At 43.8% G+C, this 575958-nt stretch overlaps 1 protein-coding gene across 2 annotated transcripts; it reads right to left on the bottom strand.

Annotated features, from left to right (window-relative positions):
• Positions 1-43185: 43185 nt before the first annotated feature.
• LOC147722552 (serpin B6-like) lies at positions 43186-319893 on the bottom strand. 2 transcript variants are annotated; one of them, XM_086965073.1, is made up of 7 exons: positions 319805-319893; positions 311126-311303; positions 306340-306477; positions 233823-233940; positions 174093-174235; positions 136004-136171; positions 43186-43922 (listed from the first exon to the last, which is right to left on the bottom strand). In XM_086965073.1, the coding sequence occupies exons 2-7, from the start codon at positions 311291-311293 to the stop codon at positions 43515-43517; spliced, it is 1143 nt and encodes a 380-aa protein (XP_086821199.1). In that variant the 5' UTR covers positions 311294-311303; positions 319805-319893; the 3' UTR covers positions 43186-43514. The 2 variants fall into 2 exon arrangements, with proteins under 2 accessions (XP_086821199.1, XP_086821200.1); XM_086965074.1 differs by lacking the exon at positions 319805-319893 and adding an exon at positions 319742-319800.
• Positions 319894-575958: the final 256065 nt, after the last annotated feature.

A 575958-nucleotide genomic window follows, 5' to 3' on the forward strand; every position in this document is an offset into this window, starting at 1 on the left:
GCAACCTCTGGTTGCTTTGCCATCTGCGATTCCTCCACAGCCAGCTCCTCTTCCGTTGGCTGCTATTCCTTTGGCGCAGCCTCCTCAGGGTCCTCCAACTTTGCCTCCCCCTTCGTCTACAACTCCTACGCCCGTCTATAATACTCCTTCTGTTCCGCCTTTGGATTCTTCTACCATTGTTCCATCTTCTCTTATTCTGACACCTTCTCCTTCTACTAGACAGAGAATGACTGCTGCAGTTTCTAGTTTCTTTTCTCCTTTGCTAGGATCATTGGGTGTGTCTCCTGTTGTCGAGCGTAGAAAACCACGTAGTCAGTTGCCTGATGTTAATGAGCATACAGTTTTGGATCACATGGCGCATAAATGGGTTACGTACGCTACACAGTATGATCTTGAGGGTATTATGGATGTTTTCCTTCAATGGGAAGCACCAAAAGCAACGTGTGTGTGTTCCTTCATGAACAATGGATTGACGAAGTAGGTCAAGCTCCTTCTGAGTTGTACCGAATACGTTCCGAATTTGCGAAAGGGACCGTTGTGGGTCCTCATGATGTTCAGAAAGCAGTTGCGACTTTATTGTCATTTCGTAGTGACACTCCTTCTGAGCGACTGTTTGAGCCTGATTCGTCAGTTAGGAGAGCAGCGCGTCAATATCCGATGCGTGAGGTTCCTCCAGTTTGGAGACCTGGTGATGCAGCTGCTAATCCAGCCTTTCCACCATACTCTCAGCGTGTTTGGGTACATGTTCCTTGGAAGCGTGTTGAAGTTTTAGCTATTAAGAAGTCTTTGCCTGATCCGCGCAAAAATCCAGCGGGACACTATAAAGAGCTCACTCAGACTGGGGGTTCGTGTATCATGAATTTGGCAGACAGACATGTTGTTTGTGAATGTTGTTCCACAGCCTATTTGGAGTAAGATTCGTCATATGGATCACGCGGAAGAATTAGGTGACACTTGGGTTAATCTCAGAGATGCCGATAATAGACAAGTAGGTGGCGCTAAGCCTGAGGATTTGATTACTGAACTCCCTGGTAAGATTATTACCTATATGAAGACTTTGATGCCTGAAGTGCGTGTCAATTGGGACAAGTTGTCTGCGTGCAAGCAGAAGAAAGATGAAACAGTGTCTGACTTTTTCACACGGTTTGAAGAGACGTTTGTAGACCATAGTGGTCAGGATATGGCTACTGAGGGTGGCCAGAGATTGTTCATCGACAAATTCGTACATAATTTGCTTCTTGAATTGTGCAATAAGTTGAAAGATTCTGAAGGTGCTTGGGCTGTTTCCACGTCAGCGCAGATTCTAGCTACAGCCCAGTACTATGAAAATAGGCACAAAGATGAGGTAGAGAAAGCAGATAAGAAGACTAAGGAATTGAAGACTAAAGTTCTTCTACAACAAGCTTATCCACCCCGTACTAATAATCAACGCGATTATCAGCAGAATCAGCAATATTCGAGAAACTCTCAAAGGAACGAGTCTTCTCAACAACGTTTTCCGTATGGGCCTAATCAGTGTGCGTATTGCAAAGAAGAGGGCCATTTTAAGAATAGTTGTCCGTTTTTGTTACAGCGCACGAATGGTGCTTCTGGTATGAGAGGTCGAGGTGCTCAACAAGCGCCTAGAGGTAGAGGTCGTGGACAGAATGGTTGTTCTTTGCCTCCACAGAATTAAATGAATAGTTTTGATCAGCAGAATGGTTCATCTGGTAGGACAGCTCAGTACTATACGGACAAATATTACGTCAAAGGTGAGGAAGTGGATGGTAATGATTGCTAGGACAGCCATAGACAAAGAGAGGGAGATGTTTCAGTTCCAGTAGATCAGAGTGGGCCCTATGTTGAAGTGATTGCATCAGGTGTGTCAGAGCCTTTTCTGTTGGATACTGGTGCTGCGAAGAGTTCTATCATGCACTCTAAACTCCCTGGCGCACCTTTGTCTGGCTTTCAGAATGTTTCTGTAGGTTTTTCTGGTGCCAGGTTACGAATCCGATTTCTACTCCGTTGCCTCTTTCTGTTGGACCTCGTAGATTTGAAGCACCCCTCATTTTGACTACAGGTTGTGGTGAGAACTTGTTGGGACTGGATTTGTTGAAGAGATTGTATGCGACGTATTGTTCTCAGTCAGGAGTACATCTTATGTTGGGTGAGAGAGTGATCTCTCCGATGTATATATCTAAAGATGGACTTCCACCTGAATTATCTTCTTTACCCGATTCATTGTGGGCTACTGGTCCGAATGATGTAGGCCTCTTGGAGATTCCACTACATGTTGTGACACTGAAGGCGAATGCTAAGTTACCGGGTATTCCACAGTACTGTATCTCGAGTGATGGTGAGCGAGCACTTTTGGCGATCATTTACGATCTGATCAAGAAGGGTGTGATTGAGGAAACGAGAGGTAATGTGTGCAATAGTCCTGTTTTGCCTGTTCTGAAGAGAAATGATTCTTCACAGCCTCCTGTATATAGGTTTGTGATCGATTTTCGCGAGGTGAACAAGATCGTTGTTCCGCAATTTCCTGTTGTACCTGATATCACCGCTTTGTTGACTCTGATCCCGGCTACAGCCACATGGTTTTCGGTGATTGACTTGAAGAATGCTATCTTCAGCATCCCGATTGCCGTGGAGAGTAGAGATATTTTTGGATTCTCTTTAGGAGGACGAAGTTTCTGCTTTAAGCGCACTCCTCAAGGCTATTGCGAGAGTCCATCGATATATAGCCAAGCTTTGAAAACGCAACTTGATCTGTTGGTTTTACCAGATGGTGCTGCCCTTATTCAATATGTTGATGACTTGCTAGTCGCTGCTGACAATGAAGAGATTTGTAGAGAAGCTACTTGGTCGTTGTTATGCCACTTGTCTGATTTTCATCACAAAGTTTCTCTCTCCAAATTGCAATATTGTCGACAAGAAGTAACCTACTTTGGTCACCTCTTATCGAAGGAGGGAAGGAAACTGACCCCAGAAAGAATTCAAGCTATTGCGAAAATGAGTGTGCCTACGACACAGAGAGAAGTACGTGCGTTCTTGGGTATTACGTCGTTCTGTAGACAGTGGATCCCTAATTTTTCTTTGTTAGCAAAACCTTTGATAGCTCTTACTGTTAAGGATACTCCAAATCCTTTTCCTTGGACTGACGAATGTCAGAAGACCTTTGCAAAATTACGCAATGCGTTGTGTTCGGCTCCTGTGTTGGGTACCCCCGATTACAGTAAGCCTTTCACATTGTATGTCCATGAGAGAGCGGGATGTGCATTGTCCGTGTTGGCTCAACAGTTCGGCGATAAGCAACGTCCATGTGCGTATTTTTCGTCTACTTTAGATCCGGTAGCTAGAGCGTTGCTGAGTTGCTTGAGAGCTACAGCGGCAGCGGCTGTATCGATTCGACAGTCTGCTGGTGTGGTTATGGACAATACATTGATTGTGATGGTTCCACATGCAGTGGATACCTTGTTGAATCGTACCAAGACACAGCATTTAAGTAGTGCTTGGTTGTCAGGTTACGAGTTGACTTTGTTAGCGAGTCACGTGCACATTTAAAAGATGCAACATGCTGAATCCAGCTACGTTGTTGCCGATTTCAGCTGAGACAGATAATGTTGAAGAACAGCATGATTGTTTCCTTAGAACGGAGGAAGAAACGAAAGGGAGGATAGACCTTAGGGATACTCCTCTTCCAGAGTGTGATGGTACTTTGTGGGTTGATGGTTTGTGCTTTATGCTGCCGAATGGTGATACGACTGCGGCATATGCTGTTACGACTTTGCATACGATTGTTGAAGCTGCATGTATCCCACACAATTCAGCGCAAGCAGCAGTGTTGATTGCATTAACGAGAGCATGTGTGTTGGCGAAAGTGAGTGAATGTGTACACCGACAGTCAGTATGCGTTCTGTGTGGCTCATAGTTTTGGACTTTTGTGGCGTGAACGTGGGTTCTTGACTTCGCATGGGGCGAAGATCCAGCATGGGCAGTTGGTGAATGAACTTCTTGAATCACTTACTTTGCCGTTACAAGTAGCGATTGTGAAATGCAGTGCCCATAAGAAAGTCACGGATGATGTTGGTCGCGGAAATGCGTTTGAAGTTGCGAAAGAAACTGCGAGAAATGTGATGAGCCGAATGTATGTTGCAGGTCCGGCGAGATGGGTTCCAGAGAAAAGTATGTGTGAAGATACGATTGAGAGTGTGAAATCCATCCAAGCTGAAGCTACAGAGAAAGAGTTGAATGAATGGAGAGAAAGTAAGGGTAGATTGGATTCGAATGGTTGTTGGACTGATTTGTCTGAGCATAAAAGATGGTTGTTGCCCAACGCGTATGTGCTTCCAATTGTTACGATGGCTCATGGGATGGCACATATTAGCGTGAAAGGGATTTGTAAGTTGTTGGCTCCGGTTTGGCAGAATGTTGGAATTCCCAAAAGTGCAGAGAATCTGGTTAAGAACTGTATGGTGTGTTTGATGTACAATCCTGGTAAGGGAACTCCAACACCAGCTGGTCATTTTGCTCCTCCTACGTATCGGTTCGAGGCTTTGCAGCTAGATTTCATCCACATGGAGAGGTGCAACAACCTGAAATATGTTTTGGTGGTTGTTTGCTCCTTTTCAAGATGGGTGGAAGCTTACCCTTTGAAGGACAATACTGCCTTGTCCACAGCGAAAGCCCTTATCAAAAGAGTTTTTCCCGAGATTTGGATTGCCGAGAATTATCTGGAGTGACAATGGGAGTAAATTTGTGGGCCAAGTGATGAAGAGAGTATGTGAGGGATTAGGAATTAGGCAGAAGTTCCACGCTGCAAATCACTCCCAATCAGCTGGTTTAGTCGAGTGCTATAATGGCACTTTGAAATTAAAATTAGCCAAGATTCAAGCGAGCTCTGGTTTGCAATGGCCAGATGCTTTGCCTTTAGCACTCTTGTCCACAAGAATGACTGTGCATTCACGAATGGGTTTGAGTCCATTTGCGGTCGTGTTTGGTCGCCCGGCGAATATTTGGGGCGTGCCAAGACCGACGAAGTTCAGTGATCTTGAATACCCTGTGCTAATTGATTACTTCTACGAACTGACGGCTAAACTGCGTGTCTTACACCAACAGGTTCACGATAGTCTACCACAGGCTTCTGAAGATCCAGGCCATGCCATTGAACCCGGCGCTTGGGTGTTCGTGAAGAATTTTCAGCGGAGCAAGAACGAGCAGCCCCGCTGGACAGGACCGTACCTGGTCCTCCTGTCTACACGTTCTGCAGTTCGAGTACAAGGCAAGAAAAACTGGATCCACGGCGTACATTGCAAACGGGCTCCGTTGCCCTTACCGTACGACCGGTGGGTCCAGAAAGGACTTCCAGACTCTGAAACTGAAACTGAGCCACGAATTTTGCCATTCAGCGATGCCCGTTTGATTGGAACGAACACTGAGAAAGAAAGTGACGATCTTCTGCAAGAAGCTGTGCCTCCTTTGAATCGATTGAACACTACCGAGCCTGAACTTTTGTTTAGAGAACAGACATTGCCTGGGCAAGATCGTTATAATTTGCGACCAAGAGTCGTGGGACTAATAAAATAAATGAAGTTTATGATTTTTCTGTTTACAGGTTAACTATTTATTTTTGTTTTTCGAACCGCCATCCGGGTTCAGCTGTAGGGTCGCGGTTGACAAGTCTTTGGAGTGCAAGCCCGAGACACTAGGTCGACTTTTCTGGTTGGCCTAAGGGAGTTGCCCTGGGTTGACACAGGCATTCCTTAGCATAGAACACCCTACCACCGCGAGCAGCATATTTAGTGAGGATGGATTTCTTCGAGTTGGAGAGACCTGTAGAGACAATGAGTTTTAAGAATAAGATACACAAACTGATAACACGAAAAAGATTTTTAATATTGTGCTTATTTATGCTATTGAGTTTAATGATATTTTTAATTAGTTATGTGACATTCTCTTTTAAAGTGACGTTTATTCCCAATGTGCAACCTACACCTACTATTTCTTCACATTCTTTTCACCCTCTGCCTGAACATGAAGTAGTTAGAAGACTGGAATTTGCCAATAATTCCTTTATTCAACTTTTGCACCAACACCAGTTAGTTATGAACACAACTAATTGTTGGATTTGTGGTTTAATGCCTCATACAACCGGTAAAGGCATTCCGTACTTGGTTTTGCCTTTCAGCCTTAATGGTTCTATTTGGGCATATAGAACGATGTTCATCTATGCCCACAGTGTCTATCCCCTATGTTCACCGAAAGACAATCCGAAGAATAGTGCTTTAGCTAGAGGCATAGTCGATATGGTTAAAGGGACTAATGCCGTTGAGACTATTCCGAAGGATGAGAAACAACCATATAGTGGTTGGGACGTTACTGGATATGGAGTTAGTCAGTGTTAACCAGCGAGCGAAAAGTTGTCCACCGATTTGGAAAGTGCCCCATCAGGGTCGCTATTGTCTGCAGGGTAATGGCAAGACTCCGAGAGCTCAGCTAGGGAAGAGTGTCTGCACTGACACCTATGTCTTCATGTCTCAAACTTCCCCAGCATTTCTAGCCGCTAAGGGTACTTATTTAGTTTGTTATGACAAAGCGTATACATGGTTGCCCCCTGACTTTTTGGGCATGTGTTTTTTTTCTTTCCTGTTGCCCCCCACTTTTACAGCTGCTGCAGATTACCATAAGACGAGAGTTGCTAGAGGTGTCTTCAGTCAGGAAGATACCGCAGGGCAAGAGTTGGGAGATTTCTTTAAGGGTTTTCTGCCGCTCTGGGGACCGATGGCTAACAGCAGGAACATTCGCCAGTTGATGAGTGGTTGAGTCCACCATAGTCGAAACTGCCGGTGCCCTTAGTAACTTGACTGCTGAGCTCCAGTCGGATAGACTTATGACACTTCAGAATAGAGTTGCTCTTGACGTCATACTTGCAGACCGAGGTGGAGTATGTAAACTGATTCAATCGAGCTGCTGCATTTTCATTCCAGACAACGCCCTGTCAGTCTTCCAGGCCATTTCCAAGTTACATAAGATCTCCGATTCTGTCCATATAGACAAAGGAGATTGGTCGTTGATGGGATGGTTTTGGGGATTGATATCCACGTGGGGATGGAAAATTCTGATGGTCATTGGGATGGTCTTAGCTATCCTTTTCCTGTTCTGTCTCTGTGTACGGTGTGCTCCTGCTATTTGTGGCCTTTGTGCTACTTCTTGTGCAAGGAGACCTGTCCAGAGGGAGGTACTAAGTACTAGGATGAAGCTACAGCAACATATCGATGATCTGATGAAGATAGACCTAGATTCAGATTGACATGGGTTTGGGTTTGTTGCCTATGTAAGGGCAAAAGGAGGGTCTGTAGTTCCGAAGTTTGAGGGTCTGAGGTTCGGTGGTTCCGAACCCGTTCAATAAAGGTCGTCGGAAATAGACGATTTTGGTGTCAGCAGACCGCAAATCATGAGTGCGGTGTGTACGAGTGTTTTCACAGTAATCGATCAATGAGAACACTACGTATTCAGGGATTTCGTTTTGAACCCTCGGGTTCCATTTTATGGACGGCAGCCATTTTGTGTGATTGCCCTCACATAGGCCGATGACTGCGGCCGAGCAAGTCCTTGGGACACGTACACCTTAGCTGACTTCTGAGTGACCTGGCCGAACTGACTCCCTTGCCAGAGGCTAACCTCGCTGAGCCAGTTCCTTGTTAGGCAGCTGGTCAGATAAAGATCAAAGAGCAGGACATTGCCGAATTTACAGTACACTGCACCCACCCTTCTATCTTGCTTCCAATCTGTTTCTGCTCCTTCCTTTACGACATAATCACTGATTTAGGTTAAGGTTTTATGATGGGTTTGTCCGGCCTGATTGAACAGGAGAGTTGGAATTTGCTTGGTCATTTCTGGTGGGCTGGACAACGGAAAATTGGATTGTCGTCATGCGCTGCTTTTGAAATGTCACATTGTCATTGGTCAGTTTTTGTGTAACCGATAAGTATGGGCGAATTTTGCGAATCTAGCGTTCGCGAATTTTGCGGATTTGCGAACTGGCAATCCGCGAATTCTTGCGAATTTGCGGATTTTTTTTTGTGTTCGCAAGGATTTCTGCCAGTTTGCGAGGGTTTCGTACCAGTTCGCAATTGCGAACTTACATTTCGGCGCGCAACGGTCGCGAATTATGTTGTTTCTACGTCTGGTTCATCATCACAGGTTCCCAGCACCCTCTGTTTCACCACTGCAACCCTCTGTTACATCAATGCCACCCTCTGGTTCATCATTACTGTAGATTATGGGGGGGGAAAGCAAGCACACCAGCCCTGCTTCAACTGAGATGAATTAATTTGGGGTTAGTTTATTAATGTGTCACTGTTTTAAAATTCCAGTCTGGCACCTGCTTCCTTATCTGTAATTTTGCTTTCTGTTGCAGTGCATTTTTTTCCCCAGGACCTTTGTGGCCTACTTGTAGCTATTCTATGAGCCTGCTGTGAGGGTCAGAGCAGGGTCATACAATTGTTGCAACTAGCAACTGAATTCTGGAGGGGCCCCAGTCAGGAAGCACTACCGGGAATTGTTACTAATGATGAGTTTGAACTCTTGCCCCTGCCGAGTGCTTTCAGTTTTGAAAAACTTGTTTTTCTGCAATTTCGCGGGGTTCGCGGGGCGCGAACACGCGAGAGATCGGATTCGGAAGCCGCAAATTCGTGCGAATATGCAATTTGGTTTTTTTGCGGCGTGTTAGTTGGCAAGGTTTTGTGCGTTTTTGCGAGCCGCTCGTAGCGCAAGGCGCGAAGTTACCCTCGCGGTCGTTCAAGGGCGCAGCCATCTTGTTTGCCTGACGTATTTCCGTTTCCGGGCGCGAAGTGTAAGTCCGCGGCTTGCCAGTACAGTTTTGCGCGTGTTCGCAAGGAAAATCTCGCGCAAACTTACCCGCGCGGTCGTGAACGGGCGCGGCCATCTTGTTTCTCATTCATTGCTATGGTTCTGGGCATGGTCTTTGTATCCTCTGTCAATCTCTGCCATCCTTTGCTTGTTTTAAGTTTTTTTTTATCTATTTTACTTATTATCTATCCCTCTATTTTTCTAGCCCTATATTTTTGTGTTTACTGCTACTTTTGGTTAATTTTAAACTACTTTTGTAAACTCTTTTCTTTTCTTCTCTTCCCTATTCTATTTTCTTTATTCCTTTCCGCCTAGACCATGGTGAAGGGAGCCGGGAAGCATCCCGAGAAGGGGAAGGGTCCCGCACCCCGTGTCTGGCTCCCGTGCGGGCGTTTGAGGGGGGAACTAGTGATGCCACGGGAGATCTTTACCCCGGAGGAGGAGGCCCAACTCGTTTTTTATGTTCAGCGCCGCCTCCCCAGGACCATCATGGGAGGCGGCAAGATCAGTGCCGGGTACGGGGCCCGGGAGCGCCGGAAGCGGTGGGAGAAGGTGTGCCAGGCCATTTACCACCACTCTCGGGTCTGGCGCACCTACAACCAGGCCACCCACCGCTGGACGGATGTCCTGACCCGTGAGCGAGATCTGCTCGACCTCCTTGGCCTTGAGATCCCCGGGCTTGGTGAGTAGTAGTAGCTATGTCTTTACTACTATGTTTTCTCCTGCTGTGTTATTATATTGCAAATTTTTGTTTTTTACCAAGAGCAATAATGCTGCTCATTACATTGTAGGTAAATTTTATTTCAAAATCTTCTGTGCATTTCAGGTACACTGCTCTCCTTCTTCTCAGTAGTGTTGCTACTATGCTTATTTGTTTTAGATTTTGTGTTCATTTCATTGGCCTGTGAAATTATGTATGAGTGTAGTTGAAAGAACTGCGTAATGCTACACACTAAGGTTCAGATTTTTAATTACCGGCGCATCCCTGCAAAGTTGCAGGGATGCGCCAGTAATTGTGCGTCACGCCACCATCACCCATGGTGCGCCGTATTTACAATGCGGCGCGCCATGGGCCCAAAACGTCACCAAAGCGTTACGCAACTGTGCCGTAAAGGCGGCGCATTGCTGGAGTTGCGTCGCAACGATGGTGCAGCTCCATCAATGCTCTGGGGGGCCCTATCTCCCCAATGCTGCGTCAAGCCGTACTTCTGCTTCAAGCAGGCGCAGGGTTTGAGTCACGCATCATTGTCCTCAAAGTGACTGATTGAAATCTTGTAGATTTACCTCAGCCACTTTTAGGATGCGTTCCTGCGCAGGAACACCCTCCCCTGCGCAGGAACGCCCTCCCTTGCGCCGGAACGCCCCCTATTGGCGCAGGGCTTTACAACGTGATGCATCTCCCATATGCGTCACGTTGTTAATATACGCCGCACCATTGCGCCTCTTTTGTGCTGTTGCTGCGTCACAAAAGTCACGCAACAATGGAGCAAAAGAGCCGCAAGGGCCTTCTAAATCAGCCCCTACAGACTCAAGTCCAGTCCTTCCTTTGTACACATGGCGATAAGAAGAAATAGTGGTGGTGGATTAATAGTTTGAGTATTTTAATGACTGGTTAATGTAGTAGGAAACTTTAGTGTTGTCGCTGATCTTCAATCACGATGGACTTTGGCTGTCACTTTGCGTGCTGCGGACTGCTGCCTGCCAATCCTAGGCAAACCTTTTTAGTACTTTGTTTAGTGAGTTACATAGGGTAGTTTCCAATTTGACGGTCCGCAAATCAAGCAATACTAAAGTAATGACGTAGTCGACCACATGAGATTGGTCAATAATATATCCCGTGGAGTCGTTCCCTATTTGCTATTTCGCAAAAATATTTTGTTACTTTGTTAGTTCTTTTGAAATGTTTGATTTGGTTGAGAAATATCATCCATGTTTTCTGTTTTTCTTTCTTTCATGTTGTACATCAGCTTCCCCCAGGGGCAAGAGGAGGACACAGGAGGAGGAGGAGGAGGGTGCTGTTGACGATGCAGGCCAGGACCGGGCAGTCGAGGGCTCCTTTGCTGGCCCCAGTAAGTTTTAATTTTAATATAGAGTACTTATTTTTTCCTAGCGATCCTCATTCGATTTTTTCTAAATCGTCTTTCATCTTCTTGTAGACAGGATCTAAATTCTTATCCTGCCTCGACTATGACTCCGTGTGGTATTACTAGATTATTCTTATTAGTCTGTCTGTGTAGCTAACTAAGATTGCACATTTGGCATTTCCATTGGACTCCCATTCTAGTCAGCAATAGCACTGAGTGCAGTCCTCTGGGATTGTCCATAATGTCTTTTCAAGTATTCTAAATGTTTATGCTTTGACCATTGCCAACAATAAAAAGGTGAATGACCACCACCAAGAAAGAATAAGATACTACTTTACTTTTGGTTTGGATAGGAGGACAATCCATTCTACTACTGTTGCAGGGACAAATCTGCACAAACAGAACTATGGACACTAAATAATGCATCGCTTAGCTTATCAATTATAATAGGTGCTGTAACTGTTAGACTTTCCACATACCTCAGTGATAACAGACTTTGTAGTTGAACCCCCAATCTCCTTACTGACTAGATAGTGTGGCAGAGTCATTTAGCTCCCAAAGTCACCGATGGCAGAGGCACGGACTCATGCTTGCAAAAATTCGAAAACCTTTAGCTCATCCACTCTAGTCTGGAGGACCAAAAACCACAGAGTCTATTTAAGTTTAAAAGCTTTATTAAAAGTAAACACATTTATTAAATTCAAGTTTGTCATAAAAGTGAACGTGTAACTGAAAATGGAAAAGTGCTTAGTGCTGACGATTAATTGGACACATTTCTTGTGGTCGAGCCGAGCTCTCACCTGGTTTGAACTTGATCCTGCTCGTGTTCTTAGAAGTCAAGGTTCTGTCTGTTAGGAGAAAAAGTGGTGCGTGTTAAAAAGTAAAAAGCAAACATTCATCAGTTGTGCCAAAAAGTGCAGCAAGACAACAGCCTTCCCTGGAAAAAGGGACATTTTTACTCTAGAGTACACAGTCATAAATTATTAAATTGTACACTCTTTTTCACATTTCTTTCTTCCTCCTAGACCAAATATTATATAGTAGTGAGTGGTGTATTCTAACATTATTAAATGTACTTTGTAGGTGGAACATCTGGAGACGGGGCCAGCGCGGAGGTGGTGGTGGCATTGGACGAGGAGGACAACTCTGGGGAGGAGGCGGTGCAAGTGCCAGACAAGGACATGCCTGTGAGGGTTCACACGGTGGTGGCAGGCAGAGATAAGCTATACATTCCTTAGTCATTGAGATTGAAGACTGCAGAGTGTGCTTTCTGCACGGGTGTATTATAAAAAAAGCAGGTAGTAGCCTCCTCTAAATGTACTTCGACTTAGCTGTGAAGTTTTTGGCAAGAAGAATCCCAATCAGATCTGAGGTGAACTTGATGGATGGGATGAACGAAAAGCGAAAGAAGGGTGTAAGTAAGTGTGGAAGCACGAGAAATGTAATGATGACTGGCAAAGAAGAATGATATGTGTTTGCTTGGTCCCCGAGGTGGCTGGGAAGGTAAGAAAATGGTATGGTGCATGGCTGGGTGAATGATGAAGCAAGGATGGGTGGAAGGAGAACAGCCTGGGTGGGTGAGACAGAAACTGTATGTGTGCAATATACTTTGAATGGATGGATGCCTGGATCATTCATGGTACTATCTGACTCTTAGATAGCATATGTGTATCTAGAGAGAGTAGACGGTCAATGGATGAACTAAGTGTTACTTTGAAGAGCATGTAACACTGCACCCGCACGTCCGTTCCAGTGTAGGAAAGGCAAGGAAAAGAAGTTGTAACGTTGTCCAAATACTACCATGAATAGTAGCAGTAGTTTGTATTGCAACTGCAAGCACAGCATATATCCGGTTATTACGGTGGACACTCCCTACCTCCCTTAATAACTTTAGTTTAGTAGTAGTACGTCATTCATGTGTGGGGGTATCACTGTTCACTCAATAATAAGCAAAGCACCTAAAGTCATCCCATATGTCATCAAATACATCCCATGTGAAGTGATAGATAATCAGATAATTTAGCTTCTTCATTTTCCTTTTCTAATACTCATTTGCACTGTAGGGTGAAAGCTAAATTAATTAAGCAGTAGCCCTTTTAACAGAGTATTCTCAGTGCCACCCGTAATAGAAAAGTAAGAGCTTCACCACCTGCATGTACTGGACCGGTACAGTAACGCAAGTCTGTCTCACTCACCATGGTGTGCGTCTGTTTTTCTCGGGTGCAAGTTCACTACGCTGGCATTATGCCGGCTTGCATAAGATAACGTACCAATTTTCCTAAACAAGAGAGAAGAATAAGAGTGGTGTACTGTCATAGTCGACTGTAATGGAAGTCCATAGTGCTTGTAGAATTTGTTCCTGAAACTCCCACTAATGTTAGAGCAAGGATGAAGAAGTCGGAGGTTACATAGATACTGTCCTCAATAGTTATGTACTGTGCTTTCAATTTGCTACTTGTACTGTGACAACTTTCTGCTCAATCATTTTGTGTTAATCTTAAGGAGCATTGGTTACAGACTAGGTCTTTCTTTTTTCATGTAGTTGCTCCTTCCAAATCCAAGACACCATCAAGGAGGAAGGAGCTGGCTCGAATGGCCCGGCAACGGAGGCTGGATGCCACTGTCGCTGAATATCGGCGGCTGGTGGCCCTGGAGGAGGAGACGCAGTCTGGTACAACAACAACGTCCACTGGGACAGCTGCATCCTCCTCCGTGCGGGCTGCCAGCCAGCGCAGTGCTCCAGCGGTACGGAGCCGGGCTACCAAAGCCAAACGCCACCGCCCAGCAGCAAAGAAAGCAGCTGCCCCTCACAGGATTTGCAAGGCACACCGGCGCCACTTATCCCTCAGACTGTCCTACCTGGAGCAGGAGGTCCATAACTATAAGAACGTGGTGGAGGGCCTCCGCTTCGAACTTGCCACCCTCCGCAAGGAGCATGATGCCCTGGCTGCTAATTCCAACAGCACCCTGCCATAGTGTCCCTTGCCCCTTTTTTAGAGACTTTTGGGGGGTGGGAATTGGGAGTTGGGATTTTTGGGGACTTTTGAAGGACAATCGTTGGGGTTAGGGAGGGTCTTGCGGGAGATTCTTTTGTTAGGGCTATAAAAATATACTTTTTGAAACTTTATCTGACCATACCTGTTTTTTACTGCTTTTGAGTCTGGTGGGTGGGGGTTTAACATAACAGTAAGTTTGTTTTCCTGAATAGTCCTAGGACTTTAGTAGTACTACCGTCAATCAAATCTCTCGTCTCTCCTAATACTCCATTATACTACCTCCAACCAAACGCCTATCTTACCTGTAATTTCTGTTTGCAAGTAGGGCTAGGCCCAGGGCTGGCTCCACGGGAAACAGCAAATAAGGTTGGCAATCCTGGGCGGATAAAATTTCCTCATAGCGGTGGTACTAGTGGTGTGACACAGTTGCAGTTGCATCCCTATGAAAAAAAAGAAAATTAAATCTGGTTTGTCCTCCTGAGCAATACAACGGTACAATAGAGAATATAGCAGGTGACAGAAGTACACTAGAACAGTGCCACATTGTAGCCTAACAAATGTTAAAGTATAACTAATTCGGTTGAAGTTCTTTGACATTAGCCATGGGTCTTTGTCAAGCAGAGTAAGAATATATCATCGGATTTCTTCACCAGCCTGTTGCTATCACCTTATCCTCCCCAGCAAGTGTGTGGATTTATTGCTGTAATTTAGTCACACATCAATCAAAACCACACAGCCCAGGGGAAGAGGGTTAGGGTTTGAAAAATGGATGGGTACGGGGGGTTTTGGGAAAGGTTTTGGGAGACAAGAAAAAATAGCACAGCATGGACAAACAATTGTGAACATAAACAAATCTTTGGGTACAAACCTATCCATCAATCTTTGAAAGTGCATGCACTACTGCATGCATGTCAGTGAAAAGTAAGTAGTACTTTCGACAACTGTGGAAGAAAGAATGCGACAGTACAGGGTGTGGGTGCAAATATTGATAACTATATTCAACATAAGGTCTCTGTAGCCAGATACATGAGAGCCTTGCTGGTCACTCTAAATCCATTCACAACACTCAATGGGGTTGGTCTGGAAGGTATAGTAGATAGAAATGGAGTAATTGCTTTTTTTCTAGGTGTCCCCTCACTCACCAGGGTTGCCCCTTGGTGACATGCTTCATCATTGGGGCCATCCCAGTCCTCTACGGGCTGGGGCATGCTGCGACTTGCGAATTACGTAGGAGCACTTACAAATGACTATGTGTGGTGCAGATGTGATAGTGGAGTGGACTAAGTGATGTGTTAAGGGATCAATTTAGAAGCAGAGAGAGATCCAAGAAAATGCAGTCACAGTCGGAGAAAAAGGCAAGGGATACTGTATCTATGTTGTTGTAGTTGTCCTGTTGGAAGTGGTAAGTAAGTTGCCTGCAGAAAAAAAATCCTCTTATTAGCGGCACTCCTCCATTGCAGCCGACGCTTCGTCCATCGATGTTGGTCACCAGAAGACACCCTGTAAAAAAAGCACAGCATAGACAAACAATTGAACATAAACAATTCTTTGGGTACAAACCTATCCATCAATCTTTGAAAGTGCATGCACTACTGCATGCATGTCAGTGAAAAGTAAGTAGTACTTTCGACAACTGTGGAAGAAAGAATGCGACAGTACAGGGCGTGTGTGGAATTATTGATAACTATATTCAACATAAGGTCTCTGTAGCCAGATACCCGAGAGCCTTGCTGGTCACTATAAATCCATTCACAACAACACTCAATGGGGTTGGTCTGGAAGGTATAGTAGATAGAAAAGGAGAAATTGCTTTTTTTCTAGGTGTCCCCTCACTCACCAGGGTTGCCCCTTGGTGACATGCTTCATCATTGGGGCCATCCCAGTCCTCTACGGGCTGGGGCGTGCTGCGACTTGCGAATTACGTAGGAGCACTTACAAATGACTATGTGTGGTGCAGATGTGATAGTGGAGTGGACTAAGTGATGTGTTAAGGGATCAATTTAGAAGCAGAGAGAGATCCAAGAAATGCAGTCACAGTCAGAGAAAAAGGCAAGGGATACTGTATCTATGTTGTTGTAGTTGTCCTGTTGGAAGTGGTAAGTAAGTTGCCTGCAGAAAAAAATCCTCTTATTAGCGGCACTCCTCCATTGCAGCCGACGCTTCGTCCATCGATGTTGGTCACCAGAAGACACCCTGTCCACTGCCTGCCTGATGCTGAATTGTGGCTCGCTAATGTGAAGCCTGACTCCATCCTTTTTTCCCCATTGCAGAGACTGAAACCCGGCCTGTAATTATTCAACGAAAAACAGGAAGTGATATAATATTACAACACCACTGATAAATAAATATAAGGTATGTAGGCTGTGGAGTGCAAAAAGTCACAATTTGATTTTCCTAGTAGACAGTACAATATTTTTGAAAGTGCGTACTCTGTCTGAGTCACCTTTTGAAGGATAAATAAGTAGGGGCAAATAAATGTAGCGGATCTTTCCCCTCAAGCTAGGTGTACTGTAAACTGTGTTTTAGAACAAAATTAGATCTTCCTAGCAGTGCTCCCACCCAGACCCTTACTAAAGCCAGTCGCAAAAATGTAGAAGACCCCCAATCAAATCTCAAAAAACGAGGCCTAGCAGAAAACTGGTGACAAAACTTACTTTGAAAGTAAAAGTAGGCCGAAGTACCCCCTTACTAATTACCCCTTACCCACCGTGGATTGCATTCAAACCACTTGCAAACAACCAAGCAAAAGTATCCATAGCCAGCATCGCTCCAAGACTCGAAATCCCCCCACTCAAACACATGCAATAGAAATACTGCTAACCCTAACGAACCCTAAGTTAAGAATAGTGGCAAAGGCTTTCTTTAACTATGCCAAATCCCCCCTTTCCCAACATGGATTTTCTTCAAATGACTTGCAACCAAAATTACACATTCTCACGAGTGCTCTAAGACCCCAGAACTCAGTTGCAAAAATCTAGAACACCCCGAAACACATGCAATCCTGCTGCTAGGGCTAACCCTAACGAACCCTAAGTTACAAAAAGTGCCAAAAGGCTTTTCGGCGAGGATTTTGTCCCAACCACTTCTACCCGGTATTAGACCTTCCCAGGAATGCCCCAAGACCCGCCAACCCACCCGCCAAAAAGCATAACACCCCCAAACAGGCCAAAAGCAAAATCTCATACTTGCAATATTTCTCGGCCTTCGGTCCAAACGCGCTGCGTAGCTAGGCCATAAGTCGGGGTTGCCACCACGGATTTCCTGAAAAGCAAATTCAATCAAGATTAGAGTGTCCCAGCAGTGCTCCCAGACCACGAAACTCACCCACAAACAGACGGAACCCCCCCTAAAAGCACCTCAAAGGCAAGCAAGTCATCAAAAACACAAAAAAAATTCCGCCTGGGAATTGGTCCAAACCACTTTTATCCGGTATTAGAGCTTCCCAGCAATGGCCCCAGAGCAGTCAACCCAGGAGAAAACGAGTAGAAGACCCCCAAACAGCCAAAGAGCAAAAGTACAAAAATGGGGACTTTGTCAGTTTTTCCCAAATTTCCCAAATCACTCCGCACGCGCTCTGCAACTAGGCCCTAACTCCCCTCTGCCACCATGGATTTGCTTCAAACCTCTTGCAAAGTAAAATATATATAGCCAGCAGTGCGCCCAGACCCCGAAACCCACCCACAAACACCAGGAAGCCCCCCAAACAGGCCCCCGAAAACGCCACATTGAGCAAAATGTCAGAAATAGCCAAAAAAAAAAAATCGGCCTGGATTTTGTCCCAACCACTTCTACCCGGTATTAGACCTTCCCAGGAATGCCACAAGACCCGCCAACCCACCCGCCAAGAAGCATAACACCCCCAAACAGGCCAAAAGCAAAATCTCATACTTGCAATATTTCTCGGCCTTCGGTCCAAACGCGCTGCGTAGCTAGGCCATAAGTCAGGGTTGCCACCACGGATTTCCTGAAAAGCAAATGCAATCAAGATTAGGGTGTCCCAGCAGTGCTCCCAGATCCCGAAACTCACCCACAAACAGACGGAACACCCCCTAAGAGCACCTCAAAGGCAAGCAAGTCAGCAAAAACACTAAAAAATTTGCGCCTGGGATTTGGTCCAAACCACTTTTATCCGGTATTAGAGCTTCCCAACAATGGCCTAATAGCCGTCAACTCACCTGCAAAGAGGTAGAACAACACCCCCACAAGTGCTGAGTCTTTCTTCATTGGGCGTAAACCAGCCCTCTGGTTTGATGGAAATAGGAGTCTGGAGGAGGAGGATAGAGGAGCATGTTCTTCTGAACTTGTGAACCTGAGGAATGCAGACTGCGGCAACTTCAAATCAATTAGCAAACCAGTAAAGACAGTTCTGCTGATGGGCTTTTTTTTGTGATTATCTGATTAAAGTTTGAAATATATTAACTGTGCACAACAAAGAAAGACAGACACACAGGAATAAAAGTGAATAAGGACGAAAAAGAAAGTTATTGATTCGTTGGCTCATTTTCAGGGCTCGGTATCACGGTCCAGGAATGAGAATAAGGCTTCGTCATCATACTCTGCGAATTCAGGCAGGGTGAGCTCAGTGTCACCTGACAGAGTAGAAATTCCCTCATCTATGTTGCTGGCCACCTCGTCTTCATCCAGCGCGCTTTCTCGTACTCTGAAATCTGGTGGTATGAGGTGCTGATTCATCTTGATCATTGTTAACCTCTCCACATTTTTGGGCGAGAGGCGGCTCCGTTTGGGAGTTACAATGCCACCAGCAGCACTGAAAACCCGTTCAGAAGACACGCTTGCGAGTGGGCAAGACAAGTAGTTTAAAGCCAGGTTGGTTATCTGTGGCCACAATTCTTTTTTCCCATGCCAATACGCCAATGGGTCAGAATTAACATAGACCTCTGTTGAGTCATTCAGATAGTCCTTCACCATCGACTCAAGGTCCTCATCCAAGGTTCCTCCACTTTGCTTAGCTCTTGCTGTGCCTCTGACCTTTTGAGAACCAAACCCACGCAGAGCTAGCCAATCCTCTTCAGCCTCCAATGTTTGTTGTGTCTGGTGCAGATGATCCAGTTGCCGGTGTCTTTAACGGCTGAGAGGTCACTTGTGCCACAGCCACAGGTGCAGAAGTGGATTGTTTTGACTGGGGATGGCTTGCTGATGTACTGCCATTTCCTTCAATTTCCAGCCGTTCTCTTTCAAACCTCTTGGCTGACAAGGCTAGCCAATGTTTGTACTTTGGAACATGTTCATCATCAAAAGGAAAGAATGCTTGGCCTGCCAGCGCCTTTTTGTAGCGTGGATCCAGAATAGTAGCACAAATGTAATGCTCTTCTGAGTGGATCTTTTTAAGACGTTCATCACCTTGTAGGAGCTCTAATAATTTCTCAGCCAGAAGAAAAGAGTCTTGGTTTTTTACATCTTTTTCAAACACAGAACACACCTCCTTCAGTTGGTCCTCCAGCATGTACAACAATGGGATAGCTTTTCCCAAATTACAGTCCTCCTTGCTGACTGCACGCGTGAAGAACTCAAAAGGACGAAGCATGCGTGTCAGGCTTTGAACTATGTTCCATTGCGCCGCACCCATCCTCAGCTCCTCTGTACCCTCTGTAAGGAAATATTGATCGAGTTCCGTATACTGCTCATACAGACGCTCAAGCATGTGGAAGGTTGAGTTCCAACGTGTTACCACCTCCTGGATGAGTGCTTTCACTGGCATTTTACGTTGATATAGCAGGCTCCTCAGCTGCTTCCGGGCCTTAAAAGAATGGCTGAAATGCTTGCACATTTTTCGGCAGGTGCCCAATATGCTGTACGCTGCACTGCCTTTATTACCCAAGAATTTTTGGACAACCAGGTTTATACAGTGCGCCAAACACGGCACTCTGAAATAGTTACCGTCCCTCATGGCCTTAACTATATTGGCGCCATTGTCCGTGGAAACATAACCAACCTGGCCTTTTAGTGGGGACAGCCAGTTAAGGACCTTTGTGTTAAAGACATCCAAAATGTTTTCTGCTGTGTGACGTTTCTCCAAACCAAACATGGCTAGTGTTGCATGTTTCCGAGCAGCTTTAAAAACAATGTCCGTGTCAACACCTGTGTTTAGCTTTGCTTTAGCCCCTGAAAAAGAGACCCAGTGTGCAGTGATGCGCATGTAATCAGCGCCTGCACCACTGGTCCACATGTCTTTTGTCATATGTATAGTGTGAACAGCACTCTTCTGCAAAGCTGCCCCAATCACCTTCAGAACATCTTCATGTAGTGCTGGAACCGCAACTCGGGCAAAATAGAACCGGCTAGGAACTTTCCATTTAGGGCAGAGCGCTGCCACTAATTCTAGAAAACCAACCCCTTCTACAAAAGAAAAAGGGAGAAGGTCCAGAGCTAGCATTTTAGCCAGCTTAGTGTTATACAGACGCGTCAGTGGGTGGTTGCGTTCATATTGCGCTTCTGTAAACAACATCTTTTTAATGTTGCCCTGGACCAAGGATTTACGGGATGATGATATCTTCGACCCAGTTACGCTCGCTGATGAACTTTTCCACATTGATGTCTCACTCTCTCCCACACTCTTAGTGTGCCTCACATGGGGTGTGCTGCTGACAGGGGTACTGGGTGTAAGTGAAGTGTTTGAATCGTCTTCTTCCTCCTCGTCATCAGATGAAAAATCTACGTTTTCATTACGTGCAATTCCGGCTTCCTTGACCGCCTCTAGGTGCGGAAACCATTGGACAGGGTGCGCTCTCCTAAGATGACCTCTCTGGCCTCCGGTACCATAGTTAGAACCAAGCTTACCACGACTAACTCGAAGCTTACAAATGCTACAAATGGCTACGTTTTCCATTTTTGGGCAAACACTAAAGAAGTCCCAAACTGGAGACTTGAAATGTCTTTGGGGGCCGGAGGAGGCGGCGATACTGGTGGTGGTGGTCCTGCTGCTAATGCCAGATGAAGTGGAGGATGTGGATTGCCGAACTTCAGTACGTTTTGCACTTTCACCACCACGAATTGAGGTGGAGGTGGGTACCTTCTTGCGAGGAAGAAATATGGAAGCGGTAGGTGTTGGTGTACTAGTTAACTCCAAATCTAATGATTGTTGTGTTTCCATTTCCATTGCCTCCTCGTCGACTAAACCATCACGCTCAGCAGCTTCTCGGGATAGGGTCAAAATGTCTCTTTGCTGCATGCCTGCTGGGGCTGCAGTGACCTTTGTGATGACTGGCTCGTCGTCATCGTGAGAGGCTTCATCACCAGCAGTATCTGTCACTACTTGTTGAGCCTCATCACACTCCATAGCTATGAGTTTTTCAACGACCTTCCTTTTACGCTTAGGTACCTTTGTCAGATCATGGTGTGCCTCACTCTTAGACCGCAGTGGTGGTTCCCAAGCTTGATCCGTATCATCAGAAGGAGGTGGGCTTGAAGAAGATGTAGACACCCCCCTTGATCTTTTCCTTGCTAGGGATGTGGAAGACAATGAATGATCATCAGGAGGAGTGGCTTTCAATGATACCTCGGCTTCATTGTCGATTTCCTGATGTGCCCCTACTTCGGGAGGAACAACTATTGTGGGCACTTGTGACCCTCCATGCACCTCTGCTTGCGCATCTCCTTTTGCTGCCTCTCCTTCCACATGTACTTGGGCGTGTACTTGCACAAGGTGTTGTTGTTGCGGCTGTGGTTGTTCAACACTTGTCAGATGAGTTACAACAACCTGTGTTGATTCAGGGACATTGCTGCTACTTTCTTGCGATGAGCCAACATCACTGGTCGATGGTGATTGGAGCAGTACACTGACTGCCTCTGAAGCACTCAAGGGCTTTGACTTAAGTTGGCGTGGTGGTGGAGGCACTGAACCCAATGGAGCAGGGGTGCTGCTCCCAGCTTGGTCCCCAGCAGATCCTGCTGCTGCTGCAGGCGTACTTTTTTTTTGCTCCCAAAAAACGTGGCGGTTGGCACACCAGCCTCCTTGGTAACTTGCTTCTTCTGCTCCTTACTAGCAACTTTCTTGCTAGAGGAGCTACGGAGAACTTTTTTTGGGGCCATCTTCTTCAGAGCAGGTCAGACAGCAGGCCGCAGTTGCACGAATTGTAGAGTTGTCTGAGGCCAGACGTGACGTCGCGTGACGTTATGCTGCACACACACACACCGCTGCAGGACTTCTTCCTGGCACTGGTGGTTCTCTTGAGTCTTGTGCACCTAAAAACAATGGAAGACAGAGGAACATCAGTTCAGTTATACACCACAAAAAAATCGAAAAAAAAACAAAAATCAGCACAATCCCAATCCATCCATGCCCTCCATGATGTTTAAATTCAAGACAACCCACAGAAAGACTAGGCCCATGCAAGACTCACTACCCCTGGGCATAAAGGTTGAAAAGTAGGCAAAATGGTTGCACGCCTAACAACAAAGCCTGCATTCAAAATGGCCACTTGCCTCCCAGCACATGGCCAGTGCCTGTAGCAGCACTCAAAATGGCCACCAGCCACATGGCCTGTCCCTCCCCATGAACACCCCCAAAAATCGAAAAACACTGCAAAATCAGCACAATCCCATTCCATCCATGCCCTCCATGATGTTTAAGTTCAAGACAGCTCACAGAAAGACTAGGCCCATGCTAGACTCAAATACCCCTGGTGAAAAGGCCACAAGTACAGCCCCAAAAAACGAAAATCACTGAAAAATCAGCACAATCCCATTCCATCCATGCCCTCCATGATGTTTAAGTTCAAGACAGCCCACAGAAAGACTAGGCCCATGCTAGACTCAAATACCCCTGGTGAAAAGGCCACAAGTACAGCCCCAAAAAACGAAAATCACTGAAAAATCAGCACAATCCCATTCCATCCATGCCCTCCATGATGTTTAAGTTCAAGACAACCCACAGAAAGACTCAGTCCCCCCACCACTGAGTACCCCTGGGCAAAAGGCCCCAAAACAGCCCAAACATCGAAAATTCCAAAATTTTAGTTGCAGCAACTGTAATGCCCCAAACAAACTTACTTGTAAAATTTCTAATCCAACAGTGATCCAAGGAAAGTCAAAAAGGCCTCAAATCCAAATATCCAGCAGCATCCACAAAAAGTAATCCTTCCAGCTCCAGATCCAAATGAAAAGTGACCAGGAGATGGACAAAGCACTGGGAGGAGCCTGCTGGACAGGAACAGGAAGTTGAAGACTGTGGGGCACTTCCTTCCTCCCACCCCCCTCCCCCCCTCCCCAAAATGGACTCCTCGCTAAAAAAGTGCAGGCAAATGTCAACCTAAGGAGTTATTCAGATAAAAATCATCATTTCAAGAAGGTTTATGCTGCTTGCTGGTGGATTTCTTGTGCACATTTTATATTTTCGCTTGTGCGAGATTGTTGCTGCTCGCCGCATCTCAAATCTCGCAATTCCGAAGTACCGCGAGACGTGATCTCGCCGTACTCGCGTTGACAAACTCTCGCTGTGCAAGTTGGCAAGCCGCGATGACGTAATCGCGCTCGCCAAATTCCCGCGGGATCACACAGCAAGATCCAAAATGGCGCAGCACTCGCAAAATATCGAGAAAAACAACTCGGCAAACGATGATAAACGCCGCGCGCCGCAAAAATTGTATCACCAACGACGCGAGCCGCAAAAAAAATCCGCTGCGTGCGAATTTTGCGGGAAATTCGCAAATCTCGCGGATTGCGAATTTCCCAAAAATCCGCAAAATCCGCGAGCGTAACGGATTTTCCGCCCATGCTTAGTAACCGATTCTACTTTGGAATGTGATTTTTGGCATAAAAGACCATGCTCCGCTCATTGAAATTGTGCAGTCTCTAGCGAACCACCCGTATTGTGCTTCGTAGATCTCTGTTCCTGGTTGCAGCCAATAAACTTTGGTCTTTGACGTCATCGAGAAGTGTCCCGTTTCTCTGTTTGCCGAGGCAGGGGAATCCGAAGACTTCGAGCATTTTCCATAGGGGCTGCTGGGTTCTAAAACCCGGTTCTTCAGTAGCATCAAACTAGATTAGTTGATTTATATGTAAAAAGCAAAAAGATAAATAATAATGAGTTGAAGGATTTTGCAACTTATTTGTTGGTAGAAAAAATTGTTTTGATTTGGGTTCTGATCAACGTATTTGTAAATATTGTTATAATAAATTAAATGCCTGCTAGAGCTGTTCATAATAATCTGGAGTTGGTAGACATTCCTTCTGAATTGATGGATTTAAATACGTATGAGTCTATTCTAATTCAATGTGTGCATCCTTTTCAGGCTATTGTTCGCATGGAGCCTAAGACAGGGAAATTGCCTCCTTCAGATTTTCAGAGAGGATTAAAGGGAAGAGTTGTTTATTTGCCTCTAGATTTTAGGAAAAATATTAATACTATTGATGTCGAAAAAGTAGAAGAGGAACCTTTGGTTATTCTAGTTAATGGTGTTCCGACAAAGAGTAAGAAAATCTGGCAAGAATTAGTGGATGTTAGGAAAGTCAAGAAGGCAACGTTGTATCTGGTAAAAAATAATCAGTACTATAAAAATGTGTATGTGGAAGAAGAGTAAACAACTGTAGAAGACAACACTGATTTCTCAGCTGGGCAAATTGAAAAAGTTGATGTCTCTAGAAGTGAAGAAATTTATGAACATTGTAGTGTTCATCCATTGCATTCCAAAGAAGTAATGGGGAATGCTATGGAATTGTTACAAATGAAAGCAGCCAAAGGAAGTCCCATTAGTGTATGGGAAGAAAGTTTGGAAGCTCGTTGTTTTCCACAGTTATTCCCAACAGGTGAAGGTGGACGATATGACGACGACGTGTTCAAATTCCTGCATCTGAATACCGGACTTCAAGATTATATGCAGAAGATCCAAGGTTTTGTCAATGTATTCCATATTTGTTCCATCTACTGTTTGAGAGTGACTTGTCTGGACTTTCTTATGCAGTAAACCATATACTGAAAAATGGAGCACATCTACAAAATGTTGTTTCGGCAATGGACTTTATGGATAAAGTGAAACTGCAAGACAGTGTTTTGGAATCTCAGCTAGTTAATCTCATGGCATGTCAGCGTGGTACTAACGAGTATTGGTACCGTCATCATGGGGAATTGAAATGTATGCTAAGTAACTTAGAAACTCCTACATGGTCCCTCACTCTTAGCTGTGCTGAGTCGGCTTGGGAAGACTTACTTGAATTTCTACGAGAGGCAAATATAAACATTGAAAATATTGAATACAAGACACCTGGAGAACTGTGCTCTTTGGATCCAGTTAATGTATGCAGGTATTTCAATCATAGGTTTGAAGCTATGATGTCTTATTACAAACAAAAAAATCCTCCGCTTGGAGAGGTGTTGGATTTCTTTTGGAGAAAGGAGTATCAAGCAAGAGGTGCTCCTCACATACATATGCTGCTATGGATTAAAGATGCACCAAAATTTGGAACAGATTAAGATGAGAAAGTGATGAGTTTCATTGAGTAGTATTCTACATGTGCTGGTCTGAAAAGTGCAGAAGAAAACAATTTAAGACATCAATTTTTACACTTTCAAACCATCGTTGTGGGAAATACTGTTGTCTAAAATACAAATCCAAGGACAAGTTCTACACAAAATGTCGTTTTGCATTTCCACGTCCAGTAACATCGAAAGGAAGAGTGAATAATTTTATGTCTTCTCCACGACATACTGTGACAAGAAAATCACCCAAAAATACATACAACCTAAGAAGAAATGAGGAGTCCAAATACATAAATGACTACAATCCAGTCATTTTGTCCATGTGGAATGCTAACATGGATATTCAACATGTTGCTGATAACTCTATTGCTATGGCTCGATATGTGACGTCTTACATCACAAAATCAGAAAAGACGGAACTGAAGGAAATGTGGGAGGAAATTTCACATGAAAAGAGTCTAAGCATGAAATTATACAGTTACAGTCTGAAGATGTTGTCGCTTCGAGAAATTGGAGCATATGAATGTTCGGATCGGTTATCATCAGCAAGTATATGCCAAATCTAGAACCATCATTTGGGTGAGTCTAGGTCTTGCTGCAACACGAAACCAAGTTTTGAAATCTGTACAAGAAATTGATTATTTGGCGGAGAAAGAACCAGACAGTACAGATATTTTGAAGACAAACATGTTGGATAAATACTATCCAAATAGAAGTAGTCATCTTGAGAACGTTTGTCTCTATGAAGTTCTGCAAACCTATACTTTTAAGAGGAACGTCACAGAAGACATCAATAAAGGTGTATATGCTGTAATTGGATGTGAAGGCTGTCTAGTGAAACAAAGAAAAGGCCATTTGATTAATCATCGAAAATTGAGTTGTGAATCTCCAGAAAAAAGAGAATTTTATTACTTCGGTCTTTTGCAACTCTTTAAGCCTTGGCGTAGAGAAGAGGAACTACTTGGAGATTTTCTTATGAAGATTGGTTCAATGCAACCAAGGATACCATAGAATGTCATGTTTTTTCAAATTATCTGCAAATGTTGAACGAGGAAATACAGCAGGAAGCTACAATTGCAGCAGAGATTGCTAGAGACAGTTCTCAAGACAGTCAGAGTTCTGCTTCATTGAGTCAGGATCCACTAGGAGGACCAATTATACAAAATGAAGCTGCCACTGCTATGGATGAGGTGGAAAGTGCCATGGAACTAGTTCAGGAGGATGTAGTTAACTTAGAAGATTTGGAAAAAGAACTAAATGTTGAGCAAAGGCAAATATATGACCAAGGTACAGAACACATTGAGCATGGTTTATCTCATGAAAAAAAAAAAAAAGAGTGCTCATGTACATCATTTATACCTGTTCGACTGTACGTGAGTGGAGAAGCAGGAACTGGAAAAAGTTTTCCGATTAAAACAATTGCAACATATCTGCAGAAAAGAACGGAGCCATCGCTGTCTTGTGTTGTTACCGCTCCAACTGGGTTGGCAGCACACAACATTATAGGGATTACTTTACATCGCTTATTGATGCTGCCAGTAGAGCATGATAATAAATTACAATACCACAAGCTATCTGGAGAAGCTTGTTGGGAAGTTTCAAGAGTCCTAAAGAAAATTAAACTTCTTATCATTGATGAAGTAAGCATGGAATCAAATGTAATGCTTGCTTTTGTGCATTTAAGAATGCAAGAAATTCTTAAAATAGAGTATGATGTGTTATTTGGAGGCAAACACATCATCGTTTTTGGAGATCTACTGCAACTAACTCCAGTGAAAGGACAGCCAGTGTTTAAAATGCTTACACATGAAGATACCAGGAAGTGCCTAGGAAGCATTATGGTTAAATTTCAAATATGCAGAACTGCTTCAAAATATGCGACAGGCAAAGGATGAAGATAACAATTTTCTACAAGATGTTAGAATTGGAAAACTAACTGAGCATGGCAAAGAAGCGTTACATGGACGATTAATTTCAAATTTGTTTCCAAAAGAAAACATTCTCCCAGAGAATATTTTTATGAAAATTCCTGAAAACAAATCTGTTATATACTTGATGCCAACTCTAAAAGAATGTTCAATCTTCAACAACAAAATGTTAAAGTTGGAAAATCAAGAGATTGTGAAACTGGAAGCTATTGATAAAATAGAACATGAAGGAGCAACTATTGTTTTGTCTGAAAAGTTGAAATCAAAATTGGATTCTTTAGAGAAGACAATATCTATAACTGCTGGAAAAGACTCTGTATGCATGTTTAAATTGTCGTATAATTTTACGACGGACTTTACATGTGGAAAGAGGTTTAGTAAATGGAGCAATGGGTCATGTTGTTGATTTTGTGAATTACCGAAATAGAGATATAATTGAATTTATAAATATTAAATTTGATAGTACTGAAGAAGTACAACAAATCAGTCGTTCTGCACGATTTTTGCTTGTGAAAGATTTATATATCCGCCGAAAACAGTTTCCTGTTTCTTTGGCATATGCAGTGACTATTCATAAATCTCAAGGTTTAAGTGTGGATACTGCTTTGGTGAATATTGGAAGTTCTGTGTTCAAGGAGGGTATGGCATATGTTGCTTTATCTCGAGTCAGAACTTTATCTGGATTGTACTTCATTGATTTTGATGAGACAAAGATAAATGCAGATCTAAATTGTGTAAAAGAATATAATAGGTTAAGAAGAGAGTATGCTCCAAATTTACCTCAATATCCTTTATTTGAAAAGCGTGTGGTAGTCCGAAAAAGAAGAAATTAGAAAAATTGTAGTGAAGTTGTAGCAAAAAGAAAAGAAGTAGATGAATCAGTAATTGTAAGCAGAAAGGAAAAGGATTCAGGTAAAGAGGTTGTTGGATTTCAGTTTGAAAACAGTTCTGGTGCCAACTGCTATGCTAATGTAGTTGTTAACGTTGTTTTTTTTCTCCAAACTGTAAAAGAACAGATTGCTGAAAATCGTGATCAAACATTTTGTTTATTAAATTGTGTTTGACAAATGTAGCAGTGATAGAACAAAAATGCAAAGTGTTTCTGAAATTCGAAATGTTTTAGACATATGTTCTGGTCAAAAACAATTTTCACAGAATATTCAGCAAGATTGTCAGGAATTTCTAATGTATATGCTTGTTGTTTTACAAGATGAAGGTGTAGATGTAGAAAATCTTCTTGGCCTTTCTTATGAATGGCAGCATGACTGCGACAATTGCTCCTTTTCAAGTAGTACTACAATAGACACTGATAGATTTATATATTTGACTTTACCAGACTGCAAATCAGTGTCATTTAATAATCTAGTTAGACAAGCAAATCAAAGCATGGTCTGTACTCAATGTAAATCTGCAATTCTATCTACATTATTTATACAAAGATATGGACAGTATGTAATTTTAATGTTCCAACGATGTAGACCTGATAAAACTAAATTGACAACTTTAATACAAATTTCTGTGGCTTCTCAATTATCAATTTCAGGAAGAACCTTTACAACTGCAGCAATTATTGACCATGATGGTCCTTCAACAACATCAGGACATTACACAGCTTATTTAAAGTGTCATAAAGGATGGAATCACTGTACTGATACTCAATTGACTTTCAAACAACGTTTGCCTTCTGACTTACAAAATTCTTACTAGTGTTCTTACAACCGAAATTTTAGGGACGGTAATTGGCCTATGAAGATTGCAGCAGTTATTAAAATGTAGTTTGCTGTTCAAAATTACTTTCCAAGTGACAGTGATTAAGATAATCAAAAACATGTAGTTCTGATAGAGGTAGTATATGTATTTCACATAGTGTGTGCTGTGAGTATTCTAGAAAATATTAGTAAAAAGTAAGCTAGAGGGGGAAATAAAACTATTCTTTCATAATGTAAAAGATGTTGGAGCTTTTCTTTCAGAAACTCAGGTAAATGAGAAATTAAGAATACTCTTGACTAATTTCCAAAGAAAAGGACTTTCCATATACTATTTGGCCTCGTGGAAAAGTACATGGATCAGAAGTGAGTTAAGATATGTTTTTTCAAAATTTTATATTATTTATTCAAAGGTACTATTTTTTTTTTAAACGCAATCATTTTGATTGTGTTTTTTTTTGCCCGTTGTTATATGATGAGTAGTATTGAAGTCACTGTTTAAAGTGAAATTCAATATATTCTGAGAACAGCAAAAATAAACCATATAATATGTTGTACAAATTATTTTGTATTATCTAATATATATTATTTTCCCCTTGTCTTATGCTCACTCGCCTATTTTCAACCTCTATCACTCCTTTTAACTCACCCTCACTGGCCTTTTCTCACTCTCCTTCACCTCCCTTCTCTTATTCCACTTTACTCACTTATCCTCATTTTCCACTCCTTTGGGGGGACCAACCAAACAGCGTGATAACTCACCAGGAGCAGAGTCGCTATTCTTGCCAGCAGAGCCGTTCAGGAGCACCACCACTGCCGCCGACCTTGCCGCAGCTCCATAGTCGAGTACCTCCCCCCCCGCCGCAGCCTTGCAACAACTGTGCTGCCGCCGAGTGGGGGTGAGGGAAAGACTACATTTGCCAGCAGCCTCCGCGACCGGAAGTCGCGTCGAGGCGGAGCGCGCCAGGAGGCGCTTAAAAGCAGCCCTTAACCTCCAAAGCACTGGGGACCAACCAAACAGCGTGATAACTCACCAGGAGCAGAGTCGCTATTCTTGCCAGCAGAGCCGTTCAGGAGCACCACCACTGCCGCCGACCTTGCCGCAGCTCCATAGTCGAGTACCTCCCCCCCCGCCGCAGCCTCGCAACAACTGTGCTGCCGCCGAGTGGGGGTGAGGGAAAGACTACATTTGCCAGCAGCCTCCGCGACCGGAAGTCGCGTCGAGGCGGAGCGCGCCAGGAGGCGCTTAAAAGCAGCCCTTAACCTCCAAAGCACTGGGGACCAACCAAACAGCGTGATAACTCACCAGGAGCAGAGTCGCTATTCTTGCCAGCAGAGCCGTTCAGGAGCACCACCACTGCCGCCGACCTTGCCGCAGCTCCATAGTCTAGTACCTCCCCCCCCGCCGCAGCCTCGCAACAACTGTGCTGCCGCCGAGTGGGGGTGAGGGAAAGACTACATTTGCCAGCAGCCTCCGCGACCGGAAGTCGCGTCGAGGCGGAGCGCGCCAGGAGGCGCTTAAAAACAGCCCTTAACACCCGCGTCGCGGGAGCGCGCGGGGCAGCGCCGGGCTAAGCCCGGGCAAAGGGCGGGCCCTCTGAGGCCCTCCGAGGCGCTACTAGGCCAGGCTAGGCCACCCCCCTGAAGACGACCACGTGGGCTTGAGGTACGGCTGTTTGGTTCCTTATTGTGGGAGTAAAACTTCGGCCAATAACATAGGTTTTAGTCAATTTCTTCGAGTCGGCCACCTTATATAGCATTACCCGTCAAGACCAGCAAGTTATTCGGCCAAAGTCTAGCCGACAGCGCGAGTTTATGACTCTACAAACATTAATTTAAAATATGGGCAAAAAATTGGTTCCTCAACCTTCCGAGGCTGTGAATACCCTTGATTCATACCTAGTTCAAGTGGTAACCAGCATCAACAGCAAGAGAAGGCAATCTCTGGGCCTAAGCCAATCACCAGTGCTGCTTGCAGATAGCCCGTCCACAAGCACAGCTATGTCCGACTCCCTGATAGGAAATGCACAGTCTATTGCTGTAGATTCTGGCCCTAACTCTCCGATCAATCACATTGAAGCCACGGAAAACTCGACTTCTGCCAAGGAAGGAGCTGATCTTATAGATTTAGCTGACGACGCCTCCCCCGAGACAAGCATCCAGACAGACGTCATAGACGAGGTCCCTCAGCTCCAGTCTCCCCCTAATCGTGCTGTTAGAGCATGTAGGAAAATAGCAGCCAAGAGAGGGGGGAAACAACAGGGGAGGAAGAAGCCAGCCACCCCACCCTCCAGAAGGATGGGTAACTTCACAGACCATGAGTTAGATCTCGAGTCTAAGCGCATATCTGATGATGATCTCTTCAACAGGATCCAAGAAATGATGGATATCAAGATCAAAACTATCATAAAGCCCCTGATCGGGAAAGTGGACAAACTGACCGCCGAAGTTAAGAAATTGGGAGGGGTTTATGGTAACTTGGCTAAGGAACTAGAGAACCTTTCAACCCTCGTTGCAGATCTAATATCTACGGATGAGGATGTTCCCTCTACTGACAGTAGTGTGCAGCCCATTCAATCAGACTTGCCACACCCACCCCCATCCTTAACATCAATAGCCCCGAATCAGAGTGCGGCTACTGGGGGCCCTCACGTCACCACCACTGACGCAACAGTGGCACGTAACCAAGAGGCCAGCCCGGTTCAGTTCATAGCGGAAGCTTTACCGCTAGTCTTGGTATTGGCCAACGTTCCTGTCTTGTCACAAGATAAAACAGAGTCCAACCAGGATCTCAAGGACAAAGCCCTACATTCACTTTCTAACAACATTTACATGGCGCAAGAAGGGTTTGATAAATTGGCAGGTGATATAGTTTCGACCAGGAGGGTACCCTGGATTGGCAATAAGCCGAAAAAGTTTCAGGGAGACTGCGTCATCATAAACTTCACTAACGCAGAAGTTCTCCCCGAAATCCTGATCAATCTCTTTCCGCCTCAACGGCGTAATGGATCCATAGTCCCGTTAACACTCAGATTTTTCAATAACGAGACCCAATCTGCTACCTTAGCCAATACTAACAGGCCAGCCAAGTACAGGAACAATAGCAGCTGGGGAGGGGCAATGGGCTCCCGATTCACTAGTGATCGGTTTCTGCCTGCATCGCAGCAAATGCCAGGAAGAACCAATTACCCATATGAGCGGATCATCCCCCCGGTTCACCCGCAAGTGCTGGGACTTAACGGGTGGGTGAACGGCGAACCCGGTTATGAATACAGTGCACGGGGCATCAGGCCAACACGGTGGCAGAGAATGGACCCGGCTATGGGCCACCCAATCACTCCACATCACCAGTGGAATCTAGTTCATGCTGGTCAGATCCACCCAGCCACCCCTTCTGCTTGGGGCTTCACCACAGGCAATAGGTTTGGCCCCTTATCGGACCTCAACACCTGTGATTGACTTGCATTAAGATCTAACCCAAACAATTCTGGACTAATTAATTCGAACCCATGCAAAGAGGGCCATAACATCGACGATCTCCAAAGTTCTTACAAATCTAATGCAGTCATAGAGTCAGATATCCCCATCACCCGTGGCCAGCAAATACTTTCATTTGGGTCAGACGCTGGTCCTGATACGGGCACTATCAGAGGGATGACACAGCATCGCTGTCATGTGAATTCTACTAGGGCCACATTAGCGCAAGTTTCAGAGGAAGGCGACTCTGAGAGTGGCAGTGAACCTACGACCATTAGGGAGTCATGCAGGATCTTAAGCTGGAACGTGGCAGGCCTAAGCACCAAACGCCAGGACCCAGTATGGTGCAGCTTTATTTCAAAGTACCACATCATCGCGCTGCAAGAAACATGGGACACTTCCAGCAATATCTGGTGGGATGGGTACACCAGTTTTGCAAGTTCTGCTGTCCCTAGTAGAATGGGCAGAGCCAAAGGTGGCCTGGTGCTCTTATTCTCCGTGGATTTAAAAGGAAGTTACAGACAGATCAGGTCTGAATCTGATAACATATTGATCGTTGAAAGGACTATCAATAAAACTAGCAGGACCTTATATGTCAACTTCTATAATTCAGGTAACTGTGCTTATAATGGCCGAAATATCGCTAATTTAGATAGCATTTTAAATTCAGTCCTACAGAATATCTCTTTTGTATTTGAGTTAGTTTTACTAGGTGATTTTAATATTCATTTATGTAACTTAGCCTGTAAGGGAAGAGTAGCATGTGATGATGAGGACGCTGCCTTGGTTGTGCCCCACTTTGAACATTCTATTTCTATTTCTATTTAGGGAGTTTTGTAAAGCGCTTGATGACGCACAACGGCGTGTCCCCGCGCTAAGGAGCAACTCTTACTGGAACCTATAGAAGCGGCATACCTTACTGGGCAAATAGTGCAGTTTTAAGTTTGGCTCTGAAAATTGATTCAGATGGCTCTAATCTCAGTGCCAAGGGAAGTTTGTTCCATTTTGAGGCTGCGAGGTACCTAAAAGATCTTCCGCCCATTCGAGCTCTAGACACCTTGGGAACGACCAGGAGTCCAGAGCCAGAGGATCTCAACGAGCGGGACGGCTCATAAGTAGTCAGAAGTCCCTGCAGTGGAAGAGGGGATCTCCCATTGATGATCCGATGGCACGTACATAGAGCTTTAAATTCTACCCTGCTTCTGACCGGAAGCCAATGCAGAGATCGGAGGGCCGCGGCCGATGCAGCTCTCCTGGGTAGTTTAAGCACTAAGCGGGCAGCGGCATTCTGTAGGACCTGTAGGCGGTTGAAGTTCTTCTCCAAAGTCCCTAAATAGAGAAGATTGCCATAGTCCATCTTTGATGTGACTAGTGCATGCACCAGGGTTTGACGGGCTTTCACGGGTAAAAACTTCAAGGTCTTCCTGAGGCTTTTAAGGGTCCCAAGACATGATCCAACCACCTGATTGATCTGGGGGCCAAAGGTGAGATCAGTGTCAAACCAGATGCCCAGATTCTTTGCTTTCTGGCACGGAGAGGGTGTTGGACCTAGGCAGGATGGCCACCATGCCGACGTCCACGCTGATTGGCAGCCCCCCACGACCAGCACCTCAGTCTTGCCTCCGTTGAGCTTGAGGCAGTTGGCGGACATCCAGGCAGCTAGATCTTGCATGCAAGCTCTGAAGATGTCCGCCGAGAGACTGGGTGCACGCGACAGGGAGATCACCAACTGCGTGTCGTCGGCGTAAGACACCAAGCGGAGGCCGTGACTCTCTACTAAGGTGGCGATAGGAGCGACATAAAGATTGAAAAGTGTTGGACTCAGGGACGAGCCCTGCGGCACCCCCTGGTCCAAAGAAATTCGCTCAGAGTAGTGGTCGCCCTGCCTCACTTGGAAGCCTCGGCCAGTGAGAAATGAATAAATCCATTTCAACGCTGTTCCTCTCACCCCTCCTTTGTTCAGACACTGTAGCAAGATGGAATGTGCTACAGTGTCGAATGCAGCGCTGAGATCTAATAGGATTAAAGCCATGGTTTGTCCCTCGTCTGCACCCTGTCTGAGGGATTCGGTGGCCCTAAGAAGGGCAGATTCCGTAGAATGACGGGGCCGAAACCCGAATTGGGTAGGGTGAAGAATGTTGCCTTCCTCCACATACTTCATAAGCTGTTTGTTTACCACCTTCTCCGCTACCTTAGAAAAATAAGGCAGCAGAGAGATGGGGCGTAGGTTGTCTAGCTTCTCGAAGCTAATGTTGGGCTTCTTGCGGAGGGGGAGCACCACAGCCTGTTTCCAGTCCTCAGGTATAGAGCCCGATCGGAAAGAGACATCCAGCACGTACCTGATATAGGGTTCGAGGGTCTCCAGACTGTCACTCAACCTTTTTGGGGATGCAGGGTCCCGGGGGGAACCGGATTTAACAGATCTGCAGATTTTAACCAACTCTGCCTGTGGGGGGATGGTGAAGTTGAGAAGCAGATTTGGATCGTCTTCCATCTCTGCTAGGTCTGCAGGCTCTTCCGCTGCAGGAGGGATTTCGGGAAAAGCAGAATAAATTTTGGACACTTTGTCTCCAAAGTAGCTAGCAATGCGGTTGCAAGCTGCTACTGAGTAGTCATCCTCTTGAGTAGAGGTTTTAGGAGTGGCCAAAGATTTATATATACTGAACAGTTCCCTGGCAGAGTTCTCTGCCCCCTGAATTCTGTCTGCATAATATGTGGCTTTCTCTATCCGGATTTTATTATGATACACAGAGGGACAGGAGCTTGAAGACCTACTGGCTAATTATAATCTTTATGAACCCAATTTCGGTGCTAGAGCGCCAACTTTCAATGGCAGACAGAATGGTTCTGTGATAGACTATATTTTCGTTTCTCTTGGTATTCTATCTCTTATCACGGCATACAGGACGGTGGCAACCCACTTCAGTGACCACAACCCAGTGCTACTTGAAGTGGCGTGGGGCAGCCAGATGGGTACAGCACCATCAATCGTAAATTCAGCCTCCTCTCTGAGGACTACAGATCAAGATAGAAGAATAAAATGGGCAAAGGTGATCCCGGAAAACTTTTACAAAAAATGCTTCCCTAAGATTAAAACGCAGACTGAGTTGTGTCAGAATCCTGATACTCAAGGGAGCCTATTGGTTTCAGCCTACGAGGAAATATGTGCACAGGTCTCGAAAGATCTTATAGCTAAACCTTTTTCGGGAACTCAAGTTCACAAGCGTTGGTTCGACTCTGCATGTTCGAAGGCCCACAGAGATCTGTTGGCGGCTCTTAAAATCGTTCCAAGACCAAAAGAGGAAATTGTGAGGCTAAGGAAAATCTATAAGTCAGCAGTAAAGAGCCGCAAAGACTCCATTAAGCGCGAAACATGGGAGGAACTCCTTTCAGCGGCGGTGCTTAAGGACAGCAGAAGATTCTGGGAAATCATCAAGCATCCTCTTTTTTCGGAAGACGATAATCTACCAATGGACTGTGTGATCACTGAGGAAAAATGGCTATCCTTTTTTAAAAATGTGTATGGGGGCAATGCAGCCGTAGAGGACACTAATAGCCGATTACCTTCTAACGGGAATGTTAACCCTATTGTTTTCAATCCCCAAGAAGTAGAAAAGGCGCTTATGGAAACCACCAAACATAAGGCTCCGGGCCCGGACGGAGTCCCGGCCGACTTTATGTTCTCTCCTAAAATGTGGTCGAGAGTGTTGTCTAACGTGTTTAATGCAGTAAACCTCAACGCAGCACCCGCCTCATGGGCTAATTCTATTATCGTTCCCATTTATAAAAACAAAGGCCAGAGGGACGACCCAGCATTCTATAGGCCCATATCTCTGTTGGACTCCACTGTAAAAATTTTAGGGAAAGTTCTTTTAGTAAGATTGAGGGAGAACGTTGAGGGATGTGGCGGGCTGTGCGATCTACAATATGGCTTTAGAGAGAGTAAAGGTACGATCGAGCAATGCATTAATTTGTATCTACTCATCTCTAAGTATACAATGGCTAAGGAGGGCTCAGTTTTTCTGGCCTTTATGGACCTGTCGTCGGCCTTCGACCTCGTTAATAGGTCCAAATTATGGTCGCTTTTGTTAGATATGGGAATTGAAGAAGCCCTGGTCATGTATATGGCCTCGTTACATCAGGAGCTTTTCGCAGCTGTCCGAGTGTCCAACAATGGTAGGTGTACCTCCTCATTTAAATCCCTCAAAGGAGTACGCCAAGGCTGCATCCTGGCCCCTACGCTTTTTACCATTTACATTAACGGCTTGGGGGCACACCTGAGGGGCAGGGGCACGGACGTCCCGCGCGCAGGAGACACCCACATCCCGGCACTCCTGTACGCGGATGATGCCGTGTTGATAGCCCGCACGGGTGTTGGCCTGCAGATTCTTCTTGATGCCTTTGGTTCCTTTATGGAAAATCTGGACCTAAAGGTTAACGCATCTAAATCCCATACTATGGTTATGGGTATAGAGGGCGTAAAGAGAAGACACAAATCATTCTTCTGCAGTGGGACTCCTGTGTCCGAGGTAACCACATTTCCCTATCTGGGAGTGCTGTTCGATCAAAAATGTACCTGGGGCCCACAGATAAATGCAAAGAGGTTGGCAGTAACTAGATCTTCCTCCGCTCTCCTGGGCTTTGCCAGCAAATTGGGTGCCAGGCCCATGGAAACGATGTTGAAGATATACAAAAGTAAGCCTGTTGCCATCGCATCTTATGGATCTTCTCTGTGGGGTTATGTAAACCTCGACCCCATTCAGAGAGCAGAAAATAGATTCATAAGATCCCTTCTCTCTGTCCCCCAATCAACCCCCACCTATTCCATCCACAAGGAGGTTGGGTTGCCATATCTGTCGGACCTATTAAGTGTTGCACCCCTGACCTTGTGGCTGAAAATGTGGTTAAATGCTGATTTACCTCTGAACCATAAAATCCTGAGGGACGTCCTATCACTGGACAATCAGAGCAAAATTCCTTGGCTGGCCTATCTAAGTAAATCATTCTCAGACCTGGGTCGCCCAGAACTTTTTCGCTCCCCAGAGAAAATCACGACCCGTGATATAGCCCAAACAAAAAAAGCCTTTATAGAAAGGAAGGAAGCAAGCCGTGAGGCAGTCGAGCTTCAGAAGCCGGCAGTAAGGGCTCACTTTTTATTGATGAGCGATTCCCAACTGGCCCCTTACCTCCGCTTCGTAACTATCCCTTACCATAGGTTTTTATTAACTAAACTAAGGTTCAACCTTATTCATTTTCACCTAGGCTCTTTCAAGGGTTGGCAGAAGCCAGAACTAGCCGCCCCTTGCAGCTGCGACCAATTTTCTGTGCAGGACACTATGCACTTCGTCATGTTTTGTAGCTTATTCCATGAGCAGAGGAAAAAACACTTGCTCCCCTTACTCAAAAATGCTGGGTTCACACAGGTGAGAGCCGCACTGCTCTACCTACAGCTTATGACCAATCCATGCACAGCATTTGGTCTTGCAAATTTTTTAGTCGCGGCAGCTAGGGCGAAAGTTGCTGGCCAATCTCCGCCCTAAAAGTTTACTAAATGTATGAAATTATATTATAGGCACTGTTTTTATACATACCTTTTAATCATGTGTAAATAGTATTTAAAATGCGTATTGAGTTAGATGTTTTTTAAATGTCATGACCGTAATGTATACTTTTTAACGTGCTGTTTTAATGTTTTCTTTCTTTGTATGACTTTAATTAAGTCGAATAAAGATATTCTGACTGACTGACACTCCTTCACAACCCTTTCCCTCTCTCCCATCCACCACTTTCCAGCTGTCAGTCACTCTAATTCACTTACCTTACCCTTCTTTCTTTTCTTTGTTCCCTTAATAATTCCCCTTCTCACACACCCTACTCCACTTCACTCACTCCTTTTCTCACTTCCTCTGTTTTCTCACATCCTCTCTCCTTTCCTCACTTCGTCTCTTAGCCTCACTCCGTCGATCCTCTCACTCTCTCACTGATCTTCCATTATGCTTACTCCCTAAAACTCATCCACTCTCCCTTACTTATCTTTCTTTGCTCTCTCACTCAGGTCCTTTCTGCCACTCTTTCCTTTACTACCTCTATGTTCTCACTCCTTCACTTCCTTTGTCTCATGCTCACTTGCTTTTATCCTGTCTATCTTTCCTTTTTCCTCAATCTCACTGCCCTTCACTCACCCTTGTTCCCTTACTCCAGTTATTCGGATTCATCTTCCTTAACTCCCCTTCCTCTTTCTCTCAACACACACTCACTTTTTCCCAGTCCCTTTGCTTCACTTTTCTTCCCTTCCTTTGCTGTCTGTCATTATCCTTCCCTTAATCACCTTACTGCCCTTTACTCACTCTCTCTTACGCCCTCTGTTCTCTCATATTCTCACGTGTCTTCCCTCACTCCCTCTCTGTTACCTTCACTCCCTTTGTCTCCTCACTGTCTTACGACCCTACATTCACCCTCACTCACCTTCCATGCCTCATTGTCATTAATCCACCGTTATTCACTCCTGCTTCTCTGTAACTCACTCCCCTTTCTTTACTCCCCTTTCTTTCTTTAGTTTTTCTAATGCACATTCCTTTACTATCTTACTCACTTTCACTTCATTTCTCTCTCCTGGTCGTCTTCTCTGTCACTGAATGTATCCATGTCATTATCCTTTTAGTAATTTGCTCGGCCTCTATTTCTTTTTCACTCTCTGGCCTTCACCATTCCTTTGATTTCCTTTCTGAGTCCTTCACTCCTACTTTATCTTTTACTACCCTTTTATGACTTTTAATCTCCTACTTGGTCTCTTGTATTGTAAAATATATATCATAAATATTCTAACTTTTTTTCTCTTTCACAGATATTAAATTTACTGAAAATATGTAATTAAGCTTACATTACTTATAAGGTAATTCTGATGTACAAAATTAACTTTCTCTATACTCTTTTCTTTAACCTCTCTACTATTCTCTCATGCTGCCACACCCCTGTTCCCTTATTGCACTTGCCTCACATATTCTGAATCCCCATGTTTACTCCCCTTTTCTTCACTCTTCTCTTACACTCCCCTTCTTTCAGACATTCTCCTTTACTTTCCTTTCTCTCTTCCCTTCTATCACTCCTTCACTCTTTTCCCTTCTCTTACTGTCCTCACTCCACTATACTCTTTCTCTTACTCACTCTGTCCTCTTAGTTCTACACTCCCTTTACCTCATTCTCTCTGTTAGTCTCATTTTCTCCATCCCCTTAGTCTCTCACTCCTCTTCTGTTACGCTCACATCCTGTAATTCAGCCATACTCCCACACTCCCCTTCTTTCAGAACTCCTTTACTTTCCTTCCTCTCTTCCTTTCCTTCGCTCCTTCACTCTATTCCCTTCCCTTACTCTCCTTACTCCACTTCACTAAATCCTTCTCATAGTCCCTGTGTCCTCTTAGTTCTACACTCCCCTTCCCTCATTCTGTTAGCCTCATTCTCTCCATCCCCTTAGTTTCTCACTCCTCTTCTGTCACACTCACTCTCTATAACTCAGCCATACTCCCACTCCCCTTCTTTCAGACCTTCTCCTTTACTTTCCTTCCTCTCTTCCCTTCTTTTGCTCCTTCACTCTTTTCCCTTCCTTTATTCTCTTCACTCCACTTTACTAACTCCTTCTCTTACTCCCTGTGTCCTCTTAGTTCTACACTCCCCTTTCCTCATTCTCTCTCTGTTAGCCATATTCTCTCCGTCCCCTTAGTCTCTCACTCCTCTTCTGTTCCGTTCACTCCCTGTAACTCAGCCACACTCCCACACTCATCTTCTTTCAGACTTTCTTTACTTTTCTTTCTCTCTCCCCTGGTTTTGCTCTTTCACTCTTTTTCCTTCCCTTACTCTCCTTACTCCACTTCACTAACTCCTTCTCTTACTCCCTCTGTCCTCTTAGTTCTACACTCCCCTTCCCTCATTCTCTGTTAGTCTCATTCTCTTTATCCCCTTAGTCTCTCACTCCTCTTCTGTCACGCTCACTCCCTATAACTCAGCCATACTCCCACACTCACCTTCTTTCAAACCCCCTACTTCACTTCCCTTCCCCTCTCGTCCCTTTTTTTGCTCCCTCACTCATTTTCCTTTCCTCTCTCACTGCACTCCACTTCACTCACTCCTTTTGTATTTGTTAAGAATACAGCTCTTTTTGGAGAATTGGAGGTAGTTCTAAAAAGAACAGTTTTTTCCTCTTCTTTTTTGGTTTTCTTTGTAAACAAAAACAAAAACAGGGAATGTCAAACTGCTCAACAGGAGCAAAAAAAAGTAAAAATTAGGGCTGGGGACGGCAGCGGTGGTTTTCCCTTGTACGTGCAATGTTCATGATACTTTGTTCTCCGTAACAAAGCATTTCATCACAGTCCTTTTTTTCACCTAGTGGTATGGTGAAAATCCTCCAAATAAAGTGCTCCTTCACCTTGGGCTCAGGAGGCACCTCCTCAATGAAGTCATCCGAGTCCTCACTGCTGCTGGGTGGACTAGCAGCCATTCTTTTCACAAAAAGGAAGAACAGAAAAAAACAGGTCTTGCTGTCTCCAAAGTGAAAGAAGAAGTGAAGGAAATGGGTGGGGTTTTCATTAGTTGTAAAAAAAACTGTTAACAACCAATGAAAAGAGTTATTTTAAGGTCACATGACTTGACGCGCTTACGCTGAGCGCACCGAAGCGCTTCCGGGGGCGCTTACGCGGCACGAACTTAGGCGCTTCCGGGGGCGTTTCAGGGGGTGCTTACGCGGCGCGTCTAAATGACGTTTTGCTAGCATTACGGAAATACGTTTAAAGTTATAATACGGGTATTTACAATCAAAAATACTACTTTTATAAGTGTGCTACTGAATGTCTTGCATAGCGCTCTCGCTGCGCTCTCGGTTGAGCTTACCGGTGAGCGTACCCTGAGCGCCCCAAGACAATATGATAAAAAAAACTACATGAAAAATACATTGAAAAAAATATTTTTGTGGAAAAAAAATTATAATAGTTATAAAAAAACAGGTAACAAAAAAAATTCTGTTTAAAAATCATAGGTTACAATCTCAATATACAAAGGAATTCGCTTTTAAAAAACCTTTGAAATTCACTGAAAAAACCATAGGTTTCAGAATTGTTATAGTTAGGAATTAGCATTTAAAAAACCTTTGAAATTCACTAAAAAAAAACATAGGTTTCACACCAGTTAGTTAGCTAAAAATTTTACTCATACAAAACCATTCAAATTCCCACGTTATAGTTAGTTGGACTCACTATAACACGTGCGCCTGCAATCAACTGCTGATGATGTCACATATTACATCATTCATGACATGGTCAGTGACATCACTGATGACATCTCAAATGACATCACTGATCTTATCACTGATGACATCATTCAGTGACTGTGTTTCTGTAAAGTTTAAATTTGTTTTACATATTGAAGAATGAGTGGATGTATAAGTATCTGGATGAAGGATTAATTAGGTACGTGACTGATTGTATGAGTGAGTGATTAAATGTGTCTTACTGAAGGCATGGGTTAGTGACTAAATTGTCTGAATGTGTGCATAAGTATGTCAGTTATTGTCTAAGCTGCTGCATGTGTTGATCAGTAGCTATATAAGTGGCAATATAGGTTATTTATTGGTTGACCAAGTATTTGTATGGGAGACTGAGTGTATGTGTGGGTGGTTGGGAGGTGTGTGACTCTGTGCATAGATGTGTGAGCAGTTGATTCACTAGGTGTATGGGTTTAAGAGTGCATGTGGAAACAGCTGTATGGGCAGTTGACTGTGTGCATGGGTGTGTTGGTGAGTGAATGGATATCTCAGTGCTACATGTCTAAGTAAGTACATATGTAAAATACAGTGCATGTGAGAGTTGGCATATATAAATGACTATACATAAGAGCCAGTGATTGTGCGAGTGGCTGTATGGATCAATGTGTACTTGTATCAGTGATTGTATAAGAGAGTATGTGTTAGTATATGTTTGAATAAGTAAGATGTTGTTTGTATAACTGTATAGATGAGGACATGGGAGTGTGATTGATTGTTTGCATGACTGACTAGGTGTGTGAGTAACTCCATGGATGAGTGGCAGTGTGTGAGTCTCAGTATAGGTGTATGAGTGCATATGATAGTGTTGTATTGATGAGTGACTGCATGTATGAGTGATTCTATGGGTGAATGAGTGGATGTGCGTGTAGACCTAGGAACCAGTGAGTGCATATGTAGTAACTGGTATTGGTGTGTCAATGGTTTCAAGAATGGTAGTCTGTATTTAACACTGGGTGTATCAAACGTTATATTAGAGTGTGAGGAGGTGCATCGTATTATCACATGAATGATGTCATCGGTGATGTCAATTGACATGTATATATATGTATTGAAATTAAAGGTGTTAATTGAGAAGCCATCAGTGATGTCATTTGAGATGTCATCAGTGATGTCATCACTGATGTCACTGACCATGTCATGAATGATGTTATATGTGACATCAGCAGTGGATTGCGGGCAAGCGAGTTATAGTGAGTCCAACTAACTATAACGTGGGAATTTCAATGGTTTTGTATGAGTAAAATTTTTAGCTAACTATAACTGGTGTGAAACCTATGTTTTTTTTGTGAATTTCAAAGGTTTTTTAAATGCTAATTCCTAACTATAACAATTGTGAAACCTCTGGTTTTTTTCAGTGAATATATATTAGTTTATATTCTGTAGCAGTTCCTCCAGAAAGGCCAACCATACAACACTAAATAGCATGGAAATGCATCAACACAATAGAACCCATGCTTGCTCCAACAAAAGCCCTGGCATGACAGCATTTAACAATGAACAACAAGATAGTGTGTCCCAAAATATCATCTTAACAGTCAAATGTTGAATTGCAAAAGGTTCCTCAATATCTTTGTTAAAGATTTACTTGATGCCAATGACTATATTACAAATTTCTTTCAGACTAGGAGGTATGCCTTAGCAGTCAAAGACAAAACACACCTATCAGTTAGCAGTGAAAGGTAATATTTATTGGAATCGAAATAGGCATGTTTATGGCATTGTTCCTTTCACGGAGAGCAGAATCGGCCACAGAACAGGAAGTTGCGTGTCTTATTGTGTCTGATAAAAAACAGGAAAGGATGGTCTACCATGAAACGTAGCTCAAATAATACACAAGACTCCAGCTTCATGACAGCTGCAGTTGCCGCAGCAGCTTCTGTGCCTTCCTCGTTCACATCCACAAATGCCTTGTGAACCACCTCGGACAGGAAAAGGTCCTTGTTATCTGACATTCCAGAGAAATCAGAATTGACCACATCAAATGCATTCTTCATTCCCAAACTTTTGAGGGATGATTTCAGATCATAATTCTCCTCCAGCTTAAACCGGGGTAAATATAGCTCCACCTCATCAGCGGTCATTGTTTCTGGGTTTGTCCAATATGCAAATTTCTCATAGGTAAGTTGCTGTTCAAGCTGAAAAAAACACAAGAATGGATTTCAAAAGAGAGCATAAATTGCTTAGTCAAACCATTCTACTGATTTAACAACTTTATATTTTTTCTACATACCAACGTTTTCAATAATATGTAGACGCAGAAATGCAAAAGCTCTTACTTTGTAATACAGCTGGATTAGCCACAAAATCCCATAAAATGACAAAAAGAAGTATGACATAGGATGAGAATATTTAAAATCAGAAGTACCAACATTAACAAAAGCAGATTAAAAGCCAGATTTATTTAAATCTCACATAGGTAGCAGCCTGTATTTACTAGAAACAAATACTCTAATATGTCTTGTTCATCCTCATAAAACACAACATACACTGATTGAATTTGAATTTAAAAACATTTGTACAGCGCTCGCATACCCAGCGGTTTCATGGCGCTAGTGGTGATCAGTGGATGGCAACAACAGGGAGATTAAGGGTAGGCTTGTGTAAACAGAAAGGTTTTGAGATTTTTCCGGAACAAGAGATAGGAAGGTGAGGTGCGCAGAGTAACCGGGAGGGAATTCCAAAATGTTGGAGCGAGGACAGCGAATCTCGCTCCGCCTGCCCTCTGCTTTTTAAAGCGGGGGATGGTGAGGAGGGCCAAATGGGCCGAGCGAAGTTCTCTGCCTGGACAGTATGGCTTGATGAGAGAGCAGATGAACTCGGGAGCAGTGCCCGATCTGGCCTGATACGTGAGGCAGCCGAGTTTAAACAGGGCACGCTCTCTCACAGGGAGCCAGTGCAGTGTTTTGAGTAATGGAGTGACCCGATGATATCTGGGTAGGCCATGGATCAGGCGGGCCGCCTGGTTCTGCACCAGTTGTAGTCGGTGGATCATGTATGCAGGGGCTCCATTATAGACTATGTTTCCATAGTCTATACGGGACAGCACCATGGCCAACATAATAATTTTTAAAGCTGAGGGGGAAAAGAAACGAGAAACTTTCCTAATTACTCTAAGGGAAAAGAAACATGAAGAAACCACGGAACTGACTTGCGGGTGAACAGTGAGCTGGGGATTAAGAAGGATTCCCAAAGTTTTCACTTTGGACACAGGAAGTGGAGGGGCACCAAGGGAGGGGGGCCAGAAGGAAGGGGACCAAGGACTGCAGCCACCTCCGGTCAGGACCAGCTCGGTCTTGTCCGGATTAAGTTTGAGGTGGCTGCAGTTCATCCAATCTTGAATGAGAGTCATGGTTGTTTGGACGTTCAGGGCAGATGAAGGTGAATGGGACAGATTGAAGATTAACTGGAGGTCATCCGCGTAATTGAACACGGTGACCTCCAGTTGCTGTAACATAAAAATGAGGGGAAAAATATAAAGGTTGAACAAAAGAGGGGAAAGTGATGAACCCTGAGGGACCCCGCATTCTACCTTGCGAGAGGCCGCCGCAAAGCCAGCCAAACGGACTCCCTGTGTTCTCCCAGCAAGAAAGGACTCCAGCCAAGAAAAGGCTAAGCCTTCTATGCCCGCCGCCCTGACACGGTTAAGGAGGATGGTATGGTCCACCGTGTCAAAAGCGGCGGATAGATCTAGGAGAATCAAGGCTTGCGGAAGGTTGATGTCGATGCCTTCACGCAGCTTGTCCATGACTGAGATGACCACTTTTTCTGTAGAATGCAGGGGACGGAAACCAGCTTGGCAAGGGGAGAGGCAATGATTTGCCTCAATGTGAGTGCTCAGAGTAGAAGTGATGTGAGTTTCAAGAACTTTTGCAAGGTAAGGGAGGAGTGAAATGGGGCGGTAATTGGAGGGGGAGGAAGGATCGGCGTCCAATTTTTTTAAGATTGGGATGACAACCGCCGATTTGTGTGAACTAGGAACATGACCATGAATGAGTGAGTCGTTAAGGAGGGTCAAAGGGGGAGTAGGGCAGGCTGAGTAAGCTTCCCTGAGGGTACAAGCAGGAGCAAAATCTAGGGGAGAGCCTGATTTGACCCGTTGGAGCAGAGGGAGGAGGGTGTCAGTGGTTAGAAGTGGAAAGTTAGTCAGTTTAACGGTAGTGGGGGGAGGGGAAGGGTCAACAAAAGTGGAGGAGGGCGGAGGGATGTTGTGTTTAATTTTAACAACTTTGTCTATGAAAAACTCGTTGAGCGAGTCACAGAGGGATTGGGACGGGGGGATGGTTGCCGTGGCTCTGGTGGATGAGGCAAGTTCATGGACAGTGGAGAAGATTTCCTTCGATTGTGACTCAGCGACCATTATCCTGTTGGTGTAATATTCGGCTTTAGCTTCCAGGATGCTCTTTTTATAGGTTTGCAGAACGGCCAAGTAGATTGTTTTTTGGGCAGGGTCGTAAGTTCTTCTCCAGACTCGTTCGGCCCTTCTTGCAGCTAGTTTTTTTTCTTTAAGGTCGGAAGTAAACCAACGATTGGCAGCGTGGGCCCGTTTAACTGAGAGCCGCTTGAGGGGGGCGAATTCATCACCTGCCACCGTGAGCCAATTGTTAATTGCGGCCAGCTGTGGGGCGGCTGTCAGGCCGGTTAGATCAGGACAGGTCTTGGCCAGGGCTGAGCAGAAGGAGGGCATGTCTACATTACCCCATTTCCGAACCCAGGTGTTTTTGGGAAGGGGGGGTTTGACCAGGGGTGCTAGGGCAAGGGAGAGCGTGATGGTGGAGTGATCTGACCATGGGCAAGGGGATATAATAGGAGGTGTGGATGGAACATTCAGTGTCCAAATTTGATCTAGCATGTGGCCATGTAGGTGGGTGGGACTGTGGATGAGCGGTACAAAATTCAAACTTTTCATAAGGCAGGTGAATTCCTTAGATTGGGAGCTTTCGACAGGGTCATTGGGCCAGTAATTGAGGTCCCCTAAGACTAATACAGAAGAATTGTTAACTACCAGAGTGGCTAAGAGGGTCTGGATATCGGGGAGAAACGAAGGGGTGGACTGGGGAGGACGATAGATAAGAACAAAAGTGAGGGGGGCTTGGTGGGAAGTAGAGCGAGCTACAAGAAGATCGACATTGGTGATAAGAGGGGAGGGAAGGACTTGAAAGTTGAAATCAGTACGAGCTATTAAAGCCACTCCACCACCCTGCTTGCCTTCGGGACGATCCGCACGAATGGCGGAATATGTCGATGGTAAGGTGGCAAGCACATTGGGCAGGGAGTCGGTCTTGAACCAGGTCTCAGTTAAGAAAAGGAGATCTGGTTCATTAGAGTCGATATAATCAAATAGCTCGTATTGATGGTTTACAGCAGACCTAGGGTTTAGGAGGGTAGCCGAGGTAGTAAACAACTGAGCAGGGGGGGCTGGGAGTGAAGGGAGAACAGGGGGGAGTGAAGGGAGAACAGGGGGGAGTGTGGGGGCTGGTGAGGCTAGATGTAATACTAACCCGGGGGGGGGGGGAGTGCGGAGGGGAGCTGTATAGGCCAAGGTGTTGTAGATAGGTAGTAGTAGAGGGGTTAATACTGCTGGGGGCACAATAGAGGCATAACTGAGACGGAGAATAGGAGATAAAACCAGCAGCGTCTCGTGCCCCTAGCCCCGGCCGGCCGCGGACGGGCGCAGACGGGCTTAACTCAGGCGCAACTCCGGCGTGCCTCCGTCGCCCCCGCTGAGCTCGTCCGCTGCGCTGCCTCATGGTGCCTGTTTAAATAGGGGCGGAGCGGCGGGGGAGTGGCAGGGCTGTGGTGGAAAGCTAAGCCCAAGCCAAGATGGCGCCCGCTGCCGCTGGGAGCCCGCGAAAGACACGATCAGCCCCAGCCGGCAGCATTGCCTTGAGAAAACATGAAGCGTCCAAGATTTGATCAAACCAGTGCAAACAGTATTGCAAGACAACACATTTATATCAAAATGTGTATTATCTTCTAAGCCCTTGAGGCCTAAGCTTCTACTTCCATCATACGCTGTGTGAGAAGTTACCATCTTTGTCATTTTCTTCGTTCATCCACAGCTAACCCCAAGAGCTATGAAAATTCATCAGAAACAGAATTAGTGGCCACAGCTTCGCAGCATACTCGGCCAGGCTATGGCAGTCTCTTTCAGCAGCATTCCAACATGAATCTACCATCCTTTAATTTAAATGTTATGCAAAAACCTGGCTGTTTTTTTTTGTTGCAATCTTGTCTATCATCTCCGATTCTGCTTGCACTGCCTGCTCTTACATGCCCAGCACCAAGAAACCAGGAGTAAACATATACTTTAAGAATATAAAAATATGCCCTTAACAAGGACTAGTTAATCAAGGTAGCTAGTTTAAGGCTTTCTTTATGAATGGTGTGGGATGGTTTCCACACAACTAGGATCTACAGGTCCGGCTTTAGCGATGGTGGCGTGCGGTGCACCAATCTTTGGTGAATCCTCCCAATGACCTCCTTCTCCACTGATCCCCTCGCTAGCGCCCTCCAGCAGTGCCCGTCATCTCTCCATAACCCCTCTCCTAAATGTATATAATTTGTTTCTATAGCACTACTCACACCAGTGTATGGTGTGAGAGCACTTTACATCACACACACACCTATTATACAGAGACAATGAATCATATGTGTGTTAATCAGTGTATAGGAAATGTTACTTAGGACAATGGGGAAAAGAAGGTGTCGGCATCACACATCATTCATACTAGAAGGCAGTATATTTTAAGAGAGCTTGGTCTGGAGAAGCACAAATCCAGGATTTAAAACTTAGCACAGGTTGGCTTTAATATTAAGAGTTTATTTCTACCCAAAGAAAAAACAATGTTTAACCTATACTTTGCCGTTTGCATGCAGCTGTTGAAGATAGTTCATAGCTCACTGTGCTATATTAGGATTATAATTTATGAACTACTAGTAACAAAAGGGTCCTTGTGACAAAGGCAGTAAACAACTGAGCTAACCACATAAGATACACTTCTGTGATGTGCATAGTACACGTTATTTGTAGCAGGCATACTAACCTCCTGTGCAGCTTTGTTTATAAATCAAAACTCCCACTAGAAAAAATACGGATATATCCCCAGCAGTTATCTTGACACTTATTGTTGCCTGAAAATTGCTGGACACACAACAAAGCTGCAGCAGGTACCTCTAAACCCATAAAAGATATCAAAACACGGCGCTCTTCAAGCTCAGCGCACTGTGCGATGGCATTGGTTGCACGGCCTGGAGTATCTACTAGACTATGGCAGAGAAAAATGTCAAAAATAAATATCTTTCTGCAAATTGCAAGAAAAATACTTTTGTTGTAAAACCGTATGCATGGGTCTCATAAAATGAAGGGTCTGGGAACAGCGCAGTGCACATACAAGGTAAATGAGTGGGGTTGGTACATAAAAGATTTGACGATTCAGAGCCTGCCAGGAACTCTAGGTTGAAGAAGGTATTATGTTTTATTGAGCAGTATCCTGTCCTAATCCTGCAATAAATTAAACAATAGACAACAGGGGATTGGGCAGTAAACTATTTCAGATGACCAGGTTCTGGGCTTCGTGATTTGCCATGGAGAGGTTTGCTGGAAGTCCCTACTCTTTAAGACTCTCTTGCAGGACAGATGAGAAATAAATTAGAATTTTCCTTGAAGAGATGGAAGCGTCCTATTATGTCAGTAAATCAAAAAGAGACTAGCTAGAGATGGGGTTAGTATGACATTAATATTGTTATTGTCATAGCGACTCAGTATTGTTTTGCCAACTAGGTTGGTGGGTGAGGGCTTTCTAAAGACACCCAACAGGTGCCACCACTAATTGGCAAAACAATACTGAGTCGCTATGACAATAACAATATTAATGTCATACTAACCCCATCTCTAGCTAGTCTCTTTTTGATTTACTGATATAAAAAAAACGGGGATCTGGACTAGCTTTCTGGTCCTCTCTCTCCCTCTTGATTCTCGCACAGCGTCCTATTATGAACATGTTAATTGGGGGTTTAACTAAGAAATGACAGTGGCAAAAACCATCCTTTTTTTTGGGACCGTTATTTTCTGAAGATGGTTCTGGGCTAAGAGGTGGATGAAATGAGCCACATTTTATTGGGGGTAGTCAAGCCAAGAAAAACACAGGAAGTTTTCAGTGCAGATAGGGCACATATTCATTTGCTCTATCTGCAATCCCTGGTTCTCCAAGGTATGCTGCATCAGAATGTACTATGAACATTTTGAATTTTATTTAAAGATGTGAAAGTTGTATGTCAGAAGGTGCTTGCATGCTAAAACTCCTTTGTGCTTCCAACTAGTCCTTATCGCAGTTCCAGTTTGGTACTTTTAACTAAAAAGAACATCTACAAGAACATTGCATCAGATCTGGATTGATGTATGTTAGCATTTCCCTAAATTTTTTTTTAAATGTTTTCATAAGAACACAAATACAAAATTCCTACATTGCCTGGAATGACCAAAGGGTGTTCTTTCCAAGAGCATACCTTGTATGTATTATACTATGTGCTTTATAATCTATACTACTATTATAAAGGAAGAACTTTGAACCTTTGAGGCGGGTAAACTCGGGAACCACAGCGCCAATCCACACACCTGATACATCGTTGTAATCGTGAGGGTGTGCAGATGGACATAGGCTATATAAACATAATAAATATACGTTATTTAAAAAATTTACCGAAAAAAAAGTAGTCCCTTGGAAGAAGCGCCGTCCGCGACGTGCGTGCGGACGCGAGGAGCGTGGGGAGGAACGGCGTCCAGGTGCGCAAAGAGGACCGGCGGACATGGCGCAGGGAGGAGCGGTGAGGAGCGGCGGACAGGCGGTGAGGAGCGGCGGACAGGCGGGGAGGAGTGCGGACAGGAGCGGTGAGCGGCGGATGAGGTAGGTTATTTATTTATTTATTTAGGCGCGTGAGCAGCGGAAAAATGAAGCAAAAATGACAATCGTGAGCAAGAGGAAGCAAACGGAGCATTACAAAAGTGAGCAAAACCGTGCATTACAGGAGGAAAAAGTACGTGTGCAGGTCACAAAAGCGTACATCGTGAGCAAGAGGAAGCAAACGGAGCATTACAAAAGTGAGCCAAACGGTGCATTACAGGAGGAAAAAGTTACGTGTGCATGTTACAAAAGCGTACAAAGTAAACAGAGGTATGGGGAGGAGCGGTGAGCGGCGGATGAGGTAGGATATTTATTTATTTATTTAGGAACGGTGAGCGGCGGAAAAATGCAGCAAAAATGACAATCGTGAGCAAGAGGAAGCAAACGGAGCATTACAAAAGTAAGCCAAACGGTGCATTACAGGAGGAAAAAGTTACGAGTGCAGGTTACAAAAGCATACATTGTGAGCAAGAGGAAGCAAACGGAGCATTACAAAAGTGAGCCAAACGGTGCATTACGGGAGGAAAAAGTTACGTGTGCATGTTACAAAAGCGTACAAAGTAAACATAGAGGTATGATACTGCATTACAGGAGGAAAAAGTGACGTGTGCAGGTTACAAAACCGTACAAAGTAAACAGAGGTATAATACTGCAATATATGGAGGAAGGCTCCGGGGGACCCACGGACAACGTCGGGGCGGGCTGCTAGTTCTATTATAATACTATTAAATGTGGAATGTTCCTGTAAAGGAGATGAGATTGTGAGTGTGTTTACACCTGTTCCAGACTTTGTTGTAGAAGAGGCCTTGCGAGGACACAAAAATGAGCATGTGCTGCTTGTGGGGAAAGGACTGGAAAATGTAACACCCTGATCAATTTGCTATGATAAATTCTTTGTTAAAAAACTGGGAACCCGTTGATATGATATGCATTAAATTGCGTTTTTAGACTTAAAAACACGAGTAGGTGCAAGTCTTCCTACCATTTTAAGAACTTCGACAACAAAGTAGGTTTTAGTAGTAGGATGAAGATTTGTAGATTACAGACATGATTTGGGTAGGCCATGCATATATTAACTTATTGCAACTTTATGGAATAAGGAATGTTATAATTAGTGCATTATGATTTAAAAAGTTGTGAATTTTTTTTAAATACATTTTTCTGAGATTATTTTAAAACCATGTCAATAGAATAAATATAAGATACCTCCAACAGTAACAATTGAGAAACAAGTATATACCCACATTAAATTAAGAGGCAGGAAACCTAGGCTCGTACTCATTAAAGAAAGTAAAATATATGTTATTTGGAGGGCATGGGAAAAGAGCTTATTGCAAAAAAAAAAAAAAAAAAAGAAATTAAACCCAGTATGCGATTCCTAGCCCTGGACCTCAATGAAAAAGTGTGGGATGTATTAGTCACACGGCTTGGAAGGAAATCTAACAAGTATTGGTAAATGCATTAGGTTTCGCCCATGTGATTAATAAGCTGATTTTTGTTGTAAGTTGTAGCTTGCTGATTAGTTTTACAATATAAGTTACAGAAAGTCTGTTAAAGTGTTATGACTTAATTAGCTACAAAAAGACAACATATTGTGCTGTTACTAGTGGTACTAGTGGTATAGTGCGAATAAGTAATAGTAACATTTTGAAAAATGAAATGAAAAAGTGATAGAATGGAATTAATTGCTATAATAGAAATATTATGTGTTTAGAGTAGTTCTGACAAATGTTGGGCCTAGTGCTACTGTACCGGCTGCACCATTCAAATTATGCTCCTATTACATGCAACTGCCTGTTTACTAGTAAAATATTGAAATATTTGGTGTTTGGAGGGGTTCTTAGAGCTTAAGGTCCCGGAGTCCCTGCACCTACAGCACCATTGAAATCATGATCCTAGTGCCTGCAAGGTAACTACACTTGTGACTGATTATTTAGCAGTTGAATATAGCAATATTTGGTGCTTAGAGGAGTTCTGACAACTTTTGGGCCCCATGCTACTGCACCTACAGCACCATTGAATTCATGGCCCTAGTGCCTGCTAGATGCTGCAGTTTTGACTGCCTGTTTACTAGTAATAGTTAGCAATATTCTGTGTTTAGTGGGGTCCCTATCGATTTTGGCCCAGGTGCCACTGCACCTGCTGTACCATTCAAATCAAACCTCAACTGCAAGATAACTGCAACTGTATCTGCCTGTATAGTAGTAAATTATAGCAATATTGGGTGTTTCGAGGCGGTCATGACAAATTCTGGGCCCAGTGCCACTGCACCATTCAAATCATAACCCTGTTATCAGCATGGTAACTGCACTTGTGACTACCTGTTTAGTAGTAAAATATAGCAATATTAGGTGTTTAGTGGGGTGTCTAGAGCTTTTGGTCCTGGTTTTACTCCACCTGCAACACCATTCAAATCATGACCCTATTGGTTGCTAGATAAATGCACTTGTGACTGTCTTGTTTAATACTAAACTTTGCAATAATATGGGTTTAATGGGGTCCCTAGAGTTTTCCGCTCACGTGCCCCTGCACCTGCTGCACCAGTCCCCTTTAACTGCAAAATAACTGCAATTGGGACTGCCTGTTTAGTAGTCAAATATAGAAATATTTGGCGTTTAGTGGAGTAATGACAATTTTTGGTCCCAGTGCCACTGCACCTGCTGCACCATTCAAATGACCCTGTTGTCTACAAGGTAGCTGCGCTTGTGTCTGCCTGTTTAGTAGTAAAACATAGCATAGCTCTTGTATATTAACTTTATTTTTAACATGCAATGTTTATTACAACATTTAGAATTTGATCATAATGGCCAAATGGATAAAGTTGAAAAAAACATTTGGATAATGCATAGAAAGTGCAAAGAAAAGTACTGAGGCATGATCAGGAAATGCCACAAATGTTCTAAGGCTAAACCCTCTGCTTTACAGAACTAGGGGCCTGATTAAGATTTCGTTTAGAAGGACTCCTAATCAGATTTTGCTTTCCTGGATCCGATTCGTAGCCCTTGTTTCTGACCGAATTGTACACAGGTCCGAACAACCAAGTACGATGCGAAGTTGCGTCCGCGTCGACCAAATAGTTTTGGAACCCGAACCGGTCCATATGACTTATTTGTAGCTGGAGCCGAATTCGAACCTAGCGAGTACGATGCATGATTTGGAAAACCGCTTTGCCTCGGTCTCAGCGAGATGAAACAGCTGTTGGAATCGTACTTTGGGGTGGGGGCCATAGCAAGCCCCCTGACCCAGGGCCCTCTGAATCTGTCACGAGGGTGTGCCCATGGGTCCCCCCCGATCTAGGCATGCACAGTGTGGCGGGCAGCAAGGGTCCCCGCCATAGGATATACGCTTTTCCCCACCCACCCCTTTACTGCTATGGGAGCCTGTGTACGCATCTGTACACAGGTTCCGAGCGAACAGAGTACGTATGCATATGGCTGCATCGTACTCGCTCGGACTCCCGGAGCACGTTTCGCTCGGAAAGCCCTCCGGTTCCGAGTCGTACGGAGGGCTTTCCTCGCGAGATCGTAATCGGGCCTTAAGTGATAAAAAGCAAGTGGGAAAAGATCTTAACTTGAAAGTGAATGAGACTTAAGTAAAAGCATTGTAAATGCACGCATCCAGGGGAAGTTAATGAAAAAAAACCAAAAGTTTCACACAAAAGCGAACAAACACAGAAATTCGGCAATGGGAACTGATAAGAGGCACCTTTTAAGATATATTAAATACAAGAGATTTCACAAGCACAGTGCAAACTAAACCTAAATAAAAATGTGTATGATTGTGATTTAATTGTGATGTAGTACTGTATACAATTATCAAAAATGTTACCACATCAGCAATTAGCATGCCATCTTCACCTTTAAACATAGCCTGAATGGTACTGGAAATGCATGGCAGTTCACCCTGCTATGGATGGAGCTAAGTATGGTGGCCTGGCTGACAACAATTCTGAGTAGCACAATGAGAAATTGATACTCTCAAACAATTACAAAAGAGGCGTTAATCAACCAAAGTCATAGCTGCATAAATAGCACTCTTACCCACCTCCAAGTTGCGTTTACTGAATATGGCTGGCAAGCTATTGGCATTACTCGGCCATGAGTTGTTCCAGTAACCAGTACCAATAAATGAATGTCAGCTATCGACCTTTTGATGTTGTATTTGCCCAGATAGATGCCATATTGCAGATGGACAGGAGATCGTACTGTATATATTTTAAGACAGCATGCACTAGTAGTGGGTGTGCAAATATGTATCATTTAATTCCCTCACTGTCATAACTCACACCGTTTAAAAATGTAATAATCGTTCTGCATGGTACAGAAGCAGAATAACTTATACACTGTCCAATTAATGTCAACTATCATTGCAGACAGCAGGTACTGGCAAATTGAGTGCACAGCTTTGTAGTGCCTGGGATCTCTATATTTGGTATGTTATTATAATCCCCAGAGCTGCTATAAAATTACTTGCTATGTAATGCTAATTTGAATTGTTGCGCCAATGATTGTCAACAATCTGTTCTGCATACAGTGGCTACATTTTCAGGGGAAAAGAACGGGATAGCCATTGACATAGAAATAGGACTTAATGATACTGGTCAGTGCAGTGTCAACATTTATTCCTATTTCTATGTAAGTGGATATGCCGATCGATATATTGCCAAGGAAGTATTTAATTTTCATGCTGCAGAAACACACATCTCTGTAGCATGAAAATTAAAGCCTTCCTCCGCTAAACTGGGGTGTGTTGCAAGGGGTGCTTCGTAATTCTGGCCTGAGGTGATGGGCTCGATTCACCCCTCATTAAATCATACTGTGCTGCCTGAATTAAGTCAGGAAGCACAGTAGGAGACACTTTTAAACAAAAACTATGGGGCATATATCTCAAGGGGGTTTATCTCCGCTTTTTTGGCTTTTAAAGCCAAGAAAGCGGAGATAAAATTATCTCCCTATTACCTAGCTGTCGCTAACACCCGTTAGCGACAGCTAGTAGGAGATAGCGACCATCTTGGGCCCCGCTTTGCATGGTAGTGATATTTATCACTAATGACATGCAAAGTGGGCGTGCCAAGATGTTAGCGACTGGAAACAGTCGCTAACATCGCTGTCTCCTATTACCAAATTTTGGAGATATTCGCGCTAAGCGCGAATATCTCCAAAAGCTAACACCTGCCCCAGAGCAGTTCTTAGCCATGTTATCCAATGGTAGGTGGATAACATGGCTAAGAGCATTAGCTCGGTAATGCATGAATATCGCTGACTTTTCAGCGATATTCATGCATTTCGGCCGATTTTTATCGCTTAGGAGATATACCTTGATAATAGCAAGGCTCTTAAGCGATAAAAATCGCCGCAGCTCGGCAATAAGAATATCGCCGCTAAACCAACATAGCGATAATTATCGCTAGTTGTTGGTAATATGCCACTCTGTTCACTGGTGTTATGAGAGGGCTGGTGTGAACATGAGCCTCCAGAGCACAGTGACAAATGTGCGTGCTCACCCGATCAACTCTCAAACTGGGACATTTATCTATTTTGTAATAAGTGTAGGAACGCAAGGACAATCATTAAAAAAACGGGAATATCCAGGCAAATCTGAGACATCTTCTGGAACAGAGGGAAGAAGGGTTACATGTGTCATCATATAGAATGATGGATATTTTAGTACGAAACTCTGTATGTAAAGTAAAAAAGATCAGAGATGACAAAATTATTGACACTAATCTGTCGGATGCTATACAAAAAAAAGATGTCATTCTTAAGAAAGAGCAAGCCGATCATCAAGTCTATTTTAAAGGCAAGAAACAGCAAAAGATACAAAGAGATCAGAATGATTATGAAAGGGGACGCATCTTTACTATCGCAAGGAAGTATGCTGATATCATTGGGAAATCTACATCTGTTGCCTCAAGTGAGATGAGGGCCCCCAAGCATATCTACTAGCAGTACCTCCATTTCTTCTATCGAAAGTGACCCAGGTGAAGGCCCTAGTACAGACATGACAAATCCCTACCCACCTTCAGTTTTTTTATGGGAGGTACAACGGTACCGTTTGGGAAACAAAAAGAAAACCTTTGGCGAAGAACAAGGAGGGGTGGCAAAAAACACGCGGGCAGGCACAAAAGCAAGAATGGATAACAAGCAGGATATGAAGTAGATGAGGTTATGCACCACCATTTGGACAGCATACGTGATGAGTCTATGTCTAACACAGTGAATGTTGTGAATTTGTCCTCTAGAACTTTGAGCAAACAAGATACAATGGTCCTTTGTAAAGGACTACATTTTTGTCTAACAGAATAACCAGATTTTGAAAATGTACATCTGGACTTATTTAAGTTTGTAGGGAAACTCAAATTAATAAACAATTTTTCTGAACCTCCATCTGTCATCCAACTATTACTGTACCACATGACTCTGAATTTACATACATGTGATGCACTTGATTGCTACCTTCCATGATGAAGAGTCTTTGGCAGATTTAGTTGAATATGTACGTAATCTAAAGGTAGCACAGGATGTGAGGTTTGATAGTGGGTTGCGGAGCACCTCCAAATTCATTCCCCCAAGTGACACTAATTCTGTGATTGATGAGTTTGCATCCAGGGTTACTCAGGATTTGTACCGTCTGAAAGACAGTCATGTCAACAATAAGAAATGTTTACACCATCCAAACATTAGCAGAGAAGAGAGAAATGTTCTCCAATCTATATGAGATGATTCTAGTTTGGTAATCTGCAAAGCGGATAAAGGCGACAATATTGTGTTGTTGAATAACTGATTATGCAGCAGAAATTGACCGCCAATTAGCCCAGACCGACTTATGCCAAATTGAACTCCAACCCTACTATGACAATTGAGAATAACAAATGCTAGACTAATGAAATGGAATGGGTCTTGCCGTATCACCAAACTTGAATATAAATATCTGTATGCACAAAATTCAAGACATCCCTGTATCTACGTACTAGCCCTGAAGAAGACCGCATGAGGATGAAACGAATGGCGATCTTGAATTTTAAGAATTTGAATAAAGAATTTACTCACCTACAATCAAAATCTATCAGTGTTTTTGGGAAGATCTTGACATATTGTTTATTTGTTTTATTGTAATTGGCGATAAGTAAGCTCCATCCATACATAATTTACATACTTGAGTGCTGGGCCACCCTTTGCTAAATCGGAGACATCTGGCCACCCTAGTGCATCAGAGTCACATACACGTCTTTACTAATGTCTGGATCTGCTCGTAGGCATACAATTGCTATGCCCAGCACCGCTGATGTAATATTCTTGTTTGTTTTCCGCTTTTGTCGCTGTTTATAAGCACTGTTGATGGGGTCTCACATATACACGAGACTTCGTATCAGTATACCATTGTGATAACAGCACTCCAATGAAGGTATTGGATAATTCAGTACCATTCAATATTAATCTCTGCTTATGAATACTGAATAATCAATGTAGAAAATCTTCCAGAAAATGCAAAAAACAGAACCATTGGATATGCAGAGCTACATGGTTTCTATGTTAGTAGTTCCCACTTTTGATCTTGTATTCACCCCAATGAGTGTTCACAGTTAAAGGTTTGTGCTAAAATTAAAATGTCTTTGTGTGGTTTACTTATGGCTGAGCACTGGACAGTGTTCCTGAGAAGTAGCCAGTACCAGTTATTAGTGCTGGCTTAAGATTAATTGAAAAGCATTGCAATTATGTTGCTAATTATTGTGATATGCCACAACATTTTCTGAAAAAGTTGCTCTTCAAATGACATCATTCAGCAATACGACAGTTTTGCTAGTATGTCTTTGCTGTTCATGAACCATGATGAGAATATCAATGGGAAATAGAGCACTTTTCAATTACTTTGAGGAAAGATTCTGTGAAGCTGAACATGTTCTCTTGAGCACAAACAAATCTATGAAACTGAATTGGTGTGCCGCTCTTTGCCTTGCGGCTCTGTTCATGAGGCAGCAGGAACTGTGATTTTTGTTGGACAGAGGCCATGGACTATCACAGTCACCGGCAACGCCAGGCCATACAACAGCGCAACCTTGGTTACTAAATTGGAAGATGCACAGTGATCTTTGTTGCCATCATCCCGATATCTGAGCTTTCGCAACACAAAGCTCCACCCCACTTTCAATGAAGGAGGACGTTATGGTGCCGCTGCTGCTTACCCAGATGAGACACAAAAGTAGTCCATGAATACTTTGGTCATTTGGTAGCATAAGTCATCTATTTGGTGGGAGTTTTAACATCTACAAGATCAAGTTCACATTTTAAAAACAAGTACTGTCCTTTTATGTTGTATTTTAATTTGTAAAGTGTCTAGGCAGCTCTAACACAGCGTCCAAATGCAGCTGCTCAGGAGAATTGAAAAAAGTCAGGAAAAAAGTGTCTATAACAATGATGTATAGTCACACCTGTATTTTAATATGCTGACACAATAAAAGAGCGATTAGCTTGTAAATGCTTGTGTTACAAGATATGGCTTGACTGCCTTCCTAACATTTCCCGGTTAGATATTTCAGCTAGGTATGGTTCCTGTGCATTCCAATGGAGAAAGGCATATGGGGAAATAGATAAATCACAAAATATTGCTAGATATTTGGAAACTAGTTTGTTAACAGTTGTCTTGTAAGACTTATTGGTAACACACAATCGGATACACAGTAGTCATTAATTCTAAGAGACTCATTTATTCCAGGATTTCCTGTAGAAGGTTATTGTGTTTCCCTTCTCTAAATCTCAGGAAGGAGATAATGTGCTTGCTTCTGGAAGTACTGACATTTATATTATGTTGATATCAGAATTATGCCTCACTCGAAAACAAGGATTCCTTATTTCATAAAGTTTATCACCAAACATGTTTTTCTATGGGTTTATAAAAACAGGTGTTGGTATCAAAAAGGTTTGTGTGTATACTGGGTAACACACTACTTAAATAGAAATATTGTCAACAACAACTATACAATGTCACAAAAAAGACAAACAGTAATCATGTTTATATTGAATCTTTAACATTAATGTTTTTGAATACACAGTAAGTGCTAACTATTTACAAAGAAGCAAATAAGAAAAAAATACTTTAGTTCTAAACTCAAATTATGGTTTAACATAAAAAAATGTGTAAACCAACAATTAATGCAGTAGAATCATAAGGCAAAAGCATATGAAATAAAGACTAAACACCAATTTTCCATTGACTCCGTTAAACTCCATTGAGCACATGCTAATGATACTGCTTCTTTGCAAGTAGACCAGGTGCCGTATTACAGACAGTGCCCACACGCTGTGTGGTATTACAGAAGGGGCCGCCGACGCTTGTGCGCACCCTTCAGTAACATAATGGCACTACTATTGCCAGTACTATCTAGCGCTATCTTAAGAGAGTTTTTCCTCGTTTGCACAAGTGTGTCGCAAACAGGATCTCAGGAGGTACACTGAGTGACCACAAAAAGTGGTGAACTATCAGTGCACCCCCTTGAAGGCATCCCTCTGGAGGGGGAGAAGAGTTATGTTATATATATACGAATGTCAAGGACCAGCAAATCAGGCAGGCAAAAAGCTCAGTGGACTGGCATGAGAAACAAGACTGCTGTTGACTGCTGCGAGATTTAGACAAGCTCCTGCTATGCCGAACAAGAATACCATCTTAAATTTATCAATAAGTGTTTACCCATGTATGTGCAGAAGCTTTTCCTGGTTTTGGTATTGAAAATGAATGGGCACACAGCGTAACATAGTGAGTCAAGCAAAAGAAGGGCAGACGCTAGGTGCTGTCGACGCTGGACTGGTTGGAAGATCCATGCAGGGTGCCTGCACATAGTTAATATTTGCTTTGAGTGAGAGTTTAGCAATTCGCAGAAGTACTAAAATAAATGCCATATATTTCATGTTGAAGAAGAATGGTCATTGGACTATTCTGTTCAAGCAGCTCATTTCTGGAATGCTTGGAGCGCACCCCTTCTGCTCTAACCCTAGACATGCTTTTAAAAAGACTAATTGTCCTGGACATATAAAAGGTGATGGATTGGACAAATACCAATGTCCTCACGAGCCACTATACTGAATTCCGACAGGAGTCTGATGGAAGACTATCCATTCCTTTTTAAGGGCTTTCAAGTACTTTAGTAGTTTGGGACAACTCAGGAGGCTTGGTTCATTGCTTTGCCAGCCCCTCTACCACAAAGGTTCTGTAGGTTCCATTTTGCCTTCTGCTCACTTCCTAATCTTCTATGTAGAGGCTTTTTTCCAAATGTGTGCTTGTGGGTGTTACCTAAACCTGCAGTGGAGTATTTTTGCTTTTGTTCATATAAAGGAGCAACGTTTAGATGAACCAGACCTCAAAACTCTAGATCAGTAAACCTCCAGCACGCCCGTGTCTGGGTGGACTACAGTAATCTGTCTAGTGTTTTCCCACCAACTTTTTTCCTCTTATTAAGATAAATCAATTTGTGACTAATGAAAAGGTAACAGTTAATTGGATTTTTAATGAACATAATTTAATAGTTAACTGGATCAGCAAATGTAAAATGTTCAGAGCATTATAATGTTTTGCTAAATAAAAAACAACACTAGTATAAGAAACATATTACCATAACGCAAATATTAATTTTGCATAAGATCTTTATTTAGATTGTATGGAGAAAGAGGACAAGCAAGGCAGCCATTTGTTATATAAGGACACTTTATATTGAAACTATACTCCGCTCTGTAAAATTCAAATATGGTTATTGCTTTGGAGACTTACTGAGTGCAGTTCAAATGCGATCACTAAATCAACTTAAAGTTACTTCTTGGAACATTGTTTTTTCAATTCACAAGTCTAGCAGTCTACAATATATTGGGTTTTCTCCAGAAAGGCATACTACTTAACATTCCCCTGCATGAAAATGCTGAATTTATACAACTCCGGCATTGCTTTTATAAGAACGCTTACATGTCATCATGATCATGTTTTTGTGTAACATACCTAAACAAGCATTCACAATGCAACGGTCTCGTCTTTGCAAAAGTTAGAGCTATTGGCATTGTAAATGACAAAATCTTTATGTGTTGGGTTTGAAAACAGAAATAAATAGCATTGTCATTTACAATGCCAATAGCTTAATCTCTTGCAAATGCCACACACACACAGAGCCCCACACATACACATAGAGCCCCCACACACACAGCCCCCCACACACACACATCCACCCACACACACACACATCCACCCCCACACACACACAGCCCCCCCACGCACAAAGAGCCCCACCCACCCACACACAGAGCCCTGCCCACAAAGCCCTACCCACACAGAGCCCTACCCACACACACAGAGCCCTACCCACACACAGAGCCCTACCCACACACACACAGAGCCCTACCCACACACACACAGAGCCCTACCCACACACACACACAGAGCCCCACCCACACACACAGAGCCCCACCCACACACACAGAGCCACAACAATGCGCCCACTGATTTCTTCAGGGGCAGAACGCTAAAAGTTTCAAACCAAATCCTTTTCATCCCTGCCCACCCTCGAGAGTCATCTCCCTGTGAGTAACAAGCACCAGTGTATTAAATAATTGCAATCACATGTGAAAATGTAACAGTCCGCGTGAAAGGCAAAAGAAAAAAAAAGCATTTGCAATGCAATAGGTCTCGCATTAGAAAGTGGGAGCTATTAGTATTGTAAATTACCATCTTTTGAAATATGTGTTGGCATTGAAAATATTTAAATTAATAGCATTGTTATTCACAAAGCCAATAGCTTACACTTTCCTAATGCGAGTCCTATTGGCTATGACAATGCTTGTGGTAGCAAGCAAGGACAGTGCTGTCGTGGTGCTGAGTGATGATGTGGTTGGGCTGCTTGATGTGGTGGTGTCCCAGACTGATGTTACACCCAGCTTGTCTCCAAACAATGGGATGGGCATGTGTTGCTTCGGGCAAATGTGCAGCACAATAGTTGCATAAGAAAAACACGTACACAGATTTGAACAATTAGAGTGCAAGGGAAAAAGACACGGATGTGCAAATCTACAGCTGTAAGCAGGCAAGCAAACCCAATTCAAACATGTATGCATTTTCCCAGTGTGCCTTCACTGAAAACTAAATCCAGTTGTGTTCCAGTTTGACTTCCAGTACAACAGATCTATTGACGACCACAAAGACATTTCACAAGTATCAAGTGACGGGATTCACAAATGTGGGTGTAGCTTTACAATGGAGACCCACAGATGACAGATCCAGACACCACTTGTACAGTTAAAGCTCAACTTACCACATATCCAACCAAGACAGTTTCACATGCAATTACAGATCTACTGCATTCTGAAGAGCCACTCCACTACCCGTAAATGGCTTTTGCTTTCCACTACGGTGTCCCTTTTCCTACCCAGCACTTCAATGCTTTATAGAGAGATGCACTATTCATAATAACCATTATACGGATGAGACTTTCTAGTGTATGTTTCTGCATGCAACAGAGCCACAGATGTGTAGAAAGTGTGTATCACAAATTCCTCATATAACAGATACACACGTGTACACCTTTATGCCAGGCACGCATGTAACAAACAGATCTGAGGATAAGGGTACAACCTAATATTTCCCAAGCAACATCCAAAAACAAGTTCACAACTCTATAACAGAAGTGACACAGGTGACACACACAAACAATAATACACCTTTATAATGCGAGCTACATACGTGACAGGTCCACAATCAAGTATATAACTTTTATATTATAATTTACAAAAGAATACATCCAGTTGCACACTTCATAATTCCAGCTGCACATACAGATCTGAGGAAGTACCTTATGCTCATTCTAGAAGCACGAACAACAGGAACGTGTGCAATTTTACAATTGAGGCTACTATTTTTCCTTTTTTACAGATTTTTTAAATACTTGCTGAAAACTGTTTTATGCAAGTTCTTATGTTTTTAAATATGGCTAAAAAGGTACATTTTTTTTATATATAACCAATTCCAAATACTGTCAGACATGACTGCGAGGCCAATGCTGAAAGGTAACAAAGTTAAAAAAAACAAGAAGCAAGATGAAAGGAAGATCTTGGGCACGTAAACACATCTTTCCATTGTGGCAAATTATTTCTGAGCAAATGAGGAATACACTTTTTCAGAAATCACCACCACCTATCTTTCTACATAGGATAGGTAGTTTGTTTTATTTAGAAGTGCGCCACAAACTGAGCTGGTAAGCAATACTTACATGAAACAGGGCATTATTACCCCAGCAACACAGTAATCCTTTTACCAACCTGAAACATATCACCTGCTGCATCAAGGGCTCTATGCGCACATGACATAACTAACAACCTTTCTTATCCAGCGGTGGCGCACATTGTCAAATCACCACTGAGCTTCGCTTAAAGCTCATAACGCTTGTAGACACATTTTCCATCCAGTGAGCATTTGGGATGGCATCGCGCTCCAGACAATTCCGAAGTCATTCTATCAAATGCGTCCATAACTCACTAAGGCCTGCGCTGGGTACTGGGCATGGGTCCCCTCATACACATGATTAGAAACTGGTGTCCTCAAAGTAAAAGCTGCCCCAATGCCCACCACATTCAGGATGGCACCTGACAAATAGCATGACCCTTCACCTGACTGTCATCCTTGGAGCAGAAAGAAGACCGAGTAATAAAAAAACAAGGACTACACTTCCGAAAGAAAAAAAACTTACCATTTGTATTAAAAATACATAAAAAAGTACAAGCTCATGCCTGTGACTTAACAAATGTTACTTATTTATGTATTTACAGAACAGCTCATGTTTCAGTTTGTGAAGCGCTTAGGAATGTGCAAGCAAAACAGAAAGCAGCTTGACATCCGGCCCGGGGACGAGACCTGGGACGGCGAGGGCTGCCCGCACAACTTTTGCGTGCCCTGCGGCTCTCGCAGGCAGCGGCTGGCCCCTTCCAGGGCTCCCGTGCTAAAAGAGAGCCCCATCGCCAGAGAGGAAGTGCGGGGGCTGAAGTTCCATGTCCCAGAAGAGGACCCGGGTGAAGAGCAGGATATAGCAGTGCGGCGGGTGAAGAGCAGGATATAGCAGTGCCCCGCGTTGTGCAGCAAGAACGGTAGAAGAACTCATTAAGGAGCAAGACCGGGTGAGTCGATGGCCCGAAAGTTACACTGTTTGGGAAGCCGGACAGGAAATGTGCGCTTCCACAGACCACAATCTGCGCGTGCCCCGGTCTGTCTCCCTTGGGAGGCATCACGCTGACAATAAGTCTCGCTGGCGACAGCGCTTTTGCGCTGCAACGCCAAGCGAGACCTAAAAACTATGAAACAAACCATCCAGCAATCAAAGACAAATCTGGTAACACACACAGATGCAAAAACATCCCAAAAACATTTCAAACTTTCTATTCTAAACTCTATAATCCCAATAGAGAACACAGAAGACTCAGGAATACCCCAACAAATTAAAACTCCCATCTCTGATTGATGAAGAACATACAATATCAAAGAAAGTAAAAACAAATCTGAACCTTACTATCCCTTTATAAAATACAAATTTGTGATCTGCATGGTACACCTTGAAGTAAACACGGAAATCCTCTATGGTACTTTAGAAGTCAAAAACTGTGTGGGGACAAAATACAGAACTCTCCCAGAGTTAATTTACTGCTATTATACCCCCTCAAAATTGCTGGGCATCCAGGTATCTCTGCTGCAGATGTCTTAACCCTGTACGAAATTTTAAAACGAAGCCTCTTTGCTGCCACTTAAGTAGCTGGAACAGATTTACTATCTCATGTGTCAATATGGCAAATGTATTTGCAGCAGTTTTATTTTTTAAATACATGTATAAGTCTGCAAGCTCCACCACTTGTGTCTCCATCCCTTTCCTCTGCCACACCTTGACCCAATATATGGATTCCAGAAGTGTTTTTCCAATTCCAGCACTGACTAAAATCCATAAAGTGTTATGAAATTTAAAAACAAGAAAATCTGAATGTATTAAACCAATCTCGCCTTATTTCGGATTTCTCCCCCTTTGAAAATTAAACACTTCATTACAGGTCAATTAGGATATTAATACATTTCCCTGATTCACTTGCCTAAACCTGGGGCATTGGCGTGTATACTCAAGGCGTCACATACAATATGCAGCAACTTACATCCTTCAAGACATATTTGAAAAGTGTACTGCAAACAGAACTAATTTGCAGCAATTTTTTTCTAGAAATAAGAAACCGCTGCCAACGAACACCTGGTGTTAAAAATTAGAACAAAAATAAACAATACTACAGTTCCCCGATATTGATAAGGAGATACTAGCGCTAGACCAGCTCTGTACACATCCTTATGCTTTCAACAGAAAAGCTAGTAGTCGTCAACTTTGTTGCCATCCCTTTGCGGTTCTTTAAAGGCTCTGCCGCGAGCGGGCGCTAACTAGCAATGTTAGCCCCGAGAAGCCTTCTTCCAAGCTCAAAGTCCCACGACAACCTCCAGTCCAGCTCGGCTCCGTACACCTGCCACTACCAGTCCCTCGCACAACCTCACCTCCAATCACGTAGTGTCCCACACACGCTGCAATGACAGAGCGTCGTAGCTCCTATTTCGATTGGTTAACGTTGTTTGCCAGTTATGAAATGCTGCGCCTGTGAATGGCCAGTGTGACTGCCCATCAAAGGTTCAATGAGAGGGCGGGCCAATGTCACAAATAATACTACCCCTGTGTCTAACGACGTACGTCACGCTTTTGTTTTGTAACGTGACTGTGCTGGTGGCTGGGCTGTTACGATGTCGATAAGTCTCACTGGTGACAGCCCTTTCGCGCTGCAACACCAGGCGAGACCTAAAAAGACTTGTGTCAATTTGTGGTCTGTTACTCTGAAATTAAAAGTTTGTTCACCATTTTAACAGCTTTGAAGGGATGAAAAGGAAAAAGGGTTGACTCAGCATTGTGCATTATAGTTCTGTATATTTATCAAAGTCCATTATGGATTTTAATGCTATGCGCTAGCACCATTGGGGTTCTGGGTTGATTCAACAAGAAATTACGTAACTTGCTGGGAGGTGTTATGGTATGATTATTAATGGTCTTGGGGTAATGAGAGCGCAGTATGTGATTGTATGCTGAGGAATAAAGAAGTACAATTCAGTGCTCCGTGTGTGGTGTATTCCGTTGTGCTCCCGGGGCTGGGGAGGACGTTACAACTGTTACATCAAACCTACTTTCTTTGAAGGTGTGCGACTTCTGAAATCAAATCTTGACGATAAGAAACCGATTTCTTTCCTGCTGACTGATCAATAAAGAAGTGAAAATGGAACAGGGTGACTTTCATAATTTCTTGTGAAATGTAGTAGTTGAATATTGTTGCGCTTAGTGCATTTCTCTTAAGTAACCGTGGCCATACCCTGATAGAAATGGCTGTTTGAGACCATTTTGCTTCAGTAACGCACGAGCACCTCAAACGTTAATCTAGAAAGTAAATCTTTGTTCTAACGACGTCCGTTAAACCGCTTTATGACTTAAGTGCATGTTCTTCCAATATTCCAATAACGGAAAAATCTAATCGATTTCTGTGATCCAGATTATTGTTTAGGTTTCATGTGGTTTTGTGGGGGTGGTCTTATTTGTTATATTTTTTTACGAACTTGATGTGCTCTTTGACATGTGTTGGAGCTTCGTTTCGTAGCAAATTATGGCAACAGTAAATCGTGCGTATTCAAGCCAATCAAGAGCCCCGTGTCGATATATATCCTGTGTAGACCGGAAACGGACAAAACTGTCGCGATTGCGCTATATTGTATACTCTGAACTCCACAGCTGTCGGGGTACAGTCACTGACCGTCTGTTGAACAGGGATCATGGCGGAGGGAGACAACCGTAGCAGCAACTTGCTGGTAAGCAACGAATGGGAGGGCGTTAGTTCACTGATCCTGTACGTAGATTGCCTTAAGAGCTCAGTAACTGTAAGGGTGAGTAAGCAGTTTTGTGGGCTAGTTCAGAAGGAAAGGAGAATCGAGTGCTATGGACTGAGGCTGTTAATTTATAAGAGCGGCATACGTGGCTCTGTATGAGGAGATGGGCACAGTGTAGTCTCTGAGCTGAAGTCCGTGAAGGGATCTGGACTTTTGTGGCCCTATTGGAATATTTAAAGCGAACGCCATAAGGGGACTGACTGTGGTTGTAATAGAAGGATTACAGCGCTACAAAGGGAACCTACTCAACGGGGCATTGGGTTAAGGAGAAGTGGACTGTTCTATGAAGAAAGCGGGTTTGGGGAGTAGGTGCGATGAGGCTTTCAGGCTCTGGGCTGCCGGGGCAAATGTTCGACATTATCGGAAGTTTTACAGATTGGGGGCGGCGTGGCGTAAAGGACAGAGCTGCCTACTTTGGAAATGGGGGGGGGGGGCGAAAGTAACACTGTTTGGGAAGCCGGACATGAAATGTGCGTGTGGCTGTACACGCGAAAGTGAAACTGTATGCTGGCTTGCCAGCTGGACAGGCGATGTGCCCGTGGCTGGACGTGCACGTCCACAGACCACAATCTGCGCGTCACCCGGTCTGTCTCCCTTGGGAGGCATCACGCTGACCATAAGTCTCGCTGGCGACAGCGCTTTCGCGCTGCAAAGCCAGGCGAGGCCTAAAAATGACAAGTGTCATACAGGAAATATTTTTCTACATTTAACAATGAAGAACAAAATGAAGTGTGTTCTGCATTCTGAACATAGCGGTCAAAAGGTGCACCGTAAAGGCAATGGAAATAGTTAGATTTATAAACTTTTGCAACATTTTCAATTTTCTTTGTAAAATGTATGTGAAACCAATCACATTATTACAAACTACTGTGAAGTTAAGGTTTACTTCTTGGAGTCCAAGACAACATCTACATATCAGTTAGGAACGAAACATTTTTAGGAGGTGCAGAGGGTCATTTTATGGTATTTTTCCATTTATGGAGAGCAAAATCCCCACAGAAAAGGATGTTGCCTGTCTTGTTGCGCCTGATAAAGAACAGGAAAGGATGGTCTGCCATGAACCTTGGAACTCTGATCCTTGCACAGCGCAACATCATGACTGATGGGGTGGCAGCAGTCGCTTCTGTGCATTCCTCATTGACATCAACGAATGCCTTGTGAACCACCTTTGACAGAACCAGATCATTGCTATCTGACATTCTAGCGAAGTCAGATTTCACTACATCAAATGCATCCAGCATTCCCAGGCTGGTGAGGAATGGTTTCAAATCATAATTCTCTTCCAGTTTAAACAGGGGTAAAAATAGCTCAACCTCATTTGTGTCCATCATTTCTGGGTTTGTCCAGTCTGCAAATTTCTCATAGGTAAGTTCTCTTTCAAGCTGAAAAGGGAGACAAGAATGTTTTTTCCAATACAAAAAAAATATATTAATTAGTTTGTCAAAGGCAGTTTAAAGGCCATTAATACGTCATAACTTTTCTAAATATACAGGCACCAAAGTTTTCAATAATTTTAGGACCAGACCCAATGCCATTGCTCTCATTGTGCAACCTAGTTGTGCTTCACAGTCACAAAATTCCCTCTGTTACAGTTGAATCAAAAAGAATAATACGGGATAAACATGTTTACATCAGTAAAACTAGCCTAAAGCTCCTTCATTGATTTAGTACTAGATTAAAATAAAAGGGATTCCATAAAGGTAATCAGAAGAAATATAAATTTCCAAGGACAAAATTAAACACAGGATATGGATTACAACCTGAACATGCCATAAAGACATGTGGTTATGTGTTCTTCACCCTAGAAAAACGCAAGGACCTTGTCTGCCTTAAGGAAATATAAGTATTCCAAAACTAGGTCAGCATTTTATTTCCTTTTACCTCTTGTTGGTAACAAAGTTTTGGTTTAGGCCATAAAAATTCATCTGATTCAAATAAAAAGTACGAGACAAAGGATTCCACATTTTTAGGATAAAATGTGTGTGTACGTGTATATTTGGTACATAGAGCAAATCTAACCACGTAGTAACAAAGCACTGTATATGATCGGGTTGACAAAATAATGTTCTAGAAGTGTGTAGTGAAAAATCAAACAGAGTAGGTTAGGAAAGTAGTAAATGACATATGTTAATTAAAACAAAGGGATTCCAAAGAGCAAATCATTTCAGCAACTGGGTACAGATTTTCAGTAATCCTATTGGACTTTTATGGTTTTCCTTATATATTATGCTTGGTGCCATTCCAACAACTAGTATGCACGTGGTTATAACAAAGTCAAACAGCAAAGCAAATGTCATTCAGCAATTTGTATATAAATATATTTTTCAACAACATACTATGATTAAGTAGAATGTGAAATAAGGGGGTTGTGAATAGCACAGTGCAAATACATGGTAAATGAGTGAGGGTGGTACATAAAAATTGTAAACAACTTTGACAAGTAAGTGACAGTCAGAAACAGACAATTCAAAGCAAGATATAGGAATATGTTGCCTCAGTCTAAAGAAATGCATCAACTAACAACACTGTATCGGTGGCAAACTATTTCAGAGGACCTTGCTAAGGACTTGATGATTTTCTACTAAAGGTGATTTCAGTAACTATATGGTTGTAGACTTTCATTGCTAGGGAGGGTTCTGGTATAACAAGTGGATCAAATAAATAAGATTTTAATGTGGATAGTAAACTGGAATAACATTTCTGTTTCTGCTCCATTTAGCCACAGTAATAGTTCTGAGGTTCCAGCATTCTTTGATCTATATTTGATCCAGGTAATGCATAGATCAGTTCATAATTTTAAGTTGAATCAGGATGTACTTTGAGATATTTTTAAAATGTAAAAGATGTACACATATGCTCAGACTCATTTGTGGATTTACCGACTACATGAGTGAAACTCCTTTTTGTCATCACCTACCAAGAACTACACCAGAGACAATTTTGTATCGGATCTGGATTGAACTGATACCATGAACACAATACGTTTACTGGTATTTTCGGATTTAAAAAATGCATTCAAATGAAAGCTTAAATACTGAGGGGCTTACTGACAAAAGCAAATAGGAGTATGGGAGGTAGAACTACAGGAGTTCTCCTTTAGATATTTCCTTCTGCCTTCAGGGCCAAACCTGCTGTAGAGGGCACCGGGCGCTTCCCCGGTGGGATGCCAGGTTGGGTCCAATTTTGGATCCAAGCAGGGCTACTTTTGTTACCACGGGCGGTTTGCAGGATAGCTGCAATACCTCCCCCTGTAACAAAAGCAATGCAGTGTTTTTCACATTGATGCCCCCCACCTCCGACGGCCAGTTTGACTAAAATTGCCAGGGCCAGTTTACGATCCCAGTCTCTGTCTGGCTTGGTCACTCGCCACTAAAATGGTAAATATGTAACAAAGGGGACACCTTCCTTTTTATTTGTACGAATTGTATATCAATATTCGGATTTAATTCCAGTGTTAGATGTTTTTAGGGCCAATTCATAAAGACATATAAGAAGAGTAAGTAAAAGAAAACTACTGGCGTACTTTTGCGCACTCCAAAATGTCTTTGTAACATGTCCACAGAATTCGTATATTCTCTACATGGCTAACCAGTATTCCTTGCAGGGAAAAGACTTGGTAAAGAAGTATGGATTTACTATGTGTTTTATCATTCCAATACAAAACGATCAAAACTACTCAGGTAATGGTGAGGAGAGTATTTAAGCGCCTGCAGTGCAGATCTGTTCTGGTCTTAGCTGCAAAGGAAGCTAGGAGAGGTCAAACAAATGGCTTATTTATTGGTTGAGGGAAGATGACTAGAACATCGAACATTTATACCACTTGAAGTGATTAACATGGGGATCTAACAGCCAAAAATGTGTCCCCTTTTTCTACATAGCAGGGAACCTGTTGATATAATGGATGTAATAACTATTTAGCCCAGAAACTCCCAGTAGGTGCAATCCCCTCCTAAAATGGTCAGGACGTCATACTAAACTAGGATAATGTAGAAGGGTTAGGTAGTGTAGAGCGTGGTTATTATTTCATGAATGACAAACATTTGTTATAGTATTATGCAGTTTACACTCCAATATATTATGACTGTTTATGTGATTGAAACGGATAAATTAAAATTTAACAATTGGTATTATTAAACTAGTTATGTATAGAGGATAATTTATTTCTTTTATGCTTTAATTGTTACCGTTTGAATATGAATCAACAGATTTATTTCTGTGGCCTCATTGACTATTTGTCAAGGTTTTTATAAACCAAGGATAAATGAGTTTAAATCATATATGCCTTCAAAAGGACAGCAATGACTATTTGAAAAGTCTACAAGGTATGGAGATATCTTATAATGTAAACTCGCCAAGTTTAAGGACAGTACGACTCTACCCAGTAGTCATGGTGCCATACCACACCAGGACCATCTTATGGAGACACTTGACATGTTGCAACCGGACAGTGGGGACAATAGGATGTAGACGGACGTCGCTCTATGGTAGGACTGAACTCACCCCCTCCTCGTCTGTCTCTTCACAGTGTCCCCCGCCCATTCATGCTCCGTGCACTGTACCGATGCCTGAACCCGAGCCCTGTTACTTTAATTGGGCGGAGCTTGCGGGTGTTCCCGCCCCCTTCACCAGCGTCATCGGGGAAGACAGCTTGAAAGGCAGGACACCCATTGGTGGAGTGTGCAAGACACCGGAAAGGAGCGAAGCAGAATCCGGAGAGGAGACTGAGTACGCGGAGGAAAGAGTGAAAGAGCAAGCAACCCTGCGAAGCCCAACCGAGGCGATCCTGAGCGGGAGATGAGGAGCCAGGAGGCCAACGTCCCTATGCGCCACCCAGCCGCTCTTCAGGAGAAGAGTGGCTCCACCAGGTACGAGCGCGAATTGCGGGCTGGGCAGGGAGGAGAGTGTAAAATCGATCACCTCACAAGACCCCTACCTCCAAACACCCACTTCCCCTCCTGTGCACTGCCTTCACCGTGTGCCTCTGTGTAAAACGCACCATGTGCCTCCCTCACTCCCTTACCTATACACAGTAGTAAAGAGAACATTTCCTGACTGCATCTTTCGTTCTTTTTTTCTTTGGGGACATGTCCGCATGAGGAGTCACCCTGGAGAGGAGACGTCGGACGCCAAAGAGCTGCCCATTGCCGGAAGACGAAGCGGAGTACTCACTTCCATATTATCGCCCCAGTCCTAGAAGGAGAAAACTTTTGTTGAATCTCAATAAATCCCCTGAACCTAAAGATACTGTGTCCTTGCATCCTTCGAGCCCGCTCACACATGTGAAAGGTGCATTGTCTCTCTGTAGGAAGGTCCCAGGTAGGAGGATAATCCCACAAGGCAAAAAATCTGTGGCAATCTAGTAGCTCTTGTTTAAAGAGGACTATTAATTCAGAAGTAGATGAACAAGGCACCCATATATCTCACTGACATCAGGCAGACTGATGATCTAAGCCTGAAAATCCAGTAAAAGATGCATAGGGGCAGAAAACAATGGAAAACGTGTTGTGGTGCATATTGTACTTGTCAATACCTTATTTATATATGAATCAAACAGAACTGACATCACAAGAAAAAACACAATTTCCTCTCGATTGGGATGCTCACTCAGGAATCCTGAGTAGACAGCGTCTTGGAAATGGCATTCTAAGACCTTGTATGCACCTTTCTTCCATACATGTCCTTACAAGATTCACAGCACCCCTCAGTGACTACCTGCAGAAACAATGGTCTGGTCTAAACTCAGAGGACACCCAGCCACATGCTCAACATGGAGTCCTACAATCTGTTTCTTGGTTGTGCTATAAGTGGACTGTCTTCCACTGCACTCTCGTCACTCAAGGCAAGTTCCTAGCACATGGTAACTTCAAGCAAAATGTCATAGGATTAATCTGATGGTGAATGACAAATGGACACAAATGTGACCAGTGAAGGAAGAAAAAAGACGATAGTTAAACTTTAATTCCAGGAACAAAAGAACAGTTTGTTCGAAACCAATTGTCAATGTTTCAGTAGCTCATTCAAATGATCTGTAGTCACAGGAACTTAAGGGTCTATGCAAAGAGAAGGAAAAACTCTTGGCTGAAAACCTTACATACAGGAAAAAAAGGTAAACTTTTGCTAGCCCTGTGAGTCCCATTGTTGCAAATAAATCCGGTAACTGGTAATAAAAAAAAGCCCGAATATCCTGAGTTGCATTAAAATACCATTGCAGAAACTGTCCAACCTTTAATTGGTTTGCCCTGGTTGCCTGTTAGATTGGCAATGATAACCAGAGAAAATCGTTTGTTTAATTTGTTAACACTTTACACAGAGCCTTCCAAAAATGTGAAAGATCTGGAGTTTGACAAAAATAATTATATGATGCAATCCATGATGATGAAATAGGTCAATTCAAAAACATTGAGCCATTTCATTTGCTGTATGTAACACAGGTACAAAGAAAAAACTGGCCTTCTTGAAAAGGTGTCTATTGTAGCCATTATTATCTGAAATCCTCCTGAAGGAAAAAGATCCATTGTAGAAATCAATCCAATGTTCACAGGCCATTGGTAAAGACAGTAAACATCTTGGAATGTGAGGATGTATGATGGGCAGACATTGGGCAGGTAAGAACGTATTATTGAACACCAGAAGGAACAGCTCACCACCAGAAAGGTAGTAAAATCCAAAGTAGTCGAAGGCACTTCTAAATGTGAGAAATAGCAGAATGACAAAACATTTTCATCACATCTTCCTGAATTTCTTTTGTTGGATAAATGCCTAGTTGATTGAAATACAACTCATTTCAACAAACTAAAAGATTCCTACCATGAAGGTCTTTTAATTATTTTGCCTCAATTTGTTCTTGAGCCATCTCATTTTGTTTAAGAAAGAATGGACACATTTAGCTGTTTGATGAGAAAATCATAAGCACTGATCATAGCCGAGTTCTGACTCTGGATAGCCACACAATAGTGCATCAGCGAAAAGATTCTTAGCATCAGAAATATATGCGATAGAAATGTCGCACTCTGCAAAAAAATATCCACCTACCATGAAGACTATTTCAGCACTGAAGATTTCATTTTACTTCTAATGATTGATTTTAATTAAAAACAGTTCTAAAGTGCCCATTCATTATAAGCCATCTTCATATCCAAAAACGCTCTTACAAGCACCAAGTAATTCCAGTCCTCTCTGGCAAAACATGAGACAAAGAACACAGGATGTTCTTGGCCATTATCTTTGTAACAATACTGTCCCTTTGGCTCTTTCAGAGATGTCCGTTAGAATTATCAGGATGACATTGTAGTGATTTCCTTTTTGGGTCCACTCTGGGTCTTCCTTAGTCTTGGATTTTAGCTGTTTTAGCTACCCAGTGCTTTGCCCAACCACATATAAAAACATGTGTTATTAGGACACAATGTTATTTTAGAAATAAAGTATACATAATACTTGTTATTCAGTGGATCTTCTTTGGATTCAGTCTGAACATTTCGTTTAAGGTCGAACAACACGGTGTACTGTTTTCTTGGGTCCGGTAAGCAACATCTTACATTTTTAGGCATGAGATGGGATCACAGCTGCATTTTTCCAACACAGTAGTTTGTCTCATATAAACAGGGTCTTGCCCCCCTTGGAGGCAGAGAGGAGAATTCCAGCAGAGAGACAGGTCCTGGAACGAAAGCAGCAGCCTTTCGTAAACAGAGTTTACACCTATGATACGGACCACCTCACTACACACATCAGGTATGGGGTCTGTTGCTAATCACGGAGATCACTAATATATCCTTGTTATCCCATAGGGAAGGTAGGCCTAGATAGATATACAAGTTGCCATAGTAGGGTTGTTTGCTGTAAACAGCCTGCTAGCAATGCTGGTTATGTTGCTTAGTTGGATTTGTTTACTTATCGCAACTCATCTGCCTCAAAATAGACTACAATAGTTTTAATAATTATTTTGCAAGCTTCCTTGGTGCCTTCCGTTTGTTTACTATGGACATGCATGAGTGAGAAACCGGAAGGTGATCTATTTCCATAGTTCCCTTGGGGACTAGAGGTTCATGTTCTAGGTTTGCCAAAATCAGCTGGTACTCAGAAGGTTAGGAGTTCAGATGTGAGCTAGTCAAATGTATCCCTACATTCTGACCTCCTGTTATACCAAAGCATTGTTCTGCTTTCCCAGCAGAATCCCTGCTTTCTTTTAATTACTGTGCATCCATTTGTTCTTGCGCCATCTCACAAGATAGAGCATCAGCCAAAAGATTCTTACCATGAAAAATGTGTGTGATAGTCATAGTAATATCGCACTGTGAAAGGCTCTTCGCAAATTTTTCCTCTTCTTCCCAAAACAGCGAGAGAAACGGTGGCTAGATCACTTATTCTCTCGCGTTTTGATTATGCTAATGCTCTGGTGAGCGGCTCTCCGGCCTATCTGATCAATCGTCTCCAGATAATTCAAAATGAGACTGCCAGGCTCCTGCTTAACATCTCCAGGCGAAGTAGCGTCCAGCAACATTTGTGCAGCCTGCACTGGCTTCCAGTTGCGCAACGAACTATCTTTAAGATACTTACTTTTGCCCACAAAGCCATCTATGATCAGGGCCCTCTATATCTGACGAAAGGTTTCTCCTTCTATCGTCCCAATCGGCCCTTGCGCTCCGCCACCCACCATCGGCTGGCGGTTCCATGCTTTCATCGCTCCCGTTTAGGAGGCCAGTCCATTGCTGTCAAAGCTGCCACTGCCTGGAACTCGCTTCCTTTGGCCCTCAGTTCCAACCCGAATTAAGTACTTGTCAAGAAAGCACTTAAGACCCATCTGTTCAAACGAGCGTTTTAAGCTCTGCTCTTCTTCTCTAAATTCTGGCCTCTAGTATCTTACTCCGCGCCAGGATACTCCAGTAGTAATTGAGCGCACTATAAAACTCCATATAACATAACATAAAAGAAAAATGTCATTTACCTTGAAGACTACTCCAGCATTGAAGATCTCATATATACTGTGAGCTCAAATGATCATTTTAATTATAAGCAGTTCGTAGTATCCATTCATTAGAAGCCATCTTCGTATCTAAAAGCTCTCTCACAAGTACTAAATAATTCCAGGAACTCTCTGGCAAAACATTAGACAAAGAAAACAGGATGATCTTGGCCATCCTCTTTGTAACAACACTGTCCCTTTGGCTCTTTCAGAGATGTCTATTAGAATTATCAGGATGACAATAAACTTGTTTCTACAGTGAACATACTTTTGGGTATATTTAAATGCCCGTTCAGCTTGATTATTCCAGCAAAAAACTATTTTCGTATTTTCCTCTGTAGAACTTAACTTACATCACTGGTTATTTCTCAACGTTCTTAAAAATTGGCAATAAAAATTTGCAAATCTAAGAAAGGCTTGAAGCTATATTTACATTAGGAGGAGAAGAAGCCCATTCCAAATTAACGATTAACGAATGTTGGCTGTAAATCCACTGAAATGCCAGAAGTATTTAATGCAAATCCAAGACCCTTAATTTCCTCCTTCTCAAACTCACTTCTCAGATTTACAAGACAAGTGATGCAGCTAGAGTCCTGATCACAATGGGTTCAGGTATAGCAATACAAATGGGTTCAAAACATAAGAAATACTGAATGAATAATATGTTGAAAAAAGGCAGGAACATTGCAGAACCAAAATGGCATTACATAATATTAAAAATGCCCAAATCATGTGAAGAAAGTCTATTCCCCTCTCCACCCTCCTTTATTTACAGAAACGATAAGCAGCTTGCAATTCAAGTCTAGTGAATATTCATGCCCCTCGTCTTTACTTTAAAATGCTCTTTATGAGAGGATATTTATCCTTGATTGTAATAATCAATACCAGGTCAGACAGTGGGATCTATCTGATACAAAATATGAATGTGCTGCAGGGGCTGAATAATATAGGCTTGGCAACAACTTAGGAAAAAGCATGCGTACTACTGACTTGGCCCACCACAAAGATAAGTCACAATTAAATATGAAGAGGAAACCTTTATTTCATGGCTAATGAAAGACTAAGTTCCTAACGCACCACTCCTTTCTTTTCATCTTACCTGTAATTGATGTTCAATTTACAGAAATACACCATTGAATTAAAAAAATTAAGTAGGGTGCTGCGTACAAATCAGCTCATCTTCCTTTTCTTATTTGCAACTTGTAGTATAGAAGTTAACCAAGTTCATTCTACCCAAGTAGTTTGAGCTGCGAATTGACTGAATTGAGTCACATGAGTCAATCCATTACCCCTTGCTGAATATTACACGATGCTTCCTCGGCAGAATGCTCCAAATCATAATATCCCCCTACATGCAAGTAAGAAGTTATAAAAAAAAAAGTCTCCAAACAGACATATGAAATAGTGTGTAGACAAGTTGCTCAGGCCAAGGCAGGATTGACTAGGCAGTCCAACATCTTAGCTCGGTCTTGATTAAACTCTGCAGGGTTGAAAGCAAAATGCACCGTAACAAACTCGAATCCTTCCACTATCACAGGAACTGCAGAAAAACATGCAGCTCTTGAAGGAATTAATGGGAAACCTATAGACCTTAATACCACAAGAAATATATGTTAGGTAAAAAATTACCTACCACCACATATTTGCTTCCAATAAAAATGGTCAGCTTTTCAGAAGTCTATATCTTGGTTGTCTTGGCAGGTGGTATCTGGTGACGCAGAATATGATACACAATAGTAGTGCAATCCAGGAGGCATCGTCTACAAGCATAGACTCTGGAATTAGATTTAGTGAAGGAGGTTTTGTGCAGATTTCTCCTTTTTGCAGCTAAAGGAGGTAGGCTGCTAGACCTGAAAATACTGAAGATTAGAGATTGGTTAGAAGAGACAACATCATATATAGCATTTCCATAGCGGTTTCTGTCTTGGCTTTACTACAGCTCCATTCAATGTTTTTTCATACATGATGGAGAGAAAAGGTGTGAATGTCTATTTGAATGTAGCCTTTAACCAACTGGTTTATTTGAGGGGAACACGGCAGTGGTTTTATGATGAAAATAACTCAGTGATAGTAATGTCCAATAACTGTACCTGAACCTTTGCAGATCTCAGCGGGCTATTTATCCAATATGATACATGTGGTGCTTGGATTGGCTCTGCCATGGTACACGTCAAGCTAAAACTTTTTTTTCCAGGATCATTTCATGGGATCGCTAAATACCCAGAATTAGATCGGGCCGCAGATCATTGGTAATCATAGATATTAGATGTGGATAATTTTGTAATCCTAACGGGGAAGACCTGCTTTGGTTGTTTTCTGCATATCTAACTAACTATGTTTGGGACTGGGCTTGTGCCAAGGTCTTAAAAAGCCTTCATGGTTAAGTGATTTGTTCATTGTAGCACCCTGGTTTCCTCTTTGACGCCGATTTAGTTTTTTCTTTCTGGCCTATTTGGTTAGATATCACTTTCCCTTTAGATTAACCACTCCACATTATTCCACACCATGCTTTCCCTGGTACCAAATGTCCTCGCCCTTCCTTGTAACAATTCAGTTGGGCAGCTCAGAAGTGACCTGCCACCACCCCTCTGCCCCCATCTTCATAGGATGTCACCCTTCTTTGTGTCCAATAGAATTATCATGGAGGCCGAGGCTGATCTCTCCTGGGCTCTCCTCTTCTGCTCCTCTTTCATCTTCTTTACTTGCCACTTCCTCACAAAGTCTTTCCCTCTTCTGTCAGAATCTAGCTTCCATGCTGAGTGCCCCTGAGTCAATGAAGTAGGCTTTAGGGGCTCGCAGTGTGGCTACACGTCACTGCAGAGAACCCTCCTCCACACTTACACTTCACTGCAGAATTATGTACATGGCTGGTGTCAAACTTTCATTCAGGCCCAGATCTTTGCACTGGGGTTAATGTAAGACATTGTTCTGCATTCGGTCCATCAACTGTGTTTTTTGCAATTTTCACCCCGAGTGGGCTGAGTATGCTCAGACGAGAGTCCCAGGCTCTCCACATCACTGGAGTCAAGCTATCCAGGCTGAAGAAGACGGATAGGCAGAAACTGGTCCTTGAATGCTTGATTCAGGTCTAGGAAAGACATGGCTTGGTAGTTCGGGCAGGACTGTTCTCATGAGGCACAGGGTCAAGGCCGATTTGCATATAGCCAGTGTCTGACTTACGGTGGTGTGAAGTGCAAAGAAAACGATGGATTTAGGCCCAGATCTTTGTACTGGGGTGAATGTAAGACATTGTTCTGCATTCTGTCCATCAACTGTGTTTATTGTCAAACTCTCATAACACATTTTATTACCAAAACATGCTTTTCCTGTGGGTTTATAAACAGAGATGTTGATTGTAGAGAGTTGTTTGTAGTGTGGAAATAATTTGACAAAAGAAATATCGTTAAGGCCTATATCATTTCTAGGAAAAATAGCATTTTCAAAACCAAGAGAATAGTAAATTTGTATGTTGATATAATTGATTGTTGACTGCACAATACATTTAAATTAAGTTAATCTGCAAATGCAACAAAATATAAAGAAATATGGTAATTGTGGTCTAAACATATGGTTCAACCAAAACAATGTATAGACAAGCAAATAATAAAACTGAAATACAAGATAAATTCATGCAGGTTAAGCTTGAAAACTTAAATCTTTAGTTTTCCAATTATTTTATAGTTGACTCCATTTGACCAATGGTATATCTCTTTAATTAGACAAGGGGTGAACAAAGTAAAAACAGGAGTGCAGAAACCACACCAAGGTGTCAGGATATCCATATGTTTAAATATAAATTATATTAATTTACTTCGTGGTTATCATAAAAGTTCAGGTATGGTTCTGGCACTCCTAGACCTGATTTGGCACCTTAAAATAACTAGTTTACTGCTAATTGATTAATTTCAACATTTGGAAATTGAAATTTTATTAACAATTTTATTCAAATAGGACAGTCTTTTCCCAGTTGATATTGAATGTAACTGTAGTGATTAATAGTTACAAGGAATTATGTTTTATGTTACATATACCAATGGCATATTAACAAACTGTAGGGGGCTGACAAATCACTTGACAGAAGAACTTAGCAGCTCTCGCTTCTACAAGACCAGCCAGAGAAACCAGAGATGTAGCTTATTGCTGGGTGATTAATACATGCACTTGTGTTTTGCCAGTACTCACGAGCGGGTGACTTGCACTTAATTGACAGTACACCAGCTCCACAAACCCATGTTTATCCCACTCCTTATAAAGATGGGGAAACTGCTAAATAGAGCCAAAACAACATGCACTTTCTCCAAATTTCACCCTGCCAACAGTGGAACTCCTGGTGCAGCTGCTGCATTCTAGGAACAGAGCTCCCTCCAAGCGGAAGAGCGGGATCTATAAATAGGATGAGCAATCCTCAGCCACGAGAGAGAGGTCGTGGTCTCCCCTGATCTGGTGGGCTAGCCTCCAACTGCTTCATGAAGCTTTGAGCAGTTCAAAGACTTACACAAATGGATGACATTTGTTTTCACCGGTAAAGGTGTTCAGTAACCAGGGGCTTTGTTCAAGTGAAGCATTATCAGGACAGTTTGGAATAGACTACTCACACTCTCAGCCCTTTGGAAGACGGGCCCAGACACTATAAAAGATGAATGCCTGAACGTCTACTTGCTTTGCAATATAGATCCATTGCATCAGGAGAGGGAAAACCTTTTGATGAATGGCAGACTCTTGAAGGATTTGACCATAAAATATTACAACTAAGGATGTAAAGGTCCCCTGGCACTTCTACCACACAAGGCTGTGAGAAAACATCTTTTCAGTTGTGTGTTATGGTCTCTCTCTGGTACTCAGTCCACCAAGTGACTTGGTAGAATGCCCCTTAGATAGTCACACAGACAGAAACACCATGAGCCCTCTACAGCTGTTGGAGAAGGCAGGCAATGTTACAGGTGGATTCATTGATGTGAGAGTGATGAGGAGACTGCATGTTCCTACTATTAGACAGATTCTCCCATTTGTTAAAGATAGACTTGTTGGATTGGGAAACAAACTTTAGTTTGTTATGTGGACTGTTTTTGTGGCGGTGGTGCTGTTTGGTGACATTTCCCTCACTCCCTCCCATATGCACCCGATTCCCTATTATCTTTCCCTCCCTAATGTTTGAAATTGGGTTGTTGGTTGAATTTGATGTAGCTTTTTAGAGGGAACCAGTGAAAGATCTTTACTGCAAGTTGTGTGTGTTCTCTTTTTTGTACCTGAAGGACGAGGTAAGCTGCTTTGTTCTGGATGAATTGAGGTTTAGGAGTATATTTTGCCAAGATACCAGTCCAAGCAGCATTCTATCGGTTATTCTATTATGGAGTCATCACATGGTGTGATATTTCAAGCAATTTTAGTTGGATGTTACCTTGTTTTGGCACCTCGATTTTGTGTGGAGAACAGATGATTTTGCATTTGGAAAGTATCTTAATTGCACCAATAAATTCGCCTTTCCAGATCACAGTGGGCAATTACCTCAGAGCATTCTTAAAAAGTAGTGCTTGGGTAACTGTCCAAAGATTTCATGGAAGTCTTTTGGGATGTATGCAGGAATCTCCAGCAATTTAAGATTGTATGGGTCTGCAGACAGGTGAGTGTCAGAGATTCAAGTTAAATGATTGTTACATTTTAAGCCTCACCACTACCTTCCATTCCCCGCCCCATTACTTTCCACTTTCCTTCCCTTGCGAAGTCTGGATTTAGGCGACAGTATTGGAAATTCTTTGGCTGTTAACTAATTGCTCCTAAGTAGCTCGTGCCAGACATTTATTTCTTCTTCATGTTCTTCTTTTATTTTTTCATTTCCCAGCTAGGTTAGGTAGTAGATTTCTTTTCCTTGATTCATCCACCCCTGTTTATTTCACTCTGTCTTTCCCCTACGACAAGATCTCCTACTCTTTTTACTTCATTTTATTGTATAGATTTTGAACTTGGGAGCCTGAACACTTTTTTTTCCCCTAGTTTTCCTTTTCCAGTAGTACTCCTCTTTCTCAAGGTCCTCATTTTAAAGTCTGTAACTCAACTTTATTATCTTTTGGCTTTTTTTTCTATTGAGCTTCTTTAAGTTATGTGTTGTCTCCATAACCTTTGGTTTATCTATTTTATAGCTGCTTTTGGCTTTCATTGGATCGTTACCCAATTCAGAAGGGCATACAGTTGGGGGGGTACTATTCCGCTAAAGGCGTTTCCTTTGTTTTTGAGGTCCACCACAATGAACCTAATTTTCACATGTCACACCCTGCTGTTTCGTTGCAAGTTATTACCCTCTTATGTCCATTTGTCAGAACCTAGCTGCCTTGCTTAGGCACTCCTGCAGGCTGGAGGGGCTCTCAGCATGGCATGGTTTTGTTACTGAAGCATCTTTGGTCTAGGAGAATATGAAAGGAGGTTTTGTTTAACCGCTATGTGAAAAAAAAGGGTTATGAATAAGAACTACATAATTTCAAAGACATTTGGTATTAGTGTTTTCAAGGCAGACAGAATTAAAAATGGTTACATTAGATAAGATGATTTTATGAATGTGTGCTGAATGTGAAAGTGTTAAAATATGGTAGATCTGACCAAAGACTTTTGTTCAACAAGAAAAGAATCTTGCGATGAAACCTTAAAGGAAATGCACTAAAGATAGAGGGTCTCCTCAGGCCCTGGTGCTCTTGGATCTGTCGGCCGCGTTCGACACGGTCGACCATAACATCCTGGTCGACCGTGTCGGACAGACAGGCATTCAGGGCGTGGCGGCCTGCTGGCTGAGGTCCTTCCTGGAGGAACGATCCCAAGCGGTGCGTCTGGGGGATTTGACTGGTGTTAAACAGTCCATCCCATGTGGAGTGCCACAGGGCTCCTCCCTGTCACCCCATCTTTTTAATATATATATCCTCCCCCTTATTCAAACCTTGAGGGACAAACAGGTGAGAGTTTTTAATTATGCAGATGATCTGCAGTTACTCTTCACCATTGATAATTCTGAAGAATCTATAAGTCATTTCCAGTCAACCATGAGGTTTATTAAATCCTGGATGGATCAAAATCAGTTAAAACTAAATCCAGGTAAAACCGAACTGGTATTGACTGGGGACAGTGCTAAGTATTGGGGTCCCCACTACTGGCCTTCAGATCTAGGTCAAGTACCGCAACCATCGCCTTCGGCTAAAACGCTCGGAGTCATCGTGGATAGTGATCTTTCACTAAAAGCACAAGTGGGACAAGTGGTCTCCAAATGCTTTTACCAGCTGAAAAAAATAAGGAAGGTCAGGCGACTATTAACACCAGAAGCTATTACTCAGGTTGTGATCGCCACTGTTCTGTCTCATCTGGATTACGCAAACGCCATCTATCTGGGTCTCCCAAACTATTTACTTAAGCGCCTCCAGATGGTTCAGAACTATGCTGCTAGGTTGATCCTGAAGCAACCAAGATGGCAGGCGGCAACTCCTCTTCTTATTAAGCTTCATTGGCTTCCGGTCATGCAACGCTGTTCCTTCAAAGCAGGTTGTATGATCTTTAAGTCACTACACTGCAAAAGCCCTAAATTCATTAATCAACTGATCACCAGATACGTTCCCTCTCGTAACCTTCGGTCACTCCATCTGGGCCTTCTCCAGACCCCTTTTTTCAAACTCAAACGTTCTGGTGGACGAAGATTTGCTACATTAGCCCCCTGCTTATGGAACACCTTTCCCCTGGAAATTCGGTCCTGCCAAGACCTTTTATCTTTCCGGAAAGCATTGAAGACCTGGCTCTTTAGACAAGCTTTTTAATCTACCTTTTCTACCTCTGATTGTGTTACTGTCAATTTAGCGCCAAGAAACTAATCAGTGTTAGTGCGCTCAATAAATGATTTCATAACATAACATAACAAAGGTAAACACTATAGAGACAGGTTTTACAGTGGTGTCCATTGATTGCATTTGGATCGCTTTAGCAGTGCATCTCAGCAATAAAGAGAATTATCTGCTGCAAATTCTAATGGCTACAAACTATATGTGCATCCTCAGGAACTGGATGATAGCTGAACGCCCCTCAGCAGACAATGGCAGAAACAAGTGTCCAGAATAAGGGAATAGAGAGAATTATTTTGGTTCAGCCACTTAATATTTGCTTATAGTTCAAATGTGCATATTCAAACACTTGTTCCCCAAGAACACAGGGAAAGTACCTAACCGTTCAAATGAATATTTCCCAGTAGATTCATTCATAAATCTTTATTTAGTTTTAGTAAGCAAAACCATATAAAATACAATTCATAACAGCTTAAAATACCCAAGGATTAAACATGCATATAAGCATACTAGCACCTTGCTATCAATCATCCCACCAACAAGGTCATTGTTAGCATCCTACTGTTAGTTGATTAATGCTTACAGGACATTAAACATTACATGATAGCTTATAAAGGAAAACAATTGCATAAACATTTAAAATCAATAAAATAACTACACACTGACGCAATCTCATAAAATCAATTATCAAGCGATGTTTTAATAGCTTTTGCAGAGGATAAAGGGCAACCAAACCCTACTTGGGCAGAAAATGAAAAAGTGTACCAGGTCTTGTGGGGACACAGGCCTATGATTGACAAAGACAGTTGTATGAAATTCAACCTAAAACGTGTTAATAAAAAACGATGTCTGGAGGTGGTGACCCGGAATAAATAGGGCTCGGAATGGGGAAACAGTCTTGAGAAACACATTCTCGAACCAAAGGCTTAGAGAGTTCTAGGTCTTACCCATCGGCCTAGCACCTTAACATACAAGTTACCCTAATCAAAACCAGGTCAGATTTACTGATTTTCTCTTGATAAATAAATCACGACGGCCCAGCTGGGAAAACATTTTGTCTAAATATTTTAACCAAGGAACATGCTCTGCTTTGTCCAATGAAAGACAATCCTTCAGCTTAGCTTGATTCAATAATGTCTCTTTGTTAAACCAAATTGTAAGCTATCCCAGAAAATGACACATGGCCAAAATATCAGAAAGTTAGCACAGACTCAGCTTTTAATGAGCAGTAGCGGCAGGGTGGATACGGCACATTCAATAATCAACTACCATTTATTTTCTGCAACCGGCAATGAAAAGGAGTCAGAATAGCTCATTATGTCGCTACCACATGTCACGGCGGACACACTTTTCACCCGATTAATTGCCAATGAAGCCACTGATTTTATTCCCAAAATCTAGATTCAAAATCAAAGACAGAACCATAAAAATACATCTTCTTGGCTTTTAAAAGAGAGGATCAAGTTCCATCCAAGTCAAACATGAATCCAAGGTATGTGAAATAATTTAGTATAGTTAATTCCTGGTCACATGCATGAAAGGTCCTTCACCTGGTAGACTTCATGGCCAACTACCATTAAATAAGACTTTCTTTAGTTGGTTGTCAGGTCAAGGCTGTCCATAAACGCCAATTAAGAATTGAAAATGTTTGGAAGCCTCGGTCTGGTTCTTGTAGGGAGGACTCAGTCGCATTGCCCAATACATTTCTAGTGACATACACTTCTTCAGGGGCTTTGGATTTCAATTTTCATGGATAAAGCAATAAAACAGACATAATTAAGGCTAGGACAAGATTTAAAGATGAGCTTCGAAAAGGCCCATCTTAATGTAAGGACTTCAGCAGGTCATTCTTTCATAATAGGCCTGAGAATGGTTTCCAGGTAGTATAACACACAAGGAATTTAGGCCTTGTGTGTGGTAGTGGGGGCTGAATGACTGATCAATAGGGGTATGTTGGACTTGCTAGTCATGTCCACTTGTATGGTGGAAAACACGAGTTCTTTTTAGTTACCCTCACACACCCTAGTGGTGTCATACTTCATCATTGGGTCACCCCGACTCCTAAAAGTCGAGGTGGGCTCAACCCCAGTGTTGGATAGCTCTTTGAGAGATGAAGGATGGGGGGTTATAAGATAAAATACCTCAATCAGACCCCTGGTTTCCCTTTATTCCTGGGTCTGGTTGGGTCGTTAAAAAATATATTTAAAAGTGTATCTTATTTGGATTTTAATGGTCCTATGACCCTAGTGCCGACATGTTTTAGTCCATACAGATGGCCATAAAGTCCAGGACTTTCCTTCAGGGCTGGGAACAAAACCCCCTCTATGTGTGGGGAGTATAAAGGAAGGGGAGTCCCTATCCTACCAATGTAGCGAGGGAAGAGTAGCTTCTCCTCGTGTATGTTTAAGGGTATCTCTGTGATGCTAGACTCCATCTGTGGAAAAACATTATCAAATGCTATCATACACTTGATCCTATATCCTATAAGTGCTCAATCTATAAAGCTGCATGCTTGACGTCCTATGTGCATGCTGTGATAGAGAATAAATGGTGTCCCCACTCAGTGTCATTCATTTGAATTTGAATTTGGATTTACAGGAATTTGTATAGCACTCGTATACCAAGCGGTTTCATGGCGCTGAAGGATGCTTAACCCAGGACTAGGGCGACGGAGTTACTGAGGTGGGAAGGCGTGAGAAAATAAAAAGGTCTCTAGGGCCCTGCGAAATTCAAGATAAGAGGGAATGGATCTAATGTGAAGTGGGAGGGAATTCCAAAAAGTGGGGGCAAGGACAGTGAATTTCAAACCCCCAGATTTCCTTTTTTTGAACCGGGGGACAGAGAAAAATTTTAGTGGAAGAGCGAAGTTCTCTGTTGGGGCAGTAAGCACTGATGGCAGAAGAAATGAAATCTAGGGCAGTCCCCGCCAAGGCCTGAAAGGTGGTACAGCCCAATTTAAAGAGAGCCCGTTCTTTAATGGGCAGCCAATGTAGGGATTTGAGTAAGGGAGTGATGTGATGGAATCTGGGCAGGCCATAAATCAGGCGGAGGGCCTGATTTTGGACTAACTGAAGACGGCAAAAGGCATATGCTGGTGCGCCATTATACACAATATTCCTGTAGTCCAAGCGGGACAAGTCAAAATCCACTTTATTTGATTATTTTAAAATCATAAAAGTATACTATTCAATCACAGAATAAGAGCAAAAATACAAAATTACATTAAAATTATTTTACAAAAATGTACAAGGGACAAGACCATTGCTATCAGAATCAGTTTGAGGGCGGGAAAGGAGAAAAACCGGGAAATTTTCCATACAGTACGGAGGGCAAAGAAACAGGAAGAAACAACAGAACTGATCTGGGAGTGAGGAGTGAGGTGTTTGTTGAGTGAGATCCCTAGAGTTTTTACTGAGGAAGAGGGTGTGGGGGAAATGCCCAAGGAGGGAGGCCAGAAGTTGGGGGACCAGGGGCTGGGAGTGATACCAGTGACGACAAGTTCAGTCTTGTCAGGATTTAATTTCAAGTGGTTGCAGTTCATCCAATCGCTGATAAACAGCATGACAGACTGGATGGGTTGGGGAGTGTGACAGATGGAAAATGAGTTGGAGGTCATCGGCATAGTTATACACGGCGACCTCCATTTGCTGAAGTGCAAAAATAAGTGGAAAGATATACAGAATAAATAATAAAGGATAGAGAGAGAGAAACCCTGGGGGATACCACACTGAACCGAGTGAGGGGGTGCAGTGAATTCAGCAAGATGAACAACCTGGGAGCGATCTCTTAGAAAGGAGCTAATCCAAGCCAGGGCTGGGCCCTCGATGCCCGCCGCCTTGACACGGGTGAGAAGGATGGAATGGTCAACCGTGTCAAAGGCGGCGGAGAGATCTAAGAGAACGAGGGCCTGGGGAGTGTTGGTATCTAGCCCCTTTCTAAGCTCGTCCATCACAGAGATGACCACCTTCTCAGTGGAGTGCCGGGGTAGAAAACGGCCTGACGGGAAGCAAATCCCCCACTCTCCTCCCCAAAGGCGCCTAGGGCCTGAGTGACATGAGCCTCCAGGGCCTTGGCCAGAAAGGGGAGGAGGGAGATGGGAAGATAGTTGGGGGGAGAGGCGGGGTCAGCCCCAGGTTTTTTTTAGAATGGGGATAACAATAGCGGCTTTGTGAAGGGTCGGTACAATCCCCTGTTAAAGAGAATCATTGAGGAAAGTGAGGGGAGGAAGATAGCGGTAGTAAAAATTTTGGGGAGGATATGTGCCGGGGTAGTATCCACAGGGGATCCTGATTTAACACGGGTCACTAGGGTGAGGAAGGTTTCTCTGGTCAGGAGGGGTAGATGAGTCAAACTGGAAGAAGGGGGAGGAGGCTGGGGGTCACAAAAGGTAGGGGAAGGAAGCGGGATCTTAGCCTTCATGAGTGCAATATTCTCAACGAAAAAATCGTTGAGGGAGTTGCACAACAGCTGGGATGGGGGAATTTTGGACGAGGCTCTATCAGAAGAAGCCAGTTCACGGATGGTGGCAAATATTTCTTTGGACTGGTTCTCTGCAGCAAGAATCCTCCCTGAGAAATAGGCTGTCTTAGCGAGAAGGATATCCTTTTTGTATTCCTTGAGGGTGGAGGTGTAGCGGAGTTTCGAAAGAGGGCAGTAGGCACGCCTCCAAGCTCTCTCTGCTTGACGCACTGCCAGTTTTTTTGCCTTAAGGGCGGGAGAGAACCATTTGTTAGCGTCATGAGCGTGTTTGACCGTGACACACTTCAGGGGGGCAGCTGGATCACAGGCCCTCTGGAGCCAGCTGTTCAAGGCATCCAGTTGCCTAGATGGTGCAAGGCCAGACAGGTCTGGATTGGAGGCTGATAGAGTAGAGCAGAAGGCAGGGATGTCCGCTTTGCTCCAATTTCTCGCCCAGGTGTTTGGAAAATGGAAAATTGGTGGTGACGCTAAGATCCAGAGAAAAAGAAATCAAGAAGAGATCAAGAAGTGATCCGACCAAGAACAAGGCTGGACGGAGGGAGCTGAAACAAAGGTGTTAAGGGTCCAGATTTTGTCTAAAATGTGGCCGTGGATGTGGGTGGGGGAAAGGACACAGGAGACAAAGTTCAGGCTAAGGAGGAGTTCAGTAAAATTGCGGGATACAGTATCCTCCGCTGGGTCATTGGGCCAGAAGTTAAAAACCCCGAGAAGCAGGACCGAAGAATTATTAATTGCCAGGGTTCCCAGGTGGTCAGAAATAGCAGGGAGGAAGCAAGGATAGGGCTGGGGAGGGCGATAAACAAGGACACACGTTAGGGAGACCTGGGAAAAGGAGGAGCGAATGACCAAGCAATCCGCCATAGGTAAGGAGGGGAAGGGGAGCATTTGAAAGTGAAGGCCCGCCCGGGCAATCAGAGCGACTCCACCTCCCTTTCGGCCTTCAGGCCGATCGGCTCTGAGGATAACATGGGGGGGGGGGGCTGATAGCATGCTGGGGGGGGAGAGTCAGTGCGGAACCAGGTCTCGGTCAAGAAAAGTAGGTCCGGCTTAACGGAGTCCAAGAAGTCAAACAGTTCTAACTGGTGTTTGACGGCCGATCTCGTATTAAGTAAGAAGGCTAAGAGATGGGATGACATGGGTGACAAAGGGGGAGTAGGGGGGGCTTGGGAGGGACCGGGGAAAGGGAGGGAGGGGAAGGTTCAGCGATAGGGAAAGTGAAGAGGTAGGGGGGACGGGCTAGGCCAAGTTCAGTAATCCGTGCGCAGATGGCTGTCTGGGGGAGCCACTGTACCTGTAGCGCAAGTAGTTGTGCAGTGGAGTATGAATAAAAACGGGCAGGGTGGAGGGCCCCTAGCCCCGGTCGGCCGTTGATGGGCTTGCCTTTGGCGTGCCCTCGGCACGGCCCCTGCGCGCTCGCATGGGGCGTTGTTTTTGAAGGGCTGAAGGCGCGATGACTGGTGCGCTGCCCTGAGAATACCGCTGCCTCTCCCAAAATGGTGCCCGCTACCCCGTCAGCCCTCCGGAGCAATCGGCACATAGCTGTGCCGGACCGGGGCTAGGGGAGCGGGAAAGAGCGAGGGAGGCAGTCAGAGATCGAATGAAATAAAGTGCAGTTTGTTTTTTTAAAACTAGTAATTAAAAGCACAATCTTTAAAAACTAGTAATTCATTCTCATATGTGGTAACACTCGTTTTTAAAAAAAAGCTGACACCCGATGTCAGTGCCAAGTTCTACCCTCTAAACTTAGTTAAGTAGACGAGGTAGCCAGAGGTATTAAGTAAAACCAAAGATAACGGTCTCTATTGCAGGTATAAAACAACATATTGATATGTATTCAAAAACAGTGCAACTCACTCATACATGCATTTATTCCAACGTGCCATATATGCATTCCATATTCGCACTTACCCAATTAGGAGGGCTTATGGCTTCTCGACAGACCGAGAGATGCTGGTGAGAGGTCCTAATATAATCATAAGTAAAAAAGGGGGACCAGAGTTATTGCACTATGGGGAAGTTTTCATATGTAGTAACGAGCCCAAAATATAAAGAAGGTGGCGAGGGCGCTCGCGTCACCATACGGATGGGGTTGCATGTCGATGGCTATTTTTACTTACTCAGATTATGAGTTCTCCCTTCCTTTCATTATATGGCGGTCTCGGTCCCCACTTGTTCTGAATCGACAGCCGAAGGGGATGCGTGAATGCGCATGTGTATAAAAGAAAACGGAACGCCTCGTCTGAATGGCTCGTTGGCCGGAAATACCACCCATCCAGATCGCGAGGATCATGGGACTTGTAGTTTATTGGCGGAATCAATGACGAGAATACTCGGGTAACGAGGAGCTTTAAGACAAGTCTATAGTGTGGACACCAGTTATGAACACAGGATGCATTAAAGTACACTCCAATTTATCCTGCCAAAGTCAGCGCTTTTATAAATCTATTCTGACAGAGTATTTTTAAGAGACTTGCAGACGATTACAAGACACAGCTGGGACATTCAGTGTCTATATGTATCCATCTAGAGTTAGTACACACTCTCGATATGGTTTTTTAAGGCATGGGTTTGTAGATACATCTGTTTTTATTTATATATATATTATATATATATATATATATATATATATATATATATATATATATATATATGGGGAGGTGATTAGCATCATATTTAGAGTGGTTCTTATATGGTATTTTTGGCCAGAAGTAGTAAATTTTTATGCATACCAACTTATATTTATGAGGTCAGCTAGTTCTACTTCTTCAGTTGTCCCCAGGGTATGGAGTCATTCAGTCCAATCTGATGAGTTTTTAGACGGTAGACCCATTGTTCTTTTTCCAATAGTACTTTCTGTAAATTGTTCTCAGCTTTGACCTTTTCAATGATAGTCCATCTGATATCCGTGTCTTTATGTTTCATTTCCACATAATGGGCTGTCAATTTGGTAGCTGTTATTGCTCTCCTGATGGTGCTTCTGTGTTCACTTATGCGGGTTTTAATCTTTCGTGACGTCATACCTACATATGACAGTTGGCATGGGCATTTTATGAGTTATATGACCACCTCCGTGTTACAATTCGTGTGGGACCTTTGTTCCCACGAAGTAGTTAGACCCAGATCTAGGTGTGTTGTATGTTCAGTGAACTCGCATGCTATGCACAAGATAAGTGTCCCATCACTGGTTGTGTATTCCAGAGGGTGGTTTGGGTGTTAGTTTTTGGTTGAAAGCTGTTTGTGTGTACCAATGAATCTTTTAGACTTTCGTTCTTTTTAGAAGGAAAACATAGGTTTTTTAAAATTGAGTTGGTTCGAGGTCAATATATTCCATTTTTTGTTTATAATTTTCTTGATTTGATTGGAAGCTGAATTGAATGTGGTCACGCAAATCAGTTGTTGGGGTTCTGGTCTTTCATGCGTTTCAAGGAGAGATTCCCTTGGTGTATTGCGTGCTCTCTTTTTGGCATTTTCAATTTTTTTCGATGGAATTTTTTCTCCTTAAGTTTATTTGACAGTATTTTGGCTTCCTTTGTGAAATCTTGAACATCCGAGCAGTTCCTACGAATACGTAGGAACTGTCCCACCGGTAGATTTGCGCGCAATGTGCGGGGATGAGCACTGTCAAACCGCAACAGGCTGTTTTTGTCTGTGGGTTTTTGTATATAAGGAGCTGTATAAGGTTCCATTGTCAGCATTGATATTAATGTTCAAAAATGGGACTGTCTTCTTGTCTTTGTTCATTGAGAAGCGTAGGTGGGGATTCAACTGGTTGATCCATCTTCCAAATTCTAGTAGGCTTGATTCATCACCTCTCCATATCATTAGGATGTCGTCTATATACCTGTACCATCTGCAGATATTTAGAGTGTACTGATTGGGGGCCCATATGTATTGGTCCTCAAATTGGCTCATGTATAGGCACGATATGCTGGGAGCAAACGTGCTGCCCATAGATGTACCATGGGGGTCTGTAGATACATCTGGTTTTCAAATTTGCAAAAATTCTCAGTGGGTGCCAAGAGAATAATGGACACTATACATTCAATTGATGCTGACCATTCCCATATTTCTTTTTGAAGTAGGTTCTCTATGACATCGATACTTTCTGCTTGTGGTATGCTGGTATAAAGTGCCTCTACATCGAGGCACACCAGCATATGTAAGTTAGGGCCATATTCGATGTCAAGTAGAAGATTGAGAAGATGTTTCGTATCCTGTATGAAAGATCTGATGCGGTTGACCAGTGGTCGTAAGAACCAATCTGTACAGATGTATCTACAAACCCATGCCTTAAAAAACCATATCGAGAGTGTGTGTACTAACACTAGAAGGATACATATAGACACTGAATGTCCCAGCTGTGTCTTGTAATTGTCTGCAAGTCTCTTAAAAATACTCTGTCAGAATAGATTTATAAAAGCGCTGACTTTGGCAGGATAAATTGGAGTGTACTTTAATGTATCCTGTGCTCATAACTGGTGTCCACACTATAGACTTGTCTTAAAGCTCCTCGTTACCCGAGTATTCTCGTCATGGATTCCGCCAATAAACAACAAGTCCCATGATCCTCGCGATCTGGATGGGCGGTATTTCCGGCCAAAGAGCCATTCAGACGAGGCTTTCCATTTTCTTCTATACACATGCGCATTCACGCATCCCCTTCGGCTGTCGATTCAGAACAAGCTGGGGACCAAGACCGCCATATAATGAAAGGAAGGGAGAACTCGTAGTCTGAGTAAGTAAAAATAGCCATCAGGATGCAACCCGGATCATCCGTATGGTGACGCGCGCGCCCTCGCCACCTTCTTCATATTTTGGGCTTGTTAGTACATATGAAAACGTCCCCATAGTGCAATAACTCTGGTCCCCCATTTTTACTTAGGATTTATTAGGACCTCTCACCAGCATCTCTCGGTCCGTCGAGAAGCCATAAGCCCTCCTAATTGGGCAAGTGCGAATATGGAACGTATGTATGGCACGTTGGAATAAATGCATGTATGAGTGAGTTGCACTGTTTTTGAATACATATCAATATGTTGTTTTATACCTGCAATAGAGACCGTTATCTTTGGTTTTATTTAATACCTCTGGCTACCTCGTCTACTTAAGTTTAGAGGGTAGAACTTGGCACTGACATCGGGTGTCACCTTTTTTTAAAAAACGAGTGTTACCACATATGAGAATGAAGGACACTGAGTGGGGACACCATTTCTTCTCTATCGCAGCATGCACACAGGACGTCAAGCATGCAGCTTTATAGATAGAGCACTTATAGGATATAGGATCAAGTGTATAATAGCATTTGATATGTTTTTCCACAGATGGAGCCTGGCATCACAGAGATACCTTGAAACATACAGGAGTAGAAGCTACTCTTCCCTCGCTACATTGGTAGGATAGGGACTCCCCTTCCTTTATACTCCCCACACATAGAGGGGGTTTTGTTCCCAGCCCTGAAGAAAGTCCTGGACCTTTATGGCCATCTGTATGGACTGAAATATGTCGGTACTAGGGTCTTAGGACCATTAAAATCCAAATAAGACCCACTTTTAAATATATTTAACGACCCAACCAGACCCACGAATAAAGGGAAACCTGGGGTCTGATTGAGGTATTTTATCTTATAACCCCCCATTCTTCATCTCTCAAAGAGCTACCCAACACTGTGGTTGAGCCCACCTCGACTTTTAGGAGTCGGGGTGACCCAATGATGAAGCATGACACCACTAGGGTGTGTGAGGGTAACTAAAAAGAACTTGTGTTTTCCCTCCATACAAGTGGACATGACTAGCAAGTCCAACATACCCCTAGTGATCAGTCAGTCAGCCCCCACTACCACAAGGCCTAAATTCCTCGTGTGTTATACTACCTAGAAACCATTCTCAGGCCTAGTAATTTTTGGAGTATTTTGTTGTGATAAAATAATTGTAAGGAGGATATACTCCATTATTTCCTCTTAAAACCCCCCGGTTCTCTGGATATTTTACCAGAGACCCTTTGTGTTATAACATTCTTTCATAATGCCATCAGTTCAAATCACCACTGTCAGGTCAGATCCACAAAAAGGTTTCCAGAGGAAATGTATGGTTGGACATTCTTTGCTTTTTCAGTGAGTCTTTCCTCTATGACCCTTGTACTTTTCAGACACGAAATGCATAATATTGCTTCTCATTTAGGTTTCTTGGTCAAATTGTATCCAGTTTATCGATCCAATGTGTTTCTCATTTTAATGTTTTCAAAGATGTATTTCTTGCACATATATAGTAAGGAATCCGATCTAAAAAGTGATATTTCATTGGCTGCCCTTTTTCAATAAACGGTCTCATAAGTGGGGAATTCATATTCCCAGTCCTAAGTTTATTCTTGTGCTAGATTTATTGAGTTTTCACTTTCTTTTCCATCTTTCCAATGTAAAAAAGTCTTTAAAGACCATTTATTGTGTAAACTGCCTATCTTCATCATTATAAACATCTGGAGGATGAATTCAGAACACACCCTTGCTTCAATGCAGTCGTTCTTGGGGGCAACCCCCATCTCTTTGGAATGCCCTACATAAAGATCTCCTTCAACATATGAAGTTGTTTTCTAAATGCTTTCCTATTTCTTCTGTGCCTTCCATCTTCATGTACCTCATCATATCTTTTACGGTTACCTATTGCTACCTAGCTCCACCGTCTCTTTTCTTTATTCTTATCGTCCTTGATTCCCAAGTGTTCAATTATTGCCTTATCTTTTCCTCACCTTTGACTTAAGTCTTACCCTCTGTTTGTTCCCATTTTGTTCTCTTGCCTCAACTTTTTCACTCTTGAAAAGCCTCTTCCGCTATCTTGTGCTCTAACATCTTTATCCTCCTCTAGACCAAACTACCTCCCACCCCTAAATCATCCCTCTTACCCATATCTGCTTCACTTGGCATATCTACCTCTCTCTCATCTTGCTGTTAGTATATGATCTTTCATATAGGCCCCCTCTAGGCAACTGATTTACGATAACATTTAATGTTCATTCTTTTTTGCTACTTTTATTGTAAGCAGGTTTCAATTCCCCAATGTTGTTTTACTTGTAAAGCACATCAAAGCTCCGCTTGCTTTGAGTTGTGCCACATAAAAATTGGAAATAAAGTTAAATAAAAATCTAATGCAGTCATGTAGGATTTCACTTTATTGCTTTGCCCTATGTGGGTGCTAGACTATATCGGATTTCTCTACATGTTTGTAATAATTAAGAAGGGAAGATTGCATTTGTATTGTGTATTATGATTCTGAGGATTAAACCAAACCTTTTAAGTTCCTAATTCTTTTGTAAGCAATTACATATTAACTACGAAAGAAGTGTTCAGTTTCTTAATCATATTGTTAGATAGACAATGTTTATAAATTAAACACTTAGTTTTATCTGATTCAAGCAAATATGAAAGAAGTCATTTGGGAGCTGGCAGTGAGTGGAAATTTCCAAGATGTAATAAATGATTTTTGTCTGTATCTTTCACACAATTTTTTCAATAACACCTATGTAGACCAAGACATTCAAAAAAGTTAAGACTATGCTTACTCATTTTAATTTGATCATAACTGGATTTAAATTCCACATTACCGGTCCAGAGCTCTCCCAAATGTCTGCTCAGCAAATCGATTGGTCATTCATTTTTCAAAGATGGATTTTCATGGTTTTTTTCACCAAATGTATTTACAATTGAAACCTCACCAAGTTAAATTGCGTGTAGGATGGGGCCCTGTTGGACTTCAGCAATGCGTTAGCTATTTGGAAGAAGAATTGTGTTTGACGAAAATAGCTGCATTGCCGAATTATATGGCCATAACTCATATTATATTAGCCCCCTTTTAGAACGTTAATCTTTAGAGGTTCTATCCCATAGGAATGTGAAATAGTGTGTAAGGGCATCCTATCCATGGTGCAGAATATCATATTTTTAGAGGACAAATTATCTTTGCAATATTTCCCCAAAACTGCTTTTGCAACACTTAAATAGGTCTTTATCATGTATTTATTTTACATATAAAAATTACACCAGAGATTCTGGAATGTTGCAGAATAAAAGTCATACGTAACACTAGAAGACAGTGGTGGCGCTTTTAAAGGCTTGTGAAGTTTTCAAGCTTGTGTCTGATGGATATTTAGGGATTCTGTAGCATCAAAAGATTGAGTTTTCTGTGACATGTTCCAAATCAAATGTATTTCTCAAAGGTATATAAGCAGAGGTGCCAATGTAATTATTCAATTATTACATGATTAAGAATAAGGAAAGACCCTGAACACAGGCAGATCACATGACTAGACAATATTCATTTGACAGTTTAGTGACCTATGTTCATGGAACATTGTTTTAATGTACACTTATGAACAAAAGTAGGCAGATAAATGTGACTATCTCCTAGTTTTGAAGAATTGCTTGATGCTACAGAGTACAACTTATGTGGCGAAAACCAATGTTACAACAAAGTTGATCTTTAGATATCAAATTTACTAACTACATAGGCACGGATACAAATTCCCAAAAAACATGAATTTAGCTTATCAAAACCAGGACAACAGTCTTTAAAATAAAGTTGCAAAGAATTACTCATGCAATATTTTATAAATATTTATAAAGCGCACTATCGCCTGTGAGAGTATCCTGGGGCTGGGCAGGTGTTTATGCTTATAGTAGGTTAATTGAAAAGTCATGTCTTTAGCTTCTTGCGGAATTCAAGAAGAGAGGAGATGGCTGTGATGTGAAATGGGGCGCCATTCCACGCTTTAGGAGTAAAAATGATGAAGTGTTAGCGGACAGCTGGCTCGGAAACGAGAGTCAGACATCCCAGGCTGGTGTGGTGCGGTGATCGGGAGCGGTTGGAAGGAGACTCCACTACTTGCGGTGCAACGGTGAGTCACTGAGGAGCAGGCATTGCGCTCCCACCTTAGCCCAATAGGCTCCTAACTACAACACTATTTTGGCCCCACTATCCTTGATCCCCCTGACCTGCTTGATCCGTTTGGGGAGACCTGAGCCGCGTTGTGCCCACCCTATTGTGCTTTGAGGTCTGTTCCAATAATTGAAGCACGTAGAGAGCTCCCCAAGCACACGGACTTCACACTTTTGTGGGTACTACGCAGCATCCATTAATTCATTACTGGTGACCGCTTGGAGTCACTGCGACTGGCTCCCCCTTCTCATCTCTCCAATCCCTTGGTAAAGGGCTCTGATAACTGGATCTAACCAGCGCTATTGTCTGCAGAACTCTGATGATGCCCCATGGGTAGAAACCAAAACTGTTTGTACATCCCTCGGAGACCAATTACCCTTGGCTGCTGCCCGGTGGAGCGGTCCTAAACAGCTACAGAGGAGTCTAGACCCCTTGGCCGTCACCTACCCAGCCGAACTTTGGACATTGTTATTCATGGTTCTTCTTGGCTTATCGGTGTCTCACACTTACTGCTTAGTTCCCCCTGATGGACTTTCCCCCTCCTACCTACCTTGACTATATCCACATTCCTCTCCAATGTTTTCCTTTCCCTCTCTCTGTTCCGTTACACACTAGCAATACATACTACTGTGCTATTGTGGTTTCATCAGGTGTCCTTATATGCTATTCGCTAATAACTCTTGTCGTTCATATGTAATCATTGTGTAACGTATGTAAAATGTGTAACTTGCAACTCGCTGTTTCTTATGTAAAGCGCTCTGATACCTCCGGGTCTAGCCAGTGCTATATAAAACTCAAGATAAATAAATAAAATAAATGTAAGAGAATGCCCGTTCTCCAGATCTGGTACTGTGTATGCAGTGGATGTGTGTATAAGAAGCAACTGCTTAGGTAGGCTGAGCCTACGTTATGTAGTGTCTTTTATGTCTGCGAAAGGAGTTTGAAATGAGCACCTTTGTATATCGGGAGCCAGTAGAGCTCCATGAGGTCTGGTGTGATGAGAGTTCTGTGTGGGAGGTTGTGATTGAGTCTGGCTGTTGAGTTCTGGATGGTTTGTAGTCTTTCTAGTTATTTACTTGGTGTGCCCAGGATGGAGGGTGTTCTCTTAGCCAACCTTCCTAGTGATTAGGATATAATAGATAGTTTTTCAAGTGTTACTTGGGAGCCACTTGAAAATCATTTTCAGGTTGTGGAAGCAGTGACAGTGTTAACTTGTGCGGTCATGTCCAGTTTGCAGTTAATGATTCTTCCCAGGTTCCTGGTGTGGGTGTGGCTCGAGTTCAGCTGGCCACCAGCTGGAGTGCCATGGTGAGGTGTTCTTGCTGAAGATCACTACTTTTGTCTTGTCTGTGCGGAGCTCAAGACAGTTGGCTTTCATCCATTTAGTCTACTTGGTCATGCAGGCAGTGAACTGTTTCTCATATTGGTGATCTTGTCTGAGAGGGAAAGTATGAGTTGTGTTTCTGTGACATAGGAGAGGGTGTGGATGTTGTTTGCGCGGATGACGTTGGACAGAGGGATAATTTATGAGTAGAGAAGAGTGGGGCTGGGCGATAGACCTTGAGGCACTTCGCATAGGAGTTTGCGGGCTTCCGAGAAGTAAGGTGCGAGTCTGACAGCATGTGTTCTATCCATTCAGAAGGAGCAGATCCAACAGAAAGTAGGTGCTTGGATGCCAATCTTTTACAGGCGTCTGAAAAGGATGGAGTGTCAGACACTATCAAATGCTTCAGAGCTGTCCAGGAGAATGAGGGCTGCCATCGCTCATCTGTCAAAGATCATGCTGGTGGTGAGTGAGGTTTCTGTCCTGTGGTTAGGCCTGAATCCAGACTGCTTGGCGTCGAGGAGCTGATGATTGCAGAGGTTGTTGATGAGGTGTTTATTGATTAACTTCATTGCTCCATGATAACTACTGTTCAATGACCGTTATCCCCCAATGACTCAAGTAATGATCAAATGAGTATGAACAGGGCCACTGACATTTTTTGACAGGGAAGGACCAAATTATGCGGCATGGTTGGCTAAATTATGTGGCAAGAAAAAGCAAATTATGCAGCACAATGAACCACATTTTGTGAATTGCTATATTATTTTGTCATATTTATACCGGTTAACACTGTCTGGGCAAGGTTGTACTTGATTAGTACTAGCTTAACACCAAAATGCTGCAATAAGCAACAGAAATGTGAGCAGTACAACCTGGCAAAGGGTCTTCCACTGGGGTTCAAACATGTCACTGAGCTTTTGTAGCTCCGCTAAGAGAAGCTGAGAAGACGAGGTTTGTTGAAAGCTGGAGCCTGAAGACATGGTGTGCTAAAGGCTAACTGTTGGTGACTGTGGGGTTTAAAGTCCCAGGTATCCCAGGGAGAAATGATCGGTGCCAATATGTTGTTGTGGTGGATCGGAAAGCAAGTAGCTGGTATTAAAAAAAATACTAGTGTGGAATGCATCGGTCCAAGAGCTGTGTTTTCGAACGTCCAAGCCTAGGGCACAAGTGAAAAAAATCAGAGCTGGAGAGGGTGTCCTTGTGCATTGTGGACAAACGTCTTCAAAGAAAAACAAGTTGAAAACATTTGGACCCAACACCAGATGGCAGGAGTATGCAGAGCATGAGTATCTACAGCAATACATACTATGAACACTGTGTTCTAGATCAGAATTATCAGAACCGTTGAGACAAGACTGGTCATGCTGACAGCTCAGACTTGATTTCAGAAGGACTTTTTGCCAAGGCCCAACTACCTGGGCAGATTTTGCCTTGCACATGTCTATATCACTATTTCAAGCTGTTCTGTGTCTCCTGCTGGATTACCTCACTGCCTGCTGTCCTGTTAGAGTTCTGATAGGAGTCTAATGAAAGACAACCTGCTACAATGTAAAAAACACTGATGACCTTAAAAGTTAGGGTCAGTTCAGGAGGCTTAGCTGAAGTGGTGTCTTGCATTCTTTTCAGGTCCCTAACTACAAAGGAAATGTTGTTTCCCCGTTTACTTGCTAATCTCCGACAGGCACTTTGCACAAGTGTGTGTTTGTTAGCATGTAGTTAGCACCGTGAATTTAGAAGGGTCATTTTGGGGGTTTTATTGTGGTTCATTTGCATTTAGATGGTTGTGGGGAATCTGAGCTCAAAAGCGCAGATACGTGAACTACCACTGATTCCACATACTGGACACAGTAATCATTGGTCCATGGTGATCGTTAAAGTCTCCTGAATTTCTGAAACTGTATCAAACCCAATTTTGGCCTCAAATGGGAGCAGTAAATTTGACTATTAACAAAAACAATGTTATAGTTCATTACACAATGCATTGGAAGGTGCACAGATGTTCACAGTATCCCAATGCCTTACAGAAAGTAAATATATACCCATACCACAACATGTACATGACCCCAACTCCAATATTCACTTGACATTAGATAATCTTTATTTGGATGAATACATGAATACGGAGAAGCAAAGAATCCACATGTTTTAAGAAAGCATGTTTTACTGACACTATTGTCTTCTTTGCAGAACACTAAGGAGGGTAATTGCCATGTTGATATAATTGCAGTATACAGAGCAAGTTCGAACACTTAAAATATTAGAAAGTTAAGTTTTTCGGTGTGAGTTTTTCCACTTGCATTGCTAGCAGTTTTTCTTTTACTGAGAGGCCAAGTGAAAGACCTGACATCAAAGAATAACAGGCACGTGTAAAATCAAAATCTGGTTTTTACAAAAAAAAGTTACCTTGACCATAATTTTTCTATAATATGATACTAAAAATTGTGCCCATAATGTTCAAATGCTGCGTTTGATGGCATTGGAAAATGGTACGCTAATAATTAAGTTCTTATTAATGTTTGGGACTGCATGCTAATGTGAAGCCATTCACATCAATGCAAATCTGTTTAAAATAAGGAACTATATCTTTGTAATCAAGGACAAATTCTGCATATCGGTCATCAGGGGGAGCAGAACCGGCCACAGAATAGGATGTTGCGTGTTTCATTGTGCCGGATAAAGAACAGGAAAGGATGGTCTGCCACGAACCTAGGCACCCTTAGTGCATATCGCCTCATCATGATTGCTGGAGGTGCAGCAGCTGCTTCTGTGCCTTCCTCGTTTACATCCAAAAATGCCTTGTGAACCACCTTGGACAGTACCAGGTCATTGCTATCTGACATTCCAGAGAAATCAGATTTGACCACATCAAATGCATGGACCAGTCCCAGGGTTATCAGAAATGATTTCAGATCATAATCCTCCTCTAGCTTATATCGGGGTAAAAAAAGCTCAACTTCAGTTGTGTCCATCATTTCTGATTTGTCCAATCTGCAAATTTCTCAAAATGAATTTCCCTTTCAAGCTGAACAAGCATTTGCAATGCAATAGGTCTCGCATTTATGAGAGTTGGAGCTATTGACATTCCAAATAAAAATGCCTTTTATTTTTGTTTTAGTTTTAAAAACATAAATAAAAGACATTGTCATTTACAATGCCAATTGCTTAAACTCGAGTAACTGCGAGACCTATTGTACTACAAATGCTTGTTTGAGGGTTCTCTCTAGAGCCCAGTCAGCTGTAGCAGGGTTTCTTAATGAGAGCCTGAATGATATCTCCACTCTAAGGCCATCCTGCATATCCTTGAGGGCAGGCCCCGACTTTTGCAAAATGAATAAATATTCGCTGAGAATAGTAAGTTTCTCTCACATAGTCATGTTACATTGACTTGTATTGAGAGAAATTGAGTAAATATATTAGGTGTATTTTACATGTTTTTCTGCTGTCAGCTGCAAGTGACAGAAGTAACTTTTTATTGCTGCAGTGCAAAGTTTATGCAATATGGCACCAGGGCCTTTTTGGGGGCATTTCAATGGAAGTTCAGTACCCCAGTACTGCACTAAGGCCAGCATTACGAGATCTGCTGTAATACTGAAACAATAAAAAACTGCACCCAGAATTACCATTACAGATGATTTGACCATGAGGAACTTGTTCAGAAACTGCATCGCTTACTGGATGTTCGACCATATTCTGAACACTTTTGAGCGGACATATTCCACTGGGTTTTGATTGGCCAATATATGTCTGTGAGGGTACAGTCTTGCGACATTTCTCATAAAACAGATTGGGTGGAAATTCGCATTTCTTCTCACATCGGGATCACAGACAATCAGTTAACAACAGCCCTAGGCTTAAGAGTACATTTTTTTTTATTTTTTACTTTCATTAATTCAGTAATCTCACAGTGTAAAATACCACAGAATGGAACATACAGTAAGCAGTAGCACAACAGGCAGTACATTATAACCTGATACAGCCAGCATTATACAAGAAGCATACATTCTGGTGATCCAATGTTGTAGACCATGGCTCTCTTCATCAGGCAGTCTTGGGAAACCCCAACCATATGCAATAAAATCACAACTGGCGCACGTTCATAGTAGTGCGAGAATATCATGCCGTAGCGGGATAGGAAGCAAACAATGCATGACTTTAAAGAATAAACCCCTCCAAACAATAATGCAATAACTAACAGTAGTGGCAGTAGCACACCAACTAGTGTTTGTCCTCCCAGGGCAGTCGTACATAAGGGGGGAGGGCAGAATCAGGGACCCAGGGGTCTCGGTGAGGGATAAGTCATACTCCACTAAGAGGGGGGGTCTACGGGAGGCAGGAGCCACATGGCCAAGGAGATTCAGAGCCCACCCACCAAAAACTACTATACTCCCACTGACACACAGCCCCTGCAGCAACTACAGAGATAGACCTATACCCAATCAGACTCTGCCTATGGATATACAATTATAGACACTCACACACTCCCCCTCATCTGTCCAGAGGGTGCAGCTTGCTGCGTCTCCTCGGCTTCCAGTGCTTCCAGCATATCACCCATATCTCCAGCTCCTTCTACGCGCTTTCATCAGTGTGGACACATTTTAGCTGTCGCTCCTCCGCCATACTCCACTCACGCAAGTCTGCTCTTAATCTGACCAACTGTGAGGGGGGGGGGGGGGGGGGGCAGGGATGCGTCCAACGTATTGCAATGTGATGCATGGTCAGCACCAGTCCCAGCAAGATTAATTTACGTTGCACTTGTGTCACCGTTGTTGGGGTCTGTAGTATGCCTAGCAGGCAGTACTTGACTGAGGACTCTATCTGGACTCACAGGACCTTCCACTGCTCGCGCTACACCTCATGCCTATAAACTTGCAGCCTCACACTGTCCCAAGTCACAACAAGTCGGCCTGGAGCACGCCTTGGAAGAGACGCGGGAGGGCAGGAGCGTGACGCCGTGAGCGTGCACGTTGGCGTTCCCTGCGGCTCGCGCGTTCACAGACCGGTGTCTGCTCGTGCTCCGGTTTGCACCACTTGGGGAGACAAGACAATGACAATAAGGCTCGCTAGCGGCAGCGCTTCGCGCTGCAACGCCAGGCGAGCCCTAAAAAGGAGACAAAAATGATTTTTCAATGCAAAACAGTCAAAATCAGCCAGAAAATATGAATGACTTAATATTAATTTATTAAATACATGAAACCCATCATTTCATGAATTTTTAGAATGCAGAAACAGGATCCAACGGTTTCAACCATACCACCCTTCTATTACATACAAATCAAAAAGGATGTCATAGAAAAGAAATCTTTCACACAACAGAGCAACGTAGCCTAGCAAAACCTTGTCCACTTTCTAAAACTAGGTAAAAAGAAAAATACTCTTAATGCAAGTGCAAGAAAAAAAAACTATGTGACAATGTTAAGCACTCAAAATACACAGGTCACCTGTATTTTTTAACAGAATAATATTTCTGATGTCCTTTTTTCAATCAAAACCTCTCACAAAGTGGCATGCTAACAACTTTTCCAAGTGGTGGCATAACACAAACCCCCTTTTACATTTATTCTGTTCATCCTCTAAATGATACACAATATTGAAATTGCACATTGAGATTGTACATTATTCATACTTTCAGTACTACCTTTTCTGTAACTTCATTTCACATTTTTGTGATTTTGTAAAATGGGCCATATTTTTATTCCTTCCTCTTCTGCAGCCAGAATTTTTTTTTTCCCCATCAAATGGAAATTAACATTGCTGGAATTTTTATGTCCACCACGTTAATGTTTTTAATAAAGAATATTTAAGTTATATAATTCTAATTTTACAATCATAATCAAGCAACAGTTTCTTTTTCTGGCCCTTCCTGTAGAATTATGATTTTTCCAATTTGTAAGCAGTTCAATTTGTGACTTTTTTCGGCTATGGAGACACACCACATACAGATAGACAATATTAATTCTCAAAAGGCATTTGGTATATAAATTACGGTTTCAGGAAGTTTAATATATTAAATTACATATATTATTCATTATTTCAAAAGGTAACAGGCTGATCACCCTATATAGGGCAACCATGCACTTGGCAATGTCAGTGTCTTTTTTCATTTCTTTTAGCATGGTTTCATCCTGGGGGCCAAACAGATGCTCACTATCAAAAGGGACATGCACAAGGTGCTATTGCACCTGGGTCAGATATTTCTGAGTCAGGCAGGTCTGGTGATAAACCCTTAAGCAGCAGTGATGCATAGAATATATCAAAGTTAAAACACATCAATGTTAATATGTATTACATTTGGTGTGCACCTGTTACAATGCATTTTTTACAACGCACTACCGTTACAACGCATCTATTACAACGCAGGTACTGTTACAACTCATGTTTTTACAACGCATTTTTTTACAACGCAGGTACCTTTACAACGCATACCATTACAACGTAAGTATTGGTAAGTATATAATTATTTTTTAAATGTTATATGTTTGGGGTAAAGGGGTATTTTTAGGGGTTAGGGTCAGTTTTGGGTTTTAGGGTAAAGGGGTATTTTTAGGGTTCAGGGTCAGTTTTGGGTTTTTGGGTAAAGGGGTATTTTTAGGGGTTAGGGTCAGTTTTGGGTTTTAGGGTAAAGGGGTATTTTTAGGGTTCAGGGTCACTTTTCAGTTTTTGGGTAAAGGGGTATTTTTAGGGTTCAGGGTCAGTTTTCAGTTTTTGGGTAAAGGGGTATTTTTAGGGTTCAGGGTCAGTTTTTGGGTAAAGGGGTATTTTTAGGGTTCAGGGTCAGTTTTCAGTTTTTGGGTAAAGGGGTATTTTTAGGGTTCAGGGTCAGTTTTCAGTTTTTGGGTAAAGGGGTATTTTTAGGGTTCAGGGTCAGTTTTTAGTTTTTGGGTAAAGGGGTATTTTTAGGGTTCAGGGTCAGTTTTTAGTTTTTGGGTAAAGGGGTATTTTTAGGGTCAGTTTTCAGTTTTTGGGGTACAGGGGTAAAGGGTAAAAATAAATTAAAATTAAGTTTAAATTGCATTAATTTTTTGAAAATAAATTAAATTAAATTACATTAAATTATTTTTGGGGTTAAGGGTCAGTTTTGAGTTTTTGGGGTACAGGGGTACAGGGTAAAAATAAAGTAAAATTTATTTTACATTAAATTTATTTTTTTAAATTAAATTAAATTACATTGCATTAAATTATATGTTTTAAAATTAATTTACTATTATAATATTAATATTAATATATACTAACCAATACTTACGTTGTAATGGTATGCGTTGTAAAGGTACCTGCGTTGTAAAAAAATGCGTTGTAAAAACATGAGTTGTAACAGTACCTGCGTTGTAAAAGATGCGTTGTAACGGTATGCGGAGTAAAAGTCCGCGTTGTAACATCATATATCCATTACATTTCCATAATGAAATGTCACAAAAAACATTACATCTTCAAATTTCTTCAAATCTTGTGGTGATAGTGTATCTAAATTATTTAGCCAACATTTTCTGTGATTGTAGTTTATATATGTTTTTCTATGTGGTATGCTGTAATTTAAGTATAGAGATGTGAGATTTCTTGTCCGAAAACTTGTTGAAAAATGTTTTAGTAACTTTAAATAGAGGTATTTATATTCAGTAATCCAGTAATTATCTTTAGCTCAGTTGACCACTGAAGCATTCAAAGAGTCAATAGGTTCTGAAGTAAGTAATTGATACTCCCAAATTTAATTGTAAATGGGAGCCCATTCAAAGGAAGGGGAGCACTTTTACAGGCATAATACTAATTGTAAGGTGCACCAAGCAGGGATATGTTTCTAGCAATTCAGGCAAAATATTGACAAGCAGTCAATATGGATTATACTCTGTAGCCAAATGCAATTCATGTTAATATAATAAAACATAGGGAGTGGTTATAGGATTTCTTAAATTCTCATAGAATTCCACTGTGCAAACTATTTCCTCTAGAAAATTACCAATTTAACTTTATTTTTACATTGGTAACATAATATGGGAGGGTGAATATAGTAATGGGTTATAACCTTGAAACAAAGATAATAATTAATAACAAAATATCTACATTTTACGGTTAAAGCTTGGACCTATCTAAAATAATTGCAATTCTGCCCATAAAAGCAGGGTTTACACAAATACTTTACACATTTATGGCACAGTAGGCTTGTGATGAATCGGATAGGAAATGGAAGAGCACATTCGTAGCAAAGAACAAACAAGAGATAAAAGAAAAAAACAATTCAAATCAGGGTTTAATTAAATCGGATGACAGTGGGATTTTGGAAGGCAATTTAGTTTGGCAACAGGTATGTGGCCCAACTACACCGAAGGGACTAATCTAATAGTAGCTTTTGGTATAGTGTTGATAATAGTTGCCAGATTTATGCCTTTCTTATGAAGCATAGCATGGGGGATTCACACCAACATTCACCTAACTATGACAGAGAAATATAGCAAAGAAAATGTTACCCAGCAATTTGAATATAAATGCAATTCTTTTAACAATGCAATATGTTTACAATTAATATAAAATATTAAATATGTGGAGTGAGAACAGTGTAACACACAAGGTTAAACATGTATTGGCAATGCCGGTAGGTCTGGCTTTAGAGAAATGCTGCATCGTAATATGAAGCATTATTAGTAAACAGCATGAGAATAGAGATGTATTTCTGTAGATTAACACTGGTGTAGGTTAAAAGATCAGGTGACACCTGCACAGTCAAGTCATACCTAAAAATCCATGTAAGTTAACGACTGCCCTCCTTCCATCTGAGAAAAGCAACAAAACTGATCTAGTTATCTAAGAAGCTTTAATGGTATCCCAATTGTATGTGTGTGACCCTGTAAGTTCAAGCACAAGCAGAGGGATAAATAAACAAAATGATCACCACAGCTGCCTCGAGAGCAATCACTTTTTTGTCGAAAGCACACAACTTCTGCACAATCAAAAAGTTACTTGTGACCCTCAACTTTGAGGTGGAGCAAAAGCCCTTCTCTAGTGATGATCACATAACTGTCTGCCAATAGCTGCACTTTCGAGTCAGACCAAGAAATAGTGTTTGGTAGGTATAGGATATTGACAACTTTGGCAGTTGACGGATCTTGAGAAACTGATAATTCAAATGGCTCGCACCATACAGAGTAGCATACTATCCTGAGCCCTAAAGATTTTCTTTTATTGCAGTTAGCCTTCCTCAAAGGATGATGGGTTTCGTTTTTTTAAAAGACAATGCCAAACAAATATTGCTAGTTGTTCTTTGTTTCCTAGGTTTTTGTGCTGAATTAAAAGCAACATACATTCCATTTTCCTTGAAGGGAGTTTCATTAAAGAACTGGGTAGTCAGAGATGTAAAAGTTAAGGCAGGGTCAAAGATTACCCACAGATCGTACATATAAAAAGAGAAAGGATTTTGACCTAGAGAAGTGGACCAAATGAAGAAAATGGCACTGTTGGGTAGCCCACTAGAGAAAGCCTTTTTAATTTCTACTCTATTTCAGCATAGCAAGAGTGTATTAAAGAGGCATTCTGTGATCTATTATCGATAAGAGATAAGCCCAGACTTATTCTCACTCAGAGTTGGATGTACTCTGGGAACATTTGGGATTTCAGGTTGTAGATGCTAATTTTGTATGTTAAAAGATATATACATGCTTATTGTTATTTGCGACTATTACCTTCCTAATTGCACTACAATATATTATTTTCGAGAGCTAAATCAGCCTCACTGTCCAACCTGATGTGTTGAAATCACTATATAATAGATAAGTTGTCTGACATTATAGAATTCCTAAAGGAAAAAAAAATGAATGAGTTTAAAAGAATGCCTAACTACACAAAGGGGACAGACATCGCAAGTTCATTATGTTGAAAACCTAATCTGCACTAACATACAGAAAATATAAATCATTTTAGTTAAAATTTTCCACACATTCACTACAGAAAAAATTAAAATAGAGAAACATGCCTGACAAAACAGATTATGGGTTTCTGACCATGCACTATCACTAAAGTACCCACGAAATTGAAAAAACTATAAAACCTTCACACTAAAAGATGGAAAAGAGAAACACATAAATATGCTAAACTGTAACTGTGCACCTGTGTGGCGGATTCACCATTTGTACCTTAAAAATAAAAAAGAATTCTGGAACATCAAGAGAAATTATTACGTATTCACAATAGTTAAATACTATGACATGGTAACAACATCTTCAATATCATGTACTGTATTAAGTCAGAAATCAAGAAAGAGTTGAACAAAATAAAACAAAAACACAAAAGACAATTGGAATCAAACTAGATAATAAAAACAAAAAAATCAAACCATTTTGGTTGAGTAATGATGATAAACTACACGTCTTTCTAGGAGAATAAAGCATAATAGGGGATTAGTCAGTACCAAAGCAATCATAGGACAATCTTGTTAAATCGAAATCAAAAAGAAGACTATTTGAAAATCAAAATAGGATTAACACAATCCAGTGAGAATCATTTCAAAACAGCAAACTGAAATCAGCCACTCCATTTGAGGAAAATATACCCATAGCTGCGACTTAAGGCTTAAAGAAATGTCCATGCGAATCCAAAAATAATCATCTTGCAAAAAAGCAGCCAAAAAGAAAAAAACTATTAAAAATAATACAAATTAAAACTATCCACCTGATAAATTTTAGAGTAGCAAATATCACCAGAGGACTCAATTAAATGAAAGATGAATGATCTAATTTTCTATGAAAGAAGCCTATTGTGAAATCATGATAAATTCCACATTTTTACAACATCTACCACAGTGCACTTAGGTGAGATAATTACAAATACAGCCTATTGGATAAAAAAGGACACTATTTAAGTTATAATTGAAACGATATTGTGAGAAAGACTTTGTGGTATACACGTGTGAGAGTAGATCTTTGCAGTTATGAAATAAAGGGACCAACATTTCCTGAGTTCGGTCTTCTTTATAAAAAGGTGGTTTTGAAAGATATTTGGTATGGTTGATCCATTCAACAGCACTAACTGAAAGCCGTGATGAAATAGCTTCTCTGCATTAAATATTAAATACAAAATTACTATTGGCTGTAGAATGGCAGACTATTGTATGGATTGTGCTATATATTTTTTAAATCTAATGCAACACCATATTATTTGGAATGCTCAAGTGATGGTTAGTATATGTGAGTATGTATGTATGCATATACATTTGGGACACATTCAAGTTTTGTTGTAATCCAGGGAGACATCCCCCAAAAAATGTGTTGTATAAATAGGAATTGGATGATGTATTCCACTGTAATCAATTTAGTGATCTAAAGGCAAACAACACTCAATTGTTCTGGGTCTTCTTTGGAATGGAGTACAGAACCTTATATACAGGCTTTAAGAAAAAAGAAGTACCACTTTAGGATTAGGTACTATACACCAATGGTGGCTGATAATACTGAAAAAAAAATGTGTGGTGTACTTTGCGGAAGCAACCAAGCCTGACTTCCGAGAATTTTTTTTTTTTAAAACATAAGGGCACATTGTGCGCTAACACATGTATTTTCTAAGAAGTCATAACACCTGAAAGGGCACTCTAGTAGTTTGTACACTACTTTAATGGTGTTCAAGCAAGCCTAGGATTCCGTAGGAGTGTTGCAGGTTTGCCCATCCCAAATACATTTAAGAAAATGAAAGCAAAATGGTGAATCCTGCACCTATCCGACAATTGTTAGGACCAGAATTATACCAAAAATTGTTTACATCTTGCAACAGAAATGCATGTTTCATTATCTGGGAATCACCAATCACTTCCTCAAGAATAGAAAATTATATAATCCATAAATCCAAATGGTTTTATCCTGTGGTACATACCTTCACAATAGAAATGTATATTCATGCTGTAATGTACATCAGCAGTGATATCAATTAGCTATTTGGGACTTACTATTTACATCACCAACAAACCACTTCCCAAGAACATGATCAAAAAGGCCTCAATAAGAAGCTCCAGTTGATCACAGAGTGCTATTCTTGACCTCTGTGTACTGATTCCTATATTGTATTGTTGAATTATATTTTTTGCAAAAGGAACAAATGATGTACGGAATCTGAACAATGGAAACATTCACCCCTAGTTGCAAAGATCTGGGGTTTAATCCATTGTTCTTTTACTCACCCTGCCACCCCAGTTTAGACCTAGCTATATGCAAATCAGTCTTGAACCTGTGCCTCATGGGAACAGTCCAGCCCGAAGTACCAAGCCAGGTCCTCCCTGGACCAGAACCAAGCAACCTGGGACCGGTTTCTGGGCATCACCCTTCATCTGTGGGAAGACATGAGGTTAGAGGTGCCCACACCAAGGAGGAGTTCATATGTGCTGTGATAAATGCACTATCCATGGTCAAACATTGTACGGAAATATGTGAATTGATCGAAACCAAAGACAGATTGATTGTAACTGAAACCTGGGCTAAGGAAGACTCTGGGCCCGATTTATTGGCAGCTACCCCTCTGGAGTACACTATTGCCAGACTTGATCAATCGTTTCACAGAGGAGGGGGATTTGCTATCATTTAGAAAAACGTGTTCAACTGCACTTTGCACCTATTAGCTCAGACCCACAAGACACATGCGAGGTAGTGCAGTATAGACAAATAATACGCTCTTGAACTCAGTTTATCGAAGCCTGGGATTAAGTCCTGAAATCCTTTATTAGAAACTCTTTTCACTATATTGGGGGATTTTATCTACTATTTGGAAGATACGGAATGCATGGACGTTGCTTTTTTTTTGTTGTTTTTAGAACTTATGAATAACTTTGTTTTTTCCCAAATCCAACTCGCCCACCCACACTGACAGCTGAATGCTGGATGAAATCTTTGCCAATCACTCTGTCTTACAGGTAGGCAACATTCTCCTGCTAACCTGGTCAGGCAACCTAGTGGTAACTTTTAGAATCATACTGCAGAAGGGAATAGAACAGACACTGCGTAAGCCCGCATCTTATAGAAGTTGGAGTAAAAGTTACCCCATAGATTTGGAATTAGCCCTCTGTGAAATACTAGTGAAAAAGAATAGGTTACAGGACCCTACGACAGATGATTTCAATGTTTGGGTGACTGCCACAACTAAACAAGTTTCTCCACTTAAATACAAGACTGGCACTAGAACTAAAGCACTCGCACTGTTACTAGATGAGCTTAAAGACTGCAATGTCGGAAGCAAGAACGGAGGTGGAGGGCCACTCTCACTGCAGAGGAGAAATTAAAACAAAGAGCGGATTGCTACATACAAACACACCATTCTGGCTGCAAAAGCATCTTACTATGCCAACAAAATAAGACCTGCAAGCAACACTCCCAATGAACCCTTCAAAGTGGTGAAAGAGCTCTCTACTCTCTCGGTCCAGCACTGGTTAAACTCGCAAAGCTTCTGCAATAACGTCACAGTTTATTTCAGAGATAAGATACTGAAGATCTTCTGGGATTTTAAGATTAATGAGGATAGTCCTCCACTCACTAAGGGTGCAGTTGATCGGGATTCCATCACAACAATTTCCACTTTTCCCCCCATAACCTGCATGAAAGTAAAAAAAAAAATCTTATGCACCTAACTTCAGGCTCACCTGGGGAAGCCTGCGCTCCCCAGCCCCCACACTCGCCCCTGGGATTTACAACTTGCACCAGATCGAATGCAACTTTTCTGGAAAGGGTCTACAACCAGATAATTACTATGGAAACAGGCAGAAGTTCTTCACCTATAAAAAGCCTGACTGGGTCCAGATGACCATAAAAACTTGTGCCTAATCTTGCTCTTGCCTGCACTGGCCAAAATCTTTGATTAATATATTAACCAGCTATTGGGCAAGTTTATCACCACCAAGACTTTCTGGATCTCTCACAGATTAGCTTCCAGAGTAGTAACAGGACTGAATGGTCACTGGTTCCGGCGGCAGATTCCATCAGTTGCCAGGTGGCTTAACGTGGCACGGCCATCTTGGTAATGCTGGATCTGTTAGCTGAATTTGATGCGATATCCCCATCCCACTTGGTGCAAAAATTGCACAAGGCAGGGTTGAAGGATAGCGCTCGGGACCTACTGGGTTCCTTTCTGACCAATAGAACGCAGACTGTCAGCTGCAAGGACTTCAAGGAAGAACAGTTTCAGCTCCTTAGTGGGGTTCCGCATTTGTCTTCTCTCAGCCCCACCCTGTTTAAGCTTAGTGGACCACTGGCAAAATTAGTGTGATTATTCAGCTTCTAGGTTCTATCCTATGTGAAGGAGACCCATACCATTGCCTTGATCTCTGATATGTTATCAGTTGCAGATAAAGTCAAACTCTGTAGGATGGATATCAGCATCTGGACAAAGGAGAACTGTCAGAAATGAAATGCTAAAGAGACGGATATCCTGGTCTTTGGGGCACAACATTTGGTACGATCAGAGCGGTGGTGGCAAAAGATGTGTGGTCCCTTACCTACACCAGTTGGCTTCGCAAAAAACGTAGGAGTCATCTTTAACAATACCCTTACCTTTGATACCCAGGTCAATAGGATGCTTCTTCATCAAAATCCTTAAAAAGATTTTTCCTCCTATACCAGTTGAGTTCTGAATAGCAGTGGTTTTTGCGCTAAATAAATCTCACCTTGAACATCGCAATGCATTACATTTAAACATTTATAAGTCCTCGATCAACAAACTACAGGTATTTAAAATGTGGCAGCCCATCTGGAATTCAATGTTCCTAAATGCCTTTCAGTCAGGGAAGGTGTGCGCTCCCTGCACTGGCTGCTTGTTAGAAAGTGGGTGACTTAAGAGCTTGTGTGGTCCATTAGGCGCAGGGGGTAGTTACCCTCGAGGAAAGTATTTCACTGTTCCTCACATAAGAGATAGCTGAGATCTTACTATCTGACGAAGGTGCACATTCCTAGTTTTCAGAAGGCCAAAAGGGGTTATCACTCCTTTTCTGTAGTAGCGGCTGCAATTTGGAACCCGCTGCTGATTCACATTGCTAAATTAAACTCTCTAATGGCCTTCAAGGAATTGAAAACTAGGCTATTCTGTGACTGTAGTGCTGAGGCCTCCCTTGGCAGCTTTTCTCCAATGGTAGCACTTTGACGCTTACATGCATAATGCGCTTTATGAATTTAAATGCAAAAACAAGTGGATGGCTGTCCTCGAACAATACTTAAGTAGTGGAAGCTTGTTACACATTTCGATAAAAACGTGAGAAAAGGCCTATTAGCTTTGTATACTCACACTAAATGCACCAAATGGTTCACTGGCACTTCTCAGGTTGTGCACCTCCATTTTGCACCATATTTAACAATAAGTTTGGTAAGAAAGCAGGAAACGTGTTGTGTCACATGAGGTGCAAATATATTTACAGCAAATACTAGGATTAAACAGGATTGTTCACCTCAACATGTTCCCTTTCCTGCCACTTCATGCACCCTCCTATGTCTCGGTGTTCAGCTCCTGAAGTCTTCCCCAGTCTGCTTACTCAACCAGATGCAGATAATACTTTTTTTGTATTATACTATTTCAGATTACCTTCAACTGTGCTGGCTACTAGAGCATATACTGCAAGCCCAGATCTCTTAACTTCTTCCTTAACCCAAAGGATCTTTCTTGTTTCTGCACCAATAGTTTAAATCTGGGAAAAGAAAGATCCTCACATAATTTTAAGGTAATTTACTTGACCTTAGACCCCACAGCTATATCTCTGTATTTCACGAAGCACAAGTTACTTACCTTCGGTAATGATATATCTGTAAGAAACAGTAGTTAGTGTTAGATTCCTTACCTTAGAATATCCCCAGGCGTCAGACTGGATCCGGAATGTTTGTCAGCAGTACCCCTGCGCGTCGGTAGGTGTCGTCTGCGGCTCCTCGTCAGTCGTCGGCGTGATCGCCAGATTGCGCGCCGACGTCAGTTCTGTACATAGCTTTCCGCGCCAGGAACGCAGAGCCATGATAGAACCAGACACTGGTGCCATGAAACTAGGGCCCTGAAAGGGATGTCCTTAACCCTAGATATCGGTTCGCAGAACGGGGAGGATGGGTGGGGCAGTAAGGAATCTAACACTAATTACGGTTTCTTACAGATGTATCGTTACCGTAGGTAAGTAACTTTCGCATCTGAAAGAAACAGATTAGTGTTAGATTCCTTAACTTAGAATAGATACCCCAGCAATACCAACCCCGGTGGTGGGTCTGCGAACCAAGATCACACCAGAAAGTCCTGGAGAACGGAACGGCAGAAAAAGCCATCTCTCCGTACTTGGCTGTCCAGGCAGTAATGTCTAGCAAACATGTGTAGCAAGGCCCACGTAGCTGCCTGACAGATGTCCTGCAAGGGGACTCCCTGACCCAGGGCAGCAGTAGCTGCCGTGGCCTGAGTGGAATGGGCACGCAGCCCAGCAGGAGGCTCCTTTTTTGCCAAAGAGTAGCAAACCTTGATGCACAAGATGAGCCACCGAGAGATGGTCTGCTTGTGCACCGCACGTCCCTTCTTTGCGCCCACGTAACCAACGAAGAGCTGGTCATCCACCCGGAGCTGGCGTGTGTGATCTAGATAGAAGGAGAGCGCACGTTTTGGGTCCAGGCGGTGAAGCCTCTCTTCCTCCTTTGAGGGATGCGGATAGAAGGTGGGCAAGGTGATGGACTGCCCGATATGAAAGGCTGTGACCACCTTGGGCAGGAAAGAAAGACGAGTCCTTAGAACAACCTTGTCCGGATGGACAGAGAGGAAAGGAGGTTTAGAAGATAGAGCTTGGAGCAGAGGTGATGGCAACCAGGAATGCAGCCTTAAGAGTCAGAAGACGAAGAGGACAGTTATGAAGTGGCTCAAAAGGAGCTCACATCAGATACGTTAGAACAGGATTCAAATCCCACTGAGGCATCACAAAGGGAACAGGAGGAAACGTGCGTGTGTGATGCCTTTCAAGAATCTATTTACAACAGGGGACTTGAAAACAGAAGGCTGATCACGAAGCCTTAAGAAGGCTGAAATGGCAGAGAGATAGCTCTTGATAGTGCCCAGAGCAGAGCCCTGCTGGGCAAGAGAAAGAGGAAAACCTCTGAAAGGGGGGCAGAGAGTGGATCCACAGCCTTTGCTGTGCACCATGCCACAAATGTGTTCCACCTGCAGCCGTATACTGTGTTTGTGGAGGGACGTCTGGCTGCCAGAATGACATCACTAACTTCTGCTCAATCTCCACGCAAGAAGGTGGAGACTGGACAGGTTCGGGTGGAGGACCGTCCCCTGCTGCTGCGACAGAAGGTTCTCCTGAAGAGGCAGACAAAACGGGGGATCGACTGACATGCTGAGTAGCTCGGGATACCAGTATCTTCGTGCCCAATCTGGAGCCACAAGATTGGCTTGGGCCCGGTCTCACCTGATCTTCAGCACTCTGGGCAGAAGTGGTATAGGCGGAAAGGTGTACAACAGACCGCACCTCAACTCACGATGAAAAGCATCGCCGAGCGAGTGCCACCTTGGAAATTCCAACGTGCAGAACTGCTGAAATTGCGCATTCTCTTCAGTGGTGAATAGATCTAACCAAGGCTCTCCAAACTGCTGATAAAGACCTTGCACCACGTCCGAGTTCAGATACCATTCGTGATCCATCATGCACCGGAGGCTGAGTTCGTCCGCCCTGGCGTTCAGAGAACCTGCCAGGTGTTGAACCACCAGGGTGACGCCCTGGTGTTCCAGCAATTGCTAGAGGTGCAGAGCCTTCTGACAAAGGGTCCACGACCCCACCTCACCCTGTTTGTTGCAGTACCACATGGCAGTGGTGTTGTCCGTTAACACCTGCACTACACTTCCTCGACCAGAAGGAAGGAATGCCTTCAGTGCAAGACGGATCGCCCGCAGCTCCAGAAGGTTGATATGGAGTTGTGACTCCGCCGTAAACCAGAGGCCTCTGATCTCCCTTTCTCCCATGTGGCCCCCCCATTCCAGGAGGGACGCATCCATCACCACTACGTGCTTCGGTTGGGGTAGGGAGAGAAATCTGCCGCTGACCCAATAGCGGTTCGTGAGCCACCATTGCAACTGACTACTCGCAGTGCTCTCTGAGATCAGGACGTGGTCGGACAGGTTGCCCTGATGCTGTGCCCACTGAAACTTCAGGTCCCACTGCAGAGCCCGCATCCGCCACCTGGAGTGATGCACCAGAAGTATGCAGGAGGCCATCAGCTGCAGGAGCCGCAGCCTCAACTTGACTGAGACTTGGGATAAAGGCTGAAAGATCGCAATCAGAGCCTGAATATCCCGAACCCACTGTTCATGGGTGAACCCGAAACTGTGAAGAGTCCAGAACCGCTCCGATGAAAAGGAGCTTCTCAGAGGGGCACAGGTGTGACTTCTGCACTCGTTGGGGTTTCTCCATCAACGTGCCGGAGGTCGGCCGTAGTCTGGAGGTGGGAGACTATTGTTTGGGGCGAGCCCGCATTCAACAACCAATCGTCGAGATAGAGGAAGACTGAAACCCCTGATCTGCGCAGATGAGCTGCGACCACCGCCATCACTTTCGTGAACACCCGAGGGGCGCTGGTAAGGCCGAAGGGGAGCACGGTAAACTGAAAGTGCTCGTGGCCTACCGTGAGCTGCAGGTAACGCTGGTGGGCTGGCAGGATGGGGATGTGGAAATAAGAGTCCTGCAAGTCCAATGCTACCATCCAGTCTCCAGGGTCCAGGGCAGCTAGGACCTGAGCCAAAGTCCATCTTGAACTTCTCCTTCCGGAGGAAGCAGTTGACGCTCCGTAGGTCCAAGATAGGGCGTAGGCCTCCTTTGCCCTTCATGGGTACCAGAAAGTAGTGGGAATAGCAACCACGTCCTACTTCTGGCCCAGGAGCGTGCTCGATGGCCCCCTTGGGCAAGAGGGCTGAAACTTCCTCCTGCAGAAGCTGCAAGTGATACCCCAACACGCAGTGGTACTGCAGTGGCATGGCAGTGGCATGGCTGGAGGGTTGCCTCGAAGGGGAGGGAGTAGCCCCTTTGGACGATTTGCAGCACCCACCTGTCCGACATGATGCTACGCCAGTGGAGGAGGTGATGACGGACCCTGCTCCCCACTTGCGTCAAATGAACCTGAAATGCCGGATTAGGAAGGCTTAGAGGCAGATGCTGCAGGGGCGGGTGTGGACTGACCCCAGAACCATTATGGCGGTAACCACGTCCGCGCTGAGACTAGTTCTGCGGCCTGTGGCTTGCTGGACGTGTGGGGGCGCCCCTTCCTTGGCCACAAAAGGGGCGAAAAGTGGACGTTTACTGGCCCAAGGCACTATCCGCTTTCACTGCCATCGAACGGCATTTCCATGAGCGTGGCTTGGACATCCCCCGAAAAGTTGGCGGACCTCAGCCAGCCGTGGCGGCGAACAACCACTGTTGTTGCAATCGCTCTACCCAGCGAGTCCATGGTGTCAAGTCCACACATCTCGCCCTTTACTCAGGGCTTGGGAGAGCCGTGTCCGGGCCCCCCCCGGGCTCCGTGTCAGCACCTCCACAACCGTATCCCACAGAGAGTGGGTGTAACGGCCCAAAAGGCAGGCGGTATTGACAGACCTCAGCCCCAAGCTCAGGGAGAACAGTTTCTTCCCAAACTGATCATACCTTTTGGATTCCCGATCCGCAGGAGCGGTCAGGAATGCGGTCTGGGACATAGAGGCCTGGATCACCAGGCTCTCAGGGTGGGGTGAACGTACAGAAAGCAGGGGTCGCCCGTAGCCGGGCGGTGGGCCATGTTCCAATCCACAGTTAGGCCTGTGGAGAGCTTGGACCAGGTGCCCATCAGAACATCAGTGAGGGCTTTGTTAAACAGCAGTAGAGGCTCCGAGGAGCTTGCCTGCAGTCTGAGCACCTCCGTGAGGTGGTTAGTCCTCACAGCCGCGACAGGGAGCTTAGGGCCAAGGCCTTGGCCGCCCTGTTCAACACCACACTGTAAGCAGCCCTCTCCTCCGAAGCCAAGGAGGGAGGAGAGACTAATCCAGAGTTGGGTGAAGTGTCCAGACCACTGGCCTCCCCCAGCTCTTCTGCCCAGTCCTCAGATCTCTCCCAGTCCTCCTTGTCATCCATCTCCTGATAAACAGGCACAAATGATGGAGCCAGGTCATAGGCCTCATCCATTGACGTCTGAGACGACGCCGGTCCGATGCCGGACCCGGACTGAAACTGGGGTCGACCGAAGGCGGCACCGGGAGCGACACCCTTGGGGTCGGTGCCAGCGGAGGAGTCGCGAGGTCGACTGGCGATGACCCTGATCCAGGCCTGGATCCTGCGGGGCCCTGTGGCATCGTGATCGCAGTCGATGACCGCGCCGGGCCGAAGCACCAGACAGCGCCGGGGCCGGAGCCGCTGGCCCACTAGGGCTCCCAGTTGGACCCGCAGTGCCCGAAGGGGCCTTGGCAGGTTCCGACAGAGGGAAGTGCGACCTCATGGACGCGAGGAAAGCACTGATCTCCGGCGTTGCGTGCACCCAAGGGACCAGAAGGTATGGTGCTGGATGCGGCGCCTGCTGCTCCGATGGAGCGGCGCGGGCGGTGTCACCAGAACCCCCGGCCGAGTCAAGCGAGCGTCAGGGGGAGTCAAAAGAGTGATGACACCTCTTCGACTTCTTTTTTGAATGCCTAGACTTTTCTGAGGACTTGGAGCCCGAGGAGTGGTGGTGACTCGTCGAGCGCGATGACTCCGCGACCAGCCCCTCGACTTCCTCCTCGAGCGGCGCGGAACCGACTGCCGGAGCTCGAGCAGCTTACGGGACCACTCCAGTCTAGCCTTCGAGGTCAAGGTCCGGCAGTCGGGGCATGACTTATCATGGTCGGCATCGAGGCAATAAAGGCACCAACGGTGGGGGTCGGTCACCGACATCAGGCGGTGACAGGCCTCGCAAGGTATAAAACCAGGCATCCCTACCGGCACCACGAGTCGAAGGTCAACTCGAAAAGGGATCTAAAAAAGTTTAGTCAAAAAGTGACTAGAGTACTGCTCTTCCTGGATCTGTGCTTGCTGGCACGGAAAAAAGAAGAACAGACATCAGCGCGCAAGGGCGGCATCCAAGTACTGTGACGATGTCATTCCGACATTCACAACGCTGACGACTGACGCGGAGCTGCAGACGACACCTACCAACGCTTCAGGGGTACTGCTGATGAAAACTTTCTGGATCCAGTCAGATTCCTTACCTTAGAATATCCCCAGGCGTCAAACACTAACCTGTTTCTTTCAGATCCTTGCAATAAGTTACATGGGGTAAAGCAGGCAGTATAAAGGTGACATTCTAAACATAAGGCATTTTGACCACACCTTCAAGCAGATATTGCTATATTAGGGACACATTCACTTTCTCTCCACCAATAGGGTTCCTGAGGAATCTCTGGACTCATTAATGACTTTCAACATAATGCCTACGAAGTAGCAAAAGGTGGTGACTAGGCCAGTAGGTCCACTGTAATCAATTACCATATTATACTTTCTCCATGTAATATCAGTAGATTTTGTGTAATTGTATGCAGCAGTTACTGGTGTTTCTAGACTTCCACTCACGGTTCCTATGCCTTACATTATATTTCCAACTGCATACAGTCAACCACATTGGCCCCACACTTTCTTCATTTTGAGCAGTGGTTGGGAAAATAGTGTTCACTGGAGGCCTGCAAAAGCATGGTTGTTCACCAAACACCTTTCAGTGATGACTGATGATGCATTTGATAACGCTCATTTTGGTGCAATTTTTATAATTAACAGCAATATTTCCAATGATTAATGTGCAATTTAAAAGAGAAAATGACATGCAGTTTCAATGTGCAAGTTGCAATTGGCAGCCACAGCTATTGGGATAGGCCACAGAAATGCTAAAATATAAGTTTTTATTTAACTAGAAGTGTACTCAATATTGCACCATATAATTTAGGAACTTGACCTAAATGTGACATGCTTAGAAATGTTCGTCATAACCGCAGAAAGTTTGTCATACCAGCAGAATGTTCAGGTTTTGATAAATTTATCATTTTACTAAGCAACACTTTTTGCAAAGATGGAGTAGTTTCCTACCTGTAACTCCAGTTCTGTAGTAGGGGTATCTCTGTTATAATCATAATTTAGTGAATAGTCCCGCCCATGTGCATGGACCCCGGAGCAATCAAAAATAATCTCTTAAGCTGTCTTCATTGCAGTCCTGCATAGACACTTAAGAGAAAATTAAAGACAATAATGCAGCCTGTACCTACAAGGCTACACAGTCCAGAACTTCAAGTAGAAATGCCAAGGATATTACCAACACATTTAACACAATCTGTCAAGTTTCCCCCCTGGAGAAACTCTCCTCCCCTCACCAAGTCCTTGAAATGATAGAGAGGAAGGGATGGACAGACAAGCCTTCATAGGCTGCCATTATGTGTCTGGAAAAGGGATACCGTGCCTTTAAGGAACTCTATAGAGACCCTCAGTATCCCAGCATGCACAGCCCACTCCTTTTACTTTCAGTTCTTTTTGAAGGTGCATAAAGCAAGGCCTGTAGCATACATCACAGTACCATTTTCTCCAGCGGGGAGGAGGGCGGGCGCTTTTGACTATAACAGATACCCCTACTACAGAACTGGAGTTACAGGTAAGAAACTACTCCTTCTGTAGTAGGGTATCTCTGTGTATAGTCATAATCTAGTGAGTAGAATGGCAAGCCCATCCAAAAAACAACCCGGTGGTGGAGAAACAGACAACACCACAATTGTGCAAACAGATTCCGCAGCAAAGCCTGCCCAACCTGAGCATCTGCTCTGGCATCAGAATCCAGACAATAATGCTTAGCAAAGGTGTGGACGGACTTCCAAGTGGCCGCCTTGCAGATCTCTGCAATGGGAACATTTCGAAGCACCTTGTTGTAGCTGCTTTGCCCCTGGTAGAATGAGCCTTAGGCTTACCCCCTAAGGTCTTGTTCGCTTTCTGATAACAGAGCTGGATACATGACATAATCCACCTAGAGATGGACTGTTTCGAAGTAGCCAGATCAGTCCTAAACGACCCATAGTTGACAAACAATTGGTCGGATCTACGAATACCCTTGGTCTTATCCAGATAGACTTTCAACACCCTTCTGACATCCAGGGAATGAAGACACCGTTCCGTTGGAGTGGAAGGATTCTGGAAAAATGTTGGTAAAGTTATAGTCTGATTAACATGAAAATCAGAAATCACCTTGGGAAGGAACTTAGGGTGAGTATGCATAACCTTAGAAGCATGAAATATAGTATAAGGTTCCTGGCAACACAATGCCTGAATTTCACTCACCCTGCAGCCCGATGTAATGGCCACGAGGAACGCTGCCTTCCAAGACAGGTGCTGCAGTGAAGCCTTATGAATAGGCTTGAAAGGTTCCTTTATCAGCCTGGACAGCACCACATTCAGTTACCACGAAGGCGAAGGAAGCAGAACAGGAGGGAACACCTTCAACCCTTCCAAAAAATCCTTAATCACAGGAATCTGGAAGAACGATGTCTGCGAAGTCATTTTCTGTAAGCAATCAATGCAGCCAGGGGAACCTTAGTGGAATGGAAATTAAGGCCAGACTGTGCTAGATCCAGAAGGTATGGAAGTAGAACATCCTCCTTGCAGGTCGTCGGATCATAGTTCTTCGGCATGCACCAGATGCAGAATCTCTTCCACTTGTAAGCATAAGAGGTCCTAGAAGACAGCCTCTTAGCCTCCTTCTATATGTCCATGCAATCCTCAGGAAGATTTAAGTGGCCATATTGCACTATCTCAGGAGCCATGCCGTCAAACTCAACGATGAGAGGTTGGGGTGCACCATCTGCCTTCCGAACTTCGTGAGAAGGTCCGGCCGACACGGCAGCCGCCGAGGAGGTAGGATCGACCGGTGAAGCAAGTCCCTGTACCACCGCTGCCTGGGCCATTCCAGGGCAATGAAGATCATCCGCGCCCGGGACCGGGCCAGCTTGATGAGCACCGCCGGAATCAGGGGAATGGGTGAAAAAGCGTACAAAAAGCTGTTCGAACAGCTGATCCATAACACGTTCCCCAGAGTCCCCGGCTGGTAAAACCTCGAGGCGAAGTTGTGGCATCTGCTGTTTTCGGCGGTGGCAAACAGATCCACTTCTGGAGTGCCCCACATGGCGAAGATGTCGAGCACCTCGTCGTTTATGACCCACTCGTCGTTTTCGTGAAGCAACCTGCTGAGGGCGTCCGCCTGAACATTCTGCACACCTGGCAGATGAGTTGCCGTTATCGTCAGTCCTCTGGCTAACAGCCAGATCGCCTGCGCTTCCTGTGAGTGTGCGCGTTCAAGCCCCCCTGCTTGTTGAGGTAATACATCGTGGTCGTATTGTCCGTCTGCACAAGCAAGAAGTTGTTCTGGAAGGATGGATGAAAGGCCTTCAGTGCCAAGTGAACAGCTCTGAGTTCCAGGAAATTTATGTGATACGTGGAATCTGCCGGAGACCACATTCCCTGGATCTGTAGATGGTCTGAATGCGCTCCCCAGCCCAGGAGAGACACATCCATAACGATAGTCTGAGTCGGGATGTCCTTGTGGAAAGGAACCCCTCTGAGGAGATTCTCTGCCGAGCACCACCATCTCAGGGACTGTTGGGCGCGAAGAGACAACTGGATCCGGTCGTCCCAACACCCTTTCCTCTGGTCCCACTGGTCCTTCAAACATTCCTGTATGGGCCTCATGTGTAGGCACGCATGCGGAGTGAGGAAGATACAAGAGGCCATCGATCCCAGTAGAGAAGACATCGTCCTCACTCTTGTAGATGGAGCAGCTATCAGAGCCTGAGCCTTCCGAAGGATGGATAAGCGTCTCTCCTCCGAAGGAGACACGCTTGCCGACAGCGTATTGATGGAGGCTCCAAAGTACTGCAGGCACTGTACAGGAATCGGGACAGACTTGGACGTATTTATGTGCAACCCCAGTCAGTTCAGCAGGACGGCCGTCCCGTTGAAGTGCAATTGCGCTTCCTGGAAGGTGGAGGCTTTGATCAACCAATCGTCCAGGTACAGGTAGACGAACACCTTGTTCTTTCTCAGATGCGCTGCCACCACAGCCATGCATTTCGAAAAAGTCCTGGGTGCAGACTTCAGTCCAAGCGGTAGTATGGTGTACTGGTAGCGATTGGTGCCGCCGAGAAAGCGCAGGAACTTCCGATGTTTCCACGCAATGGGCACATGGAAGTACGCATCTTGCAGATCTATTGCTCACAGCCAGTCTCCTCTCTGCAGCGAAGGATAAATCTGGTGCAAAGACAGCATGCAAAACCTTTCCCTGCGAATCCACTTGTTTGCTTGTCGCAAATCCAGAATGGGTCCAAACTCGTTCTTCTCCTTCTTCTGTACTAGGAATAAGCGTGACTAAAGACCCTTTCCCCTTTGAGACAGAGGGACGTCGTCTATCACCCTTTTTTTTAACAGGGTATCGGCCTCTGCCTGGAGCTCGCGCAGTTGGAACTGCAAGCCAACCAGTGGAATTGCTGGAGGCGGGCTGGTGAACCGAAGACTGTATCTATTGCAAACTATATTCAGCACCCACTTGTCCTGAGTAATGTTTCTCCACTCTGCCAGGTAATGTTGGATGCTTCCCCCCACAGGAGCGGGTAACGGATGAAGGGGAAGTAACACCTCAGGGCCTAGACCCAGCCGGACCTTTGGTCGCGGAGGAAGACTGCTGACCACCGCGGCCCCTCTGGTGCTTTTGGAATGGTCTCAGCTGGAACTGCTGCTGCTGTCCAGCCTGTCGACCTTGCCCTCTGCCTTGTGCCCCGTACCGCCTCTGGAATGGGCGGAAAGTCTTTTTCTGTTCCTTAGGCTTTTCCAACCAAACAGCCGTCAGGGTTTCTGCCTCCGCCTTCATGCGGGCCATCTCGTCGTCCGCATGTTTCCGGAAGAGGGTCTTGCCCAAAAAGGGTAGGTTGGCAACTCTCTGCTGCGCCTCGGGCTTCAAGGATGTAAGACGTTACCAGGAGTGGCATCTCAGGTTGACCCCATGGCAGTACCTGTGGTCTGCCAAAAGGGAGGAATCCACAGCCGAGCTAATCACCTGGTTGGAGACCAGCAGTCCTTCAGCAAGGATCTCTTGGAAATCTTCCCTTTTCTCCCGGGGAAGGTGTCCCGCGAACTGTTGGAGGGACTACCACAGAGCCCGATCGTAATGTTCCAACAGTGCTGAGGCACTCGCGGCCTTCATAGAAGTGGAGGCCGTCCCAAAAACCTTCCTGCCAGCCGAATCCATCAAGCGGCTCTCCTTGTCAGGAGGCACTGTCGATGACTGGGTGGTGGCGTGCTGTTATCTTGCCGCCGTCACAATTACCGAGTCCGGCGCGGGATCCAAACGAAGAAATGCTGGGTCCGAGTCAGGAGCCCTATATTTCTTCTGCAGCCTGGAAGGTGACGATCTCGTAGCCGCAGGAGTGAGGAATAGCTCCATGGCAGGTTCCATCAGCCCTGACACCAAGGGCAGCAAAGGGCGAGATAACTGCTTCTTGTGCAGAGTTTCGAAAATGACGGAAGTCGATGGCGCAGGCACAGTGAGCATGATGCCCAGCTTAGTCGCTCCTCGCAGCAACATGTCCTGGAAGGAGACTGTCGTCTACTGGGGACCCCCTCGTCCGAGGGGAGTCCGACAGTCGGTGAATAGTCTCTGGCACTGGATGAATCCGTGTGGCGGGACCTTGGCCGGTCCTTCCTGTGGCGCCGTCTGGATCTCGTAGAAGAGCGACAGCGACTCCTGGATCTAACCCTCTGTCTGGAATGAGATCTCGACCTCCGCGGCCTTTGACGTTCCACGGGCCGTAGAGGGAGCTATAGAGGCCGAACGGTAGCCTAGGTTGTGGTGGCGTCGGGAGATGTGGCAAAGAGACAGACCTCGGCGGAGGTGGTGGTGGAGGAGGCGGCGGATGAGGCGTCCGTTTCAGCAGAGGAGGGTCCTTGGGTTGGAGGGCGAATAGACTTGCGAGTGCTCTGAGCCCGGAGACTCTTCCACTCTCCTTTTCTTCGCCTGACCTGAAGGGGGAGACCTCGCGGCCGTACCCCTGGTAGCCGAGCGACGGCGCCGCGACTGTGGACTCGTGGAAAGCGAGGACTCAGTCCAGGCTTTGGAACGCCTCCTGGACGACGATGCTTTCCTCCTCGACGCTGAGCGCCTTTTTGATGTCAATGATAGTCATCAATGATCGTCTGACGTCGATGAACGTCGAGTCGACGGCGAAGTTGCCTCGACGGCTAGCGCCGGCACCTTCTAGAACCCTCAAGACATTGATGGCTCGAAGAAGAAGCAGTCCTAGACGTCGACCTAGACGTCAATCCCCTCGACATTGAAGTCGCTTCGACCCAGAGCCTTGGGGAGACGGGGAGACGGGGAGCAGACCGTGGTCATTCCTCTCGACGCCGACGTCGAGGCTATCGACGCCGACGGAGACCGGAGGCGTTTTCTGGCCTTCTCCTTACTGGGGAGCCCCCCCCAGGGGCCGATGCACGGGCAGAGGAAGAGGTCGGGTCATGCCCAGACCCACCTGGACCTTGCTGCTTTCTATGCTCCAGTCCTTGGAGCCTGATCTTCTGTCTGTCCTTCAGGGTCCTGTTGGAAAACTGCTGGCAGATCTCACAAGCCTCAGGGATGTGAGAAGAATGGAGACACAGGATATACACCCTGTGTGGATCCGATTTTGCCTTCTTCCTGGCACACTCAGGACATTTATCAAATAAGGCAGGTATATTTGACATAAGAGCGGCCAAAAACACCAGAAAACTCCAGCAAAGTGAAGAAGCAAAAATACGTTGAGTGAACACACTTTAAAAGTGTCAAAAATTACACAAAACACCCAAAAAGGGAGAGCTCAATGCTCCAGGGTCCTGCTAGCAGGAGCCGGAAAAAAGAACTGAAAGTAAAAGGAGTGGGCTGTGCATGCTGGGATACCAAGGGCCTCTAGAGAGTTCCTTAAAGAGCACGGTATCCCTTTCCTAGACACATAATGGCCGCCTATGGAGGCTCCTCTGTCCATCCCTTCCTCTCTATCATTTCAAGGACTTTTTGAGGGGAGGAGAGTTTCTTCAGGGGGGGAAACTTGACAGATTGTGTTAAATGTGTTGGTAATATCCTTGGCATTTCTAGTACTGGACAGTGTAGCCTTGTAGGTACAGGCTGCATTATTGTCTTTAATTTTCTCTTAAGTGTCTATGCAGGACTGCAATGAAGACAGCTTAAGATATTATTTTTGATTGCTCCGGGGTCCACGTACATGGGCGGGACTATTCACTAGATTAGGACTAGACACAGATCCCCTACTACAGAATTAAGGTTATTTTCCAACCAGGTTTCACATAATGCCTGAATAGTACAGTTGTATATTTTAAAACAGTACTACTGCTTTATATAAATGAAATGCATTACTATACAGTATTTTGCATTAAGAGGTTTCTCCTTTTTTTAAGCATAGATCATGGTTTACGCAGTGAAACATTTAATAGTAGAAGGTTAAACTGTACTCGATGGGAATGGAGGTTCATGAATATGGAGCCACATACGGATGATGTCTGCAACAAACTTTGTGATGAAACTTTGCAAGTTGCATGTTATTTTGTGGGAAAGGAAGGGCTGGACTAGTTCTCAGACGAACGCTTGTGTTTGATTGGATCCGAGGAGGAGAGACACGCTACACACTTTCCAACAATATTTTATATTAGTGAGTGTTTCCAATTAGTTTCTCTGCTTTTTGGCAAAATGCTTCTCTGCACACTTTTTCCCATAACCTTAGCAACTGTGGGTACCTCCGCTGTTAATCCTTTGCCTTACTATTTGATGCTCTATTTGACTGATTACTATTGCAAATGTGTGCTGATTTACTCGAAATACAGACTAGGCTTTCTGGGGAGTTCAGCTGCCTTGATCTGACTCTTGGGCTTTATGTTCTCATATCTCACTCTTTTGCTTCTGAATACAAACTCTTCGTGTGTTCTACTGACCTAAAATTCTGATGTTAATCTTTGTAATTTGATTTGATTTTGATATTTATATAGCGCAACAATCACCCAAGGGCATTAAGGCGCAAGAGAAAGACCACAGATAACACATCGACCAGAAAAGGCATGAAGGAGGTTCAGCTCACTGTATGCCTGAGAACAGCCAAGTCTTAAGGACTTTTCTAAACAGAAGCAGAAGAGGAATAGGGAACATTTCATTTATGGAACACGCTTCATGCATTATTTGATGATTTGTTCTAACCATTCTTTGTGATGAGATTTTTGTAAAAAGAGTTGATTTTATTGACTAATCTGAATAAAAAGAATAAAAAGATACTTGCTAATCTCTTTATGAGAAACAAAGGTTTTAAAACTATTTCAAACTCATCATTGACTGAACTTAAACGGTTAATGCGATTTGACTTGCGATGATGAAATGGATCCGGCTTCAAAATACGGCGGCAAAGGTCAGTCTCCCGAGGCGATTGAGAAGAAGCGGTAATAGGAGAAAGGCTGAATCCTATTTATTTTAATTTTCCCCTGATCCACACTCACTTTCAATGCTGCCGCACTTCTACCCTGCTTGCAGAATACAGCTAGATGGCTACTAGTGCCTACTTGACTTCAATTTTATCTCACCACAAAGTCTATAGACTATTAGAAAACCTGGGAATATATTCAGCCACCCCAAGCATAAAGCAAACAGCAAGTCAAATATTTTAAATAATGAGGCAGATATTCAGACAGTATTCCTCTTACAGATCCTTACATTCCAGGGTCCATCATCCAGTCATGGAATCCTAAGCAGGAGTCATTTATGCTGCTCTCCTTGCACAAGATGTGCTACATCTAGTTGTTTCACCATAGTGAAACAGCAGCATCAGGCCTACCAACACTCCTGGATGTTCATCTTCTCTTAGCATGCGCTGTAGCATCACTGCATACCAATGTTGGAGGGCTGATTGCTGGTGCAGCACACAGGACAATGCTATTTATCTCCTCAAGCCCAGCACCACTCTGGTTGTTGGGTGCCTCTTCTCTCCTGTGGTCCTGAAAGCGTATGAAGTTTTTTTTCTTTTTTGTTTTTCTTTTTTACTTTTGAAGTTTAGTTTATTTGCATAAGTTAATTAAAACCATTGCATACCAATAAAATGACCATGACTTAAATCTACAATTGCATTTAAAAGCCAAGTACTCAGGGATCCATTTAAAGATTTAGTTTGAAACAATACATTTGATTCTAGCCTTAAAATTGCTTGTAGGTGGTATTGCACCGTCACATCACCCGTGAACACATCCCCCGTTGGAGACCCGTTGACAATCTGTTACTCGTCTCTGCCCCTTTACCCGCAAGCACTTGGATATAAGTCCCTTTAACTGTTAAAGTGTGTGTGCTTTGTGCAGTTTGTGATTTGTACAGTAGAAATGTCTGTAGCTAGCGTGTATAGATGATTAAAGGAGCAGCACATTGTAATGCATAGGAATAGGGAAATGTACTAGTGCCATTTAAAGTCTTTAAGGGTGTACGTAAATGAAATGCAATTGAGGGGTCCCCTTGCTGATATTCTTAGCTCTGGAATGGGTACCGATCTTGTGAAGTTGCTCTAGGCTCCTGCCGCGAGCTCGCTTTTATAATACTGAATGACCTAAGATGGTCAATGCTGTGGAGAGGTTGGTTTATCTCCCTGTATCTTTATAGTAAAGTCCGATATCAGTTTCTGGGTTTTGTAGGGGCATTGAGAGGATCCAGGATCAGGATGAGGATGTAGAGCATCGCTACGTCTTTGTACAAATCTTCCAGAACGGGCCAAGGTGGAGGCATGTGTGTGTGAAAAGCCTTTAGCCAAAGCCTTTAAGCAAGTGTGTGCTCCATTTCTCAGTAATAGTTCCCTGAGTAAAGTTCTCTTTTCACGGGCTATGGTGGGGCAGCAGCACAGAAGGTGCAACCATGATTCCCATTTGTAGTTGTATGATCTACAGCTCCTCCGTTTTTCTGGTTAGCCCAGGCTCGGTTGAAGTCCGGTATTTGTAATATAAGGCTGGGGTTTGGTTACCAGATACGAAGAGTTTAACGAGGCCAAGATGGAGGTTGATTTTAATGAAGCCTGATCTTGTTGAAATGAAGCCAGCTGCACTAGTCTGTTTATAGTCTTTTTCTAAGTTGTGTAGGAAATGGAGGTTAGTGCTAGTGTTGATGGATTTATCTCTGTGGTTGCTGGCGCTCACTTAAGCTGCTTGTTCCATGGGGAGCCAGTTGTGTTAAAAAATATATCCAAGACAGGCCTTTAGGAAATTTTCCAGAGCCTTTCAGATACAGGTGTAATATTTAAGAAAATCAGCCTGGGTGTTAAGAGCTTGCTTTACCAGCCCAAATTCCAGTCTGAGTAGGTATTTCGGTAATTTGAAGTCTTTTTTGTAGCCCACACACTGAGCCTGCTCCAGAATTTCAGAGAAGGCTCCGGGAAAAGCTTGGTGTCCATATTTGTGCATTGGGAGGAGGGATGCTTGAATGACTTTCTTTATTCCTTCTGCAGATGGGCGGTTTAGGTTGTTATTAAGCCTAATTAAGCCATAAGTGATTGCAATTGATTTCTTTTTCAGAGCATTTTTAAGAGCGGATGGTTGAGTGCAATACATGAACCACACCCCCAGATATTTATATCGTCTCTAGGACCCTAATTAAATAATCCCAATTTATGTCCTTATAACAAATAATACCCTATAAAGGCATAAGAATCAAATCCATATTTAGTAATAGCCAATGCAAACCGAATACGGCAAGGCTACTTCCTTAGACTCCTAGAAAGCACAACGAGTTCTTTCAACAAACCAAACCTCCAGCAACCTGGGAATTCCCCATGCTTTTGTTTTGATTTGTCCTAGAACTCCTGCGAGCACTGAAATAACGGCTAGTTCTTAGTGACATCTTTTATTGACGTCTTATGTCCAACCTTACGTCAAACATGGCACCTTCCAGGTATAAATATACCAGCGTTTGCCTTAAGCAACACACGGTGGTGTGGAGCAGAGTGGCTATCTACCTATCCGAAGCAAAGCTGATGTGAGTGCCGAAGGAAGCCGTCTCTCCCATTTTGACGCACTGAGAAAGACGCTGTCTTTTTCTCCTGCCGAGAAAATCCAGCTCCAGTGTTTCCAGTCACCCTTGCGGGTTACTGGGAAATCGAGCCCTGAGGGCGAGATACAAGACCTCCTTCATTCTAAAACCAAGGTACGGAGCGGATTAGATCCTTAGAGAATTCTTGAGTCAGATTCTTGGCAAAAACTAACTTAACTTAAACTGCAGCTCATTTACTCCTTCCCACGTACTAGGCTTAGGTTAGGTACATCGGGGTAGGCGTATTTAGAAGCACCAGTTGAGCACATTTAGTCAAGCTTTTACCATTATATGTAACTGTATATATTTTATACCTTTTAAGTATCATATGGCTCAGAAACCATATCAATGCTTTTACAGTATTATTTCATAATACTCCTTTTACTGTACGCACTTTACTTTATAACAAGTATTGCAATTGTGGCAATTCATTTCTCTTGCATGAGAAAGAAGACTGCTCAATAAATAACACCTTTTATTGAAAATGCCCTTCTCACTATTTCTCTGCACTCTGGTGAAACTAAGTATGCACGATTGATGAGTGAAATAGCTATCTATTGTTTTCACACGACTCTGGAGATATACTCCTTATTCTGGGGAGCAAAGTGGTCCTGTTTATGCGGTTGTCAGAAGCTGAATCCCTTCTTGTCTAATTAGGGAAGTTCACTCCTCCATGTTCATTCGAGAAAGTTTCTAGTGACCTCTGAGCTAGCTGGCATACCCAAGTTAAGTCTAACATATTCAATAGAGACCTAGTCGACCTCAGTCCTACGTCTAAACTATTGTTTATGTTATTCCAATACGCAGAGCCTATTGGGAAAATCGGAGCTACACTACATGGCGCCCAATGTTTGGTAAGGCGATAATCTAACGCAAGATACTAGAGTAACTGAGTCGTGCTTTTTCACATAGACCCCTTTTTCCTGTAAAAACTCCAATAGACGTCTGGAGTGGGTGAAAGGTTAATATCCGCCGGAACTTAGTAGGATGAGAATCCTATGTATTAGTTTACGGTATAGTCAACGTTGAAGGATACAGTGTTCCTAAATATTGTGCACCTAATCTTTGTTTCCTCAAAAATTGCTCTGCAAAACTTTCAGTGTGAGGGCGAAAGGGAGAGAGCTGCTTTGGTAGTTCAACTCGCAGAGGACGACACACTTGTCCGAGATAACGACCATGATGCAATAATCATCCTGGTCAATATAAGAAAAACCATAACTATAAAACTTATAGAAAATGGAGTATCATCAAGAGGCGGTACAGTCATATTTGTGGTAGAGGCACATGAATTTCGGCAGACAGATGTATTCGATTCCTGGATAAATTTTCCAGCAGCACATGCTGTAACACATGAGTTCCACTATTACGAAATAGCGGAATCTCCAGCGGAATACTCTGCTTTCGAGGAAGTTGAAATTCCACTAACATACCAAGAGCACCTGCTCTTGTTTAATGGCGCCCTAAAATATCAAAATCACATTACCAGGCTCGGTCCACTAGGTAGACCAGGAGCCACATGGCCGGTTCTAGCCAGCTACGCACCACATCCGGACATTGAAGAAATGTCAGGCGGAGAACTTTTAGTTCAGCTAAAACAACTAATTAAAATTCATAGACAATTGGTTCAATATGTCATGCGGACTTCAACAGTCCAACCTACAATTAACATTCCCCAAAGACCCCTCAACAGGGAAACACAAACAAGATTACACCACAGAATATACAATCATGTCTTGGTAAAACACCCGCAAAACGGGAACAAATTCCATTCTGGTTAGCTCAAAAAATCACTCAGATAGAGGCAGTATTTCCTGATACTACCCCTCACGGAAAACACAGAATTCTGACTGTCTCCCTATGGGGATCGCACCACATGTGGAGGACTGTGACACTTGGGGCACAGTCTTTGCTTCTATCTACACAAAAACACATGGTGTTCTGTCCATGGCGTTTACACCAGATGTACTAAGACAGATTCAAAATGAATACGGTCCCGAACCTGCTTTAACTCTGGGTATGAAATTACTGAAAGACTTTAAGCAGGTCTCGGCTATATTGTTAGCCAACATAAAAGGAGAAGCAGCATGTGTGGCAATCCGCCAAAAATTGAAGGAGACAGATAACAGATCAACCTTTTGAGCTTGCTAAAATAATTGAAAAATCCTATGAAGAATTAGGCAGAGATAGTTTGAGTGGTAAACCAGTAAAACCCCAACTAATTGAAAATCCTGAAAAAACTTATTAAAAATAATCTCAATTCTCAAAAAAAGAAGTGGGAGGGTAACAAACAAACCACTCCCAGAGAAAAACAATTTAAGTCCAGAAGAAGGTCTCCCCAACGAAGAAATAGATCTCCAGAAGAGGGTGACAAGTCTCCTCAAAGGGAGCCCTCTGAAAAAAGATACAACCTTAGAAATAGGGACAATTTGAGGAAACCCGACAGATAAAGATATTGATACACATTCCTCTCGATCTTTTCAGACTTCATCAAAGAAATCGGAAAGAAGAGGACGGTCAGAACATAAAGAAGAGCATGTCAAGTCCAAAGACAAAGAACCTGCTCATCAAAGTAAAAAATTACAATCTCCCACAAAGAAGGTAGCCATTATTAAAATAAAACATGCAGAGAATCCTGAGGACACAACTGAAAAATGGAGAGTGGGCCCAAACAATGCTAGACAGCACAGCAGAAGTGAGCATAGCTCACAAGATCCTGAAGAATCTTCTGGACACAGTGGACACGAATGAATACATTCAAGTGGAAACTGCAGACACCCGAGTGAGCGTCCCCCATAAACTATATGAAATAACATTACGTATAGAGGGAAATAAAACTAGGAAAATAAAAGGTCTCTTTGGGGAGAATCTATCTAAAGGCTATGATATTTTTCTAGCAGAGAAAGGCTGGCCACCAGAGTTTGTCAGGGAGTGCCCACATGGCGAAGAAATGATTATACCTGCCTTCGCAAATCACATTCCAATTCATAAAAAATAGACAAAATAGAAAATGGGCAGTGGCCCAAGCCTCTGCATTATATAAAAATCATGTAGGATGGGATGAGGATTCTCCTCACCATAAAATCCAGTTAAAAAAAATCAACCTACTGCACAGAGGCAGTATCCTGTTAAGCAAGAAGCTAAAAAACAAGTAAAAGAAATTTTAGACCAACTTGAATGTCAGGGGGTGATTGAAACATGCACTTCCCAAATGAACAATCCTTTGTTTCCCGTCTCCAAACCAGACGATTCATATCGTCTAGTTTTGGACTACAGACATCTAAACTCCTGCTGTAAAACTTTTGCAGTACAAAACTCACACAGTGCAGCACTAATGAATAACATTGTGCACAAAAAATATAAAACATTAGATATTTCAAATGGCTTCTTCTGTCAAAACATAGCACCTGAAAGCAGATATTTCACCCCTTTCTCCAGCATGGGGACCCAAAAACAATTTTGTCGTCTCCCACAGGGATTCAAGAACAGCCCAGGATTATTTTCAGCCAGGGTAACAGAGTTACTACAAATGTATGATGATGAGGCATTATCCTATGTCGTTGACATCTATCCTGCAGACGATGACCTGGAGACTCACTTGAAAAGAGTGATCACCATAATAGAAAAGTCCACCCTCATGCACATTGGTGGGTGATACTGAAAGGATCCACTACAGTCGAAAGAAAGCTGGCAGTTGTTTCACAGATCTTTAATATAAGATCTATAGAGTTCATTAAGATAGAAAACTGTGAGCCATGACAGGCAGCAGCCTGGGGTATTAGCAATATAGGATAACATTTGTTCTCAGGAATTAATTTCACTAAATAGATGGCACAGAACAAAATCATCCTCCATATACAACATCTCTGGAGATGGGAGTGTGTTGCCTTCATGCACTGCTTCTCCAGAGTGAGAAATATAGGAGGCAAGTGGAAGTACATTAGGCCTAGACTACAGAACACTAAGAGGTCTGCAGAAGGCAGAGGGAGCACGTACACACACAGGATTGCCTGCTTTCTATAACAAAGGCTGAATATCCCCTTATACTCCAGAAACCTTATACTGTCTCCTGATTTCAGTTTTAGATGGCTGACCACCCTACTAAGCTCAGGCAGGTAAGTAGGGTGAAGTTTGGCACCCTTTCTGCCTAGCTTGTTTTCTTGTAAGGTTGACTTAAACTGTTAGATTGACTGTTCCAGGGCTGGTATACAGAGGTTGTTTTGGACAAGTGGGATAAACTAAACCCTGAAGAGCCAACTTCCTTGAACCATAGAGTTAATGTGCCAACAAGAGGACTGCCCCACCTGCAGTAAAATGCTAATACAGTAACACTGTGTAACTGATGCAGTTTATGGTTTTACACGTTTCCATCTGGTGTTAACCGCATCGCTATGGCGGCTTTTCCCGCTGTGTGCAGCAAATTTGAAAAAGCCGCGTTACATGACGAGCTCAGCTCGTGATCCGCACACGACCACCGTGGCTGATGACGAGCTGAGCTCGTCATCAGCAGCGAAGAGGTTAACAAGGCATCTGAGTGCAGTAATTTCATGGTCTGATCCTGCTTGAAATGGTGCATCCAAAAACACTCAGTCACTGGTCCAATTTCTTCTTAATAAATCGAGAAACACTTGTTGTGAGGAAGAGCACCATTTTGAAAAGTGCCATTTTAGCATATTAACATGAAGGTAATGAGGTTTAACTAAGAATTAAGCCTTGAAAGAAAAGTTGTTAATTAGCCACGTCAGATCCATGTTGCTAGTCCAGCCTATTCAATTTGGCACTACTAGAATTTCTTACCTTTTCCAAGCCAGTGGAATCGTCATTGATGTCATCGGGAAGCATTACAATCATGCTCAGCTCTTTATCTTCATAAGGCAGCTCGATGATCCTCGTCTGTTGTTCTCCGATATAACTCATAGGATATTTTCCCTTTCTAAACATCATTTGGACTGGCTTTGTTTCATTCTGGAGATTAAAAAAAAAAAAAAAAAAAAAAGACATGTTTAGTTCCATTTCTTTACCAGACAATATGTCCATACTCTTTACCTCAGAGGTGGGTGCATGCTGTCTCTCTACATGTATTAGGAAACTCTTGGGGCCTTGCGGTCATAGGCAAGCGACATATACGCGCACAGTGGGGGTGATGGCTGCGCGTGGATTACTGGTTTCCAGATACGGCCTAAGTTTTAGCTGTGGCATCAGCACTAAACAACCTATTTCATCCGGTTCACATCGCAGCTCTTCAATTTCTTTATCTCTAAAAACTGTAATCGCATTTGTAAAGAGTTCTACAGAAATGTGATGAAATATAAACAGACATTTACATAGAGGACTTCTCAGCAATGCCAGAGGTGACGTCTTCTAAACCGAGACAAGTAATGAAACTACTACAAAATGATAATCTTTTGGACCCACACAGACAGGATTTGCTGACAGAAAACAATATAGCACCACCAAATAGTACAGGTTCATGTCTAAGACTGCTTAATTCCCAGTCTTGCAGCATGAGCACACCTAGATTGTGAGCCAGTGAAAGCACTTGGTAGCAAAGGGGCTAGGCGCTGTAAGAGCATCAGTGGAGTGCGGTTTGTTGAGGAGCCGCACAATACACCCATACCTGCCTCCTCACATGGTGCCACTGTGTGACACAATCAGCTCCTATCACACAGTCTCTCTCGGTGAGGAGCCGATATAACACGGTGGCAGGGAAAACGAGCTGAAAACCACCATAAACAGTGCATTTCCAGCTTGTTTTCTGAGGGTTTGAACTGCAGACGTCCATTTAGCGGTGTGAAAACACCCCAGGACATCAGCACAAGTCTCAGCAAGCTTTTGTTTTTTTAGGGCTCGGCCTACGTCACCACTGTCAGAAGTGGGGCGGAGCTCCGAGCCGTCTTGTTACGGGGCTCAGAATAGTGAAGTAAAAATTCCTCACTGCGTGAGATTTTTCCATATTTTATTTTGGCATCTGCATGGTAATTGGTCCTCGCAGTGCTGTGTTTCTAGTAGCCTTCACGCAATAGGCCATATGGATTTCAGTTTGTGCACTTCCTGCATATTCTGTGCGGTTACGCGCAGGGGAGTGCAATAAATTGTCACTTACGAGCTGTCAGGGTGCTGCGGTCATTGAACCCTGATGTTCAGGGCGCGTTCACCAGTCTGCAGTTAGTTTGGTGGGTGCGCGTTTGACTGCATCCTTTCATGTGCAAGTGTTGGCCTTTGAAGAGCTGGCTTGGTCGTGCGCCGACAAGGAGACACACAGTCTTCCTTATCCCACAATGTATATAAGTGCGTTTGTATTGGAGACCGTAACGTCCAGGTACGAAACTGAATTCTTTTCACTGGCTTACAAACAGTCCCACATTTTGCCGCATTCTCCTCATCTCATCAAAGGGGCTCATATCTTGTTCAGCAACAAAACAAAACCTCCCAGAGCAGGAATGTGTTTCTGCATGGAGGGTCAGAGCAGCCGGGTGGCAACAGTTGTGCTTGTGTGTCTAACCTTGGGCCTCATGACAAGTAGGTTGATTTTAGGTGCAGGGATACACAGGCACTGCTCACACACACAGGCACTTCTCGCACACACACACAGGGGCACTGTCCGCACACACACACAGGGGCACTGTCCGCACACACACACAGGGGCACTGTCCGCACACAGGGGCCTTGTCCGCACACAGGGCCACTGTCCGCACACAGGGCCACTGTCCGCACACAGGGCCACTGTCCGCACAGCCACTTCTCGCACACACAGGCACTTCTCGCACATACAGGCACTGTTCACACACACACACACACACAGGCACTGTTCACACACACACACACACACAGGCACTGTTCACACACACACACACACACACACACACAGGCACTGTTCACACACACACACAGGCACTGTTCACACACACACACACACAGGCACTGTTCACACACACACACACACAGGCACTGTACACACACACACACACAGGCACTGTTCACACACACACACACACAGGCACTGTTCACACACACACACACACAGGCACTGTTCACACACACACACACACACAGGCACTGTTCACACACACACAGGCACTGTTCACACACACACACACACACACGCACTGTTCACACACACACACACACAGGCACTGTTCACACACACACACAGGCACTACACACACACACACACACACACACACACACAGGCACTGTTCACACACACACACAGGCACTGTTCACACACACACACAGGCACTGTTCACACACACACACACACAGGCACTGTTCACGTTCACACACACACACACAGGCACTGTTCACGTTCACACACACACAGGCACTGTTCACACACACACACACACACACACACACACACACAGGCACTGTTCACACACACACACACAGGCACTGTTCACACACACACACAGGCACTGTTCACACACACACACACAGGCACTGTTCACACACACACACAGGCACTGTTCACACACACACACACAGGCACTGTTCACACACACACACAGGCACTGTTCACACACACACACAGGCACTGTTCACACACACACAGGCACTGTTCACACACACACACAGGCACTGTTCACACACACACAGAGGCACTGTTCATGTACACACACACACAGGCACTGTTCATGTACACACACACACAGGCACTGTTCATGTACACACACACAGGCACTGTTCACACACACACACACACAGGCACTGTTCACACACACAGGCACTGTTCACACACACACACAGGCACTGTTCACACACAGGCACTGTTCACACACACACACACACACACACACAGGCACTGTTCATGTTCACACACACCAGGCACTGTTCACACACACCAGGCACTGTTCACACACACACACAGGCACTGTTCACACACACACACACACACAGGCACTGTTCACACACACACACACACACAGGCACTGTTCACACACACAGGCACTGTTCACACACAGGCACTGTTCACACACACAGGCACTGTTCACACACAGGCACTGTTCACACACACACACACACACAGGCACTGTTCATGTACACACACACACACAGGCACTGTTCATGTTCACACACACCAGGCACTGTTCACACACACCAGGCACTGTTCACACACACACACACACACACAGGCACTGTTCACACACACACACAGGCACGGTTCACACACACACACAGGCACTGTTCACACACACACACACAGGCACTGTTCACACACACACACACACTGTTCACACACACACACACACACACACTGTTCACACACACACACACACTGTTCACACACACACACACACACACTGTTCACACACACACACACACACACACAGGCACTGTTCACACACACACACACACAGGCACTGTTCACACACACACACACACACACAGGCACTGTTCACACACACACAGGCACTGTTCACACACACACACACACACAGGCACTGTGCACACACACACAGGCACTGTTCACACACACACACACACACACACACAGGCACTGGTCACACACACACACACTCACAGGCACTGTTCAGACACTCACAGGCACTGTTCACACACTCACAGGCACTGTTCACACACTCACAGGCACTGTTCACACACTCACAGGCACTGTTCACACACTCACAGGCACTGTTCACACACACAGGCACTGTTCACACACAAAGGCACTACATACACACACAGGCTGCTCACCCACACCGGCACTGCGCGCACACATAGGCACTGGTCACTGTGACTGCAGTGTGTGAGTGTGCAGGGTAAACAGTGTGAGTGTGCAGGGTGAACAGTGTGTAGTGAGTGCGAGAGTGACAGTGAGTGCAGAGTGAGTGCGAGAGTGACAGTGAGTGCAGAGTGACAGTGAGTGCAGAGGGACAGTGAGTGCAGAGGGACAGTGAGTGCAGAGGGACAGTGAGTGCAGAGGGACAGTGAGTGCAGAGGGACAGTGAGTGCAGAGGGACAGTGAGTGCAGAGGGACAGTGAGTGCAGAGTGAGTGCAGAGACAGTGTGTAAGGGTGCAGGGTGCACATTGTGTGAGTGTGCAGAATGAGTGTGCAGGATAAACAGTGTGTGACTATGCAGGGTGACATTGGGAGTGTGCGTGTGAGCAGTGTGTGAATGTGTAGGGGCAGTGTGTGAGTGTGCAGAAAACACCACACACACATACACCACACACACACACAACACACACCATACACACACACAAACCACACACACCTCACTCTCTCAACACCACACACTCGTCACCACTCACCACAACACACTCACCACCACACACTCACCCCCACAGACTCACCACCACACACAAAACAACACACACAACAACACACACCCCCAGCCGTCAATGAATGCTTTCACCAGGCACAAACACCAACAACCATCAATGTACGCTTTCACCAAAAACAAACACGACCATGCATCAGTGCCGCTAAACACCCACAACAAACAAGGTCAGTGCAACTTTCACCAAACACACACACACACCAACAGCTGACAGTGCACCAGCCACTCTTTCAATTGGCACAATCATCAACAGCTGTCAGTGCACCCTTTCACCAACCACACGCATTTCCATCCAGCTCTGTACGCTTGACAGCCACACTCAATAACAGCTCTTACTGCACACTACCACCAGTCATACACACCTCAAGCCACCACTACACGCTTCCACCAAACACACACAACAGCCATCACTGCACAATTCCTAAAGGCACACACATCCACCACCCATCAATGCACACACCAATTGATAACGCATCCACCAATTAATATTGTACCTATCGCACTATGCTGCACTTTACCTTTTAAAGATAATGCGTTAAAGTGCAGCATGCCACCATTGATACCATTCCAATCCAACACACATATCTCCAACACACACCACATGCTTCCACTCCAAAACACATGCCTAAAACACATTGCCATTTACAATGCCATTATTTCTAATTCAAACAAACCCGAGCCCCAATGCATTCCTACTGCTTGTTTTGTAAGGAGGAGGCGTGGGGGCGGGGTTCAAAGTGCCTCATAGGTACCGCTCAACACGAGGCCCCACCCCTTTTAGGCCCCACCCTCCTCCTCACACCAGTGCTCGTCACTGGTGACCTACGGAGGACTTATCGCACAACAGTGAAAATGTCTGCCCCGCTGAAGAAAAACGTGAAATTGAGGATGAAAACCATAGGGGAAGATGAATATCTCAGTCTTAGTTTCGTGGACTTTTTGGACCACTGCCATACCTGCCAACTTAAAGAACAATCTCACAGTCTTGGGAAGGGGATGGGGTCTCGTGCTAAGTACCATCTACGAGGCACCTTCAAACCCCACCCTGCCGCGAAGATCAACCTTCCAAAATAAAACCTTGCTGAGGCTGATGTTGATGTTGATGTCCTAGGCCTAGGGTGTTTTCTCACCCCCAATAGACATCACAGTTCGAAGGCTAAGAAAATGAGCTGGAAATCCACTATGTACAGTGGTTTCCAGCTGTTTTCCCTACCACTTGTGATATCAGCTCCTCACCGGGAGACCATGTGAAGGGAGTCGCTATAGTGTGCAAAGAAATGGCACAATTGACTTGGATTTACTGTAACCTGAAGACATAGTTTAAACAAAGACAAAAAAAATACCAAATAATGCAAATAAAGAAAACATTTGTACTGGACTGTGTGTGCAGGAGGCAAAGCCCTTTGAAATATAAGTGAGGCTGGGTACAGCTCCTCCCATTCATCTTGCCAGAAAGGCCATCCTGTCATTAAGGTTACTGTCTGGAAGCAACACACAAAACCCCAACAGCGGAGCCATTTTACCGTCTCGTGACCCAGGACACGTGCAGAAGGCACAAATGGTTAGGACATAAACCTGCTAACTTTCTAAAAGTGAAATTATCAGGATTGGGACTTAAAATCCGACTAGATCACCAAAGAGGATTTAAAATTACAATTAATTTGCGTGCAAAAGTATATTTCTACGTACTCCCAATCTAAATTTATCACTTATTAAATGTAACAAGGTAACTCAGTGTTTTTCAATGGAAGAGACAGCCATTGCATCAGTGAAACAAGAATTTAGGAGATTTTCCCTGCCAAGACATGCATAACTGAAGCACACATATCCTACTTTTTAAATACAATTCACCATGCCCTATGTGTTGTTAGAGTCTACCTTAGGGGTGATTATACGTTTAAAAAATGAAGGTTTAGGCCTGGCAAAAGGTTTATTTTGCTAGGTCAAAATACAAGTTTTAAAATATAATACAGGCTGCAGTGACAGGCCCGAGGCATGTTTAGTGCCTACTTTACCTATGTTTAGGCTACTTTAGTGGGTGGCACAATGACTGTTGCGGGTCCATTAGTAGCATTTAACCTACAGGTACTCGGTACATATAGGACCATTTAGCATTGACTTACAACTAAACTGAATGTGGCAATTAGGTGTATGCCGATTTACCATGTTAATAGGGGAGAGCACAAGCTCTTTTGACCTGGTTAGCAATGGTTAAGTGCACAGAGTCCTAAAGCCAAAAAGAAAAGTCAGCAAAACAGGAGTAGTGAAGGCTAAATGTTAGAGGAGTACCACACCAGGAATTTCAGGTCTAACACCAAGGACTGCCAGCACCAGTATTTTGCCATGGGCGCCTCCATTAGACAAGAAATACTTTCATTATGCCAGGGCATATGGCAGACTATCAAGCATAATACCCCTTTCTCACTCACGCTCATTTAGACTCACTTACTTTTGCACTCAATCTTATGCTCACTCCCTAATTCTCACTCACTCACATATTCTCACTAATTCAAATTCACTCTGACTCAATCTCACTTTCTCACTCCTATTTGCACTTAATCTTACTCTCACTACCTCTTACTCTCACTACCTCTTACTCTCACTACCTCTTACTCACTCTCACACACATTGATTCACACAATCTCTAACACTCCCTCACATTAACTAATTCTCACACAAAGGCACTCTTACTCTGATCTCACCCATTCTCTCTCGTACTTACTGGCACTCAATCCCTCACATTATTACTCACTATTTGTCACCAACTTTCACTATCACTTAACGCACATGCGTACACATACATTCATATATACACACACACACCCTCTCTCATACATAAACATACTCTCACAAGCAAACCTGTGCACATCAAACATTTGAAAGAATTGTTTTTACTTTCTTCTACTGCCAGAAAAGGTCCCATTACAGCTTATTGTGCTATATTTTTATTACACTAATAGTGAATATGTTATTCACTATTAGTGTATTAAAAATAATGAACGATAACGGGAGATTGGAGTCCCAACTGACACTCATATGGACAAGATGCCTGTGTTCCTGAAACTCAGCTCCCCACCTTCGTCACTCCCGAAATGATGTCCATCATTAGAGAGACAAGAGGGTCATCCAATTGGGAGTAATGGGATGAGCCAAAGTCCATTCTATGTATTGTACTTTAAACAATAGGTCTTTGACGCCATAAAACAGAGGTTTCTATAGAAAGCTAAAGCTATTTGTAGGCAAGTCCTACAATGGGATCTGTAGAAAGCAGTAAAAAACTGGATGGGTTCTATAGAGAGCTGAAACTGACTGTAGGAGAAACCTACATTTGGGCCCTTTCACATTACCAAATTTACAAGTTATTCATTTTAATTTCAATTTTATTTTGCATTCGCTCCTCTGGTCTCTATATACACAATAGGATGCCAAGGGCCACCAGTTTAGTTCAGATAAAAATATGAAGAGTGAATGATGGGATGGAGGGTAAGGATGAGATGGTCAAGGCGAGGGTTGAGCTAGAATGATCATGGGTTTCTTTATGAGACCCAAATTAAGAGTTGCCTGTTAAATTGATTATTATTTCCCCACTCCACAATTAACAGTTGGAGTCCTGATACTTCTTCTGGTGAGGAATGTATAAGGAGTACAATTTTTTAGGGACTAACATGACTAAATAGAGGTTTACCCACAGATTACCACATGACTTCCCCAAGTCTTTCACATGGAGATTGCCTACATTTGTAAATTGTATTCTATGCAAGAAAGACACATAGTTCTAATTCTGACAAGCCTGGTAAGTATGGTTACTAGACCCACTGGAATTTCCATGTCACTTGTCAGGCAGGCCAAAGTTGTATGCCAATCTCAGAGTATTCAGTTAGCATTTTGAGTGAATTCAGCTTTCTAAGGATTCAGATATCATATCACTTCTTTCATGAAAGACGCCACTGACTCCATCTTGAAGTTAGAATCTACTTAAAAATATACAAACTCATTTATTTGGTGGGATTTCTCCTTACAAAGGCACCTGATCTCTTTAAGATATGGGTACATCAGGAGGGAAGGGGTCAAAACAAATTCACCTACTGATAAAACTTAGATGTGGAAGACCCAGGCAATGAGCAGGCAAGAGTAATAAATTTGATTATTATTTGGCGTGGGTGGCTACCCACATCAAGGAACAATCACAACCAGGGTGAACCATTAAAGTCACTAAATTAAACAGCTAAACCACCTGGTAGCTACACCACAGAGCAAACAGGCGTAACATAGGCTGATGAGTAAAGTATGTATGCAGTACCAAAAAAGCAATAAAGTCAAAATGCACGTGCAGCTGGTGTTACGGAGGCCTTGTAGGTCTTCTGCCTAGTATACCTCTAACAAATGTGTGACTAAAGAGGGTACCACTTCCAAAACAGACCATGAAGCTTCAGTTCCCAGAAATTAGGGAACCACAACCTGCATTGTTGTTAAGGTAGGACTTCCCTTTAAGACAACTGTACACTTCGCACTTCCTCTAATATGGGTAAGAAGTAGAGACACGGATCCCACTTGCCCTGACAAATTACCTTGGCCGATATCAACAGAAACATGTTGGCCTAATATGGATGAATTGGTCATCATACCCATCATCCCTTTCTATTTTTAGCCAAGACTAAGGTACAGACTAATAAAAGGTATACTCCTGGGTCTACGTGAAGGTATTGTTAGCTGTTCTACATTCCTTCCTGTCCAGTGTACTTTTATTAGGAACTCCTTCCTAATGAAGTTGAATCTGCCCTGGTTCTATCATCTTTCCATGGTGAGATGAGGTTGCCACGAACGGAGCATGCCAAAAATCAGTGGGTGAGGCTTCCTCATTCAATCTAGTTGGCACTCTGTGGTTGAGTATATCCCTTTTGTGATCGCCTTAAGGGCCATCACTTACCATAGATCTGAAGGGTGCATAGTTAGGCATTACAGTGATTGCCATAGAATTCTTTTTATGGTTTTTATAAAGTCCAATTGCAAAACAATACAAATCCCAAACTGAATTAGAAAAATAGATTAAAATGTAATAATCAAAATGACAAAAGTCAAATAAGGGGAAACCAGATATGTATTTTAAGTTTTAAAGTGGGAGTAGAGCCATGCCCTATGTGTTGTTAGAGTCTACCTTAGGGTTGAATATACGTTTAAAAAATGAAGGTTTAGGCCTGGCAAAAGGTTTATTTTGCTAGGTCAAAAATAAAGTTTTAAACTATAATACAGGCTGCAGTGACAGGCCCGAGGCATGTTTAATAGGCTACTTTAGTGGGTGGCACAATGACTGTTGCGGGCCCATTAGTAGCATTTAACCTACAGGTACTCGGTACATATAGGACCAAAGTGTTAATGAGAATGTTTATGGTAGACCCGAACCTAGGTGGAAATTGAGGCTAGCCACCATTCAGCGGGGACGGATACACCAACCAGGTTCATCTCCGTCAAATATTTTACTATGGTCTTAGCCCTTCAACTCCCAATCCACCTTAACAGTACACTTCTAAACTATCCAGAAACTCATGGGAAGGCACTTCGAGACTCCCATAGTGTCAGCCAGAGGTCTACAGGAGGTTCCAGTCTCCATGCAGTTGCTACTCATCAGCAGGCAGTTGCAGAAAAGGCCTCTTATAGCTTGTTGCATCCCTGTAGCTTAAACAGGAGGCCAACATCATGACCCTTGGAGTCCACTACTTTGTCCCGAGTACAAGAAGGAGCATGTCCAGTTGTTCAGGGCTCCCCTCAGGCCAGCGAGTAGGTCCAGTCCTCTTCTGTTCTTCCTCCAGTATTGGAAGTGGATGTCTGGAGATGCCACATTTATGTCGGACACTAGCTAGTGGGTGGACATGACTCCAGGCATGGCCTAACTAATTAGATAAAGTGTCCCTGGCCACGCCTATCCACTTTGAGCAAGATAGCTGAAGCCTTTTTCCACACTAAACCTGTGCTCCAAGGACTTAGGTTATGGGTGGGAAGTGTTCTATGGAAATACTGTGACATCTCACATCTAACACTAAAATCCAGTTTAAGGCAGCCACCAAGTTCACAACAAATCCAGACCGGAATCTGGCACCTGAAGTACCCTGCCTTTTTCATACTAGAGAGTGGATGCACAAGAATTGTCTTGACATCTTTTTATCTGTCTTTTAAGTGTGCCACAAGTGTTCTATGTAAACCCAACAGACCTGTCAAGCAGAATTTGATACTCCAGCAGGATCTAAACTGGAGTGTCATAAAAGATGCCTACGGCCCCCACTATGCATATTCTGGGAGGGTCAGATAAGTCCTCGGTCCATTCAGGTCAGCCTATTGTGTGAACCTTGGAGGGAGTTCAGTCCTTTTGCACATGGAGGCCTTTCATTCCTTTTGCACATCTACATAAATGCTAAAAACTGGCTGAGGGAAGTTGGAGAGAAAAATAAATATTAGATGACAGGAACTTAAGGCAGGGAAAAGGTAACTTTCTTAAAAGTTTTTTTTCATAGTATCTATTGATTCATCATTGAGTTGGATTTTTAACAGCCACTGACATTTTTTAAATTGTTCTAGCTAGTCCCATTTCTAAGATACAGTATTATGATTGTAATACATATTCTGGTTTTCTTCATAGGACAGCTAAGTGTGCAGCAGTGAAAAATAATTTGACGATACTAGTCACTGTAGGTACATGTTTATATGAATTTTCTACATGTCTTTCTTTTAAATACCATGTAGCATGTCGTTAGGGCTACTTGGCCTACATAGGAGTTGCTAATTAATAATTAAAAGGAAGATTTTAACCTCACAAAATGGTTTATTTGACAGGAAGACCTGCAGCTTTTACACAGTTACAATCAGGCTACAATGGTAGGCTGGAAGCCAGGTTTGCACTGAAACTAATATATTGGCACAATAAATGCTCCAGTCAATGAGTAGCATTTAAGTTCCAGGACCTGGGTATATTTTATACCATATTCTAGGGACCTATTGGAAAGTTGAATATCCCAATTGGGAGTATGTCAATTTGAACATGTTAAAAAAGGCACACAATCACTTCACTACTGGTTAGCAGAGGTAAAGCGCACAGAGTTCTAAAGCCAGCAAAAATATTGGGTTCCACCAAAAGGCAAATGTATTTGTGGTTCCCCTGCAAAAACAGTGGATTTACTACAACAAGGACGAGATCTACAAGTGGGTACAAATAAGAATGAGATTGTAAATGGTGGCAAAGCAGTGAAGTAGAGCAGTAGTCCTGTGAAACTTGTAATGGAGGAAGGCTGGTAGTAGGCGTCTAACATGCAAAGTGGCATGCATGACTTCCAAATCCATACATTTAGGACTGATCAGCTAAAAGAAAAGTCCACATTTCATCACACGAAAATTACAAAAGCATTAGAAGCAAATCTTAATTACGAAGAAGCGAATCCTAGTTTTGAAAAACCCCTACGTTTGCCCCTTTCCTCTGGAGTGCAAATGCCCCGTCTACGCCTAACATGTACCCGAGGAATTTGAGGGTGCCCTTCAAATTCTCACATTTGTACCTGCTGTGATGCATTCACTATGAAAATTCCTTTCAAGTGAGTGTTGTGTTCCTGTGCATTTGTTAGCAAAGAGAAAGATATGAAGACGGCCATAGAACATCGTGGAGGTTGAGTAAACCATGGAGATTATGTTTTGGATGTCCTGACAGATGCACAGACATCTCAGCTCAACCATCAGATGCTCTTGCCAGTCAAGAGTTTGGTGATTTAATGGGATACAGTGATTAGTGGACGTTTAAGATACTTAGCTTTTAGTTTCAAATTGTTATTCTCCCTCAGGTCAACTACATCATCATTAATGGTAGACACAGGATGCCTATATCACCCTTTGGCTTTGTTTGGCCAGCACATGGCAAGACATAAATAACATTTTAATTAAGGTGTTTGGCTTGCTAGTATAATGGTTGATACCAATGTTCTGAGGCCAGGCATCCTATGTCTATTATGCCAGCTGCTAGTTCCTGACGTTTTTTCACCTGTGTGTGGAGAATAGTATGAGCCATGGAATATAGCTGTGGGAGTGCTCACTGAAATTATGTCTTTAGTTTAACATGCATCATTGTCAAAAAACCATTTCGACTGAAAATGCATTCCTACTCCTCCAGCAAGGCACAACATCCACCAATGTCATAGCGGCAGAGAAGTACAATCTGTAACAAGCATGAAGATTCCACTGTGTGAAATCCCCAATAGAGACTCTGTGCTCACTGAAGTATCATGGAAGCATGCCTCCAGTTGCAAGGTGTTAGTGTATGACTATTATTTTGCACCTTGTAAGTGCTGGTGTGGGAGGAGTATTTACTGTTTAAACAGAGGGCTAACATAGCATGCAAAGAAGCAATGTTGCCAATATGGTGTGCCAAAGTCAATCCAGCCATTAACTGTTGGGACCTTGCCTTTTTGATTCACCTCTATGTTCTGGTATTCAGCTAAAACTATTAATGCACATATATTATTGGTGGAATATTCTTCTTATATAGCCTTCCATTTAGGGATTTCTTTCACATGCCAGAAGATAGAAGCCTTTCTGGATCATTTTCACATCATACTGCAGGTTTGGGAGCTCGGATCATGTAAGCAAATTAGATTTGCTAGCCACAGTTGAGGTTTCAGATGACTAAGAGGCCAGTCAGATATATGAAGTGGGCTATTATCACAGCTTTTGTAGAATTTCCTGTCGCCTCCTAGTTGCTGTGAATCTTATTGTTAGATTACAGGTGCACCAACTCTTCAGGTCATGCCTGGCAAGCGGATGTGTCAAACCTCTGCAGAATACTTTGGGATTTTATTTGTGAAGTGTGCCTCCATTGTCATCGCATCTGTAAGCTCATTTTTGCCATGTGGTGCCAAGAGTTCACAAAAGTGTTCTACCTGGTTTGTTCAGGATGTGGACAGATCTTGAAAAACATGATTGCTTGAAAGAAGAGGAGTTTATCTCCTCCAATATAGGACGTAATTTTCAGCATTTTACATGTTGAGTATGGAACAAAAAAATGTGTTTATCGCTTCTTTAGGCCTCCGTCTAGCTCTTCTCAGGCTCCAAGTCACAAAGAAATATCCTGCTGAGCTCTGAGGTAAGTTGTTATAACTACTGCTACAGCTATACCGCTGGAAGCATCTCCAGCGATGAGAAGAGACTTAAAAGTAGAGATACTGTTGGCAATGGCCTTTTCTCCAAGGTTACACCAGATTTTCGATTTCCTAGGCTGGTCCAACTTTTTTTGTTGGTCTTAGAATGCTGCAAACTTTACCCATGCTGCCCAGAGTCAAAGTGCTTGTGCACTCCATTTTAAACCGGTTAAAAGCGATATACCCACGACTGGTACACTTAATTTACTTCTAAATCGCTAGTAAACGGTCTAGCTGATTTGTACAACAGACCGATACGTCCACACTCACACCTACTTCTATGCAAAACTGTTTTCAAGGAACTGTCGTCGTTTTATTCAGTCACATTTCCTTACTATACTCATTGTAAGAGGTGTCCACGTTAGTGACAAAGAGGTGTTTGTAATAGGAAATGATTTGTAAACCTCAGTTACTTTGTGCAGTTTTATTTAGACATTTGTATTAGCTTTTTGGTACCCTTTTAAAAAAATATAAAGGTTTATTTTTATTATAAACTGAATTTCATAAAAACAATTACACCTGCACAAGATATACGTTTTACCAATCGATTCTATACAAATGATTTGAAATGAATTTCATAATCATTTAATACAAGTGATTGCTCAGAGCTTGCCAAGAATATTATTATGCTAAATCTTCTAACTGTGACTGTTAGAAAGTTGGCATTTTCCTGCCTAAACCAAATGTGTGTTCTGCTATGTCCATGGTCATTTGAATGTTAATGGCTCTCCTCATGGGGGAAATGTATATTTTTCCCAGACAGTGGGCAAGGGGCTTGGATATGAAGAGGTAAGGGTTTTTCCGACAGGACGGCTGAGGAGGAGCTGTGCCCCTGCCCTGATTGCCCTTTAAAGGACAGGTTAGGGCTATACCCATCCCTTCCAGACTTCTGAAGCCTATCAGCAGATGCAGCTCACACCTGCTAGCCCGTTGTTTCAATATTCAGGCTGGAGCCAGGTCTTGGGGAAAGGGAAGTCCCGGCCAGAAGCAGTGTTAGAGTCCTGAGAGCTGAACTAAATTCACAACACTCTTGGAACTGTAAATAGAGACTGCCCTGCAGTCTGGTGGCAGTATGGACTGGCTTGCCTTGAACCCAACTCCCAGAAGTGACTTCAAGGTTAAGTTGGATGACCTACTGTGTGAACAGGGACACAAGTTTCCAGAGACCTTTCCTGCTTACCAGACCCAACTATAATCACCATAGTCCCCTCTGCTGGCACGAGTCCTGACCCCCAAAGTTCAGTACCCAAGGTCCTGGACCCTTGACTGGAGTGCAAGTGCACGTCTCCCTGCATCACTGAAAGTTTGACCCGATCCGCCTCAGAGGAATGCCAAGTCCCGCACAGCTCCTGACTGAAGGTTCCACTGGTGCTGAGCTCTCCAGAGTTGAGAGCTCCTAACCAAAGGCTTCCCTGGATCCACCGTAGAGCCGTGCTGTGCAGCTTCCGACAGACAGCCTAACAGGGTCTGACACAGAGTGAATCCGAACCCTACAGAGTCACACAGTTCTTAAGTGAAGGCGGCACCAGATACAACGCGGAGTGAAGCAAAGCTTCATAACACTGTGCTACAGTCCTTGTACCAAAGTTTAAATAAAAATTCTAGAGGGACGTAGTTGGTCCTGTATACAGCCCACGCTTCATTGCATTCTGCATGAACTTCTGTCTGTGTCCTGGTCCAGCACGACCAGATGCCAGCAGTTGGTGCTATGTTTACCTAACACTTTGAAAATAAATCTCATGTCTATGGATCTAATGATTGGATTTGTCGTTTTTATGCCAATTTTATTTATCAAAATAGTCTATTGTCCTAAATTGGAATGGGATTTTTCTTTTGTTGTGTTTTTACTTTAGCACTGCCTGTGTGCTGCACAAATACCTTACAGATTGCTAGCCAGACTGATTTGTGCCAAGGTACAACAAGGTTAAACATAGGTTTAATTTGTGGACCACTACTTTGATTATTATTTTTTGGGGGGGGAAGGGGGGAGGGGCAGTGGCGTTGTTCTCATACTCTACTAATAATCCGGTTTCTTACAGCTACAAAGCAGTTTTACAGATGCTCTGGTAATCCGCTCTAAAGGCATGGCCGGATGAGACACCTTTAGCAAGGGGAGCCTGGCAAAGCATCCATACATAATCTCTCTATTCCCATGCCTAACAGGCATACAGTTTCATTAATAGATTCAAAAGTGAGAAAATAGCAACGAGAGGCAAAATTGAGGTACTCCGTCCAGCACATTGGTAGTCTCTAAACTGGTAGTTACCTCCCTGTTAAAAGTTGGGTTTCTGGTTGGCAGAGGTATGCACCATCAAAAAAGGAACCACAACCCTACTAAGGGTAAATGTAGTACGCACTAAATGTTTACTTGTGCTCACCCTTTGGTAGCATGGCACAGAGCAGTCAGCCTAAACTAAAGAGGCAATGTGTAAAGTATTGGTGCACACACACACACACAGTAACACAGTGAAAACACCACAAAAGTACTCCACACCAGTTTAGAAAAATAGTCAATATTCATCTGAATAAAACAAAGCAAAAATCCTAAAAATACAACATACACATGTCAAGATATGATTTTTGCAAGAATAAATCAAATAGCTCCAACTGGGGCTATCAGGTCGCGCTTAACCAGGGCAACCCAAAAGTTCAGTTCGAGTGCGATTGAGCACCGGCCGGAGACCGGAGTCACACAGACCCGCAGACAGGACCATGGATGCGTCGAAGCTTGGGATGCATCGCTGTTGAAGGAGATTTCCAAGCTTTCCAAGATTTCCTGGTTTCCAAGCTGGGAAATGTTGTTGACTTATGGATGTCAGGCGCACCATACGTCGGTTTTGAGGTGTCTATGTCGTACTGCTGGGCTGGAGGGGCTGCGTTGAGCCAGGAATGCATCGGATTCGGTGTGTCTCAGACATTGCCTAAGCATTGTCCGAGAATCACATAGCAATGGTGATTCGGAGGCACTCCATTGGAAAAGCTGGGGCTACGTTGGAAGTCGAGGCCATTGAGCCGTGCAGTCGGTGAGCAGTGTCCATGGCTTTGATGCAGGCAGTGGTGATTTTGGAGAATGCGCCAGTTCTGAACAATGCTTCGGGGTTGATGCATTAGTTTCTTGGGTTGCAGCACCAAACATTCACTTCCAAGGACCCGGGACTGGATTTGGCACCACTTCGGAGAGCAGGACTCACAGCAGATGCTGGTACCAGGTATTGGTGATGTCTTGGATATCCCGGAGACTTCAGAAACAGGAGACAAGCCCAACAAGCCTTAGGAGAACGTTTAGAGATGCAGGAGGTAGAGAGACAAGTCCAGTCCACTCACTCTTAGGCAAGAAGTAGAATGCAACACAGCAAAGCAAGCAGCAAAATGGTAGTCTGTCCTGACAGCAAAACAGCCCATCTTCCTGGTAGAATGCCCTCAGTTCCAGATGTATTCTGAGTATATGGTGTCAGAGGTCCAGTACTTATACCCATTTTAGCCTTTGAAATACAGAGACTTCAAAGAAAGGCATTTGTAGTGCACATGACCTTGCCCTTTTCTGCCTCGGCTCAAGACACTACAGGGAGGTATGCAACTCTTTATGTGGGGACAGGCACACCCCAATTCAGGTTGATGAGTCAGATTCCCCATCACTATCTCAGGAAGACTCAGACTAGTGATGAGCCCTTATGATATGCAGGGCACACCTCAACTCGCTTTGTGTGCAACTGTCAAGAGGGAATGCACAAATCCCAGCTGACGCCCAGCCCAGTTGTGTATTCCAGAGACAGGCAGAAGAACAGAATGGTTAAAGTAAGAAAATGCAAACTTTCTCAAAGTGGCATTTTCAGACCTGCAATTTAAAGTTCAACTTCACTAAAAGATGTGTTTTTCAGTTGTGATTTCGGACACAAACGTACTCTTGCCATCTTCTCCCAATTGGAAGGAGTGCTCCAATGCATATCTATGGGAGTGATGGGCCTTGCTGTATTAAAAAACGAATTTAGCAGCTTTTCACTACCAGCACATGTAAAACTCCAAAGTATGTCCTACCTTTTAAATACACTGCACCCTTCCCATTGGGATACTGTGGACCTACCTTAGGGGCGACCTATATAAAATAAAAGGAAAGGTTTGGGCCTGGCAAGAAGGTGAACTTGTCAGGTCGAAATATCAGTTTACAACTGCACACAAAGGCTCCGCAGTGGCAGGCCTGAGACAGATTTGAAAGGCTGCTCTTGTGGGTGGCTGAGGCCCACTAGTAGCAATTGATTTAAGCCCTTGGCACATGCAGAGCACTGTACTAGAGACTTATTAGTAAATCAAACATTCCTATTAAGGAGAAACCAAATGCCATCACATGTTAGACACAGAACAACATGCACTTTCGCACTGGTCAGTAGTGAAAAAGAACTAGGAATCCTAAAGCCTGCAAAAACAAGTTCAGCACAGCTAAAAAAAGGTGGTCAGAAGGCAAAAATAGGAGAAATACCACCAAAAGAGGTCCGGTCTAACACTTGCTATCACATATTTAGATTGAATTATACCTTTTCAGGTAAAAAGCACACAAAAGAAAAAATATTCTTCAAACTGCAGTTTCCTTCAAATCAATCAAAAACACCAGTTTTCTGTGCTGCTGTTGCTTGCTGCCCGACACGGACTACGGTCAGGACCACAACACTCAGACCCCATAGCGGCCTGCCTGTCCGACGCATATATCATGAACCATGCCAGGAGGCGCTTTAAAAACCACCAAGGGCTCCTGCAACGCAGGACTTGCGTGGGCATACCAGGGCTGAGGGCGGGCCCGTCAGCAGCCAGAAGAGGCTAGGTTGGGCCAGGCCCCTTGGTTTTCCACTCGGAACGCACTGGTCCTTGGGGGTTGCCAGGATGTGGCTTCCACCATCTCTATTCACTACGGTCAAGAACAAGGTACTTCGTATATTTAGTTTTCAAGTGTTAATCATTGACTTTTCCGACACCCCCCGCTACTAAGCCCCTCTAAGAATACTAGGGAGAGTACTACTTATTTCCCCTGACCTCCCAAGTGGTTTATATTGTGGCACACATAAGTAAGCCAGGCGAATCTGGCTTACACAGCCATGGGCAAAAGGAAAATGACCTGCCATGGGGGCCCCCAGAAAGCAACACGGTATCGACCACAGATTATTTTTGAACTAAAGCGGCGCATGTGATAACAAAGGAGATCGCTCTGACGAAAGAAGGCTTTCATTGGAGTCAGAGAAATTTGCCCAGGACTTTGCTGTGGCCAAGAATGGAGAGGCGCTGGGGTTGACAGGGCACATAGCGGGGGACACAGCAGGGATCTCAAGCCCTCTTGCATCTGCGCTTACACTCATGGTGGCCCCTCCTGTTGAGCAGGCAATGCCCATAAGTATCTCGACAGTCAAACCGCCAGCTGGTGACGATTTAATCCTGGACTGTCCCCCCCATCAAGAGGAATTGAGATGAAACTTAACTCTTTTATTCCCATGTACAATGACTGTCTTCTAAGGCCAAAGCCGGGGGGGAATCATGTTTTGTGTCTGATAACACGAACCAAGTGTTCCCGGCGAGATGTACTCAAGATCAAGGGAGCAAGGAATTGTCCTGTAGATCTAAAAACTGCACACCTGGAGTCGATCCCAGCAGCCCAGGCGGCTCAAATGGTTAGGCCACACATCTAAAGAAGGCGTACTATCTATATGTACCCAGTCTCAACCTATAATGTCTAAGGATGAAAATCAATGTATTCTCAATCTGCCCCCGCATCTGCTCCCCTAGTTGCTGTTTTAATGGGGGTTCTCCCACTATCACAAGGTCTTAAGGAAACTTCTCTGGACCTTATTCACAAGGCCACTCACTGGTGTAACAATAACATGGTTAATGGCCCAAACATAACATCAGATATTATATTGGCCAATAGAGTGGGATGGATTGGACACAGAACAAAATTATTGTAGAGGGGGATTGCGCAGTTGTCAATTTCAAGCCCCCTGAGCAGGCTAAGGCGCCAGTGGGATGCCACTATAGGAATAGAGCGGTACAAAAGGGGGCGGTGATGGATGGAGCATCTGAACCAATCAAACACTCACACCCAGTCAACAGATCTGGGTTTGATTCATCACCGTTCTTTAGCCCACTCTGCCACCCTAGTTCAGACATGAGGCACAGGGTCAGACTGATTTGCATATGGCCATGTCTGAACTGGGGTGGTGTGGAGTGCAAAAAAACGATGTATTTAGGCCCAGATCTCTGTACTGGGGTGAATGTATGACATGGTTCTGCATTCTGTCCATCAACTGTGTTTTTTTGCACTATAGGAATAGCACAACATCAACAATCAGAACAGCTTCCTTACAGTTTTTTGTATCCCCCTATCCCCCTAAGCAGTCCTTAGCCAATCTCCAATGGCAGTTGCCCTTTAAACTGGTTAGGCCTGGTCAAATAAAGAAATATCGACACAATTTTACCCATGACCAACCGCTTCCAACCCCTGGCAAGTCTACAGGGCCCTAACAAACACAACTGACTGAAGCAGGTGGTTGGAAAGACTCAGGGCAACAAATTGCCACTTAAGTTCATTAACAACCCAATCTCACTAGCATCCATGCCTGAACCAATGTTTGATAAATCCCCTAAAACTCTCTCCACATCACTCATTTCTGGTGTCCTCTGTGTGAAGGTACTCTTGTGGAATATAGCTGGCCTTAGGTCAAAAAGGGGCAATATATCTTGGGAACATTTTCTTTTAAAGCATCATATTATTGCCCTACAAGAAACTTGGGAGACTAATGACAGTTGTATTTGGATGGTTCTCATTCTGTAATTATGCAACCTCTTCAAATATGGGAAGAGCAAAGGGGGGCCTGCTCTTAATGTTTTCACTTAAAGTTTCTTACAAGACCAAAATGATAGAATGTCGATCACCCAATGTGCTAGCAGTAGAATTGTCATTAAAGAATCTTCCCACCCTGCTAGTTTTGAATTTGTATAAATCCTTTTTCTAGAAGCCACGAGTTAGAACACCTTCTAGCTTTAGAGGAATTTTTCGAACACTATGGGGAGGTGCGTTACTGTTACAACGCAACTTTTATGTCGTAATGCGGTTACAACGCAGCTTTTACAACGTAGGTTCCATTACAACGGATGTCATTACAACGCAGGATATTACATAGCAGATGGTATTGCAACGCATACCATTACATCATAAGTATTGGTAAGTATTTAATTTTTTTTTAAATTTATTTAATTTTATTTAATTTAATTAATATTAATTATTAATAAATATATTTATTTATGTTTAATGTTACAAATTAAATATATTAATTTAAGTAATTTTTAAAATAAGTATGAGTATAGGAGTATATGTTTTGGGGTACTGAGGTATATGTTTTGGGGTGTTTGGGTATTTTTAGGTTTCAGGGCAGGGTTTGGGTTTTGGGGTACAGGGGTGTTTTTAGGTTTTAGGGCAGGGTTTGGGTTTTGGGGTACAGGGTTATTTTTAGGTTTTAGGGCAGGGTTTGGGTTTTGGGGTACAGGGGTATTTTTAGGTTTTAGGGCAGGGTTTGGGTTTTGGGGTACAGGGGTGTTAGGTTTTAGGGCAGGGTTTGGGTTTTGGGGTACAGGGGTATTTTTAGGTTTTAGGGCAGGGTTTGGGTTTTGGGGTACAGGGGTGTTTTTAGGTTTTAGGGCAGGGTTTGGGTTTTGGGGTTCAGGGGTATTTTTAGGGTTTCTTTTTTTAAAGTACGACTTTAATTAAATTAAAATAATTAAATAAAAATTAATTAAATTTATTCAATAAAATTAATTACAATTTTAAGATTAATACAATTATATTTATTAAATTAAATTAATTATATTTAATTAATTACTATTAAATTTATTAAATTAAATTAATAAAATTATATTAATTTAATTAAATTACATTAATTCCTATTTAAAATTAAATTAAACTTATTTAAATAAATTATATTAATTACATTTTTAAATTATTTTAATTATATTAGTAAAATAAAATTAATAAAATTAACATAATTTCATTTTTTAAAATAAATTAAACTTACCTATACTTACGATGTAATGGTATGCGTTGTAATACCATCTGCTATGTAATATCCTGCGTTGTAATGACATCCGTTGTAATGGAACCTGCGTTGTAAAAGTTGCGATGTTACAGCATGCGTTGTAAAATAACGCGTTGTAACATCATAGATCCCTATGGGGAAGGCAAACAAGCTTACCACAATTTGATCATTTTAGGGGATTTCAACATTCACCAATGTTATCTAAATTGCATTAGAGCAGGGGGATTCCTTACCATTCACAAATTATTTTGATTACAGAGGGTCAGACATTTTTTTTTAGAAAGTCTTCTCTCAGCCAATAACCTACACTGCTTATAGCAAAGAGATCTGTCCGCTTCAGTCCCTACCTGCGCAGGAATTGGCAGCCCTAGTATTATTGACTATATAATGCGCTTCGCACCATTAGTTTTGGTCGTAGAGAACCTGAGCGTCTCTTGGAACGGCCATAGCTACCATAATCCCCTCACACTGGAGTGGTCTTATTCTGCTGCTCTAAAAAGGGTCAAGACTAGTTGCACCACAAACAAAAATATTAGTACCAGAGATCAAGCACGTACGTTGAAGTGGGAAAGGATTACCCCGGAACTGTGAGCAGGATAAGACGCCCAAAGGCCAAGAGGTGGTTTGACGACACTTGTTCTGAGGTCACAGGGAGCTTTTGCAGGCCTTTAAGCATAACCCAAGGGATGAAGTAGTAGCCAGGAGTAGTAGAAAGGCATACAAGCTTGCAGTACTGGAGAGGAAGAAGCTCATAAGAGAGTAGGCTTGGGAGGCCCTCGGGCAAGCAAGTGTCTTGGCAGATCGCTCCGAATTCTGGTCTGTGGTAAATAGCCCTTTCTTCTCCGATACGACAAACTCCAACACAGACTGTACAATTCCTGCTGAGGTTTGGGTACAGCATTTTGGTAATATCTATAGTGGCACCAGTTTAGGAGAACCCGAGGGACAAATGGTCAGTGACCCAGCTAGCACTCTACTTCACATTTGCATAGATGAGGTCCATAAAGCCATCATGTCGACATCAGCGGTAAGGCTCCCAGTCCAGAAGGGGTACCTGCAAGCCTATATAAGGCAGACTCTAATGTTTGAGCAAAGATATTAGCTCACGTTTTTAATGCAGCCTGTTCTTGTGATTTCCCCCTCTCATGGGCAACGGCTGCTATTATCACCATTTTTAAAAAGGGTGCACAGGACGATCTCGCAGGCTAGAGACCAAACTCGCTTTTTGATTCTGCTGCTTAAATTATGGGCAAAGTGATACTGGATCGTCTAACAGTGTGGCTCGATCATTTTAATGAGTTGGTGGCTTTTTTACACACTGCCTACGAATACACCATGGCCGCAGTTTGATACAATGGGGATGGTGGTTTGACAAACACCCGGGCATGTAAGAGAGGGGTTGGACTGGGGTGCATCTTGGCCCCCTTGCTGTTTACGCTCTATATTAACAAGCTGGTGGATTTTTTAATATCAAGCTGTAAAGACATCCCACGGCTGGTACCAAGATGATCCCTGCACTCCTATATGCAGTTGACACAGTCCTACTTGCTAGAACCACTGTGGGCCTCCAACTACTTTTACATGGTTTTATAGCTTTTATGGATTCATTAGACCTCACCACAAACTTCACTAAATCACACACTATGTCCATAGGCTCCCTAAAGGCAGCTAAGCCTAAATTTTACTGCATGGGGGCTGAGCTAACTAAAGTGCTTATTTCTCCCTATCTAGGGGTACTATTTGATGAACGAGGGTCCTGGTGTGCGCAAATAACCCATCAAAAGAATATTTTGGCCAGAGCGGCGGGGTGCCACTCTGAACTTCACAAAAAGACTAGGGTCAAAACCTATCCTGCCCTGCTGAAGATTTACAAAGAAAAATGTATCCCCATTGCAACATATGAATGTGATGTTTGGGGTTACAAAGATGTAAAGGATATTCAGAGGGCTGAGAACAAAATCATGCATAGGCTCCTTGCAGTCCAGCCTGCTATCCCAGCATATATTTTACACGAAGTACTAGGAGTGGGGCACATCTTGGATCTGATAGCCGTAGCTCCTCTGCTGAGTTGTCTGAGAATCTGGGCCTGTACCACCACTAACTTAATTCAACCTATAATTACGGAGTGTACAGCGCTGGAGGGGGCTCTACATATTCCCTGGCAAAAATATGTAATGGAAAAGACAAAATGGCTGCCCGACCTGCACAGGAGCCCTAAGCTGTTGGGTAAAGTAGCTGCTAGAAAAATCAAACAGCAGTTCTTAGACAAATGGCAGGGGTCCAGGGAAGAGAAGGAGCTAACAAAGCCCACTGCTATAAGGTTTGTGACACTGACCTTGAGCCAAAAGGTTCAACAGTATCTACCCTACATTAGTAATGGGCACTATAGTTTTGTGTGGACTAGATTCCGTCTGCATTTGGTCCACTGGCTATTGACGTTTCCCCAAGGATTTACAAAACCTGGCACTTTCAAACCCTGCCCATGTGACAACTTCTCAGAGCAAGATACCCTACATTTTCTGTGACTATAACCCATTGCGCAGAAAGTTTATACTTCTCAGAGATCGCCAATTTACCCAAGTCAGGCTTTCACTATCATACCTTCAAATGCTATCTTCTCCTGTGGTCTGCTTTGGGGTTGCAAGTGTTTTAACTGGGGCTATTAGACACAGGAAAAAGCTGTCCTTGCAGTAGCTAGCCTGTTTCTCTTGTTTCGTGCTCAGGGATCTCATTGTGTTAGCATATGCACTTTATGTTATATTGCCCACAGTATCTGGTTTTACCTTTAGCACTGTTGCACATTATATAATGTACCTCCTGTAAGTGTGTAACTTGAACCTTGGCTGCTTTTATGTACTCAAAAAGCTGTTCATAGTTTATCTTTTTATGCGATTCTGGTTTCATAAATTGAATGTACCATGACGGAATGTATTCTTTTTGAAATGTCAGATTTTTTTGGGGGGGGGGGCGTGGCCAAGATTGCGGCGAGGTAGGACGTGTTCCTTAGAGCTCCTTCTCGCCACCTGCCGAACATAGCATTGTACCGCTTCCAGGAGAGTCACGACAGAGCCATCCAGACCTGAAAGACTCCCCCACAGCATCGGTCCTCCAGGAGCTCGAGGCGGGTGGCTGTGAACGTCGAAACCAGCGGTAGCGCCGAGCGGAAAAGAGACCCTTGGGCCCGTGGGGCTCGAGCCATGGTGGAGGGCTCGAATCAGGGACGGTCCGCCCAGGACACTGTCGAGGCCAGCTTCTGTGATAGAGGCCCCCGCCAGGTGGTCTGGACGACCCGCGGACCGCCTCTGCCACACCTGGAGCTCGGCGATGCCTCCCCCAGGGTTCCTCGAAGTGGGAAGCCCGACACAGACTTGGCAGGCACTGAAGGCGCCATTACGGAAGCCGGGCGGCCGGTTCGTGCGCCAAGTGCTTGCCCACATCAACGGACTGCAGAGAGGCAGACCCTTCCCTCTCCAGCCCTAGCAGCGGCGTTCCTGATGCAGGATTCATTGTGGGATCCGATGATCCCCCTGTCTCGCAGGCGACAGAGGAAGCGACGAGACGGACCGGGGCCTTGGCATGAAGACGCACGCGATACCCTACGCGGCCCAGTGATCTCCTGGGGGAGCCGGCACTGGACATAGCGGAGGGACGGACTCTTGGCCCACGGACACAGTGAGTGGCAGTTGAGGCACGGAGTGGCGGCGCTGACGATGGTGGACCCTCGGCTCCCTTACAAAGCAAGGCCCAGCGAGATCCCCAGCCTGAATTTTGGCAGCAGGTAGGCGGCATTGAGCGGAGGCGGATCGGTTGAACGCAGCGGTTGGACATACGGCACTGGGTGGCGCATTCTATGAAGGAGGACCATAGTGGACACAGCAAGAATATAGGCCCAAGCCCTGGGGCCGCTACCTGGCAGACCAGGAGACCTTGGCTCCCTGAGGTGCAGTGGGCCCTACCGATCTGGGGGCCCGCTTTATAGCGTTGCAGCATTGATACGCTCCTTGGACGCAAGGCTGCCTGGGACTGAGGCGGGCATCTGCTGACGCACCTCCCGATCAGCGCTGGGTGGATCTAGGCCTGTGGCTGGAGCGGTCTGGCGTAGTAGCCGTAGGCGGTCAGAGGTGATCCGGAGGCAAGGCGGTGAGAGGTGACTGCCCAGTGGAGGGAGCAGCATAGTGGGGTTTCTCGAGACACACCGGGCTGGGCTCAGGGCCCCATTCGCAACTGCACTGATCAGTGGGACTAGATAGCTGTGGGGGACCTCTCAGTCTGCTGTGCCGTATCACGCACAGATTGAAGGGGGCCCTTAGTAGCGTCGCCCTGCTTGATTCTCTGCAAAACAGTGGAGAGTGCTGCCTGGGAGTGGAGGAGTGCGGCAGTGGTGCCCCTGCAGTGACTGCACACAGGGGACCCCACGATTATGACCTCGGCCAGAACGAGGAAACAGAAGTCCCTGAAAGATATCTTTGGGAGGGCGCAGTCTAATCCTGATCTACCAACCACGTCCTTGCAGATGGCGACCCCTCAGGCTCATCCAGACACTGGAGGCGAAAATATTAATAAAGCGTTCCTAGAATTGCTCTTCAACACCCTCAGAGCGGATATACAAAATGTGAAGACAGACCTCACTGCCGAGATGCTAGAACTCTGCAGAGATGTGGACAGCGTGGGAGAGCAGGTTGCCGTGCTGGAAGTTAAAAGCGACACCGTGACGACGGACGTGCACACGCTTCAGCAGGAGATTCTCCGTCTGCAGGATCAGCATCTGGAGTCCAAACACACTTGGAAGATTTAGAAAACCGGTCACGTCGCCACAACTCAGAATACAAAGGGTGAAAGCTTCGGACGACACCAAAGATCTTTTCGCTTTCACGGAAGGACTTTTCCGCCACATACTAGAGGCTCTGCTGACGTTCCCAGTGTTCTGGACAGAGCCCATAGAGTCGGTCTACCTTGGGCGCCTAACACCCCGCCCGCAGATATCCTGGTTTGTTTACATGACTTTAAAACTAAAGAAGCCATCCTCTCGAAGGCGAGAAACCTCCACCCCATCTCCTACAAAGGTCACTCCCCGGTGTTGTACCAGGACCTTGCTCTGATCACTCTACAACAACGGCGTCAATTTCGTCCCATGACGGCACACCTTAGGCAACAAAACATCACATACCCCTGGGGGCACCCATTCCGCCTTATTTTCCGATATAATGGTAAACTTCACCAGATGCGCTCCCTCATTGAAACTTGCCAACTGTTGGGTCTAACGGTGCCCCTCGGCGAGGATGCACAGCAGAGTGAGGAATCTGAGCCAGAGACGTCTCCCGCCCGGTGGCAGCGACCCAAACGATGGCGGCGATTCACGAAATCGGACAGGCGAGGCATCGAGAAAGGCCAGCAAGATGCTCTTGCCTATGCTGCTAGTGCTTTGGCAGACCAGAGCCATACCGCTGACTGAAGACTTGACACCTAACTGCCCTTAACGATGACTCTCCGCTCACTGGCAAGCGGTGGGGGTGGGGGGGGGAAAAAATCAGACCTTCCCCTTTGGTCACACTATGAGTCCCGCTCTGATGACTTCACAGCTCCTCCGGGAAGGCGGACAATGTATCCGGAACTTGACTTTCCCACCTGGACTGGGGCCTTTTTTGTCCCCCTTTGGGACTCTTGTGTTGCTATTGATTTTTGGGGATTTGTTTTTTGTTTGGGTTCCCTCATCCACCTCTCCTCTTTGCTCCACCTGCTATGAATGCATGGAAGAATGAAAGTTGAATGATAGAATTTTAGGCAGATTAATTTGGAAACCTGTGAGCATGAGAGTATGACTGAAGTGTGAATTGTCACTGGGTGGGCTTCAAAGTAGAATGAATTTCTGTTATTCTTATCCTTTATCTTTTGCTTATGTATGTTGTTTGATGTTCTAAAGAAAACCATGTGGATCCAAAATGTTATTTATTTATGTAAGTTTTTTCTACACCAAATCTAAGAGTATATATAAAAAAATAAAAATACATATATATTTGCTAAAACTTTTCTCTCGAGTATAATTGGATTGACCTAATTTTGTTATGTGCAGTGTTAACTCCTAGGCTTAGCAGCCCATATATATTGGGATCCTATTGTTAGGACCACCGCATCATTTGGCGGGGTCACGTTTCTTGTTCTTTGTTCAGTTTCTTTCCCCTCTCGGCCTGCCTACATCTTTAAAACCCACTGGGAAACCCCCTTCTTTCACTATCCACCTGCTATGTCTCCTGTACCCGTCAACTGGCTGGATTTAGTTCATCTTGTGGCGCACTATGCTCCACTGCATTCACAGCTACACCCCTGTACCAACCTCCTTTGATGTCACTTGATACCCTTGTGGGTTTGGGTTTCTTCGTCTGACTCCCCTGGGTACCCCTTGCAATTTATCACACTCTACACCGCTGGCCACCGTTCGTTTTCTTCCGTATTCATGGGTTGTTTGCTGCACAACACAGCCAGCGCTTTTTACCGTGTGTAGTCTCGATCCCAGCTTTTGGATGGCACACAACTCTCTTAAAGCTCTCACCCTTAATGTGCGTGGCCTTAATAACCCGATCAAACGCAGGGCCCTACTACATTACCTTGAGCATTCTAGGGCTGACATATGTTCACTCCAAGAGACCCACCTCCTATCCAAAGATCACCATAGGTTGAGGGCTAAGGCTTTCCCCATACAATTGTTCTCACCCAGTGCCACAAAATTTGCAGGGGTGGTCATCCTAGTTTCCCGGTCCTTCTCTGGGAGGGTTCTATAGAAGCAACAAGTAGAGATCAGGGGTTGCCTACTGACATACCAGTTCTCGCTAGGAGAAATTACCTTTGTGGTGGGGTCTATATATCCACCTAACGAGGGGCAAACTAAATTCCTCCTCACTGCTATACGGGAAGCGGCCGCTGCCTCAGATAGACATTTACTACTTGGGGGGAGGTGGGGGATTTCAATGTGATCTTTGATAATAACCTAGATCGCTCCTGCCAGAGGACGAACCAAGCCGGGGTATTCCCGCCCTCAGGGCAAACCCTCTTTCAGGAGCTGGGACTGTCTGACCTCTGGCGCCACTTTCACCCCCCACTCGCAGCTACACCTTCTACTCGGGGGCACACAAAACATATGCACGACTGGACTATCTTCTGGGCTCCTCCTCCCTCCAGACTCAACCAATGTAGATATATTGACGGCCTCTCTTTCGGATCACTCCCCAGTCCTGGCCAGTTTTCACCTCCCAAGCTCACCACGCCCTCTCAGACAATGGCGTTAGCGCGACACACTGCTGCAGCTCCCACCAGCGCTAAATCAGATTCAGAAGGCCATCTCAGATTTTAATTCCTTTAACACTAACCCTGACATTTCCACAGCCACGCAGTGGGTAGCCTTAAAGGCAGTACTCCGGGGGGAATTCATTGCGATCTCTTCAGCCCACAATCGGGATAGGGAACGTAAGAGGGCGGGACTCACCGAGAGGGTCTCGGAACTCGAGCAACTCCATCAGAGGACAGGGGCCTCTAGAGCATGGCGCCAACTTTGCCTAGAGAGGAAGCAACTCACAGCCCTAGACAAAGATAAAGCAGAATACACAGCCCTTAGGGTGCAACACTCCTACTACTCGAGGGGGGGATAGGTGCAGCCGCCTCCTTGCCAACAAGCTCCGTGAGGCTAGACAGCGACAAGGGGTCCAGACCATACATACACCGGAGTTTGAGCCGGTGACAGATGATGCGACTACAGCAGAAATCTTCTGAGATTTCTACGCAGATCTCTACACCGGAGACCCACTTGATCTCCAATGTAGTGCGGACTACATAGCTAAGTCCAACATGCCCTCCCTTTCCCCATCGCAGGCCGACTATCTTGATAGGGCCATACAGGTAGAGGTCATTTTGGCAATCTCCCGTCCCAAAGTGGGTAAATCACCTGGCCCAGACGGCTATACAGCTGCCTTCTACAAGACCTTCTGCAACCAACTGGCTCCTACCCTGACACGGCTGTTTAACACTTGAGCATACTGGTGCAATCCCAGGTAAAGATGCTGGAGGCAGCAATAGTCGTAATCCCGAAACCCGGAAAGGACAAAACGGCCTGTAGTGCTTATAGACCCATCTCATTGCTTAATATCGATATTAAACTATACACCAGCATCCTAGTGACACGATTAGCGCCCTACATGGCACAGCTGGTCGAACCTGATCAGGCTGGTTTTATTCCACAAAGGCAGACATGCGACAACACCAAGCGCATATTACACCTAATAGAGAAAGGGTCCCGCACTCAGGGCGAGTATATGCTTCTCGCCCTATCTGGAGATGGTGCTGATCACGGTTGGCTTTGGTGAAAAGCTCCACACTCACATCCTCAACTGCTACAGGTCACCAATGGCAACGGTCCGCGTCAATGGCCACATGTCTTCCCGGTTCACTTTTGGGAGAGGCACTAGACAGGGTTGCCCCCTGTCCCCCTCCTTTTTGCTCTTTATATGGAACCTCTAGCACTCAAAATCCGCAGACACCCTCTGATAACGGGGATCAAGTTTGGGGGAGATGCGCACACCATTAGCCTTTACGCTGACGATATCCTGCTATCCCTCTCGGACCCGATCACGTCTGTACGAGCCCTCTTCATGGAACTGCACAGGTTTGCTCAAGGGTCGGGCTTCAAAACTAACATGGATAAGTCGCTGGCCCTTAGTCTCTCCCTTTCTCCAAGTACTCTTGCCCACCTCTAAGAGGAACACCCGATGCAGTGGTCAACTGAGGCGATCCCGTACCTAGGTATCCAGCTTGCTCCCACCCTTCAAGCCACCACCGACATTAACTATTCCAACCTCCGCACGCGCATCAGAAAGGAGTTGAACCGGTGGAAACATTGTACAATATCCTGGCTAGGTAGGATAGCAGCTACTAAAATGACCATACTCCCCCAAATTCTATACATATTCCAAACCCTTCCACTCCGACCCCCACTAGGCTGGATCCAGCAGACACAGGCGGACCTCTTGCGTTTTATATGGCATGGTCGCAAGCAGCGTTTCCGCCATCAGGTCGCAATTATACTGCCAGAGAAGGGAGGAGTGGGGGTTCCTGACCTGCAGTCATATTTTCATGCTGCTCAGCTCAGATACTTGGTAGAGTGGCAGCGGCTGGAATCAGAAAAGCACTGGCTGTTCCAGGACCAGGCAGTAGCCGGCAGACCAATGCAAGGCATTCCCTTTCTCCACAAAACTCACCGACCAGCTAATCTTTATGCGTCATACATTACGAGCGTTATTATGGAATCCTGGGATTGCACCAATATTCACGCACAATGGACTACGTTCCCATCACCTCTCACGCCATTATTTGATAACCCGGAGTTTCAACCCGGTACTGAGGCCCGAGCCTTTCAAGCCTGGCGCTCTTCCACTTGCAGGTCCCTGGGACATCTCTTTGTTTAGAGGGCATTTTCACAGCTTAGGGAACATTATGGCCTCCCGAAACGGAACGCTCATCATACCTTCAGGTCCGACACTGGGCACTAAACCTTCACATTATGCCACAAGCACATCGCCTGCTACTTCCTTATGAAAAGTGGCTGGTAACTCGCACCTCTGACAGGAGAATCATATCTGATCTATACCAGAAGCTAAGCCCAACCGTACACACTTATAATGCAGGCCGCACCAGATGGGAGAGGGATTTGGGGAGAACCCCAAGGAATGGGAGGGCATTTATCACAGGGCACGTCATTCGGCGTACCACATGGGCCTAACGGAGACCTTGACAAGATAGGTACTTATTGGTACTGTACGCTGGAGAGCATACATCGCTTTGACTCTCGACGTAGCGATCTATGCTGGAGGGAGTGTGCGGAGAGAGGTACATTGGAACACATCCTTTGGAGCTGCACCCACATACAGCCCTACTGGTCCCAGGTCCTGGATGAAATAGATCTTCACTTAGACACTCAACTACCTCGCTTTCCCTCCTACATACTCCTGGGCCTACCTAACCCATTAACATACCCACTTAAATCCCGAAAAGGTCGGCTGATAGCTATTGCCATAGGAGCAGCATTGCAGAATATCCTGATCCACTGGCAAACTGCCCAACTCCCCACATTCTCTAGTTGGCTTCAACGGCTTTGGGTAGTGTTAGTTATGGAGAAACTCAACCTTACACTCTGGGTCGGAGTTCCCTGAGTTGTGGCGGCCCTTTCTGACTCTCCTGGTCTCCAAGTTTCGTGAATTGACATGCTCCACATACCTTGGACTACTGCGTCTCCCAGACACGCAGATTGCAAGTGATGGTTCTACGAAAAGCCGTAAAAGACGCTGAACGGTGTGTTGCCTTTCCCTTCTCCCTTTCCCCTTCCAATTTTATGTTTTTTTCCTTTGGTGGACGAGGGGCGGGTGGGGGGTGAGGGTGGGGGGGGACTAGTTTGGGAAACTATTTTTTTTTTCTTGTTGATTCTGTCGACTGGCTCCATGCTGATTACCGGTGGGAATGTTATCCATTGCGACCTTATGGTTCCTTTTGTATTTTACCACAGGAGCTGAGGGTCCTGTTCTTACTTTGTCTGAAAATCAATAAAAAAAAAAAGAAGATGTAAACCTAAAATCTCAGCTTTTATGGATTTTATTGCCGAATAAAGTACCTTTTGACTTGACTCGAAAAAATTCAAGTGAATTTATTTCTAAGCAGTATTGCATACATATATATAGTCTGATATAAATGGAAACAATTAATAATTTAACACCGCAAAAATACACAAAGTTAACAGGGAAATTGGACACAGAAGAAATATCACATTTAATTCCTTTTGTGCATCTGCATGTGAGAAAGCAAGAGGTGTACAAAGAGCCAACACATTATTGTGACTCCTGTTGCTTTTTAAAGGTTGCAATTGAACAAAACGAAAAGAGGCACTGTCCTCAAATGTAGAATAGTCATTCACAAAGATGTACAATGAGTTCCTCTATTAGGTTACCAATGTCAAAACTGTTTTGTTTACCTATCAGTTAATCCTAAACGCAATGCACAACTTTAACACATAAACGTAGAACAGTTATTCACTTTTTCCATCATGGGGCGAATTCGACCACTGAAATTGATTCTCCACACACGTCTATGTTTTCCTCATGTTTTCATCCATTTAGAATTCCTCAACTTTATGCCAAAGCAATATTTAACTGTAGTCTACAGCAATTGAATAAATCAATTGCAATGACAAGGCATATTTGTATTAGTTCTTTTCACAACAAAAAAAGGAGCACGTTCACCCACTACACATTTGGTTTAAGGTGGTACGACGCGCACTGAACTTTAAAATGTGTCAGATTTTATTAAGTGAGAAAAAACACAACTGTGACATGGAGCACTGCAGCGTCAGAGTGATTTTCTGTTTTAAATAACTTTCAGGGATATTGGACAGTAGCTGTTGTACAACATGGCTAAAGGCTTAAAAAAAAAAGAAGTCGCTATGACACAGCCAGCATTGACTGCGTCATAGCTCTTTTCTTTTCTTTCAGCCATGTTGCAGAGCAGCTGCTGCTGTGCAACACAACTTAAAATCATTGATAAAGCCAAAGATTTTGCATAGTCGAGAGATCTTGGCTTTGGTTTATAGAAAGTTACAAACTACATAGGTCCGTTTTTGATTATGTTGATTAACCTACTAACAGAGCTGATCGAAGATCGTATGTTGTGACTAACAGCAGATTTTTAATTTGCTATGTAAGGAGTAAATAAGCTTGTTATGGATTTTATTTCAGCTACTGGCTTGAAGGGCATTGTCATTTACTTTACCATCACTAGGCTTGACAACCAATTTATTTGTCAAATGTAATGTTATCACAGAGACAACAACTGACTTTCACTATCTTAGGTTGCCACAGACTCAAGAGAACTGATATTGAGACTGCTGCCAGGACTCCTTGAGGAGAGGGGGAGAGAGGGGGCTGGGGGAGAGAGAGGGGGAGAGAGTGGGAGAGGGAAGGGCAGTGTTTCTTCAAGTCAACATTCCTTTGCTCCAGCCACAGTCCCAAATCCATTAGGAGACGGAGAGGTGCTGCAATGCCATGTGTACACGTTACTTAAACTGTGAGGCCCCAGACAGTTTTTTGCTGTATTGACTATGCTATGCTTCATTCACATTATGAGTAAGCCTTATATTACATTCTGTAAGTGTTACATTGAATTTAAGCATAATCTTGCTTTGCACACAAGAACGTATAATAGAATTCAAATGTTTGTTATTTTTGTCACCATACATCATGGACACCCTTTTGTGCTTCTCATGGAGAAAGGTTACACATAGGACACCATGCTTTATTTCAGCAGAGGGGGAATTCGCTCACTCCAGCAGGGCAGAACTGGGAATTTTAGATCAGCCTTGCCTAAAATGATAAATGTAGCCCCCATGTGCAGAAGTACTAATGTGCGATATAACCAGAGCAACTCTTTCAAGTTGCCACTGGGGTCGTATAACATGCACCACCGGTCTTGGAGGCCGAAACCAGCCTCCAAGTATCAAAACCGACAGCCTGGGGCTCCAGCCTCCCGGGGGATTGCCCGCTTGCCCGGCTGGACAATCCGGCCATGCACTCCAGAGGGAAGAATAATCACCCCCAAGGACAACTGGCCAACTTGGCCTTCAGAAAACTTGGGGTGTGTTAATTGAGGGTGGCTTGCCCTTGCATGACGTACACAAGTTCTGTACTCCACATCTCAAAATGGGAGATTATCTAGCTGCTATTGATTAGCAGCTGCAAAAAGACATTACAACTACTATCATGTTAGTTTTATTTAAAGTTCTTCAATTATGCAAACACATTATGTACTAGTTTGACTTCGAACAAAAGCCTCTACTAGTTCAGATGCCCGGTGTGTTTGCTTCATCAGAGGAATAAAATAGGGGAGGCTCCTCTAACTGGCATGTCTCAGGCGAGTTTGACTGCTGTAGCAACATGGATCCTTTTTCAGGCGCATCATGCGAGAGATTTAAAAAACACTGGTCCATTTTATCTGCTTCATAAGGTAGGCCCATGACGTGTGGGCCAAGAGAAATCCACAGGTTTGCTCAAGATTTCTTGTCATTGCACCAGCAGCACCATCACTGCTGCCTTCCTTTGACTTCCTGTGGTCTGCACAGACCATGGGCAAAAGGCTGTAGAGGAAAATGGAGCTACAACACATTGAGTTGGCTTACATGCCTCCTTCAGGTTCATACAAACTGAAGGAAGAAATTAAATTAAAGCACACTTCGCAGCAGCTCCGTGAGCGTCACAGAACTGCTGCATGATACTGCGGCTGCTCAAGGAGAGATGGAGTGTATCAAATGCTGTGGGTCAGGTGGCATGATGCCAGAAATATTTGTTTACTGGGATGAAAGGGGAGAGCTGGAGGATGGCAGCGTAGAACATGCAGACGGAGAATTATAATGCTGGAAAGAGATGAAGTAAAAGTCTGTGTTTGTGTCAGGGGGAGAGATTCTGAGAGAAGTGCTGCAGGACACCAAGTATTTTTTTATCTAGATTTCATTGAATATAAATGAGGGGATGTGACATTAGGCCCACTATATTTTTTCGTGGGAGTGGAAACAGCAGATAGGACATTTCAGTTATTGCTACCCCATTTTACCCCTCTACTCCATACTTGTGTCTTATACCATATGCACTTGCACATGGGTATGTAACAAAAAGTGGAAGTTTTCTTCCTCTGGGTTTCATGAAATAAAACAATCTTAACAAACGGTTCCAGGTAGAGTCCCCCGTTTTCAGTTACGGTCTTGTTTTAAAGTCTTGTTATTAGATTTCTGAGCATGGAACCACCTCCCACATCAGTACTGCCTCCACTCCTGAGGTCTGCATGAAGCTGAAGACCTGGCTTTTTGAATGGCCCGCCCCGGTGAGGAAGGACTTACCTGCTTAGCGTAAAGATACCCTCCTGGGTAATAGTGCACTGCACTCAACAAATCCACATAACACATTACTCAATCTTTATTCTGCATAGAAAACAACCAAGGATCCTATTCACAAAGGTAAACTTAGACCCAAAGTCAAAGTTTAGACCTGACCTGAAGTCAAAGTATAGACAGAACCTGAAATCAAATTTTCTTTTTAATGCGAAGCCTTGCAGAGAAGGGAACAAAAGGCAACAATGCACATCACCACAAAGACCCAGTCACTTGGACACACCTCCATTTCCATCTCACAAGACTCTTTGGAATAAAAAAGGCTAAACAAATGGAGCTCAAACAGTGTGAATGTTTTTTTCCTCTGGTATAGTGAAACAAAGTGCTAAAAGATGATTGAATAATCTCAGTGTGCGTATAAGATTTATAGCTTTTCACTGCAGGAGTTTCTTAGGTTCTTCCAACAGTGCCAGAAGATAGGATGAACAGCAGAGGAGGTGGGGAGGGGAATACGATGAGGACTGAAACCCTGGTCATCCAATGACCGGAACTAAGGGACCTTTGTGATCCACTCTCCAGCCTAAGATTCTCGCTCTCTAGCACATCTCCTCTGTATCAAAGATAAAAGATATCAGATAGAAAATGTGGTTCGGTGTCTTTTGCTCAGAGCAGTAAGAAGCAAAAAAAGAAGCACTTATCTGCTGGTTTGCTTTTGTCTTTGCTTGATCTATTACGTCAGACCCTGCAGTATGAGAACCCTCAAAATAATTTAGAGGACCTGGCTCTGTAAAGGTTGGTGTCCGCATTCAAAATATTGCACTACTCTAGAGGACCCTGACATTCACTACCATATTTATTCATAGTAACCGCAACTTTAGATATGTGCAACTCCTCTTTTGCGAAAGGTGCAAATGATCACATCTCATCAAAATACAGATTAAGCTGTATAGCATTTGTAAAGTTAAAGGAACGCTAACATATCAAGTATCAATAAGCTAGACTGAATAACACCCCAAGGTCAACATACAACCTTCACAGTAACAAACCTGAACCCCACCTCCTCAGTTGGCCCTCTAAAGTACAATGATAAAACAGGCAAATAATTTTAGGAATCAGGAAAACGGTATAGGTTGGAGGTAAACAGGAAGAGGAGGTTCCCCCAGGAACACACGGGGAAAGGAAATATCAGAGATATGACAGTTTAAAACATTAACATATCAACATGAATGGTGCCCAAAAGAATTCTGAGCGGAATTAGTTGCTGGAGTATCAGATATATAATAATGCGGTCAGTAGGGAGAAGGTGCAAATAAATAAGTTACTTCAGAACATAGGAGGTAATGCAGAAATTGTGAAATTTGAAATGTTGCCTCAGTGTAACTAATAGGTGCAGCCATCTTTTTGCTCCCTGCTAACCAACGCAACAAAGTCTGTGATGGTCTCTGATGTGTAAATCCTCTGTCTCATTAATAAACACTTGCAGACTGCGGATTACAGTATGCATAGGTTTTCTTTTACAAAGTGAAGTGTTTTTGCAGATGTTAAGAAACAAGATTGTTTCATGGTCGAGACTGACCAACCTACAGTTATACTGGGCGTGGCACTTCTGAGAAGCAAGGATGCATTTTATGTAGGGTACTTGCAGCAGCTACTGGCAAGAAGGAGGGAGAGCTATTTTTCTTGTGCAGAAGCAGGCTAAAGAGTTCTGAAAAAAGTTGTGGAGTGAGCACTAGGTTTTTGCTTGGTGCAAATGCCACAGGTTCTCCTCACTTTGATATTGTACCACTGAGCATGTAATGTGAAACTAACAAATGTAAACGTTGTGTAAAATGTACAGTGACTGGGGAGCAGTGACTCAAGCTTCATACAAGTCCTTCAGTAATGACATGGGCAGACTTAATTGGTCTGGTGCTGCTTTTGTTCAATTGACACTTTAATCATGTGTTTTGTTATTCAAGGAAAAGAATGGACAAAAAGGAAATGCAACCTAAAACTGAGACGTTATTAAGAAGGTAATTCAATACTTATTATACTCGAGTAAAGGATACACCTGTTATATTAATAGCTGAGCTAATATGAATTCTTAAATGAATGCTCATGGACGACTGTATAACAAAATTCAATGAAAATTGATTCTTATAAGAACTTCAATTCTTTTCACATATTAAAAGATTTTTCCAGCCAACATCTGAATATATTGAGCTCAGCCTAAATTTTATAAACACAGCTGCCACCCTAATAGTTAGCTCAACTTTTAGTAGCCCAAGCGTCTGAGTTCACAACCACAGAGGTGAAAAATAGCAACCCCTATTGTTTACAATGCTGACATGTCTGTTGTTGGAGTCAGATATAGGAACTGTACTGAAAATTAGCAGCACTGAGAATTACTGTATCCTCCAAGATCAGAGCACGATTACAGTATACATGCTCAATAATCAGTGACACAATGCACCGCTTACCTTGTTAATTCTGAAAGGCATTTCCTGAGTATGATCTTTCTTGAACTGGTTTGCCCAGTTTCCTTTGAAGTAGATTGCATTCACCAGGACTAATCTGGTAAGTGAATCAATCGTTCCCTCGACTAAAAGGTTCTGGATTTTGCCTAAAAGAAGGAATGAAGACAGCATTGATAAGAAACAAATTTACCAGAAGACCTTACAGATGTTTTTCACCTTTTGACATCTGAGGGCCCCCACTGGATCACTACTTGAAGCTAGAGACCCCAGCCAAAGCAATATCTACCACTCGAACCACAAAACAAAACACAAAAATGCAGAAATAAGCATACATCAAACAAGTACATATATTACGAAATAATTTAATTCACTAACAGTTTTGTTTTTATAAACTCATAATTTTAATGGGAAAGTTAGAGCCTTTCAAAACTAGTTTTTATTTCTGAAAGATGAAGCAATAGGCTAGACTGTAGCATATCACTGTGTCTGTTTTCCCTCTAATGAATACTGTCTTTTTGCAACATGCACCAGCATGTCAATTGAAGCTACTAATCATCCATACTAGATTCTGATTGCTGTTCTTTTGCAGGTCTCAAAAAAAAAAAAAATCAAGCTAAGTATACCAACTGAATTTTTTGCCTCAGATTACAAAATCTTTCACATTTATAGAGTTTTGAAATTCCCAATTTTACATAAAATATATAGTTTGTATATTGGCAGAGAGTTGTCAAAGGAGTGCAAAGAAAAAAGAAAAAAAGGGAGGGTCCAAAAACACGTTTTTTCACCAATGGATTTTCCATAGACTTTGCACTCTAGAGTAGAGCGAAAATGGATAGTCTGATTTTAATGAAATTTGACAGGAATATATTTTATGGTGTGCAGTTGATACTTTTTGGTTGCAGAGGTAAGTAGGGTAACTTTTTTAAAGTTATAAGCTATTAAAATATGGTGATATCACAGGCTGTGAAATTTCAAAAAAATACTGCAAAATGACCATGGTATTTCATGAGACATGCCAATGACAAGGCAGTATATTATTGGGTAATGGCGCACTTTACAAAAGTGAAAGGCAGCCTTATTGTTTTACCAACACTTTGACTGTGTTTTCGGTTAAGACCTTAGATGTAGGCAAGCAGTATGTTTTATATTTTCCCCCACCTATTACCATTCTAATATAGTGGTAATAGGAAAGGAAAATAATTCACAGGTTTCTATATTTTTTAAAAAGTTACGAAGTACTACAGTACTACCTTGTAAGCAGCGCAGAGCTAAAAATATATAAAAACGACATTTAATATGTAAAAAGATTACACTGTACTACACTATATTTCAAAAATATATTGTATTTTCAATTTTTTTACCTATTTAATTCTTCAAAAAGAAAGGCTACGGAGGACCGCAGTAATACCTCCAAATTACTCCAGCTGTACTTTCTATGTACTAGTGCGGAACACCGTATTTTGTTTTTAAATATATAAAGAAAAATATAAATAAATTTTGTTATCTATTACCAGTTTAATAAAGTGCTAATCGGTACAGAAAACTATAAAACCTAATACTTTACCGATATCTAAGGCCCAAACCCAGAACACAGCCAAAGTGTACTATACAATACTTTACCCCACTCTTACACTCCATTCTACACCGCTCCCCTCTCCAACTTTCTATGCCCCTACACTCCACCTTCTAAAACGATGACACATCACTCGACTGAAAGACACCACTCCACTTTGTGGCACATTACTCAACTCTACGTCCCTCCACTGCGCTCCATTCCACAACACTTTACTCTACGACACTCAGTCACCATCTTTAAATTATTATAACACATGCACCTCCATTTAGTGTAGTGCACCCTGTAGCCACATTACATTAATATTAACTCGCACATTCTCAACGCACGACTCATACCATCTGAAATTAAAACATTCCTAACACTTATGACATTGCAATTCACATCATTTGAGAGAACAGTACACGGTGGAGTGGTACGTTATTTTAATTTAAAGGTGGTGCATAATTTTAAAATGTAAGGTATAAATATAACTTGGTTTTGTAATTAATGTATGGTTTGTAGAGAAAAAATAAAAACATTCCTAACTAAAACTAAGCTTAAACCTTTGTTTTTTCATGATGTATATATATATATATATATATATATATATATATATATATATAATATATATATTTATATTTTGAGGGGAAATAAATGAAGTTAAAGTGATGTTAGAGGTGGGTATGGTAATACGATTCAAGCTGGCCTTTAAAAAAAAGTATTAATTTTTTCAGGACATTTTTTAGTGTTTTCTTTTTATTAATATTCAGTCAATGCCTCATCTTCCAGTCAGACTCCAGTGGCAACCTCAATCGTGCGTGTGGCCAACCATATACATTCAGGGGCTGATTCACAGAACTATTCTCGGATAAAATCCTAAACTTACTACTTTTGGTATTCACAGAAGGCATTTAGTAGTAGTAAATGTAAGTTTTTGTCTTAAGTTAGTGTTTTGTCATAAGTTTTGGTCTTAAGACAAAACACTAATTTAAGACAAAATATTAACTTAAGACAAAATACTAACTTCACCACTACTAAATGCCTTCTGTGAATACCAAAAGTAGTAAGTTTAGGATTTTGACTCCGATTAGTTCTGTGAATCGGCCCCACATTCTTTGGTCCTGTATAGCAGAGAGGGTGGCCACATGACATGTGAATAACAAAGCGAACGTGCCAATACTGATGTTCGATCAAAATTCATTTTTTAAGATCACACGTGAAACTCATTGTGATCTAATCATCACTTTTCTCTTTTCACTTCAATAGAAAAACGGTCAATCCATTATTTTTTTATGGTCAACACAAAACATAATTCTTCAAATATTTACATAAACCACACTACAACACATTTAATCAATAAACACATAGTTAGACATCACACTTAATTGACAATGAAAGAGAAAAAAATAGACCAATATTAACCCCTTCCAAGCTGATGACGAGCTGGGCTCGTCATGGCGTAGCCTCCTCGCACGCTGATGCCGAGCCCAGCTCGTCATGAATAATGTAAAATAGCAATTCCCAGCACAGGAGGGGAATTGCCTTAGCAGCCATGGAGTTAATACATGTTTAGACAAGTAAACAAGCTCAAGTTCCAAAAACTTCAAAATATTATAAAAAAGGAAAAAACAAGAAAACAACAAGGCCCAAAGATGGATTTTTGAACAATTAGTATTTCAACAAGATAGTCACTGGGCAAAGACAAGACAGTGTACAGTCCAGGGAAACCTAATGATTTAGTCAAAACTTGTTTTGAGCAGCTCATTCAAACATTATAAAAGAAGGTTGGTGTGGTATCTGTACTTTGTGAAATAGTTCTCCTAGAGAATAGTTATGTTAGAATGTTCTTTTGTAGTGGCTCATGTATTCTATGCAAGACAGTCTTTTTTTCACTTGAAAGGTCATTGTATGGTCAACGCATTTCAAACCCAGAAAGTTGTTTGTGGGTTCTCATCAGGACCTAAAACAAGAGCTTAGTCTGAGGTCAGCCGATCTCAGTTCATATTATTTAGAGAAGAAGAAGCAATCTTAGTTGCGGCGTTAAACATCGTGTTTTTAATAAGAATTTTGAAACTCCAGGGATGGTAAGATGTGGGAGGGCAGTGATTTTCCCAGGTGTAGTGAATTTGATTTTGGAACGGAACACGAATGGTTAGAAGACGCTGTAAATTCAAGATACCTTTATGTTATTTGAAGGATAATTGTGGAGCACAAGGATAAACTCCCATCTTTTAGGACTGCTTTCAAGCCTCCAGCATCTTCCGGTCTTTCAGTAAAGTCGGCATGTTGGTCACATGACATGTGGCCAACATGCCAACCCCCACCTTCAACCAGAGGGCGGCAAACAACAGCTTCACACAGCCTCCAATCTTGAATAGTGGGGGGTTGGATTGCCCAACCAAACCGTCCACTGTGCACAGCATTCTGCCCTACACAGTGCTGTCTGGGAGTAAGGCCTCCGGACTAAGATTCATCAAGGCCTTGCACCCAACCCTGCCGACAGTGACCAATCCACTGTGCATGGATCCTGTGCAGTTGGAGATTGACCCCTTTGCCTGGCACTTCACCTCACTCCCAACCCCCCTGGGGAAGGCCAACCGCTTGCTGTTCACAGCCTCTGGCGGTGCACAGTGTGGGTTTGACTGGCGGCGGCCTGGCCACCCCCTTGGATTCCCATCCGTGGGTGAACACCCAACCCACACTTCATGTATTTATATATATATATACATACTGATATATACATACATACATACACACACATATATTACCTACTGGCGGTCGCCAGTAGGTATATATAGTTAGGATTTTTTCTCTATGGGACTTTTGAAAATTCTATGTCTAATAACTTTGGCGTTTGTGGACGGAATTGGCTGAAATTTTCAGGAAAATGGCACATTTTGTTTGAGCAGCTCCAGAAAATTTGGGGGGGTTTCGTCAAGGGGGAGCCGAGAAAAAAGGGGGGTCCCAAAACGCGTTTTTCCCATTCATTTTTCCATAGGGCGTTTGGCCTCACTTTTAGCTCGAACGGCTGAATGGATTTGCACGAAACTTGGCAAAATTGTAGGGACTGTTAGCCCGATGTGCCTTTGCTAGGTCTCAAGATAGGTGCTCCAGTGGATTTTGAGAAATTAACGTTTTAAAAAACAGATATATCTGTGACAGCATCCCGGGTAGCGCTCCGGTTCGCGAACTTTTCGCGCAACGGAACTTTGCGAAGCGAAGCTGATTAGAATGTTGACCGACACCGGAGAGCCAAACAGTCCGGAACGGCCGCCATCTTGTCTCTCGGTAGGATCGAGAGACAAGAGGAGGAGAAAAACGAAGGGGTAATTTAATGAAAGGGGGCAAGGTAGACCCTTCTTGACCCCCTAGGAATGATGTTGGGGTTATTAAAGGGAAAGTGGGGCAAATAAAAGAAAATTTGATTTTTTGCGGTAGAAGCGCTTCCCGGTTCGCGAACCGGGTTGCGAAACGGGAATTTGCCATTTTGTGTTTCGTTTTAATTAAATTACAAGATGGAGGAAAAACAATGTGAGAAGTGGGTATAAGGGGGTACAGGAGACGTATCCTGACCCCCTATGTTTTCTGAGGGTGGCGGAGGATGCTCATATATGTTGATACTTGTCTTCCAGCGGCTGCGCGTGAGCCTTTTTGTCTTTTTTATTTTTGCTGCGTGACGTCTGTTAACGTTCGATTCGAAGGAAATCAGGAAGTGTTGACCGCCATTTTGACACTGCGAGTAAATATATTGTTAAAAATAATTGTTATAAATTAATCCGTATTGATAAACATTGTCTGCGCCATCTTGCTTTTTTTCCAATGCCACACTTTTGTCGTGCACGGCAGCCATTTTAGATGCCTTGACCAGACCCACTCTCTGCACGCCGCCGATCCTCAGCATGGCTCCCCACCCTCGCAAGCGTCTCCCCCACGCACTGGTCAGCCCCGCTCTCTCTCTCATGCATGGGTCATAAACCTCCCCCCATCTGCGCTGCTCTTCCCTGAGAATCACACCCCGTGCCCGCCCGACACCTCCCTTTCACCCTATTCACTACCGCACCCTCTGACACTCCTCTTCCTCGGTGTCCGATTGTCCAGGCTATCACCTAGCCATGCGGAAGTAGTTTATGGCCCCAACTGTAAAGAATCACCCCTCTTCAAAGGAGTTACAGTAGATCAAGGCCCCCACCCCATGAGATCCGTCACACCACACGCGTTCCTACTATCTGATAACGATCCTGTATTGTGATTGGGGAGGGGATTCTCACTGTGAGGGTGTGTGGGACCGAGCCTGAAGCGGAAGATTCCAGGGATGCCTTTTTGTACATCAAAGTCTTCACAATTATGTGTCACATTAAAAATATATAGCACTCCATCAAAGTAGTAGGATTATAACACTTTAATAACTTATAAATATATACAACGCTCCAACAAAGTAAACACGTTAAAAAAAATTTAAAACAAAGCAACAATGGTCTGCTGTGAGGTGGCGTCAGTAGCGGTCTGTTGTGCGAATAGTCCGAAGGCAGCACAACGCACTGAGATCTGGACGGCACCCAGGTGATGCCCTTTACTTGCCGCACTAGTCTTGGCATCCTACAATGCTGCGCCGAAAAACGGTGTGGGGCGCCCCGAGTGGGGGGGGGTTGGGGGGGGGCGGCGTGAACGGGCCTCCCCAGGTGGAGGCTCCTCTGCTGCAATGGGGCGCCCCTTTACCGTTTCAGTTGCCATTCAGCAGTTTTCCGCCCGCTTTTGCTGCACTGTGCCTCATCCGCCATTCAGCGGTTTACTGCCCGCTCTTGCGGCTACAGCGTCTCCCCCACCATCCAGTTGAGTTGCGCCCGCTCTTGCGACTACAGCGTCTCGCCCACCATCTAGTTGATTTGCGCCCACTCTTGCGGTGCAGCGATAGGCGGCTGCCACAGGACTCTTAAAATGGCGGGCGGCTCATCGGATTTGGGCCTGGTCCACTAAAATGGCCCTGGGACACATTTGAACTCGGACATTTGCCTGCTAGGACTTGGGCCCCATTCTCGAAAGCGTCCCCTCAGCCTTGAAGATTCTACAAAAGTCATGGGGGCCCCCCGACTCCCGCAGGCTTCCGGTGGGGACCGGCTGCCATGATTGCTTGCGGAATGGCCACGACGGAGCTACGAGATGGTGGTGCTCTCATGCTGACGCCAGCTTCAGTCTGAAACATCCAGAAACACTGTAGACTATCAATTCGATGACTTCCGGTGGAGCCCCAACGTGACCCGGTAGGGAAGAACTTGCCCTCCCCTCTTTTGACTGATAGTTCTTGTTGCCTGTCCTCTCTGTTGTCATCTAACGGAACCTTTTTGGATTGCCGAGTGAGGAAAAAAAAAAAAAATAAATAAAAAAATAAAAGTGGGGCTTTCATCGTTTGGGGGAAAAAAAAATGTTTTAATCCAATGAAATGTGTTATTTTTAGGTCATATGATCAAGCATTTCATCATTAGGAAACCAAAAGTAAAATGAACCAATGAAAAGTTTTATAAACCAGTCACATGACCTGTTATGCGGCTTTGGGCTATAAAAAGCCTACAAAATCTGTTGGCCTGTGAGGCGGCGTCAGTAGCGGACCAATGTGCGAATAGGCCGAAGGCAGCACAACGCGCCGAGATCCGGATGGCACCAAGGTGGTGACCAGCAAGTTGCCGCACTGGTGTGGCCATCCTACAATGCTGCGCCGAAAGACGGCGTGGGGTGCCCGGGGGGTTGGGGGGGGGGGGGAGGGAGGTGGCGCGAGCTGACCTCTCTCGCCTCCCCAGGTGGAGGAACCTGATGTGCAGTGCGGCGCCCCTTACCGTTTCACTCGCCGTTCAGCAGAGTTGCGCCCGCACTTGCTGCTACAGTAGGCCGAAGGCAGCACAATGCATCGAGATCCGGATGGCACCGAGGTGGTGTCCAGCAAGTTTCACTGGTGTGGCCATCCTACGATGCTGCACCGAAAGACGGCGTGGGGTGCCCGGGGGGGTGGGGGGGGGGTAGAGGTGGCGTAAACGGGCCTCTCCCGCCTCCCCAGGTGAAGGCACCTCATCTGCAGTGGCACGCCTCTTAGCGTTTCACTCGCCTTCCAGCTGAGTTCCGCCCGCTCTTGCGGCACAGTGCCTCACCCTCCATCCAGCTGAGTTCCGCCCGCTCTTGCGGTACAGTGACTCACCCGCCATCTAGCTGAATTGCGGCTACTCTTGTGGTGCAGCAATAGCCGGTTGTAACAGGACTCTCAAAATGGTGGCCAGCTCTTTGGATTTGGGCCTGGTCCACTAAAATGGCCCTGGGACACCTTGGAACTCGGACACTTACCTGCTAGGGCATGGGCCCCATTCACGAAAGCGTCCCCTCTTTTGACTAATTGTTCTTGTTGCCTATTTCTTCTGTTGTCATTTAATGGAACCTTTTTGGACTGCCGAAAGGGGTTCTGGTCCGACCGCTGGTTGGTGGAGACATTTTGACTATATCCTGGACCTGCCCGGCCTTGCCCAAAATGGCGCCGGTATAAATGGGACTCGTAACTCCTTGTTGTGTAGTGGTTGCCCAACCTTGATATCACGAGATACGTATGCAGTTTTGAAGCACATGGCGGGCGGGGACGAGAATTGATTGAACATTTGGACATCCCTATTGATATTAAGTTCTGATGTGTTATTGATTACTGTACTATTGAAAGTTCGAATTAACGTCACCCATGGTACTTGCCCGCAAATGTAAATCTAGATAATTTTATTGTAACTGGCCCTGTTGTACTTTAATTATAAAATGTACGTCCACCGATTCCGCAAATGTTAGACACCTTAGCTCTTGCAACCGAATGGGTCGCCAGTTACGTTCTTCTACAGTGTAAATGTCCCCTCATCATATACGATTCCAGTTTGCTCCGTGGCCGGCCCACGTGGTTATAGGCCCGTATTTGTATACTGACATTTTCACAATAAAGGTTTTTAAAACAAAACATGGTAGTAGTACCTAGATTGGTAAAGTTTTGAATAATAGCCACTGTTAATCAGTAAAAGTCAAGTGAAATAAAGCAGTCCAATTACATGACGGTTAAAAGGTATAATACGCAGGAACACAGTAAGGATAAATGGTCAAGGGCTGTTGTGTTTTCCACTCCTGCAACATAAAGTGATCGATACAAATCCGATATTCATGCCTATAAGTGACTAGGACAGCAGGCCGAGCCTCTTTTGTTCAACGGCTCCCTCATGGGACGAAGAAACGCCCTTTTTCTCGAAATAGAAATATTTTACTTGCAGGACAGTTGTAAATTTCCCGGGAAAATACTTTAGCCTGGAACATTGTTAGTGATAAACTGTAAATGCATCTGGGTCCTTTGCTTTACAAGTCAGAGTGAGAAAAAAAATTTGGGAAAAAAAATTTGGGAAAAAAAAAATATTCGAAAGCAATGAAAAGTGTTATTTTTAGGTCATATGACCAAGCCTTTCATCATTAGAATAACAAAAGTAAAATGAACCAATGAAAAGTTTTATTAACAAGTCACATGACCTGTTATGCTTACGTTACGCGCTGCGCGCCACACTCTGGACCGTTTCCGGGAAGGTGCGCCTCGCGCACCGGAGCACTTCCGGGTGCGCTAACGCGGCGCGTCATATGACGCATTTCGCGACAACGCAGGTCCAGAATATAGTCAAAATGTCTTCACCAACCAGCGGTCGGAACACAACCCCTTTCCGCAGTCCAAAAAGTTCTGTTAAATGACAAGAGAAGGGACAGGCAACAAGAACCATCAATCAAAGAGGGGAGGGCAAGTTCTTCTCTACCGGGTCACGTTGGGGCTCCACCGGAACTGATCGAATTGGTAGTCTACAGTGTTTCTGGATGTTTCAGACTGAAGCTGGCGTCAGCATGAGAGCACCACCATCTCGTGGCTACGTTGTGGCCATTCCGCGAGCAATCATGGCAGTCTCTCCCCACCGGAAGTCTATGGGAGTCGGGGGTCCCGGTGACTGTTGCACAATCTTCAAGGCTGAGGGGACTCTTTTGGGAATGGGGCCCATGCCCTAGCAGTCAAGCGTCCGAGTTCCACGGTTGCCCAGAGCCATCTTTGCAGGCCAGGCCCAAGTCTGTGGAGCCGACCGCCATTTCGTGAGCTCCGTAGCAGCCGCCTGTCACTGTACCGCAAGATTGGGTGCAATTCCGTTGGATGGCGGGTGAGACGTTGTAATAGCAAGAGCAGGCGCAATTCAGCTGGCCGAGCGAGGCACTGTGTCGCAAGAGCGGGCGCAAGTCAGCTGGTCGAGTGAAGCGCTGGGGTGTAGCTGAGAAACCTCCACCTGGGGAGGTGGGGGGAGGCTCGTTTGCGCCGCCTCTCCCTTCTACTGCACCCCACGCCGTCTCCTGGCGTAGGTATATGTGATGGTCGGACCAGGGCACCGCAGGACGTGTCTTCAGGTCAAACGGATTGTGGGACAAGGTGTGGAGCAGGCGCAATTATCTCGGGGGCCTCTGTCAAGCAGTTCAGGGAGGCACCGCATCACATTGTTTTCCAATGCAGTCAGGTCCACAAACAGCCCCCACTTACTTTGAGAATAGTGAAGCTGCAGCAGGTGCAAATAAGCTTCAGACAGTATTACAAGCGCTGCTCGGAACCCTCAACTATGGCACCCAACATCCAGGACTCATGCCATTTGTGCAAGGCAGTGACATCGAAGCATCTCAGGGACCAAGTAACATACTATATCCAGAGTCCTTACCACAACCTCTCCCTTCCTTCTTACCTAGTTATTGTTCTTTCACTCCCACTCCAGGCTTTTAGTCCATGGATGGAAAACCATGAACCTACACTCACCTATGAAAATCTTACTATTGATGCTTGACTGAGGCCAAGGAGATCAGAGTGCATGAGTCTCATGCTCGATCGATTGAGCTAGCCGGATCAGGCAATAAGAAGGTGGTGGTGGGGGTGGCGGCATCAGCAAGGCATCCTCCCACACAACTTGTCCGACATCACCTCTGGATGTACTGGGGATGAGCCTAGGCGCATGGTGTCGTCCCCGGGCAATTTGCACAACGGTCCTCCACCCCTAGGCCGCCAGCTATGCTACCTCCACAGGAACAGTGATGGATGTTGCAGCAGGCTGCCATGTAAATAGTTATTTAATAAAACGTTTTACCCTGTTACTTTGCTGGTGTGTTGTATATATTCATAATATTTGCATAGGGTTTGTCGTTGTTTTGGGCGGGGTGGGCGGCGGAGCCGAGAGGTCTTGCAGCCATCATGGCGTCGAGCTCAGTTCCTCTCACTAGTTTCGTATTTCTCATGAGGGGTTGTTCCTAATGTTTCTATTTTAGCGAGGTCAAAAAGAGATCCCATTAGTGGCCTACTGATTTTGCTGGATTCCATTTGTTTACTCCTAAAAGAAAAGAGATGGGGGGGGCAGCGTTCAAAGCACATCAGCGTGCATAAACACGAAAATGTTTTTACCTACCACGTACTTCACATTTTACAGCTTTTGATATTTGCTATTAAAAAAACCATTGAAATTCACTGAAAAAAACCATAGGTTATAGACCATATATAGTTAGGAATTAGCATTTACAAAACCTTGAAAATTCACTGAAAAAACCATGGGTTATAGACCATATATAGTTAGGGATTAGCATTTACAAAACCTTATTTTACTCGCACAAAACCATTGAAATTCGCATATATAGTTAGTTGCACTAACTATATATCGCGCACCCGCAATCCACTGCTGATGATGTCACATATTACATAATTCATGACATGGTCAGTGACATCACCGATGACATCACTGATGACATCTCAAATGACGTCACTGATGACATCACTGATGACAACATCCAGTGACTGTATGTTTCTGTAAAGTTAAAATATGTCTTACATATTGAAGAATGAGTGGATGTATAAGTGTCTGGATGAAGGATTTAGTAGGTGCATGACTCACTGTATGAGTGAGTGATTAAATGTGTCTCACTGAGTGCATGGGTTAGTGACTAAACTGTCTTAATGTGTGCATCATTATGTCTGTTGTTCTGTAAACTGCTGCATGTGTTGATTAGTAGCTATATGAGTAACTATATGGGTTATTGATTGGTTGCCCAAGTATTTGTATGGGAGACTGAGTGTGTGTGTGTGTGGGTGGCTGGGAGGTGTAGGTCTCTGTGCATAGATGTGTGAGCAGTTGATTCACTAGATGTATGGGTTCAAAAGTGCATGTGGAAACAGCTGTATGGGCGGTTGACTGTGTGCATGAGTGTATTGGTGAGTGAATGGATATCTCAGTGCTACATGTCAAAGTAAGTACATATGTAAAACACAGTACATGTGAGAGTTGACATATATAAATAACTGTGCATAAGAGCCAGTGAATGTGTGAGTGGCTGTATGGATCATTGTGAACTTGTATCAGGGATTGTATAAGAGAGTACATATGTGTTAGTATATGTTTGAATAAGTAAGGTGTGTATAACTGTATAGTTGAGGAAATGGAGGTGTGATTTATTCTTTGCATGACTGACTAGGTGTGTGAGTAACTCCATGGATGAGTGACAGTCTGTGAGTGTCTGTTTACACTGATTGTATCTAAGGTTATATTAGAGTCTGAAGAGGTTCATCGTATTATCACATGAATGATCTCATCAGTGATGTGATCAGTAATGTCAAATGAGATGTCATCAGTGATGTCATCAGTGATGTCACTGACCATGTCATGAATGATGTAATATGTGACATCATCAGCAGTGGATTGCGGGTGCGCGATATATAGTTAGTGCAACTAACTATATATGCGAATTTCAATGGTTTTGTGCGAGTAAAATAAGGTTTTGTAAATGCTAATCCCTAACTATATATGGTCTATAACCTATGGTTTTTTCAGTATATATATATATATATATATATATATATATATATATATATATATACATATACATACATACATACACATACACATATATACACACACACACATATATATATATATATATATATATATATATATATTACCTACTGGCGGTCGCCAGTAGGTAGTTATAGTTAGGATTTTTTTCAATGTTAAATCTCAAAATTCTATTTGGAATAACTTTGGCGCCGGTTGACGAATTTCCTGAAAATGGCCTCGCGGCGTTCCGGTCCTTCCCTGAAAGTTTGGGGGGGATTCGTCAAGCGGGGGCTGAGATAAAAGGGGGGTCCCAAAACGCGTTTTCCCCATGTTAATTTCCATAGGGCGGTCGATTTCACTTTTAGCCCGAACGGCTGAATGGATTTCCACCAAACTTGGCAAAATTGTAGGGACTGGTAGCCCGATGTGCCTTTGCTATGTCTCAAGATATGTCCTCCAGTGGATTTTGAGTATTTAAGGTTCAAAAAAATATATATATCTATAGCCGCGCTCCGGTACGCGCACCGGTACGCGCACCGGGCGCTTACCGCGACTTGCGCGCAGAAAGCTGATTGGCTCTGGGGTGTCTGTAAACATTCTAAACAGTCCGGAGCGGCCGCCATCTTGTGTCTCGGTAGGATCGAGACACGAGAGGTGGCCAAAACAAAGAGGGAAATGACCATAAGGGGGCAGAGTAGACCCCCCCTTGACCCCCTAGGTTTGATGTGGGGGCCATAAAAGGGCCCCGCGGGGCAAAAAAAAAATATATATTTTTTTTATTTTCGCGGGGGGAGCGCCCGGTACGAGAGAGAGAGTAAGTAGTAGAGAATAGTAGAGAGTGTGTAGTAGAGGGAGAGTAGTAGAGAGTGAGTAGTAGAGAGTAGTAGAGAGTGAGAAGTAGAGAGTGAGTAGTAGAGAGTAGTAGTGAGTAGTAGTGAGTAGTAAAGAGTGAGTAGTAGAGAGTGAGTAGTAGAGAGTAGTAGATAGTGAGTAGTAGGGAGTAGTGAGTAGCGAGTAGTAGGGAGTGAGTAGTAGAGAGAGAGTAGTAGAGAGTAGTAGAGTAGTAGAGAATGAGTAGTAGACAGTGAGTATTTGAGAGTAGTGGAGTAGGAGAGAGTAAGTAGTAGAGAGTAGTGGAGAATATTCCAAAGTTTGGCACAGCACCACTTTCACAATGAGTCCAATCAAATCATATCACTTAGAGTCCTTATTGAAGCGCTGAATCTTGGTGTATATTCAAATGCTTTTATTTTCCTTAAGTTTATGTACCACAGCCAGCCGAAACATTTCGTTCTGTACAACAGAACTTCTTCAGGGCGTTCTTATTTCCTTCAAGTTATGTCGGTATCCAGTTGTCATATAACTAGATATTTCTTCCAAATGTTAGACGAGACATAAGTATATTCTTATTCAAAGTGACTAGGTATCAATTTTACCCACACAATTCGGGCAGACGAGTAATTTATAGCATCCTCAAAGTCTGTCTTTCAAAAATTCCAAAGTATAGGGCATGATAATCCAAATCCAAATGTTTCTCAAGAAAAGTCATTTACAATTGTTCGGAATATCGGTGTTTGGGCAGATATGATCCAGGGACCCCCAGTATGCAAGGGGAATTAGTCCCCCCTCTGCAAACGCGCCAGTGGCCTGCATTGCAGAGAGGTGTAACAAGGGTGTGGCCTCATTACACTTCTCTGCAATGCAGCTCCCTCGCTCATACTGGAGGCTCCTGGTGGACTAGTTGACCCCAGGGACCCCCAGTATGCAAGGGGAATTAGTTCCCCCTCTGCAAACGCGGCAGTGGGCTGCGTTGCAGAGAGGTGTAACAAGTGGCATAGTCTCATTACACCTCTGCAATGCAGCCCCTGGCGCATACTGGAGGTTCCAGGTGGGCTAATTGGCCCCCATGGGCCCCCAGTATGAAAGGGGAATTAGTTCCCCCTCTTCAAACATGCACGGGGCTGAGTTGCAGAGAGGTGTAAAAAGGGTTGTGGCTTCATTACACCTCTCTGCAATGCAGTCCCCTGGCGCATACTGGAGATTCCTGGTGGGCTTTCAGGTCTTATATAGTTAGGAATTAGCATTAAAAAAAACTTTGAAATTCACTGAAAAAACCATAGGTTTCACACCAGTTATAGTTAGGAATTAGCATTTAAAAAACCTATTAAATTCACTGAAAAAACCATAGGTTTGATACCAGTTATAGTTAGCTGGAAATTTTACTAACATAAAACCATTGAAATTCCCACGTTATAGTTAGTTGGACTCACTATAACTTGCGCGCCTGCAATGCACTGCTGATGACGTCACATATTACATCACTCATGACATGGTCAGTGACATCACTCATGACATCACTGATGACACCATCCTTGTGACAGAGTGACAGACCTCCTTTCAGTGTAATGTAACCCTTGAAACACATATTTAAAAATAGAAACTAACATTTTCAAAAACATGGAGATACCCATACCAGTTACAACAACCAATTCAGTAATTCCACCATCTATATACACATCCACTCATTCACCAACAGTTCTATATAGTCACTCATACATATACTCACTCATCATATGTAGTAATACACCTATACATCCTGTTACACACCGACAGTCATCCAAAAGTTACTCACACACCTACTGACACATGCAAATAAACTATTGACCATCCATTTATTTGCATATACAACTATACACACACTACCACCTTACTTCTAAGGAAACTTACACATACTTACTCTCTTAAACAATCACTTATAGAAACACATACTTATTTAAACAGGAACTCTTACAATATCTCACTCTCACATATACTCACTTATATACATCAATACTCACATATACTAGATTAAAACATATGTCGTTACTGATAAAGACACTAGTGAGACAGTCATTCACTCACTAGCACACACACATATACACACTCATCCACCCATACAGTCCTGCACATATGCTGTCTTCAAAACACATACAGTTAGTCAGTCATTGATGTAAATTGTAAATTGTAAAATTGCAATATTAAAAGTAATACCCCCACCAAACCATACAGACACTCATACTGATACTAAAAAAACATCTAATAACCCATATACACACACATGTAGCTACTCACCAACCCATGCAGCCACTTATACACAAAGTGGAACACTGATACATATATTTAAATATTTAAACATTACTCGCTAATATATGTATTCACTAAGATACACTTAATAAGACACTTATTTAAACATTTATTCTTCCATCGACATTTACATATACATATATAAAACATATAAAGACACATATTCACTGGATGGTGTCATCAGTGATGTCATGAGTGATGTCACTGACCATGTCATGAGTGATGTAATATGTGACGTCATCAGCAGTGCATTGCAGGCGCGCAAGTTATAGTGAGTCCAACTAACTATAACGTGGGAATTTCAATGGTTTTATGTTAGTAAAATTTCCAGCTAACTATAACTGGTATCAAACCTATGGTTTTTTCAGTGAATATATATATATATATATATATACATACATACATACATACACACATATATATTTTTTTCACTGAAAAAAATATAGGTTATAGACCATATATAGTTAGGAATTTGCATTTACAAAACCTTATTTTACTCACACAAAACCATTGAAATTCGCATATATAGTTAGTTGCACTAACTATATATCACGCACCCGCAATCCACTGCTGATGATGTCACATATTACATCATTCATGACATGGTCAGTGACATCACTGACGACATCACTGATGACATCATCCAGTGACTGTATGTTTCTGTAAAGTTAAAATATGTCTTAATATTGAAGAATGAGTGGATGTATAAGTGTCTGGATGAAGGATTTAGTAGGTGCATGACTGACAGTATGAGAGAGTGATTAAATGTGTCTCACTGAGTGCATGGGTAAGTGATTAAACGGTCTTATTTTGTGCATCATTATAACTGTTCTGTAAACTGCTGCATGTGTTGATCAGTAGCTATACGAGTAACTATATGGGTTATTGATTGGTTGCCCAAGTATTTGTATGGGAGAGTGAGTGTGTGTGTGGGTGGCTGGGAGGTGTGTCACTATGTGCATAGAAGTGTGAACAGTTGATTCACTAGATGTATGGGTTCAAAACTGCATGTGGAAACAGCTGTATGGGTGGTTGACTGTGTGCATGAGTGTATTGGGGAGTGAATGGATATCTCAGTGCTATATGTCAAAGTAAGTACATATGTAAAACACAGTACATGTGAGAGTTGACATATATAAATTACTGTGTATAATAGCTAGTGAATGTGTGAGTGGCTGCATGGATCATTGAAAACATGTATCAGTGATTGTATAAGAGAGTAAATATGTGTTAGAATAAGTTTCAATAAGTAAGGTGTGTATAACTGTATAGTTGAGGAAATGGAGGTGAGATTGATTCTTTGCATGACTGACTAGGTGTATGAGTAACTCTATGGACGAGTGACAATCTGTGAGTGTCTGTTTACACGGAGTGTCTCTAAGGTTATATTAGAGTCTGAAGAGATTCATCGTATTATCGTATGAATGACGTCATCAGTGATGTTGTCAGTGATGTCATTTGAGTTGTCATCAGTGATGTCATCAGTGATGTCACTGACCATGTCATGAATTATGTAATATGTGACATCAGCAGTGGATTGCGGGTGCGCGATATGTAGTTAGTGCAACTAACTATATATGCGAATTTCAATGGTTTTGTGTGAGTAAAATAAGGTTTTGTAAATGCTAATCCCTACCTATATATGGTCTATAACCTATGGTCTTTTCAGTGAATTTCAATGGTTTTTTAATAGCAAATATCAAAAGCTGTAAAATGTATTCTTATTTTAATGGAACAATATATTTTATATGTATTTATTTAAAAAAATGTATGCATCTGCCAAACCCTGACCTCTTAATAGTGCACTGTGGTGGAAATGATTTGGGCACTATGACTGGAGTAGGTCTGGAAATGCTTTTCAAAGACACCTTTGAGCAATTGATGGCACTTTTTTTCCTCAAACTGTCTTGGTATATTCAAATATATGCCAAAGACAGAAATGGAGGTGGTCCAATCAAATTTGTCCACAAATTTAGAAAGCGAGGAAGCATGTAAATAAGTCTGTTTCAGCTTACATGAGAAACCATGGAATGGGCTCCATCTACAACAATAACTTGCCTTACTACATGCAAGATATCTACAGAGGAGATGGTGTGCACTTCTCAGGATGAGGGGAACAGAGTTTTCATCCAGAATTTAAGACTGTGTATTGGTACCTACTTATAAGTACCTAAATCTTCCACAGACCCAAAAGCTCTTTTCAGAGCTACCCTAACTATGATCACTCTAAATAAATTTTAAATGCAATTTTTTTTTCTAATTTTCACGATTTACGCTTTCCGGAGCGCTACCCGGTTCGCGCACCCGGCGCTAACCGCGCGAAAATGTGAATTTTTTTTTTCTTTTTTGGGGCATATTCGAGCCTCCTCATCCACCCTCACAAAACATAGGGGGTCAGGATAGGTCTCCCTTGCCCCCTTTTACACAATCCCAGCATTGTTTATCATCCATCTTGTGTCCAAATTAGACCTTAACGCAAGATGGCGGACTCCCGTTACGCTGCCGGTAAGCTACCCGGTGCGCAAACCGGGGCACGCAACAGCACACGCAGCAAAAAAAAATGTGGGAAATTAATGTACCAAAAAAGCACTGGAGACACTTTCACCAAATTTGGAATAGTCCCTACTACATACCAGTCCCTACCATTTTCCCAAATTTGATTGAATTCCATAGAGCCATTCAAGTTGTAGCCCTGTCTAAATAACCTGAGGTAAATTACATGGCAAAAACACATTAGAAAGAGTTGACATTTTCAACCAATGATAACATTACTTTCAAGTTGTATTTTTATGTGCTGACATTTGATTGGTTTGCTACATGAATATATATGAAAAATAAGAAGGAAAGACAGCCATTTTGACTGGAACTCCCTGAGGCACATTTACAGAGCATTTCCTGAGAAACCTAAGGCACTTCTCCAAAGGTAAGTTAATAGTTTCTAAGGAGTAATATGTTGTGCACCTAAAGTTATTTTTATAAAAACGTTTCCTGTTAGATATTTACTGTCCCTCAGTTATAGTTATAGATTAAGTTAGGCTTCTCTGTTGTAGTCATGGATTGAGTTAGACTTGATCACATGCAGTACTTTATATTTCTACTTCCTGCCTTGTAGAATACACTGCCCAAACATAAATTCACTCTTAAAAGCTCAGAACTATGTTGTACACGTTAAGTTAAAAATAAAAATGTTGAAGTTTCTTACTTAAACTCTATTTCTCTCTCTTTTTATTCTACCTTAACAGCAATTATGGATAAAGAAGCACAGGAACCCAAAGTACAACCTGATATACAGGACAATATTGACGATTTTTTTTAATGTGACAGACGAACAACTGTTGGAATTTATGAACAATTTAGATAAACGAGACAATATATGAAAATAAAGATCATGAAATTTCAGATGAAGTACTACTTGAAATTTCCAAAGATTATTAAAATTAATATCAATAAAATTGACATATATGAGCCTCCTCAGCCACCCTCAGAAAACCTAGGGGGTCAGGATACGTCTCCCATGCCCCCTTATACCCATTTCCCACATTGTTTTTCCTCCATCTTGTGATTAAATTCGACCGAAACACAAAATGGCGAACTCCCGTTACGCTACCGGTGAGCTACCCGGTTCGCGTACCGGGTAGCGCTTTTACCGCGAAAAATCGTATTTTTTTATTTTTTGACCCACGGGACCCTTTAATAGCCCCCACATCATTCCTAGGGGGTCAGGAGGGGTCTACCTTGCCCCCTTCGTTTTTCTCCACCTCTTGTCTCTCGATCCTACCGAGAGACAAGATGGCAGCCGTTCCGGACTGTTTAGAATGTTGACAGACACCGGAGAGCCAATCAGCTTCACTTCGCGAAGTTCCGTTACGCGTCAGGTACGCGAACCGGGGCGCTAACCGGGACGCTGTCACAGATATATCTGTTTTTTAAAACGTTAATTTCTCAAAATCCACTGGAGCACATATATTGAGACATAGCAAAGGCACGTCAGGCAAACCATGTCTACAATTTTGCCAAGTTTCGTGTAAATCCATTCAGCCGTTCAAGCTAAAAGTGATTCCAACCGCCCTATAGAAAAATGAATGGGAAAAACGCGTTTTGGGACCCCCCTTTTTTCTCGGCCCCCCTTGACAAAACCCCCCCAAATTTTCAGGGGCTGCTCAGAAACAAAATGTGCCATTTTCCTGAAAATTTCAGCCAATTCCGTCCACAAACACCAAAGTTATTCGATACAGATGTGCATGTACACAGCAATTCATTATTTACCCCCGAAAGTTTTATTGTTATATCTACATATTCATTGTACAATATAAAAGTGCACATTATCTGGGATAATAAAGAACATGTTTATTTTAATTTTTAAACAACATATATAACTTTATTTAAGCAACTTTTAAACAACATATATAACTTTATTTAAGCAATTACAAATCTTGTAAGGGTGCGTACCAAACAGTTCTTTTTACAACTACCTCTACTGGTTAAAAAAGAACTACATTTCTATGTTTGTATGTAAAAGATTGTCATACTGAATGTCAAAGTGCAAAACTATAAGGATGTGGTACAGCATAAACCTGAGGTGTTTACCTATAGTATATTGTACTACTTCCAAAGCACTGAAATGTAACATATGTATATAAATATGTAACAACTCAATAGGCCAAATGTACGTAATCTCGATTTACCTACTCATAAATACCAAATCATACCACTTCAATATTTAAGAGTAGGTAACTTGGATATAGGTAATTTCTCTTTTGAAATGACCAAATCTGTATAATTCAGTCATTTTACCGAATTGGTATTTACCGATTTGGTAATTGCCATTGATTCCTATAAGTCTTGAGGACAATAGGAATCAATGGTAATAACCGAATCAATAAATACCGAATCGGTAAAATTACCGAATTGACAAGAGAGACAGATTGTCACTTTGACAGCCTGTTGCACCCCTGATTCTGACTTGTTTGCCATGTCACACACATACATGGTGTTATGACATGTATGTGTGCCACATGGCACAAATGTACATGCACAGATATGCATGTACACAGGAAATCATTATTTACCTCCGAAAGTTTTATAAACTTTAAATCGTTATATCTACGTATTCATTGCACAATATAAAGGAACACATTACCTGGGATAATAAAGAACATGTTTATTTTAAACTTTTAAACAACATATATAACTTTATTTAAACAATTATTAATCTCACGAGGGTGCTAAATCGTTATATATACATATTCATTATATAAAGGAGCATATTAACTGAGATAATAAAGAGCATGTTCATTTTAAACTTTTAAACAACATTTGTAACTTTATTTAAACAATTATAATGTTACGAGGGTGCGTACCAAGTAAGCACATCATAGGAGGACGTAAGCGCTCCGTAAATAAAACGTAAAATGTAAACGCAACATAACCTTACCTGAGCATTCCGTAAACGCTCCGTAAACACTCCGTAAGCTTACGTCCAACCATGTGATCTTATAACAAAAGATGTTATTGGTTTATAATATTTCCTACTCTAATTCTTGAAAGACCCCTCTCATCTTCATCATTCTTCTTTGGCTTTTGAGGAAGCAACAGCTTTTTTCATCAGCACTTTGTTCTAGGGGTTTCTCAGGTTCCTGCTGTTCAGCCATTTTAGTAGATTTTTCAAGAGCAGAGAGAGAGTCCATAGTACGGAAAATTTTTAAATACCCAGAAAAATAGAAAAAGGTAAATGTGCCTTTTGTCACATGTAAAATCTGTAACACAGTACTTTCAAGAGGGGATCCACAGAAGAAGTACAGCTTTGGAACTTATAGCATGGAACGCCATGTCCGGAATACACACCCAAACAATTGGAGTAAAGCTGTAAAGAAAAGATCAGAGGAGCAGGGCTCTGCTCCCAGCACTTCTTCTGAAGCAACAGCACCACCAATGCAAGCATCAATGGTTCCAAATATCCATCCTGAACTTAAGAATTTGATGATGCAATGCATTCGTTGCCAGAAACTAATAGCCTTTGGACAAGAGCATTCTGAACATAAGAAACTTGAGGATTCTTCTACTTCATCTTCAGAAGAGTTTGTTCCTAAAACCCCTTGAACACAGAGAGAGTTCATAGTACGGAAAGTTTTAAAAAACCCAGAAAGGGAGAAAAAAGGTAAATGCGCCTTTTGTCACATGTAAAATCTGTCACACAGTACTTTCAAGAGGGAATCCACAGCAACAGTACAGCTTTGGAACTTATAGCATAAAATGCAATGTGCAGAATATACACCCTTGGAGTAAAGCTGTAATAAAAAGATCAGAGGAGCAGGGCTCTACTCCCAGCACTTCTTCTGAAGCAACAGCACCACCAATGCAAGCATCAATGGTTGCAAATATCCAACCTGAACTGAAGAATTTGATGATGTAATGAATTTGTTGCCAGAAACTAATAACCTTTGCACAAGAGTCCATTCAAGTTATCCTGCAAAAAAACAGGAAGCACAGGTGCATTACCAGGAGCATTTTTTCTTTTCTCTGAAGATTGTCTTCTGGATGAATCTTCTAATTGAGTCCTCTTGATTGATAAAACTTGCTTACAAAGTCTTTGCGGTTCTTGGTAGGCATAATCTATTATGACTCTGTAGATATTTACAATCTGTTGAAAAGAAAAATATGACATATTATAGACCACTACCAACATAGCACATAGCAATTACATTAACTAAACAATATAAACACTAGTTCACATCTCTCTTTGTGTGTCTCATCTCCCTCTTTGCATGCCTCATCCCACTCTCTCCTTCCACCATCTTTCTGTTTGTATGTGTGTGTCATCTCAATCTCTGCCTACACCATCTGTCTGTATGTGTGTCTCCTCTCACTTTCTGTATCTAAAACGATTTACCATACTAAATGTTTTTTGTTGAAATATCTGGCTTTAAGTTTTTTGACAAGGAACACACTGAGTGTGTATGTGAATTAAGGAATTATATTTTCATCTTTTTCCATAATGTTAGCTGTGTGTGCTCACAATTTGTATCTTTTAGCTTACAGGGTAGACTTCTTTTTAAAGTGTTTATCATGCTTGAATTCAATGCTGGTACAGAGATAGTGCTAATAGTTTAATTTGGCTTGAAAATATGCTCCTTTTTTACAAGCGCCTTGCACAACCTTTAACATGGGTGCAAGCAGTGAATATATGGAGAGGGTTAGGAATAGCAGATAGAAAACAATATGAAATGGTGAGAGATGCGTAAAGGATTTTACTAATGGCATCAATTGAGATACAATATACCAAAAATAGGGGCATATTTACAAGCCTCTTGCACAATGCTTAACATGGATGCAAGCAGAAAATGCATGCAGAGAAATAAAACTGGCATACAGACAAGAATATGCCTTACACAAGGGGTTTATAAATATGCCAATGAAACCATTACACTATCTCTATACCAGCATTAATGTTAACGTTGCGCAAGGGGCTTGTAAATATGCCAATGAAACCATTATACTATCTCTATACCAGCATTAATGTCAAACATTGCGCAAGGGGCTTGTAAATATGCCAATGAAACCATCACACTATCTCTATACCAGCATTAATGTTAAACATTGCGCAAGGGGCTTGTAAATATGCCAATGAAACCATCACACTATCTCTATACCAGCATTAATGTTAAACATTGCGCAAGGGGCTTGCAAATATGCCAATGAAACCATTACACTATCTCTATACCAGCATTAAGGTTAAACATTGCGCAAGGGGCTAGCAAATATGCCAATGAAACCATTACACTATCTCTATACCAGCATTAAGGTTAAACATTGCGCAAGGGGCTTGTAAATATGCCAATGAAACCATCACACTATCTCTATACCAGGATTAATGTCAAACATTGCGCAAGGGGCTTGTAAATATACCAATGAAACCATTACACTATCTCTATACCAGCATTAATGTTAAACATTGCGCAAGGGGCTTGTAAATATGCCAATGAAATCATTACACTATCTCTATAGCAGAATTAATGTCCAACATTGCACAAGGGGCTTGTAAATATGCCAATGAAACCATTACACTATCTCTATACCAGCAACATTTAGCATGGTAAATCATTTTACACACAGAGCACAACCCATTTAAATGAACACTACACTACAATGCAGAAACCGGACTCATTTTCAAAATACAACAGGAATGAAGCCCAATATGCTTGTTATGCTTCCCAATACTGCAGACAGCACTCTCTCTATATTACTCACCTTTAAAATCGCTTTTGAAAATATAGAACAGTGTCAAACACACGGCAGATTTAAGCAGAATTTCGGAAATGCAACTCAGACACTGAAACCAGAAATGGCACACTTTCCCACTCATTCTTCACACATATTTCAGGTCTTCGGACCATTTAGAATTTTTTTTTTTTTAAATAAAACTAAATGGAAATGGACATTGTCTCCTCTGTAGATACTTTGTACGTTGAAATGCAAGTTATTGTGGTATATTGAATCCATACTGTAGTCTTTCAGGAAAGCAGAGACAGATTTGTTCACATGATTCCTTCCTTTCTCAATGTGTGGTCAGAATGGTCGTAGGGTGTCACGAGTTCCTACTCTGGTGAAACACACTTACTGTTCTATATACTTACTTATGTTGGAACCTAGTGCATCAGACAGTCAGTGACAGAAAGGATACAGGACATGAAGAACACAAAATTGTATCACTTTGCTACTACCTCATACATTATATTTAAATAAGTATAATTTTCAAAACAATTTTTCTTTACTAAATTAAAATTTATCAGAATTCTCAAAATCTAAAAGAACTTGTAGCATTTCTTCATCAGAAATTTCATCCATCTAAGTGTTTCATCAAAAAAATCTGCCATGGTATCTCCTTCATGTTCTTCATGATTTGTTTCATCTATAGGATCAATATACACCACAGAATAAGTTGCCTCAATAAACGTTGCTGTTATTTCAAAGAAGATGTTGGTAGGCTCCTCATTTTCATTCATCATTTTATGTTCGTGTACTATTAAAAGAAAGATAAACAGCGCTTACTACATGATTGTAACACACACCAGAAAATGAACACCAAAAATTCCACACAAAAGTACCTCAGACACTATAGTCACAAAATGGCCGTGTTTCCCTGGACAATGTATAGTATCAAGCAAGAATTAGAAATATAAAGCACTACATCTGATGTTGCCCTACTCAATCCATAAGTATAACAGAAAAACATTAAATAACTAACAGAAAACATTTTTCCTATTAACTTAAAGTGAACAGAGTTCTCCTTACAAATTAACAACTCACCTTCTAGAAAACTGTTGTACAGTAAATTCTGTCTCAATCTCACACCTCAGAAGTATACCTCAAACACTAAAATCTCAAAATGGCTGTGTTTCCCTCTCATTTTTCATACATATTCAAATACCCAGCCAATCACATTTCATCACACACAAAATCAAAACCAAAGTAACATTTTAATTGGTTCAAATTATCAACACATTCAAACTCACATAATCTTCAACCTACCCCCATGCTCTCTACCAATTACCATACTAACTCTCCACAAAACACCTACCTAAACCCAAAGGTGAAAGAGTCATCACTCAATGTTGCACTCAACCAACATCTAAACACTGAAACTTGTTATTTTAATGTATTTCTTTTTTGTCTTTTTGAGCCCCGGTCCGAGCACGGTGCGCGGACCCCGTGTTTTTTTTTCTTCAACCTTCGGGTCCTTTACAGGCACCATGACAAAACGTAGGGGTCTCAGGAATCTCTACCCTGCCTCCTTGTCAACTATTACACTTCTGTTTACAACCACTATCATCTGCCACAAAAACAAGATGGCAGACATTACTTCCTCATTTCGACTGACTGGAATGTTGACAGACGTCCAACAGCCAATCAGAATTCCGCGAGCACACGCTATGGTCCGCGCACGTGCAAGGACAGTGCAAGGACAGTGCAAGGACGGTGCAAGCCCGTGCGCGCACCGTGTCCCGCCTATAGCTATATAATTTGAAAAAAGTCGATTTTCTCAACAATTACTGGAGGGATTTTCACCAAATATACAAAAGGCGCTTCTTCATACCAGGCTCTACCATTTTGCCAAGTTTGCAGTAATTCCATTCAGCCGTTCGGACTGTAGCTCTGTCTAAAGGTCCTATGGAAAATTGCATTGGACTCAAGTTCACATTCAATTTTCTCATAAACTACTGAAGGGATTTACACCAAACATACAACAGGCACTGCTCCATACCAGTCCCTACCATTTTGCCAAATCTGGTGTAATTCCGTTCAGCCGTTCGAGCTGTAGCCTTGTCAGAATGTCCCTATGGTAATTACCATGGGGAAAACATGTTTTCGGACCCCCCTTTTTTCTCAGCCCCCGCTTGACGAATCTCCCCGAAACTTTCAGGGAAGGAGCTAGGCAAATTTAAGGAAAATTACAGGTAGATCCCTCAATTGGCGCCAAAGTTATTCCCAATAGAATGTTTGGCATTTCCTATGGTAACTAGGTCCTAACTATATATATATTCACAGAAAAAACCATAGGTTATAGTGGATATATAGTTAGAAATTTGCATTTAGAAAACCTTGAAAATTCAATGAAAAAACCATTGGTTATAGTCCATATATAGTTAGGAATTAGCATTTACAAAACCTTATTTTACTCGCATAAAACCATTGAAATTCCATATATAGTTAGAAGCGCTAACTATATATCGCGCACCCGCAATCCACTGCTGATGATGTCACATATTACATCATTCATGACATGGTCAGTGACATCACTGATGACATCACTGATGACATCTCAAATGACATCACTGATGACAACTCAAATGATTGTATGTGTCTGTAAAGTTTAAATATGTTTCACATATTGAAGAATGAGTGGATGTATAAGTGTCTGGATGAAGAATTTAGTAGGTGCATGACTGACTGTATGAGTGAGTGATTAAATGTGTCTCACTGAGTGCATGGGTTAGTGACTAAACTGTCTTAATTTGTGCATCAGTATGTTTGTTGTTGTGTAAGCTGCTGCATGTGTTGATCAGTAGCTATAAGAGTGGCCATATGGGTTATTGATTGGTTGCCCAAGTATTTGAATGGGAGGCTGAGTGTGTGTGTGGGTGGCTGGGAGGTGCGTGACTGTGCATAGATGTGTAAGCAGTTGATTCACTCGGAGTATGAGTTCAAGAGTGCATATGGAAACAGCTATATGGGCGGTTGACTATGCATGGGTGTGTTGGTGAGTGAATGGATTTCTCATTGCTACATGTGCAAGTAAGTACGTATGTAAAACACAATACATGTGAGAGTTGAGATATATAAATAACTGAACATAAGAGCCAGTGAATGTGTGAGTGGCTGTATCGATCACTGTGAGCTTGTATCAGGGATTATATAAGAGAATAAATATGTGTTATTATATGTTTGAATAAGTAAGATGTGTATAACTTTATAGTTGAGGAAATGGAAGTGTGATTGATTCTTTGCATGACTGACTAGGTGTGTGAGTAACTCCATGGATGAGTGACAGTCTGTGAGTGTCTGTTTATACTGAGTGTATGTAAGGTTATATTAGAGTCTGAAGAGGTTCATTGTATTATCACATAAGTGATGTGATCAGTGATGACAAATGAGATGTCATCAGTGATGTCATTTGAGTTGTCATCAGTGATGTCATCAGTGATGTCATTTGAGATGTCATCAGTGATGTCATTTGAGTTGTCATCAGTGATGTCATTTGAGATGTCATCAGTGATGTCATCAGTGATGTCACTGACCATGTCATGAATGATGTAATATGTGACATCATCAGCAGTGGATTGCGGGTGCGCGATATATAGTTAGCGCTTCTAACTATATATGGAATTTCAATGGTTTTATGCGAGTAAAATAAGGTTTTGTAAATGCTAATTCCTAACTATATATGGACTATAACCAATGGTTTTTTCATTGAATTTTCAAGGTTTTCTAAATGCAAATTTCTAACTATATATCCACTATAACCTATGGTTTTTTCTGTGAATTTCATTGGTTTTTTAATAGCAAATATGAAAAGCTTTAAAATGTCAAGTACGTGATAGATAAAAACATTTTCGTATTTATGCACGCTGATGTGCTTTGAACGCTGCACCCCCCCTCCCTCCCCTCTTTTGTCTTAGTAGTACTCTCTCTTTGCAGATACTGAAGGGTAGTTAACGCAGGCCTTTACCCCCGTTGTAATCCGTCGTGCCTGCTTGTCTCTCCATTTGATTGATTGTTATCCAAGCATTTACTGTTTTACAATTGATTCTCTTTGGTTCATTCTCTATTTACAAACAAGCACAAAGTCGCAATACTCTGTTTAGTCTTTGCAGATAGTGAAAAATCGTGTAAAAAAATAAAAGTAATCGAGCAAAATCAGTAGGCCACTAATTGGATCTCTTTTTGACCTCGCTAAAATAGAAATATTAGGAACAACCCTTCATGAGAAATACGAAAATAGTGAGATGAACTGAGCTCCACACCATGAGGGCTGCATGACAGCTCGGCTCCATCACCCATCCCGCACAAAATAACGACAAACCCTATGCAAATATTGAAAATATACACAACACACCAGCAAAGAAACAGGGTAAAACATTTTATTAAATAACTATTTACAAAACGTTGGTTTATAAGATGATGTCAGTAGTGGACCGATGTGTGAATAGATCGAAAACAGCACAAGGCTCCAAGATCCGGATGGCAAGCTCCTGGATGTTGGGTGCCATAGTTTAGAGTTCTGAATTTCAGCCTTTTTCAATGCCTGTGCTTTGTTGAATCAAAATGGCGGCTTGACACAAAGCTGACTCAAGCGTTGCTACTGATGCTATGCAGACCAAAACTGGTTTTCAGTTTGTACATTTTTCTAGATTTTTCAATCCAAGTTTGGTTGACTTTGTAGAACGATGGCTTCAGATTTTCAACATACGGTGTGGTGGCGCTGACTGGGAGGGGGCGCTTCGCTCCTGCCCCCTCCCCAAGTAAGATTTTCATACGTGAAAGTACGTTAATGGTTTTGGTCCCTGAGATGCTTCGATGTCACTACCATTCTCAAATAGCATAAGTTCTGGATGTTGGGTGCCATAGTTAAGAGTTCTGAGCAGTGCTTGTAACACTGTCTGAAGCTTATTTCCACCTACTGCAGCTTCACTATTCTCAAAGTAAGTGAGTGTCGTTTGTGGACCTGACTGCATTAGAAAACAATGTGATATGTTACCTTCCTAAACAGCTTGACGGAGGCCCCTGAGGGGCGGTGTGATGGACATGGACTCGGAGAAGACGCTTGGCTCCGACACCCTCCCCAAGTCTTATAGCACTGGTGTAGCCTGAGATCGCCCCCGACATAGGCGGCCGGCTCCCGGGGTCCGGCGGAACTTTTTGCCTTTTGATGACTCTTCAATTCTGGACTTTGTCCCACAATCCGTTTGACCTGAAGACAAGCTGTAGTGGGGCGCCCCTTTATCGTTTTAGTTGCCATTCCGCCCGCTTTTGCTACACTGTGCCTCTTCCGCCATTCAGCTGTTTACCGCCCGCTCTTGCGACTACAGCGTCTCGCTCACCATGTAGTTTAGATGCGCCCGCTCTTGCGGTGCAGCGATAGGCAGCTGCCACAGGACTCTCAAAATGGCGGCCGGCTCTTCGGTTTTGGGCCTGGTCCACTAAAATGGCCCTGGGACACCTTGGAACTCGGACGCTTGTCTGCTAGGGCTTGGGTCCCATTCTCGAAAAGCGTCCCCTCAGCCGTGAAGATTCTACAAAAGTCTTGGGGGCTTCCGACTCCCGCAGGCTTCTGCTGGGGAGCGGCTGCCATGATTGCTCGTGGAATGGCCACGACGGAGCTACGAGATGGTAGTGGTCTCATGCTGACGCCAGCTTTAGTCTGAAACATCCAGAAACACTATAGACTACCAATTCGATCAGTTCCGGTAGCGCCCCAACATGACCCGGAAGAGAAGAACTTGCCCTCCCCTCTTTGACTGATGGTTCTTGTTGCCTGTCCCCTCTGTTGTCATTTAACAGAACTTTTTGGACTGCTGAAAGGGGTTGTGTTCTGAACGCTGGTTGGTGGAGACATTTTGACTATATTCTTGACCTACGTTGTCGCGTAATGCGTTTTATGACACGCCGCGTTAGCGCACCCGGAAGTGATCCGAGGCGCGGCGCGCAGCGCGTAACGTAAGCATAACAGGTCACGTGACTTGTTAATAAAACTTTATTGGTTCATTTTACTTTTGTTAATTTAATGATGAAAAGCTTGGTCATATGACCTAAAAATTACGCTTTTTATTATTTTCGAACAATATTTTTTTTTCAAACATATGTTATAATATTCCAGGCTAATGTACTTTCCCGGAAAATTTACAACTGTCTTGCAAGTAAAATATATTCCTTTTTCGAGAAAAATGGCGTTTCTTCCTTCCATGACGGAGCCGTTGAGTAAAAGAGATTCGGCCTGCTGTCTTAGTCACCGATACGCCTGATTATCAGATTCTTATCGATCACTTTATGTTGCAGACATGAAAAACACAACTGCCCTTGACCATTTATCTTTACTGCGTTCCTACATATTATACCCTTTATCCGTCATGTAATTGGACTGCTTTATTTCACTTGCCTTTTACTGATTCGAAAACAGTCACTAAAAGTAAAAAATATACAAATGTAAATACTACTACCGTGTTTTGTTTTAAAAACCTTTATTGTGAAAATGTCAGTATACAAATACGGGCCTATAACCACGTGGGCCGGCCACGGAGCAAACTGAAATCGTATATGATGAGGAGACATTTACACTGTAGAAGAACGTAACGAGCGGGCCATTAGGTGACAAGAACAAAGGTCTCTAACAGTTGCGGAATCGGTGGACGTACATTTTGTAATTAAAATACGACAGGGCCACTTACAATTAAATTTTCTAGATATACATTTGCGGGCAAGGGGTTACGAGTCCCATTTATACCGGCGCCATTTTGGGCGAGGCCGGGCAGGTCCAAGATATAGTCAAAATGTCTCCACCAACCATCGGCCAGACCAGAACCCCTTTCGGCCCTTTATGCTACAAGATGGTGTCTTCCATTCAGAAAATATTGGTGGCAGCATTTTGAAAGGAAACAGAAACAGCCGTTCTCCTAGTGAGTTTCACATAGTTACATTTAGAAAGAATGTTGAAGAGTAGTATGTGGAAAATCTGAAGCCATTTTTCTACAAACTCTCAATCAGACTTGGATGGAAAAAAAAAACCTGAAGAATGTACAAACTGAAAACCAATTTTAGTCTGTATAGCACCAACAGTAACGCTTGAGTCAGCTTTGTGTCAAGCCGCCATTTTCATTCAATCAATAGCGTCCCCCTGCACACATTCAGGGACCTGGTCGTGTCTTCAGATGAAACGCATTGTAGGAAAAGAAGCAGAAAGGAAAAGGAAAAATGTTCCGCCGGACCTAGTGAAGCTGCAGCAGGTGCAAATAAGCTTCAGACAGTCTTACAAGCACTGCTCAGAACTCTCAACTGAGGCACTCAACATCCAGGACTTGCCATTCGGATCTTGGCGCCTTGTGCTGGTTCCGACCTATTCACACATCGGTCCACTACTGACATCACCTCATAAGCCAACGGGGCACCCCACGCCGTCTTTCGGCGCAGCATTGTAGGATGGCCACACCAGTGCGGCAATTTGCTGGACACCACCTCGGTGCCATCCGGATCTCGGCGCGTTCGAGTCACTGTACCGCAACAGTGACCGCAATTCAGCTGGACACGCCGTCTTTCGGCGCAGCATTGTAGGATGGCCACACCAGTGCGGCAATTTGCTGGACACCACCTCGGTGCCATCCGGATCTCGGCGCGTTCGAGTCACTGTACCGCAACAGTGACCGCAACTCAGCTGGACACGCCGTCTTTCGGCGCAGCATTGTAGGATAGCCACACCAGTGCGGCAATTTGCTGGACACCACCTCGGTGCCATCCGGATCTCGACGTGTTGTGCTGCCTTCGGCCTATTCGCACATCGGTCCGCTACTGACAGTGACCGCAACTCAGCTGGACACGCCGTCTTTCGGCGCAGCATTGTAGGATGGCCACACCAGTGCGGCAATTTGCTGGACACCACCTCGGTGCCATCCGGATCTCGACGCGTTGTGCTGCCTTCGGCCTATTCGCACATGGGTCCGCTACTGACGCCGCCTCACGTGCCAACGGATTTTCTACGCTTTTTGTAGCCCTATGCCGCAGAACAGGTCATGTGACTTGTTTATAAAACTTTTCATTGGTTCATTTTACTTTTGGTTTCCTAAAGATGGAAGGCTTGGTCATATGACCTAAAAATAACACTTTTCATTGGTTTAGAACATTTTTTTTCCCAAACGATGAAAGCCCCACCTTGTTTCTGGATCATTCAGACTGAAGCTGGCGTCAGCATGAGAGCACCACCATCTCGTGGCTCCGTCGTGGTCATTCCGCGAGCAATCATGGCAGCCGCTCCCCACCGGAAGCCTGCGGGAGTCGGGGGCCCCCAAGACTTTTATACAATCTTCACGGCTGAGGGGACGCTTTTCGAGAATGGAGCCCAAGCCCTAGCAGGCAAGCGTCCGAGTTCCAAGGTGTCCCAGGGCCATTTCAGTGGACCAGGCCCAAAACCGAAGAGCCGTCCGCCATTTTGACAGCCATGTGGCAGCCGCCTATCGCTGCACTGCAAGAGTGGGAGCAACTCCACAACATGGTGAGCGAGACGCTGTGGCCGCAAGAGCGAGCGCAACTCAGCTAGATGGCCGCCACCTGGGGAAGCCCGTTCACGCCGCCTCCCCCCCCCCCCCCCCCCCGGGCCGCCGCACGCCAATTTTCGGAGCAGCATTGTAGGATACCAAAACCAGTGCGGCAGTTTACTGGACATCACCTGGGTGCCTGTCGTACATGTTGTGTCAGCCATGTGACACTGGACACAGACCGCTACTGACGAGGCCTCCCCCCGCATCACCCGGGACGCCCCACGCTGTTTTTCTGTGCTGCATTGTAGGATCCCTAAACCAGTGCGGCACCCAGGCGACATCACCTGGGTGCCGTCCAGAACTCTGCACGTTGTGCTGCCTTGGGACTATTCGCACAACAGACCGCTACTGACGAGGCCTCCCCCCGCCCCACCCGGGACGCCCCACGCCAATTTTCGGAGCAGCATTGTAGGATCCCTAAACCAGTGCGGCACCCAGGCGACATCACCTGGGTGCCGTCCAGAACTCTGCACGTTGTGCTGCCTTGGGACTATTCGCACAAAAGACAGCTTCTAACCATTGTTGCTTTTTGTGTTAATAAATGTTTAAATGTTTTTAGTTTTTGTTCTGTTCTTCAGCGTTAAAAGTTAATAAAGTTTTATAACCTTAATTTGTTGGAGTGTTATCTATTTTTTTAAAAACGGGTGAATGGGGCCTTGAATCGGGTTATTGTCATGTGTGGGCTTTGGAAGTGTGCTGCTGCAGGTTCGGACATTTCAAACTCAAATGCACGTTCTTTTTCTTACCTTTCCGAAGCATGGAGCGCAATAGCAGGCAGAGAAAGGGTGATGCACGTGTTGAACACTACCTGACCTGGCAAGTTGCTGGCAGTGCCCCCCCGCCCGCTCCTGAAAGAGGGCACACACACACCGCCGCCCCGAGTACTTCACAAATCTTTAAAAGACCATGCGCTTGTTCATGAGGCTTAAATGGTTTATCACCTCTTCTAGAACCCCTGCATCGACCCTCTGACGTTTCATGGAAAAATTACCATGTAACACAATACCAAGCCCTGTCGGCTGAAACCCCCAAGGAATCGTGGGGCATATTATCAAGGGGGTTTATCTCCGCTTTTTTGGCTTTAAAAGCCATGAAAGCGGAGATAAAATTATCTCCCTATTACCAAGCTGTCGCTAACACCAGTTAGTGACAGCTAAAAGGAGATAGCGACCATCTTGGGCCCCGCTTTGCATGTCAGTGATATTTATCACTAATGACATGCAAAGTGGCGTGCCAAGATGTTAGCGACTGGAAACAGTCCCTAACATCGCTACCTTCTATTACCAACTTTTGGAGATATTCGCGCTAAGCGCGAATATCTCCAAAATCTAACACCTGCCCTGAGCAGTTCTTAGCCATGTTATCCAATGGGAGGTGGATAACATGGCTAAGAGCATTAGGTCAATAATACATGAATATCGCTGACTTTTCTGCGATAATAGCAAGGTTTATCTGCGATAAAAATCGCCGATGTGCGGCGATAATTTTTGTCTCTAAACAAGTTAGAGACAAAAATTATCGCTAGTTGTTCGTAATATGCCCCCGGGTTTTTGCTTGCAGAAATCGGGAGGCGGGAGACTAGCACTGAAATCAGTAGTCACACGCCTGAATCAGGAGGATTGGCATGTCTGAATTCTCTACAGCTGGGGCCATAAACTACATCCGCAGGGTTAGGTGATAGCCTGGGACCAGCCTGGCATCTAAAATGGCTGCCGTGCACGACAAAATTGTGGCATTCGAAAAAAAGGCAAGATGGCGCAGCCGCTGGAAGAGATGTATCAACATATATCAGCCTCCTCAGCCACCCTCAGGAAACATAGGGGATTAGGATACGTCTCCCGCACCCCCTTATACCTAGTAATTTAATTAACGAAGCACAAAATGGCGAATTCCCGTTTCGCTACCAGTTTGCGGCCCAGTTCGCGGCCCGTGAAGCGCTTCTACCGTGAAAAATCATTTTTTTTTTTATTTTCCCCACGGGACCCTTTAATAACCCCAACAACATTCCTAGGGGGTGAAGAGGGGGATACCTTGCCCCCTTTCATTAAATTCCCCCTTAGTTTTTCACCTTTTCTTCTCTCTCGATCCTACCGAGAGACAAGATGGCGGCCGCTCCGGACTGTCACGCAGCAAAAAAAAAAAAAAGCTCACGCACAGCCGCTGGAAGAGATGTATCAACATATATCAGCCTCCTCAGCCACCCTCAGGAAACATAGGGGATTAGGATACGTCTCCCGCACCCACTTATAACTAGTAATTTAATTAACGAAGCTCAAAATGGCGAATTCCCGTTTCGCTACCAGTTTGCGGCCCAGTTCGCGGCCCGTAAAGCGCTTCTACCGTGAAAAATCATTTTTTTTTTTATTTTCCCCACGGGACCCTTTAATAACCCCAACAACATTCCTAGGGGGTGAAGAGGGGGATACCTTGCCCCCTTTCATTAAATTCCCCCTTAGTTTTTCACCTTTTCTTCTCTCTCGATCCTACCGAGAGACAAGATGGCGGCCGCACCGGACTGTTTAGAATGTTGACAGACACCGGAGAGCCAATCAGCTTTCTGCGCGCAAAGTTCCGATAAGCGAAAAGTAAGCGGACCGGATCGCTGCCCAGAGCGCTGTTACAGATATATATCTTGGTTTGAACGTTAATTTCTCAAAAACTACTGGAGCACATATATTGAGACCTAGCAAAGGCACATCGGGCTAACAGTCCCTACAATTTTGCCAAGTTTCGTGCAAATCCATTCAGCCGTTCGAGCTAAAAGTGAGTCCAACCGCCCTATGGAAAACTCAATGCAAAAAACGCGTTTTGGGACCCCCCTTTTTTCTCGGCCCCCCCTTGACGAAACCCCCCCAAATTTTCAGGGGCTGCTCAGAATCAAAATGTGCCATTTTCCTGAACATTTCTGCCGATTCCGTCCACAAACGCCAAAGTTATTAGACATAGAATTTTCAAAAGTCCCATAGAGAAAAAATTCTAACTATATATACCTACTGGCGATAGCCAGTAGGTAATATATATATATATATATATATATATACCTACTGGCGACTGCCAGTAGGTAATACACACATATACATATATACATACACATATATACATATTCATATTCACTGAAAAAGCATAGGTTTCACACATGTTATAGTTAGCTGGACATTTCACTCATACAAAACCATTGAAATTCCCCCGTTATAGTTAATTCAGCTAACTATAACTCGCGCGCCCGCAATGCACTGCTGATGACGTCACATATTACATAACTCATGACATCTCAAATCACATGTCTGATGACATCATCCTAGTGAAAGAGTGGCAGACCTCCTCTGAGCGTAATATAACCCTTGATACACACACATTCAAAAATAAAACAAAAATTCCCTGTGGGACCCCCTGAGCAGGCCTAGGGGTCAGGGTGTTTCTACCCTGCCCCCTTTTTGCGTTCTACACGTTTGTTTTTCTGCTTTCTTGTGCCTCAGTCTACCGAGGCACAAGATGGCTGCCAACACTTCCTAGTTTGGAGTGTTGACAGACAGTTGACAGCCAATTAGCATGCAGCTCGTGCTCAGGAAGGTATGCATTCCGTAAGCTTACTGTACGGTAAGCTCCTCTAGATATACTTATGATTTTACTAATGATTTTCACAGGAACTACTGAACGGATTTACACCATTCAATAAAAAGGGTCATCTGCAAACCAAACTCTACATTTTTGCCAAGTTTGGTTTAATTCCTTTCAGCCGTTCGGGCTGTAACCCTGCCCAAACGTCCTATGGAAAATTGCATGGGGAAAACACATTTTGGGACCCCACTTTATTCTCGGCCGCTGATTGACGAATCACCCCCAAACTTTGAGGGAAGGAGCGGATCAGAGCAGGCCATTTTCTTGGAGAAATTTGCGAAGATTCGTCCACTGAGTTATTCCAAATAGAATGTTGCGGATTTCCTATGGAAACTAGGTTTTCACTATAACTACCTACTGGCAACCACGCGTCTCTTGTTATGCGGGGTCGGGGGAGACCTGATCAACAATAAAGAAACCTTATCCATGCATACCTCGAGTACGTGCCTCTTCTTCGTTGGAGCAGGATTGTTTTTCTTTGATATGTATATATATATAAAAATTCAGATGCTGTAGTAGTCCCTTAATACTGGTGTTAAACTTCACCTCCATGGTTCCACTTCCCATAAAAAGTTTGCCTTGTAGTGCGGTAAGATCTGCCCCCTTCCCAACCACACCCCGCACACCTATGCACAAGTACCAATTTCAGAGTGTTCCTATCGTGCACCCTTATATACTATTTTTAAAACCTTTTCAGCACATGGACACCTAGTGCCTGAGTCCGGTAATGGCGTCCACAACATTTTCATCTGAGTTGCAGCCAGTCAATCAGACTGCTCAGTATTGTGGGACAAACCTATCTGGAATACCTAACTTTTTAACTCCTTTAAGCCCAACCAGAGAATCTCTTTAACCTCTCATTTCTTGAAACTGGCAGAAGGAATTAACACAAAATCACAAAAAGCATGTTTTCCGAGTAAAGCTCAAACATTTTGCAAAATATGGCAATTCCTTTTGGCAGTTTTCTTCTGCATCAGGCAGCAAAGCTTCCTATGGGAATAAACATGGGTAATCAGCATTTTGAGACACCCTTCTTCTTGGCCTCCACTTGACAGATCAGATCAGCATGAGGAAGAAGTTTAGAGGAACTCATTTTTTTTAAAGTTTCATGCAGATTTGTAAAAAGGTGCCCAAGTTATTAGCAGAATAAAAAATGTTCCTCCTATGGAACCTCTTACGTAATTATAACTACAGTGGCAACCACCAGTATGTAAAAAATGTATTAATCTACTAATGATTAATTTTCCAAACAGGTACAGATCCCCTAAGTAGGTGTTACAGAACCATAAGCTAACTGCGGACCCCAAGTTAAGAACTGCTGCTCTAGCACAAGAATGACACAAGTGCCCTTTGCTCATTCCATAGTATTAGCAATATGAGATGAAGCCCCACGTCATTACATATGCATTACATATTGAAATATGTATAGCATCATTCTGAGCAGTTTCTTGGACTCACAAAGAGAGAGTAGCTCACTCAGAGAATGCGACATACCAATCTGCAGTGAGCAATTGTGCACTGCACATTTGGTGGTGAAGATATTAAAATTGCTATGGATAGCGGAGGGCAGGCATTAAGATTTCACAAAATTAAAGCTGTTAACAGCTTATATTCTAGACATGCAGGCTACCAGCATTGGGAGGAGTAAACAGCCCGTAGGACTTCTGCGTTCCCTACCCTGTACTCTATCATGTACCATTTTTGTGGCATTTCTAACGCCTTTGATGCTTTAAGGGATGGGGTTTGCAAAGCTGGTGCACTGAATCTGAACGGGGAGACACATTCTCTCTGCTGTCCCTTCTAGGCCTCTGTCCCAGCGCTCTGTATCTTGTGCAATGAGGGGCATAGCTGTAGTCCTATCAATTAATAGCAATGAGACAATGGGGTGCACCCAACTAAGCACAGCCCTATTGCACATTCAAGGACTTTTTATTCTTTCCCTCCGTAAACACTGAGGTTGCACACAGTGCAGTGGATTGTGCTATGGGCAGGCATGTCACATGATGCTAATGAACTGGTAAAGAACTTGTTTGGACACTGACATCTCTTTAAGCTGCAGAAGAACATTCAAAGTATACTTTTGACAATTTAATTGGTAAACAAGCATTTACAATGCAACAGTCTTGCCTTTGCAAACGTTGGAGCTATTGGTATTGTAAATGACAAACTTTTTATGTATGTGTTGGTTTTGAAAACAGATAAATAAACAGCATTGTCATTTACAATGCCAATAGCTTTAGCTCTCGCAAATGCGAGACCTATTGCATTTACACACACACAGAGCCACACACACACACACACAGGGCCACACATACACACAGAGCCACACACAGAGCCACACATACACACAGAGCCACACACAGAACCACACCCACACACAGAACCACACACACACACAGAACCACACACACACACAGAACCAACCACACACACACACACAGAACCAACCACACACACAGAACCAACCACACACACACACACACAGAACCAACCACACACACACACAGAACCAACCACACACAGAGCCACACAAACACACACAGAGGCACACATACATAGAGCCACACACACAGACAACTGCCTCACCCACCAAGCTTGGGAGACCGGTTCCGTGGCTCTGCCCCAGCTCTTGGCCACACAGTGGCAGGGGCAGGCTCCCGGGACTCCCCACTGAAAAGAGGTTAGAGGGCTTGTGGGGGGTAGCAGTGTACGGGGGGTGGTGGGGGGGAGCAGTGTACCAGGGGTGGTGGAGGAGGGCACCGGGAGTGGTTGAGGGCACCGGGGGTGGTTGTAGGGAGCACCTACACACTTTACATGTTACTGCATGCAAGAGATGAATGATCCAATAGTGAAAGGCCATGCTGGCGGCTGCAGCACCACGAACCCAGGACCATGCGGGAAACCTACACAGCAGAGTCCGTTGGGGCTAACGCTTAGTCCAAGGCCCAATCCAAGCATGCGACAACCACCAGAAGGCCTCAACAATGCACGGGCCCTCCCACTGGTCGCGGCTTGCAAACCGCGAGCCCACACCCGCCTCCGCAGCTGCAGGCCCAAGCAAGGCCACGCCCCCACTCACCGCAACCAGCTCCGGCACAACTATCCTCCCGCAGCAGTGAGTAATGCCTCACGCTGCACCCCGCCGATAACACCAGGCCTCCACACTGAGTCCCAGCTCCGTCGGGGTCTCTGCAGCCATTCATGGGCCGCTGGGTGCCCACGAGTCATGTTGCTCAGCAGCACAGCTCCAAAAGTGCAATCTCCATCCGCAGGGCACTGGTCACCGTCCGTCTCCAACTCGCAGTGGGGCAGCGTTAGGGACCGGTTCACCAGCGAGAGATGGCAGCCGCCATCTTGCGCCCTCGCAGTCCGAGCACTCCACAGTGGATTTCTGCTTGTTGCTTCGGTGTTTGCAGTCCACAATGCCACCACTCAGCTCAGGGATGTTCCTCCTTACAGACCAGCAGGTTTTAGTGCACTGATGTCGCGATTTCAAGTGGATATTTGGCGGATCGAGGATCAGCCGGGCAGAGCTGCACTGAGGCGCAGGTCAAGGTATGTGAGGCCTGGAATAGCAAAGGGTCCGCACACGGGCCGATCTCGTTGCAGGCCCCGCAGTCACTTTTCACTTGTGGGCAAAGCAATGCACGCAATACTTTGCTGGGGACAAACGCCATGGCGCTTTTCAGACTGGGGGTTGTTTTTTCTTTCTCCCCTCTTCTCCATTGGCTGGAATGTAAACAACGGGCGTGTTTTTGACTTGTTGATTACCATTCCAGCCAATGGAGAAGAGGGTAGAACAAACCTAAAAAACACACCCCCAATCCGAAAAGGACGGGGCTTAGATAGAGAGAATGACAACACTGAGACCTCTTCTCCAATGGCTGGCTGCCATTTAGAAGGCCAGCCAATGGAGAAGAGGGGCGGGGTTTACCCTGGCTACTCAGAGTCATCAAATCTCACCAGCGAAACTGCGCATGTGCGCAGCCTACACTAGCCGAGACGTAAAAAGGGCGAATTTATAAAAATCTGGGCCAGTTTTACAAAGTGCTCTAATGGGCTGTGCACTCTGCTTTAAAGCAGGTTTGTACTTTCTCAGTGAAACAGTGCAGCTGACAAGAGTCTGCCAAAAAACTAGTAATGGTGCTGCAAACATAACCATGTACAATAGGTGCCACATTTTTGGCCCTTGTGCAATCTCACAATTGCTTACTTAAGGAGTCCAAAATCGACTTCACTACACTATTCCAAACTTGACAAGGTAAAGGTACACATCCCCACAATATTGCGAGGAAAAGAACCAATTCTGAAAGAGTTATCAAGATGTCGATTTGTAAGAAATTGTCCTTTTTAAAAGGCGCTTATCATTGCACTGACTTGAGATCACCTACATTCATCATAGTTGGTAATCTGGCTGAGGCTGTGATGCAGTTGAGTGGGGAAGAGTCATGAGTGGTAAGCCAGAAATCTGTCCAATTACTTGCAGCACGACTGAACACCAGCACATCTGTGTAAGCGGATGTAGCTTTATCATATGTTCTCTTTCATCCAATCCCCCACTAGAATGGAATTTACGCACTAGGTGTGGTAAAATCTTCCACATTTGAAGCAGAAGTTAGGTCTGTCCAGCACCGACATGATCTGTGAGCCCAAACGTTACCATTAAAGTATACACAAGCTGAAGGACACGGGCAAGAGATTAAGCCCTTATGGAGCCAAGCACCTGTAGTCACCTTCGAGTCTGCTCAGTAGAAGAGAATGGCGTCTAGTATGAAAATGTGGCAACAGCTTCAGTTAAGTCTGGGCTCTGGTCCCTACTTGACCAGTGAACCTTCTCACATCATTCAGAATGGACACCTCTAATAATTCTGTTCTTCTCCATGCGAGAAACACAAGCCTGCGTGATGCGCATTCAGAATTCTGTTGGATTCTATTAAATGTTGTAAATGCTGTACAGCTGCCAGTTCCATTACTTTCACCCTAAAGGAAAGCTGCAAAACTGACTGGGTCCAAGTTTGAGAGCTAGACTTTAAAGCTCATTGGGTAAGGTCCAGTCACAGAGGAGTGTATGACAAAAAGTAAATGTTTTTTCAGCAGCAAAGTGGCCTTAACCACCTGGAGGGTTAGAGGGGGTCTGAGTGATCTGCAGGCCATCTATCCATGATGTTCTGCCTATTTTTATTATATTCTGCATTAAACAAGTCAATTATTAATATGTTAACAGTACATGAAAAATGTCCCGCTAAGAACCAAAAAGTAAAATTTTCTGCATCGTTGTAGTGTGGGATTACAAAAGCTTTAAAGCAATCACAATAACCTTGGTTCCTAATTCCACCTTCCTGACTCAGATAACCAAAATATTGTCTGATGGAGCTTGCCTGTGGTAGGAACTACATTCAGTTCTCACATTTTCCTTCCATAAGTGCTAAAAACAAATACAAGCCTGGTCGTGGCCCTTTTGGCAGGTTCACCCCGAAACTTTGCATTTGCCTAGCCTGTATCTGTAACCTGGTGTTTCTGATTTTAGGCCTCTGCGCACTTTTTCACTGTGGTCCAGTGTAAAGTGTGTGCGCTCTCTGTATGTATGGTGAATGGCCTGCCTTCCCATAGGAATGCATGGGGAATGTGTGTGACCATGGTAGTTCCTGATGTGTGGGGAGTGCAGGGTTGAGTTTGGTATGTACAAACTCGTGTGATTAAATGCTGCGCGATGATGTGTGCAGATTTATTGTGTCTAGTGTGGAAGTGCCACTTCTAGAAGTGGGCATGTCTGTGCAGTAAATGTGAATTGGCTGTCTGGCTTGTGATTGGCTGGAGCTGGCTGGTGTGCCTGGCTACAGGAGCCAGGACGGGTCTGCCCCGGTGGTGAATGGAGATATCTGCATGTTGATGGCAGGGAGGAGTTCACCTGTGACCTGAATAGGGCTGGGCCTTTCCTCCACAATGCTGGCTCCACCCCCTGTGGTGTGTCTGATGTCCCTGACCCATCCTGTGAATAGGCAGAGGGGCTGAGCACCACAAAGTGCTCAGGAACCAGTTGCATCTGGTTCGCCCCTTGCCTGTACCTTTGGAAACAAAGGAAATGGTGTATGAAAGAGGGGCTGTGACCCCATGAAAATGTTCTTGTTTCCCGACTTGAATCTACCAGGGGCGTGCTGCTGCTGGGGCCTCGGGGAAGACTTGCCTCCCTGGTCCCTGCCCAGCCCCTGGATTTCTGCAGGACATCTTTCTGGGACCCTCCTGCCCTCTTCAACTGTGAGGGTTGGATTGCTGGGACCCTCCTGCCCTCTTCCCCTTTGAGGGCTGTGTTGCTGGGACCCTTCTTGCTGTAGGGGTCCTTTTCTGGGGCCTCTGCTGGTATCTGTGCCCCCCAGCGCCTCATGAGCGCTTTATCTTGATCTATGGGCAGAGTGCTGTCGTTTGCCCTCGGGGGAGGGGGGGGAGCGCTCCTGCCCTTTCACTGCCAGCCCGGGTGCCACCCCGCTTATTTAGTTATTTCTTTGCAGGTGCCCACTCTGCGTTATGCCCCGATATTGGGAGGGAGCCTACCCCTCATTTGTGCCCCAAGTTTTACCGCCGCGGCACCGGGAAGGAGAATGCAGCTGAAACCGGAAGTCCGGCCTGCGCCCGCCTGACTGTGGGCGGGGCCTGGAGTGCGTATTCATTTATAGGTACGGGTGCCCACCCAGTCTCCGTGCTCAATTATGCGGGTACCCACCCCGCTGTGTATTTCTGAGGACAAGGGAGCCTACCCCTCATTCTGCCTGCCACATAGAATCACAGCCATTGCTGGCCTGGGCCCCGAGATTGCTGCCCCTACACTCACCGGCGCAGGCCAGAGTCCCCGTGAAGTCATCTCTCATTGCCGCGCTGGGATTGGCACAGCGTGAGAGTGTGTTTCCGTAAAGCCGCAGAGCGGCGCGATGAGCCGCGCTGTGATTGTTGGAGGCGTCCCCTGACCCCGAAGGCTTGATGAGAGCCGCGCTGGGATTGGAGGAGGCGCCCCAGAGCTTGAAACTTTGACGAGAGAGTCGCTCTGGGTTCCTGGAAGCGCGAGGCGTCTCCACCCAGTCTCCACTGTCAGATGCTGCCGAAAGCGATCAAGGAGAAAGACAGCATCCACAGGTAACCGCTCAACTTCAGTTGAAGGAGCGCCTTGTGGTTACCGCTGGAGACTGGGGTGCATGTCTGCAGGAAAGCACGCTACGTCTCCCGCCTCAGGAACTCATTGCGCAGGTGTTCAGAGCGGAGTGGGGCTGTGGTACCGGGGGTCCGCTTTAAAGGGCGATGTGTTTCTAGTATTTGGGAGCACATGATTATTTTCAGAGCCTGTGCGTGGCTCCACAGATAGGGGCACTAATTATGTTGAGAGCCCGTGAGGCTCTGGTGATGGTACCCAGTTGTCCTTTTTGAGTCCCAGAGCAGGAGCCCAGCAGTGGGGCCAGGCTTATTTGAAAGGCCCCAGAGAGGCCAGTGCTGATCCCGTGGGATGCCTATCTAAGGAGCCAGGGTGCTCCAGGGGCACAGTTGAGTTCAGAGCCAGATGGCTCCAACGCCCCCATGCTTCTTTCCAGAGCCTAGAGGGCTCTCATGGTTTGCACAAGTTATTGAAATGGCTACTGAGAGCCCCCTGCTACAGTTTACCTCCTACAGCTTCCCAGCAAGTAGTGGGCAGGTGGACCGTTTAGGCACATTTCCAGAGAGAGTCCCTGGGAGGGACAGAAGTGGCACAGCGGTGCCAGGCCTTCCACAGCTGTGCAGCACTTAGTGCCAGCTGCAGCGTTTAGGCCCTGTTCATTGTCCTCAGCTGCCCAGCAAGTCGTGCGCAGATGGCACACCCCTGACTGGCGCTACAATGGCAGCGCGCCCTGACATTTGAGACACAGGGCATTTGAGCCCCTTCTTGAGATGGCAAGTTGGCCAGGGGGCTGGTTTATGGATAGGGCGCAAGGCCCTAAATGTGATTTATGTGCTCTAAATGTGGCGCCAGGTGACTGCCTACTTTATTTATACTGGTTAGGCCTAATGTGATTTATGCGTAATGTGCCATGCCATTATGCCTGTGATACCTCTAAATGTGTTTTCATGCTTAGGAGGTTGTTTTGCCTAGTATAGTTTATACTAGTGAGTTTGTGTGTCTCTGTGTGATCTATGCCTATGGTGATTAGAATTGCGTAGTGTGTACCTACCTTTTACCATCGTTACTGGTGGTGTTCTACAATTGGTATTTTGTGCTAATTCTACTACGTGCTGATCCTGACAGTGGCCACGTGGCCTTGCCTGTGTAAATAATCCCTTGTGTATATTGCCCGTGCCAGTTGGCACAATGTATATTGCGTGATTAATATCGGATGTGTTTTGGAGAATACAAAAGTTATTTTTATATAACTTTGTGTGGAGTTCCTTTTGTGGTGTGCCTGGGAAGTTGTTGCTGTGTGCGTGCACAAATGCTTTACACATTGCCTCCGGGATAAGCCTGTCTGCTCGGACCAAGCTACCAAGGGGGAGAGCAGGGGTTATCTTTGGCATGTAAATCCCTTGCCCTGACTAGAGTGGTGGTTTCTGCCTTGCTTTGGCGCAAGCCTTAGCCAACCAGAAATCCCAGTTCTAACAGTGGCTAGATCGACAGAGAAGCTTTTGTGTAGCACTGATGAGAAGAGCTAATGTTACTGGGCAAGGGACAGGTTCCCTACATTGAGGCTCTGTCAATGAACGCACATTATCAGAGTGTAATAAGGAATAGTACATTCACTAGGGAAATAAGGATTCCAACGCAACCTTAAATGTAGATTTTGTCTCTAGAAGACCATAGTGTCAACTGGTTGGTTAAGTTTTTTGGGCAGGGTTCAGATTAGGCCTGGCCAGTAAATTCCGTTCAGCTCGCGGAATTTGGGTAATTTCGCGTTCCACGGAGAACGCAAAATTGCTGAAAATTCTGCATTCCACAACTTTGCAAAATTTTTTGCTTGTTTGCGTTCTCAAAATGTGTGTTCGAGATATTTCCCCCTGAGCATGCAAACAGCAATTGCGAACAGGAAAAAAGCATTGCGAACAAGTAATTCCCTGTGTTTGCGGAATTTCTGCGTGTTTGCAGAGATTTTTTACAGTTTCGCTGAGGTTTGTGTAACCCGATTATGCAAATTCCACCCACCCCTAGTTCAGATAGATTTACCTAACACACACAAAAAGGTTAAAAGAAATTTTTTTTGATCAGCCTCCTCACCAACTGGTGTGTTTGGGTGAACTCCCTTCAGTCATTCTTTGTGTAAGTTCTGCACATTTTTTATCCACCCATGTCATTTCACAGATATTTGAATCTTCCACCTTACAAATTTCATACATCATCTTGCCTGGCTAACAAAGGAGTACCTCATACATCACAGAACTTTGCAATTGCATTGTCATCTAAGATGGTGACCGCATTAATGTTCAGGACGAACGGCATAAACTTACAATTAGAGAGGAAACCTAAGGTGACCCTCCTCATCTAATATTTCTACCATGTCAACTTCATGCTGCAAGGTCATCTTAGATAAAAGGATTCCACATGGCCATACAATAACAGTGGCAGCTGAATTTCTACTTCTTGGTTACAAAAAACAGAAGAGAGCCGGGTGCCTTTTCAGCCCATGCCATTGTGGTTGGATCTTCTTGATTAACAATAACCTTCAACACACAAATAGAGTTGTTTGATGTACAGATAAATACTTTGAAGATACAATTGCCTAGTTGCACTATAAACATGAGGGTGTCTTTACCCACTTCTTTAGAACCGCAATAAAGACTACTGCCTCCATAAGTCAGCATTGTCATATTTTTTTCTGAATGGAAGCAAAAATAATTACAGTAGGAAGAGTCACTTTGGAACTTTAAATGTTGAAGCTGCATGCTATATACAATCTGCCACCCTTATAACAAAAGTGCAGTTAGGTTATTTTTATTTTAACCATTATTCCATTCAACAAACCAATAAAAAGAGACATTTAAAAAGGGTTTCCTGTGTTAGCTTAAGATTTAGAGAGTAGTGGTGGACATCTATGAGGCCTTTAGGAATGCCCTACGATATTGCGGCCTGGTAGAGCAAAGGCTTATATCTCACTCAAAAGAGACATCTAGTAATTGCCTGTAGTATTGTACTTTTGTGAAGACTATTTCTAGGAAATTCACCTTTTTTGTATTGTCACCCCAGATTTTCCACCTTAGCCAAAGCCTATATTTATGCTGGCTTTAGAACTCTGTGCATTTGCTAACCAACTGTAGAGTGTCTGTGCTCCCCATTTATAAATTGGTAAATTTCCTAACTCCTAATTGATATATGTAACTTGACAAAAAATCCGTAGTATACAATGTAGAAAGCCTACCCAAAGCCTGGCAATGCCACTAGTGGGCTGCAGCACATTGTGCCACCTACTACAGTTGCAGTGCAAACATGGCATTAGGCTTATTCTGTACAGCTGCAGAGACAACTGTCAAATTTAACCTTTTGACATTTAAAAGGAAGGGTTTTCATAATAATCAGCAACTCACTCCTATGTAAGCCTTGCAGCTCACAACACAGGTTTCATGGTACCAGGGGCACAAGACAGGGGTGCCCTTGTTCACCTTTATTGTTTGCAATGTATATAGACCCTCTAATATACAAATTAGAACAAAATGCAAGAATTGAACCACTACTTTCTAAGAGGGGAGATATAAAGGTTCTTGCATATGCAGACGACATAGCGGTTATAACACCCAACCCAATGGATGCGATAAGGGAAATAGAATCAGAGGCAGAGCTGTTTGGGCGAATAGCGGGTTATGCATTGAACAAAAATAAGACACAAATTATTAAAAACGCACACACAGATTGCACAGATACACGGGTGGTTAATGAAGGTAAATACTTGGGTATTATTATCACAGCAGATTTAGGAAAGTTGGTGGAAATCAATATCACTCCTATTCTCATAAAAACGAAAAAAGACCTGGATAGGATACACAATCTGCATATGACAATTGTTGGGAGGGTTAACTATGTGAAAATGAACCTGCTCCCCAAAGTGCTATACTTGTTTAGAACAATTCCGCTGTTTTTTAATTTGATATGGTTTAAGAACTTAGAGAATATGGTAAATCGCTTCGTATGGGCACAAGGGAAGACAAGGAGGGCACTGAAATATATGTCACTACCTTATGATAAGGGAGGATGGTCTCTACCAGACCTCAGGATGTATTATTGGGCAGCGGCTCTGCAACAAATGACCTGTTTATTGGGAGGGATCGAAGGAGAGGAGGATTTACATAAAGGGTCTTTAGAAGTGTATGGCTTAATTTTGGGAGATGAAGCTAATAATGCTTTTCTGAGATATACGGAGCCAAGCTACTTCAAGCGAACTAGGTTTAAGACACTGGAAGCCGCCAATAAGATCTGGAAGGCATTTAAGAAGAGTTTTGGTCTGGGTAGACTCCATGGATATACGAGACTAGTAGGGGACACAACACTACCCTCGGATATTTTCTCGGATGTAATCTTTAAAGAATGGGTTAGACAAGGAATTAGAAACATGGGAGACTTGATGGGGGAATTAGGGGTACGGCAATTTGCAGAGCTCCAACAGGAATTTGGGGTTAGTAATAGGTCTTTTCAAGTACTTACAGATAAGAAGTTTTCTAGGTAATAAACGTGGCGGTCAGGCGGGATTTAAGGAGAATTCAATACTACAGATGATGGAAGCAGAGCGGCCATGTACAATTAAACGGCTGTATGCAGCATTAATAGATCATAGAGGGGACGACTTAGGGAAGTATGAGACCAAATGGATGGAGGCACTAGGAATTTCTGAAGGGACATTTACAAAATCACTAACCTTGGGGCATGAGGTACTATGTCTGGCATCACTAAAAGCACAACATTACAAAACTTTGTTTAGACTTTACTATACCCCAGCTAGGATCACTCAGTGGGGAGGAATACAGGGGGTGAGGTGCCCGCGATGCGATAGTTCAGAGGCAGACATAATCCACATGTTCGCAGGGTGTCCAATCCTCTCATCACTCATAAACAGTATTGAAATGTTCTGTGATAAATCATTGGCTTTCAAAGTGAAATTGACACCTGATGTAATAATGTTAGGCCTCGAGGCACCCAATATAGAACAACATAGTGCAGGTGGTTTCATATTTGTGGCAATGGCCGTACTACGTCTTTGCATAGCGTCTGTATGGAAAGATAAATTGGCTCCCTCCTTCCAGCAGTGGTTGGCTAAGCTATTGTATATGCACAACCTTGAGAGGGCTATTTATGCTAGAAAGGGGAAAAAAGGGAGGGCACTGGGGCTACAGCTGTGGAAGCCGATATCCGATTGGAAAGACAGGATGTTAAATGTATAAGGGGGTGACACAAGGTAGTAGGCTCTGAAGAAGCGAATGTCAAGTTTTTTTTTTTTTTTCTTCTTTCCCTCCTACTTTAAATACTTAAAGTTTTAGTTGGTAGTCTTAAATTAGGATTTCTTTGCTGATTCTGTTATTTTATATCGTATTCTGTAAGAAATGTTATTACTGCAATATGTATCATCTGTAAATAAGTAATGAGAAATGAAAAATTTGTTATGGCGCGGGGTGGGGGGGGGGAAACTGTTGTAAAATGTCAATAAAAATTAAAAAAATAAAATAAATAAATAAAAATGCCCTTACAATGAGTAGCACCAAAAAACTATTTTCACTGCAGGAATGCTGCCTCAGAAAAATAATGATATTGGATATTAAAGCCTAATACTGTTAATTCAGCAAAGAGACTAGCTAGAAAATAATTAAACAATTATTTTTGATAGAACTTCATTTGACAGCACAGTGTGAAAAGCTGCTTGACAGGTTTGTTGAGCCTTATGTAACGCTTGGGGAACTCTTGAATGGAAAACAGGATGTCAAGACAATTCTTGTGTATTATCGGTCTTAGGGCATATGCAGAGCCCTCGGCACCACCAGATTTCTGCCTCTAGGTTTTCTGTGGTAACAGTGCCCCTCTCAATTTAAATTGTAGTGTCTGATGTGGAAGGGTCCGCAGAATACTATAGTACACTCCTCACTCAGAGAAGTTTAGTGCGGCTGAAGGCCTTAGGCATTTTGGTTTTGCCCTGAGGCATTGCATTTTCAGCCTCAATGCAGAAAGGCAGACAGGGACTACTGCAAAAATAGGCAGGTCAGGGGCTAGGAACCTTTACCCCATTGAATAGGGTGGGGCCGTGAGACACCCCCACCCACTTACTAGTTCCAGGCATCAATGTGGCGCCTCCAGGTACCCACTTCAGGAGCTTTTCTGGAACTGCTGGTCCGGATCAGGAAGGTCTGGAAGATTAGAAGAGGACTGGATCTGTGGTGTCCGCCAAGAGGGGGCGCTAAAGGACGGTACCTGCTCATTCTTGTACGCAGCACAAGGAAGTGGCCTCCAAGGGTGAGGTGGCTGACACTAAGATTTCAGGATGAGACTGGAGGTAATCTGGGAGGGATAATCCTTTTAAGCCCTTCCATAAAGGCTTTAATGACAGGGACTCTGAATGGTTCTGTTTCTTAGTGTTGAGTGAGAAGACTCAGCCTGTTGAGAGGGTTCTAGTGAGGGCCTATAGGCACCCTGAGGAGAGTTGTGAACCATGGCTTCCTGGCCCACATGGGAGCTGCTGGGAGGACAGTGACAGATTTGCCAAAACATCCGAATCACAAATCGTGAGATAGGCAGAAAAGCATAAGCAAATATCCCTGATCAGATCATCCATAGTGCATTGCCCATTGACTGTGGGCATAGAAACCTGGAGGCAATTGCGAACAGATCTATGTTGGGAAAACCCCCAATGTTGGAAGCGGATGAGCAGGACTTTGGGGTGGAGTTGCCACTTGCAGACTTGTTGCCGTATTGTGCTTACAGGACTGCAAAGTTGTTGTACGATCCCAAAAGCTACTCCACGAGCTGGTGCAGTCTGTGGTGGATTGCTCAATGCCAAATGCCTTGCCCTAACACTGAGAGCTGGTGAGATGTGTGTACCTACCTGTTGCCGCAGGTAATACATGGCAGTCAAATTGCCTAATATGACCGGGACCATTGTGTGATGTATGTGGCAGAAGGCGGACTTCAGAGTAAATTGAACTGCCAACAACTCCAGATTGTTTGTGTGAAGGTCTGTTGAAGGAGTATCCACAGACCCTGAACAGTCATGTCCTGAAGATGCACCACCAGCCCGTGAGATAGGCGTTCATGGTGATGCTCTCCTAGGGGACTGGTCTACAAAAGGCCTGCCACACAACAGACTACTGCTGACCCACAACTGCAGAGAGCGATGGGTGCTGACTTTTTAAAAAACAAATTTTATTGACAACACGAGAAAATACATTTGTAAGATTTACATAATACATTTTATCAAAAGAAAAATTGAAAACAAGAAAAGTAAAATAATTGCAGATCAATACACATATAAAGTTTAGCCAGGTGGAAAAAGGACAATAAGTTATTAAGCAGCATAAATCAGAGGAGACAAAACAACATTTTAGCATTTACATTCGTAGAACAGCAGAGATATTTAAACAAAAGTTCCCAAACTCTATCCAATGTCATCAGTGATCTAACTCCTCTTATTTTAGCTAATGCGGACTCCATAGCAGAAGTTTCTTTAACCAGGGACCACCATTCCATGATGTGAGGTAGTTTTGGGGAAATCCATGCCCTGGCAACAGTCAGTCTAGCACACGAGAGTAAAATAGTTAATAAGTCTTTCTGTGGGCTATTCAGCGGTTGTATACATAAAAGTACAATTGTTACAGTAAAGGGAGAAAATCTAACAAGTTTTTGGTTCAAAACACTGTCCAGTCCAGACCAAAACTCAGTCAGTGCTGGGCATGAAAAAAGCATATGTTCTAGATCAGCCGCGATTAGATCACATTTGGGGCATTTAGACTGGTCATTTGTAGGGCTATTTAGGGAGCATTTTGAAATTCTTTCTGGTGTATAATATAAAAGACCTATTGCTTTATATTGTTCTAGCCTTAAGTTAGAGGACTGTACTAGGTTATTGATGCTACAGAGAGAAGCAGAGATCTTGTAGCAGTTATGTTATTACCCAATTTTGTGCTTCACTTCATAGCAAGTTTCACACAATGATCCGCCTTATAAGAATGAAGGCATTTGTAGCCCTCATTGATAGAGGATTTAGTCTTTACTGAGTAAAAGCAATTCCAGATATCTGAATCGGAAATGTCCCTCATTCAGCTTGTGCATAAAAAAAAAAAAAGCAGATTTTCATATACTTAAACCGCATGGTTTCAGTCAGTTTATAAAGAATTTGGAGTGCTTCAAAATCCATAAAATCATCAGTACCATAAAGGTCCCTAAAGTTTTAATTCCAGAAATGGCCCATGCATTGCCCACTCCATCATTGAAGATTCCAGGAAGTCCCGGATTACCCCACAAAGGTAGTTCAGAATGAAAAAAAGATGTTTTACACATAGTTAAAATAGAAAACCAAAATTCTAACAATCTCCCTTGCGGTCTTAAACTTTACCCTTTTGAAATAATTAGGGTTGTTAACTCTCGCTAAGAACTGATTAGAGTCCGCAACCAGCATGAACTGATAAAAGTAGTATTGATTGTTTGGATTAAATAAACTACGGCGGCGACCAAAAAAAGTTGCAAAAAAAAAAAAAAGGGAATGTTCAGCAAGCCTTTATTAAATGCAAGCTTGAGTAAAGCAATTGATCGGCGTGCTTTTTTATATCCCCAGATAAAGCCACTAAAGATCCAATCTAGTTTTAAAAAAAAAGAATTAACACAGTGGAATTGACCTAAATAAATAAAGACATTTTGGCAATACCTTCATTTTGATGAAATTAATTCGCCCGAAAATACTTAGTGGGACCTTGTGCCACTTTTTCAATATAACAGACACTTCTTTTAATAGAGCCTCATAATAGAGTATGATTATTTCACTTATTTTAGATGAAATTCTGAAACCCAGATATGTAGCTGCCCTGCATACCCCTTGTACTGAAGCCTGGGGTTTATAATTCACTTTTATCTGCGTTTTATTTATGTTTAATTTTTATCCAGAAATTGCCCCAAAACTATTGGCTTCCTCAGTTATCCAGTGTAGAGCTTCAATAACATCTGTAGAATATATGGTGATATCGTCAGCGTAAGCTGTAATTTTTAAAGAATGAAGGCCGAAATGAAAAGGAACGATTCGAGGTCGAGTCTGTAGTGCATTGATAAATGGTTCTTTAAAGAGTGCAAACAGCAAGGGTGACAAAGGGCACCCTTGCAGAGTGCCCCTAGATATTGTAAAATTAGAAGATGTCATACCAGCATAGCTAATTTTAGCAGTTGGGTGACCATATAAAGCCTGCATCCACCTGAAATTGTGGTCTTTAAAACCGAAAGTTGTCATTACGGCCCAGAGATAATTCCACCCCACTCGGTCAAAAGCTTTTTCAGCGTCCAGCAATACCATACCGAGTAGGGTGGAGTCAATCTCAGCTACATCAAATGCGGTTATAGCCATATTTACATGGGCTGTTGTGTCCCTACCCATGAGAAATCCATGCTATTGAGGATTAACTAATTTTGGCATGAGAGGAGTCAATCGTGTGGCAAGGACTTTAGCAAACACTTTTGCATCTGTGTTAATGAGTGAGATGGGTCTGTATGACCCACACTCATTAGCAGGTTTATTCTTTTTTAGAAAAAAAAACTATCTTTGCGATGTTCCACGAATTAGGAGCCTTTCCGCTCTGACCAATTGAGTTAATTAACTGACAAAAGAGGGGGAGTAATTCATCAGTACAAATTTTGTATAATTCTACTGGTGGCATGTCCTCCCCAGCAGCCTTGCCTGATGACAGAGAAACAATTGCAAGTCTTGTTTCTGTCAGTGATGTTAGTTAATTGATCAATTCCTTCCATTTCTCTGCTCTTTATCATATTAGTATCAAAATACATTTGTATGCTAGTCATGGTAGGATGATTTTCTGGAGTATACAGAGTTCTATAATAATTAACAAATTGCTCCATTATCTGTGCAGGCTGGTTATAAATAATGTTGTTAGGTCCCTTTATTGTCTTAATTAATGTTTTGGCCTTATCAGAGACTTTATATGGTGACATTTTTCCAATTTTATCACTACTCTCATATTGAGACAGTTGATATTTGTGTAGTTGAACACTGCTTTTCTCTCTGAGAGTGGCTTTCATAGCAGACCTAAGATTCACTGATTTATATCCCAGTTCAACAGTATTTTGGGAACCTTGACTCAAGGCTTCTGCCAATTGATTTTCCAGTGACAGTATATTAGTGGCCATAGTTGTAGTTGCTTTTCTAGACTCTGAATTCTGTCTCCAGACAAACTGTTGCACAAATCCCCTTATACTAGCCTTACAGGCATCCCAAACAACAGTGGATAAAGTGGAGTTAAGATTCAATTTGATAAACTCTATGATGTGTTCCTTGAGTTGTAATATGAATCTAATAATAAATACCTAGGAAATGAAAATAGCCATGTTTTATTTGTGAAGTATTGAAAACAAGAAGAATAGGATTATGGTCTGAAGTGACCCATGGGCATATCTCTATGGTACTAGGATCTAAAATCCTATCCGAGACCCAAGCCATATCTATACGTGAGCATAGCTTATGTGGTGCAGAGTAATAGGTATATCCCGCCCCTTTAGGATATTTAATTCGCCAGGCATCCTTTATGTTGTGTACGGGCCCTACTTCTAGAATAGCAGCTAGTGTCTTGCGCATCCATTGAAAAGCTCCCCGCCTGGTGGTATACAATTCATAATACAAATAAAATCTCCCGTAATTATAAGCTCTCCTTCCCATTCCAACAGTTCAATATTTAGCCGATCAAAAGTAGAAGGATCATCAATATTTGAGCCATATATGACACAGAATACATATTTATAATTTTCTAATACTAGTTGAGCAATGGCCCATCTGCCACCCTTATCCAGAGCGGCTTTAACAACCTCCAATCTTAATTGCATCTGTTTTAGAATGGCGATCCCCTCTGACTGAAACATTTAGCGATGAGCAGGCTATTACATCATAACCCAGTTGCCCTAGTAGCTTCCTGTCTTTATGAGCGATATGGGTCTCTGATTGTAATACTAGATGGGAGTTATACATTCTAAGCTCCTCCTGAACTAGTCGCCTCTTATTCCTACTACTGAGGCCTGCAACGTTCCAGGCTAAACATCTGTGTCGATACATTTCTCCGATATACTGTCCCTTTCCATTCTGACCATAAAGGTTATTGTTTCCCTATTGTCACATTCAACAAATCTCAATCTCGTGGTGGTATTTTTTTAAATGTTACCCCCCTCCCACAACCAGCCAACCCTACACCCACCCATTCCACCCCGTTTTTGTTCCTTAGGGGAAAACACCCCTCTATATCCTGCTGCCGCTGTTTGGGCAGCCTTCCGCTCGGCTTTGAGCGATGGGTACCAACAGATAGGTGAGTTTTGAGAGGTTGCAATGACTGTCTTGTAGTAATCATTATGTGTATGGGCAGTGCTGTTAGTGAGTGGGCTCCACATTATCTGTGGTAGTGTCTTTTTCGGTCGGCTGCTTTCTTTTGCGGCTACCTATCACTGTACTTGTAGTGCTATTCAGGGCAATGCCTTTAGACTTGGGTCTTTTTCCGGTCGACAGCATTCTTTTGCTGTGACATATCAAAGTACTCGTAGTCCTATTCACAGTATCAGTTACGGGGAAACATATGGTCGCCACTGGCATGGTTATCACCTCAGTTCTCCCTCCCAGGGTTATTTATCTACCTCAAGCAATCTGTGTTGATCCAGTGACTGGGTTAGTTTATGGCAGGGCAGTTAGGAATCTAATCACACGTCCATTGGGTTTGTTTGTGTATAGCGATTGGGCTGGACACAGAGTAATTGTGCGCTAACTGTGTCCTTTTTTCTACACATCAGAGCGGGGCCTCAATTTCCCGAGCGGTTGCCGGGCGAGGTGAGGTTTTCACCCACACAAAGCTGGGTGAGTATCACTAGGAGGAAATGCCTCTCTGTGATGAAGCTAATATGCTTATTTGTTATGAGGAACGCAATTTGTTCTCGCAGGTGTGTTCTGTCTTGATGGCGTCTGTGGGGTTATGTGGACTCTTGTGTGTAAATGAATACATGGTATTTTCGGTTTTCTTGACAGGAAGAAGATTCCTTTCCTGTCTTCAGTGGACATTGGGGTTCCAAGTTCCGGGGAGATACAGGACTTCCTTAAGTACATTGCACGCTATTGATGTAACTAATTTTCTTCTACATTTGTACACTCCTCACACCGTGTTGCAGTAGCCTATCATCTTTACGGTCCTGATGAAAGCTGGAGTAATACTCCATCTAGCTGAAACTAGTCGACCACCCTGCACAGCGCCATAATGTAGTCTTACTTACCCACTACTAGGCGCGTTCTTAATCTTGACACCTACACTATTTTCTATAAGCAATTCCCTTAGTCTAGGTAGTCAATTTTAGCAAGCACTTTTTCTATAGCACTGCACTCTCTGTACTATACTTTGAGCAAGACTGTGGCTAAATGCGCCGCTTTCCACTTCCGCACCATCACTCGATGGTAAAGGCGGTGCATGGAGCGACTGCCTATTCCCATATGATGATATGCCGCCACAAGGGTGGTCTGATGGGATTTTCCTAGCCCAATGAGACTCATTACTCTTTTCTACACATGCACCCGTGTGATCCTCGTTCACCACTTAGGACAGCACACCACTTTGGACCTGGTCTTCTCTTTCTGCGTTTTTTACCTTGATTATAGGGGCATGAGTTGACCGGTCGATAAATTATTTCCCCTTTTGACCCTCGGCACATTTGTTTTTGCAGCTTCCTCAGTATCCCCATATCTTCCCCGGAACTTGGAATGGTTTCCCCTTATAGGCACCCCCTCAAATAGACCCAGGAGGCTTGTCGCTGGTGCTGCTGCCTCTGATAAGAGGTAGAGGCCTCTGGGGAGGTGGCTTAGGCACTGTCACAGAATTGTGAGTGATGAAAAGTTACATGGGATGATGGAGACTGGATAGCTCCCATTGTTTTGGCTGCGTCTGCGTCTTTTTTGATTTTTTTCTAGCGTACGATAAGCTTGAGGCCCAAAGATGTATTTCCCATCAAAGGTCATGTTGATCAGATGCTGCTGTACTTCTGGCTTGAAGCCAAAGACACAGAGCCAAGTGTGTTTTTAGATCAGAACACTGGAGTTAAGGCCTCTGGCAGAGGCGTCAGCCACGTCAAGAGCACACATGATGGTGGTGTTGGAGAATCTTCGCCATTCCCCTATCATTTCCTGTGTTTGTTTTTTATATTGTACAAGGAGATCCTATACTAGGCCACTCCTTTTGTCTCAATGGCCATGGCAATATCTGGACAACAACCCTACGGAGTTGGCGATCTGCCAATTGTGTGGTAACTGTTTCCTTGCTGCTTCAATTTAATTTTCTTGCTTTATTTGGCGACAGGGGTTCCCCAGTGCCCTGTGTATTTGCCAGTTTATGGGTGAAGTGCACCATCAGTGGGTCTGGCGGGAGCCCCCTGCTAATGTAGGGTGGGACAAGAATGAGGGCTTGTGAGTAAAAAAAAAAAAAAAAGAAATACACCTTTGGGTGACTATCCTAGTCTTGGTTGGGTTTTTAAAGCCATACAGTGTAGGCTTAAACACCCCCTTAAGCATGGGAAAAAACTGTATGGAATGCAGTTAATGTGAGAGAGTCTCTACTAGGAAGTCATCCTCCTCTGCAATGGAGTGTAGGCCTACCTTGTGAAACATGGCCGCCTGTAAAATATATTGTAGTAAGAGATGGTGTTGTCTGGAAGAAAGGCTTGGCAGTGTAGAGATCGAAGTTGTTGTGGAAGAGGTGTGCCGCAGAGGCCAGGGCGACTGACTCTGGAACACGGGTGCTCATGGTTTGATCACTGGCGGCAGATCAGTCCAGCACCATGTGAATCTGGACAATAGCTCGACTAATCCTCCCGATGGCCCCCAGCGCCTTGACACCTTCGGGTAAGTGTTTGCGCTTTACAAATACTGGACATTTACATTTGTCACCTGTTGGGACGACCCCATACTCCTGAGAATCTGGGTCATAGGGAACATTGTGAGGTTTCTAGTGCTGAGGACTCCCCTCCCTATATGAAGAATGTGTAGAGCCATACCGAGGAGGAGGCTGATGTATCGGTGGTGGTGAGGGGGAGGTAGAGATGGGTGATAGGGAGAAGGAGGTCATTAGGGCAGGGAACTGGTGCCCAAGTCTTGAAGCATCTTCAGCATTGGAGGGGGCTCCAATGCTATCCGCTCCTTAAAAACCAGCTTCCTCTTGTGAGGAAGTGTCTCCTGCATCTTTGCTGTGATTTTAACCACATGAACAGTCTTCCCTATCGAACGTCCAGCTCCTTCTGAAAGTGTTAAAGAATTGGCAGCTCCCGATCCTCAAAGTCTGCAGTAGGTTGTAGACAGGGCGTCGAATTATGTTTCAGCTTTGAGGCTGTTCGACATTGACTGAAGTTTTGACTCTCAGGTGCCCATAGGTGACGGAGCTAAGACCCCAGAAGTTGTTGAGGGAGCTGTCGGCATGGATGTGGGCAGTGTTTCAGGCTGCTGGCTCAGCACCAGGTGTAGAGTTGTATCTGAAGTCATAGATCAGTGCTGCTTATTGCTGGGAAGCAGTGGCAGCACAGAAGACTGGCCCTGGTGGGGCGGTGAGTGAGTTAATGGTGAAAACACATACTTACTGTTGTCATCTTCGGACGCTGGCCTGGCGTGGGCTGCAGGTCTGGGATCTCAGCGTCAGAAGGTGAAATCGGGTTCTGGACTAAAGGCTGCAGCTTCTTCCACTTCTTCTCAGACGTCTTCCCTAATGATGTTGGGAATATCACCATCTTGGTACAGTTCCATTATGCAGCAAACATTCCTATGATACTGATGGTCCTTTTGGAGTGGAAGGCGAAGCAGGCACAATAGGAGTACTTGTTATGCTCCTGTGGCAGGAAGAGGTTATAAGCTGCATGTTGATTTGCCCACACGTACTTAGAAAGGCACTGTGAACAGTGGCGAAAGGGCGTTTTTGCCATTACTTTGATTGCATTCTCGAGAGCATGATCCAATTGAATTTGCCCAAGAGGTGCAAAGGCACGAGCAGGGTGTTGACGAAACCAAAGACGCAGATGCATTTGAGGAACCGCCGCAAAGGTGGTGAAAACTCTGTGCAAAGACTGATTGTCCAAAGGTGTTGGGAGTGGAAGACTCAAGAGGCCCTGATGAAGAGCTCCACATGGCATCAAATCAGAGGCTAGGCGGAGCATGTCCAACGTCGATAGCATAGGAAAACAATCTGACTATGGAGTCGATGCCCATGCACATTACCAGACTCAGGAAGAATCACTATACCGCATGACTCAAAAGATTTTTTTTCGAAGAGAAACAAGTTGTACACGTCCAATCCAAAAACTAGATGGCATGGGCATTCAGAGCATGCATATCTACAGCTCTACATGCCATGAACATGTGTTTTCAAGTTACAAGCTTCCTATCAACAATAAGTTAAGTGCCAAATGGATGTTAATTGCGCATGGAAAAAAGAGATAAGACAAAAGTGAGGCATGGATATTCACAATAAGACAGTTTTCTTAGGATTCGTATCTAATCTGATTACATTTGAAATTAACGCCAAGTGCTAGCTGTGTTGGTGACTGTGTTCACCAACCGGTGAGTTGCATTCGCTGAGAAGATACTTGCAAGTAAACATAGCTTGTGCGAATCAATTAACATTTGGTTGTAAGCTAATGGACATTTACGTTTATGGCCCCATTGTTTTCCAATGAGAAAATTCAACTAAAGTTCGTCTGAGTGACGGACTGACAGGCTACATTATTAGGAACAGAACAATTCTGGTTAAGAGTTTTTCACTAGTTTGGATATATGATGCAAATGTGGACCATATATTATCCTCGCAAAATTTAACAGTGTCCACACTTCTTCATTTTCACCATGGAGTCTGCATTTCAAGTCTGGTGCAAAACAGACTCCACTCCAATGCATAGCTAAGCAGCTCTGGAAAACTAGAATAAACAGCAGGTTACACCATGTACCTGAAATGTTCCAGATAAAAGGGAAAAAATGATGTCTCTGTAAATATACGATTCTTGAACGGTTAGTACAGGCCCATCAGTCTGAGCACAGAAGTGGGGTCTGTCATTCAAAATGACATCACCAATGTTCACATTTCTACCGATATATGGAAATGGATTCAAGTGCGAGGGTTGGTAGAAGCGGTTTTAAACAGACTAGAGAATGCCCCCTCCTGCAAGATTAAAGACGCGTGTAAGTGCATCAAAAGGGTTACAGGTTTCCAGCTTTGGAGATCACTCATCTAGGCAAAAATGAAGCGGAGGACTCGAGATTGTAAATGATATAGAGGAATAGGAGATATATCGCTCAGCTAGAAATTTAAGGGAACTCATTGCAAGTAAAAGATAGCACACCCCTTTTCCAGTTCCTTAACTTGTACCACATTTTAAAAACGTGTGCAGCTTGATTTAAAAAGAAAAAAAACATAAATAAATCCCATTTGTGAAATGTAACTTTTCATTTGAAAGAACTGATTATTATGGACTTCAGCTCAAAACAGACTCCGCAGACCTTCAGGGAAATAATCGCAGCGTGCACCAATTCTGAAGATAATATGTGGGTGATCAGGAGGTGCTCACCTTCAGTTTTTTCTTCTACCCAGTTATTAATTCGTCCTCTGGCTCCTTCATATTCCTGTTGGAAGTCAACTTGCTCTACCTCGGACAGGTAGTATTTATTGCAAGAATCCAGAAATCCCTGAAAAAAGGAGTAAGAGGTCAAAGTGAGGGGTTACTAAGACAATCAAAAGTTCAGCATACATGTGGGACATAGTAGCCTCGGTCAAAAATATCAACATTGAGGTAAGTGCAGAAATGAACAAAGATGCAATCCTCTCATGAGAGAAGCCTGCAGAGTGGACAGAAGGTACCAGATAGGGAGTCAGTAAGGTGACGAGAAGAGGCTTTAAGGTGGAAAGTGTGCATGCTTCTTTTCAAGGGCAGAAACGTAAAGGTAGGGAGGTAAAATACCGAGGAAGCAATAGTAAAATCAAAGGTGAGAAGCAGCAAAAGACTGAAGAGACAACTATCAGGATGTGGAAGAGTAGTCATGAGAGATTCGGTGGAGACTTCAGTGTAAAATACACTAGCGTGCGAGTGAAGGGAGAAAACAGCTAGAAGAACATGGTGCTGCAGAGCAGGGCTAGACCTACAGATCTGGCACAACTATAATTGCACTGTCACCAGTAAGTAGGGTATTGCACTAATTGTGACCTGCTATGTGGTACAGAACAAACAGCTTGCCTTGAAGTCAATAAAAGAGGAGTTACTGTAAGGGGACATAATGTATATTATTAGCTGTTAAGAGTGTCAACTAAACGTCTGGAAAGGGAAACGGGGTCCCCCTGGCTGCACGACCTATCCATTTTAAGAAGGACATAGATTGCCACCTCTAAATATTCAGACTGGAGTACGAGTTCAAGAGAGATATGGAGACAATGTTTGGGAATATAAACGAGGAAGCAGAAGAGTTCTTCAGTCACTATTGGTACAAAGTGAACCTCTTTCTGGGTCATCACCTCCGAATGTTTCTTCAAACGAGATTGCCACATTTAACTTTCATATAAAGCACAGTATGTGCAGTATTACACCCATGACATGGAAAGTTAAATGTGAATTGTGAACTGCAGCACATATTGTGCCATCCACTATAGTGGCAATAAATGCATAGCTTCATTCCTACCCTGTGCTGCCTGACGGCAGCACCTTGGAACTTTGTCAAAATCACCCTTTTAACAGGTAGGAAAATTTTATTTAATATAGTTAATATGTCACCCCATAGCATGTGACATTTGATATTTGCTTGTTCTACCAGTGACTAGACACAATGATTTTGTCCCTGGTCAGAAGTAGGTGTGAAATACATGTGATAACTGCCCCCAAAACTGTTTTGCGACTCTAAATCAATACTACTACAATTTGCTTTCTTTTATCAAGCTTTATATACACCAGAAATTACAACCTCGGATGGCAGTATTAAAAGTTATGTAGTGCTTAATATGGTTAAAGCCTTAGAACCAGAACAGTCTGCACAACTAGAGGAAGACATTACAGCAATAGAAATTAGGGATGCTATTAATTCCCTAGCAACAGGGAAAGCAGTAGGGGAGGATTCTTTTACTTTGGAATTATATAAATGCTGTGCCGAGGACTTGACACCATTATTAACTGATGTGATCCGTGCTATAGGTAATGGGCAACAAGCACCCAAATCTTGGAATCCAACTCAAATTATCTTCTTTTTAAAAAAGGTTAAAGTACCTCAAGAGAGGATCATACAGACCAATCTCGCTTATCAACAGCGATGCTAAAATCTTCGCCAAAATATTGGCTACTAGGCTTGCGCCAGTCATGTCTCAGCTGGTCTCTTTTCAGCAACATGGATTTATTCCAAAACGAGACACTACAGCGCATATTACTATGGCCATCTCTGCTTTTGATGCTGCATGGACTCAGTCCGCCCCACTCGGTATGATTCTACTAGATGCAGAAAAAGCATTTGACCGAGTGGGGTGGGGCTTTTTATGGGTAGCTTTACAAGCATTTTGCATTAAAGGCCAATTTTTGAGATGGATTCAATCACTTTATGATAATCCTATGGGCAAAGTATCTTATATGGGAAAATGCTCTCCTATGTTCCCAATTAAGAGGGGGACAAGACAGGGGTGTCCTTTATCACCCCTGCTTTTTGCTTTAGGTATGGAACCTTTTTTAATTGCACTTCAACGTCAGGCCCTAATTAATCCTTTCTTCAATGGCTTAAATAAACTTGACATTACTGTATATGCGGATGACGTAGCAGTGTTCTCCTCAGATGTACCTCAAGCCCTGAAAGGCATCATAATAGAAGCAGGTATATATGGCTCAGTCTCTGGCTATAGACTTAACACCACCAAAACTCAAATTGTTACGAATTACCATCTGCCTGTTCCCACTCCAGGAATTTGCGGTGTCGCAACATATCTTGGTGTCAAAATCTCTTCGGATATTGATTCAATTGTAGCAATAAATTATGAAATACTATTAAAAGAGACTGCTATGCAATTTAAGAAATGGCATAAATTACCACTTAGTATCATTGGCCGAATAAATTTAATTAAAATGAAATTTTTTGCCTAAATACCTATATTTATTCCGAGCAATTCCTCTACGCGTAAACAATTCCTATTTTCTTAGATTAGAGGGAATTATTAGTAGTTTTATATGGGGATATAAAAAAGCCCGACGAGCCGTCTCCTCACTTAAACTCCCCTTTAGTCAAGGAGGACTGGCTCTCCCGGATTTCAAGCTCTATTATTGGTCGGCTTTTTTGATTCGTTTTCGTAGCTTGACAGTTTTTGATAAGCGTTTGCATTTTCATAAATTTTTACTTGGACAAGAAGCTAATATGTTCATTTACAGATTAAATGACCCTAATTATTTCAAAAGGGTTAAATTCAAGACGGTACGAGATACCGTTAATATGTGGCGTTCCATCATGGTTAAATGCAACATTTCTCATTTACATTATAAAACACCTCTGTGGGGTAATCCAGGCTTTCCTTTAATTTTTTTGAAGATTCAACATGCCGATTACTCTTAGACTCTGGTATTAAACTCTTGGGAGATTTATATGATCATCAAGGATTTATGGCGTTTGAAAAAATAAAGCAATGTTATAATTTACCAGAACTGGACAGGTTTAAATATTATCAGATTAAAGACTATTTAGTGAAGAAATTAGAACTCACTATGGTAATAGATTCTGATGTATGGGACTGTATCTATAGAGAATCAGACAAAGCCATGATAAGCATAGGACATAAGATATTTTCTGACTTTAACACTAACGACATCATAAAATTAACTGAGAAATGGAATAGAATATTGGCTTCAAATGTACCATCTGATCTAATTACTTTATCTCTTAAAAGCTTAAATACATCAGTTCATTCTTCTAGTCTTAAACTGCAAATGTTTAAAACTGTATGTCAATTATACCATACCCCCGAGAGAATTCTTAAATGGGCAAAGAATAATAATTATAGTGAACGTACGAAATGCCCTAAAATGTGATCTAAGTGGTGCTTATATTGTTCACATGTTTCTATCTTGGATGGAATACTCAAGGTGGTTTCTGACAGACTTACTCAACCTATTTTTCTTTCACCAATTGATGTGTTGGTGGGTATATGTGGGGTTTTTGGTACATTTAGTGATTTGTTGAACATTTTAGTTACTTGTGCAAGACTTATTATTGTTAGAGCTTGGATTCAGAAAAACCCACCAACTGTTATGGAATGGTGAAGCCTAGTTAAGGAAACATATAATATGGAGATTACCCTTGCTGCTTCAAAGGGCCTTCAGGCTAAACAAAAAAGTGACAATCTGGGGATTATTTATGTCTTAACAATAGTATACTTTACTTACCGATTTTTTCCTTTATTTCTTTTTTTCTGTATGACCTCCTTACTGCTTATGATTTATGGAATGCTTAATGTTTATCCTTTGATTCTACTGAAATCTGTGTAGATTGATTTTGTTTATCATGGCTTTTCTCTTTGTGTTCATTTGATGCAAATAAAAAATTAAAAAAAAAAAAAAACTGCCCCCAAAACAGATCCAATGCCTGGAAGTGGGAATGTATTTCTTCACCTGGCAGGAAGACCACTTGGGGTAGGGCGCCAGGAACTTAATTAACTACAAAGGGTCCAGTCCTGTCACAAGCAAATGCTAAATGACACCTGGAAAGCCCCGGCTTTTGTTCCCCTCATCAAGCTTGCGCCAAACCCCGTGGGAGAAAAGCTACGCCCAGAACCAATTTAGAGTGACCACAGAGGAGAAGACTGCTCATTACCCAGGCCACACCTCTGGGTTGACCCACAGGCTCTGCACAAGGGGAAGCAGGGTTTGCCCCATCTTAGCTCAGTAGAGTGTTACCAAAAAAGTGTTATGGTCTGGATTTCATTCACGTAATATCACTCAACATTACAGGACCTCATCACAAATGGATTTTCGGAATAATTCAAGAGGTACTTTTTAATGTAGTCTTACATGAATACAAGAACATCTAAAATGGGAATATTCAGGGAATATTTATATAGTTGGCACAAACAAAGAGCTGTGCTCTATTTGCTCTTTTACCGATTGAAAATGTCAGGGCTTATTCACCAAGACATGTGAAAGAATCTCCCTTAGTACTACTTCCCCACTCATAAATGCTTTATTGAATCTGCCACTGCATGTTTCGCTACATTAATGTTTGTATTCAATTCACTTTAAATGGAGGTTCCAGTTGTTCCCAGTCAATGGTACGGTGCCTATGTCTCACCTTAGATTCTTTGAAAAGGTAGCTGCCTGGAATCTACAGTTCCATTATAATCATGAGCGAACTTTGTAAGTTAGCGAATATTTTAAAGTCCCCTAGCCATCGACAAAAATGTTCGACAAACAATATTAAATCCCTAAATATTTAATAAAAGTGGCATCTTATTACAGCGTATCTCTACCTAGATTCTGGATTTTCATTCCACTAACACATGCCTTCTAACCTGCCAAGGTACACAAGTAATATACACAGGCCTGACAGGCAAATAAGAAACCAAATCAAACATCATTTTTCATTGTTTTATAGCGTTTTAGGACCCTAGTGTAATTTTCCCAATTCATGCCCTTATATAGGTATAAAATATCGTATCCTTATATAGGCATAGAAATCATAACCATATTAAGACATAGCTCAAGTAGTCCTAATACGGCTTGGCTACTTCCACTAGTTCCGAAAATCTGCAACGATTTCTTGGAAAAATCCGCCTTCTCCCCTGCATGAATATTAAGTTATCCAATAAATCATGGAGTTTTCAGAGAATTAAGTCTCTAATGACGTTATTATGTCCAATCTTACGTCAAACTCTGCACCTTCAAGGTATAAATATGCCCACACTTGTCCAAACAAACACACAGTGGTTTGGAGCAGTTCGACTATCTACTTGCCCGACGCGCCCTGCTGCAGCAAGTGCCCAAGGAAGCCGACCCTCCAGCTGACGCACTGAGAGACGCTGTACTTTCTCCTGCCGAATAATCCAGCTCCAGTGCTGGGAAATCGAGTCCTGAAGAAAGAGATACCAGACCTCCTACATTCTAAAACCAAGGTACAGAGCTGATTAGACCCTAAGAGAATTCTTGGATTAGATTCTTGGCAAAGAATACAAAAACTAGGCTACACCTTACTTCTTCCCTTGTACTAGACCTAGGTTAGGTACACCGGGGTAGGCGTATTTTAGAAGCACCAGTTGAGTACTTTAAGTCATTATTTATCACTTTAAGTATTTTATGCATTGTAGGTATTTTATGGCTTAGAAACCATTTCATGCTTTTACAGTATTATTTTATAATACTCTTCGTATTGTACGCTTTGTACTTTACAGCAAGTATTACAATTGCAGCAGTTCATTTCTCCTGCTTGAGAAAGAAGACTGTTCAATAAAAACCTTTTATTGAAAACGCCCGTCTCTCTATTTCTCTGCACCTCTGGTGAAACGAAGCATGCACGATTGAGTGAAATAACTAGATTGTTTCCGCAACTCTAGAGATACATTTCTTATTCTTGAAAAACAAAGTTGTCATGTTTACGCGGTTGTAAGGAACTAATCCCTTCTTGTTCATTCGAGAAAGTTTCTAGTGACCTCTGAGCTAGCTGGCACACACACAATTAGGTTTAGTATATTCGGTAGAGACCTAGTCGACTTCAGTCCTACGTCTAAAGTACAGGATCACTATTCCAATGCGCTGGTCTGGCCCTTTAAACCTACCCCCTAGGTCATCTGGAGGTTCGTCTTCAATGCATATCTTCGTACTCCATATGAACGTGCTTGTGAATGAACGTGTGTTTAAGCAGAGGACTGCCGATATAGGCAAGCGCTTCAACACCCTACGTAGGGGTAATAAGCACTATAGAAATGATGCAGTACAATGTCAACAACTTCATCCTGGTGATATCGGGACGTCTTTCCCCTCAGCTGGGCGTTCATATTTGTATACTGGGCCAGTGTTAAGAAATTCTGATTCCACGCTCTCGTCTGCCAGGCTGCGCTTCTTAAACTACTGGTCATATCCACATCTACAATATGTTTTTTCCTTTTTTTTCTTTGTGAAATGATTTTAGGTAAGTTATGGAGGTTGTGCTTTGTCGTCCCTGTTATCAAACACAAGTCTGCATAGGTTGTCGCTGGCTCACATTTACGCAGGATAGCAGTGGTGAGGAGGCAGCCAGGAAGATGGAAGGGTCGATGGTGTTTTGATGCTCATAAAAGTGCCTTGCCGCTTCCATCGCTAATTTTAGACGGACCGAGCGTGCATATTTATTGCATCAGGTCTCAACAGCCTCTAAATCTGCAGCCGGCTTCAAAAGTCCATTTTTATTCTACAATATTTTCCTCAAAACCTCAGCAAGTGAGGAAAAAGAATCCGAGCAGACCGCATGACTGGCTCCAGAAATAACTGCGGAAGAAACTGACCACCGGAAAAGCGCAAACCTGGAAAAAATACGTAGAAAGTTTCAGACAGAACAAACCTAGGAGTAGAGAGTTTGGTCTATGGGAGATCTGTGAGAAAGCATTTGCAGAGTTAAAGGTGGCGCCAGAGAGCAGAGCAGCACGGAGTACAGAGGCACCCAGCAGACGAGGAAGGAGCACGGGAGCGACGCGGCGTGGTAGCCGCCATAACCACAGAAGCTCCAAATTACGAGGTGGCGTTTCACCGCGGTGCTTCACGGCACCAGCCCCGCGACCCACAACATCAAAGGGGCAGCAGTTTTAAGCGGCACCAATAGCACCCATACCCACGATAGCCAGCAGCCACACCTGCAAGGGGGCCGTAGGAGCTCCCTCTTTCAGCAGGGAGAGTGCACGCCCACGCTTTCCCGTGTCTCCGGCGGAATCCTCGGCAGCGGACCCCCCCCCTCTAACCCACGAGGAGAGGAGAAGTGAGGGGAGGGGAGGAGAGCACAGCTGCCCGGTTGTAGCTGCCCCAGTGTGCCCCGCGGACGGGACTGAGTGCAGAGCGGAGATCGGAGAGGAGAGGACCACGGGACCACAGAAAGCAGGTCGGTGTGTCTCTTTCCCGCGCCTTCCTGCAGCCTTGTCCCCCAGGCACCCTGTCCCTCAAGTCAAGGCAGCAAGTGAGCAAGAGGGCCCAGTCAGGGCCGCTTGGCAAGGAGTACAACCAGGGCACCAATTACTCAACACACGTCCCAGAGCACAGAGCACAGACCACATAGCCCCACATACAGCCCTGCACGTTTATCCACAACTACAAACTGCTAAAATCTCTGCGCAACGTGCAAAGTAAGGGGGGACCCCCTTGGTCTCTCTCTGGGCTGGACCTCGGACATTGGTGCACCGCTCAAGGCCAAGAACCTTGTACCATCAAGCAGTCAAGCAGCAAGCAGTAATCAGTCAAGCAGCAAGCATAATAGCTGAGAACACAACACATAGACCGGCCCAAGCTAACCCTGCCATAGGAACAAGAGTGGCCATTGTGCACTATTGTGTGCAAAGCAAGCTCGTCCTCCAAACCAGTAAACTGTCTACAGCTCTAGTTCTTTACCATCAACGTGACTCGCATTACCAGGTCTCAAAAAGACAAAGGATTGCATTCCCACTAGCATCCCAAACTGAGACGCCACCATCTTCGTCTTGGTCACGTAGCATCCTATCATGAGATCAGGGAAAATCAGAACAGAACCTATAGCGAAAATTAGCAAGAACAAACAACCCCTACGTCGGAAAATGAGCGAAGAACTAACTCTCTCATCAGACGAGGACCTAACAGCGGACAGGTTAGAGGTGAAAGTGGTGAAAGAGGTAAGATATTCCGGCCAGCGCCTTTACTGACAAAACACCAATGAAGACCACAGCCCTCAGGAATGGCAAGATCACAGACTTTCTAATCTCAACCACCCTGTTCGCTCAGCCAGCACAACAGGTACCAAATTTAACGACCGCATCCAACGCCAAAGGAAGATCCCAATCGGCGACCTCAACAACAAAAGCCTTGCAGCTTCAAAATAATACCCTGAGAAACAACTCCCACAAAACTGCATATCACCTCTGGGACTATTCAGGAAAGAAACCGACCAAAAGGACGAACCAATTGAAGGTGAAAGCCCAAATAAACACAAGGGCTCTGCTGAATTGTAGGTCCCTTCCCAGTCATTCTATTGAAATTAATTCCCTATTACAAGATCATGAGCTGGACATTCTGTTTTTAACAGAAACCTGGATCACGTCTACTTCTGGGCCAGATATGGTGCAAGCACTTCCCCCTGGCTATCTAATAGATCACCTAGATAGGCCTATTGGACGAGGAGGTGGTATTGCCATCATCTATAGGGACTCGCTTATCTGCAGAGCCCAGGAAGGGGGGAGTTCGCAATTGTGAGAGCTGTCAATTCTCAATACGGTTGTCATCCACGACCTCCATAGCAGGCTTCCTAGTGTATCGCCCACCGGGGTGTGTGGGCAATTTTGTCAGTTCATTTATGGAAACCGTTACGCTCTTGGCATCGTCGACTGCCAATTTTGTGGCACTTGGAGATTTTAATCTCCATTTTGACGACTCTGCTGACACACTCGCTGTTGACCTGCAGTGTGATTTGAAAGCTTTTGATATGAGGCTAATCAACTCAGGGGCCACGCATTGTAAGGGTCACTTACTGGACCCAGTTTTCTCGAATATGATCCGTTTTAAGGCCCGACTCCCTTGGCTTTACCTTGGTCAGACCATTTTCTGGTTCCCTTCGATTGGCAGTATGATTTAATGGATGTAACCACTCCTAGGGCCTACTCTGTCGACAGGGCTTGGTCCAGGTTACCGGTAGAGCGCTGGACTGCTAATCTGGATGCTACCTGTCCCCGCACGGCGTTAGATCCACTAATAGCAGATGCGAACCTGGAAAATTGGCTGACCAGGTCCCTGGACGCCATTCTCCCTAAAAAGAGAATGCCGAAGAGGGAGAAGAGAGTGGGTTCAGCCCCTTGGTATACTCAGACGTTAAGAACTCGTAGAAAAGGCTGCAAGAGGCTAGAGCGGATTTGGAGGAAGGATTGGGGAGAGGCAACCCGGAAAGAGTATCGTACGGCAATTAGAGGATATAAAGCCGCTCTCCGGGACGCCAAAGCTAAGTTCTATGAGGAGAGAATTGGCAATTTGGTTAACTCCTCTAGAGAGTCCTTCAAGGTCTTTAGAGACCTCTTAAAAACTCCCGAACCGCCAGTGAACCATGAGAGTCCGCGAGAGAAATGTAAGGAACTGGCCAACTATTTTCACATGAAAGTTGAAAACATCGTAAGTTCCTTACCACAACCAGCCCAGGAATTAGATACAGGCAAACAGCGGAGTGATGTTGAAATCGAGCTTGACGCCTTTGGACCAGTAACAACTGACGAAGTCCTCAAGGTGTTACGGGCCATCAAGAGTGGCTCGCCTAGTGATCCTGTCCCAATGAGATATCTCAAGCAGATAGCAACTACTATCGCCGCACCAGTAACAGATCTTATCAACTCATCCTTTGCGCAGGGGGTGGTTCCACCCAGTTGGAAAAAAGCAGTAGTAAAGGCCCTTCTGAAAAAACCTGGTCTAGATCCATCCGACCTGGCTAACTTCAGACCGATTTCCTTGCTGCCCGGGCTCGGTAAGATCGCGGAGAGACTGGTGAATAGGCGACTTTCACAGTTCCTGGAGTCCAATGGCTTGCTGCGGAATTCCCAAACGGGATTCAGGCTGGGCCAAGGCACGGATACTGCCCTTCTGGCAGTCGTGGAAGAAGCCAGGAGCATTTTGGATTCAGGAGGATCGGTGGCAGTGATCCTCCTGGACCTCAGTGCGGCTTTTGACACCGTAAACCATCAGGTGCTTCTCCAGAGACGGTCAGAGGTAGGCTTGACTGGAATGGCCTTAAAGTGGCTCGCCTCTTTCCTGAACCATCGAACTTACCAAGTTTGGGAAGGTAGTGCACAATCAGCCCCTATCCCCCTCCAATGTGGTGTGCCTCAGGGCTCCTCCCTGAGCCCCACATTGTTTAATGTCTATATGGCTAAGCATGGGCGCATTTTGCGAATCTGGCGTTCGCGAATTTGCGTATTTACGAACTCGCAACCCGCAAAATGCGCAAAATCCGCGAATTCTCGCAAATTTGCGGAGTTTTTTTTTTGTGTTCGCAAGGGTTTCTGCCAGTTCGCGAGGGTTTGGTACCAGTTCGCAATTGCGAACTTACTTGTCGGCTCGCAACGGTTGCGACTATGTTGTTTCTACGTCTGGTTCATCACAGGTTCCCAGCACCCTCTGTTTCACCACTGCCACCCTCTGTTTCACCCATGCCACCCTCTGTTTCACCCATGCCACCCTCTGGTTCATCATCACTGTAGATTATGGGGGGAAAAGCAAGCATACCTGCCCTGCTTCAACTGACATGAATTAATTTAGGGTTAGTTTATTAATGTGTCACTGTTTTAAAATTCCAGGTCTGGCACCTGCTTCCTTATCAGTAATTTGCTTTCTGTTGCAGTGCAATTTTTTTTTCCAGGACCTTTGTGGCCTACTTGTAGCTAATCTATGAGCCTGCTGTGAGGGTCAGAGCAGGGTCATACAATTGTTGCAACTAGCAACTGAACTCTGGAGGGCCCCAGTCAGGAAGCACTACAGGCAATGGTTACTAATGATGAGTTTGAACTCTTGCACCTGCTGAGTGCTTTCAGTTTTGCAAAACTCGTTTTTCTGCAATTTCGCGGGATTCGCGGGGCGCGAACTGGCGCGAGATCGGATTCGGAAGCAGCGAATTCGTGCGAATATGCGATTTGTTTTTTGCGGCGTGTTAGTTCGCAAGGTTTTGTGCGTTTTAGCGAGCCGCTTGTAGCACAAGGCGCAAAGTTACCCTCGCGGTCGTTTAAGGGCGTGGCCATCTTGTTTGCATGACGTATATCCGTTTCCGGGTGTGAAGTGTAATCTCACAAAGTGTGCGGCTCGCTAGTACAATTTCGCAGGTGTTCGCGCGAACTTACCCGCGCGGTCGTGAACGGGCATGGCCATCTTGTTTCTCATTCATTGCTATGGTTCTGGGCATGCTTTTGGTATCCTCTCTGTATCTCTGCCATCCTTTGCTTGTTTGAAGTTTTTTTTTATCTAATTTACTTGTTATCTATCTCTCTATTTTTCTTGCTTTATATTTTTGTGTTTTCTGCTACTTTTGGTTAATTTTAAACTACTTTTTTCAACTCTTTACTTTTCTTCTCTTCCCTATTCTATTTATTATTTAGCTTAGTTTCTGCCCAGACCATGGTGAAGGGAGCCGGGAAGCATCCCGAGAAGGGGAAGGGGCCCGCACCCCTTGCCCAGCTCCTGTGCGGGCGTTTGAGGGGGGAGCAGGTCGTACCCCGGGAGTTCTTCAGCCCGGAGGAGGTGGCCGCACTAATTTTTTATGTTCAGCTCCTCCTCCCCAGGACCATCATGGCAGGCGGCAGGATCGGTAGCGGGTACGGGATCCGGGAGCGCCGGAAGCGGTGGGAGAAGGTGTGCCGGGCCATGTACCACCACTCTCAGGTCCAGCGCACCTACAACCAGGCGACCCACCACTGGACGGATGTCCTGGACTGTGAACACGATCTGCTCGACCTGCTTGGCCTTGAGATCCCTGGGCTTGGTGAGTAGTAGTAGCTATTTCTTTACTACTCTGTTTTCTCCTGCTCTGTGTGTTATTATATTGCAAATTTTTGTTTTTTACCAAGAGCAATAATGCTGCTCATTACATTGTAGGTAAATTATATTTCAAAATCTTCTGTGCATTTCAGGTGCACTGCTCTCCTTCTCAGTAGTGTTGCTACTATGCTTATTTGTTTTCGATTTTGTGTTCATTTCATTGGCCTGTGAAATTATGTATGAGTGTAGTTTAAAGAACTGCGTAATGCTAGACACTAAGGTTCGGATTTTTAATTACCGGCACATCCCTGCAAAGTAGCAGGGATGCGCCAGTAATTGTGCGCCACGCCACCATCACCCATGGTGGGCCGTATTTACAATGCGGCGCACCATGGGCCCAAAACGTCAAAGCGTTACGCATCTGTGCCATAAAGGCGGCGCATTGCTGGAGTTGCGTCACAACGATGGCGCAGCTCCATCAATGCTCTGGGGTGCCCCATCTCCCCAATGCTGCATCAAGCCGTACGTCTGCTTCAAGCAGGCGCAGGGTTTGAGTCACGCATCATTGTCCTTAAAGTGACTGATTGAAATCTTGTAGATTTCCCTCAGCCACTTTTAGGATGCGTTCCTGCGCAGGAACACCCTCCCTTGCGCCGGAACGCCCCCTGATGGCGCAGGGCTTTACAACGTGATGCATCTCCCATATGCGTCACGTTGTTAATATACGCCGCACCATTGCGCCTCTTTTGTTCTGCCGCTGCGTCACAAAAGTCACGCAACAATGGAGCAAAAGAGCCGCAAGGGGCTTCTAAATCAGCCCCTACAGACTCAAATCAAGTCCTTCCTTTGTACACATGGCGATAAGAAGAAATAGTGGTGGTGGATTGATAGTTTGAGTATTTTAATGACTGGTTAATGTAGTAGGAAACTTTAGTGTTGTCGCTGATCTGCAATCACGATGGACTTTGTCTTTCACTTCGCGTGCTGCGGACTGCTGCCTGTCAATACTAGGCAAACCTTTTTAGTGCTTTGTTTAGTGAGTTACATAAGAAGTTTCCAATTCGACGGTCCGCAAATCAAACAAAACTAATAACGTAGAAGACCACATGAGATCGGTCAATATAGCCCGTGGAATAGTTGTCTATTTGCTATTTCGCCAAAATATTTTGTTATTGTTCTTTTGAAATGTTTGATTTGGTTGACAAATATCATCCATGTTTTCTGGTCTTTCTTTCATGTTGTACATCAGCTCCCCCCAGGGGCAAGAGGACACAGGAGGAGGAGGAGGGTGCTGTTCAGGATGCAGGCCAGGATCGGGCAGGCGAGGGCTCCTTTGCTGGCCCCAGTAAGTTTTAATTTTAATATAGAGTACTTATTTTTTCTTAGCGTTCCTCATTCGATTTTTTCTAAATCGTCTTTGATCTTCTTGTAGACTGGATCTAAATTCTTATCCTGCCTCGACTATGACTCCCTGTGGTATTACTAGATTATTCTTATTAGTCTGTCTGTGTAGCTAACTAAGATTGCACATTTGGCAATTCCATTGGACTCCCATTCTAGTCAGCAATAGCTCTATGCACTGAGTGCAGTCCTCTGGGATTGTCCATAATGTCTTTTCAAGTCTTCTAAATGTTTATGCTTTGACAATTGCCAACAATAAAAAGGTGAATGACCACCAAGAAAGAATAAGATACTACTTTACTTTTGGTTTGGATAGTAGGACAATCCATTCTACTACTGTTGCAGGAACAAATCTGCACAAACAGAACTATGGACACTAGATAATGCATTGCTTAGCTTATCAATTATAATAGGTGCTGTTAGACTTTCCACATACCTCAGTGATAACAGACTTTGTAGTTGAACCCCCAATCTCCTTACTGACTAGATAGTGTGGCAGAGTCATTTAGCTCCCAAAGTCACCGATGATTGATCCCCAATGATGTCAGAGGCACGGACTCCTGCTTGCAAAAATTCCAAAACCTTTAGCTCATCCACTCTAGTCTGGAGGACCAAAAACCACAGAGTCTATTTAAGTTTAAAAGCTTTATTAAAAGTAAACACATTTATTAAAATCAAGTTTGTCATAAAAGTAAACGTTTAACTGAAAATGGAAAAGTGCTTAGTGCTGACGATTAATTGGACACATTTCTTGTGGTCGAGCCGAGCTCTCACCTGTTTTGAACTTGATCCTGCTCGTGTTCTTAGAAGTCAAGCTTCTGTCTGTTAGGAGAAAAAGTGGTGCGTGTTAAAAATAAAAAGCAAGCATTCGTCAGTTGTGCCAAAAAGTGCAGCAAGACAACAGCCTTCCCTGGAAAAAGGGACATGTTTACTTTAGAGTAGACAGTCACAAATTATTACATTGTATTCTGTTTTTTTCACATTTCTTTCTTCCTCCTAGACCAAATATTACATAGTAGTGAGTGGTGTATTCTAACATTCTTAAATGTACTTTGTAGGGGGAACATCTGGAGGCGGGGCCTGTGCGGTGGTGCTGGTATTTGATGATGGGAACAACTCTGGGGAGGAGGCGGTGCAAGTGCCGGACAAGGACATGCCTGTGAGGGATAACACGGTGGTGGCGGGCAGAGGTAAGCTATATATTCCTTTCTTACTGAGATTGAAGGCTGCAGAGTGTTCTTTCTGCACGGGTGTATTATAAATCAACCAGGTAGTAGCCTCCTCTAAATGTACTACGAGTTAGCTGTGAAGTTTTTGGCGAGAAGAATCCCAATCAGATCTGAGATTAACTTGATGGATGGGATGAACGAAAAGCGAAAGAAGGGTGTAAGTAAGTGTGGAAGGACGAGAAATGTAATGATGACTGGCAAAGAAGAATGATATGTGTTTGCTTGGTCCCCGAGGTGGCTGGGAAGGAAAGAATATGGTATGGTGCATGGCTGGGTGCATGATGAAGCAAAGATGGAAGGAAGGAGAACAGCCTGGGTGGGTGAAACAGAAACTGTATGTGTGCATATACTTTGAATGGATGGATGCCTGGATCATGGTACTATCTGACTCTTAGATAGCATATGTGTATCTAGAGAGAGTAGACGGTCACTGGATGAACTAAGTGTTACTTTGAAGAGCATGTAACACCGCACCCGCACGTCCGTTCCAGTGTAGGAAAGGCAAGGAAAAGAAGTTGTAATTTTGTCCAAATACTACCATGAATAGTAGCAGTAGTTTGTATTGCAACTGCAAGCACAGCATATATCCGGTTATTACGGTGGACACTCCCTACCTCGCTTAATAACTTTAGTTTAGTAGTAGTACGTCATTCATGTGTGGGTGTATCACTGTTCACTCAATATTAAGCAAAGCACCTAAAGTCATCCCATATGTCATCAAATACATCCCCTGTGAAGTGATAGATAATCAGATTATTTAGCTTTTCATTTTCCTTTTCTAGTACTCATTTGCACTGTAGGGTGAAAGCTAAATTAATTAAGCAGTAGCCATTTTAACAGAGTATTCTCAGTGCCACCCGTAATAGAAAAGTAAGAGCTTCACCACCTGCATGTACTGGTCCGGTACAGTATCGCAAGTCTGTCTCACTCATCATGGGGTGCGTCTGTTTTTCTCGGGTGCAAGTTCACTGCGCTGGCATTATGCCGGCTTGCATAAGATAACGTACCAATTTTCCTAAACAAGAGAGAAGAAGAAGAATAAGACTGGTGTACTGTCATAGTCGACTGTAATGGAAGTCCATAGTGCTCGTAGAATTTGTTCCTTAAACTCCCACTAATGTTAGAGCAAGGATGAAGAAGTCGGAGGTTACATAGATACTGACCTCAATAGTTATGCACTGTGCTTTCAATTTGCTACTTGTACTGTGACACAACTTTCTGTTCAATCATTTTCTGTTAATCTTAAGGAGCATTGGTTACAGACTATGTCTTTCTTTCTTCATATAGTTGCTCCTTCCAAATCCAACAGACCATCAAGGAGGAGGGAGCTGGTTCGAATGGCCCCGCAAAGGAGGCTGGATGCCACTGTCGCCGAATATCGGCGGCTGGTGGCCCTGGAGGAGGAGGAGACGCAGTCTAACGGTACAACAACAACATCCACTGGGACAGCTGCATCCTCCTCCGTGCCCCCACGGGCTGCCAGCCAGCGCAGTTGTCCAGCGGTACGGAGCCGGGCTACCAAAGCCAACCGCAACCGCCGAGCAGCAAAGACAGCAGCTGCCCCCCACAGGATTTGCAAGGCACGCCAGCGCCGCTTATGCCTCAGAGTGTCCTACCTGGAGCAGGAGGTCCTAACCTATAAGAACTTGGTGGAGAGCCTCCGCTTCGACCATGCCACCCTCCGCAAGGAGCATGATGCCCTGGCCGCTAAAGTCAACAGCACCCTGCCGTAGTGTCCCTTGCCCCTTTTTTAGAGACTTTTGGGGGGTGGGAATTGGGAGTTGGGTTGTTTTTGGGACTTTTGAAGGACAATCATTGGGGTTAGGGAGGGTCTTGCGGGAGATTATTTTGTTAGGGCTACAAAAATATACTTTTTGAAACTTTATCTGACCATACCTGTTTTTTACTGCTTTTGAGTCTGGTGGGTGGGGGTTTAACAGTAAGTTTGTTTTCCTGAATAGTCCTAGGACTTTAGTAGTACTACCGTCAATCTCTCGTCTCTCCCAATACTCCATTATACTACCTCCAACCAAACGCTTATCTTACCTGTAATTTGTGTTTGAAAGTAGGGCTAGGCCCAGGGCTGGCTCCACGGGAAATGGCGATTAAGGTTGGCAATCCAGGGTGGATGAAATTTCTTCCTCATTGCGGTGGTACTAGTGGTGTGACACAGTGGCAGTTGCATGCCTATGGAAAAAAAGAAAATGAAACCTGGTTTGTCCTTACTGTAGCATTACAACGGTACGATAGAGAATATAGCAGGTGACAGTACACTAGAACAGTGCCACAATGTAGCCTAACAAATGGTAAAGTATTGAAAGTATAACTTGTACTTGTGTTGGATTACTTTGACATTGGCTACTACTACAAGAAATAGTACTGAAGCTGAGTAAGTCTAGAATATATCCTCGGATTCCTTCACCAGCCTGTTGCTATGACCTTATCCTCCCCAGCAAGTGTGTGGAATTATTGATGTCATTTAGTCACACATCAAGCAAAATCACACAGCCCGGGGGAAGAGGGTTAGGGCTTGGAAAATGGATGGGAATGGGGGTTTCTTTTTGGGTAGGTTTTGTTGAGAGAAGAAAGAAAAAGCACAGCATGGACAAACAATAATTGAAGATAAAGAAATCTTTGGGTACAAAGCTAACCATGAATCTTTTAAGTGACATAAAGGAAGTGCATGCACTACTGCATGCATTGTTACTGAAAAGTAAGTAGTACTAGAATGCGACGGTACAGGGCTGCAGCGTGTTCACTTGCCTATCTCTGCACTCAGAGAAACACTTCTTACATTAAATTAGGTTTAAAAAATAGCCAAAGTAAAACCTATAGAATGGCTGTAGGGATCAATTTAGAAGCAGAGAGAGATCCAAGAAATGCAGTCACACACACTCATTGAATAAAATGATACTGTATCTGTATTGTTGTAGTAGTCCTGTTGAATTTGGTAAGTAAGTTGCATGCAGCAAACAATTCCTCTTATTAGCGGCACTCCTCCATTCCAGCGGACGCTTCGTCCATCAATGTTGGTGACCAGAAGACACCCTGTCCACTGCCTGCCTGGCGGATGCTGAATTGTGGCTCGCTAATGTGAAGCCTGACTCCATCCTTTTTTCCCCATTGTACTGACTGAAACCCGGCCTGTAATTATTGAACGAAAAACAGGAAGTGATATATTACAACACCACTGATAAATAAATATAAGGTATGTACGCTGTGTAGTGCAAAAAGTCACTTTGAATTTCCTAATAGACAGTACAATATTTTTGAAAGTGCGTACTCTGTCTGAGTCACCTTTTGAAGGATAAATAAGTATGGGCAAATTAATTTAGCGTATCTTTCCCCTCAAGCTAGGTGTACTGTCTGTAAACTGTGTTTTAGAACAAAATTAGACCTTCCCAGCAGTGCTCCCACCCAGACCCTTACTAAAGCCAGTCGCAAAAATGTAGAAGACCCCCAATCAGATCTCAAAAAAACGAGGCCTAGCAGAAAACTGGTGACAAAACGTACTTTGAAAGTAAAAGTAGGCCCAAATACCCCCTTACCCAACGTGGATTGTATTCAAACCACTTGCAAACAAGCAAAAGTATCCACATCGCTCCAAGACTCGAAAACCCCCTCACCCAAACACATGCAATAGAAATACTGCTAACCCTAACGAGCCCTAAGTTAAGAATAGTGGCAAAGGCTTTCTTTAACTATGCCAAATCCCCCCTTTCCCACCATGGATTTTCTTCAAATGACTTGCAACCAACATTACACATTCTCACGAGTGCTCTAAGACCCCAGAACTCAGTTGCAAAAATCTAGAACACCCTGAAACACATGCAATCCTGCTGCTAGGGCTAACCCTAACGAACCCTAAGTTACAAAAAGTGCCAAAAGGCTTTTCCTTATGGATTTTGTCCCAACCACTTCTATCTGGTATTAGACCTTCCCAGGAATGCCCCAAGACCCGCCAACCCACCCGCCAAAAAGCACAACACTCCCAAACAGCCAAGAAGGAAAATCTCATACTTACAATATTTCTCGGCCTTCGGTCCAAACGCGCTGTGCAGCTAGGTCATAACTCCCGTTTTCCACCACGGATTTCCTGAAAAGCAAATGCAATCAAGATTAGACTGTCCCAGCAGTGCTCCCAGACCCCAAACTTACCCACAAACACCCGGAACCCCCCCAAAGAGCACCTGAAAGGCAAGCAAGTCAGCAAAAACACAAAACAATTTCCGCCTCCGATTTGGTCCAAACCACTTTTATCCGGTATTAGAGCTTCCCAGCAATGGCCCCAGAGCTGTCAACCCAGGCGAAAACTAGTAGAAGACCCCCAAACAGCCAAAAAGCAAAAGTACAAAAATGGGGACTTAGTAATTTTTTTGCCAATTTCCAAAATCACTCCGCGCGCGCTCTGCAGCTAGGCCCCAACTCCCCTCTGCCACCATGGATTTGCTTCAAACCTCTTGCAAACTAAAGTATCCATAGCCAGCAGTGCTCCCAGACCCCGAAACCCACCCACAAACACCAGGAAGCCCCCCAAACAGGCCCCCGAAAACGCTACATTGAGCAAAATGTCAGAAATAGCAAAAAAAATTCTGCATGGATTTTGTCCCAACCATTTCTATCCGGTATTAGACCTTCCCAGGAATGCCCCAAGACCCGCCAACCCACCCGCCAAAAAGCACAACACCCCCAAACAGCCAAAAAGGAAAATCTCATACTTACAATATTTCTCGGCCTTCGGTCCAAACGCGCTGTGCAGCTAGGTCATAACTCTCGTTTTCCACCACGGATTTCCTGAAAAGCAAATGCAATCAAGATTAGACTGTCCCAGCAGTGCTCCAAGACCCCAAAACTCACCCACAAACACCCGGAACCCCCCCAAAGAGCACCTCAAAGGCAAGCAAGTCAGCAAAAACACAAAATAAATTCCGCCTCCGATTTGGTCCAAACCACTTTTATCCGGTATTCGAGCTTACCAGCAATGGCCCCAGAGCCGTCAACTCACCCGCAAAGAAGTAGAACACCCCCACAAGTGCTCAGTCTTTCTTCATTGGGCGTAATTCAGCCCTCTGCTTTGAGGGAAATAGGAGTCTGAAGGAGGAGGATAGAGAAGCATGTTCTTCTGAACTTGTGAACCTGAGGAATGCAGACTGCGGCACCTTCAAATCAATAAGCAAACAAGTGAAGACAGTTCTGCTGATGGGATTGTTTTTGTGATTAGGTGATTAAAGTTTGAATTATATTAACTATGCACAACAAAGAAAGACAGACACACAGGAATAAAAGTGAATAAGGACGAAAAAGAAAGTTATTGATTCATGGTCTCATTTTCAGGGCTCGGTGTCAGGGAATAAGAATAAGGCTTGGTCATCATACTCTGCGAATTCAGGCAGGGTGAGCTCAGTGTCACCTAACAAAGAAGAAATTCCCTCATCTACGTTGCTGTCCACCTGGTCTTCATCCGGCGTGCTTTCTCGTACTTTGTAATCTGGTGGTATGAGGTGCGGATTCATCTTGATCATTGTTAACCTCTCCACATTTTTGGGCGAGAGGCGGCTCCGTTTGGAAGTTACAATGCCACCAGCAGCACTGAAAACACGTTCAGAAGACACGCTTGCGAGTGGGCAAGACAAGTAGTTTAAAGCCAGGTTGGAGAGCTGTGGCCACAATTCTTTTTTCCCATGCCAATACGCCAATGGGTCAGAATTAACATAGACCTGTTGAGTCATTCAGATAGTCCTGCACCATCGACTCAAGGTCCTCCAAGGTACCTCCACTTTGCTTAGCTGTTGCTGTGACCTTTTGAGAACCAAACCCAAGCATAGTTAGCCAATCCTCTTCAGCATCCAATGTTACTGTTGTGTATGGTGCAGACGATCCGGTTGCCGGTGTCTTTAACGGCTGAGAGGTCACTTGTGCCACAGCCACAGGTGCAGAAGTGGATTGTTTTGACTGGGGATGGCCTGCTGATGCTGATGTACTGCCTTTTCCTTCAATGAGCTGCCGTTCTCTTTCAAACCTCTTGGCTGACAAGGCTAGCCAACGTTTGTACTTTGTAACATCTTCATCAGCAAAAGGAAAGAATGCTCGGCCTGCCAGCGCCTTTTTTGTAGCGTGGATCCAGAATAGTAGCACAAATGTAATGCTGTTCTGAGTGGATCATTTTAAGACGTTCATCACCTTGTAGGCGCTCTAATAATTTCTCCGCCAAAACAAAAGGGTCTTGGTTTTTTTCATCTTTTTGAAAACACAGAAGACACCGCCTTCAGTTGGTGCTCCAGCATGTACAACAATGGGATAGCTTTTCCCAAATTACAGTCCTCCTTGCTGACTGCACGCGTGAAGACCTCAAAAGGATGAAGCATGTCCGTCAGGCTTTTAACTATTTCCCATTGCGCCGCATCCATCCTCAGGTCCTTCTGAGCTGTACCTGTTTTAAGTAATAGTGATCGAGTACCGTATACTGCTCATACAGACGCTCAAGCATGTAGAAGGTTGAGTTCCAACGTGTTGCCACCTCCTGGATGAGTGCTTTCACTGGCATTCGACGTTCATGTAGCAGGCTCCTCAGATGCTTCCGGGCCTTAAAAGAATGGCTGAAATGGATGCACATTTTTCGGCAGGTGTCCACTATCACTCAAGAATTTTTTAACAACCAGGTTTATACAGTGCACCAAACACGGCACTCTGAAATAGTCACCCAGCTCCATGGCCTTAACTACATTGGCGCCATTATCCGTGGAAACAAACAATCTGGCGTTTTTTTGGGGACAGCCAGTGAAGGACCTTTGTGTTAAACTCATCCAAAATGTTTTGTGCTGTGTGACGTTTCTCCAAGCCAAACATGGCTAGTGTTGCATGTTTCTGAGCAGCTTTAAAAACTTGGTCCGGGTCAACACCTGCGTTTAGCTTTGCTTTAACCCCTGAAAAAGAGACCCAGTGTGCAGTGATGCACATGTAATCAGCGCCTGCGCCACTGGTCCACATGTCTGTTGTCAGATGTATAGTGTGAACAGCACTCTTCTGCAAAGCTGCCCCAATCACCTCCAGCACATCTTCATGTAGTGCTGGAACCACAACTCTGGCAAAATAGAACTGGCTAGGAACCTTCCATTTAGGGCAGAGCGCTGCCACTAATTCTAGAAAACCAACCCCTTCTACAAAAGAAAAAGGGAGAAGGTCCAGAGCTAGCATTTTTGCCAACTTAGTGTTATACAGACGCATCAGTGGGTGGTTGCGTTCATATGGCGCTTCTGTAAACAACAGGTTTCTTTTTTTTGGTAAACATTTATTGGTACATTAATCAGTTACATACAGAGTCTACCAACCATCACGGTTGAACATAGGTATAGAGGTGGTCGAAGCAAACAATATAAAACAGGAGCAATGCAAAAGTACGCCTCACAAAATCTATGTTGTAACTCAGGAGAGCTTAGTACCAACATGGCCACAGGATTAGAGAAGGTCTGTTTTTTAAAATTAAGGAAGGAGCAGGATCTGATGCCGCACAATTAGACCTTACCAAAGCCAGGGTTACACATGAAACAGGATATTCACAGTCAGGACCACCGTAGGCAGGATATTTGTGCCAGTACGTAGAATTAGGATATGCAATAAACATTACATGTCCCCACCTAAACAGTGTCCGCCCACCGTGTTGTAAAGCATTGAAAAACATACACCCTTTTTTCTGAACTAGTAAAACGCATGGAGAGTTACCTCTAATCAGCTCCCGCAAAGAAAGAAGAAAAGAAAGAAAGGAAAGAAAAGCCAAAATTTAAGAAAAAGGAAGGCCATAGGACAGAAAAGGAAAAAACAAAGATACCCCACCCCCATCCCCCCACTCTGCACCCCTGCATACGGCTACGGCCTACCCCCCTAGCAGCGTGCCTGTCGCCCAGTGTCTAAACCCGAAATATAGAAGGAAGAGAGATAAAGAGGGGAGAAAGAGACAGTATCCACACAAAAGTAAAGAGAGGGAAAAGGAAAGAAATAAACTAAAACCCCACGGTAGGGGAAGAAGAAAACATGGAGGGTCCCCAGTACAGGCCCCCGGCCCCCCCCCCCCGCCTCTTGTCATTGCAATGATACCGGAGTGGACAATAAAGCATCAAAGACATCAACAGGTTCAGGATCGCAATTGCAGCCCAGCTCCTCAAGCTACCCGAGCAAGATGGAAGTCCCCCCATACTGCTACAAAGGAACCAAAGTGTCATTGATTCACGTGGACTCATGTAGCCCTAATCAGAAACATGTCCCAAATATTGTAAAGCGGGATCAGGCAATCAGAATATCACAGTGAACAGGCAGGCCAGATCGGAAAGGAATAGGAAGCTTTACATTGTCTCAGGAAACTGCAAAGTCAAGAGGCATCCGCCGCCATTTTGGCCGTCCACGATCCGGAGAACAATGTGTATCGCAACAAGGACAGCCATTTCATAGTTTCCGGCTCCCACAGCAAACTCGTCACCAGGAGAGGCTCGTGAGAGGGAGAATGGTGAAACACAGCTGGTGGTTTCTCCAAATAAGCGATGTATCCCTGGAATCAAGTGTCCATGAAGCAATCCATTAAAAACAAACAAGGAGTCCCTCATGTGCAAGCTTTCCTCTCTCGCCGCCGATAAAGTCAAATCAAGTTCCCACCACGGCGCCTGTGCAGCAAGGCATAGCAGGGGCCACATAAACAAAGTCTCACAAAGAGGATATCGGCGGCTGGTTGTCTTCCCATTCCAGTAGCACCGGGCTCACCCCTGTAGCAATCCATATCCAATTCCGCCCTTTCAGCGCATGGGGGGTATCCGATCCTCTCCCCTCGATCTACAGTGCGCACTGCCAACGCCATTTGCAGGTATACCTCATTAAAGAGCTACTCACAGGAGGGACCCCCAGCATGAACGCCGCGTCGACAAATACCAGGGCCGCCCGCCCTAGGTTTGGAAAAAGGCATGGTGTCATCAGTTCCCCCACGGTGGTACACAATAGGAGTGTCGTCCCCACTTTTCAGTCCTTGACTTACTCCCGATCGGTGCCCGTCAAACCCTGGTCCATGCCCTGGTGACAGCTAGGTCGGACTACGGGAACCTGTTGTACCTGGGGGCTCCAGAAAAAAGCATGGCACGCCTGCAAGTGCTGCAGAATGCGGCAGCACGTTTGATTCTCAGGCTGCCCAAAAGGGCGCCTTCTAAGGCGGCCCTCCAGAAGTTACACTGGCTCCCTGTGAGGAGAAGAGTGGAATACAAAGCCCTCTGCACCCGTCATCGAATCTTGAATGGCAGGGCACCCGACCCCCTGAATAAACTGATCGAAGTGTATCAACCAACACGAGCGCTCAGATCCGCAGGGGGCGGTCTACTGAGGATCCCCAGAGTTAAGAAAGCCCGCATGGAAGGTAGGTCCTTTAGAGGCTTAGCGGCAAATAATTGGAATAAACTGCCAGCGGACCTGCGCCTGGAACCGGAGGAAGCTAGGTTCCGAGCGAAACTTGAAACATTCCTTTATACTAAATAATTGTCCGCTCAGCTTTTGTGCTCCCTGCACGCTGCCTCTCCCACTTTTAGCGCGTGGACACGCCGGTGTGCGTAACGCAGCGCTTTACAAATGTCCCAATAATAATAATAATAATAATAATAATTTGCAGCGGATGGGCACATACGAGCCCCCGCAGTCCAAAAAGATGCCACAGTGGTGCAACGCCGCAACCAACTCCGATTAAATGAGGTGCGGAGTGTAGGCAGCGCATTGCGGGCCAAAGAGAGTCCCAACAGAGGAACAAAGAGCAGCTGGTAAATAACCAATTCCATCGGGGGGAGGGGGTGGGGGACACCAAACCAGTGCTGAAGAAAGGCATATTTCTCGTCCTCAAGTTCCATGGGGCAGCGCTGGGGGCAAGCTCTCGGGGGCGGGCTGACCTTCATAGCGGTTGACCGGCACCTTCCAGGCCCGTGCGGCCGTTGTTGTTGCACTCTCTGGCAGCGGTGAAATCACGCGGGGTCCTGGCTTCAAGTCTCGTGCAGGCCAGAATCACGAAGGTCCGTATCTCCGCTTTCGGGGCACAGAAATCCCTCGGAGTCGGACGCATCTGCTCAGCGCCCCTTCCGACACATGGGAGCACCAGAGCTGTGCGGGGTGGTCGATGGGATCAGGCAGCGGGAGAGGAGGGCCGGCGGAGCCAGGAGCCCGGGCAACCATCTTGGCCGCCGGTCTGGCTCCGCCCCTGAACACAACAGGTTTCTAATGTTGCCCTGGACCAAGCATTTACGGGATGATGATTTCTTCGACCCAGTTACGCTCGCTGATGAACTTTTGCGCATTGGTGTCTCACTCTCTCCCACACTCTTAGTGTGGCTCACATGGGGTGTGCTGCTGACAGGGGTACTGGGTGTAAGTGAAGTGTTTGACACATCTTCTTCCTCCTCCTAGTCATCATCATCAGATGAAACATCAACGTTTTCTTGACTTGCAATTCCGGCTTCCTTGATCTCCTTTAGGTGCGCAAACCATTGGACAGCGTGCGGTCTCTCAAGATGACCTTTCTGGTCTCCGGTACCATAGTTGGTACCAAACTTACCATGACTAACTGCATGCTTACAAATGCTACAAATGGCGAGGTTTTCCTTTTTTGGGCAAACACTAAAGAAGTCCCAAACTGCGGACTTGAAATGTCTTTGGGGGCCGGAGGAGGCGGCGATACTGGCGGTGGTGGTCCTGCTGCTAATGCCAGATGAAATGAAGGATGTGGATTGCCGAACTTTAGTACGTTTTGCACTTTCACCACCACTAATTGAGGTCGAGGTGGATGGAGGTCCCTTCTGGCGAGGAAGAAATATGGAAGCAGTACGTGTTGGTGTACTAGTTAACTCCAATGATTGTGGTGTTTCTTCCATTGCCTCCTCGTCGACAACATCATCACGCTAAGCAGCTTCTCAGGCTAGGGTCAAAATGTCTGTTTGCTGCATGCCCGCTGGGGCTGCAGTGACCTTTATGATGACTGGGTCATCGTCGTGAGTCTTCATTAGCAGCAGTATCCGCCACTTCTTGTTGAACCTCATCACACTCCATAACTATGAGACGTTGGACGAGCTTCCTTTTACGCTTAACTACCTTTGTCAGATCATAGTGTGCCTCACTCTCAGACGGCTGTGGTGGTTCCCAATTTAGATCCATATCATCAGAAGGAAGGGGGCTTGAAGAAGATGTAGACACCACCCTTGATCTTTTCGTTGCTAGGGATGAGGAAGACAATGAATGATCAGGAGGAGTGGCTTCCTCAACTGATACCTCTGCTTGATTGTCGAGTTTCTGATGTGCCCCTACTTCTGGAGGAACAACTATTGTGGGCACTTGTGACCCTCCATGCACCTCTGCTTGCACATCTCCTTGCGCTGCCTCTCCTTCCACATGTACTTGGGCTTGTACTTGCACATGTGGTTGTTGTTGCGGCTGTGGTTGTTCAACACTCGTCAGATGAGTTACAACAACCTGTGTTGATTCAGGGACATTGCTGCTACTTTCTTGCGATGAGCCAACATCACTGGTCGATGGTGATTGAACAACTAGACTAAGTGCCTCTGCAGCACTCAAGGGCTTGGACTTAGGTTGGCGTGGTGGTGGTGGTGGCACTGAGCCCAATGGAGCGGGGGTGCTGCTCCCAGCTTGGTCCCCAGCAGATCCTGCTGCTGCTGCAGGCGTACTTTTTTTTTACTCCCAAAAAATGTGGCGGGCGGCACACCAGTCTCCTTGGTAACTTGCTTCTTCTGCTCCTTACTGGCAACTTTCTTGCTGGAGGAGCTACGGGGAACTTTTTTTGGGGCCATCTTCAGAGCAGGTCAGAACAGCAGGCCGCAGTTGCACGAGTTGCAGAGCTGTCTGTGGCCAGACGTGACGTCGCGTGACTATGCTACACACACACACCGCTGCAGGACTTCTTCCTGGCACTGGTGGTTCTCTTGAGTCTTGTGCACCTAAAAGCAATGGAAGACAGAGGAACATCAGTTCAGTTATACACCCCCCCCCAAAAAAAAAAAAAAAAAAAAAAAAAAAAATCGAAAAAACACAGAAAAATCAGCACAATCCCATGCCATCCATGATGTTTAAATTCAAGACACCCCACAGAAAGACTAGGCACATGCACCACTCACTACCCCTGGTGAAAAGGCCACAACAACAGCCCAAAAAAACGAAAATCACAGAAAAATCAGCACAATCCCAAGCCATCCAGGCCCTCCATGATGTTTTTATTAAAGAGACCCCACAGAAAGACTCAGTCCACCCACCACTGAGTACCCCTGGGCAAAAGTCCTCAACAGCCCAAAAATCGAAAATTACAAAATTGTAGTTGCAGCAACTGTAATGCCCCAAACAAACTTACTTGTGAAATTTCTAATCCAAAAGTGATCCAAAGAAAGTCAAAAAGGCCTCAAATCCAAATATCCAGCAGCATCCACAAAAAGTAATCCTTCCAGGTGAAGAATCCGAATGAAAGTGACCAGCACATGAAGAAAGCACTAGGAGGAGCCTGCTGGACAGGAAAAGGAAGTTGGAGACTGTGGGGCACTTCCTTCCTCCCACCCCCCCCAAAAATGGACTCCTTGCAAAAGAAAAAAAAGTGCAGACAAATGTCAACTTGAGGAGTTATTCTGATAAAAATCATCATTTTCAGAAGGTTTATGCTGCTTGCTGGTGGATTTCTTGTGCAGAATTGCAAAATTTGTATTTTCGCGAGTGCGAGATTGTTGCTGCCCGCCGCATGTATGGGTTCGCAATTGCGAACTCCCGCGATACGTGATCACGGCGTACTCGCATTGACAAACTCTTGCTGTGCAAGGTGGCGAGCGCGATGACGCAATCGCGGTCACCAAACTCCCGCGGATCTCGCAGCAAGATCCAAAATGGCGCAGCACTCACAAAATATAGAGAAAAACAACTCGGCAAACGCAGAATGACGGTAAGTGAACGCCGCGTGCCGCACAATTGTATCACCAAGAAAAAAAAATCAGCTGCGTGCGGATTTTCGGTAAATTCGCGAGCGTTCGCGGATTGCGAATTTAACGAAAATCCACAAAATCCGCGAGCGGAACGGATTTTCCGCCCATGCTTATATATGGCACCGCTGGAAGATGTGGTGGCACCATTTGCTATCAAAATTATCAGCTACGCTGATGATACCAAGTTGGTGGTGGCCCTCTCCCAATTGGTGAATCAACCGGACCTACTTCACTCCTGCTTGTCCAATTCAGCATTAAAACTGAACTGCTCTAAAACAGAGATGATGCTGCTTGGACATTCGGGGCTTTCTCTTCCGCCAGGAAGCCGGCCGAGTTGTCTTGGCGATCCTCCAAGCCCCAAAAAGGAGATCAAAAGTCTGGGGGTGTGGCTGGAACAAGACCTGTCTTTCAAGACCCATGCCAAAAAAACCGCTGGAGTCTGCTTTGGTCTGCTCCGGTCAGCCTATAAGATCTTACCTCTTCTTCCTCTGGCCTCCAGGAAACTTCTTATCAAGGGATTCATTGTCTCGAGGCTGGATTATAGCAATGCAAATTTTTTTGGGCGCTCCGGAAGCAACGCTCAATAAACTCCAACAAGTGCAGAACGCAGCAGCAAGGCTGCTGATGAATATTCCAAGGAGACAGTCAGCAAAACCGGCATTAAGAGCGCTGCATTGGCTCCCGGTACGGGAGAGGATAAAATTTAAATCTCTGTATGGCTCATAAAATCCTTCGGGGGAAGGGACCTCCCATTTTGGGCAATATGGTGCTCCCCTACAAGGCTACTAGAGCCCTGCGCTCTGACCACAAATTTCTGTTACAAGTCGTCAGAGGGACAAGAGCCCGGACGGGCGGTAGAAGATTCTCTGTGAACGCAGCCAATTTATGGAATGCGCTGCCTTTGAATTTACGGACAGAGACTTGTACTATTCGGTTCAGGAAGCTACTCAAGACCCACTTATTCCCCGCTTAATGCTGTCTTCCTAGCTCTATACCCTTGAGTCATGAACTAGCGCTGGGATGCCCGAGGGTAACCGCACGCTATACAAGATTCCAAATAATAATAATGGCGACCTCTATCCCAACGTTGCGCCTAGCAACGAACATACCGAGGGCTCAAAAGATACACTAACGGCGACCACCGGCATAGAGACGCGGCGTTCTCTCAGCCTCGTCTCATACTTCACCCCAAGGGACCAAGACGACCATGGTGTTGATTTGCGCTTCGCTCTGAGAAAGGACAATAAGGGTCCATCAGACACACTGGACATCTCTGATACAGCCACTAAGGACCATCCCCCTCCTGTCATCATGAATCGTGACGATCAAATACGGCCAAAAGATGGGTCGCCAGACACCCCCCCACAAGGTCATTATCGATACCGTCATCAAGGTCCAATCCTCACATGACAGGACGACCCTAAATGATCGAACACAGCCTGAAGACGGTTCGCCAGGCATCGAGGCTCAAGTAAACCAAAACACCACAACTACCCCTGGTGTTTGGGTAGAATCGCAGGAGACCCACAACTCGACCTACGCTCTTTCCGCAAACACCGGCCAGACGACCAGTAGGACAACAAGAAACCGCCTGTCAGGGCTATTCCCGCTCCACTATAACCTTTCCTCAACAAGCACCATAACTCCCCTCAAGGGCTCAGAGTTAAGGATGAAAATGGCAAAACAAACACCAACCCCGGACACGGGGATGGGCGAAGACCAACGAGACCTACCAGACTTTCGTGAAGTCCGAGCCTCGGGTGCAGTAAGGCATAAATCAAGGGATAAATCCCGGAGTAGCCCCAAAGATCATAATCATTTAGTAGAGAATAGCCTACCAGCGTATGCACCATTGTGGCCGCCGTTCATCAATATGATGGAAACCATCTCAACAGCCCTACTACAACACTCTGAAAAGTTGGATGTGCAGATAGACATTTTGCAAATTCTATCCAACCACCTTGCGGGCATAGACAAAAAGATCCTTGAGATGAACTCCCTCATCGAACGGGTACAGAAAGACCCGCACACAATGTACCATGAATGTCAGTGCTACGAAACAATGAACCATCTCAAAGCTTTACCAGCAATTCTAACTGACATTCTGGAAGAGGTTCAAAATAAACCAAATAACACTCATTATGCCTCTGAATCTTTTGGGGCCAGAGCCTCCCCAGAAAGCACGCCAATCTCAACCTTTATCGAGGAATTAACCACCGGAGCATCAAAAAGGTACTACGAACCAACCCGGCATAGGCAAAGAAGCTTCCGGGTCACCCCTAAAAAAAGGCATCCATCCCCACAGAAGTACGGCAGAGTCTGAGAATCTGAGGAGAGAAGAACCGGAAACAACATATAACAGGGAAACAAACCAAATCAATACATTGACAAAGCGCGAGCGCAAAAGATTGAGGCAATGAAGACAAAATAAGCATCAAGGAAAAAAAGATGCAAGAAGGTTCCCAATACCCAGTACTACCACAGGCAAGACATTGCAAAGTCCACACCTTATAGACTGGGCGGACCAGGAAGAGCAAGTAGACCGGAGTTCGAAACGTTCGCAAGAGACTCAGCCCCCAGAAGCTTTGTCAACAGTCGCTGATAAGAACCAAAGCACCCAATCCGCTAACCATGAAGAGTCACCAAAGGCGGACCAGGAAGAACAAATGGACCGTGAGCTTTCACGCATTTTAGTGACCCAGCCCCCGGACATAACAACAATAGTCGCCATCGAGAATCCAAGCATTCCAACGGCAAAACAACCTCAACCATCAACGCAATCGGCGGTTGGCTCTCCCGCGCCACAACATCACACAGAACAGAAAACTATCTCACACTATTTCTCGAAAACTGTGTCGGGTCTCAAAGAGAATCAATTTGCAACAGAGCATTACCAACTAAGACCCCATACTCTAGTCCCAACGGACCCAATAGAACAGCATGCGGTCCATGATATCGAGAGGGTAAAGCATCCGTTTGGCTTAAATAAGAGCAGCCCAGACAGACTACCCACACGAAACACCCAATTCCTCTCCTCAAACCGGAATGGGAGGTCAGAAACGACCTATTTGGTGGGCCTAACAAAATACGAACTTATACCGCATTACAGTTCAAGGGGGAACCATGACATCTTAAATCGGAGTGCAATCCTAAAACTCACCACCTTGTTCGAGACGCTAAAACATGTGGATACAACTCACATACACAGCATCGAATTCAAAGCAATCCCCAACACAAATGGGAAAGAAATGACAGTGGTAACATATCAGGACCCCAAAATTGCCAATGAAGTGTGGCGATACAGAGAAGGGTTCGCCAACTGGGGAATTGAATTAAAATCAGTGCCGCCGGAAAGATACCCTGGCCCACTAGCCGCCCTTGTGGAAAAAGATCTAAACCAGAAGGCGGAATTCTCCGGGGGGGCCGTTGGCGGTATGGCCACCAAAAAGGAGGAATGGGCCAATCTACGAATCATCCACTATGGACAGACAGGGGGACCTAATGAATGTCGGAAAATTCTACCCCCAACACAAAATTCACCGGTGGCAAGGAGGAAAGAGGCATGAAAACCGACATTAAAAGCCTGCTCTTGGAACGTTAACGGCCTGGGGGGCAAAACAAACGCAGCTGAACTAATGTCATTTCTAAAAACTTTCGACATCCTATTATTACAAGAAACTTGGCTAATGGCTTCGCAGCAAACAGACGGCTTCAATGAAACCCAACTATTAGCAACCAAAAGTAGCCGATCGGGTAGGGCCGCCGGAGGTCTATCAATCTACCGGTCTACCAGCATCGCCTGGTCATTTGTTAATATCGACACAGGCCAACAATGGATACAGTGCATCAAAATCGATCTGACGCAAGACCCCGACAAAGGCATACAGAGGGCTCAAGACCTTTCGCCAATGATAATTTCCAACATCTATATACATCCAGACTCCAAGAACAAAGTGGAGAAAATCCTGACTTTAAAAGCCCTCATCAAATCCATGCAATCCATCTTCCCGCAGGCCGGGATAGTTGTGTCAGGTGACTTGAATATGTTCTTGCTTCAAAAAGACAATATTCTAACCAAGTCTCAAAATAAAAGGAAAGGCGGATAAATCCCAAGCCTCGTCACTAATCATCGAAAAAAGGACAAAATCGGCCAACAGTGCTCCTTGATGTTTGCAGAGGTGGGAATGATCGCTTTGAATGGCCGCTTCCCACAAGACCAACCAGCAGCCTCAACCAGAATTGCAAAACAAGCTCACTCAGTCCTGGACTATACCGCTGTGGAATTATCGGTCTTGCAATCCATTGTAAATTACAAAATCATCCACAGAACGGAGAGCGACCATAGTGTACAAGCATTTGAATTCAGCCTCCAACATAAGAGGGCCGCAGCATACGAAGTCTTGACCGAACCCCCAAGCCTTACCAATCTCAAGAGACTTGTGTGGAACGGCAATAACATCAAAGAGATAATGATGCACATTTATAACGCCCAAACCGATGCGACCGGAGACGACCCACCATCACCCGTGGACAACTGGGAAAGCCAGATTACAACATTAATAGAAAGATTTGGCAACAAACCTCTCAGTCATCAATCGATCTCGGGCAAAGCCCCTCAAGTGTCCCTGGGATGTATAGCATACAACAAAAGGACTCTAAACCAAGAAATCAGAAAAATACAAGCGACAGCTAAGATAACGGGTGAAGACGGCTGAAATGCCAGAAACCGGTCCCCGGTAGCTTGTTTCCTTCCCAGTATAAGAATTGGCTTGGTAGTTTGGTCTGCCCTGTTCCCATGATGCACTGGGACAGGGTCAGACTAATTTGCATATAGCCAAGTTCTGAGCTGGGATGGTGCAGTGAGCTGAAAAACGGTGATGGATCAAGCCCTGATCTTTGGACTGGGTAAGAGTGGTCTGCTTAATTCAGACACTCTGTTCATCACCACCCCCTTTTCTGAATCAAGATAACGGGTGAAGACATAACCAATCAAATATACAAACTAAGGCAAAATTACAAAAAAGAAGTATGGCTAGAAAAATCAAAACACCAAACCGACATCTGGCAATCACTATTAGCACACAGCAAATCCAACAATAATGCTAAATTTGGCAGAAATAAACAAAATCGCTAATGGAGCTGCTAAGGACTCCAACGCCAACATACTTGAGGACGATTGGATACAGTATCTAGAACACGCACAATGCAATAACACGCTCGCCTGGAGCCCAACCCCCCAGACCCCACACCCAAAAAACAACCAAGATGTGGACTCACAGTTCGACGCAAACTGTATAACGCCGTCACAGGTAGAAAAAGTACTAAAAAACTTAAGTAAGATCAAAAGGCGCACCTGGACCGAACGGCTTACCGAACGCCTTGTTCAAACAAGATCGTCAGTTCTGGGCGGAACATCTCACCCCTCTATATAACATTGCCTTTTAGTCAGAAAGCATTCCTCAATCATGGAGAGGCAGCATTCTCCATCCAATCTTTAAGGCAGGCTCAAGATCTGATCCAGCTAATTATCGCCTCATAGCGCTCATAGAGGTCGAGGCCAAAATCTATGCCTCGAATCTGTTGACGGCCTTAGAAGACTGGGTACGTACGAAAAAAATCCTCCCAATCACGCAGACAGGTTTTAGGCCTGGAACCAACACTCTATGTAACCTGCTGGCGTTAAACCTCTTGGTCGACAAAGCAAGGGAGAAAACTACCAAGCTGTACACGTGTTTTGTCGACTTAAAAGCAGCGTTCGACAATCCCGAGGGAGGCCTTATGGCAAAAAATGGCCACCTGGGAAATACCACCAAAGCTGTTGTGGGCAATTATCAACCTATACTCATCCACCTGGGTAAGAATAAAACTAGGGAACGGAGAAAGAATAACTAGAAAAATACCCACCCATGTTGGCCTCAAGCAGGGTTGCGTATTGGCACCAACGCTGTTGAACATCTTCACAGCGGACCTGGATAAGAGCATCGCGGAGACAGAAAGCGACCCACCAAAGCTAGCCCAGCATAAAATTAGGAGCATACAGTACGCAGATGACATCGTACTGTGCAGCCAGACCCCGATGGGCCTCCAATGCTCCATCACTAAGTTCCACGATTACATCAGCGCACAGGGCCTGCAAATTAATCTCAAGAAAACAAAGATCGTCTGCTTTGCCCCGCGATTAGGGAAAAAACCCTTCAAATGGCACATTGCAGGCAACACCATTGAGCAGACTGCTTCATACAAATACCTGGGCATAGTGGTCGACTCCAGATGGACTCTGAATGACCACCAATTGTACAGAAAGGCTCAGGCAAACAAATTACGTTTTGCACTAAACCTACTGAAAACAAAATTGAATTGCCCCTCCAACTCACACCTGTTGAAGGTAATAGCTGCCAAGTTTCTACCATCTCTAACTTACGGGTCGGAATTGTACAGGTGTAAAGACGCAAACTTCTTGAACACGCAACAGTCAGAGCTGTTCAAGCATATTTTCCACATCCCGAGGTTCGTATCCCAATCGCAGATCCGCCTGGAATTCAGCCTAACAAATTAGCACCAAGTCAGATAAGCGGCTATTTTAAAAACATGTTGGAAACTAAGAGCAGCTCAAGAAGACACGCTCATGGGTCTGTGTTGGATGGAGATGAAGCACCAGAGAAAATAAAAAAATGACTGGAACACAATTTGCGTGAATGCCCTGTCAGAACTCAATCTGGAAAAGGCATGGAATACAAACCAAACCTTCGCGGCTTTTAAAAAAGTGACCAACGGAGCCACAAAGCAAAGATCATGGCTATTAGATAAAGCAGCAACAGCGAACAAAAAACACGGGTGGACGGTGTTGGCCACGTAGGGAAAATGGAGCCTCAACCTTACTTAGTTAACCATATATCCACGGCCGCCCAAAAGACTCTTCTAAATCTACGGCTGGGCACCTCCACCTTAAAAGAACATACACCAGCATGGAAGCAAACATGGCCGACCACTGACTGCAGACTATGTGGACAAAAGGAAGAATCATTGTTTCACATATTATGCATCTGCCCCTCTCTGAAAAATCTGAGACGCTACTTTCTCCTTCACACATTCCGTTTTTTAAAATTAGATCATGCCGCTCAGCAGTTATGCTAGCACTGAACAGCCAACAATTGCAGACAGCTTGTAGAGCCACAGGATTCTGTCAAAAGTCACTGCAGCTAATACAAATTACTGAGAAACACGATACTATAGTGCTGAAGCCGGATGTGTGAAGTCTAATGAACTGATCCACAGAACCCCCTCTCTCCTCTCACAAACACTCCAATTACATGGATTCTTAGAAAGTTTTCCTTTTAACCATTTGAGACTTTGTACTCTTTTTTAATCATGTGCTTTATGTTACAATATTGTAAAGGTTTTAATTAACTAAAAACAATAAAAGTGTTCACACAATTTGCAGAGTCTGGTATGCAGTGCACCCTGGGACTTGGTCCCCTGAAGTGATGCTCTCAAGCAGCCTGATGTCTCCCCGAGAGGAGGTAATGTAAGTGAGACTGACATTTTAAATGAAAAAGCACATGATTAAAAGAATCTCTGCAGTATATTTACCTGTGCGTGGTTTAAAGGATACACTACTTTCACGACACGTTACTTACACTACACGAATAAATGAATTTATAAAGCCATCCACAGAGGATGGTCCTTTGAGGGATCAGCTCAAGAGCAAAGCGGGTGGGGGTGTAGGGGTTGTTAGGGTGAGTGTTTACTTATGCTTTTTTATATAGTGCAAACATTACCCAGAGTTGTCAGAGCGCTTTACAATAGAGCAAAGTAAATTACACAAGGAATAAGTGTAGCATGTTAGTAGGTAAAACAACTTATGAGTACTCGTGGTGAGATTTACAGATTAACAAATTACAGACTCATTCAAAATTACATAATACGAAAAGGTGAAACAATTAGGTTATACAAGTCCCAAATACATATTAAAAAAAAAAAAAAAAAAATCGAGCGCTCATCGAAGTATATTTGGATGAGAAGAGTTTTTGGATCCGTTTTGAAAATCTGGAAAGAGTAGGTGGTCCAAAGGTTTGGAGGTAGCTAGTTTCTAATTCAAGTTGCATTACCCATGAAGGATTTAGCCATATAGATTTACCTTTTGAAAATTGGCAAGGTGAGCCTGGTCTGCCTTTAATTTACATCAGTTTACATGAACCAGTAACCTGAAAGACACTTATAAGACCTCACTATACCATAAAGAGGTATTTAAAAAATTACGGAGTATACAGGTCAGCGAAGGACACGCAATCCGCACATTCTCATGGTCAGGAACAAGTCCAAAAAAAAGAAGTGCAGTGAGGTGGATTTAGGGTGCCTGGACTGCCAGATAAATCCTGGTCCTGCCCTGCGCAGCTCAAGGGTGGATTTATTAATGTGTGAGCTAGACAGACCGGGCATCTTTCCTGGGCAGGTGCACGTTCGGAGTATTGCTGCACTGCTCAATCTTCAAGCAGATAGGCAGTTCCACCGAGCTCGAGGATGCATCCCAAAGACTTCGATGCTTCCTTTAAGATCCTTAGGGATAGGAATCCCTTTTGTCATAACTCTTGCCTTGGACTAAGCCGCACGTGCCGAGAAGCGGCAGGCCAGAGATGCTGGCAGTTATGGTGTTTGACTGAGTACACATCTGGGATCTTCAGTATTTGGCATCAGCACCAGAAGCAGTAGATGGATCAGATCTGTGGGGCAGACACCAGACTCAAGCAAGAGGCGGCTGACTATGCTTCTGCGCCTCCGTGAAAGTTAATGCAATTGGCTGCCAGACAGCACCGCTGAATAATGGAGTATTTAGCTCAACAAACAAGCATTAATGCTCCCGGACAAGAATGAAGGGGGGCTTGTTCTCGCCAGAACCTGACATGGTGTCCCGGTGGCAACCAATTACGCCCCTTTTCAACCGTGCAAGGGCTGGGGGCTTGTGCTACCCACAAACCCTTAGCCACATCCTCTATGGAGCAACTCCAAGACAATGGGCACTCAGCAGTTCAAACAGCCCTCTGGCATAAGCCATCTATCAAGGGCCCATCAGTCCCACAGTGAGGGCCCTGCTCTCCTGGCCTCTGCCACCCCCGATGCTGAAATGTGACACCACCCAGAAAGCTCCTGCACAAGCACTTTGAACCTCCACATTCTACACTCGTGGGGTCTGGTGGTGATACCGTCCCTCCTTTCCCACTCAGTACTTACCAGAGTTGCACTGAGATAATGCTTAATTTGTGTGACTTCTATCAATAAGCCTGGATACACAGCCTTGCCTCTGAGAGAAGGGCCAAAATCAAACCCTCATAAAACCGAACACTGGCAAAGCCAATAGGCCTGCAGTCGGCTGCCAGCCTTTTGACTACGCAGTGGCTGTTTTGCTTGTCTGAAAGCTCTTACAAACAAGTACTGCTAAAGCCATACCCAATACAATGATATTGTCCGGAAAGCTACCGGTAAAACATGGCAAAAATAATTCTCAACTAGAAGACAGGGAGGCAAAGAAACCACCAATGCTTCCACGCATAATGTTAAACTGCACTAACCTAAGTGCCCACTGGGTACGTAATAATGTGACCATCCCAGATCTGATCAAAACATTTAAAATTGCTGTAGTGACCACATGGCAGGGGAAACATCTTATGAGCAGAAAAAAAATGTTAAAACAATAATCATGTGGTACTGTAATGATAATACATTAATATGTTAGTATTCACTTTGGATGTGAGATTTCAAGACGACAGGAGGCAGTGTAGAAGGGGAAGAGAACCTCTCTGCCTCAGAAAGCCCTGGCAGATCTCTCCCACTCGAGGCTAAACAGCACGGGATGCTCCCTTCTACTCTAGGACAAACTAACTTTCCCCTCTTTTTTTTAATGTTTTTGCAGTTTTACATAGTACGAACTAGGCTCAAGGGCTCTGGATCGCTTCACATGAGCATGAGTTAAATTACACAAGGCTAGATTCTTTTTTTGGCACATGAGTATGTGATTTGCCCAAAATCACAGGTAGTGGAGGCGACTCCAGGACTTGGAGTCTAGTTCCAAAGTTGGCAGTTCTGGCCATAACTGCACACGCTCTAAAGTAACAAGCATTTGCAATGCAATAGGTCTTGCGTTATTAAAGTTTGAGCTATTGGTGTTGCATTATTATTAGCAATGCCAATCGCTCAAATTTAAATAATGCGAGACCTATTGCAGTGCAAATGCTTGTTTTAATATATGTTGATAATATCATGTGTCTCACGAGGCTTGAAGCCCGGTTTAAGAAATTAAGGGGGGGGGGGGGTGATGAACAGTGGCTAATTTCTAAAAATAAAAGTGCCAGGGCTCCTGGTATTCCACTGTAGTTGACAATACCCGCAGCTCTTATCACTGCTATCGAATGCCAGTGCCAGCATTACATACTGACCATCACCTTAACATGACATTTTGGACTATTGAAATTCAACTCAAGCTCTAAGGATGGCCTTGAAGTGCTAGTTTTTAATTTGTAATTTACATCTCCATATATGTGATCTGCTTAAAATTAGACCAATAACAGCACCATGTGATGCATTCCAGTAAGTGCTGGTGCCAAGCATCAGCACAAATTAAGCACTGATTATGACCCAGCTTAAGCAATAACCACAACACTTGTGTTACTGTGAATCACTAAAGTCATTAAATCAACCTGAGCTCAACCCTGGTAGGTATGGCAAAAAGCAGTCAGTCTTAACTTAGAGATGCAATGTTAAGTTTTTATGCATTACCAAACCAGTAATAATGAGAAAAGCACACGACAAGGAAAAACCCAAAACAATAAAAAAATTAGAGTAAACATTAATAAATAAAATTACACCATAAGAAAAATCCAATAAGAGGAACCAGAGATATGATTTTTTTAAAGCAATCTTAAGGTTAAAAGTTGTGACACAAAAGGTTAAGCGCCAACCACAATCATCTAGTCACAGTACACTGGGACCTAGGCACGTATTGAGGCCAACCATGATAGAGCGCAGGTTGGTTTCTGAAACTAGGTTCGACCAGGTCAGAGGTTTTACATTCAGACTTAGTTACTGAAATAGCAGTTTAAAATCTTCAGCGAGGCAAGGCAGCAGGCTTTGGGCAACAAGGGCTCCATGAGATTGGACAGCCATTAGATGAGGTACTGGTAAATCCATTGATGTTTGCCGGGAAAGCAGAGTGGGGAAAAATGTGAATTTCGCACCCAAGGACCATCCCTCGCCAGCTGGATACTTTGTGCCTTTGCCCAGTGTAGATTTCTACGTTGAAACTTGAATCACATTTTGAGCAAAGCTGCAGGCCTTGTGAAGAAGGCTTTGCAATGCCAGATACCTACTCCAAAAGGTACAGCTGAATCGGATTTGCTCCTGTGGGAAGGCTCGGAGCAGGTGAAAACTGAATTTTCAACCGAGTGGCAACACACCTTAGTCAGATCAGATCAGATTGGCAGGTTTGTCCCGATCCACCAGAGTCCCAGGTTTCTCTGGATGTTAGAAGGAGTACACATTGACACAGCCCAGGGTTCCAAACATCAGTAACAGCACTTGGAGTTCAAGACTCACTCCAGCAGAAGCTACCAACAGGGTCCAGGACAGATCCAGTTGAACTGGTCAGATGGGCCTCTTGTAGCTTGTTGGGTCTCTGTAGCTTGAAGACTAGGTCAGCCTTATGAGCCTTAGAGTCCACTTCTTTGTCCTGGGTTCAAGAGGGAGAGCAGGACTAGTCTTTCAGGGCTCTTCTCGGGTCTCAGACAGAATGTTAAATCCTCTTCTGATCTCCCTAAATCAGATCCACAATACATTCATAGGAGGGTGCTGGGTATGCACCATTTATGATTGGTACTAGCTAGTGGGTGGGGTGACTCCTGGCTCCCCCCTAACCAATAAATGTTCCCAGGGATTACCCTACCCACGTTTGCAGAATTTCTTGTGTGCCCTACTGCAAATAATACTGCAGTGCCCATTTCTACCTAAATTCAAGATGGTGAAACCCTTCTTCTCTTGTGTAGAACCTATGTGACCATCCTAGAGGTGTGCCAGGGAAATGAGCAACCCCTCCTCTGTGGTCACTTCAAACCAGCTTGAGAGGCAGCCCTCTCCAGTGCAATTGGAGCTTAGCTGACTGGGAGAACAAAGAAGGGGCTGAACAGGTGTCATCTGACAAGAGGCGCCTCTGAAGATAATTAAGTTCCTGGGAACTACCCAAATGGTAATCTTTCCTGATGAACAGAACAGATCCTCACACACGAGCCTTTGTCTTCTGCTCTAGGGGCAATTTCCACAACTCATTCAGGGTTAAGCACGCAGATGGCTGTAGCTGGAGGCTAATACAAATTGGCCTCCAGAGTTTAGGCAGGAGAAATGTAGCTTTCTAAAAGTAAATTGACCTTTGGATTTCAACAGTGAATTGGTATTTTAATAAATGTCACAAAGAGTCCAAGAAGGAACTTTCTTCCAGTTTCTAGAGATAGCATTATTAAATGTAATATTGCATTCCAGTTTTCCTATGGAACCACCAGCCTTGCTACATAGAAAATAGCTTTTAGTGGCTTTTCAACGTAAGGCATACGTATATTCCGACCCTGGCAAAGCTCCAAGAGAAATACGTCCACGTACAAGTATGCAGCCAATTGAACAACTCAGTCTCTTAGGTAATTTCCAACCCGGCTTTCGTCAGGGCTATAGCACTGAATCAGCACTTACACACAGTTACTAATGCGCTAAAAATGTTGCATCAGAAAGAATCCTGCCTTTTTACTTTAACCGTATTGAAGGCCGATGAGAGGTCAAACAGGACAACCTCCTGTACCTACTTTAACTTAGGATGGAGTTGTCTGGGTCCATTCTTAACTAGTTCGCTTTTTTTCATCACAACAGAACTCAAAGAATCAAAGTCAATATGTCCCTATTCAACCCTACACAGGTCACATTAGGGGTCCCATATAGGTCCACTCTCACTGACTCTTTAACCTGTTCATGGAGCCTTTCACTGAATTGTCGAATTTATCTAACAACCACTATCACACGTCCACAGATGCCAAACAACTGTACCTGAAAAAGGTATTCAGTCTCTCATCACACCTTAAAAATAAAAAACAATCTGGCTGACCTGTAACCACCTCAAACTAAACACTCTCAAACGGATTTCCTCTTAATTGCCTCACCTAAACACTCACCAGACATCGCAGAATGGTGAAACTACTAACTACTTTTAACTGCTTGCCGCACATTATAGATTCAATGAGAACTTTGGGAATAACGCTTGACAAGAACCCGAACATACAGAAGCGCATCAGCTCTGCCACCAAAGGAGCGTGTGTCCACATTTTATGTATTTATTTAAAAAGTTTTATATAGCGTGAACATATGAACATCTTAAGAAAAATAAGACCCTTTATGCCGCCTCGGATTCCAAGGTTGGACTATAGAAGTGCAACCCTCTGCGTCCTACCCAGATCGCCACTAAGGGCCTCTCTTAACTCTGCTACAAAGCTCATCACAGGATCTAAAAGAAACAATCGCATAACTCTTGATCTGAAATATCTAAACAGGCTCCCAAATAAGGCAAGGATTCATTTGAAAATTGCATGCAAGACTCAAAGCCTTCAACACCCTGAGATGCCTTGCACAAAAACTTGAGCAACCTGGTGCCTGAAGAGCATCTAGAGGGACCAGCACCCTACTACTGAAACCACCGAAATTCTATAAAAGAAAACAGAGCATTTTCACGTATTGCCCTGAGAGTCTGGAAAGCCCTACCTGCTGAAATCAGAATAAACCCCTCAACTGCTTCATTCAAGAAAGAAGTTAAAAGTGATACTGATGAACAAATTTCTGCTTTAGAACTCACAAACTCTACTCCTGGACACGATTTGTCCCCTAGTCTGCAGGCATGCTTATTTCTCACATGTTATGTTCTTATTTTTGTCCAACTTGGACCCTGAGGTGGTCTCTCTTCGGGATTCAGTCATATCCTGTGCCCTCCTTGATGATGTTGTCTAGTCTACCGGTCTCCTTGAACACTGTAAAGCACTCTGATATCCGCAAGGATCACGCTCACGTTACATAGAACTTTATAAATAAATAAACACTAAATTCCTACACGTCCTACTTTTAAATATTTTCTGGGCAGTAGGGCCCTTCTTAGGGGGTGTCTTAATATTTAAAGGGAGGTTTAGATCTGTCATAAAGGGGACTATATTGATAGATTTAATTACAATTTAAAAGCTGCTTTAGTGAGGCTACAATGGTAGGACTATAGTCAATGTTTTAGGTGGCACAATGGGTGTTGCAGTCCGCTAGTTACATTTAACCGCTTCGCTGTGGCTGGAATTCCCCCACGGGGCGCATAATTCCACGTGTGCGCAGTTCAGACGGCCCCCGGCTGTCCTCTGCACACGCAAACTGTGATGTCAGACGGCCGGGGTCCGTCCGACGCACGGAAGCGCTTACATTAAAGGCCCTCGGTACATTTTGTACCACATACTAGCGTCTTATAGGCAAGTTAAACACTAATGATAAATAGAGGTAAATAAATGTCATCATACTGAAAGGAAGAACGGATGCACCGTAACATTGGTTAGCATTGGTCATGGGCATCATTCTGCAGCCAGCAAAAACAGTGAAGGCAAAAATCTGGGGGTACACAAAGCAAAAGATGGCCATTTCCGACACACAATAACAGTCTATGCACTAAATGTATAGAAGTGTATGCCAGAAGTGCTAAGCCCAAAATTCAGAATTTTATTGATTCACCAATGTGGGTTGTTATTAACATTTTTGCAAACACACATTTTATGTCCCAAATTGTCACATTTTTTGCTGTTCCTAATACAACACCCAGAGAAGAATATTTCCATTTGCAAGCTTTTCATAATAGCTAAAATCCTGCTTGCATAGTAACCTAGTGCAAATTCAGTGCCAGTGGAGTTAAATGATACAATGTAGCCAGCTTCCTTACGCTTCCTAATAAACTAAAAAGAGCACGGTTGTGTGCTCTGTGAAACAATTGCAGGGTGAGAGTGTGAGGAAGACCCACTTCTCCCACGCACCTCAATGCACGTAAAAAGGTATAAAAGACCCTAGCAATCGGCGAGGGGCAAGCAAACTGACTTGCTGCTAGGGTGTGATGCTGAAAAAACTGGACTCCAATTTGAGGCCTATTGGCACACAGATATGTTGGGTGGAATTAAGATTTGCACAACTCAGAAAGCGTTATGATAGAGTTTGGACTAATGTATTAAGCAGTGAACAAACTAAAAGGTTAGGTAGTTTTGATTGACTATGATTGGGGCGAATCAAGATTTCAGCCTTAGTTCATTTCTGTTTGCCAATAGATTTATTATTATGCGGATTATTTGTATTCTATATATCAATGGGGATACCCAGTAGGCTACTAGACCTGGGTTACAAATACAGTAAAATAGAAAGTGGTCAAGGAGTAACAAAATTGCTAAAAAACAAAACAATTTCAAATAAATCTAATCTAACTCATTCACAAGACCAAAATATTGGATTTGACATTCGCAAATTAATGCAATTTATTTGAAATTTGATATTTAGGTCTTGTGACTGGGTTAGATTCTATTTGTTTGAACAATTTTTGTTTTTGAGCAATTTGTGCTACCACTCTCAATTGTACTGGATTAATTGTATTCACCAGATTTATGTGAGAATAGCACAAAAAGAATCTATACATTGTAAAATACCAATATGTGTGCACTAATCAAAGGGGGTTAAGGGATAGGTTGCGCAATGTTACCTGCAGATGTAAGAGGTCCTCTGACCGGTTTGTCGGACTTTTAAAACCCAAACTCAATAACAGCATCATTCATTGGGAGCTGCAAGACCTTAGACAGTTCACCTTTTCTCCCAAAAGGTCATAGTTTCCTGTTGAGGCTTTGGAAATCAACTGTTTGTGATCTCATGATAGGAATGAAAGAGACTAAAAGCATGGCGAAAAGTGAAAACGGTATCCACAGAATAAAGAGAATGTTTTTCTTGATTATAGGGGGGAAATGTAAATAACACATGCCAGAGATCTCACTGGAGGCATACCTGGGCAGTCAAAACACAAGAAAAGGCAGGTGATTAATAAAGGTACATAAGGCAGCACAAAGAATCTAAAGTGTGTTGTTACGCAGACAGAGTGACGGTTCGACCAAAAAGGCCTTTCTAGTGGCGCTCTATGAGGAGGTGGACCAACGCTGATGAAAGGGAGTAGTGAGATACAGTTCAAGTTTTCAGGAGGAATTTTATTTATTCGTCTTCTAATGTTTAATGTGTAACAGATAGGATTTTGGAGTAGATTAAATGAGTAGCAGATAGGCAATGGAAGGATCACAGGGGTGGAGAAATATGACCTCTAAGTTTGGAATTGAGTTTGGCTGCAACATTTTTCTCAGGAGGCAGCCCTCCACAGAGCCTGTAAGAGTACCTCAGGTGAGACAGGCCAGGGGAAATCATTGCTAGGACACTCTCGTACTATGGAGCATGGAAATATATTCACAAAATGCAGGTGGGAAGAGTAGATTCTCACTCTTGATATTATTTCCGATATGCACACTGCCAGATTCTTTACGGTCTGTGAAGGGAGAGGCTATTGGCCTAGGAAGGGGTTGGGGTGGTGCAGCGGAAGGCAAGTGTATTGGAGAACAGGTTGGCAGGGAGGATTATTTAAGTTACTGTGTACTTAGTTAACTTTGAGATAAAATGCAAATATATACTTTTCTAGGTGGGAGGGTTGGTTGGGCAATGTTCTGTTTATTTTAAGAATAATGTACTTGTCATGTGCATAGTTTTAGAAGGTAAGCCCGAGGGAGGGAAACAGGTGTACCAACGAGTAAGGTAGTTGAACACTGAGATTGGAGGAAGAAGACTGAGTCATTAGTCAAGCAGTGGAGAAGCTTGATGGATTGAAACCGTATACAAAAAAGGAATACCATTTGCGATCCAAGACAGACATAAAAGAAAAGACTGGCTTGGATGTTTCTGTGTCCATCCACAGGATGGAGTTTGCCTCCAGGTAGATCATGATAGCCCATATCAAAGTCTGTTGCGATGTCCATTGCACAAAACCTCATCATATTCCTAGTTTACTTCAATGCTAAGGTATTCAAAATTGACACAATAATCGTCTCCTTGCCACAGTTGAGCAGGAAACCTGCTGGTGCCAACTCCAGTAGAAGGGTGCTTTGAGGCATGTTTGTAGTTGTCCAGAGGCAAACATACTCATTCTGTGCCCCCTGGAGTCCATTTCAAATTATGTTTATTCTTGATTTTAGATTCCAGTTTGAGCACAATTGGGCTTGATAGAATGTTTGTGCCCATTTGTTGTGCGTAATTTTTTGTTCATGGTGATTTGGTTGGTTGCTTTTTGTGCAGCTATGCTTTTCTGTGCCACATTATTGCAATGTGATGTGTTGCACTGCGATTGTGGAGGTAAAGAACTACACAACAAAACAGAAAGGAAATATAACTATCAATAGTGTCAAATGTATGCAAGGGTGCAGTGTCTTTGAATTTATGCACTTACTTGGGGCCTGGTGGAGGTGTGCTAACTTCTAGATTACCATGTAGCACAAAGGGAGGGGGGAGGGCAGTCAGAGACCCCATGGTACTCAAGGGGGACACTAAAGGTCTCCTGATCAGGCTAGCTCGGCAACAGAGCAACAAAGTAAAATATAAAAAACACAAACGTTGTTACAGAGAGGGATTTGCTCAGCTACGATTCAAAACTGTACTTGCATTAGGATAAACCTCAATAACATGTTACAAAAAAACTCTACTTGTATAGGCCAATCTCATGCAGTCCATTACTAGTGTGGTGTATGAGGGGCACAGTGGTTGTTTGTGAAAGTCTGCATCCAAAAAGGTCAGGTTTTCAGTAGCCTGCATCACTCTCCCTTAAAAGGGTAGAGCAAGTTTGGTAGCAGTAGGTTAAGCAAACAGAGCTTCAGCAGGATTAGTGGTAGCCAAAAGCTGTGGGCAGGATATGTAGTCCAGACTCCTGCTGCAATTCAGCAACAAGGGGTCCAAGCAGGTCTAATGTCCGAGAATGATCAGCGAACTGCTGGGCAGCACAACATTATATTTACAAAAGTGGGCATTTGGCTGAAGCACAATGCTACATCAAATAACCAGTATCTCAGTTTCAAAATGCTGCCTAATAAGAAAGAGTCAACCTTCCCTCCTTTGAGAGGACTCTGGTACAGCAGACATTACTGCCTAAGTGGAGATGCTGCAGGTGAGCCGTCCAACTGCCCTCAAAGGGGAGCCAATCAGTAGCTGCTCTGGTGACTAAAGCTTGGAATCTTCTTCCTAGCCATCTCCGTTTCATTCAGACAGAACTAAACTTCAGGAAAGCCTTTAAAACCTGGATTTTTGGAGCCTTATACAGCTCACTTATCGGATTTCTGCATTTACACTCTGAACCTTATGCACGGTCCCAAATGAGCGCCATGATGCTCCTTGGAGTGACAGTTGCGCTCTATAAATACCATATACTACTACTTCTATGGTGGCAAGCTATGTGCATTCTCACCACAGTAGCTCAAACGAGAAACAAGTAGAAGTTTTTTGTTTTTTATTTATAAAGTTGTACATAGCACGAACACGATCCTTGCAGATATCAGAGCGCTTTACAATGTTCAAGGAGACCGGTAGACTAGACATCATCAAGGACGGCACAGGGTATGATAGATCCCCAAGAGAGACCACCTCAGGGTCCAAGCTGGACAAAAATAAGAACATAAAATGCAAGAAATAAGCATGTGTGCAGACTAAGGAACAAATCAAGTCCAGGAGTAGAGTTTGTGAGTACTAAAGCAGACATTTGTTCATCAGTATCACTATCTTCTTGAATTAAGCAGTTGAGGGGTTCATTCTGATTTCGGCAGGGGGGCATTCCAGATTCTCAGGGCAATATTTGAAACAGCTCTGTTATAGGTTTTCGTTTATAGAATTTCGTTGGTTTCAACAGTAGGGTGCTAGAGACATTAGATGCGACAGCCATTTGTTCGCTCAAGTTTTTGTGCAAGGCATCTCAGGGTGTTGATGTGTAGGGCTTTCTGGGTCATGCACGCAATTTTCAAATGAATCCTTTCCTCATATGGGAGCCAGTTTAGATATTTCAGATCAGGAGTTATGGGATTGTTTCTTTTAGATCCTGTGATGAGCCTAGTAGCAGAGTTAAGAGAGGCCTTTAGTGGCACCATCTTAGATCTGGGTAGGCCGCAGAGGGTTGCACTTCCATAGTCCAACCTGGGAATCACTAAGGCTTGAACAGCTGATTTGAAGTCATGAGGTGTCTGAGAAGCTGGTCTGGTATATGATGTACACTTATGTAAGTGGACACCCTGCACCAGTTCAGACAACCCTTATGGTGATTTAAGAGGTCTTAGACAACCTTAGAAAGCTCTCTAAGTGGTAGCTGTGGTGAGCAGCCTTCAGGCTTAGTCCAGGAGTGTAAAGCAGCTGGTTATACGAGAATGCAATCTTATAGTATAGATGAAGTAAAAACACAACCACACAAGGAATTTATAAAAGTATGTATTTATGATATAATACTCCCCAACAAATACAAATACCTCCTACCCAGAGATATGCACAATGCACACAATACTTTGCAAAGAAACAGTAAATAGCACACAGTGGACCCCAGGAGGAGGGCCAAACCATATACTAAGATAGTGGTATAAGAACCACAACTCGGGTCAAGACAATGTCGAGATGGCGTAGAAGTGCTGGGGACCCTAGGCACCACCCAAGGTAAGTGACTAGGAACCCCACGGAGAACATGTGCAGAGTGGAAACACAACTGTATGCTCCGTACAAGTCTATGTTTAAGTTGCAGTTGGATTTTTAAAGGTTAAGGACCCTTCCCAGTGGACCCTGAAGAAACCAGTGGAAGACAGAAGGTTGGAGAGCCACCCCACCCGTGGGTACCCCATCACCCACGTTACCTATACCAGGGAGGCGGGTGCATACGAGTGAAGTGGTGTCGGAAACCGCTGTCAAACCCAATGGAGGACTTCGGGAAAGTCCAGCTGCTGAAGAAAGTGTCCGATGGAATCTGAAGGTGGATTCTAGTTGAGAGGTACCTGCAAGCAGAGGGGCTAGAGTCTGTCACTTAGGAGTGACCAGGAGACTTGGAAGATTAATGCCCTCCGATGTCGGGTGTTGCAGGAGAGTTGACTAGGACCTGCAGCTGTGGTGACCAGGCAATGCCTGGAAGACCAGGAGCCATGCACGAGCTGTCCCATGAAGGATGTAGAGTGCTGAGGGGTCGGTGTCCGGTGGGTGCACAAGCAAGCCTTGGCAAATGCAACCAACACATGAGCTGAAGAAGGAGCAATGTCAGGACCAGCAAGGTCCAGTGGAACTAGACTCACCACAAGCAGGGGAGTCAGGGCAGGCCCGGAGCAATCAGGGGAGCCCAAGAGAAGCAAATATGACCCTCAAATAGACCCACAGGCCGGAGGCACTGAAGTCGCAAGAGGATCTCAAGCAGCTCACCAAAAGCTGCAGGCCACTATGCACACGATGAGGTGTGGCCCAAGATTCTGGTCAATGGAGATGCATGTGGATGGGGCTACTTGAAGCCCAAAGATCTTCTTGGAAGGAAGCCAACACGCCTTTGTAACTGCAAGTTGACACAGTGCACAGGGGTTCGGTTGTTGCAGTCCCCACGAGGGAAACTGAACTCAAACTTGGTGAGAGGGCAGGGAAGGCTTCAGGACCTGTGGAAAACCACCACCTGTGTTGCAGACCCTTTCGGAGTCCGGAGTAGCTCAGGATCAGCAGACTGGTTGACTTAGTTGCGGTGCCTGCGAATGCAGGGGAGTGACTCCTTCACTCCAAGGGAGATTCCTGCAAGTTTCTTTGGTGCCCAAAGGCCGTGGAAGGGAGACTAAGTCGAGCCCAAATGATGTCCAGCTTAGTACAGAGTGCCTAGACGGTAAAAGAAGTAGTGTCTGATCTGCATCTTATCCCACGATGAATCTAGAGACCTACACTTGGGTAAGCCCTTAAGTACCCTAGGAAAAGGGTTGGAACGATTTCAGGGACCCTCCCAGGGGAGGGTCTGGACAGTGGGGAGGTTACTCCCATGTCCCTTGTTCAGTTTCGCTCCAGAGCAGGAGCCAACGGCTCCCAAGACTGGTTTGAACTGGGCTATGCATGGGGACACCAAATGCGCCCCTCGTGCAGAATGAGTGGCGCTGGCAAGCGCACCTATCCTGTCCCAATACACTAAATTCTGTCTGGGAGGTGGTCACACCTCCCTGTGACAGGATTCCTATTGTTCTGCCTTCCCCCTGCTTGAGCTTGGCTCAGCAGCAGGAGGGCAGAATCGTGTATCTGGTAGCAAGCAACCATTTTGTGCTGTCCAGGTCTGAAATACTGGTACCCGGGAGATGGAGAGCATAACGGAGGGCTCTTCCAGTGCCTGAAATTATAACCCCCACACCATTTACGGTGTGGGGGTATGATTCCAACAGGTTTGATACCAAACACAATAGGATTCGTTGCAGCCAGTTTCGAGGTGGTCATCGCATAATTACACGTGCCCCTCTACATGGTGTATAGCTGCTTCACTGACAACTCAGTAGAATGGATTCCGTAGGCTGTAGGGGTGTCCTGCTCATGCAGGGGCACCCTCTCACTTAGAAACAAGCACCCTGCCTTCAGGAATGCAAAGAGCTGGTATAGGGTTGACTTATAGGTTTTAAGTGCAGTGACCCTAGATATAGGAAACCTATATCTTTAGTAAGTGGTGCTAGCACCAGCTTACACAGGCTGCAATGGCAGCACTGTAGTTCCATTTTGGTCTCCCATGGGTAGCATAATTAATGCTTCAGCCCATGGGAGACCTCAGGGGTACAGATGCCCTGGGTACCTTAGTACCATATTCTAGGGACTTAAAAGGGTACCCCAGTATCCAATCTGAGAAGTACCCAAGTACTGAACATAACTGAACATAAGTTAGGGAGAATGCAGATAGACTGGGGTCCGGATTAGCAGGGTCCCAGTCAGACTAGTTAATAACAACTTAGCACCAGGCAAAAAGTGGGGGTAACCATAGAAGCAGATCCTACTTTCCTACAAGGCGGTAGGAAAGGTCATATTTTTCTTAAGATGTTCATGTGGACACTTGCTTATTTGGTGGCAGAGCGGATGTGCTCCTACATGTGCAGGTTCTTGTCCGGCGTTATTCTCAGAGAGCTCATTGAATCTATAATATGTGGTAAGTAGTTAAGAGCTGTTAGTTGTTTCACCATTTTGTGATGTCTGGTGAGTGATTGGGTGGGGCAATTAAGAGGAAATCCGTTTTGAGTGTGTTTCGTTTCCGGTGGTTACAGGTCAGCTAGTTTTTTTGAAAGTTTGTGTTGAGACTGAATACATTTTCAGGTACAATTGTTATTCATATGGGGACGTGCGATAGTGGATTTTAGATAAATTCAACAATTCGGTAAAAGGCTCCTTGAACAGGTTAAAGAGTCAATGAGAGTGTGGACCCCCTAATTGACCTGATAGGGACGTATTGACCTTGATTCTTTGAGTTCTGTTGTGGAGAAAAGAAGCGAACCACTTAAGAATGGTCCCAGATAGCCCCATCCTACGTTCAAGTAGGTCTAGGAGGCTGTCATTTTTGACCGTATTGAAGGTCGATGAGATGTCGAGGAGGGTAAAAAGGCAGGATTCTTTCTGATCCAACATTGTTAGTGCATTAGCATATATGTGTGTAAGTGCCGATTCAGTGCTATGGCCCTGATGGTAGCCGGGTTGGAATTGATCTACGAGACTGAATTGTTCAAAGTGGCTGCATAGTTGTACATGGACATATTTCTCCAGGAGATTTGATAGGGTCAGAATATTAGAGATTGGGTGGAAGTTGTTTAAGTCTGCATGATCCGCCATGAGCTTTTTAAGAACAGGTGTAACCTGCCCAGCTTTAAGGCAGTCAGGTATTGATCTTTGAAGTAGTGAGGGATTAACTATCTTGGTCTAGAGAGAGAGTAAGGACATTTTAATCTCCGTGAAGACATTTGGTGGTAGAGGGTCGCTAAAGTGGTTTAAGGGGTTTACTGCGGTTAGGATTTTAAGAATGGTGCTTTCATCAAAGGTTTTGAATATGCTCCAAGAAGCATTGTTTGTAGGGGGGTGGGCTGAGAGACATTGTGGCTCAGAGATCCAGGGCGGGGTGTGCTAATATGAGGTGTAAAAGGAAGGTCACTTTCGAGCTTTCTTTCTTTTCCACAAAGTAGGCAAAGTCCTCACAGTTTGGCTGTGGATTAGGACCGGTAGGGGAAGGGTTGGGTGTCATGCCCAGACTTCCCTCCGCCACTGTAGCTTTAATTGTATTCACTATTTAAGACACTAAGAACAGAACAACGCTTTACGTTCTTGCGTCTAGCTCCTTCAGTTGTGGGTTCCGTCCCGTCTTGACTTGCCTGACTTCCGGTTTGCAATTGTTCCGTTTCGGCGAAGGTGTGTTCGGCTTCATCCTTTGTGCATTCGGCGGAATCGCTGTTAGGTGACGTCTTCCCAACTGACATCCTCTATTGCGGTGGTTACCGTATTTGCTGTAGTTTTCCAAACTCCCCCTTTCCTTGAGCCCCGCCCGGCGGCCGGGACCTTCGGCGGCCGGGTTTGATCTCGGCCATCCGGCTGGGCACCCTTACAGCTCCCTTAGATAGTTAGAGTCCTTACCTTACCCCATTTCTCCTGGTGCTTCGCCCGGCGGCCGGGAATATTCTCCGCCATCCGGCTGGGCACTGCTATATTTGTTGTTTACGTTACTCCTCACTTGTTGCTGGATTCCCCTGTGCACTTCTTCATTCCACCCATTCCTGGGCCATCTATATATTATTTCAGGGGATCTTGCGTGGACCAGAGTGTGGTGCATATTCAAGCGCCTCTTCACAGAAACACGGTAACCACGCTGTGCACTGCCTTACATTATATATTCATTTGGTGACTACTTTGTGTGAGGACCTGAGGACCTGAATGTATTTCCTGTCTGACAGATGTTAATGCAAGATACATGGTATTGGCTCAAGCTCATATCCATACCTACAGGAATATTGGATGTTCTCCCAGTGTACTCCAAGGACATACAGAGTGAGACTTACACTTTAGATATTGACACTCACCAGCAGAGAGTGGGAAACAGTTATTTACAGTTTTTTTGTCTTCTTTGCAATAGCACAAAACGAACACCTTATTCTACCCTTCCTATATTTTCTACATTCCAGACAATCAATTGTGGTATGTAGTGGTCTTATATGATCATAGACATTGTGTATATTAATGTTGTGGTTAGCAAAGATAAACTATAATATTTATCTTCCTTTTCAGCCTACCTGTTATCAAGCATCCATTCTGAAGTTCACAATCAAGCTCTATTTTCTTCCCCAACCTTTCCTTGTTTTGTTTCGCTGTTTTCCCCTGGCGAGCCATTCGATACTCTAGTGTTTGATAGAGTCGGAAGGCCGTAGGGGAAGGCTGAGGATTAGTCTCCGGATTCCTGACGCTCCTGCGGAACCTGCTTGGAAATCATTACATTGGGTTGGCTACCTGCTTGTAGCTTGACAAGTCCAAACTGTTTTATTGGCGATTGAGCTTTAGCTAATGAGTTGCTACAGAAATTCGCTTCAGAACTTCTGATAAGTTTGTTGTAAATGGTCCTTTGTGATCTCACCTGTTTGAGTTGTTCACAGCAAAACAGCAGCAGTTCCATTACCGCTGTGAGGGCAACGGCTCAAACTTACCAGCAGCTCTATTCCGTGCCGTGAGGGGAACGGTATCAACATCTCCTGCCCTGCGCCGTGAGGGAAACGGCAGCAGGGCAAAACTACAATTCCCAGCAGCCCCGGGTCCCGTGCAGCAGGCGTGACGACATGGATGCGCCCGGAGGCGCATTAAGAGGAGGGAGCGCCGTACGCGCTCTGGGGGCACAGCAAAACAGCAGCAGTTCCATTACCGCCGTGATGGCCACGGCTCAAACTTACCAGCAGCTCTAATCTGCGCCGTGAGGGGAATGGTATCAACATCTCCCGCCACGCGGGATACGCAGCAGGGCAGCTGGGCAAAACTACAACTCCCAGCAGCCCCGGGTCCCGCGCAGCAGGCGTGACGACAGACGCACCCGGAGGCGCTTTAAGAGGAGGGAACGCCTCCCGCCCCGCGGGACGCGCAGGACCAGCCGGGCTACGCCCAGGCAAAGGGCGGGCCATCTGAGGCAGGAAGAGACTGGACTGGGCCACCCTATTTGATTGTTTCTTTCAAAGTAAGACTTTATATTCGTGTTTAATTGCAATTTTATTTAGTCCATATTTTTTATTTAAATTAGTGGACGTTCTAACTCTAAATTCAGGTATTCTTATCGCCCCATGTGGAAAATTATGTCTCAAAGAAATCTTAGAGGGAAAAAGGCGGAACACAAGGGAAGGCGTAGTAGTATGACTGACACTATAGATGCATTTATCAAAAGGGCTGCTTCTGCCGTGGAGAAGGAGATAGCCTTAGCTGAACGTCGTTTATCACTTGACCCCATGTTCCAGATTAGATCCTCCCTCGGGGGGATAGCCTTAAAACCGTCCCCAGAACAACAACCGGTTATCATTAGTTCTCAGTATGATACCCCCCAACTGCAACAGGATTTATCAATCATTCTAGATTCAAGTGAGGTTGATGCTAGTCTTGATTCCGATGGTTTTTCCTAGAGCTCATCCCGCCCCCAGTAAACCTTCGCAATTGGCTAATAGTCCACTTGTTGAATCTAACATATCTGATCACAAGTCTGATACTGGCAATAAATTAAAACGTAAGCGAGGAGGTAACCAACAGATAGGGGGGCGTATTCAAAAGCCCAAAGTTGCCCCATTTAATTTTACGGCTAAAGCATCTGAGGCCAGTAAAAACAGACTTAAACATCCTGAAGAAATTGGATTTAATACTAATAACCCCTCTGTTGATACAGTTTATCCTCTTAAGGATCTTAGAAGTAAAAGTTGCACGCTAGAAAATATGGAACATCTGGTCAAATCCTTAATTTTACCCTTACTGGAAAGAACTAAAAGGATTAGTACACAGTTAGGGATACTCAAAAAAACTACCAAGGACAACTCTGTATTGCTTAGGAAGTTGGCTGAAACTCAAACTACCGAATTAAGACCTACCACTTTGCCTAGAGTTAAACAAAAGGGTACATCTAGTGAGATGCCAGGGCAAGTGAGTACATCACATTCTAAGGTAGTTGGTGGTAAAATACATGGTAAGGCCCAACAGGAAGTAAAATCTGTAGCAACTAGAGGAAAAGTAGAGGGCAACACAAACAATTTAGAAAAGAAATCCGAGAAAGTAGGAAGGACTAATGAAGTTGATAAAGTTATGCAAACTAGCACGAAAGATACTAGTACGAGAATAGACCTTCCCCCTGATTCTTACCCATATGTTATAGTGTTAGCGGGTGTCCCTGAGTGGAAACATGATAGGGTCGAAACCTTTCATGAGCTAAAAAACAAAGTTATGTTTTGGCTAGGAAAGAACAGAACACTCAGACCAGATCTGCAGGGGGAAATTCTAAATGTGCGAAGAGTAAGTTGGGTGGGTCATAAAACAAAGGATATTGATGGAGACTGCATCATAGTGAACTTTAGAGATCCACGTGTGGTTCAGTTCGTTAGTGGTTTCCAGAATCATGGCACCCCGGAGGTATATTCTCCTTTGATTTAACCTACTTTTACCCACCGATTCCCGCAGTCTTTAATGGTATAAGGTCTTACAACTATCATGGTGAAAGTTATAACTACCGAGCAGCCACTAATTATAATATGCCAGTGGATTATGTTGAGCATGGAGGTCCCTTGCATCACAAATTCCAGCGCGGTGGCAATTATTTTCCTACAAGAGATTACATTTATGGTCCAATAAGCAATCGTTTTGAATCTCTGTCTGGGCTTGGGGGGGGGGGGGGTGGATTGACCAAGAATGGAGTACATAATTGACAATAGCATTAAAAATCCGTTGTGTATATCAGGCATGGATATTCAGGTTAAAATTGGTTGCCCTGAACAATCTTTTATAAAATTTGCAAATGCAGAGATATCTTATATTTTAACGGTTAGTGACATTATTGCAGGGGATAGTAACTTGAGTTATGAAATTGTTGATTGTAATGTGGAAAATCCTATGAATACGCAAGAAGTTTCTAAACGTATGATTAAGTGCAATTGGTCAATTATCTCCTGGAATATTGCTGGACTCAGACACCACTAGACAATCCATATTGGGTAAAACTAACTGAAGAATATGATATTATATGCCTGCAGGAAACATGGGTGACGGAAATTTTTCACCTGGATGGTTTTAAAACAATTTTTACTCCAGCAATAGGTTCAATACACGGTAGAGCCAAAGGTGGGATCTGCACATATGTTTCGAATAACTTTAAATTTAAGAGTATGAAGATTTTATATAATAACTGTTTTTATCATATAGTTGGCCTACATATGAGCAAAAGTTTTTGCTGGTTGATTATAAACCTTTATAATAATGTCCCATCGACAGATACGCTAGCAGTCTTTAAAACCCTGAGATCTGAACTTAACAGCTTAATTTGTAATGAAAGCAAAGAGTATGCTGTCATATGGGGGGGGTGATTTTAATCGTGCAATATGTAAGCGAGGAGAAATGGGGAACTGTGGCCTTATGATGGACAAGGACTCCATACTAACACATTTTGAACATACAACAGGTGATGCCCTGAATGACGTTCTGTTTATGAACGATTTAGGTTTTGCCAACAAAATGTGCCAACCGGAGGTACCCTTTTCTTCCACTTTTACGGGAAGAGGGGCATCTTCAATCATAGATTATATCTTGACCTCCACATGCTATGCCGATAGTGTTTCCAATTATAGCACGCTGGAAACACCCTTAAGCGATCATTTCCCTATCAGGGTTGACATTTTAGACCTGTGTACTGCTCCTACCACTGTCAATTTACCCAGGCCTGCAGTGAGAGACATTGCTATCTCGAGACAGAATGGATACGCCCTAAAATGGACAAAAGTACTACCAGAGGAGTTTCTGTGCAATTTAAGGCCTGTAAAACATGTTTCAGTGTTTACCTGAATATGGAAGCAGGCAACATTGGAGACGATCAACAACTTTAGGAAAATAACTTTGCTCATAAAGAACAGTCTATGGGTAGAATTAAAGAACCCAAAACATAAAAGTACGAGCTGGTTTGATACATCATGTACCAAGGCGTATTCTAAACTTAAACGGGCCTTGAGCAGTCGAGTTAGGGATAAGACGCAGATCTGGGAATTACGTAAAGCATATAAGACTGGGCAAAAAACAGGGGGGACATGCTGAAGCGGAAAGCTTGGGATAAGTTAATGGAACCATCCCAATTGCGAGACATGACAGACTTCTGGAAGGCAGAAAATGCACCTTATTTTAAAAGACAATTCGAAGGCACGGATGGAGATTGCCATCACCGAAGATGATTGGGTGAATCCCTTTGAAAATCTTTATAGTAGCCAGTTGCCTATGATGGAAACATTGAGGGAGCCATTACCCCTTAGGTGATTATGGTGATCCATAAATCAATTTATCAGAACATAATGTAACATATAGGAAGGCACTTTCATACTTGTAGAATCACTTTTACAAATTCTGAAAGCATTTGTTTGAATTGCCATTCCCAGAAGATGACGCAAGGCTAGCGCTAGAATATTTTGGGCAAAAGAATAGCAACTGTTCCTCGGTCTTATAGAAAAACATGCATGACTGACACAACTTAGACCCTTACTGTGCAGGATCCCAGGTTGATGTAAACACAACAATCGTCAAAGTCCTGTAACTCTGCAAAAAAGGTGTGTGTACACACCAGTTGGATACATTTTAGGAGTTTCCCTGCCTAAGGCGCAGTCTTATGCAAGAGAATAAAGCCTTGTTCAGTTGCTGATGGAACTAGGCAATTCATTCTGAGCACCAACTCTTACCAGTATTTTGATTTGACAACAGTTACCACAGTCGGTGTGACAGAGGAGGGCTCTTTCCAAAAATTACCTAGGCCCACGTCATACAATTATATTTTGACATAGGCCAACCACTTGATCTTCTTGGAGCGGTTTATACTGAGAATATCAACAAAAGCCCTCCCTAAACCAACCCAATAAAGTACTGTTGTAAGGGTGGGAAACGCAGATCTAGGCTTAAGTTTAAGGTCAGATGTAAAGGGTACTAAGAGGGTGCCTCTCTCCATTACTGTTAGAGCTCTTATGAAGCTGTTCTCACTAGTTCCCAGTTGACCTGCGTAACAGTGGGCCCATAGTTCTGTGCCATATAATACAGCAACCTTTGGTTGGGATTTCTCTATCTCCACTGCTGGAAGAATCCAATACTAGGGTGGCTTTTTAGCAAATCTAAGAATAGCTCCAGCTCTATGGGTTAACAAAAGTGACCTTTCAGAAATCTGTGGGGCCCATGATCAGGAAACGGGCAGATAAATCCCTAAATAGTTAATTCCTTGACCTTTTCCAGAATGTCCCTTCCCAAGCTTACGGTACCCCTCGACCCCCTGAAATAAGTTATATGCTTGGTTTTGGATGCATTAATTTTAAGACCATATAACGTACAAAACAGAATAAAATCTGTCAACAAGTGTTTGTAAGCCAGCCCTGATTTTTTTAGCTAGCAGAAATATGTCATAAGCAAAGAAATGGGCTAGAACTTTATGGTCTGCAAGCATGGGGAAATCATTGGCACAGTTATCCATTGTTCCTTTCGGTGTGAGATCTGGACTTCTGGTTAACACCGAAGGCTAGTTACCATTTTGTTCTCAGAATATATAGTGATAAGGAACCATATTCATGTTTGTATATGGCCTCACTAATTCACTACATATCTTTAATACCTGCCAAATCGCCCTTAAAATTTTCAAAACCCAAAAGGCCCTCAGTCTCGGGGCTAGGTGATATCAATTTATTCTTGGTGACAAATATAGCAGTCGAATAGGGATGACAAGTAATGCAGCAAGTACTGAATTCACAATGCCTTCTACTCTGGTATCTCACCGGTTTAAATCTGGTGAAATGTTCAATTGGGAAGCCGCTGAAAAATAAGGAATTAGCCCGGCAATTGGTTGCGGTTACTGATTACGGCAGTAAGTCCCTCAATTTCTAAGGGCACGGTCAGGATCCCAGTGGGGGACATTGTGATATTCCTGCATCCAGGAAATACTGATACCAATGGTATCCAGCTCACAATCCAATCATTACAATGAGCAGCAAAAGGGCTTTTCCTTTAAAAGGAAAATACATGGTGGGAAGATCTACATAAATGTATGGAGTATGCAACTTTTTACTAATACATTGCATTTGCAGAACGCCTAATATCCTCAATGCTGATCTGTCTTTGCAAACCTCTACTTCCCCTGCCACTAGAGTCACAGAAATGTATGAATTCTAGCCTTGCACATACGATTTACCTACAATTCCATGTTTTTAGAGTTACAAAATTACAGACAAACCTTTCTGGCAAGTTTACTCATTAACATTAACAAGAGTAACCATAGGGCAATAAAAGCCAAAGTCTGGCAGAAGTCTACATCTCTTGCAAATTTCACTTGTTTCTGCTTTTTCTTTGTTTGCAAAATAATATCCCATGTAGATTTAACACCTTAGCTGCGTGTAAACATTTCTCCCCAGTGCTGCGCTGTCCATTAGAACTAGTGCTGAATGGACGTTCAATGGTCGTGCGCAGCACTGGGGAGGTAGCGCTGCTGACGACCATTGGCCGTCAGCAGCACTTAAGGGGTTAAAGGCTTCTTGTATACACTCTGAAAATAGGAAGGGGATTGATTTGTTTACAAACCCAGTTTGCAAAGTATGTCAGCATTCTTTTTATATCCGTAAATACATACATTAGAAATGATCACAGAAAATGGAAAACATTTTAGCTTTGCTGTCATTTACCCATTCCAAAATGACAGTCCAGTTTTTGTGAAAACCCTTATTTCCACTCCAATGCAAAGCAACAGAGGAAAATCCACCCATATGGCGGATTTTTTCCTAGTCATTCATAGGATTAGGGTGTGAAAAATCCTAAAATTAAGATCTGTAAATAAGGCTGTTGAAAAATGATTCTGTAATCAACGTTTTGCAGCTGCCATTTTGGGGGGGGGGGTTTAGTATCCAAGTGACTGGCTTGAGTCCAGCATGAGTCTCTGACCAGTAACTCTGCTTAGTACAATATTCCGATTTACAAAAGGGGGTGGTGATGAACAGAGTGTCTGAATTGAGCAGACCACTCTTACCCAGTCCAAAGATCAGGGCTTGATCCATCACCGTTATTTATCTCACTGCCCCATCCCAGCTCAGAACCTGGCTATATGCAAATCAGTCTGTCCCTGGCCCAGTGCATCATGGGAACAGGGCAGACTAAACTACCAAGCCAATTCTTTACCAGAAAGGAGACAAGCTACCGGGGACCGGTTTCTGGCATTTCAGCCTCTTCGGCCCGGCTTGCTTGAATCCTGATGGAGCAGTGAGAAAGGGACTCATGTCTGAGTATACCCTGCCACACCTATAGTGGCCAAACTCGATTTACAAAAGGGGGTGGTGATGAACAGAGTGTCTGAATTGAGCAGACCACTCTTACCCAGTCCAAAGATCAGGGCTTGATCCATCACCGTTATTTATCTCACTGCCCCATCCCAGCTCAGAACCTGGCTGTATGCAAATCAGTCTGTCCCTGCAGTGATAAGTATGCGGTCAGTACGGGTGACTTTTCTAAAAATGGTTTCATGCTTGCTTGGTATTCTAAATCTTTACATAGAAAAATCCCTTTGTTAGAGTTCCAATATATATATTCTTAATACTAATTTAATGTTTGTGATGTTTCCTGATCACATGGTTTCTCTGCAGGTTTTGCATTGATGTTTCCCCCTTATCTCAAATTTAAGATTATCTACTTATGAGGTCTTTTAAATTCCAAGCGATACAAAAGGGGATGATGGATGGGGCGTTTGAGCGTTTGCCAATCAAACACTCACCCCCAGTCAACTGATCTGGGTTTAATCCATCACCATTCTTTAGCGCACTCAGCCACCCCAGCTCAGACATGGCCATATGCAAATCAGTCTGACCCTGTGCCTGATGTGCTTGTTTCCGGTCCAGGGAAGACATGGCTTGGCAGTTCGGGCTGGACTGTTCCCATGAGGCACAGGGTCAGACTGATTTGCATATGGCCATGTCTGAACTGGGGTGGCTGAGTGAGCTAAAGAATGGTGATGGATTAAACCCAGATCAGTTGACGAGCACTCGTACGTATAAAGGCACAATTGCCTCACATCTTAGAAGTATTCTTGTGACCTTAAATACCCTTTTTTCCTGTCCTTTTACTAGTCATATAGACAGAATTGTAACAGTATCACTGTGTGTTGTCTCATTAATGAGCAGAGTCCAAGAATCACTCCGCATCTTCAGAGCAGAGAGAATAACAAACGGCCGATTTGTTTAAGATTCATTAATTGTAATATTCTCTTTCTAGAAAAGCAACCTTCTCTAGGAATGATTGAGTCCTTACATTTTGTTTAACTTTCTCCTGTTGCAGCACTTGCTTTTTGTGCCATGTAAAGTCGCACAGTCACCAGTTTGAGCCGTGATATCCACACACAAGATTTTCAAGTAGGTGCCATCTGTTTATAGGCCCCTGTTTCAGTCGATAGTAACCTATGGTATTAAGTAAGTTTATATTTTATTTTATATTTTTTCAGAAAGTTAAATATCTCGTCAGAACCCTATATCGGGGCAGCACTGCATACTACATGATTACACGTGACGTGCAATTGAAGGATTATATATCTATCTATCAGAACAGACTACTTTACAGGTACTAATGCTTAATTCAGAGTTTCCGAATTAAATAGATAAAAAGACAGACCCATATGACCATTGAACCTTCGTTATATAATTTTTGCTGCAGATTTTAAACTCGTCTAGGAACCTCATAACTTGTCGTCACCCAGATACTGCATGCAGGTATCACGTACAGAACACCCAGTAGATACCTAAGGTAGGATATATTGCAATTCAGTTTATCTAAGTGAGCCGTTAGCATTCTGTGCCACATTTTAGGCACCAAACTGCAGACATTTAAAATTACTTCAAATATGCACTGAGATCAGAGTTTTGAAATAAAAATGAAATAAGGCACATAAAGGAAATATTGAATGCCTTGGAAATTAAAAATGTGTTGTATGTAGATATAGACTGTATATATGTAGATAATGATATGTATATGTAGATTGTAAATATGTAGATAATGATGTGTATAGACAGAGTTTGTAATTGTCTAGGGTAGAGAGTTTGGCGCCAGGAGAGGGTGCCCAAGTACAAATTATATAGCAGAGTACTAGTGTAATATAGACATAACCACTGTCACATGTTGTTTACTATAGATTGTTTCGTTTTTGAGAAAAATTAATTGAGTGTTTTCTACTGTTTTAGTATCAAATCGACAATTGAGAATACAAAACTCCTGATGAAGGCGACTCGCCGAAACGCGTTGGATCTAGTTTTGTATTGGGCAATGATAATCAGTTGTTGACTTATGCATTGATATATGTATGATAAATCACTGTAATTAGATATATGTCTATGCTTAGAAATTTGCATGAATTGTAAAAAAAAGTATACTAACTGTTATTTATATATAAAAAAAGTGACAAAAAGCCACATAATATTTGTGAGTGGGAAAAAAAATATTAATTAAAAAGAAGTTTTATAAATACACACATCATGTTATCTCAATCTATTTTATAACAATGTGTGACAGATATGAAAAAATACACACATAACCCGGTGTACAGGCCAGCTTTCATAAAATTCCGGTCCAGGGAAGACATGGCTTGGCAGTTCGGGCTGGACTGTTCCCATGAGGCACAGGTCAGACTGATTTGCATATGCACGCTCATTTGTCAGCACCTTTTTCAACAACCGGTACGCTGATCAGGGTCACAGGGCAGCAACCGCACTCCGTGTGGTGCGATTTGAGGCAAAATAGCTTAGCTAAATTTATTGTTTGCAAGCACACGCCACAACGGAGATAGACCTGCCCACTCAGTTGGGTCAAGGGTATGACCAGCACTCCGTGCGCTGCCGACTTGAGTTCTGTACATCCTCAGACACACGCTAGTCTCTGCATATGAGTTTGTCACCTGGCATTAACATTCGAGAGGGCCACATGACCGGGTCCCAGCCTTAGCTACATAGTCCCTAGGCGGTCTAGTGTTTTACTGTTTGCCTGCCACATAGCCGGGTTCTTTCATATAGACCAGGGGTCTCCAAACCGGTCCTGGAGGGCCTGATCCATGCCAGATTTTTTGGATATCCCCATTGAGATACATGTAGTAATTTTAAAAATCTGGCCTGGATCCGGCCCTCCAAGACCAATTTGGGGACCCCTGATATAGACCAACACACGTGAGGCTCAGAAACACGGGGCATGTTCCACTAGTATTATACCAATCTTCACATTACCCCATTAGCCCTCCCGATATGCCTGTATGTGTCAACTCACCGATTATGTGATGATGGCCTAATTCTTCACTTACCTTTCCCAGTCGAACTCCTTGCTGGCTTGCTTTTTTACAAAAGGCGGATGAATAGGCGTGTGTTCCATTAGGTCTACTGTTACTTTCTTGTCACACCTAGCCTAACTACAGAGGTCGTTTACCCAATGTACTACCCGCCAGGTACTGTTGTTGCATACACACTTGACCAATAGGTGAATAAGGTGTTCCCCGACACCTACAAGAATGCTGCTGTTATTGTTTTTATCTGCATTTTCCACAGGGGCATGCCAACCACCATGCTCACTGAGGATTATACCCATTATTGTTTTTACCCACATGCTAGCGGCACTTTCACAAGCATGGAACACTGTGTACAAGGTTACTTACGATTGTTTGCGATTTCTTTACCTGTTGTGATTTGCTCCCTTTGTCTCCCAATTCAGGCAAGATACAGCGAAACACAGGTACACCATCTCTGATCATTTTATAGTCTGAAATGAATATTTGATACTTCAGTAGATCATTCAATTTAGACAGATTAACTTCTTACATCGGTCCTGGTGAATCGCTAGTCATTGCACACCTGCGAGAAACAGGTCGACCACTTTCTGCACTTACTAGTCGAGTCTCGAAGAAGGAAACATAGCATTCAGCGCTTGAGGGTCCGTAAAGGATCTAACAATGCTGATAATCTCTCGCGCCATTGCTGGCTTTATTGATTCTGGAGGCCAAATAGGCCCTTTTATGTTCCACAATCAATCTACGGTATTCCTTAAGGGCCCTCCTGTAAATAGCTTTGCTTTCCAAGGAATACTTCTGCCTCCAGGCTCGTTCCAGGGCTTTACACAAGGCTTTTTTCTGGCGAAGATCAGAATACCAAGGGGCTGATGGTGCTGACTTGTGGGTTTTAATAGGCTTCAAACGGGCCAATGCCTCCATGGCCTGGCCGATCGAGACATCCAGATTGGCAATACGAGTGTCCAAATCTGAAGCTGGACTAGGCTGCGAGTTTAAGTATTCCTGGAGTGATTTGACTCCAGTTTCTTCCTGATGCCTTGGGAGCCAATACGGGCCTATCAGGGTGAGGAATATCGATCACAAAGGGGATGAGATAATGATATGACCCGATCACCGGTACGGGATTAGCTACCTGGATGTTGGTCAAATTGGAACAAATCAGGTCCAGTGTGTGACCAGCTTTATGCGTAGGTAACTCCACCCTTTGGACTAAAGTGCATGCCCGTAGCGTCGAAATAAGGCTTTTACTGTGAGGGCAAGACTCATCTTCCACATGAAGATTAAAGTCCCCTAAAGCATATCGTGCGCTAGCCTGGGTGATGTAATCCGCCAAGGCAGGCAGATGTGAAGTGCTGGAGTGAGGGGGGCGATAAATCAATAGTCCTGAGCAAGAAATTGAAGGGGATATCTTGATGCAGAAAGGCAGTCCCTCAATGCAGTCAATTTGATCGTATGAAGGAATTATAGCAGTCCATTTGGACTTGTGAATGAGTGCAACACCACCCCCCTGTTTGCCATTGGGTCTATTAGTACAGATGATACTGTAGCCTTCCGGGATGGCTAAAGTGATAGCAGGGTTCGTGGTATCATTCAGCCACGTTTCGGTAAGAAAAAGAAGATCCCAGTTGTTGTCCTGGAGAGACTGCCAGATGTCAACGGCATGTCTAACCAGTGATCTACAATTGACCAAAGCCACTCTCAGGGTCACAGAGGATCCTGATCCCTGAGAGAAGTTGAAGCTCCGAGCGTGGGAAGGACTGTTCCTGAGTTCATGATGGGAGAGATGAAAATCAGTCCCTACAGGCATAATCCGGGCTCCAAGTGTCCGGTGTAAGTAGAGGGCCAGGAAGGCACCGTGGGGGTCTCAGAGCAAATAACTCTGAACGCTTGTAAGTCATACCTGCATTGCTATACAAATCGGGCAGGGGGACCGGCCCCGGCCACGTCTTGGTCGCGGACGGGCGCAGACGGGCTTGCCTTCGGCGCGCCCGCTGACGGCCGAGAGAGACCAGCCATACCTAGAAGGGGAGGGTGGGAGGGGCCAGGCTACTGGACCGTCAACCCTCCAGTTCCCCCAAGATGGCGCTCGGTGTAACGAAACCTCTGCGACAGCGCGTAATCAGCTGCGTGGTGTCCAGGGGAGGGGTGCAGCCCTATCAAGTGTCAGCAAGTGAGTGCAAGATAAAAAAGCAATATGCATAAGGACAAAACACAGTTTAAAAGTAGTAACATTTTTTAAAAGAAAGCGCCGCAGCCTTCCCAGCTTTCCGCCTCAGGAATGTCTGCTGCCAAATCCAATGCGTGCGGAGTCAGATACGCTGACTAAATACAGGTGAGGGCGGGAGGGGCCAGGCTACTGGACCGTCAACCCTCCAGTTCCCCCAAGATGGCGGCTCGGTGCAATGAGACCTCCGCGACAGCGCCTAATCGGCTGCTACATACCATACTCACAAACACCAACCCTAGTCTTGTGTGTGTGCAGATCACGGAGAAGCATCAGACCCAAGTCCTGGGCTAGTGTGTTCTGGTTGTGGGGGTGACGTACCAGGGTTGGAAGGGTTTCAGAGGCACTGCGATGGTGGGATAGTTAGATGGCTCTCACCATGCTCATTCATTGGGTGATGTACTCTCCGTTTCCGACAAAGTAGGCTGCACCTGCACGCACCAAAAAGAAATCACTTTCCTGCATTTAGGCACGTTTATTTTAATCTGTGCTGAGGGCCCGGCCTGCGCTTCAGATTTATTGCCATGTAAAAATCGGACGATGGTTGCCAGAGGGAAGGCTGCGCTCTACTTCACTCTCATAGTGCACGTGCTGCACTACACTCAGTCTAGGTCAGTTTGTTTTTTTAGTGAAACAACATGTTGAAGCAGATTGCATCCTGCTCGCACTAAGCCTGCCAAAATCTTTGACTACACAAAATGATAATTCTGTCTGGCATGGTTCTGTAATAGCGTAGTGACAAACTGAAGAGTTTGGAGGAGGTAGGGGCAAAAAACTGGAATTCTCACCTAAATACTCTACAGGTTTTCCCATTTGCTTTTTTTTTTACTTTAGCATCTTTGCAAATTTCCGGCTCCACTTGCATAGGTACAGTGGGCAGGTTATTGCTCGACTTGTTCGGATTAAGTTATATGACCCTTGGAATTTAAAAGACATCATAAGTAGATAATCATACATTTGAAAACATCAATGCAAAACCTGCAGAGAAACAATGCGATTAGGAAACATCACAAATATTAAATTACTATTAAGAACCTGGTAAGATATATATATAGTGGAACTCTAACAAAGGGATTTTTCTATGTAAAGATTTAGAAAACGAAGCAAGCATGAAACCATTTTTAGAAAAGTCACCAGTACTGACCGCATACTTATCACTGCTGGAATATTGTACTAAGCAGTGTTACTGGTCAGAGACTCATGCTGGACTCAGCCCAGTCACTTGGGTACTAAATCCTCCAAAAAAATGGCAGCTGCAAAACGTTGGATTACAGAATCATTTTTCAACATCCTTATTTACAGAAGCTTAATTTTAGGTTTTCACACCCTAATCCTACGAATGACCAGGAAAAAAATCCACCATATTGGTGGATTTTCCTCTGTTGCTTTCCATTGGAGTGGAAATAAGAGTGTTTTCACAAAAACTGGACTGTCATTTTGGAATGGGTAAATAACGGCAAAGCAAAAATGTTTTCCATTTTCTGTGATCATTTCTAATTTATGTATTTACTGATATAAAAAGAATGCAGACAGTTTGCAAATTGGGTTTGTAAACAAATCAATCCCCTTCCTATTTTCAGAATGTATAGAAGAAGCCTTTAATCTAAATGGGAGATTATTTTGCCAACAAAGAAAAAGCAGAAACAAGTGAAATTTGCAAAAGATGCAGATTTCTGCCAGACTTTGGCTTTTATTGCCTTAAGGTTACTCTCTTGTTAATGATAATGAGTAAACTTGCCAGAAAGGTTTGTCTGTAATTTTGTAACTCTAAAAATATGGAATTGTAGGTAAATCGTATGTGCAAGGCTAGAATTCATACATTTCTGTGACTCTAGTGGCAGGGGAAGCAGAGGTTTGCAAAGACAGATAAGCATTGTGGATATTAGGCGTTCTGCAAATGCAATGTATTAGTAAAAATGTGCACTACTTTTGCTGCGAATTGGAATGAAAGGGGTTTGTGCTGGATACCATTGGTATCAGTATTTCCTGGATGCAGGAATATCACAATGTCCCGCACTGGGATCCCGACAGTGCCCTTAGAAATTGAGGGAATTACTGCCGTAATCAGAAACCGCAACCAATTGCAGGCTAATTAGATACCAGAGTAGAAGGCATTGTGAATTCAGTACTTGCTGCATTACTTGTCATCCCTATTCGACTGCTATATTTGTCACCAAGAAAAAATTGATATCACCTAACCCCCAGAACGAGGGCCTTTGGGTTTTGAAAATTTTAAGAGCAATTTGGCAGGTATTAAAGATATGTAGTGAATTAGTGAGGCCATATACAAACATGAATATGGTTCTTTATCACTATATATTCTGAAAACAAAATGGTAACTAGCCTTCAGTGTTAACCAGAAGTCCGGATCTCACACCGAAAGGAACAAACTGATATCTGTGCCAATGATTCCCCCATGCTTCCAGACTATAAAGTTCTGGCCCATTTCTTTGCTTAGGACACATTTCTGCTAGCTAAAATCAGGGCTGGCTTACAAACACTTGTTGACAGATTTTAATCTGTTTTGTACGTTATATGGTCTTCAAATTAATGCATCCAAAACCAAGCATTTAACTTATTTCAGGGGGTCGAGGGGTACCGCAAGATTGGGAAGGGAAGTTTTGGAAAAGGTCAAGGAATTAAATATTTAGGGATTTATCTGCCCGTTTCCTTATCATGGGCCCCACAGATTTCTGAAAGGTCACTTTTGTTAACCCATAGAACTGGGGCTATTCTTAGATTTGCTAAAAAGCTACCCTAGTATCGGAATCTTCCAGTAGTGGCGATGGAGAAATCCCAACCAAAGGTTGCTGTATTATATGGCACAGAACTATGGGCCCACTGTCACGCAGGTCAACTGGGAACTAGTGAGAACAACTTTATAAGAGCTCTAACAGTAATGGAGAGAGGCACCCCCTTAGTACCCTTTACATCTGACCTTGAACTTAAGCCTATATCTGCGTTTGCCACCCTTACGCCAGTACTTTATTGGGTTCATTTAGAGAGGTTTTTGTTGATATTCTCAGTATAAACAGCTCCAAGAAGATCAAGTGGTTGGCCTACGTAAAAAAAATTATTGTATGACGTGGGCCTAGGTAATTTTTGGAACGAGGCCTCCTCTGTCACACCTACTGTGGTTACTGTTGTCAAATCAAAATACTGGGAGAGAGTTGCTGCTCAGAATGAATTGTCTAGTTCCATCAGCAACTGAACAAGTTTTTTTCTATTGCATAAGGCAGAGAAATTCCTAAATTGTATCCAACTGGTGTGTACACACTCAACCTTTTTGGCAGAGGTACAGGACTTTGATGAGTGTTGTGTTTACATCAACATGGGATGCTGCACAGCGAGGGTCTACATTGTAAATGTCATGCATGTTTTTCTAGAAGACCGAGGAACAGTTGCTATTCTTTTGCCCAAAATATTCTAGCGCTAGCCTTGCATCAACTTCTGGGAATGACAATTCACACAAATGCTTTCAGAATTTGTAAAAGTGATTCTACAAGTATGAAAGTGCCATCCTATATGTTACATTATGTTATGATAAATAGATTTATGGATCACAATAATCACCTAAGGGGGTATCCAGGCACTTAAGCAGCTGTGTAGGCGTGAGGCCCCGGAGTTGCTAATGTGAAGAGTCAGGCCTTCGGCTTCTTGCGGAACTCAAGATGTGAGGAGGTGGCTATGATATATTGAGGCTTGTGGATGTGGGTGGGACCAATAAAGGGAGTGGTTGGAGCCAGGGACATGGGTGGGGCCTTCTTACAAATTGAGCACCTGCACCTAATATTTTACAAATTAAGAACTGCTGCCTCTATCCCAATACCGGAAGCTGCGCCACACTTTGTAGCAGCTGTTCGCATAGATAGCTTCCGCTCCAGAAGTGTATACTGTAAGCCATGAGAAGTCAATAATAATTCAATGCTTTTATATTGCATGGGCATTTGCATTGCTGAACGCATCAATGACAATGGATGTTGTGTTCCAATGAATAAGAAGGGGCTTCTCACGCATATATTGCACGTCGCCATAGGAACTGCAAATTACACTGCAAATAGGGATTATATTTATTTATTTTGGAATTTTGTAAAGCGCATGGTTACGCGCTCCGGCGTGTCCCCGCGCTGAGAGAGAGCCTGTAAGAGGGATAGGAAGTTACAGTAGTGCTAGGCGGAAAAGGTGGGTTTTGAGGGCTTTACGAAATTTGGTCTCAGAGGGTTCGAGGCGCAATTCAGCTGGAAGCAAGTTCCAGTGCTTGGCTGCAAGGAGCCTGAAAGATCTGCCCCCCATCCGAGCTTTACGGATTCTGGGGACAACAGCCAGACCCATGCCAGAGGATCTGAGCATCCGCTCTGGTCTATAGGGGGTGATGAGGCTATTCAAAGAGCCGGGTGCTCTACCTCCAAAGATGCGATGGCACATGCATAAAGCTTTGAAAGTAATCCTTTCACGGATTGGTAGCCAGTGAAGGGACCTCAAGGCGGCTTTAGAGGGTGTTCTCCTAAGAAGCCTCAGCACCATCCGGGCTGTGGCGTTTTGCAGTACTTGGAGACGGTTGAGACTTTTAGCCGTAATACCCAGATATAATAGGTTGGCATAGTCAAGTCTCGATGTAACCAAGGCATGCACAAGAGTTTGTCTAGCACCGACCGGCAGTAGGTCAAGGACCTTTCGTAGGCTCTTAAGTATGCCGAAACACATACCAACCACCCGATTTACCTGGGGAGCGAAAGACAGATCAGAGTCGAATAGAACCCCAAGATTTTTCGCCTGTTGACCCGGCACGGGGGTTGAGCCTAGACAGTCAGGCCACCATGCTGAGGACCACACAGACGGCCCCCCCCCCATCACGAGCACTTCCGTTTTGGACCCATTCATCTTCAGGCAGTTGTTAGACATCCAGGAGGCAAGCTCCTGCATGCACGCACTGAAGTTGAGTGCCGCGGTTTCGGGTGCCCGTGACAGAGAGATGACCAGCTGTGTGTCGTCAGCGTATGATACCAGTTGGATACCATAACTTTCTATAATGGTGGCAACAGGGGAGGCGTAAAGGTTAAACAGGGTGGGGCTGAGGGCAGAGCCCTGGGGAACCCCTTGATCGAGATTGAACACACGGGAGTAGTGTTCTCCCTGTCTGACCTGAAAGCCCCTCTCAGTCAGGAAGGAATGCATCCAACTGAGTGCCACCCCATTTACTCCACCATTGTTAAGACACTGTAGCAAGGTGGAGTGTGCTACAGTGTCGAATGCGGCACTTAGGTCGAGTAAGATGAGAGCCATGGTATGCCCCTCATCTACTCCTTGCCTAATGGTCTCAGTTGCCAGAAGCATCGCAGACTCCGTTGAGTGGCGTGCTCGAAATCCAAACTGAGTCGGATGGAGAAGGTTGGCTTCTTCCACAAAAGTCATAAGTTGGAGATTGGCCACCTTCTCTGCCACTTTGGCCATGTAGGGAAGAAGGGAAATAGGCTGAAGATTGTCTAGCCTATCCCAACTGAGATTAGGTTTTTTTTGGAGCGGGAGCACAATCGCTTGCTTCCACTTTTTGGGTACGGTGCCGGTTTTAAAAGAAAGATCCAGAACATCTCTGATGTAAGGCTCCAAAGCTTCCATACTCCCTCCAAGGAGTTTCGGTGAGGCCGGATCACGGGGGGAACCTGACTTAATCGAGCGGCAGATTTGCTGAAGCTCATTAGATGGTGGAGTGACAAATTTGCCTAGCCTATTTACGCCCTCATCTAATGATGAGTTTTCACTGAACTCTATTGCCTTCTCCTTTCCCCCTGTGAAGGCCGAATAGATAGTGGCCACTTTGTCGAAGAAGTAGGTAGCAATGCGGTTACAGGATTCCACTGAAACCAAGGAGGGATCAACAGATGAGCTGCATAAAGAAATTTCTTTATAGATTTTAAAAAGCTCCTTAGTGGAGTTATGAGCTTCACCAATCCTACCTGAGAAATAGTTAGTTTTTGCGCGCCTAATTAGATTGTGGTATTCCCTGCGTTTGCCTATATATCTCAATTTAGCTTGGTCGAGGTAGGCCATCCTCCATTGCCTTTCTAATTGCTTACATTCAGTTTTGGCTAGGCGAAGTTCAGCATTAAACCAAGGGGCAGATTTGAGAGGTCTACTCCCGGGTTTCTTGTAGCACAGAGGGGCTATGCTGTCTAAGGCATTGGTAATGCGCTCATCAAGTCTATCGGATGCTGTAGCAACATCCTCCCCTCCTGGGCTGCCACTATTGGTGAGGGCGGAATCAAACCCAGCCTTAGAGAAAGCAGTCCATCTGCGACTCAGATATTTAGTGTTGGAAAACTTTTGGGCATTGTTGGCAGGAATAGTTATTGTAAAAGGTACTAAAAAGTGGTCAGACCAGGGGAGAGGTACTGGAGCCTGGGCTTCTACACCTGCCCAATTGGCAAAGATGGGATCTAGCAAATGACCTTTAAGATGGGTAGGGGCTTTAGATACAATCGATAGTTGGAGGGATTGAAGTTGCTGGTAGAAATCAATAATACCTTTGTCTGCTAGATTGTCCAGATGGATGTTAAGATCACCCAAGAGCAGAAACTTATCCCTACGCAGGGCTGTCTCCGTAATGCCTTCAGTCAGGCTGGAGATGAACTGGGTGGAGGGACCAGGTGGACGATATATCAGTAAGCCATTCACAGTGTTCCCCGTGTTAACCTTAATGGAGAAAGCTCCTATCTCGCTGTCAGCGATAGCGAGAGGTTCTATTTGACAGCTCAATGGCTGTTTAGATATTATCCCTATCCCCCCACCTCTACCTAGCGGTCTGTTCAGATGAGCCAGAGTATAGCCAGCAGGAAGAGAGGCGACAATGTCTGGCTCTGAATTGGAATCAAGCCACGTCTCCGTAAGAAATAGTAGATTGAATTTCATGTCAGAGAGCAGATCATAAATATCAAGACAATGTTTCCTCATGGATCTGGTGTTAAGCAGCCCACACGTAAGCTTAGTGTGTTCAGTCCTGGCAGGAGGTTTAGTTTGCCAGTTATACTGACACACCTTACAGCTGATGGTATCTTCCACGTTCAGGCTGTGGAGACAGGCTTTGGCATACTCAGGACATAGGTCATGGAGTTGTTGGGCGCTCCAACATGTCAGAGTCTCATTTTGGCCAGGGGTTGTGGCCCCTGGTCCCGTGCGGTCGCGGACGGGCGCAGACGGGCTTGCCTTAGGCGCGCCTTCGGCGCACAGCCGGCGCGCCCGCTGCGCCCGTCCGCTGAGCTTCCGGGGAAAGCACATGTCTTTTTTACCTTGTAGAGGGGGCGTGGCCTGAGGGTGGTGGGCGTGGCCGCAGTCTTCCCCTCTGCCGGCGCAGGTGTGTGAAATCCCTCGTGAGCGCTGAGCTCCGCTCGCCGGGAAGATACACGTGGAAGCAGCAGTAAGTTTAAAGCACACAGTTATTTAAACAGCAAGTTAAAACCAAGTTAAAATCTCCCGGCTTTTCGCCTCAGGAGCGGACAGGACTCTAATCGCGCTTGTGGTTCAGCGCGCTTTTGAAAACTAAGAGGAGAGGGGGCGTGGCCTGAGGGTGGTGGGCGTGGCCGCAGTCTTCCCCTCTGCTGGCGCAGGTGTGTGAAATCCCTCGTGAGCGCTGAGCTCCGCTCGCCGGGAAGATACACGTGGAAGCAGCAGTAAGTTTAAAGCACACAGTTATTTAAACAGCAAGTTAAAACCAAGTTAAAATCTCCCGGCTTTTCGCCTCAGGAGCGGACAGGACTACAAAGCCACAAAACCAGAAATTTGTGCCAGGCTTACGAAGCAATAAAATAAGGTTTGGTTCATTTGAAGACTATTTTCATTACATCACTACAGAACCATGTCTAAAGTGCAACAGACTTCAACAAGGATAAAAACACATTTTGGTACATGAATTACGTGCATCTTCCGTCAAGGAGTAAAATATTTAAAAATCAACATAACTTACAGTGTTGAATGTGAAGCTCTTCTCCCCAAATAGTCTGTTGGCAATCCTAAGTAGGTATTTAGTGCCAGATTTGTTAATTTCTGAGGTCAAGGACTGGAACCCGGGGTGGACATCATTGGCCTTGTGCAGCTGGAGGGCCTGGGAAGGAAGAAGATGGTTATTTATTCTCTTGATTGAAGACCCCTGCAGAGTATCCTCACTTACAGTCATGACAACGGAGTCTCTTTAGCCCCTTACTTATCAGAAAAGGGAGTTGGGCATATCTAAAATTGATTAAAAGACATTCCTTATTAAAGTGCCTGTCCAAACCCACTATGTTTTAATTTCTGGATTCTTTCTCCTAAGCTCCAAATTGCTGACGATTTAAGTCAAACTGGTTTCATTCTTGTGTGCATCATTTTATTTAACAGCGGCTCATTTGTGATGGTGGCAGGGAACGAGGCCACCTTAACCTATCTAGCCTCATTACACGTGGCCTTTCTAGTTTGGAAATTAGAAATTACAGTAGTCTATTTTTAATAGAAACTGCATTAGGCAACATATTTTACATTTCTATATTGCGATAAATGGATGGATGCCCATTTATGCTGAATTTCGGCGACTAACAGAGGTAGAGGAGCCCTATAGATCAGGATTTAGAGGATCACCTTTGTTACTAAAATTTATTCTACACATTGACTTGTGGAAGTTGGAAGAAATGCGTGGAAGCTTTTAACTCTGGCCACTCAACGATAAGAAACATTCCTTTCTGATAACGCTCAATTAAACAAGACAATTATTTTAGAAGTGCAATTATTTGCTTTCAGTGCAGAATTTGTACACGGCCACCAAATAAACTTGTTCTGGAAACCCGAACTGGACAGTTCTTTTTTCTTTAATTCTCAGCCACCTACCAGGGCCAGCTTTAGCATTGGCAGCATCGGGTGCAACAAAATTTGTTGGTGCTCTGTCGTGACCTCCTTCCTTATGGATTCCCTCACTACCACCCTCCAAGGGTGCCCCTCATCTCTCCATAGCCCCTCTCTCACATGTATTTCTTTTGTGGGTGTTAAAGCATTGTATTTCAGACAAACATTATACAGAGACAATAAGTCATACAAGTGTGTAAATGGTTGTATATGAAATGCTACAAAAAGACAATGAGCACTACTAGGCGTAGAAGTTACAGTTCATCCATAATGGTAGGTAGCATATTTTGAGACAGCTTGGTCTGGAGAAGCACAGACTCAGGATTTAAAACATAACAGTGGTTGGGATTGCCTTTACTAATAAAAATGTATTTCTACCCAAATAAACCCTTTTCAACAACGAAAGACTAGGCAGAAACACATAAGATTATAAACCTATGCACTTCAATTCATATGCAGTTCTTTCAGGGCAGTTCATAGCTCAGAGTCAAAAGACCTTTCATAATTTGAGGTGCTGTATTAGTTCTCTCCGTGCCACTAGAGTCAAACTAGCCTGGCTGATGATGGGTGATACTATGAAACCGGTCCTAGGATGCTGGTTTGCAGTCCAGGGAGGACCTGGCCTGGTAGTTCCCATAGGGAACAGGGGCAAGACTGATTTGCATATGGCTGAGTCTAAACTGGAATGGCATGGGGAGAAAAGAAAATGATTGATTTAGGCCCAGATCTTTGTACTGGGTGAATGCATGGCATTGTTCACCTTTCTGTCCATCATTGTTCTTTTTGCATTTGTCACCCGGAGTGGGACGGGTATGCCTAGACGTGGGCCACTGATCTTCATGCCACGGAGTCAAGCTACCCTGGCTGATGCAGGGGGGGGATACTCTGAAACCGGTCCTAGGATACTGGTTTCCAGTCCAGGAAGGACCTGGCCTGGAAGTTCGGGCTGGACTGTTTCCAAGTGGAACAAGACTGATTTGCATATAGCTGGGTCTAAACTGGAATGGCATGTGGAGCAAAAACACAATGGATTTAGGCCAAGATCTCTGTACTGGGGAGAATGCATGGCATTGTTCAGCCTTCTGTCCATCAATTGTTCTTTTTGTATTCGTGGCAATTGGCACAGGTTTAGGTGTCCAGCTTTGGGGTAGAATATCCACCATTAGAATTTGGGATGATTTTCCCTTTTGGCCATGACTATTCACAACTGACTCATTGAATTGCTTCGCTGCATAAATTAATAATAATTTTTCATAAAGAATCATGGGAGGGCGGTGTGTACAACTGGGTTGGTCGAGTGGTTGTTGGAGCAGGCTGGTAATTTTTAGACCTTGATGAGTTAGAAGAGGGGTGTGCAAAGCTAGAGTATGAAAGAAAACACTTCAGGTTAGTCTCAGATAGGGAACTTAAATGTAATGTTTCAGTCGGGAAGGAGGTTGAAAGAGATTGAACAGATTTAGAGTAGATTGTAAGGTGATATTATGGTTAGAGTAGGCAGCATTGCATTAAGATTGTAGGAGCCGTCAAGTTAGAATCACGCAGATCTGGGTGGGTGGCGAGACGGTCACTGGGGTGGAGCCCCAACAACACAGATGCAATGAAGCAATGCGGGGTGCATGCCACACATAATTAAGGTGAAGGGTACAGTTCATAGTGCAACAGTCACTTAGATATAAAGGTGTGTACCTCCTACCCCTGTGCACTTTGCCGATTCGTGCACTGAACCCCTGTAAACTGTGGGGTGTAGTGCATTTGAGTGTTGTGTGCACCTTTATGAGCCAGGTTCTGCACTTTGCACCAATCTCCTGCATTTGAGTGGGTGGTGACTAACATCTGTGAATAGTGACCTACACCATGTAGTTTACAGGAGTGCAGGATACCAATCACTGAACTGCATAGATGTCGAAAAGCGTTAAAGTAATTTGTTCGCTTGGATTCAGCTTTTTAAAACAAAGACAGGGCCCTCAAAGAGGAGGATACTCTTCTACCAGTCGAGAAGCAAGGCATATCCATTAATCGTTACAAATCACTTACATTCCTAAAAGGTCAGCTTTCAGTCTTGCATAGCTATAACAGATAGTCCAAAGTAGTGGCTCATGAAATGACTGCAGAACATCCTGAGGCACAAGCGTCTCCCTCTAAAAAGGCTGAGTGGTGCCCTGATGGCCTACATTAGTAACTGAAATGCCTCACTACAAACCACCCTTGCTCATAATGCAAAACCTCAACAGCAAACCAGTGACTAGATACGAAACCTACCGATGTTCACACTTTTTTCCTCTAGCACAAAAACTATTAAATACTGCTGGTCTGTCAGCCCAGTGATCAAACTATCTTCAATGTTTCGCTTGTGTTAGTAAGTGTTCTAGGCACAGAAAAGCATACTATGTTAACCCCATTTCATGATAAACAGAGGAGACAGCAGTTCATACAAAGTACTTACCGAGCTGTCTTCCATCCTCTAGGGAGATTCCCAAAACAGGTGTTACCTCTAAACCTCTGGCTATGTGGAAGAAAATAACCTCCTCAGTAAATTAGTTTCAGATTTCTGACCATGCTGGGGTACACATACAACTTAAACAACATCAGGTAGAACTGCTCACTGCGAGTAGCCCTGCAAGGACCTCACATTGGTCTTCCCTAATTGATGTGCCTCCTTGGATGCATGGACCATAAAATCCTGTCCCTTGACTAGATTTGAAGGGATGGACTTCAGTAGTTTTATTCATTCGGGTCAAACATTACCCCTCGAACAAATGTTGTCCGTTCTTCTGCACATATCCCAAATTGTTTTGCAAGTGCAGCAGACTTTAGTGTTTGGGTTTAACTGCCATATCAAATCCTATCTCATGCCTAGACCCAGAACCAAAATCTGCATTAGGATAGCTAAAGATAAGTGAAATAGCAGTCCTCTTGACGGTCACTTGTAAGCATAAAAATAGAAACCGCTTCTGCAGGAGTGGTGATAAAACTAATATCTTTCTTCTAGTCATGGGAGACCTTGCTGGAGTACATTTCACAGACCCTGCTATTGGGTACCTTCAGCTCACATCTAGCCTTTTTAACAAGGTAAAACCGTAAAGTCAGGAACTTGGGGTATCACCTCAACAGTTTTCATCTAACTTTCAAGATAACATGACCAAACACAGGCTCATCCATTTTATCAACTTCAGGGATCCTCACACTATTGCTTACTCAACACCACGTTGGCTTCCTCCTTGCAGTGGCCCTCTTGCGCATCACGTGCAATTATGCAGGTTTTCCAGCGTAGATTAGGAGCAAGCTCCAAGGAACTGAAGAACTGCTCACTTGCACCGATGTCACTCTACAGGTTGCCGATTAAACAATGGATCCATTTTAAAAGTGAACATTATAAATATAATAATCTTTTCTTTATTATCAGCACCTGGGTGCGTCACAAGTCGCAGATTATAAAGAAATCAGATACTGCCATTTATAAAGGGATCACAGAATCCCATGTATTAGGTTACCATCACCCAGGTGGTGAGGCATAAACAGCTGGTAATAGCCCGTCCTATCATTATGCACCCTCCCAATCCAACCAGGCCCACAAATGTGTGCGTCAGCAATTACTGAAAGAAACAAAAAAGAGGCTTTAGCAGTTCATGAGAATTGATTTCCCAGCTGAAAAATTGAAATCTCCAACGGTAGTGGTAACTGAATGTTTCTCAAGTCAAGAAAAAATACAAAGCAGCCATAATATTAATAGAAGGTTCATCCAGTTCAATACTAGATCTCCCAACAGCGATAATACCCAATTGCTACAGGTATATCAGCAAAGGTTATCGAACAGCTCCCTTTTCACAAGCGTATACCTGCACTGCAGCACTTTTACTGTACAATGGAAACAAACATACCTGTACCATCTGGGCTGCTGTGTCCCCATGGGCGCCCAAATAAACCATAGCCAGAGCAGATGAAATACTTATTGGCGAATAAAATAAATTTTTCTTGTTGTCATTTTCACTCAGTTTTTTCCAGAGGTCAAGGGCGAATGAAGTATTTGCTTCGCTAAGAGAATCCATTCTTGAGAACCTAGAACAGAAAGAGAAAACTAAATTTACAAATATATTTTTTTGTTTTCCTTAGGCAAAGTGAATCTAGAATCAGAACGGATAGCTAAAGAAACATGAAATATTGCATGGCGTGACGCCATTCCTCTCTAGTATGGGTTTTTAATACATTTAACAAGTTACATGATACCCTCAGCTGAAGGAGTTATTCAAATAAGTGTGCAAATCAGGTAGAAAACACTCTGCTTGGCACCTAAAAGAGCCATCATTACAACAGCAATGCACTGGCAAGGAACTACGGTATACCAATTACTGCTGCCTTGTGCTCTCGATCCAGTAGATGTCCCTTTACTGACATTATTTTGGCCAATGACCCACTTGTCTGGTCACTATGTATTACTGTGGCAAGGGAGGCAGCAGCTCTGGATGAGATGTCCTGGGGCAGTTTGTCACCGCGATAGAGATACTATTTTTTTTGTGCAGGCAGCGATTATGCGGCCATCCCCTTCTCTCATCCTTACTTCTCGTGTATCATCCATTTTCCCTACTTCTCACTCATCTAACACAATCAATCAGAATTTATTGTTGAATTAATAAAAATCCTTACAATTAGAAAAAGTACAATTTGCGAATATCCGCAATACAATTTGCATTAAAAATCAAAGCAACGATTGATATCAAAGTTAAAAACAATAAAACTTAAACTCTGCGTCGGAACCCCCCCCCCCCCCCCACTGACTACGTAGAGACTATGGAATGAGCATGGGGGATAATACTTAAAAGTAAGCCTCAGGCAATGTTTTAAAGGATCATGCACAGATCTGCAGCTGCTTCCCAGTCTCTATCATAAATGAGACCCCTGCAAGTCAGAATTGGCGATGATCCTCCCAGCCAGATTATAACCGCTTGGCGACATGTTCTTATGTTCAGTTTGATTAGGATATCCCGCAAAAATTCTCTTCTAGTCACCATTAGGGCCGGGCACACACAAAACAAATGGATTAAAGATTCGTTTTGGTAACCACAGAGTCTGCATTTTGGGCAAGCATCATGGGGTTTTCCAAGAGGGTCTTAGATCCTTGGACTCGTGAAGGCCCATACGGAAATCAATGAGGATCTTTTTTAGGTGCTGACTAAAATGTGTTGCCAAGTATGCCTGGGGTTGTTGACGTGAATAGGAAGAAATTACTGTCCAGGCATGACGTCGATGGGTCAATGTTTGTTTGTCTTCCAATAATGACTTTATTTTGGCATTTGAATTTGCAGAATGTAGCCTGATCAATTTTTTTACACCAAGCTTCGAGCAATCCAAGGTCTGAAAGGCAAGTCTGCAGACGGGTGGCCCAGGGCTGGGTGGAGTCAAAATTGATTTCCTGCCAGCAGAGGTGGCTTAATGAGCCTGGTACAGCAGCACGGAGTTTGTGGCAGAATTTAACAAACCTTGACTTGGACCTAAAAATTTGATTTTGAAGGCCAAATTCTAATCGCACCTGGGCTGGTGAGGCGCATTTCGGTACTTTAAATAGAACTTTATAGATTTTAGTTTGTAAGGTGTTTAGTAAACCGGCCTCCCCTCCAAGCAATGTAACAAGACCATACGATAATGTAGGTAAAATCTGAGCGGCCATTACTTTTAAAAGATGATTATAGTTTGGACCACCCAGTTTTTGAAGGAGTCGCCTGTATCCGAAAATTAGAGTCTGGGATTTGGCTTTTAACACCACAGAATGCTCTTTTCTTGAGTTGTCGTTGGCTAAGGTGACCCCCAAATACCGGTAGTGTGGCTGTACCCCAATGGCTAGATGGTTAAATGTCCAACTAAATTTAATGGGCTTTCGCTCTATAAGACATATTACTTTTGTCTTTTCTCTCTTTAATTCTAGATGTTCTTCATTCAAATAGAGATATAGGGCATTTATCAGCCTTTGCAGTCCAATTGGGGTTCCGCTTAAAAGCACAATGTCATCGGCAAACTGGATGATTGGCATTGGGGTGTTACCAAGCTTCGGAGCATGACTTACGATTAGGCCGATTTGGCTGAGTTTTTTTCCTAGGTCGGCAAGATATAGGTTAAATAAACATGGGGCCAGGACACAGCCCTGTTTCAGTCCGTCCTCCGTTGGAATTTTGGACGTAAGGCTTGAACCATGCCCTTGTTTGACACTTGCCCAGGTATCTGTGTAAAGGAGCATGACAGCGTGGAGGACATTTTTTGGCAGCCCCCACTCATTGAGTTTTTCCCAAAGCCTCCCCCTACTGACTCGGTCAAAAGCCGCTTTAATGTCAATGAAGCAGCCATATAACCGTTTGTTTGTTTTGGCTCTTTCCATCAAGAGGGCTAGGGCTGTGAGATGTTATAGTCCCTGTCCCTTTTCTGAAGCCTGTCTGGTAGCTTGGAATTAGGTTGTTGGTATTTCCCCATTCCTGGATCTCCTCCAAAATACAAGAAGCATATAATTTAGCTTCCACGTCGATTAAAGATATCAACCGATAATTCAGTGGAGATATCCTGTCACCCTTCTTGAAAATTGGGTGGATGATGTTACCGTTCCACGTGGGTGGCTGCTTCTTACTGGCATAGACTTGATTAAACAAGGCAGAAAGATGGAGTGCTCAAAACTCAGCGTTATGTTTATAAACTGTGTTGGGGATGCCATTGGGCCCTGGAGCGCCTTCGGATTTAAGATGGCTAATGCACCTTTTAACTCTGTCGCAGGAAAACAATTCCGGCTCAATCTCCAGAGTGTTAAACCTTTCTATGTCGGAATGAGTTGATAGGTTTTCTGTCAGTCCTTTCAAGTAGCTTAATATTGTTGTTGTGATCGAGCGGTTCTGATTTTCTGAAACTGAAGGTTCCCTTTTTCGATAGAGGTTTTTTACATGTGATTCCCAGGTTTGTTTACTAATGCCTGGGTCCTGAGTTATTAAGTCCGCAGTGTTTACTTTATTTACGATGCCCCAGAAGTCCCTTGAATTTCGCTTTTTACTGGCTGTTAGCAGTTTTACCCACATCTCTTCCTTATAATCTTTCTTGGCTTTCCACAACATTTTGCGGTAGTTGTTTCTCATGCTCTTAACAAGAAGGTAGTTTGATGCGGAGGCCAGAGTTTTGTTCCTTAGTGCCATCCGTTGTGCCTGGGCTATTTTTCTCTTTTCCTGCCTTAGTTTGGTATTAAGCCAGGGTTCCCGTGGGACTAGTGGGCCTTGATACGGCGCAGTTGGAACCGAGTGTTTGAGAGACAATTTTTTTAACAATTTTATCCAGATTGAAACCAAGTCTTCATTTTGATCATTTTCATATTGAGAAAAGAAATTGCTTGCGGTTTCATAGATGGCTTTCTTTCCACTGCCCCTCCAACGCAATTTTCGCAAATTAAACTTCTCTGGCTGATCAGAGAGGACTGTCAACTGGGCAGACTCCAACACCCCACTCATTTAACACATTATTCATCCCTTCGGCTCATGAATTATCAAACAATCTACTTCTCATGCCTATTTCTCAAAGTCCTGTAGACTGAACTTTAAAGTGTAAAGCCAACTACCATACCCTCACAATGTTGGTTTGCCTAACCACCAAGATGAAATCGTTTTTCAACCAACTGATGTGTGTAGTCCACGTCCCCTCGCTATAACTACGTTAAAGTGTTTACTTTCAGCGTAAAAACACTACAACCAGGTCTCATTAACAAGAAATTCATTAATCAGATTGCTGTTTATGTTTGACAAATACCAAAGTCTACATTTGAATTCTAGCCAGCTTTGTAGATGCAGAAAGTTAATGCTCACAAGATTTCTTATTTTAGGTGTGTGCTGGATTAAAGCTTTCAGACTTTGGTAAGGGAACCTACAATCCGACCTTCAGGCAGCAACGTGTCCTCTTAGAAGACAAGACCAGTCCTCCTTGAGTACACAGAAGAACATGTGACATGCATGTGAAACTCTAACACGCTGGAGAAGACAAATATAGGCAAACATAACATTTGTTCATTCTACTCACTGAGCAAATTATCCTACCACACGGAGACTTGGAGCGTGGTTCTGGGCTTGGCAGACCTCACTCTTGCACCGGAATGGTTTTTCCATTTAGACTGAGTTACCAAAGACTACTGAACTCACAAATGCTTAGTCTGGGTGAAGAGCAAGGAGAGCATATGGCTAGCCCCATAATTTAATGGCCTAGATGGGTGTAACAGAATGGAATGGTAATAAGGAGAAGTCTTATTGGTTAGGAAGTGCTCGAACACGTCAGCCAGTCGCCTTGTTATTGTCCTGCACATCACTCCACTGTCTAGAACAAAGAGAGACTCTTCACGATGTGAACCTCTGACCTAGAAAGAATCTCTCTACACGGGCTGCCAAAGTCTAACCTGCACTACATTTCTAAACACCTTAACATAGCATACAAAAGCACACATATATTAGACTTTCGAGTAAATGCACAGAAAATTCTCTACACTTGGCTAGAATACCATAAAGTCAAATGGAAGAAAGGCAAGACACCTCTTCAAGCATCCCAATATTATCCATTGCTCAGAGTTACTAAGGTTTATCATTTCCAGTTCAGAGATGGATGATATTTTTCATAGAATTGAAGGCCAACAGACTGACCTGAATACACACAGGCAATGCTACCTGTAGACAGTTACCACAACACGCTTTGGATAATACCCTATGAATGAAGAAAGCCTGCCATTGACACTCGCAAACCAATCTCAGCCAATTCACATAAGGACTTCTATTATTTGCATCAATGCACGCTTACGGTAGTGGTGGGTGTGGCAGCGAGGGGGGGGGCTGTGTTCTGGAATTGGTCTGTTGTCATTGCAGCTACTAAAAAACCTTCACGGACTCTCTAGAGGAATCGGCTCGCTGACAATACACCAATTAAATATTAGAGTATTGTCAGTAGGGAACATACACAAAATGGCGCAGAAAGTATTGTAGACCGTCTCCTTTCCGCTTCTCATTCAACCACAAAACTAAAATTGTAGAAGTCATGGTGAGATACAAGTTAATTTCTCTCATCTTCATTAAAATGCTACATCTCTCAGCTCTGTCATACAGCTTTCTCTGGTAAGCTCAAGGGTTTACATTATGATCAAAGTCTAGCATAAATAATAAGGCGCTGGCCATGATTTACTCATCTCCAGTTTTAGGACTGCCGTGCAATGAAACAACGGTACAATGTCTTCCCGATTTGTGCTACTACTGCTGTTACTGCCCATTTCACAACAGTTTTTAAAAGTTTGACCTCTATTCGTGTAGCTTGTTATCACTGAATTTAAGTGTAGTCATGGAAGAAAGCATAAGCAGATATGATGGGACACGGAAGCATTTGTAAGATCAAGATCAACAGAGGCCGTAAGAGGATTCCTCCATCAGGCATATTTGTTTGAATACTTAATATTGGCTTATTTAAATGAAAGGAAGGACAAAGTACATTGAGCTCGTTATCAGAATAGGAAGCAACTCCCATGGTGACAACATCTCTGCCAAAATCAAAAAATCTACTGATTACATTCAAGTCCTGATTTTGGTCAAATAAATGGTGCAGGGAATCTCATGAGCCAATGGTCTGTTTCGGATTCAAGAGATTTTTCAAGATCCATGCCTTGTGACTGCCAGTAAATTTCTCACTTTGGATTACAGAATAGAGAGAAAGGAATTTGTTCAGACACTCACTTGTGTCAAAAGAAGAACTTGAAAGTATCACAGTTGCTGCCAGCACACCATTCCATCCAGGTAAAACCGCAAACTTCAGTCTACCATCGAGCAACATTATTTCAGAAGGAAGCATTTGATTCCATAACCAGGACAATCTATAAGATGATGAATTTGTCAGGTAGATTCATTGTACTGACTTGGCCTGAAGAACACGATCTGGCTATGAAGTACATCCACATCTGGTTAATTAAGAAATACCTGCGTCTGCATTAGTACCTCTAAAGAGCCAAAACAACATCAGCTGAAGGATGCTAAGATATGCAACACATGGCTGAAGGATGCTAAGGTATGCCACCCCACCGATGTCCACGAATATGGGCAGCAAATTTCATTTGGAATTGTACATCACAACGAAGGCTCAATCACTAGAATTACTCAAAAAGGTAATACTTCCCCTACTTTTGAACTCCAAACACGGCACTGAACTTCTGAGATGATTGGTCTTGACTAGTGTATCTCTGCAAGTACTGGAAAATCTACAGCCATGATGCAGACAGTGTAAAATAGCCTAACAAAGTGGTGATAAGAAGCTTCAGCTTCAAACTTGAACAAATAATCCAATACTATAGAATACTCTACTGGTTCCCAATAAAGAAAATATTAAAATGCAAGTTGTAGACAACAAAATTGGTTTTCCTGGGTCATGGCCCAAAGGATCAAAAAAGACTACTACAGCATCCATTTAAGAGCACTCTCATTACTCACTCCTCATGCCTACTTCTCTTCCCTATAACTCATCCATCATCCTTACTTCTCATCCAACACTCCTACTTCGCAATGCTATCTCTCATCCATCATTCCTTTTTCCTTACCCGTAATCCCTAATCCTCATCCGTCATCCCTACTTGTCTTCACCATCTCATCCATTGCTACATCTCATTCCCACGTCTCAGCCCTCATACCACTGCTCATCCATAATTCTCATCCACCATTCCTGCTTCTCAATCATCATTCCGACTACTACCTCTTATCCCTACTTCTCATCTGTCAACCCTACTTCTCATCCATAATCCCTACTTCTCATCCATCCTCCCTACTTCTCATCCATGAACTATCATCCCGATTTCTAATCCTAATTTACCATGCATCATAAATTATCCCTACTTCTCACCCATCATCCGTGCTTTTCATCCATCATTCTTAATTCTACCTCTCATCCCTACTTCATTCATCATCCCAACTTCCCAGCCATCATCCTTACTTCTCATCCAAATGCCATCCCTACTTCACATCCTTACTTCTCATGCATCAGACATTATCCATCATCCCTATTTTTCATCCCTGCTTCCCATGAATCATCCATAAATATAATTCTCATACCCAATTCATAATCCATCATCCCTACATCACACTCCTCCTCCCTCAGTCATACCCGCACACTGTAAATGTGGCCCCCGAGAGAAAGTTTGTGAGTACCCATGCTTTAGACGAACTATTGACTCTTCCATTCTAGGTTTCTACTTTACATTCTGGGCCTTTTTGTTCTGGTTATCCGATTACCAAATCAGAGACTCGGAGTACAAGTACCAAGATGCAACGAAGACATCCTGGACCGCCTAAGCTACTCACGCACACGTCAAGAAAACTGTTAAGTTCGGGGGTGGTCACTCGTCCTAAACACGACGATCTGAGCTGTCTGAATTTGAGAAACGCTGTTTGCACCACACACTACCTGAGTATCAGGAACGGCTGCCACGAAAAATCCCCTTTCCCCGTACGATAATGCAATCTTGTTAGAGACATTGTTGACTGCGGTTACATCGAGTTTCTCTGCTTCACCCACTTTTACATAAAGCGCCGTGTACACTCTGCTTTAAGTCACTAGTTTAATAAATGAATTAAATAGATTTAAGTCACTCGTATAATAAATTAATTAATTAATTAAATTGAGTTCGTCCGTTTAAAGTAATAATTAAATACATATTCATAAATATATGCAGTTCCTTAAAACTGTCAGATCTCTGCATTATTATATTGCCCCGTGTACCTACCATGCACTGCAAAGTATGTAAACGGCTAAGAGAATGTGGAGTTAGAAAATCACCTCATGATATCAGAGCATCAGTGGCAAAGGTTTGGACAATAGACTGGGGCATAAGAAGAAATCAAAAGTAGGCAACCTCGGTATTGGACAACCCCAGCTTCAGACTTCTAGAACTCTGCACCCAGCGCCTTTGATTTAGTGGATAAATAGGCATTAGATTTGACGAGGCCAGCACGTGAAAAATTTAATTTGTGACACATATCAAGTGGTTAACGTTCGGGTAGGAAAAAAGGGTCACAGTTCCTTTTAAAGGGCAGTGCGCCACGCCCGCAGCGCTTTCCAACGACGAGATATTCCTCCGCTGCCTGCGCAGAGAGAGGGCACCTGTGGACGGCTTAACACAAATCTACACCGCCCACCGTTTGCGAGTTTGAATACACTGTATCCGTGCGGACAGTCTCTCTGCGCGAGCGGCAATTATGAAGCTCTAGTATGTGCACTAAAGCTGTGTATTCACTTGTGAAATAACAACCACACATTTGGACTCTTCTGCGTTGTGTAGGGGGCTCGGGACTGATAAGCTAACAATCACTCAGTCAATTTTGAACTGCAAATGCGTTGGTTTTCTTGATATGTTTTGAGGTTCGCAGTTCAAAACGGGCAATTATTTGCAGATCACGTGTATAGGGGGGGGGGGTGTTATAGAGCGAGGGTGTGAACTTCGAATATAAAGATCGTGTTCATGGCCCTACCCTGAACTCCTAGTGTAAGACTTAATGGCCCCGTGCGGTCGGGAAGAATGTATCACTCCTCACCTGCTTCGAGACGGGCGTGTATTCTTCTTGGAGTCTCCCTGGGCGTGGACCGGCACAGCGGGATTCTATTACAGGACCGGAGGCTTCAGATTATGCTTCTCTTTCTTTTATTTGCTACTCACAGCAGCCAATGAAAACGTTTTGTATGCAAATAAAACTACATTTCCCATGATGCTTGTCCATACATTATATCCTGTATAGCCCTATAAAAGCCACTACATCCTGTTTCTCCTTTTTTTAAAATTTATTTATTTAATGCGATTTTATATAGCGCAAAGTTTACCCGAAGGTGTCAGAGCGCTTTACATAAGAACCAGTTGCAAAACATGAGGAATTAGGATGACATGTGTTACATAAAAGATACACACAGAAAAAAATTGCAAATGTACAAGATGTAAAGTCACACAAAGAAGAGACTGGTGATTATAAATATCTCTATATACATAGGGAAGGGATATGAATGGATATACTCTAAGAGTCACATAGGAATGGTAGAGAGTGCAATGGTCTACTGCATATACTAGTGATTAGAGTAATTATGCAGAGAGTTAAGTGCTCAAAAGTTACACTATGATTACTGTCTAATATTGACTGTTTAGTTGGCTTGTAGTCACTTTTGCAGGCAGTGCCTGCACGTTTATTTGTGCTTAAAAGTTACAGTATGTTTACGATTAATTTTGCCTGCTTAGTCGGCTTCTAGTCATTATTGCAGTTAGTGCGCACGCACATGTCGTGCTGGGTTTTACTGTTCCTTTTTTGTTTACTTATATATTTGTGTGCATTATCGTGCTGTGTGCCCCGCATGCTTTGTACGAAGTTGCGGAGTGCTCGGATGTTAGCTCTTATCTCGCGCTGTAATTATCGAGCCTCCAGCAGTAAATTGCTCCTGCTGGGAGCAGTTAAGTAATGCGAATGCGCTCCCTGTTGGGAGCGACAAATTTCTTGAATGCGGGTGGCCCGATCAGGCTTAAATTCCTTCCCGATGACCTCAGAGTACCGCGCGGCCCTCGACAGTTTACATTCACAGTTTTCCCTCCTCACGTTTACAAGCTGAAGGGGGGACCTGGGGAGAGCCATGCGCGAGCCGGTCTCTCTCCGGTTAGGTTTGCGCTAGGAGATGGCCACGACAGGTGGGGTCCTGATTAGTGAGGGACAGGTGGGGCAATTAGGGTCAGCGTGAGGCAAGGGTTCATTGCGCACTAGGGAGGAGGACGGAGAGGTTCGTTTCTATCGTTTCTGTGCGCGCTTTCTTTATTTTTCCTCACTGCGGATGGCGGACTCGGAGGAAGTGCGGAGGGCGGTCCGGGTCCTTTGCCAGGCTGGGCATAGATTTGCTGTGCCCTGGAGTCTCTGGTGTGGCCTGGGTGGGGCTTGCCCGCCCCGTTCATAGGGCGGCTGGTGGAGTCGCGAGGGCTGTGTCGGCCTGCCTTTCCACGCAGGCAGACAGCGAGGATGACGGCGAGGCAGCAATGCTGGAGGCGGAGTCTTCGGGAGAGGCGGTTCCCCCGAGGCTGCTGCCAGCCCCCTCTGGAGCGTCGGGCCCCCTGTAGCAGGTACGTCCTGCCCCTCGTGGGGCTGCTGGCTTGCGTGAGGTGTCCGGCGGGGGCGCTCCAGTGGAAGGCCCTGAAACTGGTGGGTGGCGTTTTTTCTCTGTGACAGCCATTAATCCTGCCTCGGGTGTTGGAGGCAGGTGGGGGCGGAGTTGCCCAGAGGCTCGCCCTGTGAGCCCCTTGTACGGTCTGCTTCTGTTCCTGCCCACACTGAATTATTGGGGGCCCCCAGGCCTGATTTAGGGGCATTCTGGTGTGTAATGGGCCGCTCTATTTTCTTTCACTTGCCCCATGTGCTGTCACTGGGGTTCCTGCGATTCCTGCTGTGTTACCTGGTCATGTTGAGAATGTGGTGGGGCAGGTTGCCTTTTTTGCCCAATGTTTCTTCACCCTTTACCCAGGGTAGTCATGCTGCCAGTGCGGAGCTCAGCCCCCATGCTGTTCAAGTGAATGGGGGTTGACCTGGTGCCTCCTGTGGGGCTGTTGGACCCCCCCTGCTTCCCGCTGTTTTTCCCCAGCCTTTCGGGGGGGGTGCATATCGTTGGGGACACCTCGGCTGCCCCCATTAACCCCCATCCTGTGTCTTTCCCCAAGCCTAAGGGGGCGCCCCTTTATTTTTCTGTCCGGCGGCATAGGGCTTTGGGTGGCGGCCGCTGGGTGTGGTTGGGCGCTGGTGGGGTTCAGGCGGTGGCTCCTCTGGGTGCGGATGGGGGGTTAGGCGCTTCGGTGACGGCGCGGTCCGGTCTGAGCGGCCTTCGGCGTACGGCACCTGCTACAGAAAGTCATTCTGTTTCAATACCAAGTGGTTTGCGGGCTGCCCCAATGGCGGTTTCTGGGGAGGGGAGAGCGGAAGGGGTTTCTGGAGCGGATTCCTCTTTCCAGCGGCAGGGTGGGGAGGTTGGTAATGTTGCACCGGTTTGGACACACCTTTTTTCCCTTGTACCACACAGTCTGCTTCCTCTCACATTTTGTTTGCCTTGATACTTGCACAGGTGCCCCCATTGCCTACGTTACGTTTATGCTGGTGCCTGGTTGCCTAGCTTATATTGCAGTATTAAACCTCTACTTGTTCTTGGTTTTCCTTTGTAACCTGTACATTTGTCACTTTTTCCTCCAAACGCTTTTACTACCCATGTATTTTGTTTTCTCACAATTGTCGCTTTTACCTCATGTTACTTAACGTCTGCTTTTGTAATCTGTTCACGTGTAATGTTCTCCTCATGTATCAGTCTGTTCTTTTTGGGGAGCCCTCTGGCGCCTTCGGGTGGGGTTTGCACTTTCTGGAAACCAGTGAATGGCTGACTAACTACATACATATATAACTTTAAGTTTTGCATAAGTTGCAGGGGGATGCACAGAGGGAACTTGTGCGGGTGCAGGCTGTAGGGTCGCACATTGAGGAGGTCGGTGCTTATAGTTATCTCTGTATACATGGGATGGGTTACGCAGGGGTATACTCTACGTGTTACTTAGGAATTGTAGAGTTCAGATGGCTAATGCATATACTAGTGCTTAGAGTTATCTCTATATACATAAGGAGGGGATGCGAATGGATCTACTGTTAGCGTCCAATCGGCATGGTTCTGGTTACAATGGCCCTTCCTCGTGCCCCTGTTTCTCCGGTGTGTAGTTAGGCTGGCCAGGTTTTTGCTACGTCTCTCCAATTAATTGGCAGGGCTTATGTGCTGTCCCCCTCTCCCAGCAGGTTCAGCCTGGGGCCCTTGGTTCACTGGTTTCCTCCGTCGGCTTGTTTGTGGGGCATGGGGGTGTGTTGCCACCGAGCTACGCTCCTTTTCCTTTGGGTAGCAAGGTGGTTGGGCCTGACTCTATGCATGCTGCGGTGTCCTTGTCCGGGAGCCTGCTCCAGGTGGCGATTCATGCGTGGTTGTTTCCACTGCTGCGGCTGGCGTTTGTAGGTATATCAGTACGGCGCAGTCTGTCTTGAGCGGCTACAACGGCAAGGATACAGCTACAGTGCGTCGGTCCTCGGCTGACAGGACACAGTTACGGGCTGAGCAGGAGGCGTTTCAGTCTGGGGTGGAGGGCACTGGAAGGGGATCTGGAGCGGATTTCTCTTCTGGAATGTGAGGCGCAGTGCGCAGCGAAGTTATCCACTGGCATTCTACCGTTGTTGAACTTAGTGATGGCAAGTTGCCTAGGGGCTGTGGGGGTTTATGTTGGACATGATGATGACCTTATTTTGGATGTCTCTAATGATAACAGGGAGGGGGGTGAATTACGAATTGAGGATGTTGCACATGTTCAAGTCACAAATGAGAGTGGTGGGTTGGGGCACTCTCTTTCTCTCAGTATTTTGCAGGAGTCCTGTGCGGACCATGCAAACGTTCAAGTCTCATTGTCCATCAAGTCGCGTCAAGGGGACCCTGAGTTGTTTCAACAGAGAATGACCCGGTGTCGAAAAGTAAGGAAGGCTGGTGGTCTGTTTGGCAACAAGGGGAGAGTCTCCCAGTTTCGTACTAGGTCTATTGGTATTGGGGATGAGGTTGTTGGGGAGCAAGTTACTCTTCACACGCTGCTTGTGCAGCAAGCTGATGTGAATTATAAGTTTGGAGAGGACGTTGCCGCCATTTTACGTGAGCGGACCGGGGACTCTGTTGCGGGCTTCCCCAACGGCGGTTTTTTGGGGAGGGGAGAGCGGAAGAGGTTTCTGGAGCAGATTCCTCTTTTCAGGATCAGGGCGCAGTGCGCAGTGCTGGTATCCAATGGGAGTATTACGACGGAGGTGTGGGAGATGGGGAGATTCCTAGTGGAAGTAGAAATTATGTGGAGGATGATGTCTTGCATTGGGATATGGACGATGATGATTTGGACGAAGGAGAAGTACGTGATGGGGAGGTTAGAAATTTTGTCATAAGGGTTCGTAAAGGGGGTGTGGGGCAATCCCATGTTGTTAGTTTTTTGCAGGAGTCTGGTGCGGACCACGCAAAAGTGAGTTCCGTCTTCAATAAAGCCGCGCCAAGGGGATTTCTGCGGTGTTTCGACAAAAGTTGGAGCAGTTGCCTAAAGGTCAGGATGGGTGGTGGTCTGTGTGGGAAAAAAAATAAACAACAAGGGGAGAGTCTCCCCGTCAAACGTACTCGTTCTCTTGGTGTTGGGGATGGGGATGTTGGTGAGCAAGTTGCTCTTACCAAGCTGTCTGAGTGGCATGTTGCTGTGAATTAAGTCACAAGGGGATACCGCCGTTCGAGGAGGGCTGACAGGGGATCATGCTCACACAATGACTTCAAGTGAAGGGGACTAATCAGTTCACAAAAAGTTGCCTTACTCTGGAATTGGTATGCCGTTAGGTTCACACTTATCGGAGAAACCTAAGTCTAGGATTTGGGGTTACGAGTTTGTTGATGTTTTCAGTTGCCATCTCTGGCACATTGGCGGGGGTCTCTTTTTATGGGCTGCTGCGGTGGGGAAGAGATCCGGTGGAGGGGGGTGTTGGTCAAGGTTTTGAAGGGCCTGGGTAGGCTGCAGTCTGTTTCCAGGTGTTTGCGCCGGCCGGTCACTTTGGATTGCTCCAACAAATGTTGTTTCAATTAAGGGGTTGCTGTTATGATGAGTTTGAGTATTTCAAATTTAGGGTGTGTTTTTGTGTGGTTGTTTTTTCGGGGGGGCCTTCCGGGCCTCTGAGCTTTTGGGCTTGCGCACCAGGGTGGGCATGACCAGTGAGGAAGTGGTTCTTGAATCAGATAGGTTGTGCTGTTTGCGCGCTTCCAAAACGGACCAGCTGGGTAGGGGTAAGTGGGTTTTTCTGGTATGAGTGATGTTGTGGCTTGTTGCCCGGTGTGTGAGTAGGAGTGTTTGTGAAGCCTGGTGCTTTATCAACTGGTGTGATCTTTTGTCACGCTAATGGCAGTCCCGTTACAGTTGTCCAGTTATTGGCTGTGCTACGGAAGGTACTGTTGACTTAGGGGTTGGAGCCTTCGCAGTTTGGCACTCATTCATTTAGGATTGGGGCTGGACAGAGGCTGCCCGGCTGGGGTGGGATTGGTCTCAGATCCGGAGAATTGGGAGGTGGAGGTCCAGGTGTTGCGTGAAATATGTGCGAAAGTAACCCATCTTTTCTTCGTTAACATTTCTTTTTCTCCTAGGTCCATGGCTCAGGCTGGCTGGCTTGAAACAGAGGGTGTGGGTTATTGCACACTCCTTCGTGATATGGGCCCCAGTGGCTGTAGAAGGGCAACTCTGTTGTGGTAAATTCTAATTACCGATGCTTAATTTCTATGCGGTAAAATCAATAAGAATAACTCATAATAAATAAGAGGCAAAATCCGTGATATTTGAGGTTTCTCAAAAGGGTTTTATTCCTATAAAAGGAATTGGGTGATTAGCATATTGGCTCGAGCCAAGGTGGCATACCGTTCCGTCACCACGCAGGTTCAGGAAGGGACAGACTGACAGAGTCAATGGTAATATGCGAATATGCAAGTATGCGACAATACATTATTGACAGGCATTCATATATATAGTCAATGCATTACAGTAAAGGCATATGCAGGAGGCGTAACAGCTGAAAAGAGAGATAAGAGGGCATGTACGTAATACAAAAAGGCGTTACAATAGGCGTGCATGAAGGCGTGAACAAGAACGTCATTGAACATGATGTCACAAGTAGGCGGATCCAGAAGTGAATCCGGCAGTGTCAGCAAAAACACATGGCAGAGATGCGCGCGCAGCAGCATGACGTGTGATTGACGTGCAACTGGAGGGTGAAGGGGGCTTGACACTTAGCCCTACAAGTGGAGACATAAGTCTAGGATGTCAGATCAACCTAATCCCAAATCATATCTGGTATCTTATGTTTAAGGAACTGTATTATCTGGAAGGGAAAGGTCTCTCGGAGGCTATCCTATACTGGCTATGAGTGCGTGTATGTGCGTCTACGTGTCTGCATGAGACGCGAGGGGTGCGAGGGAGGGCATGGGCCTACCATGGAAACAGGGCCATGAATTACTTGCATAGAGACAGTGAGGCCTAACCCTTTGCTCTGCAGCTGGAAGGATGTTGACGTGAATCTACCAGACAGGAATGTATTTTCGAGGAGTGGAGCAGATAATTCGAAGGTTGAATACAGTCTTGGCAGGCAACGGGCAGAGCCGAGCACCGTTCGCCGCGCAAGAAGTAAGGCAAGGGTCACTTGTACAGAGGCAGCCTGGGCTGGGGCTTGCAAAGTCAGAAGGCAGGAAAAAGAGGCTCGATGGCAGAACCCAGGCCTACTTCGCCAGAGCTGAAAAACGTGTAGAGTGCACGACATAAAGACGTTGGCATGGCATATTTAGGAACGGGCTCTTTGACCCATTCATGGTGGATCTGAAAGAGGACATGTTAACGTTGGACGCAAATGTATTTGCGTCTTCATAGCTGGTACAGGAGGGAAGTTACATGCACTTCAAGCTAGTACATGGAGTCGGTGGGGTCTAAGTTAGGGGACACAATCGATCATAAAATTTATATTACCTCATTCCCTCCTTGTCCCCTACGGACCCTTCATGATATATCGATCTGCATGAATCGATCAATTTGTTCATGTAACATCATTTGCTCTTCTTTCTTCTTTTGACGTTTTGAATTTGGATGCGGAATACATGATGTGGCGCACAAGCCGCAAATCGCCGGCCCACATTGTAAACACAGGCAGCAACTGAATACTATGAGAAGGCCAATGCCTAGGAAGGATAGGATCTTCCATCCCCAAGCGGTCAACGTTGTCCAGAACCAACCGGACCAAGTCCAGGTGCCTGGATTCTGATGTATCAGACTTGCAATTTTATGGAGACGTGTTATAGCTTTATATACCGTTGGCGCGTTTTCTGGAATGAAAACACAGCAACTTGACCCGATGACCTTACAAGCTCCACCCCTATCAGCTAGGATGACGTCAATAACGAGACGATTTTGAAGGACAACAACCCGCATGGCGGACTGCTCCTCTGTTAAGTTGCCTAAAGCGGAAGTGGTTTCGTTCACTACTGCTTCAAGGGTTCTAGTTAATTTGCGTATGAGTTTACTATTAAAAACAGCACCTAAGTAGGGGAAGAAACCTTTGTTGAAGTCTGTGTATTGCTCCCATGCCGTTTCAGTGTAGTCGACAATCGGGAGATCTCTTCGGAGTCTATGGTTTACTAGATTGGTATTTCTGTGATAATCAGGAGGAGCTAGGAAAACAGGTGGCAGAAGGAATGCAATGTAACAGGTACCATCCCAATCTGGAGGCAAACGTATGTATGCGATATGACCACAAACAAAGTAGGAATGACGTGTAGCTCTAAACGTGGATTTGCCTTGATCACTGAATTCGATCACAGTAGTACATTTACTATGACCTAAGTGTATGGAACCATTTTTCCTGATACATAATTCACCTTTGACTGGTAACACTGACATAGCAGGTAATACTGGTGCAGCTTCGGATTCAACAGTCAGAATCATGAGGTTAATTGTGTAATTACCTAATCCATATACTTCATTTTCTAGATCAGTTCCTGTTCTAGTAGGGAGTCCCTTCTTGTCAAGATAACAGACCTTAAGTAGAACTGAGTTCAGGTTTCCCCAAACCCAATTTCCATTGTAAACAGCAATGTCAGAATCTAAGGAATTAATCAATCTAAACCATGCCCCACAGGAGCCATTGTGAGTGAACGGGTACGGAAAAAGGGGCAGAACTCCCTTGTATTTCTGGTAGGGAGGGAGTCGGCCACATATCCAACAGTTTGTAGCATTGTTAGTCTGATGGGAGTGATGTAACATACTAATGAATGTGTTGTTGCGCAGCGCAAGTCTGTAAGAAAGTTCGTGTGGAGGTAACTCGCTAAAGGAGTGTTCAGCAGTGACATTATAAGCAGATTGTACATGCTTGAAAATAGGGTAGTAAATGTGCAGCAAGATACTAGCAGCAATAACCAGAAGACTTAGAAAAAACATAATTATTAATGTCACTATACAGTGACTACGAAGTGATTTACAATATGCACGTTTCTTTAGTATTCTCTGTCTATCTCTCTCTCTGTCTCGATCTAGGGGATACATGTCAGAAACTAATTTAACCGATTCACCTAGGGGAGGACTTAAACAATTAAACTGTCTGACTTGCTAGATCGTAATTTTAGTCTATATTCTTCAGAGGCTGTTTTCTCAACCAAAGGGAGCTTTGAGTCAGTTTGTGTAGGAGGGCAGGGCTTAGAGTCCAAGTCCGAAGGGAGTCCGTGAAACTTTTTTACGTGGCTGGAATGCAGCCACCCCTTCCTGCCCTCAACCTTGATAGCTGTCCTCGTTGTTAGAAGAACCAATTTCGGCGTTTGCCAGCGGGGCTCCAACGGACTTCTCCGATCGAAGTTGCGCACAAAGACATAATCCCCCGGGACCACCTCGTGGGGCTTCACATCGGCGTTGTCGGGAAAGGCTGCAGCCACCTGTGAACGACAAGATTGTAGTGCAGACATCAAGGAGGCAAGGTAATCTGTCAGCATAATACAGTCAACATCTGTAATTTTTCGCGGAATAGGCGTCCCCCACATATTCGGAGGCCTGCCAAAGACCACCTCATACGGGGATAGCCCGGTTCGGGAATGCGCAACCATCCTCATATAGAAGAGGGCTACCGGTAAAGCAACTATCCAGTCAACGCCCTTCTCTCTACAGATTTTGGAAAGTCGGATTTTTAGGGTCTGATTATGGCGCTCCACGAGACCTGCTGCCTCGGGATGCCGAACACAGTGGAACTTCCACTGATAGCCTAACAGGAGTGTAATGTGTTTCACAAGCTCGGATGAGAATGGCTGACCGTTATCTGAGTACAAGATACGGGGCAAACCGTACCGCGGGAAGAACTCGCGAACCAGTTGCTTGGCTGTTGTCGGAGCAGTATAATCTGGGACTGGGTATGCTTCTGTCCATCGGGAAAGTGCACATACGACTACGAGGACATACTTGAATCCTCGGCAGCGGTCCATCTGGATATAATCCATCTGGAGGACTTCAAAAGGGTGATCGGGAGGCTGAAATCCACCTTTCTCTACAGGGATGCTTTTACCTGGATTGAACTGACAACAAATCATGCAAGTACGCACTTTTTGTTTCGCTGCTGCTCGTAAGTTCTTGTTGCACCATATGTGCTGAATGCTATCTAGCATTGCCTTTTCTCCTAGGTGTGCTGGACTATGTATAGTATTAATGATGACTTGAACCATAGAATCGGGGAGAAACCATGTAGATTTTCCCTTCGTCATCCATCCCTGATCTGTTTGGATCCCTCCTAGTTCAGTCCACTTCTTGATTTCGTCTGGTGTGGCATGTGTCTGTATATCAATTACATCATGGGCGGGATCCCTGACTGTCATGCAGTGTGATGGTGTCGGAACTATTGTCTTTGTCAAGTCAGTTGCATGCATTCGATTCTGAGCCGTTTGCTTAGCTGTTCGGTCTGCCAGGTCGTTACCCTGGGAGATCGTGTCGGTAACCTTTGTATGTGCTTTACATTTCATGATAGAGATTGCAGTAGGTAGATGTATTGCATCTAATAGAGCTTGAATAAGGGGACCGTGTTGGATGTTGGCACCGTGAGAAGTTAAGTAACCTCTCTCTCGCCAGAGGACTCCAAAGTCATGAACGACTCCGAATGCATAACGTGAATCAGTATATATGTTAACTTTCTTATTTTTGGCTTGAATACAGGCTTGTGTCAGAGCGATGAGCTCTGCTGCTTGAGCTGACAGGGTGTCAATACAATTTGTTTCTATAACTTCGGTGTCTGTTGTGACTGCGTAAGCTGCCACTAATTCTCCTGTACCTGTTCTCATACATGAACCATCCACATAAAGTGTCAGATCTGGGTCTGGTAATGGAACATCTGTCAAGTCTTGTCTGGGTTTTGTTGTAATAGTAATGACTTCAATACAATCATGTGCCAATGGATCTACTCCATTTAATGGCAACAGTGTGGCGGGATTTAATGTGCTGCAGCGTCTGATTTCTATGTGTGGTTGAAACAATGTCAATTCATAACCTGTCAGTCTTGCTATGGTCAAGTGTTGGGTCTGTGTACGATTTAAAAGAACTTCCACAGAATGTGGAACTTGTACTGTCAATTGATGCCCTAATACTATGGCATCACTCTGTCTGATTGCTAAAGCTGTCGCTGCGACTGATTTCAGACATGCAGGTAAAGCTTGAGCTACTGGATCTAATGTGCTAGAAAAGTAAGCACACGGTTTGTGTGAACCTGCTTGTTCCTGAGTGAGGACTGACAAGGCAGTGCCTTCACGTTCTGTGACAAAAAGTGTAAAAGGTTTACTGTAACATGGTGTTGCTAAAACTGGTGCTTGGCATAAGGCTTTCTTTAAGTTTTCAAAAGCTTGTGTATGTTCCTGAGTCCAAGGGAGGACAGTCGATTTCGCTGCCTCCTGAGTTGTCAACTGGATGAGTGGCTTCGCAAGAAATGCATATTGGGGAATCCATTGTCTACAGTACGAGGTGAGGCCTATGAAAGCCCGCACCTCCTTTTGTGTTCTTGGTGGTGACATGTTTATAATTAACTGAATGCGATCTGGAGTGAGCTGTCTCCCCACTTTGGACAGCAAGTGACCCAAGTACACAACTTGCTGAACACAGAATTGCAGCTTCGAAGGGGACACCTTGTGTCCCTTGTCGGCCAGGAAATCCAGAACTGTCAGTGATGCTTTTTCACATTCGGGTTCGCTCCGTGCGGTGATCAACAGATCATCGACATACTGGAGTAGGGCAGTGTTAACTGGCATGTGAATACTGTCGAGTTGTCTTTTCAGTGCTTGACTATAGATGCTGGGGCTTTCTGTGAATCCTTGAGGTGCGCGTGCAAATTTGAAAGATCGTCCATTTAAACTGAATCCGAACAAGTATTGGCTTTCTGGATCAATTGGGACACTGAAGAAGGCGTTCTTGAGGTCAATTACAGTAAAGAACGCAGCTTCTGAATCAATAGCTGTCAATAGTGAAGAGATATCTGGGACCACAGGATACTGTGGTACAATACATTTATTCAATTCGCGTAGGTCAATAACTAATCGATAAACAGGAGGTGCATTTGGATCAGTACGTTTAAGAACTGGGATGATAGGAGAATTACATACATTGGAGTCGGTTTCCACAACCACTCCTTGTGCAATGAGCTCGTCAATAATTCTCAGTAAAGCCACTACAGCATCTGGAGGTAACTTGTATTGTCGAATCCGTGGTAATACCACTCCTGCTTTGAGTGTGACTCGATATGGTGTAATGTGCATACAACCTACATCAGTGGGACCTTGTGCCCACAAGTGTGCAGGTACATTCTGTAACCGGGGATCCATGTTTCTTAATACATAATGGCCTTTAAAATCTCGCAAAAATAAGCGTACTCCTTCCGGAGAACAGAATATAATAGCTCCTAGAGCTTTCAGTGTCTTTATTCCTAATAAGTTTTCCGGGCATGATTTTGTGAGCAATAAATCTGTAGTTCGTGTCAGAGGACCGACTGCAAGGGGAAGTGGCTGTGATACTTCATTAATAATAGGTTGTCCTGAAAATCCAAGGGAAACATTCTGTGAGCCTGAGAGGGGTGCCCCTGGAACCTCATTGTGACTGATTGTGGTCCTGCTTGCCCCTGTGTCAATTAAAAACTTTTGGTCTTTTCCTAATACCTGACTGTGTACATAAGGACCCTCTTGATCTACAGGAACTTCAATAAGGGGCAAGCCAAACTCCCTCTCTAGGCTGTTTCATGTGTATCGTTGATAATCGGGATAATCATTTTGTGCATACTGGTACATCTGTTGTGTTGTGTTCTGTGTTGCAGTTATAGGCTGTTGCTGTGGCACTGCTACAGTTTGTGATGAAGCTGGCATAGGCGGAATATGTTGTATGTTCTGTGGTACTTGTTGCTGGACCTGATCCTGTCTAGGTACGCGCGGTCTCTCCTTGGTCTTACCCGTGGAGATATTGTGTTTCAGAACAGCACAATCGTTTACGTAATGACCTGGCTGTTTACAATAGTTACATGTCCCTTTAACAGGAGCTGTCGAATTACTGGGCTGGGTCGCTCCCTTTTTGTGACCATCAGCAGGAACTGACTGGGCAACTAACATTTTCATTTTCGTGTCTTTCATACGTCTTTGTTCATGTTCTTGTTCTTCTCTAATTCTATTTTGGTGGTACTGTAACATTTGTAACATTTGTGAAGGGGTGTTAGCTTGCCAGGTGCTTTCGACTTTCAGTACTCTGTTCTTAACCTGGGGCAGTGAATTCTCGACTAATTTTGTTACAAAAAGATGTGGATATGACTCGCTACTTGCTTTCAGACCGCTATTAATGCCAAAACATTTTTCAAATCTGGTATAGAAATCACTGGTGTCTTCGTCGGGTTTCTGTTTACAAGCTGAAATGGCACCCCAATCTTCCTTTTTAGTACTTAGTAAACGTGGCAACACTTGTACTAACAATCCTGGTAATGCTTTAACTTTGTCTCCAAGCCCTTGGCCCGGAATTCTAGTATTTTCTTCGTTTTCTAATGCAGCCCAATCAATCTTTGTGTCTCCCACCTCCCACTCTTTTTCTTTGAGTTTCTCGTATATACCGGGAGGCAGTAATACTTTCAATATTTTCATAATGTCGGGATAAGTATAGTCACCCATAAGTATCATATCTTTTATTTCACGGTGGAAACCTGCGGGATCTTTATCATGACTAGGTACTAATTTTTTCATTTCCAATAATTCTATTTTAGTTATGGGTGTGTACACAAACACACGTCTAAATGTATTGTCTGCGTTCTGTACCGGGTGCACTTCTCGCAACGGATTCTGTCCGTCCATGTAATACATTTTTCTCTCCAGGACATGGGCTGCGTCGGTCTGTGGACATAGGAAGGCGCTATATCTGTGTCGGTGTTCTAGAATTACTTTAATTAGATCGGTACCTAGACCTCTCCATTTGTTCATGAGTAGTTCTATTAATATATCAGGCAAGGGGCCTGGATCAGAATGTTGGCTTCTATACAATAATAGCAGGTGTTGTATCATGTATGTACCAGCTAGACGCTGTTCGCTCGGTGTCAGGTTCAAAAACGTATGTGCTAACGCATCATCACCATATTTCTCAGAATTGTCAGCCCATTGCACGGCTGACCTGGCTAATTCTTGTTCGTCCATAGAATCGAGTACATGGTACCCCATTCGTTCTCGAAGTCTGTTATCAGTAGCTTGGAATAAGTGTTCAGGAGTTCTTGGATTACACATGGCTTCTTGAAACATTCTTTTACTTTCTGGACGCACTGGGCGCATTGAATTATTGAAGGGTCTTCCCTTACCTACATATGCTATTGTTTCTCTAACTGGTAATTGTGTCTGCTCTGGTGTCTCTTCTTGCTCGTTCTCCTCTTCTGAGGATTCAAGTTTGTCTGAATCTATTTCCGGTGGGGGCTGTCTTTTCTCATGCATCTTCTTTATCGCATTTCTGATTCTTCGGTACATGTTATTTACACAGGCCTCTTTATCGTGATTCCCATCTGCTATATTCTGGCCCCACCGGTGGAGTGCTTTTACGTCTTCCGGGTTCATACCCGGTCTATCCACTTCCCTTATAAAACAGTTTATAAGAAACCGTAATATCTTAGCTTTCGTATCCACTTTCTGATAGGCCATGGCCTCTTTAATACTTTCAGGCCCTACTCCTGTCTGTACGAACTGATATATTCGATCTAGATGATCTACCATTCCAGGTAGGGTTAATAAGAAGTTCGTGACTCGTCGTAAACGTACTGATGCGAGCAACATTCTTTCGTCATTCTTTTTACCAGGTACTGGATCATATCTACAGTCTGCAAGACGATCTCCATATAGCGTAATATCGCCTGTTCTAGGTGTGCGTTGCTGTGCTAGGTCTCTATAGGTCATTCTATGTACTTGTGGAGGCGTCTGGAAACCTATCGCTCCTCCGGACGCGCCTCCTGAGGCACTGCCTCCGAAGGGGTTGTTCGGGTGTAAAGTGGGAGGAATGGGTGCGGGAAGAGCTGGAAGAACGGGAGGAAGACCAGGAGGGACATTCGGAACGGGAGGAAGAGGTGGGGGAGTAGCTTGTCGCGGGGATAGGAGCTGATTGTCTCGGGGTCGGGCGCCGCCAAGAGGGGGTGTACGCGGCGGTGCGGTATTAACATATGCGGGTGCCACATCATCTAGATAGGAAGAAAGGAAAATGTCCTTCGCGGTTTTGGGATGCATTTTGGTCGGGAGCATGGGAGGGGGTAGATCTTTTGGTACTTCCGGAGTGGCCTTAGGTAAACCTTCGGCCAGGAGAGGATACATACCGTTCCTAAGGGTGTTCAGTTGTCTGTCTACTTGTTCTATTTTTACTCGGATACCTTCCTCAACTAATACGTTTTCCTGGGCCTTGTCTGGATCCTCTTTCCTTTTCTCTTCTTTTCTAAGTGCTTTTTCTGTACGCCTATGTGATTCTTTACGCCATAATTCAATGGCATCTTTCTGTGACTGTCTGGCTTTCTTTTTTCGTAATGCTTCTTCTACTCTTATGATACACTCTGAATCCCATGTCCCTGCAGCGGGCCATCTCTGGTTTTCTGCTAGATCTTTAGTGTAGTCCACCCATAGATCGAGAAATAAAACGGCATCTAGGCCGTGCTTGTGTTACATAAAGTACCCTGGAGTGTCCCTAGGTGGGATGGGAACAGCTTCCTCGAGTACCCCTTTTCTAGTCTTTATCTGTCTTAATTTGGAGAACAACGGCATCTTGAAATCTGGCTACTTGATGCTTTACTCAGATATGAACACAATGAACACAATAATCACAATAATGATAATCGAACAATCACTCATACCACGACATTTTGAGACACATTAAAACATTTTGACATGAATAATGACAATCAGAAGGTAACTTGCTAACTGCATAATACTAGATACACTGCTCAACAGTGCAGACTGGATATACTGCTAAACAGTACAGATACACTGTCTAAAACAGTGCAGACCAGGTCTGTGTACCCACACCTGTCTTGACCGGCACAAACTAATGCGCACGTCTAGATGCGTCCCCAGCAACGGTACTCACCGGGAAGCACGGAAACGGAAGGCCTCGGAAACCCTGGACTGGACTCGACTGGATTCGGACTGGATTCGGACTCGACTCGTGACGCAGATACTTCGGAACTTCGGAACCTGGTGGGCCTCCGTATACCTCGGATCTTGCTCTCTCAGCTAGGCTCTGGTCGGGATCCTCCGCACTTCTCACCGCCTCGTCTGGGTGTCGATCGCAGCCTCAGTCACCTCCGTTGGCCTGAGGGAGATACAGGAAATCCTGCGGGTACGCGTAGTTGTCCGTCCGGCTGTGGCAGGGGGCCTGGCCTGCAACGCACCACCGGCGCGTGAGATGGGGGAGGGGTCCCTATTCGGGCGCCAAAATGTGGTAAATTCTAATTACCGATGCTTAATTCCTATGCGGTAAAATCAATAAGAATAACTCATAATAAATAAGAGGCAAAATCCGTGATATTTGAGGTTTCTCAAAAGGGTTTTATTCCTATAAAAGGAATTGGGTGATTAGCATATTGGCTCGAGCCAAGGTGGCATACCGTTCCGTCACCACGCAGGTTCAGGAAGGGACAGACTGACAGAGTCAATGGTAATATGCGAATATGCAAGTATGCGACAATACATTATTGACAGGCATTCATATATATAGTCAATGCATTACAGTAAAGGCATATGCAGGAGGCGTAACAGCTGAAAAGAGAGATAAGAGGGCATGTACGTAATACAAAAAGGCGTTACAATAGGCGTGCATGAAGGCGTGAACAAGAACGTCATTGAACATGATGTCACAAGTAGGCGGATCCAGAAGTGAATCCGGCAGTGTCAGCAAAAACACATGGCAGAGATGCGCGCGCAGCAGCATGACGTGTGATTGACGTGCAACTGGAGGGTGAAGGGGGCTTGACACTTAGCCCTACAAGTGGAGACATAAGTCTAGGATGTCAGATCAACCTAATCCCAAATCATATCTGGTATCTTATGTTTAAGGAACTGTATTATCTGGAAGGGAAAGGTCTCTCGGACAAGAGGCTATCCTATACTGGCTATGAGTGCGTGTATGTGCGTCTACGTGTCTGCATGAGACGCGAGGGGTGCGAGGGAGGGCATGGGCCTACCATGGAAACAGGGCCATGAATTACTTGCATAGAGACAGTGAGGCCTAACCCTTTGCTCTGCAGCTGGAAGGATGTTGACGTGAATCTACCAGACAGGAATGTATTTTCGAGGAGTGGAGCAGATAATTCGAAGGTTGAATACAGTCTTGGCAGGCAACGGGCAGAGCCGAGCACCGTTCGCCGCGCAAGAAGTAAGGCAAGGGTCACTTGTACAGAGGCAGCCTGGGCTGGGGCTTGCAAAGTCAGAAGGCAGGAAAAAGAGGCTCGATGGCAGAACCCAGGCCTACTTCGCCAGAGCTGAAAAACGTGTAGAGTGCACGACATAAAGACGTTGGCATGGCATATTTAGGAACGGGCTATTTGACCCATTCATGGTGGATCTGAAAGAGGACATGCTAACGTTGGACGCAAATGTATTTGCGTCTTCATAGCTGGTACAGGAGGGAAGTTACATGCACTTCAAGCTAGTACAAGGAGTCGGTGGGGTCTAAGTTAGGGGACACAATCGATCATAAAATGTATATTACCTCACTGTGGGCGATCTTTGGGTCTTAACAGTTCAACACATGTGGTTGTTTGGCATGGTATTGGGGTATGCGTTGGGGAGGGGGGGTTGTTTCCTTTGCTGACTACTCTATGCGTTACGGGTGGGGGCCCCCATGACCTGTTAGTCATTCATCTGGGCGAGAACGCCCAGATGAATGACTGGCTTAACTTTGATTAAAACAATGCAAATGGATCTGAAAGTACTCAGAGACACATGGGCGAGCACCATGATGATCTGGGCAGAATTTGTGCCTCGACTTCACTGGACTGGTGCTCGGAAGGATTCTGCAATGGACAAGGCACGTTAGAAGCTGAACCGTTCTATGCGATTGCTTTGTAAAGATTTGGGTATTTATGCTTTGTCTTACCCTCATTTGCAGGTTTCGAATGGCACCTATTTTGTGCGGATGGTTTCCACCTTTCTCGCATGGGTCAATCAATTTATCTTTTCGAATTACGCGATTTAATTGCAAAAGTTCTTGATGTTCAATTGTGGTGCTCTCAGAGTTCAATTTAACTGTTGGGGTGGGGCAGGAAAACTCTAAAGGTTTTCCTGGGTGGCGGATTTAGTGGGGGGTGGGCAGCCTGGAGCGGGTTGGTCCATCCTCAATAGACAGTTGTAGGAAAGGAAGGGGTATACATAAGAGTTAGGGGCTTCTGGTTTGGTTAGGTTTAACTTGGTGGGGGGTTTATCAGTGGGTAGGAATGACCTGTTAAGCTGAGAGCAATTTGAATTAATAATTAAATAAATAAATAAAGAAGTGGTTTGATGTTTTGTCTATAACCTGTCTTAATAAAGTGGCCTTTCTTGCTGACTAAGAAGTTGTGGACATGGACTTTATTGCGCGAGGGGGGACCCGGGGAGAGCCGTGCGCGAGCCGGTCTCTCCCCGGGTAGGTTCGCGCTAGGAGATGGCCACGACAGGTGGGGTCCTGATTAGTGAGGGACAGGTGGGGCAATTAGGGTCAGCGCGAGACAAGGGTTCATTGCGCACTAGGGAGGCAGGCGGAGAGGTTCGTTTCTGTCCCACCCACCCTCCCCCTTTTTTATTTAGGCCTTTTTTGTTATTTCCAGTGCTTTCCGTGCTGGTTTAGTTGTTTTTTATTTTTGCCACTTTAAGATAGGTTGTTCTCCTTTGTAGGCGGATTTAGTGGGGGGTGGGCAGCCTGGAGCGGGTTGGTCCATCCTCAATAGACAGTTGTAGGAAAGGAAGGGGTATACATAAGAGTTAGGGGCTTCTGTTTTGGTTAGGTTTAACTTGGTGGGGGGTTTATCAGTGGGTAGGAATGACCTGTTAGGCTGAGAGCAATTTGAATTAAATTAATAATTAAATAAATAAATAAAGAAGTGGTTTGATGTTTTGTCTATAACCTGTCTTAATAAAGTGGCCTTTCTTGCTAACCAAGAAGTTGTGGACATGGACTTTATTGCGCGATGGATTCTGACGAGTCATGTGGCCTAGGGGCAAGGTCTATGATTCCTACTCCATAGGTTCTGGGTTTGAATCCTAGCTCTCCTCGTTGTGTTTTGTCAGGTTACAAAATTATTTTTCAGTTTAACTGTATATTTACATTTGAGTACATATTACAATTCGGGCTTGATGTTTTCTGATGCATGTGTTTAATATTAATACTGCACTGGCTTGTGTGTGCGCCATAGCGCTCTTAGTTTAGCACGCCTGGGCCCAGAATAAGGTTGTTCCCACGGGAGCAGTGATGTTCCGATGTTAATTGCCTGTTGCATATCGATTTGGGCCTGCGATTGATTTCACGAGGAAGACTTGACACAGCCACACACAGAATCAAAGCGCTCCCTCAAGAGCGGAGGTACCACGCTGTTGTTTACAGCATTAGTAGAGTCACTGTGGGACAGTGATTACGGTCCAGATTTTTACTCAAAGGAGTTAGGTGTCCAAATAATGGTATTTCAGTGAATATGGTTTTCTGCTTTAACATTATTCCTGTCACTTCCATAGGTTTGTACTCTTAACTGCGCGGTCTCACGCTTCCCGCCACAGGCTTTTCCTAGTAGCTGAGTGCGGTTATGGAGTCTTAACGCTCAGGTGTGCGTAGCCCAATTGGGCTACATTTAGGCGTTCTTTTGGCCTACGCACGTCGCAGGCGTCCCCTGTTTGTTTCAAGATTCATGGTGCCTTGAGGTCTTTTTACCTGGTACGCCTTCCCGGCGTTAATAATAGGCTGGCCCTTGGAGTGCGCACACGCTCCTGGTATTTCACTATGACTCTGACGCCCTTTGGGCTGCAATGATTGACTACAGCTTTGCTGAGGAGCCTATACATTATTAATTTACAATTTTCATGTGCACAGGGTTGGCTCCCCCTTTACTCCTCCATTACACTGTGCTTTGCACTACGATATTAAAGACGGATATCCCTTGACGATGTATGGTGGGGATATATAAGGAGGATGCCACCTATTCGAAAGGAGCGCACTGCCTCCTAAGATACATTTATTGACACTCGAGTTCTTGAGCGGTCAACAGGGCCCCAGATATGACTGTCCCTACCTCAGGGTAGCAAGGCTTGATTGACGCCTATCTTATTTATTTATTTATTTTTGGAGTTTTCTATAGCGCTAGCCAGTCCTGGAGGTATCGAAGCGCTTTTACAACATTGTTATAAACAGATTACATTGTTATAAATAGATTGTTACACCAAGAGTGCCCAGGTAAATAGTGAGTCCAAGGTCTAAGGAGGTTTGTTAATCCGCTTTGATGTAGTTTCTGGGTCTTTTGTCTTGTGGTCGGGAGTTAAAGAGGATCCGTTTTTACTTTGTGAGGATTTGATTGAGGAAGAGCGTTTTGAGCTGGCTCTTGAAGGCTCTGTAGGAAGAGTTCGTCCTAATATGTACGGGAATGGCATTCCAGATTTTGGGTGCATTTCTGGTGAAGGACCTAGATAGAGTCTTTTGTTTGCTGGTTTTTGGAGGGATGAGAAGCATAGAGTTAGTGCTTATGAGGTTTCTTGTCTGTCCCGCTTTCTTGAGTTTGGCAGCTAGATAGGTGGGTTTGCCAGTGTGTTGAGCTTTGTGTGTGAGGCAGGCGGTTCTGAAATTAGCTCGCATTTCTACTGGGAGCCACTTGAGTTCAGTTAGCGCGGGAGTGATGTGTTTATATTTCTTCACTCCCAACACCATTCTGGCTGCTGCATTTAGTGTTGTTCTAAGTGGAGCCAGGTGTAGTTTGGCCGTGCCTGTGAGGGTGGCGATCCCGTAGTCTAATCTGGATAGGACAAGGGACTGCGTGGCTTGTTTGAGGTCCGTTGGTGGGATGAAGGGTTTGATTTTACTTAATAGCTTTAGGTTGAAGAAGGCACCTTTTGCAGTGCTCTTGATGTGTTTAATCATATCCAAGCTAGGGTCCAGAGTGATACCCAATGACTTCACTAAGTCTGCTGGGATGAGGGTGCAGTTTAAAGTATCAATAGCCTTTAACCATTCTGCGATTTGCGGGGTCTTTTCCTTGCTGGCTAGGAGAAGAATTTCCGTTTTGTTTTGATTTACTTTCAGATGGTTCCGGGACAGCCATTCTTGTACTTCTCTTAGGGTGATGTTTAGTCTTTGCATGTCTGCTAGGGCGGAGGTTTCTAGGTATATCTGGGTGTCGTCGACATAGAGACGCAAGGGAATGTTGGCTTGTTTGAGGATGATGGTGAGTGGCTCCATGTAGATGTTGAATAGTGCGGGTGATCGCACTGACCCTTGGGGGACACCTCTAGTTATAGGGTGTAGGTCAGACGTGAAGTTCCCTATTTTTATTCTTTGAGATCGGTTTTGTAGGAAGGAGGTGAACCACTGTGCAACCACCCCATTGGCACCTACCCTATCTGTGAGAGTGTTGATGAGTAGTTTGTGGTTGACCGTGTCAAAGGCCGCAGAAAGGTCGAGGAGTATGAGTAGTCAGCAGCGGTTCTTGTCCAGTGATTTGTGCATATCATCTATGACATTTAGGATGGCAGTCTCTGTGCTACATCCTTTCCTGAAACCTGATTGGTGTGGGTCGAGGATTTTGTTGATGTCCATGTGGTGGGTGAGTTGACGGAGAATACATTTTTCTAGTAATTTTGCTAGGAAAGGAAGATTGGATACAGGTCTGTAGTTGCTAGGATTGTTGGGGTCAGCACCAGCCTTTTTTATTAGTGGTGTTACCTGGCCTATTTTGAGGCAGTCAGGTATGATTCCTGTTTCCAGTGAGCTGTTAATGATCCTAGTCCAGGTGGGGGCTAAGGAGTATTTGAGTTGTTTTACCAGTTGCGCAGTGATGGGGTCTTCAAGGTGCGATGAGGGTTTGGATCCGGTGGTTAGTTCAATAATTTCAGTTACAGTAGTGGGAGTGAAGGTTAGCCAGTTGTAGGTAGGTTGGCTGGGTGGGTTTGTATCATCTTTACTGAGTAGCGGGCCGGTCTTTGATGGAGGTGGATGGGCCGTCAGTGTGAGCTCAATCTTTAGAATTTTATCGCTAAAGAAATTAGCAAATTTGTTGCATAGCTCTTTGGAGGCCGGAATAGCAGCCGGAGTTGGTTTAGATGTTTGTTGTCTGATAATGTTGAAGAGTTCTTTGGGGCGTTTTTTTGCATTATTCAGTGCGTCGCAAAAGAAGGAGGATTTTTCGTGCGCGATGTGCATGTTATACATCCTACGTTTTGTTTTGAGTAGTTCGAGGTGAGTTGACGAGGGGTTATTGTGCCAGAGTCTTTCAGTTGCTCTTAGCTATCTTCTTTCCACGTTTAGTTCAGAGTTGAACCACGATCTCGATGGGAGGGTCTTGCTCTTTTTTTGTTTCATGGGTGCTAATTTGTCCAACATGTCGGTAAGGGCCTCGTTCTACAGTGGACCTTTGGTCTTCATTGGGGGGGAAGGGTGAGTTCAGACTTTCTTCTAATTCTTCCAAGGGGATCTGTCTCAGGTTTCTTATCCAGTGGAAGTGATCATTCCTGTCAGGAATTTGATGCATTTTTTGATTGATGTGGAAGAGGATGAGATGATGGTCTGACCAGTCAACTGGGAGGGTGCGAATATTGGTGATTGCCTCCTCATGGGCTATGATGGCATCTAGGATTGAGCCTTTGTCGTGAGTTTGTTCAGTGCAGTGTTGAATCAAGTTGTTGTTGTGAAGGAGATCCTTTAAGGTTTGCATTAGAGGGTTGTTTGTCTCATTCCAGTGAAGGTTTAGGACTCCTAGTATCAGGATGTTCTCATTTGAGAGTGAGCAGTGCGAGATCAGGTCGGCCAGCTGTTCACCAAAAATAGTATTGTTTCCTGGTGGTCTATAGATGGGGTGGCAGTGAAGTCTTTTGTTGTGAGACATTTTGATGTTGACTGACAGGTATTCCAGATTATGATATTTGAGGGAGTCGATTTCTGTTATAGAGATGTTCTTTTTAAATATGATTGCCGTCCCTCCCCCTCTTTGGTTGTTCCTGTCCTTGTTGAGGATAGAGAATCCTGGGGGTACAAGCATGTCGAAGATAGGTGGGGAGGTTTCATTCAGCCAGGTTTAAGTGATGAACAGGATGTCTAAGTCATGTGTTAAGATGGTTTCTGCCAGTTCGGTTGCGTGTTTATTCGCAGATCTGCAGTTGATGAGCATGCAGTTGGCCATTTTCTTGTTGTTTAGCTCTAAGATTGGAGGGGCCCTAGGAATGTTTATGAGGTGCGCTGGAGGTCTCATTAATTTTGAGGTTGTGGTTTCTCTCCCGAGACCGATAATTACTGGGATCCTAGCACTTGTGGTGGAGGTTGGCTTTGCTTTATAGGATTCAGCAAGGTCCCTCGCCTCTTGCATGGACATTGCAGCGCTCGTTCGCTTGGGTCTGTGTGGATGGTTACTGAGGGGGGTTGTCTTCCAACTCAATCGTGAATTTATGTGGTGGAGTCTAAGTTTGTTGAGGGGGCCAGGGAGTGAAAGGGGTAGGCCTTGAGTAGAGGGGATGTTAAGTTTAGATAAGATTCTGTTAATATTTTGAGTCGCTATTCCTAGTTGGAGTTCTAGTCGAGCCAATCTTTGGGTTATGCTCAAGGAAGGAGGAGTAGGGGGGTTGGGGCTTTGTGTGTCACGCGTCCGATCCTTGGTTGTTGGAGGAAGATTAGTTATGGTAGGTGGAGAAAGTGAATCTGTGTGGGAGTTCCTCACTCTGTCTGTGATCTTATTGTGGTTTATGGGGGTAATCCCTGGTATCAGTGGGGTTACTGGGTTTAGAGTGGGCAGGGCATTTAGGACCGTTAGCAGTGGGTCGGTTTCTTTGGTTACTGGGTGGGGGTAGGGGGAGACCCTTGTGCTGGAGAGGGGTTAGGGTGTGTTGTCTGGTGAGAGTCTAGAGATGGGAGAGCATAAGTGGGATGAATATTGCGGGCTCAGGAAGGCGTTGAGGTGAATGATGGAGCTAGGGGGCGGTAGGTTGGTTGGTGGTACCCACGGGGGGGGGGTTGAGTGGGTGCAAGGGTTGGGAGGTTCTCGTCTTGTGTGTGGTTTGAGACTAGGGAGTGTTTCGCGTTGGTCTGAGATGGATGGGTGAGGGCAAGGCGTAATGTGGGGAAGAGTGAGTCAAAGGCCTCTAGGTTGTCGTTGTTGGCTTGGATCAGGATCGTGCCATTGTTGTATATGGTCACAAAGGAGTTTTCACAGCGAGTGCGGTGGTTGGGGATTAGCAACGTTAGTTTGCAGCTAGCAGGGGTGGTGGTCGTTTTATATATGTGGAGGTAGGATCTGAGGAGGATTTCCACCCCCTAGGATTCTGTGTGTGGAAGATGAGATCCGTTTTCCGTAATCCTTTTGAGGCGCAGTGGTATAGGTCTGCAATTAGGCATTCTTGATGTTGTCTTAGTAGCCTTTGCTTAAAATTTCTTTTCGCTTTGTGCGATAGGTTGGGAGGGTACATGATGGAGAAAGAGTTTCTGCCATGTGGTTTTAAGCCATGTGCTGAGTTGGTTTGGGGGAGAGTCAGTCTGACCTGCGGTCCCTTAATTCTGTTCTGTGGGTGCATTATGGACCGCAGGGGGCTGGGGAATAGGGTGTGTTGGAGTCAGCTATGTTCGAGGATAGGCGAAGGGCATTCAGCATGGTCTTGTTATCTGAATTTATCGTTCATGGGTTGAGGAGTTAAGTCAATTGGGTGCTTTTTTCTTGCCAAGTGCTGGTTTAGCCCAGGTTTAGGATTGTACAATTTGTGCTGAATGAAGTGTGACCTTCAGGTTTTAGTTATTGTTTGGCTTTCTTAGCTTCACTGGTCAGGTGACTGCTTGGGTTCACTCGAGTTGTTTAGGCACATGGACAGATGTGTTGTCTGTGTGGATTTCCCTGTGTGACCGTCATTTTGGGATCAGGCTGCTTCGATGAGCTAATGGAGGGGTGATCAGGCTTCCCTGTTTTGCCAGTACGGTCCCTGTTTTTCACCAGCTGTCTCAGCAAATTTCAAGAAATTTAGCTCATGTCCTGGTTTTTGTCGAGGGTCGACTGTAAACAGTGGGAGGTGTTATTATGTTTTATGGCAGTTAGCAGCTATTTTTTTTTCAAGAAAGCAATTTAATTACCAGACAAGCTACTGGGCTTAAAAAATGCATTTTATGTATGATCTTACAGCATGTTCTGTAATTCTCTGTTGAGGAGTGCTCTCATCGTGTGAAGTAAAATTGAAGTCCTTCTTCTATTTTAGTGAAATGTTCCGGTTTCTGGCTTTATAGTCCTTCTTCTATTATTGTGTCAAGATCCGTTTTTTGGCTTTCTAGTCCTTCTTCTATTTTTGTGAATTGTCCCGGTGTTTTGGCTTTATAATTCAGGTGCTCCTAGCTAATGGTGTTCCTTAGATGTGCTGCTGTGACTGGTGAGGTTTTGGGGTAGCTTGAGATGCCTTGGATGATGGTGGGACCTGTTATGGATTCAGATCGCGACAGTAACTGGGCTTACAGTTTAACTGACCTAAGCGATCGCCATTTTGGGGTCAGGCACCGGGATTCGCCGCTCCTGTGAGCGTCTCCTCGCCTCATTGGGAGGATCGCTGTTGTCGGGCTTGTGTCCGATTGCCTCTCCTCGGAGATTACGGGAGCGGGAGCTTGGTGGCAAGCAGGATGGCGGCTCACCTTTGGTGCTGGCTTTCATGCGGTGATTGGAGTATGCAGGGGACCGGAGGTTCTGGTTTCGCAGTGGTGTAACTCGCTGGTCGTTCCTCCGTGCAGGGGGGAGACGAGGTGCGAATCATCGGGCACTTTTCCGGGCGTGCACACCCCTCTTTCAGACTACTCTTATCTTTGGCAGGTACGTTTTCCCTTTGTTATGTTCCACTTATTGCCCGTTGGTCGCGAGGATTTCCCCTGTTTTGTGATCCTGGCGACGGGAGCTCCGGGTCAGTGCTCCATCTTCGCGGGAACAAATCCTTGGCCATGATTGTTTTTTCCCTAACTCACCTACACGATGGATATCGGGGCACCCGCGTGTGTACGACGGGGCTTAGTCAAGGGCACACTAATTTACAATTAGAGGCGCTGCGGCCGTTTTTTTCGGGTTATAGTTGGAGAATTGCCCGACGTCGACGCCAGTCTCCTTCTTTTCTAGTTGTCACAAAAAAGGGTTTACCCGGACCTGACAGGATGCTGAGACACAATCCTAGTCATAAGTCTGCCACACACAATGGTAGGCGTCTGTATGACGCCGTCTGCGCCAGCTCTTCCGAGAGTCGCAATTCCTTCCATAAGGATGGACAACCTTAACATTTCGACTCCGCTGGCCCCTCGAGACGTATTATTGGTCACTTCTATAATATGTAGACATATTTTGCTTGTGGTCACACTCTCTGGAATTAGGAGGGTCTTTCAGGATGCCGCTCCTTTACGGACTGTTTAGGGATTCCTACTAGTTTCATCAGTTCCTTCCCATCATATTCCTCAGATTCTAACATATAGCGTCAAGGAGGGCATCTAGCTGTCGCCTTTTTTCCCTTCCTTTCATTCCCGGCCGTTCCAATGATGGACCTGATGGTTGATGATATATTTTTTCTTCCTGGTCCTTCAGCTCTCTAGTGCTCACCAAGTTTCTAAATAGGTGATTTCTCTCCAAGGGAACAGGGCATCCTCCACTCTTGCTTAGCAGTATATATATTACCTACTGGCGGTCGCCAGTAGGTATATATAGTTAGGATTTTTTCTCCATGGGATTTTTGAAAATTCTATGTCTAATAACTTTGGTGTTTGTGGACGGAATCGGCTGAAATTTTCAGGAAAATGGCACATTTTGTTTATGAGCAGCCCCTGAAAATTTGGGGGGGGGGGTTGTCAAGGGGGGCCAAGAAAAAAGGTGGGTCCCAAAACGCGTTTTTCCCATGTTAATTTCCATAGGGCGGTTGGCCTCACTTTTAGCCCAAACGGCTGAATGGATTTGCACGAAACTTGGCAAAATGGTAGGGACTGTTAGCCCGATGTGCCTTTGCTAGGTCTCAATATATGTCCTCCAGTGGATTTTGAAAAATTAACGTTCAAAAAAGATATATATCTGTGACAGCGCTCCGGTTCGCGTACTTGACGCGTAACGGAACTTCGCAAAGCGAAGCTGATTGGCTCTCCGGTGTCTGTCAACATTCTAAACAGTCCGGAGCGGCCGCCATCTTGTCTCTCGGTAGGATCGAGAGACAAGAGAAGGCCAAAACAAAGGGGGAAATGACCATAAGGGGGCAAGGTAGATCCTCCCTGACCCCCTAGGTTTGATGTGGAGGCTTTAAAAGGGCCCGTGGGGCAAAAAAAAAAAATCTTTTTTTTTTTTTGCGTGGGAAGCTTCTGGTTCGCGAACCGAGAAGCGGCCCGGGGAGTGTACTATGAGGAAAAAAGAATGTAAGCAGCAGCGTTACGGGAGTCCACCATTTTGTGTTTCAGTCGAATTAAGATACAAGATGGAGGGCAAATAGTGTTCAGAATGGGTAGAAGGGGGCACGGTAGACGTATCTTGACTCCCTAGGTTTTCTGAGGGTGGTTGAGGAGGCCCATATGTGCGGGGAAAATTTTTTTTTTAAAGAAATTTCGCACGGTTAGCTTCCGGTTCGCGTACCGGGTAGCGCTCCGGGGAGCGTAGTTTGTTGAAAATTAGTGAAAAAAGTTAGTGAAAAATAATAATTGTGAGTGATTAGATGTAGGGTAGCTCTGAGAAGAGCTTTTGGGTTTATGGTACATTTATGTACTTATAAGTAGGTACCAATGCACAGTCTTAAATTCAAAATGAAAATTTTGTTGCCCTCATCTGAGAAGTGAACTCCATCTCCTCTGTAGATATCTTGCATGCAAAAACGCAAGTTATTGTTGTACATGGAGCCCATTCCATGGTCTCTCATGTAAGCTGAAACAGATTTGTTTACATGCTTCCTTGACTTCTCAATTTGTGGACAAAATTGGTTCGACCACCTCCATTTCTGTCTTTGGCATATATTTGAATATAGCAAGGCAGTTTGAGGAAAAAGTGCCATTAATTGCTCAAAGGTGTCCTTTAAAAGCATTTCCAGACCTACCCCAGTCAAAGTGCCCAAATCATTACCTCCACAGTGCACAATTAACAGGTGAGGTTTTGGCAAATGCATGAACGTTTTCACCAATGGTATCAATTGGTGACATTTTAATCCTCTGTGGCCAAACCACTTAATTTCCACATCTTGTAAATTGAGGTTAGGTAACTTTCTGTTCTCAGCATACCTTTGAGCCCAGTAGATGTAACTATGTCCAACAATCCAGACAGTACACATGGTGAGAGAAGTTTCTGCTGCAGTCAGATGAAGTGTGGTAATGAAATGGCAGATGAAACAGTTAGAGTTTGTAAAGAAAAAAAACTGAGGAGTTTCAGTGCTAATGATTCACTAGCAGTGATTGGTGGGTTTCCATTTCTGAAAAGAGAAAGTTAGGGTGCATGGATGTGTTCTTTGAAAGATGTAATTTGAATGGTCAAGGAAAAAACATTTAATGAAAGATTGCACTGGATACGCAGGTGCACTGAGAGTTCAGAGTTCAATTGAAACATTGTTGTGTGAACTTGCAAACATTAGAGGTCTTTCAGGAGGTGGTTGCTATGCAAAAAAGGCAGAGAGGGCAGAGGGGGGAAGGGTTTTGATTTGAAAAAAGTGAGGGAAGAGTTTTGATTGGCTAACATGAGAGATATGAGTGATGAATGTCAGCATTTCTGTTCTTTCTATAGCTGCAGCCTCTGGGGTGCATACTCTTTGTTCTGCTGAAGACAATTTGGTGTATTTCTGAGACTGTTTGAAACTCATAAAGTATTTGCTAAGGTGAGAAAAGATTTATTTAATTTAGATAGAGAATAGTATGCTTTAAGGAGAAAATTATGAAGAAGGTTGTGTTTTTAAAATGTTGCTTTGTCTCAAGTGTTTTACAAATAGATTTTGTTTCTTTGAGAAATTGTAATTGGAGATAATGTGAAGTATTAGTAATGACAGGGTGTTTTTGTACATAGGAGCTGTGCAGTGTTTTCAAATTATGACTTGAAAATCGTTTTTGAGGAAAAGGAATGCCTTTAAAATGTATTACAAGGAAATAATGGTGTCTGCTTCTTTATAAGGCATTTGAGTGTTTCTGATGTTATTTTTCCCATTTTAATTTAAGAGCTTTCTCCGTGGGGCTTGTTCCTTGTAAATATGCTCCCACCTGTGCTTGGCAAATTTAGATTTTGATTCTTTGAGTTACATAGCCATGTTAAAAGTGACCCAAAAATGGTGCAAGGGCAATCAAAAAACGTTTTCATGTGTCTTAAGGACATTTTAAGTCATTTCCTCTTGAATGTAGGTATACAATTGATTTATATGTTGTGTTTAAAAACGTTTTTTGAAATCAATTACATTTCTGGATATGTACTGCTAGAGCTTCATAGGTTGTTTGGGGCATATTTATAAGGCATTTGAGTGTCTCTGATGTTATTTTTCCCATTTTAATTTAAGACCTTTCCCCGTGGTGCAAGTTCCTTGTAAATATGCTTCCATCTGTGCTTGGCAAATTTAGATTTTGATTATTTGACTTACATAGCCATGTTAAAAGTGATCCAAAAATGGTGCAAAGGCTTTAAAAAAACACTTTCATGTGTCTTAGAGCATTTTAAGTCACTGAGGAAACACAGGTGATGTGATTGTGAAATGAGGAAAAGAAACTCCACATTTTTCAATTACATCACCTGTGTTTCCTAAGTTTACGAATAACATTGTGCAGATGAAGTTTAGGTCTGTCCACGGACACAAAAGAGGTCTGGCCTTTGTTCAAGAGTGAAGTGGACATGACGTACTTCATTGGTAGGCCTTCACATGTATTATCTGTTTTTAAAATGTTGCTTTGTCTCAAGTGTTTTACAAATAGATTTTGTTTCTTTGTGAAATTGTAATTGGAGATAATGTGAAGTATTAGTACTGACAGGGTGTTTTTGTACATAGGAGCTGTGCAGTGTTTTCAAATTATGACTTGAAAATCGTTTTTGAGGAAAAGGAATGCTTTTAAAATTTATTACAAGGAAATATTGGTGTCTGCTTCTTTATAAGGCATTTGAGCGTTTCTGATGTTATTTTTCCCATTTTAATTTAAGAGCTTTCTCCGTGGGGCTTGTTCCTTGTAAATATGCTCCCACCTGTGCTTGGGCTTGGCAAATTTAGATTTTGATTCTTTGAGTTACATAGCCATGTTAAAAGTGACCCAAAAATGGTGCAAGGGCAATCAAAAAACGCTTTCATGTGTCTTAAGGACATTTTAAGTCATTTCCTCTTGAATGTAGGTATACAATTTATTTATATGTTGTGTTTAAAAACGTTTTTTGAAATCAATTACATTTCTGGATATGTACTGCTAGAGCTTCATAGGTTGTTTGGGGCATATTTATAAGGCATTTGAGTGTCTCTGATGTTATTTTTCCCATTTTAATTTAAGACCTTTCCCCGTGGTGTAAGTTTCTTGTAAATATGCTTCCATCTGTGCTTGGCAAATTTAGATTTTGATTATTTGACTTACATAGCCATGTTAAAAGTGATCCAAAAATGGTGCAAAGGCTTTAAAAAAAAACACTTTCATGTGTCTTAGAGCATTTTAAGTCACTGAGGAAACACAGGTGATGTGATTGTGAAATGAGGAAAAGAAACTCCACATTTTTCAATTACATCACCTGTGTTTCCTAAGTTTACGAATAACATTGTGCAGATGAAGTTTAGGTCTGTCCACGGACACAAAAGAGGTCTGGCCTTTGTTCAAGAGTGAAGTGGACATGACTTACTTCATTGGTAGGCCTTCACATGTATTATCTGTTTTTAAAATGTTGCTTTGTCTCAAGTGTTTTACAAATAGATTTTGTTTCTTTGTGAAATTGTAATTGGAGATAATGTGAAGTATTAGTACTGACAGGGTGTTTTAGTACATAGGAGCTGTGCAGTGTTTTCAAATTATGACTTGAAAATCGTTTTTGAGGAAAAGGAATGCTTTTAAAATGTATTACAAGGAAATAATGGTGTCTGCTTCTTTATAAGGCATTTGAGTGTTTCTGATGTTATTTTTCCCATTTTAATTTAAGAGCTTTCTCCGTGGGGCTTGTTCCTTGTAAATATGCTCCCACCTGTGCTTGGCAAATTTAGATTTTGATTCTTTGAGTTACATAGCCATGTTAAAAGTGACCCAAAAATGGTGCAAGGGCAATCAAAAAACGCTTTCATGTGTCTTAAGGACATTTTAAGTCATTTCCTCTTGAATGTAGGTATACAATTGATTTATATGTTGTGTTTAAAAACGTTTTTTGAAATCAATTACATTTCTGGATATGTACTGCTAGAGCTTCATAGGTTGTTTGGGGCATATTTATAAGGCATTTGAGTGTCTCTGATGTTATTTTTCCCATTTTAATTTAAGACCTTTCCCCGTGGTGCAAGTTCCTTGTAAATATGCTTCCATCTGTGCTTGGCAAATTTAGATTTTGATTATTTGACTTACATAGCCATGTTAAAAGTGATCCAAAAATGGTGCAAAGGCTTTAAAAAAACACTTTCATGTGTCTTAGAGCATTTTAAGTCACTGAGGAAACACAGGTGATGTGATTGTGAAATGAGGAAAAGAAACTCCACATTTTTCAATTACATCACCTGTGTTTCCTAAGTTTACGAATAACATTGTGCAGATGAAGTTTAGGTCTGTCCACGGACACAAAAGAGGTCTGGCCTTTGTTCAAGAGTGAAGTGGACATGACGTACTTCATTGGTAGGCCTTCACATGTATTATCTGTTTTTAAAATGTTGCTTTGTCTCAAGTGTTTTACAAATAGATTTTGTTTCTTTGTGAAATTGTAATTGGAGATAATGTGAAGTATTAGTACTGACAGGGTGTTTTTGTACATAGGAGCTGTGCAGTGTTTTCAAATTATGACTTGAAAATCGTTTTTGAGGAAAAGGAATGCTTTTAAAATTTATTACAAGGAAATAATGGTGTCTGCTTCTTTATAAGGCATTTGAGCGTTTCTGATGTTATTTTTCCCATTTTAATTTAAGAGCTTTCTCCGTGGGGCTTGTTCCTTGTAAATATGCTCCCACCTGTGCTTGGGCTTGGCAAATTTAGATTTTGATTCTTTGAGTTACATAGCCATGTTAAAAGTGACCCAAAAATGGTGCAAGGGCAATCAAAAAACGCTTTCATGTGTCTAAAGGACATTTTAAGTCATTTCCTCTTGAATGTAGGTATACAATTTATTTATATGTTGTGTTTAAAAACGTTTTTTGAAATCAATTACATTTCTGGATATGTACTGCTAGAGCTTCATAGGTTGTTTGGGGCATATTTATAAGGCATTTGAGTGTCTCTGATGTTATTTTTCCCATTTTAATTTAAGACCTTTCCCCGTGGTGTAAGTTTCTTGTAAATATGCTTCCATCTGTGCTTGGCAAATTTAGATTTTGATTATTTGACTTACATAGCCATGTTAAAAGTGATCCAAAAATGGTGCAAAGGCTTTAAAAAAAACACTTTCATGTGTCTTAGAGCATTTTAAGTCACTGAGGAAACACAGGTGATGTGATTGTGAAATGAGGAAAAGAAACTCCACATTTTTCAATTACATCACCTGTGTTTCCTAAGTTTACGAATAACATTGTGCAGATGAAGTTTAGGTCTGTCCACGGACACAAAAGAGGTCTGGCCTTTGTTCAAGAGTGAAGTGGACATGACTTACTTCATTGGTAGGCCTTCACATGTATTATCTGTTTTTAAAATGTTGCTTTGTCTCAAGTGTTTTACAAATAGATTTTGTTTCTTTGTGAAATTGTAATTGGAGATAATGTGAAGTATTAGTACTGACAGGGTGTTTTAGTACATAGGAGCTGTGCAGTGTTTTCAAATTATGACTTGAAAATCGTTTTTGAGGAAAAGGAATGCTTTTAAAATGTATTACAAGGAAATAATGGTGTCTGCTTCTTTATAAGGCATTTGAGTGTTTCTGATGTTATTTTTCCCATTTTAATTTAAGAGCTTTCTCCGTGGGGCTTGTTCCTTGTAAATATGCTCCCACCTGTGCTTGGCAAATTTAGATTTTGATTCTTTGAGTTACATAGCCATGTTAAAAGTGACCCAAAAATGGTGCAAGGGCAATCAAAAAACGCTTTCATGTGTCTTAAGGACATTTTAAGTCATTTCCTCTTGAATGTAGGTATACAATTGATTTATATGTTGTTTTTAAAAACGTTTTTTGAAATCAATTACATTTCTGGATATGTACTGCTAGAGCTTCATAGGTTGTTTGGGGCATATTTATAAGGCATTTGAGTGTCTCTGATGTTATTTTTCCCATTTTAATTTAAGACCTTTCCCCGTGGTGCAAGTTCCTTGTAAATATGCTTCCATCTGTGCTTGGCAAATTTAGATTTTGATTATTTGACTTACATAGCCATGTTAAAAGTGATCCAAAAATGGTGCAAAGGCTTTAAAAAAACACTTTCATGTGTCTTAGAGCATTTTAAGTCACTGAGGAAACACAGGTGATGTGATTGTGAAATGAGGAAAAGAAACTCCACATTTTTCAATTACATCACCTGTGTTTCCTAAGTTTACGAATAACATTGTGCAGATGAAGTTTAGGTCTGTCCACGGGCACAAAAGAGGTCTGGCCTTTGTTCAAGAGTGAAGTGGACATGACTTACTTCATTGGCAGGCCTTCACATGTATTATCTGTTTTTAAAATGTTGCTTTGTCTCAAGTGTTTTACAAATAGATTTTGTTTCTTTGTGAAATTGTAATTGGAGATAATGTGAAGTATTAGTACTGACAGGGTGTTTTTGTACATAGGAGCTGTGCAGTGTTTTCAAATTATGACTTGAAAAATGTTTTTGAGGAAAAGGAATGCTTTTAAAATTTATCACAAGGAAATAATGGTGTCTGCTTCTTTATAAGGCATTTGAGTGTCTCTGATGGTTTTTTTCCCATTTTAATTTAAGAGCTTTCTCCGTGAGGCTTGTTCCTTGTAAATATGCTCCCACCTGTGCTTGGCAAATTTAGATTTTGATTCTTTGAGTTACATAGCCATGTTAAAAGTGACCCAAAAATGGTGCAAGGGCAATCAAAAAACGCTTTCATGTGTCTTAAGGACATTTTAAGTCATTTCCTCTTGAATGTAGGTATACAATTGATTTATATGTTGTGTTTAAAAACGTTTTTTGAAATCAATTACATTTCTGGATATGTACTGCTAGAGCTTCATAGGTTGTTTGGGGCATATTTATAAGGCATTTGAGTGTCTCTGATGTTATTTTTCCCATTTTAATTTAAGACCTTTCCCCGTGGTGCAAGTTCCTTGTAAATATGCTTCCATCTGTGCTTGGCAAATTTAGATTTTGATTATTTGACTTACATAGCCATGTTAAAAGTGATCCAAAAATGGTGCAAAGGCTTTAAAAAACACTTTCATGTGTCTTAGAGCATTTTAAGTCACTGAGGAAACACAGGTGATGTGATTGTGAAATGAGGAAAAGAAACTCCACATTTTTCAATTACATCACCTATGTTTCCTAAGTTTACGAATAACATTGTGCAGATGAAGTTTAGGTCTGTCCACGGACACAAAAGAGGTCTGGCCTTTGTTCAAGAGTGAAGTGGACATGACTTACTTCATTGGTAGGCCTTCACATGTATTATCTGTTTTTAAAATGTTGCTTTGTCTCAAGTGTTTTACAAATAGATTTTGTTTCTTTGTGAAATTGTAATTGGAGATAATGTGAAGTATTAGTACTGACAGGGTGTTTTTGTACATAGGAGCTGTGCAGTGTTTTCAAATTATGACTTGAAAATAGTTTTTGAGGAAAAGGAATGCTTTTAAAATTTATTACAAGGAAATAATGGTGTCTGCTTCTTTATAAGGCATTTGAGTGTTTCTGATGTTATTTTTCCCATTTTAATTTAAGAGCTTTCTCCGTGGGGCTTGTTCCTTGTAAATATGCTCCCACCTGTGCTTGGCAAATTTAGATTTTGATTCTTTGAGTTACATAGCCATGTTAAAAGTGACCCAAAAATGGTGCAAGGGCAATCAAAAAACGCTTTCATGTGTCTTAGGGCATTTTAAGTCACTGAGGAAACACAGGTTATGTGATTGTGCAATGAGAAAAAGAAACTCCACATTTTTCAATTACATCACCTGTGTTTCCTAATTTTATGAATAACATTGTGCAGATGAAGTTTAGGTCTGTCCACGGACACAAAAGAGGTCTGGCCTTTGTTCAAGAGTGAAGTGGACATGACTTACTTCATTGGTAGGCCTTCACATGTATTATCTCCTCTGTACTCTGCAGCGGCGGTGCAAAAGATTTGCTATGTGGCGACATATTTACAACTTGATGCATCTAGACAGATGTGTCATGCTGTAAAGTCCCGTGCCACATGAAACCTGCGTCAGGTTTCATATAGGTGTTTCAATGCAGGGTGGGCATTCATTTGCATGAAAGCCCTGTAAAACTAACACAGTGAAATTTAGAAGATTTCACTGAGTCAGCTTTATAGCATTCCTGAATCAAATCCTTATGGCTGTTTCAAACAGGCATAAGGAGTGAAGCACCATGCAATGTGTGGCTTCCTCCTGTGCATTGCAGTAGACATGTTGTGTTTACGACGTGACTTGTGCAATGTGTTGCTTTTGCGGCACCGATGCGTGACGCATCTGTGCTGTTTTTATTCAATGGTGCTCCACATTGTAAATGTGGCACACCATGGGTAGCAGAGCAGTGGTGCACGTTAACTGGTGCATCCCTGGGGATGTGCCAGTTAACATAAATCTGTCCCTTTACATTTAAGTATGTGCAGGGGACACAGAGTCGGTGAGGCTTATCCTAGGTTAAGAAGAGATGAGTCCTGTTTACTGAAGACTTGGACATAGGCCTCAGCTCTTCAGCATCACTGGACATGGCTAAATAATAGCTGCAAAATGATACTCTTGTTAAACAATTTTACTATTATAGCATGAGTGATAATGAGCAATCGGTTGATCTCGATCTTATCGTTGAACTTGTCATTGAAACGTCAGTGGAAGTAGATCCCTTAGATCATTTAAATCCTGAGGATGATGAAGAATATGATGAGAATGCCGATTTGTCAGAATTGTATGACTTAGGGTGGGAAGCTGATCTGCTTGAGCTTATGTAGTAAAAATGTAAACCGTTTCATTTAAAATTAAACAAAAGTTCAAAAATAGTTTGTGTGTAGTGTCTTTATTAAAATAATCAAATATGCTCGTAAAATTAGTTCAGATTCACATATAAAACAACACAGGTAAAATGTAGAAGCATTTAATTTCTTTGCTACTATTTGTGATTTCTAAATTTGCCAATGCACTAAAAATTATTCTATGTTAAAATAACAAGCAGGGTGTTAAGTTTTTGATGACTGTTATTGATTTACTGTTTGGTAATAGTGGTTAATAACATTTTTTATTATATTTTAGCACAGATTCAACTGCAGATTATTTCAAAATTTGAAAATGCCAACTAAGAATCGAATCAGAAAGGCTGCAAGACGTCAAAGACAGCAGGTCCATCAATTACTGCAGCAGTCCTCTACAAAAAAAACTTGTCAAGTCACCAAGAAAGCACCGGGTAAGACCACGAAATCATTCATAAGAAAAATTTGTAGTAAAAAAAGTATTACTACAGAAAATGTTTCAGTCCAGAAAAAGAGAAGCAATTTAAACGGAAAGGAAAGGCCAATCAAAAATGTTACTGCTAGAGCAAGAGATAACTCTGTGCATGATAGCAGAAGGAAAGAACAGTTTAGGGACATTCGTAAACGAATGTTCCGCAACAGGATAATTGGCAATTTGTTAAAAAATATTAATAAAGGTCAACAGAAAGTGGTTTTTTATAAGAGAAAAAAAAAAGTTGAGAAAGTTATTGATCAGGCATTTGAAATTAAACGAAAGTTATTTATTTTGATAATCAACAGAATTAGGAAGGTAAACAAGGTAATTTATGATTTCAAAACAAATAGTAGATGGAAGAGAATAATTAATCATAGTAATTTTTGTGATGTTTTCTCAGGAGACTGGATGCATAGTTCAAGTTCTGAGGCATTTTTAATGAGGAGAGTTATTTCCAGGATAATGATTTGGTGCATGCAGTTGACACCAGTGGTCGAGCTTATGAAGTGAAAGATGGATGTCCAGTTGAAAAAGAAAAACTTGTAACAACAGAGGCAGAACAGGTGTTAGGTAATGAGGTTTTAGGAAGATGTTCTAAGGGTCCTGTGTACACCTGGAACTGTAGTAATATTTGCAGTGTGCGACAGGATTCAATCGATTTGCTTTGTGATTTTGTACGGACATTTAATAAGAAAAGTTTGAAGCAGAAAATAAAGTTGTTGCAAGAATTAGATCCTTGCAGAGTGAGAGAAGTGACAGGTTTGCATGGTCATTCACTGGCTTGTCTTTCCAGGAGAGTATGCCAGGGTGTTTTTCATCATTTCAGGATGCTAGCAGTGCATCATAATAAAGTGAGGAAATTAGTTAGAATGTTGTATTATGCTAAGAGTCCAGCAATTATGCTTAAACAATTATGTGCTGCTCTTTTCCATGGTTCTGAAATAGATGTGAAGAATATTTGTGAAGAAATTGAGTTTTGTTACTTTGGAAGTAAAGAGGAGAATGTTGAAATTGACCCAGAAGAAGGGGGTAATGTTGAAGATAATGTACAGGTTTCCAGTACAGATAATTTTCAGAAGGAAATTGCCACGTTTCAGGTGAAATCAAGTGAGAGGCCTAATTTCACTTGTGTGTGTTGTCGACGCACTTATTATAAGAATCAGACTAAGTTAGTGGATTTATATGCAAAAAGTGAAAAAGAAAATAATAGTGAATGGAAGGATTTCACAACATACTTGATGGTAGAAAATTGTTTTGATTTGGGATCGGATCAACGTGTGTGTACTTATTGTTGTAACAAATTAAACCAAAAACAGATGCCTGCTAGAGCGGTTCATAATAATCTGGAATTGGTTGAGATTCCTTCTGAATTGAAGGATTTAAATACTTATGAATCTATTTTGATTCAAAGTATCCATCCCTTTCAGGCTATTGTAAGAATGGAGCCAAAGACAGGGAAATTGCCTCCATCAGATTTACAGAGAGGATTAAAGGGAAGAGTTGTTTATTTGCCTCTAGATTTGAACAAAAACATTAACACAATTGGAGTAGAAAAAGTGGAAGAGGAACCTCTGGTTATCTTAGTTAATGGGGTTCCGACAAAGAATAAGAAAATATGGCAAGATTTAGGGGATGTTAGGAAAGTCAAAAAGGCAACATTGTATTTGAAAAAAAATAATAAGTACTATAAGAATGTATATGTTGCAGAAGAGGAAGTAAGTGAGAAAGAGGATAGCGATTTGTGTGCTGGCCAAATTGAGAAAGTAGAAGCCTCTAAAAAGCAAGAAATATATGAACATTATAGTGTTCATCCTTTGCATTCCAAGGAAGTCATGGGGAATGCTATTGAGTTGTTTCAAATGAAACAAACCAAAGAGAATCCCATTAGTGTTTGGGAGGAAAGTTTGGAAGCTCGGTGTTTCCCACAGCTATTTCCAACAGGTCAAGGAGGAAGATATGATGAGCGACATCATCAAATTCCTGCTTCTGAACACCGGACTTTATGATTGTATGCAGAAGATGCTAGGTTTCGACAATGCATTCCCTATTTGTTTCATCTCCTGTTTGAAAGCGATCTGTCAGGACTGTCATATGCAGTGAACCACATCTTGAAAAGTGGTATACAGATGCGAAACATCTCGGCAAGGGACTTTATGGATAAAGTCAATGTCCAAGACAGTATTTTGGATTCTCACCTAATTAATCTCATGGCGTGTCAGCGTGGTACTAATGAGTACTGGTATCGTCGTCATGGTGATTTAAAATGTATGCTGAGGAACTTAGGAACTCCGACATGGTTCCTCACTCTCAGCTGTGCCAAGTATGGCTGGGAAGACTTACTTGAATTTCTACGAGAGGCAAATGGAAACATTGAAAATATTGAATTCAAGACACCCGGAGAACTGTGCTCTTTGGATCCAGTGAATGTATGCAGGTACTTCAATCATAGATTTGAAGCTATGATGTCTTTCATCATGAATAAGAAGAATCCACCTCTTGGAGAGGTGTTGGATTTCTTCTGGAGAAAGGAGTACCAAGCAAGAGGTGCTCCTCATATACATATGCTGCTGTGGATCAAGGATGCACCTAAATTTGGAACAGATCCGGATGACTTAGTGATGAGTTTCATAGAACAGTATTCTAGGTGTGCTGTTCCAAACGCAAAGGAGAAGAAAAGCCTAAGAGAACAAGTTATACGTTTCCAAAGCCATCGTTGTGGAAAGTACTGTCGTCGTAAATTCAGAAACAAGGACAAGTTCTACACCAAATGTCGTTTCAACTTTCCACGACCGGTGATTTCTAAAGGAAGAGTAAACAGTTTGATGTCTTCGCTGCGACATAATGTGACGAGGAAATCACCCAAAAACATATACAATTTGAAAAGAAACGAAGAGTCCAAGTACATCAACGACTACAACCCAGTGATTTTGTCCATGTGGAATGCTAACATGGATATACAGTTTGTGGCTGACAACTGTATGGCTGTGGCTCGGTATGTGACATCTTACATCACCAAAAAAGAAAAGACAGAATTGAAGGATATGTGGGAGGATATTTCCCATGAAAAGAGCCTCAGCAAGAAGTAGTATAGTTTCAGTTTGAAGATGTTGTCGCATCGAGAAATCGGAGCTTACGAATGTTCTGACCGGTTGTCTTCAGCAAGTCTCTATGCCAAATCCAGGAGTATCGTTTGGGCGAGTCTTGGTCTTGCTGCAACGCGAAATCGAGTTCTAAAACCTGTCCGGGAAATTGAGTATTTGTCGGAAAAGGAGCCAAACAGTACCGACATTTTGAAGACCAACATGTTGGATACATATTATCCAAATCGAAGCAGTCACCTCGAGAATGTTTGTCTATATGAGGTTCTACAAAATTACATATTCAAGAGGAACATCAAAGAAGATATTGAGAAAGGAGTGTATGCTGTAATTGGAAGTGAGGGATGTCTGGTCAAGCAAAGAAAATGCCACTTGGTAAACCATCGAAAATTGAGTGGCGAATCTCCAGAAAAAAAAGAGTTTTTCTATTTAGCACTCTTGCAACTTTTCAAGCCTTGGCGTGCAGAAGAGGAACTGATTGGAGATTTTCTTTGTTACGAAGACTCTTTCAATGCCGCCAAGGAGACCATAGAATGTTCTGCTTTTCCCAAATATCTAGAAATGTTGACTTTGGAAATCGAGCAGGAAGCAACGATTGCAGCCGAGATTGCTAGAGACAGTTCTCAGGACAGTCAGAGTTCTGTTTCATTGAGTCAGGATCCACTAAGAGGACCTGTTATCGAAAATGAAGCCGCCACTGCTATGAATGAAGTAGAAAGAGCCATGGCACATGCTCAGGAGGATGCGGTTAACTTAGAAGACTTGGAAAGACAACTCAACGTTCAGCAGAGGAAAAATATATGACGAAGTTACCAAGCAAATTGAGCATGGATTAAGTCATGAGAAGAAAGAGTGCTCATGTACGTCGTTGAAGCCTGTCCGATTGTACGTGAGTGGAGAAGCGGGAACTGGAAAAAGTTTCCTCATTAAAGCAATTTCATGTTATTTGCAGGAAAGGACTGAGTCATCGCTGTCTTATGTTGTCACCGCTCCAACTGGACTGGCAGCACATAACATTAAAGGAATTAATTTGCATCGTCTACTGATGCTGCCAGTGGAGCATGACAACAAATTACAATACCACAAGTTATCTGGAGATGCTTGTTGTGAAGTTTCAAGAGTCTTGAGGAAAATGAAACTTCTTATCATTGACGAAGTAAGCATGGTTTCCAATCTCATGCTTGCCTTTGTGCTTTTGAGAATGCAAGAAGTTCTTAAACCAGAGTATGATGTGTTATTTGGTGGCAAACACATCATTGTTTTCGGAGATCTTCTGCAGCTGACACCAGTGAAAGGACAACCTGTGTTCAAAATACTCATGCATGAAGATACCAGGAGGTGCCTAGGGAGCATTGGCAACGTCAATATATGGTTAAACTTCAATTATGCTGAACTGCATGAAAATATGCGTCAGGCGAAGGATGAAGATTACAAGAATATTCTACAAGATGTTAGAATTGGAAAAGTGACCGAGCATGCGAAAGAAGCTTTACATGCACGATTATTGTCAAATTTATATCCAGAACAAGACGTTGTGCCAGAGAATATTTTTAAGAAAATTACTGAGAAGAAATCTGGAATATGTTTGATGCCAACTCTTGCAGAATGTGCCATCTTCAACAACAAAATGTTGCAATTAGAAAACCAAGAGATTGTGAAACTAGAAGCTATTGACAGAGTAGAGCATATGGGATCCACAATTATTTTGTCTGAGAATTTGAAATCAAAATTGGATTCATTAGAGAAGACCATATCTAAAACTGCGGGTTTTGAAAAGACTCTGAATGTGTGCTTAAATTGCCGTTTAATTTTAAGAAGGAATTTACATGTTGAAAGAGGTCTGGTAAATGGATCAATGGGTAATGTTGTTGATTTTGTGAAATACAGAAATAGAGATGGAATTGAATTTTTAAAAATTAAATTTGATGGCATTGAGGAACTACAGCTAATTGGTCGTTGTTCTGCAAGATTTTTGCTTGTAAAAGACTTATATGTGCGCCGTAAGCAGTTTCCTGTTTGCTTGGCATATGCAGTGACAATCCATAAATCGCAAGGTTTAAGTGTAGACAGTGCTTTGGTGAATATTGGCAGTTCTGTGTTCAAGGAGGGTATGGCATATGTGGCATTGTCACGAGTTAGAACTTTTATCGGGTTTGTACTTGATTGAGTGTGATGTCACAAACATTTGTGCGGATCTAGATTGTGTTAAGGAATACAATAGATTAAGAAGAGAGTATGCGCCACATTTGCCTCAATATCCTTTGTTTGAGAAACGTGTGGTAGGCCCAAAACGAAGAAATATGACCAATAGTAGGGAGGTTATAGCAAAAAGACGAAAAGTCGATGAACCTGAAATTATAAGCAGAAAGAAAATGGATTCTGTTGAAGATGTTGTTGGTTTTAAATTTGAAAACAGTTCTGGTGTCAACTGCTATGCTAATGTAGTGGTTAATGTTTTGTTTTCTCTAGTAAATGTAAAAGAAGAGATTGTGGTCTATTCGGATCAAAGATTTTGCAGTTTCTTAAACTCTGTGTTAGAGAAATGTAGCACTGATAGAACAAAAATACAAAGTGTGTCTGAAATTCGAAATCTGTTAGACAGATGTTCAGGTCAAACACAATTCTCTCAAAATATTCAGCAAGATTGTCAGGAGTTTTTAATGTATATGCTTGATGTATTGCATGCTGAAGGTGTAGATGTAGATCACCTGTTTGGGCTTTCATATCAATGGCAGCATGATTGCGAGAATTGTAGGCTATCAAGTACTACTAGTGTAGATTCCGAAAGATTTATATATTTAACTTTGCCAGACAGTAAATCAGTGTCCTTTAATAAGCTAGTAAAAGCAGCTGATCACAACATGGAGTGTAGCCAATGTAAATCTGAAATGATGTCAACATTATTTTTACGAAGATATGGCCTGTATGTCATTTTAATGTTCCAACGATGTAGGCCTGATGGAACAAAATTGACAACTTTAATAAAAAATGTTGTTGCTTCGCAGTTGTCAATATCAGGAAGGACTTTTGTAACTGCAGCAATTATATATCATGACGGTCCTACAACAACATCAGGACATTACACAGCTTATTTAAAGTCCAGAAACGGCTGGTCATTCTGCAACGATTCTGTTTTAACTTTCAAAAAGAAATTGCCTTTTGACCTTAAAAATTCTTACCTGGTGTTTTTAAAACCAAAATTTTAGGGAAAGAATCTCGGGATTTGTTCTGAGGAATTTCAAGAGGTTCATGGAGTAGAGGGAATGTAAGTCTGCAATGCTGTCTAGATTATTTATCCAAACTTTTGATTATAATGTCATTTTAAAAATTCAAAAATATAAACCTGATGCAAGTAACTCTGCTTCATAGTAAGCAGTATCAGTGTCATAGGAAATGTAGAACAAGAGTGAGCAACAAGGGTAAGATATTAGTAGTCCAGCATTGTAAAAGTAATCTTAAACGTTTTCTTTCTGAAAGTTTTGACGGGATTTGCTTACAAGAATTCCAAGAGTTGTAAATGGCTCTAACATGATTTGGCCTTGTGGAAACATGTGGTAGAAAGCGTGAAGTCTTTTATCGTATGTAACATATTTTTCAAAACGATAGAGGTTTTCTTTCAGAAAGTGGCGGGCTGAAAATATTAACAGCACAACAGAGTGTAAGCTGTTCATAGGACATCCTTCGACGTCATGGAAAGTAAGTTAATTTTAAGGAGTTTTGAATTCTGATTTCTTATGTTGTATGGGTTTTTTAAACACAATCATTTTGATTGTGCTTTTTTTTCCCCGCTGTTACATGATGATTCAAAAAGGGGGTGGTGATGAACAGAGTGTCTAAATTAGGCAGACCACTCTTACCCAGTCAAGAGATCAGGGCTTGATCCATCACCGTTATTTAGCTCACTGCATCACCCCAGTTCAGAACATGGCTATATGCAAATTAGTCTGACCCAGTGCCTCATGGGAACAGGGCAGACCAAACTACCAAGCCAATTCTTCACCGGAAAGGAGACAAGCTTCCGGGGACCGGTTTCTGGCATTTCAGCCGTCGTCGGCCCGGCTTGCTTGAATCCTGGTGGTGCAGTGAGCAAGGGACTCACGTCTGAGTATACCCTGCCACACTTGTGGTGGCCAAAAACGATTAAAAAAGGGGGTGGTGATGAACAGAGTGTCTAAATTAGGCAGACCACTCTTACCCAGTCAAGAGATCAGGGCTTGATCCATCACCGTTATTTAGCTCACTGCATCACCCCAGTTCAGAACCTGGCTATATGCAAATTAGTCTGACCCAGTGCCTCATGGGAACAGGGCAGACCAAACTACCAAGCCAATTCTTCACCGGAAAGGAGACAAGCTTCCGGGGACCGGTTTCTGGCATTTCAGCCGTCGTCGGCCCGGCTTGCTTGAATCCTGGTGGTGCAGTGAGCAAGGGACTCACGTCTGAGTATACCCTGCCACACTTGTGGTGGCCAAAAACGATTCAAAAAGGGGGTGGTGATGAACAGAGTGTCTAAATTAGGCAGACCACTCTTACCCAGTCAAGAGATCAGGGCTTGATCCATCACCGTTATTTAGCTCACTGCATCACCCCAGTTCAGAACTTGGCTATATGCAAATTAGTCTGACCCAGTGCCTCATGGGAACAGGGCAGACCAAACTACCAAGCCAATTCTTCACCGGAAAGGAGACAAGCTTCCGGGGACCGGTTTCTGGCATTTCAGCCGTCGTCGGCCCGGCTTGCTTGAATCCTGGTGGTGCAGTGAGCAAGGGACTCACGTCTGAGTATACCCTGCCACACTGTGGTGGCCAAAAACGATTCAAAAAGGGGGTGGTGATGAACAGAGTGTCTAAATTAGGCAGACCACTCTTACCCAGTCAAGAGATCAGGGCTTGATCCATCACCGTTATTTAGCTCACTGCATCACCCCAGTTCAGAACCTGGCTATATGCAAATTAGTCTGACCCAGTGCCTCATGGGAACAGGGCAGACCAAACTACCAAGCCAATTCTTCACCGGAAAGGAGACAAGCTTCCGGGGACCGGTTTCTGGCATTTCAGCCGTCGTCGGCCCGGCTTGCTTGAATCCTGGTGGTGCAGTGAGTTCATACATGATGAATACCTTCAAGTCACTGATTTTAGTGAAATTTGATACATTCTGAGAACAGCAAAAATAAACCATTTAACATGTATAATTAATTCTCTACTTTTTGTACTTATGATATACATTTAGAAATGTGTAGTAGACATGGAGAAGCTGAGGCTTCTGTAAGTGTCAAAGTTAATGCATACAATGCTGCACTTCTGGGTACTGTTTTATTTGGAAACCTGAGTAGGCCTCACCTCAAACAAACCTCTGGATAGGACACATCTTATTTGCATCCTGAAACAATCATTTAAAATGTTAGGGACAATTTTATGATGGCTTTACACCTCTTTTGCGCTGCCATTGCATCACTGTTGTGAGACATCAGCAGTGCAAAAGATGCACCATGTTCCAAAATAGGCCTCACTTCATCAGCATCAAGATACTGTTAGTTTAAAATATATATCTTTAGGACTGTGTAGGGGGCCTGGAGAAGCAGAGGCTTCTGTAAATGTCAAAGTTGTTGAAAAACTGTTTGTCCTTAAACATTTTCCCTTCTCTTTTCTAATTTTTAAATACATGTTTTAATATTTTTCAAATGTTCGTTCTCTCTTTCACAGATTGAAAGTATGGAAAAAAAGTGAATAAGTTAACAACAATTATAAGGTGAATGTTTTGTACTCTTTTCATTACATTTCTATCACATTCACATACTATTAGTTCCACAGCTTCTATAGAGCTTCAGACTATAAGGCTTTAAACAAAGTTTAACTAAATGTGGCAATTTGGAGCTGTGCCCGTGGCTTTTAGGTCAATGTGCAAGTGCATTGACCTAAAATGCGTGTGCACATTACCAAATCGCCGTCTGTTCCCTCAGCTGCACTCCTCCCACACCTTTGAAGTGAAGATTAGCTTAGCTTCACACCCTCATTCTACTCTCCCCGCTCCGTCCCCTCCCCTGCCCGCCGTGTGCATTTCTCCTCCCCCCCCCACAGTAACGCCACTCACACACGCAACGCCACTCACACATGCAACGCCACTCACACACGCAACGCCACTCACACACGCAACGCCACTCACACACACAACGCCACTCACACACACAACGCCACTCACACACGCAACTCATCCACGCAACGCCACTAATCCACGCAACGCCACTCATCCACGCAACGCCACTCATCCACGCAACGCCAATCATCCACGCAACGCCACTCATCCATGCAACACCACTCATCCACGCAACGCCACTCATCCACGCAACGCCACTCATCCATTTGCAAAACCAAAAGGTCAAACTCTTCTATTGCGAGACCTATTGCATTTTCAATGCTTGATTCTTTCACTTCCTTATCTATTTTGTTTTTCACAATTATATCCTCTTCCATCTTTTCTTCGGTAAATAAATCTATTAAACAGCATCTCTGGTTTAGTCCCTATAGCTGTCTTTCTTTTAACATTACTCTCTGTTTACTTCCCTTGTACTTACTCCTTTTAAAAAAAAAAAAAATTGGGGGGGTTAGCTCCCGGTTCGCGTACCGGCGAGCAAACCGGAAAGCGAACTAAAAGAAATAGAGCTTGCCAGAGTGTTAAACATTCTAGCAATTTTTGTATAAAGGGGAGGTAGTTCTGAAAAGAATTCTTTTTTAATGATTTTGTTCTTTTATATTTTTTTTTACTTTTTTGAACATTATTTGTTTTTTTTGTATTTTTTGAACAATTTTATGTTTTTTTTTGTTTTTTTGGAAGGGAAACAACAAAAAACAGGCATTGAAAAGGGCTCAACAGGAGCAATTTTTTTTTTATTTTTTGGGGCATTTAGAGCACTTGTGACTTTCAAATGCTAAATTTACTAACTTAATACTCATATTGGCACATGAAAGTAATGTACCGCAATATAAATAAACAATCTTCATGTGCACAAAGTTTTCCTGGATGTTTGGCACTGTTTCCCGTGCCTCTGGCCCTGATAGAGATATCTCTGCTGATGTCCTGGCCACAGAAGTTGGAGGGTTGTCTTGCAGGTCACGCATCTCTGCCTGGCTATAATTTAGAGGATGCCACCTCTGCATGTGACGGTGCATAGTATGGTTGCAATAACTATACTTTTTATCTGTGCCTCTAGATAAGTTCTGCTTGCGTATTAGGCAAGTCACATAGCGAGCATTAACTTTTTTCTCTCCTGCTGGAATTGAAAAAAACTACCAAATAAAACTATTTTTATAATGAGATACCCGGGGCAACTCTTCTAAAAATTGTGATGTCATCAGTGATGTCATCAGTGATGTCACTGACCATGTCATGAATGATGTAATATGTGACATGATCAGCAGTGGATTGCGGGTGCGCGATATATAGTTAGTGCAACTAACTATATATGAAATTTCAATGGTTTTGTGTGAGTAAAATAAGGTTTTGTAAATGCTAATTCCTAACTATATATGGTCTATAACCTATGGTTTTTTCAGTGAATATATATATATATATATATATATATATATATCCACAACAAAGAACTCCATTTTACCGGAGGCCTCCGGCTCTGCAGGGCGGGCTCTCACACAGGAATGGAGAATCCTGTCAATTGCAACCCTTTAACCTTACGCATTTCAGCGCGTTGCACCTTTCCCGATACCACATTCCCTCTTTGGCTTCCACTTGTCCTCAGATTTGCAAATGTACTGGCCTACTCCGGTTATAATTCAATATACTTGTGTCTCTTGGATACGTTCTTCCAGGGTTTTCTCATTCCTATAAAGTTCAGCTATAGCTTTCAGGCTCCAAAGAGCCATTTCTGATGTTACCCTTGCAGAGGGTTCCATTGCGGGCGGTTGCCAAAGTAGTGGTGCGCTTAGCATCAGCAATCGAACAGTTTTTCCTGCTTTGCAGTTATTCGGGTCCTTTCCCGCACAGGCCTGTGGATACATACTACTCATATTATTTCGGCTGTGAGAGCTGTCAACAAGTATAGGACTAGAAGGTCATCTTCCTAGTGTTGATCATGAACTTTTGGCATTCTGCCGGAATTCTCAGATTTCGGGCGTTGCAGAATACCTCCTAGGGCAAAAAGGACAGGGGTGGTTTGGTATTTCTGTTATCTCCAGATGGCGATGGGTGGCAGATTCACCGGTATCTCATGTGTCCGAAGTTATTATAGCCGGTGGTTGATGGCAATTTTGCCAGGATACGGTATTCATATCCAAATGTTTGAGACACAGACTGTTCGAGGGACCATACTTCTCAATGTTGTTCGATGATTTCCATTGCTCAAGACGTTTAAAAATGTTACTGATTGACTTCTCAGTCTATATTCAAACAATTTATTATGAACCGGTGGGTGATATGCCTGTAGTTATGTTGGATAAGCGTTAAACTAGCATAATCCGAAGCCTCCGGTCCTTTAATAGAATCAAAAATTTGGTAGCATTTGCGCCAATAATTTTGAAATCTATTAAGGACAACGGAGGCGAGGATCATCCCACCCGGTTTAATACAATAGTAATAATTACCCACCCACTTGTATTGATATTCTACATAAGCAGAAGTTACGGGTTGTCCCTGTCTCATTCCTTTAAAGATTCGGCAAAAGAGGACGGAGCAGGTGTAATTCTGATGTAGAAGACGTAAACTTTCCAGTTTGAATATGGCTCTTCCACATAGGAGGATGATTATTGGGACTCTCATCAGGGGCGTAACACAAGCCCCCGCAACCCCTACGTTGCGGGGGGGGCCGCGCTCTAGGGGACCCCGCCGGGGCCACTCACTGACTGAATGCAAAGCATTGAGATTTTAAAAATATGGACGGTCGCGGCCGGGGCCCAGTGGCGCGAAGGCGAGGCTACGTGACGGTGCGGGGCCCCAGCCGGGGCCCATGAGGCAGCCTGGCAGAGTGGCAGTGTGGCAGCAGAATGGGCCGGGCCGGGGCCCCGGCGGGGGCCCCATGAGGCTGGCAGCAGGATGGCGTGGGGCCCCGGCAGGGGCCCGTGTGTGGCTGGCACTGGCAATGGCATCGGCTGCACTGCAGTGCTGAGGCCGCTGTCTACAGTCTGAGCAGAGTCAGGTGAGCACGAATGGTGCGGTGCCCCGGCCGGGCCGGAGTGTGTGACTGAGACTACTGGATGCCATTAGCCATTGCTGCAGCAGGAATGGTGCGACTGCGGGCCTGCGCGGGGCCACTGTGAGAGTAGTCTTATTGGTGGTGGTGGGTGTGGGTGTGGATCAATGGCGGCCGGGGTTGTTTACTTTACTCCTTCTTTCACTTTCCTTTCTGCAGCCTTTCGGGACGCGCGTATGCGCGCCGCGGGGGCACTGGGCGGGGAGGGTGGCCAGTGTGACTGACCAATGGCCGCATATCATGTCAGGGGGCAGGAACAACACGTACGCATTGCGCAGGACCAGGTCATGACGACACACGCAAATAAGCGCGGCTGCATTACAGTCACAGTGTGTAAGGTGTGGCTGGCATCAGGGGCGCGGAGCAGAAGACAAAAGGAAAGGAGGCCTGAACTTCAGCCCAACCACGCAAACCTGCCCACGCTGACCGTTGACTGGCACTCGTCGCTCAGGGCTGAGGGTCATCAGGCCCAAAACCCAACTGCAACTGGATTCCCCATCCATTAGCCCGAGCTGTTTGTGACACATAAGGTAACAATCGTCGTAGTGTAAAATATCACAGCCGTTAACGTCTATGAGGCTTTGCTGACTGTTTGCATACCCAGCTGGCAATGCATTATGCAAAGTGTTCTCATGCTCTCAGAAGATAACTACTGTCTGCAATATCTCGGGATGGCACACGGAGGGAAACTCGAGGAAAATATTGGCATTGGTTAACAGGGCACTCGAGCTCCGAGTACCTTTAAAGGCCTGTTCTTTCCGGTTCTGGCGAGAGTCTACTTCAGCTTTTCGTGTGAATCTCCCTTCTCTTTACTACCCCAGCAAGGCTTCATGGACTGGACAGAGATAAAGCTCTCACTTCTCACTCATTTGGAGGACTTCACCTTTCTTAGACTCCTCTTCACCAGACTCTCAAACATGTCGCCCACAGACTTCACTGCGATCAACAGCACTGAAAACTTTACACGTCTCCCCCTCCAAAATTCATCCATTTGATTAAATTCAATAGCTTCTCCCTCCCAAACCACCCCATCACTAGAGACTCCAAATGTTGATCGGTGTGGCGGAGCCTGCACTTTGCTATATGAATAAAAAGTGATAACATTTGCATGAGTTTATTTTGGCATTAAAGATCTTGACAAAATTCATTTTTTTATTATTAATGTTGTGGTTGTTGCTGTTATTTTGATCATTTCAGTTATGGTTGCATGCCAATTCAGGCATCACAGAACTGTGCAGTAGTTACAACGAAAACAGTAAAATTATGTACAATAGTAGCAAGTAGATAACAGTCTCTGGCCCTGATTATGAGTCGGTCATTGTGTTTTCAGCACCTGAGCAAACCCATGCTTGGGTGGAATCCTTAGTTTGGTGTTAGTTATTGCACCCAGTAATTGAGTGCTCACCCTTCCTGAAATTTTGGCATGTCAAACTTTCTGGAATTTAACAGAGGGAAACAGTATACTTTTGACCAAAAATTGGGATTTTAATTCCTTCGACGCTCATGACGAGCTCAGCTCGTCATGAGGTAACCTTCTCGTATCTCATGACGAGCTGAGCTCATCATGAATAATGGGATTTACCGTTTTCCAGCGCAGGAGAGGGAATACGATAAGCACCGATGTGGTTAAAGCACTCTGTCTCAAATACTTGCAATAGTTGCCATTTATAGCACTCAATAAACTACAAGCCCCATGGTGTCCGATTTTGGAAATAGCTCCTACTCTCCTGACACATTTGGAATCGGGGCCTCCATGTGCTCAGGATGAGTGTAATTAACTTGCCCATCCCCCCTGGTTACCCTTTTCTGGAGTAAATCCCCAGGGATTTCCGGAGGCAGACGGGTTCTTAGACGAGTTTGTGAATGTCAACTAACTCACAGATTTGTGGGTGGTCATAAACTCCCAAGGAAAACCAAGCTTAAACATCCCCCTCTCCATGCATTAGACTTTCTCAAGTGAAGTTTTCCACAATCATGGTGCGCCCTTTTAACCCTCTACTTCTCATTAGACTGATGTGTTGCCAGTTTTGTTTTTCACCCAATATTCCTTGCAAATTCCAGGCCAGGCTGAAAGCAGCCCCCCTAACTTGAGGCCAGTGAATAGCTGTGAAATAACCCTTTCTGTGACGGGCTAACATAAAATGCTGTCATCATTAAAGGCATATTGAATAACTAATAATATTATTATATTTCATTTGGCTGCTTCGAAACACAAAAGATGAATAATAGGTGTAAAACGAGATCCTTTGAACAAGGATAAGGAACTAGCCAGTATCTACATTGCCAGCTCTGACGTGATGTGAACCAGCGAGAAGATTGGGCAATGGATGGATGGATGAGTGGATGGATGGAAGGGTGGGTGGCTGGAGGGGTGGGTGGGTGGATGGATGGATGGAGGGGTGGGTGGATGGATGAGTGGATAGATAGATGGAGGGTTGAGTGGATGGATGAATGGAGGGGTGGGTGGATGGATGAGTGGATGGATGGAGGGTGGGTGGCTGGATGAGTGGATGGATGGAGGGGTGGATGGATGGAGGGGTGGGTGGATGGAGGGGTGGGTGAATGGATGAGTGGATGGATAGGTGGGTGGATGGGTGGGGGATAGATTGTTGCAAATGGCATACCGTGTATGTTGAGAGTGTTTCCCACTTTCTCACTAGAACTTATAGAAAGACAATATAGAGGCATTTCACTTAAATGTTGGAGGTTTCAAAGCAATATATGCTAGATTTCTGGGAGGTAGGGCAAAGTAGTACACGGTGGGCCACGCCGCCGGGGGGAGGCATGGTGGGCCGCGCCGCAGGGGGGGGGCTCCATGTACTTTGCAAGGGGGCCCCCTCAAGTTTCGTAACGCCACTGACTCTAATTCCTTGTTTTGGACTGAAATTATTAATGTGATCGACTGTAAAGATCGAGCAAAGAAAGAGGAGGAGAAACAGGATACAGTGGCTCCTATAGGGCTATACAGGATATGATGTATGGACAAGCATCATGGGAAATGTAGTTTTATTTGCATACAAAACATTTTCATTGGCTGCTGTAAGTAGCAAATAAAAGAAAGAGAAGCATAATCCGAAGCCTCCGTTGTCCATAATAGAATTGAAAATTCTTGGCGCGAATGCTAGCAAATTTTTGACTTTGCTGCCCTGCAGACACAAGCACAAAAGAGCTTGAAAAATGCCCAGACAAGCCCTGCCCCTGCACGGATGCATAAAGCCCAACGGGTAAAGTTGCACATAACACTGCCCTCCTATGTTAAGAATAATTTACCTAATTTTCATATGAGTCTGTATATTAGTCTGCTACTTCTTGTACTTAAAAGAAGCTTTAAACTGGCGGTCCTGAGACTTAGCATGTTCATTGCCAATGGCAGCGCTGGGAAGTACAAGCAAATGTCACAGCCATCTTGAAATAGTACATATTCTATTTTCTTTTTTAATTCTCTTTTTTCAGAGTTAGAGATTCCAGGCTGTTAAACGAGGAAGTGGGCAAAAAGTGGAAGACGCAAATAAAATACATACGCTCATTCAAGAAAATATTTTCCCCAATTATTTTAAAACAACTAGAGCGAACGTTCAATAAACTTTAAGGTTCTAAGACGACCTTTATTTGCAAAAAATGTAAATCGTGGCTGGACCGTTTACCTACACGTTCGTGTGCGTTCACTCCTTTCTGTTTACACTGCAATTGGCCTCATCATCACCTGAAACCCTTAGCAATTCTCGGCCTTTTATTCTGCAGTACTGTGCACAGGGGTGCCACGCCCAGTGGGCTAAAAGGGCTTCAGCTCCTCGCGTCTGCGTCCCAGCCCGGGTTGCTGCAGGCAGCTTCCAGGACAGCCGCAGGTCTTTATCTGATCTGTGCTTGAGATAGGACCTTAATGACAGCTCAGATGTCTGTGTGTAACCAGACGGTTACACAACTGAATCCTGGTTTGTGCTTGCTAGAATAGTGATCTGTAATTATAGTGCTACACTGGCACAGCCCGGGACTGAAAGCACTGTGAATATGCAAGTTTCTGTGAATATTGTACACTATATAAGATAGTCTGCTGCAAAACGTGCTGAGATTCATAGGCAGATTTACTGCCTGTTTTCGCGCAATAAGAACAACCACACCAAATATTTGCACTTAGCATAAAAGGTCACTTTATTAGGCCAGGCAACATAAATTATAAACTTGCTACAATAAACATTATTGGAACAAATACCCCATTGTCATTACTCTTGAAACGTTTTGCTATTCAACCAAATATTCCCCACAAGACTTCTCATCAAAAATACCCCATGAAATGCACAATCCCAATCAACCTTTCCAACCCCCCTCCCCCACTCCAGAAGGAAGGATAAGCCCGCTCCAGACCATCCAACCCCCAAGAAAAAACGCCACCCAGGAAAATCAGGGAGTTTTCCAGGTCCCCACCCCCTTAAACAAGCAATTGTTTGCTGCCACAAACCTTAGTGAAAATTAAAGGAACACCACAGATTCTCGCACCAAAAATCCGCCAATAGATCTCTGAACTCCATTAAATAGTATGCCTGACCCATTTGTGACAAGTGCACCCCGTCTTCCCTGAAAAGATGATATTCCGCACCCGTGATGTTATCATGAGCCAAAAACTTTATACCCATTGCAGAACAAAATATTTTCATTTCCCGATTGAGTTTCCTGCGAGCTCTTTCCATCGCTATGTGGTTGCGAGCTCCCCTCCAATGGTGCCTGTAAATAAATTCAGTCCAAACCAGAGTTGTACCTATCCAGTTATTCTTGAGCATCGCCAAGTCCAATTTCATTTTCTTCAAAAGGGATAAACCAGATAATGCCACCAGATCATTCTCCCCCAAATGAATTATTATTAAGAAATCAGGGAAACCTCTAGCAGAAGGCAGCTCAGAAAGCATAGGAAATAAATCATCCCACTTTATCCCCCCTTTACCCTGCCATACAACTTCATGTCCCTTGCTAGGCAAACCAAGAGCTCGGCCATAAATCTGCTGCTGAGCGAAGCTGGCTGACCATTTTACAAACAAAATGGCCCACTATCCATGTCCGCCTCTTTGATACTGAACTTTTAACACAACCTATGTGGGAAAAAAACAAAATTAGTCCACATAGGAAATAGCAACTCATTTCCTTACATAACGTGTGCAGCAATCAGAGTTCCATCTCCCAATCTTTTTAATGTCATCCAAACCCCAACCCAATCTGTCCGCTTCAGTCGCTGCCCTTATCCGAAAACAATAAGTCCCAAAAAGTGCGGGGTTTTTACCCAACAATGCCAACGTTTTACGTAAAACAGCCAAAAGTTGTCCACTAGTCATTTTGCTCCCATTCTAGTGAATGAATATGTCCCCACGTTGCCAGCATAAGGAAACAAAAAATGACTCGGTTCGGTTCAAAAACTTTATTCGATTCAAGGAAAGAATCATAAAAGTAAAACATTTTTAAAAACATGATTTACAATTTTAGTTTTAAAAAGAACCATCTAAAATTACACATTGAGAAACTTAAAAACATTAATTGATATATTCATAAGTAATGTATCACGAAGGAACATACAGACAGAAACCCGTATTGATCACCTTAAGTCAACAAGTGTTATTTCATATAATATGTATACTGTGTATACTAGAATCGCCATCAGATAGCAGCAAGTAAAAAACCAAACAAATTTCCACAACAATGTACAGGTCTAAGGCCAAGTTAGCCGTACCGTTTCCTAATCTGGAGTGACACTCGTATAAAATTTAACATGGCGCAACATACTCCAGAAGATGATAATGATAGCAAGTAGTCATAGCCTTCTTTATAATTACATGGTTGCTGCCCCTTCAGAATTGGCTTAATGAATCTGGTTCTTGGTTCCTTATATAAAGAACAAAAGAGGACAACATGTATAGTACTCTGACTAACTTTGTTATTACAAAAACAAGGGGGCAGCCTCTCACACCAACTCCCTTGTTTAGGAAAGGCAAAGAGAAAGTGCAGAATGTTTAGCCTGAACCTTGTGAGATAAAACCGCCATTGCACATGGGTTGTGAAAGTTAAATAAAACTGGTGCTGCATTTTAGCCACACATCCATCTGTTGACCTGGCCAAGGGAAGTGCATGTGAGGATTTCCAGAAACTTGTTTTAATAAGTGTTTTAATATCTCCCTGGATTTTTTCCGGATTATCATAGACATGGCCCAGGCCTATTTTGTGTAACATGTCACTAACATATGACAACCAAGGAATCTGCTTTCCATTATCAAGGTTTTTACAGTCTTGGAGAATATCTCTAGAGAGCTGAAGATCCTCAGACAGCCATATTTTGCCCCATAATAATAAGGGCGAAAGACGAATGATATCACTCACATAACTCATACCCATTTCATCATGAGAGAAACTATTTGATGAGCCTAATGGTATTGATAGTACACGCTTTAAGAATTTATTTTCCATGACCTGTATCGTGGCCGGACTTTCAATCCCCCACACCCCTGCCCCATAGGTGGCCACGGACAGGCATTTAGATCTGTACAGGGTTTTTAGGTGTGCGACCGGTTTTTGACCTAACCTACCGCAGAAGCGGAACAGGCCTTCTATTGAACGACTAGCGCTCTGAACTCGAGCCTTCATTAGTGGGGCCCAACTCAGTTTATTGTTAAAGAGGTTTCCCAGATAGTGGAAATTATCTACCTTTTCAATGGTGAAGTTATTAACCATGAACTTTCTGGATTTTATCCCCTTTGGGCCGCAGACCATTGCAAAAGATTTTGTGAAATTTACCTTCAGGTCCAGGTCCAACATAAAGGTATTAAAGGCATCGAGACAGGTCTGCATACTATTTCCTGTAAGGGTCATAAGTACCGTATCGTCGGCGTAAGAAAGCATGGGGATACTCCTGCCATTAATCTTTGGGAAGTCACAGCAATGGTCTAACAAATACTTCTCCAGGCCATTTGTATACACCAGGAACAAAAAAGGGGCTAGTATACAGCCTTGTCGCACACCCTCGGTTGAGGGGATCGATCTTGTTTTTTCCCCCCCTTGGTCCGAACCTTATGGCCACAGTTGTCGCTTCATGCAATCTACGGAGCAATGTAACCAAAGGTTCCTCAAAGCCCATATCATCCATCATCTGCCAGAGCTTACTTCTACCGACAGTGTTGAATGCACTAGACAAGTCCATGAAGGCAAGGTAGATGGAAGATTTCCTTGCCTTCATGTACTTGCCCATAATTAGTGCCAAATTCAGACACTGTTCGACCGTCCCCTTTCACTTTCTGAACCCATATTGGGAGTTCACGATGAGGCCCACCGAGTCCGCCCATGTTTCCAATCTGGCCAAGATAACTCTTCCCAACAATTTTCATGATGCATCGATTAATGATATAGGGCGATAGCATCGGGGGTCACATCTATCGCCCTTCTTAAAAATCGGCACCACCACTGCCTCCTTCCATGATGCCGGGATACGGCCAATAACAGCTGCCCTAAACACATTCAGTAACAATGGTGCCCATACCTCGGTATTATGCCTAAAGAAATCCAGAGGTACTGCATCAGGGCCAGGGGCTTTTAGTAATATACCTTTCCTCAGGGCATCCTCCACCTCTTGCAGAGTAAACGAGGAGTTCAGAGACAAGGCTGTCTGTGAGGCCACCAGATCCCTAGAATCCACCAGCAGGCCCAAAGATTGTATTGCCATTGGGTTAAAGATTTTCCCAAAATGGGCTTCCCATGATTCACCTGTAATCTGCATCACAATATTATCTTTACCATCGCTCTTGAAAAGGGGACGATTGACTACTTCCCAGAAGAGCCTACTATCTTTTAAATCCGAGGCCTTCTCTAGATCTTCCCATGCAAGGTTTTTTAAATCCTGCTTCCTTTTTCTAATAGCCTCTTTATAGGCCAGCCTAGTCGTTCTCACCAACTCTTTATTCCTTGGTTTTTGGTTTAATGCCATTTTTAGCGATTTATGTGATGCAGAGCACACGGCATCAAACCATATGAAGCCCTTAGATTTATTTTTCCCAATTGGTTTTTTGAGACACTCGGCCACATGCCCACATAAAATTTCAAAGTTCCCAATGACCTTTTCAGGGTTAGCTGTAGACGATAGACATGACTCAATTTCGGAGCTAAAGGTATTTAGGATCTCTGCCTCTAAGGCCACAGCGTCTATTTTCCCCCATTTCAAAGTGACACATTGATTCCTATTATACTTTATGGGTTGTTCCCAGACTAGATGTCTAGAATTGGCAGGACAACACAGGGATAGCATTAGTGGGTTGTGGTCACTGGCAGCGTTTGCAGTTACCTCAAGCTTGTCAACAAAATGAAAATAGCCCCTAGACACAATTGCGAAATCAATGACACTCATCGAGCCTCTACTTCCCTGAAAAGTTGGTATTGGCGATGAATTAGGAGCAACCCAGGGCTCCACTATGCATAAGTCATTTAAGACAATGATGTTATTTAATGCATCCCCCTGGGGTGTATGCTCAAAGTGTATCAGGGGTTGTTCATGTGAGTCCCTCAAACCACACACATTCGAGTCACCATATTTACACAATGAGCAATTGAAGTCCCCCACCCAAATAATGAAGAGTAGGGGCTGATCACAACGTGCCTTAAATATTGCATCCTCCAAACTCGATATTATGGATATCTCATTGTCATCAAAGATGTTGTAATACCAATTGACCAAAAACAGCGGCTCCTGGTACAGATTTTCCAACAAAAGCAATTGGTACCATGGGGTGTCAACTATCTTAGAGGTTGCCAGTTTATTCAATTTAAGGGAAATTGCTGTCATTATCCCTCCCTTTGCTCTCCCCGCTGGTGATGGCACTGCCAGGACATTAAATGGTTGAAAACCATTAATGACCTGGGGCATTCGACTCCATGTTTCCTGAAAACACAGAATGTCATGACCACTCACCACATAGTCCAGCCAGGCCTCATCCTCCAATCTACTAGCAAGACCAGCGATATTCCATGAGATCAGGGACAGCCTTGATTCACATAGATTATCAGCAACTGGTTCTGGTCGTATTGCCAAATTCGGTTCACATTCTGGGATAATACGGGCCTCTGATTCTTGGGGGTTGATAATCTGTTCTTCACAAACAGGGGCATCCTCCTCAAAGGTGTCATTACATCTTTCATCCCCATTATCCCTCAGGCTTAACTCTCCTATTGATGAAACATTTTCATTTTGGCTAAATAGTGGTCAGTCTAGCCCCTCCATACCCACAAGTGGATCAAAACGATTTCTTAGAGGAATATTAATTGGCATCCACCCTAGATATTCCTCTCCCTGAATTCTTAATCTTGGGTCATTATAGGGTGGTTGCAGGAGGTTGTTATTATTATTACATGGCGGACCCCTAGGATGACCATCACCATGATACCACATTCCGGGGTGATTTTGGGTCGGCCATGCAGCAGTATTTCTCTGTGTCCACCCAGAATGTATCTCGCTCTGAAAACTCAACCCAGAATTATTATGATATAGATTCAGGGGAACATGATTCAGATTAGGGTAAAAGTATTCCAAACCTATGCATTGAATATCCCCCACTCTGGCAAACCTTGGTTTACGGCAAATCATATCTTTTACCCAGCTGTCCCTGAAGTTAATCAGGATACAATCCCCCTCTAAATCCTTCTCACTTGGCCCCACCCAAGGGACTCTTCGCAAACTGAGTATTTTTGTTTTAGAGACAGGGGGAAGTGGCCTATTATTATTAAGCCAGAATATTACTTTATTTATAAGGTCCTGATTTGATTCTGTTTTATTTGGCATAACTACTGGGACTCCTGTCCGGATTACCATAAAAGGGGCAGAATCTGGTGGCAGGTTTACACGAAGTGTTTTTTTTGGAGGAGCTCTTTCACTAGGGGCTGTCACTCCCTGCAATGGAGGTGGCTTTGGCCCAGAGGTGACTACCTGCTTAGATGTAATTGCCTTAGATGTTGATGCTGTGGCTGCCACATTTTTACTTTGGCACCCCACAGTAGCCACCCCTGCAGGTTTCGTCAGGGCTGTTTGTGCAGGGACTTCCTGGGGGTCTGCAATTATAGGTGTTTGGGGAGCTTTACTTTGATTTTTCTGGCCCCTTTTTCTTGATGTAATGCTATTACCCACAGTCTCTGGAGATTTACATTTATTAGCCAATATTTCAAGAGAGTGAGTGTTAAGTGAGATAAGATGTTCTAGTTGATCCAATTTCAGGTTAACAATTTGTGTTCTCTCTAAGAGGGGCAACAGAAGGGTTTTTACCAAATTCTCAATATTTGCCAATAGTTCCTCATTATTATTTGGACAAGAAAGAGTTCTATGTCCCACATCTCCTGAATAAGTTCCCTTTTGCCTGGCTGTATTTGCCAAGACTCTTGGTGCAGTTGTTTTAGCTAATTTAGCTCTACTTCCCTTCCTATGATTTCCCCCTTTCTTTCGTTTACTGGTTTATATAACTACTGGGTCACAGTCTAAGACCTGGGGTTGAGTGGGAATAGACCCATTTGTGCTCAAATTACAATGTTGGGTACTATCCCCCGTAATACTTGATGATATACGGACTTCATCTGGGCAGTCCACTATATCAACAGTGGATGTCTGGGAGTCTGAAATTACTACAAGAGTTGGGGTGGCCTCCAAAGTATTTGCTATACTGTTTTCAGGAGTAGTTGTAGAACCAATTCGGCCCAAAGAAGATCGTTTCCCTGTTACTAAATCTAGTGACAGACGCTTTTCAGTAAGGGCAATATCTTTTTCTAATATCCCCGTTGCCCGGATAATAAAATCATCTAAAGTGCCAGTTGCTTTCCCACTGTTTGTCTTTACAGTTACCTGCCTACCCTTCCCTGATCGTGTGGACATCATGTAGATATGTACAATACAATTAAAGGAATCAGAAGAGGCGCTAGGTCTATGGCAAAACAAATAATATTCCTAGTACCAATAAATGGGAGCAAATGCTTATAATCCACAAAATCTCGATGAAAGAGAGTGGGCCCGGCCCGACCTTGATCGTCCTTGGACGGCCTTAGACGGCCCGCCCTTGTCCCGGGCTTCTCCCGGGTCGCTCCCGTGCGCTCCCGCGCCACGGGAATATCACTATACTTATATACGTAACCTGTCAAGGTAAGAGCTGGGCGTGGCTAGCAGGGAGAGCGGCCAGGTGACAGGAGGCGTGGTTGGCTGGGACTTCTGGGAATCGAAGTCCGGTCCCAGTTGCTTGCAGCCCTGCAGCACGGTGTTAGCCCAGTTCAGAGTCCCCACGAGGCAGAGAGCAGCGCAGCGGGACCCGCGGAGCGGGTACCGCAAGTTGTGAAGGAAAAACGGCTAGGAGAGCCCACACAAACTGCCAGCAAGATCCTTGGAGTGTCCCACGAAGTCCAGCGATGGCGAGGCTTTACCAGGTGAGAGCTGGGCGTGGCTAGCAGGGAGAGCGGCCAGGTGACAGGAGGCGTGGTTGGCCGGGACTTCTGGGAATCGAAGTCCGGTCCCAGTTGCTCGCAGCCCTGCAGCCCGGTGTTAGCCCAGTTCAGAGTCCCCACGAGCAGGGGGCAGAGCAGCGGGACCCGCGTAGCGGGTACCACAAGTTGTGAAGGAAAAACAGCTAGGAGAGCCCACACAAACTGCCAGCAAGATCCTTGGAGTGTCCCAAAAAGTCCAGCGATGGTGAGGCTTTACCAGGTGAGAGCTGGGCGTGGCTAGCAGGGAGAGCGGCCAGGTGACAGGAGGCGTGGTTGACCGGGACTTCTGGGAATCGAAGTCCGGTCCCAGTTGCTCGCAGCCCTGCAGCACCGTGTTAGCCCAGTTCAGAGTCCCCACGAGGCAGAGAGCAGCGCAGCGGGACCCGCGGAGCGGGTACCGCAAGTTGTGAAGGAAAAACGGCTAGGAGAGCCCACACAAACTGTCAGCAAGATCCTTGGAGTGTCCCACGAAGTCCAGCGATGGCGAGGCTTTACCAGGTGAGTCAAAAAATGACTCCCATTCCTTTACTGGACAACAATCCTGCACTCTGCTACCCTTTAAAAAGATACAAGTGCCTTTACCCAGCTGATCAGTTTTTGACTTCCTCAGAAGAATCCTAACCGACCCACCTTGCACTTGAATATCGTCTACCTGCATGCCTTTCTGATCCTGCAAACCTAACAACTCGGAAACTCTAAAAGCACCAAAAAACAGCCAAATCATACAAAGCCTAAAACGTGAAACCTCTCACAAATCATAACAACACACTGTTAACTGCTTTAGAATTTGTTGCAAAATGTGAAAAGTGATTGGCTCACGCAATTCTGAAGAAAAAGAACGTTCCCTCCCCAAACCCTTCAACATACGCCTTAATAAAACATCCCCCGTAAACTCCTGTCCCCACCACAAGTGACTATAAAAAGAAATGCCGGCCAATTTTCCTGAGATTGTTGTATGAGATAACCCCAAATTAACCAAATGCAAAACCAACCGTAACATAACCTCTCTGCTACCCTCAGTAGAAAAAAACATTTTGTGCAACTTAACATGACTTAAAATCTCCAACCAGGCCTGACGATAACTGCGTCTAGTAGAAGGGGCTATAGAGTTTTCCACCAGATCAACGATTCTCATTTCCCCAGCGCCCAGATGTCTTTCGGGATCGTATTTTTGCAGCCATCAACCCCTGGCGCCAAACTGTGAAATTTCTGCCAATTGAATCGAGACAGAGCTTCCGCAATTGAGTTATTAACACCTGGAATGTGTCTAGCTCGAAACACAATGTTTAATCTGAGAATCTGCAGCATAAATACACGCAACAGGTGTAATACACGCACATCATTTGCCTTTTGCTTGTTAATTAGCTCCACAACAGCCATATTGTCAGTAAGAAAAAGAACATTCCTGTCCTTAAACTCCTCCCCCCAAACGAAAACAGCCACTATGAGAGGGAACAATTCAAGAAAGGCTATGCTTCGGCCCTGTTTTAGCCAATGTAGATGCCATTTTTCCGCATACCAACGATCCTCCCAAAAAATGCTGAAGCCATGTGCTCCAGAGGCATCTGAAAATTTTTGAAAATGCCAGATGGTATCATCCTCCACAAAGTATAGAGAGACTCCATTAAAATCCCTCAAAAATTGCAGCCAAATTAGTAAATTCTCCTTAATCTGTTTAGTGAGCCTAATCCTGTGATGAGGAAGAAATGCCCCTGACTTCGCCATCCCCAAACGTCTACAGAAGGTCCTGCCAGCACGCACCACATGGCAAGTAAAATTCAAATACCCCAAAAGACGTTGAACCTGCCTGAGCTGAATTTTTTCCTTGTCAATGATCTCCAATAAAAAGGACCTAATCTCCCTCACCTTAGTTCCTGGCAACCTTGCCATCAAAAGTTCTGTGTCAATTTCAATAACTAAGAATGTAAGTTTGGTACCCAGACCCTCAGTTTTCTCGGGAGCCAAAGGAACGCCGTACTCCTCAGCCAATTCCTGGAAAATGTTCAGGCATCTGTGGCACTGATGTGACTGGGCTTTGCCAATAAACAAGAAATCATCTAAATAGTGACATACCTGTTTGTGACCACATTTTTCTGAAAAAACACCACTGAAAAAAGTACACATGACACCGAACAACCCATTGGTAGGACTCTGTCTATGGAAAAAGCCTCATTGAAAAACATGCCCAACAGCTCAAAGTCCGATGGGTGAATGGGCAGTAAACGAAACGCTGACTGGATATCACATTTAGCGAGTTCCTCACCGCTCCCAGCTACAAGATGGCCATAAAAGGCATAGACACTGACTGGAAACTGCAGAGCCAAATTCACATGATTTTCTGGGAGCAGGAACAACAAATCGATTTTACAGACCGGAAAGTACAGCAGCTAATATCAGTGTCAGAAAAGGATGGATTGTAGTCAGGACCCTTTCTATGCTCCATTTCCACACCTCAGACAAGCCATAAGATTCTCCCCTGGCAGCCAACATTCTCCAATCCTTCTTTCACCTGTCTCACACCCTTCATTACCCCTGCCTTAAAACAGCCCCCCTGCTCACTATTACCGCAACACACTGCCTGCTTTTGTATCCATTAAACCCAACAGAAAAGGGGATACAATGTACAATACCACCAGGTAATAATAGTAATTTCACATTCTATGGGGATTAATTTGTAATTACATACAGGTGGGTTGTTTCCGCCCAGTACTGGTAATTACTGATGTGGAGTTTGCACACCAGAGTACATTGCAACTTGTAATTGGGGCTATTTAAAGTGCCAGTGGATAGATCAGCAGGGTTAAAAGATCTAGTTATCACATCCCACCGCCTCTACAAATACATAGAAGGCTTATTCATCACATGTTACCTTCAACAAAAAGACAGAGAAGGCAATATTCAATCATATATTGTGTGTAGTTTTTCAATATAGTTTAGTGATGAGTTATGTCTTTTTTCTTTGGAGATGGTGCATTGTCATCTGAGGGATTCCAGGTGACAGGCGCCTGACTTGTGGATAGATTGGGAGATAGCTCATCTATGTGAAGCTTCAACATATAATTTATGTCTAATGAGAAGCATATCTCTCCCACCGAAAGAACACACCTTCATGATCATTTTCTCAGGGCAAGGGAATAGCAAGAACATTTAAATACCCCCCACTTGAAACATGAACCATACATTTATTCACCCAGTTCGTGAATGGGCAAACTCAACCCTCCTTAGGAGTGTTCCATTCACCCTTCTATTCATCAATCATTTCTCTCTCCCATCTAATAATTTCCATCCATTCATGCATCTGTCCATCCCTTCACGTTTTCATCCATCTATCCAACCATATTTTCTTCCATCCAACCATCCTTTCAAGCTTTCATATATACATCCTTCATTTCAACGATCCACCCATCAATATATTCATTAAAAATCCTTTCATCCATCTACTATTCTCCTTTTATTGTCCCTTCACCAACATTTCACTTGTGCTAATACTTCCATTTGTATAGTCTGTCGCCTAGAAATCTTCTCACTCTTACATCCATCCATCCTTTCACTATTGCACTAATCCATCCTTGCCCACTTCAATTAAAACTTTCCTCTTTTCTTCCCCCTTTCCTTTCAAGTTTCCTTCCTTTCATCCTTCTTTATTCTCGCCATTTTCTACCTCTACCCATCTTAATTCTCATGCCTACTTTTTTCTCTCTTACCTTTGTCTCTCATGCTTACTTTTTGGGTCTCGCCTACGCAGCTCTTGCGCTGGGCATAAAGCTCTGCCTGCTTTCTGCTCATCTTTTTAATTGGTTGCTGTACTTGTCCTTTATAAATGGTGGCTTTTCATTAGGCAATAGGCTTTGTAGTCCCTCCTTAGTACTGCCTTGTCTTTTCTTGTAACCTCTCATGAGGACACCCCCTGTTACATGTGTTGTTACTCCCTAGGTTTTAATTACAGCCTCAATGCACTATTTTCTTAAAAGGCTTTGGGCAGGACACACACTTGGTCCTAAGCTAGGCTGGCAGTTGTTACTTCACTCACTAGAACATCTCAAATTTACACAAGACCGTCTATAAATTTCCCTTCATCAGCTCCTCACAGAGTACAACCTAATCCAAAATTAATGTAATAATTCTTTTGTCACATTTCAAAGCTACTAATTGTAGACATGACATAGCTATTTCAATGTTCTCGTAGTACTGTCTTGCATTCAATGCATTATGGGTAGGGTGGATTTGCCATATCTTCTGCAGGGTGCATTACCATATGTGACCAAAAGAGTCCCCCTTTTGTCCACATATGGTACTGCACCCTTCAACAGGGATAGGTAAAAAACATTGCCATTTATAATGCCAATAACTCCAACTTTGTAGACATGCAGTGCTGGTGTCTTGCTCACTAGGGACCTCTTGGAGCAGCTTGCCGTACTTCACTTAGACATGCAGAGCTGGTGCCTTGCTCACTAGGGACCTCTAGGAAAAGCTTGCAGTAGTGCACCGAGATATGCAGTGCTGGTACCTTGCTCACTTGGGACCTCTAGGAGCAGCTCGCGGAACTGCACCTAGACAGGCAGTTCTGGTGCCTTGCTCACTGTGGACCTCTAGGAGCAGCTTGCGGTACTGCACCTAGACATCCAGTGAGCTCACTAGGGACCTCTAAGAGCAGCTTGGGGTACTGCACCTAGACATGCAGTGCTGGTGCCTTGCTCACTAGGGACCTCTAGGAGCATATTGCGGAACTGCACCTAGACATGCAGTGCTGGTGCCTTGCTCAAGAGACCTCTAGAAGTAGCTTGCGTTACTGCACCTAGACATGCAGTGATTGTGCCTTGCTCACTAGGGACCTCTAGGAGCAGCTTGGGGTACTGCACCTAGACATGCAGTGCTGGTGCCTTGCTTACTAGGGACCTTTAGAAGCAGCTTGCAGAACTGCACTGAGACATACAATGCTGGTGCCTGGCTCACTACGCAAACATTTGCAATGCACCAGGTCTCTCATTACTGAAAGTATGAGCTATTGGTGCTGTATTATTATTTGCAATGCCAATACCTCAAACTATCAGTAATGAGAGACCTATTGCATTGCAAATGCTTGTTCTATTTGTCCCCAGCTGTATTTTCCTATATTTTCCTTATTTTTTTCCTTTCTTTCCTTTACTGTGCAGCAGCCCATAGGCCCTCTGTCTTTTTTTTAAACATATTTTATTATTAAGATTTTCAGGTTGATGCTGGAACAATAGTATTACATAATGCCGCCTACATGCTTTCTGGTGGTACATGCAAAGTTGTTGGTATCCAGTACAAAAAAAGGAATCTACAGAAGCAGTGCAATGGAATGGCCATCATAATCAGACATTCGCAATAATAAAGTAAGGAAATAAGGAACAATCGCCAAAACTCCCTAGCCCCCCCCTCCCAGAACGAGTTTGGGTGGTCCTCATGCTGTCGAGATTTCAATAGGGGGGAGTGTAAGGGGCCCATGTGGCACAAGAGGTGGCAGGATACCTAAGTATTTGACTTCTAGGATACAGGAAAGGGTGTTCTACTACATACTTCATGTCTCAGATATGTGTTCTCTGAACTGTTCCAGCTGTATGGCCCAATCCAACGAAAACGGATTCTTACGAAGACCCCTGTGTTCCTCATGTCACAATGCTTCGCTTTCAGCAGAACCCCAGTGCAGCACTTCCTCTCCCCAGGGCCCCTCTCTAGGCGCTCTTTGCCAGAAGTAATAAAAGGTTGACAAAGTGTTGCATCACTTTAGCTGTTTTAGGCAGTGGGGACAGACCCAATATACAGAACTCTAACAATGTCCAGGTATGTACTCCCATCAGCGTGACAGTACCTCTGAAACCTCCCCCCAGTACCCTGTTCATGAAGGGCAAGACCAAAGCATATGTATAAGTTCTGCATTGGGAGAGATACACGACGTGGGCGCCAAGAAACCTATGGTGATAGTGCGCGGTACAAATAATTTTAATAGAATAATAGAATAATAGTGGGCACTCCGATGCGGCTGCAGGGTACATCGCATGTCAAATACGCTCTGTGTTGTTTTGAAAACTGTATACATTTAAATCAGGTGTTACAGGAAATGCGCTTGGGGTACTCTAAAATATAGGCCCATTCTTTGTCTGTCAGTTCCCTTGCCAGATCAGATTCCCATTTAAGTGTGAAGGGGGTGTAACAAAACCATTAGGTGTTCCCTCAGACCACGCTAAAGCCAGCGTACCAAATGGCTCCGATGCCCCATTGTATATAGTGCTTGAAGCAACTCATAAGTAGCAGATTTCTTATTATACACTACAATTTTTGCATAAAAATTGAGAATACTGGTGTGAGTTAGAAATAAAGAGTTGGGCAACCAGTGGACTTGTGCACACTCCTCATGGGGCAGAAGAACTCCGTCCACGAACAGGGATCCAACTGACATCACCCCAGCCTGATCCCAGGAAGCTAGCCTTGGGCCGTCAATGTGCCAATTGACATGAACAAATCCTGGGCACACGTATAGACTCAAAAGTTAATACAATCCAATACACTCCTTCGGCGAGAGACGAGCAACGGCGTGGACCCTGCACTACAAGGCTCCACTCCATACGGACGTACCCCCCGTTTTAAATTCTTCATTACCAAACTGCCATACTACGGCTGTCTCGAAACCCGCTAACCGGGTTGGAATTATCACCGGTCCTTCAATACCCGCACTATGCGCTCTAAGCCCTGAAGAGTCACAGGCATTGACCTGTTGACGAAACACGTGTCAGCTGGCGTTTTGTTTTCCTCATGAACATCTTCACATAAACATCCCTTAAGAAAACCACCGGTGTCAACTGTATTACTTTAAAAAAAATTTATTAACTTTTGAGTCTATACGTGTGCCCAGGATTTGTTCATGTTTGTTTTGCGAAGGGCTATCCGCTCTTCCCTCATTCAGGGGTTTTGGGTCTACCGCTGACCTGGCAGCAACACATGCTTTTATTCTTCATTCGGTCAATACCCGACGAGGTTACCTGCACGTGCGCCACTTCCCTGCTACCCTAAAACCCTGTGCAGAATCAACGAATGTGCCAATTGACGTCAGGAGACTGCAGAGTGGAATGCTCGGTGCACACAGCATATGTGTTAGAGTATTTTAAGGCCATTTTCCAATACATCAGGGAAGTTTGCAATAATAGTGAATCTACTTGTGATAACGAGGACTCTGGGCATAACAGTGTGTGGAGCTTTTCTTGCTGCAATTGCATGGTTGGGTATCCTATTTCAAACTGAGTATGGTCTGCTAACCACTATGATAACCATTGCAGTTGTCCGACTATATAGTAGGGTTTAAAATCTGGGGCTTCCATTCCCCCCTGGATGCTGGTAGCTGCAGTTTAGACAGGCTTATTCTGCGGGGTCCCTTCTTTCAGACTAGATTGATCTGTATGGAGTTCACAAGCCTAAATACCCAAGTGGGGACCACCAGCAGGATATTCACAAAATTGTTGAGTAACCGTGGGAACATCACCATTTTTGCCAGTGCCAATCGGCCAGAAATAGGTAAGGGTAACCTGACCCAGAATGACACCTGCAACCTCAGGGAATTAACCGTACACACCAGATTTCCCTCTAGTATATCCCATGTTTCCCCATAAATGTGGATACCTAAATAGCAGAAAGAATGAGGTTCCATTTTCAATCATAGCTCACCAAAGGGGAGAGTTGGCTCTTTATAAGTACCATAGAAGGAATATCCGCAAGACTTAGTGGTGTTTATGTGATGCTGGAACAATAGTATTACGTAATGACGCCATCCATGCTTTCTGGTGGTACATGCAAAGTTGTTGCATGTACTACCAACATGAACTTTGAGAATAGCCGGGCCAGTGCAGCCATATCAGTCCAGAGATCCTAAAGATATAGGAGCACATCGTCGGCGTACAAGGACACCAAATGAATAACCTGTTTCACAGGGATTCCAATGGCCGGCCTAATATGACGGATATGCTGGGCAAGCCACTCTACCTCCAACACAAAGAGGAGCAGGGACAGGGGGCACCCTTGACGGGTCCCATGAAGTATCTGCTAAGGTTGGAATATATATTGGCCTGTTTTGGCTCCAGCCGTGGGTAAAGAAGACAATAGTTAAGATACTTCTGAAGGGATCCCATACAACCGTAGTGTTGCAAGCATATACTTCCACCCCAGAGTGTCAAAAGTTTGCTGGATGTCCAAGGAGGCAGCCAAAATAGAGGTATTGATCACAGGCTGCATCCATTATCTTAAATAGTCAACATATATCCGGTAAAGTACTACAGTGGGGCACAAAACTGATTGATCAGTATGTATCAACCTAGGGAGCAACAGAAGCAGGCGGTGTGCCAGAATTTTACAGAGTATTCTGTACTCTGTATTAAGAACTGAAAAAGGTCTATACAAGGACAATTCGGTAGGCGGCTTATCTGGCTTCAACAGAGAGGTCACTAACAGTTCCCTGACAGTGGGGGGAATGTTCCCTCTGCGAGGGGTGCACCATAAAGTTTTTCTAACTGTGGTGCGACCTGTGACACAAAGGTAGAATTAAATTCTATAAGCAGGTCCGAACCTGGCACTTTGTTACGTACCAGGTCTTTGGTGGACCCTTGTTTCTCCATAAGTGTGATAGTGGTCGTCAGGTCCTTTTTATCAGTGTCTTGGACAGTTGGCAGGGATGCGGTAGATATAAAGTTGGTCAGCGCCTCTGGGGCAGGCGGCAGAGGTGCAGAGTAAAGTTCTGTATAATAATCGCAGAATGTCATATTGGTCTCAACCTGTATATTCACTAAACCTTGAGTGAGTGTGGCAGGGATAAGTTAAGTGTGGGGGAGTTAATGGCCGAATTAAGCAGGCTAGTATGGTGCAGGAACCTATTCGCTACAGAGTGTGTCTGTTGTATATAGGACCTCTGATCAATTAATCGCAGTTGTTCTAAGAGTTCAGCATATAAGATCCTAGCCTCATGCAACTTACCTGCATTTGTTGCATTTTCCTGGGCTGCCACATCCAGGATGCCCAGTTTGCCTTTAACCACATGGCTGCTGCGGGGATTTTTGCCGTGTGCTGCAGATCCTTTTTTACCATTATTCATGACGAGCTCAGCTCGTCATCAGCACACGACACCCGTGGGTGATGATGAGCTGAGCTCGTCATCAGCAGGGAAAGGGTTAAGCTCCGCAATGTCTCTAGTGACCTCCCGTCTAGCTCCCACCACCGCACCCATTGAGGCTACGTGAACTACCACCTTAACCTCCCACTCTATCAAACATGAGGAAGCGGTGGCAATATTTGCAGAGAAATACGTAGTAATGGTCGAGGCTAAGGTGCCCCCGAATACTGAATCTTCAAGTAGTTGAGGCTGCAAATGCCACGTCAGAATTGGAGCAGGGATTAGTCCCCAAGTAAGTGTAAGCTCAAGAGGGTTGTGGGCTGATACAGTTTTCCAAATATATGTAGTGTGAGTCAGAGAGGAGAGTAAGGCATGTGTGCAGAGGAATTTCTCCAAGTAGGAGTGCAGGGCATGGGGACATGAATAAAAAGAATATTCACGCAGTCCAATATTACAGTCCTGCGATATATATCCGCCAGTTCCCACCTATTCACCCAGCGATGTAATTCACTGGCTTGATTCATTATAGACGTGCCCGGGGGTGGAGGGTCGAAGTCAGTATTAAATACTGCATTGAAATCCCCCCAGGAGGATTATAATATGAGAAATAAAATGTGGCTTCGCCATAGAGGCGGGCAAAGAGCTCTCATCAAGCTGGAGTGTTAGATTTTGGGGTCTCTAGATGTCAAAGGTAGGTACCATTGACCAATTAGGGACCCTTGCGTCTAGTCAGGGTAAGGGGCTACACTCCTAAAATAACTCCTGCTAACCCCCCTTGGTAGCATGGCACAAGCAGGCAGGCAGGCTTATCTCCGAGGCAGTGTGTAAAGCATTTGTGAACACATACAGTAATACAGTGACAACACTACAGATGGACACCACACAGGTTGTATAATAAAAATAAGCATTTTTATGTAGACTTAACACAAGAACAAAGGAAAAAAAGTCCACAATACTGCACTCAAAAATAGCCTTAAAAATAGTTGAAAATAGCTCAGTTCTCTCAAGTTGTAAATGCAACACTTTACTCTCAATGTACCTGAGATACGTAACGCAAAGAAACCAAAAGGGTCGCAGAGAAGGTGATGCGTCGGGTCCTTACACTCAGGGGAGTGGATGCGTTGGTTCCTTACTGCTGCGCAGGGGAGTTGATGCTCGCTTCCTTACTGTGTGGGGAGGTGATGCATCGGTTTCTTACTGCTCTCCGGTACGATGCGACAAGATGGCACCTCGATGCGATACTCTTTTCTGGTGCGATGTGACAAACTGGCGTCTTGGTTACAATACAAAAACGTTGATGCGATGTGTGCACGCCCGACCGCCGTGCGGCGACTCGATGATCTTTGGAGACGCGACAGGCCCTGCAACGCGCTTCTCCGGTGATGCAACGGCAACCCCTGTGGCGACACCATGCTTTTCCGGTGATGTGCCGCGCTTCGGCGATGAGATGATGACAGCGGCAGCGGTGGCTCGCTTCTTCGGCGATGCGACGATAGCTGCTGCGGCAGCTACGCGCTTTTTGTCGTTGCGTCGAGCTTCCAGCATCCAGCTACACACAGTCTCTCAGAAGGCCCTGCACAACAGCATGCACTTCAATTCCCAGTAAGGGAATTCAGGGGGAGCTGGTTGGTAAAGTCTTGTATTTCTGACACTTCAGGCAGGAGGCAAGCTCTAGTTCAAGCCCTTGGAGATTCTTCTTCAAGTTGATGAAAAGCACACTCAGTCCCGCAGGAATCAATAGAAATCTCCTACACAGGCTACAGACCATCCAGAACGCCAAAGCCAGACTCGTCCTCGGAACCCCATGGCACAAGCACATGACCAAGCACCTACGTAATCTCCACAGGCTCCTTGTGAGAAGACAGTTACCTTCAAACTGCTCACCCACGCCTACAAGTCCCTCCACAACATCGGACCCAAATACCTCAATGAGAAGGTCTCCTTCCATGTACCCAAGAAGACCTCGTTCTTGCAGAGATCCCCCACATCCACAGGAGGAAGAGCGTTCCTCTACGTCGCAGCCAAAACCTGGAATGAGCTCCCAGTGCCCATCAGACTCTCCCCCACCCTCCACACCTTCAGGAAGAACCTCAAGACCTGGCTCTTCGAGTGATCCAGAACTGCACTCCCCCCTTCCAGCTCCTTGAGACTCTCAGAGGTGAGTACCACGCTTAATAAATCCCCTGATTAATTGATTGATGATCCATCATCAACTGAAATATATACAGTGGTGGTCAGTCTGTACATACTACACCTGTTGTGTGCATCAATGAGCACCAGGGCCCCAGGGAGGCACTGCCTAGACTTCAAACAACCACCTGCCGGAATTGGTGTGAAGGATCTACCCACCTCAATCAGTCCAAGGGATCATTACTCAGCTGTGTGGACATCGAGGGAAACAGTGCCATGCTTCCCGCAGAGTCCAAGTCTGAATCATTATTGTGCGAGGAACTGGAACTGATTGGCGGCTGAGCGGATCGCAGCGCGGAGGCTGAATAGAGCACCTCTTGCCAGCCCTCCAGGGCCTGTCATGGGGAAGGAACGCCTCCAATACTGTCTTGTGTAGTTAGCCCTTTTCTGCGTCTACGGTGGGCATGCTGTGATCTTGGTGACGCCACCCCATGAAGTTCTCGTCTTGTGGAGTTTGGAAATTGTTGCTCCAACCAGTCCTAAGCACTCTCAGGAGTATAAAAAAAATGGGAGTGTTGACCATGGAGAAATTTTTATGGGGCTGGGAAAAGAAGAGCATAAGTGAGGCCAGCTGCGCATAAGTGGGTTTTTATGCCCTGAAATGTGGAACGTTTAGGCTGCATGCTGTGGTATTACAAAGAAATATGGAGACTTTTGCATCATTGACCAATATGGGGCTGTTGTCGCGGGCTGCTTGTAAAAGCATATCACGGTCTCTGGAGTTAAGAATTTTAGCGATGATAGGACACGCATTTGCACCAGGAATCAGCTTCTTAGAGGGCACCCGATGCTCCCTCTCCACAGTGAACAGTTCAGAGAGTCTAGAGAGGGCCACCTCTGTCTTGAGCCACTTCTATATATGTAATGTCAAGCGTGAGCCATCTGTTCCTTCAGGAAGATCTACTAGACACAGATTATTCCATTGGGATCTCCATTCAGCATCATTTGCATGTGCCTGAAGATGCTCAACCTGTTGGCACAGTCACAAAAGCTGGGCAGTGTGTTTCTTTGCGCACTGAGCTATTTTCTCGAATACCAATTAGTTGGCCTTGACACAATCTTCCATTCTGCAGTTGTCATCCTTCAGCAGGCTGAGATCCAAAGTAATCACCCCAAACTGTTGCACCCTTTCTGTTCTAGACTCCAGGATATTTTGAAGAAAAACATATAATTGGTCCACAGAGGAGGCCGAGGAAGTGCCAACTTCGGGTAGAGAATGAGTAGGAGAGCTCTCTGATGGTGAGAAGTGAGAGCGGATTTGATCCACAGATGTCTCTGTCTTGGGTTTAGTGTGCCCCATAACTGATACTCAGACTGCAACCTTGTTTAGGCAATGGCTGAATGGAAACTATAAGGGTAAGCGCATGGGTGGGCAAAGGGGGCACTCTGATAGGGTCCGTGCAGGCTCTGCCAAGCCTCAGAGTAAATCGGTGCTATGCCAGTCACCGTCTAGAGCCCCCAGCTGTTCAGCCCACTGGGTGTAACCCAGGGAGCCTTAAGGTGGATTGGTTAGTTTCTCACAGTGCATGTGATCTGATCCAGGCGATTAGCTGGGGTCACTAAAGTCTTCTTACTGAACAGCACTGTAGTCGGCTGGTGGGCCTCGGACCTCCAGGACTGATCCTGTGACTTGGGCAAAGCGCCTGCACAGCCCGTGGAGTGGAGTCTATGATAACCCTGGGCGGAACACTACGCTATGCTTTCGCTGTGCAATCATTGAGAACAGCATTTTCCCTGCCGCACTTAGCAGTTTGGGTAGCTACGTGTAGCGTGCGTAGTGCGAAGTGCACTTTGCGTAGCTACGCGTAGTGCTACTATGCGAACTACGCCCAGGGTTAGTCTATGGGAGCGTCTATACCTTCTTGCAGGATGGGTAGCAGGTGTAGTGCACACAAGGGGGCCCCACAAGCACCTAGACAGCACCCCCACCAAAAGCATGCCGGTTATGGATATCCTCTTCTATGTAGTTATCAGTGGCGAGCCCCAATGGCAGTCTAGTGCATCCCCAATTTCCACGTGTCACTCCAATCCCAAGTGCCAGGGGGGATCAATAGATTACAGTGCCAGTGCAGCCCTGCATGAGTCCCGAGCTGTGCCCTTGTTCGCCTCAGTATCAATCAGGCACCAAGGCCGCGTCCTAGCAGGCGCCATTTCCAGACTGCATCTGGTACTGCCCAGGCACAGCACAGGCTGCCAGTTAAAGCATCCAATAGAGTGGAAGGTAAGAAGAGTGGCCAGAGGGTCCTCCCACTGGCCCGTGCCCTTTTAGGTAGGCTCGCTGCAGCAAGTAGGCTCTCAGGCAATGCTGCAATGGCCTACTACCGCAGACCCACTCAGGCCACCACAGCGATGGGAGAAAGAGCTTCCACCAGTCCACACTGGTTAGGGCCACCTGACTCTATCTGCCGCATCGTCCGTCGGGGATCTGGCACAATCTACGACTTCATCTGCCAATCGCCGGTGTGTTCCCCTGCTGCAGCTTCCTTCGTCACTGCAGGGTCCCCCTGCCTCCAGACAGCTCCGCGTCAGCTGCCGTGCACTACCACCTTACAGCCTCCGTGGCCCAGACCCGCACCAGACTCTGCATCCACTAATGGGCAGCGCTCAAGGGCACACCAGTGGTTCAACACAGCAGGATTGCGAGTTAGGAACAGTATTATTATTCCTGGGTCAGGGAGAGTGACAACTAAGTGACCACCATCTTGGGCTGCTAGCCACACCCCCGCCAATAAGATCTCTGTCATGGTTTTTCCTAACTCATGTTTGTGAGAATTTTTTCTGCGGACAGATGAGGCCCACAAAAAACAAGTTAATGTTCTAGTGGGACGCAGTTCAGCAGACGATACAGTCAAAAGGCCTCCTCCGCTTAGCTGCTAGAGTGGGGGGTTCCCTACACCAAACTAAGGCTGAGTCCTTCAAAATCAGCATAAATCTGATATTGGGTGTAATATGTGTCCAGAGCAAAAACATTGTACAATGAAAACAGTACTTGGTGCACTGCTTTTTACTTTATTACCATAAAAACTGGCAACCATGTTGCCTACCTTGTTTCTCTCTTGTGGCCCATTGAAGGCTAGCCTCTTCCTCTACCTAGGTCAGGCTGATTGCTATAATTAGTATATACTTTATGTGCAACCATTATAGAGAATATGGTAAATCTTTTCAAAGGAATTTTGGGGAAGTTTGAAATAAATGTTGCATTTTGTAACGTACATTGTCTCTGCACAATATTGATATTTTTGTGAGGTTTCACTTTATGTGCTAGGGTTTCAAGACAAAGTGAGAAACATGGTTTAAGTGGCACAATTCTTGTTTCCGTTGGATTGACCTTTTTGTTGGACATTATTCATCAGATAAACTTTCTACATGTTCTGGAGATTGAAGGAAAAGGCATGTCCTTTGTATGCTAGAACTGTGATCTAAAGATTTTCAAAGATAGGGGTGTCGCTGGCTGAATGTGGGCACACCTCTTATCCAAATAAATTTCCCGCCAGGTCAAAAAGTTGGGTCAGGACAGGGTATTGCAACTTCACTAACTGGAGAGGCCCAGGGGCACACAACAAAGACAGCAGGCCTTTGACGCTTCCTGCCTTGGAGTGCCCTTCCTGCATGGAGGGGGTGTGAACACCTCCGCCCAGATCAAGTTTTGTTCCTGTCCTCCGAGAACAAAAGCTCTCACCTCAAGAGGTCAAAAACCTGTCTATGTTGGCTGGCTGGTTGAGATCAGTCAGTCAACATACTAGTAGTCGGTAGCTGTGTGCATTTATGAATAAATCCAGAAATGGTATTAGTGTTGGTTTATTAAGACTAGGTGTGAAGCCATCATATAGGTGGGAAACTCGTAATGACGAGTGTCCAGCCCATGTTTTGTTATGGTTTCCCTGTGCACTGGTAACATCTAAGGATGATTTTTGATATTACCGGGACATATCTATTCTTGCAGATATGCCCTTACATGGGTATAGTAAACCCTGCCTTAAAGATGTACGACCTGCCAAAGTAGTGACTTATCTATACCACATGCAGTGGAGTGGTGTGGCTCACTGGTTAGAGACGCAGCCCCGGAAGCAAAGGTCGGCCCGGGACCAGGGTTCGATTCCCGATGCGGCAGGGTCTTGGGCCATGGTCAGCGGACTCGATAATTCTTGCCTTGGTGCCTACTTCATCTATGTGTCCCACTCAGCAACTCTGGGCAATAGCTTGCTTAATCTCTACTAACGGCCCCATCAGCGCTGGGGATGCTTGTCTTCACCTTGGAGATGCCCAGGAGGGACCATCCCACAGGGAAAGCCAGGATGGGTTCCCCAGCGGTATACAGCACCGGGACACCCCTTTGCTGGGGCAGCTGTGCGCTTTACAAGTATACGACATTTAACAATTAACATTTAGTGCTGGCTGGCTGTGCCATGTCATCTCTTCGATTTTCTCCGCGCCAAGACATGGAGGTTGCAATAACAGTTTGCATGAGCTTGGTGTTTGGCCCCTTAGGGTGTAACAATTCGTGTTGCAGCCCTTATGGGCCCTCTTCCGGTCCAATGCCCTAGGTACCAGGGGTACAATTTACTAGCAGCTTACAAGGGGCATAAAGGGGGGTGCTAATTGCGGAACAATCGTACAGTTTATGGAAATGACACTGCTGCTGCGGACCTGGTTAGTGGGAACCCAGCACACTTTGAGTCAAAGTTGCACCAGACATCAGGCGAAAAAAGTGTGTGTGGTGGGGGGGGGGGCTGGGGGGGTGGCTCTGCAAGAACCCAGTCTCCTACAGTGAGAATAAATGAGAGTGACTGAGAAGGGGTGTGAGTGAGTGAATGTAAGTGAGCATGAGTGAGAATGTGGTGTTATGCATATGAGTCTGCAATCGGCATTGGCATACCAAAGGCACCTATGGCAAAATACTAGTGCTGTAATACTGTAGGTAATTCTTAGCATGATTTGCACCTATGAGTAAATTCTCTCACTGGGATACTAATGGTAATATTTGGAATATGGGACACCCATATTACAGTTCTGTCACTGGCATACTGCAGATATAACAGGCACCTGTGACAAACATTTAACAATGACATACTTGAGGTATGGTCAACCCATGGAAAAATGCTGACAGGAGCATACTTAACAACATTCTTGGTGTGTGTCCATCTGTGGCAAAATGCTGATGCTACCATGCTGGAGGTATGTCTTGGCATAAGGAAGTTCAAGGGTGCCATATTTGAGGGAAAACAATGCCAAACATTGGCCCTAACATACTAGAAGTAGACAGACAGACAGACAATCAACTTTATTCAATTCATTAAAATCATAAAAGTTCACTCAAAATTTAAACAAGATTAAATTAATCCATAGTTTAAAAACATTTTTATAAAATCAGTGTACATAATTTCATAGTAATAAGATAACTTATATATATAAAAACAATAAAAAATATTTAAGATATGCAGAATAATTAAAATATTGTTACTCTGGCGCTTCTTCTCTTTTTTTATAAGAACAGCAGCTACAAGAAAACTAGAGATGGCAAACATATCCATGGGGCTACTCAACATTTGAAGATAGAGCAGGGCTGGTCTAACTTGCAAAAAGCCCTTGCCCCCTTGCCCCTCAGTATAGTGATTAAAAACTTCGAATTTCAATAAAAAGGTCACAGAATATCATAAAGTGCATAGTGTCTTGTACGGAATAACATTGACAGGGGGCTGCATCTTCTGGTTTAGACCATACAGGGAATTCAACCAAAGTTAAGTGGATCAAATTAAAACGGAACCTAATCAGTAACCAGCCATGGAAGGCCCGATTCACCAATATTAGATAGGGTTCAGTAAGCAGGGTATATTTAGTTAAAAGAATGAGCCCTAACTAGGGGCTTCTTCATCTCCTGATCTTCCTGTTCCATCAACAATAAGTTCATAACATTATTCTTGACCCACTTCACATCTTCCTTACAAATTCTATCTGGTGTTTCAAATAAATCTGGGCTCCCCAATTTATATAGCATGGACTTAACATAGGACACCCACTTAATTTTGCTAGCTTTCTCCAGTTTCACACAATCCCGGAGGATTTGATGATTCAGAGTCAATTCTGGGTTAAGCCACGTTTTAAGCCAGCACAATGGCGGGCGGTTCTTGTGACATCTGAAACATAGCCCTGCCCCAGTTCTTGATGTATAGAGAAAGTTGGAGTAGACTGGAAAACGGACAAAAGACTAAGCAAAAATGTATTTTCTACTTGCTGCAACCCCTCCTGCTGCTTAAAACCCCATATTGAGGAGCCATAGGTGGCAATGGCTAGGCACTTTGAGGAGTACACCTTAAGGATGGCTTCCACTGGCCTAGCCCCCAGACGCTGGGCAAACCCTAACAGGGATGATGTAGATCTAGAGACTGAATTTTTTTTATTTTCTCTTGTGGAACCCATGAGTCTCTCTCGTCGACTACGACTCCAAGGTATGTAAAAGAAGACACCCTAGTCACTTCCACCCCATTATAATAAAAAACCTTAGGTTTCTTATAACTGTTACCGGAAATCATAATGTGAGATTTCCCGGTATTAATGATCAAATCCAGTGATCTCATGTAGGCGCCAAAAGAGTCCAATAGCCTCTATTGGCCTATTGTGGTCCGTGCTAAGAGTATGGTCTTGTATTTCTATCTAGGACCCTAATTCGATATTCCCGATTCATGCCCTTGTGTGGTTATAATCAATAATATCCTTACAAAGGCATAAGAATCAAATCCATATTCTGTAATAGCCCATGCAGTCCAAAGCACAGCACGGCTACTCCCATAGAAAGTACAATGCGTTCTTTAAACAAACCAAGCCTCCAGCAGCCCAGGAAATCCCCCCCCTGCTTTTGTTTTGATTTGAACAAGAACTCCAGGAGTCCAGCAAGAACTGTTAGTTCTTAGTGACGTCTGATCTAAATCATGCCCTTAAAGATGATTGCTGTCCCAATGGTTATTTCTGTATGTTAAAAGGAACTGCTGTCACATGTAGATCCACATTATGTTCTTGAGACAATCTAGAGGGTGCAGGGTCAGAATGCACAGGCATTTGGTTGCAGGACTTTTAGGATAATTCCTGCTGTGCACAACCTTCTGAGGCCAAGCTTTCAGGACAACCGCTCCGGCGGAAGTCCTCCACCCTGTGCAGTGGAGGTTGGATGCACGGGAGATACAACCATCACTGTGCGCATAAAGGGGCACTGATAGTTTGCCTCCTTTTTGTGAAGTACTGTCAGTGCACCTCCTAAGGCCATGTTTGCCTCTGTCCCCCATCCTAAATATGTCATGGACTCAGAGTCAAAGTGATTCCCTTATTTGCAGTGGGCCATGCCCGCATGAAAATGAGGGAATGTCTTCTGAAGATAGCACTGGTTTTACATGTTTTCAAGCATTTGCTGCCCCTTCTATAATACCATACTGCCCGAGGGCACAAAAAGCAGGTACACACGTCCGTTGTACCCCTGGGACACTATCTATAATACAGCACCAGGCCCTTTCTCGCACTGTGAGGAAGAAGTTTATACACCAATAAGATGTTTGTCTCATAGCAGCAATTAAATTGTGGTCTAGTGATTGGTCAAACTGAAAGCCTCCCCACACCAACATAGAAGAACCAAATGAGTAAATTAGGGATTTTATTTCTCGGCCCAACTTCACAACACAATTTTGATTGCTCATTTGGAGACCTACAGTCTAATCATGTATCTTTAGCCATGGAACATGAACTCCCAAATGGCCATCATGGATTGCATCATGTCAGGTTTTAAATTATGTTGAAGAATATGCAAATTATTTTCCATTCATAGGGATTTAAGTAGATTTAACTCATGAAAATGAATAGTGACAATGCTGAATTTTGCTATAATAATATCTGGTATCAGCAAGTTTGATTCAGATGTGCGAATTTTGCAACGATTCCACTGTGATTGATGTTTGTCGTTTGATTATAGATACTGCATTAACATGCTGTAAACAGCTTCACAAATGTAATTTTTATTTGCAAAAGATTTCTCTTGAAATTACATATGATAGGAAGAGTTATAAGATTGTTACTACTGTGGTTCAGACTTAGTTCTGTTGATTCCTGCAAATGTCAGAGGCCCAGTTTTTAACAGTTCAATGTGACTTACTCCTGGTAATCCAAAGCATATCAATAGTAACTGACACCTACTCACCTCAAAATATTTGCTAATTTTACCCAGAGTCAAGAAATATGTGCATCATTTAAATTTGAAGTCGCATTCTGTCTCGGAGTCAATTTGTGTGTGTGTAATTAATTATGTGTGTTGCATTCTTTTTCAGCTTCAAAGGGAAGTTACCTTTGTGAAATTTGCTCATTGGACAGACCTAAAAAAGATGCATAGAGATGAGTGGCATAGGCTTTACCACAATTAAAGCTGGACAAAGAGTAGGTTGTGAAATTTAGACTTTCTTCTACCACTCTCTAGACCTGGAGACAGATCTATAAAACATCAGAATCCCAGAAACAGAAGGGGCTGTGATTCTGTTTCTAAATTGGCCACGTTCTACCTTTTAATTCTCCTAGTTACAAAATTCTTCATGAGAACCTATCAGGAACCAAGGATATAGACTCTCTCAAAACACCTGTCATCGTTGAATATCTACACCAACTAGCAGAGATGAAAGTGCCACAGACATAGTAATCTGTAGAGAGACAGGCAAAGAAAGAGTGAGAAATACCGGATTGGAGCCTCCTCCTACATGAAAGTCTCTCAGTTAAGGGACGGTGCTGTGCAACCTCAATGATACAGCAATAGTTTGCTCTCACTAGCTGGAAAACAGAGAGAGATGAGTGAGTACATCGAACCAGCCGGAGAAAAGATGTAAACACATATAGAGGTTCTAGCTTATCTGTTTTGGTAGCGGAGGTTGCTGTTTTGAGCCTCAAGCCAACTGGGAATCCAGCCTCCAGTCCCATAATGGTGCAGCAAACACACCAGTTAATACAGATATACAAGAGGTGAGCACACCATCAAAAGGTAGCGAGGCAAAAGGAACCAGGGAATCAAGAAGGAGAAGAACTGAGGGAACGGAAATGGGCAAACACAATAAATGTGGGAAACGCATTGCTAGGTGAAGCCTCTGAGCCTTGAATGATCTTGAATAGTGATCTTCCACTGTAGACCCGGATGTGACCTTAACACCAGGAAGTTAGGGTGTGGGTTGATGCAGTTAGTGGTCTAGGGTTCCAGATCTCATGGGTTTCCACTGATCTGTCTTCCATGGTTTACAGCCCGCAAGCGTGTTTCACTTTCTGTGTTTACCCTAAATCCTGTTAGAAAGTATGTGAAGGTAATTTTTAGGTTTTGCCTACCAGACAGTAAAAGCTGCCTGGTTGAAAAAGACCTGTTGTGGGTTTACCAAGAACTTGGAGGGGGCTTACATCCTGTTTATTTCTTACCATTGGTTGGCATTATTTTTACTGCTCCTTATTTGTTGGCTTGCCATTTTCTTCCTGTGTTTGTCCATCCCCTAAAATCCCCCCGCTGATTGGCATGCTTGTATCGTTCCACTGCTCACTTTTAAGAAATAACATTTTCTTTTTCTTTAAGCACTCCGCTTAACAGCCCTCTCCCTCCTATGCTGCTCTCTCCCACCCCATGTTCTGTGTTGCTCTTGCCCTCGTTTGCTGCTCCTTCTCTCTTTTAGGTACCTTTCTCCTGCCATACTCCATCGCCACTGTGTTGCTCACTCCTTCACATGCTACTATTCACTACTTCCCCCACTCAGCTATATTTTTTAGGTTGAGCCTAGCAGTAGGCATGAGAATGCGCTGCTATGTGAGGCATGCTGTATCTGGTCAGGATGCTTAGACCACGCCCACTGCTTTCCATTTGTTACCTCTTGTGCCTTTCTGAATTCCTTTCTTCTTATTGGTAAAATGTTGCTCTTTGGCCCTACTATGCGTGTGTTTTTAACTTTGTGGCTTCTACCCTGTTACATGTCCCCTTACACTCTGATGTATTTTTTGTTTGTTTGGCGCACTCCTTTTTTCACTGAATTAAAAATCTGCGAACATTCGTGACAAGAATTTTCAATTCTATTACGGACAACGGAGGCGAGGATTATGCTTCTTATTTCTTTACTAGAAGCTCACAGCAGCCAATGAAAACACAGATAGAAAAACCATGTGACAACAATAGAGTCCCAGGGTATATAAGGTCTCTGCATGCACAGAGTCCTCTTTCTTTGTAACATAACAGTTAAGTCCATTCACAACATGCTCCTGAAGGATCACCGACAGATAAGGATTTCTCCAACCAAGAACTGAAGGCCCAACGGGGCTGTATGCTCAAACTGGATCCCGATCCAGACAACTCACTCTTGTGCAGAACACAGAACTGTAAACCAGCCAACCACCGCTGAACCATATTCAGGCTGTATTTGCTGTCAGCACCTGAAATAAAGAAGAATCCCCCGTAAAAGCCATTCAAAACCGTTTGGTAATTGTCAACATAAGCTAATACAAGAGAAAGGGTGGGAACATTCAAATTAATGCAAATATTTAGCATGATCAAGCAGATAATATGTGACAAAATAAATCATGTTCTCTGGGTGGGATAATGCTCGCCTCGGTTGTCCTTAATAGAATTGAAAATTCTTGTCACAAATGTTCGCAAATTCTTTATTTTATGTCAGGACCGGAGGCTCAGATTATGCTTGTTCAATGCTTAGCCACCACAACTGAAGCAACATCCACAATAGGTTTATAATAAAACACTTTAAGGGTATGTTCAGTAGACCAGTCAGCTGCGTTCATGATGTCTGAAAGGCTGACACCAGCTGAATATGCTTTTGAAGCAATAGCTCCATGGGCTGAATGAGCCTCAATTAGAAATATCAATTCCTGCTTCGCCCACTAGCCAACGCATCCATCGAGACAAGGTAGCCAGAGCCACCGGGCGAAATGGTTTCTGCAGAGCGATTAACAATTGACCTTGCATATTAGTTCGAAATTCTGTGGTACTCACCTCGTAATCTTTAAGGCATAGCACGAAGTACAGCTTGGTATTATTTGGAAAAGCTGGGTACGTGACAGAAGTAGTGTTACACTTAGTTCTTTTGGACAAAGTAAAGGTCAAACCTTCTGGGGAAAATCTATGCCCCGCTAAATCCAGCGCACGTACGTCAGAGACAAATTTGCAAGAAACTAGATATAAGAGCATTGTTAACTTGGCCGAGAGTTGTTTACGAGACAAGAACTTATTGGAAAGCCAGGCTTCCAAAAATTTAAGGACAATGGAGACATCCCACATCTGAGAGTATTTAGGACAAGGAGGGTTTACCATCCTGACTCCCTTAAGCAATTTGCATGCCAATGGATGTTCCCCTATGAGTTTGCCCTCCAAAGGCAAATGCCCCGCCGATATAGCAGGCCGAAAGTTGTTGACTGTCCTGTAAGCCAAACCTGAGGACGCAATAGAGGCTAGAAAATTAACTAATAAAGACACATGTGCTTTAGAGGGATCCACTTCCAGTTGAGCGCACCAATCACATCATCTCTTCCATGAGGAGGAATATCTTGTGTGGGTGTTTGCCGACCAGGCCTCATTGATAAATCTGTTAGCCTCGCTTGAAAGGCCCAGGACTTTCCATCTATCCCTGAAACCCGCCAGGCTACTAGAGGAAGTTGGCCCGATATCACCAAAGGATGAGGATTCTGAAAAGGTTCCTGTAACCAGGGAAGAAGAACTGGGATCGCACAACTCATCTCCAGGATGACTGGGAACCATGCTTAAGCTCTCCACAGTGGAGTGATAAAGATGAGCTCCGCCCAATAAGCCCTTGTTCGCACGAGAACTCTGGAGATCATGAGGAATGGTGGAAATGCATAGCACAGGGACATCGGCCATTCTTGCAGGAATGCATCCGTGGCCAGGGTCTCTGGATCCGGCCTTCAACTGAAAAACTGGGGAAATTGTCTATTGAGTCGGAATGCAAACAAGTCTAACTGACAAGGACCCCAAAGACGGGTCAGGTTTTGAAATACTATGGGTAATAGCATCCAATCGCTGGGATCCTGCAGATGCCAGGAGTGCCAATCTGCTACTTCGTTGCTGTAGCCTAGAAGGTTTTCTGCAGCTACCGAGATTCTGTTCTGAAGACAGTAGTGCCAAAAGTCCTTGGCAATCTCTGCCAGCATCTGTGATTTGGTACCACCAAATTTGTTGACATACCGTACCCCCGATATGTTGGAAGGGTACAACAATCTGTTTTCTGAGGCGAAAGATATCTGATTGCGAAGGAACCAGCTAACAGTTCCAGGCAGTTGATATGCAAATGCAGTTTTTCCGGCCACCAAGGACCACCCGTGGACAATGGGCCGCAACAGACTCCCCACCCCACCGGCTGGCATCCGATTCGATTACCACATCCGGGGCTGATCTGAATAGCGCTCAGCTGTTCCAGGCATCCATGTGGTTTAAACAACAGTTCATCTCCAGTCTCGCCTCCTCTGAGAGAGGAATCTGTTCTGAGTAACTGAGACCTTTCCGGAGATGGCGGATCTTGAGCCGCTGAAGGGCCCAGAAATGAAGGGGGCCTGGGAATTTCACCTGAATGGAAGAAGCTAAAAGACCCACTATGCGGGCTAACGATCTCAGGGATGTCGTCTTCTTGTGAAGTGTAGACCTCAATTCCCGTTTGATTGCCCTGATTTTTGGCATTGGCAGCAGTAGCTGACAAGTCAAGGAGTTGACCAGAAAGCCCAGGAACTCGATGGACTGAGAAGGGGTCAGTACCAATTTCTGCGGGTTTACAATGAACCCCAAATTCTGCAACAGAATGATCGTCCAATTGATGTACGTTTGAACTACCTGAAAGGAGGACACCAAAATTATGATGTCGTCCAGACATATTATGAGGCGGACTCCCTGAGCTCTGAGTGACTGTACCACTGGTCTCAGGAGCTACATGAAGGCCCACGGTGCTGGTGACAGGCCGAACGGAAGAACTTTGTACTCGTAGCACACCTTGTTCCATACAAACTGAAAACCGCCGATGAGGGGGAAATATGGGAAAGGACAAATACGCATCCTTCAGGGCCAGGCGGACCATCCAGTCCCTTTCCTGGAGGAGATCCAGGATTCCTTCCATCTTGAAATGCCTGTAAACAATCCATGAGTTGAACTCTTTGAGGTTTAACACCAACCTGGAACCACCCCCTTTCTTCTCCACTAGGAAGACATTGCTCAGAAAACCATGAGGGTGAATTACAGAAGGCACAATCACGTCTTTCCGCAACAAGGACTCAATTTCTGCTAGGATAAACCTCTGATCTCTTTGGGAAAAAGACAGAGGGAGTGGGTGAACATCCTGCGAAGAGGATTCATACAGTTCTAGCCTGTACCCTGCACTGTTTGCAACACCCACGCATCCTGCGAGATTTCGTGCCAGTTGCTGAGAAAACAACCCACTCTGCCCCCCAACATTACTTTGGAACAAGGAATCAGGCTCACCTGAATTTCCGGCATCTTGTTGATTATTGGAGTTGCCACCAAATCTGCCATCTTTGCGGAACCTTTTTCGCAATCGTTGAGTGGGGTAGAAGGAGGAGGTATTGGAATTGTTCTTTTGATGTCCTCATCTTTGCTGACCATGCTGGGCGCCTTGATTGTACCCCCGGCCGAACGAGCGCCCACAAAAGTGTCCAGCCCTGTCAAAAAACGGGCGGAAAGCCCGTTTGAGCGATCCTTGGGCTTTATCTAGCCTGCTGAATGTAGCCACAAACTTTGTTAACTCTTTCAAGAAGAGTTGTCCAAACAGGAGACCTTGGGCTAGAGGACCCGATTCCGATGTGGACAATTTGGCCAGTTTGGGGTCCAGCTTTACGAGAATGGACCGGCGGCGCTCTGTCGAAAGAGCACAATTGGCATTGCCAAGTTGGCACACCACCCTCTGGGCCCAGCCAATTAGCTCGTCAGGATCAATGGCAAGGGATGACTCTTTGGCCCTAAAGCCAAGCTCTAGAATCTTGGTCAGAGGACCCACTATGTCCAATAGCTTATCTTGACAGGACCTCCAAGATCTTTCCAGGCCTTTCTTGGGGTCCTTAGAATGTTTTTTCAGGTAAGTTAGCATTGAAGGGTCAACCTCCAGGGTTTCCGCTACTTTATCTGCCAGGTCAGGCCTAAGGCATTCCGACCACAGTCGTGCATGCACCTCTTTATCAAACACCTGCCGCAAATGGGACTGGACATAATCCACCATATCCTGGGGTGGAAGCTAAGCTGTAGAGTTAGGGTAGATAATGTCATTAGGCTCAAAATTGAGAACTTTAGGGGATGGGGTCTCTACCGAATGTTTCTCCTTCCTTGCTTTTTTGGAAGGGCAAGGAGCCTCCTCCTGGTCAGTGGAAGGGTCCGAGGAGGTGTCCTGGTCATCATCCTCCTGAGATATCTCAGTAATCGTGGCTTCTCTACCGGGAGTCAAGCGTTCCTGATCAGCCATTGATTTAGCCAGTCTAGCAAAGTCTGACTCATGGGTGTTCGCCCTTACTTTACCCCCAGATCTAGCTCGGGAACCTAAAGAGGGAAGCCAGCCCTGTTGCTTGGCGTAGGTACAAAGGTGACGTTTCAAGGGTGCAATTGCCCTCACCAGCACCAAATTCACAAAATGTTGGACACCCGCGTCCAGTGCCTCCACAAGTTCATGTTCGATAGACCCAGAGGATTCCTCCTCATAATAATAATAGTCTTCCTCATAGTACTCAGATATTTTCAACACAAGTGTGTAATCACCGACCCTGGAGGACTGCCTGTGACTGTACAGAGTAAACCAGGTAGGTAAAATATGCAAAGGAGGTCCGGGTGAGTGGTAACCCCAGGCAAGCCCTAGATTAGTCACAAAAAGTGAGAAAAATACCAATTTAGGATGTGGAGAGAGGGAGGGCTTGCTGACTTCACTCTAGGCAAAGCCTATGCTCAATTGTGCGGTCCCACTGCGTGTCTGTATACAGTAGGGCATCTGAAGAGCCAAAACAAGCATTTTTCCGCGCTGAAAGAAATATATACAAGGGTCAGAAGCATAAAACGCTGCTTCGGCGTTCACTCAATGCCCGCAATTGCAGCAAATGGGCAAAAATGGCTGCCGCAAATGCGCGCTGGCCGAGGCTCGATGAAATTAGAGGACTGCGCGTCACTCAGACACGCGTCCCTGCTCCTCATCACCTCCAACTCCACTAATACCCACGAAAACAATCAACGTGATCAACCGCATCGTGCTGGAAGCACGGGAGCGGACATAGATCAAAGGCCCAAACAATAGAGATGCGGAAACAAGAGGTGAGCGCACGCAGCGCGTCAGAGGTCCTGCAAAGGCAAATACCACTCAAGGCACACCAGCACCAATTAGATACTAAATAGGCATAGAAATCGACTCGCAGCGATCGCCCACATAAGCCACCAGTAAGCAGCACATACAATAGGCATGTAAACGCAAACAACAACAAACCACAGTACAATAGCTATAACTCTTTCCCAGTATGAGTAAAACTAGAAGGCACTTAAGTGGCTGCAGAGCAGCAAAGCAAGAGGACTCTATGTGCATGCAGGGACCTTATATACCCTGGGACTCTATGGTTGTCACATGGTTTTTCTATCTGTGTTTTCATTGGCTGCTGTGAGCTTCTAATAAAGAAATGAGAATCATAATCGGAGCCTCCAGTCCTGACATAGAATTGGTCCTGTGCCATGAACACAGCTTCAACAAGGCCGCACTATATTTTTCAACACTTTATTGGTTACTGCCTGGCCAGCAGACTGCAGGCATGTCAGGCATGTCTGGGAGAACAGGCAGCTTTGCTAGCACACACCGGCCGACCTCAGGGGTGCTGCTCTCTTCAGGACAGCCAGAAAAGATTTCAGGAAGATTGGCCTGTCTCCCATTGCACACTGGCCTCCACCCTCTGCCCTGCTGTGATTACTGGCACCAGCTGGCCTTACATGGCTCCAGATGAAGCCATGTAAGGTGAGGGGCCCTTTGGGCACTCCAGGTATGCAAAGGAACACACAGCGATAAAAACATGTAAACAAGTGCATTGTAGTTACTGTCATGTTAAAAATATGCAACACTGACATCTATGCTGTTTTTTAATGCTGTAGGATACTTAACTTTAATATGCCTCTCTATAGTTTTATTTATTTCACTCTTTCTTATATCCCTTTCCCATCTACCTGCCCCTTCATTGTCTCCATGCCCGCCCCTTCACTTTTCTTCTCTCTACCTTCCAGTCCCTCCTCTCCTCTCCTCTCCTCTCCTCTGCTCTCCTCCGCTTCCCTCCCCCTTCCCTCTTGAGAAGCCATACAATGCAGCAGTGTACTTTGTTTGGGTTACTGCAGTGCAAGGTATTTTCTTTCCCCATCATTTCTCATGATCCCAGCAGTGATTGATTGCAAACATATAGATGAAGGCACATTTCATGTCTGCGAGGGAGGGTATCGCCTAAAAAGGGTATATTAAAGACAGTGTGTGCACCATAATTAGTAGAAGCAATGAACAGATAGTTGAGCACTCGCCCAGCCCCCTCTGAACACACGAGCAGGGCCGAGGCTTGCAAGCCATTATACATTTCTGCTATGCAGGCTGCATGTCAGGAGACTCGCCCTGGCACTCAATAAAGATAAAAGAAAATAGATTCAAGTTTCATCCACTTTAAGACGCTAAGAAATTATTTTTTAGGTTCCGTAATAAATAGACTTAAGACCTTCTTCAAGTTTATATGTTTTTTAGGACAGTCTCTTTTGCTTCATTTCTTGTGTGGGTGTGCTTTGTTTTGGGTGGAGTCTATTTATTTTGGCAGATAGTTGCTTTGCTTTGATTGTATTCTATGCATAGCAAGAGCATGCTTAAATACTTTGTGAACAAAAAACATAAACTGTTGTCAGTAGCTGTGTACTGTAGTGCACTTGTACAGCATTGGCACCACTTTGGTGCAGGCTTCTCAACCAGTACATATGGCAACATCACACTATTCAAAACTTTTCTGAAAACAGTTGGCTGGTTGTGCCACCAGACCATAAAACAGGCACACAAACATTACATGCAAAATCCATTCATTGACTACTAGGAGCAACCCATCTGGCACTACCTGATTGCTCTATAGGCAGGGCCACTCGAATTATGCAGTGGAGAGTGCCATATTATCCGGCAGGATTGAGTAAATTATGCGGCAATGAAAAGGAAAATGATGCAGCATAATGCAGCCCATTTTGAAATTGTATTACTTCTGTATTCAGTCAGGTCAAAAACAAAAATTAAGGATGCTATATTAAATGTGTTAATGCTTGAACTACACCTTTAAGTACAGATAAGGACATCTCCTTAATAAGCTTTTAAAAGGTCCTAAAAGTGAGAACTATTGGCTATACCAATGCTTTTACTAGTTTATTGATTCCCCCACCCGCTCCTCTATTGCTCGGATACCAACTACTTTTTTCTCAGCTAGAATAGAAATGGCAATTATTAAAATCAGAGAATTTTTTAAATAGTCAGTGACTTCTCTTCGCCTGCAGCTGCAGTTAAGCCTTTTACCCCCTACGGAGGAATGGACTGGCCATATGACCGCTCATTTCCATGACACGATCAAAGATATCCAGGAGTCCTTTTTGACAACTTCGGTGACGTGTAATGACAGTGCTATGCCTGTCTTCTCATGTACACAGCCAAAGTACCCTCTTTCGAACAGTTCCTGAGTACCTCCATGGAAAAGTCTTTAGACATTATGAAAGGCCTTAAATCCGACTCTCCCTCCAATCCTTGCCCTGCTCCCATTCTGGCATTGACCACAGAGAATATGAATCCAGCGCTAAACCGGGGTCTCAGTCTCTCTTTTGAGTCGGGGCAGGTCCCTGATAGGTGGAAAAGTGCTACAATTCTACCCCCACTCAAAAAACCTACACTGGACCCAGAGTTAGTCTCCAATTACAGGCCAATATCTCTGCTCCCCTTTGTCTCCAAAGCTCTCGAAAAAGCGGTGAATATTGCAACTATCGCTTTTGTTGAGACTAACTCATTATTACATCTGAGCCAGTCTGGATTTAGGGCCAATTTCAGCACAGAGACTGCAATGCTGGACGTCTCTGAGGCTATAAAGGAGGTTATGGACAGAGGCGGCAGAGCCATAGTCATACTGCTAGATTTATCTGTGTCCTTTGCACCATCCCCCGTGACCGACTCCTGCTGAGATTCCGGGAGTGCGGGTTTGGGGGCACCGGTATTTAATTGGTTTTCCTCATTTCTTAAAGACTGCCAGCAAACAGTATGGTCTCCTCCTTTCGTTGCCCCTATTCCTCCTTTAGAGGTGGGTGTACCTCAGGGCTCCATTTGTAGCCTGACTATTTTTAATATATATACGACACCCGTAGCGACTCTAGCAGAGGAATAAGGAGCCAAAATCGTACCATCCGCGGATGATACGCAGTTGCTATTCACCTGCAAAAAAGACATGGATTTTAAGGAGACAGGATTAACAGCTGCCTAGCAAAAGTGTTCTCTTGGTTTCAGTGCAATCAGCTTAGCTGCAATCTTGGGAAGTCAGAGATCATCTTCTTTAGCCACCACCCCAGTAATATCTGGCGTAGCTGGTGGCCCACTGACATGTCCCCTCCCACTACATCCTTAAAATCTGTGTAAAATCAGGGGGTGAAGTTGGATGAGGACCTTTCCATGCAGAGGACCTTTCCATGCAGCCACAGATCCAGTCAGTGGTGAGTACTGGCGTTGGCATGCTTAGGATGCTGAAGCAGTTCCTACCTCTCTTGCCTATCCCCCATAGAAAAACGTTGGTCCAAGCCTTAATAATTTCTAGGCTGGACTACGTGAATGCACTTTACTTAGGGCTACCAGTGTATTTACTGGCTAGACTGCAGGTGGCCCAGAACGCAGCAGCCAGGGCAATAATGATGCTTGGCCCTAGAGTTTTCATGACCACACAATTGAGATCCTTGCATTGGCTTCCCGTCCACAAGAGGATCCAATTTACGTCCTTGGTTCTCACCTTTAAGGCTATCCATGGTGCTGGGTACATGGCGAAGAGAGTGCAATTCTACCATCCTCTTCGCACTCTCAGGTCTTCAGCACTCCAACTGGCTCGTACTCCCAGATATCTGCGAGCTCGCATTGTGGGACGTTCCTTCCAGGTGCAATCTGCAAAACTGTGGAATAATATGCCGTTGGAACTAAGGATGATGCCGTATCTCTTGGCATTTAGGAAAACTATGAAAACGTGGTTGTTTCAGCTTTAATGTCCTGATCAGCGGTTACTGAGGCTTAGCGATATCAGTCATCACGCCAAGCTCCGGGACACTCAATTGAGTAGCTGTGCGCTTAACAAAACCCATTTAACATATTATAACACCACACCAGTCCTGTTTTTGTATTTAATTGTTTTGGAAGGCCAGGCAGCAAATTGAAGCAAGCTCCTTCACCTCAAAAGAGCACTTTCACACTACCTCAATTTATTTTCTTTTTTATATAGTGCCATCACAAATTTTTATAGCTATATGCATGCAAGGTGATGCATGTGGGTGTTTGCATTATGAAGCATGCATGCGCATGTGTCATCACAAATGCATAACATAAAAATTATGGTGCGGCTTCATTGCACCCTTCTTTTTGCCAATGCTGTACAGTGTCTGCAAAAAATGCATTTTTCTCACACAGTAGTCCTCTTGTGGGAAGAAGGTCGCCTTTAACCCATTGCATGCTCATGACGAGCTCAGCTCGTCATGGCATACACCTCTCGCATGCTCATGACGAGCTGAGTTCGTCATGGCCCGTGGAACGCTCAGGTGCTGGGAGAATTCCCCCGCTGTGCTGAACGTTCCACGGAGCCAATGCACATGTGATGAGCTCGTCATGAGCATGCGAGAGGTATATGCCATGACGAGATGAGCTCATCATGAGCATGCGGGCGATGTGCACGCCCCCTCCCCCCCGCACAGCAGGGGAATGGAGCCAGCAGGGAAGGGGTTAAGAAATTAGATGAACTGCACAGCCACTGGAAGACTACAAAAGTGTAGTTCTGGGCAATTAACAAATTTCACTTGGGAAGAAGGATCAGGGTGTGGTGTGGGGAGGGCGTCACATTTATGGACGCCCAAACTGAATGGCCAATGGAATATGCTAAAGATGCAAATCGGGCTTATTCAAACTATGATGCCAATGTACCTTGTAAGAAGCAAAATATGCCATCTTAAAACCCCTGGAGAGTGGATAAGTGCACTGTTGGCACCAGGCCACCCACCGGCGCCCAGAAGAGTCTGAGTTAGCACTCCAGCTCCTGAAAATGTTAGGAAATCTGCTATATCTTGAACATTACCTATTGATATTGTTCCTTTTTCATGGATCTTCAAAACCAAGTGAAATAAAAAGTAATTTCAACCAGTGATGGTACAGCTCCAGCCAGTGGATTTGTGATCTACAAAGATGAACATTTTTTAATTTTGGACAACTTTAACCCAGCCATGTAGAGCCCCTGGTGCTAGGCATAGTCATTTCACTGGCATTATCTGACCATGTATAATGCATGTTGTACTCCTAAGAAATCCTGTTGCCACCTGAACTCTAGTTGCTCCTGATGATGGCTTTTTGTTTGGTCACTATGTAGGGTAATAGTCTATTAGTATAAAATAATGGCATGCAATCCAAATGTATGATCTGTAAAAAATGATTAGATGATACATGCCAGCAGACTAAATTCATCAAGCTCATACTATTTGAAACTAAGGCCCCGATTTAATTATTTACAAGAAAGATAGTCCATCACAAAAGCGACAGAGTTCCTTACCACCACCGCTCACCGAATTTAGATGCAGGAGGTCCTTTTGTTTAATCACAGCAGACTCAGAAGTCAAAAATTAATTCTCCCTTTTGAGATACTTCCAAACATACTCGCATAAAAAGATATCCACATCAACAGCTCATGAGGTAACACACCAACTCAGGATGTCAAGGCACTTATAAAACTCCGGTTCCCTGATCAAATATCGATTACAAAAACACCGACCTACAAAAATATAGTCGCAAAAACATCGTCTACAAAAAAATCGTCACCATCTACTTAAACAAGGATTTACACAAATATCAATATTTTATTATCCACTAAAATAATATCATTTAAAATTATATCGACTACATAAATATCGACTACAACATTATCGACAATTCTTTATTTATTATTGAAAACAACACAGATATCGATAACACAATTATCGACTAACTTAGTACCTATTTACAAATACAGAAAATATCGACTTTTTTTCTTTAACCTTAAATACACAATACTGTCAACAAAATTACTATTTTCTTATTATTACATTTTAAATCATGCTTAATAAACATATAAAAATATACTATATGCTTGAAATATGTATAATTTATTTTTCAAAACACTAATTAATATAAACATACTTAATAATTTTAATATACTCAATTAATAATATTTTTATCAACACTTTACATTTGTAAACATTTTTAGCATTATAAACAATAAATATAAAACACATACAAAACATCTTTAATTATATACTAGTACTAAATAACAAATAAAACAGCCTCATTTAAAAATAACGGATATCATATTCAAACTAACCTTCTTTAGCAATGAATTTAAAATAAATGTCAAATAAACCAATCAAAATGCAGAAATACTTAACTAACTACTATAAAAACAATTACATACTTAACTAAAATTACCATTTTTGGACCAAACTTGGAGAAAAACGGTTACTTTGCTGAAGAGAAAAGAATACTCACCTAGAACAACTACTACAACACATTATACTACAACACAAGTAAGTAAACTCCATTTTATGTACTATAAAAGCCTCAAGAAAGTTAGCTAAACTCCCTAAACTAAATAAATGAACTCTCTTTTTTTTAAATTTAACTAAAAATTCCTATCAACAACAGCCACAATAAATAAATGTACTAAAAAATAAGCTGCCTTATCAATGCCTGCATAGAAATGTTACAAATAAATAAATATATAGCAAACTAAAGTTCTAAATAACTTAATATTGTATAAGCTATAAATATATACAGATATAATATAAAACTCATACAAACACTTATTTTTTCAGATACAACAAACTTCATCTACCAAGCTACATCTACACAAACAACAGCTTCTACAAAATTAAGTAAGTATACTCACTGTGTCAATTAATGATCAGAAAAGAGAAAGAAAAAAGTATCAAACAATATTAATAGTTACTACTGTTCTCTACCACAACTACAGGAATTACAACACTGAAACTCCAAATAAAAGAACTAAAGACATCTGAATAGCTGAAAAAACAACATTGTAAGTACATTTTTAAAATTACTATTTAAACCTAAACATTAAAATAAATGTTTTACATATTTACTAAAAACACATATATATGTCTTCACAGATCTACCTTAGAAATGACAGAAGGAGCTACTTTTATAACATCTCAAAAAGGAAAAATAATGCTCAGCTACATGGGTTATACTTACACCCAAGAAAAAGTCAAAGAGAATAAAACACATTGGAAATGTAGCAAATATTATTCTACTGCATGCTCTGGTAGAGCAACAACCGTCGATAACAATGTTGTAAATGTACGTGAGCATAACCACCCACCCAATGTGATAGAAGTTGAAGTAAGGGAAGCATTAGAAACACTTAGAGAAGCAAGTACAGGCTCCCAAGAAACAAGCACCACAATTTGGAAAAATGTTTTGACCAAAGTCCCAGAACACGTAACAGGACAGTTACCCTCAATCCCCAACTTGAAAAGATTAATAGCTAAAACTAAAAGAGCTTCTGATCCAACTCCACCACCACCTCAAACTTTTCAAGAAATTAAAATATATCCAGAATATACTATTAACCATAATGAAGATAAATTCTTAATGTATGATAACCAAAGCCATGATAAAAGAATTTTACTTTTTGCAACAAATAGCAACTTGCAAAAACTAAAATCGTGTGAAACATGGATGATGGACGGAACCTTTAAAGTATGTCCAAAACCTTTCTATCAACTTTACACAATCCACGGTGAATACCAGTAAACCAATATCCCCTTAATTTATACATTGCTGCCAAATAAAACAAATGCAACCTACATACAAATCTTAACAACAATCAAAGAGTTAACAGATAATTACTACCCACAAAGAATCATAATAGACTTTGAAATAGCTATGATACAAGCTTTACTAAAAATATACCCACACACTGCAATACAAGGGTGTTTGGAGAAGTGTGGCTCACTGGTTAGAGGAGGCAGACCTGGAAGCAGAGGTCAGCCCGGGACCAGGGTTCATTTCCCAGCTCGGCGGGGTCTTGAGTCCTAAAATGTCCATGGACTCGACAATTCTCGCTCCGGTGCCTACTCGATTCACGGGTTCACAGTCTGCGACTCTGGGCAATAGCTTGCTTAATCTCCACAACGGCCCCTCGTGGCGGGATGCCTGGCTTTCACCTTGCAGATACCCTGCCGGGGTTATCTCACAGGGGAATACCAGGACAGGTTCCATAAGCAAGCGCTTAGAAACCGCTCGGTGATTTGCGCTATATAAATTCCTGTACATTTACATTTACATATTATCACTACAATCAAAGTATATGGAGACACTTACAAAAATTTACCTTAAGCATAGAATACTCTACAAACAGCAACTTTGCTTACCAGATAAAAAAATTAATAGCACTGGAATACGTCCCAACAACAGAAGTGGCTAATTACTACAATTTATTACTTGACAGTCCTTTCTACCGCAGTAATGAAAAAAAACTATCTCCCTTCTTAGACTATTTTTAAGACACCTGGGTAGGAAGATTATATCGTTCTGGTCACTGCAGACAACCTAAGTTCCAAATTCCCTGGTGGAATGTGTACGCTAGCACTATAGCACAAAAAGCCAAAACCAACAATGCGGTAGTAGGATGGCATAATGCCTTCCAAGCCACAATAGGAAGAACACAACCAACACTTCATAAACTAATCCAATGCATCAAAAAAGAACAAAGCTACCAAGAGCTAAGAATCGAACAATCTCTATCAAAAATAGGGCCAAAACTAAGCAAACAAACTATAAATATGGACGAATACCTCCAACAAAAAACAAGAATGTACCCAAATATCCAAGGTCTAGAATACATAGACCTAATTGCAAAATCTATCCTTTAATAAAATAGAAATAGCAAACCATCGAACAAAATATAACAGAGACCATTTTTTTATATTAGTTAAATTATGTCATGTAATATAAAATAGAAATTATTATCACAAGACATAATATAACTAAATAAAATACAAACTCACCAATAAACATAAACCACCCCAAAAATTAAATAAATAATGACTTACGGTTCTGCAGCTGTAGAATGTGTCCGAAATAGATGCTTTAAAAATGAATCCAACCAAAAGCAATCCACATCGTGAAATCAAACCCCAAAAAATGCAAAAAATACAACTGTATAAAAAGATTCCAATGGAGCAATCCTCTGGATAACGGAACCATAAGAACCCGAAAATAAATCACGATAAAAAACGCTCCAAAATCCCGAAAAATAAGGAAATGTATATAAACATTTTTCTCTATGTTAAAAAAAAACTAGATCAAATCGACCTGGTCACCAAAACCGACGCCTGTAAATAAAGTACATACAAAACCCACCAAAAACAAATAATAAACCCACAAAGCCAAGAAATAACATATAAAACGTACTAAAATACATAAAGTAATACTTGAATGCAAAACATTAGCATATTAGATAGTAAACAAACTACGCTATCACTAACGTACTTAAATAACACGAACATTTTACATAAACAGTTAAATAAGACACATAGCGACACATATACACTAGTACTAACTAAAGAATTCATTAACACCTTGGCTGCTAGAGGTTTTCCCCTCCTGTGCTGCATGACCTCTATTCCCATTGTTCATGACGAGCTCAGCTCGTCATAAGCACAGCTCTACTGTGCCTCATGACGAGCTGAGCTCGTCATGAGCAGGGAAGGGGTTAAAAGTAACTTAAAAGTAATTAAAATAAAACTTACATTAACAAACACGAAGCAGCTCCCAACCGCGAGGTTCCGTCTTCACAAATGACCCAAACAACGATGTAGATAGACTAAAAAGTGAACTACACAAAACAAAATGGCAGCATATTTAAAACCAAAATAGGACATAATCCCCATATAAAGCAATGAAAAAATTAAAAAAATGTTTGCAAATGTTTATTTTGAAATTGTTATAACTTTCTAAATGTTTACAATAAACATATGAATAATGTAAAATATACATTAATTTTTTTATGTGAAAACATATATTAAAAAAATTAATGTATATTAAAAATATGTTTATTAAATTAAATGTGTATTTATTTATAATATTGAAATGCTAACAATTTTATGTATATACTTTTCTAAATACCAAATATTTGTAAATCAACTAACATATTACATTTCTATAAACTTTTGAAAAATGTAATATGCTAATTAATAACAAATTACAATGCATATGTTACAAATACTGCAATGTTATATATCACTAAATGCAAATATATGTTTGTTTAAAATTTTTTAAATGTTTCAATCTACAAACAAAACTAAAACAATAATTACTGTTTATTTTACTAGAATGTATTACTATTGTACTTTATAAATTTACATGCTTGTGATATAAATTTAAAATGTTATAAAAATGTGTAATTGATTTTTATACATATGTTATTAAATATAATCTTAAATACTTCAAAATAAATTTAATAATATTGATAAATTTTATTAATAAATAATACTTTTTTATTTTAATATTGAATAAAAAAACATTAATAATTTATTATTCTAACTCCAAATCCAACATAACTCCGGGAAAGTGCTGGACAGTAAACCATAAAAATGTACTATTCTAACTCCAAATCCAACATAACTCAGGTAAAGTGCTGGACAGTAAACCATAATAATTTACTATTCTAACTTCAAATCCAACATAACTCAGGGAAAGTGCTGGACAGTAAACCATAATAATTTACTATTCTAACTCCAAATCCAACATAACTCAGGGAAAGTGCTGGACAGTAAACCATAATATTTTACTATTCTAAATCCAAATCCAACATAACTCAGGGAAAGTGCTGGACAGTAAACCATAATAATTTACTATTCTAACTCCAAATCCAACATAACTCAGGGAAAATGCTGGACAGTAAACCAAACAATTGTACAATTCTAACTCACCCTTACCCCCTATAAACCCAACTAACAATTCCTACAACATTTTCAATGTTTCGAAAATATCAACTTAAAAAATATATCACAATATTTCTCATTTTTAATTTTAAAATTCGAGTTTACCAATTATTTTTTCTAAAATGTTGTCTAATGTATAAAATGTTCACAAACAATTTTACATTTCTAACCACACTTATACCCTATAAAACAAACAACCCACTACTAAAACATTCACACACTTAATTTAATATAAAATAGGAAAATATCATTAATAATTTCGATTTTAAAAATTTTAATTTCGTTTTTTTATTACAATAGTAAATTTAATTAAATACTTTACACACTATATTTCAATTACTACCCACCCTTATCCCCTATATTTCCAACAACCCACTACTAAAACATTCACAAACGCAATTTAATACACATTTTTTGAATATCTAAATTAATTTCGATTTTCTACATTGAAATTTCGAAATTAAATTTCATTTTATTGCAATTGTAAATTTAAATAAAATAATAACACACATTTTCTAAATTACTACCCACCCTTATCCCATATTTAACCAACAACCTGCTACTAAAACAATCACACACTTAATTTAATTTAAATTTTTAAAATATATTAATTTCAAATTTCTATTTTCAAATTTCGAATTTCGAAATTAAATGTTATTGTATTACAATTTTATTTAAAAATAATAAATTAACACACTATTTTTCAATTACTACCCACCCTTATCCCCTATATAACCAACAACCCACTACTAAAATAATCACACACTTAATTTAATTTAGATTTTTTAAATATCTTAATTTCAAATTTCAAATTTCGAAATTAAATTTTATTTTATTACAATTTTATTGTAAAATAATAAATTAACACACAATTTTTAAATTACTACCCACCCTTATCCCCTAAATAAACAACAACCCGCTACTAAAACATTCACACACTTAATTTTATTTAAATTTTTAAAATATCTTAATTAATTTCAAATTTCTAATTTCAAAATTCAAAATTAATTATTTTTTTCTTAAAAATTGTAAATTGAATAAAAAAATTACCACACAATTTTTAAATTACTACCCACCCTTATACCCTATAAAACCAAGAACCTGCTCCTAAAAAAATTACTAACAATTTATTAAAAATATAAAATATTGTCTTTTATTAATCACAGAAAAAAAGAATATATAAATAAATAATTATAATAAATACATATTAACCCCTTCGCTGCGGTGGCTATTCCGCCGCAGCGCTAAAGGGGCGGGGCGGCCGCGCGGCCGCCGCATGCTGGTGATAGAACCGCTCCGTCACCAGCTACAGTTGAGCTGTGCTGGTGACGGAGCGGTTCCGTCATGACCCGCCCCGCTCTTTAGAACGCCCGCGCAGGCGCGAAATCAGCGCCGCGCAGGCGCGGCGGCCGGGCCATTACGGAACCGCTCCGTCATCAGCACAGCTCAACTGTAGCTGATGACGGAGCGGTTCCGTCATCAGCATGGAAGGGGTTAATAAACAAATTATAACACAAATAAACATTATATCGATATTATTTACATCGATATTTATCTCATCTATATTTTCTACAACGATATTTAACAATGTCGATATTTCTGCTATTCTAAACAAACGATATTTACTACATCGATATCTAATTCGTCGATATTTAACTAAGGTTGGGCGGCCAGCTACGCTCCGTGCACGGAGTGTGCGTAGTGCCGCCTACTCCGCATTTTGCGGAGCTGGCGTAGCCAGGCGGCACTACGCACGCTCCGCAGACGGAGCGTAGCTGGCCGCCACCCGCCTCCCTCCCGCCCTCCCTAAATACTTTAAATTAAAGGGGACAAATAATTTAAAATGCACTTACCTTGCCCGCCGCTGCCCGCCGCGTCCCCGGGGCTCGCTATCTTCCGTCTTCCGTCTTCTTCATTAATGCGCATGCGCGGGCGGCCGCGCATGCGCATTTTCTCGTGAGAAATGCGCATGCGCGGCCGCCCGCGCATGCGCATTAATGAAGAAGACGGAAGATAGCGAGCCCCGGGGACGCGGCGGGCAGCGGCGGGCAAGGTAAGTGCATTTTAAATTATTTTTAAAGTATATAGGGAGGGCGGGAGGGAGGCGGGTGGCAGGGCTGGTGGCCAGTGGTGTTGCGGAGTGGGGCTACGCGGAGTGCGGAGGTGGGCGTAGTTTCTCGCCCACTTCGCGTAGCTCCGCGAAGCCCCACTCCGCCAACTCCGCCCAGGGCTATATTTAACACAGTCGATATTCTTACCTCGATATTTCTGCTAGTCGATATTTCCACGTCGATATTCAAGCTGTATACCTAAAAATCCCACATTACTTTGATAATAACATACAATTGAGAAAATACCAAAATGCATTCAATAGAACTTAAAAAGCTTAATACATTACACTTTCCCAAAATGTCAAAATGTCAACAACCCCCTGGAAAGGAATGTAAAAAGACACTCAAATTTGTCATTTAGTTGTTAATTTGCAATCATAGACAGCACAACGCAGAGGAATTAATTCTCTGTCTTCGTATATTTACTGTCTTTGACCAATTTAACAGAAATTCCAGCGTCACGTCGTTTTAGTGGATTAAATCAATCTGGCAACCTTCATCAGGACAAACATGTCATTCAATCTCCTCCTTTCTGCTTTTTTAAAAAAATAAGATTTTTATTAAAAACCTATTATATAAAATACCCGCAAAGCAGCACAAACATAAAATGATAATAACTTAAAGTTATTATCACTTTATGTTTTCTCTTCTCGCACTGCTTGAAAGGAGTGGGACAACGCTCCTCCACCATAGCGGAGGAGCCGCCACTGGATAGGGGGAGTTAGAGGTCAGTTTTCATTGCCTACCACGCCGAGAATTCCTGGTGGTAAGGCGCAGTGAAAACTGCTAAATGCTCCTGTTTCCATTTGAAAGGACTCCCACGGCGAGGAGAGCATTTTCTTTTTTACTTTCAAAAAGGAAATCCAGCTTCAAGATTTTCTTTATGAAATATTATTTGAAAGTTTGGCTAGGCCTCCATCATGTTGACGGTAACTCTACACCAAACTCTAAACCACAGAGACAGGAACCACTGTGACGTGGTTCCTACAAATGCTTTAGAAATGATGGCCAGCTTGGCGGTCATTTCTAAATTAGGCGGCCAGTACCTTCATCAAGGAGATGGAGTAATTTATGAGCCGCCACAACAACTAAATTAGGCCCTAATTCTAATGTTGCATGTGAATCTCATTTAAAAAGGCCATAGAGAGAAGTAGGACGCAAAGAAAGATGAGATGGGATAGCAAAGAGGGAAGTTGCAGTAAAAAGGAAGAAATCAACTTAAAAGTTTAATGAAACAAGCATTTCAATGCAATCAGTCTTGCATTTGTGAATGTTAGAGATATTGGCGTTGCAAATGGTATTATTTTTTTCTTATGTTTTTTGTTTGTAGTCGAGTGGATGTATGTTGTTTGCTATTTGTGGAGGTACTGTATAGTCATGCATGGAGTACAGTGAGCACTGAAACCCTTTGATATGGGAACTGAATGAAGAGCTCACAAATGACATCATGAATTGAGAGCTCTATTACCCCTTCTTGTTAATACATAGTGATTTAATAGTGCGCATTCAGTTCTCATTTCGACATCTTTGTTGTCGGCAAAACATTTTCAGAGTACCTTTTGTTGGTTTCTTGTAAATATGGGGAAGGATGCTAACATAGTTTAAAAAATCCATGTGAGCCTAGAAGAGCTTCTTAAATTAGACATGAGTGGGTCCAGATATACATATATATATATGTGAAAGTGCATGTGAATGTAGCAACAATTAAGGAGCGGATGAAAAGGTAGTGTAGCGGCTCAGGGTTAGCGTTCCCTCCCATGCCATGTGGTGAGGCCAAGCGGGGAATGTGTTGGTACAAATAATATGCACACACTACTTGGGATGTAAGGGCCAAGAACACGAGTGGTCATGCTCCTGTTTATTTATACCCTTTGGACGAGCCCGCCCTCCGGGGTACTGTACAGTGACAATGTATGGTGCGGGCTGGGTGCCTCCCACACTACATCCCTCCTTTTCTTTAGCTGCTTACTAAACAGTCAGTCCTGTGATTCTTCTCAAAGCATGCAGCACAAAAAGTCTTGCAGCCTTTGGTTTAGGGCTGTGTTTGGCCGAAGACCATACATCTGGCTCCATGCGTTGCCACTCTGCTCCACTCGAGTCCGGGTGTTGACAGGCAGCGATTTGCTCGGGACTGCCTGAGGTTATCCCCCTGCGGCGACAGCTCTTTCAGTCCTTGTGTCTCTGGACATCTCTGTGAGTGGGTGATGACACCACAGCTTCTTCCTCCAACTCTTCATGTTTGGGGTCTTCCCCCTCTCAGTCTAGGGCGTGACCACTTTCTTGAACCACAACTCATTCCGGGCAACGGTGTGCAAGCACCTTTTTTCAGACATCATGGTCTCTTATATGTCTGTCACCTCTCATACCTCAGGCTCATAGGGTGTCCAGGACAAGGGTGTTGCGCCAGTCAGGAAGCATCCAAAATCGATGCAGATGTGGCACCACGGCTCCCGGCAGGGGTCGTCTGTCAGCACTGGATCTGGCACGGGGTCCCAGCCAGTGATGGCACAGGAGTGGTATGTTCGGATCATGTTGTCAACCATGGCCTCCATTCCAGAGAACCAGACCTTACTGCGAAGGCGGGCCTTCGTCTTAGCTAGTCTTTTGTGTCCTATGTGTGTTAGACTGACCACTTGGTGCTGCACGCTTCGAGGTATGATGATGGCAGACCCTCTTAGCACTATCCCATGGGGTCTGGTGTTAAGTTAATTGCGAAGATTCCATAGTTGTCTGGCTGCCTTATCCTCTTCATTTAGCGCTTGGAACCCATCTCGGAAGTTTTCCCATCTCTGGTCTGGCTTTCTCCAGATTCTCGTTGAATGCTGTTGCAGCACCTATTTCCTCCAGGGACAGTGTCTTGGGGCAGGCTTCTTGCATGATCATGTGCACCAGTTCTTCAGTATCTTCTTCATCAGTGGTGACTCCTTGTTGTTCAGACCCCATAGGATGTCGTGATGGAAAGTTGGCAGGATTGTTGACCCCTGGCCAAATTTCCAATTCAAAATGGTACACTTGGAGATGCACCACCCACCTCTTGATCCTTGGTGGGGCTAGGCGTGTTGTCCTTGCAAAGAGGAGGATTAACGGTTTGTGATCCGTCATAACTCTGAAGTCTCGCCCATAGAGGTACAGGTGAAAATGCTGGCAGGCCAACTTGATGCGAGGGCCTCTCTTTCTTTCTGCATGTACCTCGTCTCCATCTCTGACAGTGCCCTGCTGGCGTAGGTCACTCTCTGCCAGCGGTCCCTTGGAGGTTGACAGCGCCTAGTCCGATGGAACTGGCATCGACGACCACCTAGGTGCGTCGTCCTGGGTGGAAATACACCATCACTATCTTGTCCATTAGGGCCACCTTGATGTCTTGAAATTCTTTGTGGGTCTCTTTGGTCCAGTTTCACGGCACACCAGTTTTTGTGAGGGCTCTTAGAAGTTCCGACAGGGACACCAGATTCGGGATGAATTGGCAGCAGTAGGTGGCCATTCACAGAAAACTGCAGACTTCGGTGGGGGAGGTGGGTACTGGCGCAGCACAGATGGCAACCTCCTTCCTCAGGTCAACTTGCAGCCCCTCTCAGGTGAAGACATAACCGATGAAGTCAACTGATTCTTTGTTGAAGGAGCATTTGGACTTGTTGAGAGTCAGGCTGCTGTCCTTGAGACATTGGAGCATGTGTCTCAAGTGTGTGTGGTGTTCCTCAAGAGTCACTCCTCGTCCTTGCAGGCCAGAAAGAGTTTCCTGAATGGCATTCCGGAAGACCTCTGCCGCAGACGACACTCCAAAACTCAGTCATTTATACATTCTCAGCCCCACATGCGTGGAGAAAGTAGTTATGTACCTACTTTCTGGGGCAATTTCGAGCTGATGGTATCCAGCATTTAAGTCCAGCTTGGAAAACCATTTAGCTTTGTTGAGGTTGGCCACGATGTCGTCCATTGTTGGTGTTAGGTGCCGTTCTCTCTTCACTGCTTGGTTGGGAAGGCGCATGTCGAGTCGACACACAGCCTGATGGCCCCTGGCTGTTTGAGTTTGGGGGCTACGATGACAACGATACCCACGGGGTGGGGCCGGAAACTTTTTCGATGACTCCAAGTTGTTCCAGTTTCCTCAGATCTTCTTTCACTTAGGGGGCACAAATGGAAAGGCACACTTCAATGCCATAGGACTGTTAGTCGGACTGAGGAGTCAATGTGTAACTTGACTTGTTTTCCTTTGAGACGTCCTAGGCCTTCAAACAGCTTGGAGGACTCCCGCAGGATGGCATCTAAGTGGGAGTTATGAACTTGGTTGGCGAAAAAGACCACTTCTAGATCTTTAGCCGTGTGACAGCTAAGAAGAGTGCCCCTCTTGCCTTCCGTGACATGGAATCTCGTGGGGGCGCAGTGTTCTTCACTGGCTACTTCCACATCCATCACTTAGGGGGAGTGGCTCAGTACCGCCATACATGTAGATCCTTGCCTTGCATGGCAACATGGGAGGCCTGTGTGAGAGTCGTTTGTATTGCACACTGTCCCTGACGTTGGCGGATGCCCCGGTGTCAATGAGAGCCTTTACGCTGGAGCCGGCCATGAGAATTGAGCATATGGGAGGCGGCCCCTGGCTCTGGTCTGTGCGACTGACGAACCATACAAATAAGACCTGGCAGGGCGGGGCCGGCAGGGTGGCGTCATCTCATCCTGTGGGATCTTCCAGGGACAGCTGCCTGATGGCGGGCAAGGCTCCATGCTAGCTGTTGGTGGTTGTTTTTGACCGTCCACCTCGGCACACTTTGGTGAAGTGGTTTAGCTTACCACACCTGGAGCATGTCTTGCCCCTCGCAAAGCATGTGCTTGTTGGAGGATGCTCGAAGCTGCAGTTTCCACAGGCTCCTCTTGCGGGCATCTTCAGGCTTTTGTGGGAGCCACTGGGTGTCTCTTAATGGCATCTACTCTCTCCCCTTTAACGGAAGTTGTCCAAGGGGGTCCGGATGCAGTGATGTGCCTGTTCAGGGCTGCTTCCATTTCATCCGCCATTTCGTTCGATAACTCATGTAACCTCACCAGTACCAGTATTTCATTTAACAATATTCCAGGTTCTCTGAGTATTATTCGACGCAGTAACACCGACCTGCATCCCTGTATGATCTGCACCCTTATCTCCTCCTGTTGATCTTGGAATGTGCATAGAAGATGTTGATTGATTCAGTTTTTGGTTGCTTGGCCTGGCGCAGTTTGAACTGCTTAAAATCGGGGGTGATTTGAGGATCAAAATGTCGATTAAGTGCTGCCACTGCCGCATCATAGTCATTGGCAGCTCCTGTGTTTGGTAGCCTTTCGAACAGATCAGACAGTGTGCCTCCTCTTTAGCACATGAGTAGTGAGCTCTTAACTGTCCCATCTGTTTCATGCATCCCAGTGAAGTAATGGTCTAGGTTCCCGGTCCACGATGTCCAGCGTGGGGCTGCTGTCACGGGATTTGCGAGCTCACTGAACTGTGGAAGGGGCACCGCTGCTGCATGGCCCGGCCGATGCTGTGGTGCTGGCTGTGCGGTGCCTGCCTGCGGGAGTGGCTGTGCGGCGCCAGCCTGCGGGTCAGCAACTCCTGCCTGGGTGATAGACTCATGCCTGTTCGGTTGAGTGTATAAGCTCTCCGCCCTCTGTGCCTTTATGCAGTTCAAATGTTGCTACGTATCTGGTTCTGCGGGCCTCCTACTCTCTCAGTGCTGGCCTCCTGCACACTATATGTGTGGATCTCCCCCTCCCTGAGGGCAGTGTGACTCTCTATGCCCTCACTCTTCCTTTCACTTTCCTCCTCTGGTTTATTTTTTCTCTTTTTCTCTGCCTTAATTTAACGGTAGGAGGCCATTATGCCTCCGGCGCACCTTCGCACTGTCTGCAGTGTGGGAGGGGTGCTCAGGAACGAGTCCCTGGAGAAGAGGGAGAGAGAGAGAGAGAGAGAGTGGCTCTCAGTGTCTGACTCCAGGCGAGCGTGCTTCCTTGCGGCACTGACCTGTTGTGTGGGAGGCGCCCGTCCAGCCCAGCAGGATAAAAACAGCGGAGGCCTTGTCGTGCACGTGCTGGCATTGCAGAGGAGGGTGAACCGCAGTGCTGCCGGGATCACACAGGGCACGGTTCTGCAATGGTCCAGTGGCAGCGGCAGCCTGCGCGGAGCTGTGACGGGCGCAGGATATGGCCACAGCAGCAGGACGACGGGGCGCTTTCAGACAGAGCGGGCAGGTCAGTTTGAAGCAGAGGTGCATGCGTGGGTAAGATCCCACCCTCATCGCCAACTGGAATCAAGCTATCCTGTCTGAAGAGGGGTGAAATCCCGAAACCGGTCCTATGATGCTTGTTTCAAGTCCAGGAAGGACCTGGCTTGGCAATTCGGGCTGGACTATTCCCATTGGACGCAGGGCCAAGACTGATTTACATATGGCTGGGTCCAAACTGGAATGGCTTGGTGAGCAAAAAAACGATGGATTTAGGCCCAGATCTCTGTACTGGGGTGAAAGTATGACATTGTTCTGCATTCTGTCCATCAACTGTTGTTTTTTCACACACTACAGGTAGAAGCCACAGCCCCTCTGTAGTGAGAGCTACAGGGGAAGCAATCAACAACAGGCGAGCAGTTGCACAGTGCCATGCAAAAATAAAGGCAGGTGTGTTGAAACATGGCGCTCAGGTCTTGCAGTTAAATTTAAAGTGAAAGCGGCGCCTTTGATAAATAATTGAAGGTGTGCTTAAAGTCAAAGCAGCGCTGTTTATAAATACATGAAAACACGCTTAAAGTCAAAGCAGCGCCATTCATAAATAAAGGCGCATGGCCATGCTATGTCGGGACGTCTGCTTTGAAGGAAAGTCAACGAACAACATTCCAAGCTAACTTTCATGGTGTTATTCAGGCTTCTGTCGTTCCGTGACTAGATATTTAGTCCCAGGTTACCTTTCATGTTTGTTGTTTGTAAGATCTCTCGTCTAGTGGTGTTGTCATGTATATTCTCCTGTACCTATCGAACACTTGTGTTCTCTCCATAGTGTAATACATCAAATGAAGACATAACAAGTGCGGTTTACCACAGCTTGCTTTCTAAACTAACAAACCTTCCCACACCCACTCTGCACCACTGAGCAAAGCCGTCCCACTTCACCATTATCAAAATAAGTGATTGCCCACATTAAAGTGTAGGTTGTGCATAAAATGTGCGTGCCAGCAGCATGCATTTCCACAGACGTCCCAGCACAACTGTTCAAAGAGATGTATGTAATACCGTGGAGCTCCATATCATCACACAATCAAGCAAATCGTTTTTCAGCTTTGAAATGTCATTGTTTAAAATTCAGTGATTCAGCAGTCCAGTGGCCACCCAATCGACATAAGGCTACTTGAGGTATAAAATGCATATTGTAGGTATTCATAGCCTGGTTTTACTCAATGTTAGTTAAAATGGGGCACTCTGCTTCCGCTGATTGGGTATTTTCTCCTAAGTTCCCTCATCACCTCTGCTTGATGCTGAATGGTTCGATCCCATACTTTGACATCGTCTTGTGATTCTATAGAACAATCTTTAGTTTTGCTGGATATGACATCCCATTTTAGGCTTAGTTTCCCCTCCGCTGTAGTTTGACTGTCAGGAATGTACATTTTGCGTGAAGTCAGCGAACAGTGATTGTTTCATGGCTCTGAGAGCAGGGCACGCACTTGACCTGGTCCTGTGCTCTCCAGAGAAGAGTGCTCCTTGGGCAGGCCCTTCCATGTAACAGAACATATATCAAGAAGGCTGTAGAAGAGCCACAGTGACCAGACAGTAAAGGAGCAGCCTGGCGGAGAGGTGAAAATGCCAGGTAAACACATCCTCTTCCCTGTCAGATGAGAACCATAGCAAGCATGGATTTAAGGGTAGGATTCAACACAAAAGCACCCATTCCCACACTCAAGGAAAGTCTTAAGGAAGACACATAAAAAGGTTTATCCTTGCCAGATAAAGCTCCAGGGAAGGAAGGGGTGGGATTCACAATGTGATCATACATAAACTGCCCTCAAAGAAGCATGGGGATAAACACTGACCGTAAGACTACCCCCGACCCATCTACACCCTAATTGAGGACATTTTAAAGACACTGAAAGGCAACACCTTTGGAGATACATTGAATAGTGCTTGGAAATGGTGACCTGCTCGGTCAGAAGGAAACAGGGCGGAGATAGTCCCTCAAGGGCTCTGGTAGGGGAAACACATCCGCAACTATAACTACAGACTGTCTCTAGTTGTGAAGATGAACATCCAGCTTGAAGCTGAACATGCAAATACATTAGTGAAAGCTCTCAGATGAGAAAGCAAAACCCTCGGCTAATTGTCTAGAAATAACACCGCTAACACATAAAGTAAGACACTATTCTCATAAGAAGGTATAAGTGGAACAAAGGGCCACTTTGAAAGGGGCAGCCCTGTAGAGAAAAAAGATCTCCACAACAAAGACTTGCTGACGTAGTTAAACGTGTTGGAAAGCGGCACAGGGTGTCGGCACACAGAGGAACAGGCTAAACAAAGCAAATGGAGTGAAGCGCTCCATGAAGAATTAATAACAGATGCTTCGGAAGTTAAAAAAAAAGTAGTTATTTGGTTTGAGAGCATTTGAGGAAGGAAGTAAACAAGGCACACCTGTATATAAACATTTTTCTCTATGTTAAAAAAAAACGAGATCAAATCGACCTGGTCACCAAAACCGACGCCTGTAAATAAAGTACATACAAAACCCACCAAAAACAAATAATAAACCCACAAAGCCAAGAAATAACATATAAAACGTACTAAAATACATAAAGTAATACTTGAATGCAAAACATTAGCATATTAGATAGTAAACAAACTACGCTATCACTAACGTACTTAAATAACACGAACATTTTACATAAACAGTTAAATAAGACACATAGCAACACATATACACTAGTACTAACTAAAGAATTCATTAACACCTTGGCTGCTAGAGGTTTTCCCCTCCTGTGCTGCATGACCTCTATTCCCATTGTTCATGACGAGCTCAGCTCGTCATAAGCACAGCTCTACTGTGCCTCATGACGAGCTGAGCTCGTCATGAGCAGGGAAGGGATTAAAAGTAACTTAAAAGTAATTAAAATAAAACTTACATTAACAAACACGAAGCAGCTCCCAACCCCGAGGTTCCGTCTTCACAAATGACCCAAACAACGATGTAGATAGACTAAAAAGTGAACTACACAAAACAAAATGGCAGCATAATTAAAACAAAAATAGGACATAATCCCATAAAGCAATGAAAAAATTAAAAAAAATGTTTGCAAATGTTTATTTTGAAATTGTTATAACGTTCTAAATGTTTACAATAAATATATGAATAATGTAAAATATACATTAATTTTTTTATGTGAAAACATATATTAAAAAAAATAATGTATATTAAAAATATGTTTATTAAATTAAATGTGTATTTATTTATAATATTGAAATGCTAACAATTTTATGTATATACTTTTCTAAATACCAAATATTTGTAAATCAACTAACATATTACATTTCTATAAACTTTTGAAAAATTTAATATGCTAATTAATAACAAATTACAATGCATATGTTACAAATACTGCAATGTTATATATCACTAAATGCAAATATATGTTTGTTTAAACATTTTTAAATGTTTCAATCTACAAACAAAACTAAAACAATAATTACTGTTTATTTTACTAGAATGTATTACTATTGTACTTTATAAATTTACATGCTTGTGATATAAATTTAAAAGGTTATAAAAATGTGTAATTGATTTTTATACATATGTTATTAAATATAATCTTAAATACTTCAAAATAAATGTAATAATATTGATAAATTTTAGTAATAAATAATACTTTTTTATTTTAATATTGAATAAAAAAACATTAATAATTTATTATTCTAACTCCAAATCCAACATAACTCCGGGAAAGTGCTGGACAGTAAACCATAAAAATGTACTATTCTAACTCCAAATCCAACATAACTCAGGTAAAGTGCTGGACAGTAAACCATAATAATTTACTATTCTAACTTCAAATCCAACATAACTCAGGGAAAGTGCTGGACAGTAAACCATAATAATTTACTATTCTAACTCCAAATCCAACATAACTCAGGGAAAGTGCTGGACAGTAAACCATAATAATTTACTATTCTAAATCCAAATCCAACATAACTCAGGGAAAGTGCTGGACAGTAAACCATAATAATTTACTATTCTAACACCAAATCCAACATAACTCAGGGAAAATGCTGGACAGTAAACCAAACAATTGTACAATTCTAACTCACCCTTACCCCCTATAAACCCAACTAACAATTCCTACAACATTTTCAATGTTTCGAAAATATCAACTTAAAAAATATATCACATTATTTCTCATTTTTAATTTTAAAATTCGATTTTACCAATTAATTTTTTCTAAAATTTTGTTAAATGTATAAAATGTTCACAAACAATTTTACATTTCTAACCACACTTATACCCTATAAAACAAACAACCCACTACTAAAACATTCACACACTTAATTTAATATAAAATAGGAAAATATCATTAATAATTTCGATTTTAAAAATTTAAATTTCGTTTTTTTATTACAATAGTAAATTTAATTAAATACTTTACACACTATATTTCAATTACTACCCACCCTTATCCCCTATATTACCAACAACCCACTACTAAAACATTCACAAACGTAATTTAATACACATTTTTTGAATATCTAAATTAATTTCGATTTTCTACATTGAAATTTCGAAATTAAATTTCATTTTATTGCAATTGTAAATTTAAATAAAATAATAACACACATTTTTTAAATTACTACCCACCCTTATCCCATATTTAACCAACAACCTGCTACTAAAACAATCACACACTTAATTTAATTTAAATTTTTAAAATATCTTAATTTCAAATTTCTATTTTCAAATTTCAAATTTCGAAATTAAATGTTATTGTATTACAATTTTATTTAAAAATAATAAATTAACACACTATTTTTCAATTACTACCCACCCTTATCCCCTATATAACCAACAACCCACTACTAAAATAATCACACACTTAATTTAATTTACATTTTTTAAATATCTTAATTTCAAATTTCAAATTTCAAATTTCGAAATTAAATTTTATTTTATTACAATTTTATTGTAAAATAATAAATTAACACACAATTTTTAAATTACTACCCACCCTTATCCCCTAAATAAACAACAACCCGCTACTAAAACATTCACACACTTAATTTTATTTAAATTTTTAAAATATCTTAATTAATTTCAAATTTCTAATTTCAAAATTCTAAATTCATTATTTTTTTCTTAAAAATTGTAAATTGAATAAAAAAATTACCACACAATTTTTAAATTACTACCCACCCTTATACCCTATAAAACCAAGAACCTGCTCCTAAAAAAATTACTAACAATTTATTAAAAATATAAAATATTGTCTTTTATTAATCACAGAAAAAAAGAATATATAAATAAATAATTATAATAAATACATATTAATAAACAAATTATAACACAAATAAACATTATATCGATATTATTTACATCGATATTTATCTCATCTATATTTTCTACAACGATATTTAACAATGTCGATATTTCTGCTATTCTAAACAAACGATATTTACTACATCGATATCTAATTCGTCGATATTTAACACAGTCGATATTCTTACCTCGATATTTCCACGTCGATATTCAAGCTGTATACCTAAAAATCCCACATTACTTTGATAATAACATACAATTGAGAAAATACCAAAATGCATTCAATATAACTTAAAAAACTTAATACATTACACTTTCCCAAAAAGTCAAAATGTCAACAACCCCCTGGAAAGGAATGTAAAAAGACACTCAAATTTGTCATTTAGTTGTTAATTTGCAATCATAGACAGCACAACGCAGAGGAATTAATATGGCTGAGATACCCGCCACCCCCTCTCAACACGATCCCCAAAAGAAGGGAAACCGGAAACAGTTCTTCAAAGTTTTTGGATGTGGGAGGGAGTGACCCTCCCGCGGCCGTATTTATTAAAACAAAAAATTAAACATTAAACGTTCCATATTATGTACAATTTCATTATCACATTTGCGATGTTTGGCTAATCTTAACATATTCTCTAATACAGAGGTTCTCCTAGCCGAACTAGCATCCTACAGAAACATTCTCTATAAACACTGAAATTGTACATCCTAACGTTTAAGGGCCAACGGCAAGGTCATAACCGGTGTCAAGATCCCTAACCAGACTTACCCCTCCCACTTGGGAAGGGCGACAGCACAGAGGCTTACCTCAAGTGCAACTACTAACAATTTCCCTTGACTTGTCGGGGGCACTTAAGACTCGACGCCATTTAAAGGTCGTTCGAATACTTGTGTGTGGTATCTAGAAGGTATCGTGGACCTCCCCCCACCCCACACAACTTACCGCATCTGCCGTCGCAGATGACCCTGGCCCCGGGAAATTCCTCAGGAGGGGGCTGTAACCCCTCCTACACAGGAAGGGGCCTTGACCGCCTTTCCTTAACTTCCGGCGACCCGCCCTTAGACGGGACCGCCTCCCCATTGAGGGGCCAATGGCCACCTCCCCCGAGCGCTCCCATCCGTGTTGGGTGACGCCCACTCATAGGGATCTACCAATTAGTGCTCACCGATCATGACCTTACCGCCTACCAAAAAATAAATACGACAATTCGAACTTATGAAAACATTGGTCGCTACGACCGAAAGAGCATGCTCAAAAAGCAACACTACATCAAGTCCTTTTAATCGTAACAACCTAAATGATATTCACCATACTTTATTATGAAAAACAACAAAACTGATACTTTCACAACCTGTAAACGAAAAAGGAAGAACATACTTAGAAAATCCACTTTATTGCACAACAACTTGCTGTCCTCAGGGGCTGGTGGGTGGGTCAAAATTGGCTCTTTGTTCTGTCCCGAGCTCACGTGTAGCGAGGAGGTGCAGCTTCGGAGCGCAAGAACAAGAGGACGTCTTCTGGCCTTGCGTCTCCTTTTATCCGTCTTCAGGGCGGGCGTAAACCCGCCCCTGCCCGTCCCGAGGGCGTGGCTGGCTGCGTCAGTGTCTAGGCCAGCCCACTCTAGGGCGGGAACAGGCGCGCCCCGGCTACGCCGCTTCGGGCATACCAGCCGAGACGCGCCTCCCGCCCAAAAATGGCTTCCCGGGGGGATCGAGGCACTCCGCCATACGTTCGGGGGGACCGAGTGGTCGCCCCTTTCCATATGGCTGAGATACCCGCCACCCCCTCTCAACACGATCCCCAAAAGAAGGGAAACCGGAAACAGTTCTTCAAAGTTTTTGGATGTGGGAGGGAGTGACCCTCCCGCGGCCGTATTTATTAAAACAAAAAATTAAACATTAAACGTTCCATATTATGTACAATTTCATTATCACATTTGCGATGTTTGGCTAATCTTAACATATTCTCTAATACAGAGGTTCTCCTAGCCGAACTAGCATCCTACAGAAACATTCTCTATAAACACTGAAATTGTACATCCTAACGTTTAAGGGCCAACGGCAAGGTCATAACCGGTGTCAAGATCCCTAACCAGACTTACCCCTCCCACTTGGGAAGGGCGACAGCACAGAGGCTTACCTCAAGTGCAACTACTAACAATTTCCCTTGACTTGTCGGGGGCACTTAAGACTCGACGCCATTTAAAGGTCGTTCGAATACTTGTGTGTGGTATCTAGAAGGTATCGTGGACCTCCCCCCACCCCACACAACTTACCGCATCTGCCGTCGCAGATGACCCTGGCCCCGGGAAATTCCTCAGGAGGGGGCTGTAACCCCTCCTACACAGGAAGGGACCTTGACCGCCTTTCCTTAACTTCCGGCGACCCGCCCTTAGACGGGACCGCCTCCCCATTGAGGGGCCAATGGCCACCTCCCCCGAGCGCTCCCATCCGTGTTGGGTGACGCCCACTCATAGGGATCTACCAATTAGTGCTCACCGATCATGACCTTACCGCCACAGGTCCGGATAGTTGACCGGCTATCCGGACCCCCCACCAAACTCCTACCTAAAGGTCATGTTTTAACGATTTTAACCAAGCTAGGAAGTCACCTATGAGTAACTCATTGCCCACCCTCGACAAATGCACACCATCCCCCAAATACATACTGTCATCATTAATACAACTATGCGAGATCGAATGCAATGTCTTGGAACGGAACAACCGACTCACTTTGTTATTCAATTTTTTAACGGAATGATTCAAAGCAGGGATCGAGATAGCCCCCCGCCACACTTTTCGTGGGATCATATGAGACCACGCAATTGTACACCCCGGAACTCTCCTTGCTAACCAACTTACCGTGGAAAGCATAGCCTCCAGGAGAAGTCGTCTACCGGTGGTGACTAGATCATTGCCCCCCAAATGTACTATGACTATGGACGGCGGTGACCTCATCCGCTCTAACAAACCCTCAAAAAATGCCTGAAACTGGTCAATACAGAGACCGCCCCTTCCGTAGAAGGACACTCTGTACCCGTATTCCCCAGGTACGTGAATCATATCACCTGCTTTGAATACGTCTGCGGCCCGTCTCACGTATGAGTGGCCTACAACCCACACCTCCTTTCTCTCAGCCGGTGATGTGTGACCGCTGGCCTGGTGTTGGGTCAACTGCACAGTCCGCCCTGCCGCGTAGGCTTGCGCAACTGAAAACAAACAAAAGACAAGAAGCGTGAGTACATGATTACAGCTTCACAACATGTGCAATCGCACATACCTCTTATAACAATTGGAGGACCAACGCCCCACCCGTTTCACTTGTTCTACATTAAGACCCCTGGCTGTAGCTTCTGTGGCAGCCCCTATACGAAAGGAATGGGTCCCAAATTCACCCGGGTCCAAGCCCGCTGCGGCAATGGCCATTGCAAGCACCCGCTGAAACTGAAACCTCGTCAGCGGGGTGGCGTCTACATGCCTCAACAATGTCCCCCCCCATGATGCCACCCTTCGTGCTAGGTAATCTTCTAAGCACTGAACCGGACACATGGATGACTCGGGGATCCTGCGAATGATCGTGCAGTCCCCCCTCCCATCTTGGTCAGTCTTGGACCTGAGAAAGGAGACAATCATCGCATCACCCCTGATCTGAACCTGCTCCCTGCACAAGCCCCCCGTCACATCCCGTTTGTTCCTTGCAACTAGCTCACTAACTCTCATAGCCCCGTGAAATGCCAGCATAAATGCAGTCCGGAACAAACAGGTCTCGAACGGGGACGAGCATGTGTTAGGGAGTGTGGTCAGCAACTGGGACAACCTGTCTAGACCTATCGGTCGTCCTACGTCTACTCTGCGACCCTCCAGACGTTGCCACCCTCGCAGCGCTTTCTGTACCGTAAAAGACGCTGTCGGGTCCAGGATGCCATGGGCCCTGGCAACAAAGGAAATGGCGGCACGATGCCTTTGGGCCGTGGCCACCGATTTCCCAGCCCTACGTAAGGACATCAGGAAAAGTACTACCAACTCCTCCTGCCCCCAAAGTCCCCCTCTCTCTGCCCCCAAAAAGGCTAAATAGGCCTGGAACGCCCCTTCATATGCCTTCCTTGTCCTGGGTGCTAGACTCTCTCCCACGAGGTGACGAAGTTCGGGGCACCGAGAGACCAGAGAGCTTCGGGGAAGGGTGCCGGCTCCGGGTCCGCTGAAGGAAGGAAACCCGAGAAAGCCTGCATGTGAAAACGAGACAGTGCATCAGCGGCCTGATTCATCACCCCAGGGACATGTTTTGCTCTGAATACCACGTTCAGTTGCATACACAGTAAGACAATTTCTTTGAGCAGCCTCAAAATCAATTTACAACGGGCTGCCTGACTATTGATGCATTCTACCACGGTCATATTGTCGGACCAGAACACAACAGAATGATCTCTGAACCCTTCTGGCCAGGTTCTCAGGGCCACCAGAATGGGAAATAATTCGAGGAAAGCGATGTTACTTGTCAGCCCCTTCTCGTGCCACCATAGGGGCCACTTCTGTGCCGACCATTTTGTGCCGAAGATGGCGCCAAAACCTACGCTTCCTGCTGAATCTGTCCATAGCCCAAGCTCATCGGAGGACATGACTGGCTTGTTCCAGACAACTCGGCCATTGAAGTCCGCCAAGAATGCTAACCAAATCCGCATGTCCTGGCGGACCTCAGTCGATAACCTTGTGCGATGATGACCCTCCTTCAGGCCAACCATCGCTTGGGCAATTGAGCGGGAAAAGGGGCGAGCCATTGGTATCACTCTCAAGGCAAAGTTCAACTTTCCCACTAACTGTTGCAACTGATGCAGTGTAACCTTGGATGCAGTTAAACATACTTGGAGGGCTGCCCTGAATTTCGACACCTTGCTAGCTGGTAAACGGAAGCACCCCTCCCTTGAGTCCAACTCGATCCCCAGAAACTCGAGGCAAGTCGTGGGACCCATAGTTTTACCCGGTGCCAACGGCACGCCGAGATGACCCATTAACACACAGAATTCGTCTAAAGCCTGGGCACATTCGGGACTACCGGCGGGGCCAAGGAACAGAAAGTCGTCAAGGTAATGCATTACATTTCGGAAACCCGCTGTCTCGGTGAACACCCACTGCAGGAAAGTACTGAATTGCTCAAAGTAAGCACATGAAATAGAGCAACCCATTGGCATACACCTATCCATGTAAAAATGACCCCTGGAACCCGAATCCCAAAAGACGCTGATCGTCTGGGTGTACCGGGAGCAACCGGAACGCTGACTCGATATCAGATTTCGCCATCAACGTCCCGTGCCCCAGGCGATTCAAGATGGCTACTGCCTCATCAAAAGATGCGTATCGCACCGAACAAACTTCTGGATCAATTGCGTCGTTCACCGAAAGACCTCGTGGAGCAGACAGATTATGGATCAAACGGAACTCACCCGGGTCCTTCTTGGGGACCACCCCTAACGGAGAACAAACGAAACCTGGTACCGGGGGTTCACTAAACGGGCCGGCGACCCGTCCCCGGCTAACCTCTTTCTGAATTTTCTCTTGCACTACCGATGTATGTTGTAAAACGGAAAGTTGATTTTTGCACGTCCCTACACCCTGAAAGTCCCCTACCGGGATGCGGAAACCATGTGTAAAACCGTTCCGTAGCACCCCGGCAGAAGTACGATCCGGGTATTCGCTGAGCCAGGGAATCATTGCCAAGGTATCAATCGGGGTTGGTAAAGGCGCCCCTCGGCCTAGCTTAGACCTGTTTGGCGCCCCCCTTACCCCCATTCTCACCCGTCCTGGCTCTGCACGATGACTCAGGATGGGACGACCCACACGTACTACACTCATGTTTGAACTTACACGATCCCGGAGGCCTGGTACATTTCCCCTTGTTGAAATTAAAACAGAAACCCTTTTTCCCTGTATTGCCTGCGGGCCTTGACTGGTCGTCGGTGCTCGTACTTGGTCGAAAGGGCGTTCCCACATTTTGGCGGGAGTAATCAACAACATTGCTCCCGACCAATGGCATTCTTAACATTCCTGATTCTTTCATTTTGTCCCAAGTTAACGAATCGTAACAATCCCAAGTCAAACTCTTGTTATGTTCCTTTTCCTTTCTGAACAGATTGTCATAACAAAACCAATGGTTACCTTGATACGTTGTCGAGTAACCCATAATTCGTGATTGGTAAACGGGAAACTCAGGGAGCAACTCGGGCCTACGTTCCCCCAAAATCGATGTGAAAATACCCCATGCATTGCCCCAGTTGCCAATGTTCTCATTAACCTTAAAGGCGGCCATTTTTGCGCGCCAAACACTCGGATGCATCAAGTCCTTCTGACTTTTCACATGCTCCACATCATAATGATCAACAAGCAGGGAAAAAATATTCACGTACTCTCCCGCCCAGATCTTTTCTTTTATAGCTAACGGCACATGTTGTCCCAATCTCTCTCTACGAGAGGGTGCTGACTCGTCCCTTGCAATCGGCAATGGCCGCTTACCTGCACCGGACGCAGCTTCTGCCGCTTGCGGCTTGTCTACCCCCGCCACTCTAGCTGCCTCTTTCTTCTCACGAAGCCCTTTTATCAGCGCCTGTGCCTCGGCAGCCGTGGCGCCATCACCACTATCCCCCAACCACGCTGCTAGCTGTGCTGCCAGCTCGGGGGGCATGTCTTCCTTGGATGTCGGGGAGACGGCCCCCGGGATTGGATTCCCCTCTATCGGTACTGGGGTCGGCGCCTCGAGAGGGGCCGAGGGAACCGGGACGTCCCCACCGGCTGGAACCTTTCTCGGCCTCTTAGGTCTCCCTCCAGCCGGCGAAGGGCCCGAACCCTCCTCCCCATCTCGCTCCGCCAACCGTTTCTTTATGTCGGACATATCTTTAAAGAGTGCCCGAACCATCTGGTCAGTCGTCATTCTCTTTTCGCCTTTCCTGGGCATCTTCTTCGACGAAGTATCTGGAAGACAAAGAAAAAGATCAAAAACGCTCAAAATTGGCTCTTTGTTCTGTCCCGAGCTCACGTGTAGCGAGGAGGTGCAGCTTCGGAGCGCAAGAACAAGAGGACGTCTTCTGGCCTTGCGTCTCCTTTTATCCGTCTTCAGGGCGGGCGTAAACCCGCCCCTGCCCGTCCCGAGGGCGTGGCTGGCTGCGTCAGTGTCTAGGCCAGCCCACTCTAGGGCGGGAACAGGCGCGCCCCGGCTACGCCGCTTCGGGCATACCAGCCGAGACGCGCCTCCCGCCCAAAAATGGCTTCCCGGGGGGATCGAGGCACTCCGCCATACGTTCGGGGGGACCGAGTGGTCGCCCCTTTCCATTCTCTGTCTTCGTATATTTACTGTCTTTGACCAATTTAACAGAAATTCCAGCGTCAAGTCGTTTTAGTGGATTAAATCAATCTGGCAACCTTCATCAGGACAAACATGTCATTCAATCTCCTCCTTTCTGCTTTTTAAAAAAAATAAGATTTTTATTAAAAATCTATTATATAAAATACCCGCAAAGCAGCACAAACATAAAATGATAATAACTTAAAGTTATTATCACTTTATGTTTTCTCTTCTCGTACTGCTTGAAAGCAGTGGGACAATGCTCCTCCACCATAGCGGAGGAGCCGCCACTGGATAGGGGGAGTTAGAGGTCAGTTTTCATTGCCTACCACGCCGAGAATTCCTGGTGGTAAGGCGCAGTGAAAACTGCTAAATGCTCCTGTTTCCATTTGAAAGGACTCCCACGGCGAGGAGAGCATTTTCTTTTTTACTTTCAAAAAGGAAATCCAGCTTCAAGATTTTCTTTATGAAATATTATTTGAAAGTTTGGCTAGGCCTCCATCATGTTGACGGTAACTCTACACCAAACTCTAAACCACAGAGACAGGAACCACTGTGACGTGGTTCCAACAAATGCTTTAGAAATGATGGCCAGCTTGGCGGTCATTTCTAAATTAGGCGGCCAGTACCTTCATCAAGGAGATGGAGTAATTTATGAGCCGCCACAACAACTAAATTAGGCCCTAATTCTAATGTTGCATGTGAATCTCAGTTAAAAAGGCCATAGAGAGAAGTAGGACGCAAAGAAAGATGAGATGGGATAGCAAAGAGGGAAGTTGCAGTAAAAAGGAAGAAATCAACTTAAAAGTTTAATGAAACAAGCATTTCAATGCAATCAGTCTTGCATTTGTGAATGTTAGAGATATTGGCGTTGCAAATGGTATTATTTTTTTCTTATGTTTTTTGTTTGTAGTCGAGTGGATGTATGTTGTTTGCTATTTGTGGAGGTACTGTATAGTCATGCATGGAGTACAGTGAGCACTGAAACCCTTTGATATGGGAACTGACTAAAGAGCTCACAAATGACATCATGAATTGAGAGCTCTATTACCCCTTCTTGTTAATACATAGTGATTTAATAGTGCGCATTCAGTTCTCATTCCGACATCTTTGTTGTCGGCAAAACATTTTCAGAGTACCTTTTGTTGGTTTCTTGTAAATATGGGGAAGGATGCTAACATAGTTTAAAAAATCCATGTGAGCCTAGAAGAGCTTCTTAAATTAGACATGAGTGGGTCCTGATATACATATATATATACATGTGAAAGTGCATGTGAATGTAGCAACAATTAAGGAGCGGATGAAAAGGTAGTGTAGCGGCTCAGGGTTAGCGTTCCCTCCGATGCCATGTGGTGAGGCCGAGCGGGGAATGTGTTGGTACAAATAATATGCACACACTACTTGGGATGTAAGGGCCAAGAACACGAGTGGTCATGCTCCTGTTTATTTATACCCTTTGGGCGAGCCCGCCCTCCGGGGTACTGTACAGTGACAATGTATGGTGCGGGCTGGGTGCCTCCCACACTACATCCCTCCTTTTCTTTAGCTGCTTACTAAACAGTCAGTCCTGTGATTCTTCTCAAAGCATGCAGCACAAAAAGTCTTGCAGCCTTTGGTTTAGGGCTGTGTTTGGCCAAAGACCATACATCTGGCTCCATGCGTTGCCACTCTGCTCCACTCGAGTCCGGGTGTTGACAGGCAGCGATTTGCTCGGGACTGCCTGAGGTTATCCCCCTGCGGCGACAGCTCTTTCAGTCCTTGTGTCTCTGGACATCTCTGTGAGTGGGTGATGACACCACAGCTTCTTCCTCCAACTCTTCATGTTTGGGGTCTTCCCCCTCTCAGTCTAGGGCGTGACCACTTTCTTGAACCACAACTCATTCCGGGCAACGGTGTGCAAGCCCCTTTTTTCAGACATCATGGTCTCTTATATGTCTGTCACCTCTCATACCTCAGGCTCATAGGGTGTCCAGGACAAGGGTGTTGCGCCAGTCAGGAAGCATCCAAAATCGATGCAGATGTGGCACCACGGCTCCCGGCAGGGGTCGTCTGTCAGTACTGGATCTGGCACGGGGTCCCAGCCAGTGATGGCACAGGAGTGGTATGTTCGAATCATGTTGTCAACCATGGCCTCCATTCCAGAGAACCAGACCTTACTGCGAAGGCGGGCCTTCGTCTTAGCTAGTCTTTTGTGTCCTATGTGTGTTAGACTGACCACTTGGTGCTGCAGGCTTCGAGGTATGATGATGGCAGACCCTCTTAGCACTATCCCATGGGGTCTGGTGTTAAGTTAATTGCGAAGATTCCATAGTTGTTGTCTGGCTGCCTTATCCTCTTCATTTAGCGCTTGGAACCCATCTCGGAAGTTTTCCCATCTCTGGTCTGGCTTTCTCCAGATTCTCGTTGAATGCTGTTGCAGCACCTATTTCCTCCAGGGACAGTGTCTTGGGGCAGGCTTCTTGCATGATCATGTGCACCAGTTCTTCAGTATCCTCTTCATCAGTGGTGACTCCTTGTTGTTCAGACCCCATAGGATGTCGTGATGGAAAGTTGGCAGGATTGTTGGCCCCTGGCCAAATTTCCAATTCAAAATGGTTCACTTGGAGATGCACCACCCACCTCTTGATCCTTGGTGGGGCTAGGCGTGTTGTCCTTGCAAAGAGGAGGATTAACGGTTTGTGATCCGTCATAACTCTGAAGTCTCGCCCATAGAGGTACAGGTGAAAATGCTGGCAGGCCAACTTGATGCGAGGGCCTCTCTTTCTTTCTGCATGTACCTCGTCTCCATCTCTGACAGTGCCCTGCTGGCGTAGGTCACTCTCTGCCAGCGGTCCCTTGGAGGTTGACAGCGCCTAGTCCGATGGAACTGGCATCGACGACCACCTAGGTGCGTCGTCCTGGGTGGAAATACACCATCACTATCTTGTCCATTAGGGCCACCTTGATGTCTTGAAATTCTTTGTGGGTCTCTTTGGTCCAGTTTCACGGCACACCAGTTTTTGTGAGGGCTCTTAGAGGTTCCGACAGGGACACCAGATTCGGGATGAATTGGCAGCAGTAGGTGGCCATTCACAGAAAACTGCAGACTTCGGTCGGGGAGGTGGGTACTGGCGCAGCACAGATGGCAACCTCCTTCCTCAGGTCAACTTGCAGCCCCTCTCAGGTGAAGACATAACCGATGAAGTCAACTGATTCTTTGTTGAAGGAGCATTTGGACTTGTTGAGAGTCAGGCTGCTGTCCTTGAGACATTGGAGCATGTGTCTCAAGTGTGTGTGGTGTTCCTCAAGAGTCACTCCTCGTCCTTGCAGGCCAGAAAGAGTTTCCTGAATGGCATTCCGGAAGACCTCTGCCGCAGACGACACTCCAAAACTCAGTCATTTATACATTCTCAGCCCCACATGCGTGGAGAAAGTAGTTATGTACCTACTTTCTGGGGCAATTTCGAGCTGATGGTATCCAGCATTTAAGTCCAGCTTGGAAAACCATTTAGCTTTGTTGAGGTTGGCCACGATGTCGTCCATTGTTGGTGTTAGGTGCCGTTCTCTCTTCACTGCTTGGTTGGGAAGGCGCATGTCGAGTCGACACACAGCCTGATGGCCCCTGGCTGTTTGAGTTTGGGGGCTACGATGACAACGATACCCACGGGGTGGGGCCGGAAACTTTTTCGATGACTCCAAGTTGTTCCAGTTTCCTCAGATCTTCTTTCACTTAGGGGGCACAAATGGAAAGGCACACTTCAATGCCATAGGACTGTTAGTCGGACTGAGGAGTCAATGTGTAACTTGACTTGTTTTCCTTTGAGATGTCCTAGGCCTTCAAACAGCTTGGAGGACTCCTGCAGGATGGCATCTAAGTGGGAGTTATGAACTTGGTTGGCGAAAAAGACCAATTCTAGATCTTTAGCCGTGTGACAGCTAAGAAGAGTGCCCCTCTTGCCTTCCGTGACATGGAATCTCGTGGGGGCGCAGTGTCCTTCACTGGCTACTTCCACATCCATCACTTAGGGGGAGTGGCTCAGTACCGCCATACATGTAGATCCTTGCCTTGCATGGCAACATGGGAGGCCTGTGTGAGAGTCGTTTGTATTGCACACTGTCCCTGACGTTGGCGGATGCCCCGGTGTCAATGAGAGCCTTTACGCTGGAGCGGGCCATGAGAATTGAGCATATGGGAGGCGGCCCCTGGCTCTGGTCTGTGCGACTGACGAACCATACAAATAAGACCTGGCAGGGCGGGCCGGCAGGGTGGTGTCATCTCATCCTGTGGGATCTTCCAGGGACAGCTGCCTGATGGCGGGCAAGGCTCCATGCTAGCTGTTGGTGGTTGTTTTTGACCGTCCACCTCGGCACACTTTGGTGAAGTGGTTTAGCTTACCACACCTGGAGCATGTCTTGCCCCTCGCAAAGCATGTGCTTGTTGGAGGATGCTCGAAGCTGCAGTTTCCACAGGCTCCTCTTGCGGGCATCTTCAGGCTTTTGTGGGAGCCACTGGGTGTCTCTTAATGGCATCTACTCTCTCCCCTTTAACGGAAGTTGTCCAAGGGGGTCCGGATGCAGTGATGTGCCTGTTCAGGGCTGCTTCCATTTCATCCGCCATTTCGTTCGATAACTCATGTAACCTCACCAGTACCAGTATTTCATTTAACAATATTCCAGGTTCTCTGAGTATTATTCGACGCAGTAACACCGACCTGCATCCCTGTATGATCTGCACCCTTATCTCCTCCTGTTGATCTTGGAATGTGCATAGAAGATGTTGATTGATTCAGTTTTTGGTTGCTTGGCCTGGCGCAGTTTGAACCGCTTAAAATCGGGGGTGATTTGAGGATCAAAATGTCGATTAAGTGCTGCCACTGCCGCATCATAGTCATTGGCAGCTCCTGTGTTTGGTAGCCTTTCGAACAGATCAGACAGTGTGCCTCCTCTGTAGCACATGAGTAGTGAGCTCTTAACTGTCCCATCTGTTTCATGCATCCCAGTGAAGTAATGGTCTAGGTTCCCGGTCCACGATGTCCAGCGTGGGGCTGCTGTCACGGGATTTGCGAGCTCACTGAACTGTGGAAGGGGCACCGCTGCTGCATGGCCCGGCCGATGCTGTGGTGCTGGCTGTGCGGCGCCTGCCTGCGGGAGTGGCTGTGCGGCGCCAGCCTGCGTGTCAGCAGCTCCTGCCTGGGTGATAGACTCATGCCTGTTCGGTTGAGTGTATAAGCTCCCCGCCCTCTGTGCCTTTATGCAGTTCAAATGTTGCTACGTATCTTGTTCTGCGGGCCTCCTACTCTCTCAGTGCTGGCCTCCTGCACACTATATGTGTGGATCTCCCCCTCCCTGAGGGCAGTGTGACTCTCTATGCCCTCACTCTTCCTTTCACTTTCCTCCTCTGGTTTATTTTTTCTCTTTTTCTCTGCCTTAATTTAACGGTAGGAGGCCATTATGCCTCCGGCGCACCTTCGCACTGTCTGCAGTGTAGGAGGAGTGCTCAGGAACGAGTCCCTGGAGAAGAGGGAGAGAGAGAGAGAGAGAGAGTGGCTCTCAGTGGCTGACTCCAGGCGAGCGTGCTACCTTGGGGCACTGACCTGTTGTGTGGGAGGCGCCCGTCCGGCCCAGCAGGATAAAAACAGCGGAGGCCTTGTCGTGCACGTGCTGGCATTGCAGAGGCGGGTGAACCGCAGTGCTGCCGGGATCACACAGGGCACGGTTCTGCAATAGTCCAGTGGCAGCGGCAGCCTGCGCGGAGCTGTGACGGGCGCAGGATATGGCCACAGCAGCAGGACGACGGGGCGCTTTCAGACAGAGCGGGCAGGTCAGTTTGAAGCAGAGGTGCATGCGTGGGTAAGATCCCACCCTCATCGCCACTGGAATCAAGCTATCCTGTCTGAAGAGGGGTGAAATCCCGAAACCGGTCCTATGATGCTTGTTTCAAGTCCAGGAAGGACCTGGCTTGGCAATTCGGATTGGACTATTCCCATTGGACGCAGGGCCAAGACTGATTTACATATGGCTGGGTCCAAACTGGAAAGGCTTGGTGAGCAAAAAAACGATGGATTTAGGCCCAGATCTCTGTACTGGGGTGAAAGTATGACATTGTTCTGCATTCTGTCCATCAACTGTTGTTTTTTCACACACTACAGGTAGAAGCCACAGCCCCTCTGTAGTGAGAGCTACAGGGGAAGCAATCAACAACAGGCGAGCAGTTGCACAGTGCCATGCAAAAATAAAGGCAGGTGTGTTGAAACATGGCGCTCAGGTCTTGTAGTTAAATTTAAAGTGCAAGCGGCGCCTTTGATAAATAATTGAAGGTGCGCTTAAAGTCAAAGCAGCGCTGTTTATAAATACATGAAAACAAGCTTAAAGTCAAAGCAGAGCCATTCATAAATAAAGGCGCATGGCCATGCTATGTCGGGACGTCTGCTTTGAAGGAAAGTCAACGAACAACATTCCAAGCTAACTTTCATGGTGTTATTCAGGCCTCTGTGGTTCCATGACTAGATATTTAGTCCCAGGTTACCTTTCATGTTTGTTGTTTGTAAGATCTCTCGTCTAGTGGTGTTGTCATGTATATTCTCCTGTACCTATCGAACACTTGTGTTCTCTCCATAGTGTAATACATCAAATGAAGACATAACAAGTGCGGTTTACCACAGCTTGCTTTCTAAACGAACAAACCTTCCCACACCCACTCTGCACCACTGAGCAAAGCCGTCCCACTTCACCATTATCAAAATAAGTGATTGCCCATATTAAAGTGTAGGTTGTGCATAAAATGTGCGTGCCAGCAGCAAGCATTTCCACAGACGTCCCAGAACAACTAAATTGATGTTCAAAGAGGTGTATATAATACAGTGGAGCTCCATATCATCACACAATCAAGCAAATAGTTTTTCAGCTTTGAAATGTCATTGTTTAAAATTCAGTGATTCAGCAGTCCAGTGGCCACCCAATCGACATAAGGCTACTTGAGGTATAAAATGCATATTGTAGATATTCATAGCCCGGTTTTACTCAATGTCAGTTAAAATGGGGCACTCTGCTTCCGCTGATTGGGTATTTTCTCCTAAGTTCCCTCATCACCTCTGCTTGATGCTGAATTGTTCGATCCCATACTTTGACATCGTCTTGTGATTCTATAGAACAATCTTTAGTTTTGCTGGATATGACAACACATTTTAGGCTTAGTTTCCCCTCCGCAGTAGTTTGACTGTCAGGAATGTATATTTTGCGTGAAGTCAGGTTACAGTGATTGTTTCATGGCTCTGAGAGCAGGGCATGCACTTGACCATGTCCTGTGCTCTCCAGAGAAGAGTGCTTCTTGGGCAGTCCCATTCCATGTAACAGAACATATATCAAGAAGGCTGTAGAAGAGCCACAGTGACCAGACGGCACAGGAGCAGCTTGGCGGAGGGGTGAAAATATCCAGGTAAACACATCCTCTTCCCTGTCAGACTCGACCCATAGCAAGCATGGATTTAAGGGTAGGGTTTAACTCAAAAGCGCCTATTCACATTCAAGGAAAGTCTTAAGGAAGACCCATAAAAAGGTTTATCCTTGCCAGATAAAGCTCCAGGGAAGGAAGGGGTGGGATTCACAATGTGATCATACATAAACTGCCCTCAAAGAAGCAAGGGGATAAACACTGACCTTAAGACTGCCCCCGACCCATCTACACCCTAATTGGGGGCATTTTAAAGACACCGAAAGGCAGCACCTTTGGAGATTCATTGAACAGTGCTTGGAAATGGTGACCTGCTTGGTCAGAAGGAAACAGGGCGGAGATAGTCCCTCAAGGGCTCTGGTAGGGGAAACACATCCGCAACTATAACCACAGACTGTCTCTAGTTGTGAAGATGAACATCCAGCTTGAAGCTGAATATGCAAATACATTAGTGAAAGCTCTCGGATGAGAAAGCAAAAACCTCTGCTAATTGTCATGAAACAACACAGCTAGTACTTAAAGGAAGACACTATTCTCATCAGAAGGTATAAGTGGAACAAAGGACCACTTGGAAAGGGGGCAGCCCCTTAGAGAAAAAAGATCACCACAACAAAGACTTGCTGACATAGTTAAACGTGTTGGAAAGCCGCACAGAGTGTCGGCACACAGAGGAGCAGGCTAAACAAAGCAAATGGAGTGAAGCGCACCATGAAGAATTAATAACAGATGCTTCGGACGTAAAAAAAAAGTAGTTATTTGGTTTGAGAGAATTTGAGGAAGGAAGTAAACAAGGCACACCTACCATCATTAGGAAAGAGTAGTGTAAGAGGTGGGTAGCTAAATGAACACGAGGCGGCAATCGTGTTCTTGGTCTTTACCCGTTCTCAGAATGGCGGTGCTGGCGGGGTGACGTCACCCTCTGAATGTTGGCAATGTAGCAACAACAACTAAGGAGCTGAGAGAGCGCAATTTGAATAGAATGTATATCGTAGTCATATTTAGACGTATCTATTATAAACGTAGGAATATTGTGTAAAGTGGGGATGAAATGTATATCGTAACGTGAAGTGGATGTCTATAGTGTAAAAGTCAACGGAAAGTGACGACATGGTATAGGAAATGTATAACTATATTCACTTTAGAATGTATTAGATCTAGAAGGCCGTATACGTAGTGGACTAATGTAGAAATGCCTACGAACGGTAGAACGTGCAGAGTAGAATTCAAATACGTGTGTAGCTTAAAGGCAGAAACGGCGAGAAATGTAACATGGAGAAATGTGCAAGAAACATACACCCGACGATAATCAATGTGAATAATTTATATTCCACGTATTAAAGTTATATTCTACGTAATTGTATTTTAGCTAAGATGTATTCACACATGAGCAAAGTATTTGCTAAATGCGGTTATATATAAATGTATGCTAAAGGTTATACTGTGTAGAAGAAGTTATAGGAATGCTAGAAGAGTTTAGGTCATTTGTGATTATAACCTGAATGACCAAGGGTTCGCAGGAGTGTAGTCCATGTATATAATTTAGTGGGCTCACAGGAGTCGTGAATAGTCTTCACATGATGGTGCGAGCCGAAGAGTCTAGCATTTGTTAGATTTAAAGTGACAAATGTCGAACGAAGTTTATTGCCTAAACAGGAGAGGAGGCGATTGGAATTTGAGCTTTGTTTTGAATGACCATTCACAGGACCTAGAAGGGTCAAAACCACCGTTATAATGTTAAGGTCTTGTTTAAGGTTATTTGACTTTGGATGAAAGTGTCAACTAAAAGTCGCCAACAAGAAGATGAAGATGACATCTAAAAAGAAGGGTCAACCTAACGGACGACGCAAAGAGATGAAGCAATGGAAAGAGCCAGAAACTGACATCATCGGGGAAAGTCCGAGGTGGGCGTCAAGGGGCGTTCCACCCACACTGTGATTGTGTATTTTAGGGACAGCACCCCGGGGAGAAGGTAGCAATTGGAGATTAGGAACAGCGAGGCGAATTGCTCAGAGCGAAGGCAAGGGTAGATGCCTTGAGCAGATGCGCTGAGAGAGATCAGAGCGCAAGGGAGCAGTAGGCCGAGGACCCTTAGAAGAGCGGATGGGTAGGCAGAGAGGGTACTGCTTCTTAAACTTAAGTTACCTTTAGAGGCTAAGAGAGTTTGAACTTCTTTGGAAGTCAAACTGCTGACACCTTTTTAGGGTACCAAGGAACTTGCGAAATAAGGATGTCACCTAGTATAGAGTAGGGACAGATTTAACTGATTATTTTCTCTTTCTGTAGATGACGCAAAGGAACCACTCTACATCGAAACTTTAAATTGCTGATTAAGGAACTGATTTTGTATTCTTTGTATACCTTGAGATTTACCTTGGGAAGATTGTATTCGCATTCAAATTTGACTTTTTTATATAAAAACCTTAAAACTTTACCAGTTGTAAGTGGTTCTTCAGAGTGGCGTCAGTTAAAGGGGTTTAACTAACCTATGTGGGAGTTGTCTTTTACTCAATGACAGATACTACCGGTCCAAAATCACGAATGAGATAAATTATTAATTCGATCATAAATTGATACCAAAATCTCATTCCCCGCAGTTGGTAGCAGAGTATGATGGTTATCTTCTTGAGGAAGACGACCTAGGCCAGGTTTAGTTTACCCCAAGGTCCCTAGTCATCGACGACCAGAAGACGAATCCCTGCCGAAGAAGGTGCTGACGGTGCGTTGAGAGAAAAGCAGCAGAATCGGTCGAGAGTGAGTATAAGGGTCATGCGTTGTAAGATTGCGGTGTTTTATGTTGTTCTTGTGTTGTAATGTCAAGCGGAGTTGAATGCCTGTAGTGTGATTGAGGGAAGGTTGTGAGCGCGCGCAACCGGATAAAATCTTATGTCCAGAGGGCTTAAGTGGTTCGGGTGTATCGAACACCCAGAGTAATTTGTCTACCATTTAAAGGGGGTCATGAGGTACCATTGATCGCCCGCAGACCGATGATAGGGGGAGCGTTAGAGTGAGTGTATGAGTAAACGCATGCTGGTCGTACGTTTACTGTGTGTAAGTAACCTATCAGTTGAGGTAAACGTCTGACCGTACGAGGAAAGACGTCTCGCCAGTTGAGGTGGCAATTACAGTTAGACTGTGGCCGTACAGTCAGAGAAAAGTGATCGCTTGGACGGAAGTAGTCATTTTTCGGCGTATGAATGAAACGCATGTGAGATCGCGAGACGAGTTGAGAAACGAAGGAAATTGCTGCAGAGAGAACAAGTGACGTCAGCGTAGAGTCGCGCTGAGATTGGTCAGTCGGCGTAGAACAGCGTTGAGATAGGCTGACTAGCGAGAGTCGCACCGGGATTGGTGGTTGTCATCAGGACATAAATAAGGAAGAGAATTAATAAGAGGAAAATCGTAGATCATCAAAAATGAAGTGCTTTAAGGGTTTAAGAAAGATCTTTAGGAAGAATAGAAGAAACTTATATACCGGAGAAGAAGCTCCACCAGAAGGCACACCAGCTTATCATATGGCAGTAAATGTAGGCTTACACTCGATATTATGGATTTCCGAGTGGAATAGGCTAACAGAAGGAGAAAAGGAATTGACGTTTCCGAGATTCGGAACGTTTAAGCTAGACGTGTTGAACCAATTGAAAGCGGTAATGCTTGCAACAAGACCTCTACCGAGGCCAACACAATTCGAAGCTCTTAGTGCATGGTTTAAAGCAGCACACGCAAAAGGCGTAAAGAGACGTCAGGAAATAGTGAGACGATCAGTAAAGGCATTACAGGATGCTAAATGGGATGAGGAAGCTAAGAAGTGGAGAGTACAAAAGATAGAAGCAGACAAACTGTTCACTATGATAGAAGCTACGGGAGAAAAGAAACCTCTAGAAGAAGAAGACGAGGATAGCGAAACGGAGGAGGATCTGATAGAGAGGCTGTTAACAGAGAGACCACCTCCATATAGCGGTGAATCCGCAAGTCCCATATTACAGCAAGGGGACGGAGCTAGATGGGGAGAATATAAATCGATCCCAGTAACAGAGTGGGACTCCAACAAGAGTGAGGAAATACCCCAAGCTAGTTCTGAACAGAGAGTAGTGGGAAGATTTGTGGTCCAGAAAGCACCAGAGACGCAATGTGCAAGGTCGTACCAAATGCCGGACGCCTTACAAGTACCTGTCACCATAGGCCCTATAGTGTCAATTTACAACCCAGAGGGGGTCCAGCAGGAGGAAGAGGCACGATGGGACAGGGAAAGGGCGGAGATGGAGAATAGGAATGAGACGATGAATCCTCAAAGACAGAGATTAGCACCAGTGAGTCGGAGTACCCCATTAGATTCCGCGACGGGTCCCTGGATAGAACAAGGGGATCAAAGAGGATCGATGGATTTGAGGGGACCAAAACCGAAATCCTATAAGGAATTAAGGGAATATCTGAAAGAATGGGACACTGCCGAAGAGGCTCGGAATAAAAGTTTAGAAACAGGAGCAGAGTGGAGAGACCAGGATAACAAGGTCCTCTCTCATTGTGGAGCTGGCGAAAGCAGCCCGGAGTGGGAGAGAGGGAGTCAAGGAAGCAGAAGAGATAAGTGCCCTACCATTAGCGGCAATAGGCAAATGTGCGATGATAGGAGTGCAGGGTGTGGCGAAGTACCTCGCGTCACCTTCAGTGAAGGGGAACGTAGGACGCAAGAATACCGGAATACCTTTAGGTGCACACACCATGCCCCAGATGAAAATGTGCAACACTGGAATCACGGAAACATGGAGAGTCGCGAAGCGTCTCGACATGCATCCGGTGATAGTGGACGAAGTCATGAGAATTTAGGGAGTCGCGAAACGTCTCGCCATACATCCGGTGATCCCGAAAGAGATCGCGGGAGCATGGAGAGCCATGAAGGACCTTATCGTCTGTTAAGTGATACCAGACAGCAAGCGAGTTACAGTGGTTTAGAACAGCACGGAGGATCTTATCTTGTATCCGGAGAAACTGAGTCCAAAAGACAGAATGTAGGGTTGAAGGAAGGAGCATTGTTCCACCACACCCCAAGGGAAGATGGAAAGGCTTGGGATCTAGAGAGGTGGGAACAAAGAGATGGAAGAAAGATTCCTCATAACTCACCTGTGCTCAGGCGTAGGGCGCATAGTGGAGGAGGGAGGGATATAAGAGAACAACCTAGGACTGAAGTACTGAAAGCCGAAATAAAAGCAAGACGCATAGATGTAATGAGTTTAAAATCAGACTTAGATGAAATAATTGACGGCACAGTGGCAATCGAGAGGTTAGATATGTACGTTCCAGATGAGATACTGTTTTTATCCAAGGATGTTACTCGAAAAGCAAGGGCAGCTCACGAAAAGTTATCTGAATTAGCTGATAAGTACATGATAGACATATCACGAACTAAGGCTTTGCAGGCCAATCATAGGCTGAACTGCACGGATCTAGATTTAGATGAGCGCAGAACGATTGGATTAAGAGTACACATAAGGGAATTGGTCATGTGTATTAGAATCTGGAGAGATCTGGATAGATGGGAGGAAAGATGGTCCAAGAAAGGATCTGTCAGACGGAGTACACTTGTGAAGTCTCAGGATACAGACTTAATGCGAATGGAAGCTTTCCCTTTGCGAGAGATCGCGAACGGAAACTACGTGCATGTACCATGGAGTAGGGGGGATTTAGCGGCATTCACTAACTCCTTCCCGAAGCTTAGAGAAAATCCCGTAGAGTGGTACAAGCAGGTAGAGAGATTCGTGAAGATCTCTAAGGTACTGTGGATTGATTTGAACACATTGTTCGATATCGTAGTACCCGGAGATTTGTGGACGGCATGCAAACTTAGTATTGAATGGCCCACTTGTGAGCCTCAGAGAGATACCCAGACAGGTGGTCCATCAGACAGAGTCATGGAAAAATACGAGAGAGTAATAACATGGCTAAAAGAGAAAGTGCCAGTGCAGGATATAGACTGGGTTAAGATAGATCGAACAACTCAGGAGCCTAAAGAGACAGTTCATGAGTTCTATGAGAGACTATTGAAAGCATTTAAGCAGTACAGTGGGTTGGACGTAATGGATCCTAAGGATATAGGACAGTTTGTGTCAAAGTTTGTTCTCGGATTGAGACCAGACATAAGCCTAATGATTCAACAGCATTTGATCTGTTGGCAGAACAAACCTTTAGATGAGATTCTGAGGTATGCAAGGTACTGTAGCGATGAGATAGACTCGAAGGCAAAGAAGCTCAAGGAAAAGTTAATGTTAGTACAGATGCAAGCAGCTGGGAAGGGTGGACAGCGACAGCAGGGAACAGTAACGCAGGCAAAGAAACAGAACAATCAGAATAGAGATGAGGAAGAAAGACCGAGACCGAGAATGGATATCGCGACACTGAAAAGGACAACCAGGTGTCATCAGTGTAACGAAGTGGGACATTGGAGACGCGAGTGTCCTTACAATATTGAGACAGGGGAATTAGAACAGGAGGAGGAAGAGGTACCGAATAACGTGGTTAAGGGAGCAACAGTCCCGAAGGGAACGTTTATCAAAGGGGGGACTCAGACTCCTCGAGCCCCGTTTCCTCAACCGCCTCGCATTGCAAATGGAGGGAAAACCTACAGACAAATGCCATTGTTCGTAGGAGGGGAAGAATGCTACTACGTTGATCCTCTTACAGGGCAACGAATGAATAGGAACGAAGATTGTACTTTAGGAGCAGCCCTGGAAGTAGATCAGAGAGGACCATACGTAGAGGCTGAAGTAGCTGGATGTCCTACGACCTTTTTGGTGGATACGGGAGCCACTAGATCCACGCTGAGATCAGCGGTTGTCCCAGGTCTGCCTATATCAGGAGAAATGATTCAGGTAGTAGGAGTCGCAAACAAGAGGATGACGAATCCTCTGACAGAACCAGTGTCAGTGAAAATAGGGAATTACAGTGACGAACATCAGTTTGTGATCTGTGATTCTAGCCCGGTGTGTTTGCTAGGAAGAGATCTGTTGTGTAAACTGAATTGCACAATACATTGCACACCTGAAGGAGTAGAAGTACAGACCAACGATGAAGATGCTGATTTTAAAGTCATGAAGTCGCAGGAATGCGTGGAATTATATCCTACCTTAACAGTGGAGGAACTCCCACAGGACTTGAGGGAGAAAGTGTCAGCTGAGGTGTGGGATTTTACTGGGGAAGAAATAGGCTTGATCAAAGGAGTAGAACCAGTAAAGATCTTGGTAAGACTCAATGCTGAATATCCAAGAACACCACAATACAAGTTGACACCAGAGACGATTGCAGGAATAAAGCCTGTGATCGAATCCATGATTAAACAGGGAATACTGAAGGAGATCGTGGGTAGTCCATGTAACTCACCGATTATGGGTTTGCAGAAACCTAGTGGAAAATACAGAATAGTGCAGGATCTTCGAAAGATTAATATTATTGTTGTCTCATGTTGTCCAGTGGTACCGAATCCATCAGTGATATTATTTCAGATACCGTTCCAAGCTGAATGGTTCACCGTGATAGATTTGTGCCAGGCTTTCTTTTCGATTCCTTTAGATGAAGAGAGCCAGTATCTTTTCGCTTTTAAGCTGGAAGATCGCGTTTTAACATGGTGTCGTATCCCTCAGGGGTATACAGAAAGCCCATCGATCTTTAACCAGCTTTTAAAGAGAAATCTTGAAAGTCTAGTACTGCCCAAGAACTCAGTTCTAGTCCAGTACATAGACGACCTCCTAGTTGCGTCAGAAACAGAGGAAGCTTGCAGAGTAGACACCATAACCTTGTTAAATCACTTGGCCGAGAACGGGCACAAGGTGTCTCCAAGTAAATTGCAATATTGTCAGACTGAAGTGCAATACTTGGGCCACAGGATTGAAAAGGGGAAACGGAAGGTGTCTCCAGACAGAATAGAGGCGATTATGAAAATGAACGCGCCTACCACACAAAGAGAGGTCAGGATGTTTCTAGGCATGGTCGGTTATTGTCGACAGTGGATAGCCAATTTTTCACTGAAGGCAAAACCGTTATTACAACTGACGCACAAAGGAGTGAGTGATCCGGTACCATGGGACAAAGACTGTTTGATGGCGTTTTTGCAGCTGAGGGAGGACTTATGTCGCGCCCCGGCTTTAGGGATGCCTGACTATACAAAACCATTTTTGCTTTACTGCTGCGAAAGAGAGGGATGCGCTTTAGCAGTTTTAGCTCAGATCCACGGAGATGCGCGTAGGCCAGTGGCGTATTTTTCGGCTACATTAGATCCAGTAGCCGCAGCGTTGCCCGGATGTCTCAAATCCGTAGCTGCAACGGGTGTCAGCATTGAGAGATCAGAAAGCGTGGTGATGGGACATCAGTTAGTGGTGTATGTACCGCATTCTGTGGAATTGTTAATGACCAGGACTAAGACTCAGCATCTGACGAATAGCAGGCTCACACGCTACGAGCAAGTCATACTGGCTGCCGAGAATGTGACCCTGAAAAGATGCTCCGTCTTGAATCCTGCTACTTTGATGCCACTTCCAAATGAGGTGGATGATGAGATTTGTACAGACCATGACTGCCTCGATGTGACTGAACTATGCACCAAACCGAGACCCGATATCGTAGATGAGCCATTGACTGACCCTGATGAAATTTTCTTTGTTGATGGTTCATGCGTAAGAGACGATATCGGTCAGCTGAGAGCAGCTTATGCAGTTTGCACAATCACCAGAGTTGTAGAAGCCGCTTGCCTGGAAGGAGTACACTCCGCACAGGTAGCTGAAATTGTTGCTTTAACTCGTGCTTGCTTAGCAGGCGACAAACTTCGAGTCACCATATACACCGATAGCCAGTATGGTTTCGGGGTAGTTCACGATTATGGGCAGTTATGGTCTCAAAGAGGTTACATGACCTCCTCGGGTTCTCCCATTAGGAATGGAGAATTCGTGAGACTTTTGTTAAATGCACTGCAAGGTCCGTCAGCCATAGCCGTTGTCAAGTGTGCCGCGCACACTAAAAATGTAGACTTTGTGTCGCAGGGCAACCGCTATGCCGACGAAGTAGCACGTTATTGTGCTGAACAGGGATATTCTCACACTGATGTGAAAGTGGGGGGAATTCAAGAAAGAACTGAATTGACGATGTTATTAGACACGGTAGATACGTGGGATGAGTTAAGGAGTGTTCAGGAGAATGCACCAGATGTTGACAAAAAGGGCTGGGAAACAGCGGGTTGTGAGAAAAGCGAGATGAATTTTTGGGTTTCTGCCGATGGGAGAGCAGTTTTACCAAATGAACTTGTTAGTCCAATGGCAAGGAAATTGCATGGATCAGCACACATAGGAAGAGATGCCATGGTGAGAGTATTCAGACAAACGTGGTTTAATCCTAAGTTTAGAGTAGCGGCAGAAGCAGTATGTCAGCGATGTGCGATCTGTCAGCAACTAAACGTGGGAAAGAGAACACCAGTTACTTTGAGTCACATAGGAAGGTCTGGGGGGCCTTTCAATCGAATGCAGCTTGATTTTATAGAAATGCCTCCATGTAACAGACTCAGATACGTTTTAGTGATTGTCTGCATATTTTCTAGATGGGTTGAAGCTTACCCTACACGTAGATGTGATATACTTACAGTAGCAAAGCTGTTACTTAGAGAGTTGATACCGAGATTTGGGGTGCCATCCTCTTTGGAATCGGACAGAGGAACTCATTTCAATAGCGAAATAGTGAAAATGTTGTGCTCAGCTTTGAATATTGATCAGAAGTTACACTGCAGCTATCGACCAGAAGCCTCAGGGATTGTAGAGCAAATCAACAGTACAATCAAGTCCAGATTGGCTAAAGTTTGTTCCTCGACATCCCTGAGTTGGCCAGACGCACTTCCAGCGGTTCTTATGAGCATACGTAGCACACCTGATAGGAAAACAGGTCTCTCTCCACATGAAGTGCTAATGGGGAGAGCTATGAGATTGCCATCGGTTCCGACTGCAGCGCTAGTGAACATCACAGACGACTTGATCTTGGATTACTGCAAGGGACTATCTGATGCCATTAATTCTGTGTCCCTCCAGGTCCAGGCTGCAGAGGTTCCATCAGCACAAGATTTGTGCCATGACCTGAGTCCTGGAGACTGGGTCTTGGTGAAAAAGCATGTCAGGAAGAACTGCTTAGACGTGCGCTGGAGAGGACCGTTTCAAGTCATACTTGTCACGAATACTGCGGTGAAGTGTGGAGGCCTGCCAAATTGGATACATGCTTCACACACCCGAAGAGTGCCAACACCTCTAGAAGAAACAGCTCCTCTCTCGGATGAAAATCCAGCGGAAAGTGGAGAAGCCATAGAGGGGGAAAGACAAGCTGTAGAGGTGATCGAAGAGGCTGAGACTGTGACAGAACAGGTCGGCGAAGGGCAAGACACTAGCGAGACCGAAGTCGTCTCAGGAGAAGATAGTAACTGGGAGACTGAATCGGATACCGAACAAGCTGAGAGTGACCAAGAGACTGGTCCAAGAACAAGGAGCAGAAAGACAAGGAGTGACGAAGCCAGTTGGCTGGAGAGAAAGAAAGGGCCAAGCTCGGAAGAAAAGCAAAAAAGAACTCTTGTCCCGATCGCTGAAGAATGGGATCAGGAGGGAGAAATGACTGACTCAGGAACTGAGAGTCCACGAAGATCGAGAAGGGTACGTGTGCCCTGCAGAAGGTACGCCACCCCAGAGTGGACTTATCTAGCAGATGTCTTGGGGACAGAAATCTGGGAGAGTGAAGAGTGTGAAAGTAATCGATCTCGATCCATTTGTGGCAGTGGAGATATGGATGTTGACGCCTGGACTCGAGACTGAGGGATTACTGACTTTCACACTTCCCATACCCCCATATTTGAGTCGGATCAAGGATTTAGTGTTGAACAGATTACAATTTCCAACATTTGGTCATCAAATATCAGAGGAAGAAGACAAAATCATTCGTTTTGAATTGTTGGAACTTGTTGCAAGAGCTGCAGGTACGAGAATAATTGTTGATGCTTAAAGACTTTTGTATATAAGCTGTAAAGAAGAAGATAACCTAGCGCCGAGTGGAAAGAAGAATAAAATTAGGGGTTACATTTAGAGGACGGAGAAGGGTTAGGGTTGTCTGTTGTTAAAAATAAAGAGACATTGTTGCGAAAAAGAGACTTTGTTGATAAAAGAGCACTGAGACAAACTGAGAAGAAAACAAGGCAAACTAAGGACTGGACTGTGAAACTTTTTCGCAAAAGAAAGAGTCACGCTGTTTTGACAACATGGAGAACGGCAACCCAAACAGAAGGGCTAGATGTATAGTAGGTACACTTATAGCAGTAGTGATATTTCTCATAATTACAGTAGTAACCATATCATATATAATAGGACATGAAAACGATAAAGAAATAGCAGATGTAAAATTTGTAACGACTTCGAAACCTGCTCTTGATGGAAAGAAGGAGGAGAGCAATGTCATACGTGAAAAAGCGTTACTAGCAGATGAAACTCGTAGATTGCACGTAGACGAGTCACAGGGAAACTTTAGGTCAAACGCATATGCCAAATTATTGTACGAATATATCGATGCCATGGAGGCCAAAGATTGCTACGTCTGTATGCAATTACCGGCTTCTGTAGACGAGGGCATTAGATATCATCATCTCCCATTGACTTATGGGATAACATGTAGCTTATTGCTTAGTATATTTTATGGTAGAGAAGGATTTGAGTACTACTTTTCAAATTATGATTCGGTACTGCCTGAAGTTCCGAATTATAAGCAAATGAATAAGTGGGACTATTACAAGAAGGAGGATAGACTAGCAAAGTTCTTTCTTCCGTGGGATACGTTAGATACATCATACGCACGCAGAAATAATCTGACTTGCAAAGTGTCAGAGATTGAGAAAAAGTTCATAGGACAAGTGGATGATCGATACAGAAGGCAGAAGATTCTAAAAATGTCAGGACAGTGGAAAACTGATTGGACCGAAGAAGAGAAGGCACATAAAAAGAAAGGGAGCAATGGTCCAATAGCATTGGATAGAATGCAGAAAGGAAAGTTATGTTTAACTCGAAGCAAGACATATTATGAGAGTGTATTTGTAGGTGAAGTAAATTGCGAACATGCTTTTAGACTAGAGTATTATACGAAAGATTTCATGAAGGAAATGCAAGTGATTCCTAATGTATATTTTGTATGTGGGAGAAATGCCTATGTAAAACTGCCTGACAATTGGTATGGTTCGTGTTACTTGGCAATTGTCTTCCCCAAAATATATCATGCAAAGGATTTAGCGGTTATAGAAAGAAAGGCTTCGACAAGGACGAAAAGGGAAGTAGGAGAGGCAGAAATAGTAGGAGACGTATTTGGAGCGATGTTTCCTATGTTAGGTTTAATACTTAACGATGTTAAGATCAGGAGACTAGCTACAGTCGTAGATAGATTATCTGCAAGTACTGCAAGGTCATTAATGTTAATAGAAGGTGAGATGCAATCGATCAGAGCAATGGTTCTTCAGAATCGACTTGCTCTTGATGTGATATTAGCAAAAGAAGGCGGAGTTTGCAAGGCTTTGAAGGTTCAGGAATGTTGTACTTATATTCCTGATAATTCAAAACCACTTGAGAAGGTTATAAGAAACATTACACAGATTCATCAAGAAATAGAAGATTTGACAAAAATAAATGTTTGGGAAAAAGTAGGTAAAGGAGTAGGAAAGGTTGGGAGTTGGTTTGCCAACCTTGGTAAAAGTATAGTATGGTACATATTAAAACCTGTATTAATAGTATTAATTTGTATAATCACATTGTTAGGATTTGTGAAACTATATAAATGGTATAAGACGAACCGGTTACAAAGATCTATGAGAGAGCAGGAAAGGAGATTGGCTGCTTTACAAGATCAACAGTATAAAAGTTTGAGAGCACTTGAAATGATGAAAAGAGGAAATGATGTAACTAGTTCGGTTTAAAAGGTGTTATTCAAATTGCTTTTAGTGATGACTCCTAAAAGTCATCAAAGGGGGGAACTGAGAGAGCGCAATTTGAATAGAATGTATATCGTAGTCATATTTAGACGTATCTATTATAAACGTAGGAATATTGTGTAAAGTGGGGATGAAATGTATATCGTAACGTGAAGTGGATGTCTATAGTGTAAAAGTCAACGGAAAGTGACGACATGGTATAGGAAATGTATAACTATATTCACTTTAGAATGTATTAGATCTAGAAGGCCGTATACGTAGTGGACTAATGTAGAAATGCCTACGAACGGTAGAACGTGCAGAGTAGAATTCAAATACGTGTGTAGCTTAAAGGCAGAAACGGCGAGAAATGTAACATGGAGAAATGTGCAAGAAACATACACCCGACGATAATCAATGTGAATAATTTATATTCCATGTATTAAAGTTATATTCTACGTAATTGTATTTTAGCTAAGATGTATTCACACATGAGCAAAGTATTTGCTAAATGCGGTTATATATAAATGTATGCTAAAGGTTATACTGTGTAGAAGAAGTTATAGGAATGCTAGAAGAGTTTAGGTCATTTGTGATTATAACCTGAATGACCAAGGGTTCGCAGGAGTGTAGTCCATGTATATAATTTAGTGGGCTCACAGGAGTCGTGAATAGTCTTCACATGATGGTGCGAGCCGAAGAGTCTAGCATTTGTTAGATTTAAAGTGACAAATGTCGAACGAAGTTTATTGCCTAAACAGGAGAGGAGGCGATTGGAATTTGAGCTTTGTTTTGAATGACCATTCACAGGACCTAGAAGGGTCAAAACCACCGTTATAATGTTAAGGTCTTGTTTAAGGTTATTTGACTTTGGATGAAAGTGTCAACTAAAAGTCGCCAACAAGAAGATGAAGATGACATCTAAAAAGAAGGGTCAACCTAACGGACGACGCAAAGAGATGAAGCAATGGAAAGAGCCAGAAACTGACATCATCGGGGAAAGTCCGAGGTGGGCGTCAAGGGGCGTTCCACCCACACTGTGATTGTGTATTTTAGGGACAGCACCCCGGGGAGAAGGTAGCAATTGGAGATTAGGAACAGCGAGGCGAATTGCTCAGAGCGAAGGCAAGGGTAGATGCCTTGAGCAGATGCGCTGAGAGAGATCAGAGCGCAAGGGAGCAGTAGGCCGAGGACCCTTAGAAGAGCGGATGGGTAGGCAGAGAGGGTACTGCTTCTTAAACTTAAGTTACCTTTAGAGGCTAAGAGAGTTTGAACTTCTTTGGAAGTCAAACTGCTGACACCTTTTTAGGGTACCAAGGAACTTGCGAAATAAGGATGTCACCTAGTATAGAGTAGGGACAGATTTAACAGATTATTTTCTCTTTCTGTAGATGACGCAAAGGAACCACTCTACATCGAAACTTTAAATTGCTGATTAAGGAACTGATTTTGTATTCTTTGTATACCTTGAGATTTACCTTGGGAAGATTGTATTCGCATTCAAATTTGACTTTTTTATATAAAAACCTTAAAACTTTACCAGTTGTAAGTGGTTCTTCAGAGTGGCGTCAGTTAAAGGGGTTTAACTAACCTATGTGGGAGTTGTCTTTTACTCAATGACAGATACTAGCGGTCCAAAATCACGAATGAGATAAATTATTAATTCGATCATAAATTGATACCAAAATCTCATTCCCCGCAGAGCAGATGGGAGGCAGCAGCCAGAGCCCCTCTGTAGTGAGAGCTACAGGGGTAACATCCAACAACAGAGGGTGGAGTTGCACAGTGCTGTTCGGAAATAAAGCCGCTTGTGTTTAAGCGTGGTGCTCAGCCCTGCTCTTTAAATCTAAAGTGAAAATTGCTCTGTTGATAAATAAATAAAGGTCCCTGGTCATGCTATGTCAGGATGTGGGAGGGGTCTGCTTTGGAGGCAAGCCAACATTCAACATTCCAAGCAAGCACAGAAGCCCAGGCAATGTAAACAAGTGCTGTCCAGGCTCGACCTAATAAGGAAAGTTTAGGCCTGGCAAAAGGTTTTTTTGCCAGGTCGAAATAACAATGTAGATTTTCCTAGTGGTTATGACGGAAAGTCTTAATTTTATTAAAGACACGGAGGCGAGTATTATGTTTACTAATCTTGCTTTATTTCCACACAGCAGCCAAGATAAGTAAGAAAAAACTACAGTTCCCAGAGGGTCAGGCTAAAAGCTGACCAATGGGAACGTAAAAGCTGATACCATCACTACCAATCACCATGCAGTATAGTAATAAGAGGCGTCACTGACTGCGCAGCTTCCTCTTTTCGCTGACGAGCTGGTCAGATAAGGTCGGAGAACAAAGGAACCATAACCAAAGAAAATGCCAAAGTCCAGGAACAGACATCTTGAATCCGAGGAATCCAGGAAGGTTGTCCAACAGGAGGCCCAGGAGAAGGATCCAGACGTACCAGCAAGGAGGGCTGTTGAGGCGTAGCACGGAGTAGGTGGAGAGAAGTCTTCCTACGACGATGCAGGCGGCTGAGCCGGATTCGCAGAAGGGAGGGAGAACACAAGTTAGAAGTGTAGCAGTGGGATATTACTCGCTTCCGTGTCTTTAATAAAATTAAGACCTTCCATCATAACCACTAGGAAAATCGACATTTTATGGCAAGACCGGAAGCTCCTATTATGCTTGTTTAAAGCATATCAACAACAGAAGCCACCGTATTGATTGGTTTGCAATAGAACATGCGAAAAACATTATCATTGGTCCAATTCGCTAATCTCAGAATGTCCTCTAGGCGGTAGCCTGCCCAAAAGGCCTTAGAGGCCATGGCTCCTCTGGTAGAAAGAGCTCTGAAAATGGAGATATCAATGCCTGCAAGGGACATGACCCAACGAACCCACCGGGCAAGGGTATGGGAGGACACAGGAAGGTGGGGCTTACGGAAAGAGATAAGGAGCTGGGGGTTAGAGGGCGCTCTGAGATCAGGAGTTCATTGTTCATACATTTTTAAACACTGTCCGACACTTAGTTTAGGGTGTGCAGGAAAATAAGGATAAAACACAGAATCTAAATGAGTTTCTGTCCATCTGTGACTCTGGAACACAACACCTGCAGGGGAAAACTGACGAGCAGAAATATCTAAAGCTCTAACATCAGAAACACGTTTGATAGAAACCAAACACAATAACATTGTAAGTTTAGCAGATAACATTTTGAGTCAAAGAGCTGAATTATGTGGCCAATCTGAAAAAAGTTTGAGAACAACTGAAACATCCCATAAAGAGGAATACTTAGCCAACTGAGGTTTGGAACAGTGGACTCCTTTGAGCAGACGGCAAATCAAAGGATGTGCATCAGCTGGTTTGCCATCAATAGGGGCATGATTGAGGGAGATAGCTGATTGATACAGATTAATGGTGCAATTAGACTTACCCGAACTAGCCTCAGAAGCCAAAAATTAACCACAAAGTTCAGAGGGGCTGAAAGGGGATCGATATTCCTTTCCAGACACCAGCTTGCCCAAAGAGACCAGGCGGACTTGTAAGCTTTGGAAGTTCCAGGAGCCCAGGCCTGGCTGATAAAGAGAGCAGCCACTTGTGAAATGAGGACATCAGGAGAGGAAGGCCGGAAACTTTCCAGGCCGACAGAGTCAGTGAATTGTCCAAAATGAGGTTGTGACGGTCGCCTTGGGGATTCAGAAGCAGATCTTCGGAGGCTGGAAGAAGAACCGGAAAATTCATTGCCATCTCCAGGAGAGAGGGGAACCAAATTTCGGACTGCCAAAAGGGAGCAACCAGAACCAGGGAGATCGATTGCGGACGAATCTCAGAGAGCACTCTGCTGATCATAAGAAAAGGAGGGAACGCATTGTTGAGGTGGCGTGACCAATCCTGGAGGAAAGCATCCGTTGCCAAAGCCAATGGATCTGGCCACGAACTGAAGAACCGGGGCAATTGAGAGTTGAGGCGGGATGCGAAGAGATCTATAGAAAAGGGACCCTATTTTTGAGAGAGAGAAAGAAAAACGGACGGAAGCAGCTTCCAGTCGCTGGAGTCCCGGAGAAACCTCAGAAGACAATCTGCTACCGAGTTGAGGTCTCCCGGCAGATACTCCGCCGTCAAAGAAAGGTGATTTGACAGGCAAAACTCCCAAAGACTTTTCGCCAGCTCTGCCAGAGGTTTGGATCTGGTACCGCTGAGGTGGTTGCTATAGCGGACCGCAGAAACATTGTCCATACGCAGAAGGATAAAACAGCGGACTCTGTTTTTTGAGAGGCTTTGGATTGCAAAGGAACCTGCAAGCATCTCTAAACAGTTGATGTGTAATTTGGACTCCTCTTGAGACCATGTACCTCCAGTCGATATTGGACCACAACGGGCGCCTCAACTCGACAGGCTTGCATCGGATTCTAACACAAGATCTGGGGCTGAAGCGAAGATAGTGCGCCCATTCCACGCATCTAAATGGTCTATCCACCATTGAAGTTCGTCGCGTGACTCTAGGTCCAGAGCGATAAGATCGGCGTAGGCAAGGCCTTCGCGCAGGTGTCTGATCTTTAGACTTTGGAGAGCACGATAATGCAGTGAACCTGGGAAGATGGCTTGGATGGAAGAGGACAGAAGACCTATGATCCTTGCCAACGACCAAAGAGATAGGAGAGACGTTTGGAGAACAGAAGAGATCTCCGCTTTGATCCTGGAAACGTTTGCCTGAGGAAGGGGGAGAGATGCCGCCACAGAATCTACCTGAAAACCCCAGAATTCCATGTTTTGGGACGGAGCCAAAGAAGATTTCTCAAAGTTGAGGAGGAACCCTAGATCCAGAAGGAGGGACTGGGTAATCTGCAGATCGGACAGCAGTCGCTGTTTGTCAGAATTCATGATCAGGATGTCATATAGATATCTGAAGAATCTGATTCCAAGAGAACGGAGAGAAGCGACAACAGGTTTCAGGAGTTTGGTAAAGCACCACAGAGCGGAAGAGAGACAGAAAGGAAGAGAAGTAAACCTGTAAGTCATGCCGGCCACTGGAATTGGAGGAATTTTGAGTGGGAGGGATGGATGGGAACAGTAAGGTAAGCTTCTTGTAAATCCAAGCAAACCATCCAATCGCCGGGGCGAAGCGTGTCTTTTAAATCGAGAATAGTCTCCATTTTGAAGTGGCGATACACCACAAATTGATTGAACCACTTCAAGTTGATCACTGGCCGCAACTTTTTGTTCTTCTTTTGAACCAGAAAAATGGAGCTGAGAAAGCCTGAGGAGTTGAAGGGAGAAATCTGAATGGCCTGTTTTAGAAGAAGAGATTGGATTTAGCCTGAGATCAGAAGAGCCATGTCTGAGGAGAAAACCAGAAGAGGAGGAAAAGAAGTTTTGATAGGTGGAGAAAAGAGTTCTATAAGATAACCCTGAACTGTGTTTCGTACCCAAGGGTCTGTACTGATGGCTTGCCATTTTGTCCAAAACAGTTTTAGTCGTCCCCCTACAGGGGGAAAAGGTGAGGGACTTACCGTGTTGATTGGAGTTGGGGTTACGGAAGTTCTAGTGTCCTCTACCCCTGAAACCTCAACCCCGTAGGGGGTAGAACTGGGGTTTGTAGTCCTGGCAATTATTGTAGTAACCTCTGGAGCCTTGATTGTTGTATGGAGGCCGGAAGAGCGACCCCTTACTCTGCCGGCCCGTCCAAAAACCCGAGGAGCAAAAACCTTTTTGATAGACTGTTAGGCCTTGTCTAGAGATGCAAACGTGGAAACAAATCGACTAAGATCTAGGACAAGATTGTCTCCGAAAAGGAGTCCATTAGCCTTGGAGCCTGGATCTAAAGGAGCGAGATTGGCTAACTTGGGATCCAATTTAATAAGGGATCACCTGAACTGCTCGATTGGATTGCCGTGTTGCTGGCTGGGCGTGCGACCTCGCAGAGGGATTCTGCTTCTACTTCTAACCCCTAAAGGATTCTCTGACCTCGCCGGACCCGCTTCGCGGGTCCCGCAGCGCCATGAAAACCAAGGCTGCTGTTTGCTGAGTGAGGCAATCGACTGAGGAGCGGGCAGGAAGAGAGCCGGCGGGGCTGCGAGCACAGGCAGGGACTCCAGTCTCCAGGAGTCCCTGCGCGCCCATTCCACACACCTGGGCTGGTCTCCCCACTGGCCACGCCCCCCGCTCTGTGCATTGAAAACCGGGTTGCACCACCAGACCCGTGGATCACCTGAACTGCTCGATTGGATTGCCGTGTTGCTGGCTGGGCGCGCGACCTCGCAGAGGGATTCTGCTTCTACTTCTAACCCCTGAAGGATTCTCTGACCTCGCCGGACCCGCTTCGCGGGTCCCGCAGCGCCGTAAAAACCAAGGCTGCTGTTTGCTGAGTGAGGCAATCGACTGAGGAGCGGGCAGGAAGAGAGCCGGCGGGGCTGCGAGCACAGGCAGGGACTCCAGTCTCCAGGAGCCCCTGCGCGCCCATTCCACACACCTGGGCTGCTCTCCCCGCTGGCCACGCCCCCCGCTCTGTGCATTGAAAACCGGGTTGCACCACCAGACCCGTGGATCACCTGAACTGCTCGATTGGATTGCCGTGTTGCTGACTGGGCGTGCGACCTCGCAGAGGGATTCTGCTTCTACTTCTAACCCCTGAAGGATTCTCTGACCTCGCCGGACCCGCTTCGCGGGTCCCGCAGCGCCGTGAAAACCAAGGCTGATGTTTGCTGAGTGAGGCAATCGACTGAGGAGCGGGCAGGAAGAGAGCCGGCGGGGCTGCGAGCACAGGCAGGGACTCCAGTCTCCAGGAGCCCCTGCGCGCCCATTCCACACACCTGGGCTGCTCTCCCCGCTGGCCACGCCCCCCTGTCCACCAACCAATGACAGACACTGACAGTGAATAAAACTGATCACGACTCCCGCTTCACGTGAGCGCGCGGGAGGGCGCCGGGAGAAGCCCGGGACAAGTGCGGGACCGTCTGTGGCCATCAGGGGCCGAAGGAGGCCGGGCTGGGCCACCCCCCTTATCATTGACCCACAGTACCCTCTCCAGTAAGTGACACTGATATATAGTTTCTGATTGGTGATTGGTGAGAAGTATGGCAATGTCTGCATTGACAAGTACTGCTAATAGCCACTTGACAACTCCCCCGGTTGAGTCTGGTCCTCTAGCAATTGGCCCTTTAGATAAATTCTTTTTTAATCGTTCACTGTCTATTGACAAAGAGTTATCCTTGGCAGAGAGGCGCGCAGAGCGTAGATTGTCCATAGAACTACTCAAGAATTCTACGGATAAGCTCTCAACTCTAGCATACCCCACCCTGGTAACCCCTTTATCCTCAGTGAATCTTCCGGTTGCCAATGAACATTCTGAGGGTCAGGTACAAACAACAAACAAGGACGTTGCAACAGAATTGAACAATCCCTGTGGGAGTAATACCCAACCTACATCGTTCCATGACTCTGGTGCTCAGGTTACATTGGCCCAATCTAAGCTCGGGTCTAAAAGGAAAAGACCAGCCCCATCAAGAAAATGTAAAATGGTGGCCAAACCCCCTCAAAAGCACAGGAAGCTACACAAATCTGTGAACACTGGAGAGGTTGTCATTGAAGAAAACCATTGTACAGAAGGTGTTCCACACATTAATCTTGCCCCTTTGGACAGTCAAGATAAAGAAGAGAATACTTGTACTGACTCCACTGTACCAACTAATGAAACGGTGTTATCACTTGTAAATGTGCTTCCAGAGTTGGAAAAATTGCTTAGATTAATACTTACCCCTATCGAGGATAGAATTGCCAAGCTTTCAGATAGGCTTAATCATTTTGAACAGGCAACACTAGACAATTTCTATTCCACAAAATCCTTGATTAAAGCTAACGCTAGGGTGGACGTAAGCACAAAGCCCCAGGTTCTTACTAATCCTGTTACCCAGGATAAGGGAAGAAGGTCTCAAAATAACTCCCCTTTACCTCCTAAGCAAAGCAACCCTACCGCCAAAACAACTGTAAAACTTGCTGATAGATCTGACAGAGTACACGTAGGTTCTGTCCAATCCCAGCCGAATATTACATATCCTTCACAGTCTACAATACCCCAGATACAAAATCCACCAACTGCTACGAGTGCAGAGGTTACAGTTTGCCCCCAAGCGGGCAAAGTTCCAACATCTGCAAAAGTAACCAATAACAAGCAGACAGTTTCAAACAATCCTGTGGTGGGGAATAGGGCTAATGTATGCCCTCTAGTAGATAAAACTCTAGTACTAACCCAACCAAATAATAAACAGCAGACGTTGAAACCTGCCCCCCAACCCGTCCCCAATGTTCCTAAAACAATCCCACCTCCCTTGTCAAAGCCACCCCACAGAAAACCCCCGGTGAATCTCACTCCAGATTCCTTCACCTATGTAGCAGTTCTTATAAATGTACCACCATTACCCACAGGACAGAGAGAAACTTTTCAGATGCTCAAAAACAAGATCATGCACTGGTTAAGGGAAAATCGTCCTCTGCCAGGTGACATCGATGGGTTAATCATTGGGGTAAGGAGAATAGACTGGATGGGGTATACACCGAAAACCTTGGGCGGGGACTGTATCGTGGTTAATTTCCAAGATCCAAGGGTGGCAGGATGGATAACTAGGCAGGGATGGGGAACAAACAATCAATCAATCAATCAATCAGTGACACTTGTAGAGCGCGCTACCTACCCGTAGGGTCTCAAGGCGCTGGGGGGGGGGGGTGCCGCTACTGCTCGAACAGCCAGGTCTTCAGCTTCTTCCTGAAGGAGAGGTGGTCTTGGGTCAGGCGCAGGTCGGACGGGAGGGAGTTCCAGTCAACAAGGGAGTCAACAAGGGAGGTATTGGAATTGTAGACCTTACCTTTTTTTACCCCCGCCCAACCAGTGTAACGACTAGCTTGCTCAATGAACCCCTAATCCCCCCTACTGTATCATGGCCAGTCAATTCCTTACCAGCTCCTTCAGTTGGCCATAATCATACTACATATATAAATTATAACTCTCATGTAGGATGGCAGGACCCGGGATGGGGATATTGACAAAACAACAAAGATAGGAACAGCAGGACAGGAGGGAATAATAATGAGTCCAAAGGGGTTTGTGGCGATCATGTTGACACCATTGTTACATGTCCAACGGTTGGTAACATAGAGATGGGGAGTTTTGTTGAAGAAGGTGGTACTAGACCGGAAAATACAAATGCTAATGCTGTGACATTACCCTCAACAATAGCTAACATGATTGTAGATCCCATTGACGACCATGGGAAGCAGATTAATAATATCGAAAACCCGATGATCGCTCAAGTATCTCCAAACATTAACATTCACAATGGGAGTGAGGCTAGCATTGGTACGCTTTTATCTTGGAATGTTGCTGGGTTGGGCGGTAAGTTAGATTCCCAATCCTGGGTGGATTATATCAGTGGGTTTGATGTCTGTTGCTTTCAAGAAACCTGGGCTTGTGACCCCCTTTTCTGTTTTGGTTATTTAAATTATTTTATACCAGCATCAAAAGGTGGAAGGGGGCGGCCTAAGGGAGGCCTCACTGTTTGGGTAAAACAGGACTTGCACATCAACATCAAAATGTTGGACCGGGGAACCAGTGATCTACAAGTGTTAAGAATCTCCACAGGCAAGGGTTCATCAATGGATTTGTATAATGTTTATGCAAGAGGTAATAATGTAATTAATTCTTCTACCATTGAGTTGTTGTCTGCTGCCATAGAGACCAAGTTCCAAGATAGCATGGTGATAATAGCAGGGGACCTCAACAGGACTTTTGCACCTTTGGACTGTACAAATGACCCTTTGGGGAAGGACGAGGACAATCTCTGGGGAGTACCTTCTCTATGTTTAAAACCCGTAAAGCGATGGACAAAAGAAATTTTATTGTTAAACGCTATTTGTATGGAACATGGTTTAAGAGCACTGAATGGGAGGACACCAGGGGACAAGGAGGGCAGCTGTACTTTTGACAACGGTAACAGCAGGAGCAGAATTGATTATATATTATGTAGTCTCCAACTGTGGAATGGGGTTATTGACATGGCCATTAGGCCCAGGGTTGAAAGTGATCACAACCCCCTTTGTGTGACCCATAGGTGGTGGAACGCTGGAACGGGAAACTTGCATCAAACGAATAACGAAGTCCCAGTTATGAGTAACGACGAACGCAGGTTAAAATGGCCAAAGGTATTGGCAAATGAGGCTACCATGACCTATATCAACCATGCGGTTGATAGTGCAATTTCCGCAATGGAGGCAGCAGATCCAGTAGCTCCGAGGCTAGTGGTATCACCGAAATCCACAACAAGTTATTCTCCCTCCTGAAACCATGTTTCTTTACCAAAAGCAAGAAAGAGAGGAAAACTAAAGATGTTGGAAGGTGGTTTGATAGCCAATGTAGATCGGCACGACTAGAACTGGGACAAGCTATTAGGAACAGGGACCGTGCTGCAATAACAGAGAATAGGAAACTATACAAGATGGCCATTTACCGAGCTAAAAAGAAATGGGACGAAGACCATTGGGCCAAACTAAAAGAGGCTTCAGGTAACAAGGACTCTAGGACATTTTGGAAAATTATCAAGTGGGGTAGAGGAGGTGGCCCCGCAAAGCCAGATAATAATGTAGCAGAAGATGCCTGGGTTGACTACTTTAGACCACAGTATGCTGAAGTCATCCATCCTGGGGTGGCCGATGGCACAACACCAGTCTACGCAACTGACAATTTGTTTTCCCTTAGAGAATTGGAAATTGCGATTAGTTCCGTGAAATGTGGGAGAGCGCCAGGGCTAGACGGGATCCCCCCGGATATTTTTAAATACGACATGACTAGATGGGCGAGGTATACCTTTCTAGTAGCAAATGCCCTAGCGAAGGGGGAGGTGGTCCCCGACCTTTGGAAAGGCGCAATTATTATTCCCATTCATAAGAAGGGTGATCGTTCACTGCCTGCCAACTATAGGCCTATAAGCCTAATAGCAACCATGCAAAAAGTAGTGGGGAGAATGGTAGCAAACCAGCTCATGGACTGGGTTGATGACAACAACGCCCTTTCTCCATATCAAGCTGGATTTAGGCGAGCAACCAGTACCATTGACCAGGTCTTCCGCTTCACTATACTGCGGTGGAAGACGGTTCTACTAGGAAGGGGCTGTCTGTATGTCGCGTTTGTCGACCTGCGGGCGGCATTCGACCTAGTCCCCCGGTTTAAGCTATGGTTGGTTCTGCAAAGACTGGGGATTCCTGTCGATCTGCTCACACTAATCATGCGATTGCATGAATCCAATTTTGCAAGAGTACAGTGGGGTGGAAACGGGGAGACAACCTCGGACTTCCCAGTCGAAAGGGGTGTCCGACAAGGCTGTTCCATGGCTCCCTTACTCTTCTCGTTATTTATTAACGGGATTGTTGAGAGAATGTTGGAGGCTAGCGTAGACGCTCCGTCGTTAGCGGACACCAGGGTCCCGATCCTGATGTTCGCTGACGACACCCTTATCTTGTCTAAGACCCCTGCAGGGCTGCAACGTGCACTAAACATTTTTGATGTTTTTTGCACAGAGCATGGGCTAGAAGTGAACGTGGGAAAAACAAAATTGATGGCCTTTTCCCCACGTCGCGGAATATACCCCAAGGTAACCTTAAACAACAGCAGGTTAGATACTGTTACAGAGTTCACGTATTTGGGAGTACAGATTGCAGAGGGCATTGGCTGGTCGCACCATTTGGAAAAAGTGGTCTTAAAACACCAACAGCTCTCAGGTGCTTTGAGGGGGGAACACCGCGAATCCAAGACAAAACCGATTAAACCCGCACTTATAGTGTATGATGCGAAGGTCTTGGGTGCCACATTATATGGCGCGGAGTTATGGGCTTGGGACAATCTTGTGGCTTTACAGACATCTGAGAACAAGTTCCTGAGAGGGATCACAGGACTTCCACAGAGCACCCCCTTAATCCCATTGTTTCTGGAGTTGGGTAAGCGTCCTATTGCCGACAGAGCTCGATTGCGCCCGGTCCTCTATTGGAGACGTCTCTGGACGACTCCAGAAATCAGACAATACGCGGAGGGTTTTCTTTGGATAATTAAGGAAGACATCTTCCACAAGATAAAATGGCTTAAAAACCTGAAGGCCATGCTGACTAACTTAGGGTTTTCCAATCTCTGGAATAACCCAATGGGAGAAAACGTCCCAAGCAAAGAAGCCCTCAAATCACAATATTGGGATTGGGTGGGTGGTAATCTGCTGAAAGATGCCAGGGCCGACTCTATGGCTGGTCGCTACCTGGAGACAAAAATCTTTCCTATCCTAGAAAACTATTGGGATACCATTACGGTACCAATGGATAGGAAGCTCGTCTTTCAGTTAAGATCCGGATCTATCCCCCTAAAGAAACTGACAGCAGGTTGGCATAGATCGACCAATAAGTTATGTCCAGCCTGTGAAAATGCCGTGGAGAGTGTAGGCCATTTCCTATTTGTATGTCAAGCTTATTCATTACCAAGGAGAAAATGGCTTACGCCTGTATGCAATAACCTAGGGACACGCGACAGCGCAGTGGCTTTAAGAATCTTGTGCACAACAACCCAGGATTCGATAGTTATAGGGGTAGCCAAATACCTGGGCTGGGCTTGGGCAATCAGGTGACGATCTTTGGGGGGAATTAGGTAATCAGGTTTTCCTTTTAACTAAGATTTATGTAAAACTATTTGCTACAAATGATTTTATTATGCTAACATTGTATGAGCTGCACAGAACGTTTAATGAATTTATATCTGTAATTGTTATGTCTTATTCTGTAATTGTTTTAAATTTTATAATGTGCTTTTATGAGAATTATCTCGAATAAAGCTTATACAACAACAACAAATAAGGAGGCCTTTGCGCCGTTCATGAGTGACCGCAGCGTTGGCATTGCCCAGCAGGCAGAAGGCATGTTGAGCCCACATAGAAATATCCTCAGCTGAGAGGTCTGAACCATCCAGAAGGGCTGATTCTGACATATCAAAAATGCGGGCAAGAGGACCCACCACATCCAGCAACTTGTCCTGGCACGTAGACCAAGCTTTGTACACCCCTTTACGAGGGTCATTACCAAACTTAGAAAAGAAAGTGAGACGGGGCTGATCAATAGAAGGGACCAAGGTTATTTTGTCTGGTAGTGCAGGCTTAGGACACTCGGATTTGAGTCTAGACCTCACAGCAGCCTCTAAGGGAAGGCGAAGTCTGGCAGAAATATATTCAACAACATGGTGGGAAGGTAGCCACTCGGTCGAATTAGGGTGACGGATGGACGAGGGGTCGAACATAGGGAACCCTTACGAATCAAACACAGGCTCGAAGGTAAAGGAACTTGTTTGAGAGGGGGGTCAGTAACATCAAACGCATCAAATAAATCAACATCATCAGCGTTAGGCATGTCATCATCGGTGTCCAAGACGGTGGAAATAACCAATTTCTGTTTTGGCGACTCTGCATGCTTCATCTTTTGTTTTCGCGTGCCCTCGGAACCAACAAGCCCATCCAATACAGGAGGCATGGGAGGCACTTTGTCCTCAATCAAACGCAAGGAACCCTCGCTAGTCAAAACTGACGCAGTTTTTGAAGCACGGACTGAGGCAGAGGAAACCACCTTTCTCTTTCTGCTATCCCCCGCAGAATGGGCCAAAACCTTGGACAACATGCTCAGCATTGAATTTTCCATATTTTTGGACATGTGTCTCATTGATATTTCTACAGCATTCTCAACAGAGGAGTTTATAAATGCATTCAAAACTTTCTTGAAGGCTTTGCATTCGTCATTAACATTCACCATTTCAGGTGAACTGTCGTCTTCCATAGTGCTGAAGCTCAGAAACTGGGGCAGCCGAGGGTTAATATGAACAGAGGGGGAGTTGCAAAGCTGAAAAACTCACTCCCAGGGCCGTGTTTAGGGAGGGTGATGCTCCCAGAGGGCAGACTGTAGCTGGGAAATGAAGGAGGAGGAAGGAGAAGGGGCAAGGAAGGCTCCGGCAAAATTCAGAAGAGCCGGTGAGGAAAAAAACGCTAGGAGATACGCTCGCCTCAGAGGGTGAACACAGAGCATCAACGAGCTGGCGCGAGGCGAGCGCTGATGACAGAATCACTTTAGCGGTGAGCGCGGGGGGGAAACCCTGTGCACGCCTGAAACAACGAAAACGGCGAGGCAAGAGGGGGGTCAGCGGTAGCAAGCACTAGAAAGAGCGCAGAGCGGGGCACATAGAAATATGAAATAACCACAAAAGTAATAGATAACCGGCAATACATTGCACAATAATATGGAGCAAAAGATAAGAGGCATTTATCTGACTGCGAGCAGCAAGAAAAGAGGAAGCTGCGCAGTCAGTGGTGCCTCTTATTACTATACTGCATGGTGATTGGTAGTGATGTTATCAGCTTTTACGTTCCCATTGGTCAGCTTTTCGCCTGACCCTCTGGGAACTGTAGTTTTTTCTTACTTATCTTGGCTGCTGTGTGGTAATAAAGCAAGATTAGTAAGCATAATAGGAGCCTCCGAGACTTGCCATACAATTTAAAACTACTCTACAGTCTTTGGTGGCAGAACAAAGCATATTTTACAGTGCCACTTTAGTGGGTGGACAATGAGTGATGTAATTCACTAGCAGCATTTATTTGCAGGTCCTGGGTACATTCAGGGGTATGAGCATGGCTGACCTGTGGCATCAAAGAACTGTGTATGTAGCAGATGCTGTGTTGCTACAATCCAAAGAACTGTGATCTTGGCTGATCCTGTGCCACTGTGGCCTAAAGAATTGGTATTAAAGCTTTGCGTCACTGCACTTCTTTCAAACACTGAATCTTACCTGTATGCCACTAGGCCCAAAATGACCATGGTCTAGCCTAAGCCACTTTCTCCAAGGAGCTCAACGAGTTAATGAGCTAATTGGGCTTGTGTGGAGCACCTAAAAACGAGGCCGGAGAGTGACAATGTTGAAAATTACCATCTTTTGCTTGCTATTTGCCCTCATTTCCTAAGCCTGTTTTGTTCGCCAAAGGACTCTGCACACCGAACCCCTGCAAACCAATGGTAACATGTGTGTGCTCTTCCTTTTATGCCTAGCAAAATTGGCACATACCTACTTGGTGCATTTAATTTACTTATAAGTCCCTAGCATGTGGTACTATACGTACCCAGATCATGGAAATTAAATGCTACCACTGGGCCTACATTCGCATAGGATAGGGTGCATGGTATTTTAAAAGTAGGACATGTATATTTATTGTTTACATGTTCTGGCATTAAAACACCTCCAAAGTTCTTTCTCATTGTGCAAAGGCTGGCTTTCCACAAGGAAAACACAGGGATCCACTATAGCAGCGTATAGTGCTTAGTTTCAGTTTCTGAGCAGCTAGAGAGATGATTTTAAAACTTATTTTAATAGTAATAGTAGTGAAGTCTGATTTTATACTACTATTCTGGAACCACACTTTTAGAAAGTTGTAATTTTCTAGCCTATGCTAAATTGGCCTTTCAGTCAGTTTTGAGTATTAACTGACCTACTGATGGCTTCCCTGTGGTGAAATGTGGATTGCTCCCAATCAGTGGACCAATGGCTTGGATGTGTAGAGGTGATTTCCTTCCTTGAGCAGGATGGCCTTGAGGCTGTCTCAAGCCCCTTCCTGAGCTTTAAACAATACCTACCCTGTCACTGGAAGATGTAGCTCACACCTAGGCCTGCCTCTCTTTTGTCTTGCTAGCCAACTTGACTCCTAACCCAGTGGTATGTTGTGCCCAATTTGGTAGCCACCCTTCGTGTTGGGAACAGGGAGCACTGACAAGGGGAGAAAGGCTCTGACATGTTGGTTTTAGCGAAAGAGGGATACTGTGATAGGTTACAATAAAACACACAGGATGTGCTAAAAACATGGGTTGGGTGATCCCTGGGAACTTTTACTCCATTGATTAGGAAATAGGAGCTAGGAATTTCCCCCACCAACAGGCTGGCACTTGGCATAAATGTGGCATTGCCAGTAACCTCATCAGGACACTCTGTACACTCTTTGTCAAGTGAAGAATCGGAAGAAGGACTGCCCTGCTTTCTGAAGATCTTGAATAAAGACTAAACCTGCTTGCCTGTAACCCAGGGCCCCAGTTGGCTGACCTCCTGTTTGAGCTACATGGACACAGCAAGCCTTTGGCGGACCCCCTCCCTGCAAGTGCCAAGCTGACCAGTTCCAACGGGAAATTACCTCAACCCTGGTGTTGGCCTTGTTAGAGTGTACTCCTTCTTTCCACAATGCAAAAGCTGGGGCGCAGAAACTTTTTACCAGCATTCTGTCTAGAGACCCTACTGACCCTTGGATCACCGACGATGCCACAGCTGTCGATGTCAATTCTCCTGTGAGCCTCAGCTTGCTGGTTTGCCCTGCTGAAAGAGATCTGACATCCAGAAAAGTTCCTAAGCCGGACATAGAGGGCTTCATCGAGTCCGACTCCAAACAGTAAATGGCAAAAGTTGAGGGCTTTCAGAGCTAAACGTGGTGGAAATTGAGTGCCTCATTTACAAGAAAGTGCTGCAGCATGGTACCGCAAGTCCTTTCGCTGCGCAACCCTGCAGCACTTTCAAAGCACTGGGATGCGACTTATTTACAATATTATGTTGCATTCCTGTGCTCTCCCCTGCGCGGGTTGCCCAGTGGGCTGCCATGCCCCGACGAAGGCATGTTTGCACCATGGTGCAAGGATACCTGCGTCACATCGATGATTGTTTATGTGCACTAAGGGATCAGAAATAGCATTTTTCCAACTTTTATGTGTGCTGCATTAGCACACATAGAACTTGCAAAACATCATTTTTTAATGATTGTTTATGTGCAGGAAGGTACACCTTCTTATACATAAACAATCACCAGAGGTGATTTCCTCGTTCTATCTGTGCTGCAGAATGCAGCATGCATAGAAAGAGAAAGAAAATGAGGAGAAATGAATACATTTCTCCCTGTTGCGCCTCCCTACGCCTCCTCTGGGAACACCCACAGCAACACCCATGGAATGCCCCTTTCACGCAAAGTGCTGCGTGCAAAGGGGCCATATTTACAATGACAAGAAAATGTATGCAGGGTTACCTTTCCTGTCTTTGTAGATATGGAGCAGTAAAATGCACCCCCGGTGCATTACAAAAAGTGACGCGCCAGTGGCGCAAAGGGCTTGTAAATAAGCCCCTGCATTTACAAGGACAACAAAATGTACGCAGGGTGACTTTTCCTGTCCTTGTAAATATGGGCAGTAAAATGCACAGCCGGTGCATCACAAAAGGTGACGCACCAGTGGCGCAAGGGGCCTGTAAATAAGCCCCTGTGTTTTTTGGCACTATTTGTAATTTATATTTTTTAAATTCATATCCTCGGTTCTACTTATAGGATTGTGTAGCTTTAGTGTCATTTTATTTATTAAACTTTACTCTAGTTTTTTCAATGGTCTGGGGTTTTTCTTGTGTTGTGTTTTCGATTTAATTACTGTTTGAGTACTGCATAAATACTTTACACATTGCCTTTATATTAAGCCTTACTGCTTAGTGCCAAGCTACCAAAGGGTTACAGACAGGTTTGTTGAGTAACTTTTGTGTTTCACCTTGATAAGGATTGTGATTATTATTTGAGGTGGTTTCTCCTTGGTATTCCCTATATGGTTATGTACCTGATAGGGTGAAAAAGGAATAATAAAAGAACACAAAAATAATATTGCAGGAATCATCATATACAAAACAAGCATCTCCAAAAGTGCTTTGCTGTCCAACGACGAGTCCCATCGGCCTCTTACACATCCGGGGATTGACTCCTGTGAGGCAGCGCTGCCAGGCGCCCTCTCCTGGGTGCGTGAAAACCAAGGATCGGGTAAATCGTGCAGCATGAACATTTAATAAGTGTATAGAGAAGAAATATGAGAAAATAAGTTTTGTATTGCCTTGGATGCCGTGTTTTTTTAAAGGTCATATAATTAAAAAATAAAAGCATGATTTGAGAGCTTTTCCTCTCTCAGCTCATTTCTCCTCTATCCCAGCGTTACTGCAGCTCAAGCAAGCACTGAGGGGCGAATGGCCACATTCTTCTGAGTGCTTCAAAGTGAAAGCAGGCGTGGCCTGCTAGCTGTAAGCACAGCACTTATTCTGCTTGAAGAAGGCTGGGACAGCCGGAGGGGTGGCACAGGAACAAAGTAGTGCTCAGGAAACATGCAGTAAGGGGACAATAGCCGTGGAAGGAGACATGGCCATCCTAAGGCGGGACTAGCAGCCTGCAAACCAATTAGAAGGCAGCATTTAGAAAGCAAAAAGCCACAAGCCAATGAAAAAGTGGGTGGGGGAGTGGGCAGAGCTTCCCTCACCTATAGCGAATACTGCATGCCTCGCAAAGCAAGCAGCGCATGCGCTGCTACACTAGGCGTGACCTAAGGCGTGACCTAAAAACGAGGGACGGGAGGTGATGTTGTGGAACGGCACTGGAGATTAAGTGAACTGGGACAGCAGCAAGGAGAGAACAGAAAGATAAAGTAGTGCACTGAAGCAAAACATACATAGTGAAAGGATCCATGTAGCAGGGGCTGTCTCCAGGGTGTAACAAAACAGCCCAAAGGCGGAACAAATCAACGCTATTGACTAGTGAAAACAAAGAAATTTGTAAAGGTAGACAAAAAACCAATTAAGAGTGCTCGGCTTGTTTAAAGCCCATAGACTGAATACCACATGTATCAAAGACAGCGCATGCGCTGCCTAGGCAAGACCTAAAAATAGTAGAGAATATCATTTGATGGGACTTTCATCAAACCATCCTTCACACTGCTCATTAAAGGCCACAGTGACCGTAAAACGGTCACACTTTTGTGCATCATAATGATTTTTTATCGATTCTCTTTAAAGAAATTATCCGTACTAAATGTTCTCTGCCAATGCATTATGGGAAAAAAGGAAGGCATGGAGCCTCTTTGTTATATTACGATGGATTAGGTGTTTCTTTCACTTAAAACACAAGTCCCTGAGGATTTCTTGCTAGAGGTCCCTAAACTCAGCTTGAAATGAAAGATTACGGCTCCCTTCTAAAACGTAATAGGTCATGCATGTTGAAATGTAAAAGTAGTGTTAGTTTTAGAAAGGTAAAACAAACCCCAATGAGGGATGCTTAGAAGCCGAGTGTAATGTACATTGTTCGAAAAAATATGAATGTGTACACTTGCAACAACATTAATTTTATTCAAGCATAATATAGAATTATTACCGATGGACAGTGAAAGATATTTTAGTCATGAGGGAATAAAATAGCATAGCTAGACGTTATCCCACCGGTGGCGTTCCCTGCTGTTGCCAGGAGGGAACTGGGGGGGTGCTGGCAATTCCTGCAACAGCCACCCTGCATGGCTGCAGGTAAGAGCGGGGGGAGCCTGCTGCCACCTGGACTGCACCCCCTGGCCCCCCCTTGCTAAGCCACAGTGGAGTACCCAGCCACCAAACTCTAAATCAGGCACTAAAACATGTTAAAAAAGCCTGCCGCAGTGAGACAAACTAAGACAAAAATTGATTTTGTGTGTAGAATGCATGTATGAAGTAAAGAATTTTATGTGTGATTAACTTGGCGTGGTTTCAAATGTAAAATAGACCCGAATACATTGCAAGGCAAGCATTTAATAGAAAGTGGAATGATACATCAAATAGCTAGTAGAATGAGTACCCCGATGAATAACCTAAAGGCTGGACTGGACTTGCCATAGGATGAATTGCTTTTTATCCCCTCCGACCCTCCCCAGTATGCCCAGAACACATGACTTATGACCCACAGAGATGTGTGAACTTCCGAGGGGTATTGCATATTTGAATGGTGTTCGAGTCCCCAGGACTATTTCATGTTGTTTTAATTTAGTTTACATTACTTATTTTTCATGCATTATGGCACTGTTGAGTTAAGTCCTACAGCTCCCTATAAAAAGTTTATACAGAGAGGACATCATAATAGCGGATATCAGAATAGACATGCGCACTGACTAATCAACCCGATGTCCATAGGAAGAGGTTGAATGGTGTCTACTTAAGGCAGGGTTATGTCATAAATGTGTACCTTAACAATTGTTAGCTTTATGATAAGATTTTCATTGCCACTTGAGACATATAATGACTGTCCTAATAATATGTTTTTCCTGAACTCGCACGGCCGGTGGAAGATTGCTGGACTCCCGTGTATGCTTTTGTAATAAGGCTACTCTTACACAATTTCATGTATCACTGTTAAAATGGCAATAAAATATGTAAAAACAAAATAGCTCTTAGAATGAGGTTAGGGAAAGACATTACTCCTGATAGAGCCAAAGCTCACTCTATCAATAGTCATATAGACAGCTACATCTTCAAATCAGATCTAATGAAGCCATTAATTACATCAGTGAATCACAGGAGTCTTCGTGAAAGATAGCAGATCTTGGCTGTCACCCAAAATTTCTAATGCCCCAGACTCATGCTATTTATATATATATTGTAATGCTTCCTATATATTTTTCTAGACAATGTATGTCACTTTAGAATATATAATTAGGGCTCTCAGATTCCATATTTACAGATTTTTATAGATAAATACAGAGAGAAACCATTCGCTTTCCTGTCTTATTTATTTTTTAGTATGGATGAAAGCATAAATTAGAGAATTTTTAAAAAAAAACATATTTTGTATTGTTTTGTTGCCAACTTACAATGCAGTACTAGTAGGTGTCATAACAATCTTGTATATCGGCAGTCCCCAGTGTACTCAGTAAGAAACAGAATCATTTATACTGTTAAGTCTATTGCTTTGTCTGCAGCCGTCTCGATCTTCCGGTCCTGGCGCAGTTTGTGAGCGGGTGCTGTGCTAGTATCCATTCTTAACTGCCCCCCAACCCCAATCCCAGACCCAACTCAGTCACTCCCAACCACCTCCATCCTTCCCTCCTCACCCCCCCCAGGCTTGTCATAGTGGAGCATTCATCGCTGCCCTGAGGGCCCAAAATCATGAGTGTTCTATGCAACGGGATCAATGAAAGCGCTGAGGTATTAAGCGTTCCACATGTGGGGCGAGTGCAGCCGATAATCGATAGCGTAACCCTACTGAATACTGTGTTGTGCTATGTCGTGTGTGCCTTGGGCTATCTACTCGGACATCATCATCTGTATCTTCATGGGCTGTAAGTTCCATAACTAGTCTCTCCCAGGCTCTCGCCCTCTTCAACGCCTTCTCATTGCCCGTTCTACTTGCAATTTGTAACCGGACAGTGCCCTCACACTCAGCCCATTTTTGGAATTCCGCCTTCCACTTATCTATACTAGGGCCCTTTTTTGCTTTCCAATGGGAGGTTCTAGTTCTTTTGGCCAATAGGAATCCCAAATCTATGAATTTGCTAGTGATTTTGTTCTTTGAGATGTGGGGAAACCAATGTAGAATACAATGTGCCATGGAGGGTTGTAGGTCTCCCTCAGTTACAGCCATCAACAGGGCCGTCACCTCCCTCCAAAGAGGTCAAGAGATGGACAGTCCCACAACATGTGTTTAAAATCCGCTTCAGCCATGGCGCACCTCGGACAGGACGCAGACTGGGTCAGGAAACATTTATGCAAGCGGGCTGGTGTTAAGTATGCTCTATGTAGGATGTGAAAGTGCACTAACTGAAATCGCACATTTCTTGTGCTTTTCCGGGCCCTCTCTATTATCCCACTCCATGCTGCATCTGGGATGTCCTTCCCTATGTCCCGTTCCCATTTAAGCTTCAGGGCTGCCATTGGGGACTGGGATTCATGTGTCATGCGCCTATACAGACATGTCACCGCCTTTATGGTGCCCGCCGCCACCACAACATATTGGCACCCCATGAAGGGTGGCTCTGTACGGCCGGTTTTCCAGTGCTTTCTAATAGCTGTTGTGAGTGCAGTGTATTGCAGAAAGTCGCCACTTGGCAAGTCATATCGGGCTCGTAGATCGTCAAAAGGTATCAGGGCTCCGTCCTCGTAAAGGTCCCCTATTGTCAGTAATCCCTGCTGAGCCCATGTCTCCAATTTCCTGCCAGGTGCCCCCATGCGGTAGAAGGTATCAGGGCTCCATCCTCGTAAAGGTCCCATATTGTCAGTAATCCCTGCTGAGCCCAGGTCTCCAATTTCTGCCAGGTGCCCCCATGGGGTAGGGCCCTGCACATCTTCAGCGGTATGTCAGGGGCATAAGGGGTCCTTATAGTCAGTTTCCGCAGGTATCTGTTCCAGCATTTCCGGGCTGTGGCAAATTCCAGGGTAAGGTGTGTGGTCCCGAGCGGGAACCGTAGTACTATGCGGGATAGGACAAGCAGGGAACCCGACATCTCTCCGGGTCCACCTTCTTCCCCGGTGGCCCTCGCCACCCATTGTGTAAGCCATTGGAGCTGGGCTGCTAGATAATACATTTCATAATCCGGGACCGCTAGTCCTCTCTCCGCCCGGGGTCTCAGGAGTGTGTCTAGGGCTACTCTGCATCTGCCCTTACCCCACAGAAAAGAGATAACCATCGCTCTGAGGCGTTTAAAATAGGCGGTCGAACCTAGCTCGGGAGGGCCCTGAAGAAGTACAGTAGACACGGAAGGGTCACCATTTTAAGAAGCGCCACACGTCCCGCCACTGATAACGGCAAGGTTCCCCAGAATTCGAAGTTATCCCTGGCCCCCCCTGATCGCCTTCCTAACGTTCCCCTCAAGAATATCTGCCTGCTTGTGATAAATAAGCGTGCCTAAGTAGGGCAAACATCTCTCCTTACATTTCACCCCTTCAGTGGTCTGGGGGCCTAGCCTGCTCTTGCGCACCGGGAAGAGACACGATTTCGCCCAATTGACTTTTAAGCCAGCCACTCTACTCAGGGCCCACATCAGGTACTTCGCCCCCAGCAATGCTTTGCCTGTGTCTGCTAGGAACATCAAGAGGTCATCCGCATATAGTGCGATATGGTGGATCTGCCGATAGACATCGAGACCCCGTTACGCCTGCCCCGAACGAGCATGCGCCGCCAGGGCCTCCACTGCCATAGCAAATAATAATGGGGAGAGGGGACACCCTTGTCGCGGGCCCCTCCCAACCCTGCATCTCTCTGTGATTACCCCTCCTGTCCTGACCCTGGCGGTCGAGTCTGCATATAATAGGGCCGTCCACCTCACAAAATCAGGGCCGAGGCCCATTTGCCGCATCACATGGAATTAGTACTCCCACTCTAAGCTGTCGAAGGCTTTCTCTATGTCAATAGCAAATATCGCGGCGGGGTCCACATTGTAGAAATCCGCTTCCAAGATATGTAGAAGCCTTTGTATATTAAGCGCTGTGTTGTGAGCTGGGATGAACCCAGATTGGTCGGCATGGATGAGGGTAGGCATGTGGGGAAGGAGTCGAGTGGCCAGTATCCTACTCAGGATTTTGTAACATAAATTTGATTATTTTTTGAGTGATTTTAAATGCTGTTAGTAATGACTGCTAGCCCAGTAGTTGTGCAGATTGACAGGGTAGGGGATTAAAAAAAAAGACAGTTTAGTAAAGCAGTAGACATACAAAAGATTGATACTAAATTGTGCAAATTATAATGTAATTGTTGTGATTTATCATCTGTCGGTGTTAATATCGATGAAACCTGTCAGAAATTCAAGCCAAAGTGTGCATTTATTGGTTAGATTAATGTGGAAACTAGTTTCATTAGCGTCATTGTTTCACAAATTTCAAAATAAATATTGAAGAATACAGATAAAATTAGCAAAATATAAATATGGATAAATGCTGACAGAAATGTAAAAAAAAGCAAAAAACTGGGAACCCTTAATATAATACATTGTGGTTTATTGTTTGCATTTTGTTTTTATATTAGACACATGCCACTAGACTGCCACATTTAACAATGTAACATATAACATATTTTGTATATAGTGTGTTCCTATATGATTTTTTGTATTTATTTTTTCAGGGTGTTCTCTAGCGCAAACTAGAGCCAAAGAGCACCTTACATAGTGATAGTTCCATGGGATACCCAAGGAAACATAGGAAGATGCAGAAACAGGAGTACAAATTCAATTAAGAACAGAGTATAGGATACCATAGGTTATTATATATATATATATATATTAGGTAGTTATATTTAAGACATAGTTTCAATAGGAAAAGCGTTTTTTGATTTGCCTATACCTTTGTCACAGTTTGACGTATCCTCGCAAAACTTTCAAAACTAATGGCCCACTCACTTCAGCTGTTGAGTTGAAAGGTTCGGGGTGATCTGTCAAGTGGGGGCCGAGAAAAAGGGGGAGGGGTCCGAATATGCTTTCTCTCCAAGTTAATTTAATTTCCATATGAAAATTTAGACAGGGCTACAGCCCGATCTGCTGAATGAAATTACGCCAAATTTGGATAAAGGTAGCTCTTTATTCAGAAAGCACTCTTTTTGTTAAATGGTGTGATCCATTCAGTAGTTCCTGAAAAATGATAGCATTTCTCATCTATATAACTGTGGCCGCGGAGGATCCTAAATCCTCCCGATCTCGAGTCTGCAATCTGTTTGGCTGCCAACACTTCAAACCAGGAAGTGCAGGCAGCCATCTTGTGACTCGGTTGAAAAGATCGATACAAAAGGGGATGATGAACGGAGCGTTTGAGCAAATCAAACACTCAACCCCAGTCAACTGATCTGGGTTTAATCCATCACCATTCTTTAGCTCACTCAGCCACCCCAGTTCAGACATGGCCAAATGCAAATCAGTCTGACCCTGTGCCTCATGGGAACAGTCCAGCCCGAACTGCCAAGCCATGTCTTCCCTGGACCGGAAACAAGCATCCTGGGACCGGTTTCAGATTCATAATCCTCATCAGCCAGACTATCTTGAATCCAGTGGCCAAGTGAGCAAGGGACTCACGTCTGAGCATACCCTGCCAATTTAGGGCGAACAAAGCGATACAAAAGGGGATGATGTACGAAGCGTTTGAGCAAATCAAACACTCACCCCCAGTCAACTGATCTGGGTTTAATCCATCACCATTCTTTAGCTCACTCAGCCACCCCAGTTCAGACATGGCCATATGCAAATCAGTCTGACCCTGTGCCTCATGGGAACAGTCCAGCCCGAACTGCCAAGCCATGTTTTACCTGGACCGGAAACAAGCATCCTGGGACCGGTTTCAGATTCATAATCCTCATCAGCCAGGCTATCTTGAATCCAGTGGCCAAGTGAGCAAGGGACTCACGTCTGAGTATACCCTGCCAACTTAGGGCGAACAAAGCAATACAAAAGGGGATGATGGATGGAGCGTTTGAACAAATCAAACACTCACCCCCAGTCAACTGATCTGGGTTTAATCCATCACCATTCTTTAGCTCACTCAGCCACCCCAGTTCAGACATGGCCATATGCAAATCAGTCTGACCCTGTGTCTCATGGGAACAGTCCAGCCCGAACTGCCAAGCCATGAATTCCCTGGACCAGAAACAAGCATCCTGGGACCGGTTTCGGATTCATAATCCTCATCAGCCAGGCTATCTTGAATCCAGTGGCCAAGTGAGCAAGGGACTCACGTCTGAGCATACCCTGCCAATTTAGGGCGAACAAAGCGATACAAAAGGGGATGATGGACGGATCGTTTGAGCAAATCAAACACTCACCCCCAGTCAATTGACCAGGGTTTAATCCATCACAATTCTTTAGCTCACTCAGCCACCCCAGTCCAGACATGGCCATATGCAAATCAGTCTGACCCTGTGCCAGTGATTGGAGTCCAGATATATTGTTGACTTACAGACCAAGAGCCCCGGGGCCCTGAATAGTGGGGAGGAACTGGCAGTACATCTAGGCCTATAGGAAGGTAACAACTGTCATCGTGAGACTGATGAATGGCGGTATCTGTAAGGTCAATCCACGAGTGTAACAGGGATATATTGAACAGGATCGACTATGATTTATGTACTCACTCTTTTGATTATGTGATTTCACATTTCACTTTCTTTTGATTAGCTGATTACTTGATCTCTTTTTTCGATTTCTTTGATTTTTTGGCCTAAAGAAGACAAATTGATATAGTGAACAGACATTTCCTGAAAATTGAATGTTAACATATTGAATCGACAACAATGTATATGTATATGGGAGAGTGAGGTAATAATAACAGGGGTTTTGATGATGTGACATGTATATGTGGGTCGATCCACGACTCAATTGGAAACATATTAGGACGTAAAAACAACCATTATTGGTTGCAAATGCCGATCCACAGCGAGATCTCAAATGTCATAACTCGATGTTTTGGTTTGCACCTTATTAATGTACATAATTATGAATTGAGGCTTTGTTGATATTTTAACGACTGTCTACATTAGGTGTAAATATGACCATTGCTCAGAATCAATGGGGTATAGTTCCAATATGGCGCTTGTGATTTTGCAAGGCGCTGATAGTCCTGTTTCTGTTTACATGATGCAATGATTACAAATGGCGCCGCACAGCGCGTTACGCATTGACACCGAAGAAGGGAGTTACCAAAACGCGTCTGTCTGAAAAATAAAGAACACCGCTTTGCATATATTCCTGTGAATGCTGCCTCTTTTTCCTGTTGATTGTGAGAAACTTTGGAGCTTTAATATATATATATATATATATATATATATATATATATATATATATATATATATATATATCATCAGTGATGTCATGAGTTATCTCACTGACCACGTCATGAGTGATGTAATATGTGACGTCATCAGCAGTGCATTGCGGGCGCGTGAGTTATAGTTAACTATAACAGGGGAATTTCAATGGTTTTGTATGAGTGAAATGTCCAGCTAACTATAAGACGTGTGAAACCTATGTTTTTTCAGTGAATTTCTAAGGTTTTTTAAATGCTAAATTTGAACTATAACGTGTGTGAAACCTATTGTTTTTTCAGTGAATTTGTAAGGTTTTTTAAATGCTAATTTTTAAGAATAATGTGTGTGAAACCTATGGTTTTTTCAGTAAATTTGTAAGATTTTTTAAATTCTAATTTTTAAGTATAACACCCCTGTAACATATGGTTTTTCAGTAAATTTCTAAGGTTTATTAATTGCTAATTTTTAATTGTAACATAGTAGAAACCTATGGTTTTTTCAGTGACTTTGAAAGGTTTTCTAAATGATAATTCTTAAATGTATTAATTATTTTTAAAAAAACAGTTTTTATTAAATTTACTCATTTTTATAAAAAATATTTACATATTATTTTGTTTTATTTTTATTTCATATTATATTGTCAAATAATAACAAAACGAAACTCCAATTTTTTTATTTATTGATTACGTTTTTTTACAAAAAAAAATTTACATTTTTTCTATTTCCTTTTTTTTTTTTATAGTCGCACTATGCGCGTACGGTAAACACACCGACATTTGTACTGTAAATTGTAAATTGTACTCAGCGCGCACGCACACATCACAAGTACGTTTTGACGTTACGCGGTGCATCTGCGCTTTTGTGTGACATCATCTGCGTTTGTACGACCCCCCGTAAGCGCACCTCCGAAAGTTTTATAATGTTAAAAACAAGATATTTAAGTATTTTTTGTAATTTTTAACGGTAGACATTAGCTGGGATAATCTAGATTTTTTTTTTATCTTTTAAGAACCGTATATTACTTTTTAACTTACGAATATCGCGATCGTAAGTCCAGCTGTACATGCACCATAAGAGCATCGTAAGCGGAACGTAAGAGCTCCGTAAGCGTACTGTAAGAGTACGTACAGTCATGTGACATTAAAAGAAGAGATTTCATTGGCTCATAATACTTCCAACTCCATTTGTTGAAAGACCCCTCCCATTTTGTTCATTCTACTTTCAGACAAGCAGGATCTTTTCCACCAAGTGAAGTTTTGTGCAACTGTACTTTATTAATATGGCTGCTCGATCTCCATCACGATCGGACTACTCTTCTGATGTAAATACTTATCTTCCTGAACCTCCTCCTCCTCAGAAGAAGGAGGCTTTCATTTGGAAATGTTTTACTTTTCCAGAAGGGGAGAAGAAAGTGAATGCTCCAAAGGTCACTTGAAACATCTGCCAGGTGACACTGTCTCGCGGTGAACCAACCAAAAAATATTCATTTGGAACTGTAAGCATGGACTGGCATGTTAAAAATTTGTATCTCAACAACTACGCAAGGGAGGCCACACACAGCCGACAGGATGTTGTACCACCTGCAGTAGCGAGCACCTCCACTGCATCACCTTCTGGAAGCACTCCTACGCATGTGATTGTTCCCGAGTTTGCAAATATAAAGTTCCTATGCAAACACTGCAATGAACTGCTATGCTATGGGGAACAGTCAGTGAACCTGATTGTAAGGAGGCAGGAGCACCACCAATGCCCCAAAAAGTGTTTTTTTTCTTTTTTTTATACAGGTCCACAGTTTTTTGTTTGGAAAAGTTCAATTTTTCTACTTTTTCTTTAAAAAAAATTGTTCAAAAAACTACAAAAAAACACAAAATAACGGAGACAAAAAAACAGTTCTTTTTAGAACTACCTCTACTGGTAAAAAAAAATAATTATATTTCTATGTTTGTTAAAGTTTGTCAGAAAGAATGTGTAGTTCATAAATGAATGAATGAATATGAAAGTGCAAAACTATAAGGATGTGCTACAGCATAAATCTATAGGGTGTTTAACTACAGTATACTTTAGTACCTCCAAAGCTCTTGAATGTAACATATGTATATAAATATGTTACAAGTCTATGCTTCAATTTTCACTATTGGTGAAACTGCATGGATGAATTTGTATGTATTAAGGGTGGTTTTACAACCCCCTTGTGCCTCTTTTACACACATTTGTGATGCAGCGGTGGTGCAAAAGATGTACCATGATGTATGCTATTTACAATGTGACGTAATTGGAAGGTGCGTCACATTGTAAAGCTGTGCGCCAAAAGGAGGCTTTCCTGCATAGATGGGGCATGTTCTGGTGCAGAAACGCTTCCTAAAAGTGACTACGTGAAATTTATAAGATTTAATTCAGTCACTTTTGGGTTTATACTGTGTCAAAACCCTGCACCTGTTTGAAGCAGGTGTAAGGATTGATACAGCATTATGAGCATAGGGCCCAAACAGCATTGCTGCAGCTGTATTTTGCTTGCAATGCAAATGAAGCAATGCGCCATCTTCACAGTACAGATACATTACATATCTGCGCCACTTGTCCCACATAGTGCACCACATTGTAAATATGGTGCATCCATGGTGGTGATGTCACAGTGTACAATAACTGTCATATCTCTGGGGATCTACTCGTTATTCTACATCTACTAATTATTGTTTTAATGTAGTGAATGCCTTATTACACACTCTTCAATGAGTCACTAGGAAAGTATACCAAGAGTAACAGAGTGTTTACTGGAAGTGAAAAGATAGAAATTGCAAAATTCAACATAAAAAAGGCAAATTTGCAGGTGCATACAACAATGTATGCACAGTCTGTAATGGTTTGAGGCACTCTAATCCCTTAGGCCTACTTTGCACCTTGAGTAATTGACTACTCACATCGGCCTCATTTATGAGATTTTGCCGTAGAAAAGTGCAGCAGGCCTTCCTGCTACACTTCCCTATGGCAAAAGAAAAGACAGGAATGTGCCATATCTATAAGATGTAGCATATTTCTATCCTTTTCCCTTGCACTAGTTCACAATGATCTGCCTGCACCAATGAACAAACCTTTGCCCAATGGAGCAAATTGTCTGTGTTGCAAGGATGATTATTTTTGTAGAGATAGGCAAACCTTTCTGTACAAAAATAATCTCAAGATACTTTTCCTTTTTCTACGTATGTTGCAGAAAACAGCACACATAGAGAAAAGAAAAAAACGGGGAGAATTAAAACTATTTTCCCCATTGCACCTTCTTTATGCCTCTGCTGGGAAGGCATACGTTTTTCGCAGTGCCTTCAGATTAACAATTTCTTGTAAACGTAGAGCAGTGTCAAAAGGCCATGGGTGTTGCTGGAAACACCCCCAGCAACACCCATTGCACATTCCTTTAACACAGAATACTACATTAAAAGGTCTGATATTTATCAAGTACAGTACACCAAAAAAGTGCATTAGTACTGCCTGATAAATATTACGCTAACAGTTATGCCACAGAACATTACAAAAAGTGACTAGAAACCTTCCTCATAAAATCATAAGTAAAATCATAACTATATCTATAGAAGCTTACCGTACTCTATACTGTACTCTGTACAGTATGCGTACACTATGCATACCTTCCCGAGCACAAGCTGCATGCTGATTGAATGTCAACTGTCTGGTTGAATATATAGCATCTTCACTTTTACAATATAGCCTTATAGCTCACCATAAAGGGTTATACCAGCTATTAAAGACTCTCTCCAGCATTAAAGGCCAGAGTCGAAAGTGAGGGCCTTTAACAAGGGAGAGGAACTTTAATAGCCAGTATAGCCCAGCTACAAAGGGCTATAAGAGTATTAGAACATTCTACCATTAGAAGACAGAATGTTCTAACAAAAAAGAACAAAGCCTCCAGGGAGTGTGAGAGGATTGGAATCCCTCAGGCTCCCTGAAGCCTTTATTCACAGCCAGAGCAGTGAACAAAGTAACATTGGAATGTTGGAGCTCCAGGCTTATACCAGTCATTATAAGCCAAGAGCACTCCATTGTTATCAGTGGAGCTCCCAACATTCCAATTTTCTAATAGTTTATAGATAAGCACATAGTGCTGTATGGCTCAATACAATACTGAAACAGTAGAGTGAGAGTGATTGATGAAAGTGTAATAATACAGACTGGAGATTTCAATATAGAAAACACTAGTTTGTAGGTACATAGAAGACTGTAAGGATAGTCTATCGAGGTTTAAAGCAGTCCACAGCCTAAGACGTACTGTCCTCCATGAATATTTGGATACTGACTAGATGATTACAGTTCTGCAAGCAGACTGCCTACTGAATTTTAAATAACTTCATTTTTAGCACAGTGCATACTGAAGGATATTCTGTTGAATAGGTCTGTACAATACGGAATCACCAATCACAGAGACTTTGCTGTAAGTCAAAGGATACACACCTGGAAATAAAAATTATAAAACACAAGTTTGCTCGTGCATAGAACAGTACATACATAATCTATAAAGGTTTGAAGCAGTCCATGCCCTAACACCCAGTTTGTACCATGCAAACTTAAATACTAGCTGAATGATTACAATTCGGCAAGAAAAGAGTCTCAAACCATTTTTATTTTTTAAACATAAATTTATTTTTCTAACATTTCATAATTTAATAGAACTTCCGGCATGATTTCGTCAGAAATTTCGTTTTCTTCATCATGAATTACAAAACTCATATCATGAAACTCAATGTCGTTTAACGCTTCAGAAAAGTTCTAGTCTAAAGTTTCATCTAAATAATCACACGTAATATCTCCTGCACCAATACTTTCTTCTTCATTCTCAGTCCCCATGAAAGGTATATTTAACTCTTCCATCAGAGAGTTAGTAATTTCAAATCTCTCTTCCATATTCTTCTGATCCTCTTCCATAGTGAATTTTATTATGTTGTTGTTCCTTGCAGAAAAACATATAAACTTCATTTTATAATGTTCCCTAATACATAATACAAAATTAGCTTTATGAACTATTTTGCTCTTTAAAAAATATTATGCGAAAACCATTCTCAACTACTTTATATGATTATACCAATAAAATTTGCTTATATGAATATTTTGTTATAAAATGTCCTTACATTTTCAAACCAGTCACTCTTTATCAGTATAACAAAACTAAGGCTATTATAATAAAATGCAGTACTAAAAAAAGTAAAACATATCTATTCAGCCTACCAGTTCCAAAGCAGTTGATGTGTTGTAGTAAAATACAAAATACACAGGTACACTCAGTATATATTTTTTTAAATTTCTTCAAATGTGTTTCAAAGATACAAACCGTCTTTACAAACTTTTGTACACCATGGACGTTCTGTTACTTCACCTCTGTAGAAGTCCATTCCATTGATTATTTTTGACAGTTAGTTATACTTACCTTCAAAATAACAAATTAAAAAAAATAATAATTATTAAAAATTTTGCATCTGTAGAAGACAAAAAAATTGTTACAATTTATCTTTTACAACACAAAAATATTTCTAAAGCATTTAATTTACCCTTTTTGCTGTTCTCAGAATATATTGAATTTCAATACAAACAGTGAGTTCAATAGTACTCATCACATAACAGCGGGCAAAAAAAAGACAATCAAGAAGATTATCTTAAAAAAAAAAACAACAATCTCAATAACAATCTTAAATGTTTTTTCTAAGACCAATTTCTTACTTAACTATGAGGTATGTCAAACAATCCTGAAATAACAAAACACCATCATTACATTTATTCCATTATAAATAATGTTACTAACAAAATTTGGAACAAAAAGTTATTAAAGGTTACACATACTTTTCCGCATGGCCAAATAGTATATGTGAAATTCTTACTTAGAAAGTTGTTCAATAGAAATTCTGAACATCTGCCTTCCAGCCTTCTGATCCAAATCCACTGATATTATTACCACCGTCCCCCAGTGCTAATCTCTCAGCCCAACGCTATTCAAGATCTTCATGACCACCCTCACACAAATACCCCACCATCTCAACAACAACATCATCTCTTACGTCGACGACACCCAGCGCATCCTCTTGCTCACCAAGGAGCCAGATACCATAAACAACAACCTCCACAACGTAATTAAGGACATCACCAAGTGGATAAAGAGCAGCTCTCTAACTCTGAACTCGCCCAACATGAAGATACTCATCATCAGAACCACCCACACAGTTTCAAATGACTCCTGCTGGCCAACTACATTGTAAACAGTACCAACACCTACTGTCCATATACACATCCTACAATTCATCCTCAACTCCTCCCTGTACATGTGTAAACAAGTCTACAGCATTTCGTCATACCGCTATAACACCCTCCACATTCTGCACATCATTTACAAGTACATCCTAAAGAAAACAAGAAGAAATAGACTACTCTGTGGCAACACACTCTACACAATAATTCCAGCCAAACAACTATAACGACTACAACCAATCCAAACTACCTCCACCTGACTGATCTTCAAAGTCCCCTGCTACAGCCACATCACCCACAACATGATACAGCTACACTGCCTCAACATCAACAAGAGAATTTCCTTCAAGCTCTTCACCCTCAGTTACAAAATACTCCACAACACCAGACTAATCTACCTTTACAGCAGTAATCCTGAAAGGCCAAATTATGATCTTAAAATGTTGGCTTTAAAAATATTAGGTAAGAATTTGGTAACTCTTTAGGCAGACGTTGCTTAAAAACGAATTGACTATAATTACAATGTATCCAACCTTTCAGACATTCCAAATAAACAGTGTAATGTCCAGATGTTGTAGAAGGTCCATCATGAAAAATAATTGCAACAGCTACATAAGTTCTTCCTGATATTGAAACTTGACCAGCTACAAAATTTGTAATTAAAGTTTCCAATTTTCTTCCATCAGCTCTACAACGTTGCAGCATTAAAATAACATACTGTCCATATCTTTGTATAAATAATGTTGATGACATTTCTGATTTGCATTGGCTACACTCCATATTTTGACTAGCTCCTCTAACTAGATTGTTGAAAGACACTTATTCACAGTCTGGTAAAGTCAAATAAATGAATCTTTCAGTGTCTATATTAGTGCTACATGTAAACAAACAATTTTGACAGTCATGTTGCCATTTATAAGAAAGGCCAAAAATATGTTCAATATCTATACCTTTATATTCCAGTACATTAAGCCTAAACATTAAAAATTCCTGACAATCTTGCTGAATATTCTGTGTAAATTGAGTAGAACCAGAACATATGTCCAAAACATTTTGAATATCAGAAACACTTTGTATTTTACTTTTATCACTGCTACATTTATCATAAACACAATACAACAACAAACAGAATCTTTCGTCCCGATTTTCAACAATTTGCTGTTGTAAACTTTCAAGAAATAAAACAACATTAACTACTACATTAGCATAGCAGTTGACACCACAACTATTTTCAAATCGATAACCAACATTTTCTTCAACACTGTCCTTTTTCTTTTTGCTTGCAGACACAGCTTCATCTTTTTTTTTATTTCTCTACACTTTCACTACAGATATTCTCAAATCTTCTTTTTCCACCTACCAAATGCTTTTCAAATACTGGATATTGACCTAAATTGGGAGCATATTCTCTTCTTAATCTATTATACTCTTTGACACAATTTGCATCTGCACTAACCTTTGTCTCATCAAAATCAATCAAGTACAATCCAGATAAAGTTCTGACTTGGGACAAAGCAACATATGCCATACCCTCTTTAAACACAGTACTTCCAATATTTACTAAAGCACTATCTACACTTAAACCTTGAGATTTATGAATAGTCACCGCATATGCCAACCAAATAGGAAACTGTTTTCTGCGTACATACACATCTTTTACAAGCAAGAACCGAGATGAACAATGACTAAATTGTTGTATTTCTGCAATTTCATCAAATTTGATCTTCAAGAATTCAATCCCATCTCTATTTATATAATTAACAAAATCAACAATTTTACCCATTACTAAACCTTTTTCCACATTCAAATTACGGCGTAAAATTACCCTATAGTTTACACATGCATACAAATTCTTTTCTAAACCAGCAGTTTTACTTATCGACTTCTCTAAAGAATCCAATTTCTTCTTCAACTTTTCAGTCAAAATAATAGTGATTCCTTCATGTTCAATGTTGTCAATAGCTTCCAATTTTATAATTTCTTCATTTTCTAACTTCAACATTTCTTCATTAAATAAAGAACATTCACGCAGTGTTGGCATTAACAAATTACAGACTTGTTTTCTGCAATTATCATATATATTTTCACTGGAACAATATTTTTATTTGGAAACAAATTGGGAAGTAATCGTCTGTGTAAAGCTTGTTTGCCATGTTCTGTCACTTTTCCTATTCTTATATCTTGAAGAATAATTCCATAATCAGCATCATTTGCCTGTCGCATATTTCTAATGAATTCCTTATATTGAAAAAATGACCAAATGTTAACATTTCCAATACTTTCCAAAGACTTTCTGGTATCTTCATGTGCCAGTGTTCTAAACACTGGTTGTCCTTTTACAGGAGTAAGTTGTAGTAGATCTCCAAAAACTATAATGTGTTTTCCTCCAAATAATACGTCATACTCTGTTTTAAGAATTTGCTGCATTCTTAAATGCACAAAGGCAAGCATTAAGTTTGATACCATGCTTACCTTATCAATAATGAGAAGTTTAATTTTCTTCAAGACTCTTGCAACTTCAAAACAAGCTTCTCCAGATAGCTTGTGTTATTCCAATTTATTTTCATGCTCCACTGGTAGCATTAATAAACGATGTAAAGTAACTCCTTTAATATTGTGTGCTGCCAACCCAGTTGGAGCAGTGACAACACAAGACAAATACGACTCGGTTGTTTTCTGTAGATAAGTTGAAATTACTTTAAATAAAAAACTTTTTCCTGTCCCAGCTTCTCCACTCACGTACAATCGAATAGGTTGAAACGATGAGCAAGAGCACTCTCTCTTTTCATGAAGTTATCCATGGTTAACCTGCTCTTTCATTTGCTCATATATTTGTTTCTGCTCAACATTTAATTGTTCTTCTAAGTTTCCTACGTTTCTTACATCTTCTTGAGCTTGATACATTGATGATTCCACCTCTTCCTTAGCAGTTGCTGCTTCATTTTGAACAATTGGTTCTCCTAGTGGGTCCTGACTCAATGAAGCAGAAGTTTGACTGTCTTGAGAACTATCTCTAGCAATCTCAGCTGCAATTGTAGCTTCTTGCTCAATTTCGTCGTTCAACATTTTCACATAATTAGCAAAAATAGGACATTCTATAGTATCTTTAGTTGCAATGAAGGAATCTTCATAGCTCTCAAAATCTCCAAGTAATTCTAATTCTGAACGTCATGTCTTGAAAAGTTGCAAAAGAGCTAAATAGTAGAATTCCCTTTTGTCAGGTGTTTCGCAACTCAGTTTACGGTGATTAATCAAATGTCCTCTTCTTTGTTTCACCAGACATCCTTCAGAACCAAACACGGCATATATACCATTAGTGATGTTTTCTGTAATATTTTGTTAAAAAAAATAGTTTTTCAGCACTTCATAGAGAGAAATGTTCTCAAGATGATGACTTCTGTTTGGATAATATGTATCCAACATATTTGTTTTCACAATATCTGTACTTTCTGGCTCCTGTTCAGCTAAATATTCAATTTCTTGTACAGGTTTAAGTACTCGGTTTCATGTTGCAGCAAGACCTAGACTCACCCAAATGATTCTTCTAGATTTGGAGTATAGACTTGCAGATGTTAATCGATCCGAGCATTCATACGCTCCAATTTCTTGATGAGATCTTTAAACTGTAAGTATATCATTTCTTACTTAGACTCTTCTCGTGGGAAATCTCTTCCCACATTTCCTTCAATTATGTCTTTTCTGATTTCGTGATGTACGATGTTACATATCGAGCAACAGCAATGGAATTGTCTGCAACATATTGAATATCCATGTTAGCATTCCACATGGTCAAAATGACTGGGTTATAGTCATTTATGTATTTTGAATCTTCATTTCTTCTCAAATTGTAGGTATTTTTAGGAGACTTTCTTGTGATAGTATATTGCAAAGATGACATAAAAATGTTCACTCTTCCTTTCGATATTACTGGACGTGGAAATCCAAAATGACATTTGGTGTAGAATTTGTCCTTAGATTTGTGCTGTCGACGACAGTATTTCCCACGATGGCTTTGGAATCGTGAGACTTGTTGTCTTAAGTCCTTATCTTGTGTACTTTTCGGTATATCACATGTAGCGTATTCTTCAATAAAAGACAACACAGTATCATCTAAATCTGTTCCGAATTTGGGAGCGTCTTTGATCCATATTAGCATGTGTATGTGAGGGGGACCTCCTGCTTGATATTCCTTTCTCCAAAAGAAGTCCACAACCTCTCCAAGAGGAGGATTTTTTATTGGTGATAAAAGACATCATAGCTTCAAATCTATGATTGAAATATCTGCATACATTAACTGGATCCAAAGAGCACAATTCTCCAGGTGTCTTGTATTCAATATTTAGTATGTTTGGATTTGCCTCTCGAAGAAATTGAAGTAAATCATCCCATGCATATTCAGCACAGCTTAGAGTAAGGAACCATGTAGGAGTTCCTAAATTCCTTATCATACATTTAAGTTCTCCATGACGACGGTACCAGTACTCATTAGTACCACGCTGACATGCCATGAGATTAATTAGCTGAGATTCCAAAACATTATCTTTCTGGTGTACTTTATCCATAAATTCCTTTGCCGAAACATTTTGCAGATGTACACATGTTTTCAATATATGGTTTACTGCATAAGAAAGTCCAGACAAATCACTCTCAAACAAAAGATGAAACAAATACGGAATACATTGTCGAAATCTTGGATCTTCTGCATACAATCTTAATGTCAGGTATTCAGATGCAGGAATATGCACAGGTCGGTCATCATGTTATATGTTATAAAAGGATTTGTATCGCGCACTGCTACTCAAGAGTGTCCTGGCGCGTATCGTCTTCGATTTCCTGTCGGAAACAAATGAGGGAAACAACGAGCTTCCAAGCTTTTTTCCCATACACTAATGGGACTTCCCTTTGCTTCTTTCATTTCGAATAACTCTATAGTATTCCCCATCACTTCTTTGGAATGCAGTGGATAAACACTGTATTGTTCGTAGATTTCTTTAGTTCTGGACAAATCCACTTTTTCAATTTGTCCAGATGGTAAGTCATTATCTTCTTCAACAGTTATTTCTTCTTCACTCATAAACACATCTTTATAATATTGATTATTTTTTATCAGATACAACGTTGCCTTTTTCACTTTCCTAACATCCACTAATTCCTGCCAGATTTTCTTACTCTTAGTTGGAACACCATTAACAAGAATAACTTAAGGTTCATCTTCTACATTTTCTACGCCAACTGTTTCAATATTTTTCTTTAAATCTAATGGAAAATACACAACTCTTCCCTTTAATCCTCTCTGTAAATTCAACATCTTCATGACCACCCTCACACAAATACCCCACCATCTCAACAACAACATCATCTTCTACGTCGACAAAACCCTGCGCATCCTCTTGCTCACCAAGGAGCCAGATACCATAAACAACAACCTCCACAACGTAATTAAGGACATCACCAAGTGGATAAAGAGCAGCTCTCTAACTCTGAACTCGCCCATCTCACGCTGTCTCTGCTCCATCTCCTCTCTGCCTGCTTCATCTCTTCTTCTGCCTGCAGCCCTGCACCATCTATCATCTGCCTGCACCATCTTGCTTTAAAAAAAGGCAAGAACTTTGAGGAACAAACCATGGGGTAGGAGGGGGGGACAATGTGATGAGAAAACAGTTAAAATAGCAGCAGGCGGAAGAGGTAGTGCAAGTGGAGGGGGATGGATGGTACAGACAGAGAGGGAGATGGTGCAGGCAGAGAGCAAGATGGTGCAGGCAGATGATAGATGGTGCAGGGCTGCAGGCAGAAGAAGAGATGAAGCAGGCAGAGAGGAGATGGAGCAGAGACAGCGTGAGATGGTTCAAGCAGAGAGACAGATGGAGCAAGCAGAGAGAGAGATGACGCACACAAGGAGTGAGATGGTGCAGCAGAAAAGAAATGGTGCAAACAGAGGGAGAAATGTTACATGCAGAGGGCAAATGGAGCACACAGAGGGGGAGATAGTGCAGACAGAGAGGGGGATAGTGCAGACAGAGGGTGAGATGCTACAGGCAGAGAGGAAAATGATTTAACATGGTAGAGGTTTATAATACACACCACCAACCACATCATAATAGCCCACTACGGATGCCTTTCAGTAGCAGCAATACCGCCACAGAAAGGTATGCAGTCTTTAGTATGTGGGCCCCTTGCACGCCCCCAGAGTCAAACTGTAATTGGGAGTGCACATGAGAGGTACCTGTGGTATCTCACAGAATTCACAAACACAAAGCGCCACCCCCTTCCCTGGTCCCACCCATAGGAGGGACCTAGCAGGTAATCCAGCCTCTAAGATTGGTATATAGGTAGGAGCTGTGTCAAGAGACTTTAGATTTATCCTGAACTGAAACTTGAAACAAAACTCTGGACCTTTGACGTTCTACCTGAAGATAGAAGACTGAAGAATCTCCCTTGTGGTCAAGGAGTGACCACCCTGTGCAAACAGGTACCATCAAGCGATCAATGGTTTGCTTTGTCAATGCTTCCGCCTGAGCCCAAGCACAGAGCCTGACAAGACCCAGACTTCCAGACTTCCTTCAGCCCGATCCACAGCCACAGCAAAGCTGAGACCCTTGGATGCGACGGGAGACGTGGGACCGGCCTTCTTGGAAAGCCTGTGAATTGCTTTCCCTGCAACTTCTGAGGCACCCTCGAAGTTGTGCATTGGGGATTGAGACGCCCCAGCCTCGAGCACTATCTGCATTGAAGATCAGCCCTCCACACACCACGAGTGCCACGTCGGGCCCTTCTGCATTTTCCTGCTTGACGCGTCTGTCCGGTCACTTGCCCATTGGCTAGTGTCCTCTGTGATGATGAACCCTTGAATTTTCACAGCTGGTCTGGTTGCTCCAGACTGGCCCCTACTTCCCTGAAAAGGAGAAGCCCATCAGATCTTGCTGGTCTGATCAAGAAGCCATCTTTGATTCCTGCGTGGGTTGCCTTTGCCAAAGCTTGTTGACTCCAATCCGGAAACCGACACCGCCGACAGCGAGATCCTTCATGAGAGAGTCTGTGCCCAGCTTCTGGTCATCATCAATACCTCCTGGTCTACGTGGCTGCAGAGACAAGCTTCACAACATCACCTGATTGTGCCCAACATCGCCTGGTTCCTTCCTGGTTCCCTTCCTGGTCACTGGCTAGTGACCCAGACTCTGTCCCCTCTGCTTTCAGGTACTCTTCATCCTCGATCTGCCCTTGGATCCAACCGGACACTTCTCTCCTGGTCCTCTGCAGCATCTTTTCACAGGTCTCCATAGGATTCAGCAACGAAACCCGACACACTTTGACACCTATGCACCCGGCTCCTGTGGGTGAGGTAACAAGAGTACTCCGGTGCTCCTGTGGGCATTGACTATCCTAGTGTCCTAGTTTTCAGCAGCTTTCTCCTAGTCCATTCGGAAGTGTCCTAAAAGAACTAGTTTCCATTTCTGTTGTTCCCATTGTATTCCTATGAGAACCCGCGTGTGTGTTTAGACACTGCACACGCCTCCCGTGGGCCTCCTGCTTCCTAACTCTTGGTAGTACAGCGTAGCCCCAGCGATTCCCTAGGCCCTAGGCCTATCCTTTGTTCGTGACATGGTTCTTATACCACTATTTTAGTATATGGTTTTACGTGCTCCTAGGGCCCTACTGTATATTGTGCAAATTATTGTATGATAATTGAGTATCTTCTTATGTGCTTATGCCTCTGACCTCATAAAGAGTTCAGAGGGGTTGTGTTAGAAATAAATACATATGTATTTTATTTATAACCTTTGTGGTGTCCTTTCATTTGGCATTAAAGGGGTTACATATGGTAAAACAGCTGGCTTCACATGCTCTCTGAAGTTTTAGCCTAAGACTGCTTTGTCCATGCTACCACTAGGATAGCTGGTCTATAAGGTTGACTTTACAACCATCACCATAATGCAAACAGACGGAGAAATGTTCCATGCAGATGGCAAATGGAGCACACGGAGGGGGAGATAGTGCAGACAGAGAGGGAGATGGTACAGGCAGAGGGTGAGATGCTACAGGCAGAGAGGGAAAGGATTTAACATGGTAGAGGTATCTAATACACACCACCAGCCATATCATAATAGGCCTCTACAGATGCCTTTCAGTAGCAGCAATACCGCCACAGAAAGGTATGCAGTCTTTAGTATGTTGGCCCCTTGCACGCCCCAAGAGTAAAACTGTAATTGGGAGTGCCCATGAGAGGTACCTATGGTTTCTCCCAGAATTTACATACACAAAGCGGAGATGATGCAGACAGTGGTAGTGATGTTACAGGAGGAGAGGAGATGGTGCAGACAGAGGGGGAGATGATGCAAGCAGAGAGAGAGATGGTGCAGGCAGAGGGTGAAATGGTGCAGGCAGAGAGAGAGATGGTGCAGGCAGAGGGTGAGATGGTGCAGGTTGAGGGGGAGATGGTGCAGACACAGGGGAGATGGCGCAGGCACAAGGAGAGATGGTGCAGGCAGAGAGAGAGATAATGCAGGCGGAAGGGAGATGGTGTGGACAAAGAGAGAGATAGTGCAGACGGAGGAGAGAACGCGCAGGCAGAGGATGGTATAATGAGCGAGGATAAAAAGATCAGACAACGGATTATAAAAAAAAGGGGTACTATTAAGAGACAAACGAGACAATGAGCACAGGAACACACTAACAGTACAGAAGTGACTGTGAGAACAAGCAGCACTATAACGAAGGACAAGTGAAATTAAAGAAAGAGGGAAAATATCACAAGAGAGGAGACAGTATAAGCAGAGAGAGGCAGACTGTCAGCAGAAACTGTGAAGATTATGGAAAAAGCTGCAACTATAATTCCTTAATGTACACAGATGCTCAGTGTGATTCTAGACAAATTATTTAAAACCATACATTTTAGCAAAACACATTTCCCACACTAAAACGTTTAAGTGACTAAACACATTACATAGATATGATCACTACATTTCAGTGGACAATCCAGACTCAATTTTCAAATACATTTCAAATTTACAGCATTATTTTTTTGCCAGCATTACACCCAAAAGTGAGACAAAATAGTACAAGAAACAGGCCCAAAGGGCTTGTCAGTGGCGGCACTAAAGGGGTGCAGAGAATACAGACCGCACCGGGTGATACCCTCACATGGGGTGACACCATCTGCTTACGCTATATATGTAACACAGCTCTGCAGCCTCGCCTCTGCTCTGTGTCTATTTAAACTTCTTTCAACAGCACATGCACGAATTCAAAGCACATTTCATATGTTTATTTCAGTGACTTTAACCACTTTGATGCTCATGACAAGCTCAGCTCGTCATGAGGCACGGTTGAGCTGTGCTGATGACGAGCTGAGCTCGTCATGAACAATGGGAATTACACATGCATCAGCACAGGAGGGGAAAACCATTAGCAGCGATGGTGTTAAAAAAAGGCAAGAACTGTGAGGAACAAACCATGGGGTAGGAGGGGGGACAATGTGATTAGAAAACAGTTAAAATGGCAGCAGGCAGAAGAGGGGGTGCAGGCGGAGGGGGACAAAAGGTGCAGACAGAGAGGGAGATGGTGCAGGCAGAGAGCAAGATGATGCAGGTAGAAGATAGAAGGTGTAGGGCTGCAGGCAGAAGGAGAGGTGGTGCAGGCAGAGAGGAGATGGAGCACAGACAACGTGAGATGGTTCAGGCAGAGAGACAGATGGTGCAGGCAGAGAGAGGGATGATGCACACAGGGGGTGAGATGGTGCAGAAGAGAGGAAATGGATCAAACAGAGGGAGAAATGCTATATGCAGAGGGCAGATGGAGCACACAGAGGGGAAGATAGTGCAGACAGAGAGGGAGATGGTACAGGCAGAGGGTGAGATGCTACAGGCAGAGAGGGAAAGGATTTAACATGGTAGAGGTGTCTAATACACACCACCAGCCATAACATAATAGGCCTCTACAGATGCCTTTCAGTAGCAGCAATACCGCCACAGAAAGGTACGCAGTCTTTAGTATATGGGCCCCTTGCACGCCCCCAGAGTAAAACTATGATTGGGAGTGCACGTGAGAGGTACCTATGGTATCTCCCAGAATTCACATACACAAAGCAGAGATGATACAGGCAGAGGTAGTGATGCTACAGGAGGAGAGGAGATGGTGCAGACAGAGGGGGAGATGATGCAGGCAGAGAGAGAATGATGGTGCAGGCAGATGGTGAAATTTTGCAGGCAGAGAGAGAGATGGTGCAGGCAGAGGGTAAGATGGTGCAGGTTGAGGGGGAGATGAGGCAGACAGAGGGGAGATGATGCAGGCACAGAGAGAGATGGTGCAGGCAAAGGGTGAGATGGTGCAGGTTTTATTTATTTTAAAAGTTTTATAGAGCGCGGACAAGACCCTTACGGGTATCCGAGCGCTTTACAGTACATGGGGATAATAGCGTCACAAGTACAAAACTAGTACAGGAGTGATGTTAAAACAGTAGAGGTAAGTAGATCAGAACAAGAATAACATCAAAGGGACCGAGAAAAGTGGACTAGTACGATGACAGATAAAAACGAGCTGCGAAGCCATGAAAACGAGAGATAGGTTGCTATACATTGATAACAAGTACAAAGGAATTCAAGGAAGCAAAGGTCTGTGTTTAAGAGAATTTTGCCATGAGAATGTCTTTTATTCCCGTTCGACAGCTGCAGTGGAAGGGTTCAGCCTTGTTCCCGGGGGGAGGGCATTCCGGATCCTGGGCGCCATTCCAGAGAAGGAGCGCTTATATGTTTTTTCTTATTGAATCTTTGTGGCTTCAGAGGGAGGTTTTCCGAGCTTCTTGTGGATCTTAGTCCACCTGATAATGTAAGTTTCTGTGTGAGATAACTGGGTGCCTTATGGTGTATGGCCTTATGCGTCATGCACACTGTTTTCAGGTGAATTCTGGTTTCAAATGGCAGCCAGTTTAGAGATTTATGGTCAGGGGAGATGTGGGTCCTTCTTTTTACGCCAGTGATGAGTCTCGCTGCAGCATTGGTAGAGGCTCTTAGGGGGCAGTAGTAGCTGCAGGGAGACCGCAAAGTGAGACACTTCCGTAGTCTAAACGAGGTAGAACTAGAGCTTGCACCGCCATTTTGAAGTCGTTGGCCGGTAGGAAGGGTTTAATTTTCCTCAGTATGTTAATCTGGAAGTTAGCTCCCTTAGTGGCGATCCCAATGTTTTTCCGCATGTTGAGGTTGCAGTTCAGTGTTATGCCCAGTGATTTCGCTGAGTCCACAATAGTTGGCTGTACGTTGAATGCCGTGAGGTGTTTGATCCATTCATGCATTATGGGGACTTTGGCAGGAGGGGCAATAAGGAGGAATTCAGTTTTAGCGGCATTTAATTTGAGGTGATTCTCTGGCAGCCATGTTTGGGTGGTCTTAAGGGTCGAGTTGAGAAGGTTGATGTCTTGAAGGGTATTGATCTTAAGGTAGAGTTGGGTATCATCAGCGTACATGTGGAGTTGGACGTTTGAAGCATATAAGTGTTGGTGATAGCGAGGAACCTTGTGGCACGCCTAGCGAGACTGGCAAGGGTTTGGAGAAGGAGTTGTTGACCTTGAATTTTTGGGTCCCGTTTTGCAGAAAAGAGGTAAACCAGTTGATCACTGATCTAGACAGGCCCATTCTAGAGCTCAAAAGATCTGACAGCTTCTTGTGTTTGACAGTATCGAAGGCTGATGAGAGGTCTAGGAGGATGAGCAGGCATGAACCATTCTGATCCAGTATCAGGAGAGCATCATCAATGATATGAGTCATGGCTGTCTCCGTGCTGTGACCTGCTCGGAAACCGGACGGGTGTTTATTAAGAAGGTTAAAGCGTTCAATGTGTTTAGTTAATTGGTGTTGAACACATTTTTCCAGAAGTTTGTGTAGCGTGGGAATATTGATGATAGGACGGTAGTTGTTTAGGTCTGAAGGGTCCGGTGTGGGTTTCCTAAGGATGGGAGAGACCTGCCCAACCTTAAGGGAGTCAGGGATGCAACCTTGTAGGAGTGAGCTGTTAATGATTTTGGTCCAGAGAGGGAGAAGCAATGGGGTTCCTTAACTGCGGGAAGAGGGTCGGTGAGGTGATTGGAAGGCTTCAGGGCCATGAGAAACTCACCTATAGCGTCTTCAGAGTAGAGGTGAAAGGTAGACCATGCTGCATTGTTTTTTAAAACATACTTTGCGGGTGATTGAGGTGTTGCACTTATGGGTAGATGGGAGGTATTGGTGAGTGGACAGGAGTGAGCGAGAAGATCATTGAAGAGATCTTTCTTGATGTTCTCAGTCTTCAGATTGAAGAAGACCGAGAAGTCTTCACATGTGGGTTTTGGTTGCGATAGGTCTGGTTGACGCTGAGGCGCGTCTTTAGATTGTGTTTTGATTAATTCAAAGAGTTTTTTTGGTCGGTTTCTTGCTTGGTCAATTTGATGACTGAAGAAGTCTGCTTCAGTGCGCCTGATCTGTCGGAAGTACGCATTTCTCTTTTCTTTTAGGATCATAAGGCACTTAGCGGATGGGACCGATCTCCAGTTGCGTTCGGCAGTTCTAAGAGAGCACCTATCGTCGTTAAGTGACCCATTAAACCATGGTTTGGAGTCTTTTGTTGCAGCTCTCTTAAGATGAAGGGGGGGCAAATTCGTTGATTATGGTAGTTGAGCTAATGGTTGGTGAGATCATGTACGTTGGAGACATCAGCGGGTGGCAGGAGTAGATTGTGGCTGGAGATAGGTAAGATGTTTGGGTTGAGTTTTTTTCAGTCTCCTTACAAACTTTGGGTTTTGTGGGTTGAGCCAAGTTGAGTTTAATAGTTTCATTGATAAAGGAGGTGATGATGTGGTGGTCAGGCCAATCGCAGGGGAGGATCGACTCAAGGTGAGTGGAATCGCTCTTTGAGATTATTAGGTCCAGAGTTGCGCCTTTATTGTGTGTTGGGCTGTTGCAAATTTGGTTGAGGTCCAGGGCATTGAGGACGTTTTTAAGACTGTTGACCACAGTATCATTGGGGTCGTTTCAATTAAGGTTGAAATCACCCTGGAAAATTTGGGTGTTTTGTCGTCCCATGTATGTGGCGACCACGTCCATGAGGTGTTCTATGAAGATGCGTTTGTCTCCAGGAGGGTGATAAATGGTGTGTAGCGTACACACAGGTTTACCCTTGCTGTTGATGTCTAGGCAAATGTATTTGCAAGAGGGGGGTGCAGGTGATATGGCTCTAATTACGGTGATGTTGCTCCGGTGGACGCATGCAATTCCACCTCCTGACTTGCCACTCCTGTCTAGCCTGATGATGTCATAGTTAGGTGGAACAATGATGTCGATGAGAGGCGAGGAGGATTCAGTAAGCCAAGTTTTAGTGAGGATTAGCAGATCCAGGTCAGTGGAGATAATGAGGTCTGCTATGTCGGTTGTGTGCTTAGAGGCCGATCTGCAGTTCAGAAGTGAGCATTTAAGTCGGGGAGTAGCAGGGGTGGAGCGGTCCTGCATGATTGGGACTTTACTAAGGCTGTTGTTGTTTATACCTCTATTGTTATGGGTAGAGGGTCTGTTGTGTTTGGACATGATAATGGGGATGGGGATGTGTCTGAGGGGGGAGGGACTAGCAATGGAAAGTTCATAGGAGAGAAGTAGAGTGCTTAGGTCGTTCTCCGTCAAAGGGTTGGAGGGGCGCCTTGGGTAGGAGGATGGATTACGGTAAGGTATTGTTTCCCAACAAGGACCATAACATATGGGGGTGATAGGTTGGCAGGCGGGGGGCTTGCTGGGTGACCATGTTCTGTAAAGACTAGGTAGCCCTGGCTGTCTCGAAGCATCTCTTTAAAAACACGGATGTGGTAGGTAACATAGAGGAATGCGTCTGAGGAGTGTGCTGGAGGGGTGTAAGGGCCGAAGCAGGGTGTCCGGATTAGTCATCTTATTTGCATGTGTGTGTGGGCTAGATCTTACTATGGGTGGTTGAGTGGAGGGATGAGGGTGGGTAGAGGCGTGTAGTGATGAAGGGGGCAGGGCATTTTCAGAGGATGGAAAGTTATTAGAGAGGTCAGGGTGACTCGAGAAGTGCAGGCGACTGCGATAGGGGTGCCTGGTTGGCCTGGGAGGGGTCATTGCTGGGTGTGCTTTAGCGGGGAGGGGTAGAGGTAGAGGTAGACTGGTTGGACTGGGAGGGGTCCTTGCTGGGTAAGTTTTTGGGGGAGGGGAAGAGGTAGAGGTAAAAGAAATGCAGATAGGAGTGGGGGTTGTGTTATCGGGATAGGGAGCTATAGCATTTTCCAAAATGGGTACTATTGCCGTATTGGTGGGGGGATTTGAGTGCTCCAGGGAGGGGTAAATTAGCTGTAGGGGGAGTGTGTGTAGAAACGGTAGTGTTGGCTGGTGGAGGATTGAGCGGTGGGGGATCAGTTTGTGGTGTGGTAATGTGAGGGGGAGAAGGGGTAAGGGGAGCAGTGACCGGTGCGGAGGTTCTAAGGGAGGGGTGAGGCGCTATAGTTGTGCCCCGAGAGGATTCCGGTGCTGATGAGGGTACGTGTGTGGAAGCGGCTATGTAAGTTGGAGGATGTGTACTATGTTTCAGGGAGATGCCGTTCAGTGTGTCTGTCGGAGCGGTCCGCAGAGTCATCAGGGGAGAGGCAGTAAACGGCATGGAGGTGGAAGAAACTTGGGAGATGATAGTGGGGGTGGATTTGGTGGCCAATTGGGGATTATCCACCTTTTCCTTAATAATGGGGAAGATGATATCTAGGAGATTTAAGCTACGGGCCGAGGCTTGTAAGAGGATGGTTCCGTTGTTGTAGATGGTAATGGTGGCAGTTGCTTGGAAAAGTTGGGAGGGGGCGATAGCAATAGCTAGGCCATGTGCTGATTTTTTCGCGGAGGAGATGGTAAATGTGGCTAGGAGTGCTTTCCTCCATTGGGCTCTCCGTTTCGTGTGGAAGTTGATGTCCATTGTTGATTGCCCATTGCGTGCGGAGAAGTAAGATCAGCGAAGAGGGTTTCAGGGTGTGATTTGATAAAATTGTGTTTAAACTGTTTGGCCGATTTTCCTGATCTGCCAGGGGATAGATGATGGTGTGCTTGTGCATGCCTGTGCGTTCCATGATGTGTGTAGGATCGGAGAGGAGCGCACCAAAGGGAGTAAAATTAACTAGGCACCCGGTGAGCTGTTAGAGAACAGGGAGAGGGGAGCAGCGCAGGAGAGAGTGCGATTAATTAGGAGCCCGGAGAAATGTAAAATGTGAGGGGTCCAGGGAGCTGTGGGTAGCGGGTGGTTAGGGCAGGATGAGGATTGCTAGCATGATATGTATGGATTTTAGCTGGCTAGGGATCTAGGGAGCTTGGGGGAAGCAGAAAGAGGGCTGGATGAGGACCGTTAGCGTAAAGAGTGTGGATAACAGGCGGCTAGGGTGTTGCAAGGGTAGGAATGGGGCACTATGTCCAAAGGGCCTCGGGCAGGAGGGGGTAGTGAGAAAGAAGGATGAGCGAGGTAAAATGTTCGAGTGTGGATACCCGCAGGCTAGGGGGACGCCTGGGTGGGAATGGGGCACAATGTCCGCTGGGCCACCTCGGGCAGGAGGGGGTAGTGAGATAGAATATATGAGTGAGGGAAATTGTAAGAGGTATGCCTGCTGGTTCTGCACCTAGATAAGAGAGTCGGGAGGGTGGGCAGGGGGCGAAGCTAATGAGTTAATACCTTGTGGTGGGGTCGTTCCAATATGGCCGCACTTTTAGGAAGAGCCCCTGGACTATAGTCCTATGACTATTTCCATGTTCCATGGGTCTCCCTGGGAAGTCTTATTTCCCTTTCCATAAGGACTACACAGATTTTTGGTCCTTTCTCAGTTGTTGTTATTGTGAAAGTTTGCTGATAGGATCAGATAGGAGTGCCCAGAGATTTTGGTCCTTTCTCAATTGTTGTGCTCCACAGAGTTTGCTGTTGGGAACTGATAATCGTGCCTAGTGGAAAGGGGGTGGGCCCTACCCTAATGATGAAGATGGTCGCACATCCATTTTGCAACACTGTGCTCAAGCGGTGCTGCCAGCAAAAGTCAACATGTACAAAGTAATCAGAGGCAATAAAATGAGCAGGATGTTGCCATTGTGAGCGAATTCAGACCGCAAGAAGTGGCCGTAGGCAAGGACTCCAATTTAATTGAAATATGCAGCGTTTAGCGGGGAGTCCAAATATCCACCCTGTTCTCTCCGTTTCCCCAGTTTTCATAGAAGGGGAAGCGGGAGAACAACAGACTCTGTGCTTGGAGTGATGTTAAAGGCATTAGAGGGGCGGAACTCAGTAGCGGTTTCCGCACTAGCTGCACGCCGGGACGATGCATAAACGCAGCAGTGGTGCCGTGAGGGGTCTGCGCCAATGACCCACCCACTCCCTTGCGTCGAGCAACCAGGGACGGCAGGCTCTAGCAGCGCACCGCCATGTCAGCCACTGTTCAGGGGGTTGCATTGGGTTTTATTTCAGCCGCCGGCCCGGTCTGTGTAGGGGTAGAGCGAGGCTGAGTCTGCGTCGCTGTAGACATCCACTAACCTTGCAGCCCCAGTCTGTGTAGGGCTAGGATCATCGTGCTCTGGTCGCTGCAGTCTCCACACCCTTGCAATCTTAGTCTGTGTCGAGGGTGACAAACCGGACGCTAGTAACGTCTTGCTCTGGTCGTTATGGGGAGGCTGAAGAAACGCATGGCCCGCATCAGGTGATCAGGGGCATATTCGATATTCGGGGGTGTAGGTCGATCAGGACTCACTACAGCTGGAGCGTGAGTTCGCTGCAGCCCCGGACTGGGATCAGATGTTGATTTTGCTCCGGACGTCCGCTGAGAGGGTCGCACCTCGATCGGCATGGAGGGGAGGCTGTGTCCATGTAGATGACAATGAGGGTCGGCTGCGATGGATTCCCTCGTCTCACCAGGTAGGCATCCTTATCTCGCCAACTCATCATACAAGTAGCTTAAAATACTCAGTGCTTGACTCCGGTTACTCTTGGATGATAATTTTGATTCACAAGCCTGCCACTAACAGGGATATTCCGCAGTAGGGATCCAAGTGCACGGAGCTCCTGCAGAGAGCTCCTACCGGCCGGCCATCATTTCTCCACTAAGGGGGAGATGATGCAGGCACAACGAGAGATGGTACAGGCAGAGAGAGAGAAGGTGCACGCTGAGGGAGAGATAGTGCAGACATACACAGTCATATTACAGGCAGAGGGAGAGATGGTGCAGGCAGAAGAAGAGATGGTGCATGCAGAGGTGAGATAGTGTGGACCATAGGAGAGATGATGCAGGAAGAAAGGAGATGGTGCATGCAAAAACTGTGAAGATTATGGAAAAATGTGCAACTATAAATCCTTAATTTACACAGATGCTCAGTGTGATAAATTATTTAAAACCATACATTTCAACAAAACACATTTCCCACACTAAAACGTTTAAGTGACTCAACACATTACATGTATATGAACACTACATTTCAGTAGACAATCCTGACTCATTTTTCAAATACATTTCAAATTTGCTGCATTATAATTTTGCCAACAATCCATACAAAAGGAAGACACAATAAAACAAGAAACAGGCCCAAAGGGCTTATAAATCTACCTAACATTGTATGCAGCAATCTATGTATTCAGGCTGAGGAATTCTTAACAGGGAGGTATGATGAGAGACGGTGCATTAAAAGGTCAGAAAAGCCAATATAAAAAGAATGGAGACTATTAACCGAATGCGCGCTAGCGGAATTCCGCTCGCACGCTGGGTTTTTAAAAAACGCACTTTACGTGACGAGCTGGGCTCGTCATCAGCGTGCGAGGAGGCTACGCCATGACGAGCCCAGCTCGTTATCAGCGTCGAAGGGGTTAAGAAGCAAATAAGACAAGAAGGACAGAGTACAGAAAAGACTATGACAACAAGCAGCACTATAAGGACAGACAAGTAAAAATAAAGAAAAAGAGAAAATATCACAAGAGAACAGACAGTATAAGCAGAGAGAGGTAGACTGTCAGGAAAAACGGCGGAGATTATGAAAAAAGGTGCAACTATAAATCCATAATTTACACAGATGCTCAGTGTGATTCTAGACAAATTATTTAAAGCCATACATTTCAACAAAACACATTTACCACACTAACTAGACAATCCTGACTCATTTTTCAAATACATTTCAAAGTTGCTGCATTATATTTTTGCCAACATTACAAGCAAAAGTGAGACACAATAAAACAAGGAACAGGCCCAAGGGGCTTATAAATCTACCTAACACTGTATGCAGCAATCTATGTATTCTGGCTGAGGAATTCTTAACAGGGAGGTATGATGAGAAATGGAGCATTAAAAGGTCAGAAAAGCCAATATAAAAAGAATGGAGACTATTAAGAAACAAATGAGAAAATAAGGACAAAGACACACTAAACATTTACCTGACTGCACACATTCTACATTTTTTAGTACTGCACTTTATTGCAAAAACCTGACTCACTAACCACATTAATTTACCAAATGATTTTATCACAATACTTATTCAAATACAGTGAAACTCAAAATACAACTCTACAAACTCACCTCTCAAAGTGATTGGTAGATTAAGAAGAATGCCACTCACACAGCAGATAGCCTTATACAGAACCTCTCTGCTCCAGTGCTTGCAGCAGAACCAAAGAAATGGCACATTTTCCCTCTCAATTTACACATATATACACATTACTAACAAATCAAATTCCTTCACACAATAATTGAAAACCAAAGACATATTTCTATTGGTTCAATAATTCAAACCTTGCCAACTGACGTAACTTTCCACCCTACCCCCAACTGTAAACTGTAACCAGAGGTCAAAAGTTCACCACTCTATAAAACACTGTTTCTTAACATATTTAGACTATACATAAGTACTTACTTATAAGTACCAATAAAAAGAAAGCAAGCTCTAGATAGAACCAACCAACACCTAAATACATAAACTACAAACATATCTCTAAAAGATATTTTTTCAAATAATTTTATTAATGCTAGGGTAAGCTTACGTGACGACTTACGGGCTTTGCACCGTAAGTTGTACGTAATTCGCACCGTACGCGCACGGTAAATCTATCGTAAAAAAATAGCGTCTATTACAAATTTTTTATAATCCCCGGGAACCCCATCCCCCGGGGCTAATAAAAAAACGTTGGGGACCGTGGGGGGAGCCCAAATGCCCGCACGGTCCCAGCAGGCTCCCCACGTCCTTTGGGAGCCGGCATTGCTTTTCGTCAGAGAGACCAGCTAACATGCTGGTCTCTCTGATGAAAAAGCAGTTTGCTGTGGTAGGGTGGGAGCCGCAAGACTCTGCCCTACCACAGCAAACAGCAATGTCCCGAGATTGGGCACCCCAGGACACTGCAGGAGCCGGCCCTGGTGGGTGGCTGTCCCAAGGGCCATCGATGGCTCTAGGAGGAGGGCCGCATGGCCCCCCTCCCAACAGCAACAAAACCCCGGGGGTGGTGATCCCAGGGGCTGGGGGGTCCGTCACGGACCCCCCTATATTAAATATTACTATATTGGATGTCAACTGTCTGTCAACACTCCAAACCAGGAAGTGTTGGCAGCCATCTTGTGCCTCGGTAGAACCGAGGGACAAGAAAACAGAGAAACAAATGCGCAAAACACACAAAGGGGGCAGGTTAGGCACACCCTGACCCCCTAGGCCTGCTCATGGGGTCCCACAAGGACCCCCAAGGCCCCAAAAATAATTTTAAAAAAATTTAAATCACGGGGTACCGGTACCCAGTAAAAAAACACAATAAAACTCTGTTTTTGTGAAAATTAGCCCCGGGGGGACCAAATCCCAGGGGCTAAATTTGGTTAGAAAGTGTGGGGGGGTTTTGAACCCCCCCACACTGCCCTGGGGACCGCCACCCCCCAGGGCTTTCTTTTTTAAAAATAATTAAATAAATAATCATGGGGGGGGGCTGTTTGCACCCCCACTTGCCCGAGGACCACCACCCCCTGGGGCTTTTCTATGTTGGGAGGGGGCCCCCCTCCTGGAGCCTTTGATGGCCCTGGGGACCACCACCTCCCCAGGGCCAGCTCCTGCAGTGTCCCAGGGTGCCTACCCCTGGGACACTGCTGTTTGCTGTGGTAGGGTTGGAGCCCTCGCGGCTCCCACCCTACAATAGCAAACTGCTTTTCTTCAGAGAGAGCAGCTTGTCAGCTGCTCCCTCTGATGAAAAGCAATGCCGGCTTCCAAAGGATGTGGGGAGCCGGCTGGGACCGTGGAGGCTTTTGGGCCCCCCCCCCACCGTCGCCAATGGTTTTTTTTAGCCCCGGGGGATGGGGTCCCCGGGGTTATAAAAAATTTGTAATAGACGCTATTTATTTTATATATATAAGTTCACAAGTCGTTCCGTAAGCTTACCTATTCAAGAAAAAGTAAAATATTTTTAGATATTTATGAAGTGTATGTATTTATGTGTTGTGTGGCTCTAAAAAGAGCTGCTGTGTTTCTTGGTAGATGTTAGTACCTACAAGTAAGCACTGATGCAGAGTTTTAAGTTTATGAAAAAGACTCTGTCTCCCTCATGTGTAAAATGTACACCATCTCTCCTATAGATATCATGCATATTGAAATGCAGATTGTTGTTGTAAATGGACCCCAAGCTATAGTCTCGGAGAAAGGCAAAAACAGATGTATTCACATGTTTCCTAGCTTTCTCAATATGTGGACAATATTGGTTGGACCAGTTCCATTTCTGCCTTTGGCATATATTAGAATAGACAAAGGCAGTTTGGGGGAAAAGTGTCATCAGTTGTCGAAAGGTGTCCTTCATAAACATTTCCAGGCCTACCCCAGTCAAAGTGCCTAGGTCATTGCCACCACAGTGTACAATTATGAGGTCAGGGTGTTGGAGATGCATAAAGGATTTCAGCAATGGCATCAGTTGGTGCCACTTTAACCCTCTCTGTTCAATCCATTTAATGTCTACATTTGATAAACCTAGGTGTTTGTGAGTTCCTTTCTATTGTGCATACCTTTCACTCTAGAAAATATAGCTCTGTCCCACAATCCACACTTTAAACATCTTGAAGAGAGGTCTGGATGCACTCAGATGGTCTCTGTAAATGATAGGACAGTTTGAAGTTTTTTTTTCTAAAATTGTGGATAAGTGGACTTTTGAATGAACTGATTGGTTGTTTGAAATGTTATTAGGTACAAAACTAGGGTGCAATTTTCTGTTTTTTAAAAGCCTGTTATTTATTGGTTAAGTAAAAGTGATAGAAAAGTACAATTCTTTAGATAAGATACTATATTGGGAAGACAAGCACACTTGCTGTTTTGATTTGCAACAATGTATGATGAACTTTTCACCTGTGTGCTCAGTTAGGTGTTCCCTGAAGTATTTCTATGGTAACTGGCAAAATGGGGAATGGGGAATGGGTTGAAAGTTTTGTTAGTTGGAAAGGGTTCAAAAGTTCAAGCAATAGAAAAGTGTGTTTCATTTTGAATTTAATGTGGGAATAAAAGTGATTTGTAATTAATTTGTGTATGTGTGTAGATTGAGTGTGTATATTGATAGGAAAAGTTTACTGTTTGGTATAGTACTTTTTTTATCTCCTAGGGTGGATTAGGGAGTTTTTCAATGATCCTCAATGTCAAAATCTTTTTTTCCTTTTTTTTTTCTTGCTTAGGTAAGCTTCCGGGACGACTTGCAGAATTTGCGCTGTACACGTACCATGAATCTATTGTGAAAAAAAAATGTGCCTCTTTTACTCATTTTTATTAATCCCCGGGGACCCCATCCCCCGGGGCTTTAACTTTATGTTTGGGGGCTGATGCCCCCCCTTAGCCCCGGGGACCGCCACCCCTGGGGCTCTAATATTGGAAAAAGGGGGATCCATGACAGACCCCCCAGCCCCGGGGACCACCACCCCCGGGGCTTTTCTATGTTGGGAGGGGGTCCCCCCTCCTGGAGCCTTTGATGGCCCTGGGGATCGCCACACCCCAGGGCCGGCCCCCGGGACACTGCTGTTTGCTATGGTAGGGTTGGAGCCTCGTGGCTCCCACCCTTCCATAGCAAACTGCTTTTCGTCAGAGAGAGCAGCATGTCAGCTGCTCTCTCTGACGAAAAGCAATGCCGGCTCCCAAAGGACGTGGGGAGCCGGCTGGGACCGTGGGGGCTTAGGGGCACCCCCTACGGTCCCCAATGTTTTTTATAAGCCCCAGGGGATGGGGTCCCCGGGGAATAAAAAAAATTTGTAATAGACGCTATTTTTTTTTACGATAGATTTACCGTGCATGTACAGTGCAAATTACGTATGACGTACGGGGCAAAGTCCGTAAGTGGTCCCGTAAGCTTACCTAACCAACTAAAAATCAATTTAAAAAATACATTTTACAGATATCTTTCAATTTTATATGTGTATGTGTTGTTTGGTTGTAATGAAACCTTTTCTGTTTATTAGTACTTGTAAGTAAATACCTAACCATAGTCTAAATTTTTTGAGGAGCAGTGTTTTACAGTGTGTTGAACTTTTGACCTCTGTTGACAGATGACCTTTGCATTATCTGTTGGGGGTAGGGTGGAAAGTTATGTCACTTGAAAAGGTTTGAATTTTTGAACCAATAGAAATGTGTGTTTGGTTTTGAATTATTGTGTGACGGAATTTGATTAGTTAATAATGTGTATATGTGTGTAAGCTGCGAGGGCAAATGTGCCATTTGCTGGTTCCTGCTGCAAGCACTAAAGCAGAGAGATTCTGTGTGAGACTATCTGCTGTGTGAGCGGCATTCTTCTTAATCTTCCAAACAATTTGAAAGGTGAGTTGATGACTTCAAAGGGATTGTATGTGGTGCATTTTATTTTTAGTTAGAGTAATATGTTTATCCTTGTAAAGGTTGTAGAATCATATTCTGAGTTTGTCTGCTTTTGGATAACTATTGTGGCAAAATCATTTGGTAAGTTAATGTATTTAGATAGTCAGCTTTGTGGAATAAAGTGCAGTACTAAAAATGTAGAATGTGTGCAGTCACTTATATAACGCCTCAGTCAGTATACATAGACTGCTGCATACAGTCTGGTGTAAATAAAAGAATTTTATTTGCACCTTATTCTATAATCTCACCTGTCTCTCCTCACAGTCTACCTCTCTCGGCTTATACTGTCCTCTTTTTTCTGATATTGTGTCTCATGTTTGGATGTAATGCTGCCAAAAAAGGAATGCTGCAAATTGGAAATGTATTTTGAAAATAAATCAGGTTTCTGCAATATAATGTAGTGCTCATAGACAGGGGCTGTGTTCTGTCTCTTGAAAGTTTTAGTGTGGTAAATGTGTTTTGGTAAAAAGTATGGTTTTTAAATGTTTGTCCTGGATCAAACTGAGTGTCTGTGTAAATGAAAGATTTATATTTGCACCTTTTTCTATAATCTCCCCTGTCTCTCTTCTCAGTCTACCTCTCTTGCGTATACTGTCCTTTCTTTTCTGATATTTCCACTCTTTCCTTGTTTTCACTTGTCTTTCTTGATAGTGCTGTTTCTTTTCAAACTGCATTATGTGTTCTTAGTCTCCCGCTGTCGTCGTGGTCTTTCCTGTCCCCTAATGTTCCCCCTTCTTTTTATACTCCCTCCTCTGCCCTCTTAATTCTCTCTGTTTTATCATAACTCCTCATAGCAATGCCCCACTCAATATAGATAGAGTGCTGCATGCACTCTTGGGCAGATTTACAAGCACCTTGGGCCTCCTTCTTCTTGTGTTGTGTCTCAATTTTTGGATGTAATGCTGCCAAAAAACTAATGCTGCATATTGGAAATGTATTTTGAAAATGAGTCAGGTTCCTGCACTGTAATGTAGTGCTCATATACATGGGCTGTGTTCTGTCTCTTAAACGTTTTAGTGTGGTAAATGTGTTTTGGTAAAATGTATGGTTTTAAACTTTTTGTCCTGGATCACACTGAGTGACTTTGTAAATGAAAGATTTATATTTGCACCTTTTTCTATAATCTCCCCTGTCTCTCCGCTCAGTCTACCTCTCTTGCTTATACTGTCCCTTCTTTTCTGATATTTCCACTCTTTCCTTGTTTTCACTTGTCTTTCTTGATAGTGCTATTTCTTTTCAAACGGCATCCTGTGTTTTTAGTCTCCCTCTGTCGTCATTGTCTTTCTTGTCCCCTAATGTTCTCCCTTCTTTTTATACTCCCTCCTCTGCCCTCTTAATTCTCTCTGTTTTATCATACCTCCTCTTAGTAATGCCCCACTCAATATAGATAGAGTGCTGCATACACTCTTGGGCAGATTTACAAGCACCTTGGGCCTCTTTCTTCTTGTATTGTGTTTCAATTTTTGGATGTAATGCTGCCAAAAAACTAATGCTGCATATTGGAAATGTATTTTGAAAATGAGTCAGGTTTCTGCACTGTAATGTAGTGCTCATATACATGGGCTGTGTTCTGTCTCTTAAACGTTTTAATGTGGTAAATGTGTTTTGGTAAAATGTATGGTTTTAAACTTTTTGTCCAGGATCACAATGATTGTCTGTGTAAATGAAAGATTTATATTTGCACCTTTTTCTGTAATCTCCCCTGTCTCTCCTCTCAGTCTAACTCTCTCTGCTTATACTGTCCTCTCTTTTCTGATATTTCCACTCTTTCCTTGTTTTCACTTGTCTTTCTTGATAGTGCTGTTTCTTTTCAAACGGCATCCTGTGTTCTTAGTCTCTCTCTGTCGTCATGGTCTTTCCTGTCCCCTAATGTTCCCCCTTTTTTTATACTCCCTCCTCTGCCCGCTTAATTCTCTCTGTTTTATCATACCTCCTCTTAGCAATGCCCCACTCAATTTAGATAGAGTGCTGCATACACTCTTGGGCAGATTTACGAGCACCTCCGCCTCTTTCTTCTTGTATTGTGTGTCAATTTTTGGATGTAATGCTGGCAAAAAACTAATGCTGCATATTGGAAATGTATTTTGAAAATGAGTCAGGTTTCTGCAATGTATTGTGGTGCTCATATACATGGGCTGTGTTCTGTCTCTTAAACATTTTAGTGTGGTAAATGTGTTTAGGTAAAATGTATGGTTTTAAACTATTTGTCCAGGAGCACACTGAATATCTGTATAAATGAAAGATTTATATTTGCACCTTTTTCTATGATCTCCCCTGTCTCTCCTCTCAGTCTACCTCTCTCTACTTATACTGTCCTCTGTTTTCTGATATTTCCCCTCTTTCCTTGTTTTCACTTGTCTTTCTTTTTTTTTTTTGGAAAACCTTTATTTACAATCCAAAGCACACAGCTATTCAGCCTTACATCCCTGAGGCTAGGCAGCATTGTAGAGAACGGATGAAAGGTGCGCACAAATCAGATCAAAGAAACATATCAGGTTTAATTTTATAATATGAGAACAATAAACCTATAAAAATACTAACGAAAAAGAAACACTAAGAAAAATGAATTGGCAAGGAATAATACAAAAGTGACAACACAAAGTCCCGGGAGGTAGGTAGGGCCAAACGGCTTCTTAGAGTAACTATACTGTAGAAAGCAAACGAACATGGGGGGAAGAAAGCCAGGATGCCAGCTAATTGAGACGATAATTGGAAGGGAGGGCTAGGGAGAAAGACGAACCTCTATCGGATCAGCATCGGGAGGTAAACAAATGTCGCCCCTATATTCGTTCCAGGCCCCCCAAACCACTCTCCACCTCCTGGGTTTACCCCGGGCCACGTACACTGTCTTCTCACGGAGCATGCACCAATCCATATTGGTCTTCCATAGTTCCACGGAGGGGGGAGATGTGGCCCCCCACTTCTGGGCGATATCCCGCTTAGCCACCATATTCCACAGCGTGGCCCATTGAGTTTGGGCATTATTGTAGTCCGTAGGACCCCACACATTTAACAAGCAGCGCCGGGCCTCCGCTGGTAGGTCTACCACCGTTACCTCACGCATCACTGCATGCACGCGTCCCCAGTAAGAAGCTATAACATGGCACTCCCAGATGGTGTGTAAGAATGTGGCCAGTTCTCCACAGCCACGCCTACAAAGACCGTCCACTGAGAGTCCCATATGAATTAACCTGGGGCCAGTCACATAGACCCTGTGGAGAATCTTCAACTGAACCAGACGCAATCTAGCCGAAATTGCCACCTCCTTAGGGGAAGACACCGCACACTGCCAGTCCTCATCGTCCAGCTCAATTCCATCACGCACCCATTGGTCTCTCACACCCAGCAAAAGATCCGTGCGAACATTGATCAACTTTTTATAAATCAGGGAAATGGCACTGTCTGGCACATGGCCGTCCAGTACCCTATCCTCCAGCGGGGACGATTCGGGAACCTTCTCTCCAACCGGCAGTGCTGGCGCGAGGGCGTGTTGCAATTGAGCGTATCTAAAATACTCTGTGGCTCCCAATTGAAATTCAGTTTGCAGAGGGCCAAAAGACTTTATCTCACCCCTGGCCATCATATCATCGACTTTGGAGATTCCAATGAGGTCCCACCGGTCAAACCCCTTCGTATGCCACATCCTGCCTAACAAGTCAGAGTCATAGAGTGGAGTGGCCATAGTAAGCCTACCCTGCCACCCCTGTTCTTTCGTAATGGCCCTCCAAATGTGCACAGCAGTCTTGGTGGGGCCAGTCATACTTCCATCCAGAGATCTTGAATATAGTGCTCTGTGGTACTTCCCATCGTCCAGGAGCCACCGATCCATGGCATACCCCGGGCTGTCAACCGGTCCATAAAAGCCATGGTTAAGAGCGGCCAGTTGAGAGGCCCAGTAGTACCTCCGGATATCAGGCAAAGCGATACCGCCGTCGTACCAAGGGATCGTCAGCTTGGCAACAGCAATACGCGGCCTGCCCTCCCATAAGAGGGTCCGCTGCAAACCTTCAACCTCCTTAAAATATTTGGAAGGGACGGGGTCCTGTGTGTTCTGGAGCGCATACAAGAATCTCGGCAGGGACATCATTTTAAACAATGCCGCACGTCAGAGCAAGGACAGCGGCAGCCTTCTCCAACCCTCCACATCGCGCCGAAGGCGCGCAAGAGCGGGAGGCTAATTATTAGAGTATCGTGTCCGGGCATCAGTTGATATATAAATACCCAGGTACTTGAATCCCTGCAGCGCGATCTGTATAGCACAGCCCCTAGGAAGACGTGGGGTCTCTCCACTAAGTACATAAAGGTAGGATTTCGACCAGTTAATAACTAGGCCCGAATATTCTCCAAAAGTACCCAGCACGTCAAAGGCGACAATCAAGGACTTACAAGGGGAGGTAAGGTAGAGCAGGATATCATCCGCGTACAACGACACGCGGTCCTCGAAGCCCGGCGACCACTTAATCCCACAGATGTCTGGGTGGGTGCGTATCCAAGCAGCGAGCGGCTCAAGCGCTAGAGCAAAAAGAAGCAGCGACAGAGGACAGCCCTGTCTAGTGCCCCTGCGCAAGGCAAAGGAAGCTGATACACGGCCGTTGACCGTTACATTGGCCAGTGGGGAGGCGTATAAAAGTCTAACCCAACGGAGAACGTCAGGGCCGAACCCAAACTTAGTCAACACTGCCCACAGGTAATTCCATTCGAGGGAATCAAACGCCATTGTTGCGTCCAGTGATGCCAAGACGGTCGGCTCACAAAGTTTGTTAACCCGTGCCATGGCCGCGTGGGGCCTCCTAAGGTTGAGGGCGGTGTTGCGATGGGGTATAAATCCCGATTGGTCCGGGTGGACCAGATCAGCGATCACACCCACCAGCCGGTTGGCTAATAACTTAGCCAGAATTTTAGGCTCGGCGTTCAGCAGGGAAATCAGGCGGTATGACCTACAAAGGTCCCTGGGCTTCCCCTCCTTGTGAATAACCACAATAGTAGCCAATCGCTGATCCAGCGGGAGCTCACCGGCCTCGCGCGCCTCCAGGAACATACGTCGCAAGGGTACAGCAATGGTATCAGCCTTAATCTTATAGAGCTCTACCGGAAGACCGTTGGGGCCGGGAGCTTTGCCAGAACGTAAGGAGCGTATCGCAAGCGCCACTTCGTCCGCCGTGATGCCTCTGTCCATGTCGTCACGCTCGGCGTCCGACAGGCAAGGAAGCTCAATCCCATCAAGGAAAGAAGCTGATTCCGACTCAGTCGAGGTAGAAGCCGACGTATAGACGGACTCGAAGTAGTCGGCAAAGGCCGTGACTATAGCGTTGGGGTCAGTAACAACCACCCCGTCGTCACCCAGCACCTCGGGAACCACACGGGAAGCCATCTCCTTCCTATCCAGCCAAGCAATAAGCTTGCCTGCCTTATCCCCTGCGTCGTAAATCCTCCCTTGTTGTTCTCTGCCCATCACCTTGGCTGCGTCAGCAGCAGTGGCCCGGTACTCCGCCTGCTTTAGAGAGAGAGCATGTAACAGGGCAGGCGTCGGTTCAGTTTCCAGTTGAGAATCAAGATCCTCAATCTCTGACTCCAACCGCACCACATCCTCATCCCTGCGTCTGCGCACCTCGGATATTAAGGAGAAAGCTTCTCCTCTCAGGACAGTTTTGAAGGCCTCCCATAGGGACAAGGCCGACATCACCGAGCCCGTATTCTCGGAGAAATACAGGTCAATGGCTTTAGCCAGGAGGTCACGAGTTTTAGGGTTACGAAAATACCATGGATTGACCGGCGCTACCCTAGAGGCTGCCACGATACCAAAATCAAATGACACCCAGACCGGGGAATGGTCCGATATGCCTCTGGCCATCAGGCGGGCCCCCGAGACGGCCGAAGCCTGGGTAGCTGGAGCCAAAATGTAGTCAATCCTGGAGAGGCTACCGAGCGCACCCGAATGAAAGGAATATTGCCGCTGGGCGGGATGAAGAAGCCTCCAACAATCAATAAGTCCCATGGTACTCAGGAAGTCAGGGAGCCAAGATTGCGCACCACGAAGATCTCTGGATGGAAAACGGTCAAGGGTCCCACGACACAACTGCATTGAAATCTCCACCAACTATGAGTAATCCCTCAGGCAGGCCCAAAATGGCGCTCCCGAGATCCTGAAAGGTCGTCGATTGTAAGCCAGGGGGGACATAAACAGAAACCAAAACCAGGGTACGCCCCTCCCACCTACCCGTGACGGCAACGTAACGGCCTCTATCATCAATTACACTGGTCTCCACCTCCAACCGGAGAGACATGGGCACCATAATCCCCACCCCTCGGGACCCCGAAGAGAACCCCGAGTGTGCCACCATTTTAAACCCTTTCCTATTGAGTGCGTGGCACGTATTACCAATGAGATGCGTTTCCTGTAACAATATGACATCGGGCACACACCTTTTAAACATTTGCAACACCACCCCACGTTTTATGCGATCCCCCAGCCCATTCACATTCCACCTCAGTACGTTTAACGTCTTACCCCCCATCCCGCTACATAGTATTCAGAAGAATGGTCACCTTGCCTTGAGAAAAAGGAATAAAAAAAACACAAAGAAAACAATCAAGTCAACCACCCCCCACCCTGCACCCCTGCATTAGACTAAAAAGCCCCCCCAACTAGCAGTGTGCCTGTCGCCCCAGAAAACTACTCTACGGAAAGCCCCCGGAGGAGAAAGGAGACAGCCTATCCCCCCCGTATCCCCCGATCCTGAAAAAGAACAATAATAAAAAGACAATAGTCCGCGACTGATGGCATGTGCAGGCCCATCCACCGAAGGCAGTCCAAGAAAATTCGCTCACTCCTGAAGATCAGGTCCGCCCGACGCCCCTCCGACTGATCCTCGGGGGCACTCCGTCGCTGAGGCAAAGTGTCCAGCCAGTCCCCAGCCGCCTCCGGCATGTCGAAAAACATCGCCCGGCCGTCATGTTCTATCCGAAGTTTTGCCGGGAATAACATAGAGTACTTCATCCCCAACTCCCTCAACCTACGCTTGACTCCCATGAAACTTTGCCGGCGTTTCTGCACCGCTTGAGTGAAGTCTAGGAAAAAGTTTATATCAGCGTTTTGAGACTTTAATGGTCCAACTCTCCTCGAGGCCTGCAGGATAGCGTCCCGGTCCCTAAAATTGAAGACTCTGGCAATGATGGGGAGCGGAGAGGCTCCCAGTTTCGGCTGGCCTCCAGGTAGTCTGTGCGCCCGCTCCACCGAAAAGAACTTGCTCAATCCACCGGGAGCTAGGTGATTCAGTATAAGGTTCTCGACAAAAAGGTCGGTGGCATCTTCCTCGGCGCCCTCCGGCATACCTATGATACGGACGTTCGGGCGCCTCGCCCGCCCTTCGAAATCGCCGAGCCTGCGGGCAAACAACGTGTTCGTGGCCTTCAGGTCCCGAATCTCCGACTGCAGGTCGGTCACGTCAGAAGTTAAACTCGACGCCTTTATGTCGAGCGACTTGACTCTGTCATTAGTTTTGCCGAGATCGGCCCTGATGAGGTTGACTTCAATCGCCAACGTGTCGACCTTATGCGTTAACACTTCATGTTGTTTATGCATTTCGGCCTTGATGCCCGCAATGGCTCCCATGACATCCCGGAGGGTGGGTTCCGAGTCGTCCGGTGACACATCTCGCTGCGTGTCTTTAGTGCAGCCTGGGGCTCCAGGCGATCCCTTCGGGAGGGCGAAGAGCTCAGAAATAGTGGGCTGCGAAAGGGAGAGTTTTCTGCTGACCCTAGGCTTCCCTTTGTCCGGATCACCCCTGCCCGCCATGTTGGGTGACGGGGGTCGCTCAGTCCGGAGAAGGACCCAGTCGTCCCTGCAGCCCCAAGTCGGTAGAAATCAGTACCCGCCTCCACCGCCTCTCCAGCACTTCAATCCGCTGGGTAATCTGGTCTGGCCGCTGTTGCAGAACGGGGCAGTTTCCACCTCATCAGACTGCCACCGCGTAGAAGCACCGCCGCCGCCCACGTAATGCCAGGCTATTATGGCGTCGTCGTCCCCAATCTTCAACACGGTTTAACTCCGCGTAGGAAACTCGGATCTTCGATCAGAGAACGGGTCCCGCATCAGCAACAGTTCAGCGACAGATTCCCACTAATGTGGGACAGGATAGATAGCAGGATTAATTTGGAGGATCGGAGGGTCTTCAGAGTTCCGAGCTCACGCGGCCATCTTGGTTGCCCGTGAAGCTCCTCCACCTCACTTGTCTTTCTTGATAGTGCTGTTTCTTTTCAAACTGCATCCTGTGTTCTTAGACTCCCTCTGTCGTCATGGTCTTTCCTGTTCGCTAATGTTCTCCCTTCTTTTTATACTCCCTCCTCTGCCCTCTTAATTCTCTCTGTTTTATCATACCTCCTCTTAGCAATGCCCCACTCAATATAGATAGAGTGCTGCATACACGCTTGGGCAGATTTACAAGCACCTTGGGCCTCTTTCTTTTTGTATTGTATCCCAATTATTGGATGTAATGCTGGCAAAAAACTAATGTTGCATATGGAAATGTATTTTGAAAATGAGTCAGGTTTCTGCACTGTAATGTAGTGCTCATATACATGGGCTGTGTTCTGTCTCTTAAACGTTTTAGTGTAGTCTAACCTCTGCTCTCTTCTTAAGAGTAATACAATAGTGTGTTTTATACATTTATTTTTTAAAAGGGATCTATCTTTTTTATACTAGATTCTTTTCATCAATACTAAAAAAAAGTCATCATGCCTAGTAAGGCTAAGAAGACAAAACAACGAAAGAAAGCAAGTTATTTAAAGAGAAGTGATCTACAAGATTTAACTCAAGAAAAATGTATTAATAGGACGCAAAATTGTCCTGGTAAGAAAACTAAAAGTTTTTTACGAAGATTGGTAAACAGTAAGACTAGTGTGTACAAAGAAAAAAAATCAGTGTTTCTGCAAGCAAGAGAAAAGACAAGAACCATGTAGTATTATGTTCTGAAACAAATTAGTGTAATACAAGGAGGAAAAATGTAAACACAGAGATAAGGAAGAAGATGTACTATAATCGAGTTGTATTAAATTTGACTAAGATTGTAAAGAATTGTAAAAGAAAAAGAGCTGTTTACAAAAAAAAGAAATATATTGAAAATGTAGTTCAGAAAGCGTTTGAATTGAAAAAAAGACTTTATTTTAGTAATCAATAGAATTCGATCATTAGATAAGACAATCCATTTAATGAAGGCCAAAAGTAAGTGGAAAAGATTAATTAACAAAAGTAATTTTTCTGAGGTTTTTCAGGATAAATGGAAACATAGTTCAAGTTCTGGGCCTTTTTTTAATGAAGAAAGTTATCTTCAGAGTAATGATTTGTTGCATGCAGTTGACATTAGTGGGGGGCTTTGTTTACCGAATCGGAGGTACAACAAGAGGTTGCTGGGCACTTTCTTACCTGCGCTGGACTTGTCGTCTGATCCGGGGGGCTGCTGAGATCTGCTGCAAGTCTCCCTGCCGCAGCTAGAACCAACATTCGGCCGCCGAGGGGGGAGACTACAGCCCCCAGGTCTCCCTGCTCTATCACCCCGCCAACTTTTGCGCCCGGAGGTGCTCAAAGGCGAGGGACTCCTCCCGCATCGCGGGACACGCGCGGGCGATGCCGGGAGAAGCCCGAGACAAGGGCTGGACCGTCAGAGGCCGTCCGAGGCAGTACAAGGCAGGGCTGGGCTATGGTATTTGGTTTCTTCACCCCATTGTAAGGACTTGGACTTCGTTTTGGTTTTGGACACACTGAGTCTGTTTTTATTCTTAAACAAAGGACAGTGAGTACACTATATTTTTAATTGGTTAGTCCCTGCAGTATTGTATACTGACCTGAGCTAATATAGGATCATATTACAGTATTGTCACATTGTGCAGGTTTATTCATTCTTAAAGCGATAAGAGGGTCTAGGTAATTGTTTTACTTGCTAACTTGGATATCGTTTGGGATTGTTCCATTTGTACTGTGTTTAACAATCATGATGGGTCAGAAAAGTGCTAAAAATAATACGGCTACCGGGGGCTCTAGCATAGAATCGTATCTGGTAAAGACAGTTAGTGCCATTAATGAGGAAATAGGAAGGGCAGAGAGACGAATCTCCCTGGGTACAAGTGGTTTGCCTGCAACTCCGGATATTTTGCGAACCCCCAACGAATCAGGGGATGATGCTACCTCAAATAACAAGCAGTGAAAAAGGGGCCTGAGGGGAGTACTGTTTAAAGACCTGTTGGTATCTTGTCCCCCAACTTAGCAATGAATAACACGAGAGATACCAGAAGTCTGTATACAGGAACATAAATAGTGTTCAATCTGTAAGACAAAACCACAAGGTTAATGTACAGAGTATGACAAACCTAAATGATACGGATGTAAAGAACAGGAGAAGAAATGTTTACAAAGACACCCTGCTCAGTGCTCAGAAAAATACCCATCAGCCCGCTCATTAGCGGAACATCGTCATCTGGGTGGTTGGTTGAAAAATGTGGTGTCCAGGATGCCCTTCCTCAGGAACACCTGAGGCTAGCAAACCTTGGACCACTCTGTTGACCCTCAACCATTAGAGATGACCCAATGCAGGTTGCAAAGAAAGGGGGGTATTAAGTTGCAGTGCTCAGAACATTGTGAAAGGAATGAGAAAAAGGATGAATTGTAATCCAAGTATGTTAAAAATACCTAACTTGATGTCATATAGAGAACTTTATTGGGTCTGACCATCAAGGTGGTATGGTTAAAATGCAGTGTGAGAAAATAGCATGCAAGGAATTGCTATTTACCATGATAGTGAACTGGTCGACATGTTTCAGCCTATATAGGCTTTCTTCAGGACCTATTATACTCTACTGCAACGTTGTACTCACTGTGAAAACTACAGAACCACTCCACTTCCTGTTAGTAAGGAAGATGGTATTTCTTCTCCTGTATATGGAAAAAACAATACAAATGAAAAAACTAACAACCCTTGTTGTAAGTTACAGGGACTCTCGCATATTAATAATGCTTTAATTAGTCCTCTATTATTCAACTCACCCAAATTGTTGGGAGGAACAACCTCACCTCACCTGGCACTGGCTCAGAGTGAAGGATGCCACGCACTGAAAAAGAAAAAGTAAGCAAAACATGCGTTTCAGATAACCAGTGTTGGACTTAGAACAGTCAACAGTAATAGTTAATATACCTACAACCACACAATGTATAGCAGTTTAGGAGGCTATAGATTCTAGATGGCAAAACCCTGTTGTTTAAAATGAAATGCATCAATTTCAAGGACCTGGCCCTTATGTGGGCTCAGCGTCATGAGTAGTAGTATCCCAGAATAAGTGATGTAGTAACCACATTGCTAGAGCCCCACCTAGGGATGTTCAAAAAAAGGGGGGCATTAGAGTTTATGCTCCAGTCAATTCTCTAAAGTATGGCAAAAATCGCATAGATAAAGAAAAACCGTCTCATGATCAGACAGTAGGTTTAAAGACGAAATTGCTCGTTTCTAGTCCTCTTAAGCCTCCATAATTCCTAGAAAAAAGCGCCCATAGGAAAAAGAAGAACAGGCGAAGGATGTGCGCTCTCACCTCTCCGTCGTTACCTCGCTCCTTATCGTGAGCCGAGGGGGAGGTGAAGCTGCTTAGTCTGCCATCGTAAGATATATGGCGGCCGCGGACCTCACAGAGAGCAACTACCTTGCTCGATGGTGATACGTTCTTTTAGCAACCATTCTTATCGCTGCATTCCGAAGAGAAAACGATGTAGATTATGCATGCTGCCGCTTTACACAAAGCGGGCCCTGATTGGCCAATCAGTATGCTTCGACGACCGTGATTGGTCCGATGTTAACCAATGGGTCGCGGACTCCGCTTTGTTTACCTTATTGCGTGTAGTGGAACACGCTCGCTTCGTAGCATGTAAATGGCCTCTGCAAATATTGTCTCTCTACAAAAACGGTCAGTATCAATGAGACCGGGAAGTTATACTTGCTTATGTGTTTTTCCGTTATGCAGATTGCCCGCGCTCTCAATGGAGAAAGTCGAGCCTTAGTTTAAAATATAACCACAACAGGTCCGAAGACCGAAATTGGTCCGGTGAAGACCAATGGACTACGGAACCAGCTGTTGTTTTCCTTACTGTGTGCAAAAAAGCAAATTTACTCAGTGGCATATAGATGGCGCAATTAAACCATCTCTGCACATATTGTCTCCACATAGAAACGGACAGTTCCCATGTCGAGCCTTAGTATGACATATAACAACCCCAGTGCCAAAAGCTGAAAGTTAGTCTGGCAGTACCTTTAGGAGTAAATGCCTGCAAATGTGAACGTGTATCAACCTAATGTAAAAGGGAAACTTGAGTTTACTCGTTAATCTGATAAACCCTGTAGTTATCATGCTTAGTCATAAATAGATAAAGCGAAAGCGCTATATCTCTTGTAAATAACCCCACAATGTATAGTCAAGGGGGAAGTTATAAAGACAACAGGTCGTCTTATAAGCATAAGTTTGGCCACTAAGGCTAGCTGAGAATAGTGGCCAGACAGTATCAAAACAACACCAAATACCTTATTGCCCCTCGTGGGATGTATGTGCTTGAGAAGGTGTTATGTAACCCCGTGTGCATCTATTCAATCAACTCCTATTGTCAGGAACAACGATGTCGGAGTGTGCTAGTACTGTGGTCAGCTGTAGCTGAGATCCCTAAAGTCTATATATGGGTACAACTGGAGAGGTGTTTATTAAAGGTGAAGCCATGGGATTTCATCATTCAAACCCTCTGTGTCACATTTCAGTTTATACACCCATTTTTGTTCTTTTCTCAATAGAAAAAGGGAAATGTCTGTGACATGTTTGGGTATGTATGGTTGTTCTAAAATGACCCACTTCATGTCCTCTGCCTGGTGTTTCTCCTCAAGGAAATGGGACGTAAGCCGGGTGGCTTGTTTACTGCGTCGGATCGTACTCTTGTGTTCTTGGATGCGCAGTTTTATTTTCCTTGTTGTCATCCCGATGTATCTTAAACCACAAGGGCATGTGATTAGATACACAACTTTATCACTGTTGCAATTTGTGTGGCGTTTGAGTAGCCAGGGTCGAGTTGTGCCTATGTCCACCGATAGGGTTTTTTTAGTTTGAGGACACACTGAGCAATTCCCGCACGGGTAATGGCCCTGTACAGGAGGTAGGTTCCACAAAGTGGATCTGGAGCCTTCAAGAGTCTCTCGAGGTCTAGTGTGGACTAACTCATCTTTCAGATTCGTTCCTCTTTTAAATGAAAAAAGTGGAAGAGGAATCTTTTCACCAGAACTGTTCAAAATCTTCCATTTCTGTCTGATAATCTTTTGAAGTTTAGACGAGGAAGTATTGAACGTAGTGACACATACCAATTTGTTCAATGGTGGTTTTTCTACCGGTACCTCCAAAAGAGCCTCCCGATGGTTGTTTGATGCTCGTCTCAAAGATTTTTTTATAAGATGCCCAGGGTAGCGGCGCATCTTGAGTTTGTTTGATAGATCTTTGGCTTGTGCGCGGAAATCTGATATGTCTGAGCAGTTTCTTCTTACCCGTAAAAACTGTCCGAAAGGGAGATTTTCCCTTAACGAACGCGGGTGGTAGCTGTCGAATCTCAGCAGTGAGTTACGCGCCATCGGTTTCCTGTACAGGGAACTAGCTAGATGACCATCGGCTGGGAAGATCTCCAAATCCAAAAAGGGCAGTTTTTCTTTGCTATGTTCTAAGGTGAACCTTAAGAAACGATTTTGGTCATTGAGCCAGATGTGAAAGGCCAGCAAAGATTGTTCATCCCCCCGCCACACCACCAAGATGTCATCTATGTACCTCTTCCACACCCTCAATTGTTGAAGGTGTGGATTGGTGGTGTTGAGTATATGTTGGGATTCAAAACTGTGAACATATAAATTCGCCAGACTCGGCGCGAATTTGCTGCCCATTGTGGTCCCAGATATCTGTAGATATAGGGAATCCTCAAAAGAAAAAAAGTTTTCCGTCATTGCAATCCTTGCAAGTTCTGTGATAAAGTGGACAGGCGTTATACTGTCTGGGGGAGACTCTTCCAGAAGTTCTTGGATCGTTTGTAATGTCTCCCTCTGCGGTATACAAGTATATAATGATTCAACATCAAAGCTGGCTAGGATGTCACAGTCCGTATTAAACTCAACTTCGGGAAGTAAGCGAAGGACATCTTTAGTATCTTGAAGAAATGATGGCATCTTTTTGACCAACGGATTCAGAAAGGCATCTACAAAAGATGATAAAGGTTCTAAAAGAGAACCAATCCCCGAAATGATTGGCCGACCCGGCGGTGGTCTAGTCGGCTTATGAACTTTAGGTAGAATATAGAAGTAGGGGATGGTTGGAAATTTAGCCACCAAATAGGTAGCCTCTTGTGGTGTGATCCATCCTTCCATACTGGCTTCTTCTACCAGGTTCTTAATTTCATTTGTCAGTCTCGCTGTGGGATCCTCCTCGAGCAGAATGTAGAATTGATTATTCCCTAGTTGTCTAAGGCATTCTGCGCGATAAGCCGTGGAATCTTGTATTACAATTGCCCCACCCTTATCTGCTGATTTTATTGTGATATTGGTGTCTCCTGATAGGGTCTCAAGTGCAGTTCTCTCTTTTTTCGACATGTTTTGGTAACCATCGTGGCTAGAGAAATCCAAAGATTTCATGTCGTGTAGAACTGCGGCTTCAAAGGTACTGACTTTTGAAGGTACCTGTTGGAGCAAAGGCATGAAAGTGGATTTCCCTCTTAGGCCTGTGTTGGTGTCTGTGGGGGTTTCATTTACTTTGTCTTTGAAAAAGTAGTGTAGTCTCACAGTCCTAAAAAACCGCTCCATTTCTTGGCGGATTTGGAACGGTTCCCCAGTATTAGTGGGAACGAATCCTAGCCCTTTGTTTAATACTGCTTTCTCCAAAGGGGTTAACACCCGTGTACTCAGGTTGACTACAAGATTATCGGTAGCACCAGACATAATGTTAGTATGTTCCATGTCTGGTGGGTCAGTCGGAGTTATAGGTTCTCTGCCCATTGTACGTGGCCTTGACTTTGGCCTCTCCGCCTCCCTCGATTCCCTCCCCGGCCTTGGCCTAAAAAAGGCTGGTTGTAAGGGTGTTGTGGTTGCATAGGGTAATTGGACATTGGCATAGGGAACTGGGGATAACCCCATGGGGCTGGTGGCCACCATGGTCCCGGCTGGTACATATTGCCACGTGTATTGTGGTTATATTTTAAACTAAGGCTCGACTTTCTCCATTGAGAGCGCGGGCAATCTGCATAACGGAAAAACACATAAGCAAGTATAACTTCCCGGTCTCATTGATACTGACCGTTTTTGTAGAGAGACAATATTTGCAGAGGCCATTTACATGCTACGAAGCGAGCGTGTTCCACTACACGCAATAAGGTAAACAAAGCGGAGTCCGCGACCCATTGGTTAACATCGGACCAATCACGGTCGTCGAAGCATACTGATTGGCCAATCAGGGCCCGCTTTGTGTAAAGCGGCAGCATGCATAATCTACATCGTTTTCTCTTCGGAATGCAGCGATAAGAATGGTTGCTAAAAGAACGTATCACCATCGAGCAAGGTAGTTGCTCTCTGTGAGGTCCGCGGCCGCCATATATCTTACGACGGCAGACTAAGCAGCTTCACCTCCCCCTCGGCTCACGATAAGGAGCGAGGTAACGACGGAGAGGTGAGAGCGCACATCCTTCGCCTGTTCTTCTTTTTCCTATGGGCGCTTTTTTCTAGGAATTATGGAGGCTTAAGAGGACTAGAAACGAGCAATTTCGTCTTTAAACCTACTGTCTGATCATGAGACGGTTTTTCTTTATCTATGCGATTTTTGCCATACTTTAGAGCATTGACTGGAGCATAAACTCTAATGCCCCCCTTTTTTTGAACATCCCTAGGTGGGGCTCTAGCAATGTGGTTACTACATCACTTATTCTGGGATACTACTACTCATGACGCTGAGCCCACATAAGGGCCAGGTCCTTGAAATTGATGCATTTCATTTTAAACAACAGGGTTTTGCCATCTAGAATCTATAGCCTCCTAAACTGCTATACATTGTGTGGTTGTAGGTATATTAACTATTATTGTTGACTGTTCTAAGTCCAACACTGGTTATCTGAAACGCATGTTTTGCTTACTTTTTCTTTTTCAGTGCGTGGCCTCCTTCACTCTGAGCCAGTGCCAGGTGAGGTGAGGTTGTTCCTCCCAACAATTTGGGTGAGTTGAATAATAGAGGACTAATTAAAGCATTATTAATATGCGAGAGTCCCTGTAACTTACAACAAGGGTTGTTAGTTTTTTCATTTGTATTGTTTTTTCCATATACAGGAGAAGAAATACCATCTTCCTTACTAACAGGAAGTGGAGTGGTTCTGTAGTTTTCACAGTGAGTACAACGTTGCAGTAGAGTATAATAGGTCCTGAAGAAAGCCTATATAGGCTGAAACATGTCGACCAGTTCACTATCATGGTAAATAGCAATTCCTTGCATGCTATTTTCTCACACTGCATTTTAACCATACCACCTTGATGGTCAGACCCAATAAAGTTCTCTATATGACATCAAGTTAGGTATTTTTAACACACTTGGATTACAATTCATCCTTTTTCTCATTCCTTTCACAATGTTCTGAGCACTGCAACTTAATACCCCCCTTTCTTTGCAACCTGCATTGGGTCATCTCTAATGGTTGAGGGTCAACAGAGTGGTCCAAGGTTTGCTAGCCTCAGGTGTTCCTGAGGAAGGGCATCCTGGACACCACATTTTTCAACCAACGACCCAGATGACGATGTTCCGCTAATGAGCGGGCTGATGGGTATTTTTCTGAGCACTGAGCAGGGTGTCTTTGTAAACATTTCTTCTCCTGTTCTTTACATCCGTATCATTTAGGTTTGTCATACTCTGTACATTAACCTTGTGGTTTTGTCTTACAGATTGAACACTATTTATGTTCCTGTATACAGACTTCTGGTATCTTTCGATGATGCTACATCGCCTAAAAGAATTCTGGTGGAACTCACCGAGGGGGTCCAAGTAACTAAAGAGTCCAGAACTCAATACACGCCAGCAACAAATAATTAATGTAGATTCGCCTCCACCCAGGGCAAGAAGGGGGTGTAGGAAAACACAGAGTAGCCAAGGGGCAATAAGAAAGGGTAGGAAAGTGAATACCATTGTACCAGTTACAGAAACAACGTATATAGGGAACCCTAATGATTTACTTGTAACCCAGATTACTGATGTAATTACAGGGAGTATTGAAGCATGCCTTAAACACCTATATACTAACTTAGACCTAATCAATGAGGAAATAACTAGGCTAAGGGGGGACTTGAGTACTCAAAACGAGAATTTAAATAAAGTCATATTAGCCCTAAATGAAAAATGTGTGGCTATAACTACGAATACACCCCAAGAAGTTACAACTAAGGATAGTACGGGAAATGTGGCATCCCCAATTGTATCTGGATTAGCAGGGGAAATGCAAACCAGGAGTCTGGGTAGTTGTGATAATAACAATGATTTACTAGAGGTTAACTCTAGAGCGGGAGAAAGGATCACAGAATCGGGGCGGTATCACTCAGTTAACCTGCCTCCCGACTGTGCCCCGTATGTAGTAGTTATTACTAATGTACCTCCCCTTAGTCAGCAACAAGAAGAGTCTCATGACTCACTTAAGAATAAAAGTATTAGTTGGCTAAGTCATTACTGTGACTTTCCTACGACGTTTGCAGATCAGATTCTTACTACACGGGAGTTAAATGGATAGGCCCAAAGAGAAAAAACATAAAGGGAGATTGCATAATTATTAATTTTAAAAACAGACACTATGCAAGAATATTTCTGAACAGATTAAACTTGGGACAATCAATGGGGCATGGCATTTCATTATTACCTCTGGCCTTTTTCTATAAACACTATAGGCAAACTCTACCAGATGGGTTTATTCAAGAATTGAATAGAACTAAGAGCAGTACTTTTCCGTAACAGGATAATAGGCTTAACCTGCCAGTCTCCAACCGGTTTCAACCGATTAGCAACTTAGAGGAAAACGACTGACTGGCTAAGAACAACCTGAATAATGAGAATACTCTTAGGGGAGATAGGAGGAACCCTGTAAGTAGCCAGAATATAGAGCCCGTTATTCTGGAACGAGTTGGCCTGATTGCTGATGAGACTACATCTGAGCCAGGCTCGGTATGCACTGAACAGCCCCTGTATATGGATAGCTGTCCTGATAGATCTGTAGGAAACGGTGGAGTCAAACAGGAAAGAGAGATCTCAATAGCCTCCTGGAACATTTCTGGTATATCTAATAAGCGGGAAATGCTAGGATGGTCCGAGTTCCTTGACTCCAATGAGATTATATGTCTGCAAGAGACCTGTTGTACAGGGTTATTTAATTTTGTTGGTTTTACCTCTTATGAATTACCGGCATTAAGATCAGGCGCGGGCAGAGCTAAGGGGGGGCTTGTTATTTTAATATCAACTGGAATTGACTTGGTGTCACTCTCAGGTTCTGTGGCTGAAACAAAAGCATGTTAGAGATGTACTATATTGTATTTAATACAGCAGTAATGGAAGGCCCTCCGGATTCTTGGGAAGAAACAATTATAATACCAATATATAAAAAGGGGGCAAAATCGGACCCAGAAAATTATCGACCAATTTCACTGTTAGATTCTTCAATTAAAATAATGAGCAGGATCCTACTATTGAGATTAGAGGAATGGGCTGAGGACAATAGGATTTTAGCAGATTCAGAATATGGTTTTAGAAAAGGTAGAGGCACCCTTGAACAATGTAATAATTTAGATTTGATCATTGGGAAATATACTTGTGCTAAGCAAGGGTCTCTTTATTTATGCTTCGCTGATCTTAGCAGCGCTTTTGATTTAGTGGACCACTCCATTTTATGGCCAACTCTATTGGACCTTGGTGCCCCGGAACCTATAATCTTCTTCCTGGCAAGGCTTTATGAAAGGCTTTTTACATCTGTCTGGTATGGCCAGGTAGGAGAATGTACTCCCAAGTTCAGGGTAAGATGCGACATCCGCCAGGGTTGTGCTCTGGCCCCATTATTATTTATACTCTTTATTAATGGGGTAGACTCAACCCTTAAACGGGTTTGTACCCAAGGAATAGATGTTCCAGTGCTGCTATACGCGGATGACGCAGTACTCTTATCAAGAACTCCACTAGGGCTCCAGCATCTACTTGATTCATTTGTTGATTTTTTGTCTGGGAGGAAAATGGTGATCAATAAAAGTAAAACGTATGCTGTGGTTTGTGGCCAAAAAAGGAAATTATGTAAATCCTTTTACATAGAAGGACAGAAAATTGAGACAGTGGATATGTTTTGCTACTTAGGGATAACTTTCACCGGGAACGGCACTTGGTCAAATTAAAAATTAAATGTACAAGCAAAAAAGGCCAAAAGTTGCCATGGTATTTTTAAATTTGCAGCCAATCTGGGGGACCGTCGAATTAAGGACATGCTACATATATATCTTGCTAGAAGCGCATCCATCGCACTATATGGTGCGGGGTTGTGGGGTCACGGTTGTAACAAGCAACTGCAAATAACTGAAAATAAGTTTAAAACAAAATTTGCTTAGCCTTCCTAGTTCGGCATCAACAGAGCTTATCCATAGGGAACTAGGTATCAGTTATTTGTCAGATAAGTTAACGCTTAGGCCTCTACTGTCCTGGAGACTAATCTGGAGCAAAGAAGAAACAGCTTTTAATAGAGTAATTATCCAAGATTGTCTATGGTTGGACAACTGGTATAAGATCCCCTGGCTGAAATATGTTGTACAATCTTTTAGTGACATTTTTAAAGTAAATATTAAAGATGATCCTGAGGTAACATTAGAACTGACAAAATTAGAAATTAGGAATCTGTTTCTATCCAATAGAACTATGGTGAATAATAGTGATAACGAACAGCTAACCACCTGTCAATTCTATTCTAACTATTTGGACGCTGTAGGTTTCCAAACTTACTTGAGCTCTGTACCCAGAGCGTTCCATAGATATGTTTTAACCAGGGTGAGATTTGGGCTCGAGCACCAATTGGTCGCATTCCCTAAGATTAAAGAATACCCAAACACTCCTTGTCCGTGTGATGGCCACACCAAACAAAGCACCTTGCACTTCCTCCTAGTTTGTGAATTGTATAAAAATCTTCGTATAGCCTTTTTGAAACCGTTATTTTTAAAATATCGTACTTTTACCATTGATGCTGCTATGAGGCTGATTGCCTCAATGAATGAATTAGATGTCTGCTTCTTTACTGCAACGTTTCTGCTCAAATCTATTGAAGCAAGGAAAAGCATGATGTTGTAATCTTACCCCTTATTTTTAAAAGATCGTACTTTTACCATTTATGCTGCTATGAGGCTGGTTGCCTCAATGAATGGATTAGATGTCTGCTTCTTTACTGCAACGTTTCTGCTCAAATCTATTAAAGCAAGGAAAAGCATGATGTTTTAATCTTACCCCTTATTAACCGATGTATTTTTATGACCTTTTTAAATATGAATGTAATGAGAATTGATATTGATGTTGTATGCATATGCTTTTATGGTTATTTTTAATGACCTGAATAAAGCTTTCTGAATTGAACTGACACTAGGGGTCGTGCTTATGAGGTTAGAAATGGTTGTCCTATTGAGAAAGAGAAAATTGTTCCTAGAAATGAGAAACAGTTGTTAGCTGATGAAGTTTTAGGGAGACGTCCTAAAGCTCTAGTGTACAGTTGGAATTGCAGTAGTATTTGTAGTGTACGGCAGAAGTCTATTGATTTTTTACGCAATTTCTTACGTATCTATACTAAGAAAAGTGTTAAACAAAAGATTAGGATGTTGCAAGGATTAGACCCTTGCAGAGTGAGACAATTACTGGATTGCAAGGACATCCTTTAGCTTGTCTTTCTAAAAAAGTGTGTTGAAGTGTTTTTCACCATTTCAGGATGTTTGCAGTTCATCATACTCAAATGAGGAAATTAGCGAGAAGGTTGTATTATGCAAAAAGTCCAGCATTAATGTTAAAAAAAAGTTGAACAGTGCTCTTTTGCATGGATCTGTATCAGATGTAATTAAGGTTTGTGATGAAATTGAGGTTAGTTATTTTGGTCCTCAACAACACTGTGCAGAAATTGATCCGTTAATAGAGGGAAATGTAGAAGAGAATGTACAGCATTGTAGTATAGAAAAATTTGAGCAAGAAATTACTAACTTTGAGGTAATTTCTGGTGAAAGGCCAAATTATTCTTGTATCTGTTGTCGACGTACGCATTATAAGCATCAGACTAGGACTGTTGCTCTGTATGTAAAAAGTGAAAAAGAACATATTAATGAGTGGAAGGATTTTGCAACTTATTTGTTGGTAGAGAATTGTTTTAATTTGGGTTCTGATCAGCGTATTTGTAAATATTGTTATAATAAATTAGATGAGAATAAAATGCCTGCTAGAGCTCTGTATAATAATCTTGAGTTGGTAAATATTCCTTGTGAATTGATGGATTTAAATATTTTTGAGTCTATTCTTATTCAATGTGTTCATCCATTTCAAGCTATTGTTCGTATGGAGCCTAAGACAGGGAAATTGCCTCCTTCAGATTTACAGAGAGGGTTAAAGGGAAGAGTTGTATATTTGCCTCTAGATTTAAAGAAAAATTTTAAAACAATTGGTGTAGAAAATGTAGAAGATGAACCTTTAGTTATTTTAGTTAATGGTGTTCCTACTAAGAGTAAGAAAATCTGGCAGGAATTAGTGGATGTTAGGAAAGTTAAAAAGGCAACGTTGTATCTGATAAAAAACAATCAATATTATGAAAATGTGTTTCTGAGAGAAGAAATAACTGTAGAAGAAGAGAGTGACTTGCCATCTGCACAAATTGAAAAAGTGAATGTGTCCAGAACAGATGAAATCTACGAACATTATAGTGTTCATCCACTTCATTCTAAAGAAGTGATGGGGGATACCATAGAGTTGTTCCAAATGAAAGAAGCAAAGGGAAATCCCATAAGTGTATGGGAAAAAAGCTTGGAAGCTCGCTGCTTTCCTCAGTTGTTTCCCACGGGAAAAGGAGGACGATATGATGACCGACCTGTGCAGATTCCTGCATCTGAATACTGGACATCAAGATTGTATGCTCAAGATCCAAGATTTCGACAATGTATTCCATATTTGTTTCATCTGTTATTTGAGAGTGACTTGTCTGGACTTTCTTATGCAGTAAATCATATATTGAAAACAGGTGTACATCTGCAAAATGTTTCAGCAAAGGAATTTATGGATAAAGTACACTTGAAAGATAATGTTTTGGAATTTCATCTGATTAATCTCATGGCATGTCAGCGTGGTACTAATGAGTACTGGTATTGTCGTCATGGAGAACTTAAATGTATGCTAAGGAACTTAGGAACTCCTACATGGTTCCTTACTCTAAGCTGTGCTGAATATGCTTGGGATGATTTACTTCAATTTCTTCGAGAGGCAAATGCAAATATAGTAAATATTAAATACAAGACACCTGGAGAATTGTGTTCTTTGGATCCAGTTAATGTATGCAGGTATTTCAATCATAGATTTGAAGCTATGATGTCTTTTATCACCAATAAAAAAAATCCACCTCTTGGGGAGGTTTTGGATTTTTTGGGAGAAAGGAATATCAAGCAAGAGGTGCTCCTCACATCCATATGTTAATATGGATTAAAGATGCTCCCAAATTTGGAACAGACTCAGATGACACTGTATTGTCTTTCATTGAAGAATATGCAACGTGTGATATACCGAAAAGTACAAAAGATAAGGATTTAAGAGAAAAAGCCTTACGATTTCAAAGTCATCGTTGTGGCAAATACTGTCGACGAAAGTACAAATCAAAGGATAAATTCTATACCAAATGTCGTTTTGCATTCCCACGAAAGGAAGAGTGAACAATTTTATGTCATCTCTGCGACATAGTATCAAAAGAAAGTCTCCAAAAAATACCTACAACTTAAGAAGAAATGAAGAGTCAAAATATATAAATGATTACAACCCAGTAATTTTGTCCATGTGGAATGCTAACATGGATAGTCAATACGTTGCGGACAATTCCATAGCTGTTGCTCGATATGTAGCATCTTACATAACCAAATCAGAAAAGACAGAATTGAAGAAAATGAGGGAAGAGATTTCTCACGAGAAGAGTCTAAGTAAGAAATTATATACTTACAGTTTGAAGATGTCATCTCATCGAGAAATTGGAGCGTATGAATGTTCGGATTGCTTATCATCTGCAAGTCTTTACTCCAAATCTAGAAGAATCATTTAGGTGAGTCTTGGTCTTTCTGCAACACGAAACCGAGTACTTAAATCTGTACAAGAAATTGAATATTTAGCTGAAAAGACTCAAGAAAGTAAAGATATTGTGAAAACAAATATGTTGGATACATATTATCCAAATCGAAGTCATCATTTTGAGAACATTTGTCTGTATGAAGTGCTGCAAAACTATTTTTTTAAATGGAATATTACAGAAAACATCAATAATAGTATATATGCCGTGATTGGTTCTGAAGGATGTCTGGTGAAACAAAGAAAAGGACATTTGATTAATCATCGTAAACTGATTTGCGAAACACCTGACAAAAGGGAATTTTACAATTTAGCTCTTTTGCAACTTTTCAAGCCATGGCGTTCAGAATTAGAATTGGTTGGAGATTTCGAGAGCTGTGAAGATTCCTTCAATGCTACTAAAGACACTATAGAATATCCTGTTTTTGCTAATTACGTGAAGATGTTGAATGATGAAATTGAGCAAGAAGCTGCAATTGCAGCTGAGAGTGCTAGAGACAGTTCTCTGGATAGTCAAACCTCTGCTTCATTAAGTCAGGATCCATTAGGAGAACCAAATATTCAAAATGGAGCAGCAACTGCTACGGAAGAGGTGGAAACAGCAATGTATCAAGCTCTAGAAGATGTAAGAAACTTAGGAAGTTTGGAAGAACAACTAAATGTTGAGCAGAAAGAAATATATGAGCAAGTGAAAAAACAGATTAACCATGGATTACTTCATGAAAAGAAAGAGTGCTCTTGCTCATTATTTGAACCTATCAGATTGTATGTGAGTGGACAAGCTGGAACAGGAAAAAGTTTTTTAATAAAAGTAATTTCAACTTATCTACACAAAACAACTGATTCGTATTTGTCTTGTGTTGTCACTGCTCCAACTGGGTTGGCGGCACCCAATATTAAAGGAATTACTTTACATGGTTTATTAATGCTACCAGTAGAGCATGAAAACAAATTGGAATACCACAAGCTATCTGGAGAAGCTTGTTTTGAAGTTTCAAGAGTCTTGAAGAAAATTAAACTTCTCATTATTGATGAGGTAAGCATGGTATCAAACTTAATGCTTGCCTTTGTGCATTTAAGAATGCATCAAATTCTTAAAACAGAGTATGACGTATTATTTGGAGGAAAACACGTCATCGTTTTTGGTGATCTACTACAACTTACTCCTGTAAAAGGACAACCAGTGTTTAAAACACTGGGGCATGAAGATACCAGAAAGTCTTTGGGGAGCATTGGAAATGTAAACATTTGGTCATATTTTGAGTATAAGGAACTTATTACAAATATGCGACAGTCAAATGATGCTGATTATGGAACTATTCTTCAAGATATAAGAATTGGAAAAATGACTATACATGTCAAAGAAGCTTTACAGAGATGATTACTTTCCAATTTGTTTCCAAATGAAAACATTGTCTCAGGAAAATATATATGAGAATTGCAGAAAACAAATCTGTAATCTGCTTAATGCCAACACTGCGTGAATGTTCTATATTCAATGTAGTTGGAAAATGAAGAAATTATAAAATTGGAAGCTATTGATAAAATAGAACATGAAGGAATCACTATTATTTTGATCGAAAAGTTGAAGAGGAAATTGGATTCTTAAGAGAAATCGATAAGTAAAACTGCTGGTTTAGAAAAGAATTTATATACATGTGTAAACTGTAGAGTAATTTTACGGCGTAATTTGAATGTGGAAAAAGGTTTAGTAAATGGAGCAATGGGTAAAATTGTTGATTTTGTTAATTTTGTTAATTATATAAAAAGAGATGGGATTGAATTCTTGAAGATCAAATTTGATGAAACTGCACAACAATTTAGTCGTTGTTCGGATCGGTTCTTGCTTGTAAAAGATTTGTATGTTCGCAGAAAACAGTTTCCTGTTTCTTTGGCGTATGCAGTGACCATTCATAAATCTCAAGATTTAAGTGTAGATAGTGCTTTAGTGAACATGGGAAGTACCGTGTTTAAAGAGGGTATGCCATATGTTGCTTTGTCCCGAGTGGGAACTTTATCTGGATTGTACTTGATTGATTTTGATGGGACAAAGGTTAGTGCAGATGCAAATTGTGTGAAAGAGTATAATAGATTAAGAAGAGAATATGCTCCCAATTTAGGTCAATATCCAGTGTTTGAAAAAGCGTGTGGTAGGTAAAAAAAGAAGATTAGAGAATGTCTGTAGTGAAACTGTAGAGGAAGGCAAAAAATAAGATGAAGTTGCGCCTGCAAGCAAAAAGAAAAAGGATAGTGTTGAAGAAAATGTTGGATATCGGTTTGAAAATAGTTGTGGTGTCAACTGCTATGCTAATGTAGTTGTTAATGTTGTTTTTGTTCTTCAAAGTTTGCAACAGCAAATTGCTGAAAATCGGGAGAAAAGATTCTCTTCATTGTTGTATTCTATTTATGAGAAATGTAGTAGTGATAGAACTAAAATACAAAGTGTTTCTGATATTCGAAATCTTTTGGACATATGTTCTGGTTCTACTCAATTTATGCAAAATATACAGCAAGATTGTCAGGAATTTTCAATGTTTATGCTTGGTGTATTGGAAGATGAAGGTATAGATAGTGAACCCTTTCTTTCCTTTCTTATAAATGGGAACATGAGTGTCAAAATTGTTTGTCTACATGTACCACTGACATAGACACTGAAAGATTTATATATTTGACTTTACCAGAGTGTGAATCAGTGTCTTTTAATAATCTAATTAGAGGAGCAAATCAAAACATGGAGTGTAGCAAATGTAAATCAGAAATGTCATCAACATTATTTCTACAGAGTTATGGACAGTATGGTATTTTAATGCTGCAACGTTGTAGAGCTGATGGAAGAAAATTGGAAACTTTAATTAAAAATGCTGTAGCTACTCAAGTATTAATATCAGGAAGAACTTTTGTAGCTGTTGCAAATAATTTTTATGATGGACCTTCAAAAACATCTGGACACTACACTGTTTACTTAAGATGTCTGGAAGGTTGGACACATTGTAGTGATACTCAATTAGTTTTTAAGCAACGTTTGCCTAAAGAGTTACCAAATTCTTACCTAATATTTTTAAAGCCAAAATTTTAAGAGCTAAAACTTAGCCTTTCATGATTACTGTTGTTAAGGTAGATTTGTTTGGTGTTGTAGAGTATTTTGTAGGGGAGGGGGAGGAGTTTGTAAGATAATCTTCATGTTGATGTTGAAGCAGTGTAGGTGTATGAGGTTGTGATTGATGTGGCTGCAGCAGAGGATATTGAAGATCAGTCAGGTAGAGGTGTTTTGGATTTGTTGTAGTCGTTGTAGGTGTTTGCTTGATATTCCTATGTAGAGTGTGTTGCCACTGTGTAGTGTGTTGTTAATAAGGGCCTGTGTCACTGTTCTTCTTCTTTTAGTTACGCTGCTCTTATAAATGTTACAGAGCATGTGGTGGGTGTTATAGCAATATGAGGAGATGCTGTAGACTTGCTTAGACATGCAGAGAGAGGAGTTAAGGATGAATCATAGGTTGTTTACATGGTCAGTAGGTGTGGGAACTGTTTAAAGTGTAGTTGGCCAGCAGAAGTCATCTGAAGCTGAGTAGGTGGGTTTGAGGATGTGTATCTTCATGTTGTGTAAGTTCAGATTTATAGAGCTACTCCTTATCCACTTGGTAACATCTTTAGTTATGATGTGGAGGTTGTTTTTTATGGAATGTGGTTTCCTGGTGAGGAAGAGGATGAGCTGAGTATCGTCGACGTAAGAGATAATGTTGTGGTTGAGATGGCGGGCCACCTATATGAGGGTGGCTATGAAGATGTTGAATAGCGTTGAGATGACGGATCAGTACTGGGGGACGGTGCAAATGATATCAATGATTTTAGATCAAAACACTGTAAAGCAAATGTTCAGAATTACTATTGAACAATTTTCAAAGTAAGATTTTTACCCATACTATTTGGCCATGGGGAATAGTTTGTGAAACCTTTAATAACTTTTTTTCAAGTTTTATCATGGAATACATGTAATGATGGTGTTTTGTTATTTCAGGATTGTTTTTCATAGCTCATAGTTACATAAGAAATTGGTCTTAGAAAAGGACATTTAAGATATGTTTTATTTCTATTTTTCAGATTCTTAATGAGATTGTTGTTTGGTTGTTTTTAAGATAATCTTCTTGATTATCTTTTGTTTGCCCGCTGTTTTGTGGTGAGTACTAATGAACTCACTGTTTGTAGTGAAATTCAATATATTCTGAGAACAGCAATAAAGGCAAATTAAATGCTTCAGAAATGATTTTGTGTTGTAAAAGATAAATTGTAACTCTATTTTTTTGTCTTCTACAGATGCTATATTTGTAATATTTTTTTTTAATTTGTTATTTTGAAGGTAAGTATAACTAACTGTCAAAAATAATCGAAGGAATGTACTTCTACAAAGGTGAAGTAAGAGAACGTCCATGGTGTACAAATATTTGTAAAGATGGTTTGTATCTTTGAAACACATTTGAAGATTTAATAAAAAATATATACTGAGTGTACCTGTGAACTTTGTATTTTACTACAACACATCATCTGCTTTGGAACTTGTAAGCTGAATAGATAGTTTTTACTTTTTTTAGTACTGCATTTTATTATAATAGCCTTAGTTTTTTTATACTGATAAAGAGTGACTGGTTTGAAAATGTAAGGAGATTTTATAACTAAAAATTCATATAAGCAAACTTTATAGATATAATCATATAAAGTAGTTGAGAATGGTTTTTGCATAATAGTTTTTTAAAGAGTAAAATAGTTGTTAAAGCTAATTTTGTATTATGTATTTGGGAAAATGACAAAAATTAAGTGTTTTTTTTTTGCAAGGAGCAACAACATAATAAAATTCACTATGGAAGACGAACAGAAGAATATGGAGGAGAGTTTTGAAATTACTAACTCTCTGATGGAAGAGTTAAATATACCTTTCATGGAGAGTGAAAATGAAGAAGAAAGTATTGGTGCAGGAGATATTACCTGCGTTTTTTTAGATGAAACTTTAGACGACAACTTTCTTGAAGCTTTAAACGACATTGAGTTTCATGAAATGACTTTTGAAATTCATGATGAAGAAAACAAAATTTCTGACGAAATCATGCTGGAAGTTCTATTAAATTATGAACTGTTACAAGAATACATTTGTGATTAAAAAATTAAAATGGTTTGAGAGACTCTTCTTGCAGAATTGTAATCATTCAGCTAGTTTTTAAGTTCTCATGGTACAAACTGAGTCTTAGGGCATGGACTGCTTCAAACCTTTATAGATTATGTATGTACTGTTCTGTGCACCAGCAAACTTGTGTTTTATCATTTTTATTTCCAGGCGTATATCCTTTGACTTACAGCAAAGTCTCTTTGATTGGTGATTCTATATTGTACAGAGGTATTCAGCAGAATATCCGTCAGTATGCACTGTGCTAAAAATGAATTTATTTAAAATTCAGTAGCAGTCTGCTTGCAGAACTGTAAACATCTAGTCAGTATCCAAATATTCATGGAGGACAGTATGTCTTAGGCTGTCGACAGCTTTAAACTTCCACAGACTATCTATACAGTCTTCTATGTACCTACAAACTAGTGTTTTCTATATTGAATTCTCCAGTCTGTATTATTAAATTTTCATCAATCACTCTCACTCTACTGTTTCAGTATTGTATTGAGCCATACAACACTATTACAAACTATTACAACATTGGAATGTTGGGAGCTCCACTGATAAAAATGGAATGCTCTTGGCTTATATTGACTGATATAAGCCTGGAGCTCCAACATTCCAATGTTACTTTGTTTACTGCTCTGGCTGTGAATAAAGGCTTCAGGGAGCCTGAGGGGAATCCAATCCTCTTGCACTCCCGGAAGGCTTTGTTCTTTTTTGTTAGAACATTCTGTCTTCTAATGGTAGAATGTTCTAATACTCTTATAGCCCTTTTGTAGCTGGGCTATACTGGCTATAAATGTTCCTCTCCCTTGTTAAAGGCCCTCACCTTTGACTCAGGCCTTTAATGCTGGAGAGAGTCTTTAATACCTGGTATAGCCCTTTATGGTGAGCTATGTTGTAAAAGTGAAGATGCTATATATTCAACCAGACAGTTGACATTCAATCAGCATGCTGCTTGTTCTCGGGAAGGTACGCACAGTGTACGCATACTGTACAGAGTACAGTATAGATAACGGTAAGCTTCTATAGATATATGTATGATTTTATTCATTATTTTCTGAGGAAAGTTTCTAGTCACTTTTTGTGATGTTCTGTGGCACAACTGTCAGCATAATATTTATGAGGCAGCACTAATGCACTTTTTTGGTGTACTGTTGCTTGTTAAACATGAGACCTTTTAATGTAGTTTTCTTTGTAAAAAGGGTGTACAATGGGTCTTGCTGGAGGTGTTTTCAGCAACACCCATGGCCTTTTGAGACTGCTCTACATTTACAGGAAATTGTAAATCTGAGGCACTGCAAAAAACTTATACCTCCCCATTAGAGGCATAAAGAAGGTGCAATGGGGAAAAATAGTTTTATTTCTCCCCGTTTTTTTCTTTTCCCTATATGTGCTGTTTTATGCATCATATGTAGAAAAAGGAAAAGTCTCTTGAGATTTTTTTTGTAGAGAAAGGTTTGCCTATCTCTACAAAAATAATCATCCTTGCAACGTAGACACCTTTGCTCCATTGTGCTAAGCTTTATTCATTGGTGCAGGCAAATCATTGTGCACTAGCGCAAAGGAAAAGGATAGAAATATGGTGCATCTTATAGATTTGGTACATTCCTATCTTTTTCTTTTGCCATAGGGAAGTATCACAGGAAGGCCTGCTGCACTTTACTACGGCAAAACCTCATAAATGAGGCCTATGTGAGTAGTGAATTACTGATGCTGCAAAGTAGGATTACTGATGGTGCAAAGTAGGCCTTAGGGTATAGAGTGCTTCAAACTCCTCCAGACTGTGCATACATTTTTGTATGCGCCAGTAAATTTTCCTTTTTTTGTTTCATTTTGCAGTTTCTCTCTTTTCACTTGCAGTAAACACTCTTGGTATACTTTTCCATTGAGTCATTGAAGAGTGTGTAGTAAGGCATTCACTACATTAAAACAGTAATTAGTAGATGTAGAATAAGTGGTAGATCCTCAAAGATATGACAGTTATTGTTTACTGTGACATCACCACCATGGAAGCACTATATTTACAATGTTGTGCACTATGAGGCAAAAGTGGCGCAGATATGTGATGTATGTCTGCTGTGAAGATGGAGCATTGCTTCATTTGCATTAAAAGTTAAATGCATCTGCATCATTGCTGTTTGGGCCCTATGGTCATAATGCTGTAACAATCCTTACACCTGCTTGAAATAAGTGCAGGGTTTTGACGCAGTATAAACCCAAAAGTGACTGAATTAAATCTTATACATTTCACTTAGTTACTTTTAGGAGGTGTTCGTGCACCAGAACAGCCACTATCTACGCAAGAAAGCTTCCTTTTGGCGCACGGCTTTACAATGTGACGCACCTTCCAATTACGTCAGATTATAAATAGCATATATCATGGTACATCTTTTACAGCGCCGCTGCATGAGAAATTTGATGCAACGGTTGTGTAAAAGAGGCACAAGGGGGTTGTAAAAATGCCCTTAATACATACAAATTCATCCACACACTTTCACCAATAGTGCAGATTGAAGCATAGATTTGTAACATATGTATATACATATGTTACTTTCAAGTGCTTCGGAGGTACTACAGTATACTATAGGTAAACACCCTATAGATTTATGCTGTAGGACATCCTTATAGTTTTGCACTTTCATATTCATTCATTCATTTATGAACTACACATTCTTTCTGACAAACTTTTACAGACAACATAGAAATATAGTTCTTTTTTTGACCTGTAGAGGTAGTTCTAAAAAGAACTGGTTTTTTTCTTTGTTGTTTTGTATTTTTTTATAGTTTTTTTAACCATTTTTTTTCTTTTTTTTTTTTAGATTCAGTAAAGGGGGTGGTGATGGACAGAGCATCTGAATTAAACAGAATACTCCTACCCAGTCAACAGATCAGGGCTTAATCCATCACCGTTTTTTAGCTCACTGCACCATCCACTCTCAGAACCTGGCGACATGCAAATTAGTCTGTCCCTAGCCCAGTGCATCATGGGAACAGGGCAGACCAAACTACCAAGCCAATTCTTTTACTGGAAAGGAAACAAGCTTCCGGGGACCGGTTTCTTACAATGAGGTCCACCAACTGTTCCCCATAGCAAAGCAGTTCGCTGCAGTATTTGCATAGGAACTTGATGTTAGCAAACTGGGGAACAATCACATGTGAAGGAGTAGTTCCTAAAGGTGATACAGTGGAGGTGCTCGCTATTGCAGGTGGTACATCATCTTGTCGGCTGCCTGTGGCTTCTCTTGCATAGTTATTGGGATGCAAGTTTTTTACATGCCGATCCATGCTTGCAGTCCCAAAAGAATATTTTTTGTTTGGGTCACCACGGGACAGTGTCACTTGGCAGATGTTACAAGTGACCTTTGGAGCATTTACTTTCTTCTCCCCCTCTGGATAAGAGAAAGAATTCCAAATAAAAGCTTCCTTTTTCTTCGGAGGAGGCTCTGGAAGATAAGTGTTTTCATCTGAAGAGTGATCAGATGGAGATGAAGACTGAGCAGCCATGATAATAAGGAACAGTTGCACAATAGTTCACCTTCAAAGAAAAGATCCTGCTTGTCTGAACGTCCAAGTAGAATGAACAAAATGGGAGGGGTCTTTCAACAATTGCACTTGGATGTATTATAAACCAATGAAATCTCTTCTTTTAATGTCACATGACTATACGTGCTCTTACTGTGCGCTTACGGAGCTATTATGTTCCGCTTACGATGCTCTTACGGTGCGTGTACGCTGGATGTACGATCGCAATGTTCGCAATTTAAAAAGTAGTATACGGTTCTTAAAAGTTAACAAAAACATTTTCTTGATTATCCCAGATAATGTCTACCTTTAAAATTTACAAGAAATACATAAATATATCGTTTTTAACATTATAAAACTTTCGAAGGTGCGCGTACAGGGGGTCGTACAAACGTAGATGACATCAAACGAAAGCGCTGATGCGCCGCGTAACGTTCGAACGCACTCGTGACGTGTGCATGCCCGCTGAGTACAATTTACAGTACAAATGACGGTGCGTTTACGGTACGCCTACGGTGCGACTATCGAAAAAAAAGGAATAATATAAAATGTTATTTTTATATTTGTAAAAAAAATGAATTAATATTTTTTTTCTTCGTTTTGTTACTATGTTACATTATAATATGAAATATAAATAAAACAAAATATTATGTAAATATTTATTATAAAAATGAGGAAATTTAATGAAAACAGATTTTTTTAAACTAATTAATACATTTAAAAATTATCATTTACAAAGCCTTTCAAAATAATTGAAAAACCCATAGGTTTCTTCTGCGTTATAATTAAAAATTAGCATTTAAAAAACCTTACAAATTCACTGAAATAACCATAGGTTTCACACACGTTAAAGTTAAAAATTAGCATTAAAAAAAACCTTACAAATTCACTGAAAAGAACCATAGGTTTCACACACGTTATAGTTAAAAATTAGCATTTAAAAAACCCTAGAAATTCACTGAAAAAACCATAGGTTTCACACACGTTATAGTTAAAAATTAGCATTTAAAAAACCTTAGAAATTCACTGAAAAAACCATAGGTTTCACACACGTTATACTTAGCTGGACAATTCACTCATACAAAACCATTGAAATTCCCCCGTTATAGTTAACTATAACTCGCGCGACCGCAATGCACTGCTGATGACATCACATATTACATCACTCATGACATGGTCAGTGACATCACTCATGACATCACTGATGACATCTCAAATGACATCACTGATGACATCATCCAGTAAATGTGTGACTTTCTGAAAAATAAATATTTTTTATATATGTATATCTAAAGGTCGATGGAATATTAAATGGGTAAATAAATGTCTACATGGATTTTTATTTGTAAAATTGATTGTATAACTGACTTATTAAGTGTATCTTAGTGAATACATGTATTAGCAAGTAATGTTTAAATATGTAAATATCTGTATCAGTGTCTCACTTTGTGTATAAGTGGTTGCATGGGTTGGTGAATAGCTACATGAGTGTGTATATGGGTTATTAGTTTGTTTTTTGAGTATCAGTATGAGTGTCTGTATGGTTCGGTGAGGGATATTACTTAGCTTATAGATGCATGAATGAGTGACTCACTGTTTGTATATGTTTTGAAGACAGCATGTGTGCAGGACTGTTTGGATGGATGACTGTGTGTATGGGTGTGTTAGTAAGTGAATGACTGTCTCAATAGTATCTTAATGAGTAACTACTTATGTTTTAATCTAGTATATGAGAGTATTGATGTATATAAGTGAGTATATGTGAGAGCAAAAGATTGCAAGAGTTCCTGTATAAATAAGTATGTATTTCTCTAAGTGATTGTTTAAGAGAATACATATGTGTACGTTTCTGTAAAGGTAAGTGTAGTGGTGTGTGTATAGCTGTATATGTAAATTTATGGTTGTTTGATAGTTTATTTCCATGTGTGAGTATGTGTGTGAGTAACTCTACCGATGAGTGTCGGTGTGTAACAGGATGTATAGGTGTATGAGTACATATGATGAGTGAGTACATGTATGAGTGACTATATAGAACTGTTGGTGAATGAGTGGATGCAAATGTAGATTTTGGAATTACTGAATAGGATGTTATAACTGGCATTGGTATCTCCATTTAAAAAAAATAATCTATTTTTGAATGTGTGTATCAAGGATTATATTACGCTGAGAGGAGGTCTGCCACTCTTTCACAAGGATGTTTTTTTCAGTGGATGATGTCATCAGTGATGTCATTTGAGATGTCATCAGTGATGTCATGAGTGATGTCCCTGACCATGTCATGAGTGATGTAATATGTGACGTCATCAGCAGTGCATTGTGGGCGCGTGAGTTATAGTTAACTATAACGGGGGAATTTCAATGGTTTTGTATGAGTGAAATGTCCAGCTAACTATAACGTGTGTGAAACCTATGGTTTTTTCAGTGAATATATATATATATAGATATATATATTTGTACATATTTAACAGAATTGACATTATGGCCCTGATTACGATGTCAAGCTGCCTGCCTGACATAGTATCGTTCTGGAAACTGGAGACCAACCTTAAAATTAGGATGTGACTGCCCAAAGGGTGGTCAGAAACATCCATTTTGCTATGGCTGCATGTGTGGTGGGCGGAAAAGGCCCTCAGAACAAACTGCCAGAGCAAAATGGATGTTTGTAATCATCCCTGCACCGTCAGGGCAGGCATCTCACTGTTAGTTGACTGCCAAAAGGTGCGGGATGTTTAGTGGGCCACCATAGGTGCTCCTCAGGCCCCGTAGCGATGGGTCGGGAGGGAGGGAGCCTGCTAGGGGCCACCAAAGTCATTTCCCGACAGCCTTTCCATGTGGGAAGCGCCAACATGGAACGGCTAACGGACAATTACATCATAATCTTGTGCAGTTGAAAACCCAATGCATTGCAGTAGTGCGGCCAAAGAGTCAGCTCAGCTCCTGCTGTGTGGCTGAAAGATCGCTGCACTCCTGAGCACAGTGTCACCAACATCCGTGCCACAGGCCCTGTGGTGCAGGCCCCGCTGTGCAGCTGAAGAAATCAATGCATCATCTGCTTTGCAGCTGGGAAATCGACGCAGAGCCTGTTCCAGCACCACCGCATAGACTCAGCACGTCTAGATCTTCGACTCATTGTACCTGTCCGCCAAGTTCTTCATCGGCATTGCCCAGCAGTAAGGAGCTAAGGATGTGTGTCTGAGATCAACGCATCACCTTCCCTCACAGTAAGGAACCGATGCATCACCTCCCTTGTGATGCTGTAAGGAACAGACGCATCAACTACCCTGGCAGTAATGAACCAACACATCTCCTCCTCTGGGTGTACGGAACTGATTCATTACTTTGCTTTTCTGGCCCTTCACCTCCTCTGCGCCTGTTTTCGTCTTTGATTTTGATGCATCCGAGGTACTTTGTGATAAAAGTGATACATCCGTAGTTTCCTGTGACCTGAACTATTTTGAACCTTTTAAAAGTGATATCTTTAATTGTATGTGTTGGATTTTTGTTATTTTGGTCTTGTTTTATTCAGATAAATATTGGTTTTTTTCTAAACTGTTGTGGGGTCCTTTTATAGTGTTTTCTCACTGTTACTTTGTGTGTATGTATAGCTCTGCGTCCATACCTGGCTTCTACAGCACTGTAATGATAACCTTCATAGTCGATGAGGTGGGCTGAACTTTACCGATCCCAGCATCATGCACATCCAGCAGTACGTGCCAGTGGTCTACATACATCTTATAAAGGTCAACTGGTAAACCATCTTCACCTAGTACCTTCCAGCTGGGCTGTCCATGATTACCCTCTTGACATCCACAAGCGTTATTGTGGAATTGAGGAGGTCTCCTAGCAGGCCTTCCAGCCACGCCAATGCCACACAATTTAGAAATCTCCGCAGCGTCCCAATGATACTGTGCGGAGTGTAAGATTTTGTGGTAGTCCTGGTGGATTGACAGAATCTCAATCGGATCGGTAGTAAGGCTCCGATCAGGGCTGCGCAAGTCAGTGACCGGGTCATGGGATTGAGTATTCCAGTTTATCCAAGCCAAAGCCGTCCCTGGTCAGTCGCCTTCCCCAAATTGTCTCACTCTAGCTCTTTGCCCTGGATTTAATATCTCCCTCATCACTTCTTCCCTAAAATCACTAATCTTCTCCTGCAGTTGTGTCAACATACTCTATCCCTCCTAACCTCATACTGGTTAAATAGATCCCCGAGCTGCGCCTCCAAGCGATTCAATCTGCCCCTGATAGAGGTAAAGATCACAGCCACTTTCACAATGTATATACCCCTTATGTAGGATTTAAAGGTCTCCCAGTGTGTTTCCAACTCATCAACTGTGTTTTCATTCAACTGAAAGTATTCTGTGATTGCTCTCTTTTTTCTGCACGGAATACAGAGTCCTACAATTCACTGCATTGCAGATGCCAACTAAAGAATGGAGGAGCCAGGATGGGGCTAGTCAGTACCAAAAACACAGGGGATTGGTCCGACAGTGTATGAGGGAGTATCCCCAAAATGTGGAGCCTAGGACACAATGCGCGCACAGGAGCCAAAAGTCTTGGCGAGAGGGTATGCTGCAAACTCGGGTCGATCACCCACCGGGCGTCTACCATGTGCAGAGCTGCATTAGTTGTTCAAGGGCCAAGCTGGCCCATGGGCTAGGATGGTGTTTTGGCGAAGTCCTGTCTAGCCGTGATGAGAAAGTTATGTTGAAGCCCCCTCATGTCATAGGCCAGTCCCTGTATTTAATGCAGAGGTTGAGAATGTTATCAAAGAACTTTGGTGATTCCACACTGGGGCAGTAAGATTCACCAGCAACAGGCGGGACCACCCAGTCTTGCTGCCACAGCTACCAATCTACTCTCTGCATCTTTCAGGGTATCTATGACAGTAAAGTGAGAAACCTCAGAGCTAGTACAATCACACAACAGGCATAAGTAGAACGTGTGGAGAAGTACCAGTGCCTCCCTTCAGGCAGAGGAGAAAATAGGGCAACCCCTGGGTGAGCAATACGTCTCCTGCATTAAGGCCACATCAATATGACACCTGTTTAGCTAGGTTAGGACTTGTCATGCTTTAGACGGACTGTTCAGGCCTCGCACATTCCCTTTAATGAAAATCACCATGAGATTAAATCAACAGGATCTAAAGTTTCTCCAAACTTCGCACAACCTCTGCTCTACCCAAGCATGGTGTATCACAGAATTGTCAGAAGTGAAATCCCTGCAGTGCTGAGTGGAATTGGTTAACATAGATGCACAACAACTTTAAATATGCAAAAAAAACCTAGACCATGCCACACACATCAACCCCAACTATCAGAGGGTACCCACCCAAAAATAAACCATAACAAATATAGGGACCATGCTAGGAGCAAGGCTGTTTGTTTGCGCTCCGCGCTTGGGGGACCTAGGAGCACGGGCGAATCCTCATGGATGCATATTTGTTCACTCACATATTAACCAATGGCAATCAACTCCCATTGTGCAGTGTGTCAGGAAGCCCCAACATTCAGCTTCATCATAAGAACATTAACTATTTCATAGCATCAATAATGGAGGATGGGCTCAATGATATGAGGTTGAGAGCAGGATCCAGTGCAGAGAAATTTATATAATGTCCCATATCATAGATTCAGTTCACTGCTTGTCAATTCAAGGTGACAAAGGTTCACCTGAAGCAGGCAGACATTGCTCAATTAAATTCAGAGCCTGCTCAGGGTTAAACAAGAAGTGCATCTTTCCCTTATCTTGCAGTCAAAGCTTAGCCAGCTATTGCACAGAGTATTTCAGCCCCCTTGCTCACAGTGTTTTTTCAGCCTCCATTAAGGTGCACCTCACCTCCTGGACTGCTTGTGGGAAATCCGGTTAAAAGGAGATTGACATGTTCTCAAACTGCAGGTCAGGGGTGACACGGTTGAACCTCAGAACGAGATCCCTATCCCTGTAATTGAGGAGCCTTGAAGTGATAAGCTGAGGAGGCTGGCCTGGTTTGGGGCCGTGGCCAAGGAGGAATGTGATCTCTCAACAATAAAAGCAGTGGAGAAATGGGAGCGCTCAAAAAGCAGATATCTAGAACTCCTCCATAAACACTTCCAGATTCCCAGCAGTGGTTGACTCGGGATGCTCAAGGAACATATATTGTTTCAGCCCAAGCAGCCCTCCAATTCTTCATTTTGGGCGTAGAGTGTGTTCATTTCATACTGCATTTGTGTCAGGGCAAGGGCTGTGCTGTGAGCCTTCTGTATCCTATATCTGAGCTTCTGCCTGGGTCAGCTTTGAGTTGTGACGATCATTCAGCTCCTGGAAACCATCAAGCTGCATTACAAAAGAGTCAATCTTCATGTCAATGGCATGCAAACTAGCCTTTACATCCTGTAGGGTCTGGGAGACGATCTAGCTAAGCCCCAGATGGGGCAGAAGCACTCTCAGGACCAAGCGCAGTTGTGTTCTTTTTGTCACAAGGCAGCTTGGATTGCCATTGGTCAACGTGCCCATTATGAGGCTTCCTCTCTCCACGTTCTGTGTCTCTAAAGTGGCAGAATTTCAAGGAATAACGCAGATTGCAGCACAGCAGTGCGGATAACACCCAGCTCAGCACCACCTCTAGGCACAGCTAGCAGTTTCTTGGTCTTGCGGCACAGTCTATGAGATTTACCCAGGTGAGTGAATTCGGGCCCCATCCAGGAGTGGCTTAAGCCTTTCTTGCGCCCCTCTTCTCACATTCACGGGGAGATGAAATCTGCGGGCCGGTTGTCCAGTGACAATAGGGCCAGACAGGCAGCGCCACGCACAGTTGAGAAGGATCGAGTATGAAGAGCCCCAAACCCCACCCGCTCACCACACCAGTAGGAGCACTAGCTCACAGGGGATGAGTTTTAGGAAGGCTGATTTCAAGGCGTAGAGCTTACCGCCTTTTACGCCACTGCAGGGGGGCGTAGGCTGCACTGGTATGGGAGGCACCAGGCTGCCCGAGAGCAGAGCTGGCCCAATAGGCCCCAAAAGTTCCTCCCCACCAACCACCAGTGCCCGCTCACCCCAGTATTGAGGCACTCCAACCCACCTTCTCAACAAGAGACCCCCGAGAGCCTGAGCACTCAGTTCGGTTTCTGGTATTCCAGGGGCAGCCAGTCGCTGCAGCCAGTTTGCTTTCGCATACAGGCCACTCACTAACCTGGCTCGATCAGGCTGTCCGATCATCTCCTAGGGGCGCTTGATGGCGTCACGAAAGCAGTATAGCCCCCAACATCATAAGGATATTTTTTTTGTGCAGGTAAACATGATAAAGTGGCATGGCCTCAGCTTTTGTTCAGGCATGCCACCGAGGTTCGAGACTATGCGGCCATCTTGGACGCCTGCTCTCTAGCATCCCCCTTTGCTTGAAAATTCTACGACAGATCCTGAGAGGATGGCCAACTATTTTTCTTTATAATTTCTTCCTTTTCCAGCCAAATATACAGAAAGGATGGTAAACAACCACTTATTGAAGACTGTTTTGCTGCTGAACCAGGCCCAAGCAAGCTTATGTCTAGCAGTCCGGATTGCTGCACTGAATAAACAGAGTTATTCTTAACTAGGGAAGCTCAAACAACCAGGGGCCAGATGTAGGTGGCCAAATACAGAGATGCGAATTTCTGCATTACCGACCAGTATTTGGCTGAGAGCAATGTAGGTGAGTTTCAACCTACTTGCAAAATAAGGAATCGCAAAATTCAATGTAAGTAGCACTAACAAAATAGCACTTCAGCCTTAAGGAATCGCTAATTACCACCAACTTCAAGTGGGTGATAAGTAGCGATTTCCTTCAAAAAAGCACTTTTTTGTTTTTTTTTAAAAGTGGCATGTGGCACACATCCATGCCCTTAGGGCATGTATGTGCGCCACATGTGCACACATGCACATTTCAGGGGTGCAGCAGGGTGTCCTTTGGACACCCTGGTATCCTTGAACTAGCTCCCGCTATTTGCGATTCTGTAATACCAAATCGCAAATAGTGAATATCTTCCCATTCATTTATATGGGCCTCCTAGCCAATAGGAATGAATGGCTAGGTATTCCTTAATAACAAATTTCAATTACCGATTCGTTATTAAGGAATAGTAAGGAATCTCTAATGTTTTAGCGATTCCTACATACATTCAATTTAGCGAGTCCTTAATAGCGACTCTGTAAAAATCACTATTAAGACTCGCTAAATTGAATTTACCTACATCTGGGCCCAGGTTATTTTGAATCGACCTGCAGCTTTTGACCCAGTTCAGCATCCTTTTCTCTTTGAATGCCTCTAGCGAGATTTGGGTTCCAGACCGCACTGCGGTTTACTTTGAATCTACCGGCACTCTCGGGTATCATCTCTTCCTCAGATCACCCCATCAGTAAATCTATGCCCACTGGGCTTCCACTGGCACTGTGAGATACCGTATTTTCCGGCGTATAAGACGACTTTTTAACCCCTTAAAATTTTCTCGAAAGTCGGGGGTCGTCTTATACGCCGGGTACAAAATTTTATGATATGTTTTCATGCGCTTTTTCATAGCGAGGACTTCACTCGAAGGTGTCAGACCGCTTCACAATAGGAAATAACAAGAAACAACACACCTTATGTCAAAAAATACAGCCACCGGCCCTGGCAACGTCCACACCCAGGCCCCGCGCCATGAATTGTGCAAGTATCGAAAGCGAGCGTTTTTTTGTCATAGCGAGGACTTCACTCGAAGGTGTCAGACCGCTTCACAATAGGAAATAACAAGAAACAACACACCTTATGTCAAAAAATACAGCCACCGGCCCTGGCAACGCCATGAAGTATCGAAAGCGAGCGTTTTTTTCATAGCAAAGACTTCCCTCGAAGGTGTCAAACCGCTTCACAAGCGAGCAAATGGCGCCATGAGTCTTACCTCGACTGCCGCTGCCGCTGTACACGCGCCTCCAACCGCTTGCACATCCCCAGGCAGATGAGGCAGCAGGACGAGGCAGCAGGACGTCCGAAACACGGTACATGGTAATGGGCAGCCGGCGCCGAAGATGGCAGCGCCCAGTGTGTTGACACGTTTGGCACGTTTGGCACGTTTTGGCACGCGCACCTCTCCCCTTGACATGGGCGTGGCATAGAAAGGGGACTGTACAATGTTCCCGAATGTTACCGAAGGCAGTAGAGCACTTGCCGTGATTGGCTGGTTGTTGCGAAGAGGAAAGGCAGTCTGGTGAGCAGATAGCGTATTTGCCGTACATTCCGTGCAAATGGCAGACAGCGAAGAACCCGGCAAGGCTCCTGCAGCACATTCCGTGCAAATGGCAGGCAGCGAAGAACCCGGCAAGGCTCCAGCAGCGCATCCAGTGCAAATGGCTGGCAGTCAAGAACTCAGCAAGGCTCCAGCAGTGGCAAGAAGAAGGAAATATGAAGCCAGTTACAAACTTAAAGTTGTGGATTTTGCCACGGAACATAATAACTGTGCTGCTGCTAGACAATATGGAGTGACAGAAAAGATGGTTCGGGCCTGGAGAGCAAATGAGCAAGCATTACAGAGTATGCCAAGGGGCAAGTGTGCACTAAGAAGAGGCACCCCACATTGGCCAGAACTGGAAAAGCATGTAGCAGACATGGTGGCCGAGCACCGGCAAAGCGGGTATGTCGTGACCCGAAATAAAATCAGATTGGTTGCACTTCAGTGGGCCAAATCTAATCCAGATCTCAGCCACAGATTTAAGGCCACTGTATCCTGGTGTACCAGATTCTTGGGAAGGCATAATCTGGTATTGCGGCAAAAGACAAAAATTGCCCAGAAATTACCTGCGGATCTTGATGCCAAAATGCATAGCTTCCATCGCTACGTTATTAGGCTGCGCAATGAACATGGCTATGCGCTAAGTAGCATCGGAAACATGGATGAAACTCCAATGAATTTTGATATGATTGCCAACAAAACTGTCCATCAAAAAGGCGAAAAGACAATTTTAATAAAAACAACAGGACATGAGAAGTCCAGTTTCACAGTGGTACTTGCATGCACAGCTGATGGTGGCAAACTGAGACCAATGGTTATTTTTAAAAGAAAAACAATGCCGAAACTCAAGTTTCCTGTTGGTTGTTTTGTGCATTTGAATGAGAAAGGATGGATGGATGAAGAAGGGGTAAAGCTATGGCTTGATAACGTATGGAGCAGGCGACCAGGTGGACTTCTACAAAGGCGTAGTCTACTGGTGTGGGATATGTTCAGGGCTCATTTAACTCCCAGCACCAAGCAAAGGCTGGCAAGACTAAAAACAGATGCTGCAGTTATACCTGGAGGACTGACATCGTTGGTGCAGCCACTGGATGTGTGCCTAAACAAGCCATTTAAAGATCGCATCCGAGAACAGTGGAATGAGTGGATGGTTAGCGGTGAAAAAACATTCACAAAAGGAGGAAACATGCGTGCTCCACAGTTGGATGTTTTGTGCACCTTTGTTATAAAGGCCTGGAACGACATCGATGCAGAGACTGTAATAAAGTCTTTCAAGAAGTGTGGCATATCAAATTCATTAGTTGGTATGGAGGACGACTATCTGTGGGAAGGTGAAGAGGATGCCGAAGAAGAGACCACATCATCTGATACGGAATTGGTACAAGATCCATACGATGACTGCCTTACAGATGTACCACAAGATCTCATTGACTTACTTATGAGATCAGATGACGAAGAGGAGGATTTTGAAGGCTTTTAAAGGGAACGTTGTAAATCCTGTAGAAATCGCTTGGATTTATGGGAAGTTATGGAACGTTTAATCCACTTGCACTGTTTCATGCACTAATTTATGTTTGCCGTACCGTACCGGTATATTCAGAAGTGACAGTTTTTGATATGGTTTTAAATAAAAATATTCCGAGTAAAGCAAGATTGTTTATACAACCAATTTGTTTGCGTTCAGTCTTTGAGTTTGTAAAATAAACGCTTATAGGTACCCACTGCCCCCTGATAAAGCCTTACTGCTCACCCACAGGGAGGAGGACTGGACTAATACGGTAAGTTCAAAATACCGGTACATTCTCGGAATGGCTATGCTGCGCTGGATGTGGGGGGTCGTCTTATACGGCAAGTATAGCACAAAACCTAAAATTTTTCTGGCAAAGTAGGGGGTCGTCTTATACGCCGGGTCGTCTTATACGCCGGAAAATACGGTAACTATGGCTAACTCACATATAAACTACAAATTATGCATGGTGCTACTGCAAAGATTATCCTGGGCCTTAGCAGGAGGTCGCACGCCTCCTTTATTCGCTTTCTCCACACTGGATCTGCATAGGTAAGAGGCTTACTTTAGCTCTTTGCATTGGTCAGAGGTTTATTTATTTTTTAACAATACTGGTCCTTCATTTGTTCATATAACATATGCTATGTTCCTCCTAACATGCTCCATCCTACTTCTTTGTCATCACAAAAATCTGAAAATGTTTTCTCGGGGAAGCTTCCTTACTGCTCTTATGGAACAAACTTGAAATACCCTAACAACCTGTCTTAGAGCCACTGAAAATCGCATGAGTTTCACACAAAAAGTTAAACCCTTGTCTGTTTACAATCTAGTGTTTTGTATGGCCTTTTTTGCTCTTGATTTGGATTTTCATCATCATAACGCCCTGTTCCTTGTCAACAGAGGGCTTTCCAAAATCCAGTAATAAGAATCAAAACAATAATTAATAGCTCTTGGATTGAAAAAAGCACAAACATTTGTTCAAATAATATTTAAATACAGAAAGTCCGCGTGCTCCAAAATAGCCACTCATTGTGCATGACAGGAAAATACCTTATTTGGGGGGAAGTCATGATTATTTACTGCTGTATAACATTTCTTAATTAATTTCCTAATATGTTAGAATTTGGTATGAAATGGAGAGGTTGAGATGTTAAGTATTTTATTTTGATTAAGTAAATAGTCTTCTTTCAGTTTATTTGTATTTGCTTTTAAGTGTGAATGATATGAATGGGGATTAAAAGCTTTATGTATGTGGTCTCACCATGCATATCTTGGCAAGGCTCTCATAAAGCAGAAATAAACTGATTTTATTTTTATAAAACATGCATTTTAAAGGTTTTTTGATGGCATTGATCTTTAGGAAATTCAGCAAGGTATGAAGATTATCTACCATGTAACTTTCCAAGTAGGATCTTTTTAATGAACAAAGTGAGAGACCCTGAGATGGGCTACTGATTCACCCTGGTCTAACGTGACTAGATCTTCTTATGTTCACCAGGATTGAGTCCTGTCCCTCTAAAGAGTAACTGGCAGATGCAGAAAATAAATCTTAAATTATCAGTGGCTTTTGAGACTTGAGTAACATTTCACAATCATTTTCTTGTTGAAGAAGAAGATGGAGACAAATAGTTTGTTCTAAAGTTCCTTTGAGTCTGAAGAGGCTTTTCTAAACAGTGGATGGCCAATGCTTATTTGAGAAGGATCAGGGACTTTGCAATTACCAAGCGATTCATTCAGTATGGGAGATTAATTGGAACCAGAATGTTGGTTGTTTTGTAATTAAACCTGAGAAGCACGGTTTGAAGGGTCCTCCGAGACCTTCAAAGATGCCACTATTTGGAGAATTTTCCAAGGAGAAGGATTCAATATTTCAAAAGTGGTTTTAACATTCCTGGGTCAGCTGTTTGTTGGGAGTTTTATTCTTCACTGATACAGACTCATTTAAAAAATCTTTTCTGCCTGGTGTTAGACTTGCCATCTTTTGGCATGTTTCCCCTGACTTTTTGCTTTCTGACCTCCCGGTTTTGACTCTGTTTTTGCTGGTGTAATGACTCTGTGCACTTTTCTCACTGCTGTCCAGTGGTAAAGTGCAAGTGCTCCTGTATAAAATGTGTTATGAATTGGTATTTCCATGTTTTGCTTATTTGATCTATGTGTCAGACCCTAGTAAAGTGCACTGTGAGTGCCAGGGCTGATAGATGCTGAACTCAGAATGATAAAATACATTTTTAAGTGAAGTTGGTTTTAACATTCTGTGTTTGAAAATGCCACTTTTCAAAAGCCAACATTTTCGGACCTAACCATTCAGACTGCCTCTGCTAGAGTATGTATTGTATGTCTGGTTTGGGGGTGACAGGCGCTGGGGGGGAGTCAGGGAGATTCAGCCGAGCTGAATAGGCACATCTACACCTAGATGGGTGGGAGGAGTAGCGCCTAGGTCTGAATAGGGCTGAGCTCACCTTCCACAAAGCTGGCTCCACCTCCTGTGGTATGTCTGAGGACCCTGGCCCACACTGACAAAGAGAGAAGGTGCACCCTGGCAGAATGCACCCCAAACTGGTTTTCAAATAGGTCCAGGCCCCTCTGCCTTCAGAGGACGAAGGATTTGCTGGTATAAATATTGGGGCCCAGACCCCAAGACTTTAGATCTCGCTGGAATCACGGGACCTGCCAAGAAGAGCTGGAAGAGCTGCCAGGAGTACTGCCTGTTTGCTGTGTTGTTGCTTTTTTGTGTTGGCCTGCAGCTGCTGCTTCTGCCTTGGGCAGTGAAAGGACTGGACTGAACTTTCTCTACTTGTGCTGAGTATCTCCAAGGGCCTGAAACCGAGCTGGCCTCCTGTTAAGAAGTTTCAGGGACTGCAAAGACTTCACCAACCTCTGGGTACCGCTCCTGGAACCATTGTTTCAGTTGCCACAGAGAAGAGGGAATCGCAACCGACTCGGTCAGCCGACTCCGCCGTTGGCCTTGTGTCCTGAAGCCACTGCAGGCTGCATCGACTCACCCTGCTCCACACGCCTTGGTCTCACCGACGCCGTCTGCACGATCAACACCGAGCTGTTGCCTGCACCGCATCGAGAGGCACCGCAACCAACACCGTCTAACTTCACTTCACTGGCCTGGTGATGGAGCAAGGTTGCGCAAGTAAAGCGACTTGCTTGTGCTCAACCCTCTCAAATAACTCATAATGTACTAACTAACATGTTTGTCTTATTAATGTTGCATTTCACAACATGTTAGGTATCTAGAAGAAGCTTGCTTATGTGTTTCTACTAACAATAATTTGCTTACACTAAAATAGCCGCTGCTACGTGGGATTTTCTTTTGCGCATGCGTATGTCATACTCACGTGACATGACATACTCTATGCTTTGGTGGGAAACTTTCGCTTCTGTGCACTAGAATTAAGATGGCAGCTCTGTGTCAATAACATTCAAGAAGCTTGCATTGCTGCTTTTGCTAAGCTGTTTGTTCTGCCTAATTTCTAATGCAATAGTTAAAATAAAGTAATGGGAATAGAGTAGAGATACGTGGTATACAGTACATTAATTTATTCTGTGTTCTAAAACTGTTTCTTTTCTATTTTTCAAGTAACGATAATCTTGGGCCTAGGAGGTGTTATTACTCCATCTTGAAAATCCACACTGCGCATGTCAAACTCCAGAAGGAGCTGAAGTCATTTGACATTGAAGCAATGCCAAGATTACAGCACACTAGAAGATGAGCCTGGGAATCTAACCTGCTGACTCCAAGCGGAAGAAAGTATTGTTAACATTGTATTTCTATAAAGAACATCCATTGTTGGGTGGAATAAAGATTCATGCGAAAATTAAATTTGAATGGCTGGAACGTTAATAGAATATTCAGAAGTAAAAGTTTCATTTTAGTATGGTGTGATGATCTCTCCACGACTTTTGTCCAATCAAAATTGGGGATCCTTACACTTGCAACAATGGGGAGTGGTACACTGCCCTGGAAAATAGTATAACTAGAGTAGGCTTAGTTAGCTAATTTGTCCGACTTGTCCGAATAGCTGACCTGCCACTGACCCAACGCACTCAATAGATGACCGAGAGCAGAGGTGCTGACGGAGCACTCTGTCAGAAGTTTTGATAACCCAATCAGGGTTCGGGAGCTAGGGTGCTGTCGGAGCACTCTGACAGAAGATTCGATAACCCAATCGGGGTTAGGCTGTTAGCTGCAGAGAGGGTTGTAGCACTGGCGTAGCAACTTTAGCTGTGGGTGCCGGTCTTAGCCTGTGATGGTCCTGTCCTGATCCAATTTGGCTGTGCCTGTCCTGATTTCTGGTCGGCACCTGCTATCTCGCTGGCACTTGCACTTTCGGGGTTCTATCCTTTTTGACTGATCCGTGGCCAGGGTTGGTCTCCACACCATTCTAGGTAATTATACCGTGTGGGTAAATGTCATTGTATTGCTTCCTTTTCTTATCCTTCCTAATATCAAATGCTTAATGACTGTCTTATAAAATCTTTCCATATCTTCATCTTAATTGTTATTTCTCTAATAGAAAAATATTTGATGTTTAATATTTGGATTAAGACATTTAAGAGATTTAGATAAATAGTTTAACCCTTTCCATGCTGGTGACGAACCCCAGCCGTCATGCACTACGGTGCTCGTGTGCTGATGACGGCTGGGGTTCGTCATGCCCCGCCCGTGTTCGTCCGGCGGCCGCACACGGGAAAAATCGCGGCCGCACGGAAGGGGTTAAACCTTTCCCGAGTTTGTGGTTATTTTATGAGTGCAAATGGTTTTTATTCTACCTATTATTCTAACTCCTTTGATCCCTTAGGACTTTAGGTACCAATGACAAGGATTGGTAAGTCAATGGTATAGGTCCTAAATGAAATTTATAAATCACAGATTAGAGTTAGTGCACAGGTTACCTGATTAAACTCATAATAAGTTGTGTTGTTTTATTGGCCCAGGTGAGTATGGCTGACCTGCGTGCTCTATCACTGGTCTCACCGACTCGGTTGCCGCTGGCTCGACACCCATGACCACCTCGTCACGTACACATGTCCGGCTCGGCCAGCACTGATTCCCGCCAACCGGCTCTGTCGCTGCATTGCAACTTGCCAGCACCTCATCGAGCACCGTCTTGCCCTGCACCGCCCTCCTTGGTCTCCCTGACGCCTTCTGGACGATCGTCACCGAGCCGCTGTCAGCACCGCATCGAGGGACACCGCACCGTGGACCGGTCCACTTTGCACCGTAACTGCGACGGACGCCACGACCGGCTCTGTCACCTTCATCGCAACTTGCCAGCACCGCATCGAGCACCATCTCGCCCTGCACCACCCGCCTTGGTCTCACCGACGCCGTCTGGATGATTGTCACCGAGGGATACCACACCGTGCACCGCTGCCACTTTGTATCGCAACTGTGACGGATGCCAAGACTGACTCGCACCTCTGTGTGAGCCGCCCTAAGAAAGGTACTGTAAACGAGTCTGTCCCGCTGTTGCTGGCCCGTACCAACACGGTCAGCTAGAACTGTGAGACTCTGTTGTTTCAGCATCAGGGTAGACTCTCACTGAGTTACTGACTCGTACGAACTGTGTTTTCAACATAATTTTGCCATTTAAAAAACATCTGGTGAAGCAACTATTTTTAAAGTACTGTAGTGTGCATTTGTATCGTAATTAGTCTTGTTTAAGTATATAAAAATATTGGATATTTTTATAAACTGGTGTGGTGTTCTTTTGTAGTGCTTAGATTGTGTTACTGTTGGTTAGGTGCCTCTGAGATAAGTGACTGCTCGTGCCAAGCTACCAAGGGGGTGAGCAGGGGTTATTTTAGGAGTGTAACTCCCTTATCCTGAGTGGTGATTTTTGCCTGGCTTTGGTGCAAACCTTAGCCAACCAGAAATCCCATTTCTAACACCTGGTTATCTAATATTGCCATCTGTGCCTCTGACACTTAACAGTGCTACTGTTGATAATTGTAAAAACAGGGAACAAAGGGTTCCTGTAAATAGTCAAAATACCAAAGTCTCTCAGACAGCCTCATGCCAATGCTTGCTATGCAAGGTGTGTCACGAATTCCTTCTCTGTATAAGCTGCGATACAAATTTTAAGTCAGATACGTCCCCTTGTGTATTCGACAGGAGAGAGACATGTTATGAAAACCAAATATTTCTTCAAATAAGGACGGTCATCTATTTGGACGTCAACACAAGTTTGCAGTTGTCTTGTGTGGTGATGCAGAATTTGATTTTCAATAGTCATGTATTTCAGGAGGCCCTGTGTACCAAGCATAATATTTGGAATTTGATGCAGTGAAAGTTTACAGCAGATTTCATGTCTTCTCGCAGTACCTACAGGATGAGCTACGCTGCTATGAGATTTCAGCAAAAGTAGCATTCCCATAGATTTCGTAACCAGGGATTTAGTTGGGCTTTAATAAATGAGGTTTGTGTGAGGTGGAGAAAACGAATTGATATTTCTGACAGTTTTAGTTGGATGTTGTCTTGTTTAACCAGGTGGTTTATTTGGGGAGAAGGATAGTTGATTTTCAATTATAAAATGGCACCAATAGTGCTAATGTCCAATGATTATACCTTACCTTTTGCAGATCTCAGTCAGCAGTTGCTGCTAGAACATTATGTATAAGTGATAGTTGCAAGGACTCTCCCAGTGAAATTCATGGTTTTCTCTGGAATCTCTGACCAGCAAGGAGTGTATGTTGGTATATATATGTAGATGTCACTGACATTGGCAATAGATCATTTTGTGCTCCTAGAAGGGGACATCTATTAGAGCCTAGTTACTTTTCATGTGTCTTTCATCACCCATATTCTCAGAAAGACCATGTTCATCCTAAGTCTTCCATGGTTAACTGATTGCAAACTTATAGCCCACTGAGTTTCCCGTTTGATGCTGGCTTCTGGTCTTCCTATATAATAATATGGAGTTGTGCGTTACAGCGATGTATGTCAAATACACATAGTGTCGTCTCTCTCTTGGAAGATTAGAAAGACAAAAGAGGTCAACAATGCTAGCAGCAGAAGAAAAGGTAGACTGCACTTTATTACTTGAAAATGTAGACAATTATACACATTTGCCCAGCAAGAGTGCCTCCTTCAAGGTGTCAGCAGGAGTGTATGGGAGCAAAATAAATGTGGGTGTCAGATCATGAACAGGTATATGCACTCGAACGGTTAGAAGATCCATGGACGGGGCCTACCCGTGGGTTTTTTTGTGTTGAGTAAGAGACTAAGCAGCTCACAGGAGAACTGAAATTGATGTCACATAGTTATCAGTGATACTATGTACAAGCAGCTCACATTCAAGACTGTTGCAAGGGCACTGCTCAGGTTCTCAGACCAGAACTGCTTTCTGGGAGACTTATTGCAGAAGAACTATAAAGGTAATGCCCTGGACAGTTTAGGATTAGGAACTACTTTCCATGGTTCCTCCACAGTAAAGACACCTACTGTAGGTTCCAGGATGCGCACTGCTCACCTACTAGTAGCCTATGTAGTGAGTACCTGCAAAATGCACAATTGTGGGTGTCAACAAGACTCCAAAGAGTAATTTAATTATTGCATTGGGAGAATCTATAACCAACACTAGACCTCCAGCAGGTCTCGGTACAGAATGGAGGACAGTATGTAGCTGTCCCATCAGCTTCTGTGTTCCTAGAACGATGACAAACCAGGTAACAGCAATCTGGGCTTTAATAAAGAATGTTTTATGGTCAACTAGATTGGCAGCTGTAACGTATTCAGAGTATTCGCTAAAATTAAAGGTACACCAATACCACAACATTTAAATACATTTATCACCCTTAAATATTTAACATACATTTTTTATTTAGAATCGATGGAGAACTGAGGACAAGCCAGACAGTAACTTCTTTTCTAAGGACTCTATTAATTGTACTATAACTAGTCTTCTTTGAAAAAATGTAAGGATTATTGTTGCAAACACCTATAGACTGCAGAACAAGTCCTGCTGCTCAAAACAATAGAAAGTAAATTCTTCTTATGAACAAATTAGTTACCTTCAGAATTGCTCTTTCTGTTGGATACTTAGTCTAAACACGGATTTCTCAACTTTAAAATCTTTCTAGACGTCAGACCTGATTTGAAACTCTAGCAACAGTTCCTGTGCATAGCGATTTCATCATGACATGACATAGAGGTGCATATTGGTGCCGCATGGGTGGGCTGACGTGAGTTTATTCACTGGAATTTTCCACACCCTCAGACACAGTGTGACTCAGAGATTGAGAAACATTGGCAGTGTACAAATTTAAGGTGGCACTATATTAACTGCCAAAAGTTGGCTCCACAATATGTGAAGGAAGTCAGTAAGAGTGTTACAGAAGGTAAACAACTTATTCTTTTGATGGAATCTTCCAACCAAAGATTTCTCACCTTGTAAATTGATGCCAAAGTAGAGCCCACTCCAAAGACAGGGGTCTCAATATTGGATTGTTTACCAGACATTCTGCAGGACAAGGTTGGCAAAATGACCCTCTCTGCGGACCTAAGAATCAATACAGTAGAGCCTAGTGAAAGCATGGCCAGCATGGCTGCTTGGTAGATGCCCAAAATAGGAACATCAAGAGCCAAGGCTTTAGAAGTGGCTTTTGCCCTGACAAGATGAGCTCTAAGGACTTCAAGAGGGTCTTGTTCGACCAAGGCATAACACAGTTTAATGCAAAGGACAATCCACAGTGACATGCTCTGTTATGAACCTCATTACCTTTCTTCACAATTGAAAATCCAACAAAGAGCTGCTCTTCAACAATGTACTCCATAGTTCTAGCAATGAAGATGCTAAGGAAGCCACAGTGGATCCAACCAGTTTGGCCTTTTCTCCTTCCTAAACAGATGTGATGGATAGAAGAATCTGGGGAACCCGATAAACTGCCCCTAAGGGAAGGGTGACAGCTTCCAAAAGAAAGGATGCACAACCCCTAGGTATCAACATGCCAGAGAGGAATGCTGTGCTTAGTTTGAGCTGGTGGTTGCAGTTGGGCCCCACTGGCCCACGTTTGGGGACCAGCACTTATTTTTCTTCACCGGACTTCCATTCAGAGCAGGAGAGAGAAACACATAAAAGGGGGAAATGAGGAAGAGAAAGAAAAAAAAACTGTGACAAAGAGGGAAATCAGGGATGCAAAGGAACCAACAAGAAAAAGTGAGACAAAGAGGGTGGGAGTGCTTGAAGGTGGATTAAAGAGGCATAAGGTGGAACCAAAGCTATACAGCCTTGGTATTTAGCACCCATCTTTTATAATTAAGCATTGGAGAATTGTAGTGTATGGAGGCTGGACTGAGAAGGTCTGTATCTCACACACAAAACATGCACATGTGACTGCAAAAAAAAACATGGTCTTCGGACTTAGGAGCCTCAAGGTACAATTATGCACAGGTTTGAAAGGGACACACATTAAGTAAGTGAGGAATACATAGGTGTCCCACTACAGCATCATGAAAGGGCCAGGAAAAACACATGTGAAAGCCTCTTAAAAAATGGCGGCGCTAGAGGGTGCACAAGCTGAATGGCTGCACTCATGTGAGGCTCCTGCTGCCCGGATGACAAATCCTTAAATTATCCTGCACAACCGGAGCAATACGTGGCTAGATGGGGGCCGCGTGGTAGATCGCACTGCCTGCAAGCATTGTTGGAATTCCTGGCCTGATCGGGCCTAGCACATGCCAGCGCTGACTCGAGGAAGATCTGACTGGCGATACGGCCGGAGCCGAAAGGTATTAGCATCTGCGGCAGCAGCAACCAGGAAAGGCCGCGGCTCAACAGAAGGCCCTTGGGCCGCGCCCGTGGGGGAGCCGGGCGCAAACCTGCAGACTCCCATCTACTCCGGGTGAACTGAGGTGACCTAACTGCGGTTGCCAGACTGAACTAGGAGAAAGGAGGTCGGCCCCACTGGAGGTGCATGGTGGGTGGCTCTCGCACGGGTGGAGGTCAGATCCAGAGAGGGTACGCACTGTTGGAAGACTGGGTCGGGCTGCACCAGTGTTGTGTCCCAAGAGATCTGGCCCCCCCCACGGTGTGCTGGAATAATTGGATGTGGCAAAGCAGGCCTGGCACTATACACAAGACAGGCAGCTCTTGTGAGGCGACCTGCGGACTGCAATGTGATGGGCCTCCGCGCTAGACATTATTCTTGCGCATGCTGCGCAGTAGTGGCTATAAGCACCCCGATAAGATCGCCTGTGAGGTCTGGGACAGCGTGACAGTGGTGAAGAGCATAGAGGCCTCCCTGGTCTCTTCTTTTAATTCTGGTTCTGGCTGGTGATGTCAGACTAGGCGCCAGATACACTGCTACTGTTGGGCAGGTACACTAGCACGGTACATCTTGGCAGCAGAGGATACAGAGGGGAGCCCCGGGGACTCAGAGGCCAGGCGGTTTTGAGAACGCCTCGTAGCTAGAGGTGTTGTTAACACTGTTGCAGTGCAAGACGGTGGCATTGCACTGCAGATCCTGAGGACGACCTGCACTGGTGAGTCGGCGGTGCGCCCGGAGATCCCTCCATCGGCGGCACCATGGGCAAACCGGACATTCGGCAGCCTAAACTCACTTTTGACGCAGTGAAAAAATCAGCCAGGCCTAACTCGGGAGACGGCGAGGCGAGTAAGGTGGATATGCCAGGCGGCGGTGCACCATCCAAAGAATGGATATGCAGCAGATACTCCAGGAGATGCGGCAAGGGTTCGCTACGGTGGTGGATAAGGTAGACCAGATGTCATCTAGGATGGACGCCATAGCACACAAATTGGACGTGCATGAAGAGCACATTAAAGACATTGAGAGGCGCATCTCGGAGAATGACGATACCACTGCTGGCCACACGACACAGCTAGCCAGAATGAATAAGCTCCAACGAGTGATTGCAGCGAAGAATGAGGATTTGGAGGCCCACAGTAGGCGCAATAATATAAGCGTAACTGGTGAGCCGGAGTCCACAAACACTGGGCGAATGGAGGAATACGTGGAGAAACTGCTCTTGGCTGCAATGGGCTCTGACGCCTTCTCCAGGCAATTTATTGTGGAGCGAGCACACAGATCTCTCGGCCCGAGACCGCCACCTGGGAGCCAGCCAGGACCCATTATCGCGAGATTACTAAATTACCGCGACCGAGATGTAGCCCTACGCGCCGCAAGAACAAAGCAGAACCTATCCTACGATGGAGTCTTGTTCTCGATTTATCCAGACTTCACTCCGATGGTCCAGGAGGAGAGGCGCAAGTTTATTGAAGTGAAGAAAAAACTCCGCACAGCACAGATTGACTATGCATTACTGTATCCTGCGAAACTTAGGGTAACGCATCAGGGAAAGCGGCGTTTCTTTACAAACCCGCAGCAAGTTGAAGATTTCCTTCGAACAGTGAAATGAACACACCGCGGTGGTGGAGGACGAGGGGCTGCGCAACCCGATGATGCACAGGAAGCTGATGAGAAACAGTAGCAAGTCGTGCTCACTGGACAGGACCGGACACTTATGATTAACCACAGGAAAATCCTTGTGCGGTGGAGACCCATAGACAATCACTTGGCATGATGCCCAGGACTGTACCAGTTGTTCCAGTGGTACTCCGGTTCCCGCTCCCCCCCTATTCGAGCCCATAGGGCATATGAAAGTTGGGCTTATGGGGAGCGCATGACTCACCCGGGGGCATCTCAGCGCTTTACCAATGGGAATCTAGAGACGGGGAAACAGAGAAAAGTTATATTATGAAGAAGCCGGCTTAGACAAGAATGTTTTAAACTGTTTACTGAAAGACATATAGGTGCTGGAGTTTCGCAGGGCTAGTAGCGAATTCCAGTATTTGGGGTCTATATACAAGAAAGCTCTGCCACCTGTACGGGTTAACCGAATACGACGGTGAGGCACATTTGAGGACCGGCAGTCGCTACCACTTGGTGAATTATAGGAAGGGTAAACCTTGGGATTTATGCTTTCTGAGACTGGGACTGTCCTGAATATTATTACGTGGAATGTTAGGAGGTTGGGGGACCCACGCAAGATGCGTCAAGTATTGTCCTACCTGGACAGGCAACAGGCCCACGTAGCGTTTTTACAAGAGACGCACATTAGCCCACATCACATAAATACATTTGCTTGTAAATGGGCAGATCACAGGGTGTTCTCCTCCTTTTCGTCGTATGCGAGAAGCACTGCTATCCTTATAAAGAGGAGCACCCCATTCACCTTAACTGGTACACGCTGCGATACGCAGGGGAGATATTGTCTAGCCTGGGGATGACTAGGACATGACTCGGTCACACTGGCATGCTGCTATGACCGAATATAGATGATCCGCAATTTTACACAGACCTGTGGGCAGCTATTATAGACATTGGGTCCAATCACATAATATGGGGCGGCGACTTCAACGTGGCATGTACCCCAGACATTGATAGGTCACACCCCTCCCCCCATCACTACACCAGGGCGCGTACTGTATTGCACACCACACTTACAGAGTATGGTTTGATAGATGCCTGGAGACATTTGCATCCTCACGACCTGGAAGGTTCCCACTTTACTGCGCATACAGCTTCTTGGGCGCGCTTAGATTATATATTCCTGTCAGCGGGCCTGTGCCCTGTGATATCTATGGTGCAACATTTGGCCAGGACCTATTCAGACCACGCACCTGTAAAGCTTACCCTGTTTTCCGCAGATCTTGGTCTGGCACGGAATGGCTGGAGATTGCAGCCTACCATATTACTAGACACTGTGTTCCAAGAGGAGCTTTGTGAAGAAATATTAGATTTCTTTGCCCGAAACAAGGATTCTGTTGACAAGCTGGAGACTATATGGGAGGCGTTTAAGGTCACATTGAGGGGTTATTGTATATCGAAAGGGGCTGGTGTCCTTAAGGACATCATGCACACTCTGCAGACACTTGAGACTGAGCTCAAGTCCTTGGAGATGTCGCTGGCTCTCGTGCCAGATAGGACCATTTAATCCAAAATTAGGGAAAAGCTCTCAGAGTATACAGATGCTGCCCGTAGAGAGTCGCACTTTCGTGGGAAATACTGGATGGCTCGCCGCTATGGAGAGGGTGAGAGGCCGGATAAGGCACTGGCTGAAACGATTAGACACACACGGGGCTCCAATGTGGTACTGGATTGACAGGGCTGTATGGGCTGGTGTACAGAGACACTGCAAACATATTAAATGCATTTTTGGCACATTATACTAAATTATACACAACCACACGGACGGGCGCGCTGGACCTAGATGCCTACCTGGAGGATATTTCCTTGGGGTGGTTAAGCGATGTACAACAACGTTTTTTGAGTACTCCGCTTGAGCTAGATGAAGTGCGGGAAGCATTCATGCATAGGCAGTCCTGTGAAGCCACTGTGACGGACGGCATACCAGTAGAATTTTATAAAACGTACATAGACCTGATGGCCCCCATATTGCGGGAGGTATACAAGGACGCGCTGGATGTTGGACATCTTCCCCCTCCATGAGAGAGGCCCTCATCACTTCCCTCCTAAAACCGGGAAAGCCGTCACAGCACTGTGATTCTTACAGACCCCTCTCGCTACTTAATTGTGATGTTAAAATCCTTGCTAAACTCATAGCAACTAGGCTTAACCTCCTTATGGAAACTCTAATTCTGCCCGACCAATCAGGCTTTTTACCTGGCAGAGCGACGTCCCACAACCTAAGAACCTTTTTTACGGTCCTGAATAATGCCTCATTAGAGCTACCTTTGGCAGCCATTTTTTTAGATGCCACAAAGGCCGTCGATTCTATCGAAAGGGACTTTGTGTTTGGAGTGATGGCGCGCATGGGGTTTCCTCCCATTTTCTTTCCTGGATTAAACTGTTATATTGCTCGCCAGTGGCGAGGGTGACCATTAATGGTAAGATCTCCCAGACGTTCTCGGTTACAAGAGGCATGAGACAGGATTGCCCCCTGTCGCCTCTACTCTTTGCGATAGCAGTTGAACCGCTTGCGGCAAAATTGCGACAACACCACAGGGACAGAGCACTGCAATGTAATCTGAGACAGATATTAGTGTCTATGTATGCTGATGATATTACACTTTATATCTGGGACCCCCAGCAGAATTTGAATCCAGTCCTTAGGGAATTCATAATCTTTGGAAGACTCTCAAGTGTTCAAATAAACTGGAATAAGTCTTGTGTTTTCCCTCTTACTGAGGCGATGACTCGATTTCCATTGGATTATTCGCTGACATGGTGTGAGGATGAGCTAAAATACCTGGGTATTCATATCACACGAAATAGGGACGACCTCATGTGTCTTAATTACGGGACTACATTGGTACGCATCACTGATAACATATCACGCTGGATCACGCTTCCCCTATCCATGGCGGGACGTGCATCGCTGATTAAAATGGTGATGCTACCCCAACTACTTTACCAATTTCTAAATATCCAGTATCATCCAGGGGCTTATTTTTTTAAACAGTTGCGATCCGAACTAATACGTTTGGTATGTGGGGGGGGGAAGAACCCGAGACTCCAGTGGAATGTCCTCACTAAACCGTATTCCCAAGGAGGGTTTGGAATCCCCAACTACGAATTATACTATTACAGCGCACAAGTGCACTATGCTTATTTTTGGGTACACCAACCACAATATATGCCACAAGTAGCTGCGGAGCACTGGCTAGCCCTACCGGTTCCCATAGATGGTGCGCTGTACGCCCTGCTCCCTAGCAGAACTGAGACGCCTACAACGGTGACTTGCACAGTTGCTGCTTGGGCACACATAAGCAAAAGATTGGACGTGCCCATGCTCTACTCACCACTCTTGCCACTAGTGTATCACCCGAATTTACCCCTCTTACAGGAGGCTCTCTTTCACAAATTTTTAGAACACACAAAGATTAGGACATGGGGGGACTTGTACCATGAGTGGAAGTTTCGCACACTGGACCACATGCCTCAGGGCATACCGCAGTCGCCCCTTGACACCTTCTTGTATGTTCGCCTCCGACAGGAATTTCGCTCTATTACCCCTGATTTACCTGCGGAGCCCCAGGACCTTACACCGCTTCAGCTGATGTTTCGGGGCGCGAGACCCAGACGTCTAGTGTCAGTAATATATAGGACAATCCACGAGCAGAGAGAAGAGCTAGTTGCACCAGCTCAGAATTAATGGAATGATGAGCTGGGCATACAGCTGACGGACAGGCAATGGGAATTCTGCTCACAGCAAACGGAACAAATATCGGCAAGTAGCAGACTTAGGTTAAGTCACTACAAGTTCCTTCACAGGTTGTACTACACTCCTGCTCGTATACACAGGTACAAATTAAGGGATACAAACACATGTGATCGCTGTCGTGCCCCCGGGGCGGATTTCTTACATCTTGCATGGTAATGTGCTGCGGTACAGTTGTACTGGTCGCAGGTTTTTACTGCACTATCTACAATGATAGATACCCATATAGAGCCGTCACCGACGCTTGCTCTGCTGGGCTACACCAAACCGATACAAGAGGCACACCGCAAGTTTGTGGCTTTGGCACTGTTGCTGGCATGTAGATGGGGCAGAGGAAGGGCGCCCAAATTCAAGGTGTGGATTGAGGACCTAATTTATTGTCAAGAGCAGCTTGCGACTTATGCTGAGTTGCTACCTGTGACCCCTAGACCTAGAGATATATGAGCCCCATTGCATTGCTACTTGCTATCCCACACTCAGACAGGTCCCCGGGGAAGTGACGGCACTGCGTCCACTACATGAGAAATTGTGATTGCTTACTTGCGTTGTACATGTTGCAGTATTTCACACTGTTTATGAAGTTTGGGAGCTACCCCCCAGTGCACGGTAGGTTGCGACCTTGTATGCCTCCTGTTCTGTCATCGCTGCCTGGGCCTACTCACCGTCCGCCTTGACATTGTATTCGCTCCTTAGAATTTTAATGCTTTTGTGGTACCAACAGGTTTCCTTCATATTTGTATGCAGACAGACCCCCACACAGCACGGACAGTACTGTATATTTTAGTTAAAGATTGTAAATATCTGCAGCTACCTAATGACGTGTACAATATTTGATGTTGGCAAATACGACCTATGTATGACTACATGTGTACCATGTTCTTGTTGCAAAAATCAATAAAAAGAATTATAAAAAAAATAAAAAGTCTCTTAAAAAATGCATTTGAATAAAGAAGACAGATCAGGCAAACAAACAGAGGGCCAATAAGTAACCACTAACCAGGCCCACACTAAAGATTTCGTGGCCAAAAATAACACAAACAAAAAGATATCACACAACTAAGTCTGTAGAGGGTCAACCTGTTCTCCTTGTACCATTTGATGACCTTGAACCAATATTCGGGGTACATCAACATAATGGAAGGACAGTGAGGAGCCAAAATGTCAAGCACCACCTCATATGAAAGATCATAACTTCCCAGGTGGGTCCACCCAGTCTCCGTGCATGGAAGTGTCAATTGTGGAAGTGTTGATGCAGTACTCTAGCCTGTTACTATGGCAGCAGATCCTGCCTAAGAGGTAGTTCAGAATATGAGACCATCCTGGTCCAATCCATCACCACCAAAATCACCTGCACCAGTCTGATCTGACCTTCTTCACGCTCAAGGGATCAGCACCAGAGGCAGAAAAGTGAATCACATCTCCAAGAGACCAATTAGAAGGAAAGTCTTGAGCGCAGAAGATCTGACTAAGTGTTTTCAAAGATCGTGAATAGACTAACCGAGCATGCCCTAGCAGGTGAAGATTCTTAGTTCCACATCCTGGTGTAGACCAGGAAGAACCTAGAATATCAATCCAGACCCATCTTTGCCTCAGGTAAGATTTTGATTGTTTCCTTTGTGATTAAAGTCATCATTTACTTGGTAAGAATAGAAGCACAACCCACTGCCTTCTGAACAAAAGCTGGAGAAATGTTGGCAGGGGGGTGCTCAGAAAGGGAAGGGCAAAAAGTACTGAACAATTTCAATGACTCAGAGTAATGGAATACAATATAGTGCCACTGGGGGATACTACCAGATTCTGGCAACAGGTAAGGCCCTGCAAAATAAAATCTCCAAGACATCCAATACTGCTGATGGAATTGGTGTGTGGGGATAGTAACCACAAGAAATGAGCTGCTGTATTTAAGGTGTTCTATTGCAGTGTGCCTTTTCGACATTCTTGACTAAGGCTTGCTTGGATGGTCCCAGAAAACCCAGTAGCATGCATCCAAGCATGGCATCTGAAGGCATGGTGCCCATTGTCGAGGTGACAAAATCCAAGGTGGCCGGACCCAATTGTAAAATATATTTTGCCATGTCCTTGCTACCTTGTACTGCCTCAAAAAGGAGTTTTGTAAGAATTCTGACAAAGCAGGTGCAAGCACACCCACCATGAGTGTAGTAACACCAGCAAAAATCATCAGCCTTCATAGATCAAGGCACTAGGCTAGCTGATGAAAACTCTCTCTTGACCATAGGATCTATTAAATTTAAATCTTGGTCTGTAGAGCAGCAAGAAAGAATTTGTATTGACTTTGCTCTGTAATACAAGGCTCTTAACACGACGATGCTGTGTCAGGTAAGTTAGATCACATGGTGCAGGTGTATGTCATCTTAAAATAGGGTGATTTAATGGCAGGGTCTGGGAAAGCTTAGAGCAAGCCACCAAGATGAACTCAGTCAAGACCTTGTTACATTTTTAAATGACTGTAAGGACTATGAAGTCACTGCCCGGGCTGCAAACTTTCTGTCAAGCGGATGATCTTAGTCTTTCATGCACTCTTTTCTGTTGAGGAATTTGGTACATCAAGATACAAGCCTTTGTCAACATAATGAAAAGGGAGCAAGTGGTCAGCCTCCTTGTCATCGTTTTCATTATGGGAACAAGTTTGAGACCTTTAAGAGCATCCAAATCAGAGACCAAGAGGATCTCCATTCTCCTAAAATATTGACTCCAATGCAATGGAACAGGAGGAGTGTCTTCCTCAAACGCAGCTTGCGTTTTGTTTATCATATATCAAAACAATTGGCGTGCCTCTGAAGCCAGGGCCATCTCCAATAAAGGAACAACTGTTGGAACCTGTGCCAAAGAAGTCGAGGCACCAACTGGCATGGCCTCAATTTGTTCTGGTCAGTTTGGGGAGTACCCAATGACAGAACGCCAACTAGAGACCCTGCCTGAGTGGTGTGGCCGAAAAGCTCACCAAAAGGACCCAAAACAGCCTCCAAAAGCTGCAGTATCACCTGCTTGAAGGCTATTATTTCACAGATTCAACAATTGCATCAGCTGCATAACTGAAAATAAATCAGAATCAGATATCAAAGCTAGAATCGGGACTAGAGCACTGATTATGAGGTCTCTCTTGGAGCAGGAGCAATAAAAAGTCTACGGGCCTGATTTAGATCTTTGCAGATGGGTTACTCCATCATAACAGTGATGGATATTCCATCTGCCGAAATATAAATCCCATACAACATAATGGCATTTATATTTTGGCGGATGGGCTCTCTGTCACCGTTATGACGGAGTAACCCATTTTCCAACATCGAAATAAGGCCCTATGAGTTTTACGTGGACTTCTTGTGTTTTTTCTTCAACTTCTGTCTCCTATGTGTTTTAGACTTGACTGAGGAGGGTAAATAGGACAGGTTCTGGCCTGCGAT

This window comes from Lissotriton vulgaris, chromosome 4_1, assembly GCF_964263255.1.
Source record: "Lissotriton vulgaris chromosome 4_1, aLisVul1.2, whole genome shotgun sequence".
NCBI classification, from domain to species: Eukaryota; Metazoa; Chordata; class Amphibia; order Caudata; family Salamandridae; genus Lissotriton; species Lissotriton vulgaris.

Excerpts from the sequence above, each read along its gene's own strand:
- LOC147722552 (XM_086965073.1), bottom strand. The coding sequence starts at position 311,293 with ATGGATTCTCTTAGCGAAGCAAATACTTCATTCGCCCTTGACCTCTGG. Across the intron at positions 174,236-233,822 it reads GGTAGAAGAAAAAACTGAAG|GCAAAATCCAGAACCTTTTA; the intron begins GTGAGCACCTCC and ends TCCTTCTTTTAG. Across the intron at positions 43,923-136,003 it reads ATTCCACTGGCTTGGAAAAG|CTTGAACAGCAACTTACCTA; the intron begins GTAAGAAATTCT and ends TGTTTTTTTCAG.